The sequence below is a fragment of the Schistocerca piceifrons genome, chromosome 2 (assembly GCF_021461385.2).
Source record: "Schistocerca piceifrons isolate TAMUIC-IGC-003096 chromosome 2, iqSchPice1.1, whole genome shotgun sequence".
In the NCBI taxonomy this organism is placed as follows: Eukaryota; Metazoa; Arthropoda; class Insecta; order Orthoptera; family Acrididae; genus Schistocerca; species Schistocerca piceifrons.
This window is the reverse complement of record NC_060139.1, coordinates 517,282,844-517,859,559: the sequence shown is the minus strand read 5'-3', so window position 1 is coordinate 517,859,559 and position 576,716 is coordinate 517,282,844. Positions and strand designations below refer to the sequence as shown.

At 40.6% G+C, this 576,716-nt stretch overlaps 1 protein-coding gene and 1 pseudogene across 1 annotated transcript; both read left to right on the top strand.

Moving 5' to 3' along the window:
- The first annotated feature begins 110,148 nt into the window (after positions 1-110,148).
- LOC124776611 (sterol regulatory element-binding protein cleavage-activating protein) lies at positions 110,149-374,010 on the top strand. The gene is made up of 23 exons (XM_047251684.1): positions 110,149-110,756; positions 112,458-112,667; positions 131,930-132,092; positions 137,856-137,980; positions 159,335-159,515; positions 164,543-164,688; positions 168,552-168,804; positions 189,595-189,729; positions 196,110-196,304; positions 223,110-223,382; positions 229,469-229,702; positions 239,641-239,823; positions 244,980-245,214; positions 256,813-257,033; positions 258,302-258,465; positions 259,738-259,989; positions 261,948-262,269; positions 263,615-263,789; positions 264,890-265,116; positions 285,956-286,103; positions 315,335-315,480; positions 354,957-355,019; positions 369,044-374,010. Exons 2-23 carry the CDS (start codon positions 112,483-112,485, stop codon positions 369,221-369,223), a joined length of 4,206 nt encoding a protein of 1,401 aa, XP_047107640.1. The 5' UTR covers positions 110,149-110,756; positions 112,458-112,482; the 3' UTR covers positions 369,224-374,010.
- An 11,393-nt stretch (positions 374,011-385,403) lies between these two features.
- Positions 385,404-385,521, top strand: LOC124778362 (annotated as a pseudogene).
- Positions 385,522-576,716: the final 191,195 nt, after the last annotated feature.

The following is a 576,716-nucleotide window of genomic DNA, read 5'->3' as shown; positions in this document are numbered from 1 at the left end:
ACGCAGCCGAGATGTATCTATCTGTACATGGCGTCGCCACAAATTTAAAGCGCTCGCCGCTGCAGGGCCTGTACTACGTTGTGAAACAGCCTGTAGAGGCACCTCGTGACGTACCTGGGTTGGCAGAGTGGGGACTCGTTCGCTACACCTCTCGCTTACATCAATTTGTGATCTTGCAGTGTTAATCAGTTACATATGTTACTTAGGCGACCGTTTTCCAGAAATTTCGTTACATTATTTATGTTTTTGTTGCGACTGTCAGTGTATGTATGGATCTAAGGCCTTCGCCTGTGACCACAACTACATGCATTACGGGCATTGTCTGCAAGTTGTCCGAGCTCATGCTCAACAGGACACACTTCCTTGGCAGATCCAGCCGGTTACACTAAGGCAGCAAGGTGTATCAGTTGTAACAAGCTGGATTGTGTCCAAAACACGCCAGTCTGTTTTGCAGTGAAACTCCATCCGTGATGACGAAAAAACGTGGCGCTAGCTTCACCAAAGGAGGCGTCAGCCTCCAGACCAGCGGTGCGCGCATCCCGGGCAAGAACACCACAACCGTAAGCACTACTTTACCTCTGCGAATCATGTTCCATCAAAGCATCGAGCAGTTATCACTCCGCCTGACGTGTGTTTAGGATGGACCCCGGACTCTCTCCGCAGTACAGTCCGCTGAGTCACTGCAAGCAATTCCGAAGCAGATCTACACCACGCGGCTCTGACTAGCCTTATTTGTAGGATACCGCCATCACAACTACTACGAGCAGCGAGCGTTGCCCAGGGAACTTTCCTTCCTCCAACTTGGCCTTTCGTGCACTCCGTGCTCCATGACAAGTATTCTTGATGGCACTTAGACTGTCAACTGCCCTTAGTAGTTTTCGTCACTTTACTACCAAACGGACTTTGTCACACTTCTTGGCTAGGATTCAGTCCTAATTGAACATAACACTTATTACACCTATCGTGTACGAGTCCAGAGACTCCCACCATCATATTGCTTGTGTGAAACTTATTATCTTACAAGCGCCTTCAAAGACTGAGACGAATTAATCTTTATTTTTCATCAATTATTAATTGATTACGGGATCTGTTGAATGAAATCAACAGTCTAACGAATACAGATTATGGGCTGTGAGTAAACCGAAGAATGACTAAATTAATGAGAAGTAGCAGAAATGAGAACAACGAAAAACTTAACATCAGAATTTGGGGATCAGAAAGTAGACGAAGTTAAAGAATTCTACTGCCTAGGCAGATGATGTAGGCCCATGATGAACGGAGCAAGGAGGACATACAATGCAGAGTAGCAGTGGCAAAAAGGGCACTCCAGGCGAAGAGAAATCTGTTTGTATCAATCACAGGCCTTAATTTAACACTGGACTCGCATTCGGGAGGACGACGGTTCAATCCCGCGTCCGGCCATCCTGATTTAGGTTTTCCGTGATTTTCCTAAATCGCTCCAGGCAAATGCCGGGATGGTTCCTTTGAAAGGGCACGGCCGACTTCCTTCCCCATCCTTCTCTAATCCGATGAGACCGATGACCTCGCTGTCTGGTCTCCTTCCCCAAAAGCAACCCTTAATTTAAGACAGAAATATTTGAGCGTGTATGTTTGGAGCACAGCATTGTATGGTAGTGAAACATGGACTGTGGGAAAACCGGAAGAGAATCGAAGCATTTGAGATGTGATGCTACAGACGAAAGTTGGAAATTAGAGGAACTGATAAGGTAAGGAATGAAGAGGTTCTCCGCAGGATTGGCGGAGAAATGCATATATGGAAAACACTGACAAAAATAAGGCGCAGGATGGCAGAAAATCTGTTAAGACATCAGGGAAAAACTTCCAAGGTACTAGAGGGAGCTGTAGAGGGTAAAAACCGTAGAGGAAGAAAGAGATTTTATTATATCAGCAAATAATTGAGGAGGTATGTTGCAACTGCTACTCTGAGATGGAAAGGTTAGCAAAGGAAAGAAATTCGTGGCGGGCAGCATTATACGAGTCCCACACAAACAAACAAGTCCAATTGGCACACGAAGTCAGTGCTGGAAAAGTTACTTGTACTTTATTTTTGCAGTTTTGTGCGCGATGAAAATAAATGCTAGTTGACAACGGCGTGGGACAACCAGTTATTGACTGTGTGTTACCACACTGGACACATCAGGTAAGCTCCTGTTAGAGGTTTGGCTATTACGAACATGAACTGTTAGCAACCCACCATAGCAGTCCCGAAAACAACATCAGCTTATCCATTGATGACTTGAACTTCGTCTGGAACCGTGCGACCGCTACGGTCGCAGGTTCGAATCCTGCCTCGGGCATGGATGTGTGTGATGTCCTTAGGTTAGTTAGGTTTAAGTAGTTCTAAGTTCTAGGGGACTGATGACCTCAGATGTTAAGTCCCATAGTGCTCAGAGCCATTTGAACTTCACATATTTCCACTGCTTGCGCGGCTCCCTTTTCTGAGAGCTATAGTGATTCATGGCAATTAAATAGCTAAAGCAGTAATCTGGAGTGGACTGACATAGCTGCAACATTTCTACTGCTGCCGCAGTGCGTCAGAGTTTTCAGTTTGCTTGTTGGCTTCTGTCTCAGGTTCTTCTGCCGACATTTGTTTGGCAATTTATCTGACGTTTTGCCAGCACAAGTGGCTGTCGTTGTCAGAGCTTCACTCTCCATTGCTGGTGGCAGACTGTTGCATTGTTTTGACAATGCCAGCCACTCATGCTGGCGAAAAGTCAGAAAATCGTGAAACAAACGTCGAATGAAGAACCCGAGACAGAAGTTAACAGATAATACGTAAACAAATGGTCAAGAATGCCTCAACAATTCTTAATTCTGGTTCAAAACGTGGTGCAAGCTGTTTCAAACGGACCCCATGCCTGATTTTCACTTTTCTGGTATTGGGTCGATTGTGAGATGGTTAGCCACTTCGTTGTACGTCATTCAGACTCGTTTGATCACTCTATAAACGTCTGCACCACGCAACCACTGCCACATGATAGCGCATTGTTGCCGACGCTTCCACCAACTCAAAATATCTTGTTGCAGCGTTGTTTCTCTCCAAATGCAGAAAATGAGTCACCGCACGAAGCTTTATTTTATCAGTGGGCTGCGACATTCTGTTTTGGCCTCTCTAAGAGCTTACTATGATACTGTGGCACGAGGAGCCCAAAGCATACTAGGACTAAAGGAATGCAATAAATAAATAAAAATGGGCAAGTAACCTTTCTATTTTTCGAAGTAATAATCAACATCTACATGCACACTTCGAAAACCACTGTACGGTGCATGTCAGAGGGTATCTTGTACCATTAGTAGTCATTTCCTTTGCTGTTCCGTACGAGCCTCAATATCTGCCATCTTCATGGTTATTGTGAGGTAGTGGAATCGTTCTGCGGTCGGCCTCAAATGCCAGTTCTCTAAATTTCTGCACTAGTGCCATGCTATAAGAGCATTGTCTTCCTTCCAGGGATTCTCATTTGAGTTCACGAAGCATCTCCGTAGTACTTGCTTACTGATCGAACCCTACCAGTAACAAATCTAGCAGCACGCTTCTGAATTGCTTCGCAGGACCAACGACGACTGAAGAGAATGGTTCAACGTGGCAGACGTGCAACCCTTCCGCAAATTGCTGCAGATTTCAAGTTTGGACCATCAACAAGTGTCAGCGTGCGAAACATTGATCGGTATGGGTTTTTCGGAGCCGGAGGTCCATTCGTGTACCCTTGATGACTGCCCGACACAAAGCTTTACGCCTCGCCTTGGACTGTTGATGACAGGAAACATGTTGCCTTGTCGGAAAAGTCTCATTTCAAATTGTATCGAGCGAATGGACGTGTACGGGTATGGAGACAACCTCATGAATCCACGGGCCCTGCATGTCGGCAGGGGACTGTTCAAGCTAGTGGAGGCTCTGTAATGGTGTGGGGCTTGTGCACTTTTAGTGATATGGGGCCCCTGATACGACTAGATACAACTGTGACAGGTGACACGTACGTAAGCATCCTGTCTGATCACCTGCGTCCATTCATGTTCATTGTGCATTCCGACGGACTTGGGCAATTCCTGCAGGACAATGCGATACCCCAAACGTCCAGAATTGCTGCAGAGTGGTATCAGGAACGCTCTTCAGAGTTTAAACGCTTCTACTGGCCACCAGACTCTTCTGACATGAATATTATTGAGCATATTTGGGATGCCTTGCAACGTGCTGTTCAGAAGAGATCTCCACCCCCTCATACATATGGAAAGCCCTGGAGGGTCCATTGTGTCAGTTTTCTTCACCACTACTTCAGACATTAGTCGAGTCCATGACACGTCGTGTTGCGGCGTTTCTGCGTGCTCGCGGAGGCCCTAAACGATATTGGGCAGGTGTAACAGTTTCTTTGGCTCCTCAGTGTGTATATCGTCTCCTTTATGGATAACCTAATCTTTCCCAATATTCTCCAAATAAAACGAAGTCGAGCATTCGACTTCTCTACAATCAACCTGACTTGCTCAATCCGTTTCATATCGCTTTGCAGCGTTACTCCTAGATATTTAATCAATGTGACTGTGTCAAGCTGCACCCTACTAACCCAGTATTCAAACATTGCAGGAATGTTTTTCATATTCATCCGCATTACTTTTTTCTACATTTAGAATATGCTGCGATTCATCACACCAACTAGAAATTTTGTCTTAGCCATCTTGTATCTTCCTACAGTCACTGAATGACGACACCATCCCGTTCACCACAGTGTCATCAGCAAACAGCCGCAAATTACCGTTCAAATTGTCCGCCAGGTCATTTATGTATGTTATACAGAGAATAAAGGAAGTCCAATCAGACTTGCCTGGAGCACTTCTGACGATAATCTTGTCTGTGATGAACACTCGCCGTCGAGGGCTCAAAAATGGTTCAAATGGCTCTGAGCACTATGCGACTTAACTTCTGAGGTCATAAGTCGCCTAGTACTTAGAACTAATTAAACCTAACTAACCTAAGGACATCACACACATCCATGCCCGAGGCTGGATTCGAACCTGCGACCGTAGCGGTGACGCGGTTCCAGACTGAAGCGCCTAGAACCGCGCGGCCACACCGGCCGGCCTGTCGAGGGTAACGCACTTTGTTCTATTACTTTAAAAATCTTCAAGGCACCCTTATACCTGGGAACCTAAACCTTAAGCTCGGACCTTCGTCAACAGTCTGCAGTGGTCCAACGTGCCAAACGTTTTGCGAAAGTCTAGGAATATTGTATCCGCCTGTTGCCCTCCATCCGTGGTTTGTAGGAAATCACGTAAGAAAAGGGCGAGGTGAGTTACTCACGAGCAATGCTTTATAAATATGTAAATATTTGTGGACAGAAGCTTTTCTGTCTGAAGGAAATTAATTATATTCGAATTCAGATTGTGTCTGACAGTTCTGCAGCAAATCGATGTTAAGTATGCTGGTCTATAGTCTTGCGGGTCAGTTCTTTTACCTTTCTTATATACAGAAGTCACCTGCAGTTTTTTCCTGTCACTTGGGACTGGGAATCAAAAGTTTAACTACCCTTAGTAAAGTTTATGACTGCCTTTAGTAAAGTTTATGACTACCGATATTAAAATTTTCACCGGATGTAACTAGTGCATGAATAACTGTATCATCTGTGAAAGTCCTGGTATTCTGAGATTGCAACTAATACTATGCGTCATTAACGTGTTACATGAAAGGATGCAGTTCCATTACACTTACTTCGAGCACACCATACTTTACTTCAGTGTCTATGGTTGACTTTCCATTCGGGATATCATGTTGCGTCCTGCCTATCAGAAAATATTCCACCTAGCCAGAAACCTGATTAGATATGTTCTTTAGAGAGCGTCGATGTGGAAATGAACCACGGTTTTTCGAAAGTCTAGATACATCAGATCAGTCTGGTACCTTCTGTCCTCATCTCGAAGTGTTATGTGTGAAGACCACGAGTTGACTTTTGCGTGATTTATGTTTCCGGAACTCATACTAATTTCCAAGTAGAAGATTATTTCTCTGGATAATGATCTGTCACCCCTTTATGAAACCTGATGACGTTACTACGACAGTAGAGATTAACGTAGAACTGAACAGTGCATCAGCCTATACTAGACTTCATTACGGTGAACCGACGTATGAACTGGTATAAATTATGATTTGGATTGGGTGTTTGATGCTCTTGGTTAAATATTAAGTGACAAACGTAGCAGGCTAAGCTAGCACTAGTGCTGATTCCTTATTAGCTAACGCATTACGGGGAATGAAAAATTGACATAAAAAATAAAACTGTTTACAATAGTGGTGTAACGGAAGTCGAGGCGAACAATCTGATGTCAGACACTTGTGGTCTATCAAGCGGGAAACAACTTCAAATTGACCTACAAAACCCACTGACATTGCATCGCAAGAGCATTGTGTGAGATTGTTAAAATCCTCTCACTCTCCTGTGCTACCGGCTTTGGTTAACATTATACTGTATGGAATTGGGGACATAGAAACGACGGAGAGGCTTCGTCCCCGCTGTAACTCTCTGTGGTTCACAACCCCACAACAGGCTTCAGCAGTCCACCATTCACTCCACCGCCGCCCACATCGAACCCAGGGTTACTGTACGGTTCGGCCTCCAGTGGACAGCCCCCCTCTCCCCCCACGGGAACGTCTCACACCAGACGAGTGTAACCCCAAATGTTTGCTTGGTAGATTAGTTATGGTGTACGGGTACGTGGCGACAAGCGCAGCAATCGCCGACATACTGTAACTGAGGCAAAATAAGGGGAACCAGGCCGCATTCGCCAAGGCAGATGGAAAACCGCCTTAAAAACCATCCACAGACTAGCCGGCACACCGGACCTCGACACTAATCTGCCGGGCGGGCTCGTTAACATTAGTTAAGTTAACCTTTCCTGTGAGGCAATGAAAGGGAAAACACTTTTGAACAAATTATGCGAAGAGAAATTACGTTTCGAATTTAATCTAAAAGTAACCCTTACAAGCACAGTCGTCTCGTAGTACGTAGGCCAGAGAGACGAAACGATTTAACTGTTAATTTTACGCTCTTAAAATTCATAATATTGTAAGATAACATGTATATAAACACCAGTTTTACAACTTATCAGGAGAAAGAAAACTGGAGCTCTACGGATCGGAGCGCGGAATGTCAGAACCTCTGGGCAGTTAGGTTAGAAAATTTAAAAAGGGAAACGGATAGGTTAAAGTTAGATATAGTGGGAGTTAGTGAAGTTCGGTGGAAGGAAGAAAAAGACTTCTGGCCAGGTGAATAAAGGGTTATAAATACGAAATCAAATAGGGGTAATGCAGGAGTAGGTTTAATAATGAATAGGAAAATAGGAATGCGGGTAAGCTACCACAAACAGCATAGTGAACGCATTATTGTGGCCAAGATAGATACGAAGACCACGCCTACCACAGCAGTACAAGTTTATATGCTAACTAGGTCGGCAGATGACAAAGAGATTGATGAAATGTATGATGAGATAAAAGAAATTATTCAGATAGTGAAGGGAGACGAATATTTAATAGTCATGGGTGACTGGAACTCGATAGTAGGAAAAGGAAGAGAAAGAAACGTAGTAGGTGAATATGGAATGGGAGCAAGGAATGAAAGAGGAAGCCGCATGTTATAATTTTGCACACAGCATAACTTAATCATAGGTAACACTTGGTTCAAGAACCATAAAAGAAGGTTGTATACATGGAAGAAGCCTGGAGATACTGGAAGGTCTCATATAGATTACATAACGGTAAGACAGAGATTCAGGAACCAGATTTTAAATTTTAGAGATTTCCAGGGGCAGATGTGGACTCTGACCACAATCTATTGGTTATGAACTGTAGGTTAAAACTGAAGAAACTACAAAAAGGTGGGAATTTGAGGAGATGGGACCTGGATAAACTGAAAGAACTGGAGCTTGTAAAGAGCTTCAGGGAGAGCATTAGGGAACGATTGACAAGAATGGGGGAAAGAAATACAGTAGAAGAAGAATGGATAGCTTTGAGAGACGAAATAGTGAAGGAATCAGAGGATCAAGTAGGTAAAAAGACGAGGGCTAGTGGAAATCCTTGGGTAACAGAAGAGATATTGAATTTAATTGATGAAAGGAGAAAAAACAAAAATGCAGTAAATGAAGCAGGCAAAAAGGAATACAAACGTCTCAAAAATGAGATCGACAGGAAGTACAAAATGGCTAAGCAGGGATGGCTAGAGGACAAATGTAAGGATGTAGAAGAGCATGTCACTAGGGGTAAGATAGATACCGCCTACAGAAAAATTAAAGAGATCTTTGGAGAAAAGAGAACCACTTGCATGACTATCAAGAGCTCAGATGGAAACCCAGTTCTAAGCAAAGAAGGGAAAGCAGAAAGGTGGAAGGAGTATATAGAGGGTCTATACAAGAACGATGTACTTGAGGACAATATAATAGAAATGGAAGAGAATGTAGATGAAGATGAAATAGGAGATATGATACTGCGTGAAGAGTTTGACAGAGCACTGAAAGACCTAAGTCGAAACAAGGCCCCGAGAGTATACAACATTGCATTAGAACTACTGACAGCCTTGGGAGAGTCAGGCCTAAAAAAACTCTACCATTTTGTGAGCAAGATGTATGACACAGGAGAAATACCCTCAGACTTCAAGAAGAATATAATAATTCCAGTCCCAAAGAAAGCAAGTGTAGACAGATGTGAAAATTACCGAACTATCAATGTAATAAGCCACGGCTGCAAAATACTAACACGAATGGAAAAACTGGTAGAAGCCGATCTCGGGGAAGATCAGATTGGTTTCCGTAGAAATGTTGGAACACGTGAGGCAATACTGACCCTATGACTTAGAACAGAAAATAGATAAAGAAAAGGCAAACCTACGTTTCTAGCATTTGTAGACTTAGAGAAAGCTTTTGACAATGTTGACTGTAATACTCTTTTTCAAATCCTGAAGGTGGCAGGGGTAAAATACAGGGAGCGAAAGGCTATTTACAATTTGTACAAAAACCAGACGGCAGTTATAAGAGTCGAGGGGCATGAAAGGGAATCAGTGGTTGGGAAGGGTGTGAGACAGGGTTGTAGCATATCCCTGATGTTATTAATTCTCTATATTGAGCCAGCAGTAAAGGAAACAAAAGAAAAATTCGGAGTAGGAATTAAAATCCATGGAGAACAAATAAAAACTTTCAGGTTCGCCGATGACATTGTAATCCTGTCAGAGACAGCAAAGGACCTGGAAGAGCAGCTGAACGGAATGGACAGTGTCTTGAAAGGAGGATGAGATGAACATCGACAAAAGCAGAACGAGGATAATGGAATGTAGTCGAATTAAATCGGGTGATGCTGCAGGAATTAGCTTAGGAAATGAAACGCTTAAAGTACTAAATGAGTTTTGCTATTTCGGGAGCAAAATAACTGATGATGGTCGAAGTAGAGAGGATATAAAATGTAGACTGGCAATGGCAAGGAAAGTGTTTCTGAAGAAGAGAAATTTGTTAACATCAAGTATAGATTTAAGCGTCAGGAAGTCGTTTCTGAAAGTATTTGTATGGACTGTAGCCCTGAATGTAAGTGAAACGTGGACGATAAATAGTTTAGACAAGAAGAGAATAGAAGCTTTCGAAATGTGGTGCTACAGAAGAATGCTGAAGATTAAATGGGTAAATCACATAACTAATGAGGAGGTATTGAATAGAATTGGAGAGAAGAGAAATTTGTGGCACAACTTGACTAGAAGAAGGGATCGGTTGGTAGGGAATATTCTGGGGCATCAAGGAATCACCAGTTTAGTATTGGAGGGCAGCGTGGAGGGTAAAAATTGTAGCGGGAGACCAAAAGATGAATACACTAAACAGACTCAGAAGGATGTAGGTTGCATTAGGTACTGGGAGATGAAGACGGTTGCACAGGATAGAGTAGCATGGAGAGCTGAATCAAACCAGTCTCTGAACTGAAGACCACAACAACAACAACAACAAGTGTACGGCCAATCCTGTGGTGTGAGAGGGCGAGAAGATATTAAAAATCTCGCATGGCGCGCATGCGCTGTAGATTTAGTGGCTTTTGAACACCAGTATAAGGTTGTTTCCCGGCTACAGCACACGTGTCCCATATAAAACTGTTTTTCTGGTTTTCCACTACACCACTGTGGTACGTTGTAAGCACTTATCGTTTACACCGAGTATATAAACTCTAAAACAAAAACAAAAACGACGCACCACAACGGAATTAGCCGAATGGTATGGTGATCAGTAGATGTGACGTACACGTACAGACACATCTTTGCTGGTCATCTATCCTCAGTTCGAAGATGGACTTACACTGAAGACATTTCTACAGTCAATGAGATTCCAGGCCGAAGACGTGTCTCGAGACGCCCAAGACAGTGTGACTGTCGCCAGCTATACGGTCCATCAGTCTGGAGCGACGGTCCGGGGTGCCATTTCCATACGTAGCAGGATCCCTTTGGTTGTGATCCGCGGTACCCTCCCAGAACAGCTGTACGTCGACGATATTCTACGCCCCATTTTGTTGCCCTACATGCCAAGCTGTCCTGGGAATACATTTCAGCCAGAGTTTCTACTACTTGTCCTCATGCATGCTAAACTCTACCTTGGTCAGCAAGGTTGCCGTATATCTCCCCAATTGAGACGTTCGGAGCATCAGGCGCAGGGCCCTCATACCACCTCCGGATTTTGACGACCTAACGCGCCAGACGGCCAGAATTTGGCACGGTATCCCTCAGGAGGACTTCTAGCAGTATTAATCAATTCATGTCAACTATCTGTAACTGCTTTCATAATGCCCAGAGCTGGAAAAATGTGCCACTGACTTGATTGTCTTGTGAAGCACTATCTCTTGAATAAATCGCCCAATGTTTCTGAAGCTGTAATAATTTGTTTTTTGTCGTGTACATCACATCCCATTTGGATAATTACATTACTGGCCATTAAAATTGCTACAGCAGAAGACGACGCGTTACAGACGCGATATTTAACCGACAGGAAGAAGATGCTATCATATGCAAATGATTAGCTTTCCAGAGCATTCACACAAGGTTAGCGCCGGTGGCGACACCTACAACGTGCTGACATGAGGAAAGTTTCCAACCGATTTCTCATACACAAACAGCAGTTGACCGGCGTTGCCTGGTGAAACGTTGTTGTGATCCCTCGTGTAAGGAGGAGAAATGCGTACCATCACGTTTCCGACTTTGATAAAGGTCGGATTGTAGCCTATCGCGATTAAGCTTTATCGTATCGCGACATTGCTGCTCGCGTTGGCCGAGATTCAATGACTGTTACCTGAATATGGAAATCGGTGGGTTCAGGAGGGTAATACGGAAAGCCGTGCTGGATCCCAATGGCCTCGTATCACTAGCAGTCGAGATGACAGGCATCTTATCCGCATGGCTGTAACGGTTCGTGCAGCCACGTCTCGACCCCTGAGTCAACAGATGAGGACGTTTGCAAGACAACCACCACCTGCACGAACAGTTCGACGACGTTTGCAGCAGCATGGACTATCAGCTCGGAGACCATGGCTGCGGTTACCCTTGACGCTGCATCACAGACAGGAGCGCCTGCGATGGTGTACTCAACGACGGACCTGCGTGCTCGAGTGGCAAAACGTCATTTTTACGGATGAATCGAGGTTCTGTTTACAGCAGCGTGATGGTCGCATCCGTGTTTGGCTACATCGCGGTGAACACACATAGGAAGCGTGTATTCGTCATCGCCATACTGGCGTGACGGTATGGGGTGCCTTTGGTTACACATCTCGATCACCTCTTGTTCGCATTGACGGCACTTTGGACAGTGGACGTTACATTTCAGATGTGTTACGCCCCGTGGCTCTACCCTTCATTTGATCCCTACGAAACCCTAAATTTCAGCAGGATAATGCACGACCGCATGTTGCAGGTCCTGTACGGGCCTTTCTGGATTCAGAAAATGTTCGATTGCTGCCCTGGCCAGCACATTCTCCAGATCTCTCACCAATTGAAAACGTCTGGTCAATGGCGGCCGAGCAACTGGCTCCTCACAATACGCCAGTCACTACTCTTGATGAACTGTGGTATCGTGTTGAAGTTGCATGGGCAGCTGTACCTGTACACCTCATCCAAACTCTGTTTGACTCAATGCCCAGGCGTATCAAGGCCGTTATTACGGCCAGAGGTGGTTGTTCTGGGTAGTGATTTCTCAGGATCTATGCACTCAAATTGCGTGAAAATGTAATCACATGTCAGTTCTAGTGTAATATATTTGTCCAATGGATACCCGTTTATCATCTGTATTTCTTCTTGGTGCAGCAATTTTAATGTCCAGTAGTGTACCTCGTGCAGCGTCGTTTCCGTTTCTTTCTTTTCGTCTTAAGAGCGTGTTTGATTTTGCACTAGTTTTTAGGCTGATCTCACATATTTATGCCTACCCACAGAAAGACAACGTTCAACAAGCAGAGATTAGTTTTTCCACAGAGGTGAACTGCATCGAGCTGTTTATTCCAAAAATTTCTTTTAAGATAACAGCAATGGTTTTGCAAACACCTTACAGACAGAAATAGTAGCCAATATAAACGATCTAAATCACAATTGAACTGTAAATCAATGAAATAACCGACAATAAAATAATCTGGTGGTAGATGACAGCTCTATAACACATAAACAAAAGAGAGAGAGAAAGAAAATTATGGTAAGTAATGTTCCGTATTTAACACCTGTATTAGTACATTGACAACTTACTCACCAGTGCCACACAGCAGTAGGTGCCTAAACTAAAATTCGTGCGGCAAGAAGCGAGAACACAGACTCTATCGCGCCATCGTGTTACGACTTATTGATGCACATCAAGCCGCTCGGTCTTCGAAGATAAACATCGGCGTTAGTGGGGCAGTAAAAAGCCTAAGGTAATAGAGCATAATGTCATTGTGGAAGATAAATGCTCATTTTTTAACATATAAAGACAGCTTTATATCGACTGTATTTTCCTCAGCCGACCATGCAATGTACAAACTTCCGAATTCCATAGAGACTATATATGAGAAGATTCGATTGCATTGTTTTCCTAATCACCACGATAACTACCAGAAACGATTTGAAGAGACTAATTACTGAATTTCTCGGGAGTAGGACACTCATATATGCCTCTATACGCCATGGCCTGGACTTGAGGGGACGCGAAACCATTGGACAGCTAATTTAATCCATCCATGGCCGCTCAACAGCCGTTCACAAATCACAGAAACTGGTTGGTAGATACGTCGGTGGTTGAAAACAGTTCATAAGATTGGTATAAAACAAAAAGTTAGTTAAAACCGTTTCATAACAGAATTAATAAGTACAGCTGGATGGAATAAGGAAAGTATAATATAAGAAATAAATATTATTTCTTGAATTTATATTTTATATTTGAGGCTCAGAATATATAGTTATTGTGTGAAACAATTATTTTAAATCCAAAAGTGTTACGTAAATGGTTTGTTTCCTTCATTCCAGGCAACAGATCTACGCTTGGACTCGACGACATATATGCAGAAAACAAATGATGGTAGTACCTTCTCAGAGCTTGTAAGGCAGATTACTTAACATCTTACATGAATTCACAAAGTTGTTGACTCAGTTCGCAGTAAACAGAAGGCTATTACACTAAGTTCAAATGGTTCAAACGGCTCTGAGCACTGTGGGACTTAACATCTGTGGTCATCAGTCCCCTAGAACTTAGAACTAGTTAAACCTAACTAACCTAAGGACATCACACACATCCGTGCCCGAGGCAGGATTCGAACCTGCGACCTTAGCAGTCGCGCGGTTCCGGACTGAGCGCCTAGAACGGCGAGACCACCGCGGCCGGCTACATTAAGTCCTTATCTGATGAAAGAAAGGTGTTTTCCATAAGAACCTGAATATCTCAAAATTGTACCTGAGGTTCCACTGCACTGACACCAATTGATCTGTCCGTACTGGAGCCGACTTGTTTTAGACTTCTGTGTGAATCCTACCACGAGCGGACCTGTTGCATCCTGCCGCAATTTACGTAGATTGTACATTTAAAATCATGGATGGCAAAATTCACAAAGGTACATTCTTCGCCACAGCTCTATGAAAACACTAAATTAGTAGCAGCTTGGAGACAATCTTTCAAAAAGAAAGAAACATCAGTTGGTAATTCTCCCTTAGATGTCCTGCAGTAGTTCCGGAATCAAGTTGAAGCAAATTGTTTAGTGTTGCCACACATTCCGTTGCTTCACTTTCTCCCTTGTACTGTAGCTCCAGAAGGTTTACGACTTTTATAGAGTGCAGCAATCAGTCGTCTTTTTTAGATTTTATGGCGCAAATCCCGATTTCGGCTAGTGGCTAGCCATTCTCAATGCACTATTTTCTATTCTCTATGCATGTAGGTCCCTGTTGTTCGGACGTCAGTCACATTTCACGTTCAAAGAAACGTGACTGACGCTCGAACAACAGGGACTTACGTCCATCGAGAATAGAAAATCTAATAAAATCTAGAAAAGGACGACTGATTGCTGCACACTATAATTCATAAGCCGCATAACAGTCGCTGAGTGCACTCACTTTCCGAATGGAAGGTAACCTGAATTTTATAATTGATTAGTTTTCTGCAGAAAATGTTATACTCTCCTTTAGTACTGCCTCTAAGTTAGGAGAAATCGCAGTAAAAAGCTCATGTACTTCCATTAAAACTGTATCGTCTGTCTCCGCTCGCGTGTAAAAGTAAACGTAAACGTAAAACTTCTTCTGCAATGCCTCACCCTCTAACATGGCGGTCTTCACGGCCTTATCGAATGCAGACCGAGACAAGCAGTTGTTTACAGTATAGCTTCCGTGTTCTTTAACTATCTGTCAAAGCATGTTGCTACAACATCTGATCGCTTCGAGGTGGAAGTTGAGTTTTACAGGTGCTATACCGCATTTCTCTTTTCTTTCGACCTCAAATATTGCACTGGGAATATGACTATTTCACAGATGTAACTATCTTTTTGGAAAATCGTTAATTTCATGAAGTACTTCTAGAGCCAAAATACCTTTCATCAGTTTGCTGTTACGCACTGCGCAGCCTGTTCTGGCGACGTGCCGGTATCATTGGTGTAAAATATTGCCTGCAGCAAGCACATTTCGAGCAATGTCTGTTATGAAGCAAGGAACTTTTCATTCACTACCTCATCAATAACAACTATTACAGAATCCGCACAATACTGGACAGTTTTATTTTGCTTTCCAAGAGGAATGCTCTCGTAAAATACTGGATCCGGAATGGTTATTATAAAATTGACCACACTATGACCCTATGACGTCTGTCTAGCCATCTACAATTACTGCAGTCGAATGTTTCTTCAGATTTTCTGCATAACAGCTGTATGCACACGTTGGTATTCAGTATTCAGAAAACCTCCTACAGGTGCAGGACGCATAGGTGGCTTATAATTAAGTCGTATCTTCTGGAAGGCACCTTGCTAGTATTAGGTTTCTTGCAGTAAAGCGGTACACCTGTTGTATACACTGCTCTAGAATTACTTTGGTCAACTTCTTCATTTGTGATAGTTATAGATGGAAAAGCAGGGGATAGTTTGGACAACGGTAAATCATGCAGCTTATATGTCTCTGCGGACGTGCTCACTAATGTAGAAAGCGTAGGCCCAACACTACTCCCTTTAAGATTGCTACGGCCTCTGTTTCTTTCTTGTGGTAGACTGAGACAAAACAATGTGTGTAATAGATTGCGGACACACCTAACACTCAAAAATGGTTCAAATGGCTCTGAGCACTATGGGACTTAACATCTATGGTCATCAGTCCCCTAGAACTTAGAACTACTTAAACCTAACTAACCTAAGGACAGCACACAACACCCAGCCATCACGAGGCAGAGAAAACCCCTGACCCCGCCGGGAATCGAACCCGGGAACCCAGGCGTGGGAAGCGAGAACGCTACCGCACGACCACGAGATGCGGGCACCTAACACTCATTGAGGTCCTAACACAGTCGTAGTGCCAGTGCAAAACGATAGCGATTGTCACAATATTTACCTCTGGCTTCTATTTCACCATCCACAGTCACGAGGCAACATCGATGCGGTAGGCTTGATAATTACGATGGTCACAGACACTTCCGCCGATTTATACACCTGCGCAGAGAGTTAAAAGTAGGTCAGTGGATCTAAAGTTTTAGCTCCAGCACCTTCAAGCTGTTGCATTCTCTCGAACGAGCGTAATGACCTCGATGTGACGGGACGTTAAACTCAATCTAACGAGCATTTCCCCGTCTACGGGCGTTTCGCTAGCTCCAGAACACATAGGTCTTACGGGTGTGCGCTCGCACACTTGCTCCGCCGAGCAAGTGTGCGCACCTTCGTTACAGCTTAGAGGCATAGAAGTACCGTATTAACTGGTTTAAGCTCTAACGAAGGCGGAGGCCTGGATATGCTCGACAGGAGTGAAGCAACGTATGGTGGAGCTTATTGTTCGTGAAGTGCTGCCAAAACTGCTCTTACAGTAACTGGAAGCATGGGCTGATACAATGTCTTCCTGAAGACAGAAGTCGCCAAACGGGTGCACACGATCGGACAGTATGTTTTTGTATCATACACTGGTCAGAAATGATGATGTAACCATGTAAACGTCTACCACACTATGTTACCTCCACCACCATTCCTCAGTCGGAACCCGTCGGCTCATGTGTTTTTCGACGTACTCCTAACATCCCATTGGCGCTTATCGCCACTAATCAGCCGGAACAACCTTTTTACATACTTTGAGGGCACAATGGCACTGCTCCTGCGCTCACGCCAATCACTGTACCAGATGACGTGCAAGTGGGTTGGGTTGATTTGGCGGAAGAGACCAAACAGCGAGGTCATCGGTCTCATTGGATTATGGAAGGATGGGGAAGCAAGTCCGCCGTGCAATTTCAAAGGAACCATCCCAGCATTTGCCTGAAGCGATTTAGGGAAATCACGGGAAACCTAAATCAGGATGGCCGGACGCGGGATTGAACCGTCGTCCTCCTGAATGCGAGTCCAGTGTGTTAACCACTGCGCCACCTCACTCGGTGACGTGCAAGTGGGGCGATGTCTTCACCACACACCGACTCGGTAATTCTGCATAGTATGACTGCTCAGCGACTGTCGTTGTCCACCATTATATTGCTGAGTGATACGCTGATGATACGCTGATGCATTAGCTCCATACTTAACAGTCATATACAACCGTTCGCTCGACGAAAGATCCGTACCCAAAGACTGGAAAGTTGCACAGATCACACCAATATTCAAGACAGGTAGTAGGAGTAATCCACTAAATTACAGGCCCACATCGTTAAGGTCGATATGCAGGATGATTTTGGAATATATATTGTGTTCAGACATTATGAATTACCTCGAAGAAAACTGTCTGTTGACACACAGTCTACATGGGTTTAGAAAACATCGTTCCTGTGAAACACAACTAGCTATTTATTCACATGAAGTGTTTAGTGCTATTGACAAGGGATTTCAGATCGGTTCCGTACTTCTGGATTTCCGGAAGGCTTTTGAAACCGTACCACACAAGCGGCTTGTAGTGAAATCGCGTGCTTACGGAATATCGTCTCAGTTATGTGACCGGATCTGTGATTTCCTGTCAGAGAGGTCACAGTTCGTAGTAATTGACGGAATGTCATCGAGTAAAACAGAAGTTATTTCTGGCGTTCCCCAAGGTAGTGTTACAGGCCCTTGGCTGTTCCTTACTTATATAAACGATTTGGAAGACAATCTGAGCAGCCGTCTTAGGTTGTTTTCAGATGACGCTGCCGTTTATCGACTAATAAAGTCATCAGTAGATCAAAACAAATTTCAAAACGATTTACAAAAGATATCTGAATGGTGCGAAAATTGGCAGTTGACCCTACATAACGAAAAGCGTGAGATCATCCACATCAGTGCTAAAAGGAATTTGTTAAACTTCGCTTACACGATAAATCAGTCTAATCTAAAAGCCGTAAATTCAACTAAATACCTAGGTATTACAATCAAGAACAATTTAAATTGGATGGAACACACAGAAAATGTTGTGGGGAAGGCTAACCAAAGACTGCGTTTTATTGGCAGTACACTTAGAAAATGCAACAGACCTACTAAGGAGACTGCCTACACTGCGCTTGTCCGTCCTCTTTTAGAATACTGCTGCGCGGTGTGGGATCCTTACCAGATAGGACTGACGGAGTACATCGAAAAAGTTCAAAGAAGGGCAGCACGTTTTGTATTATCGCGAAATATGGGAGAGAGTGTCACAGAAATGATACAGGATTTGGGGTGGACATCATTAAAACAAAGGCGTTTTTCGTTGCGACGGAATCTTCTCACGAAATTACAATCACCAACTTTCTCCTCCGAATACGAAAATATTTTGTTGACACCGACCTAGATAGGGAGAAAAGATCACCACGATAAAATAAGGGAAATAAGAACTCGTACGGAAAGATATAGGTGCTCGTTGTTTCCGCTTGTTACACGAGATTGGAATAATAAAGAATTGTGATGGTGGTTCGATGAAACCTCTGCCAGACACTTAAATGTGAATTGCACAGTATCCACGTAGATGTGGATGCAGATGAAGACTATGGCCCGCTCTTAAAATTCGCACTAGTCGACGTTGAGTCGATAACACCTTGTTCGCGGGATTTGACTGTCGCAGTAGCTCTTTTCCCCGCATCGAGAACCTCACGTAACATCATGTGCTGTCTCACGAAAAGTTCAATGCCTGCATATTCTCGGGTACAGTGAGTCTCATGGGTCGGGAACGCATGATCTGACTGCGACCATGTACGCTGATACCGCGTGTATTGTCCATTATACGTTTGACTCTCACGTCGACGGCCAATACGAGACCAAACTACAACACAGTCAAATAATTTGCTCAACTTCTACGGTGTCACGAGAGTTTTCTCTCCAACACAGATGCTATCGTTAACTTAATCTCTCAAGTCTGCGTGTATCACGAAAAAAAATCTTGTGAAACGTACGGAGAGAGATGTAATTTCCCTATTGCTTTAATTGGCCTCTGAAACTAATTATGGTACAAAATGAAGGAGTTTAATGGCATCACTGTTGCAGTACACCAAACTTTGTTCACCATGGCGTGCGCCTTACTCCTTCAGCACCATGATGAAATTCTTTTAACTATAATCTACCATCGATCTCTCTAACAAAAGACTGCGCCCAGTATTCGTAAGAAAGAACAGGTGACATCCGTCCACATGAAGGGAAACAGAAGTGATCCATAAAACTACCGTGCAGTATCATCCATGTCCATTTGTTGTAGAATGTTAGAACATATTCCGAGCTGAAACTGAATGATGTGTCTCCAGCAGAATAATGTCATCCATGGCAATCAACATGGATTCCGCAAACATGGATCATGTGAAACACGACTCGCATTTTTCTCACGTGACATCCCGAAAGCCATGGATCAAGGCAGTCAGGTAGATGCAGTATTCCCCGATTTCAGAAAAGCATTTGACTACATCTGCGCTTCTTACCAAAAGCACGATCGTTTAGGGTATCAAGCGAAATTTGTGACTGGATTGAGAAGTTTTTGGTATGGAGGATGTATCAAGTTTTCGTGGACGGAGTGTCGTCGACAGATACAAGAGTGACTTGGGGTGTGCCCTAGTGAATTGTACTGGGAGCCTCTCTGTTCATGTTGAATATTAATAACTTACAGACAATATTAATAGTAAATGTAAATGTCGTGTGACTAGGGCCTGCCTGCCGGGGTGGCCGAGCGGTTCTAGGCGCTACAGTCTGGAACCGCGCGACCGCTACGGTCGTAGGTTCAAATCCTGCCTCGGGCATGGATGTGTGTGATGTCATTAGGTTAGTTAGGTTTAAGTAGTTCTACGTTCTAGGGGACTGGTGACCTCGGAAGTTAAGTCCCATAGTGCTCAGAGCCATTTGAACCATTTGACTAGGGCCTCCCGTCGGGTAGACCGTTCCCGGGTGCAAGTCTTTCGATTTGACGCCACTTCGGTGACTTGGGCGTCGATGGGGATGAAATAATGACGATTAGGACAACACAACACCCAGTCCCTGAACTAAGAAAATCTCCCGCCCAGCCAGGAATCGAACCTGGGCCCTTAGGATTGACATTCCGTCGTGCTGACCACTCAGCTACCGGGGCGGACAATATTAATAGTAACCTAAAACTTTTCGCAAAAGATGCAGTTATCTATGGTGAAGTACCGTACTCTCAGAAAAAAGCTCCACAAATATTCCGTCACATCTTGACAAGCTTCCAAGATAATGCAAACATTGAAAACTTGCTTTAAATGTTCAGAAATGTAAAACTGTACACTTCACAAAACAGACAACATAATGTCTCAAGTCTATAATATCAGTGAGTCACAGTCTGAATAGATCAACTCATGTAGGTAATAATGTAATTACTCCTAGGTCTATAAAATCGAATCACCAGATATTCGTAGTCATAGGTAAAGCAGATGGTAGACTGCCGTTAGTCGGTAGAATATAAGGGAAATGGAATCAGTCTGCAAAGGAGACTGCATGCAGAATCGTCATGCGGCCCATACTAGATTACTGCCCAAGCGTGTGTGATCCGTACCAAATAAGACTTACAGAGAATACTGAACTGATACAAAGAAAAGCACTCACTAATGGTCACGGGTTTGTTCCACCATGGTAGAGTGTCACAACGATGCTGAAAGAACTGAACTGCCAGAGGCTTGAGGACAGGTGCCAACTATCCCGTGAAAACTTACTTAAAAAGTTTCTAGAGTCTAGGAATGTATTACAATCCCATAGTATCGCTCCAGCAGAGACCACGAAGACAAGAGTAATTACCGCACGCACAGAGACATCTAATCAGTCTTTCTTCCCGCGATACCTACGTGGATGTAACGGGAGAAGGGTCTAATAACTGATACAGCGGGACACAGCCTGTGCTACGTATTTCAGTGAGATGCATAGTATACGTGTAGATGTATATACTAAGAACAAATTATTTTCATCGGAAAATCTGCTTTTCTTCCTATGACATAGTAGGACCTGGTAGCCTTCACGGATTCTCTCATTGTCTGCAACTCATACCATGGTTCTCAGTATAAGTGCCATTTTCAAGAGCGTGGCATAACGTTAGATTATTTAGAAATGCTCTGTTTCTTGCTGATCTCCTGTTATATATAGTGTTGCAAGACGCTTTACAACACATCAGACAAGGCATTTAGTGCCAATTTTTACATACTATCCAAGTAACACTTTTTTTGCTGACCTGATACCTGCACTTCTTAGAAACGTTTTCCCTGTAAGCAGGGGCGTAAATACTTGAATAATAATTTCTATTTCGTATCCTTCAGCTACCAGTGGCAGATTGTCTCCTGCTAAGATAACGAAATGGGTGCATCATGAAATGGTAACTTTTACAGTTCTGCATTAACGCTTCTGGATTTTGTACTCCTGTTTGCGATAGCTGCACATTAAAGTTGCTTTATGCAAATAGGTGAAAAAAAAGATAGATTCATTGCATCTCCATACTGTTTCGTCCAGTAGAAATATAGAATGTCTGCTTCTTCTCAATGACATCGTGCATGGATATGTGCGAGAGCTCTCCGGATTCTAACCTCCGTTACACTATGAACAAAATACAGGAATAACAAGAGATTTATTTGAAGTATCTTAAAACTGCACCTTTGTATTAATTCCATAGATAAACACTATTCAGACTGAATCATTTATCATATCTTTTAATAGTTGACAGGTTCCACTGCATAAAATTCCACTACCTGAGATTGTTGTACAAGTTAGCAGCTTGAAATTTGTCATTGGAATCGGAGTGTTGGTTGTCATGCCTCTCTTCCGTGTGCGTGCACAAGTGGAAATTATTTGGGACCAAATCTGAGAGGTATGGTAAATACGACATGGACAGTTTTCGCGGCAAAATCCTTGTATAAAATTTTCTAAGGGTTTCAGACCGTGTAATATCTAACTCGTGCTTTCAAGAATAGTCATCATATTCTTTTTCAGGTAAGCTTTCCATTGGACGGGAGATGTCGCTTGGTATTCTACCTTCTATTGGCGGAGGGACGCCACCTAGAGGGTGAAATTCATGTGCACAGATGCTGGAAACAAGCGATCAGGCAATATAGGTCCCTCTGTCCCCCACAGGGCGACGATTGAAGGATAGAAGAAGAACAGAGGCCGCTTCCAAGATCACCTATCTCCTTAAGAATCAGTTTTTTTTGTTTTATTTCTTTTAAAACGCTCAGTCTCATGTGTCCGTCTCCATGTACCACTGAGACTGATACCACCGTCTCTGTTAAAATTTTTCTTGCACATGTGAACATCTAGCGCTTCTTTCATTACAGTCCAAGTAAATTATACCCTTCCGTAAGGCGATGTTCCGCTATCTCTATTTCTTTTTTCAAAATTTCTGTGCTTTATTTGCCGTCGATGTTCATTGCACCACTCAGCAATGGGGCGGTTTATTTGCCCTACGTAATTTTCGCCACATTCACATGGCGCATTGTAGACTCCGATCGAGGCTAACTTCACTGGATGCAGGACGTCCTCAATTTTCTGCTGAGGTCGGACTGCTGTTCTAACACCAAGTTTCCCCCAAGTTTCGCGCAGCCTTGCTACAGCTCGCTCGGCAGAATGGAAGGAGTTCTGTGGATTTACCGTATTCCGTTGGCTGCATGGGTTTGCGCCTACGTTTACCGGTGAATGCAGCTCTCATTTTATGTGATGTACACCCGTTTTTCCTGAACACATTGTTAAGGCGTTTGTTTGCACACTGTATAACAGCACTCAGGACAGAATACTTGTGAGCTGGATGATGCTAGTAGTACTCATTTAAATACAGATCAGTGTCTGTTTTAGCGTTAGGTACACACATACTGTATCTAGTCGTCCATCCAGTTTCTGTTGAACCAGCACGTTGAAAAATGGCAATCTGCCTTCCGTTTCTTCTCCCACAGGAAACCTGTAAGTTCATGTGGTTGAAGAACTGATACAGTGCACGCATTACGTGAAGCCACTATGAGGAAGGCAGAATTTGCTTGTGGCAGAGAGTCATTTCCTGGTCATGGAAACGGTGACTATCTTCCCAAGAAAGACTTTTAACTGAATTTCGACACGGTCCGAACACCGATAAAATTTTATACCTGTGTGGCGAATGTTCGAAAACTTTCCATTTAATGCAATAATACTCGTGTTTGTTGGGTAGAATCTGGCCGAGGATTGACGCCCAACAACGCAGTACCGATAGTCAAGACATCTACGGCTGTTCAATTTAACTTGAAACAAATCTTCCCCCTACAAATGTTGCCGCTATGCCCACGTTACTGATCTCATTTGTACAGAGACGGCAGTCCTTTTGAGGAGGTAGGGGGGGAGGGTGTCGCCAATGGACCTCAACGGTTGGAAAAGATTGCAGATTTCTGTAATTTGTACTAACCTGTAATCTTCACTCGAGGTAGTGTGACCCAGTGCAGTGACGGGCTATACGTCGGTTCTTCATAAAGCACTTTTGTCTGAAATGAATTACTACCATCTGTGACTCGCATATGGCCCTTGGGCAGACTAAATGATGCAGTCGCAATTTCACGAGGGATGCCAGCTATTTTATTCACGACATTGGCGTTGGTGAAAATAACAAACCCCTACCGATAAAGTCGTTTGGTCACAACGATAAACTATCTGTAAACCACACGCAACACAATCCACATATGTTGGCAAGGACACTTTTCACACCCAATGAATAAGTAAACGGTTTGCGCTACTCTCAGACTCGCGCCTGCACGCAACGACGCGGCTGCCGGCCGGCGCACACACTGCGACCCACTGCCAGCGCGGATCAACACGGCGCACACACTACGACCCATGCCAGCGCGGATCACTGCCTGCGACACTGTTCCTGACAACCCGACAACACACGAACTGACTCGAGCTGTTCGTATTTTCTTATGTTTTACAAAATTTATAGTCCGATTAGTTTACTATTTATGCCCTAATGAGTCAATTTAAGATAGCCTTTTTACCATTTTGCATATTATAATTTGATCTCTTGTTTGATTAATAAACAATGTAGAAGTTAAATTTTCATTTGTGGGATATCCACAACTATTCTGCATCATGTTAATGGCAAACGAATCCGCCACAGTTATAGAATACTTTATTGACCGAAGTCTTGCATGGCACACTACCACGGTTTCGGGGTCTTAGCCCCATCATCAGGTCTGTCTGGAATCTAGCACTAATAGGACGTCGTGTAACAACTAATAGGCAAACGTGTACTGAAAGTGGACCGTCAAATACCATCCCAAATTGTGGCTACAAAGAATTCCAACTTTCAGTCTCAGCCTGGAAAAATTCATCCTGTCCCAAAATTGTAACAGGGAACGCATGAAGTCAAACGGTGACAGAGCGCGCCTGTGTGACTCGTACGGCTACGGCAAGCAGCAGCAATCTTTCTTCGCGTGAACCATTAGGGACTGGAACATGAAAGGGGGAAAGTGACAATGGTACACAAAGTGTCCTCCCCCCTTGCGCCATACGGTAGCTTGCGGAGTGTAGATGTACGTGAATTTTAGTGCTTTCCCATCTTAGAACCATCCTCGTGAAGTCATACGACCAGGTTGCCTACATGAAGGGGGAGGTGGCGCTGAGGGAGGTGTTGACAGGATGCTTTTGTTAGCATTCGCAGAACCCACACTCCTACGTCAACAGCGCGCGTGCACACACACACACACACACACACACACACACAGAGAGAGAGAGAGAGAGAGAGAGAGAGAGAGACGCATGCACACACACACATTTTTCTCTCCCGGTCGCAGCCGCAGTACTTTACTCCGTACGCACTTGGTGCAAGGCACATTGGACCTTCAGGTTACGTGTGACAAGGTTATTTCCACGTCTAAATTTTCTGTATTATTTGTCACACATACTTAAAGCTGTAGTCTTCGGTAAAACATGACTGTGGTTCGATCTTTGTAGGCACAATGAATTCTCAAATTAAATTCCAAAACACTGGTTTTTTTTTTTTTGGGGGGGGGGGGGGGGGTCATCGGTTTACTGATTGGCTTGATGACATGCGCCCCGTCACGGATTTCTCTCCTGTGCCAACCTCTTCATTTAGAGTAGCACTTGCATCCTACGTCCTCAATTATTTGCTGGATGTATTCCAATCTCTCTCTACAGATTTTAGCTTCTACAGCTCCCTCTAGTACCGTGGAAATCATTCCCTGATGTTTTAACAGATATCCTATCATCCTGTCTCTTCTTCTTGTCAGTGTTTTCCACATACTCCTTTAATCTACGATTCTGCACAGAATCTCCTCATTCCCCTCATTCCTTTCAGTCTCCACCTAATTTTCAACATTAGCCTGTATCACCACATCTCAAATTCTTCGATTCGCTTCTATTCCGGTTTTACCACAGTCCATGTTTCACTACCATACAATGCTGCGCTCCAGACGTACATTCTCAGAAATTTCTTCCTTAAATTAAGGCCTACGTTTGATACTAGTAGAATTCTCGCAGCCAGGAATGCCCTTTTTGCCAGAGCTAGTCTCCTTTTGATGTACTCCCTGCTCCGTCCGTCGTTGGATGTTTTTCTGGCCAGGTAGCAGAATTTCTTAACTTCATATTTTGTGACCAACAATCCTATGTTAAGTTTCTCGGTGTTTTCATTTCTGTTATTTCTCATTACTTTCGTCTTTCTTCGATTTACTCTCAGTCCATATTCTGTACTCATTAGATTATTCATTCCATTCAGCAAATCATGTAATTCTTCTTGGTTTTCACTCAGGCTAGCAATGTCATCAGCGAATCGTATCATTAACATCCTTTCACCTTTAATTTTAATTCCACTCCTGAACTTCATACATTCTATACAACAATGTTAATTGTCGATTTGTTGCAACTTCCCCCAATTATTTTATAAATTCCGATGAAATGTTATCGACCCCTTCTGCCTTATTTGATCTTAAGTCCTCGAAAGCTCTCTTAAATTCTGATTCTAATATTGGATCCCCTATTTCTTCCAAATCGACTCCTGTTTCTTCTTCTATCACATCAGACAAATCTTACCTCTCATAGAGGCCTTCAATGTATTCTTTCCACCCATCCGCTCTCTCCTCTGCATTTAAGAGTGGAGTTCCCGTTACACTCTTTATGGTACCACCATTGCTTTTAATGCCACCGATCGTTGTTTCCTATATGCTGAGTCAGTCCTTCTGACAATCATTTCATTTTCGATTTCTTCACATTTTTCATGCAGCCATTTCGTTTTAGCTTCCCTGCACCTCCTATTTATTTCATTCCTTAGCGATTTGTATTTATGTATTCCCGAATTTTCCTGAACATTTTTGTACTTCCTTCTTTCATCGATCAACTGAAGTATTTCTTCTGTTACCCATAGTTTCTTCGCAGTTACCTTCTTTGTAACCACGTTTTTCTTTCCTACCTCTGTGGTTGCCCTTTTTACAGATGTCCATTCCTCTTCGACTGTTCTGCCTACTGAGCTATTCCTTATTGCTGTACCTATAGCCTTTAGGCAATCTTTGGTTTTAGTACTTCCGTATCCCACTTCATTGTGTACTGATTCTTCCTGACTAATCTCTTGAAGTTCAACCTACTCTTAATCACTACCACATTGTGATCTGAGTGTATATATGCTCCTGGGTACGCCTTAAAATCCAAATCTGATTTCGGAATCACTGTCTGACCATGATATAATGTAACTGAAATCTTCCCGTATCACCTGGTATTTTCCAAGTATACCACCTGCTCTTGTGATTCTTGAACAGATTATTCGATATTACTAGCTGGAATTTATTACAGAACTCAATTAGTCTTTCCCCTCTCTCATTCTTTGTCCCAAGCCCATATTCTCCTGTAACCTTTCTTCTGCTTCTTCCCCTACAACTGCATTCCAGTCCCCCTTGAGTATTAGATTTTCGTCTCACTTCATGTAATGTATCACCCTTTCAATATCCTCATATTCTTTATCTATCTCTTTATCTTGTGCTTGCGACGTCGGTGTGTATACCTGAATTATCGTCGTCGGTGTTGGTTTGTTGTAGATTCTGATAAGAACAATCATATCACTGAACTGTTCACTGTAACACGTTCTTTGCCCTACCTTTCTATTTATAACGAATCACATTCTGCCGGCCGCGGTGGCCGTGCGGTTCTGGCGCTGCAGTCCGGAACCGCGGGACCGCTACGGTCGCAGGTTCGAATCCTGCCTCGGGCATGGTTGTGTGTGATGTCCTTAGGTTAGTTAGGTTTAAGTAGTTCTAAGTTCTAGGGGACTTATGACCTAAGATGTTGAGTCCCATAGTGCTCAGAGCCATTTGAACCATTTGAATCACACTCCAGTTATACCATTTTCTGCTACTTTTGATATTACCCTATTACTCATCTGACCAGAAATCCTTGTCTTCTTTCCATTTCACTTCACTGACTCCTACTATATCTAGATTGAGCCTTTGCACTTCCCTTTTCAGATTTTCTAGTTGCCCTTCCACATCCAAGCTTCTGACATTCCATGCCCTGACTCGAAGAACGTTATCCTTTCGCTGATTATTCTGTCTTTTTCTCATGGTCACCTCCCCCTTGTCAGTTTCCTTCCGGAGATCCGAATTGGGGGGGGGGGGGGGGGGACTATTCCAGAATCTTTTGCCAATGGAGAGATCATCATGACACTTTTTCGATTACAGGCCACATGTCCTGTGGATACACTTTATGTGTCTTTAGTGCAGTGGTTTCCACTGCCTTTGCGTCCTCATGCCGCTGATCATTGCTGATTCTTCCGCCTTTAGGGGCGGACAAGAGAGTGCTCTAACTTCTATCCGCCCCTTCGCCCTGCAAAACAGTCAGTCTGAAAGTTTCCTAAGGATGAACGGGAGGGCGGAGGGACATATTATCACTTTCATCCGTTGGTGACGACAACTGTGTAATGCTGCATGTGAATGTCTGCAGGGCATGACTTGCTTGTCTGCATGCAGCCAACTCCTTACACACGCACTCTCTGCAAGTTGTTACGTGACGTAATATATCTAGATATAATATATCCAGATATAATACATTTACTGTACGCACGCATGAAGGAGATGGAATATTCTGCCTGCTGTGGAGTTTAAAACATATATCATAAGTATAGATTACAAGAAAAACCACTGAGCTATGTCGCTCATATATCACGGGATGTTACATTGTCGTATACAACCATTACAGTACATTTTCGTAATACATCTATAATTAGTGCTTACGTTCTCTACACCGACAAGACATATGTTATAATTTCAGTGCATTATATTTACCTCACTTGTAGATTACAATTTCATTTTCATCCACACAAACGATATTTTACTGTTACTGAAATTTTTGATCGCCTCCTGCTGCGCGCACAGTTCCTGACTGGTTCTGCCTTGTCGAAAATGGCCACTCATACTCTGGGTTCACGTTATTAGGGGTATGGCGCATTTATCATCCTTTGCTCACAGCGCCAGTCTATGTGCTTGATTATGGAAACCGTTTGTAGCTTGGATCGAATTATATAAAGAACAATAGATTTATTAATATTATTTAAAATACATTCTCGGTAATCATAACCCTCATTTTTGATGAGCACTTCACATCTTTCGCTCTACACATTACACATTATGTCTCAGTTTTGAGAGCGTACATTTTTGATTGGTGATACCGTTATTGTCTGTGTTGTAGTTTCAGAGCGGACAGGCAGAGATGTACTGACATGCAGTTCAGCTGAGGGACATTGGCAAGATAAACGCACATGCGGTGGCCGACTCTTCCTTGGACAGCACCCTCTCCACCTCTCTCCCCCGAGATTAACCTATATTCTAACACTCTGAAACATTTACGTTCTATTGTTTGTAGTATTGGCTCTAGAATTCTGCCTACGTATTCAACGCTAATTCAAAATCGAATATGATCTGTCACCACCTGTTCTCAACCTCCAAAAGTATACTGTTCGACATGTGAAATACTACGCAATAATTTCGTGAACTGTCTCCATATATTTCGAACTAGCTTAATGCCCGCTGCTTCGCGTAGATTGCATGGGCGGCAAATTGCAACCTACTAAGCTTTCACCCTGATTAAGGCCACTGAACCTATTTTTCCGAATTTACTTCTGACCAAAAATCGATTATGATAGCTAGAGTCCAAGGTTTTTGTTAATCATACCTTTTTTGTTCTTGTGACGATATTTCCACAGAAACTATCATCCCCTAACACTATTTCTTTATATCCAACCGAAAAGTAAAATACCTGTTTTCATAGATTTAGCTGTAACTATTTTAATATAACGAGTATTTTCTTATAAATTTTCTTCACCTATTTCACTCCCTTAGGGACTGAATTCAAATAAACAGTGAAACATGTATTTTTTTCTGACTGAGAAAACTGATACCAGTTTTAGCAGTTCTCACTTCGAAATTTCAGTAATAGAGACGTATTTCCAAAAAGCTTTGCATAACCTATTTGGAGCTCCTTAAGAGTGGAATTTCGAACAATCCCTTCATAAGTGATGCCTACAATATAAGGTCAAACCCCTTTTCTAATTTAAATTTCTACCATCACTGGTGGGGGTGAGCGACGCTGATCCTGTGAATCAGTCTGACCCTACCTTACCCCTATATGTGTTTCTGTATGAAAATTAACCCAACTTTACCTCCAACTCTATAGAAGTCTACGTATTAACAAAACCATGTAACCACAAATTGTTATCCAACTTAAACTAGTATGCTAACCTAATTTGAATTGAACTGTAACTGGTCTGAATACAACTTGTCTTTATATTAAATGCGCAACTTAAGTAAAACAATTACCTGGCCTTAATCAAAATTTAAACTTACCTCGCGTCTTGAGAAGATTGTTGCAGATGTCTCGAAAGCACGACAGCAGGCAGCAGCAACGTTAGATTTATATTTCTAAATAAAATTTCCAACTGTTGCATACCATATATGGTAATGCGTTATGATGAACAGTGGAGATGGGGAGAGTAACTATTGCTATGAAACGATATTCGAAGACAGCGATTTTAGAATGAAGTATAAATTAAGAAGACAGAGTAAAACCTTGCGTGATCTTCATACTTAACATGGGTCTGAACAATATTATGCTTAACAATGGGAACAATGATTTAAAGAGGGTACAGTATTAACAGACAAGTTCTATAAAAATCAAACAGATTAATCAATTAATATGTTAATGCATGACTCAGGAAAGTGGGGTGGTCTTTCTTTCAGCTCTGAGCAAGTTAAGTAGATGAGAATAATCATTCCGAAAAACTAGCAGCACAACGCTAAAGTCTGATTTCAAACTTCTCTTCAAAATATATAATATTATAAAAGATTTATATTCGTATACATCATATTTATCCTTGCTGTCCTTTACAATCAGACTTTCTTCATCTGACAGATACAATCACAAGTCAACACAGTACTAAACAACTCGTCCATCACCTGCCACACTTCAACTAAGAATGTATCAGACTGTGCAGAGGCAAAGACTGACACGACAAGATCATAGATTGTTTAACAGTAACGTAACTTGCTCTCTCTCTCTCTTTAACGTGCACATCGATAACATACAAAAACGAAAACTGAATTACGAAAAACTGTGACATATATTTTTTCTTTTCCATCGAGAAGCCAAACACCAGTTTTCAAAGATTTAGATTTAAAAATGTTTTCACAATGAAATATTTGCGTAAAACATTTCACCTCCTATTTTATCCCCGTTGGGGCTGAATTTCCAAAAAACAGAGAAATTTGTATTTTTTAAACAGAGACACCAAACACAAATGTTCATATACCTATTTTCAGGAATGCTTGCATAATGAAATATTTGCATAAGAACGGTCATCCCGTATTTCACCCGCATAGTGGATCATCAAAAAAAAAAAAAAAAAAAAAAAAAACAGTGAAAATGTATTTTTTATTTCCAACCGAGGAGTCAAATTCAAATTTTCATAGATTTAGCTTTAAAAATGCTTTCATAATGAAATATATTCATAAAACATTTCCCCCGTATATCATCCCTCGAAGTGTTGAGTTTCCAAACACACTGAAAGACGTAGCTTTTTATTTGTAACTGATTGTGAGAAGTCAAATACCAGTTTTCATAGATGTAGCTAGAAAATTGCTTTAGCAGTTCTTCAATAAGGTTTTTTTTTAAATGTCACGCACTGTTTCATCCATCGTATTGGTTAAATTTCCAAAAATACTGAAACGTACTTTTTGTTATTTCTAACCGAAAACAGAATCCCAATTTTCGTAGGTCTAGCTTCAAAATTCGTTAATAGCGACGTTTTTCAAAAAGCTTTTCATCGCTTATTTCACCCCCTCAGCGGAGAAATTTCGAAAAATCCCCTCTTACGACGCCTACAGTGAAGCTCAACACCCTCTGCAATCTTCAAGTTTCTATCCTTAGTGGTTTGGACTGGGGCATGATGAGTCAGTCAGTCGGGACATCGCCTTTTATATTTAGAGATTTGCGAATCGTGCCTTTGGTGGGTGTCTCTTGAATAACGGAGTTTTTGCGTACGCAATTTCCCATTCTGAACTTGTGTCTTTCACCTCATTATCCGAGCCATAGTAAACTTTAGGCATTATTCACTGCTTCCTAAAGTTTTATTTCAGTAACATGTAAATTACTGCCCACCGTTTCCGATGCTAACAAGAAAAGTAATAGCTCTACTAAATCATTCGTGTTTTCCAGTGGCCATTGTCAATATGTGTTAATGGTTCGTTGGAGGCCGTCTCCTAATCTTTAACATCAAGTTCATTTTCGTTCTCTCTATGCCTGTACATTCCCAAGCCGATTTGCACACTAAAGGGAAAAAATCACAGCACCAAAAAGGAATTAATGTGCAGTAATAAAATTTCGGGAATACATTCGTCTAGGTAACATATTTAAGTGATCAACATTATAAAATCGCAGGTTAAAGTAAGCGCGAAGTAACCAAGTGCAAATGTGAAATGCTGGTACATTAATAACCGATGTAATCGCTAGAATGTTGAATGCAAGCATGCAAACGTTCCAGGATTGTGCTGTACAGGTGCCAGATGTCAGTTTGTACGATGGCGTTCCATGCCTGTTGCACTCGATTCGTCAATACAGGAACGGTTAACGTTGTTGTTTGTGGATGACGTTGGAGTTGTCGTCCGGTGATGTCGCATATGTGCTTTATTAGGGACAGATGAGGTGATCGACCTGTCAAAGACAACATGTCACCAACATGTGGAGCACGTTGGGTTACAACAGAGTCATGAGGGTGAGCATTATCCTGTTGGAAAACACCCCTGGATGCTGTTCATAAATTGCAACGCAACAGGTTGAACCACATGATTGACATACAATTTTGCAGTGTGGGCGCATGGAATAGCCACGGGAGTGCTGCTGTCGTAAGAAACCGCAACCCAGACCATAACTCCAGGTGCAAGTCCAGTGTATCTAGCACTCAGACAGGTTGGGTGCAGGTTCTCAACTGGCCTCCTCCTAACCAACACACGGCTATTACTGGTACCGAGACAGAACCAACTGTCATCAGAGAACACAACAAATTTCCACTCTTCCCTTAATGAGCTCTCACTTGACACCAATTAAGTCGCAAATGGTGGTTGTTTGGGGTCAGTGGAATGCACGCTACAGGGTTTCTGGCTCGGAGTTGCCCTTGAAGTAACCGAATTGTAACCGGACGTTGTGTCCCTGTGGTGCCAAATGCTGCTCAAATTGCTACTGAAGATGCAGTGCGATGCTACAGGGCCATACGCCGAACTAGATTATCTTTTCTCTCGGTAGTGTCACATCGTCGTCCGGAACCCGATCTTCTTGCGATCGTGCATTCTAGTGACCACCGCTGCCAGCAATCATGTACAGAGATTACTATCCTACCTCTGAAATTTCGCAAAAGGAACATCCAGCTTTCTTAGAACCTATCACACGACGTCATCCAAACTCAACGAGATGTTAATAATGACGTCTTTGTCGCCTTAAAGGCAGTTTTGACTAACATCAACTCCCCACGTCCAACCTCAAAGGTAACTAACTCTCACGATCATTACAGCTTGTATTTAAAGCAAACCTGATTTGCAGCCTCATAGTGGCGCCACTAGCGCCACTCTTAAGTGACTTGAATGGACATCATCTTTCAGATGTTGAAACACACATACCGAGTTTAGTTTATGGCGAAAAACTCATTCTAGGGGCTGCAATTTTTTTCCGTCAGTGTATTTCATCATCTCTCATTGATGATCCAACACTTTTACCTATTACGTACATAACGACACTGGTATACTTGTAGCCTCCCCTGCAATTTACTGGCCTGCAGAACACATAGTTTTGTTTATGAGCATTGGTAGTACTGAAAATTTTAGCGCAAATGTTATTGTGTTTATTAAACAATAGATCGGTCCGTGCACGACATTACGATTGTCCAGGAGTCGTATTTCGGATTCTGTTGGTCGCAGAGATTACGAATCGAATGTTTCAGATAGACCATTCCCTGGCAACTATTTGTATACTTATCAGAAGAACGGTCGTATTGTGGCTATTCTGCACTATAGGGTCAAAATTTAAACGTTATACACTTCCTCCAGTCCAGGCAAATATAACAAATCGGTTGGTTCCTTTGTATTAGGTGTGGTCTAGGCTGGACCTTAGGCAGCTTATAAAAGTTTCATTTGTTCACAGGTCGTTCCTAAGAAAACACGGAAAACCATAACTTTTAGGTACTTAGCCACTTTGTAAGTAGGCTGTTTAGGTTTTTTTATTGGTAACGCCACCTCTGTATGAAAATCACTGGCTGTGCTGTGTGCAGTCTGTGGCTGCTTTGCATTGTTGTAATACTCGCCATTGTAGTGTTAGGCAGCTGGCTGTGAACAGCGCGTAGCGTTGCGCAGTTGGAGGTGAGCCGCCAGCAGTGGTGGATGTGGGGAGAGAGATGGCGGAGTTTTGAAATTTGTCGTGAACTGCTATATTTGTATATGATGATATCAAGGTAAATACATTGTTCGTTCTCTACTAATATCTTTCATTTGCTAACTATCCCTATCAGTAGTTAGTGCCTTCCATAGTTTGAATCTTTTATTTAGCTGGCAGTAGTGGCGCTCGCTGTATTGCAGTAACTTGAGCAGCGAAGATTTTTGTGAGGTAAGTGATTTGTGAAAGGTATAGTTTAATGTTAGTCAGGGCCATTCTTTTGTAGGGAATTTTGAAAGTCAGATTGCGTTGCGCTAACAAAATATTGTGTGTCAGTTTAAGCACAGTCGTGTATAATTGTTCTAAGGGGAAGTCTCGTGTATAAATAGTTCTAAGGGGACGTTTCAACTTCTATAATTTCTATTCATTGTAGATCGTCGAAATTTGTAACATATGTTCTTAAGATGATTTCTCAGAAAACCTTGAAACATGGTTTGATACCATTATATATTACCGAGGTCCAGAGGTCCTATGTTACCTCACTTACGCACGTAAAATATGCACGTAGTATCTGGTCTGGGGCGTAAATGTAGTTTTAACTGACATGATGAACACATAACTGGGATTCTAGGATCATCGCAAGGGTTCTGAGGTCACCAAAGTATGTTTTTAGACAGCATCTTTTTTGCCAATGAAACTTCATGATGCGCCGTCTTTGTATAACGGGCGCTTCATGCCTATACAAATGTGCCAGAACTGTAATGCAGTGGTGAAAAATGTGCTAAAAAGGTCTTAAAATACCAAAAAAGAACTTAAAATGACTACCAAGAACTATGTAAAACGGAAAAGATTACAAATTTAATAAAATATTTCTAATAAGGTTTTTGCGCTTGTAAGGTACAGCTCACAAACTGTGTTGTTCTATCTGTGTAAACCGTTGTGTTCATCCCTTCCAGATGCTCATTCCAAGTGTCAGCTCCGTACAGCCACCACGTGAGTTTTGAGAGCGCCATTAGTGAAATTGGTTTTTGTTGTGTGTTATGAAAATGGAACAGCGGAACTTAGAGCTAAGCTATGCCATCAAGTTTTGCGTTAAACTTGGACAAACCAGAGTGTGACCTTTGAAAAGTTGAAACAGGTCTATGGGGAATATTCATTATCAAGAGCACAAGTTTTTCGCTGTCCCAAATCATTTTTGGAAGGCCGAGAACACATTGAAGATGAACCTCGCTCAGGGAGACCTTCAGCTTCAAAAACCGACGAGAGCATCGAACGTGTGCGTGCTCTTGTGAGATCAGACCAACGTTCAACAATAAGGATGATGAGTGAACTGTTAAGCTTAAACACTTTCACCGTACATCAGATTTTGGCCGATGTTTTGGAGATGCGAAATGTTTCTGCCAAAATTGATGTTGCATTATGACAACGCCCCGTGTCATACGGCCACTTCCATCACAGAATTTCTGAGCTCAAAAGGAATTCTTGATGTTCCATAGCCCGCCTATACACCTGATCTGAGTCTTTGTGACATTTTCATTTCCCGAAGTTGAAAAATATTTAAAAGGACGTCATTCCGTGACTCTGGAGAACATTCAAAAGAATGTAACCGACATGTTGAAGGCACTACCACTTGAAGCCTTTCAACGCTGCTACCAAGACTGTGAACAACTCCGCCGATATAAACACTATGTGATCAAAAGTATCCGGACACCCCCAGAAACATACGTTTCTCATATTACGTGCATTGTGCTGCCACCTGCTGCCAGGTGCTCCATATCAGCGACCTCAGTAGTCATTAGACATCGTGAGAGAGCAGAATGGGCCCTCCGCGGAACTTAACGGACATCGAACGTGGTCAGGTGATTGGATGTCACTTGTGTCATACGTCTGTACGTGAGATTTCCACACTCCTAAACGTCCCTAGATCCACCGTTTCCGATGTGATAGTGAAGTGGAAACGTGAAGGGACACGTACAGCACAAAAGCGTACAGACCAACCTCGTCTGTTGACTGACAAGAGACCGTTGACAGCTGAAGAGGGTCGTGTAATAGGCAGACATCTCTCCAGACCAGGCGGGAGGTGAGAAAACCTGGATTTCATGGTCGAGCGGCTGCTCATAAGCCACACATCACGTCGCTAAATGCCAATCGAGGCCTCGCTTGATGTAAAGATCGTAAACATCGGGCGATTGAACAACGGAAAAACGTTGTGTGGAGTGACGAATCACGGTACACAATGTGGCGATCCGATGTCAGGGTGTGGGTATGACGAACGCCCTGTGAAAATCATCTGCCAGCGTGTTTAGTGCCAACAGTAAAATTCGGAGGCGATGGTGTTATGGTGTGGTCATTTTTTACGCGGCACTATCAAGGCACAGGCCTACATTGATGTTTTAAGCGCCTTCTTGATGGTCACTGTTGAAGAGCAGTTCGGGGATAGCGATTGCATCTTTCATCACGATCGAGCACCTGTTCATAATGCACGGCTTGTGGTGGAGTGGTTACACGACAATAATATCCCTGTAATGGACTGGCCTGCACAAAGTCCTGACCTGAATCCTATAGAACACCTTTGTGATATTTTGTAACGCCGAGAGTGGAAGCTGTCATCAAGGCTAAGGGTGGGCCAATATCATATTGAATTCAAGCATTACCGATGGAGGGCGTCACGAACTTGTAAGTCATTTTCAGCCAGGTGTTCGCATACTTTTGATCACATAATGCAGCTGCCGAAGGGAACTACTTTGTAGGAGAAAACAGTGATATTTTGAAAAAAATAAAAACTTCGGTAGATAAAAATTCAGTCTCATTCTTTTTCTCACACACCTCGTATTACACATACTTATTTGTTGTTTGTATATGTTAAAGTGTATAAATTTGTTGAAGTATATATATAAACTGTCAAAAATTTACTGACCTATAGAAGATGTTTTATGTGACCGGCACGCCCTACTGTAGGATGGAAAAGAAGGGAACCAGAGGAAAAATGCTCCTGCCGGAGCACAAAGAAAAGCGATTGTGTTGCTCTTTAGAAGAGATTAGGTGAAAAAATTTAGAATGTTCTGTGTTAAAAGAGCTCAACTCTATTCGCATGCCAGAATTATGGCAGTGAAGGGGATATGAGTGAAGGCAGAAGCAGTGGGAGCCAAAGAGAGAGTGAAATTCATGGCTTGTGAGGGACAATGGCTGTGAAAGAGAAAGAGAGATGCATGGAGGTAGAAGTAGTGGGAGCAAAAGAGAGATGAGATAGTCGAAACGGAAAACACATAGGAGTAGAGGCCATTCATAGGCTTGGGGCGTCTGGACCCTCCCAGACCGATGAACTATAATCTGTAGGTATAGAGGAGGGCACATTTTGGATCGAGTATTTTAAACACGCTGGTATGAGAGAAAAAATAAGTTGGACCCCAGAATTTTTGAGATGATGAGGTGTGGTGGTAGAAAAAAAAGAACAAAAGGAGTCAATGTAAGTGAGAGAGGAGATAGTAGCCATGTGGTATACTGCAAATTAGTGGGAACAAAAGGAGACATTGGGAAAGAGATGTGTTTAGACAGTGACAGTGAGAGGGAGAAACTATGTGTGAAGGCTTAACTACAAGAAAGGTTGGGTAAAAAAATTTAGAATGTTCTGTGTTAAAAGAGTGCAAATCTGTTTGCATGCCAGAGTTATTGGTGACGAAGGAGGAATGAGGAGTGGGACAGCTGGTTCCTCACTTTTCTGTCAAAGTCTTCGAAAGAGGAACATATTCATCCGCCCTTTTGTGCTCCAACAGGAGCATTTTTCTTGGTATAGCATCTTCTGGTTCCTTGGCAGCTTACATTGTGGGTTATATCATTCGATATCTGTTTATGAACCATCAGCCATCCACACTGTTGCTATTGGATACAACCTGATATAGTACACAGAACCACATGTTCTGTCAACGGTTTATTAAAAATTATGCTGCCAGACTACCTCCTGTCTTTGCCAAGATTTTCTTTCGCAACTGTTCTCCATCTTTCTGTTGAAAGTAGATAGTTGGTTTGCACTGAAAAGTAGTTGAAATGTGCCAGAAATTTCCAAAAAAAATTACAGACTTGATCACCTTTCCTTGTCAAAATCATCTACTAAATAATGCCAAGAGCTAATTCCAAGATAAAGTCTATGACATGTTTCAACGTTGACTTCACATTTCCCTCCAGATACTTTAGAACAACAACGTTAGAGAAAATAATCTATTTTAGAGAGATATTTAGTACCGTGTATTACTTAAATTGTATATTTTCGAAATACGCAAGTAAACTACGAACAGCCGCGCGGTATTAGCCGAGCGGTCTTAGGCGCTGCAGTCATGGACTGTGCGGCTAGTCTCGGCGGAGGTTCGAGTCCTCCCTCGGGCATGGGTGTGTGTGTTTGTCCTTAGGATAATTTAGGTTAAGTAGTGTGTAAGCTTAGGGACTGATGACCTTAGCAGTTAAGTCCCATAAGATTTCATACACATTTGAACAAAAAAAAAAAAAAAACTACGAACAGCCTGAAATACATACGACATTTTAGCTCTTTGAACACTTAGATCACCACTATGGCCGCACAGTTTACTTTTGTCAGCAAATCACAGAACAAGAGCTCTGATGTAACGGAAACATCGTAGTTTCGTTGTGCGGACTCATAAACGCTGCAGGGCTCTCTCTCCCCATATTCTTGCAAAATTTGCATATAGAATGTAGGCTTACCACTCTTGGAAACGAATTCCTATTAAATGTAGTTAGCTCACGTATTTTAAACTGTACAAATGGCTTTTATGTTGGCAAATGCACAATTTGACTGATCTGGCCTTTTACACTAACCAAAACGGCCTTGCTGTTCTGGTACTGCGAACCGCTGAAAGCAAGGGGAAACTACAGCCGTAATTTTTCCCGAGGGCATGCAGCTTTACTGTATGGTTAAATGATGATGGTGTCCTCTTGGGTAAAATATTCCGGAGGTAAAATAGTTCCCCATTCGGATCTCCGGGCGGGGACTACTCAGGAGGCTGTTGTTATCAGGAGAGAGAAAACTGGCAATCTACGAGTCGGAGCGTGGAATGTCAGATCCCTTAATCGGGCAGGTAGGTTGGAAAATGTAAAAAGGGAAATGGATAGGTTAAAGTTAGATATAGTGGGAATTAGTGAAGTTCGGTGGCAGGAGGAACAAGACTTCCGGTCAGGTGAATACAGGGTTATAAATACAAAATCAAATAGGGGTAATGCAGGAATACGTTTAATAATGATTAAAAAATAAAATGCAGGTAAGCTACTACAAACAGCATAGTGAACGCCAAGATAGATACGAAGCCCATGCCTATCACAGTAGTACAAGTTTATATGTCAACTAGCTCCGCAGATGACGAAGAGATTGATCAAATGTATGATGAAATAAAAGAAATTATTCAGGTAGTGAAGGGAGATGAAAATTTAATAGTCATGGGTGACTGGAATTCTATAGTAGGAAAAGGAAGAGGAGGAAACGTAGTAGGTGGATATGAAATGGGGTCAGGAATGTTAAGAGGAAGATGCCTGGTAGAATTTTGCACAGAGCATAACTTAATCATAGCTAACACTTGGTTCAAGGATAATAAACGAAGGTTGTATACATGGAAGAGGCCTGGAGACACTAGAAGGTATCAGGTAGATTACATAATGGTAAGATAGAGATTTAGGAAAAAGATTTTCAATTGTAAGACATTTCCAGGGACAGATGTGCACCCTGACCACAATCTATTGCTTATGAACTGTAGATCAAAACTGAAGAAAGTGCAAAAAGGTGGGAATTTAACGAGATGGGACCTGAATAAACGGACAGAACCAGAGGTTGTAGAGACTTCCAGGGAGAGCATTAGGGAACGATTGACAAGAATGGGGGAAAGAAATACAGTAGAAGAAGAATGGATAGCTTTGAGAGACGAAATAGTGAAGGCAGCAGAGGATCAAGTAGGTAAAAAGACGAGGGCTAATAGAAATCCCTGTTTAACAGAAGAGATATTGAATTCAGTTGATGAAAGGAGAAAATACAAAAATGCAGTAAATGAAGCAGGCAAAAAGGAATACAAAAGTCTCAAAAATGAGATCGACAGGAAGTACAAAATGGCTAAGCGGGGATGGCTAGAGGACAAATGTAAGGATGTAGAGGCGCATATCACTAGGGCTAAGGTAGATACTGCCTACAGGAAAATTAAAGAGACCTTTGGAGAAAAGAGAACCACTTGCATGAATATCAAGATCTCAGATGGAATCCCAGTTCTAAGCAAAGAAGGGAAAGCAGAATGGTGGAAGGAGTATATAGAAGGTCTATACAAGGGCGATGTTCTTGAGGACAGTATTATGGAAATGGAAGAGGATATAGATGTAGATGAAATAGGAGATATGATACTGCGTGAAGAGTTTGACTGAGCACTGAAAGACCTAAGTCGAAACAAAGCCCCGGGAGTAGATAACATTCCATTAGGACTACTGATAGCCTTGGGAGAGCCAGCCCTGACAAAACTCTACCATCTGGTGAGCAAGATGTATGAGACAGGCGAAATACCCTCAGACTTCAAGAAGAATATAATAATTCCAGTCCCAAAGAAAGCAGGTGTTGACAGATGTGAAAATTACAGACCTATCAGTTTAATAAGCCACGGCTGCAAAATACTAACACTAATTCCTTACAGACGAATGGAAAAATTGGTAGAAGCCGACCTCTGGGAAGATCAGTTTGGATTCCGTAGAAATGTTGGAACACGTGAGGCAATACTGACCTTACGAGTTATCATAGAAAATAGATTAAGAAAAGGCAGTCTTACGTTTCTAGCATTTGTAGACTTAGAGAAAGCTTTTGACAATGTTGACTGGAATACTCTCTTTCAAATTCTGAAGGTGGCAGGGGTAAAATACAGGGAGCGAAAGGCTATTTACAATTTGTACATAAACCAGATGGCAGTTATAGGAGTCGAGGGTCATGAAAGGGAAGCAGTGGTTGGGAAGGGAGGTAGACAGGGTTGTAGCCTATCCCAGATGTTATTCAATCTGTATATTGAGCAAGCAGTGAAGGAAACAAAAGAAAAATTCGGAGTCGGTATTAAAATCCATGGAGAAGAAATAAAAACTTTGAGATTCGCCGATGACATTTTAATTCTGTCAGAGACAGCAAAGGACCTGTAAGAGCAGCTGAACGGAATAGACAGTGTCTTGAAAGGAGGATATAAGATGAACATCAACAAAAGCAAAACGAGGATAATGGAATGTGGTCGAATTAAATCGGGTGATTCTGAGGGAATTAGATTAGGAAATGAGACGCTTAAAGTAGTAAATGTGTTTTGCTGTTTGGGGTGCAAAATAACTGATGATGGTCGAAGTAGAGAGGATATAAAATGTAGACTGGCAATGGCAAGGGAGGTGTTTCTGAAGAAGAGAAATTTGTTAACATCGAGTATAGATTTAAGTGTCAGGAAGCCTTTTCTGAAAATATTTGTATGGAGTGTAGCCATGTATGGAAGTGACATGTGGACGATAAATAGTTTATACAAGAAGAGAATAGAAGCTTCCGAAATGTGTTGCTACAGTAAAACGCTGAAGATTAGATGGGTAGATCGCATAACTAATGAGGAGGTATTGAACAGAATTGGGGAGAAAAGAAATTTGTGGCACAACTTGACTAGAAGAAGGGATCGCTTGGTAGGAAATATTCTGAGGCATCAAGGGATAGCCAATTTAGTATTGGAGGGGAGCGTGGAGGATAAAAATCGTAGCGGGAGACCAAGAGATGAATATACAAAACAGATTCAGAAGGATGTAGGTTGCAGTAGGCACTAGGAGATGAAGAAGCTTGCACAGGATAGAGTAGCATAGAGAGCTGCATCAAACCAGTCTCTGGACTGAAGATCACAACAACAGATGCACAATGTCGAGACCACCACAATTAGATAAAGACAACCCTTTATAGTGTAAACTGTGCAGAGCTTGGATTGATTTATATGCGAACAGTTCATTAATCGATATCATTTAATACCTACGCTAACTGCTACTGCAATATTTTTCTCGAACTTCTTTGGCAGTGCGCTGTTAACTTGTCGTAGTGCAGCTACAAGTGATACGCCACGTACCACAATCTGACGATCAGGACATGTCGTATGTGATGATCCGGAGCGTGTCTCTTTCTTAGATTCTCTGTTTTCGGTATAGCTGTTGTGACCAATCTGTCACCAAACATCTATGTGTGAACCTTGCAAGTGTCATATACATATGGTAGCTTTGTTTCATATTTTAACGTTTTGCTACATGAAAAATTAAGTTACAATTGTTTCCACACAGAAATAAACAAACAAACAACCTATTTTGTTTTGTCGTATTTGAAAGTATAAGCAATGGACATTACAGAAATAATTTGGACGAGTGGAGGGAGAGGGTGGTGGTATTATTTACAATATGATAACTGGCTGACAACGGAACACATTCTAAAATAGTCTCAACTGGAGACATTGTATCGGTGACACACATCGCAGAATACCATCTCATGTTTTAGTAACGCACAAGGCTGTTGCATGTAAAGTACATGAATTAAAGGCTACGCACAATTTACGTGTAAGAAGCGCGAGAGAAAGCTGTACATGAGGGTGACAATATACAGCTACTGCAAATGGTTCCTTCTTTTTCAGTGCTCTATATTTTTCAAAGTATTACATGTAAAGATATGACTGCCGCATGAATAGAACCGTAAACTCACCAAGTTTGCATTTTTCACTCTAAAAACGTTCTATGAGTGTCCCTCTGGTCACACGACACACATCCAAGCGGTAGTCACGTTGGTTCCACGCTTCACGCAGCAACATTCCGTCAATGGTCACCACAGCAGCATTGATGCGTTCTCTGAACTGTTCCTGTGTTCTTGGCAGTGGGAATACGTGAACACCGTCCTCAGTATACCCCCGAAGGAAAAAGTAACAAAGACTGGCGACTTGGGAGGGCCAAGGGAACGTAGCCACATCATCATCACCACCACACGCAATCCAGCGATACGAAAATTCGTCGTTATCACAGTGCACAGAAACCTTCGACAAATATCATTCATGCGCCACAACTGAGGTCTTTCAGTGCCTCATATTCTCACATTGTCGCGACTAGTCTTTCCAGATAAATGAAAGCTTGCTATTTATTCCTTATTCCAACACACAAAAGCTCTTTTCTTGGTTTGGTGCCATTTTGTCAAGGTACTGCACTCGTAACGCCGACTGGTGACATAATGCAAACTCGGTGAGTGTAAGGTTCCATTCATGCATCAATCATATTTCTACTTTGGGAAATACGGAGTGATGAAAAAGAATGGATCATGTATATGAGCCGTGTATAATAGAGATACTTTAAGAGGACAACATACATGTGAAGTTGCATGCATTAATTTATACTGTACATTCGCGCTGCTGCTACGGTCGCAGGTTCGAATCCTGCCTCGGGCATGGATGTATGTGATGTACTTAGGTTAGTTAAGATTAAGGAGTTCTAAGTCTAGGGGCCTGATGACTTCAGATGTTAAGTCCCATAGTGCTTAGAGCCATTTGAACCACTTTTTTATACTGTACATTCACAATACGCATAACATGACTGACAACCACCAGTACTTCCGTAAGAAAGTACACGCATTACCTTGAAATGTTTATGTACTGTTACCAGACACAAGCTGAACTACTCTGATCGATAGCTGATGAGCAGTTAATATCCTTGAAGTCATGTAAGAAAATTATGGTTTCCATTCAGTTGAACGCTGTGCTCATTAGCAAAAACAACCCTATAACGTTCGAATATAATATTAGTGGTGTATGCTAGTGGTGTACTGCGTGACACAGTTACGTCGATTAAATATATAGGCGTAATATTGCAAAGCGACAAGAAACAGAACGAGTTGTAGGCAAAGTGAATGGCGGACCTCTGTTTACTGGGAGAATTCTAGGAAAGTGCAGCTCATTAATAAAGGAGACTGCGTACAAACACTTGTACAACCACTCTTGAAACTGCTCGAGTGTTTGGGATCCCCATCAAGTCGAATTAAAGGAAGACATCGAAACAATTCAGTGGTGTGGTGCTAGATTTGTTAGGGGCAGGTTCACTCAACAAGTAAGTGTTGAGGAAATTGCCCATGAACTCAAATCTGTTTTAGATCTGTTGTTTTCGGCTGCCCTGTGACGTACTCTGATGGTCGCGCCCGTGACTGGGCTGTGCAAGCGGCTTAGGCATTGTAAACATGTCTTTGGACTGGAGCTCGCGTCTGAAGTTACGTATGTTTGTTCATGTGCCCTGCTTAAAGGCCATTTGCCGTTTAAGTTCTCTGAACTGTGGATTGTAGTGAGAAGCCAGATTCGCGTGCAATGCTGTACACATCCGGCCTATGTGCGGTAGAATAGCAGAACAGTCGAGGAGAGATGTACGAAACATGAGCGACTAGAATGGCCAAGCACATCAGTTGTCGCTGACAACTGCCACGAATATAGTTATTAAATGAAATACGATGTAACTAGGTCTAGTATCGTGGAACAGACACCACGTTTACGGGGAAGCGAGAGTAAGGAGTTTGACAAATTGAAGATGTCAGTAAACGTGATGAAGAGGGTCAGAGATTTCCAATTTATTCAAGGCTTGTGGTCCAGCAATCAACCTATGAAGATCTCCCAGGCCGTCACATCCACCAGAGACGGGAAAAGCTCGGAGAAGGTACGTTTCATGGAATATCAGTGCTGGCTCTGAGAAACAAAAGAGCATCAATGAGCTTGGTGGGTGTCGGAAGTCGAACTCAGAATCGTCTATAAATATCGGAGCGAGACCAACGAATGCTCACAGTCTGGTTGGAGTCCAAGTAACGAGTATAGATATCAGCACAATTCGCAGCACCTGAAGAATACAACTGTGTCGGTCGTCGAAATATTGGCACACCAGAATCGGTGTGCCAGTTGGTCACAATCACCATGACTCACCGATGCACCAGGTTAGAGATACCGATTTGTTAAAAAACTGTTTCCTGCTGCCTGAAGAAGCCCGTAACTGCCTGCTGCACGTCATTGTTCATTAGGAATCGTCGACCCTTCAAGGCCATTTTTAAGGGATCGAACGCGTAATAATCGCATGAGAAGAGGCTACAGGGCAGATGCTCAAGTACCTTCCACTTTAGTTGGCATAACTTCCGTGTTACCACATATGCGATTTGGGAGCGGCTTGTGTCGAATCACGAGCAGCACCATTCCACAGCGGTGGTTTTCGAGAGATATGGTGCCCCACACACATTCTTCGTTCTCCGACTGATGTCTATCGGTGTTTGTCCTTCGGCAGCCAAGAAAATAATAACAGCACGTTGGTCTTCTTTGGAAACATTTTATGATAATGTCACCACAGTTCGCATTTCCGTATGTACCATACGCAGGTCGCTAATACACGAATGCTAAATTAATCCCTTGCCTATATATCGGGTTTGTATACCCGCATCGGAGTAGCACTACGTTGCATGTACACTGCAGCAATGCCCTCAAACGGAAACTATTTGATCTTACCTTATACGTTACAGCATTGAGGAGTAGCTAGTACTGTAAGCTACAGTCAAGTGACAAAGTTGTGGTCATCGTCAAAAATTAGAACATGTGGGACAGGTTACTGACGGCTTCGGATTAACAGATACGCAGGGATGAGAAGATTAGTAGATGATAGGAAAACGTGGAGACAGTAGGAGACTAATGGAGAGACTGATGACTTCAGAAAAACTAATGTAACTACGAAGTGTAAAAAATTATTGAAATGCCTTACGACAATCACCAACTTGTCTGCCAGTAATAGCTTGTCAGTTGGCAGAAAGTTACTACTGGCTCTCTACCCGGACTTAACAGTAAACATGTCGTTAGGAGGAACAGATTGCGCTGACAACTCTGGAGCCACCGGCAAACGTTTGAGCAATGAATCATCGTGGAAGAAACCTCCACCTGTGCAGGATAAAAACTTACATCCATAAACATATTAGTCCAAGATGTCATCTGATAACTGGATGGATATGATTCTAGTTGCACTGAATTACACAAAACTGATAGTTTGGAAAGTCAGACTGTTTATGAAAAGGTGACAGATTATTACGTATGATGTCTGACAACAGAAACAAGAAATATCTGAATGAAATAAGCATAAAACATTACTAAGATTATCCTTGCATGTACCCATTCAGGTTCCACTGTAGTATTGGAGCCATTTAAGGGTGAGATTTTTCTACGTTTGCCTTCTTTCTTGCTGCCGCTATTGCAGACGTATAGCATTTGAGAGTAGAGAGTAGGGACTAGTTACTTCCTTCCGACACCATAATCCACCACCTCCATGGATGGACTCTCTATGGACTCATTAGTCAACATGAGTGTTGGATAGTCTGATGGTTCAGTACTTTTTATACATTTTTTGTTTGTTCGTTTGGCGTTTCTCATTCAACGGCGAAGTTGGCGATGACGGCCATTGTGGCATTCTGCTTCCATTGTTGTGCGACACTCGTGGCGCCCTCAACGCTATGAGTAACTTGTTTGCTTGTTACTGGTGCGGAAATGGATGCTTTGCAACTGCACCTACAGGAGCATGTATTCATTCTTACGCTGCTCATCTGTATATGTGCGGACATGTTGACCTTGTCGACAGGTTTCTTAACCACTGAGGCAAAGGATATTATGAATGTGTGCGGTTGCATCATGTTCTACAACTTTTCTGTATCAGTGTAGGGTAGCTTCTTAGTAATTTTAATTTCTTGCGCCTTCTTCTTCTCCGATGTTTTACAGTTTTGGTTCCATGCTGCATGGTCACTGCAGTTGAAGCAGAATTCAGGAAAATAACAAGAGACTCCTGCTTTAGGGGCTTATAAAATGACTTTTATCTTAATAATATGAATATTTATATACGTGTTTGGAGAGAGAGAGAGAGATTAATTTTTTTATTGAGATTTTTACTTTAAGTCGTAACTGGTACCTGAATTTTGGTTGCTGCCTCCTTGAATGATCAGGTTCTGCACCATTTGGTGACGTATTATAATTTGGAGGAAGTTATTGTTCTTTAAGGTTTATAATACGACTCTGTTAGTTACTTGGCCGTATTGTGGATAGCTTTGAGCCCAAGTGTTCGTAGCTTTTCATACCTAAGGGACCACTGTTGTAAGTAAATAAGATGCAACAGCAATCTGCTTTTCGTGGGAAAAGGAGATTGCTTGACACGCAAACTTCCTTCAAACTACACGTCCTGCTACATCAAAATTGGTCAGTGGAGTTCAGCACCACACTATTGTGCAAGAACATAATCCAATTACTGTAATTAAGAAATTATGAGAGGTTGTTACTTATTGAAAGAAAACTATAGAGAACGCATTTCTTTTCCTGTACTTTAGTGTACTTTGTACACTTACAATTCTTTCGATTGATAGACGGCGTCGACAATGAAGTTCACCTCCTTTTCCAAAAACAAGATATTTCTATTCTTCACTTCCAGAAAATTTTTATACATCAATGTTTGGCAACTCTTACACATACTTTGCTCGGTTTTATCACTAACATATCAATTTTCATTAAATGAGACAATATGTTCTGAGCGACGGCCTAACAACACGCCCTCTTTCCACAAGATACAGATTAACAGTCCTCTTTTCTTAATAAATCTTTTTTTTTTTTTTTTTTTTTTTTTGAGTCCATACTCAAAGATTCTCTAATACTATCGTTGCGGGGATTGCGCGCTAAAGAGTTTCTTGCTGTCCAGCTGCGCTTCACTTCAAGTACTTTTGGAATCACATTTACATTTACGGTATTCACATACTTTACTGAGCTTCTCAGAATAAAATGAGGCACAAATTAGTTTAAAAAAAAGGCAGTGAGGCTCGTATAACACTACAGGCTGATTTGCCACATTTATCACACGTTGCCTCCCCACTGTACGCCAAAGCTGTGTGGACATATCGCAGACATAATAGCCCATAGGGTTTGTAAAATAAGACCGTTCTTTCATCTGGAGGAAACCTGCTTTAATACACTCCGGCAGCTGCAGCGAGCGAAGAGGTACTATAAATGAATCAGTCTTTTGAAAGTCGCCGTTGACTTGCTTCATCATGTTGCTTACTTCAATTACTCCCTATGACACTATTCCATCAGTAATTCCTGAGTGTCCGTATTCAACAATATGACAGCAAGAGGCCACATGCCTATTTGAGTTAAGAAAGTTATGTTTCTTTCAACTGGGAATTTTCATAAGTGCTTGCGTTCAAGTAATTGATCGCTTCTTTAGCTGTAGCCGTTTCTAGGAGTAAAATTCCATTTCTAAGTCACCTAAAGTATTTTAAAGGCGTAATTATCCAATCCAGCTCTTTATGAATGTAGAATGGAGACACATTTTTGAATGCTCCTCCTCCCTTTTAATAACATAAATACATTTTTATACAGATGTGCCTTGTTCCTATCCATATTTCCCACAGTTATTGGCGATTCCTCACGAGGACTAGTCTGACGACCTCTCTTTGTGGTTGGATGGTAGACACAACCAGAGCTCCATGGAACCCACTGGAGTTTCTGATCTATTTTTTTATTTTATTTTTCAGTTATGAGCAGTCTCATTCCGACGAACTAGGGAAATGAGGGTGCCCCTAGACAGAGCCCTGGTTGTCTGGGTAAGCCTTATACATCTGACGTGTGGCAGGTTACCCTGAGGTCGCCCACTAGCGACTGTTTCACATCACTGCTTTGAGTTTGAGATTTTTCTTTTTAGAGGTTTGTACCATCCCCGCAATCCTGTCGGTTAAGTAAAGATCTTCGTTCCATGTAAACCACAACGTTTCACCGCCGCACTACATGCTGATGGCTGCTGCACGGTCAGAGTTTACGGCTACAGACAACCTGAGTTTGCCATTTCCATGCCCATCCAAAAAAGGCCAAGCTCCCTGAGGTGCTCCTTTTGGCACGACATGGGACGCACGTGTGGCTAGTCGAAAGCCACGAATGTGGCCGCCCGGCACAAGATTGGAGTAGTGGAAAGTGGTGGCGGCATATTGTGAACATGTAAGGAACAAGCACAGATGGAGAGGGGGAACATCGTCATAGGGTAAATTAGAGAGAGGAGAGTTAAAGACGATAGGGCATATAAATATCAGAATGGATTTCATTCTCTGAGAGGAGAAGTCGGCTGAGGTTTCGTTGGGAGGGGGAGCGGAGAGTGTGTAATTATAGGGGTGGTGGGAGTGTCGGTATAAGCGCTCCAGCATCTGAGATTGGAAATTAGAGGTGCAACAGTGTTACTGTCAGAGTCGAGTTCGTGGATAGTGTATGATATACAGAGGTTTTCTATGTGAGCGAGGAGTAATGGAAAATGGTTGAAATCGTAAACAATCTACGTGGCAGGGTAAATGGCTGCAAGAGACAAGGCCAGATTGAACAGGGTTCCAAGAATTGGAGGGAGTTATATAAATTTGATAAAACTCATATCTAGGTGCCAGTAACATAGGAAAGGATATCTAGGATCAAGCTAACGCGAAGCATATTGGAGGGGTGCAGTCTCCAAGGTCGGCCACTTAGCGGTTTTTGTTCCTCTTGGATGATCAGTAGGTGCAGTGTCCACTGGGTAATGGGGGAGGACGGTCATAAATACTTGAGTAATTCACGGGCTCTGAACATGCGGATACTTCGCCTGATAGTTATTGGCTGGTTTTGGAGCTGAGAGTGGGGAGGGGATGATGGAGGTTGGCTCTAAGGAGTCACTTGCTGCACAAGGGGGTGAACAGGTTGGCAACGGAGACAGAGGGACCATTTGGATCTGAGAGGTAGTGTAGAAGTTTAGAAAATATGTGTTATCAGCGTACTGCAGTAGGTGCACACGAGGAAATGGACAGCTGGAGATGGCCTTCCCTGGACAGCTTCAGTGTAAGGGATGTACGTGAGCGGAGAGAGGACAGAGGCTAGAGGCATACTTGCAGTGAGATGGAAGATACTTGAGTTGGTGTTGTTAATGGTGTCAGAGAATGGATTATCATGTGTGAAGGATGCAATAACGTTTACACAGTTTATTAGAATTGTGTGGGTACAAAGTGTGTAATGGAAACCGTAAAGTCATACTCGGTAAAAAGCTTGCGGCGCAGGGCGATGTTGGGAGTGGAAAATGACTCAGTGTTTTGTAGGCTTGGACTCATTTCCGAGCACCAATAAATTACATTAAACAATGTGAACCATGTAATAAATCAGACCTCTTACATGAGAAAGCGCAAACCAAACGAACATATAAAATCAGAAAAACTTACCCTAATACACAGCAACTAATAACCACATTTCACAACTCTGAGATCGAAAGCTTGCAATAAAGAAGACACGAATCATCACATAACACATGTATCACTAAGAACTCGAGGACCCAAATAGGGATCTTGTTCCAAAACTTAATCATAAAATGCACCCAAACAAGGCCGAGTAAATAGCAGACAGACAACACAAGCAGACAGACCCGATCTACAGTAATACATGAACCACATATACATCCTCAGGCAAGCACACAAAGGAAGTAACGTCAGTAAAAGGCAAACTAATCCCAGTCAGGTAAAGCACCGCTCTCAGACCTAACGGCGGCTTCGCCGCGTTTCGCGAGAAGTACAGTTCAACGAGATAAAGCACTTTTCTACAAATTTCACAGGCTTTTTTATGATAAAAGATATGGTGGATACTGGTGGATATTATGCTGTCAGGCTAACGAGATAGGAGGTGGCTAAGAAACATTAGTCATCAGGGAAAAGTTGTGACGGAAGCCACATTGGTTAACAGGAAGAGATAGGTGTTAGTTGAGGTGTTTACGGATACGCTGAGAGGATGGCTTTTGCTAAACGTCGAGGTGAGGCTGACGGGGCTGCAGAAGAAAATATCATTAGGAGTCTGGAGGTTTTCTACGGCTCAGAACAGTAATCTGTGGAGACTACCTTGTTATAAAGGATTCCAAGGGTTCAAAATGGCTCCGAGCACTATGGGACTTATCATCTGAGGTCATCAGTCCCCTAGAACTCAGGACTACTTAAACCTAACTAACCTAAGGACATCACACACATCCATGCCAGAGGCAGGATTCGAACCTGACCGTAGCAGTCGCGCGGTTCCGGACTGAAGCGCCTAGAACCGCTCGTTCACCGCGGCCGGCTCCAAGGGTTCCTAGAACGGAATAAGATATTATTTTAGGTATCTATTGGCAATGTAATCATGACTGGAGGCTGTGTTTTACTTTTTTATGAAATACTTATTTTATGCCAGACGATGTGTTCCATACTGTTTGTGGTACGTTGCCCTAGAAGTCGAAGTTAGAGATGAGACTATGCTATGTCTACGTTAATGAGCTGTAGAGAACAGAGAGTATTCGAGAGTTATAGGGAATTGTGTAGATGTCGAAATAGAATTCAAAGTGCTTAGCTTTGTTCAAGTTGTCAGGCGATTGGTGTGGAGGTGTAGATAGTGAGGTATGGATTTAATGTCAGTTAGAAGGTGAAATGCTTTCCATTACTTGGAGGAATTTTCTGGAAGCGTAGCGCAATGTCTGGTGCATGTTTGGCACCAATTACAGTGTCTTTAGCACCTAGTTAATTTTTATGTATATTCGATGGTAGCATGGAGTGTGTCTCCATTACAAAACTGCAGGAAGGTGCGTTTTAAGCAAGGGGATTCTCGAAGTAGGAATCGGGAGCTTAGGATAGATAGGCTTAATAGTCACGTGGGTGAATAGGTCGTTTACAAGGTCTCCTGAAGGAAGGATGTGGTGGGAAGAATATCATCACTGAGTTGGAAGTTGATTACATGGCTTGTAACATATTGAGAACAAGTGTGCAGTGGAACAGTGACCATGTCCCCTGGAGGGACTCAGTTAATCGATGCCATCACTTAAACTCTGCGGGAAACTGGCTGTGAATGATTAGGTCAGTGGATATCTGTGGAAAAGATATGATCTATGTGTGTGAGGAAGCCGTAGGAGGAGATGGTATGGTAGTGTTGGTTATGTAAGTTCACTGGACAAAAAAGATCATTCACCCAAGGATTTTATGAGACAGATCTGATGATGGTCATTAAAGACCGAAACCGGTAATCTGTTAAACAGAAAAGATTGTGACCATAGACGTAAATTAAAGGAAACTTACTAGGATAAATGATTACAACCATCATATAATACCGTGTAACCTTGTCGTGTACTGCCGTTACCACCGAGACTTCGGCGACTTCATCTACAGTGGTGCAAAGCCAGAACGACGTGGAATCTCACAGACTGGCAAAATGTGGTGTTTAGTTATGGGGGCGGATGAAAACCGCTTATGGAAGTACAGGCAGCCTGTTGAAAGGCACTGTTCCACCCGCGCTATCGCGCCACACCGCCCGCACAACCGGTGGGTGGTCTGGGAGGGGGGGGGGGTGAAGGACGGGGGGGGGGGGCAGTATCCTACGATAGCCGGCCTCCCCTAATTACGGTACGTCGAACCTCAACGGGCCAGCGTTACATTCTTCAACCTCACGTGAGACCTTTCCTACACAGTCTACTAAGGGCAATTTTCCAGCAAGAAAATGCTCGTCCGCATACAGCTGGAAATCCTCAAGACTTCCTACATCATACTCTTCAGTCGCTCGCCTGCTCTCCAGACTTGTCCCTTACACAGTATATGTGGGACCAGCTGTAACACCAGATGCCGCCGTATCTTTCTGTACATGATTCGCAGGTGGCTGTTCACGATTTGTGGACAAGTCTGCCTTAGGGCAACATGACACCTCTAATCAGCTCGATGCCGAACAGTGTTGCGGCATTTATTGCAGCAAAAGGTGGTCGAACGCGTTATTGATGTGCACTGGTATTAGTCTACTTGTACTCACTGTGTTTCTTATCCACATATCTTGATTTTGGAATCAAGTGAATCTCTCATTATATCCAACAAATTTCATTTCGATCTGATGCGCCTTTTTTGCTGCGCTGTTTTCAATGTTCCTGAATGTATTTTTCCTGGTGTCTTGCTGTACTGCAGAATCCCTCCAGTAAAGGCTCGTTATTAATTTGAGGCTTGCTCCCTGCGAAATTTAGAATATAAATCACAGTCTGTGTATATATCAACGTAAACAAATGCCTCTAGGGCTAACCTACGTTAGTCGCTTACTTCAGAATTTGTGCTTACCGTTCATTACTGTATACCACAAAAGTGGATTATCCTTGTCTGTTTCTTATCCTTTATTTTGCTGGAATGCGTTTTTCGCAGTTTCGTAATTTCACTTCTTCCAATACTACTTTACCCTTTTGTACGTTGCTTATCATTCTGTTTCGGAATTCGGGCTCGGTGTGCTCTTTTGGTGCCGGCCGAAGTGGCCGTGCGGTTAAAGGCGCTGCAGTCTGGAACCGCAAGACCGCTACGGTCGCAGGTTCGAATCCTGCCTCGGGCATGAATGTTTGTGATGTCCTTAGGTTAGTTAGGTTTAACTAGTTCTAAGTTCAAGGGGACTAATGACCTCAGCAGTTGAGTCCCATAGTGCTCAGAGCCATTTGAACCATTTGCTCTTTTGGTAAAGTGAGTGCCTGGAAACCGGGAGTTCGCAGGTTAGAATCCCGGTCGGACCACGGAAATTTTCACTTTGCCTTTAATTTAGTCTTCATCTCTCACTGATGTGAAGAGTTGTCAGGAACTGGAAGTAGCTCAGATACCGCTGTAAACTGTCGGTACCCTTTCCCCGATTGGATAACTGTGGTAGAATAGGGACATGCAAGCAGCCGAAGCAGAGTCCAGTCGAAAGGCTTGCAGCCAGCCATCGGGTCACACGAAATTCTTCTTGACAGTTTCATAACATCCACGGTTACTGCTGTGCCTGCTACGTAGCATTGGATGGATTGGATGCATGAGAGGGGTCCTTTAGATCACTCAACCTTTCTTTCTCTCTCACATAATGTGCGTTGCAAGTGAAATTAGTTATTTTACTTTATGAATGTTGTAGTCCTACTCGTATAATGTATGACAAGAGTCTTTTACAGACCATAGCGAACCAGCTGCCCTTGCGATAATTTATTTATATTTTATCAGAGTGATTTGTTAAAATCGCTGTATTACTGATTACAGTTACCAGTTGGCAAACTTATACTCTTTATTGAGAGGTAGGAAACACTGTGGAGGCTACATTACAGTACTCAACTGAAGGTAATACCGAAACACTTTGAGATGAACGTAAGTTTTGTGTCATAAGCAGAATAAGTATTTAAGATACTATTATCCCTTATTTAGAACGTAATTTTGTACCATACTACCTGTAAGGGCAGAAGAATATCTGAAGTTAGTTCAAGTGGTCAAAACTTTGTAGGGCGTGAAGATGGAACTCTTTGTGATCAACAACACAGCAGAGACTCAGACACTCAGGTCATCAGGATAATGAACCTTTCCCTCCTAGCATAACAGGTTAAACAAGTAGTGAAGAATTACATGGTACAGACTGTAAGTAGGCTGTTTAGGTTTTTATGTTGGTAACGCCACGAAGCGTTCTCTATTAAAATCGCTGACTGTGCTGTGTGCAGTCTGTGGCTGGTTGGAGCCGGCCGAAGTGGCCGTGCGGTTAAAGGCGCTGCAGTCTGGAACCGCAAGACCGCTACGGTCGCAGGTTCGAATCCTGCCTCGGGCATGGATGTTTGTGATGTCCTTAGGTTAGTTAGGTTTAACTAGTTCTAGGGGACTAATGACCTCAGCAGTTGAGTCCCATAGTGCTCAGAGCCATTTTTGTGGCTGGTTGGACTCGTTGTTGGAACTTACTCGCCAGTATCGTGTTGGGCAGTTGGATGCGAACAGCCCGTAGCGTTGGGGAGTTGGAGGAGGGCCGCCAGAGGTGGTGGATGTGGGGAGAGAGATGCCAGAGTTCTTAGATGTTAATATGAGCCGACGATCTGGACGTGCGTCCGTCATAAAAAGGAAATTTGTTAAACTGGATGTCACGCATTTATCTATATATATTATTACTTTTGAACACATTATTAAGGTAAATACATTGTTTGTTCTATATCAAAATCTTTCATTTGCTAACTATATGCCTATCAGTAGTTAGAATCTTTTATTTAGCTGGCAGTATTGGCGCTCGTTGTATTGCTGTAGTTCGAGTAACGAAGATTTTTGTGAGGTAATTGATTCATGAAGGGTATAGGTTATTGTTAGTCAGGGCTATTCTTTTGTAGGGATTATTGAAAGTCAGATTGCGTTGCGCTAAAATATTGTGTGTCAGTTTAGTAATGATCAGAATAAGTAACGATAAAAAGTCTCAGTACGTTCAATTTCACTCTGGAGTTTAAAAAGCAAGTAACGTAGAAGTTTTACCAGCACAGTCATTCTTTACATTCAAAAGGGGAAGTTTAAAGACTAGAGAATTGCTGATATCTTTATTGGTCAGGATGGAACTCAATACAGTAAATCACTGTCACTAAGGAGCAAAGTATAAGTACATGGTATCCTGAAAATTCAACATTGTCCAGTAAGGGGTAGTGTAACTAAGTAAAAACGAAAATGAACTCGAAATGAAGGCTTCCATAACCTGAATTTTTAAAATCATCACTTTTGTCTGAAATACAGTTTGACAGTTGTAGATTGTGTGACCAAAAAGAACAAACATGTGATGTTGCAAAGTCTGTGCAAAACAGCACCACTGTAGGTGAAAAAGTAAAAATATCATTATTCTGTTATAAATGTAGATCAGAAGTTGATTCCCTTTATCAGAAGGCAGGTATATGTACTTGGAACAGACAGTGAAGATGAAGTTATTTCGTCTTATGGGCAAACGTATTTGATGTAGTAGCAATAAATATCCTGTGCTTATATTCACAATAACATCCAAAATACATGAAAGGTAGGGCTAATAAAAACATAAATATTATCGTATGCAGAAGAGAATCAACAAACCATGCCTCCAAAATAAAGTTCTAGAAGCAATGGCAAGTTGTGGAATATGTATCCAACGGATGTAGATTGCAGAAACTGGAAGATCACCAAAAGGAAGATGCTTCGTGTGCCGACATCTACAAGACAAAAAAGCAGTCAATCATTCTGCAAAAGCAAGGAGCATTGTGATATTATTTGTAAAGAATGTGCCTTTTAATGAGCAAATACTCTGGTGCGGATTATTAAAATTGACAGTTACTATTCAGCTCTGGAAAGTTATAACATAATTCATAATATTATATTTCGTATGAAAATAAAGTAAAAGTTGCAATATCGTAATAAAGTATTTCTTATTCATTCTGTAGCACTACCTCTTCAATATGTATAACATTTCCTATAATACCAAATTTTACTAATTGTTTTAAGGTAGTGGTCTTACAGACCCCTCTCATGCATTTTTGCTAGCCCATACACTCATTTCATTGTTTCGTGTAGCAGTTTCTTTTCCCCGGAACGATGCTTCCGTCAGTGTTTCAGACTGGTTTTATCTCCCTTGAAAAAATGGAAATTTGTGGCACGTTTCTATGGGACCAAACTTTTGAGGTCAGCAGTCCCTAGGCTCACACATTACTTAATTTCGCTCAAACTAACTTACGCTAAGGACAACACACACACACACACACACACACACACACACACACACACCAATACCCGAGGGGGAGGACTCGGACCTCCGAACCGTGGCGGTTACCCAGAGCGGCTCCCTTGAAAAGATTTTGCTTGTAAGATATATTTCCCATCTTTTATGGGACTACCCCAACTACTCCCTCGAGCAATATTTTGGAAACATGCATCCTAGGTTTGTAATCCTGATGCTCTTCTTTAGCAAAGATATAGCCGGTCGGAGTGGCCGAGCGGTTCTAGGCGCTACAATCCGGAACCGCACGACCGCTACGGTCGCAGGTTCGAATCCTGCCTCGGGCATGGATGTGTGTGATAACCTTAGGTTAGTTAGGTCTAAGTAGTTCTAAGTTCTAGGGGACTGATCACCTCAGAAGTTAAGTCCCTTAGTGCTGAGAGGCATTTGAACCATTTAGCAGAGATAGCGAAAGATGTGGCACGGTTATTGAGTTACTGAATTCGTATTCGGAGGAAAGAGATACCGTATTCTCATCTGACAATCAATCAGGATTATTTTCCTCATGGATTCCTTAAGTCAGTTGCACTGATGTTCATCCTCAAAAAGTAACTTTTCTCTCTCTCTCTCTCTTGTCGAGAAGGTGACAAAGTTTCACTGCAGATGTGAAATGCGGATAGCAGTTGCTGGAAGCAGATTCATGCATACCCCTTCGAGCCCTGCAAACTCGTGCATGTTGGCACCAGTTCTATTCTTGCATCATTCTTGTTATGCCGGTACAAGTTTATATTTTTATTACCTTTTTTGTTACGCTTCTTTGTGGCACGCATTTGAGTTGCGTAACTTTCGCTCTAAGTTATTCACAATTCGTTGCAAGATAAGCTCCACACAACTCACGCTTTCATAAACAGCTAAAACATTATACCAAAGCGATTCAAGGAAATTACCCAAGAGTAAGAGAGGCATCCGCTGAGTATAGAAACGTAAGTGGGCCACTAAGTGCTTTGAGAATCAAGCGGAGGTCTCTGTTTGCGTGATGATTAAAATACTGTACAAAGTAACGTAACAGACGCAACCAATTGCATCTTGGCAATCGAGAATTTTAAACGCTCGGTTGGTGTGCGATGCAGCTCTTCTAAGATGTAAATCTTCCTGATCAGGGTTATAAGAATTTACAACCACACTACTATGAGAAAAGTAAACAGGTGCGTTAGTCTTAAAGTAGACAAATTACAATTTGTGACTGAAACTTCTTGAAAGCTTCAACTCTGTGCTGTTTTGAATTCGGATCCAGACCATTGCATTTTGCGTGGAAAAAAGAATCAGTTTAGCTATCGACGCATACTTCAAAGCCTGTCTGACAGCTATAGTCTATCAGCACACATCAGGAGACTGGTATTAAGAGGTGGTGGCTATCATGCGGGTCTTGACAAGCGGCTAGGTAGCTCAGTTAACTATAGCGTAGCTCGTGAAAGCGGTCGACTCAGTATTAGACACAGTGCTTTAACCTTCAAGAAGTTTCCTAAAACTTTACTGCAGGGTAAAATAACCATTCAAAATGTGTGACTGTTCAGAACTTGCACACAAGTCGGAGCCTATTTTTTGGTAAGCACTTATTGCCCAATAATTGTGAAGGTATTGTGATCGCGGAAATACCGAGTGTGTCTTGTGTTACCCATGAGAACTTAGAGCCACTCTATGTCTGTCATGTAGTGCTTACAACTCATTGTAATACTTTGTTAATGAGTCACAGTTGCGTAATGTATGTAACAGATGTAATTTCGAAATTTAATGATTGCCTTAATTAATCGTGTGCAAATAGCGTCCCAACTTCTATACGATGCAGAAAATTCCTTGTGTATATCGTGTTCAGTGCATACGTAAGCGGAAGTATCACGTCAAACAGTGAACATATTTACATTAATTTACCCATTCTTCAGTTCCACACTAAATTCCTTCACAAAATTATATTCAGTCTTCACTCAAACCTCACACCTTCCCCAACAGACACCTGAAGCAAGCTACTTCAATATGTCGTACCAGAACATTAACCTGCATCTACATCTACATATTAATGCAATTCATGTTTAATTTCTGGAAGGGAATTCATAGAACACTTTCAGATTTTTTTTACGTAACACTCTCAAGCCAAGAGGGAACAATAAGAGTGGAAGACCAAGAACGAAGTGCCCGGATTAAAAAGGGTGTAAGACAGGGATATAGTCTTTCGCCTCTGCTGTTCAACCTATGCATCGAAGAAGCAATGACGGAAATAAAAGAAAGGTTCAAAATTGGAATTAATACTGAAAGTGAATAGATATCGATGATAAGATTCGCTGATGACGTTTGCTATACTCAGTGAAAGTGAAGAGGAATTACAGGCATGTTCAATAGGGTTCATGTCTGGAGAACATGCTGACCAGAGAGCCCAGCGATGTCCTTATCCTGAAGGAAGTCACTCACAAGATGTGAACGGTGAGAGCGCGATTTGTCGTCCACGACGCCAATATGCTGCCGATATGGTTGCACTATCGGTCGGAGGAAGGCATTCACGTATCATACAGCCGTTACAGCGCCTTCCATGACCACCAGCGGCGTACGTCGGCCGCATGTAATGCCACCCCAAATCAGCAGGGAACCTCCACCTTGCTGCACTCGCTGGACAGTGTATCTAAGGCGTTCAGCCTGACCAGGTTGCTTCCAAACACATCTCCGACGATTGTCTGGTTGAAGGCATATGTGACACTCATCGGTGAACAGAACGTGATGCCAATCCTGAGCGGTCCATTCGGCATGTTGTTGGGCCCATCTGTATCGCGCTGCATGGTATCGTGGTTGCAAAGAGGGACCCCTCCATGGACGACGGGGGTGAAGTTGCGCATCATGCAGCCTATTGCGCACAGTTTGAGTCGTAACACGACGTCCTGTGGCTGCACGAAAAGCATTATTCAACATGATGGCGTTGCTGTGAGAGTTCCTCCGAGCCATAATGCGTAGGTAGCAGTCATCCACTGCAGTAGTAGCCCTTGAGCGGCCAAGCAAGGCATGTCATCAAAAGTTCCTGTCACTCTGTATGTCCTCCATGTCCGAACAACATCGTTTTGGTTCACTCCGAGACGCCTGGACACTCCCGTTGTGGAGAGCCCCTCTTGGCACAAAGTAACAATGAGGACGCGATCGAACCGCGGTATTGACCGTCTAGGCTTGGTTGAACTACAGACAACACAAGCCGTGTACTTCCTTCCTGGTGGAATGACTGGAACTGATCGACTGTCGGACCCCTTTCGTCTAACAGGCGCTGCCCATGCATGGTTGTTTACATCTTCGGGTGGGTTTAGTGACATTTCTAAACAGTCGAAGGGACTGTGTCTGTAATACAATATCCACAGTTAACGTCTATCTTCAGGAGTTCTGGGGACTGGGCTGATGCAAAACTTTTTTTGGATGTGTGTATATATAACAGTTGTGTCTACTGCACAAAGGTGAATTATGGGCCACTACTATGTTCAAAGCAAATGGAAGGAAATGATCATTTTATTGCATATACGCTTCTCTTGTCTACCGTCGGGTAACATTGTACAAGTCAAAAATACTTCTTCGATGAAATTGTTCAGCATCTTCCAATGGTTATGGTAGCTGTCTGAAGATGTCGAACAGCTATCCGACGGAAAATTCGAGAAGTATATTTGCAATAGATTCTTCCGAAAAGCCTGAAAAGTCACCATCATTTGTATTGTTTGGAAATTGAATAAGAGCTACAGTCTTTTTGAGTGTTGTAGAACTGCTAATATAATGTGTATGTAGAAAACTAAATACCTCTATTCTTTGCAAGGACGTTTTCGTGAACCATGCAGACTGATATTACTTACGAGATCCATTACGTAATAATCATGCAATCGGTCAGTGATGCAGGGACCGGCAGAGTGAATGGATGCAACCAGATGGCGTTTGCGGCCGCTTAAAATGATTCAACGAGTATGCCAGCGCGTGGCCTACGATATGTCAAACTTGTAAAACATTCCGAGGAAAGCTGGCGACATGGTAATTTCCGAGAAAACTGTAGTGCAAGTTTTTATACGTGATGTGTAGATTAACGATGAAAATGTGATTGCCCATGGAAGTGATTTTCAGATAAGACTTAAAGCGACGTAGAGGGTAATTTAGCTCCTTGAAATACCAAGGGACTACCAAAGTCATAATACTGTTTATGGGATTCATATACATTTTCCTTTCTGAAAGTACAAAGAATGAGGTAATGAAAGTCAAGGTACCAGACAAAATAAGTATATTTCCAACATCAGTAAATTCTGTCAATATTTTAGTTACAATCTTCTCCTGATATAAGCGAATATAATGTCAAAGAACTGGGAGCAATAATTTACACGGTTTGGAAAAATGTACTACAGAAGAAAAGACACGCAAGGTGAAAAAGAAAGCTATAAGATCACGAGGACGTTAACAACACATAATTACCAGCTAAGAACCTTAAAACAAAGCCTGTGGATATATATATGCCATACTCGTTGAATCATTAAGACGACAAATGTCTGGCGCATTTGTTAGATCGGTTACTGCTGCTACAATGACAGGTTATCAAGTCAAGATTTAAATGAATTTGAATGTGGTGCTACAGTTGGCGCACAAGCGATCGGACACAGCATCTCCGAGGTAGCTATGAAGTGGGGATTTTCCCCTACGACCATTTCACGACTGTACCGTGAATATCAGGAATCCAGTAAAACAGCAAACATCCGACATCGCTGCGGTCGGAAAAAGATACTGAAAGAACGGGACCAACGAAAACTGAAGAGAATCATTAATCGTTCAGCGTGGCAGAAGTGCAACCCTTCCCCAGGTTGCTGCAGATTTCTATTCTGGTCCATCAGCAAGTGTCAGCGTGCGAACCATTCAACGAAACGTCATCGATATGGGCTTTCTGAGCTGAGGGCTCACTTGTGTACCCTTGATGACTGCACGACGCAAAGCTTTATGCCTCGCCTGGGCTGTCAACACCAACACTGAACTGCTGATGACTGGAAACATGTTTCCTGGTCTGACGAGTCTCGTTTCAAATTGTACGGAGCGGACGGACGTGAACGGGTATGGAGACAACCTCATGAATTGTATACTTGAGGAGCTATGATCATTCGTTCATCTTCGCTAATGTGAAGCATATCTCCTCTACTGAGCAAGTGTTCATAGCTGTTAAGGTACGCACTTTAGAGCCCACGTTTATTAGACATTTTTTCTCGTTTTTGTCCACACTACCACCACCTACACTCTTCGCAACACAAGAACCGGTACATGTATTCAACTGTTAGAGGTTTCAGAACGGTTTTCGCTTGTGACTTTCGACTCGTTCGTTTCCGGTACAGGGATCCTTACTTCAAATTAATACATATATCGTTCTCCATCATCCTAGAAAGTCTGTAACATCATCACGGAATCACCCCGTGTATACGTACATTTACAGACGCCCGCGCCTATAACTTTGACGCTCTGTAGTGTCGTTGGATGACGTTTCCGGGCATGGGTTCCTATTCAAAATACATGTACTCATTCCCCTCTACAAGCCCTAGGAGTCTGTAACGGGAATTTCCGACCACCCTGTGGAGGCAGCATGGCTCAGTACTTCTGCAAGGGACTTCCAACGATTTGTTGAATCCATACCACGTCGAGTTGTTGTACCGCGCCGGGCAAAACGAGGTCAAACCCGATACCAGGAGGTGTTACCTAAGTGTATACTTGCACTTCTGACTGTCCGTATACCTGAACACCCACCATGTCCTCTACTGCATTTAAATTCATTTGCAGTTGACAAGTCACCGCACCGTTTGTTGCGGAGGGTCTGTGTTTTGCCGTAATTATCCCTTCCTCTTGCATGTTCCATTCACTTTGATAAGCGGAAATAACGGTTATCGGTACTCAACTAAATAAGCTTGAATTTTTGTAGACGTTAAAACCACGACAGTGTCATTAGCAATGCTGCACAAGCAAGGACGGACCAGTAATGGCGAAGGAAAGTGGCCGTTTCCTTTACAAAGAAAGTGTTACTGCATTTGTCCTAAGCGATTAATGCAAACCACGGACGAGGATTTGAATCCAGCTGCCACATAACTGTGTCGAGTGACTCCAATCCACCTCGCTTAGTATAATGTAATATTAGCATCGTGGTCGTTACCATGTATGGTTTTTGGAGGAAGTAATATGTTTCTTGACTCATTCCTGTAGAATGAGAGTTTATGGAACCCTCTAACTACAGTTTTCTGCACTGCACACTAGAGTTCTTGTAACGCCTCCCACTCCTATTTGTTGAGCATTTCTGTAGGCCCCTCAGGCCAAGTCTAAGAACCCTGGACGAAGCTCATAACTTTATATTCCCTGTTGATTTTGTTAATCGAAGTTCGTAAATGCTGAGGCCTTGGAGCATTACTAGCGAAGAAATGTTTTGTCATTGATCTTTCGTTTGTACGAATTACACTCCAATAGTACCATTTCAGTAAACCTGAATAAAGGATTTCTGCAAGTCAGAGACATGGCACCAAACTGAACACCGCTTTCCATTGTCTTCCGGATCTCATGAAAGAGCAGAGCAAGTTAGATTTCACGTGATCCGTGCTTGCAGTAATCATATCGATCCCCACAAAAATGTTGTTCCATCTCTAGAAAAGTCATCCTGCGTGACCATAAAATGCCTTTAGTCATTACACGATATATTGAGGCGTGTCTGTAGTTGTGCTCATTTGTTCTTCGTCGCTATTTATAGACTGGAACGAACCGTCGCTTTTTCCAGGCACGTCGCACACTTCGTTGTTCCCGCGACCTACGACAAACTGTTGAAGTAGGGCAGTTCAGATATTTAATGGAAGTGCCGACTAAATGATTATCGCAGACGTAGCCAAGAAATTAAAGTGTTTCGGAGCAAAACGTCTCTCCAGAGAGTCTGCTGTCGCTGTATATTTCTACACAGGGGACGTAGTTATCTCGGCCACTCCGTTCCGGATGTTACGATAATGAGTGGAAAATGTGACAAGGTTGTTAAACTCGATACCGTAGAAAAAAAGAAGAGGACGTCCTCTGTGCGGCTGACGTCGAGGGAGCAAAGCTGCGTGACCGGTGTAGTCCGGCGCAGACGCAGACGCTCTCTGTGACGTCAGCAAGCTGCCTGTCTGACGAACCAGCACGCCTCGGAAATTGTGGAGAACGAGCTGTCGGCCGTGTCAGCAATTTCACCGTCTTCCTACGTGGTTCTCGATGTCCGCTCCACGCGCATGTACGTCTCCGGAACGGAGTCGTATTCGAATGTGGACTGTCGGTCCCGCTCACTGGCTGTGTTCCACTGACGCAGATAGACGAAATGCGTCGCAGTGCATGCGTACTTGACTTCGCCAGCACGTCGCCAGTCTGTAAAGGTGAGAGGTGCAGAGTTATCGCGATGTCATCTTTTTGTAATGTCTCTCGAGTAGTTTGATACGGTTCCCGTTCGCTTCACCACTCAGTGGTTACGACATATAGTGTTAGAGAAGAGCGAATTTCATCTTTCCAACTGATCATTTTGAATTACATTTTCCATGGTATTCCTTAATCATGTCGGGCCGAAGATGAAACGGTTTCTTAAGCAAGGGTACTGCCGATTTCTTTTTTCATCGAGTTCCGCTTCATCTCTCACAGTGACTTCCATATCCATAGCGCGAAATCTCTAATCCAGTAGGACCGTGGATGACCGTTGTAGCGATTCTGGAGTGAACTTAAAGTTAATAGAATAGTTAGAAAGGAAGGCAGAAAAAGGAATCTCTTGAGTGAAGACTAACAACAGACCTCATCAATAGAGACATAGGTTTGTACTTAAAATCTACTTGAATTCCTGTTATGTCACCCATTAAGCGACAGAAGGACGGCCTCATACTTATTTGTTGCTGGATAGTGTTTCACTATGGATAATACCTGTTGTTGGTCATCTCTGGTTGTGTGGTGGCGGTAGTTGTTTACCATGTATGTTGCCTTTCAGCATACGGCGTCTTTTGGTTTCGACGCCAACACAGCCCCGCCCACTGGGGATTTAAACTGTCATGCATAGCGGTCTCTCGTCGCGTTTATGAATTTCACTTTGCGAAATAGTGGTGGGTGTCGATTGCGTTTCCCGGGTGCGTTCCTTAAGTTACACACATCAAAAAAAGTTTTGCTTCACCCCACTTCCCAGAACTCCTGAAGATAGACATTGACTGTGGATATTGTATCACAGACACAGTCCGTTTGACTGTTCAGAGATGTCACTAAACCCGCCCAAAGATGTAAACAACCATGCAGTAGCAGCGCCTATTAGACGGAGGAGGTCCAACAGCTGATCAGTTTCAGTCATACCACCAGGAAGGAGGTACACGGCTCGTGTTGTCTGTAGTTCAATCATGCGTATGCTGCCAATACTGCGGTTCGATCGCGTTCATATTGTTACTTTATGCCAGGAAGGGCTCTCATCAGGGAAAGTGTCCAGGCGTTCGGACTTGGAGGAGATACAGAGAAACAGGAACTGTCGATGACATGCCTTGCTCAGGCCGCCCAAGAGCTACTACTGCAGTGGATGACCGCTACCTAAGGAATATGGCTCGGAGAAACCCTGACAGCAATGACACAATGTTGAATAATGCTTTTTGTGTAGCCACAGGACGTCGGGTTACGACTCAAACTGTGTGCATTAGGGTGCATGATGCGCAACTTCACTCCCGACGTCCATGGTAGAGTCCATTTTTGCAACCACGACACCATGCAGCGCGGTACAGATGGGCCCAACAACATGCCGCCGAATGGACCGCTCAGGATTGGCTTCATATTCTCTTCACCGATGAGTGTCGCATATACCTTCAACCAGACCATCGTCGGAAACGTGTTTGGAAGCATCCGGGTCAGTCTGAACGCCGTAGACACACTATCCAGCGAGTGCAGCAAGTTGGAGGTTCCCTGCTGTTTTCGGGTGGCATTATGTAGGGCCTACGTACGCCGCTAGTGCTCATGGAAGACACCATAACGGCTGTACGATACGTGAGTGCCATCCTTCGACCGATAGTGCAACCATATCGGCAGCATAAAGGCGAGGAATACGTCTTCGTGGACGACAATTCGCGCACCCTTTATGCACATCTTGTGAATGACTTTCTTCAGGATAACGACATCTCTCGACTAGAGTGGTCAGCATGTTCTCCAGACATGAACCCTATCGAACATTCCTGGTATAGTTTGAAAAGGGCTGTTTATGGACGACGTGACCCACCAACCACTCTGAGGGGTCTACGCCGAATCGCCTTTGAGGAGTGGGTCAATTCGGACCAACAGTACTCTGATGAACTTGTGGATAGTATGCCATGACGATTACAGGCGTACATCAGTGCAAGAGGGCGTGCTACTGGGTATTCGAGGTACTGGTGTGCACAGCAGTCTGGACCACCACCTCTGAAGGTCTCGGTGCATGGTGGTACAACATGCAATGTGTAGTTTTCATGAGGAATAAAAATGGCGGAACAGATATTTATGTTGATCTCTCTCCCAATTTCCTGTACATGTTCCGAAACTCTCGGAACCAAGGTGATGCAAAACTTATTTTGATGTGTATATTTGAACTTCTCCAATCTTTCTTCCTCACGTTGATTTTTTATCTCTACATGCTTGCTACAAACAGAATATTATTAAACTTTTTACGCGTTGTATCGCATAACGACATTCAGTTTTTGGAGCTGTTTGAGTCATATTCATCAAAACGTAAGTTCATAATAAAAAGAAATTTCTGCATGTAATATTTATTATTGAAAAGGAGATTTTCCAGTCATCTTTTGCCGTCACCTGCAGCGTAGGTTATTTCTCTCTCCCCAAATCTGACTACGAGAAATAGATGTACATTTCGGTCTCCAGCACCACAAATAGATGCGCCGAGAAAAATTCCCAGGAAACTGCAACAAACATTGTCCAGCAGAGTATACAGTTCTCGTAATCGTTATAACAGTCGCACAGATGAGAGCTGGCTATTTTTTCCGTGAGAGAAAACTGGCGACCCAGAAATGAATATGTGAATTTGTGATGGTGTGCAGACATTAAAATGGGCAACGTCACCTAGAAACTGTTAGTATCATTAGTATTAGTGCCAATTAGACTATTACTATAATAATAATAGTTTGTTCGTACGTTATTACATCTTTTCTTGTCTGTGTACGACGAGCACAGTGACGTAGCGCCTGGAAGAGTGTTATGTGTCGAGTGAGGATGATACTCTCTTACTTCCGTTGGTGTCCAGACGGAGCGCTGTAGCAAACATCCCAAATCCCACTTATCTCCGTATTGCATAGCGCTATGCGAATTCATGGGCTGGAGCTCTGCTTATTGGTAGCTGAAAATGCAAATAAGGCACTTTCTCTTCATTTTGTGCAGGTTTAGAGCTCAGTTAAAAGAAAAAGCATTGGAAACAAATAAATCCAAGAAAAATACCCTTTGTGTGGCACACTAGATTTTTACAGTCATATTACTGTGATCATCTATCAAAAACCTGAATAACCATATTTTGCGGTGGGGACTGCTGCGAGATATGCATTAAGAGAGTCATTCAGGTTCTGGAAGGTACCGACAGGGATGTGGAGCCAGGCCGACTCCAGCGCCGTGGCCAGCAGTGCTAAGTTTCTCGGTTGAGGTTCCATGGCACGAACCGCCCGATCGAGATGGTACCGCAGATTCTCGACTGGGTTTAAATCCAGGGAAAATGGTTCAAATGGCTCTGAGCACTATGGAACTTAACATCTGAGGTCATGAGTCCCCTAGAACTTAGAACTACTTAGACCTAACTAACCTAAGGACATCACACACATCCATTCCCGAGGCAGGATTCGAACCTGCGACCGTAGCGGTCGAGCGGTTCCAGACTGAAGCGCCTAGAACCGCTCGGCCACACCGGCCGGCTTAAATCCAGGGAGTTTGGTGGTCAGAGTAATATGAGTAAACTCATCCTGGTTCTCTTCAAACCACACACATACACTGCCAGATGGATACTTGCGTTAATCCGTTGTGCATTCCAGAATGGCGAGATCACCCAGGGAATGCCTCCTGCTTGGGCCTCTTCGACGAGTGTTTGCTTTCAAACGACTCACACCTTACACGCCAACGGGCATCTATCCAATGGAGCAAAAATCGTGATTCATCTGAGGAGACCACCCGTCGCCAATCAGTGAACGTCTAGTTGCCGTAATGGCGTGCAAATTCCAGCCTTCATCGCCGATGAACAGCGGTCAGCATGGGTGCATGAACCAAACGCCTGTTGCGGAGACCCATTTGCAGCAACCTTCGCTGAACGGTCGTTGAGGAGATATTGCTGGTAGCCTGGGTAGTCAGTTTCTCAGCAGTTGCACATCTGTTCATTTGTCTCACGTCTGTTTCATTTTCACAGCCATCGTTCACGTTGTTATCAATGGCTCGTGATGTACAATAGTTGCCTCTGCGTCGGGTTTGGATAATGTGATTTTGCCATTCGCAACGTATTTTAACCATGGCGGCACGCTAACAGTTTGCAAACTCAGCCGTTTAAGAAATGCTTCCACCCTCATACAGAAAACCAATGATTATGCCCTTCTGGACCTCAGATAAATCGCCCCGTTCCCGCAATACGACAACGACTGCACAATTTTTCACGTCTCCCCAACACGCTTTATATACCCTCTACTGCTAGTGCTGCCACCTGCCGTCTGTATGTGGTTGTTACATATTGACGTCGACCATAGGCGATGGTCACATTAATTTGACTGGATCGTGTATAATCCTGCACAGTAATTATCAGGTAACAAAGTTGAATTAAAATGGAATCAGGGGGAAAGCATTGCTGATCCGAAGTTGACTGCTGCCCATTAAAACTGCGAAGCCAGAAAAGAAAACAAATAATGAAATTTTATTTTCGATATCTGTAGAAATAAGATAACATAATTTAATATGTAGGACATGTGAGAGTACACAGTGGGTGAAATTTTGTACACAGGCATCGACTCAAACTGCATTTGGGTGGCAGATACGAGTACGTCGTTCCAAGTCGTTTCAATTCTGTGCCAGAGTTCATTAATCACGGTGGCTGGCGAGTAGCGTCGCGCCAGTCTCTCATAAATCCATGACGAGATATTTTCTCTAGGTGAGACATCTGGAGAAAGTGCTGGCCAGGGCAATAGTTGAACACATCGATTGATCATAATATTATACACCGTACTATCACTGGAAGGTAAATCCATTCGTATTCAATCAAATACAGAGATACAGTAGAAAACGTGGATATAAGGCCAAAACACAACATCAAGGGCCCGCATCTCGTGGTCGTGCGGTAGCGTTCTCGCTTCCCACGCCCGGGTTCCCGTGTTCGATTCCTGGCGGGGTCAGGGATTTTCTCTGCCTCGTGATGGCTGGGTGTTGTGTGATGTCCTTAGGTTAGTTAGGTTTAAGTAGTTCTAAGTTCTAGGGGACTGATGACCATAGATGTTAAGTCCCATAGTGCTCAGAGCCAACATCAAGGAGGCTAACTGGGAAGAAGTGAGAAGGGTGTTTCAGTGTCCGGAAAGGCTGGGTGGTGATGCAGATGTTAAATCACAAGAACATAGTGGCTATGTATGGATCAGTGGAGGCGTCAATACTGTCAGGAGAGGTCCTTCTAGAGGAGTCCCTTCGCTGCAGAAATTAAGAAGTGAAGCAAGAACTGCTAGGAAGCTATACCAGAGCAGCACAACCCAAGATGAAAGAATCCGAAGGCTGTGTAGATATATTTATGTGAAACAACGTTTTGCGGAAGAGTTATGGAAAACCGAATTGGAACGAGCGAAGCAATTCGTAGAGACTAACCTAGAAACCAATCCCTAGGGTATACCATACAAGAATAACTACGATAATAACCGATCACCAATAGTTTTCTTATCCACGCTCAAAGGGAATGATGGGACGGTAACAGTAGGCAGGTGCTCTGCTAATGGAAACACTGGTCCCTGACGATCTGACGAAGAAGAAGGCGATACAGATCAGGGTAGGTTACGTAAAATGTTATGGGAAGACAGTTAAAACAGTGAAGTTGTCTGCTTCTGCTCACAAGAAGAAATTAGGCAAATTATTTTGAGACTGGAAAAGAATCTCCAGTACCGTATAGGAATCCTGCAGAAGTAGTACAAGCCTTATGTGACCAATCAGATATTTACTCAAGTTTACTGTACAACGAGTGTCTCTTGCGAGGAAGATTCCCTGCACCGTGGAAGAATGCTGAAGTGATGATAATTAGTAAAGGGGACGCTCTGGCGATGGTGACTGATATTGCTGGCGCTTTCAATAACCTGTGGTATCCGTCTTCTTTGGTCGCCTTAGGGATTTTGAGTGTCCAGAGGCGCTGTACAATTGCTTGAGCGACTACTCCCACGAGAGATATCCTCCTTTAATACGCCCAAGAAAGGAAATAACGAAGACGATAACAAAAGATTGTTCGCTGGGATCAGTATGTGGTTCAGAGTTTTGAAACTTAATATCGGAGGCCATACTACTGAAGTTACATGACAGCGATAACTTATGTAGACCGATAGCATTCGCAGATGATATCTTGTTCGTTGCAAGCGGCCGCCGCAGGAGAATTATAGAAGACAAATGTAGCTCAGCGTGCCGTGAACTTGACGGTTAGTGTAGAAGTATCAAATGTCACTAGCACCACACAAAATGATGTAGCTCCTGCTGAAAGGGAACCTAGCAAGGTATCCTAAAATAAAATAAATGATGCATGGCGGAAAGTACCCTGTACCACTACTAGTCATTTCATTTCCCGTTCCACTTGTAAATAGAGCGAGGGAAAAAGGACTATCTATAATCCTCCGTATGAGCCTTAATTTTTTGTATTTATCTTCGTGGTCCTTCATCGCGATGTACAGCTGGAGACAACAGAATCGTTCTGCAGTCAGCCTCAAATGCCGGTTCTCTGAATTTTCTCAGCGGTGTTCTCCGAAAAGAGCGCCCCCCCTCCCCCCAGCGATTCCCATTTCAGTTCCCGAAGCATTTCCATAACACGGAACCAACTGATTACGAACCTAGCATCCCGCCTCTGAATTCCTTCGATACACTCAAGCAGTACTTAAGAATAGTTCGCAGTGGCGTGCCATTTGCGGTCTCCTTTACAGATGAACCACACTTTCCCACAATTCTCTCAATAAACAGAAGCCGACCATTCCCCTTCCCTACCATAATCCTCAAATGCTCGCTCCATTTCATTTCGCTTTGCAACGTCACGCCCAGATATTTAAACGACGTGACTGTGTCAAACTGGACACTACTAACGATGTATCCGAACATTGTGGGTTTCTTTTTCCTACTCATCCGTATTAACTTAATTTTTTCAACGTTTAGAGCTATCTGCCATTCATCACACCAAGTAGAAATTTAGTCTAAGTCTTCGTGTATCCTCCTATAGTCACCCATCGACGACTCCTTCCCGTACACCACAGCCTCATCAGCAAACAGCCGCAGACTGATGCACTCTGTCCGCTAAATCACTTATGTACATTGATAATAACAGCAATCCTATCACACTATATGTGGCACTACTGATGATATTCTTGTCTCTGATGAACACTCGCCGCCGAGGACAAAGTACTACACTCATGCTCGTAAATTAAGGATAATGCTGATACATGGTGAAACAACGCTCTGGTGGGCGGTTTCAGGGTTAAATCACCTCAGGGTATGACCATGCGGTGCATTTCACCTGCGGTCGTCGCACGGTGGCGCTTGCAGCAGTCCACATACGCAGAGGTGTGTTGGTGCATGTCAGAGTAAAGTGCAGCGAGTAAGTGTGCAGACGTTTTCAGACGTGCTAATGGTGACTGTGTGTTGAAAATGGCTCAAAGAACACGTATTGATGAGTTTAGTAGGGGTAAAATACTATGGCGACTGGAGGCTGGTGAAAGACAGCAAGTCGTAGCACGGGCCCTCCATGTGCCACAAAGTGTGATCTCAAGATTATGGTAACGATTACAGCAGACAGGAAAAGTGTCCAGGTCCTACAGTACGTGACGTCCACAGTGTACAACACCACAAGAAGACTGATATCTCACCATCAGTGCCCGCAGACGGCCACGGAGTACTGCAGGTAGCATTGCTCGGGACCTTACTGCAGCCACTGGAACAGTTGTCTCCAGGCACACAGTCTACAGACGACTGAACAGACATGGTTTATTCGCCCGGAGACCTTCAAAGTGCTTTCCACTGACCCCTGGTCATAGGAGAGCCCGTAAGGCCTGGTGTCAAGAATACAGTACGTGGTCATTGGAACAGTGGTTCCAGGTTATGTTCATGGACGAGTCCAGGTATAGTCTGAACAGCGCTTCTCGCCAGGTTTTTATCTGGCGTGAACCAGGAAACAGATACTAACCCCTTAATAACCTAGAAAGGGACAGGTATAGAGGTCATGGTTTGATGGTGTGGGGTGGGATTATGATTGGTGCATGTACACCCCTGACACCCCTGCAAGGCTTTGACAGAGGAACTGTAACAGGTCAGGTGTATCGGGACGTCATTTTGCACCAGTATGTCCACCTTTTCAGGGGTGCAGTGGGTCCCACCTTCCTCCTGATGGATGATTACGCACGGCCCCACCGAGCTGCCATCGTGGAGGAGTACCTTGAAACAGAAGATATCAGGCGAATTGAGTGGCCTGCCTGTTCTCCAGACCTAAACCCCATCGAGAACGTCTGGGATGCTCTCGGTCGACGTATCGCTGCACGTCTTCAAACCCCTAGGACACTTCAGGAGCTCCTACAGGCACTGGTGCAAGAATAGGAGGCTATACCCCAGCAGCTGCTCGACCACCTGATCCGGAGTATGCCAACCCGTTGTGCGGCCTGTGTACGTGTGCATGGTGATCATATCCCATACTGATGTCGGAGAACATGCGCAGGAAACAGTAGCGTTTTGTAGCGCACGTGTTTCGGGAAGGTTTTCTCAGCTTATCACCAATACCGTGGACTTACAGATCTGTGTCGTGTGTGTTCCCTATGTGCCTATGCTATTAGCGCCAGTTTTGTGTAGTGCCTCGTTGTGTTGCACCACATTCTGCAATTTTCCTTAATTTATGAGCATGAGTGTAGATTCTATAACTTAAGAAGTCTTCGAGCCACTATTATATCTGGGAACTTATTGCACATGCTCATACCTTCATTAACAGTCTGCAAGGGGGCATCATGTCTAATGCATTCTGGAAATCTAGAAATACGAAATTTGTCTGTTACCCTTCATCCACAGTCCACGGTATATCATGTGATGAAAGGGCAAACTGAGTTTCACACGACCGATGCTTTCTAAAACAGTACTAATTCATGGACATAAGTTGCTCGGTCACAAGAAAATTTGTTAAATGCGAACTGTGATTAAGTTCAAGGATTCTACAGCAAACCGATGTTAGGGATATTAGTCTGTAATTTTGCTGTTCCGTTATTTTACGCTTCTTATACACAGGAGTCATGTGAGCTTTTTTCCAGTCACTTGGAACTTTGCGCTGATCGAGAGATTCACGATAAATGTTAGGTCTGCAGGTTCTTTGTAAAACCGAACTGGGATTCCATCCGCACCTGGCGACGTATTTGTTCTCATCTCTTTCAATTGTTTCTTTACGCGGGTATGATTATTACTATGTCGTCCATAGGGAGTCTTTTCGGTGGTAAAACGACGGTAACGAAGACAGGGCAAAGTAACAAGCCTTAACACGTCAGAAACTCAATGATGGGTGTGCAAATCACCGGCTGTGCGAAGCAGAGGTATTCATTTTATGTACTCTATGGCAAGCCACACCATTATCGCGGGTGCTGGGCGGTATGAAGATGACGAATGCAATCTGGCGATATTTGTTCCCCTCGGAGCCTCTACACATGGATAAGCCCATTGTGGGACTATACACACAACTGAGATTCTTCTTCTTCCAGTCTCTTTGCTGGCACGTCGCGGGAAACCACAACAGTGCTCGCCGATCTGGCAGTCCATGGCGCTCCAGGCTTCGTCACTCTGTCTGTGAGGAAAGAAAGGGTGTCAGTAGGAAAGACCCCTGCATTAAGCTGTCAGTCAGCATCTGTCTGGGAACTTATTACATGCAGCATCCAACAGGAATGATTCCTGGGCTTTTACTTTTTCTTGTGTATCTTAATGATGCCACCTAAGTACCTGACGTTGTCCAGGTAAGTATTTATTCCAATCTCCTATTAATACATCACCTCCTTCCCTCTGTCTCTGTCCATCTTATCCTTCACCCCTTCTCCATCCATATCCTCCTCCTCTTCTCTCTACCTTCGTCCTCCCCCCCCCCCTCTCTCTCTGTTCATCTCGTCCTCTTTCCTTTCTCTGTCCACCTCCTCCTCTCCCCAGTCTCTCAATCTCTCTCTGTCCACTCTCCCTCTATCTGTATTAATCTCCTCCTCCTCCCTCGCTGTCTGTTCATCTCCTCGCCCCCCCTTCTCTCTCCACATTATCACGCTCACCCGAACAGGAATCTGGTCGTTCTTACTCCCACAATATATCTTTCCAGATTCTAAATAATATGAGTATCAAATATTACTGAAATCGTTCCACCTATTTAGGATGAGTTTTTACCCATGGATTTGCCTCCGTATACACATGTCAGTTACATTTCACTTACAATTAACATATTTCACATGTAATTGTACACATATTTCACTTGTATCTCTAGCGAACATCGTCCTACGGTTTCATTTTCAGGCAGCTTAATGTTTATGACGTCGTATCTCCGGCACAATCTGCTGTACAATGATATAGTTCTGCAGGTACATGCAGTAGTATACGTGGTTACTGTGCGAAATGTCTTGTGAATAGATTTAGCGATAACGAAGTAATAAATTAAAACGTGATGCATGGTGCGGCACTTTTTCACCGATCTCATTGTTTATAACGTCAAACGTACTGAACTATGTAACGTGCAATAATATATTTTACTACGCGTATTCAGCAGCATGTGTACGCGGTGACAATTATTGAACTATACAAAAAAACGTAAATTAGTTACAAACTACGGTGTACACACACTTATTCAACGTGTAAACGTCATTACAGATATTTGGATTAGGTTAGTTCGATGTGCCTGCCATCATTGGCGATGAGGTGGCGCAGACAAATAGCGAAATTCTCCATGACCCACTGAAGTGTCGGAACATCGATGCTGTCAATGATCTCCTGAATGGCTGTTTTCAGCTCAGAAATGGTTTTGAGGTTATTGCTGTACATCTTGTCTTTGATACAGCCCCACGAAAAGGAGTCGCAAGTAATCAGATCCGGAGAATATGGCGGCCAATCGAGGCCCAAGCCAGTGGCCTCTGGGTACCCCAGAGCCGGAATGCGGTCCCCAGAGTGCTCCTCCAGGACATCAAACACTTCGATGGGGTCGAGCTCCGTCCTGCATAGACCACAACTTGTCGAAATCAGGGTCACTTTGAATAATGCGGATGACATCATCTTCCAAAACCTTCACGTACAGTTCGGCACTCACCGTGCCATCTATCAATATCACACCGATTATTCCGTGACTGGACATTGCACACCACACTTTCACCTGTTGAGAGTGAAGAGACTTCTCGATCGCGAAATGCGGTTTCTCAGTCCTCCAAATGAGCCTATTTTGCTCATTGACGAACCCATTGAAATGAAAGTGAGCTTCGTCGCCTAACCAAACCATACAGTGCTTACTAATTCCCATCATGCCCCGCGGGCAACCGTGCAGTTTGAACGTCCTAACGCAAACCGTTCAGAAGTTATGACGATTTTATTTCATATAGATCAATAATTGTCATCCTATAGGTATTGTTGGGTACGATTTCGTGGACAACGGTATGGAGATATGGACTACAGAATGGTTCGGCAGCTGTCGCCGTAGGAAAGCTGGACAGAAGTAGTAGACAGCGTCTGAATAGCGCCACGTGAAGAAGTGGCTCTATGTGTGAGTGGGCTTAATCGCTGCCGCCGGCCCTCCTATACTGCAGCGTCAGAGTACACTCACGGTACGCGTCTGTTGGAGGTACGCTCATTGGCCGTGTACGATTGGGTCCGTCGTATTCCGCGCGACCGCTATCGGCGTCACACCGAAACTTGCAATTCCGCTGCTATGACGCTCATAGGCTGGTATCGGCAAGTGATACCACAGATCCCGTCTGCGGAAAGTTTTGCGAGTTGTGTTAATAGCAATGAAGAAATAAATTTCAACACCTTGCATGATGCAGCAGTTTTTCGAGCGATCAGTGCTTATGACGTCATGTCTCCTGAAATGTTTGTAGTACAATGATATAATTTTGCTAGTACAATTAGCGCTATACGTGAATACCGCCTGAAAAATGTGTCATAAATATAGTTAGGTGGTTGGCTGGTTGATTTGGGGGAGGGGACCAGATAGCTACGTCATTTGTTCCATATATAGTTAGTAGCAAAGAAGTAAGAAATTTTTAAGTCACGCTTCATGTGGCATGAACAACGAAAATGTAGTAGGCGATAAAACTCTTTCCTTTCGTCATTTTGTAGGTTTGTCAGCGAGAAAAAGTTTTGTAAAGGTTTGAAACTACATGTGAAATTTATTCCAAGTCACTAAGTGCTCCCGATCTCAAGTCTGGATGACTTAAGCATGGCTGTTCACATGTCGTGGGATACACTGCTTTTTCAACCTCACCCTCACTTCTTTGACAGGTAGGTGGTTGTTAACCCCACGCCGATTCTTTCCAGGCAGTGATATTTCTACCAAGTTTGGTTGAAATTGGTAAAGTGGTTCAGAAGAAAATGTTGGACACAAATGCATATACAAGAACCCACTTCGGTAATGTATATGGACTTTATCAGTAACATTACTCGATGCCAGGTTTGTTTTGTTTGCAAATGATACAAGCAGTGCAACAAATTGCAAATCTGACATAGTTTTAGAAAGATCAGTTAGTGAATTTTTCATTGGCATTAATAAATTATTTCTCAATAAACTTTGAAAAGACACTCTCCAGTACATGTCTAAAATATAACTAAAAAAATAGAAGTGGCTGATAGTGGGATTACAACTTGATAGTGGGATTACAACTTGATAATAAATTCAACTGGGTGGAGGATACCACAGACCACAAGTGCCTAAACAAATTTTCATTTTCAGTTAAAATGTTGTCAGTCACACATAAAAGAAATAAAAAAGTTAATATACCTCGCTTACTTTGATTCCATAACGTCCTATGGGATCGTTTTTTGGCGTAAATTAATTCAAGCCAAGCTGAAATTTCATGAGGCCAAAAGCGTGTAGCATGAATTACTTGCGATGTGAACACAACGATATATCACAGAGACCTGCGCAACGAACTGGGGATACTAACTACCACTTCTCAATATATTTATTTCTTCATAAAATATCTCATGAGTAACAAATCTGAGCTTTGAAAGCAACAGCTCATTTCATGGTATCAGTACTACAAATAAAAATGCTCTCCAAAATGATTTTAAGTTTCTTTCTTTGGCACAGAAAGTTCCAATATTCAGGACATACATATTTTCAATACCTTGTCAGTAGCTATAACTACTAATCAAAATCAGTTTCAGAAAAGCGTAAACAATTTCTTGCAGGCAACTCCTACGCCACTGACGAGTTACTAAGAAGCATCTTTTAATGTGTATATGTACCTATTATTAGTAATATCAAATAACGTCAATGTTCTATAGAATCTGATTTCTGTACATCTTCAGTGCAATAATATGATCAAATTAAATAAGTGTTGTAAACTGATATTTTCTTCGACTGCACGTGGTTACAATGGCCTGAGAATTATCGTATGTACCTCATTACATTCACATGCCTTGTGATAATTTTGTTACAAGCTCTTCAATGAAAATTTGTTCCTTATTCCACATCCATCACGACCATTTCATTATGACCTGAGGAAGAGATACTGACATGTACCTTTTTGTAAATTTGCATTATAAATTCTTTTCTTATAACATGTTCTAAATCCCTGAGAATCTCCTCATTAAGGATCTTCAGAAGAAAAAGTTCATCAAATATTAACTAATTTAATCAACAACTCTTTACATTGGCATGCCATAAAAATCTTCATCTTGTAATGGGACACTCTCCTCAAACACTACCGTATTTTACAGAAATAATCGATACCATGTATACTGTCGATTCTTGTATAGGTGAACATTCTCGGCTGTTTCACTGAAAGAATTTCATTTGGTTTTGTATAGGAAGTATTATATTTCAAGTTAAAATGTATGAAAAGAAATTAAGTTGTTACAATCGATACACGTAAAATTACTCTTCTTTTAAAATATTTGAAATTACTAAATTTCTGGTATACGTAAAATTCATATTATTAATTGCACAATCTAACGCGAATTATTAAATTTATTTCTGAATTCATTTATAAGATAATGATATATTGTGGTAAAGATTCTACTTTTGTCAAGAAAGTTTGTAAACTCTTTTGCTTTTTAAATTCTTTGGAATATTGTGAGTACTGCAAAATGTTAGCAGTAGTGGGCATGCCTCTGATGGAGACAGATGTATTTCTTTTTTATGATTGTCATTAACAATGTAATGTGGAATATTAAGTGGAAATTGTAAAAACGGTCTGATGTTGAAAAATGTGACAAAGAATAAAACTCAAGAGTAGTACGGGCAAATCTTCATCAGTTATTTAGTCATCAGGAAACCAAAATGTTATAAACCAAAATTTCAGCCTCAAGAATGTACCTCTAGACGTAAGAATTGGAGCCAACACGAAGATAAAATGAAGATAAGTAAAAAAGTTTTTCTTTTGTAAATCTTAGGCCTCTCGATGCTTTTGAAACTAATGAAGACACCAAGCAAAATTTAATGGTGATGTGCGGGAGGGTAGGATTACAATCTGTACATTACTAAATTGTTGTTCCGACGTGACATCCCAGACATTCTTTTGAGATACCAGCCACTGTCCACTTCCCAACATAAAAGTCGTCACGGACATTCACTTCCATGTCCAGCAAGAGCTGCAGTAGAAAATCAGGCGAGTAACATGCAGCGGTCTGAGTGATGACCAGTGTTTATAAGTGACTAATTTATTGCTGACACCAAGGGCGAATTCTTTCGGCAACGAACCGAGCTTGGCCACCTTGGCAGAGCATAATGAGTCGAAATGAGAAAGTTAGAGTACTAACATCGATGTGGTAACTGTTGGGAAATTTTAATGTATCATTTTAATAAATCCGTTGCCGCTCGAGAGATTTTTCTGCAGTGTTTCCTTCCCTCATTCAGGAACTTTGACCAAATGGCTGATGGGTAACGAAATGAACAAGGGAAGTTTATTGTGATTTCAAAACGATAATGTAACTGTACAACAATTATAATTCATATGACAGTCTATGGTAACACTGCAGATATGACCAGTTGTTTCCTTTCGTCAGTTTGTTGCGATATGAGAGTGAAAACTAAATATTGCGGGTACGCGTGGAACAGATTTATTCAAAACAAAATAGGTATTCAATGCAGATTTAGTTGATGCTGTACTGAAGTTTGCATCTCGTTTCCTATCGGTACAATCTGCTTTGTTGTAAACTGATGGAACTACTGAAATAAAACATTAGAATCAAGGATGTAGCATTCGTCTCTGGATGTTGAAAGCTGGGTCCCAATTCTTGCTCAGAGTCGAAGAGCGCAAGTCAATGCTCGTCACAAAACAAATCTTTGATCATACTACATGAGCGATTTCAATTCTTGTTTTCTTTCTCTGAATTTTTAATATAACTGATATCTGAATTTGACCACCTGTTCATCACAGTGAGAACAACAAGTTTAGATGCGCACCAGAGTATATTTCGTTTTAGTAGGTCCCCTAACCATAAAAAAAGTCGTAGAAAGATGTAAAGAACCTTAGAATCTGAGTCAAGCCTAGGATTAACAGATATTTACTTGCTCTAGTGACTGACAAAAATCACAATATAAATCAACAGAGAACAATGTTCTTTGATACTCAAATCAAATTACAAAATGACGCTGACGCTGGGGAGAGTTATAAAAAAGTACGGAAGACTATGTGGAGAATTTGCAACAAGATCTGCTCATCCAGGCAGCTCACGAAATCAGTATTAATGATACAATAAGACGCCACAAGTTACGAACCAACTAAGCAACACAAATTGCCTGGCAAAGCAAGCAAGTAGCAAGCTGCTCAGAATATGGTTCATGCTACCGAAATTGCGCCATTTACATCGCCCCAAAATCAGCAAACCATGCACCCATGGTGGCTGGGAGATGAGTGACTCTCACGGTGGGCAGCAATCGAATGACTACGAAACTTAGGTCTCGCTCCACATCACTCTGTTTCCAAAAAAATGTGTATTGATGGATGATGATGAACTCAGTAGTGTTGCCAATGTGATGGATGAAATATTGCTCATTTCATAAAAAAACAGAGAATTGATGCAAAAAATTTCCACTCTTGACATACAAAATGCACATTAACAAATGAGAGGTTGGTGCTGAGATGCAGCAATGTCCCATCGATTGGGCAGCTTCTTTGCTCCAAGCGTGGTGGCACTGTGAATCAATGTGACTGGGAACACCAAACTTTGGAGCATAAGCAGTGGACATTCCTACACTGTTCTGGCAGTGTCTCAGTGTCTCGTCCTTTGATGTCTGAACAAAACAGAGAAAAATTTCATGCGTAGTTATTCTCTGGAGATATCAATGGCGGCACGACCCCTTCCACTCTGGGAGTAGGAGACTCGTTGGCTCTGTCGAGAAAAACGCGAAGCAGGCTGCAGCCTTACTTCCGTGAAAGCTGCCCAGCTCCCAGGAAATCTTAACGCTTCCTAATGAGATTCACTGACTATCTCCTGACGACAAATATGTTCCAGAAGCCACGCCTCGAGAATACGTTCCCAATGAGAAAAACGCAAATCTTTTCTCCTAGCAAATGTGCCCGGTGTACTATAAATAAAATTAATTATAGAACGGTGGCAAAAATGAATCAACATCTCATAACAATAAGTGACAGTAGCGTCACATCACCCTTCATCTCTCTTTCAAAAAGAATAATCCTCGTTCATCGCCTGATTGAGCATCCCAGAAATTAACCAACTCAGACAACTAGTGGAAACACAACACAGTCCCAGACAGTCTTCCATCAGGATTCTTGAAACAAAAAAAGAAGAATAAAGACATGATACTGCTCTTTGATTTGAATAACATTACCATTTAAGAATAAATATGGTAGCACAAGTCTGTACATAAAGACAACGCATTAGCAAAATCAAAATATGCCATGAACTTGCGTTCCAATCGTAGTGGAAATGCTTACAGTCGATACGTTATTCCGTTGTCTCTCTCTGTACTGCTAAATGTGCTGGAACATTTGTTCTAAAAAAATTCGTCCTTTTCGAGACGCTGTCAGACAGTTCAATGAGTGTAATAGATCAGGTTTTAAAGTGTTCGTGAGGAACGTTAGGATTTGAGCCAATAACACTTCCAACGGTTTTTCCAGATAGTACAACGTAGGTTGTGATAATTTGATCGTGATCATACTGGTGATGGTAGCTGGAAGGCGAAATTATGTTTTCTGCTATATCGCAAGTTGAACCATTTATCAATATATACCGGTATATATATATAGTTCTGCTTTTGTTGTGCCTGTAGGTTTTTCATTTTTGTAATGTAATGGTGATGGTAGCTGGAAGGCGAAACTGTGTTCCTGCTATATCGCAAGTTGAACCATTTATCAATATATCTATAGTTCTGCTTTGGTTGTGCCTGTTAGTTTTTCATTTTTGTAATGAGCGTTTGGCGTCATTGGCTGGGAGGCACCTTACGAGGCAGGTCCGGCCACCTTGGTGCAGGTCTTATTAAATTAGACGCCACATTGGGCGACCTGCGTGCCCGATGGGGATGAAATGATGATGAAGACAACACAACACCCAGTCCCTGAGCAGAGAAAATCCCCGACCCAGCCAGGAATCGAACCCGGACCCCTTAAGACGGGGAGTCCATCAAGCTGACCATTCAGCTATCGGGGCGGACATTTTTGTAATAGTTTACAATAACAACTCCCAATGAGGAAACTGAATAAATCTGGTGTGCTCTCAGTCTCTGGAAATGTGGTCATAGGCTAGCGCTTCGGCTGCGCACTCTTCTCCTCCTGCTTTCTCTAAGAACAACTGTATCTCATGTGCCCGTGCATTAATCTGTATCACTTTGCATGGACAAATTGTGATGCTTTCTCTTGGACATTCTTGTAACTGTGCTAGTGATATGAGGATGTGTGCCTCCCTCTCTTCTGAAATTAGTAGCATTTCCTGCGTTTGCACCTGTCTCCACTTGCCTATAGCTCCCCACTTTATCAGATGCAGGTGGATGATAAAGCACTGGTATCGTGTGTTTACGGCCACTATCGGAAACTGAATGGATACGTGTAGTTTTGCTCTATCTGCACTAACCTCAAAGGTTGCTAAGTGATAGAATAATGCTAAGTTCTTCTCAGGTAAGTTCACTACATGTTGCAGTTTTGCTGGAAATTCTTTTTGTGCCTGGTTTAATTTGTTATTTATTGTTTACATAATACTGCTGGTATACTGTGAAGCTAACTCATTAATTATTTTTTTATTATACACTGACCTACAGAATTTTCTCTGATGAAGACAACTCAAACTTAACCTATTCATTTATTACCCACAATATATAAGTCCAATGCAATCTGACTATACATTGACAACATGACTTCCAATAATTAACACAAAAGAATGGCCCTGAATTGCAAGAAATCCTAACAATAATACAAATCCAAAAAATATGAAACTACCTCCAACTTCGTTAATTGCCTAAACTCATTTCAGTCACAAATGTCGATAGTGGAAACCCCATTCTTTTTCATAAGTTACTTACCTCACAGAAAATCTTCATAGCATGAACTACAGCAAATACAGCAAGTAGCAACAACAGCCAGCTAAACAAAAATATTCTAACTACTATAGACCCTAACTACTAGGAGGAGTATGGTTAGCAAAAGAAAGATTTTGTTGAAGATCAAACAATGCATTTAGCAATTTTCACCTTATTCATGTAATATCCAGTTCCAGAAAGTATATAGTTGCCAATAATTCCACTGCCCAAACATTATCAACCACACATCCATCCTCATACCTTTCCTTGCGTATTTTCTTATAAACACATCATTTCATCTCACTTTACAATGCATGTCCTACCAGCACAGAGTCTCCACTAAGAAAATCATGTCCATACACTTCCCTATCCGCTCGCTAACTGCTACTCCGTCCTACCACAGAATCTCTTCATGAGGGCGCAGAGTGCTGTCAGTGATAGAAACACAGACTATAGCGCTGTCAACATACAATCAGACTACTTGCAACATCACCAGTTCTGTAATCAATTATCTTACCATTCTTGTATGGTGTAATGCATTCTGTTCCATGTTCGATAACTGTGTAGTATGCCATTCTACTGTGGTTTTGGTAGTATCTACTTCTACTCATGTTTGCTCTACTGTGTTATTTAGATTTTGTATATGTTCACTGTCTGCTGTGCTGAATTAGGTTTTAGCAGTTTCCCTCCTACATCCAACCATCCTCTTGTTCTTCTTGTTAACATCTGTGGCACTTCTTTCATTAATGATTCAGCTGCACTCTCAGTTTCTCATGTACGAGTTGTAAGTAGGCTGTTTAGGTTTTCTTATCGGTAATACCATGTAGCGCTCTATATGAAAATCACTGGCTGTGCTGTGTGCAGTCTGTGGCTAATTTGCATTGTTGTCTGCCATTGTAGTGTTGGGCAGCTGGATGTGAACAGCGCGTAGCGTTGCGCAGTTGGAGGTGAGCCACCAGCAGTGGTGGATGTCGGGCGTGAGATGGCGGAGTTTTGAGAGCGGATGATCTGGACACAGACAGTAAAATTGTAAGACTAGATGTCATGAACTGATATATATAATATGACTTTTGAACAATATTAAGGTAAATACATTGTTTTTTCTCTATCAAAATCTTTCATTTGTTAACTATGCCTATCAGTAGTTAGTGCCTTCAGTAGTTTGAATCTTTTATTTAGTTGGCAGTAGTGGCGCTCGCTGTATTGCAGTAGCTTGAGTAACGAAGATTTTTGTGAGGTAAGTGATTTGTGAAAGGTATAGTTTAATGTTAATCAGGGCCATTCTTTTGTAGGGATTATTGAAAGTCAGATTGCGTTGCGCTAAAAATATTGTGTGTCATTTTAGTGTTGATCAGAATAGGTAAAGAGCGAAATGCGAAATGTCTGAGTACGTTCAGTTCTGCTCAGCCGTTTGAAAATCAAATAACGTAGGGGCTTACCAGCACAGTAATTCATTAATTTTTCTAAGGGGACGTTACATATGTCGACCCTTAGCCGAGGATACCTCACTGGAATCTTCTGATTTTTTCTTGTAGTTTGTGTAATTAGTGTAGCTATTGTATATTGCTAGCGCGTAGTTATAGAGAGAATTTCCTTTGTAGTTGTAGTTTTTCATTGTTGTACAGTAAAACACTTGAGGCATGCATGTAGATTTGCACCTAGTATTTTGCAGCTGCGCTTGCAATTAACTAGATATTATTTTCAGTGCTATATTAATGTGTTTTCTTATTTTGCTCTTCAAATTGTGCTTTTCTGTCTTATCGTGTGAACTATTGTGACAATAATGGCTTGTGAAAAACGTAACACTAGGCTCCAAAGTAAACTGAGAAATAATAGTGACGACGAGTGTAGATTATCGGCACCACTGTGTAATGAATTAACAGACATTCAAAGTAGTAATTTGGTAATTGTGCATAGGGAAATGGAGCGGGTGGCAAATAATGGTGTAGACATTGAAACAATTAGTGAACAGGGAAGCATTATCGATCGATCGGTCGGCAACAGTTCGCCTCAGAAATCCGAAATGACGGGACACAATCTTGCAAATACTGTAGATTCAGGTTTTGCGTCCTCACCGTTTTCTCAAATAAGTCAAGACACATTTTCTGCTCGTCAAAATGTGAATGTTGCTGGTGCAAATGCACTGCCGAAAAGCATAGAGGAACAGATTCCAGACACTAATACATTATTATTGCAATTAATGCAACAGATGGCACAAAATCAGAGACAAACACAGCAACAGCTTCAAAAGTTGGACACACTCTTGAACAAACACGTGAAGGTATAACTGCTGAGTTATATAAAATCGAATCGAAATGTCGAAAAGTCTGTAATGACGTAAAAACACAAATTTGTGAGCATTTTCAACCTATTTTTTCGCGTCATGAAAATGCATTACAGAATCACGAAGCGACCCTAAAAGAACTGCAAACTATTGTTCATGAAAATCACGACACCTTGCAAGCTAAAATTGACTCAGTTGCATCTACCGACTCGCTTACACAACTTGCAAAAACTCAGGAAAACTTAAAGGACACAATAGATACGTTTTAAACACAAATGGACACTCTGAAACTTGGTTCAGAAAAACACACTGAGGAAATAAGTTCTCTATCGGAGAAAGTAGCCGAACTTTCGGATCAGTTCACCAACTTATCCACAAAGGTAGATGATGATATGAATGACACAAGACCCGTAGCCTTCACTGACACAGAAGAGTATGAACAAAGTAGAAAATTCAAACAAAATCAAAATCAAATCAATACACAGTACAAAAGAGAAATCCAGGAAGTACAAGATCAGTTGACATGGGTAATACAAGAATTACATATTTCAGAGGAGACTCGCGCTCCAACACGGGAAGAGGGACTTAGAAATACGGAAAAGTCACAAAATAATAACACATGGCATTTCGGAAATTATGAAAGAAGTTGGCAAGGCGCACTGAATTTTGAGATTGAACCGCCGAAACGAAGTAACAATGACCGATATGCGACTCTCCGACATGATGATTTTGACTATAAGTTGTTCATTACTACATGTAAATTGAAAACATTTAAGAATTATGGCAACGACATTCATCCACAAGCATGGCTTCATCAATTCTCTCATTGTTTTCCTCCCAACTGGTCATTGGAGCACAGGTTAGAATTTATGTGTGGCTACTTAGAGAATGAACCAGCTATAAGAATGCGATCGGTCATTCACGATTTTCACAGTGAAGGAGTATTTTATCATGCCTTCCTCTCAGCATATTGGTCTCAAGCTACACAAGACCGAGTAAAACATAGCATCATAATGATGAAACATTTCGAACAATCGGAATTTTCTAGTCTTGTCAAATATTTCGAAGACATGTTACATAAAAATCAGTATCTTTCAAACCCATACAGCCCCTCAGAACTCATCCGCATTTGCTTAATCAAATTGCCTGAACATTTACGACTCATTATTTTGGCAGGACGTTGCAAAGACGACTTTGAAGCTTTTCAGGATCTCTTACAAGAATTGGAAATTGACACTGACAATCGCGGGACGCGAAAACAGGAACACAACAATTACAGGTCACATCCGTCACAATTCCGCGAAGACAGAAATAATAAATGGACACGACAAGGCTATTCTTACAACGTAAATCGTGATCAAAACAGACACCATCCATATGAAAACCGTTGACAGAGTAGTAATAATTACAGGAAAAGATCGCCTCTCTGCAGTAATGACTATCACAGAGACAATCAGAGAAACAGACAATATGGGAACAAAAATAATTATTATCAAGGGAGACAGAATAACTTCAGATGCTACGGTCCACCGGGCAGTTACGATCTCCACCACATGACCGACAAACAAGAAACTATGTAAACTACCGACAAAACGACAGACCTGAATTCCATCAGAACTGGCGGGATTCAAACAGGGCAGGGCCCTCTCGACAAGGTGACTTTGTAGATCTCCAAATCCCAATAACGACGCGCGCCAACAAAGAGACAATAGGCAATCACTCACATCGTTGGCAGCCACAAAACGTACTTATGAAGCTGCCGACGTAGCTGCCGTGGCTAGTAATTACGTAAAAATGGAAGACATGAGGGACATCTTACTCCAGGAACAAAACGTAGAACATAACAACGTTGCATATCCTGTAATTCACATTACAGTAAATGACGTAAAATTTACGGCAGTACTTGACTCTGGCAGTCCCATTTCAGTAATTAGTGAAACAGCCTTTAGCAAATGCTACAAATCGAACGATTGCCACACACTTCTGTTACGGAAGATTAAATTACATGGTGCAATAGTTGGAAAAAGTGTAGATGTACGCCAACAAACCAACTTAGAATTCTTTTGTCAAAGCCACAGCTTCGCTATGAACTTCCTTATCGTTCCATTATTGTCAACAGAAATTATATTGGGAGTAGACTTTTTGAATGAATAAAAAGCAATCTTAAACTTTCACGATGCTGGAATAAGTTTAGAGAAAGAGGGTAAGTCAATAGCTTTGAAATTTGAAGATTGGCTCTCAAACCATGACGAGGAAATTAATCGGCTTTACCTCCTGTTAGACAACAGTTCGGAATTTTCGACGGAACTTGACACTAACAATCACTCTGCAAGTACTGACAGGGATGATATCGACGGCGTATTTGATACTAATGTGTTAATTCAGAATAAAATTCAAACAATTGAGAATTGTAATGACACTGATAGGCAGGACTTTTTTGAGATTTTACAAGCACATTCCACAGTTTTTACTCACAAAACAGGAACAATCAAGGGATTTCAATACCAATTTCGTGTTCGTGAGCATACTAAATTTTGTGTTAGACCATACGTAATTCCGGCACATTATAGGGACCGTGTTAGAACAGAAATACAATATATGCTGGACGAGTGCATTATTGAGCCTGCAGTAAGCTCATACAACAATCCATTACGTGTTGTTGAGAAGAAAAATGGATCAATCAGGCTTGTCTTAGATTCGAGACAAATCAATACTGTCATCATTCCTGAAACAGACAGGCCGCAGACGTTGGAAGAACTTCTTCAAAATTTTAATGGTGTAAAAGTGTTGTCTTCCATTGATCTCAGATCCGGCTTTTATCAGATCGAACTTCATCCAGAGTGTAGAGAATACACAGCTTTCCTTTGTTTCAGCGTTTGTTATCACTTTCGGAAACTTCCTTTTGGTTTGAACATTTCTTTGGCAGCCTTCATTTGCGGGCTAAATTCCCTATTAATTGAGTTCTTAAAACGTCACATCACCTTATATGTGGGCGGTATTCTAATAGCAGAAGCTTCATGGGAACAACATAATCGCATCCTCAACAGTTTGTTACGTATTTTTGCAGAATCTGGAATTACAGTTAACTTGGAAAAGTCTGAATTCGGTAGGTCAAAGGTGAGGTTTTTGGGACATATTATTTCTTCTGAAGGCATTCAGCCGGATCCTGAAAAGTTAGTTGCAATCAGAGCCATTCCAGTTCCATCCACAAAAAAACAAGTCCGCAGTTTTCTAGGTCTCGTAAATTTTTGCCGTCGTTTTTTGAATATGCAAATTCTAGTTACACCAAAACTTTGTTCTCTCACTGGAAGAAATACTATTTGGGACTGGGACGAACAGGCACAGTTGGAATTCAACTCTTTGAAAGAAGCGCTACTTGACGCACCAATATTAGCTCATCCAGATCTGTCACAAGAATTCTGCCTTAGCACGGATTCTTCTAAAGTTGGTCTTGGTGCCCATTTATTTCAAGAACCCTTAGAAAATGACACTACTGTTCAGAAAACCATTGCTTTTGCTAGCCGAGTGCTAACAAAATCTGAAAAAATTATTCCGTTACTGAATTAGAAGCTTTAGCTATCGTTTGGGCATTTAACAAATTCCGTTTCTTTCTTTCTGGTAAGCACGTAAAAGTATACAGTGATCATCATGCATTACTATTTCTTATGCCTTCAAAATTAAATCATGACAGGTTAAAACGTTGGGTATTGTTTCTGCAAGAATTCCAATTCACAATAGTCTACATTCCCGGCAAGGAGAACATTGTTGCGGACGCACTGTCACGCGCACCGGCTGGGCTTGAGAAAAGTAACACAGAAGGCAACCTCGAGAAAAATTTCAGTATTATTTACATTCAGAAAGTCGCCTTTGAGAACTTCATTACCACATCGTTAAAGGACATTGCTCATGAACAAGATAAAGATCCGATTTGGAAAGACATCAAAAGCAAATGACAAGAAAAGCACACACACAGATTCGGCATTATTGTCTGGTTAGAAACAACATACTGTTCAAACGCTGGACTGTTGATGACAAGCTATGGGTACTTTGCATTCCTGACGATTTTGTTAATACGCTCATTTGGTATATTCATTTCAGCTATGCAAATTTTGGTCCACGAAAACGTTATCATATTCTTCGGACGACTTGTTATTTTAACAATATGGAAAAGAGAATTTGAAGAGTCTTGTCTATTTGTAAACTTTATCAAAAAGCTAAACCATCTACTATCTCACATCGTGCTCCGTTGTTTCCTATCATTCCTTCTAAATTAAAAGAATTTGCTGCTGTTGATCTCTTGGGACCCCTTGTCAGAACATCTAATGGATTTTCATACGTCCTAGTCGCTGTTGAGCTTACTTCAAAATTTGTTTCTTTCACATCGTTACGTAAAGACACTGGACGGTCTGTATCCAACGCCTTTGTTAAACATTTCTTACGTGAAGTTCTGTGCGGTTCTAGCGCTGCAGTCCGGAACCGCGGGGCTGCTACGGTCGCAGGTCCGAATCCTGCCTCAGGCATGGATGTGTGTGATGTCCTTAGGTTAGTTAGGTTTAAATAGTTCTAAGTTCTACGGGACTGATGACCTAAGATTTTAAGTCCCATAGTGCTCAGAACCATTTGAACCATTTGAACTTACGTGAAGTTGAACACATTGCTAAAGTCATTTCAGATAACGGACCGCAATTCAGGTCTGCTGTTTGGTCACGCATGCTTCGGAATCATAAAATCAAACCTGTTTTTATTTCATTGTACTCACCACATTGTAACCCGTCTGAACGGATTATGAAAAAAATCAATAAGCTTTGCAGACTTTACTGTCACAGAAAGCATCAGCATTGGGACAGATATTTACACTTATTTCAAAACGTGCTGAATGAAATGCCTCATGACTCCACTGCTTTACCACCTATTCTTGTACTGAAGAATGAAGAACCACCGAACAGAATCAGAGAGCTTGTACCATTTCCGAATACACGTAAACTTCGACACAACGACATAATTGATTTGGCTATTAAAAATATAAATTCTGCTGCAGACAAAAGGAGAAAACTACACGGTAAAGCAAATGCAAAGAAACTGTACATTGGTCAGAAAGTTCTCGTTAAAGCTCATTCACTGTCACATAAGAAGAAACACTTGAGTCACAAATTCTTTCTGGTTTACAATGGACCTTACAGAATCCGACGTATACCACATGATAACTGCGTTGAAGTTGAAACTCTGCGTACTAGGAAGAGTAAAGGTTTACACCATATTTCACATATAAAACTGTTTATTGAAAGTCTTTGCTATAAAATCTTTCACTTCACATTACTAGTACGCTTCGTCAGACTTAGAAACTGTTAACATGCAACTATGTTTTAAAATTAACTATCCAGTCTAGAATCTAGGGAACATATTTAGACAGTAATTGCGAATGCATTGTTATAGTGAACAGACCACACAATGTTATTGTGTGTGTACATTCTTGCTTGTTAGTTGTACGATTACGTAACGACTATAAGGCTCACATACTTAGAACATATACCGGTACTGCTAACAAGATTTTAATGCAACATTTTGGTTTACTTGAGAATACATTCTGGATTTAAAGTACTTTCTGTGAGATTAAAGATGACTTAGCATTCGGTTTCTTTGACAGCTACACGATTATATCACGACGCTGTGACACAATTTACATTGTTGCTTTTGTGCTGTATCTGTTTTATATCTGCACAGTTTTTCTGTATTATTCTGGAAAGTAAAACATGTTTTAGTAGTAACTTTTGTGATATAGCTACAGTGAGACAGCCTTTTTCGTAGCACAACAACACGTTACAGTATAGTACTTTCTTGATCAGGGTAATGTACGTAATAACTACGATATCTATATGCATAGCATTTCACTTATGTTTATGATGAGGTAAGTACACTGACTTCTGCAGAACTTAGCTTTCAGAGGACGATAACTACGACACTTCCACAGAATTATCTTACAGCAAGACGCAGTATAGCGCTACAGGACACGCATTTAAGTGATTAATTTTGTACTTTAAAACATTTATTTTTAAAGATTTTTGAATTACAATGATACAAAGGTTTTCCGTGGTACATTTCATTCGATTGCTGTACTCTGTCACACCTGAGGGTATAATTACATTAATCCTCAGGGGGGTACACGCTTACTTTGTGTACCATGTGTCTGGTAAACACAAGGAGCCCTGGCTAATAAGGTATTTGCTTATACAACTTTACACATCGGTACCATATTTCTCCAACACAGAATTACACAGCTACCTGATTATTTAACAGAGAAACAAACTTTTTTTTTACTACATCAGTGACAGATGTTTACGCAATTACGCAGTTGGATAACTTCACACTTATGAAACTGTATTTTGTATGTACTTTGTGAGCTGTTCATACTTTTTCAGAACCGTTGTGATACTATGAAGCTTTGAATGATGTATTTGATATGGGATCATGATTTTTAAAGTACGTTTGAGGTAGATGACACTATTTAAATGAGCAGAGAATTTTTTTAGGTTTTGAAATTATTGGAGGAACTATAACGATTTTGAGATTTGACTGAGGTGTTATGATGTTATTATTACAATGACGGTGTGTATTATGCTGCTGAGGTATGTTTATGATCAATAAGCTGATGCTATATGAGGAATTTGATTATGCTATGTATCTGTTATGATGAAATATTGAAGAAGTGTCGACGAATATGTATATGTGTAATAAGGTAAGGAATAATGAGTAGTGGTTAGGGACTCTGACTTATGAAAAAGGATGTTGAAAACCAAGAATCGTACTTTAAGAGTTATGAAATGTGTGTATATGCGTGAATGTACCACAATGCCAGTGAAAACTTTTTGGACACTGTTATATTTATAGGATTTTGTTTCTACAGATTTGTAACGCAAATATTTCGACCTGTGAAATTTTATTTGTATCAAACTGTCACTGCAGCGGAAACTGATGTTGTAAATATTTCGGTAAGGAAGGTAGGTCACCTTGATGTAATGCACTGTAAGCACCAAGCTGCGCAACAGTCGCCTGGAAAAAAGCCATTAGTGTGTGCCTTTCAGAGGCACAGGTGGAGAAAAAAAGAGGCCATTATCATCGCTATTGACATTTCTTTGTAGAAAGCATTGCAAAGACGACACGCTGAAACTTGAAAACATATGATTACACTGTGTAGCTCTTAATTTACGATATTTACTAAATTGCCTAATGAAATGTGAGAAACATATTTACATCTATTGTCTTTCTAGTTGAGAGATTTTTTACTGCCTTTGGAGACGCCATTTGCCTAGAGAATGACGTTTCACACATTGCTTTGTATATATTTGCTCATTTTGTTTAATATCTAGTTTCTAGCTGCACTGCAGCATTGGTTAAAATAAAATTTAATAGATGTACTAATATAGATATTTTATGCCTACAGATCCAGTAAATAATAATTTTATGATCTACTTCCAAAAAAAAAAAAAAAAAAAAAAACGAGGGAGCACAAAAAGACATTTCCCTTCACAGGAATTGCATAGATAATTTTTGTCAATGACTTGGTAAGTTTTTTGGTACAGTAAGTCAAGGCGATGCATCACTCTAGTGTTAATATGTGACATAGGTATTAGACATGGCCATCTTTACTGTAATATTTTTTCTGCTTGGGCTTTGTGATGTTTAGATATTAGTTATTGCATTTTTTGCTGCTGTTTGCCAGGCATAGTTCATCTGAATTTTACCTTGTGTTAAGCCAGTTTTACTACTGATTTATTTTTCTTGTTTGCTGCTCTTTGCCTTATATTAGTTGTAATATTGCATTTCCTTTGCTAATTTAGATATACTGCTGCTTGCTTTGGCAATTTACATTTTTTTTGTCATTGCTGTTTGTGTTAATTGTTTTGTGCTGCTGCATTGCCTTGTCCCTTAGTTTAGCATCTGAGCTCAGTAGATTTAAGTTAGCTTAAGATGGGGTAGGCTATATGACAGAACAAATTGTGATGGGGAGGACCCATGTTGACGTATGCGACGAGGTGGGGAGCCTAATAACAGGCGAGGCTGTGCCACCCGCACCCTGCCATTCGGACTGTGGGGAACTAGGAAATGCCTGAAAACCTGCTCCAGGGTGCACACCAACATGCGGTGTATGCGCCCGCAGAGAGACAGGAGGGGCCGAAGGGTCGACCTCCATCGGGTCAGGGCACCCGATGGGCGAAGACGACATATGGTCCGGAGCGGGCAAGAGTTCCATGTCGGAGGACAACTGGTCACGGGAAGCGATCGGCAGCGCGTGACCCAGGGAGGCGCCTGGCGGTTGCAGCGACGCGTCCACTGCGGGCGTCGCCGCCGGGAGAACAGGTGGCGGTGGCGGGGGCGCGTCGCCATGGGGCAAAATGGAAGACAGCGTCGGTAACACCTGGGGCTGAGGCGAGCCAGTAGATGGGTCCCAAGGCGCTGACCAGATGGCACCGTCGCTGAAAGCAAATGGCGAGCAGCAGATCCCATGCGACGACAGAGGCGCAGCTGGTTGAGATGCCGGCGCATCTCACCAGAGGCCCCCAAAACCAGATACACAGCACGTCTGAGGCAGTGAATAATGCGCCCTTCGAGCCAACGCCGTGAACCTCGGTAGTGACAATAGTAGACAATGTCGCGTGGAGCAAAAGCAGGTGTCTGCCGCTGCACAGGAACCTGATGCGGCGGATGTAGCAAAGACATCAAGGTTCGATGACGATGACTGTGGAGCAACTCAGCCGGCGAGCGACCATCTCGGGGCTGAGAGCAATATGAGGACAAAAAGAGCAATAACACGTCCTCCCGAGAATGCAACTCTTTTAACTTCAACATTTGTGACTTGAAAGTCCTGACCAATCGTGCAGCAGCGCCGTTAGACTGTGGCGAAAACGGCGCGGACGTCAGATGTTGAATACCATTGGCCTTGCAGAATGACTGAAATTCTGCGGACATGAATTGTGGGCCATTGTCGGAAACAATAGTCTGTGGAAGACCTTCAATGCAAAAGATAGCAGATAACGCTTGGATAGTGGCAGATGACGTCGTGGCAGACATCCGGACAACAAAAGGAAAATTACTGAAAGAATCGACCACAACCAACCATCGAGCATTCCAGAATGGACCAGCAAAATCGATGGGTAAGCGTTGCCAAGGGGAAGTGGCTTTTGGCGATGCAAAGAATTTCCGCGGTGGTGCTGATTGTTGTTCAGCACACACCATGCAAGAAGAGCACATATTCGTATTCGCGGCATCGATTCCGAACCAAGTACAGTGCTGACGAGCAAGTTGTTTCGTTCTCACTATACCCCAATGTCCTTGGTGGAGAAGCTGTAAGACTGAGGACTGTAACGAACGTGGTACCACGACCCTGGACTGATCATTATCAGAACGCAACAGCAAAACACGTCGTACAAAAAGTCTCTCCTTGTGAGCAAAAAATCGGCGAACCAACGGATCTCCGATCCGTGACTTTGATAAGGGCCATTGCGTAGCAACAAAACGCAGAACGGTCGCAAGGACAGGGTCGGCAGCTGTGGCTGTAGCTACACAACGAAAATCAATCAGAAAGGATTCGACCACAGCATTGGTTTCCGAATCAATGAACATGCAAGCAAGTTCGGAGGAATCGAATGCTCTATCCTCAGCAACAGGCAAACGGGACAACGCATTAGTGTATCCATGCTTGGCAGTGGACCGATACAAGATATCGTAGCGGTACTTTGAGAGGAAAATAGACCAGCGAATGAATTTCTGTGCAGACGAGAGCAATTTGGACGGAAAGGCAATAGGGCGATCGTGCAATCCATCTTTGTGTGCAAGACCTGAAATAACGTTCTGAGATTGGCTAAATGTTCTTCCGTCTTTCCGGAGATCACACTCTCGTCCAGCTAGTTGGCTGCAATAGGGACCGATGCACAAACAGTTTGTAGATATTGCTGAAACAATGCAGGGGCAGATGCACACCCGATTGGCAGTCGTTTGAATCGATACAAACCAAGATGCATGTTAACCACCAAAACACGCTGAGATTCTTCGTCCACCGGTATTTGCAAGTACGCATCTGCTAGGTCCAACTTCGAAAAATATTTACCCGGGCACAGTTTGTCAATAAGATCTTCTGGGCGGGGTAAAGGAAAAGTTGCAATCACTAGTTGTGGATTCACTGTTGCCTTGAAGTCCACACAAAGTCTCAATTTTCCGGAAGGTTTTGGCAAAATTACTAAGGGTGATGCCCAGAGAGAAGCCTGCACACGTTCAATTACACCTTGTGATTCCAAATCGTGTAATGTTTTTGCGATCTCATCACGTAATGCGTGGGGAAAATTGCGCGCTCTGACAAATTTCGGTTGCGTGTTTACTTTCAGTTCCAAATGTGCTTTATAGTTCTTGGCGCAACCAAGGCCTGGTGCAAAAATGTCTGCAAATTCTTCACATAGACGAGAAACACTGTCTGAAGGTACAATCTGGTTCACTGATAGGACCTGATTTACTATAGACAAGTTAAAAAACTGAAATAAATCGAAACCAAACAAGTTCACTGCAGAAGAAGAACGAAGGACGTAAAATAACACACGTTTTGTTTGTCCTTTGTATGTTGCAAAAAGGCTGCACTGTCCGAACACAGGGATATCGTGACCTGCATAACTAGTTAACATTTGCGGCACGCAACGGAGGTGTGCCCAGCTGTTTGTACGCATCTTGATTGATCAGTGAAACTGCAGCTCCGGTATCGAGCTGGAATGGTATCACTTTGCCGTTAATGTCCAAGTCCACAAAAAGTTTATTGTCCTGCTGACGACAAGAGTGACTGTCTCGTGCAACATGAACTGACACTGGTACATAATCACGTGCGACTTGACGGGATCCCCGGCGATGTCGACGCACACTATTTGTGGGACGAACACAGTCACTGTTAGAGAGAGTGGCACTGGGCGGAGTGGAATGAACTACATGAATTTTCATGGGCGAAGTTTCATGAGCCTGAGTATCCTTGGTTCGAATTCGGCGCGAAGCAAAGGGCCTGGAATGGTTGTGAGTGTCCGATCTGAGCTTTTTCTGGCAAACACTCTGAACATGTCCTTTTTTATTATAGAAAAAGCAAATAACCTGGCATGACGGGCAATTCTCACGCGAATGTCTAGTAGCACACTGCGGGCATAATTTTAGCACTGCATTTGCTTGCCGGCGCAGTACACGTGGCTGAGAGCCTGGCGGCAGCGGCGCGGCCGGGCGCGAGGGCTGTTTACTGCTCTGTGCAGCTCGCCTGGCAGGCCGGTTAACCTGACACACGACTGGTGAAGTTTAAAATGATTCCTGAGCAAAGTCAAGTGTGTCCTGCCGATCCAATATGTCCATCACTTGTTGAAGGGAGGGATTGACTAGTTGCAAAATCTGTTCGCATATACGAACATCAGAAACGTTCTGTGCAGTTGCATCATGTACCATAGTATCTGAATAAGGGAGTCCACATTGACACTCAAAAGCACAATCCCTAGTAAGGCCTTGCAAGGTTGCAACCCACTCCCGATTAGTCTGACCTGCCGTACGTTTTGTACGAAAGAAGGTATACCTTTTCGCAACTACATTGACTGATTCTTTGAAATATGCACCTAATGCAGACAAAATTTCGTCGTAGGACAGAGTTGCTACGTTGTGTTGGGGAAATAATTTGACTATCACACGGTACGTTTGGATGCCGACGGAAGACAACAAAAATGGCTACTGCTCGTTACCTTGAATTCTGTAGGCAGCGAGATGGAATCCAAATTGGCGTGACCACTGCGTCCAGCTTTCCAGTGCAGCATAAAAAGGACGAAACGTTGGTGCAACTGCGTGTTGTGGCTGCGTTAGCGGTGGAGTGGCGGCTGCAGCATCGTTTTCCATAGCACGTTGAGCCTGGATGAGCTGTCCAAGGGCATCCAGTAAGGCCTGCGTCTGCAGATTCTGTAAGCGATAAAATTCGGACAGTACATCTGGAGATTGTGGCGAAGCCATTACACAAGTAAATCGGGGCAATAGCGATAAGAACGCAGATTGGCCTCGTCGCCAACCCAAAGGACCAGACACTTGGTTGTTTGCCATGCCTGATGCTGTGTACCTTGGTTAAAGACTTTCATCTCATTGAGTTTTGGGAGAAGATTCATGGTGCTGCCCCCAATTATACCCATTATACAGCATATTCTGCGAGCAGACTCGATCAGTTTTATATGTCTGTTCACTATGTAAATGGAGTCTCCAAAGCAGAAAAATGGACCTTTACATTTTCAGACCATTGCACCATCATCTGCACACTCACTATCTCAGTTGTTCTGACATAGCAAAGGGTTCTGGGGTCTTGGAAGCTTAACACTTACGCACTTGGAGACCCGCATTGCTGACAACACATTGCCATTACATGGGCATCCCACAGAAAGCGTGTCCCAAGATACGAGTCCACGTTGCACTGGTACCTCAAGTAAGTCAAACCTGCAGTCACAAAGGTCTTCATCCAATCTAGCAAGGAAGCAGTGGTGTGGCATCGGGACACCATCAACTTTCACTACATCATCCATCAAGAGCTCAATGTGCTCCCCCTGTCACCTGATGTCCATAGGGGGTGTCAGCATACAAAAGCCCATCTCCTCACTCTCCAATGTGATAAAACGTATGGCATCATGGTTCATTTGCAACAACAAAACCTTCTATAAGAGGAATTGCCATCCATGGACCACGCTACATCTGACCATGTTATCAACATTGACTCTTCGTCTCTGCTCTCACCATTTCCTGTGGTAATCGCCACATGATGCGAGCAGTGGCAGTGTCTGCCTCCACTGACGACTGCTGCCAGTTTTATGGCGACGACCTAGTGGTAGCGCCAATACCTGATGACCCTCACCCTGCTCCTGAAAAAACCCTCACCACTGCAGAGTCGATGCCAATGATGTCTGTGATTACCACAGATGAGGTGGTAGACATGATTGACGAGGGGGCAAAGAACAAGTCACTATGACCAGATGGTCTTTCAGCTGAGTTCTACTGGGCGTTCGCCATCTTAGTGCTTCCCCACTGGACAGTGACGCTTCAAGGACTATGAGCGCCTCTTAGTGGTGTGCATATGCTTGGTTTTACTTATGGTCCTTTCACTGGAATAGATTGCATTTGGTTGTGGGGCTACCCCTCAAACTGCTCTGAGGGAATGCAGCGACCTCATGACTATAGCCACAGTGTGTTGGCTCCACATGGTGCTGGTCTCCTTTGATTTTAAAAATACCTAGTCAGAGATGCCCCATGTCCACACTGCTGTATGCCATCCCATTGGAGCTCCTCATCTCCAGTCATAAGCTTTACCTACAGAGTTTCAACTTGCGCAATCATATCCAATGCTGCAGGGTCTACGCAGATGATCTCCTACTTCTCACCTGCTCCACACTAGAACTCAGTGATGCCATCCACTGAATCTAGCAGTATGGACAGATTTCAATTAGCGTCCTTAATGTCACAATTAAATGATGTCAATGATGATGCAAATCACGTGTGGACCCCAGGTTGTGGCGCCAGATCGGCACCCTCTTGGTACCGCCCATTATTACTTAGTGATCAACTTTACAGGCTCCACACACTGCACTGTGGCATTGGCTTACCACCAGCTTTGCAGTCCATATGGCATCATGTTCACTGCCATGTCCACCATAGCTTGAACCAGTTTGTCCTATGTCAACACGTATGTGGCCCCTAAACCAGTAGATGTTGCCCAGATCCTCGCGATGCCATTACTCTTTGGTCAGTCAGCCTTCAGATTCTTCGTGTCATCAGGGATACTTTTCAGAATCCGCTACATCAATCAAACATGGCCTCCTCTAAAACGCAGCTTCATATTCTTCAACGTGCAGGTGTGATCCATTGCACTCTTTGTGCATACCATGCTGCTGCCCTGAGGGGTTCTTATCATCTTTAACATGCAGTGTTTTGGATATCCTGTGATCAGCTTCTCTCCAACCATTGATCGATATAGCACATAACTCCCTGTTATTGTACCACATTGTAACTTATTTCATTGAACTCCGCTACAATCAGAATGAGTGGCAGTCGCCCACCCCTCCAATCTGAAGGACTTTTATCCTTTGTTTACGTCACCCACCCCTAACAACCCAGTGGAGGTGCGGCACCCAGACATAAACTAATGGATGGTTTGGGAGTGTGTCGATGCATCTTTTTGCCATTGGATATGTCTGCACGTTCATAGTTAGTAAATTTATGACGAATCGTCGACTTCTTCATATAGGACTGGCTACTTCACCTCTTTGCTGTGATTGCCAGCTCGATGACATTGACCAGCATAACCTTATGTGCCCCCTCAAGTGGGACATTTGGCTTATCACGCAAAACACCGTGGTCTGTTACCTCCATACCCTGTCAATGACGGTTATCCCAGTGTTCCTGTTGTAGCAACAGACTTCTCACTACCCTCTTGTGAAACACTATGCACTCATCCGGTTTTCAAGACAGTCTTCACAATATCTCTTGGACAATGGTACAAATACACTCCTCAACTCCTGGTATTGGGCTGTGATCACACACAGTACACACAATCAGTAATGTGCATCGACATGTACAGGCCAACAAATGGATATAATATGAACAAAAAAACTCTTGTTTCTTGGGTACTGGGGTCTCCTACGCTTCAATCCTATAGCCATTAAGGATTGACACGCAAATGGCTGTCCCTTTTAGATATCTTAGTTTCCTAAGGTGGGGAGGTGGAGGTTTAGGTGTAGTTAGAATGGCAGCGCCTGAAAAGGGATCAGTTCAGTGTTGTTTGGTAGGGACACAAGAGGCGGTGCCCCATAGGGTTGGTCCTGCTTTTTTTGTTTTCTTTTGTTAGTTACCTTTAACATACACATCAAACAAAATTTTAAAAAATAAAAATTGAAAAAGAAGTTGGTAGTGGAATAGCCCAAAAAGAAAAAAAAAAGTTGCTAATGCACGTTTGTGCAGAGGCACTTGACGTTGGGGCAAGCTAGTTCGAATCCCGATGGTGAAAAAAAATTTCACTGCCACTATTTGCCTGCATGGGAAGGAGAGATGATGGCATAAAGTTCCTGATCACCAGATTTTGAACCAATGTCCTGGTTTAAATTCCAGACTTCCCTGCAGAATCTCATCATGAATTGAGGACACGTGACACTACTGATGGTGATCAATCTGGTAGATGGAGATATTAAACAGTTTTAGAACTGATGCGGTATCTGTGAAGTAGTTTTGAATGCACCCAGTTTTTTTAAACGTTCTACGTTGGATTCCTAGAATTAGCATCAGCCATAATTCTTATAGAATACTTCTGTATTCTGAATTTGCTGTCTCTGTGAGCTGAGTGCCACATAAAATGATTTGATAACTCATTAGTGAACGAAAATATGCAGAATAAATTAGTTTCTGTATTTATAAATTGCACATGGCTGTCGTACTGCCTACTGCAATTGTAACTGAACTAAGGCACTCTATTAATTCTAGACTGTGGGTTTTCCAAATGTGGTTGTGATCTATCCATAGCTTTAAAAACTTAACATTTTCTGCTTACTTGATTTCATTGCTTGAGATACTGGTTTTATACCTATGGTGTTCTATGAGAATAACTGAACTTTACATACTGTATCATGTCAAAATTTAGCGATATTCCATGTGATTTGAACCACTTGTTGATGTTTATGAATATTTATTTATTTTCAGGGAGGGGATTGGTACAGTTTTTTGTTCCTATATTTGTGCCATTTGCAAACTGTTCCAAAATTTGTAACTTCTAGAGCTACAAGAGGAAGATCATTTATGTTTCTCACAAACAACAGAAGGCCAAAAAACCGAATCTTATGGGGCACTATGTCTGATTGCTTCAAATTCTAAGTGCCTGTACTTATGTGATTCAACCGAAACTGGTACACTGCTTTCTGTCATCCACATAAAATAAGAACTATGAACCTACTGTGAAATTTAGAAGGTGGGAGACAAAATGAGATACTCATGGAAGTAAAGCTGTGAGGATGGTTCGCGAGTCATGCTTGGGTACCTGAATTGGTAGAACACTTGCCCGCAAAAGGTGAAGGTCCAGGTTCAAGTCCTTGTCTGGTATGCAGTTTTAATCTGCTAGGAAGTTTTATGAATCTATTGTAACTACTATTCCAAAAGATTTTAACTTCTACATTAGGATTTCACGCAGGCAAGGGCCATATACGTAGATCACAAAGTATTGCCAATGCTAGTAATTTCTGATTTATTGATTCTAATATATCATCTGTCAAGATAAATGTAAGGCTGTTCATTCGATAGTTCTTTTTTAAACTCAAACAGTTTGCCACTGAATATGTTTTGCTGTGTTAAAAGTTTACAAATTTTATTGTACATAATACTCCTGAAACTTTTAGAAAATATTAGCAGTAATGAGAAGGGTCAGTAATTCTTTGCTAAAGTTTTGTTTCCTTTCTTTGTGGAGTTGTTTGACAACAATGTTTTTAATTCTCTCCATGAAAGTATCTATGTGAAATGATTAATTACATAAGTAACACACTGTATAACTAAGTTCAGTTGAACAACATTTCATTATTTTCCTAATGACTTTGTGGAAACCATTTGGAAATTTATTTTTAAGAAAGTTAGTAACATTGAAAATTTCTTCCAGAGATGTAGGATGACATTGAGTCGAACTTCATCAAATTTCTTTTTTCAAGACTTTTCTCGTGAAATCTGAGCGATTTGCTAAGAAAGTGTATGAGCCTGAATTATGTACTACTGGTGGAAAAAGGTTATTAAAAGCTTCTGTGATTTGTAACTCATTGTTTTGGTACAATTAATCTCCTCCCACTGGTTAATTCCTTAGGAAAACTGTTTGCAAAGCATCTTATGACTATTTTATAGAATGTAACAATTATTACAGGAGTGTTCTATACTTATTTGGAGTCTGGAACTTATCAAACCCTTTCTTATTATATCCATATTCACGTTCATGTTTTAATGTTTAGATGATATTTAGAAGCACTTGTTAAATCTACATTTGCTTGATTTTCAGGTTGCAATTCATCGAAACATGTCTGATCCACGCTAACTGCTGATACCATGCAGCAATGCTGCTTGGTTTCTGCTGGATTCCTGGTTATTCTTCGTGTTTGACTGTCCCTCTTAACACATATCGACAAAAACAAATTTTGGACCACTGTAACAAACAGAAATTTCCTCTTCAAAAATAATTTTGTTTGTAACGGGACACAAGTCGACTCTCCACCGACATTGAGGGTGGCTTGAAAGATGTGATGAGCAGCATTTGTTTGGGCTGACTCTGGAAATACGTAGCAAAAATGAAATTGCAAATATCTGCGAAGACACCAGAGAAAATGCTCCTGATTACTCTTAGGATGGACACCCTGTATAAGAAAACTTCCTACATTGGTTGTGGTCCTTCTGTCTCTGTTGTAAATCTACATCTACATCAATGCCTATATCTACATCTATACTCTTGAAACCAGCATGAGGTGCTTGTCAGAGGGTACATCCCATTGTACTAGTTATTAGGGTTTCTTCCTGTTCCATTCAGGTATGGAGCTTGGGAAGAATGATTGTTTGAATGACTCCATGTGTGCAGTAATTATTCTAATCTTATCTTCACGAATTGTATGTGAGTGACACATACAGAATTGTAGTATATACCCTATCTTAGAAGCTAGATTAAGGAAAGGCAAACCTACGTTTCTAGCATTTGTAGACTTAGAGAAAGCTTTTGACAATGTTGACTGGAATACTATCTTTCAAATTCTGCAGGTAACAGGGATAAAATACAGGGAGCGAAAGGCTAAATACAATTTGTACAGAAACTAGATGGCAGTTATAAGAGTCGAGGGGCATGAAAGGGAAGCAGTGGTTGGGAAGGGAGTGAGACAGGGCTGTAGCCTCTCCCTGATGTTATTCAATCTGTATATTGAGCAAGCAGTGAAGGAAACAAAAGAAAAATTCGGAGTAGGTATTAAAATCCATGGAGAAGAAATAAAAACTTTGAGGTTCGCTGATGACATTGTAATTCTGTCAGAGACAGCAAAGGACTAGGAAGAGCAGCTGAACGGAATGAACAGTGTCTTGAAAGGAGGGTATAAGATTAACATCAACAAAAGCAAAATGAGGATAATGGAATGTAGTCGAATTAAGTCGGGTGATGCTGTGGGAATTAGATTAAGAAATGAGATTGATTATCTCAGTAGGTGGGACTATACCAGGCACGGCCTACATCTCAACAGGAAAGGGAAGGGGAAACTGGCTGGAGTAATAGCAGGAAATTTAAGGGGGGGAGGCACCGCCATGAATGGTAAAATACCAGTGGTTACAGGTGTTGGAGCAGCACCTTTTTTAGGATAGGTAAGACAGAAAGATGTGAAGTTCTACGAGAGGTCAGGATTGAAACAAATCTTCAGTTTAGGAAAGAAATTAAACAGCACAAATCTAGCACATTGGATCACCAATCACAGCTATCAATTATAAATTTTCACCAATCACCAGAAATTATATCTCCACCAAGTTGTATCTCAGTCCTAGGTAATTGCATTGATGAATTAAAGTCACCCAACCCAATTGACATAATCTGCCTCTCTGAACACCATGTGACCACTGGTATAGGAACTAGGCCTAAGCACAATGAGAAACTCAGACAGGAGAGTACTGCAAATGTTAGAATAAGGAAAGGTTCTCATAAAAGTATAATTAAAAATAATGTAAGTATATTTCATCAAAATGTTGGGAGATTAAAGAATAAAGTAGATGAGCTTCTGGTTTGTTTAGAAGATTTAGAAGCTGAGAATGAAATAGATATACTATGCCTGTCTGAGCATCACATTGTTACTGATATGGATAAGGTAAATGTAAGTGGTTATAAGCTCTCTGCACATGTAATGAGAGAAAATATGGAGAAAGGAGGAGTTGCCATATATGTCAAAAGTTATCATTGTGCAAAAAGTACAGAAACAAAAAAGTTTTGTGTAGAGAAACATATAGAAGCATGTGCCTGTGAGCTTAAATTAAATAAAGGCACATTTATAATTGTAACTGTATATAGGTCCCCATCAGGAAATTTTCATCTATTTCTGAAAAATTTGGACTCCTTGTTGTGCTATCTGTCAGACAGGGGGAAGCAAATTATTATTTGTGGGGACTTCAATGTAGATTCTCTGAAAGAGGGTAATAGGAAAAATGACCTTGAAGTATTACTCGGTTCTTTCAATTTGACACCCGTTATTGATTTTCCTACTCGGGTGGTAAAGGATAGCAGCTCACTGATAGATAACTTCTTTATAGACCAAGATAAGTTTAACCAGATAAATGCTCAGCCTGTTGAGAATGGTCTTTCTGATCATGGTGCACAGCTAGTTACAATATATGACATAGCTCCATTCAGCAATACTAAACAGTCCTCCAAAGTAGTACGTTCAGTCAATGATTTAACAATTGCAAATTTCAGGGAATGCCTACAGCAGTTAGACTGGGATGAGGTGTACCGTGAACCTGATGCCAATTTAAAATATAATTTATTTCATGACATTTTTGTAAATGCATTTGAAAACTGCTTCCCCAAGAAAATAGTTAAATATACTCGTAAGAAACCTTGTAACAAACCATGGCTTACTAAGGGTATAAAAATATCTTGTAACCGGAAAAGGGAAATGTATCTGACAGCAAGAAAGAGTAGTGACCCAGAAACTATCAAAAATTATAAAAACTACTGTGTTATATTAAGAAAAGTTATTAAAAAATCCAGGAGTATGTGTATCATGTCTGAAATCAGCAACTCTGATAATAAAATTAAAACAATTTGGAATATTATTAAAAGAGAAACAGGTCAACCAAGAGCAGAGGAAGACAGTATTACCATCAAATTGAATGAAAACTTTACGAACAAAAAGTCAGAAGTTGAAAATATTTTAATAATCATTTTCTAAATGTTGTGGATATAGTAGGATCCAGGTGTTCATTAGAAGATGCTAGGCTGTTAATGGAAGAGGCCATACCTATGCAATTTGATACAATTGAAATCTCACCCACTTCTCCCTCTGAAATTAGGAAAATAATAAACTTGCTTAAAAGTAAAAACTCACATGGAATTGATGGCATTTCCAGCAAAATACTAAAAGCTTGTTCTCAACAGATAAGTAAGATTCTCAGCCACCTGTGTAATAGCTCTCTGGAACAGGGCATTTTCCCTGATAGACTGAAATATGCTATTGTTATACCTTTGCATAAAAAGGGGGATAGATCTGATGTCAACAATTACCGTCCAATCTCCCTTCTAACAGCTTTATCCAAAATTTTTGAGAAAGTAATGTATTCAAGAGTAGCTTCACATATATGTAAAAATGAAGTACTAACAAAATGTCAGTTTGGTTTCCAGAAAGGTTTTTCAACAGAAAATGCCATATATGCTTGCACCAGTCAAATTTTGAATGATCTGAATAACCGAACACCACCCAATGGGATTTTTTGTGATCTCTCAAAGGCTTTTGATTGTGTAAATCATGAAATTCTGCTAGACAAGCTCAAGTATTGTGGCATGAGTGGGACAGTGCACAAATGGTTTAATTCGTACCTAACTGGAAGAGTGCAGAAAGTTGAAATAAGTAGTTCTCGTAACATGCAAAGATCAGCACATTCCTCAAACTGGGGAACTATCAAGAATGGGGTCCACAAGGGTCACTCTTGGGTCCTTTGTTGTTCCTACTATATATTAATGACTTGCCATTCTATATTCATGAAGAGGCAAAGTTAGTTCTCTTCGCTGATGATACAAGTATAGTAATCACACCTAAGAAACAAGAATTAACTGATGAAATTGTCAATACTGTCTTTCAGAAAATTACTAAGTGGTTTCTTGTAAACGGACTCTCACTGAATTTTGATAAGACACAGTACATACAGTTCCGTACAGTGAATGGTATGACGCCATTAATAAATATAGACCTTAATCAGAAGCATATAGCTAAGGTAGAATATTCCAAATTTTTAGGTATGTCCATTGATGAGAGATTAAATTGGAAGAAACACATTGATGACCTGCTGAAACGTTTGAGTTCAGCTACTTATGCAATAAGGGTCATTGCAAATTTTGGTGATAAACATCTTAGTAAATTAACTTACTACGCCTATTTTCACTCATTGCTTTCATATGGCATCATATTTTGGGGTAATTCATCACTTAGGAATAAAGTATTTATTGCACAAAAGCGTGTAATCAGAATAATAGCTGCAGACATTTATTTAAGGATCTAGGGATATTCACAGTAGCTTCTCAGTATATATACTCTCTTATGAAATTTGTTATTAACAACCAAACTCAATTCAAAAGTAACAGCAGTGTGCATAACTACAATACTAGGAGAAAGGCCGATCTTCACTATTCAAGATTAAATCTAACTTTGGCACAGAAAGGGGTGAATTATACTGGCACTAAAGTCTTCGGTCACTTACCAAATAGTATCAAAAGTCTGACAGATAACCAACAAGTATTTAAGAAGAAATTAAAATAATTTCTGAATGACAACTCCTTCTACTCCATAGAGGAATTTTTAGATATAAATTAAGAAAAAAAAGAAAAAAACAAAACAAAAATATTAAAAAATAAAAAAAATAAAGAAAAAAACACAAAAAAATAAAGTTGTTATATTAACTTAAGTATGTTGTTAAATTAACCTAATTATGTCATGTATTGGAAAATTCGACTCGTTCCACATCATTACAAAATATCGTATTCATGATCCATGGAACTAGTATTAATCTAATCTAATCTCTAATCTACACTTAAAGTAGAAAAGGAGTTTTGCTATTTGGGGAGCAAAATAACTGATGATTGTCGAAGTAGAGAAGATATAAAATGTAGACTGGCAATGGCAAGAAAAGCGTTCCTGAAGAAGAGAAATTTGTTAACATCGAGTATAGATTTAAGTGTCAGGAAGTCGTTTCTGAAAGTATTTGCATGAAGTGTAGCCAAGTATTGAAGTGAAACATGGACAGTAACTAGTTTGAACAAGAAGAGAATAGAAGCTTTCGAAAGGTGGTGCTACAGAAGAATGCTGAAGATTAGATGGGTAGATCATATAACTAATGAGGAAGTATTGAATTGGATTGTGGAGAAGAGAAGTTTGTGGCACAACTTGACTAGAAGAAGGGATCGGTTGGTAGGACATGTTCTGAGGCATCAAGGGATCACCAATTTAGTATTGGAGGACAGTGTGGAGGGTAAAAATCGTAGAGGGAGACCAAGAGATGAATACACTAAACAGATTCAGAAGGATGTAGGTTGCAGTAGGTACTGGGAGATGAAGAAGCTTGCACAGGATCGAGTAGCATGGAGAGTTGCATCAAACCAGTCTCAGGACTGAAGACCACAACAACAGTATATTCCTAGAGTAATCATTTAAAGCCAGTTCTTGAAGCTTCATCAATAGATTTTCTCAGGCTAATTTATGTCTACCTTCAAGAGTCTGCCAGTTCAGTTCCCTCAGTATCTCTGTGACACTTTCCCATGGATTAAAGCAACCTGTGGCCATTTATGCTGCGCTTCTCCATATACATTCAGTATCCCCTATTAGGCCTATCTGGTACAAGTCCCATACAATTCAGCAATATTTCAGAAGTGTTTGCAAGAGTAATCTGTAAGCGATCTCTGTGTAGACTGTTGGCACTTTCCCAGTATTCTACCACTAAATCAAAGTCTACCACTTGTTTTACCAACAACTGAACCTAAATGCTCATTCCATTTCATATCCATACAGAGTGTTACAGCCAGCTATTTGTATGAGTTGGCTGATTCCAACAGTGACTCGTTTATATTATAGTCATAGGATACTACGATTTTTCGTTTTGTGAAGTGCACAGTTTTACATTTCCGAACATTTAAAACAAATTGCCAACCTGTGTACCATTATGAAATCTTTTCAGGATCTGTCCCAATATTTATGCAGCCTCTTTCAGGTCGTACTTCATTACAGATAACCACATCATCTACAAAATGCCTGATTTCACTATTAGTATTGTCTGCAATATAATATACAGTATGATCAGCTAGGATCCCAACATGCTTCCCTGGAGCACACCCGAAGTTACTTCTACATCTGATGATGACTCTCCATCCAAGATAACATGTTGGTCCTCCCTACCAAAAAGCCCTCAATTCAATCACAAATTTCACTTGATATCCTATATGATAGTACTTTTGACAATAAGCGTAGGTGTGCTACTGAATCAAATGCTTTTCGGAAATAAGGAAACACACTATCTACCTGATTGCCTGATCCAAAGCTTTAAGAATGTCATGTGATAAAAGTGCGAGTTGGTTCTCACATGATCGATGTTTTAGATATCCACTCTAGTTGGCATTGAGAAGGTCATTATGTTCAAGATAACTCATTATGTATGAGCTCAGAATAATTTCCAAGATTCTACAGCAAATCGATATCAAGGATATTGGACAGTGGTTTTGTGGATCACCTCTACTACCCTTCTTGTAGATGGGTGTGACCTGTGCCTTTTTGTAAGACTGTGCACGGATTTTCGTTAGAAGGATTTACGAAAAATTACAGTTAGAAGAGGGGCTAACTCAGCCTCAAATTCAATTAGACTCTGAGAGGGATTCCATTGGACCCTGAAGCTTTGTTCAATCTTAACGATTCCAGCTGTTTCTCAACATCACAGAAACTAATACATATTTCATTCATATTTTCAGTGGTACAAGGATTAAATTGGGGCAATTCTCCTGGGTTTTCATTCGTAAAGGAACATTTGAAAATGGAGTTAAGCGTTTCACCTTTTGTCTTGCTACCCTCAATTTCATTCCTGTCTCATTCACTAGGGACTGGGCACTTACTTTGGTGCCACTAACAGTTGTTACACATGACAAGAATTTCTTTGGGTTCTGTGGAAAGTCACTTGGCAATATTCTACAATGGCGGTCACAGAAGACAAGATGCATAGCTCTCTTGACAGCCAAATGCATTTCATTCTGCATCTCTCTATCTACAGTGCTATGTTTCGTTTTATACATAATATGCAGTAACCTCAGTTTGTTTAGAAGTTTCTTTACAGTTACTTTGTACCATGGAGACTCCATCCCATTATGAACTGTTCTACTGCATACATGTCTATGCAGTAGATGGTCAACCATCCTTATAATCTTGAGCTAGATTTCCTACACATGCTCCTGCCCTGTGCTGAAAATTTCAAGCTCCTCGTTGTGATATGACACTACTGATTTTTTTAATCTAGTTCGCTGAACATATGTATGTTTCTGCTTCTTTTAGTTGCCCTTTGTACTTTGGTAATCATTGTTGCTGCAAATGATCACTGATACCAGTTTCGATGTGGATATCCTCAAAGAGGCCAGGTCTATTTGTTGCCATTAGATCCAATATATTTCCTCATGAGTGACGTGCCTAACTATCTGTTCTAGTTTACAGAGAAAGCATTCAGAGAAGACATTCTCAGGATGTCTTATCATGACCAACACTGACAATTAATTGTTGGATGATTAAAGTCTCCACCGATGGTTATAGAATGATTGGGTAACTTACGTACAAGTGAACTGAGGTTTTCTCTACAGCGTTCGGTTACATCAGAAGATGAGTGTGGTGGGCGATAGAGAGATCCCATTATCATTTTTTGCCCACCCCTGATACTGAGACTTGCCCAAATAATCTCACATGCAGCTACAATTTCTATCCCAGTGGTTTTGAGTTTCTTGTCTACTAGGATAAATACATTTCCCATTTGCCTATCCTTTCAATATACACTTAAATTCCGCCAAAAATCTCACTGCTGTCAATTTCATTTTTCAATCAGCTTTCTGTGCCTAGTATAATTGAGCTTCACTGCTTTTCATGAGCGCTTTAAACTCTGGCATTGTGTTGCATACGCATCGGCAGTTTACCATTAGGATGGGAGGCACTTCTTTCGCTCTTACGCTGATACTTCTGGGTTTGCGAAAATATATAGCTTCAGTAATAATATCACCTATATATAGTTATTAAGACAAAATCAAGTAAAGTTAGGACACACTAGCTAGCTACGTTACCAAATACACAACGATCCACTAGAAGGCTACGGTATCTGTTCAAAAATTATCTTTCCTTAATTAAAGTCTACAAAACTGCCATATTTCTTATTACAAAGCATTGCGTACTCATTTAAATTATGTACTTAGAAAAATTTGTCGTAATCATAAAATTTAGTGTGATACAGTGTGGTTGGAGATTGGAAATCAATTTGTCTACATGACATTCTCGTGGAATGGCCCATGTATATTGATTATTACTGAAAATTGGCGTAGGCATCTTTTCATTCTAAACCTGTTACGCACCAGAGTTAAAATGAACTTAATCTCGATTGTTCTCGATGGTGCTTTTGCATTTATCATCATTGTGTTGGTATCCCTGCGAAATGTGTTGGTCTTGGTTATACATGTATACATCTGCGATGCAGAAGACGTGTGCGTGAACGAGAATGTGTGCGACAGTGTTCATAATAAAGTGTGTTGCTCGAATGTTTTTAATACGGGTCTTCCAGTGATAGTTTTAGTGGAGATGAATTGCGACACACCAGTATCGAAAGCATACGTTAGGAAATGCAGAAACAGTGTACTTATAGGCATACGAATACGTTAGAACATCTACGCCCACTTTTATGAGCATAAAGTGGTTTTTCGATCTATTTTAGAATCATTTCTTGTGGCATATCTAAATGAAAGTGTAACGTTTTGCCTTTTGGTTACGTGTGCTTAGAACAACATGGGCCGTAAACTGCCGTCAGTGTTGTAAACTTTTGACAAGAAACGTGAAGTGTTGTGTAATTGTGTAACACGGGAAAACGCTGTACAGTTGTCATTTACATTTGAGCGTTTTAAAACACAAATATATTATTAAATATTTTCGTGAAGCATGTTGCGGTCATGGGTTAATGAAGCGGTTGGTGTGTTGTGAAGGGAAGTGAACTGTTCAAAAAATTGTTAATAAGGTTGTGGTTACTTAAAACAATATTTACGAGCCAATTACCACTATCAGGCAAAGAAGAGCACAAAGTCTGGAAAATAGTGAGGTATGATTGCGTTATTGCTGTTAATAGATAGTTGATATTGAATACCAACCGTATGTCTTTACTTTTGTCCTCACCACTTGTTTTTAGCTTTCTAGCAAAGCACAGCATTAAGTAAAGTGACATTGCACTGTAGCTGAAGAATCCGTAGTTAGTTGACTAGAACGTTTTACGGTGTTGCCGTCACCATGGTAACGCCATTGTTTGTTTACATAGCCAGATTGTAAAACAATTGGCATATCAACAATGTATTATCAGTGAAGCATATAGTGGCATTTTACACCATTTGACATAAAGTGGGCGAATTTGTAATCTTTGGGATTCGCTTGTCATCGACAGCATGAGATGAACAGCAGTCTTTCATATTGCGGTCGTCGTACTAGGCTATTGTTGGACAATCACTGCGTTTGTAGGAAGGGAGCCAGTGTGACCGGCAATGTCAAATTCATCAGGAGCTTGTTAAGAAGTGCTTTCTTAGCACGCTGCCCGTAAGACGCTGCGCGTGTTTTACTTAAGTGGTATTATTTTTATGTGCATGTTTGAAAATGATGCACTAGAAGTTCTTTGGATGCATTAGTGGATTACGCCCTCTGTATTTCTAAATGCAACCAGGAGTGTGTCCAAAACTGGGTAAGTTATATTTGCTTGGTCAAGCGGACAAAATACTACTGCAGTGGCAACACCATCCCATATTATCGTAATGTGTTTACTGCTATTTCTTCCAATCACTACCGTATAAATTGTGAATAGGTACAGTGCTACCAACAATTTGAAAGATGGCAAATAATGTCTCGGCGTCAATGCCATTGCCAAATATTCAATGTTTACATTGATGGGCGTGTTGGGAAGATTGGAAAAGGATTTAGTTTTCCTTCTTCGATGGATTTCGAACTAGTCGTTAAACTGTTATGGGGCTTTGTCCTCAGTAGCTCTTATTAATCTTGATAGTGGAAAAACATTTTTTAGTGCAATAGTAGTTTAAATATTTGAGTTCTTCTTCGATGTTCTTACTGAAACATTAAGTTTTATTTCTTGGCGCTCTGAATCACCTTGCGTTAGTAAATAGCAGTCCATGTACGAGTGACCTGTTGTATTTTCCTCAAAATTTGTTTATTTTAGTGAAAAGTTTGTAACAGTTTGTTGGATGAAAGTTTATTAGCAATACATCATCTTAAATCTCCCGTCGAGTACTTACTGTGGCACTAAAATTTGTAAAGAAAGAGCAACCACAAATTATTTTCCACAAGTTGATATAGCAGCATCACATTGTGTCATTAATTAACTGTACAAGTTCGCCGTGTGCTGAAAGTAAAATATTTCATAAAATGCATTGATGATTTATAAGTATCATAACTGGGCATGTAGGTATTTCCATTATTACTTATGAATGGATAATGTGTGCAGTAGTTAAACATTGCCAGGCATTTAAAAATTGATAACACAGTTGGATGTATTTGCCCTGTTTGTCAGTTTATTTCATAAAATCTCTTTCATTACTGGCAACCATGAGATATAGGTAACAATTCTCATGTTGTGTGTAAAAATGTGACTCCTGTTATATGAATTTACAAGAGGTTTCGAGTTATATTATGATAGTAATAACTTCTAAGATAGTTGTCAAGTAGAAAGCTTTCTTCATTGTATCCTTTCTAGATTAAGTGCTTTCAGTACTGTTATTTTCAGAGGTATGTTTACCATGTCTAGCTTCTTGCTGTGGTGGTAATGTGGGATGGCAACTACCGTGTCACCACCAGATGGGCCTGCCCATGTGAACTCACATTCACATCAGCGATCAAGCACACGAGTGTCTCTGCCAGAGAAAGTTTCACAGCTGTATTACGCCCATGGACTGTTCTGTGCTAGTCATCAGTGGCTTGTTTTGGGATTTGCTGCCATTGTTGTTTTGTTGTGCTGGTGAGTGAGACTGCATCTATTCACTGTCTGAGCAGCAGAATCAACAGCAAAGTAGTACTTGAATTCATTATAGTTTTGCTTAGTTGATTCCATTTGGAGAAATTGGAGAGATAGCTTTTAGGTATGTTTGTGTTTCAATTAGTTGCCTACTTGTAACTGTTTTTAGTTGAAGTGATTCACAAAACATATGTCATTAAGGTAGTAAAGTAGTGAAATTCTGCACTCATATTTACATCATAAATTGGGACATTTTGTTTTTTCCTGTTCTTGTTTTTCAGTTGTGCCATGTAAATTTAGCATTACATACACACTGTAATTTGATTCTTCAGACAGGAATTTCTGCCGGCTAAAGTAGGGGATTCCTCTTACTACTTCAGTCCCTCCAGCCTCCTCATGAAGTGCCAAATTACAATGTGTGGGTGGGTGGCTTTTTTTTTTTTTTTTGAAGCCTGCACTCACATTTTCTTGAAATATTAAGTGGAGCCCCTCTGTGGCCTCGGTTACATAGTGACATACGAAAATATTTGCTGTTATACCTGCATTGGTTAGTATATAGAAAAAAATCCTGCTAAAAATGCAGTGACTTATTTTCACCTAGGTTGTTAACCATTTTTAACTTTTCAGAGAAGCGTTTCGGGTGGCGAATTTCAAGTAATACCTACACGTTTTTGGGGTTGCCTGTTAAAATTTGCTTCTTTTGCCATAACACAGCAGACTTTACAGTGTCAGATAACCAACACATTTTTCAGGTGCAGTTGCGAGAGAATTCTGAACAGTGATTTATTAAGTGAGGACCTGAAAAAAAGTAAGGTTACTAGCTTATGAAAAAGCACATCCTCATTACAAAAATAAACATGTTATGTCTTCATTTATGTTCTTTAAAAGCCCATAAAATTTCTCTTTTCACGAGTTATTGAAGGTCCTTAAACATTACATTCTTTTGTCGAAAAAGTTAGTGGAATAATGTGGCAGATAACGAGGTTTGCATAATAACCATATAGCAAAATACTCTCCTCATTGTGTGCTATCATTTGCCAAAATCTCATTTCAGTACTTCAAACCGCTTATGAAATATGAGGAATGTTATGGATATTTTACTCCGCCATTATTGCTGGTGTGGCACAATCACAAATGAGTGTGCTACATCAGATCAGTTATCTTGAGCATAAAGTAGAACTCAATATGTTAGCTGAATTTCATACACAGCAACATATTGTGTAATATGCACCAACACAAAATCATAGCAACCCTTAGTTTTCATTGCAAACTTTTTTTTAATTTCGTGCAGTCTTACCTTCACTTAAATATCACAATGACTATGACAATTAATGAAATGAATCATATGCCATAATAACTTGACATTAGAAGCTATAAGTAACACAAAGATGAAATTCTTTTTCCGAAGAGTTTGTGTAAAATTGTTTAAGAAAAGATTGCAGAGCTTGCACTGCAATTCTGTCATTGCCAACCAGCTGAAAGCTGACCATCAGTCGGCTTCCCCTTCCAAATGAACCAATGAACTTGCTGGCACTTTGGGCAAAAATTGGTCACTGTGTATCAGCCACTGTACCCTGCTCCAACTTTTAAGACATGGTGATTAAATAACAGTTCGAAGCTACAAAAATATACACACAAATGAAAAGATCTCTGTAATGTATAAATGTTTACCAGTGTTCACCTTATGATTTTTTTTCCTTACTTTGTACAGTATTGAAGGAGTCCTCAATTATAAAGTGTAGTTTTTGTTTGTCATTCTTGTTTTTTACATAACTTTTTGGGGGTGGGCTTTACTGCAGGTGTTGATTGACATAGAAATTCTGCCTCTGGTATGGAGGGTATTGCAAGCTCTGTGTTTCGTGACATTATCAATGCTGGGCAGATATAAACGTAAATATTGCAATCTTACAATGAGGGTGTCACAGTTAGCAATGATGCTTCTTAACGAGTACAGTACAGAGTTGTATATTCTGTCGTAATTGTAATTCTTTAAGTTGTGGTTACAGCCTTGGTATCAATGAACTTTATTGTTTTATGTATAGAATTCCTTCAGATTCATTACATGTGGTCACGTTTCATCATTACTTTCAACTTTAACTTGTTTTGAAACCTTTTCAAATTCTTGCCTCCTTAAATGCTTCAGAAACAAAAATACTATTTCAGCATGTTAACATGTGCACACATTTTTGCTATTCTTAATTTATTTATTTTTTTGCCTTTCAACATCTTATTGCACAGGATAGTGGGAATTCTCAATATTTTTGATGCTGTTTCTTGCTTGGAAATTTCCCAAGACAGGGTGACTGGACTTTTACATCTATGGCTATACTCTGCAAGACATCTTACACTGCATTTTGTGGCCATGATCATTTCAGAAGACATGTGGGAGGAAGTAATATGTTGCTTGACTCTTCTTCAAACATACTCTCTTGGAATTTCAACAGTAATACCGTCAATGATGCACAATGTCTCTCTTGTAGCAATTGCCGCTTCAGTTTTATTGAACATCTCTGTTACACACTTTCGCTGACTGAACAGACCCATGATGAAATGAGCTGCTTTTCATTGGATGTTATCTATCTATTTCACAAACCCTACGTGGTAAGGGTCCCGGGCTGATGAACAAAATTCAATCATTGGTCAGACAGTTGTTTTGTAAGCCTCTTGTTTCATGAGCGAGCTACACATCCTTAAGATTCTTCCTCAGATCTGCTTTTTTTACAATTAACTTCATGTGATCATTCCTCTCTAGCTTACTCCTAGGTATTTTTTGGTAAATACTATTTCCAGTTAGTTTTCACCAAAAGTTTAATTGAACAGTGGTGGATCTCTTCATCTACTTGCATGAGATACATTATATTTATTTACAGTCAGGGTTGAATACCCGTCCCTGTTTCAGATATAAGTCCTCCTTGGGTCTTCTCGCATTTCGCTACAGTCATATCACATTCCCGTAGACAGCATCATCCGCAAATAGCCTGATGGAGCTTTCATTGTTACCCACAAGATCATTTATCTTTGTTGTAAACTGTAATGGCCCTATAACACCCCCCTGGGGTTCTCCAGAAATTACTTCAACATCTGTCGATTTCATTCCATTAAGAATAATGTGTTGAGTTCTAGCTCATATAAAGTCCTGAATCCAGTCACAAATCTGATTCGATACCCTGTGAGCTTACATTTTGCATAGAATGCCCTTCACGATGTCAAGCAACATGGCATTGACCTGGCCACCTTTAGCTATGGTGCTCCGGATTTCATTGATGAGCCGAGTGAATTATGTTTTGCAAGATCTCTGTTTGCGGGATCAGGGGTCCCCCCCCAGAAATGTCATAGTGTGTGAGTGTAGAACATACCCCATAAGTCTATAACAGATTGTCACTAACAGTATAGGCCTATAATTGTGGTCATCATTATACCAGTGACTTGTGACAAACTATTGTTAGAAGAGGAGCAGTTACTTTCACGTAACCATTTGTAACGATGTTCGATGACAAGAAGAGGTGTGACTTTGAATTGCAAGCAAAATCCACACCTCTCTCCCATCGGTTGACTTACTTGATCTGCGGAGCCGATCTTCTTCTCTGGATTGCTGGCTCCTTTGATCTCCAAACCCTTCTTCTCTGAAGAATAATGCTGGTTACAGGAATTTATAAGGCACTCTATTTTTGAAATAATTTAGCATTCGAAGAATACTTTTAACTTCGGCATAGTATATTTCAACTTCCACAGAGAACAAATTCAACATTTCTCACATCAATATTCGAATGTTTATAAGTCAACTGATTTGTCTCACGTTAGACTCGACAAAAACATCTACAGTAGTGTAGTTTTTACAACCACATAATTTATAAACATGTCTTGCTTCTATCAAGTCCAGCACATGAAGTACAATTAAATGTCTATAATCAATTGTTCATTTTTCTTTAACAATAATCACAGACACTAAAACAGTAAGGAATACTTCCATGATTACTTCTTGCTCTTCCAATAAAACTTCCGTGGCGCGAGTGGCAAAAACTTGTCAATACCGTTTGACCGTCGCGTCTAACTTGTACTTATGACTCCTTTCCAGCCTGCACACACAAACGTGTCGTGCAGTATGTACGTTCTCCCACACTTATTTTTAAAATATCATGTGTTCGAGACAGTAGAAGAACGAGTGGTTCTGGAATTTACATGGAAGTTCTTGAAGCACTACATATCGCTCCCCTCAGCTCTAACATGTGATATTTTATACATACTCATTATGTACATTAGTATTACATAGAATAACAATTCATAATTCCTGCATTTTTTTATTAACCATGCATAACTCTTTTATTTACTATTTAGCTTTTCTTTTTTCATTTTACTTTGATTATAAAATGACAGTAGGCCCCTATTTCACTCAATGTTGGAGTCAATACTTTTATATCTAGGAGTAGTAGGGCCTAAACCTTTGGGTTTCCAATGGTAAGCTCCAGGTGTTACTGACACTTGAGTATTTTACTCTTTTATTCTAATTCTTTGTACCGCTTCTTTAGTATGTAATAGCCTCATTAATTATAGACTGTTTGTAGTCTGGAGGAACTCTGGGCAAATGAAAGTGTTCTTCTTGACACTTGTAAACTCGCGTAAAACATAATAATTCTATTGGAATATAGAATTCAAACTTACCAGAATAATTCGTATGAAATATGCGACTTCTGTCACGATACTGTCCTTTTCCCCTAGGATCAGTACCTATATCTTACAGGTGGATTGACCCTATGAGTGTACATACTCTTTCCGTTTTGGTAGGTATGCTCCTCTTAATTCTTATTCTCCTATGGTACAGGTCAATCCCTTTCTTGGTGCCCCTGTCCACACAGTATAGGTCAGTCTTTCTTAGGTCTGCCTATCAGCCTTTTATATTCAATAAAAACTGGGTGCCCCCCCCCCCCCCCCCCTATCATTCCCGAGTAGGCCTCATGGTTCATTGCCCTAGTATACATCTTAATGTACACTGTGGTTAAATATTTCCTGGAAAAAATGAAAATCTATTTCACACTCACTTTTTAATACTTCATTTAATACCCTAGAGTCCTCCTCTACTTTTCAACTTCTGTAATCTTTAGTAGATACTATGTCTACCCATATTATCTGACTCTTAGTAGATACTATGTTTACACCTAATGAACAAGTCCCACTACTCTATGACTCATCACTCCATCAGAGTATTTGCTACACCGACTTTACTTAACTAAGCATCGTAATGAACTCCAATCTGGCTTGCGTTCTCCTTCATTACCCACGCCTCCTTCTTATGTATACTCGTTGTAAAATTCTATATTTACGTATATATGTGATATGAAATCTTTATAGTTCTCATATGTATATATATATATATTTTCCTATATATACATGCAATGTAGAACTGTCACAATAAATAACAATGTGTGCATATTTCCCGATGTACACATATGTTCCCTCTACAACACCTGACGGTTCATATCTCTCGACAGGTTTCTAGTTGGTAGTTTCACTGTTTGCGTACTCGTGTATCTTTGTGTGTGTGATGATATGTGTTTGTGCAGCCTGATTCTTCGGCTTTCTTATCTGGAGATAAGTTGTAGGTTATTGGAAACCATGGAGAATATGAAGGACTTCTGCAATAGAAGTAGATGAATATGGAAAGAGGGAAAAAATAGGCAGGTATTCAAAAGAGAAGTAAGAAAGGAAAAAATAGAAATGGTTGCTAAGTTCGAAGAAGAGAAAGAAGATAGCCCCAAAGACAGGAAAACCTTTCAACCCCCCTTCCCCAGGATCCCTACCTCACCAGTACTTGAGTGAGAAGCTGGAGGAGGTATGGTGTTAAATTGTCTCCTACAGAATGGACAATCTCACCTTCGCCTTGAGGTCCCTGAAGAAAATCTTATCAACCCTTATGGAACGGCAAATGATAAAGAATCAGTCACACTTGTTTGCGAGGGTTGTTTGGAAGGGAGTGGTGTGTGTTCTGTGTTCGCCATTATTTATATGTTGGTGTAAATCATGTTTTAATCTACAATACCCGCCCCTTCCAAAAATTATACAAACCCTCCCATTTACATCACATTTCATAAAAGGTATAAAATATTATATACCGAATAGAAAATTATACACTACTACTAAATAGTTGTGTAATTAGTCACTTTATATTATCTTCTTACACATATGTAAAATCCTCCATTCAGTTTATGTTGTCTTGACATCACTCTGTTTAATTAGTACCATCATATTATACTTTTCACTTATATAACAGTGTATTCGTTTCATGTCATGTCTAGGGATCACTGTTCATTCACGATTCTCGTAAGATTTCTACTTGACTGTCATATCTGGTTTCCTAGGTACTAAATTATAGGATAGTTTAAGATTTTAGGAATAGATTATAGAATAGTTTAAGATTTGAAGGGAATTCGGTGCAGGAAAACTATCTTGCAAGAAACATCGAAAACATCTCGAGATCTGACGGTCGTCACTCTGCCCGTTAACTCAGAATGTTAATGTTCCTGGGAGACATATAACTTTATTTTCTTTACATTGTATTTTCCCTTCTCTGATCCAGTTGTAGGATCTACTAAGAATAAGGCTTTGGGATGTATTGCTGCTTGTATTTGGTAAGGTCCTTAGTATTTCTGAAAAAACTTGTGTGTGTCTTTTTTTTGAGGCAGAGCTCTGATGATGATGTTTTACCAGAACTAGGTCATCAACCTTGTACTGAGATTCAACTGCTTTCTCATTATGTTTACTCACTCTGTGTTGTGCCTTTCCAACTAAATTTCTGGAAACTATTACCTGATTAAGATCATAATTGAAAGTAGTTTGTTCAGGCCAATTACAACATTTAAATAGAGGTTCTCCTACAAAAGGTTTGCCTATTACTTCTAAAGGTGTTAATCCAGTTGATAAATGTAGTGATTCATTTAAAATAGGCTCAAAGTCTTTGATCTTCGTTGCCCATAAAGTATGTTTTTCATGGCAGTAGGTGCAGCATAATTTCCCAATCTCTTTCATTACCCGTTCACATGGATTCGAGGATGGGCTATAGTTGGATATTAACACTTGACGAATACCTTCCCATGCTAAAAATTCTTTAAAATCATTACTACAAAATTGTGGTCCACTATTGGAGAGAAACTGTTTCGGTTGCCTACCTCCAGAAAATATTATTGCTAACAGCTTATCATGATTGGTGTATTTCCTTTTTTAACAGGATACAATTTAACTTACTTTGACCAACACTTGTGAGGACTAAAATGTACGGCACTCCTCCCTTACCTTTCGGAATTGGTCCAAAGAAATCCGCTGCTGTAAGATCGTATATAGACTTAGGAATGATTGCGTACATTTTGTATTTAACTCTCTTTAACCTTCTGACAGTTTTCATAAGTCCTAATTAAAGATGCTACTTTATGTCCCAACTTTTTAAAATAATAGAACTTGATCATGTGGGATATACACTTTTTTATTTCAAAGTGTCCATATCCTATATGAACATACCACACAGTTTCGTCCTCCATCAACTTGGGGATGCATAAATGCCACCGTTGTGATGTTATACTATGTCTCCAAAATAAATTATGACCCATAATTTTCCACTTTCCTGCTTGATTAGGAGGCAAGGAGTTCCTAATACACATAGCAAACATCTCGGTAAAATAGGGATCATGATGTATGTTCTCTGTTACTCTTTGTGCCATCTCTTGTACCCTGGTGTGTCAGAAAATTAATTGCAAAAATTACACCGGGTCCTTCCATCCATTTTAACTCTTCCATACCTATAGGTAAACTAGACAAAGTGTCTGGTACAATATTGTCAGAACCTTTTACGTACTGTATTCTAATGTCATATTCTTGTAGGAACAACATCCATCACATTAGTCTACCATGTAACAAACAACTATTCATCAAAAAAGATAGAGCTAGATGATCTGTGTAGATATGTATTTCTGACCCCCATACTAGTGTTCAGAATTTTTGGACACTCCATACTATTGCTAACAGTTCTTTTTTAGTAGCTGTGTAGTTTAATTCATGTTTATTAAGACTACAGCTAGCAAAAGCTATAGATCTGTGATTTACATTATCTATACCTCACTCTCCTTAGAATAGTTGTGCTGCCATCACATAATCAGATGTATCGGTTGCAATTTTAAATGGTTTGCTCATACTCGGATGATGCCATATGGGTGCTTCTACTAGTGCTCTTTTTATATTTTTAAACACATTATTTATGTTTGATCCCAAACCCTTGGTATTCCCTTTCTTAACAAATGTAAAATTGTTGTGTCATTTAGTTCTTGTCGCCTAACATACCGTCTATAGTATCCCTTCAATTGTCTCACATTTTTAGGGGGTGGACATTCTTTAATAGCTTTTATGTGCTCAGGATCTGCTCTAATCCCTTGAATCCCTACAAGATGCCCTAAAAACTTAAGCTTGTGCCACGCAAAGTGTGATTTAGACAATTTCACTGTAATACCTTTTCTTTAAGTTTTTTCAGGGTCTTACTCAGTGTCAGGCAATGTTCTTCCCAGGTAGCTGAGATTATGAGAATACTATCTACATATATTATTAAATCCTTTAGTAAATCTCTTTCTAATGCTTTGTCCAGAGCACATATAAATACTGATATGGAGATATTAAGTCCAAAACAGGAATGCTGTATAGTTTTTTGACTCCGGGTGTAACCTAATTTGCCAATATCCAGCACTCAGGTCCATTGTGCTAAAAAACTTTGCGTTCTCAAATTTGTTAATTGGTCTTTCTCATTCTGTTTCTATATGCTTATTCTATGTACACACATCTAGCACTAGTCGCACACCTCCTGTAACCTTTTTTATCACTACTAAAGGGTTATTCATGACACTAGAACTAAGTTATATTATATTGTTGTCAATCATTTTGTCATTTTCCTACTTACTGCTTCTTTCAAACTTACCAGTATTGAATATGGGTTACAGAAAAATTGAATGTCATCTTCGATTTTAAACTTGCATACGTAATCGCTGATATTACCAGGACGATCGGAAAATACTTCTTCATATTCCCTTAGAATTCTATATAAATCTAGTTGTTGTGCATTGGTTAATATTGGGGATTCTTTTACTTTGTTTTGTAAGTCAATCCTATATACTAATTGGTCTACATTATCGATCTCTGGTGACTGTTGTGCTGTAGCAGCTAATCACAGACATTGACTATCAGTTGTTTGTTTACCACTGTAGCTGTCTGTCACAAACGGTACCCAATATCTACTGTCCCCTTTCCCATAACATAGAAGATTTTCCTCAAAATTTAAAATGACTTTAGATTCTAATAACCAAACTAACCCAAATAATACATGTCCACTGATATTTTCTACTATTAACAATGTCTGATGAAACTCTTAAGCAGGACTGTTCCTAGCCTATCAGTGTATCTTAATTCATTACAGAGGCAACCACTTCTCCATTTGCCATAAACCTCTTTGGCCGGACTATTCCTAGCCTACCAGTGTACCATAATTCATTAAAGAGGCAACCACTTCCCCATTTCAATTCATACTAAAGAGTAATAATATGTCTATTTTGACACAATCTGTATGTCAGCTCAAGGCAACATATAGTGATTTCCATTATTTTTGCCACAAGAATTGCTTCTATTGTGCACTGTCGTATTCACTTACCTGGTTTAGCATCGCCCAGTTCTTCTGCAGGCGTCAGCATATTTTTATGAATTATTTCATCTGTATTCTATTTAATAGCCTTCATCTTGCTTTCATACTCTTAAAATATTTTAAGACATAAAAGTTTGTTTATTGTTGTTGTAAATATTTAACAGTTGTTCCGCTACATGCTGTATAACGTGTCTTTTTCATTTTCACCCTTGCTATGCAGATGCTTATTCTGCTAGGTTACTTTGTTTGTGTCATGGCTTGTTTCTTTGTTGTCACATTCAGTACAGGAAATTTACTCGTCTTAACCTAGATAGTGAGTAATGTTAAAGAAGACAGATAACAGTTCTGAATGAAAGAAGGGGAAGATCTAACAGTAGGACAAGAAAACAAAGTATGCTGTCATTTAACTCGGGCGCCTGGTAATTGTCAGTTACCTGGCAATACAAAGAACGTTATTGTCCTCAGAGATTAGTATTCATAATGTGTTTTCATGTCACTGATTGAGATTTCATCTAAAAACTCTTGTGGTGGTGGTGGTGGTATTTCTGTAGTAGAATGAGGTACTTCATTCACAACTTTCTCAAATTCAACAACATAATCTACCCCCATATGATGCTTCTTAGAAGTGAGCTGATAATTTTGTTTACCATAGACTAATTGAATATATATTTGACCATTTTTTACTAGTGGCTACTGCCAGAAACTGGCTTTGAAGTCTGTTTATTGATATCTTGACACCATTGAACTTCGGTACATGACCTAATACCTCACTTCTGTGCATTTGTGGTATAATGACTTTTTCACTATGAAACCTTCTGTCCATAAAAACTTCACCTTTCACTCTTGTTTTGTGTGCTGCAAGACCAGTCTTGATTCAGGAATGCTTGAATAAATTCTTTATATATTTTACATGTGTTACTGATCCCTGTTCCCCATAATTTTGCTTCTCCTTCTAAACTGTTGTCCATGAATTTCATTTTTTGTTGTTCTGTAATGTTTTTTGGAATGATGACCTCAAACTGTCTACTGAAGGCTACTGGTTGTATAGTTCCCTTACTCGAGAAATGATGGAAGTTATACGCATTAATGTGTTTTACTACTCCACTTACTTGAACGGTACCTTTCTTTCTTGTTCCCAACCAATTTCTACCTTTTGTTTAACTTCATTCTCAATTATGTCTTGTGTTTTAGGAAGTTCTTTTTGCACTGTTTCTCTCAGTTTGCTCTGAATCACAATTGTGTTACCTTTACAAGAGGATTCTACATGTGAAATGTTAAACCAAGTATATCATGGTCTTTTATGATATGCTGTAAATTACAAACTTCTAACTTTTTACCCCTATCTTTTATTTCATATTCTGATTTCTTGGTACATCCTTCAGTTTTAACTTCAAAATTTGTTGCCTTTTGTTCCAAAGCATCGAATTTACCATTAATTTGAGCTATTCCTACATTAATTTCTTTTAAGCCCTTATCTGTTCGATTTTGAACTTTTCTTAATTCCCTCATATATTCTGTTTGTGCCTCTCTTTGTACCTGGAAAATAAATTTTAAACATAGACTTTATATACTGATCATCCGAGTTGGCAAAGTGTCAACTGATGCTGTACCATGACTTACTTCCTTTTCCCTGGACATTTTACTAATACTAATGTTCCAATTACAAATCTTATGCTGCTGTTGCAATCACAACACTTACACTATATTTCTTCCTCAACATACTGCTGCTGATTCTCGTAGCTGTGGGCTGCACGACTGGCTGCAACTTTTATTGCAAACTGCGCTGGCCGCTTCTTGCCACTGCCGCATGTGTCGTTTGTGGCTGTATCGTGCTTCTCCGCCCGCTGTGCCGTCTTGTAACATTAAGAGTCTTGAAGTGATGATTAATAACATAATCCCATGGGCCACGCTCACAATGTTAACTTTTATTCTCATATCACTTTAGCACTTCCTATTCCTCAATTACCAGTACTACTTTCATTGTAACAGAAAATTTGATCTTGTGGCATCAGCTGTTATAGTTCAACTACAGTTCAAAAATAGTCCAAACCTGCCTATCTGAGTTATTATGCAGTTCTCTGGTCATTTACAGTTCACATGAATCACAGTCCTTACACAGTTCACTGATAGGGTACAGTTCACAGTTCTCGCGAATAAAACGTAACCTCATAATTCCAAAGCACTTTGACTTCAAAGATGATTCCCACCAGGGATGCCATGTATGGCAAGTTGAAAAGGAGAGGATGAGAGATCGAGGAAAAAAAAATATATATATATATTTTTTGTGTGTGTGTTACCATAGATGACATGTCACTGCTCTCATTTGTACTAAGATTGCGGTACACACGAGGTACTGATTTGCTTCCGCTGCCCTGAGTGGAATGCATAAGTTCTAATAAATGTTAACCAAACTGCAGTCTTCTATAGTTGTCCCCTATGCAGAAAACAGCATGTAGGTTGTGAATCTTTTATCTTAAGGCTGTAATAAACTCTTAGCAAGGAACAAATATTATATAAATTTCCAATTAGTTTCTTTGTAAGGGATGCCACTTGCTTTTTATTTGCAGAACGTGAGGAACTGCACAATTACAGTCCACTTTAAAGTCACGAATAATTTCCATTCTTCAGCAAATTAGTGAACTCTTTGTTCCGTAATTACCATCACTGTCCAAATAACTAGAAACTGCTAATAAAGTCTTATCAGACACCGACCTCAGCAGACGCCATGTATGTCCTTCTAGACTGCCGAACCATCTCTGATCTTAAAGCCGAACCACTTTGCCTGCACGATCCGAAGGTCACCAAAGTGTTTCATGTGCCTTCTTGTTTAGCTGTTGTTTATTATTCTGCTGGATATTTATACTTGTGAAATAATGGAGTGATCGCAAGCTATTGAGAGATTATTTTATTTGAAATGCAAGCAGATATGCTGTTTAGCGTATCTAACATTAATAACAGAAGATTATCATATTGGTACGCAACTTCGGAACACAGCAGCCAGTTGCAGAGAAGGACCACAATTTTAAACAGCCTTCCTCATGATACCCATACTGAATAAACCATGTGTCATTGGTACCTCACACCACATTATGTCATCTTGCCACTGCTGGGTTCTCAGCTTTCCTAAGCAGAGCTTCTTGTACTTGAATATGTTGGCTGTAAAGCCAGATATATTACAAGATGTAGCCTAAAGACAAGACAAGTAACCCTAGTAGTGGAGGATAGAATGGGCTTGAGTGTGATAGTGGGGATGCTATCCCCTAGTTCAGATTTTACAGTGCCAGAATAGGTGCGGTAGCTAATTTGACATTGACTACCATGAGCCCATTGCAGTTCTACGATTAAATTTGCAACATAAATCTCAACAGCAACACATGTAATGACAACAGACACAGCTTGTTAGATACTACCAAACAGCTCACGATCTGTAACAGCTTCTGCCACAGTGCACAGCATACTGGGTTTGTGCCCAATAATTTTTTAAAGAGACTGATTGCTTTTCAACATTCAAAACCTTCAAAATCTTTGAAGTAAGTTCTTTACACATTATGCATCACTATCCCCGTTTTCCCCAGTCCACATATGCTTCCTGAAAAAAGGTGTCGCCAAGAACCACATGTTCATTGGAGCCTCTTTTACCCTGTCCAAGAACCCATGATTCAGGATCATACTTGAAAATCAATGTCTCATCTCCTTTTGTTGCTTTTTCAAGGAAGTTGACATTACTTGTGTTGTGTTCCAGCAACCCACGACACTTCAGCACATGGATTTCTTTCTGTTCATTGGTCTCCACTTTTGGGACTTTCTCATTACTATGAAATGCGATAAACATTCAATTTTGGTATATTAAAATCCTCTGGTATCATTCTTACAATTAAGTGTAGATCCCTGTTCAAAGCTATCTACACTTTCCCCACATTTCGATGCATGTGAAATATTGGCCGATACCCAGAGCACTAATTCTCATCATGTTTTTGCAGTCCTGCTGGTAATGTCTTTATTCTGCTTGTAAATTCTTGGCTGGGACATGGATACTGGCTTGAAGGCTTGTTGAATCAGGCTCACCATCTTAGAGTCCAGTTTTTTTGAGTTTAACACAATATTTGATTGCATATTATTGCTTGATTAACAGCAGTGTCTTGACTCACAATGTGTTACCAAAATTAGGCATGAAGTGCGATACTCACCCTGTCGCTGTCTGGAGGCAGCTGAGCCATGTCTCATTCGTTAGCAAAGAGCCCTTTCCACCATTCTCACTGAAAATCAAATCACTTAGGTCCTTTCGGTTCACTGGAGAATTTTATTCTTGAAGCCTTTGGGACAAAGCTTTTTGTATTAGAGGACACAGAGGTACAAAGACTACAGATACTGTAACTCAGACACGAATAGTCAACAAATGGAGAGTAAATACAAGCCTACTTTCTGTATTGACTAGTGACCGCCACTTCATAAAACCACCTCACAGTAATAAATGACAAATAATGTATTAACACAGAACACACACTCCCCTTCTGCCCCTCTGCCCCTCTCACCACCACCACCACCACCACCACCACCACCACCACCACACACAAGCACGTGAGTGCATGCACTATGTTAACATAAAAATTGCTGAAAAAGTTCATCCCGAGAAAGCTTTAACTCTTTCTCAATAACTGATAAAATGTTCCATCAGGCATAAAGTTAACAGCTTGTTTCTTTGCAGTCACTACCTGATGAAAACCTGAAATGGGTGAGAATGTTAGTGCAATCTGTAGTTATTGAAACTTGAGCTCCAACTTCAAAGCTCATTGGACATCAGAAAATTAATAGAAAACAGTGACTATGTGATGTGAATGCATGGTGTCTGCTCTTTTGGACATGTTTAAAAGAACTGACACCACACATTCATGTGAATGATTCACCTCGATGGGTAGTGAATCCTTCACCTTCATTGCAGGTGCACAATTATGTTTGAGCTCCTGTACAACTCTCAAAGTAGCGAGCATTTAGGATATTGACAGGGACTGCAGATAGGTGGCATTGGGCAACAGTGTGTGTCAGCAAGGAGGTGTATCTAGATAGTCTGTGCAATTGCAATAAACACTGTGTCCAGGTGATGCAGTGGTTAATGCAACTCCCCAGTAAGCAAGAGGTCCTGGGTTTGTATCCCGGTCCAGCAAACATTTTTGTTTGCTGCTCCTGATTCCCCAATACTGTACGTCCTTTTGCAACTGACATCAATAGTTCCTTTCCTTTCCTGTCTCCCCTCCACCTTTGATTTGCATAACAGTAACAAAAATTGGTATTTAATTATTGTGATACATTCACTTAAAGTAACAGCCACAGATTTGATATTCTATGGATGGGCTTTTATATTTATTATTGTTTTTGGCATACCATAGTGATCAATTTTCCGATCATTAGGTGAGTACAGTCAATAACCATTTTTCCTTGTACAGATCTACAACTATCAGATGATCAGAAGCAAAAGCATACCAAGTAGAAAAAATAGCCTAATGAATGAAACAGCCTTTCTCCATCCCACACTACATGCAGAAAAACCAAAACTACCTCATAATTTTATTGAGGGCCACCTCAAAGAGAATGTGTATGGCCCCTTAGAGATGTAAAATTTTAACTCTTCCTCTAGAGTAGTTGTTTATCATACAGCTGATACCCCATAAACAACAAAGAAGGAAATTGTCATGAGAGTATGTTACACATCCATTGGTTCAGTTAACAGTAATGACGGATAAGGAAAATCATGACAAGCAAGCCCAGTTCATACACATTGGTTATGGCTTCGGAATAATTAAATATAAATTGTTTTATAGTTTTGTGATATTGAACTACCACATGTTACAGAAAAAATTATTTTGATATGCTATTGTAGACAATACAGACTAATTTGATAGGTGTCAGAATTTATCTGCCACATAGAATGAGGTGAAATAGCTGTAGCTAATTTCACTTTCTTATGGGTATTCCCACTTTGGAAATATGTAGCAGATAATCTCTTGTACAGGGTCATAGCTTGTTTCATATTTGTGCCCTTTTCTTGTGATCATTGGAGAGATTATTTGGAGCGCATATTTTATGTAGTCTCATCCATTTGTAAGTAATTGTACAAATAATGATCCACTTTGAATGATTTTAACAAATTCCTCGTCATTCTAGACATTGTAGTTTATTGAAAGAACATCACGGTCACAGATCACTGCAAACTGGTAGCGAGATTGATTGTAGGGTCCGTTTGTGAATATCCCCCAATACCGACATAGTGTAGACAAACTCAGTCCAAATGAAATAAAGCCAAATGGGTCACTCATGTGTGGCAATATCGATATGTAACAGGATTTTCTCCTACAGGTGTTTTGATGCATATCATACACATACCATTTGTAATTATGGAAAAAGCTAAAGATGGCACTACTAACACTTACATAATGTGATGGTAGTATCCTACATAATGTGATGGTAGTATTTGCTTACAGGCTCTGTATACATGTGATAACAACACCTTGTACACATTTGAGTGTTAACACCTCATTGATCTCTAGCACTGTTTAATGACATTTTTGTGTGCATGTTCATTTGTGCACGATATACATGTTGATGTAGTCCTGCAATTACAGTGGGGTTTTCATATGGAAGTGACTTCCCAGTTTGCATTTGCAGTTTGGATTACAGTGGCGGCTGAGTACATGTGAGATATTGCAGAGGATTGATATTTAGGGGAATAGTATTTACTAATGGAATAATTCGGCAGAGGAAAAATTTTAAACTCTGGGTCTAGTCTGCCGATTGAGTATAGTAGTCCCATTTAATTAAAGCAGAAAGTATTGAGATTAGTGACTCAAAATACAATGTAAGTTTGTGACGAATGATAGTTGGCAAGACATGAAAAACAGTAGACCTAAGCAGAAAAGCTACATTATACTGAGAAACTGGCTGTAAGTGTAAGTACCTATGTTTTGGTAAACCTGCTGAGCATAAGAACGTGTCTCCCACAGAATCTTTTAATAAACTAGGTGAAAAATAGAGCACATGATGTTTATTTAGGATGACTTGTTAACTACACCCTGAAAATGCCTCAGATGAGACAAATATTGCATTGGAGGGGGGGGGGGGGGGCAATGCAGTTCTTTCTTTTCACACCCCCTTCAGTTGTTTTATACAGATGCAGAGTTTCACGGGGATATGTACCAATAAAATTCTCTCAAGCCTTCCTACGATGGTGCTGTGGAGAGAAGAAGATTCCACGTTTTGCTTTCATGAGTCACCGTATCAGCACTGCCATGGCCGAGAGAATATTTTGTCATGCCAGTTTTGCCCTACTGCAAGGAAGGATACATCACACCAGAAGGCAGTTGGACACAAACAGTGGCAAGCTAATGGCCATCCAGCTGCAGCTAAGAGAGTCGCTCCCAGATTCAGATTTGGAATGGACTGATGCAGCCATGCTAACACAACAAATGTCATCACAGAGGATAACCATGCAAAGGCAGAAAGGGAAATTTAGCTGGCTTTCACAGCAAAAGCGTGGGGCAGAACAGAAAACAGGACATGCCGTTGCCAACAAAATTATGAGAAACAGTGATGTCAGATGCCATGTCAGCTCTTAAAAGGAAACATAATTTTGCACCATTGCCTTGGAGCATCTGACATAATAAGTGGTTTGGAGAAAGTTTGCAAGATGCCATCAAATTCTTTCAAAATACAAGTCGCCAACCTTGAAGATGTTAAATGCAGCCATTGGTGTGGAATGAGCTGACTATGTTGTGTAGATTTGGTTGATGCTGGAGGAGGAGACGTATCAGAATTTATGAAAGGACCCCAACATCCAGAATAATAAGGAAGACATCAGACCTTCTCAAGAGGTCTTAACTAGGAGAGAATGTCATTAAAAATCGCCTCCCTCGGGCTCCTTGACTACCTACATTGCATGGTATTACAAACACTCACAAAAAGAATACACATCTACATTCTGTTGTGATTACTGTTGGATCTCCAACTTATGGACTCGCGAAACATCTGGCAACCCCCTTACTCCACATGTCGGTCATTGTGTGCACCACATCAAGAGTATGACTGACTTCATCAGTTGAATATAATACCTGCATTTTGGAGAAGGAGATACTATCATCAGTTTTGATGTGGTTTCGTTAGTCACGCATGTTCCTGTCAAAGATTATATAGATCTATTCTCCCAGTTATTTGATGACACGGTTGTGGGTTTATTTAAACATACTGTGACATTGTCGTATTTTTTGTGTGATGGTGAGTATTTTAACCATTTATAACCAACTTGTGTTATGGAGTACTTTGAGGACATTACCTTGGAAATGGCTCCTGCAAAGTGTAGTTGCTTTTATTGATACGTCGATGACACGTTTGTTGTCTGGTGTCATGGATGTGAAAAGTGCACCACATCAACAGTATGAATGACAATGTCAAGTTCACGATGGACGTGGAGGTAGACAGTGCCCTGCCATTCCTTGATGTCTTTGTTCACCGTAAAGCAAATGGTTGTCTCAGCCATAATGTTTATCGGAAACCTAGTCACACGGACTGATACCTGCGTGCTAACAGCTATCGACATCTGTTGCAGAAAAATTCTGTTCTGAGGACTTTGGTGCATTGAGCAGAAGCCATCTCGGGCACTGAAAACCTGCTGAAGGAACTGAACCATTTATGGAAAGTATTTGGGATCAACGGACAACAACTGCCAAATTTTGCAAGCCACCTTTCCGAAAACACACAAGCAGAAAGACCACGAGGAGGACTCAAAGAAGCTTGCATTTTGCCCTTTAGAGGAATGATTAGCTAGCACCTAAGTAGGTATAAAATAGATTCGGTCTTCAGAGCTGCAATAAACATTCAACTACTCATGAGGCCTGTGAAAGACAATGACCTCATAACACCAGGAGCATATAAAATACCGTGTGAGTGTGGATAGTTTTATGTTGCATAGACTGTACATACTATTCAACAGCGCTGTGCAGAACATGAGAGATGCTTTTGCCTTTGGAACCCTGAGAAATCAGCAGTAGCAGAGCATGCTCTAGTAAATGGTCATCATATTGAAAAGACACTTGTTATTACACAGGCAAACAGTTACATGGATAGTGTAACAAAAGAAGTGATAGAGATGAAAATTTGTGACAACACCCTCAATAAACATGGCGGCCTGTGGCTTGAGACACAGCCGTTGGAAGGATGAAGTGGGCACGCAATGAAAACATTGCCTTATATGGGGTTGGAGCGAGCACCAGTGACGTCACAGGAGGCACTGGAGACAGTAGCAGCAACCAAAAGACAAGTCACCACTTGACAGTGGATGATGAGCACTCGGCTGCAAGTTTGTGGATTTTAAATCACACGATGTGGATGGAAGCAAGAGAGAATTTTATCCTTTCAATTGTTCTCATCTAGAAGATTCCCATATGAGAAAAATTGACTGCACTTTTCCCCCTGTATATCTCACACTGTAATTTTTTCATTGTGGTGGCGCATTGTTGTATTGTCTCTAAAAATGAATTATTGCTTACTGTTGTTCAATATTTGTTAACTAATTTTTAACAATATTTTAATGTATCTTTTTCTGTTTCATGTGAAGTTACCCACTGCTGAGTCTACCTTTACCAGGTAATGTTCCTCAGGCACTAGTAGGAAACAAAACATTCATTTCCTCTAATGTTCAAGCTCCATTGTCGTCATCTCAGCAGAACTCTGAACTGCCTCGATGGTTCTCTGGCACACCATTACTTTATGTTCATCAGGTAAGAAAACTAAAATTGGGACATCTTTCTGTGCCACTAACCTGTAATTCGTCTTTTGTAGATTGACGGGTTTATCTTTTTACTTAAACCTTCAAATTTTTCATGATTTTCGTGGTTTCCACTTTTTGTATAAAGCTGGAAATCCTGTCATTGCAAACAATCAATTATCATACATAAAATTGTGTGATAAAATGCTAGTTTGGAAAATGTTGCCATGATTTGTGCTGCATGTAATACGGAGTAGTGGGTAGTGTCACTGGCTTGCGTACTGCAAGCCACCAGTTCAGATGTGATCAGCAGCAAACATTTGTTATTTAGTATTTAGCATATCTAGAACATTCTTGAAATTTCTTATGTTTGTAACATTTGCATGTTCTGGAATAATTTAAGTATTTACAAACAGAAATACTCTCCGCCCTGGAGACGGGTTTGGTCTGGCTTGTTTTCAATGTTCGCCAGAGCAGACTGTTTACAACTAATGTTCTTTTGGTGCTAAGGGATGTCATTCATTCATAACCCTACTTTCAGATTTGAACTTGTTTGTGGTCACAGCATGACCACTCCTTCCTGGTTTTGTCCAAGCCTTTAAAAATTCTGCACCTGCTATTTTTTATGTAATCCCAAACATAATAGAAACAGCCTGTAATTTGCTTTCTGAATTTACTTTATAATCTCAAATAACCAGGATAGATGTGCCTTGGCTAGTTTACGTGGAATGTGCATCACCTGTAGTATATTTGAGTTCATTAGTTTTTTGATGAGTAATGCCACACATGCTTTGGCTCAATGTTGTGATCCCAATATTAATTAGAGTTAGTCATTTATGTGGGAAAAAAACGAAATTCTAGTTGTTTACGTAACTGTCTACAAAATTCAAGGTACAGAACATGATTTTCAATCAGCCAGCAACTGTGACGGAAGAGACTTGGGGGAAGAGCCCTACTCTACACGAAATAAAACACAAGTTTTAGCATATGTCTGAAAAAAGACTAAAACAGTGAAAGAGGAGGAAAAAAAGACTGTCTTTGACAGGGTTAGCATCTCCTTTATCTTCTTAGGGGGTCATAAAATAGATCTGATAGCTCGTCTTTCCAGGACTACACCTATTTTGCTGGATGTAGCACTGCATAAGAGAAGGAATGCAGTTTGTGGCTCATCACATGAATGTTCAACATTTTCATGTTTCTTTTTCTTGGAGAACACTGACTTCCTACCATGTGACCCATAGCCATTCTTTGGGAAACATACTTCAGGTGATAAATTTTGAAATTCATGTGGTCCTCACGTGAAAGAGTTTTTGCTCTGTGTAGTAGTGTATTTAAAGCTGCTGTCTTCTGGACTGGATGGTGAAAACTGTGGGTGCTGAGATGTAAGTTAGTGTGCATTGGCTTGCAGTACACTGAATAGCTGGGATGTCCACACAACTTTCATGGTACCAAAACATCAAAAAATGGCAGCCTTCTCTCTCTCTCTGTCTCAACAGTGAACTGGATGTTTGGGTGCATACTGTTCATATGTTCCTGGAAGTGCTCAAGTGCTTCTGTGCCGTGTGGCCAGTCTCTCCTTGGATTTACAACATGCCTTGTAAGTGTGGAAGCAGTTACATCGGTCAGTCCATCCGCATCGTTTCTGACCACTGTGCAGAACATTAGTGACACATTAAAAATGAAGAACTGGAGAAATCTCAGTTGCTGAAAACACATGCTTACATAAAGTACTGTTTGATGAATAAAAGTTTTTTCCCAGGCTCCTGGAAACCAGGACTGTGTGTTGAAACGGACTGTAAAAATAAGAATACGTGAGAAAATCTTCAACCGTGACAGCAGATATAATCTTAGTGGTGCATGGAAGTGAGCTCTTGATGCAGAGAAGAATCAGAGATATTTTTTGCAATGTTTGCACTACGGCGGGAGCAGTGGCGCCATCAGTGCAGATATTGACACCATCTGCAACAGCATGACATAATTACTGATCAATCAGAAGCCGTATTTGGGCTATATAAGGCCACCACAGCAACAGTTTTTACAGTCAGTTGCTCCTGACGAAGACAATGGAGGTAATCATCCAAAGCTTGAGATTTTACCCTGAATTGATGTGGCAAGAAGTCCGCGAATGTTTTATACAACAGTGCCACCGTGAAAGACTTCGTTCTCATAAGAAAATGTTAGTCTTTCAAGAATGATGATTTAAAGCAGTTTAGGGCACTTTTATATTAGATGGAACATATGGTTATTTACATTCTGATGCAGCCATCTCAAAAGAATGCAGTGTTGCATTTATGCTAGCAATATGATAAAGTGTCACATTTATTTGACTGGTTGTCAGTCACCAATTTTGCTTGTCCAGTTATCAGTTTCAGCGGAAATCAACAGCTATCTTCAATTTTCAGATCCATTGTTGCAGCACTTTGCAGTATTATAACATGGAGTCACTTGCATTGTCATTGTAGGCATGTAAACAAAGATTTTTGACTGTCAGCCGTTTAAATGAAAAAAGAAAAGTAATGGTTTAAGTAAATCCACTGATTATTGCCCTGTTAAATAAAAGAAGAAAAAAGAATGATTTTTATCAACCAAAGAATTATTTAAAATGACAATTTTGTTTTATTTCATAAAGAATTTTGTTGTATTTTTTAAAAAATCATGTTGATAATTTATAGTTAAAGTCATTTACTAAGTAGGATTTAATCCGGTGTGTATTTGTCTGCTCAAAATTTTACACTAAGAATTTTATTTATTGCAGTTAGGTTTATTTGCGTTGTAGTAACGTTTTTTATTTTTATTACAATAGTCACATCAAAAAGAGAATTATAATGACATTGCAATGTAATTTAGTGACATATGAAAGTGGTATTACTATCTCAGATTATAAGAACATATCCCTGACTGTAGAGCTATGAATTTTGTGATTTCATTTATATTCTTGTGATTTAAATCTGGTAAAAGTATTATTTCGTAAACAACAGCAAAATTTCCCAAGTTTGTTTCTCCCTTGGTTTCAGTCCTAACTAAACATGGAATAGTCATAAATAACCGACAAATAAGTGGCAAGACAGTTTAATTTATGCTATGAGCAAAACATGCTTTCACATACACAGGGTGTATACGACCCGGGAAATCCGGGAAAAACCCGGGAATTTTTTCATCCGGGAGAAAACCGGGAAAAACTTGGAAATTTTTCGGAATTCCGGGAATTTTTCATTGTTTTAGCTTTCAGTTAAATTTTTGTAATTCTAGCAAAGAATGTTATTGTATCCTGCTACTGGAAAATGATACTAGAGCAATAAAATATAAACGAGAGGGGAAAAAATAAAACTTTAGTGGCAAAGGAAATGTGCAATTTACAACAACAGAAAACCGTGCACGCACAAGCGTCTGCAAATAGCAAAAATATGTCAAAGGCCGTAGGGCGTAGACTGTAATTCTTCATAACAATAAACTGCTTGCTATGAGCATGACGTCACAACTGTTCACATTAGGTTCGTTTGACCAATTACCAGCAGTCTGTTGCGCGCGCGCATTTGACTCGTGTATAAGCAGTACCTTCTCCCACTACTTGAAGTTTGGCTGTTAGCTGTATCGGTAGTAGCAGCAAGCAGCCAGACGCAAACGAGAAAAATTTTTCTCGCGCGCCCTGGCTGCCAGATTCACGCTTGCACAGAGTTGTCTTGAGTTGTAGTGGGGAGGGGGTTAACCTCCACATGACCTGTGTTTACGTTAAGTGATTTCGCTGCTTCTCTTCGTGTACAGCGTCAACGTCAAATGAAAACAAAACGGATTTCTGTGGCCGGGAGCTATCAAGTGAATTAAAATACATTCACATAATTACAGGGCAAAAATATATTATTAATTTCAGTTTTCTGATTTTATTTTATTTCCAAGTTAGTAGCCGTCAAGCATTAATCGCCTTGCAGAACAGTGAAGTTATTTTTCAAATTTGCTAAAGAAATTTGTCTTTATTAATCTTTCTGCTGTGGCAATCATTTTATTTGAAACGAAGTGTTTCATTCTACAGTATTGGCTTGTTCCAACTGTTCGCTGAATTTCAAGTGCTTATGGCATTATGCCATAATAAAGAACCAAAAATGAGATCGTAGAGTACTGGTACTCCAAGAAAATTTACATCCCAAAAACCACACTGAAAAGCTTAATATCAGATGGGACCTACTTCATTGTGAATCTGGAAAAATCCAATTTGCACTTCAAGCCGAATTACGCATTTTAGTATGGTTTACGAAATTCCGATGCTCTTTGGAGTATCCTCTGATGCCCTGTTTCTTTTACGGTGTAATGTAAGCTCTCTTAGTGCTTTATACACACGAACATACGGGCTTCCTACACCACTGTAGATGCACACGCACAATAATGCCTGTTTTCTGGCGCTTTCTGGCAACTGGTAAATCGAACCTATTTCTAACAGTCTCCGGATAGTATTGCGAACGGTGGTTAGAAAAGCGTTACTTTCAAAGTAAATTTCTTTTCACGCAAAATGAATTGTGTTACGTGTGAGAAAGTGGGCTGGATATCTAAATCACAGAGCGTTCGAAACTGAACAGTTTGGGGACCAGCCACTTACAAGAATTTCGAGCCAAGACATTTATGTCATAATTTTAAATTTACTGGCACATTTGTGTGATGTATCTTAAAGTATAACACACGCAAAAAAAGTTCAATATTACATGTGAAAGCTTAGCTTCTGTTGTAGCATGTTAATCTTAGAGACTAATATTATATGTGAAAGCTTAGCTTTTCTTGTAGATATACGGTACTGTGTACATTAATGTAAACCGTTAACTTTTCCTCTTGCGTGTTCGCGCTATGTAACCAGTGATCTTGCTATTGGCTGACTATAACACGTGTCCTATGCTCTGAATAGCTGCTGTCAGCGGTTGACGAGATCTCGTGGCTTGAGATATGACTCGCTTACAAAAGGACATCGCAACCTCTGTTTCAACGCTCCGGAAACTAACGTGCTGTGTTTGGTGCAATTCGAATTTATACTTTCGGAATATGAAAATATGCAGCGTATATGTTGCTGCAAATCAAAGGTCTTTCCAAAACTTTTATTTATTTAAAGTCTCTCCAAAACTTATCTGCCCCATCCTTTTTTTTCCGGGAAGTTCTACGCGATTGTGTAAAACGTTAACCATTCAAAGGAATTAAAAGTTTTACAGTTCCGAGGGAAAATTTACGGAAAAGCTACTGTCACTTAGCACAGAAAAAGTGTATTTTCGCCCGGGAAAAAGCATATTTTTTAAACGGGATATCCAGGAGAAATCTGGGAATAACCCGGGATTTTTTTTCCCTTGTCCCCGTATACACCCTGCATACACCAAAAATTGATTCAGAGAAATGTGGAATCTCGACCCTGGAAAACTTTGAAATCTCACAACTCATCTTTGACAAGTAATACCTTTATGTCAGAAAATGTTTTGTGTGGTTTAGAACATTAGCTATCTCATTTTTGTAGCTATTAGGACAAGCACTTTGTGTGCAACTCCTTGCTTTTAAGACTGTTTTATGATTTCATCTCAGATCATTATTTTTAATTCTCCTGCATATATTTTTCTCCTCGGACAAGTATAAATCTGTGCATATCCAACAACTAAGATAAAAGGAATAAATGTTATGTGTATATTATGACACAGAGAGAGAGAGAGAGAGAGAGAGAGAGAGAGAGAGAGAGAGAGAGAGAGAGAGAGAATGTAAAATGTTCTTGTCCTTATCTTTTTGTTTGTTTGCTGTTTATAATTTTAATTGACAGGTAATAGTAAGATCTGCTGTGTGTCCATGGGCTGATGACTTGGTGCTTGCTGATGGTTTTCGTGCACCTCTTGGAGAAGCTTTCAGATTGCTTGATGCTGTTAGAGACTATCACCACGAGAATAAGTAAATATGCTATACTATTTCAGAATATACTGCTGGAAAAGCTTCCATTGTGATAAATAATATCTTAAGTTTCCTTCTCTTATACTGTATCATGGCTATCTGCTCTTCTTTTCTGCTCCTTTTTAAATACTTTAAATTCAGTTTTGCCCAAATAAGTAAGCTCATATATTAGCTGAATACAATCACATGAATAACAATGAACACACAGATTTTGATACTCTTCCATATTTATCCTTTGGCATCATGGATGTAGTCTGCTACTTCTGCTGTCATAGCATTTGTGACTAGATGTGATCCATTGCCCAGTTTTATGGATATCTAAAACAAAAAAGTAACATATAATATTAGACCAGACATACAGGATGAGCAAAAGTCTGTCCCTTATTACAAAAATTTGTTTCTAATGAACTATGCTAGATACAGTTATGCATTTTGTTGCAAATGGTACCGTAGCCCATACAGTTTTTTATGGATACATTTCCACATGCTCGTTGTTCATTACCTGTAGAAAATTCAGGTGATACTCAGTGTTTCTCCACATGTTTGCCAACAGTGTCATCATGGGCTCCAGGTCGACCCCTTCTTGCTTTGTCACTAATATTGGCACCCTGTCTGATCTGTTCAGACCTCCATTTGACACTGTTGTTTCATGAAGCCACAAAGCACATCACACTTACTCCTGCATAGATGCCAGTGTGACAACAGCACTCCTAAATTAGACTATCTGTAACAATATAATGTAAAAGAACAGATTAAAAAAAAAACCTACTCCCTAAGCAGCGGCAGGGGAAACACACACACACACACACACACACACACACACACACACACACACACACACACACAAAAGGATTTAACTTTCACAAGCACCTTCTTCTGGCAGAAGAATTGAAGGAGGAGGAAGAGGGGTGAAGAAAAAAAGGGCTGGAGAGGCTTAGGGAAAGGGATACAGTTTAGAAAAGTCACCCAGAACCCTGGATCAGGGGACACTTACCGGACTGGATGAGAAGGAAAGACTTATTGTTGGGGACTGCACCAGATGAGATTTGAAAATCTGAGAGCTTAAAGATGAAAGACATAGTAACATGCAAGACAGAGATTACTACTAAAACATTGTACACGGGTTTATAAGAGTGAAAAGCTAGGTTTATTGTATGTAACAGAGGTGGGAGGGGGAACGGCGAAAAATAGACAAGTCAGAAAATGAAATATGTGGAAAACTGAAATGGAGTGAAGAAAGGAGTAGTTACTTTGAAGAAGTGCTGAGGTGGAAGAAATTAATGTAAATTAAGGCCAGGTGGTTGGTGAGAACCAAGGACATATTGCAGTGCTAGTCTCCATCTGTGGAGTTCTGACAAACTGACGTCTAGGGGAAGAATCCAAACAATGCGTGTTGTGAAACAGGCACCGAGGTCATGACTGTCATGTAGTACAGCATGCTCTGCAACAGGATATTGTATGTTACCTGTATACACCCTCTGCTTATGCCCCTTCATCCTGACGTAACTGGGCAGTAGTCATGCCAATGTAAAAGGCTGAACAGTGTTTACATAACAGCTGGTATATGGCGTGTTGTTTCACAGGTGGCTCTTCCTTTGATAGTATGTGTTTTGTCAGTTACAGGGCTGGAATAGATGGTGATAGGAGGGCGTATAGGGCAAGTCTTGCACTGGGGATGGTCACAAGGGTAGGAGCCATAGGGTAGGGAGATGGATGCAGAAGGAGCATAGGCCTGACAAGGATATTGCAGATATTGGGAGGGTGACAAACAGCTATTCAAGGTGTGGTGGCAAAACTTCAGACAGAATGGATCTCATATCAGCATGTGATTTTAGGAAGTCATGGCCTTGTCGAAGTAGCTGATTGACACATTCATGACCAGTAGAATATGGGTGGCAAGTGGTGTGCTACAAAGTTGTTTTTTGGAGGGGTCAGCAGTACCAGGATTGGATGTGACAGCCCAGAAAAATCTGCTTTCGGACTAGGCTGTTGGGATAATTATGTTCGGTGAAGGCTGAAGTGAGAGTGGTGGTGTATTGCTGTAGAGAGTCTGCATCCGAACAAATACGTTTGCCTCGAATGCCAAGGCTGTATGGGAGGGAACATTTGACATGCAAAGGGTGGTAACTGTCCTTTTCCTTCACCCCTCTTCCTTCCCCTTCAACTCTTTTGCCAGGAGAAGGAGCCACTGGCTCCAAAAGCTTGTGAAATTTAAATCCTTTTGTGTGTGTATTCCCTTGCCACCGCTTGGTGAGTAGATTTTTTTATCTGTCCATTTACATTATATTATCAACAATTGATTATTTTTGTTATTATAGTACATTTAACAAGAGAGGGAGAGAAAGGAAATAAACTGCTGTGTCAGAGCACATGTAGAAGTATATCCATAAAAATTTGAGTTAAACTATTCTTTGCAAAAGCTGTATAGACATTTGGAAGTATATTCATTAAAAAAAATAAATGAAAATTAAAGAAATATTAATTAAGCTACTATCTGCTACAAACCATTTAGTTGAAACTTCCTGGCAGATTAAAACTTCGTGCTGGACTGAGACTCGAACTTGGGACCTTTGCCTTTCACGGCCAAGTGATCTGCCATCTAAGCTACCCAAGCATGACTCAGACTCACCCCCACAACTTTAATTCCGCCAGTACCTTGTCCCCTTCCTTCCAAATTTCACAGAAGCTCTTATGCAGACCTTGCAGATCTAGCACTCCTGGAAGAAAGGATATTGCGGAGACACGGCTTAGCCTGGGAGATGTTTCCAGAATGAAATCTCCACTCTGGAACCATATAGTTGTATCTAGCATAGTTCCTCGGAAAATTTGTAATCAGGGAAAGACTTCATGCTCACCCTGTGTAACATTTAACAACTAACTGCTTGTGTGCTTCATTGCAAGTTGCATCATCATCAAATCATTTAGAAGAAAGTATAATCACGCAAGAATAGAAGTTGCTGAAATTCCATGTAAAACCATAAAAAGGTAATTTACCTTTTCACATCTTTTTTTGCAACTGGTGAATGTGACTAATGGCGCATCAGAGATATTGGATTCTTGCAAAAGTGAATAGTGTATAAAATATATTTTATATTATAGTAAATAGATCCAGTTGCACATTTTTTAAATTTATCTGGTTTAGTAATGCAATATGGAGATTTGCAGTCCCCTAAGTAGGAGTCTGCTGGCTTAGCAGAGGAAATAATCAGAGTCAATTATTTTGTGTAAAAGCTGTAAAACAAATGAATAAAATTCTTATACTTAGCTCCAGAACAGTTCCCAAGTTTTGTTGTCTGTCTAAGACATTTCGTGACCTAAAAGTGTAAATTAATTGGTTCACTTTAATATTTAACAATCTTATTATTATAATGACAATGACATTTTCACACTAACAAGTAGGGATGTTGTGTTAAAGTAGACTACCAATAGATTTAAATGAACACCGTTTTTAGCAAGATAAATATTTATTACAGTGCTGCTGATTGTTATTCTTTTAGGGAGCACTTGTACCTGTGAGCAACATCTATCCCAACTAGAAAATTCTAGGCCAAAAGCAAACTATCAATTTAGTGACTAATGTTTCAAGAATTCATTTGTCTTACAATGTCAGTCATAACTACGGATCAGAAAAATTTGTGTTTTACAATGAATGTGAAGTAGATGCAAATTCTGCCTCAAAATGCAGAAACACAAGATTATCTAATAGACACTTTTTCATAGTGAATTATTTCCAGATGAAAAATCTTATCAGAGATAGTTTATAATAACTTTATTTTCTGTTTATCAATATTGAAAATGTAAGCAGTTTTCAGTTACTGGTATTTGTACATCATCTGACAAATACTGACTTCGAAGGTTAATGTTTGTAAGAAACCGTTTGCATGATTGTCTGGTGCCATGGCAATAATGGGCAGTTAAATAGCTTAGTTAAGATACGTGCTGCATAGTACTGAGCTGTGAACGTAGCATTTTATATGAGAGAAACATGAACATTTGTTTGTTAGCTTAATTTCGAAAGTTAGTATGATGTTGACACTTTAACATGACAAATTAGTAGGTGATGGATGTTTCAACTCGCGGTTGCATTAAATACCGCTAGAGTTTGGTCCTGAATTATGTTGTTAACAGTACTGTGCCAACCTCAACAAACAGTTGCATGGTAGCTGTACTCAAATGCTTTGTGTTGCACATTGCTCATTGTTTTTATTTTTTTATTTTGAAGTGATGAAACAATTAATTCTGGTCTGTCATAGGTTTCATGTACAACTGTTACATCACCAGAAGTTATTGGAGATCTTTCTGTCAGTTCAGATTTTGCAGAACAAGGGTGTAGGCTGCTGCCTTGCGAGAGGGAGTTGTGGTCTGTTTCCTCCACACTCTGCTCCTCTCCCCTCTGGTGGTTCAAATCCTAGTTTGTTTACAGTTGGGGCCATCTGCCACTATATAATGTCTGCACTCTGCACTATAGTGATTGCAAAACAAGATCTGTCACATTTTTTAATTGCACCATAATTATTTTCCTGACATTAAATTAGAGTTACTTCTATGCTGAGTGCCTTGTCAGTTCTATATGTAGCACTGTCAAGCATGGATGGCACAGCTATAAATGCCCACGAAAGTTTGAACTTAATATTCTGCAGGTTTTATAATCATCAGATTGGGCAGGAGAAGGCAGATGACGTCCAGAACATCTTAAATCAGAGACATGTTCAGTTCACTGATAGGCAAATGCTACTCTTCTCAATAGAACAGTTGTTTGTTGAAAGCTTAACTGCAGTCAAACAGAGAAAACAACAGCCATTTCAGGAAAAAAGCTGTTGGATTTCTTGCAAAACCAAACTTTCCAACCAAGAAGCTCCCAATTGGTGTTTTTAAACGTTAATTTTGCTGAAAATAGATGCATTTTCCTGTCCAATTCATCACATTGGCAGTTTAGCCACTCCACGCCAAATAGTCTAATTTTAGAAGAAGTTACTGTGTGAGCATCACAAATTCGATGAAATTTTTATGTGGACTTTTGCACATAATCCCAATGAACATTGGATAAGTTTTTTGCCAATATAATACATGCAGAGATACAGTCATTTGTTTGATCCCATAGCACAGCTGTCAAGTGCACCAGTGAGGTTTTGGCAATGTTGAGACATAATATCTCCAGTGACATTTTCTTGAAAGAAACAAAAATTGGTTATCTCATATAACTTTTGCACTCTCTTAATCAAAATAATAATAATAATAATAATAATAATAATAGGCCTCCGGTATGTTCTGCCAGTCGTAAAAGGCGACGAAAAGAACAAAACCACTAATAGGGCTAACCCACCTTTTAGTGTGATTACTTGGTTCAGGACAGAACTGAAGAAGCCTCGGACAAGCGTCGTCATGGTCGGGGACGACGCTTGAACCCTATGCCCGCCCACAGTGGTAACGACACTGCTAGCCAACTGGAAAATGATTTAAATCCAAATAGAGGTGTTTTGCAGGATATGCTTCCTGCAACCATCCTAGAAGGAAAACAAAGACAGAGGATGAGATGGTCAGATGAAGTTAATCGACACCTCATGTTCTGTTATTACCAAGCAACAAACCTAGGAACCAACACAACTGGATACAGATCACAAGTATACACAACATTTATTACCAGATACCCGGAATTAAAATTTTTAACAGAACGACGACTAGCTGATCAGACCCGTGTAATAATAAAAAATAACAGAATACCCCAATCAGAATTAGAAAACATCAAACAACAAGTACAACAAATACTGGAACAAAATAATGTGCACTCAGAAGAAGAAGAAGAAAATACAGTAATGGACTCAAACATCCCAGAGAAAACAAACAAAGAACAAAACACATCAATTAAACAATCAGAGGAAAACGAAATCTTAAGACAGCCACCAGCACAAGCACAAATAGAACATGAAGTGACACACATGTTAGATATAGAAGAAAAATTTCAGTTGACATACATAGAATACAAAGACACAAATACAGACATTAGACCATTCTTGCATAGACCACCAAATAACCCACAAGTCGAAACAACAATAAAAACTACCAACACAATCATACACAACAAAATAAATGAATACACAACTATGGAAGAGTTACAACTACTGGTTTATGTAGGAGCGCTCACTACACTAAATATACACACTAGGCAGAGATCAGAACCAACCAACACACAGAAGAAACCCACAAAACCAGCATGGCAACACAGGCTACAGATCAGAATAGAAAAACTGAGAAAAGACATCGGACAGCTAACACAATTTATAAGGAATGAAATATGAGACAAAAAACGAAAAAGGTTAGGTAAAATCTCACAACAAGAAGCAATAGAGCAATTAGATGAAAAGAAGCAGAAATTACAAGCATTGGCCAAACGACTTAGAAGATACAAAAAAAAGTGAAAATAGAAGGAAACAAAACCAAACATTCAACACAGACCAAAAGAAATTTTACCAAACAATTGATAACACACACATTAAAATAGACAATCCACCAAACATAACAGACATGGAATACTTCTGGAGCAACATATGGTCAAACCCGGTACAACACAACAGGCATGCACGGTGGATACAAGCAGAAACAGACTCATACAAGATGATACCACAAATGCCTGAAGTGATAATTTTGCAACATGAAGTCACCCGAGCAATTAATTCTACTCACAATTGGAAAGCCCCTGGAAAAGATAAAATAGCAAATTTCTGGCTAAAGAAGTTCACCTCAACACATTCACATCTAACTAAACTATTTAACAGTTACATTGCAGACCCATACATATTCCCTGATACACTTACACATGGAATAACTTATCTGAAACCTAAAGATCAAGCAGACACAGCAAACCCAGCTAAATATCACCCCATAACATGCCTACCAACAATCTACAAAATATTAACTTCAGTCATTACACAGAAATTAATGACACATACAACACAGAACAAAATTATAGATGAAGAACAAAAAGGCTGCTGCAAAGGAGCACGAGGATGTAAAGAGCAACTGATAATAGATGCAGAGGTGACATATCAAGCTAAAACTAAACAAAGGTCGCTACACTACGCATACATTGATTACGAAAAAGCTTTTGATAGTGTACCCCACTCATGGTTACTACAGATATTGGAAATATACAAAGTAGATCCTAAATTGATACAGTTTCTAAACATAGTAATGAAAAACTGGAAAACCACACTTAATGTCCAAACAAATTCAGATAATATCACATCACAGCCAATACAGATTAAGCGTGGAATATACCAAGGAGACTCATTAAGTCCTTTCTGGTTCTGTCTTGCTCTGAACCCACTATCCAACATGCTAAATAATACAAATTATGGATATAATATTACTGGAACATACCCACACAAAATCACACATGTGCTATACATGGATGATCTAAAACTACTGGCAGCAACCAATCAACAACTCAACCAATTACTAAAGATAACAGAACTATTCAGCAATGATATAAATATGGCTTTTGGAACAGACAAATGTAAGAAAAATAGCATAGTCAAGGGAAAACACACTAAACAAGATGATTACATATTGAATAACCACAGTGACTCCATAGAAGCGATGGAAAAAACAGATGCCTATAAATATCTAGGATACAGACAAAAAATAGGAATAGATAATACAAATATTAAAGAAGAACTAAAAGAAAAATATACACAAAGACTAACAAAAATACTGAAAACAGAATTGACAGCAAGAAACAAGACAAAAGCTATAAATACTTATGCTATACCAATATTGACCTACTCATTTGGAGTAGTGAAATGGAGTAACACAGACCTAGAAGCACTAAATACACTTACATGTTCACAATGACACAAATATAGAATACATCACATACATTCAGCAACAGAAAGATTCACATTAAGCAGAAAGGAAGGAGGAAGCGAATTCATCGACATAAAAAACCTACATTATGGACAGGTAGACAATTTAAGAAAATTCTTTCTAGAACGAGCAGAAACTAGCAAAATACACAAAGCAATCACTCATATAAATACATCGGCTACACCACAACGACACAATGACACAAATATAGAATACATCACATACATTCAGCAACAGAAAGATTCACATTAAGCAGAAAGGAAGGAGGAAGCGGATTCATCGACATAAAAAACCTACATTATGGACAGGTAGACAATTTAAGAAAATTCTTTCTAGAACGAGCAGAAACTAGCAAAATACACAAAGCAATCACTCATATAAATACATCGGCTACACCACTGCAATTTCATAACCACTTCTACAACCCTTTAGATCACATAACATCAACAGATACGAAGAAAGTAAATTGGAAGGGGAAGGAACTACATGGCAAGCACCCGTATCATCTAACACAGCCACACATCGATCAAGATGCATCCAACACATGGCTAAGAAAAGGCAATATATACAGTGAGACGGAAGGATTTATGATTGCAATACAGGATCAAACAATAAACACCAGATATTACAGCAAGCATATTATTAAAGATCCCAATACCACAACAGATAAATGCAGACTTTGCAAACAACAAATAGAAACAGTAGATCACATCACAAGCAGATGTACAATACTAGCAAATACAGAATATCCCAGAAGACATGACAGTGTAGCAAAAATAATACATCAACAGCTTGCCTTACAACATAAACTTGTAAAACTTATAAAACAACACGTTCCCACATACAAGTATGCACCACAAAATGTACTGGAGAATGACGAATACAAATTATACTGGAACAGAACCATTATAACAGATAAAACAACACCACATAACAAACCTGACATCATACTCACCAATAAAAAGAAGAAATTAACACAACTAATCGAAATATCCCTACCCAATACAACAAATATACAAAAGAAAACAGGAGAAAAATTGAAAAATACATCCAACTGGCTGAGGAAGTCAAGGACATGTGGCATCAGGATAAAGTTGACATTATACCAATTATACTATCAACTACAGGAGTCATACCACACAATATCCACCAGTACATCAATGCAATACAGCTACATCCAAACTTATATATACAACTACAGAAATCTGTAATTATTGATACATGTTCAATTACCCGAAAGTTCCTAAATGCAATATAACATATACCGTACAGTTAAAAGGAAGTGACGCTTGATCAAGGTTCGCGTCACGTTCCATTTTTAACCAGACTTAACGTCTGAGAAAGTAAAGAAATAATAATAATAATTGATTTCCTGTATGATATGCATATGGATAATTTGAAGAAAAGTCAGCTGGAAAAATAGACACGTGAAAAAACGTGAAGTTTAGCTTTTTATTACTCTGGAAGTAACTGGGGTACGCTTGAAGCCTTTTCCCCCCCGCTGGGGGTCCAAAACTCTTTTGTGGATATGTGCGTGGCAAGCACGGGGCCCCCAAGCTAGTGTAGCTCTCTTTCTTTTCTGGGCTGCATACCTTCCCTTCAAGCCTGCCCCCAATCCCCCCCCGACCCTTCCCATCCCCTTCTCCCTCTCTCTTTGGGGGTATGTTTTGTGCCTACGTCCAGAGACAGACGCTTGTGACTCTAAGACAGGGTTTATCTTATCTTCTTTTCTCTCTGTGCTGGAAAGTTCTGTTCTCTTTTCCTTGATTCTTCTGTTTACCTTCTTCTCTGCTGCGACGTTTGAGATATCTTCTCTTCTTTCCTTTTCTTTGTTCCTCCCTTTCTCTTTCTTTCCTCCCTGTGCATGTCTGAAGGCCGATCCATGAGTAACTGGTGACGGAGTAATGCATAATTCCCCACCCCAGGTAAACAAGTAGGACACGTACGTACCCCCCTGGTAAAAGCCAGGCCCAGGGAGGGGTGATTACCTGAGCTGATACCTTGCTAATGTGCTGATTGGTCCCTTTGTCCGTTTCTTGGGAGATGGGACCTAAGGTGTGGACAATCACTTAGGGCAGGAGTGCCCTCAGAGAGGGCTCCCACTAGGAAGGAGCGCGCCATCGGAGATGCCGGTAATCATGGGGGATACTTTCGCAATTGTTTCCTCTACTTCTAAAACTTCTTCCCAGAAGAGAAAGTTAGATCAGTCTCAGCCACGGGCAATTCTTCCATCAGTGCCAAAGTTCCTAGTTGTTTCTTGGTCTGACGAAGGTCAAGACTTCTCCACAATCAACCTTTTCATTATTCCGAAAGGTGTCAACACAATAGCTGGTCCTGTAAAGTCTTGTTCCCGGTTAAAAAAAAATGGCACATTGTTGTTAGAAACAGGCAATGCCCTCCAGGCACATAAATTGCTTCGAACTACACTGCTACACACCTTCCCTGTCCGGGTGGAAGTGCACCGTACTTTAAATTCGTCATGCGGGTTGCTTTATGCAAGATCACTCGACGGATTATCCAATGATCACATCCAAAATTACCTGTCTGACCAGGGCGTAATGGCCATACATATGAAAAGAGTTGACAAGGAACTGGTACTGACCCGCGCTTTCTTCTTGGCGTTTGACAGAGCTGAACTTCCATCAAATATTGAAGCGGGACATGAGATTGTTTCAGTTCGCCTGTACATCCCCAACCCTACGCATTGCTATCGGTGTCAGCGATTTAATCAAACCATCCAGTCGTGTTCCAGTAGGGCCAAATGCGTTTACATGTGGCAGGAATGCCCATGAGGCTAATTGTCCACCTCCACCCCCTCACTGCATCAACTCTGTGACCATGCTGCTTCCTCTAGAGATTACCCTATTTTCAAAGATGAACGAATTATTAAGGAAATCTGTGAGAAGGAATAGGTGTCTACCTTTGCTGCTCATGAGTTATTTGCCAGTAGAAAGCCCACTGTGCTCCAAGCGGGTAAATACAGCACTGTCCTCGCCTCTCTGTGACCTACTTAGGAGGTAGCCATGCAGACTTGAGATCACACCTTTAGCGCCACGCTCGTCAGATTGGCGAGCCCAAAGATCGCCCGTGCAACCTCCCCTCTATCACCCACTCACACTAAGGCTCAACCTTCATTGGCTCCTGTACTGTCAAACATTAGAAACAAAATGAGTTACAGTTAAAAGAAAGTTGGCTTGACTACCATGACTTTCTTAAAATGGATCAAAAAATACGTCTTGCCTCTATCAAGGCTGAGTCAAGAGTCTACAAGAGTACTTTTTCAATTTTTCTTGTTTCAGTCAGTGACACAATAAGCACAAAGCTGCATATAGATTCCATGGTTCTTCCATATACACTCACTAACACATCTATGGATTGCCCGACAGGTACTTGTTAGTGCCGTTTGAGCGCCACGTCTACCTTTTTCCCACAACTGATTTGAAACCTGCGCATGCGTGGTCGTTGAGTTGACGGCAACGGTGGTGGGATTTTTTCCCTTTCCTGTCCACCCTATGTCTATTATTCATTGGAATATTCATGGAATTCACTCCAATTGGGATGAATCATCGCTCCTCTCACTATCCTGCTCCCCGGTCATCTTCTGCCTTCAGAAAATAAAACTACGCCCCCATGATCGCTTTGTCTTCCCCCATTTCCAGTCAGTCTGGTTTGATCTCCCCTTTGTTGATGGCGCACTGGCACTCGGGGGACTTCTGATTTTTCTGCATGATACTATTTATCACCCGATCCCCTTAAACAGTTCCTTCCAAGGTGTTGCTGTACATCTTTCACTTTCTGGATACACCTTCTCTCTTTGTACCATATACATTCCATCGTCCATACCAATGGCAAGACCCGACCTCCTTTATCAGCTGCTTCGCCTCGACCTTTTGCATGGCCCTAAGGACTCTTTCAAACCTGCGGCTCTCCGCTGTCACTTCCTCTCGATTCTTGACATGTTCCAGGGCTCTGAAGTTGTTTACACCGATGGCTGATAGTAATGTTGGCTTTGCCTATGTCCACAGAGGCCATATTAAACAGCATACCTTGGCAGCTGTCTGCAGTGTATTCACTGCAGAGCTTGTGGCCATATTTAGTGGACTTCAGTACATCCGTTCCTGTTCTGGTGAGTCGTTTCATCTCTGTTCAGACTCCCTGAGCAGCTTACAAGCTATCAACCAGTGCTACCCTCGCCTTCCTTTGGTAGCGAACATCCAGGAGTCCATCTCTGCCCTAGAACCGTCCAGTTGTTCAGTGGTATTTGTGTGGACCCTGGGGACACATTGGAATCCCAGAAACTTGCTGACAGGCTGGCCCAACAGGCTACGCGGAAACCACTCCTGGAGATGGGCATCTCTGAAACTGACCTGTGTTCTGTGTTACGCCGCAAGGTTTTTCGGCTTTGAGAGACAGAGTGGCATAACAGTATGCACAACAAACTGCGTGTCATTAAGGAGACTGTGAATGTGTGGAAGTCTTCCCTGCAGGCTTTTCGCAGGGAATCAGTTGTCTGTTGTTGGTTCCACATTAGCCATACATGGCTCACACATGGTTACCTCCTCCGTCGCTAGGACCCACCTCAGTGTTGCTATTGATCGCAAATGACAGTCTTTCACCTCTTGCTGGACTGCCCACATTTAGCCGCTCTGCTGCGGACTTAATTTCCCCAGCACCCTACCTTCAGTGTTGGGCGACAATGCCTCAACAGCAGCTTTAGTTTTACGTTTTATTCGTGAGGGTGGGTTTTATCATTTGATCTGAATTTTAGCGCATGTACTTTGTCCCTCTGTGTCTTCCACCCTAGGACTTTTAGGGTGGAGGTTTTAATGTGTTGCAGAGTGGCTGGTTTCTCCTTTTTTATTCTCATGATCAGCCAGCCATGGTAATCTGCTTTCTTGTTTTTAATCTCTTCTCCCTGTTTCTTGCATCTCTCTGTGGTTTTCTTGTCCTGTTTTGTCCATTGTAGTATTTGTTGTCCTTCTGTCGTTATTCTGGTTCTTCCTTTCTCCTGTTATTGTGCTGTACATATTCTTTGTTTTCTTCTTTCCCTTGCGTAATTGTTCTACTGGGAACAGGCGACTGATTACCTCGCAGTTTGCTCCCTTCCCCCCTCCCCCCTCCCCCCCCTTTTAAACCAACCAACCAACCTTTATCTCCTTGGTCAGTTCCCACTCCCCTATTTGCTGGTTGGGGACTTCAATGCCCACCACCCGGTTTGGGGATCTCCGCGTCCTTGTCCGAGAGGCTCCCTGTTGATTGACCTCTTCCACCAAGCGGATCTTGTTTTCCTCAACTCTGGAGAACCTACATTTTTCTCTGCCTCCACATCAACCTTCTCTCATTTGGACCTTTCAGTCGGTACTGTTCAGTTAGCTCAGGTTCACTCTTGCTCATACACACTCAAGTGACCATTTTCCATGTGTCCTTTGATTACAGCACAACTGCCATTTATGCACCCAAGATGCTGGAAGTTTTCCCAAGCCGATTGGACATGTTTCTCCAATCAGCAATCTCTCTAGCAACATTTGATAACCATCAATTTCCTAGCATCGATGATCAAGTCACACATGTTGCGGAAGTTATTCTTACAGCTGCAGAAGATTCGATACCTCGTACCTCCCCTTTGCCCCAGTGCCACCCAGTTCCTTGGTGGAACGAGGCATGCTGTGATGCAATATCCAAGCGGAGACATTCTCTTTGCTTTTTCCGCCATCATCCTACGTTGGCCAACTGTATCTACTATAAGCAGTTACATGCACGATGCCTTCGCATCAGTTGCGATAGCAAGAAGGCAAACTGGGACTTATTTACCAGCTCCTTTAACAACTTCACTCCCTCATCTGTAGTTTGGAGTCTTAATTCGACAATTATCCAGCACATCTAGTTTCACCCCGATCTCTGGGGTAACTGTCACGCAAGATACCTTAGTGGACCCAGTCGCAATTTCTAACTCATTGGGTCAACACTTTGCTGAGATTTCGAGCTCTTCAAATTACCTGCCAGCCTTTCTCCCGAAGAAACGAGTAGTGGAAGTGCGACCTCTTGCTTTCTCCTCTCAAATCGTGAAAGCTATAATAACCATTTTTGCTATGTGAGAACTCCAACACGCACTCTATTCCTCTCTCTCTTCCGCCCCAGGACCTGATGACATCCGTGTCCAAATGTTGCTGCATTTATCACACCATAGTCTGCGTTACCTCCTTCGCCTTTATAATCGAATTTGGACCAACAGTACCTTTCCCAGAAGGTGGCGGGAAGCTATCATCATTCCTGTGTTTTGAAACCTGGAAAGGACAAACATCTCCCCTCTCTCACTAGTAGTGTATGTAAGGTTTTGGAGCGTATGGTAAATTGCCATTTAGGCTGGTGACTGGAATCCCGAAACCTTTTAACACCTCCCCAATACGGTTTCCGAAAGCATCGTTCCGCAGTTGACCATCTTGTTGCTCTCTCCACTTACATCATTAACAATTTTCTGAGGAAATACCAAACAGTAGCTATATTTTTTGATCTGCAGAGGGCATACGATACCTGTTGGAGGACAGGCATACTCTGCACACTGTTCTCTGTTTTCTTTTGGCTTTCAAGGTTGGCTACCCCTTTTCATTCGTGAATTTATGACAGAGTGCACATTAAATGTGCGGGTGAACTCAACTTTCTCTTGTACTTTCTCCCAAGAAAACAGGATGCTCCAGGGCTCCGTGCTAAGTGTTGTACTGTTTGCCATCACCATAAATCCAAATATGGATTGTCTCCTTCCTGATGTCCCAGGCTCCCTCTTTGTCGACGATTTTACATTCTACTACAGCTCTCAATGGACCAGCCTTCTTGAGTGACGTCTCCAAGGATGTCTCAATCGCATCCACTCGTGGAGCATCAAAACCGGCTTCAGATTTTCTCCCAGTAAGACAGTCTTTGTAAATTTTTGATGTCGTACAGACTTTTATCCGCCTTCCCTACATGTAGGCCCTGTCGACCTTACATTTGCAGGTGTCGCCAAATTCTTGGGACTTATGTTTGACAGAAAACTTTGCTGTTCTTCCCACGTTTCATATCTTTTGGTTCGTTGTCTACAATCCCTCAACACCCTCTGAATTCTGAGCGGTACCTTCTGGGGAGTGGACTGAGTGGTCCTCCTCCACCTGTATTACACCTTTGTGTGCTCGAAATTGGTCTATGGAAGCATAGTTTACTCCTCTGCACAGCCCTCTATTCTTCGGCATGTAGACTCTGTCCACAACCGTGGATTGCGTTTAGCGTCTGGAGCTTTTTACACCAGCCCCATGGAGAGCCTTTACACTGAGACTGCTGAACCTCCGCTGTCCAATTGGCGAGCTGTCCTGAGTTGTTACGTTAGTCGTCTGTCTTCCATGCCTACTCATCCGACCCATGCCTTTTTTTCCAACACCTCCTTGGATTTAGGGTATGCAGGCCACCCTTCCTCTCTGCTACCATTGGGAGTCTGCTTCTGTCAACTGCTATGTTCCCTTTCGTTCCAATTTCCTAAAAGTTTCTTGACCAATGGGGATACAGCACCATCTTGGTCTCACTCCCGGCCCTGCCTTCTCCGTAATCTATGCCAGCTTCCCAAGGATAGTACCCCCCCTTATAGTTTGTCGGGCATTTGCTTCTGTGTGCGCACAAATGGAGAATGCCACATTTATTTACACAGACGACTCAAAAGACCACATTTTGTGTTGAGAGTGCATATATTCTTGGTGACACCCATATCCTTCCTGACCAGTGTTCGGTTTTTACCGCAGAGCTTGACGATGTTCACCAGGCTGTCCAATACATCCGTTGCCATAAGGGGATATGGTATATTATATGCTCAGATTCACTCAGCTTTCTTGTCAACCTCCAAACTCTTTATCGTGTCCACCTTCTGGTCCACCGGGTTCAGGACTGCCTCCACATGCTCCACTTGGGGGGCTGTCTCTGTGACATTCCTCTGGATCCCAGGGCATGTTGGTATCGCGGAAATGAGGCAGCTGATAGAGTGGCAAAGGCTGCAGCCTCTCTTCCTTGGCCCACTGTTCACATGGTTCCCTTTGCCGATCTACAGAGTGTTTTATGCCATCGTGTTGCTCTTTTATGGCATACACATTGGTCTGCACTTCCCGATAATAAATTACGGGATGTAAAACCTGTTCTCTGTGCTTGCACCTCTTCCTCCCGGCCTCATCATCGGGAGGAGGTAATTTTAACCAGACCCCGGATAGGGCACTGTCTTTTAGCCATCGACATCTTTTAAGTGGTGATCCTCCCCCGCTTTGTCCCCACTTCTTGCAACTGCCCCTCTTTTAATCTGCTAGGTGCCCGTTTACAGCTGTCACCTGATATATCTTCCCTTTTAGCAGATGACACGTGTTCTGCCGATCCCATCTTTGAGTTTATCAGTGTCAGTGAGATGACATCGATCATTTGAAGCTCTTTTTTGCAGAAAACAAGCCCCCTTCAACAGCATTTTTCTTGGTCTTCCTTTCGTTTTTAGTTTCCCTCCTTTGAGAGTTTCTCTCCCATTGCTGCTGCTTTAAAAATTGCGTTTTTTACCCTTCACTAAGCCACAGAATAAGTGCTTATGACCGTAGCAGTTTTGCACCCTAAAACCATAAAAAAAGTGAAACTTTGCACATAATAACTTACCAATACAAGCTCATAGAATATAAAATTTTGTTCTCCTGCTGCTTTCCAATAACTTACAAATTGAGGGCAAAGCTGACAGTTTTTCTAAAAATGCTGAAACGGGTATTTTTTGCCCACTTAAAAAAAAATGCGCATTAGAAAGACCACAGTCTGAACCACTAAAAAAACTGTTTGGTTTTGCAGTGGACTTGTATAAGATGCTAAAACATAATGAAAAACTGAAACTGAAAGTCCACCGAATTGATATACACTTAAAAAAGTGAAATTTAGCTTTTTATACCTCTGAAATTAGCTATAGGATGAACCTGAAACTTTGCACATACCATATTTTGTGGACTATGAGATGCACATTTTTCTTTGAAAAATTGTGTCCAAAATAAGGGTTCATATTGTAATGAGTGGAATCACAGTGACTGCATTTGCACAAGACATACAGAATGAACTCAATGACGTGGTGTGAGTTGCTATTGGGTACAACCGCAAATCACAGTTTGTCCGTGTCCAGGGTACTGTGACCAATGCGACGTACGTGAATGTCATCCTGCAACCTGTAGCCATACCCTCTCTGCGGAATACCCTAGACACAATTTTTTGGCAAGACAGTGCATGACCACATGTTTCTGCATGAACACTTGCCTTCTTTTTGTCACAGGATGTCAGTCTTCTGTCCTGGCCTGCAGATCACCATACATGTCGTCAATCGGAAATGTATGGGGTATGGTGAAACGACAAGTGCAGCACTATGACCCAATGCCAACCACCACAGATGAACTTTGGAACAGGTGTATGCAGCATGGATCCTTGGACCACAGGACACCATTCACGCCTTATACGCGTTGATGCCATCACACATGAAACAAGTTATCAGGACCCATACAGACCATGTGCCTTCTAGGTTGCAGGACACATGCTGAACCGAGGTGACTGAAAGGCTAATCCTTTCTGCCACACATACTAATGTACATGTCCTATCTATAGTCATTCAAGGTGTTCTGTTTTTCTGAACTTGAGTGTATACACTTTGTGCTGTAGCTGTTGTGCAACAATTTTACTACCCTGATCTCCACAGCCTTGGTAAAGCACAGTTAAATTGTGAAGCTGATAACCAATTTGATTCTGTAATTATAGCAGAAATCAGACTGAAATATGTAACGATAAAAGTGTGCCAAAAATGCCGGTTTTGAAATCAACAGGGTGTCTACGACCCGGGAGATCCGGGAAAAACCCGAAAATCTTTTCATCCAGGAGAAAACCGGGAAAAACCTGGGAATTTTTTTGAATTCCGGGACTTTTTCATTGTTTTTGTTCTGAGTGAAATTTTTGTAATTTTGACTGGTAAGAACCAATACTCTAACAAAGGATATTACTGTATCCTGATACTGCAGAACAATACTGCAGCCATAAAACATGAACGAGAGAAAGACCTAAAATAAAACTTAAATTGCAAAGGAAATGCGCCATATAGAGCAACAAAACACAGTGCTCCTACAAGCGTCTGCCAACAGCAAAATGTGTCAAAGGCTTTAGGAAGACTATGCAATGCTTCGTAACAACAAATTGCATCCGATGAGCATGACGCCACAACTGTTAAAATTAGATTTGTTTTAGCAGTTACGAGTGGGATCATGCGTATGCGCAGTTGAGTAGTTTCTTCCGCATCTGGCTAAAGGAGCTGTGTAAGCAGTTGCAGTATAAAAAAAAAGGGGGGGGGGGGGGGGGGGGTCAGCTAGGAGCTACCGGGGAAAATTTTACTGGCGCGCCCAAGCTGCCCCAGATTGCACAGCAGCCCTAGGAGTGTGTCTGTGGGGGGGGGGGGGGGGGGGGTAGCAAATTCATATAAAACTTGTTTCTCAAAGCGACTAGCATCCAGTGCACGTTCGTCTATCAATTATTCATATGACTTTGAAATGTGTCCCTGTCAGTTTTTGAACATTGTTGAACACATTCTAATTTGAGTTCTGAATGAATCATGAGTTGATTTGTGAATGCATGCATAGTGCACGTGATGTCTCTGCCAGTGGAATCCTCGTCACATCTAGAAATAAACTTCCCTGCAGACAAAAGGGGCTGTACGAGCTGAGCGGAGTATAGCTGAACGAAAGAAAGCCAACCACTGTCTGATTATGTGGTTGATAGGGTTTGCGAATAACGAGCGTTGTTACGATTACCGGCGAGATCCATAGATTTAGACTACCTGAGTGCGAATAAATGACTAACAGGAATAACAGGTAAGAAAGATTACATATTATCTTCTCGGTGTATCCAAGAAAATGAAATTTTGACAGAAAATTTTTGGCCAGATCGCTATACTAGCAAGGGCCAGTTGTACAGTCCTCGGCTAGCAGTCACTTAAGTTCTATTTTGGAAGTAACGCGGAAAACGTGGTGTACGAACACATAACAATGCCTAACCGGAGAATAATCGCAGGATAACTAAACTGGTGAAGTTAACCGGCGAATAAGCTTTGTCGTTGGCAGGAATAGATACAGAATTAGTGATGACTACATTGTTTGTTAGAACGAGGAAGGAGAAGAAACGAGGACATCACACGAATTATGGAACAATAAGATGATCCAAATTTCTATAAAAATCTCGCACTACAACTTTTCGATCCCATGCTTGAGAAACTGGAGGGCATGGATGAAGTGTAAAACTATTTCCTAAGGTAAAGCCTTTTGCTTGTAGTAGGCCTAATAGGCATTTGATATTGGTACTTTGTGAATTATAATCTGCCTTGTTATAAAAATGACCATTTCTGCCAAAACAGTCTCGTTTATTTGGCGTGTGTTACAATTGCTGCAGCATTATAAAGACCTATTTTGTTTTATCTCGCAGACAGTGACAAAATATAGGTAATCAGGTTGAGAAACCACACCAGTCTTGGGCCTATTTGTAACTAAAACTTTTTCAGTGTTAGACAATGACATTTCGATTTTTCATGTAGCAAAACGTTTGAAGAACTTTGATGAGGTAACAGATCCTTTTGCAGAAAGGAAAGCACGCCATGTAAAGCTGTAGCAAGATTAGAGAGAAAAAAATTCTAGGAGCTAAGGATTGAAGAAATGTGTATTGTCTTGCTTGTCTCTTCTCTTTAATGGCTTTGTGTATCCTATACTCAATTTTATGTCACGCAAAGCAGCAAGTTGTTAGCTAATAGGGAATAAAGAATGCAAATTTTCTGAAGAGGGGCAGGATGTCAAACCAGCCGACTGGAAGCAGGAGAGGCACCATAGAACATTTTAATTTCCACTGTCCTGAATATAGTTTGATGGCATCCAGTACAAAATATACACATTTCAATTCCACAGACCGAAATACAGTGACTTGCGATAGAAGAATGCTGTGTGAAGAGGTGTGGCGCTGCATTTTGCGACACTTAAGATCAGATAACATGTCTTACAATTCCTCAGACACGTATGTTTTTATCAGTCTTCAGAAAGATATGTGCTACAAAATGAACGTATTTTTGAAAATTCGACGTTTTTTTTTTTTAAATGTCCCATCTCAAACGCTCGAGGGACGCCACTATCTACTATTGCCCCGGTTCGGAAATATCGTAGATACGGGTCTGATGGACAGAGCAGTCTGAGTTATAATAGGGAAGCGGATAGTGTCCATGTGACCCGTGTTTACATTTAGTGATTTGAGACCAATATTATATGTGAAAGCTTTGTTTTTCTTGTAGCAACATTATATATATTAATTTAAACCTTTAACTTTTCGCACTACATGACAGTGATGTTGCTATTGGCTGACTACACCACGTGTCCGAAGCTTTGAATATCCGTGGCCATCGGCTGGCGAGATCACGTGACATGAGCTATGACTGGCTTACAAATACGCATTGCAATCTCGATTTCAATGCTTCGGAAAGTAACATGCGGTGTTTGGTGGAATTCGAATTTATACTTTCGTAATTCGAAAATATGCAGCGTACATGTTACTGCAGATCAAACATCTTTCCAAAAGGTGTTTTGTTTTCTAAAGCGCCGGGAAATTCTACGGCCATGTATAAAACCATAACCATTCAAAGGATTGATAAGTTATACAGTACCGAGAGAAAATATACTTTCAATTAACAGGGAAAACTATGTTTCCACCAGGGAGAAAGTGTATTTTTAACTGGGAAATCCGGGAGAAATGCAGGAATTTTTTTCCCTTGTCCACGTATACACCTTGATCAACTTTGTTCTCAATTTGTAAACTATTGGGAAGCAGTAGGAGAATGAAATTGTGTATTCTAAGCCCTTGTATTGGTAAGTTAATACGTGCAAAGTTTCAGATGTATCCTGCGATTACTTCTGGAGATATAAAAAGCTAAACTTCACATTTCTTCGAGCATCTATTTTTTTCAGCTGACTTTGCTTCAACTTATCCATATGCAAATTGCTCAGGAAATATTTTTATTATTATTTTGACTAAGAGAGCACAAAAAGTTGTACAAGATGACCAATTTTTGTTTCTTTAAAAAAAAATATTACTAGAGATGTTATGTCTGAACATCATCAAAAACTCACAGATGCACTGTTGATAGTTGCGCTATGGGACTGTTCTTAATACAAAATTTCATCAAAATCCACGATGATCATGCGGCAACCTCTAGACCACTTCACATGGAATGACAGAGTCTGGTACTTTGCAGTGTAAATTATATTTACTGGTGAAAAATGAGGTTTTTGTGTTCCATTCCGCTGTAAGTATCGAATGACTCAAACATATTGAACATTATATACTTCATTGAAATAAAAGCAATTTTATGGATTGGAGGAATGACTTAATTTTCTTGTTGGAGACTTTGTGGCTACAGTAATTAAATATGATTTTATTACTTTTTGCTACCCACAGTTCATTGACACTTTCTGATGTCTGCCTCCACGTGGAATCTGCTGTGGCATTGGCGTCAGAGCATCGATCAATGGTGCCAGAGTTTGGATGCCTAGTTTTGAGTCCTGCTGGCCTTTGGCATCATGACCCAGGACGTTATGCTAAAGATCCTGCACCACTGAGGACTGTATTCACATACCAAGTAATTATTCTGTATATGTTATGTACTACTATATGGTATTGCTGACATGAATCATTATGTTGCATCATTCTCGATTTACCGTATTTACCTGAGTATAAGATGATCCTGAATATAAGATGACTCCCCCCCCCCCCCCCCCCTTTTTTTTAAGAGGCTCCTTGGAGAAATTTTATTTTTAAAATACTCTGGCTAATCAAAATTACAAACATTGTATTGCTATAAATTAGCTCTGTAAAAAGTTAACATTATATCTATTCTAAACTATACCAATTATTGACTCGCTACATTTTGATAAGATACGTAGAAATAAAATAATCAAAAATAAGTGGTTTACCTTAATTTTTATTTTCAATTTCTATTTTTCTTGCTACTTCTGTGGTATTGGTATTTTCATCTTCGGAGCCATCCATAGCACTGGATATGTAGCACTTTTTGAATCCTTCCATAATAGATTCACTAGGGGTCAACTGACTGAACATAGTGTTTCTTTAATTTCCACTCTGGAATGAGGGCATTGTCTCTTTGAAGAAGTAACTCACTGTAAAGCTGACATAGGTGAACCTTAAAAGGTCTAATCACAACAACATCCATTACTTGAAGACATGAGATCATGCTAGCAGAAATTGTTATCATATCTTTGTTGTTTTTTGCTATTAGATCTTTAACTTCCTGGGTGTGAGGTGTCACCTGAAAGAATCCAGCACCAGTATTTCCCTCTGTTAAGCAAAGAGCCTAGTATTTTGTTCTAAACAGCCCGCAGTCAATCTTATCACAAAGTCATTAGTCATCAACCCTTTTATTGGCATCTAAAGTTAAACCCTGCAGGTTGTTTTTCTTTTGGTATTGTATTCCTGTGAAGACTCACTTAATGGGGCAGTTTCCTTCCATCTGCTAGTGCATCCAGCAATACCTTTATTCTGGTGTTTTCTCTGTCAGAAATCCATGTAGGGACACTTTTAATGCCCTTAACATTGAAAGTAACATTTGATGTCATGTCAAAAAAGAATGTGTCTGATCAGTGTTGTCCATATGAGCTAGCAAATAGTTATGCCATTTCGTAAGATTGATTATATGATGCTGATACGCAAGTAGTTTTTTGTGATACGCCGTGGGAAGTTGCTTGCTAACGTAGTTCCCAGTTGTAATGTAAGCCCTGTCCTCTTCATCATCCTTGCACACTGGCTAGTAATTTCTTTGAATTCAACAACACATGCAGCTTCAAAATTTTTCTTCATCTCCAATGGCTTCATTCAGATAATTTCTCAAGAAATCGCACTTCTCTTGCACGTACTGAACAACCTGCTGCTTCAAATAATGAAAACTGCCCTGCTTCACTTCCCTGAAATGTGGCTGGTAAAACTGACATTATTTAATTTATTCTTCATCTGATTCCACCTGAAACAGTCACTTCTGTGACACCATATTTTCTTCCAGCTACACACTTGTTCATGCCTCCTGGTTCCAGAATCATCATTAACTTAAAATTAGTGTTGTATTGTCTGCATTCACCACTTGAGAACTGCGAACTTATACATCCATGTTTTTCAACAGTGTCTTGATCGTTATTTGCATCCATTGTTGATTGCTACAGTTTGTGTGGCACTAACAATATAAACATACTGAATCACAACAATATGGTGTCCTCTCAGCTTCTTACAGCTGAATTGACAGAAATCGTACAACTGCAGATAACACTGTAAGCCAACCTAGAAAATCAACGGTACTGCAGAGCAGTGAAATCTTAAGGGCCCCACACGTAAATGATGAAAATCACGACATATTCGAAAATAAACAGCCTAATATTTTTGACAAGCAAGAATATAAATGTCATTGCAGCTAATAAACTGTGCTATTAGCTTCCCGCCTAGCCACCAAAACTGGCTTTATTGCTTCATTAGCTTTTGATATTGTAGGAACCGGCAAAGGTTCTGGTTCATCTTCATTGTCACTTTCTTCCAGATTCTCTGCAATCTGTTCCTGTAACACTTCATGAATTGTCACAGACTGACAGACAGTAAAACCTCTGTCACATTCAATATATTCACCAAAGATAATCAGTCAGTGTTTCCATCTGGCCCCATTATTTGCTGACATTGTTCAGCTGGAATTCCATTGCTCAGGTGGAATTCTTGTGTAATGTCTTTTAAGTATCTGATGAAAGTCAGCCTTCTTAAAGCAGTTTCACATTGTGCTTTCTTACGCTGAATCTCAGGCACTTCTTATGTAATACACAGCATCCAAGATTGTAACGTTTCTCATCATAGTATGAAGACATGCCATCCAATTTTGTACAAGAATCTTCCTGTATTTTGTTTCAGGATAGGTCGATAGACACACAAACATACACACAAAATTCAAGCTTTCGCAACAAACTGTTGCCTCATCAGGAAAGAGGGAAGGAGAGGGAAAAACGAAAGGATGTGGGTTTTAAGGGAGAGGGTAAGGAGTCATTCCAATCCCGGGAGCGGAAGGACTTACCTTAGGGGGAAAAAAGGATGGGTGTACACTCGCGCACACACACATATCCATCCACACATATTCCCACGTGGAATGTTTCCCTCTATTATATTACTTTATATTATGTAGATTCGATGTATCTTGGTGATGTGCTGCATGCTGGTCAGTAAACAGAACGATTTTCCTATTTCTAAAACCCAACCTTACATCCCAGGCATGTAAGTACTATTTGAATATAGTTTGTTTTACCCATGCTTTCACATTAGATTTACATGCAGGTGGAACTGTCCACACATTTATAAAAAATTGTGGAGTCTTTACCTTTCCAATTATTAGTGGCACCACCTTTTCTATTCCACTTTCATTACAACACAACGAAACACTTAGCCTCTCTTTACTAAATTTTCTGCTGTGGCATTTCTCTCCTCTTAACTCCAGAGTTTTTTCAGGCAGAGGGTGAAAAATAAGCTTCTTTCACCTGCCTTAGCAACATCATTGGGACTATACCTTTCTGTGACTCATAGAAGACTATTTTAGCATGACTGAAAAGTGTTAAAGTTTACAGTTCCGACCTCACTTCAAGCACATTTATACACTAAATTATGTTGATTCTTACACCTTTTGATCCAGCCTTTGGATGAATGTTTTGTGAGTCCCAACTTTTTGTCAAATACATTTTCTTTACCACAAATGACAGTATCACTGACTGGAATATTTGAAGCACAAGCTTGCTTAATTCACTTTAACAGCACACTTTCTACTTCTGGAAACTGACTATCATGTACCCATTTTCATTTATGGTTTCCTCCTTCCAAACAAGCCCTTCCTTCTGCTTCTTCTTCTTCTTCTTCCTCTTCTTCTTTCTCATCTCCTTTGTTACTACTAGTATTTTATGCCCAAGCTATCTGTCACCAGTCCCATACAGCTTGCTTTTCTAGCCTGTTCTTCCCTAGTTCCTGACTTTTTAACTGTCATCTTTGCTACTTTTATAAAGTTGGATCCACAAGCAAAAGCAGGTGAGTTTTAAGGTCATTCTGCTCAACTCTGACTGCCAGTGAGTATTCAGTTGGTTTCAGGGCACTCTGCTTTGAAGATCATTGTCAGTGTGAGTGTTTAAATATAATTGTAAATTCTTGATTAACTTATTTTTTGCATTTGGTGTGAGCACTCATTGCTTCTGATGGTGGTAAGTGGTAAATACTATGTAAACAAGTGAGAGACATTACATTCTTTCTTCATGTGGGAGGCAGTGCTGTGATCATTTGTTTGTAGGTTGTTATAAATCTGACCTTTTGGTCAGCACCAATAACACTTGTCTGTAAACCAGTGTCACTAGAGAATCTTGGAGAATGGCTTATAGGGCTGTGTTGTGTAGCCTGTTTATTTGTAGAAATCAGATTGTAATACTTGCATATTACAGGGGCTGCAGTTTCAGCTAGAAGTGATAACTGTCAGCATAGAAAAACAACAGCTTATTAATGCATGTATTATCTCCAAATGTGTGACGATAGAAAACTTTATTAGTTTACATGTTCATTTTGTTCACCAGTACACCACTTTGATGGATAGGGTTTGTATGAATTTGCACCTAGTTTAAATGTTTCAAGATTTATTGATATATGGGTAGATTAAGATTTTTGTTCTGCATATAATATGCATTTCACCTCTCGCCGTGTGCAGCACATGCACTGAATATCAAGATACACTGTGATTTGGATTCCATTTTATACCAGTAATCTCCTTGTAACTGGCTGGCTGGATCAGTTCACAGTCTAACCAACGCTCCTACCATCACACCCAGTAAAGCATTATAACGTCCAAATGAACTTTTGGCTGAGATATACCTTAATTTTTAGAGTTGAGTCTGATGTTCACACAGGATAAACATAGATTTGATTTCAAGTGAATTTCTTGATGAAAAATAATTGTACTTACCTCAGTATATGCCATAAGATATTTCAATATTTAACCACTATGTAATTGCATCATAGCTTCTTTTTTTATCTTTCTAAATCTCTAACGATATCTGTCTCTGCTATGTTTCTTACTATATCTCTACTTTATCATTTCTTTTCATTTTCTCTTGCAAACTCTACATAAAATGTTTGTTAGGTTTTTTGCTTATTGTATGATATTTAACTTATTCAATATGAAGCAATTGCAGGATACAAACACTTTAATATCTGTATCCACTGGTACATGTGTTAACTTCTTAATCATTTTAACATTGGAAGAAAATGAAAGTGGCTGAACAGTACCATAGATTTATTTTGTGGTTTTTGGAGTATGTTGTAGGATTTAAATTCCACTGTTATGAGTTGATGATATGTTATTGCAAGAACCCATTTCCTTGTTTGATATTAAATTAAGGTAAAATATGTGAGGAACTACATGTCACTCACCTGAGCATGACAATATTGTAGATTATTTGTAGAACTGTCTATACATTTTTATAAAATTTGTTCAGAGTTTTTGTGAAGCTACACTAATAACTAATTGGACAAGTACGAAATTCAGAAATTACAATAATAAGTTTATTTGATGTTAATAACAGAAATAAATTGTTACAGGGTGTTCAGCATGGGAAGGTGAGTCTGTCAGAAGTTCTTCTGGGGCATTGCGTGAAAGACACTGGAGTTAAGAGGTATCCACTTCGAAGTCGGCAGAGAGTGCTGCAGTATGCACTCACCCTATTTCTTCGTGTTCACAGTCAAGAGTAAGTTTTGTAAGTCAGTTGTGGCTCAGTATAAGAATATGAGTACTGCAGGCTTCTTTTTGAAATAGCATCACAATAATGTATACCAGGCTGCATTATAGTTGGTATTTTTGTAAGCAACTTTTGCATACCTGAATATTAATCTCATCCCCTGGTGTTCCTTTATTTTTTTATTTGTTGTTCCCATACAGATTACTATCCAATTGCGATCAATATTTTAAGTGTGCTGCTGCATGCCATTATGAAATTTCAGAGTTAGAGTAACATGTAATTTATTTGTTAAGCGTTGTCCTTTATTTGTTGTTACATGTCTGTTCTTTAACATTTGCGTGTTGAATATAGAGTGGAGCAGAGTATTGTTGTGCTGTTTCCAATGCTTTGCGAGGCATAACAGGTACTGACTCATTAGTTTCAAACAATAAAAAGGAAAGACAATCACGTGACACACACACACACACACACACACACACACACACACACACACACACACACACACACACACACAGGGAGGCCTGCAGTGGCAAATTGTGGATCAGTTATGATAATCACAAAGCTGAGTGACTGGGAGGAGAGTGGTGTGTAGCATACAGTGTCATTAAAGGAGACAATGGGTCAGGATGAGAGGTGGGAAAAGGGCAACTGAGGTCAATGAGTAACAAAAGTGTAGAAGTGTTTTGAGAATAGATGATGTTTTGGAGGGACCTTTAATTTGAAAGGAAATGTATGTTGGAGGTGGTGGGTGACTATGCACCTGTGTAATCACACCTGTAAGGTGTAGTAGTGGAAGATAGATAAAGATTTCGCATAACTTGTGTTACCACATTTTGCCATTGCCGCTAAGAATCTCTTTCTTTCTGTTTCCTTCTAGGCACACTTCCTTATCCTGTAAATGTTTTTCCCACCACTTTGTTCCTCTCCCACCGTACTCAGCTACCCAGAAAGTGTGTGTGTGTGTGTGTGTGTGTGTGTGTGTGTGTGTGTGTGTGTGTTTGTTTTAGTAGTAGTGGTGGTAGTAGTAGTAGTAGTAGTAGTAGTAGTAGTAGTTGTTGTTGTTGTTGTTGTTGTGAAGTAACTTAAATCACTTAATAAAAGCGAGCCCTCCAGTCCAACTCTATACCAGTTCGGTTCCTTTTGGAGTATGCTGATTCACAGGCTTCACACTTAACAATCTTATACAACCACTCGCTTGATGAAAGATCTGTTCCCAAAGACTGGAAAGTTGCAAAGGTTACACCAATATTCAAAAAGGTAATAGAAGTAATCCACTAAATTAAAAGCCCATAACATTAACGTCGATATGCAGCAGGATTCTGGAATATATATTGTGTTTTAACATTATGAATTAGCTCAAAGAGAATGGTTTATTGACATGTAGTTAACAATAATTTAGAAACCACCGTTCTTGTGAAACACTACTAGCTCTTTAATCGCATGAGGTGTTGAGTGCTATCGACAACGAATTTCAAATTGATTTCATATTTCTAGAAGGCTTTTGACACTGTAGCTCAGGAGCGGCTTGTAATCAAGTTGCTTGCATATGGAATATCATCTGAGTTATGTGACTGGATTTGTGATTTTCTGTCACAGAGGTCACAGTTTGTTGCAATTGATGGAAAGTTGTCAAATAAAACAGATGTGATTTCTGGCATTCCCGAAGACAGTGTTATAGGTCTTCTATTGTTCCTTATGTATATAAATGATTTAGGAGACAATCTGAGCAGCTGGCATAGGCTACTTGCAGATGATGCTGTTGAATCTGTTAAACTTTGATTACATGATAAATCATCAAATCTAAAGGCCATAAATTACACTAAATACCTAGCAATTGCAATTATGAACAATTTAAATTTGAAAGAACACATAGAAAATGTTGCAGAGTAGGTGAACCAAAGACTGCGTTCCATTAGCAGAACACTTAGCAGAAGCAACAGATCTGCTAAAGAGACTGGCTACGCTATGCTTGTCCGTCCTTTTTTGGAGTACTGCTGTTCAATGTGTGATCCTTACCAGATAGGATAACAGAATACATTGAGAAAGTTCAAAGAATGGCAGCGTGTTTTGTGTCATTGAGAAATAAGGGAGAGAGTGCCACAGACATGATATAGGATTTGGGGTGGACATCATCAAAACAAAGGTGTTTCTCTTCGCGGCTGGGTCTTCTCACAAAATTTTAGTCACCAACTTTCTGCTCAGATTGCAAAAATGTTTTGTTGACCCCATCCTAACGTAAGGAGAAATGATCATCTTAATAAAATAAGAAAGCAGAGCTCCCACAGAAATATAAAGGTGTTGTTTTTTCTGTGTACTTTTCGAGTGTTTAATAACAGAGAATTATTGTGAAAGTGGTTCAGTGAATCCTCTGCCAGGCACTCAAGTGTGATTAGCAGAGTTGCCATGTAGGTGTAGATGTATGTGGGATAGCATTTCTTAACAACAGTAGCTGCAGATGCAGTTGTTGATTTTTCTAATCTGTTGCTTATGTGTATGCGTCATCCATACATTGTTTGTTGGTGATTGGTTATCTTTCATCAGTTTTGTTTGTTGATTCGGCCCTGGAATATCCATTGTTATAAAGTGTGTCTTCTATTTCCTTGCATTACCAATTGGTTCTCATGCTGGATTGCAAAGCAGTGCAAGATTTAATAGATTGTAGAGTTGTGAAGGCTTTCCAAGTTTTGTTCTTTAGTTTGATATACTGGAACTGATATAAATGTAACTAAAAGAAAATAAAATAGTGACAGTAAATCACAACCACATTATTTTTCAGTGTCTGCCTTGTACATGACACACACAGATTTGCAATACATAGAAATCCTCTCATTAATAAGGAGAAGGAAACATGCATCCATAGATGTAGAGTGAGCATAGACTGTCCTGTCTTTCTTGTAATAGCTGGGTGTCCTGCTATACTTCTCATTGTAATGTTAAAATAATTTCAAGTTTATTTATCTTATCATCTCCTTCAAGTATTGTGGCTTAGTAAGTTTACAAATCACAAATACTTGAAGCTCACCTTCACTATTTGCTACATTCATCTTCCTCTTTAGTCTCCCTTCCATGCATCTGACATATGTATCCTTTATTTCTTTTTATTGATTTGTTTGTTTATTTTAAGTCACATATGTTCTTGTACTTTTTTTCTTACCAGAGTCTGTGTTCCTAGTATAACTGCCAATGTGTTGCTTTCAAATTATCACACACATTTTCTCTAATTGCACTTTCTTCTCCTGTTTGTCACATTGTATTTTTTCACTATCAGTTGTTATAGTAGGTTCACGTGTGTCTGCTAACTCATCACAATTTGGTTCCTCTTATTTAGTTCGACTGAAGTGTTTGATTCTGAAAGCTGTGGAACGGAATTGGTGTGTGCTGTCAATGAGTGTCACAGTTGTGCCTTTTTATGACGAAGCCTTGATACCTCTTTTTATGTGCTTCAGAAAAATATTTTAGAGATTGGATTGTTATGGAAGACAGTTTCATATTACTTATCAGTCTTCACTTTTATGGGAAAAATGTGAAAAGTCCATTCAGTTACACTGTTTTGAGATTGATGCTAATAGCTATTATATTGCTGAGCAGTGGAAAATCCAGGATAGAGTGAGTGTGTTGGCTTCAGCTGCCGGAGACTGCAGTTGTATGTGCGATTTGCGTGTGCGTGTGTGTGTGTATGTGTGTGTGTGTGAGAGAGAGAGAGAGAGAGAGAGAGAGAGAGAGAGAGAGAGAGAGATCTGCTTTTGACCAAGGCCTTGTTGAGTGAAAGCTTATTTTGTGACAGTCTTTTTGTTGTACCTACCTGTGACTCTGCATCTCCGCTATATGGTGAGTAGCAATTATTATATTGTTGAAATTTTTATCCCTTTCAGATTTCTTGATGGACTCCACCAGCGTTTGCGGCGATTGTACCCACTACATCAAGGAGGTGTTCAAAATCTGGATACGACATACAAAAATGAAAATGATTTGCTGCATGTGTACTACCCAGGAAAATTCAGTGCTCGAGCTGTTGCTCCTTTGATTGCCACTTTGGTAGCCATTTTTGTTTATGTCTACTTTTCTTTGCGAAAAGTTGAACTCATCAAATCAAAGTTGGGGATTGCATTTGCAGTGGTGATTACAGTAAGTTTTTTTTATTGTGTAAAATTGCATAATTAATTTTCTTATTTCATTACAGTATTTATGTGCAAAGTGAAACAGTCATATCCACCTATTCATTCCCAGAATTGGTGTATTCCTACCAAGTGCATCAGAAGTTTGATTGCTCATGCAGTTAAATACATATAGTTTTTATATGCCCCAGAAAAATCATGAGTAGTGTGTACTAGAAGCTGACCATTTCTGTGAAGATAGAAGCTAATCAACTAATACTCATTGCAGTTGGTTTGGTTGGAGGCCTATGCATATACGAAAAATTCCATCTGCATCTCCAAGTTCCTTATCCTGAAGTCTTTGGCATCTGCAGGTCATAAATTATTGTAAAGCACTTAATCCCACCCAGTACACCACACCTCTGACAGTAGGATGGCATTTAGCCTAAATTTTTGTTTACTGAAGTCAGCACTTGACTTGGAAGATTATTTTTGAATTAACAACTGACATATTTGAGTGTCAGTCGTACCAAATTCAGACTCATTTCTTCCTGCTTCAAAGACTGGCACATAACATTTTTGTTCCAAATATATGTTTAAAGCCTTACACTGAGAAGAAATTTTGTACCCATTATTTAACGTTTTATAATTTAAATTTCGTAGAGCAAGAACGTCAAGATTGATCATTACCACATAAGTTCTTTTGTAATTAATAACGGATTTAGTGAAATTTTCTACAGAACATTTTCAGGACATTGGGAAGTAAAGTGAAGTTGTGCAAGTTGTCATGTCTCATTTTGTTAAATGTTACATAGCTTGTTTATTGTATATATGTTAATTTACCATATTATTAAATAATGTCATCATGTTCCCCACTGTTACAACCATTGGAGTGTTTACTTTTAGTATATTCAATAGATTCACATATTTTCTTTCAAACATTATTTATGTGCCTTACGTGACAGACACACAGGGCTCAGACTGTGAATTGAAGATTCCTGATAATGACTTGTCCATAAACAGTGTATGTTTCACTTTATGGCAGCTTCTGGCATTTGTATAATTGAATTCTGTTAAAAGGAGAAAGAGAGAGGGGGGGGTGGAGAGAGGGGGAGGGAGGGGAGAGAGCGGGGAGAGGAAGAGGAGAAGAAGCAGAAGAAGGAGTCAGATGCGAGGTAGCCACTGGTAAGGTAGAAATAAGATGCTCATTTCATAGTGTGAAAACCCAGGAAGGAGGACAAGTTGCTGTCTTTTAGATCTTGTAAACGTTAAAAATGCATGCATAATTACTTAGAGCACGACACATTCAAACTAATGCAGTGGTATTCCATTGCAGGTGAGTGATCTAAGTAATAATAATTATTAATAATATGTTATTCTGGCAGCAACTTATGGCATTTAGGTCATTAAATTACATAGACTGCTATATATTCTAGAGTAATATTTCTTCCCCAGATGTTAAAACTTTATGTAGAGGCATAGTTAGCTATCATCTTTCAGTTTTGTAGTATTTGACAAGTTTGAGTTTGAAGTTAACCGTTTTTATTGGTAATGGTAAAAATTCTAAATATATCTTTTAGGAAGTACAAAATTTTACGTTATTGGAAAGAATAGCAAATTTGAAACTATACACACTCAGGTGACAAAAGTCATGGCATAGTGATATGCACATATACAAATGGCTGCAGTGTCACATACACAAGGTGTCAAAGGGCAGTGGAGCTCTTATTTATACTCATTTGATTCATGTGAAAAGGTTTCTGACATCATTATGGCTGCACAACAGGAATTAACAGACCGTGAGTGCAGAATATTAGTTACAGCTAGACTCATGGGACATTCCATTTTGGAAATTATTTGGGAATTCAGTGCTCTGAGATCCATAATGTCAATAGTGTGTTAAGAATACCAAGATTCAGGCACTGCCTCTCGCTAGGGAGAACACTGTTGCTGATGGCCTTTACTTAACAACCGAGAGTGGCTGTGTTTGCTGAGCGATGTCAGTACTAACAGACAAGCAACACTGCATGAAATACCTCCAGAAATCAATGTATCCCTTAGGACAGTCTGGTGAAATTTAGCATTAATGGGCTATGGTAACAGACAACTGACCCGGGTACTTTTGCTAACAGCATGACATCGCCTACAGTGCTTCTCCTGGGGGTCATGACCATATCGGTTGGACTCTTCAACCGTAGATACTAGTAGACTGGCCTTGCTGTGCAGAAGCTATAGGGCTGGTGTGGCTCCAACATAAACCACATGACTGTTGGCAAAACGTGGCGGGATTTCAAATCAGCAGTCTGCCATCCTATGTTTGTATCGTATTTTTCCCATATTTCTCAGTTGACTGTCAAATGCCTCCAACAAAAATTACTTTTTTATTTGCGAAAAATTATGTCAGAACTACATTTGACCTGGATTTGTTCACAGTACCATTTATAAAATCTAACAAATACATTGAACACCACTCTGGTGGGCAGCGGGACGAAATTACTATAAACTATCAATTAAAGTAAAATGTCGTTAAAATTCTTTTAAACAGTAAGAGTAGCCTCGTGTCAAAACATTGGATTCGCCGTGTTTTGAGCTCTAGTCACTTATAAAAGAAAATGGAATATGGGAATTATGTCAACTATAGGTGCCAAAATTGTCGACTTTAGGAGCAGGTCCATTTTAGAGTATCAATTTTAGGTGCACTTCAAAGATTCAGTTCCCACTATTTTTACAAAAGTTTAAACTGTCAGTTTTTTTAAAAAAATGATATTTTAGGTGGAAAGTGAGACTTTGAAGTTTCAGAAAATAATTTTGGAGCGTAGGTTTAAAAATGACAGACACTGTAAATATAAATTATAAATATACATTGTAAATAATAACTAACTTATCAAAACACTTAGGGCCTGTATCCAAAGCTGCCTTTTGTTTTCATCCATAGGGAACCTATGAGTAGGAACGAGAAACAATTATACTTACTTCTGTAACTAAATTATCACATATACTTTCCAAAATGTAATATGAGTCTGACTTTACAGGCATCACTTTCAACACTTTAATTTATGTGATACTCTATTTCAAGCGTAAAAAACATATAAAAGTCACTTCAGCAGATTTCAATAAACGCATCTGCACTATCATAGAAACACTTACACATGAAATGTAATGCCATTTCCCCTGACAAAACGTTGAGTACAGCCATAAGCACAACACAAAACAACCATGTTTTGCCAACATTCACGTGACTTCAGCCCAGAGATGTTGGAGCCACGAAAATGACGTCAGGGCTAGTCTATTATATTTATGGTTGAAGGTTGGACCCTAGATGATGGAAAACTGTGACCAGGTCAGGTGAATCCCGATTGATGATAAGGTTTGAGTGTGGCGGAGATCCCACAAAGTCATGGACCAAGTGTTCAACAAGGCACTTTGCAAGCTCCAGAATGATGTGGGCTGTGTTTACATGGAATGGACCAGGTGCTCTGGCCCATCTGAACTGATCATTGACTGAAAGTGGCTATGTTCAGCTACTTGGAGATCATTTGGAGCCGTTTATGGACTTCATGTCGCCAAACAACAATGTGCCATGTCACCAGGCACAGTTCGTTGCTATTGGTTTGAAGAACATTCTGGACAATTTGAGTGAATCATTGGGCCACTCAAATTGCCCTACATGAACCAGTCGAACATTCATGGGACATAATTGAGAGGTAAGGTCGTGCCCAAACCATGTCGCGTTGCTGCGCTATGCCGGGCAACACTGGTTCAAACTCTTAACAAATGGGTCAATCCATACCAAGTGGTCCAAGAAAAAATAATTGGTTGCTTGACAATCTCAGGAAAATTTTGTATTTGCTGGGTGAATTCCCCAATGTTTAGTAGTCACAATTATATTTTTTAAAAAATTTATTGTTTATTATTTTGAAATGGCGGCCTTATTTGTTCCAGGCCGCATGCATTTTTACGTATTTGCAAGCATCTACATTTTTTACAATTATTCAATAGTGGATTGTCCTAAGCCTTTCAGATAAAATGTGTTTAGTTCAACACACTCTGGCCTACAAATTAACATCATTATCACTTAGCTGAATGTATTCTTTAATATATTTTCAATAGTTCAAAGTTATCAGCCACAAATTAAAAAAAAAACAAAAAAAAAAAAAGAAACCCTCAATTTTTGAACAGTAGTTTTCCAAAGAAAGATTAATTTTTCAGCTTTAATATTTTTTCTGCTGTTACACTGTATATTACAGCTACTTTTTATAGAGTATTAATGGTGAGCAGCGTACACTAAAAAAAAATATACTATTTTAAAATATGGATTTTTTAAATTTTTCCATTTTGTGGCCTGCAATATCTTTGTTGGGGGACTGGATAAAAATCTGAAAATTTCACAGTTAATAGACTTTTATGATATCAAACTTCAGTGTAAATTTCAACTTTGAGATTCAATTGGAAGTTATGGAAAAAAATTAGAAACACGAGTCAAAACTACATTTTTCAACATTTGCGACATCTAGGCTTATGGAATAAAATATATCAGTTACAGTATATAATTTAATCGTATCTATGATTACTTACTTTTATATTGAAAATAAGCCTACTAGTTACATTATGTTGTTCTATTGTTATTTGTTTTTAGTGCATCGCTCACTGAACATTTGAGAAATTTGTTCACTCAGTTTGGGTGTTAGATTATAAGTTCGCCCTGTCACAGTTGTAAATTCCATGGGAGACAGCTTCCTTAGTACATTTTTAAGTGGCATCCAAACTTGATTGTTCTCAATTTTTTGTAAAAGATGGCCTTGGTCCAGGAGGGTGATAAAATACAACATGTACATCTTGGTTTTGACAGTCAATTTTATCAACTTCGCCAGTCCACCACTGTTCATTGTAAACACAAGCCACTATGCCTTTATTTTGAAGAACCAGTTGTACAAGTTTTCCACACTGATGTAGTTCACTATCAGATGAAATTGATGTGATCTTACACTTGAGTAAGTTGTGTGAATGGGTTACAAAACAATGAAAAGATCAGAGTGCCTTAAATCTTCTGACACGTGTTGTACCTTTCCTTCAACACACTGTCATAGACTTCTTGTATTTCCTCACATTGTACAAAAAACATAGTTAATTCCTTTGATGATGTGTGTTTTACAGAATTCAAACATTTCTTGAGGTGTTATGATATGATTGTCATCGGTCTACTGCAGACTTGCTTTTGTGACAGCTTGCTTTGTTGTACCCCCGACACTATCACAAGCATTCTTCCCATGGCATGAAGGGAAAAAGTGCCATTTTACATCAAACCCAAAATCTCCTTTATGAAAGGAGACATTAATAGAACTTTTTTGTTTTTATATTAACTTGCTGCCCCCACCCGAAAAGTAAGTCACTTTTTTATGGAAGGGTAGTGCTGTTTAATGTAGTTTGTTAATTTTAGTTGAAAAATGTGCACTGCTGTAGTGTTGTGTTCAAGGTAGTCACTTATGACACAAAAGCTGTGGCTCATTAGTTTATCTTCATCTTTGTAATAGAATACAAACGGATGAACTGGGGCCTGTTTGTTTACCCAGTGGTGCTCTTGTAATTCATCTTGTACAACAAAGGAATAATTTTCTGAAAAGTCAGCATGAACTAAGCATTCATCAGCTTTCAAGGTTTGCTTTTTGTCTTTCAAAAATTTACTTTGAGCTTTTGCAATAAAATGATGCATCTTGAGATTTTCAAGGTTAGCCACCAACACTTCAAACAACTCTTCTCTTGATCTTATGGCTGTCACCATTTCAGTTCTGTCTTGTGTCACCCATTGTTTGTATTTTATATTGTCAGGTATCAAATTGTCTTCTTCTGATTCTTCAAACATGTTAAGTAAGGCTTGTTTGCCTGGACAATCTTCACATTTTCCCTTGATCCTACAGCTGTAACTGTCAGTATTGCATACCATAACTTTCATAAGGTCTTTATAGTCAACTCTTAAGATTGGCCCCATCTATCATCAACTTTATGTTCTGATGATACAAACAAACACATACATTATGGGTGCCAGATGCCCCTGCAACAAAACACCATCTTGGTCTGAACTCGCAAAAGTTAGATGTTCCAATTTTAATGTCTGATTTTCTTATTTAATTTCAGTGAATAGTTCATTTAAATTACACAATATTAACCTTTTTTGTCTTTGAATCTCAGAACCATTTTCTTTCACAGAAAAACAATCTTTTTTTTTGCCAGACATCCAACAGCTGTTATTGTCATCATCATAATACTTAATAACTTTATTGATTGTGTTTTCATCTACCAAATTACATACACTTTTCTTTTGTAATGCTGGTGAGATTCCCTGTTCTTTTTCTAATTGCCTTTTTAGCTTAACAAGATGTTCAACACTAACTTTTGCTTGACTCCAATAATTCGGCAGTAAACTGATAATCTTCACTTATCCTCTTTGCTTGAAGTACTGCATTTAGTTTTTAGTTTTTCTATCAAATCAGCATATTCGCTTGGTGAAGTTTTAGAACTTCCATCTGTTTTAGTACAAACTGTATTTTGAAATGAAACTTCCAAATTCTTTTTGACTAGCTGCCACTTCCTCAATTTTTGTATTCAAGGCACTTGGTCTTTCATCGTTACTTAGTTTTCTAATTTTACCAGCAGGCGATGTACCCAGGATTTCACAAGCTGTGTCTAATTTTTTAATGGTTGCTGATAAGTCACAAAATTCTGTATCTGAGGTTTCGCTATCCTTTCTCTTGTGAATTACAAATATCTTAACACTGGACTCGCATTCGGGAGGACGACGGTTCAATCCCGTCTCCGGCCATCCTGATTTAGGTTTTCCGTGATTTCCCTAAATCGTTTCAGGTAAATGCCGGGATGGTTCCTTTGAAAGGGCCTGGCCGATTTCCTTCCCAATCCTTCCCTAACCCGAGCTTGCGCTCCGTCTCTAATGACCTCGTTGTCGACGGGACGTTAAACACTAACCACCACCACCACCATCTAGAAATATCTTAGAATAACTTGTTGGACACAATGGTTTTCTTGGTATGAGATTGACAAAAGGGCTTTAATTTTTAGAATAATGATCAAATGTTATTTCTCGCAGGCCTTTTGTTATAGGTTTCATATGTTTCTCAAAAGGGTCCATGCAAGACTGACCAAAAAGTGATGAAATTTTTTTAAGTATTTCATTTCATGGTACTTGCATGTTGATTTGACGTCTGGGCCAACTATTAAGTAAAACAACATTTTTTCTTCTTCACTGTAATCTTTTATTAAAGTAATGTCTTTAGGATACATTCCATACACACTTTTTTGACATGCTTCATTAATAATAAAACCAACAGAACACTGAGACACCATTTTTCAACTGCACACTACAAGAATTTATTGCTAAATAAGTGTGAGTAGACAACAATCAGACTTGTATAGGCTTGCACATGCAATTGTTAGCCTGCTGAAACAACAACCACAACATTGTTTCAACAAATAATCATCAGCTAGTGTAATGTGATGTATTACATTACGCAATTGGTATACATTATTTGATTCGCCTACCAGATATCGCAGATGTTAAAAAACGTATGTTTGACTCGTGTTCGTAATCTTTTTTCCATAACTTCCAATTGAATCTCAAAATTGAAATTTATACTGAAGTTTGATGTCATATAAAGGTCTATTAACTGTGAAATTTTCAGATTTTTATCTGGTCCCCCAACAGAGATGTTGCAGGCCACAAAAAAAACATATTTTAAAATAGTGTATTTTTGTTAAGTGTAAGCTGCTCACCATTGATACTCCATAAAAACTAACTATACTATACAGTGTAATAGCAGAAAAAATATTAAAGCTGAGAAATTAATCTTTCTTTGGAAAACTATTGTTCAATAATTGAGTTTTTTTAATTTGTGGCTGATAACTTTGAACTATTAAAATATATTAAAGAATACATTCAGCTAAGTGATAATGATGTTAATTTGTAGCCCAGAGTGTGTTGAACTAAACGCATTTTATCTGAAAGGCTTAGGACAATCCACTACTGAATAATTGTAAAAAATGTAAATGCTTGCAAATACGAAAAAACACATGCGGCCTGAAACAGATAAGGCTGCATTTTCAAAATAATGAACAATAAATTTAAAAAAAATATTTTTGTGACTACTAAACATTGGGGAATTCATCCAGCAAATATAATTTTTTTCTGAGATGGTCAAGCAACCAATTATTTTTTTCTTGGACCACTTGGTATGGATGGACCCAAATATAAAATTTAAAAATTCTGGTAACTCAATCAAGTCTTACAGGTACCTATTTAATTTGGAAGCTTTCTGTCTGTGGCTTCAAAGACCTGGACTGGTCTTGTGTTATTACTCCTTCTGTCAAATATGCTGGATGGTGGAAGGCACTGTATAAAGTATGCCACCAAGGAGTGATGTGGTTCTATGTTTCCAAGTCCATACAGTCTGGCTCTCAGGTCACTTCCTTTTGCAAACTGGAGTTTTTTGTAGATAAACTTCAAATTTTTTCTGTGATAGCACTGATGTCTCTTTCAGGTTCATCTTCTGACATATCCTCAAATTCCGATTCTGTTTCTTTTTGAGAACTTCAAATATGAACTTCTCATTGACTTCAAACTGTGTGGACATTTACTTGGTCTATCGATTATTCATATAATTTTGAAACGCGCCCCTGTTGATTGTTTAACATTTTTGAACACATTCTAAGTTGATTTCTGAATGAATCATAAGTTGATTTTTCAGTGCGTGCATAGTGTATGTGATATCTCTGCAAGAGGAATCCCGATCGCATCTAGAAATAAATTTTCCTACAGACAATAGAGGACGGGGCTATACGATTTGAGCGGAATAGAGCTGAACAGGTGAATGCCAATCGCTGTTTGTTATATGGTTGAGTGCGTTTGTGAATGATCAACTTTGTTATAATTACTAGCAAAATCCATAGATTCAGACTACCAGAGTGGAAATAAATAACAAATAGGCATAACAGATAAGAAAAATTATGTATTATCTTCTCGGTGTATCCAAGCAAATGAAATTTTGACAGAAAAGTTTTGGCGAGATCGCTACACTAGTAATGGCCAGTTGTACAGTCCATGGCTAGCAGCTGCTTAAATTCAGTTCTGGGAGTAGTGCGGGGAACGCTTTGTACGAATGCATAATAACGCCTAACCGGAGAATAAACGTGGGATATATATACCGGTGATTGTGGCAGCGTTAGTGAAGTCAACCAGAGAATGAGTCTTGAAACTAGCAGGAATAGTTACAGAATTAGTGATGACAAGATTGTTTGTGGGAACGAGGAAGGAGAAGAAATGGAGACATCACACAAATTATGGAAGAATATGATGATTCCAAATTTATACAAAAATTTCGTACTACTACTACTACTACTACTACTACTACTACTACTACTACGCCAATGACTTTGCCGCAGTGGTAACATGGGTTCCCGTCAGATCACCGAGGTTAAGCGCTGTCGGGCTGGGTTAGCACTTGGATGGGTGACCATCCGGTCTGCCCAGCGCTGTTGGCAAGCGGGGTGCACTCAGCCCTTGTGAGGCAAACTGAGGAGTTACTTGACTGAGAATTAGCGGCTCCGGTCTCGGAAACTGACATACGGCGGGGAGAGCGGTGTGCTGACCACATGGCCCTCCGTATCCGCATCCAGTGACACCTATGGGCTGACGACGACACGGCGGCCGGTTAGTTTCGTTGAGCCTTCCTGGCCTGTTCGACAGGAGTTTAGTTTTAGTTTTACTACTACTACTACTACTACTACTACTTCTTCTTCTTCTTCTTCTTCTTCTTCTTCTCGATCTCATGCTTGAGAAGCTGGAGTGTATGAATTAAGTGTGAAACTATTTCCTAACATAAAGCTTTTTTGCTTTTAGTAGGCCTAATAGGCATTTCATATTGGTACTTCATGAATTATATTCTGTCGTGCTATAAAAATGACCATTTGTGCCAAAACAGTCTCATTTATTTGGTGTGTTGAAATTGCTGCAGTATTAGACAGGCCTATTTAGTTTCATCTAGCAGACAGTGACAAAATAGATGTAATCAGATTGAGAAATCACATCAGTCTTGGGTACTAATTGTACTAAGAGCTTTTTCAGTATTAGACAACGACATTTTGATTTTTCATGTGGCATAACATTGGACGAACTTCGATGAGGTTACAGAGTCTTTCGCAGAAAGGAAAGTATGCCATGTAAAGCTGTAGCAAGATTAGAGAGAAACAAAATGCTAGGTCCTACAGATTAAAGAAATGTGTACTGTCTTGCTTGTCACTTGTTTTTATGGTTTTATGTATTCTATATTTCATTTTATGTCACGCAAAACTGCACGTTATTAGCTAATGGGGAATGAAGAGTGCAAATTTTTTGGAGAGTTCTTTTTGTCCCAGCTACAAATAATCCCATCCAGTATTAATTGCCAGATTTTTTATTTATTTATTTATTTAGTTATTTATTTTTTTAAAAAGAGCAGCAGGATGTCAATCTGGCAGACTGTGAGCAGGAGAGGCACCACAGGACATTTTAATTTCCACTGTCATGAATCTAGTTTGATGATGTCCATTACAAAATGTGCATGTTTGAATTCCACAGAGAAAAATACAGTAGATGTGTGATAGGAGAATCCGTGTGAAGAGGTGTGGCATTGCACTTTGGCACACTAAAGACCAAATAACATGTATTACATTTTCTTGAATATATATGTTTTATGTATCACACTCTTCAGAAAGATGTGCGGTATAAAATGAATATTTTTTTAAAAGTTAATTTTTTTTTAAATGTTTGGTGTCCTATCTTAAACGCTTGGGGGAAATATCATAGATCCGAGGCAGATGCCCAGTGCAGTCTGGGTTGTAGTGAGGAGGTGGTAGTCTCGACACCATGCGTGTTTACATTTAGTGATTTTGCTGTTTCCTTTTTGCTTTCTGCTCTCATGTCAAATGAAAACAAAACGGATTTCTGTGGCTGGGAGCTATCAAGAGAATTAAAATACATTCACATAATTATGGAGGCCTAAATGTTATTAGTTTCAGATCTTATTTTACTTCCACCTTTCTGACAGTCAAGCAATAATCGCCTTGAAGAACGATGAAGTTAGTTTTGTCGATTTGCTCAAGAAATTTGGCTTTTATTAATCTTTTCCGCTCAGACAGTCAATTTATTTGAAAGTGTTTGATTCCACGCTATTGGCTAGTTTCAACTGTTCACTGTACTTCAGGTGCACATTTTCATCTTCTAGCATGTATGGCACTATGCCATAATAAAGAACCAAACATGAGATAATACAGTACTGATACTCCAAGAAAATTTACATCCCAAAAACCACACTGAAAGCTTAATATAAGGTCAAGGCCAGCTGCATTAGGAATCTGGACATGCGAATGTGCACTATAAGCCGAATTGTGCATTTTAGTATGGCTCACGAAATTCTGATGCTCTTGGAGTATCCTCTGATGTCTTGTTTCTTTTATGACATAATGTAAGATCTTTCAATGTTTTACTCCTACGAACATATGGGCTTCCTGCGTCATCTAGCTTTGCAAGCGTGGTGACGCCTGTTACCTGGCATTCTCTGGCAACTGCTTAAACAAACCTATTTCTAACAAGTTGCGGGAAAATACTGCGAATGGTTTGAAAAGCGATAAGCATAGTTTATACAACGACATTGGGTTGCGCCACTCATTGCGTGGAATGAGTTGCATGAAAATGGTTTCATATATGACTGTAGACATGGCGATACCAGTATACACTATAGTTTCGTCGTTTTGTGGGTTCCTGAGTTGTGTCTGAAATGAAAGTTTTGAGCTACGTGTCGCATGATTTGTGATGGAGTTAAAGCTTGTTGCATGGAATTGCTGCATAAGAAAAAATGAGACATGTTTCGATTTGTGGCTGAATGAAGAAAAGATGTTAGCTCGGTTGCTAAGTAACCTTGCTGACAGAGCGAGGTGGCGCAGTTTTCAGCACACTGGACTCGCATTCGTGAGGATGACAGTTCAGTCCCCCATCCGGCCATCCTGATTTAGGTTTTCCGTGATTTCCCCAGATCATTTCAGGCAAATGCCGGGATGGTTCCTTTGAAAGGGCACGGATGATTTCCTTCCCCATCCTTCCGTAATCCGAGCTTGTGCTTCGTCACTAATGACCTCGTGAACGGGACATTAAACACAAATCTCCTCCTCCTCCAACCTTGCTGAAATACTTTGTAATGGAAAACCCAAGAAGTTCTTTTAATTATCTTAGAATGTCACCATAACTGTTCACGTTTCTTCTAAATAGAGTTCATTATTCGATAAGGAAAAGTATTTATCAAAAATAGTTTTGCTATTTCTATCAGTCATTGTATTGTACTTGGCCCACAGCATCAGTAAGGAAGTGAGTGCCACAGCCACATTCACATTTTGGGGGGGGGACTCAGGAATTCGATGTTCCACAAAGTATTAAAAAAATTAATTATGCTGTTTTGTCCAGCCTTGCACTTATGTTTTAATAATTAGTAAAGGAAATACATTTCCTGAATGAGTCTGCAATCCTTTTTGTGTGAATGAAGCCTTTAGATCACTTAATATCTATATTTATAAAATTGTTTCGGCTAATGCCATTATTAGAGCTGTAATTAAATTCTTATGTTCCTTTAATCTTAATAACAGATCTGGTGATGACAGGAACTGAAATGACATTAAAAGTAAAGAAATATATTAAGCAATGTAGACCATTTTATTCATGAAATATGTTTTAACAAATTTGAAGTGTGTTCAGTGTGGGAGAATTTACTTCTGTATTTTACCTGCAAGTCAGACCATTGCAACATTGATTTTCTCCTTGCCATCAAAAACATAACCAAATTACTACCAAATCGACAACTTCAAATTAGTTTCTCGCATTAATGTGTAGTCACATTGTTTTACCACACACAGAATTACGTCCATGGTATTATTTCAGCTGGTCACTCAAACATTACAAACAATAGATTGCTACTTAGCACAAAAAAGACACATTAAGTTGCAGACAGGCACAATTAAAAGACACTTACATAAAGCTTTTGGCCACAGCCCATACCAACAGAAGAAAAACACACACCATTCATATACACAAGCAAGCACAGCCTGTGTTCACATGACTACCCACTCTAGCAATTTGGGCCTGAATGCAGCGTATTTGTGCTTATTTTTATGTGGACACACAGTTTCATGTATTGCTGCACATTTTTTGTGTGTATTTTTATGTATCTATGTGTATTTTTGTGTATTTGTGCATGTTTCTGCATGTTGCTATGTATTTTTATGCATTTTTCTACAATATTTTTTACACATTTTTGTACGCACCTTTTCGCTTATCCAGTTCCTCTCACAACCATCAACAGCTATTTTGCCCATTTCTGTGTCATTCCCATTTCCTTTGCACCACTCCTGCCACAGTGAACCCCTGCTCCATCTTTCTGCACCAGTTCAGAAAAGGAGAAAAATATTCCTTTCCCTGGCCAAAACCCAGTCCCACATCCTGTTTCTCAAATGCTGTCTAAACCGTGCCTGCCTCCTTTCCCTCTTCCAAAGCAGCTTAACCGTAAAGATTACTTTCTCTGGATGTGACCTCTCCCTTCATAATGACAGACACTTTTTTCAGATTCCATCAATCCTTGGTCCTTGCAAACTCGGTACTGCAAAATCACATCTCCATGGCACCTCTGCCACTCCGCAAGATACTACTGCTGTGCAATCCCCTCTCCATACACCACATCTCTGATCTCTGAAATGGAATCCCTTGCTCCTCCAGTACCTGGTGGAGCATTCCAGATACCACCTCCATAAGTTATCCAACCTACTGACTACCCAACCCCAGTCATACCCACAGTGTTCCTCCTCATCCATCCCTCATAGCAATTAAACCCAACATAGCTAACCTTTTCAACTTGCCACATCCCCCAAAACTCCCTACCAAATCTCCACCAAACCCAGAACCAAAACATTCCCTTCCAGTGTTAAATTTTACACTAAAATCCTCAGCTCCACAGAAGCTACAGTCGTGTCCAAAGGCCTCACCTTTAGCCCCATGTATTTGTCAAAGTTCTGCTCTGCCTCTCCAGATCCCTACGATGGAAGCACTATTTTGCTGCCAATCCTTCCTACCAGAACCTCTCGAATTCCAACATAGAACCCTGCCTCTTCCTGTTCATACCACCATCGGTCTGTGATTCTCCCCCCCTCCCACCGCTGGTCACCTTCCAGATTTCCTTACCTCCAAAGTAGTCTCGCAATCCTTCCCTAGGTCCCATTCTCAGAACACCAACCTTTCAATAGATGAAAGAATAGCCGTACACAACTTCAAAACAAATCCTGACCTAATCATCCAACCTGTAGATAAAGGTTCCACCACTGTTGTTATGAACCACAGAAGGCCTCCACCAATTATCTGACTCCTCTGTCTATAAATTATCCCAGATGCCCAACTCAACCTCCAGTCTCTGCCTAAAGCCTTAGACCAGGGACGGCCACGGCGTGCCAAACTGCAAGCGTGTACAGATGTGCTGCATGCGTGCCGTCCAGGGCTCGGTCCTCCTCGCCACTACTCAGCTTTCCTTGGTCTTTTACGGCACTGCTCGGCACGGCGCAACATTAGATTAGCTGTGCGATGCAACATCTTTTCATCCGGCATAGGGAGCATTAGTTGATTTGTAGTGGCAGCCATGTTTATTCCTCGCTATTTGTTAGCAATTCGTAGGAAGTTTATAAGTACTGTACAGTGGTTGTTGCAATGGAACACATGCTCACAAAGAGGCGGGGTAGTGACACGACGTCATGAGCCTTCAGAACTGAATGGGAATTGCAATATTTTTTCGAAGAGAAGGATGAAAATTCTCAATGTCTATTATGCAGTCGCATACTCGCCAGGCACCGCAAATTTGCAATAGAATGGCATTATAATACCACACACAAAGGACTTAATAATTTAGTTGGGTTGATAGATCAAACAAGTTGGAGGAATTAAGACGACGTAGTGTTATGCAGCGAGACGGACCGAACGCGAGTACCACTTACAAATCTTTGTGTTTCTGATGTTTGTATTTGTACATATTTGTCGTTAGAATTCGAATTTAGAGTTCACTCAATCTTTGTTTCCTGTTTTTAGCCTGCAGCCAAACGTAGCGACCTGTCTTTAAGAGCAAGCTACAAAATAACGCTCAAAATTGCAAGAGTGAATAAGCCTTTCAGTGATGGTGATTTCATCAAGGAGTGTATTGTTGAGGCGGCAGAACTCTTGGCGCCACAGGAAGTAAAGAAGTTTAGTGAAATTAGTCTTTCCAGACAGACAATAGCTCGCCGCATAGCTGGTATGGCAGCGGATGTCTACAGGCAGTTAATTGATAGTGCCTGCAAGTTTATTGCATTCTCGGTTGCTTTGGACGAGTCGACCAACATTTCGGACACAGCACAACTAGCGATTTATGTTGGTGGAGTCGACACAAATTTGCACGTGACGGAAGAACTGTTAGATTTAGTACCAATGAAACACACAACGAGGGGTACCGACTTGCTAAAAGCAGTTGAAGAGGCAGTTGAAGCCGTTGGCCTGAATTGGAAAATGTTAGTTTCTGTCACCATGGATAGAGTGCCAGCAATTTGAGGTGCTCAAAATGGGCTGGTAGCATTGTTGCGTAAAAAACTATGACGATCGACAGAAGATTTGTACGGAATTCATTGTTTTGTACACCAAGAAGCTCTTTGTGCTAAGTATGCAAATTTGAAGACGTGATGAAGTTGGTAGTCACCATAGTATATGTTTTGAAGTCGCATGGCGTAGTACACCATCAGTTTCAACAGTTTCTCATGGAACTGAACAAAAAGTACGGAGATGTTATTTACCACTGGGAAATACGTTGGTTAAGTCGAGGGTCATGCCTCGAAAGATTTTTCAATTTAAGACTCATTATTGTTGAGTTTCTGAAGGAAAAAGGAAAGGCAGAGCCAAAATGGATTGTAGACTTCACCTTTTTAGTTGATCTGACTGCACACTTGAACGCTCTCAATAAGACTTTGCAAGGTGAGTAGCAGCTTATTTCTGATCTGATGAAAAAAGTGGGTTGGGTTGTTTTTGGGGAAGGAGACCAGACAGCGAGGTCATCAGTCTCATCAGATTAGGAAAGGATGAAAGAAGTCGGTCGTGCCCTTTCAGAGGAACCATCCCGTCATTTGCCTGTAGTGATTTAGGGAAATCACGGAAAACCTAAATCAGGATGGCCGGACACGGGATTGAACCTTCGTCCTCTGAAATGCGAGTCCAGTGTCTAACCACTTCGCCACCTCGCTCGGTGAAAAAAAGGTGAATGCATTTAATAAGAAACTCACATTGTGGAAGGAACAACTCATGAAAATGAATGCCGCCCGTTGCCCTACGCTCTCTAAAGTCAGAGAGAACGCAACTTCTGACGAATTCGTTTCTGTGTTGGAGGAACTACAGGCACAATTTTCTTAACATTTTCAGGACACTGCCAGTCTGACATCTGTTTTTGAACTATGTTCTAGACCCTTTGCCATTTCAGTTGAAAGTACTCCAGTGATTTGCAAATGGAATTGATCGATCTGCAGTGTAATTCCCATTTAAAGGACAATTTTTTTTTACGTAAAAACTGTCCAGGAATTTTATGAAGGTTTTCCTCGGGAAGAGTTTCCCTGTCTCCACAATGAGGCTGCAAAAGTTATATCAGTGTTTGGATCGACATACGTGTGTGAAAGGTTTATTTCGATTATGAAACTAAATAAGTCAGGATTACGTGGCAATCTGAGTGACGAAAATATGAGAAACTGCCTGCGTTTGTCCGTGTACCATCAGTTTGTGCCGGATATGTACTTTATTATGTCTACAGTGAACCAAAAATAATTAAATTAATGGTGATAATTTTGTTTTATTTGTCATATGTTTTGTTGAGAATTGTAGTTATTGCAAATTTTGTACCGTAGTTCCAGAATATAACATTTGCTTGTTTCACATGCAGTTGGAATCACTTATTCCACATCATACTGCATGCTGTAGACTACTTTCAAGTCTTTTTCTATATCTCAGCTTAAATGTTGTAAGAATTTTACGAGTGACGATGTGAGAAGAACGATATTGTTGGTGTAATGCAGTTTCAAACCCAGCGTTATTGTTATTTTTCTGTAGGTGTACGAACAGCCAACAAAGATTCAGTATTGCTCAAAGTGACGTGTTGTACAGAGCTTAATATTGTCGAATGCCGTAATATGAAACTAAGCCACATGCTAGCAGGGCGGTGTTCCTTACGCGAATGCACTGTCACGTGCAGCGTGTTCGTAGTTCCGCGCATGCGCGCAGTCAGCTGGTGTGGTAGTGGGAGACGTGTGATCTCAGAAGGGAGCGATCCGCACACGTGTGAAAGTTCGGCACGCATGCACCCACACATGCCGCGTTCTTGGCCGTCCCTGCCTTAGACCCTTCCCAGAACCTCTTCCCTTAATCCATTTCCCTCCTCACCCCTGTGATACCCCGCACACCCACCTTCTACATGCTTCCCAAAATACACAAAACCAACAGTCCTAGACGCCCCATTGTGGTTGGTTATTGTACCGTCACTGAAAGAATTTCAGCCCTCATTGACCAACTCTCCCAACCAGTTGTCCGTAATCCAGCATCCCACTTCAAAGTCACCAACCACTTCCTTCACCGACTCTCCACCATCCCCACCACTTTACCTCCTGGATCCCCACTCGTCACTGTTGACGCCACCTCCCTATACACCAACATCCTTCATGCCCATGGTCTTACTACTATTGAACGCTACCTTCCGCAACGTCCTTCAGATTCCAAACCGACTACCTCATTCCTCATACACCTTAATAACTTTATCCTGAACCACAACTACTTCACCTTTGAAAGGAAGGTATATAAACAAATCTGCAGCACAGCCAGGGGCACCCAGATGGCACCCTTTTATGCCAACCATTTTATGGGCCATCTAGAAGAGACCTTCCTAGCCTCCCAAAATGCCAAACTCCTAGTCTGGTTCATGTTCATTGGTGATATCTTCGTAATCTGGACTCAGGGCCATGACACCCTATCTTCATTCTTTCACAACCTCAACACCTTCTCCCCTATCTGCCTCACATGGTCCTCCTCAACCCAGCGTGCCACACTTTCCTAGATGCTGACCTCCTCGTCTGTGATGGCTCCATCTGCAACTCTGTCCACATTAAAACCACCAACAGTACCTGCATTTCGACAGTTGTCATCCCATTCACACCAAAAAAACCCTCCCACACAGCCTGGCCAGCCAGGGACGGCATATCTGCAGTGACAAGAACTCTCGTTGCTCACTATGCTGAGGGGCTCACCAAGGCCATCACAAATATGCACTATCCCTCAGACCTAGTCTGCAAACAGATCTCTTGTGCCATTTCCTCTCACAATCCCAATCCTCCCACCATCTCCAAGAACCATCCACAAAAGAGTGTCCCCTTCAACACCCGGTAGCAACCCGGACTGAAACAACTGAACCACATCCTCCATCGGGCCTTTGGTTATCTAACATCCTGCCATAGTTTTATCCTATCCCATCATGGGCCATGCCACCTGTGAAAACAGCCATGTCATTTACCAGCTCTGCTACAGTCATTGCACAGCTTTTTATATTGGTATGACTACCAACCAGCTGTCCACCAGGATGAATGGCCACTGCCATACTGTGGCCAAGAGCAGAGTAGACCATCCTGTGGCATAACAAGCAGCTACATAACACACTTGATTTCAGTGGTTTCTTCACTACCCAAGCCATCTGGCTCCTTCCTACCACTACCAGCTTTTCTGAACCCTGCAGAAAGGTGTTATCCTTACAACACATTCTCCATTTCTGTAATTACCTCCTCTAGGCTTGACATTATTTCTTCATTTGTGTTGTTTGTCTTAAATTTACAGAACACCATTCTTCCGTAAATTATAGACTGGCAGCACACCATGTTTTATCATTATAGCTCCCCACAAGGTTCTGTATTTACGTCAGTAGTAGAATATAAATTGCCAGTTACAACTAAATGTTAGTCCCACATAGCAAAATATTAGAGTACTTTGTAGTTGTAGAGTCTAGTTTTGAAACAGTTATTGTGCCAAGGACAGTTTTCTAATTTTGCATTCCTTATCTGGATAGGATATGATAAAACAAATGTCCTAAGTACAATAACTCTGTATGTCCTGTCCAAACAACATGCCGCATTGCTGCACATGGTCACGTAATGTCCCACTACACACGAAATTCCATACAGAAACATGACAAAAGCTGTATGAGCAGAACAAACACCAAGCATGGGCTTCTACATATTGCAGCTGCACATATGCAGTAAAGCCTGTCTTCTGGCACTCTTTGGCAAGTGCTCAAATGCAACAATTTGTAACAGATCACAGGAAAATATTGTGAATGGTGGTTTGAGAAGAGTTACTTTCAAAGTAAATTTTCTTTTACACAAAAAGAATTGTGTTTGAGAATGTGTTGTGAATTTCCTAAATCATAGAGCGTTTAACACACTTTAAAAACTTAACACTTTGAGGACCAGCCACTTAGAAAAATTTTGGGCTCAGATCAGACATTTATGTCATCATTTAAAATTTTACTGGCGCAGTTGTATTTGATATAATTTAAAGGGTAACACACTAAAAAAAAAAGACCAATATTGTATGTGAAAGCTTAGCTCTTCTTGTAGCTATACTATATGTATATTTATTTAAACTATGAGCTTTTCTTATTTGTGTATTCATGCTACTTAACAGTGATGCTGCTGTTGACTGACTGAATCAAGTGTCCTATGCTCTGTATATCTGCTTGCTGTTGTTTTCAGTGAGATAATGTGATTTGAGCTATAATTAGCTGACAAAAGCGTGTCGCAATCTCAATCTCAGTGCTTCGGAATCTAACGTGCTGTGTTTGGTAGAATTCATATTTATACATTCGTAATACGAAAATATGTAGCATACATTTTGCTGCACATCAAAGATCTTTTGCTGGGTTTCATTTCCTAAAGTGCTGGGAAGTTCTATGCCGATGTGTAAAACCTTTACCGTTCAAAGGATTGTTGAGTTTTACAGTTCTGAGGAAAAGTGTACTGTTACTTAACATGGAGAAAATGGATATTCACCCAAGAGAACGTGCATTTTCACCTTAGAAAAAGTGTATTTTTAACTGAGAACTCTGGGGATTCCCCCCCCCCCCCCCTTGTTCGCATATGCACCCTGTGTGATACACTATCCAGAATGATTGTTTCACCTAATTTGCAGTGACTTTAAATGCATCGGCACCCAATGGTTTATTTAGTGTTGAGATAACATTAGAAATTGTCAGCCTGTTCCTCTAAGTATGACAGGAGAAGAACACCAGTTTGCCATCAAGTGAAACAGAACCAAATTGGAGCAGATCTAAAAAACACACGAATTTGAAAACATGACTTAATTTCTAACTATCGGATTCTTTTTAGGGTTCTCTCTTAGCGAGAAAGTTCGTGAACCACAAAGAAAGGGTAAGATGTACAAGAACTGAATGCAAAGAAAAGTCACTTTAAATCCTGTATCCACAGAGGACTATGAAATGATTTAGGGAAAGCAATGACTAACAGAAAAAATAATGAACTTTCGGTTACAACAGGTGAATGATGAGAACTGAACTCGGACAGTGGCAAGTTTCCCACCCAGTACTTTGCTTGTTATACTTTTATTTTTATATGGAGATGGACAACTATGTTCATATTTTTTGCCTAGTTATGGATTTTTCGTACATCATCTGATTATTTATGTTTCCAGGTTTTGGCATCTCTCTTAATGTCTGTGGGTCTTTGCTTCTCTTTTGGCCTGACCCTGTCCATGAGTGGTCGTGATTACTATCCATATCTTGTTGTAATTGTTGGACTGGAAAACGTAATTATTCTCACAAAATCGGTAAGTAGAAACAGGCCTATAAATTTATCTTCTAGAAGTATTATATTTTTTTTAGTCACCAGTATGATTGTGGAGGTCCATTGTGTGCACAGCCATCAATATTTTGCTTGATAAGAACTGTAAAAAGAAAACAACAAAAGTGCAGAGGGTATTAAACAACACAAAACTGGAAGCTCTTTTAGAAGGGCAAAAAACTGAATTGTACATAAATATAATTACTGGAGTTTTGCTATATCGTGCTAGATGTTATTGCTTTTATTTGGTTGCATTTGTCCCTACTTAGCAAATAGCACATACTGCGAGTTTCTCGGGGACAGGGTAAATGGTTTGTCCCTGTACTCTTACCAAGGATGGTTGCGCAGTTGTGAGACACTGGATGAGTTAAAATCTCTGTTTGGTCATCCAGATTTAGGACTTCCATGACTTGCTTAAATCACTTCCTTGGAAACAGCGTGGGTCGTGTTTCTTCTCTCTCCTTCCCCAATCTGAGTTTGTGATTTGTCTCAAATGATCTCATTTATGTGGAAAATTAGACCCTAACTTTCCTTTCTTTATGCCCTCATTTGTAAGCGGTGTGTTTGGAAAATGTTTGTTTTTGTGTTCGTGTTGTTTATGTGAGGTAGTGCCAGATTGAAACTTGGGCAATGTCTTGAAAGGGTTAATATTATTATTTTCTTTCATTTCTTTTAAACAACATCTCTAGTTGTCTTCTTCGGTGTCATGTGCGGATTTTGCTGTTGCTGGTTGGAGTTCAAGCAGCCAGCAACAACATGTGTACTCGACACCTGTGTTGACTGCTTGCAAAAGTGTCAATATAATGTGAAGGGAAATGACAACATTAACTAGATTGTAAATCTTGAAACTTGGAACTCATTGTTCTAATTTTAGTATAGTCCAGTTAGTTCCCTGCATTCTATAAAGTATGCACATAATAGCTACTCTCAGAGTTTGTCCAGTAAATGCCATAAACATGTAGACCAGTAAGACTTCAGTTATGTAGACTCTTTGTTGTCCCCCTTTTTTTTAAAGAGGTTCCTACAGGAAAATTTATTTTTAACATATACTGATTAATAAAAAATTACAAACTTTTACTGATTTGAGGATCTGCCTAAAAGTTTACCATAACAACTATTGTAAACTTATGCCGTTAATTGGTTGTCTATGTTTTGGAAAAACAAGGAGAAATAAAATAAACAAAAATAAGTTGTGTACATTAATTTTTATCTTCCGTGCCTCGTTTGTTTAGCCTGTCATCTGTTGTACCACATTCTTTAATCATCATTGTCATCTCCTCCCCAACAAGGGGAGCTGTGAAATTATAGAACCGAAATCCGCAATGTGCCCCCTCTGCCACTCCCCCCCACCCCCCCCCCCCCCCCCACCCTTTTTTTGGGGAGGGGGGGGGCACATTGTGGATTTCAGTTCTATACTGATGTGAGAATGTTAACAGTGTCTTTTACTTAAAAACATATTGTCTGCTCGCTGCTCTCTCATTAACTGTGTACCGTATTTACTCGAATCTAAGCCGCACTTTTTTTCCGGTTTTTGTAGTCCAAAAAACCGCCTGCGGCTTAGAATCGAGTGCAAAGTAAGCGGAAGTTCTGAAAAATGTAGGTAGGTGCCGCCACAACTAACTTCTGTCGTCGAATATATGTAGCGCTACACAGGCATAAAGACAAATACTGGCACCAAAACCTCTGCGTCAGTAAATAAATAAAAAAAAGGTGGAGGACGAGCTTTTTTTTCTCCGCCCCGAGTTTTCATACATTATCCAACGAAGTAAATACAAATTCCGTATTGTTCCTCTTCGAACGTAGCAGCATTTCAATGTACTACGAAAATCCAACTGGCAAGACTGTTTGGGATATTTGTCAATATGGCCAACTCTGCTTTCTGAATTTTTTCCTAACTGTGAGAAGAAATGGTTGCTAATAGGAACTTTTCTGAATTGTGAATCACATGCAGTATTCTCTTCACCATAAGAATAATACTAATATAAACATTTTGCCATGTATTCTTTCGTGTTTGCTGCTATCTCATTTAAATCCTGTCCGCCTAATAAACTACGAAACTAGAGTGAGACAACAGCAGACGCGGAAGAATATACATATCATGTCATGTTTATATTCGTATTATTCTTATGCCTAATAGTGATACAATCAAAAATGGAGCACGGCAATTGACTAGATTTTTAAATCTAAGCTGACTCTAATTTCTGTGCACAATGTAATGTACTAAAGAGGAGTCTGCAAAGATTTTCAAATGGAAAAAGTTTTCGCTAAATTCTCGTTCAGAACATCTCCTATCATACGCAGTCTATTATTTGATTCTTGTTGATCATTATCAAAGAAAGCAGCAGTGTAAGTAGCAACGAATAGGAGTCCCATGCCATTGTTTCGCTAATGAGACGATTCCTCTCTTTGCTTTTTTTTTAATTGTAAGCGGCGGTAGCGTGCACGAAAGCAAGCCATGCCGCGAGCGGTGACAGGCCGTAAACCCTCATTTTCAGAATGCGACAAACAATGCATGACACAGTACAGTAATGCATTTTCAGCTTTGAGTGACGGAAACACCTATAACAAAGAGAACTGCACTTGTCAGATCAAAGAAAAATAAGCAATCAATTCAAACCTGACGAAGCACGTGAAAAAGGAAGGGTACCCATATAAATACGGACGGAGCGCCTGACGCATAACAACGGCTACCTGGTAAAGCTTAACTGCTAAGCTTACGACTCGAACCAAACTACTACATCTGTATCGTCATTCATTCAACCTAAATTGTGTCTCATATTACAATGGACCAAGTTTGTTTCGATTTGGAAGTGCGGCCTAAAACTTTTCTCTCCCCTTGTATTTCGAGTCTCAGATTTCAGGTGCGGCTTAGATTCGAGAAATTTTTTTTTCCTCGATTTCGAGTCTCATTTTTCAGGTGCGGCTTAGATTCGAGTGCGGCTTAAATTCGAGTAAATACGGTAGACCCAGCAACTGACACACCTCATATCATTTGCATCATATCTCAGGGTGACACCTGACAACGTTGCTGCATGAAATGCATAAGTGTGCCACTGGTTCCAGTCTAGACTTTTAGTGTCTCCTGCAGAAAAGTATGCTATTGAAGATTATTTGGCCAAAATTTTGAAGTCAGTTCGATTCCGAGTACATAATTTAATACAGTACTGGTGCTCTAAGAAAATTTACATCCGGAAAACCACACTGAAAAGCTTAGTATCAGGTCGGGGTCTACTTCATTGGGAATCTGGACATACGAAGTGCACTTTAAATGTGCACATTTTAGTATGGTTCACAAAATTCCGATGCTGTTGGAGTGTCCTCTGATGTCTGATCTTTTAATGTTCTACACGTACGTACATACGGGCTTCCTATGTCATGGTAGCTGCACAAGCGCAGTGTCGTCTGTTATCTGCGCCCTTTTGCAACTGCTGAAAGGAACCTATTTCTAACAGGTCATGGGAAAATATTTCGAATGGTGGTTTGAAAAGCATTGCTTTCAAAGTGAATATCCTTTTACATAAGGTGAACTATGTGCAGAATGTACCATGAATGTCTTAAATCACAGAGCGTTTGGCTCTCTTTACTCTTTGATGATGAGCCGTTTAGAAGAATTTCAAACCCTGAAGATCAGACATTTATGCCAATATTAAAAATTTTACTTTCACATTTGTGTGATATATCTTACAGTGTAACACGCGCAAAAAAGATCAACATTGTATGCGAGAGCTCAGCTTCTCTTGCAGCTTATTAACCTTAGAGACCAATATTACATGTGAAAGCTTTGCTTTTCTTTTAGCAACACTTTATATGTTAATTTAAACTGTTAACTTTCCCTGTTTGTGTGTTTGTGTTACTTAACAGTGATGTTGCTGTTGGCTGACTACATCACATGTCCTGTGCTCTGAATATCCACTGTCATCGGCTGGCAAGATCATGTGACATGAGCTATGATTGGCTTACAAAAGCACATCAAAATATCAATTTCAATTATGCGGAAAGTAACATGCGGTGTTTGTTGGAATACCAATGTCTACTTTCGTAATACAAAAATATGTAGCGTACATGTTGCTGCACATCAAAGAGATTTCCAAAACATGTCTTTTTCCCTGAGTTTTGTTTTCTAAAGTGCCAGGAAATTCTACGCCCGTGTATAAAACCATAACCATTCAGAGGATTGATAAGTTTTGCAGTTCCAGTGGAAAATACACTCCTGGAAATTGAAATAAGAACACGGTGAATTCATTGTCCCGGGAAGGGGAAACTTTATTGACACATTCCTGGGGTCAGATACATCACATGATCACACTGACAGAACCACAGGCACATAGCCACAGGCAACAGAGCATGCACAATGTCGGCACTAGTACAGTGTATATCCACCTTTCGCAGCAATGCAGGCTGCTATTCTCCCATGGAGACGATCGTAGAGATGCTGGATGTAGTCCTGTGGAACGGCTTGCCATACCATTTCCACCTGGCGCCTCAGTTGGACCAGCGTTCGTGCTGGACGTGCAGACCGCGTGAGACAACGCTTCATCCAGTCCCAAACATGCTCAATGGGGGACAGATCAGGAGATCTTGCTGGCCAGGGTAGTTGACTTACACCTTCTAGAGCACGTTGGGTGGCACGGGATACATGCGGACGTGCATTGTCCTGTTGGAACAGCAAGTTCCCCTGCCGGTCTAGGAATGGTAGAACGATGGGTTCTATGACGGTTTGGATGTACCGTGCACTATTCAGTGTCCCCTCGACTATCACCAGTGGTGTACGGCCAGTGTAGGAGATCGCTCCCCACACCATGATGCCGGGTGTTGGCCCTGTGTGCCTCGGTCGTATGCAGTCCTGATTGTGGCGCTCACTTGCACGGCGCCAAACACGCATACGACCATCATTGGCACCAAGGCAGAAGCGACTCTCATCGCTGAAGACGACACGTCTCCATTCGGCCCTCCATTCACGCCTGTCGCGACACCACTGGAGGTGGGCTGCACGATGTTGGGGCGTGAGCGGAAGACGGCCCAACGGTGTGCGGGACCATAGCCCAGCTTCATGGAGACGGTTGCGAATGGTCCTCGCCGATACCCCAGGAGCAACAGTGTTCCTAATTTGCTGGGAAGTGATGGTGCGGTCCCCTACGGCACTGCGTAGGATCCTACGGTCTTGGCGTGCATCTGTGCGTCGCTGTGGTCCGGTCCCAGGTCGACGGGCACGTGCACCTTCCGCCGACCACTGGTGACAACATCGATGTACTGTGGAGACCTCACGCCCCACGTGTTGAGCAATTCGGCGGTACGTCCACCCGGCCTCCCGCATGCCCACTATACGCCCTCGCTCAAAGTCCGTCAACTGCACATACGGTTCACGTCCACGCTGTCGCGGCATGCTACCAGTGTTAAAGACTGCGATGGAGCTCCGTATGCCACGACAAACTGGCTGACACTGACGGCGGCGGTGCACAAATGCTGCACAGCTAGCGCCATTCGACGGCCAACACCGCGGTTCCTGGTGTGTCCGCTGTGCCATGCGTGTGATCATTGCTTGTACAGCCCTCTCGCAGTGTCCGGAGCAAGTATGGTGGGTCTGACACACCGGTGTCAATGTGTTCTTTTTTCCATTTCCAGGAGTGTATACTGTTTATTAACACAGTAAAAGTGTGTTTTCACCCGGGAGAAAGTGTATTTTTAACCGGGAAATCCGGGAATTTTTTTTTCCTTGTCCAGCAAATTAATAATGAGGGTTGGTGTTCCAGACAGCCTCATTGCAGTTTCTAGGCTGTTTTCTTGAAAGCTTTGCTCACTTCCTTATGAATAACACTACGCGCAGGCAGTTGGGCTACACATGTTCCATCTTGGGGGAGTAATGGGGTGGCAACAGCAAGGACATCTAGCTACCCCTTAAATTAAACGTGTTGGATCCATAAATAAGCATGCTGATGGTGCACCGATGCGCAACAAAGGCTCAAGGAAAATAATAATTGGAAAATATGATTGTACTCACAAAATCTATAAAGAGAAACAGTAATGTGCTTTTAACTTTTGTAGTGATGTTTTAACACAGTGACAACAGAATAGTAATACTGAAAAATAAAATTTGTTTCATGACACACTCGGTACATTTCAAATGGTTATGATCTGTCTGTTTTTATTTGTATGCCTTAAAGATATTCTATATTTCACCCAAGTACTTTACCCAGTTTCATCTCTTATGACTTGTTCAGAATATGTGTACTTTTTGACACGGACAATTATGACCTTAGAAAGAGAATGAGAGTGAGTTTCTTAATATCATACTGTTGCTACTAAAATTTAATAGTAATTTACAGAAACTAGTTAGCTATGTAATAATTTTATTTTTTTTTTTTTCAGATAGTGTCTACTCCACCTCATCTGGATGCGAAAATCCGTGTTGCACAGGGGCTGAGCCGAGAGGGTTGGTCTATTACAAAGAATCTTTTAACCGAGGTCACAATCTTGACTTTCGGGTTATTCACTTTGGTGCCAGCTATTCAGGAATTCTGCATTTTTGCTGTAGTTGCACTTCTTTCAGATTTCTTCTTACAGGTAATTTAGACTTAATTGTGCTCAATTTTCAAATCATTAGCTTTACTTATTAAGGAATTTTCTGAAATTACTATTTTATGTTTGTCAAACCTATTACCACTGAATACTTTCACGTGTTACTGGAGATAGGAAATTATAGAAGCAAACACAGCACATGAAGCGTGATCAAAAAATAAAGGAAATTTTTGTTTTTATAAAGTATCTATTTAGTCATCAGCATCAACTTTGTCCCGTTCAAAGTAATCCCATCAGATCTAATACACTTGTGCCAGTGCTGTCCCCAATCTTGGAAGCACTTCCGGAACTTACTTTTTGTAATGGTGTTCAAGTCCTTCAGCGATTCTGTTTTTTTGTAGCAAAATGACATCCTTTCGTGATTCTCTTCAGCATTGGAAATAGAAAGAAGTAGCAAGGGGCCATGTCCAATGAGACAGTGGCTGAGGTAATGTAAGATTCTTTTCTTTGTTTTCCAAAAAATCACAAACTAGCAAAGTGGGGTGAATGGGAGCATTATTGTGATGCAATTTCCATGAATGGTTTTTCCACAATTTGAGTCTTTTTTTTCTGATTGCTTCACACAGACGATGCACAACTTCCAGTATTATTCTTTATTGACCATACAATGATAAGGGGGGAACTCAAGTGATGCACTATCCCATTGTAAGAAGCTTCACATGTGACCAAACTTCCTGAATTCTTTCTTTCTTTCTTCTTCTTCTTCTTTTTCTTTTTCTTTTTCTTTTGTCGTGCTGATTAGGCAGTTTCCATTGGGATGACTGGGCCTTGGGGACCAATGACCAAGCAGTTTGGGCCCTTCCCCCTTTTAAACTAACCACCCAACCAACTTTGCCTTGATTTTGACGTGTTATCCATACACCTGTGTTTTATCACCTGTTACAACCTTCTTTAGAAGTTAAGGACTGTTGTCAGCTTCATTCAGCAGTTCCAGAGCAATGTCTGCATGATGTCGAAATTTAGTAATTTCAGAACAAATGTTGCTGCTACATATTTCATTCCCATAATATCAAAAAAATTGCTTGGCATGAGCCAACATTATCAACAACCTCTCTGTTGATTATTCTGCAATTTTCTAGAACCATTTTCTTTACTTGTTTCACTTTGTTGTCAACAATTGATGTGGTAGGACGTTCAAGGCGGTTGTCATTTGAACGTCTTCTCAACCCTCCTTGACCCCCCAGGGGGTCCACAACTCTTTCGTGGATACGTGCGTGGCGAGCACGGGGCCCCGAGCCATTGCAGCCTTCTTTCTCTCCCGGGCTGCATTTCCTTTCCCTTCCCCTCCTTTCCCCTCCATACCCCTTTCCCCTCGCCCTCTCCTCTCCCTCTATTGGTGTCCTTGCTTATGTTGGCCCCCGCTATCCTCCTGGTTCTGTTGGTTTTACACTCTGGCTTTGTTGCGTAATCATCTCCTCCTTTTGGCATTCCTTGGTCCCCCTCTGGGGTTTGACCTCCATTCCAAAATTTCTCTTCCGTAGTGTGAGCCATTTGGGGAAGAGCACCTTACCTAGTGTCTCCGACGTGTGCCCTCCTAGTATATTCCACCTTTTCTTCTACGTCGTTGTCTGATGCTAGGGTGCATAGCCAGCACGGTAGCCAGCCCGTGTGGTGGGGTCGCTATGTACCCTTTTGGTTGAGCCCCCTGAACACACAGGGATCACACTTCTGATACCTGAGCTGTGACCTCCTCATGCATGCCTTGGAGTGGTTGCTCGTCATCCTGGAGCATCGGAACTCCCGGCAATGGCCGCCGTGCCAGACGGCCCTTGCTGTGGCTGGGTGGCGCCCGTGAGGAGAGCCCCTGATCGGAGTGGGTGGTATCAGGGCGGACGCTATGCAGATGAAACGCATACGGGTCCAAACCTCTGGCCGCTCTTCTGCGGCCGTCTCTCTGCGTGGTACTGATTCCTCAAGTGCTGCTTCTCTTGCCCCTTCGGCCTTCCCTTCCGTGGCTACCCCCTGGGAGGAGGGTCAGGCCCGTCGTCTAGGGGCAAAACCTTTCCCCCGTTATCTAGTTTGCACCAGGACTGATGGAGATACTTTCACCAGTGTCAAACCTTTATTCTTTGTGGAACACATTGAAGACAAGTTCGGCGAAGTGGACTCCCTGAGCAAGATGCGGTCGGGTTCATTACTGATAAAAACTGCTTCGGCTGCCCAATCTGCGGCCCTTCGTGCCTGTACCCATCTTGGCACAATTCCCGTGTCCATTACCCCTCACCAGTCTCCAAATATGGTACAAGGTGTGATTTTTCACAGAGACTTCATCCTTCAAACTGATGAGGAACTTCGGGACAATCTCGGACGGCGGGGTGTTCACTTTGTTCGGCGTGTTCAGAAGGGTCCTAAAGATAATCGTATTGATACTGGTGCCTTTATCCTGGCCTTTGAAGGGGATACCCTTCCTGAGAAAGTTAAGATTATGGTCTATCGCTGTGATGTGAAGCCGTACATCCCACCTCCTATGCGGTGTTTTAAGTGCTTGCGTTTTGGCCACATGTCTTCTCGCTGTTCCCAGGACCCTCTCTGTGGTGACTGTGGACGTCCACTCCATGAGGGGAGTCCCTGTGTTCCCCCTCCTGTATGTGTAAATTGTCATGGTAGTCATTCTCCACGTTCAGCAGATTGCCCAGTTTATAAGAAAGAAAAAAAGATACAGGAGTATAAGTCTCTTGATCGTTTAAGCTACACAGAGGCCCGTAAGAAATATGCACGATTGCACCCTGTGTCCATGACATCTAGTTACGCCGTGGTTACATCTTCATCCCTTCCTCCCCCTTCCTTACCCCCGTCCCGGACCCCTCTCCTTCCCCCCTCCCCTGCGGCTCCCACACCTTCTCCTCTGGGCGCCGCTCCCCCTCCCCAGCCGGAGAAGTGTCCCACTCCTTCGGCGTCTGCCGGTCAAGGGCGCCTCTCCCGGGATGCCCCTTCCCGGCACCTTCCAGGTCAAAGGTCTGCTGCAGCGCGGCGACCGCGAGAGCCGCGGTCTATCGGCCCCCAGGTCGCCCGGTCTCTTTCTGTTCCTGATCTTGCTGCAGCTGGCTCCATTATGCCACACAGCCCTCCTCGATCTCAGCCTGAAAAGAAGAAGAAACATAAGTCCCGGGACAAAGAGCCTCTGGTGTCACCGGAGGTCCCTTCCCTGGCTTCACAACCGGATTCTGACCTGTCGTTTATGGATGTCGCCCCCTCCTTGTCGGTGACGGGTGGGGACCCGGCGGTATGACTGGATTTAGCGTGTTCAGCCCTCATTTAAACCATCGTTCTGTGGTTCTCCAATGGAATTGTAATGGCTACTATCGTCACCTTCCGGAATTGAAATCCCTTCTTTCGTCCTACTCAGCAGCTTGTGTGGTTCTCCAGGAATCTCATTTTACTGATGCTCACTCACCGACCCTCCGTGGGTTCCGTGTTTTCTGTCGAAATCGGGTCGGACCCTTGCGGGCTTCTGGTGGCGTTTGTACATTGGTCCGTACAGACATTGCTAGCACGTGGATTCCTCTCCAAACTACATTGGAAGCGGTTGCTGTTAGGGTCCACTTAGACTCTGCAGTCACAGTATGCAATCTTTATCTCCCTCCTGACAGGACTCTTACACCTGCTGCCTTAACCACCCTTCTTCAGCAACTTCCTCCTCCCTTCCTCCTCCTTGGGGATTTTAATGCTCATCATCCTTTGTGGGGCAGTGCCTTTCCATCTAGACGAGGTCTTCTTATCGACCAATTTATTGCAGACCACGACCTGTGCCTTCTTAATGATGGCTCCCCTACTCATTTCAGTGCTGGTCATGGTACCTTTTCTGCCATTGATCTTTCTCTTTCTTCTCCCTCTCTCCTCCCTTCATTACACTGGTCACCACACGACGACCTTTGTGATAGTGACCATTTCCCGTTGATTATCACGCTCCCTTCCCGCTCCCCGATGGAGAGGTTACCTCGTTGGTCTTTCCACCGCGCCGATTGGCCTCTATATACTGCACAGGTCGAGTTTTCTCCCTCTTTGTCGGGTTGTATTGATGACGTCCTACGTGACGTGTCTGACGCGATTGTTCGCGCTGCTAACCTTGCTGTCCCGCGCTCATCTGGACAATTTCGTCGTCGGCAAGTCCCGTGGTGGAGTACGGCCATTGCCATTGCCATCCGTGATCGCCGTCGAGCTTTGCAACACTTTAAGAGGCACCCATCTGTAGCCAGCCTTTCTACCTTTAAGCGCCTTCGCGCTAAAGCCCGTTATTTAATCAAACAGAGCAAGCGGATATGTTGGGAACGATTCGTTTCTTCCCTTGGTTCCACTGTCCCTCTGTCACGGGTATGGGCTACACTTCGCTCTCTCCAAGGTTGCCATCGGCAGTCCACCCTCCCAGGCCTTCATCTCCCAGATGGCATTTGTACGGACCCATTAGTTCTCGCAGAACATCTTGCGACCCATTTTGCAGTGGCATCAGCGTCGGCCTCCTATCCAGCTGCTTTCCTTCATCAAAAACAGCAGGCTGAAGCTGTCACCTTACGTTTCACCACTTGTGAGTCAGAATCTTACAATGAACCTTTCACTGAATGGGAATTTCTTTCTGCTCTATCTGCTTCTCATGATACGGCTCCTGGCCCAGATTCCATTCATAACCAGCTGCTTCAACATCTCAGTGCTCCACAACGGCACCATCTTCTTCGGGTGTTTAACCGTATCTGGCTCCAGGGTGACTTCCCTTCTCAGTGGAGGGATAGTATTGTGGTTCCTGTCCTTAAGCCTGGTCAGAACCCCCTATCTGTTGACAGCTATCGGCCAATTAGTTTGACCAATGTTGGTTGTAAGTTACTTGAACGGCTGGTCGCCCGTCGGCTCACTTGGGTCCTCGAATCTCGGGATCTATTGTCCCCTTACCAGTGTGGCTTTCGAGAGGGACGATCTCCAATCGATCATTTGCTTCGCTTGGAATCCGCAGTTCGGCAGGCTTTTTCCCAGCGCCGCCATTTGGTTGCAGTGTTTTTTGACCTTCGCAAGGCCTATGACACGGCCTGGCGCCATCACATCTTACTAACCCTTCATCAGTGGGGTCTTCGGGGCCCACTCCCGATTTTTATCCGCCAGTTCCTGATCCATCGGTCATTCAGAGTTCGAGTTGGTACTGCTTTCAGTTCTCCACGGACCCAGGAGACGGGCATCCCACAGGGTTCTGTCTTGAGTGTCCTTCTTTTCCTCATTGCTATCGATGGACTAGTGGCCTCTGTCGGTCCCTTGGTCGCCCCTGCCCTGTATGTGGATGATTTCTGCATTTGGGTTAGTTCCTCCTCGATGCCATCTGCAGAACGGCAGCTCCAGGTGGCTATACGGCGTGCCTCTGCATGGACCCTCTCCCACGGGTTTCAATTCTCTCCTTTAAAATCGCGGGTGGTCCACTTCTGTCGCCGTACTACGGTCCACCCTGATCCAGAGCTCTATCTCGCTGCACAAAGATTGCCTGTGGTTCCACAGTTTCGTTTCCTAGGTCTTCTTTTCGACAACAAGCTCACTTGGCTGCCCCATATCAGACTCCTGAAGGTAGGATGTTTCCGTAAACTCAATGTCCTTCGCTTCCTTGCCCACTCCTCCTGGGGTGCGGACCGTTCCCTCCTCCTCCGTCTTTATCGTGCTCTAGTTCTGTCACGTTTGGACTATGGTTGTCAAGTTTATGGTTCAGCTGCTCCTTCCACGCTGCACGTGCTGGATCCAGTCCACCATCGTGGTGTCCGTTTGGCCACCGGTGCCTTCCCTACTAGCCCTGTTGATAGTCTCCTGGTTGAAGCTCGGATCCCCCCCCTTTCTGTTCGGCGGTCCCAGCTTCTGGTGTCTTATGCCCTTACTATCCGTTCTTCTCCCGCTCATCCTTCCTATTCTATCCTATTCCCAGACCATGGACGTCGCCCGCCTGACTCCCGCCCTCGGGCGGGTTTACCGGTTGGGCTGCGCCTTGCGTCTCTTACCCGTGATTTTCGGCTTCCTTCTTTGTCCTGTGTTCCTCGCTCCCTCCCCTCCACCCCTCCTTGGTTAGTTCCTCGGCCTCGAATTCGGATGAATCTCCGCAGCGGTCCGAAAGATTCCATCCCCCCGGTGGTGTTCCGTTCCTTTTTCCGCCAAATTTTATGGGAGTTTCGGGATGCTGTTGTTTTTTACACTGATGGCTCTAAATCTGCTGATCATGTTGGGTATGCCTTCACGTCCTTTGTTGGAACGGAAAATCATCTACTGCCACCCTCATGTGGGGTGTTTACTGCGGAATTGATGGCAATTTCCCGGGCCCTTACCTTTATTAAACAATCCCAACACAACCGCGTTTTGTTATGTACGGACTCGATGAGTGGCCTTCTTGCTATTGACCGGTGTTTTTCGCGCCATCCCTTGGTCTCTGCCATCCATGACCATCTCGCTGATCTTCACCGTGCTGCTTGTTCCATTGACTTCCTATGGGTCCCGGGCCATGTGGGTATCCCGGGTAATGAGCTCGCTGATCGTTTGGCTGGGGGAGCAGTTACTTACCCCCCGTTTTCTGTAACCCCTCCTGCAGCGGATTTACGGCTTCACATCAAATCCCACTTTGCACAGTCATGGGCCAATTCTTGGGAGGCTACTCCACTGTCTAATAAACTTCGTGCCATTAAGGTGAATACAGGCCCATGGCGTTCTTCCTTTAGCCTCTCCCGCAAGGACTCGACCACACTGTGTCGTATCCGCATTGGCCATACCAGGCTGACCCATGGTTTCCTTTTGCGTGATGAGCCACCCCCGCTATGTGGTTGTGGAGCCTTCCAGTCAGTGGCCCACATTTTGGTTGAATGCCCCCTTCTTTTGGCTCTGCGTGCTAAGTACAGACTCCCCAACACTTTACCTTTGATGTTGGCTGACGATTCCCGGATGGTCTCTCTGGTTCTAGGTTTCCTCCGGGAGAGTGGTTTTTATTCTCAGTTTTAAAGTTTTTAATCTCCCTCTGGTGTTGGGCAGGGCGGTGAGTGTTTGGGTGTCTCCCACTGTAGGCAGTGTTCAGAGATTCCCGATTCACCTCCCTGACCGGAATCCTCTTTTCTTTCCCTTTTACTCTGTTTTTACCCCTTCTTTTTAAGGCTTGGTTAGTTTTTCTATTCCCATACGTACTTTCTGCATTATAGCAGTTGTACCTTTTAAGTCACAGGTGGTCTTGCCTATGCTGTTTCAGCATAGTGTTGGGTTTGTTCTCTTGCCAACTTCCCTCATTTGTTTTTACTAATGACAACGTGACTGCCCTTTTACGTTTCCCCTTTATCCGTTTTATTTTTCTGACTATACTGAGATGTCCCGTTAGTAGAATGGAGTCTATTTGAAACAAGGGACTGATGACCTTGCTGTTTGGTCCCTTTAACCTCAAACAACCAACCAACCAATCAACCCTCCTTGAAGTGTTTATACCATTCGTAAACCCTTGTCTTACTAGCAGATTTACCAAAAGCTGCAGTCAACATTTCGAATGTGGTGCTGCGCTTGATTAAAGTTTTCAAGCAAAATTTATTGTAAATTCTTGAGTCATCATTTTCATAAGTAAAAATTCGCCAAGTACTCAAAAACACATTTAACATTTTTGACTGTCAATGATAAACTTAATATTCAAAACAACTGAAAATGCAAATATACATCAGGAATGTGTGTATCAACAGGATAAAAAAAAGTTTTGAAAATTGAATGTATAAAGCCCACAAAATTTAAAAAAAATTCCCGTTACTCTTTGATCATGCATCCTATTGTAATCAGTAGCACATTACACTTGAAGGAAAGAAAAATTCAGTCGACAGTTTCAGAAGACATTATAAAAATTATATCATAAATGGAACACATCACATTTTGTATTAGTTCTGGAATTAGTAAAGACCCCCAGTTAGTATATTGTGAGTGGCTGGATAAACAAAAATTTGAAGTCAGTCAGTCTCTCTCTCTCTCTCTCTCTCTCTCTCTCTCTCTCTCTCTCTCTCTCTCTCACACACTCACACACACACACACACACACACACACACAGGAAGAAGGAGGGGGAGATTAGGAAGAGGCATCAGGAAGGGTGAGTTGTGAAGGACTGGTGAGATTAGAGCAAAGGAAGAATAAAGAACAACAAGAAAGAGAAAGATCACCGAATTACCAGCAGGATAAGTTGCATGTTGTGGCAGTAGATACCATGAAAGAGGCAAAAAGGATTTTGGATTCGTGATGGGTATTTTCATTATTATATTGATTTTAATGTGTAGTTTCAAATTTTCTTATTGGTATGGAGAGTGTGTCACATTTACCATATTTACTCGAATCCAAGCCGCACTTTTTTTCCGGTTTTTGTAATCCAAAAAACCGTCTGCGGCTTAGAATCGAGTGCAAAGCAAGCGGAAGTTCTGAAAAATGTCGGTAGGTGCCGCCGCCCACCACAACTAACTTCTGCCGTCGAATATATGTAGCGCTACACAGGCATGGTTTGTAGGCACAAAGATAAATACTGGCGCCAAAACCCCTGTGTCAGTAAATAATTTTTTTTTAAAAAAAGGTGGAAGATGAGCTTTTTTTTCTCCGCCCCGACTTTCGACCACTGCATTTTCATACATTATCCAACGAAGTAAATACAAACTCCGTATTGTTCATCTTCGAATGTAGCAGAATTTCAATGTACTACGAAAATCCGACTGGCAAGACTGTTTGGGATGTTTGTCAATATGGCCAACTCTACGTTCTGAAATTTTTCCTACCTGTGACAAGAGATGGTTGCTAATAGGAACTTTTATCAATTGTGAATCACATGCAGTATTCTCTTCACCATAAGAATAATATGAATATAAACATTTTGCCATGTTTTCTTTCGTGTTTGTTGCTATCTCATTTAAATCCTGCCTGCCTAATAAACTACGAAACTAGAGTGAGACAACAGCAAATGCGGAAGAATATACGTATCATGTTTATATTCGTATTAAGTGACACAGTCAGAAATGAAGCACGGCAACTGACTAGATTTTCAAATCTAAGATGACTCTAATTTCTGTGCAGAATTTGATGTACTAAAGAAGCGGCCGCAAAGATTTTCAAACGGAGAAAAATTTTTGCCTAACTCTCGTTCAGAACATGTTCTACCATACGCAGTCTATTATTTGGTTCTTGTTAATCATTGTCAAAGAAAGCAACAGTGTAAGTAACAACAAATATCAGTCTCTTGCCATTGTTTTGCTAATGAGACGATTCCTCTCTCTTTTTTTTTTTTTTTTTTTTTAATTGTTAGCGGCACTAGCGCGCACAAAAGCAAGCCATGCCGCGAGCGGCGACAGTCTGTAAACACGCACTATCAGAATGCGACAAACAATGCATGACACAGTACAGTAATGCATTTTCAGCTTAGAGTGACGTAAACATCTATAACAAAGAAAACGGCACTTATCAGATCGAAGCAAAATAAGCAATAGATTCAAACCAGACGAAGCACGCGAAAAAGGAAGGGTACCCGTATAAATATGGACGGAGCGCCTGACGCATGCTAAGCATGCGTCTTCCCCGCATGCTAAGCTTACGACTCGAACCAAACTACTGTAGCTGTATCGTCATTCATTCGACCTAAATTGTGTCTCATATTACAATGGACCAACTTTGATTTGATTTGGACGTGCAGCCTAAAACTTTTCTCTCCCCTTGAATTTCGAGTCTCAAATTTCAGGTGCGGCTTAGATTCGGGAAATTTTTTTTCCTTTATTTCGAGTATCATTTTTCAGGTGCGGTTTAGATTCGAGTGCGGCTTAGATTCGAGTAAATACGGTAGGCGCAAGTGGGAAAAGAACAGATGTTGATAAGACACATCCTGTGAGACACCAAGGAATCTGCTAATGGAGGGAGGTGTGGGGGAGGATCGTTCCTTGTCAAATTCACACAATTTCGAACGAAAATTTACCTTTACCTCTTAGATTTTGATCAAACTTGGTGTACCTAGTGTCCCTACATAGTTATGAATAAAACCATAAAAATGTTTGATCGTGATTTCATTAAAAATTTAATAAGCCTTGAAATTTCAAATTTTTATTAATAATTGCTATATCATGGAGTAATAAATTGCCATTTTCTCCGGAATCAGATGAGATACAGATCTGCAAAATGTGTCACTTTAAAGCTCTTTAGGTGGGCTTTCATTTGGTATGCAGCATGATGGTGTTTAAAATCAATTTTTTTTAGTTTTGAAAAAAATCACAAAATTTCCCTGCACTATACTCTTACACCTCTGGAAGTTTCATTGTGGGATCAACATGGGATCAGGTCATATAAGGAGTAAATCTACTCCATTAACGCATGCCCGAATCACGTCAGGTGAGACAGATGATGCCATATCGTAAATTGCACAACTACATCATAAAATTTGTGGGGTCATGTGTGAACAGTAGCTCACAGTGTCACTGCAGAATGTCACGAGTTGTTTATGTGTACCTATATTTGCCTTTTGGACACACATTTTTTAAATTTCTGTCCGAAATTTCAAAGTATATTCAGACATAAATTGACATTTTTTTTTAAGTCCTACAGTCTTTCTATTTGATTTTAATAACTTTCAACACATATTACGGAAGGCCTAAAAACTGTATTCTACCCGCCCCTGCTATAGACACATGGTGGTTGTATGTGCAATTCACCAAAATTTGAAACTTATGATTGAAAATGCAAGGTTGAATTCAGTAACAAGTGGAGAAATACAGACTTATAAACATTGTCCTGCAAAGATTTTGTGCAATCCATCATCAGTAGATTGTCCATTGGGATACTATAATTCATGCTCTGGGAATAAGCAAACGGAGACCATACTGCAGAATGCATTCGAAGAAAAACTGATAGACAGCGTCACCTTCTGACAGTGGATTTCTGTGGACAGGTGTAAAATGGAAACATTACATAAATCAACTACAGAGTTCATCAATTTATTTTGCATTATTCTGTCACATCTTGGCCCATCACGATTTTATTGCCAAACAATGAAGTTCATGTTCGAAACACATTAGAGAAAGCCTACAAGATTCACAGTTTGCGGTGTACAGTGACTTTTCAGAGAACTAATCATTTCTGATGTAGGATGAGGTCCAGAGCTATCATTGAACAAGTCAGCAAGCCACTTTCACCCATTTGTTGCGTACTATAAAGGAGAAACAGGAACAGAGCATCTTGGTTACGTCGTTGTTTCAGACTGTCTGTGCGTACCTAGTGGCTGTCTACTGCTTCCAGAAAAAGCTCATTGAATTCTTGAGAAAGCACTTTGAACCTAAACAAAATATACTACTTTCCTTAAGTCATTGCTGTTCAGTAAAAAAACAAGAAAAACTTTTTAAATCAGTGTTTCGTCAAGCTGATTTCGGTATGGAGGCTGAATGGCATCTTTTAGCAACAGCTCATGGAAAAGGGACGTGCGATGGAATTGATGGCACTGTCAAGAAGTTGGCAGCACAAGAAAGTTTGCAACATCAAATTCTTACACCTTGGCAGCTTTTCATCTGGGCAGTGGAAAACATCTTTGGAGTACATTTTACATTTGTAACTCAGGATGAATATATATAGAGACAGCCACATTGCTAAACAATCACTTCAGCAAAGGATTAACAATTCCAAGGACGCAAATGTTTCGTGCACTCACTCCTGTAGTTTCAGATAAGACAGAAATCTGTATCTAAGGTATTCTCATATGCTCAATGTTCATTACAGCAGTAGTTGACAACCAAATCCCAAGAAACACTGTCATTGACAGGTATAAACAGATAACATAACTACAGTGTACAACTACAACAGGTGGCTTAAATACATTTTGAGGAAAGATGAAGTAGAAGAAGAACAACAACAAGAAAAAGAAGAACAAAAGGTGACATTTCTTTGTCCATGTTCTCCTTGCATACCCGGAGAAACTGGTTGTTATGTGGATGTGTGTGGTGGATGTTCTATGTAAGGTGAACCTAGTGACCCCACAGGCTAAATATGCCTGAAAATGACATGATCAAAACCAGCAGAGCCTTTGCAGTTAATTCCACTTTATAAGAAATTGTGATAAATACAGCTGTTTCTTAATATCATGTAGTAAGTAAATTTTTTAATGTTAAGTTGGATGAAACTTGAAAATTTTGCACCATGTATTCTCAGGATGATCCCGAAATGAAACTTTGAGATGTAAGAGTATAGTGCAAGGAAATTTTGTGGTTTTCAAAATTTTTAAAATAATGCTTTTTTAGAAAATTAAAATTTAAAATTTATTTAATTTTTTAAATTAATTTTTAAATGCCATCATTTTACATACCAAATGAAAGCCCATGTAAAGAACTTTTAAAATAACACATTTTGCAGGTCTGTATCTCATCTGGTTTTGGAGAAAATGGCATCTTTCTACTCCAGAGTGCAGCATTTTTTAATGAAAATTTGAAAATTCAAGGCTTAATAAATTTTTAATTAAATCATGAAAAAAATTATGGTTTTCATCCATAACTGTGTTGGGATGCTAGGTACACAAAGATTCATCAAAATTTGAGTATGTCAAACTTAATCAGTGTGTTGATTTGACACGAAATGACCTGGGATGAAAATTGTAGAGGAAGGTGAAGGCTTGAACATTGGAAGCAGATTCCAATGTATGTGTGGTGCAGTAGTTACTGTCTGGTGTAATTTTCTTTCCCCCATATAATTACTGCGGTGGCTTATTGTCTACTCGTACATCAACAGAATTACTGTAGTTTGAACCTTCTTTTATCAGTAGTGTTATAGGTTTACAGTTGGTGACCACACAGACATGCTTGAAAGGTGCAAAGGTGCCTATTGAATGTTCCTTTTGGCAGTAGGCATTAACCACGTAGTGTCTGCAGGCAGGAGCCCTATCTTACATTCCAGTGTTTCTCTCAATAATCATGAGAGTTTGTTCTCATCCTCTTGTCTTGGGACAACTGCTGCAGTTAATATTAAGAAGACAGCAATTCTCAACAGAACTCAGAGGCCTTAAATTTATCTCAGAAAAATACATCTGTTCTGTTTTTCTGCATATGCATTTCATGAATGGTCAACTCAAATTATGTCTCTGGTGCTCTATTTGCAGCTTCCTAATAAGTTTTAAGCCTCATCTTTAATGAAACACCTTTGGTTACTGTATGTGAAATATCTCAAGACTAGAGCTCTAAAAAGGGTAAACATTTAAAAATTGCATAGTGACAGGCCTATAGGGGCAAGAATGTCCACCCTATTGAGATTTTACAGAGCTTTAGTTTGAGAATTTATGGGTCATGATTATATTGTGCATGGTTCACATGACCACCCTATTTTAAAATCTTGAATTACTCCCATGAGGAGAGCATTTGATTCATTGGCTGCAAAATTCATTTATAAAAGCTCAGGTGACTCGTTTGGGTTCCAAGTTATGGCTCAACATACCAATCTTGATGTGACAGATTGGAATATTTTAACATTGGATTGAAGCTAATATGATATCAGATTGGTATTGATGATATTGATACTTAGAATTTGGTTTCCAAGTGATGCAGAGTTTAATGATGTTCTAAAGGCACTAGAACAGATTAAATGTAATCAAAGTTTTATTGATACAAGAATTTTCTCATTTACTCCAGTTTCCTAAGTGCCTTTCAGAACATTAGGCAAATGTACATGGAAAAACTGTGTAGAACACACAAGATACCCTTCACAGATCACCAGCAAATGCACGTAAATTAGGAAGTAGATACTGTAGCAAGGGATGCTTGTAAAAAAATAACGTACCAGTTTTCAGAGCTGTGGATGCTGTTACCTTTTGGTTCAGGAGAAAAGCTGTGTTTCCCTGGGAGAAAGAGAGGTACAGATACAAAATAAACCAAACACTAGTCAGACAACAATTATACCAGGGTGTGCATTTCTTCTAGCTCCTCATGTAACAGGGAAGTTGATTTAATTTGAATAAAAATAGAGTACCGCCATAAATTTTAAAAAGGGAAATGGATAGGTTAAAGCGAGATACAGCAGGAATTAGTGAAGTTCGGTGGCAGGAGGAACAAGAATTCTGGTCAGGTGAATACAGGGTTTTAAATGCAAAATCAAATAGGGGTAAAGCTGGAGTAGGTTTAATAATGAATAAAAACGTATTATTGTGGCCAAGATAGACACGAAGCCCAAGCCTACCGCAGTAGTACACGTTTATATGCCAACTAGATCTGCAGATGACGAAGAGATTGATGAAATGTATGATGAGATAAAAGAAATTATTCAGATAGTGAAGTGAGATGAAAATTTAATAGTCATGGGGGATTGGATTTCAATAGTAGGGAAAGGAAAAGAAGGAAAACTAGTAGGTGAATATGGAATGGGGGTAAGGAATGAAAGAGGAAACCGCCTGGTAGAATTTTGCACAGAGCATATCTTAACCATAGCTAACACTTGGTTTAAGGAACGTGAAAGACGATTGTATACATGGAAGAGGCCTGGAGACACTGGAAGGTTTCAGATAGATTATATAATGGTTAGATAGAGATTTAGGAACCAGGTTTTAAATTTTAAGACATTTCCAGGGGCAGATGTGGACTCTGACCACAATCTATTGGTTATGAACTGTAGATTAAAACTGAAGAAACTGCAAAAAGGGGGAAATTTAAGGAGATGGGTCCTGGATAAACTGAAAGAACCAGAAGTTGTATTCAATTTCAGAGAGAGCATTAGGGAATGATTGACAAGAACGAGGGAAAGAAATATAGTAGAAGAAGTAGTAGAAAAAGCTTTGAGAGATGAAATAGTGAAGGCAGCAGAGGATCAACTAGTTAAAAAGATGAAGGCTAGTAGAAATCCTTGGGTGACAGAAGAGGTATTGAATTTAATTGATGAAAGGAGGAAATATAAAACTGCAATAAATGGAGCAGACAAAAAGGAATGCAACTATCTCAAGAATGAGATCAACAGGAAGTGCAAAATGGCTGAGCAGGGATGGCTAGAGGACAAATGTAAGGATGTAGAGGCTTATCTCACTAGGGGTTAGATAGATATTGCCTACAGGAAAATTAAAGAGACCTTTGGAGAAAAGAGAACCACTTGTATGAACATCAAGAGCTCAGATGGAAACCCAGTTCTAAGCAAAGAAGGGAAGGCAGAAAGGTGGAAGGAGTATACAGAGGGTCTATACAAGGACGATATACTTGAGGACAATATTATGGAAATGGAAGAGGATGTAGATGAAGATGAAATGGGAGATACGATACTGCGGGAAGAGTTTGACAGAGCACTGAAAGACCTGAGTCGAAACAAGGCCCCAGGAGTAGACAACATTCCATTAGAATTACTGATAGTCGTGGGAGATCCAGTCCTGACAAAACTCTACCATCTGGTGAGGAATATGTATGAGACAGGTGAAATACCCTCAGACTTCAAGAAGAATATACTAATTCCAATCCCAAAGAAAGCACGTGTTGGCAGGTGTGAAAATTACCGAACTATCATTTTAATAAATCACCCCTGCAAAAAACTAACACGAATTCTTTACAAGCGAATGGAAAAACTGGTAGAAGCCGACCTTGGGGGAGATCAGTTTGGATTCTGTAGAAATGTTGGAACATATCAGGCAATAATGACCCTATGACTTATCTTAGAAGACAGATTAAGGAAAGGCAAACCTACATTTCTAGCATTTGTAGACTTGGAGAAAGCTTTTGGCAATGTTGTCTGGAATACTCTCTTTCAAATTCTGAAGGTGGCAGGGGTCCAATACAGAGAGCGAAAGGCTATTTACAATTTGTACAGAAACCAGATGGCAGTTATAAGAGTCGAGGGGCATGAAAGGGAAGCAGTGGTTGGGAAAGGAGTGAGACAGGGTTGTAGCCTCTCCCCGATGTTATTCAATCTGTATATTGAGCAAGCAGTAAAGGAAACAAAAGAAAAATTCGGAGTAGGTATTGAAATCCATGGAGAAGAAATAAAAACTTTGAGGTTCGCCGATGACATTGTAATTCTGTCAGAGACAGCAAAGGACTTGGAAGAGCAGTTGAACGGAATGGACAGTGTCTTGAAAGGAGGATATAAGATGAACATCAACAAAAGCAAAACAAGGATAATGGAATGTAGTCAAATTAAATCGGGTGATGCTGAGGGAATTAGATTAGGAAATGAGACACTTAAAGTAGTAAAGGATAGCATTGTAAAGGGGTAATTGGTCATGATATTCCTGGACAACTCCACTCGTGGGGCTTTTATGGCCACCAATTCATATTCGTTTGCACCTTCTTATCAAAACATTTTTTTAGGTACCAAGTTGGTGATGTGCTGTCAAATAGTTTTGAGCAGTAGAATTGTATTCCCCAGAGGTGTATTGTAAGTGTTACTCACTGTGCCATAGCCATGAACAGATTAAAGTCTGTGGTAAAATTCTTATACAATGCTCCTTATTTGTGTTTGATTTTGCATGTTTTTGTTCCTCCTCCAGCATTGCAATAGTGACTGGAGAAGTGGGCTGCCAAGGCAGTTTTTACCCCCCCCCCCCCCCCCCCCCCCCGCGCTTCTCTCTCTCTCTCTCTCTCTCTCTCTCTCTCTCTCTCTCTATCTCTCGTCTGTGTGTGTGTGTGTTTGTGTGTGTGTGTGTGTGTGTGTGTGTGTGTGTGTATGGGGGGGGGCACGCATGTGCGTGTGCACGTGCATGAATTTTAATCTTTCTTGCTGTATTTCTAATATACCTGATGTGTGTTTGAGGGGTATCAGTCTACCTTTTAAAGATTTAGTGACGTTCCTGGACCTCAGTTTTAATTAAAAACTGTTATGGTTATTTTAGTATTGTGTTGCGGATGAGGCACACTACAAGAAGAGAAATGTGCCCAGGTAGCCAAGAACTGTACTACTCACACAGAGTGTGTACAGGGGCATTTGGTTCTGTATAGCAACTGAAACAGTTTTGAATGGAGGCAACAAAAAGGTCATCCTGAGCTGATGAGAGTTTGTCACTAATATAATCACAGTTCTGAAAGGTACATGCAGAGTACACAGTCTTTCAGTTAGCGTAAAGAAACACTGCTGCAGGCAGATTCTGTATAGGCTGCACCAGAGTGTCTTAGGCTCTGACTGGCAGCACTGCAGTCTGTAATATACTCCTACAGTTATGAACAAGATGATACTCCTGCATGTCTGATGTCGAGCATTGAGACTGGAACTTGCACTGACTGGCAAGATGCTGGATGGTGTCCCGTGAAGGCTGCTCAGCTGTCCAGTATCATGTAGCTCACAGAAGTGTGCTAATGCCAGCTGTATCTGGCAGATGTTGCATACTCACATACTGCACAGAGTATCAGAAGTAAGATGAGCTTTGGTTGAATTGCAGGTGTCTTAACAGGTCAGCAACTCCCAGTAATCTGTTGTGTGGTGTGTAGCTGGGTTGCAATGCAGATACCACATTCCCCATCTCTTTGGAGGAGATGGTGGAGCCATCTCGCTGTGTAGATGGCGACTGTGCTGTGGAAGACAGCAAGAGATACAGCAGTTACCTCCCATAAAGGACCTGAAGGCAAGGACTCTGAAAGTAGTCACCTTAGCTACAGGTGTTCGGGAATGGACTGGGCATGGCTGTTCCAGTTCTTTTTAAAGGCTTTTGTGAGGTCAGATCTAGACTATAGGTGCACAATGTACAGATCAACGGGACCTTCTTTCTTGATGGTCATTAATGCTATTTGCCATGAGTGTATCAGGCTGGCTGTAGGCACTTACAGGACCAGCCCCATACGCAGTCTGTGTGCTGAGGCTGGGGAACAGCCACGCGCTACATGGCGGCAATCCCTCATGCTGTGCCTCGCTTTTCTGAATTCACATGCTCATCTTCTTCCACAAGATTTTTTCTAAAATCGTCTAAGAGCAACAAGGCTATTTGGGATCTGTGTGAAGCACAAGATGGAGTCACTTGGTGTAGGGCAAGTACAAACCCTAATCTAGGGCTCGAACTGACTGCCACCTGGTTGTTGCAGAGGCCCAAGCAGTTTCAGATTTGGTGAGGTACAGAAGAGACTGCACTCCTCCATAATTTATTAATACAAGATATTACCATATTTTAAATGAGCACTGCAACAATATAGCTGCATTCACAGATGAGGGTAAGCAGATGGAGTCCCTTTTCTGCATTGTTGTTTTCTCTTATTGTGTACTCAACAAGTTGTTACTGTGACAATTTGCTGAGTTCAGTGGGGAATTACACATGATCTCAAGGGCACTGGAGCAGATAAGATGTGTTGCAACTGCTGTTTCACTTGTTTCAACTCCTTGAGTGCCCTTCGCTCTCTGCAATACATGTACCCAGCAGGTACAGTAACACAAGACATCCAGGATGCCCTCATCCACCTTCAGAGGCTGGGGAAGGAAGTGTCTTATGCTGGATACGAGGGAATGTGAGTACTAATGGGAAATAAAATTGCAGATGTAGTAACCAAGGAGGTGTGGCATGGTAGTCAGATAGTTCAGTGTGCCATTTCCGTACATGCTATCACCTTGCTGTTAAGGTACAGAGTTGTGCGTGGATAGGAAGATGAGTGGCTGGAAGTGACAGGCAATAAGTTATGCTTAATAAATTAAGTAGACCGGCTATGACACACTCCAGTAGCCACACAAACGAAGTGAGGTCCTTCTCACTCGTCTTCGCATAGGATGTAGCCCTATGATGCAATGCTTTGTCCTCCAGCAAGAGGTTGGTTGGTTTGTGGGATTGAAGGGGCCAGACTGCTACGGTCATCGGTCCCCCAGCAAGAGGACCCTCCAATGTGTGGTGCTTGTGGTATACAAATCACAATGCACCACATTTTAGATGACTGTGTTATACATGTGGCCGGATTTTAATGAAAGGCATAATTTTTCCGTGAGCTTTATCATGAATTTCACAACAGTTTATACACAAATCCAGGCAATTAGTGCAGTAATATTTCCCTCTTCTTTAGTAATAGCTCATATGTTGACCAACTTTTGCCAAAAATGCATATATTTGTCATATCTTTAAGGACACAACAATAACAACAGAATATTATTGCTCACGTGACAATGTTTCAGGTGATATTGTCACAAATATAAACACAACAGTTACTGTGTATATTTATCAAGACTACAGTAGACAGTCGATGTAATGCATTAGTCTGTTTGCTGAGATGACATTGTTGTGTAGAGTCAACAAAACGCTCTTCAAGCCAACAAAAACGGCTTTCAACGTAATAAACAATGCACATGTGGTCACACTGTTCAGAGTACAAATTCAGTCCAGTTCAACATGCTGAAAGTAAACTTCTCCAACAGCATGAAGTTGCGAGATTTTATTTGTGATTTTAGAGAGAAGTTCTTCACCTTTAATGGGGACATGTTGAATAGGACAGCAGACAAATGCTGTTATTTGAGCAGGCAGGTCAATCTTCAACCACACAATCATTTTTCAAGGACTTGGATGAGATGAGTCTCTCTTCCAGCATCATATTGGAGAATCCTGAAGATCCACAGTTCAGACAGTTATTGGAGAAGTACACAACACATCCAGTTCCAGGTGAATCTACATTGGGAAAGAACTGTTTATCTGTGTTCTACAAGGAGGTTCTCAACAAAATACAAATTAGTTTTATCGGCCAAAAGCTCTGGGTTATCCATAGATGAAACCACCGATGTTGCAAATGTTGTTGTTGTTATTGTTGTTGTTCTTAAAATTCATAGGTCTGGAGAAATAGTGAACAACTTCATGACTACCACTTTGTTTGACAACTTTGTGAAGCTACTGTGGCCAGATGGTGTGAACAGAGACAACGTTAGTAGACCGTGCTAGTTCGGTGAAATCTCATCATCCTGAGGGCAGTGAATACTGAAAGATGCCTGGCATTGTGGCGGAAGTGTCAGTGAATGTTTTGTCTCTAATAATCAACATATTCATGTTTTCATCCCATTTTTAATGACGTACTTAGAAGAGATGAAAAATGCAAATAATCACTGAGCAGTATAAAGACAAAGTTAAAAATTAATTTAAATAAGCAATGTGTAAATCAATTAAGTTGAAGAAAATTAAACTTTGCAATAGTCTCTTTTCATCGATCTGGTTAAAATTTATTAATCATTTAGTTCCAGAGACATGGAAAAATAATCTGTGCTCCAGAATGAAATTTTCACTCTGCAGCAGAGAATGCACTTATATGAAACTTCTTGGCAGATTAAAACTGTATGCCAGCCCCAGACTTGAAATCGGGACCTTTGCCTTTCGCAGGCAAGTGCTCTACTAACTGAGCTACCCAAGAATGACTCACTACCCATCCTCACAGCCTTACTCCCGCCAGTACCTCGGCTCCTACCTTCCAAACTTTACAGAAGCTTTCCTGCGAAACTTGCAGAACTAGCACTCCTGGAGAAAGTCTGGGGGATCTTTCCAGAATGAAATTTTCACTCTATATCGGAGTGTGCGCAATATGAAAATTTCTGGCAGATTTAAACTATATGCTGGACAGAGACTCGAACTTGGGACCTTTGTCTTTCAAGAGCAAGTGCTCTACCAGCTGAGGTACCCGAGCACGACTCACGGCCTATCCTCACAGCTTTACTTCCGCCAGCATGCTTTCTTGCAGGAGTGCTAGTTCTGCAAGTTTTGTAGGAGAGCTTCTGCGAAGTTTGGAAGGTAGGAGACAAGTTACTGGCGGAAGTAAAACTGTAAGGGTGGGTGATGAGTCATGCTTGGGTAGCTCAGTTGGTAGGGCACTTGCCTGTGAAAGGCAAAGGTCCCGTGCTCGAGTCTAAGTCCGGCACACATTTTTAATCTGCCAGGAACTTCCATAATTTGTGCTATCATGAGGTTTACATACCTTAAAAATCTTATTGGATGTGACCTAAGTGGCAGAAATAATTCATTCTTTCAGCTGCTTTTGCGCGAGTTTACATACATTCGACCTGCACTTAGGATCACTGATTTTCAGCTGTTTCTGCCAACGTAAGGATGCTAAAGACAGTGAAGCCTGATACATCCAGACTGTTTGTGTCACCAGGTAACTTCATCATGCATGTAAGAATGTTTTTCCTTAACATTATCTGAAAATTTACAGGTTGTGGCCAAAACAATAGAGGGCTAGTTATTTTCTGTCCTTTCATTAATTGAAGACTTAAGAATATGTACAAAAGAAAAAGAAAAAGGAAAAAAAATTGAATGGCAAATTCTCATTAACTTACCAAGTACAGGGCCATTAAATTTATGAAAATGTTCTGCTCATTAAATTTATGAAAATGTTCTGCTTAGTAGTGCACCATCATAAAAACACTTGCCAGCAACAGACAAAGAACTATGGGAATGTATTCACTATGATTAATCAAGTAAAACAGACTAGCATAAAGTTCATACAGCATCTGTGTTTGTGATTTGTGGTGTATTTCTTTCATAACGTACATAATTAAATCATTTGATTCAGGTACAGGAGACACGTCAAATTGTGGTAAAATTTCACCTTAAACAAAGAACAGCTAATGTTAACAGACAGCATCATACCATTGATAAAATTTTGTTGTACATACATACAATAAAATTTAGTACTTAATTACCTATAAGAAGGAATTCATTGTTTTTGTACTGTTTTTCATTACTGTGACATTTCAAATTTCTTTTACTGTAAGTTACAATTGTCCACTTGTATTTATTTTTGGTTCTCGCGACTTCCACACGAGTTTCTTCCTTAGATGCAGCAGCCTTGTTGTTTGTAGCTTTCTGTCCAAGTTTGAGGTTCTTTTTGTCTGTCAGCTCTGCTGTTTTGCAAAAACATTTTTTCCTACATTTCAGGTCACAATTTTCTTGCATTACACTGTTGATTGTGCTTTTAAAGTGTCAGTGTGACTACGAAGCATTTTAATAATTTTTTCCTGTGAACTCACTGTGGAAGTTAGTTTTTTGTTTTCATCCTGCAAACAGTCAAGGCATGACCAGTGAAAATCGTTGCTAATAAATTTGAGGCTATTTTCACACTCCTTTTATGCAGCCATATGTTCCATTTACACGCAGAATTCCTTTTACAATTCGTTTCTGACACTTTTTAAATTTAAGTGGTTCTATTAATAACAAAGGAAGAAACTTTCCATCCACCGTGTATATTCAGACAAGAATGCAGCAGCTAATTTACGTACAGATTTGTTCTCCATTTTAACTGACGACGACACCAATGTGGTATGTCTTTCAGTAGTTACTGAAGTATCCAACTTCTTCCCAGAAATTTCAGGGAGAAGTTTTTAATGTGTTGTTAGTAGTTGATGGAGATGATAACAGAAGTCTCCCAAAATTTTTTTTTCTACAGCACCTTCAGTTTGTATTTAGAAAAGATTATATAGTAAATCAATTTTGATATGCCAGTGCATCTTCAGTCTGATCAGCAGCTGAGACTAATAGTTTTTCTGAAGTTGTGTTTACCTGTTTCATGACAATAGTGTAACTACATCCTTTGACTTTGTACCATTTATGTTTATGGGACAAATGAAATGTCATGAAAAAGTGTTAATAATATGTATATGAAGTACTGCTTGACTGAACCATACACAGAATTTAAAAAATTGGTAATCCACAATAGAGAACTGAAATGCCAAAGAATAATGATGAATTCTCATCCTCTACACTGAGTACCTGTAAAATTTTCTGAGAGAAGTATAAGAAAGGGAATGTGTAAGAAACTAGAAGGGGAAAAGGTTCACTGGATTTCCTGTGATGGGATTTAATTCCAAAACCAAATAAAGCAATGAAAAAATGTAGTTATTAGGTGGTGACCTTAGTATAACTTCCCCATAATCCTATAATACCAAGGCTATCTAGAAAGTAACACATTTTGATCTATTGTGGTGGTGGGCTGAGCTACAGCCGCCATCTTGGTGCTATAACATTCCTACTCCCAGAATGTATCCGGCTGCAGTAGTGTGTGATCTGTGTTTCTGCTACATTGCTTTGTGCGACATGTTGGGAATGTATGCTGCAGCAGAAAATCCCACTATTTGTGAGGTGCGATCTGTGATTAGGCTTTTGTTGGTGTAAAACTGCAGGCAGCCAATTTTTACAGAGACAATATTGAAAAGCATTGAAAAACTTGTGCCTCAGTGGCACAATTTGAATGGCGATTATGTAGAAAAGTAACTTAAGAGTATAATGGTTCAAATGGCTCTGAGCACTATGGGACTTAACTTCTGAGGTCATCAGTCCCCTAGAACGTAGAACTACTTAGACCTAATTAACCTAAGGACATCACACACATCCATGCCCGAGGCAGGATTCGAACCTGCGACCGTAGCGGTCGCGCGGTTCCAGACTAGCGCCTAGAACCGCTCGGCCACCACGGCCGGCTCTTAAGAGTATACCATTTATAAAACGGATATAATAAAATTTGGTTTTCCCCTATTGTTAATTTTTTATTTCAAAACATTTGTTACTTTCTGGATGGACCACATAATTCTCCCACTTCATTTAATTCTTCTCTCTATTTCATGGATGAAGGAATTTTTTGTTCAGTGACTTAAAGGTATTGGTGACGCATTGCTACTCCCATTAAAATCATTTTCAGCTGTACACCATATTTCTTCTATTTCTTCTTCAGACACTGGGATAAGATAACATCCTTATGTTGTATTGAATTTTTCCCATTTATTTGTGTAACTTTAGAGGTAAAACTGTTGTGACAATCTCTCAAAATGAAACGTGCAGAATTTTTTCTTTTTTTGTTTTAAATTTATGTTAGGAACTGAAAGCTCACAAACTGAGGATCATCGTGAAACAATTTAGTTTTACCATACCATACTGATGACTGAGTCTTTGTGATAGTAATCCTGGTCAGTATGAGAGGAACTGCAGGTTTGAGCATTTGGTACATGCATGTGTAATTTGACTTAATGGGTTTTCAGTCCCTAACATAAAAAAAAATATTAAAACATATAGCATATCTCCTGGTTGACAATGTCGACAAACTTGACAAATTTCTCTGTTATAGTTATAACTTCTTCACTCCTGAGATGAAAAACATTTACAGGAAATTTTTCTTTTCATATTTTCCAACAAACTAGTATACAAGCATGACACATATGCCAAAGAAAAAAAAAAACTTGGTTATTCACTTGGGCATAAATGGAGGTCCATATGTGTGGACCTTGTGTCACAGTTATCATGATATGTACTTGTCTTTGATTACATTTTTCTCTCTCTTCCTCAGTAAAAACATCCTTTTTTTTTCAACCAAATAATTATTTGTTGTAAACTTAACTACATATGTTAATTTACACAGAAAATAAGTATTTTAATTTCAGTATTTTTAAATACAGTGTTTCCAATACAGGTTACTGTTGATACTCCGCAAATGAAAGAAAATAAAAAAAATCATGAAACAATTTCTGCCAAATAATAACTTGATATTGCCCATAAATGAATCTTTACTTTTTGTGATAGGCTGCAAAACAATTATTTTTCATGACACACAAATACATTTCACGTTTGATGCAGATGACCCTTGTCTTGGAACTGCAGCCTTGTTTCCTGCATTTTGAGGCATTCTTTGCCTCAACTAATTTTGGTAAATGGTCTACATTGTCAAACATAACTTCTGCAGTTGGTTGTGACAGAGCTCTTCTTGGCTTTCTATCCATATTTTGTACATCATCTACATCTTACCTATAAGAGGAATTGACTACAGAAGGGCACCCTCTTCTTCTAGCTACAGGCTCAACATATTTGTAATTAATCATAGCTTTGCCTATGTGCATTTTGTAATCCATCAGTGACAACCTTCTTTGTTTGGGTATTTCATTTTCTGAGCACCATCTGCGGTACATCACCCAACAATTGACAATCACGAGATCTATAAAATGATTAAACATTCTTACAGGCCATTTTGATGTGCGAATGTAGCTTCTGTAATATGACAAAAATATATCACAGAGATCAACACCTCCCATGTTTTCATTGTAAAGCTTCACTGCCGCTGGCTGAGGAACATCTATCTTCTTCTTCGGTTCTCTTGACCACTTCTTACATGTGGTTGGAGGGCTGCTTCCAACACATGATGAGAGTATTAGGACACTTTTATTGTCTTTCCACTTAATACTACAAATTTTATCATCTTCCCTAACTCATTCTTCCCATTCCCACCCATTTAAACAGCCTGTCATTTTTCAATTTCTTCACTGTTGGACCCAATCTGTTCTTCATGCTGTACCTGTCTGATAAATTTTCCTTCCCAGCAACATGTCTACAGATTTTACACTTGTGAAAAATCTATCAGTGTATACACAATGCTGGTTGTCTCTAGGAACACTTTCTGTCATCATCTTAACAACTGCTGCACCGAGACCATATTCTTTCATATCTTCAGCTGACACAGTACCTGACCCAGTATAAAAGATGAAGTCCAACACAAGGCCATCAGGTGCAGCCAGAATGAAGCATTTTAAACCTAATGGATTAGATTTTGATGGTACGTAAGTCACAAAGCCACATTTACCAGAAAATGGCACCATCTATTCATCAATGGAAAGATGATGTGATCTTGGAAGGGTTAGACACTTTTTCTGCACACAATCAAGAAAAGGTTTTACCTTCCAAAGCTTCTCGTTGTGTTCACTTGTGTTATCCACAAAATGCATATAATTTCTCAGTTCATAGAAACGGTCTCTTGTCATACACTTAGCAATAACTGGAACCTGAGTATCTTGCTGCCAGTACAGCTTACTTTGTGCATAGCCCAGAACTCCCATAACAACATGTATTCCAGCTAAATGCAACATTTCTGCTCCACTGGTGTTAACAGATTTGTGTTGTCGTTTTTGAACTGAATACAAATTGGTTTGTTGTGCATGTTCTTCCCAGAATGTCAGAGGAAGGTATTTCAAGAAAGATTCAAAAATTCCTTTCTCTTCTTCATAATCTGGAAGATGGATTTCGCTCTCACAAGGATTCAAATACGGCATTTCTTTCTTCCTCCACTTCATAGACCGCACTGGCAGATGTTGTGGGACAAGAATTTGGTCTTGGGGATCTACAAATAAACAAAACCATAAGAAAAAAAACATGAGTAAGTTTGCTACATAATTTATAATATTATTGATCATTACTATATGGGGTAAACCTACCATTTCTATCGTAATTCTTCAGAAGAATCCACAGTCTCATCTACTGTTGCTTTATCTTCATCATTGGCTTCAGGTTCAACAGGAAAATCTCCAGTCAAAAATGAAAATTCTTCATCTTCCCCATCAGATGATTCGGCATTACTGTCATTCAGAAGCGCTTCCAACTGCTCGTCAGTTAATATTTCATTCATATCTGTAAAGTATAAAAAGGAGAGCTACTTCAGTACTCTACTGTCGAAGACGAAATTGAAGTCAGCAAATTCATATTATGAGCTGACGTCCACATACGAGGACCTTCAGAAAATGAGTTATTTCATAGTAATAAACAAAATATATTCAAATCTGAATTAACTCTCAACATCTAGAAGAGTTAACACACTTTAGAAAAAAATCACAGCATTTTAGACTAATATTGGAGCATAATAATTATTTACATACCTTTCCAACTTCCAGTAGCAGCCATTTTGAGTGCACAACCAGCTGTAAACAAATACATCAGTCGTTCCTTGTGAGGTGCTGCACTCTCGTGTTGAAACTGAGAAATAGAAGGTCCACGCTGGTGGACCGACGGTCTGTAAGCGGAAAAATACGCGTATTTGCGGAGAAAAAAATAACGAACATAGGTCCACATTTGTGGACTGCTGGAACAAAGAGGATAACAAATTGGGCATACAAGACTAGAGAAACTTGTACATCTTGTATTTGCTTGCATAGTTGTCTCTCTTTTTACAGGTTGTATTTTTTTCGACTGTGTTGGCTGCAGACATTAGACGAGCAGACTTGAGTGGATTAGATGGTTCATCAGGTGTTAGCAGTACCCCATACGCAGCTGCAGTTTCGCGATCTTCTTTCCTGTCCACTGATGTTGGTGACAGTGTAGCAGATCGTCGAAGCGGTCTGCATCGCTCTCGTTCACACCCTCGTTTGGAATCAACCTCAGCAAGCTATCCTGCAAGCATTGTGGCGCCACCATTGGGAAGAACATACAATTCTGCTGCTGTCCTTGTGGGTATCTTTTTTACTAATTTCCTGTACGTTATTTATAAATTCATTATAGTGGGGCAGGTACGTCAGCATCTTACAAGATCTCTCTCCTTATGTATCAAAGTCTTGAATACACTAAGCATTAAATTTTATTTGGTATCTGAAGTAATATTTTAATAATTGTGTTTCCACCCTTGTTAGACTTAAGAAATACCTTGTCTGCACCTTAAGCCAAAATTTTCTTATCCTCATGTGTTGTTACAGTTAAAATTCTTCTCTGTAATGATCTTGGTAACTTTCCATCTTTCTGTCTGTCTCAACAATATGAAAAGGATAATTCCTACTCACTAAATAGAGGAGGCAGTGAGTGGGAGACAGACATGATGGCTGCTATTTATTATTCAGCTATCAAACTCTTTCATCAGATTTAGACAACAGAACTTGCGCACATTCAGCACTCACAGTTCATACACAGACAGCAACTGTTGGATGCACTTGCTAAAGCCCAACTCAGATTGCGTCTGAGATGAGCAGTGATTTGTTTGGGGTGGATGGTAGAGGTGCAGAAGAGATGTGGGGCATGGAGGGATTGGAGGGGGAGGGGGGAGGTGGTAGCAGAGTTGGGGTGAGGTAAGATGCTAGTGCTACCTAGTTGGCTACTAGATGCAGCATTGGGAGGCTGCGCTGTTGGGGAGTGGGAGGAGGGCGGGGGGGGGGGGGGGGGATTAATGAAATACATTTTTGCTTTATTTATTAATGCTTATTTCTTTTAAGTATTATGGCAAGTTTCTAGTAAGCTTGCATGTATTTTTATTAGAGAAGTCACACAGTTTCATGACTTTTCTTTCTTTGATATTACTTTTAAATAATAATAGGGTATAATCAACTTTACTGGCCCTTCCAATGAAATTACTAACTCCAAAATATTCTTGGCTAAATACTTTCTTAACAACTGTGCTACTATCTATCCTTAATTGTCAGTTTGTGTAATATTTTGCCCAGTACTTTGAAATAAAATTAACTTTTCTTGAATTTTTCTTTACTTTTCTCAATGTGATCTTCCGATCTCAACTTCAGTGGACTTTAAAGACGTATAATCACAAGTCAGGAAATCCAGTAATGTTGTCAAAAGTGAGTCTTTGTTGCTTAATTTTCAACAATATTATGAATAGCATGCATTGCTACTCACCATAAAGATGACACACTGAGTTGCAGACTGGCACAAAAAAAGTATATTACATACTGACTTTTGGGGGAAGCCTTCCTCAAAAAAGAAGACACACCTCATGCACATGACAGCTATCTTCATCTGCAACTGTCTTGTTGAGTGAAAGTAGCAATCCAGATTGGGGCAGGGAAGGGGGGGGGGGGGAGTGAAGAGCACTTTCTGGCAGTGTGTGCAGGGGCTAGGTGGCACCAGGACAAAACTTCTAGGCAAAGTAGTGGGAAGGTGGGAGGGAGGGAGGGAAGCAGAAAAGAAGGGGAGCTCCTCTTCTTTGCTGTTCTCGTTTCATATCTCGCCACAGCCTCCTGACACTGTGCCTGGCGTTGTTGCCAGGTACCATGTAGTCTCTGCATGCACGCTCCTCCAGACAGCACTCTTCTCTCTCCACTGCCCGTACCCTGCTATCCCTCCCCCTTACCCACCCCATTCAAGATTGCTGATTTCGCTCAATGTGAGAGTGCTTCCCTTTCCTGAAAGTTCAGCACATGATAATCTTTTTATTGTGCCTGTCTGCAACTCGGTGTGTCATCCTCATGGTGAGTAGAAATGTGTCCTTTTCATAATATTGTTGTTATTCCAGTGTGGACTTTCCAGCAGTTGATTTTACTTATTTTTCAATTACATGCCAAGCTGTGCTTGAGGGCCAGTGTACCCCAATGTCCGATCACCAGTCTTGCCTAACAAACAAAAACAGCTAGTGCTGCCACCAGTTTTACTCAATATTTAACATATAAAAGCAAAGCTCATTCTCGTCAGGTGTTTACATTGGGCTGTAACTCAATCCCTCTAATGTTACAAGAGTTTGGCCATGTGACAGAGAATTTTCTGAAGAGAATAATGGTGGTGTTCGTAGTTCATACTTGAACTTTCCTGTTATAAAATCCTCCGTCGTCATTTAGTTCTCGATATCATTCTCTTTTGAACAAACAAATTGGTACCACCAGTATTACATTCCGTGATAACCAAATTTGCACGGAGACTGCAAAACATTAATAATGCACTTGAGTCAGCTTAGTGTACTCAATGCCTTTTTCATCAGAGAACTATCCCTTTCACATGAAAACAGAAACCGCTCTTCTACTCAGAGAGGATTGTGTGCAGTACTACTACTCCTCCAATACAGAACAGAATTGGAAATAAAGCTGATACCATATAAATCTCCAGCAAAATTCCAGAATCAGTCTATTGACCTATTAACATCCAAAGCTTCAGAGTCAAAATTGCACAAGACCACAGTCTATTTATTCCCCAAACGTAATATCGCCCTGAACAAGATCTCAGAATTCTGCACCAAATTTCAAGTAGCAGAACCACAAATGAATCAAACTGTTGATAGGACCCTAGGCTAATTTTATCCAAGAAAATCTGTCCTAACTATGTGTGTCATGATGAAAATGACTTTCAGTCAAACTGTGCAGTTGTATTACCAAATCTTGTGATGTCAAACCTGACTGTGCATGGAGCAACCAGCAGAATCAATAAAATTGTCTTGTTTGCTTTGTACGGGACATTGCCAAGCCATTTGGTTAACTAGGTCCTCATTAGAGAACATTAATTGGAATTTGTATGCTTCATTTCAGATACTATTTTTTTAAATACCTGCCTATTTAGGCACTGTTTACACACTTTCTTCTAATTTGTATTTACTTCCTCCACAGCTCTTCAAATGTCTTCTATCTTCTAAACCTGTTACCTCTACTTCGTAAGTTCAGATTCTGTCTTTATCTTCATGCTCCAGCCATGTTTCAGTGTACGTTACTGACTGAATGAGAGAGCACAGTGGTAAAGACCTGAATTCATATTAATAAATATAAAGCTCCAAATCTAAATTAAGATACGGTATGTTACTGTATTCTGGAAATTGTTGTAAATGGTTCCTTATTTTATTTTATGCTCATAATGTGCTTTTTCCTTCTACAGTTTCACCATTCTTTTGTAAAAACTGAAACGAAATTCAAATATTTTGAAAGCCCACTAAAACGCTTCATTCAATCAATACATGTGAAGCCTGTAATGTAACTGACTGGCTCACTGCTCCTACTCACTAAGCTAATTCATACGAGTGTTTTGTTTCGGAATTTGCATTTCAGAAAATAGATTACAAATGGTGTATAGTACCACACTGTACAAATGTATCCATAAAAACTCTTGAAAAATTGTTTTTGAGTGTTTCAGAGAATGAGAAGGTGCATAAAAATTGGTTACTCTGTATCAACAAAATGTTCTGTACCTAATTAATAATATCTTGCTCTCTGAAGTTAACATTAATTTACCTCCAAATAAGCTTTCGCTCTGTCGCAAAGAATGAAAGTGTCGGTCAGTGAAATTAAATTCTGAGTGACTTCCTTGCACATCATGGGTAGCTCAGTTGGTAAAGTGGTGGACTGTCAATATTGTAAGGTGATGTCCATAGGTTCAAATGTAGCCTGCAATAATATTTTAACTTATTTATAAAACAAATCAACAGTCCTTTCATATGCAAACAAAAATCACACTTACAAAATGTCACCACTCCAATTAGAAACAGAGTATTATTGTGTATCCCTTGGCATTTATATGACCTAACATTTGCAGTAGCTGTTCACACACGTCATATTCAAAAAGATATTTTGTAGTTAATGCGACCATACATTTTTTGTGTTATTAGAAACAATGTTTTCCATCTAGGATCTTTATTGTTTAATCTTTTGAAGTTTCATCATTTTACATAAGATGAAGTTAAGTCTGTTTGAGACATTGATTTAGTTTACCTCATCTCCCTACACCATGTTGTACTATGGGAGTATGGGATATCTTCAATACTAGCAATGCTTTCCAAAAATGGTAATTTTTGTAAGAAAAGTAAATGCATTTACTCTCAGTTGTCTATTTCTCAGTCTAAGATTAATGTGAAGGTACATACAATACATCCCACCATAGAAACAATTGCTACATTGAGTTTTTTGTAATGGTATTTTCATATTTCATGTAAAACTTTTAAAAATTCATGACCCTTCCAGGAATCGAACTTAAATTCTCCTTATCCATAGTCACATGCACTATTGGTTGGCCGCAGAGTGAATGCTGTGGGCACTACCTTTGCTGAGTATCTTGTACAGTGGAAATCAACACTGAGATTTGTCATGAATAATTTTACTGTGCCTTGGGTCATATTTCATGACTAATAGTCAACAATCTAGATATAAGATACGGACCCTTTTGCAAAAGTTCTGTAATTCCTTGGTTTTGAACAGGTTTAATGATGCTGCAGGGAGCAGGGAAGAGAATGTCCATCCTTACACATATCTCTACTCTAAATAAATGCATCAATTTTTGTAAGATTTCCACTATCAGCAGTCACAAAATTCCTTCCTATTGTTACTCAAAGGTTGTGAATGCATTTTCTGTCACTAAATAGCTAAACTATATGCAGAAAAGTACATAAAAACATAGTTACTTCAGCTAACACTCCTGTAACACATGACCGAGCAAGGTGGCACAGTGGCTAGCACACTGGATTTGCACTCGGGAGGCTGACAGTTCAAACCTGCACTAAGCCATCCTGATTAAGGTTTTCCGTGACTTCCTTAAATGACTTCAGGCAAATGTTGGGATGGTTAATTAGAAAGGGCATGGCCAACTTCCTTCCCCCTCCTTCCCTAATCTGATGAGACTGATGACCTCACTGTTTGGTCCCCTCCTGCAAATCAAGCAATCAACCAACCTGTAACACACACACACACACACACACACACACACACACACACACACACACACACACACAGCTTCGTCTTACTCATAGTCTATGACGTCACCAAAGCTTCAGGCAGTAACAGAGCATTTTCGATCACATGACCAAATCTTGATATTTAATGATTTTTGAGCTTTAATTACATAAAAATAAGAGATATTTGTGAGAATATTGACCTTAAATGTGATTTGGATGTTATAATCTCTCCAAATAACAAAAATCTGAAAATAGGAAAACAGCCTGTTCCCGCCACTACTTCAAGTGAATTCTGTGATGATTTTTTTGAGCAAGATTACTGCCGATTCCTCTCTCTCTCTCTCTCTCTCTCTCTCTCTCTCTCTCTCCCTCTCCCTCTCCCTCTCCCTCTCCCTCTCCCTTTCTCTCCCTCCCCCCTCCCCCTCCCTCTCCCTCTCTCCCCCCCCTCCCCCACCCCCTAATCCATATTGATGACTGTTCCATAATTACTTTTCGTTGTAACATGGACATAAAAACAGTTCATGCTTAAAAACCATTTGTTATAGTAAAGCATTTTATGTACATCCTCAATTACTTCCAAATGTGTGGAGTTGGTATTTGTTTTGGTCTGTTGGAATGCTCTTGTGTAATTAAATTTCCTCCCAAAACATTACCAAAGTAGTGACTTGCCTTTTGAAATTATTTACTGCTTTGAAAAAGACTATAGCTGACAACTCAGTTTCCTTTAAAAAGGATGTGTGTGTACACAGGTGGAACACAGCAGTTTTATCATTAAGCTAGTTGTTCAAATTAAATTGACAATTTATTTCAAAAATAAATGCCATGTGTGCAAAAGACATGTTTCATGATGACAGTAAGTAGTTCTTCCTCTCTTGAGGTTTTCCAGGATCTTATGTTTGGATATTTAATTTTGAGTGATGTACACCAGCTATGAATATTTTGTGCAGGGAATGCTCCATGGCTTTTAAGTATTTGAGAAAAGAAGAAATGATATTCAATAAGCTGCAGTGTGATGCCATACTTGCCATAGTGCTGTTTCTTGGTGACCCTTTTTTCCTCAACACATTTATAAACTGTTCTGAAGATCGTATGATATCTTGTAGTTCTTATATTGTAAAAAGTTGTCTTGTGGTATATATTTCAGTCAATTCAGACTTGATTTTTTGCAATCTGCAGATACCAAAGCGACTGCGTGTGGTGCATTTCTGGGCACGTACTCGAATCGTTCAGCGTGGCTTTATGGTGTTCATGGTTGTATGGATAGCCGCAATTGTGTATGACTCTGGTATTATTGAACAGCTGTTGCCGGATGGTGGAGGAACAACATGGCATCCAACTGACTCTGTTTCTGATTTCAGTGTTGAAAATAAGCAAAAAACTGTGGAAAACTCTGTTTACGATGGGCCCGAGGTAAGATTTTTATATACAACCTTGTTTCGGAAAAGTGACTACTGTGATATCCCAATATGTTATTTATATGTCAACTGTTACTGGTTAAAAGTTTACTTGTCTTGTTCCAAATATTTGACCCACCACAGTACATTATTTATTACTTTCTTTTTCCTTTCTTGGTGTATCTTTTTTCCAGGTTTTTCATTCACATATTATGGTACTGGCTTAGAATGTCCCCACATCCGTTACTTATTAAGGAGGTTTTTTAATTGTAGTCAATTGAAAGAACCAACAGGACACAAATTTGGAGCATTGTTGCTGAAAGGTGCTGCTGTTAAATGTGGTAGTGTGCTTTTTTCCTCTACTCATTATGACCTCACTTTCAGATCAGCCATGAAAAGATAAGTGTGGTAATTGGACTGGAGACATCAGCCTTTGATGTCATGCAGAATATTCACACACCATTTAATGATCTTAGAGCTCCTAGCAGAATGCAAAAAAGGAAACACCTATACATAAATAAATTATTTTTTGAAGATTTATCAGAATTTGCATCTTCGTATATCATTCAGTGTTCCTGTTCCTCTGTTGGAGATGCAGGAAAGTTTCACTACTATGTATTGTCGCAGCCAAAGACAGGCGATTTGTGCAGTGTACATGAAATAATTGTCAAATTTATGATGAGACAATCTTAAAAGTTTGTATAGAAATCTACAATACAGAGTACCTAATATTTTGAAGTACCATATTTACTCGAATCTAAGCCGCACTTTTTTTCCGGTTTTTGTAATCCAAAAAGCGCCTGCGGCTTAGAATTGAGTGCAAAGCAAGCAGAAGTTCTGCAAAATGTTGGTAGGTGCTTCCACAATCAACTTTGCCTTCGAATACATGTAGTGCTACACAGGCATGCTTTGTAGGCACAAAGATAAATACTGGCGCCAAAACCTCTGTGTCAGTAAATAAATAAAAAAAAGGTGGAAGACGAGCTTTTTTTCTCCGCCCTGAGTTTCGACCACTGCATTTTCATACATTATCCAATGAAGTAAGTACAAATTCCGTATTGTTCATCTTTGAATGTAGTGGCATTTCAATGTACTACAAAAATCCGACTGGCAAGACTGTTTGGGATGTTTGTCAATATGGCCAACTCTATGTTCTGAATTTTTTCCTACCTGTGAGAAGAGATGGTTGCTAAAAGGAACTTTTATGAATTGTGAATCATATGCAGTATTCTAGTCACGATAAGAATAATACGAATATAAACATTTTGCCATGTATTGTTTCGTGTTTGCTGCTATCTCATTTAATTCCTGTCTGCCTAATAAACTACGAAACTAGAGTGAGACAATAACAAACGTGGAAGAATATACATATCATGTCATGTTTATATTCATATTATTCTTATGCCTAGTAGTGAAACAGTCAGAAATGAAGCATGGCAATTGACTAGATATTTAAATCTAAGCTGACTCTAATTTCTGTAATGTAATGTACTAAAGAGGCGCCTGCAAAGATTTTCAAACGGAGAAAAATTTTCGCTAAACTCTGGTTCAGAACATCTCCTATCATACGCTATCTATTATTTGGTTCTTGTTGATCATTATCAAAGAAAGCAGCAGTGTAAGTAACAACAAATGGCAGTCTCTTGCCATCATTTCGCTAATGAGACGATTCCTCTCTTATTTTTTAAAATTGTAAGCAGTGGTAGCGCGTACAAAAGCAAGCCGTGCCACGAGCAGCGACAGGTCGTAAACACTCATTATCATCATGCGACAAACAATGCACGACACAGTACAGTAATGCATTTTCAGCTTAGTGTGACGTAAACACCTATAACAAAGAGAACGATACTTATCAGATCAAAGGAAAATAAGCAAACAATTCAAACCAGACGAAGCACGTGAAAAAGGAAGGGTACCTGTATAAATACGGACGGAGTGCCTGACGCATAGCAATGGCTACCTGGTAAAGCTTAACTGCTATGCTTACGATTCGAACCAAACTACTGTAGCTGTATCGTCATTCATTCGACCTAAATTGTGTCTCATGTTACAATGGACCAACTTTGCTTCGATTTGGAGGTGCAGCCTAAAACTTTTCTCTGCCCTCGAATTTCGAGTCTCAAATTTCAGGTGCGGCTTAGATTCGGGAAAATTTTTATTCCTTGATTTCGAGTCTCATTTTTCAGGTGCGGCTTAGATTCGAGTAAATATGGTATGCTTTTATTAGTGTCTTCATTTGTTGGTATTGATTATTAATGCCTCTTGAAATTGTTATTCCTTTTGATTGCTTCAGCCTCACCTACTTTGAGATGAAGATATTGGCACAAGAGTCGAAATGTGAATGTATGATGTTTGTCGGGCGAGGGGGCCGTAAGGCGGGATGGTGACATCCTCAGGTTGTTTGATAGATGTTGAACTGTTAGAAGAAGCAGCGAAATATTTGTGACAACCACGATTATAAATTTCATTGCTGCTTGTATGTTAAAGGGCCTCTCCCCCCCACCCCCCACCCCCACCCCTCTCACTTTGCACTGGTTAGTTGTAACTACCATCCCTGATAACAATACCAGTTATTATGTTATTATTAGTACAAGTATTAAAAATAGTGACCACAGATGACTGCCTTAGATAGTAAACAAAGAAGGACATGAAGATAAAAATTAATGCAAACAGGTTTTCTCTCTCTCTCTCTCTCTCTCTCTCTCTCTCTCTCTCTCTCTCTTTCTTTTTCTCCTCGCTTTGCGAGACTGTATACAGTCAGTAAATACCACAAGTTGAGAATAGGTACAGTGTTAACTTTTTTTGGCAGATAGTGTATATTAGTGGAACTGCCTTTGAAATTTTGATTAGGTAGAAGTCGTTAAAAATTAAATTTGATCAAAGAGCCTCTTTAAAAAAGGGCCCATCTTATTTTCAGGGTCATCTCATACTCAGATAAATATGTTATATTCCCTTCAACAATTACCAAATCAGTCCTGCTGTTATCTCTGATAGCTCTCCTTACTGTGATTCCAATAGTTGGAAATGTATGGGTCTCCAGAATGACTGCTATCTATTACCCTTCACCAAGTCATCTATGTACCCACTCATTGTGCTATCATTGCACTGCAGCAAACTGTCTGTGCTCTGTCAGTATGCTCCTATGTCCTTCATGCCAATGATTTTATCTTTCCCAGAGTCTAAAAAATGGCAATAAGCTGCATGAGCATGTCCTCTGAGCATGCTGTGTAGTAATCGCCACCTGAAGAATAGCAGTTGTATTATGCACATCCAGCAGCTATTATGTACTCATGCCATTCTTCATTTGTAGTAATGCTTTTTTTCTGTATTGAAAATAAGCTCACATAAAGGTGAAATTTTAATAAACATATCCCACAGGTATGAGAATATCGTAGACATCTCTAGCAGTCAATACAACAGAATATATGTACAATCATTTATTTAACTGTGAGTGGCCTGTTTTACTGATGAGAACAAGGTCATGCCAAGTTATATGTCGAAAAAGATTGTCATTTTAGATTAGGGGAAAGAAAGTTATTCTAGACAAGATGATGTCTACATGGGGGGGGGGGGGGGGGTTCCACTCATTCATTGTTCTTTTTCATTAGATATTAGTCTACATTGTTGACAACTTTAGGAAAATATGCAGTGATGTTCGAAACAACTCACAGATCCTAACTAAAAGGAATGCATTACTTTTTTGCTTGTGGGAATATGATGCTATTTTCTTAGTTCCATAAATAGTTCATTTAGTTTCCACAACCATCCCACCTGCTAAGAAACTATTCGAAATAAAGTTATTTGTACTGTGAAAGTAGGAATGGCATTTTATGTGATTAGTGGATACAGCCAAAAGACGAACTTCATCCATTTACTTTGTTTGTGGCATAGTAGTAATTTGTATTGATTGACAAAAAAAGTTATGCTCTCCCTTTAACATCCCTGTCTCTGGTCTTATTTAATTATTCTTACACAGTTCTGAAATACTGAGGAAAAGAGAACAGTGACGTTACAGAAATGATTTGTACCTAGATACTTATTAATATGTTGTACACATTCCCCCTCTCTTTTATGTTTTTTAATGTACGTAGAGATACTGACTGCCATGGTCTAAAGTTACATATTGAGGGTTTATACGAACCGGGAGATGCTGGAAGAACCTGGGAATTTTTTCATCCGGGAGAAAACTGGGAACAACCCGGGAATTTTTTTAAATTCCGGAAATTTGTCGTCGTTTTTGTTTTCAGTTAAATTTTTGTAATTTTGACTGGTAAGAATGGATTCTCTAACAAAGGATATTACTGTATCCCGCTACTGCAGAATAATACCGTAGCAATAAAACATGAATGAGAGAAAAAACGAAAATAAAACTTAAATTGCAAAGGAAATGCACCATATACAGCAAGAAAACACAGTGCTCATACAAGCGTCTGCCAACAGCAAAATGTGTCAAAGGCTGTAGGAAGACGATGCAATGCTTCATAACAACAAATTGCCTCCGATGAGCATGACATCACGACTGTTTGCATTAGATTAGATTCGTTTTAGCAGTTACGAGCGGGATCACGTTCATGCACAGTTGAGTAGTACCTTCTCCCACTTCTGGCTACAGAAATGTGGCTGTTGGCTGTGTAAGCAGACACAGCAAGCAGCTAGAAGCTACCGGGAAAAATTTTACTGGAGCACCCAAGCTGCCAGAATCATGCATGCACAGCAGGCCCTGATCTAGGTGGGAGGGGGAGGAAATCCATGTTCTAGAGGGGAAAAAAACCTTGTTTCACAAAGTGACTAGCATCCAACGCATGTTAGTCTATCAATTATTCATATGACTTTGAAACACATCCCCGTCGGTTTTTGAACATTTTTGAACACATTCTAAGTTTATTTCTGAATGAAGTTGATTTGTGAATGTGTGCATAGTGTACATGATGTCTCTGTCAGGAGAATCCTCGTCGCATTTAGAAACAAACTTTCCTACAGATAAAAGGAGCTATACGAGCTGAGCGGAGTACGGCCGAGCGGATGAATGCCAACCGCTGTCTGTGTGGTTGCTTGGATTTACAAATGAAGAGCGTTGCTATAGTTACTAGCGAAATCCATAGATTCAGACTACCAGAGTGGAAATAAACGAATAACAGGCAAGAAAGATTACTTATTACCTTCTTGGTGTATCCAAGAAAATGAAAAGTTTGACAGAAAATTTTTGGCCAGATCGCTATACTAGTAAGGGCCAGTTGTACAGTCCCTGTCTAGCAGCCGCTTTAGGTTCTACTCTGGAAGTAGTGTGGAAAACACGTTGTACGAACATGTAACAACGCCTAACCAGAGAATAATCGTGGGACAACTAAACCGGTGATTCTGGCAGAGTTAGTCAACCTAACCAGCGAATAAGCTTTGACACTGGCAGGAATAGTTACAGAATTAGTGATAACAAGACTGTTTGTTAGAACAAGGAAGGGGAAGAAACGGGGACACCACACAAATTATGGAACAATATGACGACGATTCCAAGTTTATTTAAAAATTTTGTACTACTACTTTTCGGTCTCATGCTTGAGAAACTGGAGCATATGAATGAAGTGTGAAACTATTTCCTAACGTAAAGCTTTTTACTTGTAGTATGTCTAACAGGCATTTGATATTGGTACTTTGTGAATTATATTCTGCCATTATAAAAATGACCGTTTGTGCCAAAACAGTCTCTCTTATTTGATGTGTGTTACAATTGTTGTAGTTTTAGAAAATGCCTATTTTGTTTTATCTAGCAGACAGTGACAAAATAGACGTAATCAGATCGAGAAACCACACCAGTCTTGTGTCCTATTTGTATTAACAGCTTTTTCAGTATTAGACAACGACATTTCTATTTTTCATGTTGCAAAACATTTGATGAACTTTGATGAGGTAATAGATCCTTTCGCAGAAAGGAAAGCACACCATGTAAAGTTGTAGCAAGATTAGGGAGAAAAAAAATTCTAGGAGCTAAGGATTGAAGAAATGTGTGTTGTCGTGCTTGTCTCATATCTTTACTGGTTTAGTGTATCCTATATTTAGTTTCATGTCACACAAAGCAGCAAGTTGGTAGCTGATAGGGAATAAAGAGCACAAATTTTCTAAGGAGGGTGGATTTTATTTTTTATTTTTATTTTTATTTTTTTAAATGATGTGCGCTATAAAATGAACACATTTTTAAAAATTTGATTTTTGAAAATTTGATTTTTGAAAATTTTTGCCTTCTTATCTCAAACGCTCGATGGTGCGGCGCGGTTCGGAAATGCCGTAGATCCGCGCAGAGCAGTCTTGAGTTATAGTGGGAAAGTGGGTAGTCTCCACCTGCCCCACATTTTGTACTACTACTTTTCGGTCTCATGCTTGAGAAACTGGAGCATATGAATGAAGTGTGAAACTATTTCCTAACGTAAAGCTTTTTACTTGTAGTATGTCTACTCCCTACGACATTGTAACTGCAGAAGTGCGTTGATGCCTGTCATCTGGCGCTCTCTGGCAAATGCAGAATTGATTTTGCTGTTTCCTCTTCGTTTACAGCTCTCGCGTCATATGAAAACAAAACAGATTTCTGTGGCCGGGAACTCTCAAGTGAATTAAAATACATTCACATAATTACGGAAGGCTAAAATGTGTTTTTAGTTTCAGATTTTATTTTATTTCCACCTTTCTGTCAGTCAAGCGTTAATTGCCTTGCAGAACAATGAAGTTATTTTTGTCAGTTTGCTACAGAAATTTTCTTTTCTTAATCTCTTCCGCTGAGGCAGAAAATATACTTGAAGCAAAGTGTTTAATTCCACACACACTGTTTCCTGCATTTCAAGTGCACAATTTCAACTTCTAGCCCATATGGCATTATGGCATAATAAATAACCAAACATGAGATAACACAGTATTGGTACTCCAAGAAAATTTACATCGCAAAAACCACATTGAAAAGCTTAATATCATGTCGTGGCCTACTTCACTGGGAATATGCAGTTTAAATGTGCACATTTTAGTATGAATCACGGAATTCCGATGCTCTTGGAGTGTCCTTTGATGACTTGTTCCTTTTATGACATAATGTAAGATCTTTTAATGTTTTACATATACGAACATACGGACTCCCTACGACATTGTAGCTGCAGAAGCGCGTTGATGCCTGTCATCTGGCGCTCTCTGGCAAATGCAGAAATGAACCTATTTCTAACAGGTCACAGAAAAAATATTCCGAATGGTCGTTTGACAAGCGGTACTGTCAAAGTAAATTTCCTTTTACACAAGTTGAACTATCTGCGAGAATTTATGATGAATTTCTTAAATCGCAGACCATTTGATTCTCATTTAAAAGTCAAGTCTTTGATGACGAGCCATTTAGATGAATTTCGAGCACTTTTGTGTGATGTACCTTAAATTGTAATAGGCGCAGAACAGACCAACATTATATGTGAAAGCTTAGCTTCTCTTGTAGCATATTAATCTCATAGACCAATATTATATGTGAAAGCTTTGGTTTTCATGTAGCAACACTATGTATATTAATTTAAACCATTAACTTTTTCTGTTTGTGTGTTCGTGCTACTTAACAGTGATGCTGCTATTAGCTGACTGCGTGACATGTCCTAAACTCTGAATACCCACTATCATCGGCTGGCGAGATGACGTGATGTGAGCTATGACTGTCTTACTAAAGCGCATCGCAATCTCGATTTCAATGCTTCGGAAAGTAATGTGCAGTGTTTGGTGGAATTCCAATTTATACTTTCGTAATACGAAAATATGCAGTGACGTGTTGTTGCACAGCAAAGATCTTTTCAAAAGTGTTTTTTTCCCTGTGATTCGGTTTCTAATGCGCCGGAAAATTCTACGCCCGTGTATAAAACCATAACCATTCAAAGGACTGATAAGTTGTATGGTTCCCAGAGAACACATACTGTCAGGGAAAAAATATATTTTCACCTGAGATAAAGTGTATTTTTAACCGGGAATTCCGGGAGAAATCTAGGAATTTTTTTCCTTGTCCGTGTGTACACCCTGATATTCTTTTGGTTGAGAGGGAACATTAGTATTACTCTAATTATTATTCTATTTTACTTTCTTTTACCCCATAGCAAAGTTCCATTGCCAGTTTTCTTAATTGAAATCAGCCTTTGCATTCATAAATTGGTACAATACCCAGGATGGAATATAATTACACCACAATGAAAACCGCTCCTATCATAGCACAAAAAAGATGAATATGTCCTGGGTAGAGTTCAGAATGTAAAAGAAGGGAACTAGCTTTCCGACTTAGCAAGCAGCTTCAAAGACATGTAAATCAAATTATCTTGGCATATTCACACTTATTTATGTGTCACTATTAGTACCTATGTCATGACTAGTAAAATATCATAATACATGATCTCATGTCATATAACATGACATGTGCCACCCATGCCATGCAATATGAAACAACCAATCATTAAAGTTTAGGACCCATGCATGCCCACTCTAGGATACTTTCTATTATAGTTGCACCCCTACTCAACCCAATCTCTAGAAGCACATAAATTTGTGTCTGTTTGTTCTTACACCCCTCACTATACATGTAACAGGGTGGCTTTAGGCAAGAAATGGCCTTCTCAGGGAAGAAATTGACCTCCCCCCCATTTCCCAAAAATCAAAACATTGTTTTAATGCCACCCTAAGAATAAATCAATCTCCAGAAATTTATCCCTCCAGGCAAGCTTTTTTAATGATGATCAACTGTAATAACCAATGTTTTTTTATAATTGCTTCCAAATGAATCATTTACAGTGCATAACATTTTTACAAAACACAGTTTCATGTGGAGATGTGTGATTTTTCACATGTAAAACCCAAACTGTGAAATATGTTTATTTTATAATCTGTATCACTTTAATCCATCTGAGCATGTGTGATTAACATAAAATTGGATCTTACATGCATTTCATGTGCAGCTCTAGACTGCTACAGCATGGCAATGGATAAAGGTTTTCACATAAAATCTGAATGAAGCTAGGTTTTTGAAAGTGAGTTTTGATTTTATTGTAATAATGCATTTTTTATTTATTTGATTCACTGTAAACCATTTCTGTGTATTCAATTCACAGAAGAAGTAATTTATATGCTACATTTAGCTTCACTTTAAACCTTTGTATCTTAACAATGGCTAAAGATTATTGGATAAATAAAGTTCTGTTTTGATTTTAACCATTTATCTACCTTTGTGTAAAGTTTGAACGGATTTGTACAAGTTTAAAGTATAGAAGTGTCGTGCCTTAAAAATCTCCCAGAGAAACCTGGTTTTTCCACATAAAATCCAAACAAAGCATAACATTTTTCCAATGGTTAAAATTTACCTTAGACCAAGGTTCGATACGTAGTAGTATTTAAAGATGACTAATTTTACATATAAAATCCAAGCAGGGGCGACTGTTTTTGCACATAAAATCCAAATTATTCACATGCAAATGGTGCCAATAATTGAGCATTAATTTCAGCCCAATTAAAATCTTTTACAAGGTGAATTAAGTAGTTTGCAAAGCTTGCCTGGGCACGAGCTGTGGTTCGTTGTTCAAAACTTGCTTAGTATATTGTAACACACATCTGCAGTATGGCAGATGTTAGAATGACTGGCTATATGAATGGTCACTAGTCCATGCTAGACTTTTTATTCCATATTCTTAGCTCAAATAGGAACTGAGCACAAAGACCCACCCCATCCCCCCTCCTCCCTGCCCCCCTAAACGGTGCTTCTGTGCTGTAATGATTTAAAAGGATAAATCACTTCTGTGTGTGTGTGTGTGTGTATGTGTGTGTGTGTGTGTGTGTGTGTGTGTAGGCACAAGAGCAGGGGCATATGCGGACTATTCAGTGCCTCATTATGTTGTGAGTGATTATCTACTATTGTAAGCACTTTGTACTCATAATGTGTATTTGTCTTTGATGTGTTGAATTTTGCAGAAAAGAGCCATACCACCACTTCTCACTGATTCCAAGGACAAAGGAAGTAATGGAGGAAATCATTACAGTAATGGGAATAGTAATGGGGGTAGTATACTTTCTGGCCTGCCGTGCCAAAAACTTTTGCCTCAGCCAAGCCGCTGGGAACCTGCCGTTAGTGTCAAAGAAGCTCGTCGTTGGCAGGTACATTAGTATTTCTTATAGATATATCTTCTGCTGTACTTAATAATTTCCTTGCAAACATTTTTTATGGATAAACTGAAAAGATATTGATTGCCAAGTCTCTTGTCTTTCATTGGCTTTAGAGTCTTTTATCATTCCAAATTATTTAAGTGTTTCTGAGCTACCAGCTGCATCTATTAAATATTTAATTAATTTATTATTGTAATATTACTTTGTACCCTCAGTTGGACACCTTAGCAAAGTCATATTATCTTGTGTGCTCACTATTTGTGTAACTTTTACACTCATTGACTCATACCTGATGCATCGGCATCTTTGTAAGTGCTATATTTTAACTATGCTAAGTTGAAACATGCTGTATGAAAATTTATTCAATAATGGACACACACGCAGCATTCATCATGTAAATAAATGATCTTTGCGCACATCTGACATCACAGGTCAGTTAGTTCAGTGATTGAAACAGGGAAAGGACACACCACTACCAGTAGGCTCGATGTTCAACCATCCTTAAGGTTGAGAACAGCTTTACCTGTAATTCATCTTGCATCTATATCTCACCACCATTCAGTGACTAGTAAATCACTGCTGCTACGTTACTCCACTTTCAACTGCAACTCCTCCACAAATTCCAGCAGAGTTTACTCCACTACAACACCAGTTCAAGATTACCGTGAGACAGTCCAGCAACAATATCATACAATTTGGCATTGACCAATTGCTAACAGTAAAATGCCTCCGTTACTGATGAAGAGTTATTGAATCCTTCTAGTTGTCATTAAAAAAGTGGAGTTAATTTGTGCTTTGTCTCACCTACATCATCACAGGTAGAGAGGTCCATAGGTGGCAGCCCCTTCTAGAGCCTCTGGACAGAGCCAATTTACTGTCACCATGGCAACATGATAGACACAACTTTTATTAATAGGAAGTATCTTCCATATTAACTTGTAAGGAATTTATAGATTTTACTTGTGATTGTATGTGAGTTTGTGCCCATACTCAGCTTAAAAACTAATGTGTTTGCTCAACCATCCACATTTGCAAAAGCATTAACATTTACACATTTTGAAGGTAGATGCCTTCATCATCAGAAATACCTAATACAATGTTTTACTTTGAATGGAAAGCATTGACAAAAGTTCGTTGCTGCAGATTTTGCATGGATGAATGTTTGTTAGTGCAGGTCATACAATGCAGATTTCTTGGCAGTATGGGGCAATTGTTATTGTGCAGCAGTATCAAACCTTTTGAGAAAAAGTCCAGACATTATTCCTTGTCACATTTTCCATATTACCTTTTAAACTTGTCAGGGGAACTGTTAACATCACTTTACTGGCAGAAATTTGAGATCCTAAGTGTTGAGCACCCATAATCTCCTCGTGACATTTGAGGTACATACTTGGTCTTGTGAAAGGAGGAGGGAGGGAAAATTCATATTTGTCAGTCTGTTAGTTCTGACGAAGGACATTGTTCAAAAGCTGTACTATGGTTTCAGTCTTATGTCCTACATGCAGTTAAAGTCTTTAGATATATGGTGATTGATTATCTTTTCTCTTTCCACAACTTGTAAATATTGATGACACTTTTCTGTATGAATTAAACTATTCAGTCCTGTTTCACTCGCTTTTGTAGTGTAAACATGTTTTAACATAGAAACATATTTACCTAATAATAAGATAAGGTTTTTTCCCAGATTCCTCATTCAAAAAATAGAGGGTTATCTTAGATTCCCAGATTAAACTACCAGTGCTGAGGTCTCCCTTTGTACATTGTATAATCGATTAGGTAAACGTTTTCTATACCAAAGCATCATTTCCTGCCAGTTTAACACTACAGACCATATTGGAAATGATGTGTTTCGAAGAGGTCCTTAATGTGGTGTATCTATAAAACTGCATACTTCCATAATACTCATGTATAAAGACAAAAACGTTCAAACACAATATATGTTAACTCCATAAGCAGTGAAATCAAGATGGTAGCTGTCTGATTCATGCTGTTGGTCAGTCATATCATATAGCAATGCACATGCAGCACCAATAAAATAAGGATGATTAATATCTCGTATTGGAGGTGTTTTGAAACCGTCTCTGCAGCTACAGGAATATTCGTATTTTGAAACCAAGCATGTTTCATTTTACAGAAATAATGTCAAAAGACAGTTCGTTAAAAAAAATGTTGATGTTACTGATGATTATAATATAAAACTGATAGATTGGTACTTACCACATGACAGAGGAGATGTTGAATTGCCCTATCTGCTTGCAAATTTCGGGGTATTCTGATGTTTGGCGCTGTTGATTCTGGCCTAATCCCACAGTGCTTTGCAGAACTATGCATTTCTTGATATAAAAGATAGCAAAGTGCAGCACCACAAATCAGTGTTGTGTTAAGACAGAATCAACAGCATTCATGTACCTGGAAAATGTGCAAACAGATAGCATTTCCTGATGTGAGCGAAAATTGGATATAAAATACCATAGGAAAGTCAACATCTCTTGTACAAAACTGTTTTTTGATCAAGGAAGCAAGTTAAATTGTAAATATAGTTCAATAGAGACAACTGATATGTTTTGTTTCATTAATACAAAACAGGCTTGGTGACAAAATATGCATTTTCTTGTGGTTGCAAAGACCGATTTAAAATATCTTCAATATTTATATAGCAACTATAGACAGTATGGCCACACAAATGAAGTTAATATCTCAAATTAAATGTAAACAGTATTGCAGAAATCAAGTCTATGCCTTTACAAATTGTGATTAGGCAGAAACCTAATAGCACAGCTCATGAACAACAGTGACATTTATATTCTTGCTTGTCAAAAATATTAAGCTGTTTATTTCTGAATAGGCCAATATCACAAATTCCATTGCTCATGTGCAGGACCCTTAAAGCTGCAACTGCTTTGCAACACCCAATTTTCAAGTTTGGCTACAGTGTTAATCCGAAGTTGTGCAATTTCTTCCTTCTCGGCTGTAGGGAGCTGAGAGGACACCACATTGTCGGTATTCAGTATGCTTGTATTGTGTGTGCTGCAATGACTGTAAACTGCACCAATCAATAATGGGTGAAAACTAGATCTGTGACTTTGTCAAGAAACATGGATCTACGAGTTCAGTTGCCAACTGGTTCACACAGACAGTATGACACTAATTTTAAGTCAATGATGATGATTCATGAAAAAGCAGCCACAAACAGGTGTGCAGCAGACAGAAAATTTGGTGTCCTAGAAGTGAATGTGAAAGGATTCAAAAAGTGCTGCATATCCAATGCTATGGATGGTTCAGAAGATACTACGGGAAGAGTGTTACGAAGAAAGAAATAGCATTAGACTTACAAATGAAGATAGTTATACCTGTGATGAAGGTGGTGGTAGTGGTGACTTATGATTAAAAATATTAATGCCACAGAGATAGTAAGAAAAACGAAGTTAAAATAAAAATTAAGGTAAACCATTTCTTTTTGTTTATTTCATTTCTCCTCCTAATATCAGATTGTAGACGATCAATAAATGATGTAAGTTTAGAATAAGCATAATATTAACTTTTTTAGGTGGTACTTGATATTGATAAAACTGTAAATTTAGGTTAGTCAGAGTGTGTTAAAAATAAACTTTTCCCATTCAACCTCTTGAAAAGGAGAGTGGGGATGGGGATCGTCATCAATACGAAGGTAAATACAGTATTTATCTGTTTATTTTTTCTTCCCTTCTGGTAAGCCTGTCCAGACTTGAGGATTCTGGGCAACTTTTACAAACTCTACTGCTTTTCATAAACTTCACCAATCCTTTTCAGTCATCCCTCTTCCTTCCCCTTCAGCCCTTTTCCTTCCTTTAACATCAAGGTTCACTTATTAAGTATACTTTGGAATGTGAGAGTTAAAAGCATGCTGTTTGATGGTGTCCATGGGAATAGTGCATTGTTAGTTCTCATAAACAAATGGAATTGTCTACTCTATGAGAGAATGAGGACTAGCTGTGCAGGGTGGTATGACAGTATGATACCACATCAAAGTATTTAACCTCATTGTCCATTTATAACAAGCAAGAGCAGTTTCTCAGACTTTATTTCAGCTGCGTTATCCTCTCTTCCCGTTTCATACATGATTCCAGTTCCTTGTCTCTTTGCTGTAGCTCTCTTACGATTTGTTCTTTCCCTTAGATGGTTTTCATTGTGTTTCATCCTACACGCTTTTCCTGAATAAAATTTAACCATGAATGCTAACTACTTATTAATTGTACATTTTTACACCCTTTGTCATAACAGGCAAGTAAAAATATTATTTCACTTTTCTTTGCAGTTTCCATCACCTTTCTTCTCTTAAGGAATATTTCCTGATTGCACCGTTATCAGTGACAGCTGTACTGTCACAATACCAAGCCTTTAGTAGTTGGACAATGCTTGTTACAGTGTTAAATTATATTTCTCATACACACATTTTTTGCAGCTTTGGTTCTCTCCAGAAAAATTTCAAATTCTACCTTCTCCCAATTTCTCCATCTCCCTTCACCTTACTGTTTTTATTTTCCCTTCCAAAATAGTAAACACTTTTAACGTTAGGTTGGCCCATAAGTTCTGAAATTTGTTTTCCACAAAAATTTACAAGAAATGGACAGCAAATCAATAAATAATACATTCTCCATTGTTATTTACAACTTCTTACTGGTGGTCAACAAGCTGTTCAGTCCCTGAAAGAAATTCCAGTCAATGAAATTGCCCAGTCTAATGATGTGAAAAGAACAGAAAGCATATCAGCATAAAAACAGTAAACAGTGGAAAACCCAAGATGGAATAATGACAGCATTATGAAAATTGCTACTCATCATGTGGAAGAGACGTTGACTTGCAGAAAGGCACATCACAAAGGCTGCTATAGATTTGAGCTTTCAACCAAAAGGCCTTCTTCCAAAGTAGAAAACACACACACACACACACACACACACACACACACACACAACTCATACTCATATGACCACTGCCTGTGCCACTGAGAGTCTGGCCTCCAGAGGCAGCTCAGTGCCACCTTTATGTGGTGATAGCAATATGTACTTTTCATAATAGTATCAAAAAACTAAACAGACTATTTTATAGAGCACAAATTCTCTATTGAATAACATAAAATATATAACCAAAACTTTGTATTTTTCATGCAGGCTGCACTCCAACTCTACAACATTTCAGTGAGTGGTCATTACATCACCGTTCTTCCACCACTCCACCTATTGGCTCCAGTGTCTCCTCAAGCAGCTAGAATAGCTCGTCATCCTGATGATATTCCGGGATCTCTCAGTTCTGGATCTTCAGGAAGTGGACCTCCTGGATGGGAAACTTTGGCTGCTGCACTTGATTCAGGGGATTTCGATCTGAATTCTGCTGACCTTAGGCATGGTAAGTAGGAATGCAAAATGATGAAAATGGATATAAGTTCAAGCTATAACTTCTCTCGTACATGCAGAAAGTCAAAATTTAAGTACTGGTTGGTCACTGATTTTTTTATCTGTATGTATCTGTTGGTGAAATATTTAACTCAGCCCGCTTATCAAATTTTCTCTGCAAATGTTTCTTTTTTGGTCCCCCTTTTTGCACTAATGATCCCAACAGGCATTTACCAAGTCCTTTCTCACTTCAGGCAATAATATTTGTTGCAGTTTTGTTGAAATAACCATATAGCTCATTGATTAAATACAACCAAAATTTCCTTCAACAAACATCTGAAATTTCATGTGCCGCTAATGAAAGAAATAATACTAGACATTTAAGCACTGAATGTTTCTAGTTAATGTAATTCCTGTGTTTTCCATTTACAATAATATTCACTTTTTAAAAAAGGTAAGATTTTAATAGACTTGTCACACAATAATTAATATACAAACAGTGGAAACTCTAGGTTGGAAGATGTGTGTTTTCTTCCTTAGAAGAAAACCTTTTGGCCGAAAGCTCAAATGTACAGCGATGTTTTTGTTTTACCTGTCTGCGACTCAGTGTCTGCTGTATATGGTGGGTAACATTCTATCCTTTTCAGTGATTCTCTCTCTTACATCAGTACTTCTCGCAGTCATCTTTGTGGTGTTTTCTACTCAAGAGATTTTCAGTGTGTACTGCTTCACAAAGCATACACACAATGAAAAAGAAGAAAACAAAATAAGTAACCACGACCTATCTAGGAAACGTCTCGAACGAAATTAACAAAGTATTCAACAAAATCAACATTGCATTTGCATTTCAAAACACACACAGCCTCAAACACAAAATTCACAAAGGCAGCTTGAAAATTCCCTTGCTAACAGTCTCAGCGTTTACAAAATTTCGTGTAACACATGTCAAAAATTCTACATAGGGCAAACTTGTAGAAACTTCAAAATTGGATATAAAGAGCACACCAGAGAAAGTGAAAACAACCCACCTACATTTTTTCAACATTTACAAGCAGTGAAACACTATGTAAAACCCATAAACAAAGCACTAGAAATCCTCCATATTACGCAAAAAGGAACATTGTTGAGTATCCTTGAGGAAATAGAGATATATTCACATGCATTCAGCAAAAAAATTACTGAATGAACAAACCGACCTGAAGCACAAAAAGTATATAGGAAACTTTATTCACTTAATAAATCGGAAAAACGGATAAAATATCAGTGACTCTAAACAACACATATCCATAGTAACAGTGATTACATGAGTAGTGTAAAACAGAGACAGAATGCCAACATAAATCATAGACAACACCAATTATTATGAAAAATTAAAAACGTAAAATAAAACTAAAACTAACTTTAGGCAAAAACATAATTAGAAACAAACCTATATGGAAAATAAATAAATAAATAAACAGCTGAGTTTCACACATCACTTATTTATAATGGTAACTACGTAAACATGTAACATTGCTGACTCAGTGTCACCCAACTGTCAGAAAAGCAGCATATTTGAAAACAAGTAACATCTGATATACATCTCTGCTCTGCACCTGGGAGAAAGTAATAATTCCAAAACAGACAGGCCATCACCGCAATGATGTTACGTGTAAGGTAAAACGCCCAATGATATTTTATAAATTTTCAGATCATAGTTACAAATCCATTATATTAAGACCATTGCTTGTCTATGTATTTACAGAGCACCTGAAAGTGGCAATTTGCCGAAATGGGCTCATTTTAAATGAGGTAAAATACAAGCAACTTACATAGCAGTGTAGCTGGATATTATTCATAAATAATCATGTCATTAAAAGACATATTTAGCACTGTGGGCCCAAAGAACAAAAGTCATGTAATTTTTATTATGTTTCTCATGCCCTATTACCTAAATGTTTCTTTACTAACCAGAAAAAACTAAAGTAAACTCCATTGGTACCGACCGGCCGCCATGTCATCCTCAGCCCACAGGTGTCACTGGATGCGGATATGGAGGGGCATGTGGCCATAGCTCCTCAGTTTGCCTTACAAGAGCTGAGTGCACCCCGCTTGCCAACAGCACTCAGCAGACCGGATGGTAACCCATCCAAGTGCTAGCCCAGCCTGATGGTGCTTAACTTGGGTGATCTGACGGGAACTGGTGTTACCACTGCGGCAAGGCCATTGGCTTACTAACCAGATAGTTTTCACAATTCTGTGATTGCCATATATGCTTGCACACACCTTTTACGGTTCTTTCATTGGGCACTCCTTTGATGTACTTCACCCTAAATTCCCCCTCTTCCTCATTCTCATCACGTACCTTGTTCTCACCAAATGGTACCCTACAAAAGTAGTCAGCCACATTGTTATACTTTGATATACCTGATATTTGAACATGGCCCATCTTGTTCATCTACTATTTAGTAAATTCAAATTCTTGCAGATAGCTGAGTGATTTATGGTCTTTAAATGCCTAGAAGTTAATTTCAGAACTTGATAAATCCCCATCCTGCAGCAAGTAACTCTTTCTCTGATAGTCCACAAGTCTTTTAATGTTTTGGCCACATCCATTAACTGCACAAACTGTCTTGTACTTACTTAACTCAAGCTGATCCCACTGCTTATAGTTGTCAGCAGATTCATGCCTCAGTTGGAGATTGAAGCTACAGCTTCTTTGCTTAGTAAAATCTTGTTAAATGCAACTGTAAAACTGTTATTACCTTCCTTACATTAAAACAGTTGCATACTGTAGCTAATTATGCCCTCTATTTTTGTCATCCATTCCATACCTAATATAAAATTCAGACTTAGATCTGGGCTCCTTGAACATGCCTGACTAAATTCTGAACGTTACGAAAATCTGCTGTCTTGCTTAGCTTATTTGTTGCTCCTCATATATTCACTCCAGTGACTGGCATCTCAACTAAAGTGTGTGCTTTTATATTATCTAAAACCGTCCCGGGCACACCACAAACTTGATTCCCTGTATCCAGTAAACCCTTCACTTCAGAATTGTTTTTACATTCAATACTGATTATGTTCTAGTACTGATTCTCTCCTCAAGCTTCTCTTCCTCTAAAAAATCCATGAAAATTATATTTTAAATGACTGTATGGTAACTATATTATATTCCTCATCAAGTGGCTCTATTTCCAAAACACACTCAAAAATTTTGTTGTAAGTCATTTTTCAAGAAATATCTGCCTATGTTGCATAACAACACCCTTGCAAAGTTGAATTTATTTGTTTTCCAAATAAAGGCACAGACAAACTCTTCTCAGTCCCTCTGACCATAGGTATTTCTGTATTTATAAAACCACCCATTTTCCCTTCCTGCAGTTTATTAATTCCTACATGTAATTCTCTCATATCCTAAAAATATATCATCATCGCAACTCTTATGTGTTATATTTTTCTACCACTTTCTATTAATGCACTCATGTTTGATCTTAAGCCCATACAGTTTCTCTACTGTTGCATCTGATTTCACCACTAGAAAGACTTCAGCCCCATTAACACTTTCTAAATTACCAAAAATAAAAAAAAATCGACTACATTATTGTCTCAATCACTAGCAACTTCATCATTAGCTGCTGCATTTCAATTCACTTCATCATTAATAAAAATAAAATCATGAACGACATCAACATAAATACTGTCAGCAGTATAATAATAAAAAGTATTTTTTTAAATGTACCACTGTGGGATGGTGCACACAAAAAACAAATAGGTAGCATTGAACAACAGAAATTCATTTCTGTGAGTCATGTTAGCCTCCACTGTTGCTACTGCTTTGTTTAAAGCTATCACTTCTTTACTTAAGATGAATTCAACTCTACCTGGTTCATGGATTTTACTATTTCTAATTGACACACATCTGCATTAATTAAAACTTGCTCGATACTATCTGTGAGATCATGTTCAAGATTTTCTTCCAGTTCGGAATATTCAGCTCCCAATTTGTGATGTATTCTATTGATCTTGTCCTTAACTTCACCGTTTTATCTCTGAATCGGCTTATTTTCAACATCATTTATTTGACTATTCCTCATACTTTCCATTATCTGAATGCTATTCTTAAATTCAGTTCCCTGTTCTTCATTACTCCACTTAAATATCAAACATTTGACCATTCACTCCTGCTATAGCTTCCAATATTAAATTTACTGTACGCACCTTTATTTCACAACTACTAGGTTGACCTACACTAATCTCATTGTCTGAAAATTCTCAATCACTGGCGGCTGCGTTATCTCAAACACTGTCTGAATTATTAATGTTTATAGTTTTTCATGAACTCAGGGCATCTTGTAAAAAAACCTTCTGCACTTCACAAGAGTTCACTTTTCACCTTTTTGTACTTTTCTTTTTGAGTCTTGTTGTTTCCCATGAGATGAGCAGAACCAGTGCGCTGCTCAGCCACTGTTGCTGCGTGGTCATTGCTACGACTCACTGGGGGATTTCTCACATCCTGGTGAGGACTGCTTCCAAAGGTCTTGCCTCAGTGGTAACACTGGTTTCCATCAGAACACCAAAGTTACCCACTATTGGGCTTGGATGGGTCACCAACCAGGTCAGCCGAGTGCTATTGGCAAGTGGGGTGCAGGGCCAATTGGGGAGCTATTTGATTGAGGAATAGTGGTAACAGTTACAAAAAGTGTCAATGGCTGGGAGAGTGGTGTGCTGACCACATGCCCCTCCACATCTCCATCTGGTGATGCCTGAGGTCTGAGGATGACGTGGAAGCTGATTGGTACCATTGAGCCTTCAAGGCCTTTCGGACAGTGTTTGTTTGTTTGGTGAGGACCGCAACCACTGCTTGATGGCACCAATGGGTTTTGCTGGTAGTTTACCTTGACCAAATCTGCTGTGGCTTCAGACATCGCTTCTTAATATGTTTTGACGTCAAAACAACCCTCTTGGATTTCATCTGCCTTGTTTCCTGATTTTACTCATTAAAAAACTAAGACTTTGAGTTTGTCTGCAGTTTCATCTGACAGGTCCTGGGTAGGCTCTCACACTATGATGTCGTTCTCATACAATTTTATAAATAAGAACTGTTAAATATTTGGATAATAGTTATGATTACGTTTAATAAAAATTTCACTGGCACTAAACACACTTATTGAGCCCATACTTTATGATCGTATACAGATGTTTTCCTCGTGGCAACCAAACACAAAGTGTCTGGTCCTTGTCTCGGAGCCCCTTCCTGCACCCCTTGCCTGACATCACATCTGCCAGGTCCTTGATGATGCATTCACTACATTGTTAAAGCTTAAAATATATCTTTGACCACATACATAACTATTTATCATACTTAAGGGGAGGCTGTAATTTGTACTGCAACAACTTCAGCATTTGAATTTAGTTACAGTAACATACTTATAAATAGCAGCCTCATTTATTTTGCTTTCGTAATTGAATATGTAAACATGGTAAATTGTAGTGATTGATAATGGGTGCCTATCATATCTGTAATTTTTTTGAGGTAAATGGATCTGTGGTGTGTCTGTAAAGAATGGCAGTTCTACATGCTAAACTTTTGTGAGTTCTAATCTGTGAAGAATTCATAAGCTGTTGAGCAGCTCATGCAGTTTTTGTGAGATAAACATGATGAAGGCTTTCCATGTTACCCAAGAGGTGATCAGAATGATGATACTGGAGATTTAAAGAAGAGTTTTTCAAGAGCATGCAATGCAGAGCTCGAAATGAGTAAAACTAGTGTGTGAGAATGAAAAATTGGATAGAGCCCACATTATGATGAAGAACTCTAGCAACCGGAATTGAACAAGACCAGAGCGCACTGACCAACGGCGTCAACGGGGAATCGCCTGTACAACGCAGACCCACACAACAAGGGCTTCTGACAACACAGACCACATGGTGAAATACCAAGACCAGAGAGCAAAACCAAATCGGCTACCAAGACGTAGCAGCTATTAGCGACCAGAGCAATGATGAATAGATAAATGATCATGAGTGCTATCTGAACATGACTGCGGTCTGAACCCTTGTACTGTTGCCTTGATAGGACCACCATGAGTGCCAATAGGCCCTGTGTGGCCAGAGTGTAGCGCTGTGGCAGCTACAGCAGCACTCGCAGATTATAGGGGTGCCACTGGTGGCTGTTGTCTATGTCCGTGCCTTCTGGCAGGCTGCCAAAGTTGTTGGAGTTGTTGGACCGGGATACCAGATCGCTTTCCCCGCTCCCCCGAAATTGGTGCATAGGGCCTGAAGTGCCCTAGATGATGTTTTGGGAGGGGAACAGGAGGTATCCCATCAGTGGATGCCGTCAGCTGGTAGAAGGAATGCAGGGCTTCAGGCACTGCACTGCAGAACTCTGGTGTGGGGTGATGTCTCGACTTCCATACCCATGCCCACAGGAGCTGTTGACAGTGTCCTGGAGCACAAATGGTACTCGTGAGGCAGAGGGATGTGTGAGGGCAGGGACTCCAACTCAAAGTGATCCAGTGCTGGAGGTGTAGGCTGGAGGCAGGGGTGTAGTTGGTTCATGTGCCGATGCTCCAAACCTCGAGGTATCAACTGTCAAAACCACCCATGTGTTGCCACTACTGTAGCAGGCATACACAGGGATTTTGCCCCATAGAAACATGCCCAAATAGCTGAACCTGGAAGGTATCATCCGGCATGTCGGGTCTAGAGGTTCTTAGGTTGGGGTGCCAGGAGTTGGAGGAGATAATGTGGCCGTCGACCATCGAGGTGTTTTGCTGGGCTGTGGTCATGGACGGGGGTGGACCTGTTGGCGGTAAGGAATCTTATGAGTGCTGCTGTCATGGTAGATACACCCAAGGGCTTCAACATTCGTCACTTAAATGTGTGCACCATCTGCTCTGCTTCGCCATCAGAGGAGATGCGAAACAGAGGGGTACACAGGTGTTTGATGCCATTGGTAGTGCAGAACTGTTCAATGGCCATAGCTGTGAAGTGAAGTGGGGCCCTTGTCAGTTACCATGGTGCGGTGAAGTCCTTCAGTGGCAAGAGTCTGCATAAAGGCATTGAGTGTTGCAGCTGTGACGATGGATGCCACGCTGACCATGTAGGGATAGTTTGAATAAGCATCCATGACAAAGGAAGGGGCCAGCAATGTCAGGATGAATGCGATTCTAAGGGTCATAGAGAGTAGGCCAGGGGGCGAAAGACTAAGGGGGAGCAGCCTGATGATGAGCCCGTGCAGAACAGTGCCATACCATAGCCTCCATGTCCTTGTTTCAATCCTGGCCAGTAGACATGTCGTCTGGCAAGGACTTTCATCTGTGACATATTGCAATGCCCGCGATGGAGAAATTCCAAGATATGAGTGCATAATGTAGTCAGGATGACAACGTGGTAGGTACTTGCCTCTGCATCCAGCAGGAATACATTGGAGACGATGGACAAGCTATGAGAGAGGCAGGTGCAGGCCCGGAGCTCGGGATCAGCTGACTTCGAAAAATACTTGGTTCACCCATGGAGTATATAGTGAATGACATGCCACAAAATAAGGTCATCGCACATTTCCACCACAATGTGAGTAGTGGTAATGGGAAAGCCATTCAAAGTGTGTTGGTCGTTCCATGTCAGTGTGAAAACCAGAAATCTCCATTTGGTCAAACCCAGGTCTGGCCCTGCGGGTAAACGTGAGGTGCATCCAGGTTTACATTTATGTAGGCGGCACTTGAGCTTTGCATCTTACAATGTAGCAAAGAGGGTACATAGGTTATGCAGGTGGTCTTGGCATGTAGTGTAGTATCCGTAACCATCAAGTCATCAAGGTAATTTGGTACAAGCTGGGATGGATGTGGTTAACTCTTCCAGGTATCTCTGGAAGATTGCTGGAGCAGAAGAGATCCCAAAATGCCAACACTTGTATTTGTATAAAGGTATAATAATCATATCAACGATGCATTGGCTTTCCTCATCTAATGTAATCTGAAAATAAGCATCAGCAGCAAATCTATTTTAGGAAAACATTCACCTCCAACAAGCTTTCAGAAGAGGTTCTCTTGACGTGGTATGGGGTAGGTTTCCACCAGAGCTTGGATACTGATCCTCAGCTTAAAATCTCCACAAAGCTGGAGGAAGCCATTTGGCTTCTGGATCATGATCTAGGATGTGGCCCAAGAACTAGTTCTGACCGGTTCTATGACCCCCAGTGTCGTGAAGGCGATAGAGTTCAAGATTAACGTCCGCCTGTAAGGAGACTGGAAGAGGACGAGCTTGACAGAAATGGGACACCATATCTAGACACCAAGAAATATGTGCTCAAAAGTGGTAGCACACCCCAGCCCAGACTCAAACAGAGATGTGAAAGAGGCACGAAGTTCATCAAGTTCCTGGAAGGGGACTGTGTCCAAGACAACCCAAACAGTGAGAAAGAATCACGTTGACAATGTTGCCAGCAGAGTGACTGTTGACAACATACAACATTAGTGGTGATATAACCATGTTGTATGTAATTGTAGTAGTTGATTGACCTGTGGGGGGAAAAAGAACTGTCGCCATATATAACCAATTTGTGAGAGTGTGGGCCAATGCCAGATAACCCAGACAAGTATACCTCGGGAGGTTGACCAGGGAAAAAGTCGCGCCCGTGTCGACTTGGAAACCAATGTCCTGATATGCAGTCATGAGATCAGTAAACAACTTGGGGGTGCAAGGATTGACATATAGAACCATGACCTGAATTCATGCACCCTCCTGTGATGCAGGCTAGGAGTGGTGTTTGACTGACCTGATGCCTGATGACAGTCAGTTGGGAGATGTCCATCATTTCTACAATGGGCGCAGTGATCAGGGCAGTCTGCACATTGGTGTGTCGCAAAACAGTCAGGACAAGAAGGCAGTCCCCGATGTTTGTGCCTGCATGGCTGCACTGGCTACTCAGAGGTCATTGACACGTCTGAAAGAGATGAATCATGACACCGCCATTGAGAAGAGGGCTTACGAGAATTCTGTCCCTGTGCAACCTGTGTGCGGGCCATAAGACATTCATTTGCTGTCTGTGAGATCTTGAAAGAGTGCGCTATTTTCAGTATGTCGTCCAAGGAAGGATTGTCTAGCTTGAGGGCTGCAGTGCCAACATCTGGATCGGGAGCCAATTGGACCAGGAAATCAGTATATGAGGTTTTGCAAGATGAGTTGGCACAGGTGAAATCACAACGATGTCTCAGATCTTGCAAATCTGTCACCCACAATCGGTAAGACTGCCCTGATTGCTTGTGATGCTGATAGAACTCAAGACAGGAAGTGACCACATGGAACCATTGTGAATAATAATTCGACAGCAATGAACAAATTTTCTTGATAGTGAGTGGAACCAGGTTTGAGAGTTGAGCCAACTTCGTAAATAAGAAAGATGTTTCCTGGGAAGCCCAAGAAAAGAAGAGTGACTGTTGGAGTGCGTCATCAGAAACCTGAAAAGCAGGGAAGTGCTGTTTCAGACGCTGCAAATACGTGTCCCAGTCCTCCTTGGTATCATTAAATGGCGGAAATGAAGAGTTGAGCACTATCTGGATTGTTATAAACCTTGTACCTGTAATCATTCTGACGGTCCATTTGCTGCTGGACCTGCTGTTGGAAGTGCTGTTGCAATTGCTGCTACAGGAGCAGCTGGTGCTGTTTCACGAGCTGTCAAGTTTTGCATCCATAATGCACTGTTAACCTTTTACCTCGTCGCCAATTCTAGTAACCAAAATTGAATGAGACAGGAGCACACCGGCCAACGGGCCACCAGCGTTAACAGGGAATCACCAGGACAACACACTCACACACAACAGAATGACTGACAACACAGCCCACAAGCAAAATACCAAGACCAGAGAACAAATCCAAATCGGATACCAAGACATAGCAACTATCAGCAACCAGAACAACAATGAATAGATAAACAATCATGAGCGATGTTGTAACACGACTGCAGTCTGATCCCTTTGCGCTACTGGATTTTTGGAACCACTGTGAGCGCCGATAGGCCAGCGCAGCAGGCATGGCTCGCATGCAGTGCTGTGGTGGTGACGGCAGTACTCGCAGATTATAGGGGCAGTGCCTAGCGGTTGTCATTTATGTTCATCCCTTGTGGCAGGCTGTCAATATTGTTGCACTAGGATACTAGAAGAACAACACTCACTCACTTTTTTATTACACTTCCATGTGATGTAATCATAAGGAAAGACTATTTGCTTTGTTGCAACACAAGTCAAATGCATGCCTGTGTTAATATGATATCAATTAACATGAGTTTCCTGGGTCCAGAAGGAGGCCACTGCAACTGTGCCTGAAACATTGTTTTCATCAGTGATAGTTTGTTATTTATGTTCTGGTACTGTACCCAGGAAACTGTCATTTTAAGTGACTTTGACCATGAGAGTGTATGCAGTTATATGAAGTCAGTTGCTTTAGTCATCTTGAAGGACTTTGAAAGAGTCCTCAAAAGTGCCAAATGTGATTTTTCGAACGTAATTCTGCCTGAAAAAATGTATCTGAAAAGTCATGAAAAGGATGTATAACTTACGGATGATGGTACCAAATTCTTTCAGAGGCACCATACCCTAGAAGCTACAGATTTCATATCAAAGGGTAACACAGCCCTGCTAATTATTCCTGGACGCATAGGTTCACAATGTCACTTAATTCATTATGTGAATAGACTTTTCAGGGTTTTCCTGTGACAGCTTCACAAAGAACCAGCAAAAGAAGAAGATGATAATATTATAAATATAGATGTCACACACTGTTAGCTTGCGTAGTAAGTAAAAAAGCAGGCTGTGGAAGTAGAAATACATTAAAGTATTTGTTGTTTGTTACCATATTTTATATAATTGACATAACACATAGTATTAATTTTTTGCCATTGAGCTGAAACCATTGTATAGGAATAAGAAAATTTGGATCTTTTATTTGCTGTTATTTCTTAAAAACTAGAAAATCCTGGAAAACTTCTTACCGCATTTGAAAGTACGGGAATTGTTTTGTGATGCAGAATCCAAAATGAGTGTGAACTAAGCAATATGTGTCTGCTTTTTCTGCATTCTCAGTAAGAGGATAGTATTTTATCCCTCTTTCTTCTTACTTCTTTTAAAAACTCTGGTTGTTTTGTAATAACTGATGTGTTTGCATATATTTCACTTTACATTCATACTACAGTTTATAAATTACATATATTACTTGTTTTACAATACATGCTTTAGGCATTAAACGGCATACTGTTTGTTAATTTGGTAAGCTGATGTAAGTGCATTAAATGCATTCACTAGATGCACTTATTGGGAATATTGTTCCTGTTACTGGTGGGCATTGGACATTGCACATAGTTGAATCCCCTAAACATTGCAATATTTTCGTGGAGCTCATCTACATTATTGGCAGTTAACATTATGGCCTGACTATGATGAGGAGGTACTCCACTAATTTGTAGACCAGACATGTATAAATGTTAAACATGCCTTCCACACATTTTGTTATTTATTTTGATAGCAGCTGTCATGTTGTGCAAAATGCAGTATTTCATATTTCAAGAATGTGCTGAATTAAAGAATAACCAATAAATCTTTCTAACCAAAATAATGAATTATGTTTGATGTTTTAGAAGGATCTGCAAGCTCAGCATCTCACCAGTCGTCAGCGCCTTTGGTGCCCCAGTCACCTACAGAGCTGTTTTTAACTGCAGTTCTTTGTGCTGTGAGTGTAGCTGTGATTGCTTACACCACTGCCGTGCTCTATCGCTGTGTCTGTTCCCGTAATTATGCAGAGTGGCGTGCTGGTTGGAGTGGAGAAGGCAGTGGGGCAGCTAATGAAGGTGACACACAGGTAATAGTGAATATCTGGTGTAAATTACTTTGGAAATGCGTGTTCACATTTGTTGAAAGGAGCAGGTGTATGAGAGATGAAGGGAAGAATAAGAATAATATTTGCCACTGCAAGGTACTGCATTGGATGGTGGTATTGGTTGACATGTTGTTGATGACAAAAAAGAAAGTTAATGCAAGGCTTGCATTTATGGTTGACATCTGCTATTTTTATAGTAGCTTTTAAATATAACTATCTTGTACGTCAGTTCCTTTTTTACACATGGCTTATTTATTTTTATTTTTATATGGCTTAAGAAATACAGATAAAAACATCCTGCTATATGAAATCTCAACATTTTGTTGTGGACAGTGTTTCAAATCTTGTAGTGGGTTCGTATTATTTGCATTTACATTTCTGCTTTATGCTACCCCACTGTTGGGTAGATTCAGTGCCCACACCATACTTCTTTGATGAAAGTCTTTATGTGCAGCAGTTAATCCTTACTTTGTATGTTTTAGTGTACAACTTACCTCTTTCTGTTGAAAGAAAGCTTATGTAAATTTATGAACTGTCAACTACATGTAAAATTCTCCAAAACTCTCATTTAGACAGCAGTGATCATTCTAATAAACCATTGCCTTAGGTAAAAAATTTGGTAAGCTGATGTAACTGCATTAAATGCTTTCACTAGATGAACATATTGAGAATATTGTTCATAATACTGGTGGGCATTGGACATTGCACCTAGTTGAATTCCATGAACATTGCAATATTTTCATAAAGCACATGTTCATTATTGGCAGTCAACATTATCCCCTGAAAGTGGTGAGCAGGAACTCCACCAGAATAGTGTGGAACCTTCAGAGACAACATTTGGTAACTTGGCACTATTTACATAAACACTGCAATATTTTTCGCATCCTTTTCGGTAGTGTTAATGTTTGTAGCTGTTTTGAGCAAATGTTTCAGTGTCATCCAACATGGCAGACAACAGGGCCAACAAAATATTTAAAAGTATTGTAATATTTCATAAGGAAATCATAATAGCTAGTTGTCATTAGAAATTTTCTGAATTCAAAAGTTAGAACAATCCATAGCGAAATACTAGCACAGTATCTAAATTCTGAGTTCATTCAATCATTTTTTGCTATGAAAAGGGCGAACAGTGCTCTGTATGTTTCCTGCCTTAGAGACATGCTCCATGGTTGCTCGTCATCTCCATTTCCCTTTCTTTCTTTGAATGAAAATTTAATTTGTTGTGATGAAATATCTGTGTTATATTGTAGGTAGTCTTGAGGGAATCTGTGCCTCTTGCACTTGAGGGTCATACTCAGCAAGTAGAATGGATTGTTGCTGATGGTGGCATTATAGTCAGCTGCTGCTTTGGTGGGGAACTGCGTTCTTGGGATGGGCTTTCGGGAGAGTTGCTTGCCTTCACAGACAGAGCAAGGTGAGTTGGCTATTTGTACTCCTTATTGTGCACATTTTCTTTTCCTGTTATTATAAAATCTATAATGGTTGTGTATTTGTTGTGTTGTATTTCAATCTTCTGATTTAATTTATATACCCCCCCCCCCCATTCACTGACTGTTTTTTCTTCCCTGGTTATTTTTGTGCTGCAGAAAATGACGTATTGATTCTAGTATTGTGTAGAAATCGTAGACGCAAAATCTGCTCTTGTGAGGTATACTGTAGAACATGGTCCAGATAACTCATTTTGTTGCTGTCTGTTGTAATGGGTAAAATATTTGTCATCACAAGAAAGTAAAAATGCAGCTGTGTGGATTGATATCAGTTTAAGTTATTTCATGTGTATTTTTGTAGTCGATGTTAAGGTTGAAAGAGATATTTTCATAAACAGTAGATTTTGCTTGAATGATTGAAGATAGAGGATGCTAAATCTGTATGGAAAATTGAAAACTAATAAGTATAAACACGGTTATGAACCATTCCAGCTAGATGACAGTTATTTGGGATACAGAATGATGTTTGCTGCCCTGGAATATAGCTGTACCAGTATCTGAAACATTATTTTTTCTTTATTTTATAATTGCACTAAAATCCATTCTGTTGATGGTAAATAGACTTGCCTTTTACCAGATACTGTATAACAGTGAATAGGAATGGGCTGATATATGGTTAGGTATGGGCTTGTAAAAGTCTTTCTATACAAAGAAGCGTTTAAAATCTGTCCATTTATTACCCACTGTTTTAATTTTATCATGCTTTTCTTAATCACTATAATCTTTCTGTCTCCTAATGAATAAGCTGCCAAAAATTTGAGAAAAGTTAATGTATTATTTTTCTTCTCCCACTGCAGTATGAAATGGGAAGCTTTATATATGAAAGGAATGGTTGTTGTATGACCTAAGTATTTCTGTTGAGTGGTGGCTTGATTATTAAGTAGGTAAACACTTTGGCAAAAATTGGCACATTAGTAGCTTTTCTTATGATAAGTATTGGAAAATGAGTGAAATGTTGAGATTTTTGGGAGTCCCAAACCAGCTCTCAGTTGGATTTTTTAGTTATTGAAATCTTTTGACATTGGTCTGTTTTCCTGCTACCTCTACTGTGAGCAACCACACTATGAAAAGAAAGTTTCTTGCTATTTTTATCTGTAGAGGGAACAAAAAAAGTAAGATGTGAAACATTATGGATTACACTTTGGGAGTGGTGATCATGTCAAAATTTCTGTTTAATACATTTCCTTAATTGTGTGCAGGTTCTTCTCACACCCACCAATACACCGTTCATGTTCAGAGGAGGGTACCCATTCTGACTATGAAAGTGGTTCTCCACCCTCACGTGGTGATGAGCCTTCTTCTGTTATCACACCATTGCCAGGAAATCAGGTGTTACCATCCTTTCCTGATTTGAGGCATGCTATATCTGCAAACTTCACATCTGCTTCTCATCAGCAGCTTTCCGTAGTGGCACCTCCAGATCCCAGAACTGGTTTTGACTATGGAGAGAGGTAAGAACAAGAATCATAGAAGGGAAGCTTCAGTCTCATATAAATACAGCTTCATTAAGTTTTGCCTGATATCTTGATATCGTTGTCAAATCTACCCGTTACTTTCTGTGTATCAGCTAGAAGCAAATCCATGAGAGATGCATCCTTCACATTGCTTGCTGTTTGTAGTAATAGTTCTCTAGAACTGTACATGTTGATAGAATGTCAAGAATATTCACTATTTAGTAAAAATTATAGCATTATAATTATGTATAGCTTTTTATTTTAAATGGTTAATTGCTGTCCCATGGAGAACATATTGTATGTGTTAGAATGTCCTAGGTGAAATACAAATAATGCAAGAAATAGAAATAATCACTCACTGTACAGTTGCGGCATTCATCAGTTGTCAGATCTAAAATGTTGCAAGATTGAAAATGTTGTTGAGTTTCAGCTATTAATGAGCAGTGTTGTGCGATGAATCAAATGTGCAATACCAGATATTCCAAGATTTGTGTTTAGTGAGAGTATAAAACTAAAAATAATTCTTCATAGTATGCGAATTCTGTGTGTGAGCAGGAGTTTGAGCCACACACAGTTCTATGACTATACTGAGAAGCTCGAGAGTGGTTTTGTTATTTTGAAAGTGTGTCCCATAGTGCAGCAATGGAAAAATGTCATTCAGTAAAGCTCTATGGCACTCTGAAACAACTATTATGGCTTTCTTGAAGATGGCTTGGAGCTATTGCTCTTTTATGTGAGGGCATTGTTTCGAAGAATGATTGTTAATGTTGCCATCAAACAAAACTTCAGTTATAAACATTAGGTAAGTCTTTCCGCTCCCGGGATTGGAATGACCCCTTACCCTCTCCTTCCCTCTTTCCTGATGAAGCAACCGTTGGTTGCGAAAGCTTGAATTTTGTGTCTCTGTTTGTGTGTCTATCAACCTGCCAGCGCTTTCGTTTGGTAAGTCACATCATCTTTGTTTTTAGATATATTTTTCCCACGTGGAATGTTTCCATTTGAATGAAACAGTATTTATGGGACTATTCAGAATACCAGCTTCTTGGTAGACAACAAAGAAATACATTTAATTACATGGTTTATGCCACCAAGATGAAAATATAGTCTGCAACAATTGGAGATAAAGTAGAATTTTAAAACGACAAAAAAAGCCCAGCCTACTTCACCCGCAATTCGTTTGCATTTACAATTATTTTAGCTAGTTTATGATTCTATTGTTTTACTGTACAGAAATGTGATATTTAATAGAATCCTGGATAGTAGAAAATGATTGACAGTGTTTGCAAGAAGTAATAATTGTTAAATGTGCTGTATTATTAGTGCATAGTATACTTCACATTTATTGTAATGCCTATAGATGAACCCCACCTGGATAGCCATGCATGTCAAAGCCCTGCTTCCAGAACAGAGAGGTGCGCTGGTCCTAGATCAAATCCACCTGGCGGATCGATGACAATGGTCAGTGTGCCAACCAGCCTGTATGTGATTTTTCCCACATCCCACTTGGTGAATAATGGCTGGTATCCAGATCCCACTTTAGTTACATGATTTTTAAACATTTAGAATTTTTTTGCCCACTTTCACATGTTTAACACTGCATGCTGACATATTCTGTCCCGGGGATAATGGGGTGGCAACAGGAAGAGCATCTGACCACCTCTTAAACCATCCATACCATATCCATTAATAATGATGTTAACCATGCAGTGATGTGGAACAAGGGCACAAGGAAAAGAAGTACTGCTTATAGGCGAAAGTAGCCATAGTGTATAGTGCATTCTTAGTTGTACTGTAACAAATATTTAAAGACTGTCAGTGATGAAAGTGGAATAATATCCAAAATTTTGTCATTGTATAACAATTTGTTCACTTGGTAGAAAGATTTCAATGTTGATAGCAACTCTGTAACTGTATTATTTTCAGACAAAATGCGAATAATTTTTTTTTTCTTTCAGGTACCGCTTGCTGTTTGAAGAGTTTATTTCTCAGCAACGCCAAAAAACTGAACGTACAACGGATTTTCCAGTTTTACAAGAAAACTGTTCATTCCGTCCTCCCTTGTCTAACCCAACACCAATTCCGGGTTCCACCCTCCATCGAACACTGCCATCGGCAGAGCCTCCATCTCCAGTATCACCCCATTCAGCCAGTCCATCAACAGTGTCGTCTCGGCCTCCACCTCCTGTCTGGTGCCTAGATTGCCGGGACAACTTGGTGGCTGCTGGTTGTGCTGATGGGAGACTGGAGTTTTGGGAAGCCAATACTGGTGCATTTAAGGTACGGATACTAAATAAAGATGGAGTTGTTTTCCTGTATATGCAGCAATACTCATGGGTGTCTTTTGTCCCCATGAAACATACACCATATTTACTTGAGTATAAGAAGACCCTGAGTATAAGACGACCCTCTTTTTTTTTAATAGGATCCTTGAGAAAAAATTTCCTGCTAACATATGCTGACTAGTCAAAATTAAAAAGTGTTTTATTGACAAAAAAAGTATCTGCCAGAAAGTTAACATTATCATATTCTAAATTTATTTCCTTTATTGATTGTCTGCATTTTGATAACTTTAGGAGAAATCAAATAAGCAAAAAGAAATGGTTTTATTAATTTTCAGATTATTTTCTTTTCTACCTTTTTTGTTTACTAACCCTGTCTTGTGGTACCACATTTTTAATCATCATCCTAGTAGCACAGCTGTGAAATTTATATCTTTGTTGTCATAAATATCTGGTAGTTTCTTCCGAATATGTACTTGTATTACTGTCCATGTTTAACTCCCCTTGTAGTTGTCTCATCAAATACTGTTCATATTTTACTTTGCTCATTTATTTAATGTAAACTGGTATACAGCCACTGCTTTGATTATAAAGTTAATGTTAAAATGCAGTACCACCACACTCTCAAACTGTAGGTTCCCTCAAACACCTCAATTTTCCTGCATTTATTAATTTCTGTTTATCGTATTGATATAGCTTAAGTTCTTCGTGTATTCTGTATTTACATTGACAACTGTCTCTTCTTTTTTAATAGGTTGTGTATCATGTTTCATACCTCTTGATGCAGCCTTGCCTAGTACTAAGTTTATCTTATTTCAATAGTTTTGTTTATCAATAGATACCGTTATGTAGGCATGTTATTCTTATATTGTGCTAAATGTTTTCCTGTCAACTCCATTGTTATTTATGCACTGTTCAGTTTTTACTATTTCATTGCAAAGATGTTACTCACTGTATGTTTCTACTTCACTCTAGATGTTTTACTTCTCTTCCAGTGTTGTCTGCTAACATTTAACTTCTTTGGTGATAATACTCAGTAAATGCCTGAAGATGGCCTTGTAAGCCGAAAACCGGTTAGCAATAAAAATAATATTGTAGAACAAAAGCAAACTGGTGCTTTTCATTTATTATGTTGCTATTTCTGAGGATGTCATTACGGAGGGACCTGAGATCACAGAGGAATAGTTTTGTTTTTATCCTTTCTGAAACATTGCAGTGTCTCATTTTTCCAAGTACTGTAGTTTAAAAACATGCTGTGTTGTTAAGAAAATAAAAAAAGAAAACTATAGTACATCATAACTTTGTGCAGCATTTTTGTTGTAAAATTGTATTCAATTTTTCAGTGTCTGTTTGATGATGGCAGTGGAGTGGCAGTCACAGCTGTAAAAGTAATTGGGAATCGGGTGGTGGCTGCTCGTTTGAATGGAGCTCTAGATTTTCTGGAACTTGAAACTTTTGGGAAAAGTGGCAAACGTCCCCTTGCACTTGATGGTTGGGGATTCACCAATTTTCGGCGCAGTGAGTAGGACTGAATTTTTGTGTCTTTTAAAATTTTTACATGCATCCATAATATGTAAGAGCAATATCAGAAGGAATAATCAAGAGTCAAGATTTGAAGAAGCAATGCAAAGATTGTTAGTTACTGGAGAATGGTTGACACAAGTGTATAACAACTTTCTCAGTTTAGAAATGAAATGCAATTTCTGAAATTATTTCCATTGCTTTCCTTTCTGTATGCAAAATATTCTGTTACTCAGCACCCACTGTATTTTGGTGCTGAACAGTCTATTTTCTAAGAACAGCCATTTCAGACTGGAATGATTGAGTCATTCTTGGAGTCAGGCTCTTTATTTATTTTGTTTCTTAATTCTCATTTCCCTATACAGATAAATGTGGGGCAGTGTCAAATGTGCTGGACTTGCATTTGTGAAAAACATGGTTCAAATTCCTTTTCATTCTGTTTTAATTTTTCTTGGGCTTTTGTGCTCCATCTGTAAGATGATCTGATACTTTCACGAATCTTGAGACTAAGTAGAAATAAGAGAATGGTATATCCCTGGGGGAGACTTCAGACTGGTTACACTTGAGCTACTTGCTACAGTAAAGGAAAAAGTTGTATGAAGAGAGATTGAAACAAAATGCGCCAGGGAACTAAAGAACTTGAAACTGACACAAGAGAGAAAGAGGATACATTTAGCAGCTCCAGAAATTGCGTTTACAGTGTGATATTGAAAAGTGCATTATTGATTTAGTTGAAGTAGTGTGAGAAATGAGTGCAACAAAGATCGATGTTTTGGTCCTGATGGGTCAGTTGGGACTGACCAGGGGTACAGTTTAATTGGAAATAGTTATTGTAAAATATTTCATTTTACTATGGCATCCATTGGTTCTGTTGAATATTACCTATCTTGAATACCTTGTTATATTTCACATGATCGTTAACATTAGCAATGGACACATGCTAGATCAGAGAGAGAGAGGTAGACAGTAACCCACAGTTTTACTTGGGGGGGGGGGGTTGCAAGATAATGGTAGATCTCAGCCTTTCCTTTCCTAATGATGATTCTTTGTGATTTAAATACAGAGAAATATGAGCTTTTCCCCAATTACTTTTGCAGCACATATACGAACAGGAAGTGCTGGTTCTGCAGCTGATATGAAGTTTATTGGATCCAGTGGCAGTGTGCATGGAAATACGGGACAGAAAAATGAAAGTGAAGCTGTAACTGAGGAGGAAGTTCGCTGTTCACGTTTAGTTCAAGCTCGTGCTCACAGGCAACCAATCACTGCTTTGGACTGTGAAGGAGGTCGTGTTGTAACTGGAGGCCAGGACCATTGCATGAAGGTGAGAGAGAGACAGAGAGATAGACAGTAGTCACATTTTTCATTGGTGAGGTAAGCCCATGTTGAGACCCTGTCTGATTTTTGAGAGTGGAAGTACTGTTTATAGGCTTAATCAAACAATGGAAAGTCCAGGTTGGAATACCAACAATATTATGAAAAGAACAGATTGCTACTTACCATAAAGATGATGCATTGAGTTGCAGACCGGCACAACAAAAAGCTTTCAACCAAAGCCTTCTTCAGAAATAAAACACATAGGAAACACACACTCATTCACATAAGCAAGCACAACTCACCCACATATGACTGCTATTGCCAGCTGCCCCAGCTTTGGCCGAAAGCTCAATATGTAATTCTTTTCGTTATGCCTTTCTACAATTCAGCATATCATCTTTATGGTGAATAGCAGTAAATCCTTTTCATAATATTGTTTATAGGCATACTCATTATTGTATCACACCCTTGACCATATCCTTGTTTGCTAGTGATTGTCTGCCTCTTTTGGACAATTTGTCATGTAATCATTTGGTGTTGTACTTCATTATTACTGCTTTACTATTTTAAGCTAATGTAAATGACAGATTTGAGGACCTTAGTCCAAAAATTGTAATACCCATTAGAAATTAAAAAGAAAATAAGTGACACAATGCTACAGTTACGATGTTAAATATACTGTATTCCTAATGTCCATTGACTTTGATCCTGCCCCCTCTGCCACTTTTTTTTATTTAGTGTTACTATTTTTTTATGGATATAGAGAGGAATGAAACTGTACATGTGATGTTAAATAATTTTACTGTACTACTAACCAAAGATCTGCACCTCTTATCAGATATTTTATCTAGAGCTTTTCTGGACAGCTTCTCAGAGATTTGATGTTTTTGTTAAAACACCGAATATCTGAAGCTGCCTGATGTAGGTTGAGGTGAAACTGCATGGAAAAGATGGAGTAACAGCAGAAACTTACTACACCATTTAAGGGTTTCAAGAAAATTAGTTCTTCATAATGAAAACATTGTCAGATATAGATAGAAACAGTTTTACTCGCCAGGTGGCAGCAAACGCACTCACACGCAAGATACCACATAAATATTAGATTTTTTCTCCAAAAGAGAACTAGTCAGAGAAAACAAAATGTCAAGGCTTAAATGGCAGCTGCATTCTCTGCAGTCACAACTAGTCAGCATAAGAGGGAAATCAGCATTGAAGAGAATAGTGTTAGAAATGAGATTTATGTATTTTCACTTGAGTAAATTTGGCACCCCATTGTTAATCTGTGTTCAGGTAAAAGCAGTTTCTGTGATTGTATTTGTTCTAAGTTTCAGATTGTGGTCTCCTCTACTCATATTTCCTTATCATCTTTCTCATCCTTACCTTTTAAAAGGCTATGGCTCTCATATCATTGACGTTTTTTGTCCATAATTGATGGAAATTGATTTGAAGGATATGTATTTATGTAGTCTTGTACAGCAAAGAAGCAATGGAGAGGATGTTGTTATGGGTTGTTGGTATCCTCTTTCTACAACACAAATGCGCACATGAATTAATATGGCTCTTTATTTACATGAATATTTACCTTAACTTGAGTAGAGTCAATTTGTTGTGGTACAAGCTCATCAGTAGTAGTACTCTTGCAGACAATATTGGTAATCTCACTGCTAGTCTTGCTATAGGCACCAATCTGGTTGCTATGAACTGTCATAGCCTGTGATGTGAACTGAGCCCACTCTGCGATTGTACTGACAGAGTGAGTCAGTCAGTCTGGTCAGCGGTGGCGGCCTAAATCATAGTTGTTGTTGTTTGCCCATTGTAAGCAATTAATAGCCCTTAAAAATGTCATTTGTCGAAATTCAGACTTACGTAATGTCAGTTTCTGCATTGAGAATAACATTGTAGGATTTCAGTGTGTTTGGAAATATTGTGAATGCTAACTTGAACCTATGAAGATAATCAGCATTTGTTTCTTGTTGTTTATGAAGCATGTAATTTGTGTTTGTTCTGTTTTTTCTCCCACCCCCCCCCCCCTTTTTTTTTAAGATAATGCTTATCACACTTGGAGCATCGGTTGTGTGGCATAATTCACAGTTAAACCTTTTGTTTGAAATAATTTTTATTAGAAAAATGAAATTATCTTTTTAAACTGTCATGAGATCAACATTAACATAATTGAACCCAAGTTTGGAATGAAAGACAAGAGAACACAACTGAAAATTTATGTAGGACTGGAAAGATGATATGACCAAAACAATTGAGGGTGAAGAGGAAAGTACTGCACCGAAGAGAATGAAAATGTTGAAGTGTTTCTTTTTGTATGTTATCATTTGATTTCCAGTTCATGTGTACCATCACATTCCTGTCGTTAATTTCTTGACTTGATTCTTTCTATTACTCATCCTTTGCTTACCTGTGAAGGAAGATAAATTTTTGTAATGGAAACAAGAAATATCTGCTTTATTATTTTTATATAAATAGACTCCAGACTCCTCCTGAAAACTGTTGTTGCACCAGCAAATCCTGGCAATCCAAAAGCACTCATAATATGGTGAGCCAATTCTAATGGCCATTCTAACAAACATCAACGTCAGGTTATCTGTCACAGAAGTGCTGCCACACAGTTTTAGCACAAGCAGAAAACTTCTCTGAGTCTTTCAATATCATCAGTATGGAAGTGTCATCTTTCTGGAGTCAATATCTTTTACACAGTTGAGAATTGTGTTGAGTTAATCTCTGTAAAGCTGAGACACATCAGTTACCTCTGTTTATAAACCATCTGAAAAAGTTCTCCATGTAAGAACTCGTGTGAAAGAAAAATCTACAGTGATGTAATGTGTACTCGTACATCCATTATGTATATTCCTGTACAGGGGAGATGTTTTACTAGAAAGTTGCTTGCCCGGTGTCAGTGGAGAAGTACAATACTGTAGTGTCTGTGTTATTCTGAATTACGATGCAATGTTCCTTCGACCTGGCAAAAATTTTCATTATCATCATTCCATTATACAACTGATGGCTGTCCATTCAGGTAACTGTGAATACATTTCATCTATTTCATGAAAGTAGTTGGTGGAGTGCCTGTTCCTTCGTAGGTGCATGCATGTCCAAAGGAACATTGTATCGTAGTTTGGAATAGCCTTGGCACTGCAATATCGTATGATAATGTGTCAGTTTTGCATGCCAGTTAAACAACAAGAGTTATAGTAAAAGCCCATATATGAATGAACATAGTTTTAAGAAATTCTCGTGTTTAGTAAATATTTTCTTTGATCACGGTTTAACTGCCATAAGAAGATGGTCTTTAAATTCCTTTTGATATGTCCCTCTTCAGGGATATATTTGCTTCTAAGGAATGAATGTGAAACAATTTACAAATTAAAGCTTATTTTTTCATGAAATTGCCAACATGCCTGGAAGTTTTATTTTACATAAATGAACAGGCCACACTAGCAATAGAATAAATGGCCTTACTATGGATTTATACATTTGGTCAATAGTTGGTTTCCAAGATTTTTGGTTGATTTTTCATCAGTTATCTTTGTGAAGTAATAGAATCATGTTAATCACTTGCATAATCATTAGGATGTGAAGTATTTACATTTGTAGATCACTCATGCTGTCAAGTTTGTGTATAAAATGCACATATTTGTAGATTGTACATCTACATTCTACTCATACGTGTATTTCATGCACAGACTAGTCGAGAAAACCTAACAAAATTGTCAACAGTTTTTTGTCAACACAAAGTTCTAAATATATAAAGGCTGATCCAAGTGACACTGGCAATAAATGACCTTTTTTACATGATCAGGATAGGAAGAAATAAAAATTTTTGCCCAAATTTGGATGCACTGCGTCTTGTAGCCCTGTGATCTAGCATCACAGGTGTTGCCTTGAAATAACTAACCAAGCACAACCCAGTCTCTCTGTTGTTTCTATTATAAACTTGTTCTCAAAACCTGTGACTGAAAATAATAGTTTCATTTTAACAACAAAAGATTTTCCTCAACCAATCACAATTTGTTATATTATGTATGATGCCCTTGAATTGTTTGAATAGATAATTATAACATAAAGTGTGTTTTTCATTAAATTGTGACGAGTTAAACATAATTCTTGCTGCATGTGAACTTCTGCATCATTCTGGAAATTTAATTTTGACGCAAACAAGCAAACATTTGTTGTTATTCCTTGTTTCTGCAGGTAGTGTGAAGTAAAAATTCTTTCACATTTCCCATTATCTGTGGGACCTGAAGCACTAGTAACTGTAAATTTTTGGAATAAGGATACAACATGTCACACAGTATGTTATCCAACTCTCCATTTATATAAATAAAAATGTAAATGTCCATTTGTTCAAAATCGTGTGTCTCTGTAAGTTTTTGACTGATTGCAGGAAATTTTGACACAGAGTTGTATTCTAATACATAAATGTTTTCAGATACCTGTAAATATAACTTTTTGATACTTTTTTGTAACAGTGTTTCCCTATTATTAAATTTATAAAAAATTATATGTTATATATGCAACATTGTGTCAAAATTTCAAAGCATTCAGTCAAAAATTTTCGAAGATTTGTGATTAGGAACATTTACAGTTTCTATATAAGTGCAAACATAGACATTCTTCTCTTCAGAATCTCAAACCTCCAAAAGTTATTCTTGGATTTCTTTGAAATTTTGACACAACATTGCATTCGAATACTCACATGGTTTTCTACACCTATTGAAATGGCATGTAAATGTTGGAGTGTTCAAAATTGTTAATCTTCAAAAGTTCATGACTGATTGCTTTGAAATTTTGATGCATCATTGAATTCTAATATGGGGATGTTTTTAAGTACCTATTTTTCAAATATATTTATGTTTGTAATATGTGTAGTGAAACATTGTTAGCAAACTGAAAATCTGTATTTATGGCTTATTAGTTTATGATAATAATACTACAGCAGAATCTGAATATGCAATGACAATAAACAAGGCTCAAGGTCAGAGAGAGGGGAAGAAGAGATGGGCAGGTGGATGGGAAGAAATGGACATAGAAAATGGGAAGGAGACATGGACAGAGAGGGGGCAGGAGGAGATGGTGAGAGAGAGAGAGAGAGAGAGGGGGGGGGGGCAAGGAGAGGGTGCACAGAGAAAGGGGTAGAGGAGATGATGGACTGAGAGAGGGTGAGAGCAGGAGAAGATGGAGAGAAAGAGGGAGGATAAGATGGTTAGAAAGAGGGGAAAGAGAAAGTGATGGACAAAGAAGGGAAGATGGGCAGATGGACAGAGATGGGAGGGAAGGGAATTAGGACATATATCGAATTCCCATACATATTAGAAACATCATCTTTCTCTTTTCTCTCTTTTCCATTTAAGCAGACCGAGTCACAGCAGAGCATGGTTGGTACAGCTAGCAATATAATTTAAAAAAACTGGTGAAAAAGGCAAGTGTTTTCCAAAATGCATCGTGCATATTATAATTTAAACAAAAATTATGATTGAAAGTGACAAACATTTTTATGGTACAAACGAAATGAAAATCGCATTCTGTTATTCACGAAATGTCAGATTGGGCATGCAAGATATTTTCGTGTCAGTAAACCTACTGCTAACCACAAGAAGTCTACTATTATTTCTGAAGTTGAAGACTGTTGTGCTCTCAAAGATATGGCCCAACCTATAGTCATCAAATATTTAAAGTGGGCAAAAGCTGGCCAAACAAAAAATCTATTTAACCCTTATCGATGGCATGTTGTATTATATTGTTAGTACTGATGAGGGGCATTGGAAACACCCCAAGGTTTAAGAATCTGAATAATGTTATAGTGCAAAACATCAATGTTGTAATTTTATGATATTGAATTCATAAATTCTTCCACATGTTTGTACAATTTCTATGCATTGGAAATATTAATTTAATTGTTAACACTACAAACAGTAATCAAAAGTAGTTATATTTCTTTCTTTCCACGTTCAAGTGTTATAGAGGTTGTTCAGAAACTGTCAAAAGCTTGTAAGGGTGTTACAGGGTATGCTGAGAAATAATTGTTAAGAAGAAATTACCACTGTGATTCCATTTCTGAGTTAAATACAAGTGAAGTTAGCCAATCGGGCCATTGTGTGGGCAAATTCAAGTGGCCCACCAGATACAGTTGGTGTCAGTTGTTTCCTAGTGTGGGTGATAGTGCCTGAGACTGCTCAGCTTTCGGCTTGGGTTCAGTCCCTACTGCCATTCGATGTCCAGTTTTGGTTTTAGAAAACAAAGAATGCATTTGATGACACCGTCTCTGTGGGGCGGCTTGAATTTGCACTTGTAGTGGCCTGATTAGCTAACTTCAGTGCTAATTAATACGAAAACAGTGCAACATATAAAATTTTTTCTTAACAATTATTTCTCAGCACAACCTACTTCCTCTTTTCAGACTCTCTCTGACCACCCTTTATATCTATTAGTTCTGTCAAGTTTCAATATTTTCTAATTATTTTATGTTTAATTATAAATGCAAAACATTTTCTTTATTGAAACAATCACTACATATTGTAACCGTATGACTTGGACACATTTCTTTATGAACTTTGCACCGAGACTTTTTGTTTTCACACCTTCCCTTCTTGTTTTTTATATTGGCCACATTTCTGTTTGCAAGGCCTGGTTTTTCTGTAGAAGACCCATGGTTTTTGTCTTACGTTATTGTCATCTTGATCACTTATTGTTTGATGGATATGGTAGCATGTTATTGTTGCTGCTGCTCTCTCGTGTATAACTGGCTGTGTTATCTGAACTCCTTGTTCTCGTAGGAACAATCTCCTAGTCATATTATTGATCTCATAATTTCTGGAACCCCCCCATGAACCATGGACCTTGCCGTTGGTGGGGAGGCTTGCGTGCCTCAGCGGTACAGATGGCCGTACCGTAGGTGCAACCACAATGGAGGGGTATCTGTTGAGAGGCCAGACAAACATGTGGTTCCTGAAGAGGGGCAGCAGCCTTTTCAGTAGTTGCAGGGGCAACAGTCTGGATGATTGACTGATCTGGCCTTGTAACATTAACCAAAACGGCCTTGCTGTGCTGGTACTGCGAACGGCTGAAAGCAAGGGGAAACTACAGCTGCAATTTTTCCCGAGGACATGCAGCTTTACTGTATGATTAAATGATGATGGCGTCCTCTTGGGTAAAATATTCCGGAGGTAAAATAGTCCCCCATTCGGATCTCTGGGCGGGGACTACTCAGGAGGACGTAGTTATCAGGAGAAAGAAAACTGGCGTTCTACGGATCGGAGGGTGGAATGTCAGATCCCTTAATCGGGCAGGTAGGTTAGAAAATTTAAAAAGGGAAATGGATAGGTTAAAGTTAGATATAGTGGGAATTAGTGAAGTTCGGTGGCAGGAGGAACAAGACTTTTGGTCAAGTGATTACAGGGTTATAAATACAAAATCAAATAGGGGTAATGCAGGAGTAGGTTTAATAATGAATAAAAAAAATAGGAGTGCAGGTTAGCTACTACAAACAGCATAGTGAACGCATTATTGTGGCCAAGATAGACACAAAGCCCATGCCTACTACAGTAGTACAAGTTTATATGCCAACTAGCTCTGCAGATGATGAAGAAATAGATGAAATGTATGACGAGATAAAAGAAATTATTCAGGTAGTGAAGGGAGATGAAAATTTAATAGTCATGGGTGACTGGAATTCGTTAGTAGGAAAACGGAGAGAAGGAAACATAGTAGGTGAATATGGATTGGGGGGAAAAAATGAAAGAGGAAGCCGCCTTGTCGAATTTTGCACAGAGCATAACTTAATCATAACTAACACTTGGTTCAAGAATCATAAAAGAAGGTTGTATACCTGGAAGAATCCTGGAGATACTAAAAGATATCAGATAGATTATATAATGGCAAGACAGAGATTTAGGAACCAGGTTTTAAATTGTAAGACATTTCCTGGGGCAGATGTGGATTCTGACCACAATCTATTGGTTATGAACTGCAGATTGAAACTGAAGAAATTGCAAAAAGGTGGGAATTTAAGGAGATGGGACCTGGATAAACTGAAAGAACCAGAGGTTGTAGAGAGTTTGAGGGAGAGCATAAGGGAACAATTGACAGGAATGGGGGAAAGAAATACAGTGGAAGAAGAATGGGTAGCTCTGAGGGATGAAGTAGTGAAGGCAGCAGATGATCAGGTAGGTAAAAAGACGAGGGCTAATAGAAATCCTTGGGTAACAGAAGAAATATTGAATTTCATTGATGAAAGGAGAAAATATAAAAATGCAGTAAATGAAGCAGGCAAAAAGGAATACAAACGTCTAAAAAATGAGATCGACAGGAAGTGCAAAATGGCTAAGCAGGGATGGCTAGAGGACAAATGTAAGGATGTAGAGGCTTGTCTCACTAGGGGTAAGATAGATACTGCCTACAGGAAAATTAGAGAGACCTTTGGAGAGAAGAGAACCACTTGTATGAATATCAAGAGCTCAGATGGCAACCCAGTTCTAAGCAAAGAAGGGAAGGCTGAAAGATGGAAGGAGTATATAGAGGGTTTATACAAAGGGCGATGTACTTGAGAACAATATTATGGAAATGGAAGAGGATGTAGATGAAGATGAAATGGGAGATAAGATACTGCGTGAAGAGTTTGACAGAGCACTGAAAGACCTGAGTCGAAACAAGGCCCCGGGAGTAGACGACATTCCATTAGAACTACTGATGGCCTCGGGAGAGCCAGTCATGACAAAACTTCTACCATCTGGTGAGCATGATGTATGAGACAGGCGAAATACCCTCAGACTTCAAGAAGAATATAATAATTCCAATCCCAAAGAAAGCAGGTGTTGACAGATGTGAAAATTACCGAACTATCAGTTTAATGAGTCACAGCTGCAAAATACTAATGCGAATTCTTTACAGACGAATGGAAAAACTGGTAGAAGCCGACCTCAGGGAAGATCAGTTTGGATTCCGTAGAAATGTTGGAACACGTAAGGCAATACTGACCTTACGACTTATCTTAGAAGAAAGATAAGAAAAGGCAAACCTACGTTTCTAGCATTTGTAGACTTAGAGAAAGCTTTTGACAATGTTAACTGGAATACTCTCTTTCAAATTCTGAAGGTGGCAGGGGTAAAATACAGGGAGCGAAAGGCTATTTACAATTTGTACAGAAACCAGATGGCAGTTATAAGAGTCGAGGGGCATGAAAGGGAATCAGTGGTTGGGAAAGGAGTGAGACAGGGTTGTAGCCTCTCCCCAATGTTATTCAATCTGTATATTGAGCAAGCAGTAAAGGAAACAAAAGAAAAATTCGGAGTAGGTATTAAAATTCATGGACAAGAAGTAAAAACTTTGAGGTTCGCCGATGACATTGTAATTCTGTCTGAGACAGCAAAGGACTTGGAAGAGCAGTTGAACGGAATGGACAGTGTCTTGAAAGGAGGATATAAGATGAACATCAACAAAAGCAAAACGAGGATAATGGAATGTAGTCAAATTAAGTCGGGTGATGCTGAGGGAATTAGATTGGGAAATGAGACACTTAAAGTAGTAAAGGAGTTTTGCTATTTAGGGAGTATAATAACTGATGATGGTCGAAGTAGAGAGGATATAAAATGTAGACTGGCAATGGCAAGGAAAGCGTTTCTGAAGAAGAGAAATTTGTTAACATCGAGTATAGATTTAAGTGTCAGGAAGTCGTTTCTGAAAGTATTTGTATGGAGTGTAGCCATGTATGGAAGTGAAACATGGATGATAACTAGTTTGGACAAGAAGAGAATAGAAGCTTTCGAAATGTGATGCTACAGAAGAATGCTGAAGATAAGGTGGGTAGATCACGTAACTAATGAGGAGGTATTGAATAGGATTGGGGAGAAGAGAATTTTGTGGCACAACTTGACTAGAAGAAGGGATTGGTTGGTAGGACATGTTTTGAGGCATCAAGGGATCACAAATTTAGCATTGGAGGGCACCGTGGAGGGTAAAAATCGTAGAGGGAGACCAAGAGATGAATACACTAAGCAGATTCAGAAGGATGTAGGTTGCAGTAGGTACTGGGAGATGAAGAAGCTTGCACAGGATAGAGTAGCATGGAGAGCTACATCAAACCAGTCTCAGGACTGAAGACCACAACAACAACAACAACAATTTCTGGAAAATATTATTTGAGCATTTATTCCAGAAATATCCAGGAAATGGAAAATATTGCACAGGACCAGTGTTTTGTTTTTCTTGACATGGACTAGGTCCTGCATATTTCATTCAATGTATCAACTCCTGTTTTTGTGGAATTGTACATTGTGATAATCTCAAGGCCTTTTTTCCTCTTCTTTGCTGTCATCTCCTTTATTATCCAAGTGTATGGATGAAAAAAGTATCACATTCTTGTTCTTCTTTGGTAAATTAGACAAGCTGCAACAAGTAAAACCATTTGTCTGCCATTATTTTATGGCAAGCCCCTTCAGTTGTCTTGCTCAGGCAAGTTACCACATCTTGCAACAAGTTTGAAACTTTGTGTGGCCTATCTGGCTGTTTTCTGACGTATATCTCCATGGCAAGGCCGTACAAAGTCCTGGCATCACAGGGCATTAGAATTTTCAGATCATACTCTGCTATCCTACTTAGTATCCACTGGTGAAAACTACACTTTCCTTTGAAAATGACTAACTGTTCATCCACTGCAGTATATTCACACATTGTGTAGTTCTAGGTAAAATTTGCCTGGCACAGTTCAAATATTTTCCTAATATTATCTATTTTGTTTCTCTCGTGGCTGCTTTTAAAGTCGTCAAACTATATGCCTAGGAACACATTGTAGTGTGAAAGATCTCAATTGCAAAACCATCTGTGTCCCACAGTTCTTTGAATTCAGATGTCAAGAATGGTGAAAACTGGCAAAAATAGGTAACCCAGTAGAATCCTTAATTTCAGCCACATCTGTCTCATTTGAATTTCATTTCCTGGAAAAATTCCCCAGAATGCTTTTTATGTTCACATTGTTATACATACATATTTTTTTTTACAAACTTACCTTCATCAAACAACAAAAGTAAGCATTCTTCAAAAAACAAAAGTAAGCACTCTAAGATTTATTGTACAATTCTGGTAGATGAATAATAGTATTTTAAGTTTGCATCCCTATATTTTTTCCTTGGAGGTTTCTTCATCTGTTTCATTGCTTTGTCATTTCCCAAGTAGAAATTGTTATTTTCAAAACTTATTTCCTTATCCTCACCATCCCAGTCTTTATCAGTTTCATGTTCCAGTTTACTCACTCATCAGATGACTCTGAATCTGCCTTATTCTACAGTTCTTCTACTTCATCTTCTTCAAATAATCTGTGTATTCATTTGTCATTTTCTTCATACATACATATACTGCAGATTTATTTGTTATTGTACAGTAGCAGAAAGGAAGGTTACTCCAAGAGTTTTATTTCACTTGGAAAACAGCTAGAATAGTGGTATTAGACAGCAGTTGGTTCACTTAATAAACATGAAATGACTTACTTGATTTAATTCCTTTGGCCCCTATGGGGGCATAGGGCATCCAGGAGAACTCGCCATCGGTCTCTGTCTTTGGTCATTTGCCTCAATTCTGTCCAGGTCTTGCCCACTCTTTTTGCTTCCCCTTCCACTGTCCTCTTCCATGTGCCCCTAGGTCTTCCTCTCTCCTTGTTCCCTGGGGATTCCATTCCAATGCTTTTTTCTCGATGGCTCCATTTGGTTTTCTCAAGGTGTGCCCCACTTTCTCTCTCGTATCTGGTCTTCTATAGGTACCTGGTTTGTTATTCGCCAGAGCTCCTCATTACATATTTTTTCTGACCACCAGGTATCCATGATGCGTCGAAGACATCTGATTTTGAAGCTTTGTAACTTGAATGTTACCTTTTTATCCATTTTCCAGCTATCACTGGCGTACAGGACAGCCTTCACATTTGTATTAAAAATACGGATTTTTGTTTTGTACGTGACATTTCTATTTTTCCATATTGGATACAATTGTATGAAGGCATCTTTTTGCCTTTTTAATGCAATTTTTCTCGTCATCTCCAGCTCTACATCTTCCGTCACTATACTACCCAGATACAGGAATGAGTTGACAGTTTCCACCTGCTGCTCCCCTATTAACTGTGGCACTTCCATGTTCCCTGAATTTACTTTCATTTCCTTTGTTTTGCCCAGTATTTATCTTCAGGCCAGCATTCTCTACTTCGTCTTTCAGCAAGTTTAATTTCGCTTGCATATCAGTCAGCCTTTCCCGGTAGCTGAATGGTCAGCATGACGGATTGTCAATCCTCTGGGCCCGGGTTCGATTCCCGGCTGGGTCGGGGAATTTTCTCCGCCCAGGGACTGGGTGTTGTGCAGTCATCATCATCATCATCATCATCATCATCATCATCTTATCATCCTCATCGACTGCAGGTCGCCGAAGTGGCATCAAATTGAAAGATCAGCACCCGGCGAACTGTCTGCCCGATGGGGGGCCCTAACCATTCAATTAAATTTTTTAAAAAATGTCAGCCTTTGAGCTAATAAAACTATGTCGTCGGCAAAATCTGAATCCTCCAGATGTTCATGGATCTCCCACTGGATTCCTCGTGTCCTGCCTGCTGTGACTCTTCTCATAACTGAGTCTAGAATGAGTAGGAAAAGTGTTGATAAAATGCAACCCTGCCGGATTTCAGTTGTTACTTTTATTGTTTCTGTAATATTTCCCTTGTGGAGTACGTAACATTTGTAGCCATCATATAGATATTTTATGATGTTTAAGATTTTCTGTGGTATGCCATACTTCCGCAACACCTGCCAGAGCACTTTGTTTCATGGAATCGAAGGCTTGAAAATCAGTGAATGCCAGGTGCGTGGTTGCATGGAATTCTTTGCTTTGCTCTAAAATGATCCTAAGAGTGTTAATAAGATCAACACAACTGTGTTGTGCCCTAAAACTGACCTGTTCTTTACACAGTCTCTTTTCAAGAGACTCTTTAAGTCTGTTTAAAATAATTCTGGCGAGGACCTTACTGGGCACTGACAACAATGTAATACCACCGTAGTTGTTACAGTCTTTTTTGGGAGCTTTACCACCAATCCATTTTTCCACTCCTTTGGAGATTTCTCTTCAAGCCAAATATGCTTCAGCAAGGGATGGAGCATTTTAACAGTACTTTCAGTATCGGCTTTTAAGAACTTGGGTGTTATGTTGTCTAGGCCTGGAGCCTTTGTATTCTTTAGTGTTTTCAAAGCCATCCTAATTTTGTCCATTGTGGGGCACTGCAAATTTATATCTTAATCTTCTTCGACTTCCTCTGGAACATCTCTTACCTGTTCCTCTTGGTTGTCTTCACAATTTAACAGTTCCTTGACGTAAGTGCTCCTCCCATCTCCGTAGCTATGCCTTTTGAGTTGTAAGCATCACCCCATCCTTGTTCTTAACTCGTCCTTCATATCTGAAGTTCTTCATTGACAACTGTTTGGTTATATTGTAGAGCTCTTTCATATTTCCTTGTCCTGCTGCCTCTTCTGCTAATTTTGCTTACTTATCTATCCATTTCCTTTTTTCTCTAAGTAACAAATTTTCAATTTTTTGTTCGCGTCCGTGTATTCTTTATGTGCTTCGCTCTTCTGTGCTCTTGTCTTAGAAAGATTTAACTTAAGTTTTAGTTCTTTTCCGGGGCTGATTTCATTCCACGTAGCATCGGAGATCTATTCCTTCCTTTGATGTGCCTTAAATCCTGAGATTTTTTCCTCCCACATCTAAATAACTGTCTTTGATTTTTTGCCAACATGTTTCAATTCCTTCTTCCATAAAGTTTTCTTCAGAGAGGACCTGGAACCTATTTTGTAGTTCAAGGGCAAATGTTTCTTTGATCTGTTGGTCTTTTAACCTTGCCACATCTATTTTCTCGCACCTGTGATTGAGCTTGGTTCTATTTGCCTCTATCGTCAGTCTGAATTCTGCCAAAACTAGGTGGTGGTCGCTTCCAACGTCTGCTCCTCTTCTATTTCTGGCATCTAACACAGAGTGTCGGAACTTGTGGCTTATGACTATGTAGTCAATTTGATTTTCGGTAACGTGGTCTGGAGAAACCCACGTTATCTTATGGCAGTTACGATGTGGAAACAATGTGCCTCCAATGACTAGGTCATGTTCAGCGCACGTATCTATCAACTGTTGACCATTTACATTCCTGATCCCCACGCCATGCACATCCATGATATGTTCAAGCCCTTCTTTTTCTGAACCAACTTTTGCGTTCAAGTCGCCCATTAAAATTTTTATGTCCCTAGAATTTGTTTGTCTAAGGACTCTGTTAAGCTCTGTATAAAATGCATCTTTTAATTCTCATTTAGCTATTTTAGTAGGTGCATGGCATTGAATTACAGTGACATATCACAAATTTGTTTTAAAGGGTGCAGTTATTATCTGTTCTGAGACTGGTTTCCACTCCACTAAATTCTTCTTCCTGCTTTTAGATAGTAAGAGCCCTACACCATTCCTATGCCTTGCGTCCTCACCTGTCTGACCCGCATTCAGCAGCACTCAACCATTTTGTGTTTGGAATTCCCCAGATTCTGGCCACCTTATTTCACTTAGTCCCAATATATCTAGTCGATAGTTCTCCATCTCTTTTTCAACCTGTCTTAGCCGCTCTGCCTCTTTCAACATCCTTACATTCCAAAAACCAATACGGGTTTTACTTTTCATCCATCCAGCTGTTTCTCCTTTTAGTTTCTGTGATTTGTGTTTCTTTGTTGGTGCAGGTTATCAGCCCACAGCCCCCGAGTGTCCTGGTGGGGCTGCCACCTCATGGCCTAGACACCTGGCAAGGTTTTATTTCGGGGCCTTACCCTTTAGATAGCTTGTCTTCACCATGACTACAGAATGCTATCCATCCATTCACAGTAAGTCCTATGTGCATCAATGCTGTCCTGGTTTCCAAGGATCTTCCACTGTCCACACTGGGGGACTGTGTCTGCTGCCACACAATCACAGGGAGGAACAGAAAGGAAGGGAGTGTATAGGATGGGACAGAATAGAATAGGACAGGACAGGACAGGACAGGACAGGACAGGACACTAGACGGGACATTGTGAGACACACTTTGTCTGGATCCTCTATGGGGACCTGTCCGGCTTGGGAGGCCCTGCTGGTAGTTACACTACCACCGGTACAGCCCTCCACTTGATTGGATCAAACAAACCACCTTGCCCACAAGGACAGTGTTTCGTTCTGGTGGCGTCTCCCGAGGGGGTAACACGAAATCGGACCATAATGAAATGGATGTAAAATTAAAAAAAAAAAATACACTTAGTGTTATTTTGACTTTAGTTCATTAGGACTGACGTGGAGTGTTTGGACACCCTAGTGTATGATTTTGGCCATTAAACAACAATGATAACTAAAATTTAGTGTATTCTAATTTAATTATTTACGTAACTGTTAGACAGAAAGCTAACAGGAATTTTAGAGAATTACAAAAACTTTAAATAATAATACAAGTGCAAGGCTGATTGGCCCAGTTGGAATTGGTTATAATTATGACTCTGTGTGTATATTATGTTATATTGTCCTTTCTTTGTATATGTGCCTTTGTCCATCTTCTTTTTGTTTTTTGTTTTTGTGTCCTGTTTAAGGCTATATGTATCCTACCTTTGCCACAATTTGAACTCCAGTTCTTACTCTTTGGTTATTTGATATGATTATATTTGATACTGACAATGGAGTGTTCAAACTTGTCATGTTGAAATGTTTTATGATTTCCTTCCCACTGTTAATCAACTTTGTAAAAATTCTGTGTGCTGAATTTAAATGCTGGCAAAAACTGGAAACTACTAAAAAAGTGAAATGTGACATTTTTTCAAGATTTCTGCATTTAAAACTTCCTGTTGTACAGCCCTGAATTCTCACATTCTCTGATCTGATGTTCTGTTCTCACTACTTCCCATTATTTTGTGGCACTAGCACTCTTGTTGTTACCAGGAGAAAGAAAACTGGCGTTCTACGGATCGGAGCGTGGCATGTCAGATCCCTTAATCGGGCAGGTAGGTTAGAAAATTTAAAAAGGGAAATGGATAGGTTAAAGTTAGATATAGTGGGAATTAGTGAAGTCGGTGGCAGGAGGAACAAGACTTTTGGTCAGGTGAATACAGGGTTATAAACACAAAATCATTTGGGGTAATGCAGGAGTACGTTTAATAATGAATAAAAAAATAGGAGTGCGGGTAAGCTACTACAAACAGCGCAGTGAACGTATTATTGTGGCCAAGATAGACACGAAGCCCACACCTACTACAGTAGTACAAGTTTATATGCCAACTAGCTCTGCAGATGATGAAGAAATTGAAGAAATGTATGATGAGATTAAAGAAATTATTCAGGTAGTGAAGGGAGACGAAAATTTAATAGTCATGGGTGACTGGAATTCGAGAGTAGGAAAAGGGAGAGAAGGAAACATAGTAGGTGAATATGGATTGGGGCTAAGAAATGAAAGAGGAAGCCGCCTGGTAGAGTTTTGCACAGAGCATAACTTAAACATAGCTAACACTTGGTTCAAGAATCATGAAAGAATCCTGGAGGTACTAGAAGGTATCAGATAGATTATATAATGGTAAGACAGAGATTTAGGAACCAAGTTTGAAATTGTAAGACATTTCCAGGGGCAGAGGTGGACTCTGACCACAGTCTATTGGTAATGAACTGTAGATTAAAACTGAAGAAAGTGCAAAAAGTTGGGAATTTAAGGAGATGGGACCTGGATAAACTGAAAGCACCAGAGGTTGTACAGAGTTTCAGGGAGAGCATAAGGGAACAATTGACAGGAATGGGTAGCTCTGAGGGATGACGTAGTGAAGGCAGCAGAGGGTCGAGTAGGTAAAAAGACGAGGGCTAGTAGAACTCCTTGGGTAACAGAAGAAATATTGAACTTAATTGACGAAAGGAGAAAATATAAAAATGCAGTAAATGAAGTAGGCAAAAAGGAATACAGACGTCTCAAAAATGAGATCACAGGAAGTGCAAAATAGCTAAGCAGGGATGGCTAGAGGACAAATGTAAGGATGTAGAGGCTTATCTCACTAGGGGTAAGATAGATATTGCCTACAGGAAAATTAAAGAGACCTTTGGAGAAAAGAGAACCACTTGTATGAATATCAAGAGCTCAGATGGAAACCCAGTTCTAAGCAAAGAAGGGAAAGCAGAAATGTGGAAGAAGTACATAGAGGGTCTGTACAAGGGCGATATACTTGAGGACAATATTATGGAAATGGAAGAGGATGTAGATGAAGATTAAATGGGAGATACGTTACTGCGTGAAGAGTTTGACAGAGCACTGAAAGACCTGAGTCGAAACAAGGCCCCAGGAGTAGACAACATTCCATTAGAACTACTGATGGCCTTGGGAGAGCCTGTCCTGACAAAACTCCAACATCTGGTTATCAAAATGTATGAGACAGGCGAAATACCCTCAAACTTGAAGAAGAATATACTAATTCCAATCCCGAAGAAAGCAGGTGTTGACAGATGTGAAAATTACTGAACTATCAGTTTAATAAGTCACGGCTGCAAAATACTAACGCAAATTCTTTACAGACAAATGGAAAAACTGGTAGAAGCCGACCTTGGGGAAGATCAGTTTGGATTCCGTAGAAATATTGGAACACGTGAGGCAATACTGACCTTACGACTTATCTTAGAAGAAAGATTAAGGAAAGGCAAACCTATGTTTTTAGCATTTGTAGACTTAGAGAAAGCTTTTGATAATGTTGACTGGAATACTATCTTTCAAATTCTGAAGGTAACAGGGGTAAAATACAGGGAGCGAAAGGCTATTTACAATTTGTACAGAAACAGATGGCAGTTATAAGAGTCGAGGGGCATGAAAGGGAAGCAGTGGTTGGGAAGGGAGTGAGACAAGGTTGTAGCCTCTCCCCGATGTTATTCAATCTGTATATTGAGCAAGCAGTAAAGGAAACAAAAGAAAAATTCGGAGTAGGTATTAAAATCCATGGAGAAGAAATAAAAACTTCGAGGTTCGCCGATGACATTGTAATTCTGTCAGAGACAGCAAAGGACTTGGAAGAGCAGTTGAACGGAATGGACAGTGTCTTGAAAGGAGGATATAAGATGAACATCAACAAAAGCAAAACGAGGATAATGGAATGTAGTCGAATTTAATCGGGTGATGCTGAGGGAATTACATTAGGAAATGAGACGCTGAAAGTAGTAAAGGAGTTTTGCTATTTGGGGAGCAAAATAACTGATGATTGTCGAAGTAGAGAAGATATAAAATGTAGACTGGCAATGGCAAGGAAAGCATTTCTGAAGAAGAGAAATTTGTTAACATCGAGTATAGATTTAAGTGTCAGGAAGTCGTTTTTGAAAGTATTTGTATGGAATGTAGCCATGTATGGACGTGAAACATGGACGATAAATAGTTTGGACAAGAAGAGAATAGAAGCTTTCGAAGAATGCTGAAGATTAGATGGGTAGATCACATAACTAATGATGAAGTATTGAATAGAATTGGGGAGAAGAGGAGTATGTGGCACAACTTGACAAAAAGAAGGAACCGGTTAGAAGAACATGTTCTGAGGCATCTAGGGATCACAAATTTAGCATTGGAGGGCAGCATGGGTGGTAAAAATCGTAGAGGGAGACCAAGAGATGAATACACTTAGCAGATTCAGAAGGATGTAGGTTGCAGTAAGTACTGGGAGATGAAGAAGCTTGCACAGGATAGGGTAGCATGGAGAGCTGCATCAAACCAGTCTCAGGACTGAAGAAAACAACAACAACAACAGCAACAGCACTAAAAGCAATCAAAAATATTCATAGAGAAATACAACTTTTATTTCTTCCATATCTTTCAATGTTGCTAAGGAGCAAACACAAATAAATACACGATTCCCAACATGTTAACACTCCTTGTAACTAATGTAAAAGAATGTGAAATATATATACAATGCTCCAAATGTTTATTTACTTTTGTAGACAGAATTTTGTGTGATTTCTTGAAGTGAATAATCCAACTTGGAGAAAGAGAGACATTTCTTACTAGTTTCAGTCAAACAAAGCTTAACTGCTTTTAATTTGATGAAATTGTTCATGACTTTTCTTTTGAATATAGTTGATAGTGAGATGTGGCATGCTAAGTTCCATCGGTGGATCTGCAGTTTGCAATATCCAGTATTTAATTGCTTATAAACACATCTTGTACTATTTAAATGTTCATTTTTAAACTTTCATCCATGTTTTCTTTTGATGGCATCAGTTGGCATCCATTGTCCATAGAAAGCAGAAAAATATTCATGTTTCCGCACATAGCGTTATTGAACTCTACATAATATTTGCTAAAACTCCATCTATAATCTCAATATTGGTGTTCCAAACCCTTATCAGAAATTTTAAAAAATATTAGATTCCTGTTTTTAACTGTCATGAATTGGAGTTCCTCTACAATGACTGCTGCAGTTATAAAAAGACGGACACACATCCCAGATCATGCGCACTAACTTGCCTTAAGTGCAGCTAGCAATATGGAGGGGTATGCATGTCTTAGTTGCAAGCACCAAGCCAGCAAATTTCATTAGTTTTTTTTTTCCAGTCTGTATCAATGCTGAAATTTGGCATGTGGTTTTTAACTCTTTAAGCAACAAAAAAAGTTATCCAGCATGACAATGAAGTACATGTCTGTATGTATTCTTTGAAATAATAATCAATAAAACTGCTCAGTGTATATGTGTTCCCAAGTTCACCTTGAATTATGGGATGGTAGTAGTTCATGTCAATGAATCAGCACAGGATCAGCATTGAAAAAGGTTGAAAAAATCTTTGGGAAATGAGTAATGTCAACTTCAACAGTAAACTTATGCCCTCAGGGGGAAGACATTTCCCAAAGGATTGGAAGTTATTGTAGTTCTGTTTGAAACTGTAGAAATCTGCTCCAGAGTCTCGTCCAAATTTTGAATCTTCTGTGTGTTCTTTGGTAATCTCTTCCTAACAGTTCACTACACTATATGCCAGAACTTCATCTGCCACAGAATCATGCTGCCTACCTGAAGTTTTTGTATAGATATAAAAGAAATACACACAAATGTTAGTATGATACCTCTAACTATAAAACCAACCAAATATGAGTAAATAATATGTCTGTTACACTCAAGTGTGTGCATAAACTGTTTTCATCGCATTACATATTTTCTGTAATCATCCTACATGTGCTCTGTCAGAAGAAATAATTTGTATTATCTCAGCAGCTAACATTTTCCAGGTAATTTGTGAAACAATATTATCTCCAATGTTCATTCTTCATTAGAAGCAGCATTTCACAGAACACAATCAATAAAATTGGTTTTAACTAGGAACTGAATTCATGACAATCTTTTCTGTTTACATGTATAGTGTGGAAGAAAACTAGCTATAAATATGCTTACAAAATGGCTCCCATAATTTTATATTTTATAATGTAGTGAAATGTTACTGTGAATTGAATTTACCATGATATCAGAAGCCTGAATCCACAGGTGACATATGCTAGCTGACAACAAAACCACCTCTGAAGACAAGTGCCTGAAAGGCCACTGGTAAAGATTCATACCATTATTCGCTGATATCTGATGCTTACAGAGTTAGAAATGTAGAATTGGTGTTCATCCATATCAGAGAAACTGTTGTGAATATATTATTAGCAATCAAATCAATTGTTTGTAGTGAACATGTAGATAAAGTGAGGTAAACTATAAGTGACAAAACATTATGGCTAATTTTCATATGGCAGGTTGGACCATTCTCTTTTGAATGTATTTAAAACATTAAATCGGTACTTCACAATAATGTATGTTTCAACAGTTATTGTTATTGTGTAGGTTTTTCGGTTGGAAGATCAGCGGCCCCTGTACACATTGCATGGACATTGTGGACCTATTACCTGTGTTTTTATTGACCGCATTTCTCCATTACTTTCTGGTTCTGGCAGCCAAGATGGACTTCTTTGCGTGTGGGACTTACTGACAGGTAAATAAAGTTACCAAAAACAAATATTTGTTTGTACTTTATACAGTTGTTAATTTCTGCAAATGGCTGCTTCGGTTTCCTATTGTTTCCAAGTTTTTTAAATGTCCACTGTAAATAATTTGTGATGCAAATTCTGTAAAGTTAATATTAACGTAAGCATAAAATACAGAGTGTTAACTGATGTTTGCGTATTGTTTGTTATGTTTATATTCATGCTGTTGCATATGATTTCATCCTTAGATGTGTGGAGAAAAGAAGTACTTTCAAATATATCTACAGAGCATTTGTTTAAAAAGCACTCTTGTATTAAGGACTGAAACAGTCTAAGATACAGAAGTGAGGAAGTCATAAAAGAGCTGTTAAATGGAAGGGACTGGCAGCCACTTAATTTGTGTCCATACTGGTTTTGTCTGCATGATTGCTTAATGGTATACTTGTGGTTGTGCAGCCAAGTTGTTGTTTCAGTTTTGTGTGTGTGTGTGTGTGTGTGTGTGTGTGTGTGTGTGTGTGTGTGTGGGGGGGGGGGGGGGGGGGGGGGGTAGGGTGTCCGCTTGCAGCACTCAGTGACAAGGTTATCAGCGTCCACACAAAATTAATAGAAATCAGTGTGATTAAACAGAGAAAATGTGAGAAAAGACATTAAGTCTCACGCATGACCACCTGCAAAGTCACGTTAGCTCACATCATGGAAGATATCATTAAAATGGTTCAGATGCTCTACATTTGTTAACTAAAACATGGGGAAAACTAGATTCGCAACAATTTATGGCTGGCTGACCACTTATAAAAAAACACAGATGAGCCAGCCACCCTCATAACCCATTATAAACATCACTAAAATTTCAGGGAGGCAAGCAAGACCTTAAAAGTTGTGCCACGCTTGTTTGATCGTCAGTTAAAACAGAGGGTAAATATGTTGACAAATGAGCTGCTGCCCTTTGATCTGAAAATAAAATTCTAGTAAAACGTGGTGCACTGTGATCTGTATGCCAGAAGCACCACACATTGGAGTATCCCTTTGCCAGAGCTTAGAAGTGATGAGTCGTAGGGATGCGGCCCATGTGAAGACAAGTAAGAAGGACCTCATCCCGCCTGTGTGGCTGGAAACATATATGCCATGGCCACGTTGTGAACTTCACTAGATGCAGCTTATTGCCTGCTACTTCCAGCCATTCTTCTTCCCATTGATGCGCGACTCTGAACCTCAACAGTGAGGCAATAGCATTTAAGAGGATAGCATACTGAAGTATCTTTGGATATTGACAAGCCTCCTTGGCTGCTACATCTGTCCTTTTGTTCTCCTTAATGCCCATGTGCCATGTGCCCTAGCACTCAACAGAAAGGCACCCCTTTCCCCAGTATTTGTAGGTGGAGTAGGGCATAATGGATTTTCTGGACTGCTTTTTCTGCTGGGAAGAGTGCACGCAGAGTAATCTAGCCGGTAGGTACGCATAGTTGCCAGGGCAATCATGGTGAGAGACGGGGCGAGGAGGGTTGCAGAGCATTAGCGGTGAGGGTTGCACCAGGCAGTCTGCATACTGTAGGGGAAATGCTGAGTGCTGGAGTGGAAGTGCCCTTCTAAGCTGTAGCCTACATTTACATGTTTTTGGAAATACTAAGTGGAGCTCCTCCACATTCACACTTCCATGGTGCCCATCCATAAAGGTTTACTGTCACCTCTGCTTTGGTAAGTATCTACAAAGAATTCCACTGAAAAGGCAACAAAAGCAGCAGTTTTATTTTCCCCTTACCTGTTAACATTTGTAACTTCCAGAGAAGTGTTAAGAGAGGCAAATTTTGGCTAAAACGTACATTTCTTTTGTTGCCATGTTAAAATTTGCTTCTTTTACTAAAACTTTGTGAAGTTTGCGCAATTTCACCTCAGTAACATGTTGTGCATATACAATTGCGAGATAATTCTGAAGCAGTGGTATATTAAGTGAGGAACTGCAGACAAGTAAGGTTAATATCTTTGAAACAGCACATCCTCAAATAAAAAACATTACTTCACATATGTTGTTCCAAAACCCACAGAATTACTCAATTCACCAGCTATCGATGGCCATTAAAAATTACATTTTTTCATTGAAAAATTTTGTAGTTTGTGGAATAACATGGAAGATAATGAAGATTATCATAATAATCATATGGCAAATAATCTCCTCTTTCTGTACTATCATTTGCAGAGACCTTGTTTTGATATCTCAAACTGTTTATCAAATATGAGTTAATGTTTTGCATATTTTATTCTATCTTTATCACTGGCATCCACAATCACAAATGCATGTGCTACATAGTATCAATTTCCTCAAGACTGGTGACAAATAGAGACCTCTGCCCAAGTTTAAAGAAAAATTGAACATGTTAACCGAATTTCATGCACACCAATATATTATTTAATATGCACAAAATGAAAAACATAGTAACCACTATTTTTTTATTGCAAACTCTGCCAAATATTGTGCAGTGTCTTACTTAAGTGCAGGTATGACAATAACTATATCATTAATGAAATGATGGGCATGTCATCTTGAAGCTGCACTTAAAGCTATAAGTAACAAAAAAATGAATTTTTCTACCAAATAGTCTCACGTGAGAAAGATTGCAGAGTGTGGGCTTCGATTCTGTCATCACAGCCAACCAGCCGTAAGCGGGCAGACAGTTGTTGGCCTTCCTTTCTGAACAAACGAATGAACTCGCCCAGTGCTCAAGGCAGAAATTGGTTACTTCGCATTGGCCACTGTATCCTGTGTCAATTCTACAAGCATTCTAGAGAGTGAAGGTCACTCAGGAATTGGGAACAAAGAAAGTCTTTAGAACTTGAAGCACATTTAATGCACAGTATTTTGATCACTAATCCTGCCATCTTCCTCAAGTCCTGCAATTTGTGCTGTCGCATGTACTCGCTGCCTGGACTCCTCCAGCCAGACTGCGAACTATTGTTGGTTTCTTGCTGCTATTTATACCTGATAGTGAGCTTGACTCTGATGCCCACTGTGTTCTTTGATGCTCCGCTTTTCTGAGCCCACACTGATATTCCATGAAATGCACATTCTCTCAGTGTGTCTCAACTTGGTGAATGTGATATCCAGTGGGATCTTATGAAACTGAGTACAAGCCCCAAGCCTTCTTTAAATTGATACCTCAATCCCCATTTATTACCTTTTCTAACATTTTTATTTTGATAGAGCCCTTTATTGTGCTGTCCAAGAAACTTTGCATTTGTGCACACTGATTTTATTCTCATCCTATTTCATTTCAAAATTATATTTGAGAGCAGTGCTCAGCAGTAGCCCCCCCGACCCCCCTCCCCCTCCCCTGCTACAGCACATGATGAGGCTGCGGTGGGACGCATTGGTCCCGCTCTATCCTTTAAACATTACCTGAATAGGCTTAATGTTGTCTTCTCCTTCACTCTGCGATGGTGGATACTGGTTTAGCCAACAAAAGCAGTGTTGAGTATCAAGTTCATATTTAATATCCTGACATCAATTACACAATTTTACTGACTGTCGCTGTAAGAAGTTCAGACTCAAAAGCAGCCAGCTGTAAAGAAGTGCTCGCCATAATGGCTTGTAATTTGCATGAAACACGCCAAGCGGAGTTTGTGTATAACTTGAAATGTTCACACGCGAATATCTCCGTAAATAAACCACTCATAGGGCTCAAACATTCACAAAATATTCAATACTGTAGTCTCTCCTTGTTAACGACATGAGAGCCGACCAAACATGCAAATTTCTTCATTTTAGTACATATTTGATCAGCGCACTTTAACATAGGTAACATAGGTGTTTACCAGAAGACAGCTCACGAGCGACTCTTTCCACTTACAGAATCTGAGGCACAGAGCCCTACTCAAACGTGCGGGGAATGCTGAATTCTTATTGGCTAGTACGTTAAGCAGCCAATCTGATCATCTCAAGGACTTTTGAACTCGGGGTATTCCTAATGTCAGCCAATCAGTTTACCACAAGTAATTTAGACTAGAACTGTCTTAATTTTGAAACTAAATAAAATTTAATGAAGACAGAATATGATTACTTTTCACAAAATAAATTACTAATAAAATTTAATATTCAATGCCCTTTCTGGGTGCCTTTTACAAAATTAAGCTCACTCAGACATATGTCACAAATTCTCCTATTGCACAACAACTTTCTCACGTATACATTTACATAGTTTTAATAAATATCACATTCTCACTTTATGCATGTCTTCCATTCACTCTCAGTCTCTCCAAAACACACACTCACGTCTAAAACATGAAAAAATAATAATTTTCCAAAGTACTTTTAATTACGTCAGAGATGTGTGGTAATGAAACAAAAGGCAATTAGACTATATGAACCTATCCTCTTGGATGTAGTTTCAGTTGATACTGTAGATGAATACATTAAATTCCCTAACTCAGTTTCATAATGCCAGCACAGTTATTATATATTGTAGGTAAAAATTTATATCTCCAAAAGTATTGAAGTTACTGGTTTGAAATTTAAGCAGTATGGTTGTGTTATCCATATAATTTGGTACACTGAATATGAAAAAGATCGATTAATATTTAATAGTACTTTTTCAGAGTCATAGAGAGTCTACTGCATTGCATGTGGCATTAGTCAAGTACACCACTCACCTGGCCCAGGAACCTGTGTCAGCTGTGCGAGTGTGAGAACCAAAATCTGCTCTCCCTCCCGACTTCACGTCAAGCTACACTTTCAATGCAAGCTGATAACTTGTAATAATTTGCTACATTTCAAGCCTTGGCCTCCTCAAAAATCAGCCTCCATACATTTCTGCTTTTCTCTTCCATTCTCAGATCTCCAGCTTGGTAAGCTCAGCCATCACATTGTCATCTACATGTTTGTCAGCCCTTCCTTTTGGTGGAATGTAATCTGCCTTTCATTATTTGTTTGGTCATCCTGTCTTTCTCCCATCCCCACCATATGTCCTAACTGTTGCATTCTTTAAGATTTAATAAATCTTACTAGATCTTTCGTTTGTACAAGTTGTGGTATTTTGTGGTTGTATCTTATTCTCCATCCCTCTGCTTCTCTCACAGGTCTATAAATTTTTTACTAGATTTTTCTTTTAAATGCCCTTAGACTGTTCATATCTGCTTCTGTCATTGTCCACATTTATGATTCATATGTAACACCTGGGCATACAGGGGAATAGTGTAATCTTATGTAATACATTGCCTTATCCTATTGTCACACATAGATATTGGAAGAAACTAACAGCTTAAAACATTTTCAGAGGACTTCAGTACATGTGTGGTTCTTCTGGTCTTAGAATTGAACATTAACATGTATTTTGGTGTGTTTTTTGTTTACAATCAATCCAATTTTTTGCTCATTATGTTTCCATTATTTCGTGCATTTCTTTAGTATGCAGTATCATCTGCATAGGCACATATCTAATTGGATTTCAGCATTATTGTACCAGTGCTAAGTTAAATAGGTAAACAGGACTGCAGAGGTACCATCACCATGTTTCACTTCTTCTGTAAAGTTAATGCCCTTGGCCGTTTTATTTTTCACCTTTATTATCGCCTTTGTGTCCATCATCGTCAACACAACTAACATTCTTAGCTTGTCAAAGATGTTCCTTTAGTACTTTATATAATGCTTCCCCATGAACCATGGACCTTGCCGTTGGTGGGGAGGCTTGCAAGCCTCAGCGATACAGATAGCTGTACCTTAGGTGCAACAACAACAGAGGGGTTTCTGTTGAGAGGCCAGACAAATGTGTGGTTCCTGAAGAGGGGCAGCAGCCTTTTCAGTAGTTGCAGGGGCAACAGTCTGGATGATTGACTGATCTGGCCTTGTAACACTAACCAAAACAGCCTTGCTGTGCTGGCACTGCGAATGGCTGAAAGCAAGGGGAAACTACGGCTGTAATTTTTCCCGAGGGCATGCAGCTTTACTCTATGGTTATATGACGATGGCGTCCTCTTGGGTAAAATATTCCGGAGGTAAAATAGTCCCCCATTCGGATCTCTGGGCGGGGACTACTCAGGAGGACATTGTTATCAGGAGAAAGAAAACTGACATTCTACAGATCGGAGCGTGGAATGTCAGATCCCTTAATCGGGCAGGTAGGTTAGAAAATTTAGAAAAGGGAAATGGATAGGTTAAAGTTAGGTATAGTGGGAATTAGTGAAGTTCGGTGGCAGGACGAACAAGACTTTTGGTCAGGTGACTACAGGGTTATAAACACAAAATCAAATAGGGGTAATGCAGGAGTAGGTTTAATAATAAATAGGAAAATAGGAATGTGGGTAAGCTACTACAAATAGCATAGTGAACGCATTATTGTGGGCAAGATAGATACAAATCCCACGCCTACCACAGTAGCACAAGTTTATATGCCAACTAGCTCTGCAGATGATGAAGAGATTGATGAAATGTATGATGAGATAAAAGAAATTATTCAGATAGTGAAAGGAGACAAAAATTTAATTGTCATGGGTGACTGAAACTTGATAGTAGGAAAAGGAAGAGAAGGAAATGTAGTAGATGAATATGGAATGGGATTAAGGAATGAAGTGTCTGGTAGAATTTTGCACAGAGCATAACTTAATCATAGCTAACACTTGGTTCAAGAATCATAAAAGAAGGTTGTATACATGGAAGAAGTCTGGAGATACTGGAAGGTCTCAGATAGATTATATAATGGTAACACAGGGTTTTAGGAACCAGGTTTTAAATTGTAAGACATTTCCAGGGGCAGATGTGGACTCTGACCACAATCTATTGGTTATGAACTGTAGATTAAAACTGAAGAAAGTGCAAAAAGTTGGGAATTTGAGGAGATGGGACCTGGATAAACTGAAAGAATCAGAGGTTGTAGAGAGCTTCAGGGAGAGCATATGGGAACAATTGACGGGAATTGGGGAAAGAAATACAGTAGAAGAAGAATGGGTAGCTTAGAGATATGAAATAGTGAAGGTGGCAGAGGATCAAGTAGGTAAAATGACGAGGGCTAGTAGAAATCCTTGGGTAACAGAAAATATATTGAATTTAATTGATGAAAGGAGGAAATATAAAACTGCAATAAATGGAGCAGACAAAAAGGAATGCAAATGTCTCAAAAATGAGAAGGAGTATATAGAAGGGCGATGTACTTGAGGACAATATTATGGAAATGGAAGAGAATGTAGATGAAGATGAAATGGGAGATACGGTACTGCGTGAAGAGTTTGAGTGAGCACTGAAGACCTAAGTCGAAACAACGCCCCAGGAGTAGACAACATTCCATTAGAACTACTGACGGTCTTGGGAGAGCCAGTCCTGACAAAACTATACCATCTGGTGAGCAAGATGTATGAGACAGGCGAAATACCCTCAGACTTGAAGAAGAATATAATAATTCCAATCCCAAAGAAAGCAGGTGTTGACAGATCTGAAAATGACTGAACTATCAGTTTAATAAGTCACGGCTGCAAAGTACTAATGCAAATTCTTTACAGACAAATGGAAAAACTGGTAGAAGCCGACCTCAGGGAAGATCAGTTTGGATTCTGTAGAAATACTGGAAAAGCAAACCTACGTTTCTAGCATTTGTAGACTTAGAGAAAGCTTTTGACAATGTTGACTGGAATACTCTCTTTCAAATTCTGAGGGTGGCAGGGGTAAAATACAGGGAGCGAAAGGCTATTTACAATTTGTACAGAAACCAGATGGCAGTTATAAGAGTCGAGGGACATGAAAGGGAAGCAGCGGTTGGGAAGGGAGTGAGACAGGGTTGTAGCCTCTCCCCAATTCTATTCAATCTGTATATTGAGCAAGCAGTAAAGGAAACAAAAGAAAAATTCGGAGTAGGAATTAAAATCCATGGAGAAGAAATAAAAACTTTGAGGTTCACCGATGACATTGTAATTCTGTCAGAGACAGCAAAGGACTTGGAAGAGCAGTTGAACGGAATGGACAGTGTCTTGAAAGGAGGATATAAGATGAACATCAACAAAAGCAAAACTAGGATAATGGAATGTAGTCGAAATAAGTCGGGTGATGCTGAGGGTATTAGATTGGGAAATGAGACACTGAAAGTAGTAAAGGAGTTTCGCTATTTGGGGAGCAAAATAACTGATGATTGTCAAAGTAGAGAAGATATAAAATGTAGACTGGCAATGACAAGGAAAGCATTTCTGAAGAAGAGAAATTTGTTAACATCGAGTATATAATTGTCAGAAAGTCGTTTCTGAAAGTATTTGTATGGAGTGTAGCCATGTATGGAAGTGAAACATGGACGATAAATAGTTTGGACAAGAAGAGAATAGAAGCTTTCGAAATGTGGTGCTACAGAAGAATGCTGAAGATTAGATAGGTAGATCACACAACTAGTGAGGAGGTATTGACTAGAATTGGGGAGAAGAGGAGTTTGTGGCACAACTTGACTAGAAGAAGGGATCGGTTGGTAGGACATGTTCTGAGGCATCAAGGGATCACAAATTTAGTATTGGAGGGCAGCGTGGAGGGTAAAAATCGTGTAGGGAGACAAAGAGATGAATACACTAAGCAGATTCAGAAGGATGTAAGTTGCAGTAGGTACTGGGAGATGAAGTCGATTGCACAGGATAGAGTAGCATGGAGAGCTGCATTAAACCAGTCTCAGGACTGAAGATCACAACAACAACAATCGCTCTCTGTATATTCCTTCCATTTTTCTGCTTTCCCTTTTTTGCTTAGTACTGGCTTGCCATCTGAGTTCTTGATATTCATACAGGTGCTTCTCTTTACTCAAACGTCTCTGTAATTTTTATGTAGATAGCATCTATCTTTCATCTAGTTACACACTGCCTTGCATTTGTCTGTAGCCACTCCTGTGTTACCATTTCTCACTTTCTGTCAATCTCAGTTTTTAGATGCCTATATTCCCTTTAGCCCGCTTCATTTACTGCATTTTTAGATTTATCCCTTCATCAGTTAAATTCAATAATATCTTCAGTGTATGACACAGGGATTTGTACTGTGTTGTGTCTTTTTTCTTACTTGATCATGATGTATACGGCCTGGGATAACTGGGAGATCTGGGAAAAACCTGGGAATTTTTTAGAACTCCGGGAATTTTTTATCGTTTCAATGTTCATTTAAATTTTTGTAATTTTGAATGGTAAGAACCAATACTCTAACAAAGGATATTACTGTACCTCACTACTGCAGAATAATACTGCAGCAATAAAACGTAAAAAGCTAACAAAAATAAGACTTAAGTTGCAAAGGAAATGCGCCATATACGACAACAAAACACAGTATTTATACAACCTTCTGATAGCAGCAAAATGTGTCAAAGTCTTCAGGAAGACTATGCAATCCTTCATAACAACAAATTGCTTCCGATGAGCATGACATCTACATCTACATCTACATCTACGTCCATACTCCGCAAGCCACCTGACGGTGTGTGGCGGAGGGTACCTTCAGTACCTCTATCGGTTCTCCCTTCTATTCCATCACAACTGTTCACATTAGGTTTTTTTGGGCAGTTGCAAGCGAGCTCATGCCCATGCACAGTTGAGTTCCATATGAGTAGCACCTTCTCCCGCTTCTGGCTGCAGAAGTGTGGTGGATAGTTGTATAAACAGTACCTGACGCACCCAAGCTGACAGACTCACGCATGCACACCAGGCCTGGACCTAGGGGTGGGGGGTGGGGGCAAACCGGGGTATCTGCCCGGGGCAGCAATTTCGGTGGGGGGGGGGGGGGGGGGGTGCAAAATTCATATTATTCAGGGGGAGGGGGACTTCTTTCACAAAGCGCCTAGCATCCAGCACACATTGGTCTATCGATTACTCACTCACTGCCTTTTTTGTATTGAATATTCTTGAACACATTCTAAGTTGAATTTTGAATGGGTGCATAGTGTACGTGATGTGTCTGCCAGGGGAATCCCTGTCGCATCTAGAAATAAAGTTTCCTTCTTACAAAAGGGGACAGATTTATACAAGCTGAGCGGAATAAAGCTGAATGTGTGAACGCCAATCGCTGTTCATGTGGTTGATCGCGTTTGCAAATGATCAGCATTTTTATAATTACTAGTGAAATCCATAGATTCAGGCTACCAGAGTGGAGATAAATGACTAAAAGGAATAACAGGTAAGAAAGATTATGTATTATCTTCTCGGTAAATTCAAGAAAATGAAAGTTTGACAGAAATTTTTTGGCCAGATCGCTACACTAGTAAGAACTAGCTGTACAGTCCCCATCTAGCAGCCACTTTTTTTTTAAGTTCTATTCTGGGAATAGCATGGAAAACACATTGTACGAACACATAATAACACCTAACTGGAGAATAACTAAACCGCTGCTTGTGGCAGGGTTAGTGAAGTTAACCGGAGAATAAGTTTTGACACTGGCAGGAATAGTTACAGAATTAGTGATGTCAAGATTGTTTATTAGAATGAGGAAGGAGAAGAAATGGGGACATCACACAAATTATGGAAGAATAGGACGATTCTAAATTTATATAAAAATTTCATAGTACTACTCTTTGATCTCGTGCTTGAGAAGCAGGAGCTTATGAATGAAATGTAAAACTATTTATTAACATAAAGCTTTTTGCATGTAATAGGCCAAATAGGCATTTGATATTGGTACTTCATGAATTATATACTGTTGTGTTATAAAAATGACCATTTGTGCCGAAACAGCCTCGTTTCTTTGGTGTGTGTTGCAATTGCTGCAATATTAGCGGAGAGTGATGAAATACACGTAATAAGATCAAGAAGCCACACCAGTCTTGGGTACTATTTGCTTTAACAGCTTTTTCGGTATTAGACAACAACATTTCATTTTTTCATGTAGCTAAATGTTTGACGAACTTTGATGAGGTAATAGATTCTTTCCCAGAGAGGAAAGCACACCATGTAAAGCTGTAGCGAGATTAGAGAGAGAAAAATGCCAGGGCTTGAGGATTGAAGAAATGTGTACTGTCTTGCTTGTCTCTTGTCTTTACTCGTTTTATGTATCCTATATTTAATTTTATGTCACACAAAACAGCAAGTTATTAGCTAACAAAAATAAGACTTAAGTTGCAAAGGAAATGCGCCATATACGACAACAAAACACAGTATTTATACAACCTTCTGATAGCAGCAAAATGTGTCAAAGTCTTCAGGAAGACTATGCAATCCTTCATAACAACAAATTGCTTCCGATGAGCATGACATCTACATCTACATCTACATCTACGTCCATACTCCGCAAGCCACCTGACGGTGTGTGGCGGAGGGTACCTTCAGTACCTCTATCGGTTCTCCCTTCTATTCCATCACAACTGTTCACATTAGGTTTTTTTGGGCAGTTGCAAGCGAGCTCATGCCCATGCACAGTTGAGTTCCATATGAGTAGCACCTTCTCCCGCTTCTGGCTGCAGAAGTGTGGTGGATAGTTGTATAAACAGTACCTGACGCACCCAAGCTGACAGACTCACGCATGCACACCAGGCCTGGACCTAGGGGTGGGGGGTGGGGGCAAACCGGGGTATCTGCCCGGGGCAGCAATTTCGGTGGGGGGGGGGGGGGGGGGGGGGGGGGGGGTGCAAAATTCATATTATTCAGGGGGAGGGGGACTTCTTTCACAAAGCGCCTAGCATCCAGCACACATTGGTCTATCGATTACTCACTCACTGCCTTTTTTGTATTGAATATTCTTGAACACATTCTAAGTTGAATTTTGAATGGGTGCATAGTGTACGTGATGTGTCTGCCAGGGGAATCCCTGTCGCATCTAGAAATAAAGTTTCCTTCTTACAAAAGGGGACAGATTTATACAAGCTGAGCGGAATAAAGCTGAATGTGTGAACGCCAATCGCTGTTCATGTGGTTGATCGCGTTTGCAAATGATCAGCATTTTTATAATTACTAGTGAAATCCATAGATTCAGGCTACCAGAGTGGAGATAAATGACTAAAAGGAATAACAGGTAAGAAAGATTATGTATTATCTTCTCGGTAAATTCAAGAAAATGAAAGTTTGACAGAAATTTTTTGGCCAGATCGCTACACTAGTAAGAACTAGCTGTACAGTCCCCATCTAGCAGCCACTTTTTTTTTAAGTTCTATTCTGGGAATAGCATGGAAAACACATTGTACGAACACATAATAACACCTAACTGGAGAATAACTAAACCGCTGCTTGTGGCAGGGTTAGTGAAGTTAACCGGAGAATAAGTTTTGACACTGGCAGGAATAGTTACAGAATTAGTGATGTCAAGATTGTTTATTAGAATGAGGAAGGAGAAGAAATGGGGACATCACACAAATTATGGAAGAATAGGACGATTCTAAATTTATATAAAAATTTCATAGTACTACTCTTTGATCTCGTGCTTGAGAAGCAGGAGCTTATGAATGAAATGTAAAACTATTTATTAACATAAAGCTTTTTGCATGTAATAGGCCAAATAGGCATTTGATATTGGTACTTCATGAATTATATACTGTTGTGTTATAAAAATGACCATTTGTGCCGAAACAGCCTCGTTTCTTTGGTGTGTGTTGCAATTGCTGCAATATTAGCGGAGAGTGATGAAATACACGTAATAAGATCAAGAAGCCACACCAGTCTTGGGTACTATTTGCTTTAACAGCTTTTTCGGTATTAGACAACAACATTTCATTTTTTCATGTAGCTAAATGTTTGACGAACTTTGATGAGGTAATAGATTCTTTCCCAGAGAGGAAAGCACACCATGTAAAGCTGTAGCGAGATTAGAGAGAGAAAAATGCCAGGGCTTGAGGATTGAAGAAATGTGTACTGTCTTGCTTGTCTCTTGTCTTTACTCGTTTTATGTATCCTATATTTAATTTTATGTCACACAAAACAGCAAGTTATTAGCTAATAGGCAATAAAGATTGCAGATTTTCTGAAGAGTTCTTATTCTCCCAGTTACAAATAATTCCATCCAGGAATAGTTACAGAATTAGTGATGTCAAGATTGTTTATTAGAATGAGGAAGGAGAAGAAATGGGGGCATTAAATTATGGAAGAATAGGATGTATTAATTGTGAGTTTTCTTTAAGAGGGGCAAGATGTCAAACCGGCCAACTGGGAAACAGAGGGGCACTGTAGGACAACCTTATTTCCACTCTCCTGAATATAGTTTGATAACATCCATTACAAAATATTATACCAATATAATGGAAGGAAACATTCCACGTGGGAAAAATTATATATAAAAACAAAGATGAGGTGACTTACCGAACAAAAGCGCTGGCAGGTCGATAGACACACAAACAAACACAAACATACACACAAAATTCAAGCTTTCGCAACAAACTGTTGCCTCATCAGGAAAGAGGGAAGGAGAGGGGAAGATGAAAGGAAGTGGGTTTTAAGGGAGAGGGTAAGGAGTCATTCCAATCCCGGGAGCGGAAAGACTTACCTTAGGGGGAAAAAAGGACAGGTATACACTCGCACACACGCACATATCCATCCACACATACAGACACAAGCAGACATATTTAAAGACCTGTCTGCTTGTCCTCTAGCACATACGGCATTATGCCATAATAAGAAAACTGACATCCGAATCTGGACATACGAATGTGCACTTTAAGCCGAATTACGCATTTTAGTACAGTTCACGAAATTCCTATGTTCTTGGAGTATCCTCTAATGTCTCATTTCTTTTATGACATAATGTAAGAGCTTTTAATGTTATACATGTATGAACGTAGGGGCTTCCTGTGTCATCGTAGCTGCACAAGTGCTTTGACGCCTGTTACCTGGTGGTCTCTGCCAACTTCTGAAACGAACCAGTTTCTAACAGATTGTGGGAAAATATTGTGAATGGCTGTTTGAAGAACCTTACTTTCAAAGTAAAGTTCCTTTTAGGCAAGATGAACTATGTGCGAGAATGTATGATGAATTTCTTAAATCACAGAGCGTTTGACTCTAATTTAGAAATCAGCTCTTTGAGGACGGCCATTTAGAAGAATTTTGAGCCCAGATGATTAGACATTTATGTCATCGTTAAAAATTTTTCTGGCACATTTGTGTGGTGTATCTTAAAGTGTAACATGCGCATAAAAGATCAACATTATATGTGAAATGTTAGCTTCTCTTGTAGCTTATTAATCTTGGAGACCAACATTATATGTGAAAGCTTTTCCCCCCTTGTAGCAACACTATGTAATTAATTTTAAGCATTAACTTTTCCTATTTGTGTGTTTGTGCTACTTAACAGTGATGTTGCTGTTGGCTGACATCATCACGTGTCCTATGCTCTGAATATCTTCCGTCATAGGCTGGGGACATCATGTGACATGAACTATAACTGGCTTACAAAAGTGCATCGCAATTTTGATTTCAATTCTTCAGAAAGTCACATGCAGTGTTTGGTGGAGTTTGAATTTATACTTTCATAATGTGAAAATATGCAGTGTACATGTTGCTGCACATCAAAGATCTTTCCAAAATGTGGTTTTTTTTCCCCCCCTGAGTTTCGTTTTCTAAAGTGCTGGGAAATTCTACGGTGATGTACAATACCATAATCATTCAAAGAATTGATAAGTTTTACAGTTCTGAGGAAAAGTATACTGCCACATAACACAGAAAAAGTGTATTTTCACCCGAGAGAAGGTGTATTTTGAACCAGAAAATCCGGGAATTTTTTTTCCTTGTCTGCTTATGCACCTTGTTGATACTCTGCTGCCTTTCCTATCTCATCTCTCAAAGCTACACATTTGTCTTTTATTGTAATTTTTTGCTTCATTTCAGTCCAAGGTTTCCTAATGCTCCCTCTGAAACTATCACCAATCTCTGGTTTCTTAAATTTGCCTCCAGTCACCTTAATTTCGTGCATTTTTGCAGTGTCTTCAATTTTAAACTACCATTCACAATAAATAAATTATGGTCATAGTCCTCATCTCCTCCTGGAAATGTCTTACAGTTTAAAATTTGGTTCCGAAATCTCTGTCGTACCATTATATAATCAGTCTGAAACTTTTGATTGTCACCGGATCTTTTCCTTGTAGGCAGTCTCCTTTCACAATTTTTAAACAAAGTGTTGGCAATTATTAAATTATACTCTGTACAAAATTCTACAAGTCTTCCTCTTTCATTCCTTTTACACAGTCCATGTTCTGCTACTATTTTTGTGATCTCTTCCTTTTCCTACAACTGTATTTCAGTACCTGTAACAGTTAAATTACCCCATTAACTATCTGAATAATTTCCTTTATCCCGTCATATATTCTTTCAAACTCTTCATTTGAGGAGCTAATTGGCTTGTAAACATGTGAGTGTTGGCTTCATGTTTTTCTTGGCTACAATACATGCTGTACATTGTGGCTTATTCACATTCCTGTTCTTGTATTCCTCATTAAGCCTGCTCATGCATTACCAATCTTTGATTTTGTGTTGTTGACCCTGTACTGACCTGACTGTAAGTCCTGTTTTTCCTACCTCTATACTTAATAATTCGGCTATATCTAACTTCAGCCTACCTACATTCCAAGCTTCAGTCATAGAATACCAGTTTTGTTTTTTATGATGAGAACATCATCCTCTTGAGTTGTTCTCGCCCGGAGATCCAAATGGGGGAGTATTTTATCTCCTGACTGTTTTACTGAAGAGGAAGTCATCATCATTAACCCATAAAGTAGAGCTGGATGCCTTGAGGAAATCAACAAGAGCTTTAGCTGTCCTGTGCTTTGAACTGTTAGCAATACCAATGCAGGAAGGCTGTGTTGGCTAATGTTACAAACCCGCATCAGTCAATCATCCAACCTGTTTCCCCTACTACTACTGTAATAGCTTATGCCCCTCTTAAGGAGTTGATAATTCACTGCATCCAAACCTGACCTCATTATTGCATTATCCGTTTCTTCCAATTCAACATTCTGCTCTTCTGTAATATTGGAGTAAAAACTTCAACAGCCAAGATTGCTAGTTATAATTGTATTTTTGATGAGTGCTTTTGGCAAATCTAAGTTGTTATTGGACCTCACCCAATACTATACTTGAATGATGTCAAGTGTTCATAATAAGCTCATGCAGTCAGTGCAATATTTATGATATTTTCTGTAAGTTTTATCATTGACATGCTGATGTATCTTTTCTACAAGATCCTGGAGTGATGTGCCATGACTTAACAGCGTTTATTTTATGTGTGACAGTGGTGTGTTGATGTATCTGTGTAAGATCCAGTGATGTCAACTTATATTTGCTGCAACCAGTCACCAAAATAAAATTGTGATCTCGGCTGTTGAGAATTTTTACTTCTGTATTTCACATTACTCTAGATTGCCCCCACACTGCAACGATGTGAAACATTCACCTCTTCTGCTAGATCCTCTCCATTGCATAAGTCTTTGATGTACTCCTGCAATCTGTCTGCCCTTTCTTTTAAATGTAATAGAGGTTTTCCATGTGCATGTAGCAGATCAACACCTTAACATTTTACTTCCTCAAAGAATTCCCACTTTGAGTGAGTCAGTCTTCAATATCTAGTAATCCATTTCATCATCTAGTCCATTTTATTTACAATGTTGAATTTCATCTGCTGTTCATCACTAGTAGATTATGGTTCATATCCATGTCTGCATCTGGGTGTGCTTTGCTGCCTAAGATTTGCTTTTTAAATATATGTGTAACTGTAATGTATTCCAGTTGATATGGGTATCTCCTGGTCTTTTCAAATTATACCTGCTTTTCTCATGACTTTAGTAGACGGCAGAACTCTAGAAACCTCCCTCTCTCACATTCCTTTCTCTCATCTTAAATTGTCTTGTAAATTTGCCTTACTTCCCTCGTCTGTTCCCTTATGCGCTCGCAACTCTTTTGTGAGTACATGCATGGCGAACATGGGGCCTGAAGCCATTCCTGTACTGAAACTTTTCTGGCAGATTAAAACTATGTGCTGCACTGAGACTTGAACTCAGGACCTTTGCTTTTTGCTGACAAGTGCTCTATCACCTGGCCTACCCAAGTACAGTTCACGACCCATCCTCACAGCTTTACTTCTGCCAGTGCCTTATCTCCTATCTTAATCATTGCAGTACTTCTTCCTTTTCTGTGGAGCAATATTACCTGCTGTCTGTCTCTTTTCTTCAACATATTCTCTGGAACAGATTCCTTGCTGACGACCTATCCCTCTCATACGATGTCGATTCTGGCTTCTCACACATTTTTCTCCTGTTTTATACTGCATGTTTCGTTTAGCTTATGATTGATCCCAACAACTGGGTTTGACCTCCCTATGTCAAAATTGTTTACAGATTGTGTGGGCCATGCAGGGAAGGTTGCACAGTAAAGAGTCCATGAGTGGTGTCATAAGGAACCTGTACGGCAGTAGCCATTCATGAAAAGTTGTCGTATGTGTTACCACAGGTTTGCGTCAGTTGCTGGAATGACCATCATCCCTGATCTCCAAAGTGTTCTGACCTACTCCAGGAGTGCAAAATCCAGAAACCGAAGGTCATAGATCACCTCTCATATTTTAAGCTTAGAAAAAAATATGATCATTTTTATCCTGCTTCAGTGATATTGACCTGTGCCACTTCTGTGTCCAGGTCATTAGCAGTAACTTGGCGCTTTTACTCGCCAACATTGTGCAAATAAACTTGACCACATGGATGATAAGTCCTTCCCTGCCATCATTCCTATGGCACCATTTTCAGGAACTACTCCTTGCACATGGCAGGAGATACAGCATCCTCCTCTGGCATCTACTGGTGACAGCGCACGTCCTCGGAAACCTTCTCCACACAAATCCACAGATCAGACACCGGACACCAGCCACCGAGCGAGGTGGCGCAGTGGTTAGACACTGGACTCGCATTCGGGAGGACGACGGTTCAATCCCATCTCCAGCCATCCTGATTTAGGTTTTCCGTGATTTCCCTAAATCGCTTCAGGCAAATGCTGGGATGGTTCCTTTGAAAGGGCACGGCCAATTTCCTTCCCCATCCTTTCCTCACTCGAGCTTGTGCGCCGTCTCTAATGACCTCGTTGTCGACGGAACGTTAAACACTAATCTCATCCTCCTCCTCCTCCTCCTCCTCCCGGACACCAGCCAGTGACTGAAGTAGCCATGGACTATGGGACACATAACACCCCACTCTATTTGCTACACCCACAACTAATTTCCTTATGTTCTGTGATCTCTGTAACTCTCCAAGAAACACACTTCACTGATGACCATTCCCCATCTCTTCGAGTTCACTGAGCATTCAGTCAGAACCACACTACCCCAGAGAAAGAATTTGGAGCATTGTGTACATTGGTTTGCACAGATGTCATCATTGAATGGATTGTCCTCTGTACCATGTAGCAAGCAATAGCAGTGTGAGTTCAAACCACCTGAGCAATCACCATTTGTAACATTTAATTAATTCCAAGCAAGGCACTTCCTTACCTTGAGATGAATACCTTAATCCAACAACTCTTCCCCACTTCATTGCATCTGGTAGGGTTCTCCTGATTGAAAGCTTCTTTTTGATCATGATCTGTGTCTCCTCAATGATGGCAGTTCTAACCACTTCAGTGCCACCTATGGCACCTTTTCTACTGTTGACTTTATAATCTCTTCCCCTGTCTTGTGCCTTTGCTATAGTGGTGCTACACTACTGTCTTTATGACAGTGATCGCTTTCTGTTGATTCCTGCTGCTTTCTTGTCACCGCCTGATGGACCAGGTATGTGTTGAGCTCATCAAAAAGCTGACTGGAAGTTGTATGTCTCTGCTGAAAAGCTTGCCCCCCATCTCCATAAGACTGCATCGACAAGGTTATGGAAGCTGTCTCTGACGCAGTTACCTGTTCTGTTGGAACATCTATCTCCCTTTCAACAGGTCCTCTCTGCCACTGGCCAGTGCCCTGATGAACCAAATACATTGCAACAGCTGTTCAGGTTATTGAAAGGTCCTGCAACATCTCAAGCAACAGCCTTCACAGATCACCCTCCTCACTTTGAAGTGGATATGTGTTAAGGTATGCAATCTAATTAAACACAGTAAGAAGGAATGCTGGTAGTGCTATGTCTTCTCACTGGAAACTTGAGCATCTTCATTCCAGGTGTCGTCCGAGCTCTGTAATCTTCATATTAACAGCTGCTCCGTGTCTCTTCCTTCATTGTGGTATTTGTGCCAATGTATTGGTTCTTGCTTGAATGACCCATCTTGAGGGAGCTTTGATGTCCTCTTCTTAAGTGGCTGCCTTTTGAATGCATCGATGACAAGTTGAAGACCTCTCCCAATCTTTGTGACCACCACGCCCGCCCTTTTCCGGCCTTGCTAAATTATATAATGAACCTTTCACTGACTGGGAAATGCTTCTTGTATGTTTGTACCAATTGTTTTTTGGTTATCACATAAGTTATTGTCAAAAACCATAGGTGTGGCATTGTTTTCCTGTAATTTTTGGGCAACTACTGGTTTTGGTTCATACAATGTAAAATCATCCACACTGAAATATCAACAATTGCGAAGAAATAGGCTTAATGAAAAGCCTCCTTCAGAAAAGAAAGGAAAACACACACACACACACACACACACACACACACACACACACCTCATGCAAATGTGATAGCTATCTCCAGCCACTGTAGCCAAACAGCAACTGCTGTGTTGCGCAAAGAAGTCAGCTATTGGGAATGGGGAAGAGTATGTGTGCGGGGGGGGGGGGGGGGATAACAACACTGCTGGCAGAGCAGTCCAAGGACTGCTATAGAAAGTGGCAGGACAAGGCTGCCAGGGTCATGTTGGGAGGTGGAAGGGGGCAGGTGGGAAAGTAGAACAGCAGAGAGCAGAAAAGACTGGTGGGTGCATTAGCAGAGAGAGCACAATGAGGGTGAGGGACATGAATTGGGAGGTAATACTTCTGAGAGGGCAGAAAGTGTTGAGTGGAAGTTGTGGGGACAGCAGGTTACCGTAAGTTGAGGCTGGTGTAATTTCTACATCTACATCTACATCTACATCTATACTCCGCAAGCCACCTTACGGTGTGTGGCGGAGGGTACTTATTGTACCACTATCTGATCCCCCCTTCCCTGTTCCATTCACGAATTGTGCGTGGGAAGAACGACTGCTTGTAAGTCTCCGTATTTGCTCTAATTTCTCGGATCTTTTCGTTGTGATCATTACGCGAGATATATGTGGGCGGTAGTAATATGTTGCCCATCTCTTCCCGGAATGTGCTCTCTCGTAATTTCGATAATAAACCTCTCCGTATTGCGTAACGCCTTTCTTGAAGTGTCCGCCACTGGAGCTTGTTCAGCACCTCCGTAACGCTCTCGCGCTGACTAAATGTTCCCATGACGAATCGCGCTGCTTTTCGCTGGATCATGTCTATCTCTTCTATTAATCCAACCTGGTAAGGGTCCCATACTGATGAGCAATACTCAAGAATCGGACGAACAAGCGTTTTGTAAGCTACTTCTTTCGTCGATGAGTCACATTTTCTTAGAATTCTTCCTATGAATCTCAACCTGGCGCCTGCTTTTCCCACTATTTGTTTTATATGATCATTCCACTTCAGATCGCTCCGGATAGTAACTCCTAAAGTATTTTACGGTCGTTACCGCTTCCAATGATTTACCACCTATGGCATAATCGTACTGGAATGGATTTCTGCCCCTATGTATGCGCATTATATTACATTTATCTACGTTTAGGGAAAGCTGCCAGCTGTCGCACCATGCATTAATCCTCTGCAGGTCTTCCTGGAGTACGTACGAGTCTTCTGATGTTGCTACTTTCTTGTAGACAACCGTGTCATCTGCAAATAGCCTCACGGAGCTACCGATGTTGTCAACTAAGTCATTTATGTATATTGTAAACAATAAAGGTCCTATCACGCTTCCTTGCGGTACTCCCGAAATTACCTGTACATCTGCAGATTTTGAACCGTTAAGAATGACATGTTGTGTTCTTTCTTCTAGGAAATCCTGAATCCAATCACAAACCTGGTCCGATATTCCGTAAGCTCGTATTTTTTTCACTAAACGTAAGTGCGGAACCGTATCAAATGCCTTCCTGAAGTCCAGGAATACGGCATCAATCTGCTCGCCAGTGTCTACGGCACTGTGAATTTCTTGGGCAAATAGGGCGAGCTGAGTTTCACATGATCTCTGTTTGCGGAATCCATGTTGGTTATGATGAAGGAGATTTGTATTATCTAAGAACGTCATAATACGAGAACACAAAACATGTTCCATTATTCTACAACAGATTGACGTAAGCGAAATAGGCCTATAATTATTCGCATCTGATTTATGACCCTTCTTGAAAATGGGAACGACCTGCGCTTTCTTCCAGTCGCTAGGTACTTTACGTTCTTCCAGCGATCTACGATAAATTGCTGATAGAAAGGGGGCAAGTTCTTTAGCATAATCACTGTAGAATCTTAAGGGTATCTCGTCTGGTCCGGATGCTTTTCCGCTACTAAGTGATAGCAGTTGTTTTTCAATTCCGATATCGTTTATTTCAATATTTTCCATTTTGGCGTCCGTGCGACGGCTGAAGTCAGGGACCGTGTTACGATTTTCCGCAGTGAAACAGTTTCGGAACACTGAATTCAGTATTTCTGCCTTTCTTCGGTCGTCCTCTGTTTCGGTGCCATCGTGGTCAACGAGTGACTGAATAGGGGATTTAGATCCGCTTACCGATTTTACATATGACCAAAACTTTTTAGGGTTCTTGTTTAGATTGTTTGCCAATTTTTTATGTTCGAATTCGTTGAATGCTTCTCTCATTGCTCTCTTTACGCTCTTTTTCGCTTCGTTCAGCTTTTCCTTAGCAGCTATGATTCGACTACTCTTAAACCTATGATGAAGCTTTCTTTGTTTCCGTAGTACCTTTCGTACATGATTGTTATACCACGGTGGATCTTTCCCCTCGCTTTGGACCTTAGTCGGTACGAACTTATCTAAGGCGTACTGGACGATGTTTCTGAATTTTTTCCATTTTTGTTCCACATCCTCTTCCTCAGAAATGAACGTTTGATGGTGGTCACTCAGATATTCTGCGATTTGTGCCCTATCACTCTTGTTAAGCAAATATATTTTCCTTCCTTTCTTGGCATTTCTTATACACTTGTAGTCATTGATGCAACCCCTGACTTATGATCACTGATACCCTCTTCTACATTCACGGAGTCGAAAAGTTCTGGTCTATTTGTTGCTATGAGGTCTAAAACGTTAGCTTCACGAGTTGGTTCTCTAACTATCTGCTCGAAGTAATTCTCGGACAAGGCAGTCAGGATAATGTCACAAGAGTCTCTGTCCCTGGCTCCAGTTCTGATTGTGTGACTATCCCATTCTATACCTGGTAGATTGAAGTCTCCCCCTATTACAATAGTATGATCACGAAACTTCTTCACGACGTTCTGCAGGTTCTCTCTGAGGCGCTCAACTACTACGGTTGCTGATGCAGGTGGTCTATAGAAGCATCCGACTATCATATCTGACCCACCTTTGATACTTAGCTTAACCCAGATTATTTCACATTCGCATTCGCTAATAACTTCACTGGATATTATTGAATTCTTTACTGCTATAAATACTCCTCCACCATTGGCGTTTATCGTATCCTTGCGGTATATATTCCATTCTGTGTCTAGGATTTCGTTACTGTTCACTTCCGGTTTTAACCAACTTTCCGTTCCTAATACTATATGCGCACTATTTCCTTCAATAAGAGATACTAATTCAGGAACCTTGCCCTGGATACTCCTGCAGTTTACCAATATTACGTTAACTTTTCCTGTTTTTGGTCTCTGAGGACGGACGTTCTTTATCAACGATGATAATGTCCTCTCTGGTAAGCCGTCAGGTATTTTATCGTTTCGCCCAAGGGGGGGTCCCTCTAACCTAAAAAACCCCCGTGTGCATGCCACACGTACTCTGCTACCCTAGTAGCTGCTTCCGGTGTGTAGTGCAAGTGAAGGATGTATAGTAAGGATAATTCCCATGAAAACAGTTCAGAAAAACTTTTGATGAAGGGGAGGATGCAGATGGCCTGGGTTGTGAAGCAGCCATTAAAATCAAGCGTGTTCATGTTCAGCTGCATGTTGTGCCACAGGTTGGTCCGCTTTGTTCGTGACCACAGTGTGGCGATAGCCATTCATACTGGTGGTCAGCTTGTTGGTAGTCTTGCAAATATAAAAAGCCATGAAATTATTGCAGCAAGGCTGGCATTGACAGGGGTGCTTTCACAGGTGACTTGGCCTCTGATGGGGTAGGATAAGCCCGTGACGGGACTAGAATAAGAAGTGATGGATGAGTGGATTGGGCAGGACTTGCTTCTGGAGCTTCAACAGGGGTATGATCCCTGTATTAGGATGGACTGGGATGTAGTGGAGGTTGGGTGGGCAATGGAACACCACTTTAGGAGGGGTTGGAAGGATCTCGAGTTGGAAGCCCTCATTTCAGCATGTGATGATAAGTAATCAAAGCTGTAACAAAGAATGTGGTTCAGTTGTTCCATTAGACGAAGGTGTCACTCCTTTGTTATTGGTTCTTGGGGGTGTGTGGGGTATGGTGCAGAAAACCTGTTTGTGGATGAGATCTTGGAGATAGAGCCTGTTTGTGAAGGACTTTGTGAGACCTTCAGCATACTGGGCACGGGAGTTCTTGTCTACATCTGCATCTACATATATACTCCGCTAGCCACCAAGAGGTGTGTGGTGGAGGGCACTACTTGCGCCAAAGTCGTATTTTCTCCCCCTCTGTTCCACTCACAGATTGTGCGAGGGAAAAACGACTGTCGGAATGCCTCAGTACGAGCTCTAATTTCCCTTATCTTTGAATGGTGATCATTGTGCGATTTGAAAGTTGTTGGTAATAATATATGCTCTACATCCTTGATGAAGATCGTATTTTGGGATTTAGTGAGCAACCCCTTTCGTTTAACGTGTCGTCTATTTGCGAGTGTGTCCCACTTCACACTTTCTATGATATTTGTAATGCTCTCGTGATGGCTAAATGTACCAGTCATGAATCTTGCTGCTCTTCTTTGGACCTTCTCATTCTTTTGAATCAAACTTAACTGGTAAGAGTCCCATACAGACGAACAATACTCTAAGACTGGACAAACTAAAATATTGTAAGCAGTTTCCTTTGTTGAAGGACTGCGTCGATTCAGGATTCTACCAATAAACCACAATCTAGAGTTCACCTTACCTGTTACATGTGTAATCCAAGCATTCCATTTGAGATCATTTCGAATAGTCACACCCAGATACTTGACAGATGTTACCACTTCCAAAGACTGGGCATTTATTTAGTACTCGTACATTAATGGGGATTTTCACTTTGTTATACACAGTAGGTTACATTTACTAATATTGAAAGATAACTGCCAGTCATTACACTACCCATTTATTTTCTGTAAATCCTCATTGATTTGTTCACAACTTTCGTGTGATACTACTTTCCTGTAGACCACAGCATCATCGGCAAACAGTCTAATGCCACTGTCAGTACCATCAACCAGATCATTTATGTAAATCGTAAAAAGCAGTGGACCTATAATGCTGCCCTGAGCCACACCTGATGTTATGCATGTTTCAGTTGACGTCTTGCCATTCAGGACGACATAGTGCTCTCTGCCTGTTACAAAACTTTCTATCCAACCACATATGTCATCAGATAGGCCATAAGCGTGCACTTTTTGGAGCAAGCGACAGTGTGGCACTGAGTTGAATGCCTTTCGAGGAATATGGCATCAACCTGGGAGCCGGTATCTAGAGCCTAATATATATCATGTACAGAGAGGGCCAGCTGTGTCTCGTATGACTGCTGTTTCCTAAAACTGTGCTGGTTTCTGCGGATAAGCTTCTCAGAGTCTAGAAAGGTCATTATGTCTGAACACAATGGCTGGTAATTATGTGCATACGATTTTCTACCCCTTTTATAGATTGCTATGATGTGGTCCTACTTCCAGTCCTGTGGAACTTTATGCTGTTCCAATGATCTCTGATAGATGATGGATAAGAATGGTGCTATATTTGTGCATAGTCAGCACAAAATATTACAGGGATGGGAATGGTGCTGCAGTCCTCTACTGTAAACAAGGTTTTTAAAGCTAGGTTTAGAATTTCGGCATTCTGATTATCATCATCTGTTACATTACCCGTACTGTCAGCAAGAGAAGGTATTGAATTATTTGTAGCACTCATAGATTTTACGTAGGACCAAAATTTTTGGGAGCAATTTTTAGAATCTGCAGATAAAATATTGCTTTCAAATTCGTTAAAAGAATCTCTCATTGGCCTTTTGACAGCTGCTTTCATTTTGCATAATTTCTGTTTGTCAGTGGGGCAGTGACTATGTTTAAAATGACTGTGCAAAATTCTCTGCTTTCTCAGCAAGTTCCTAATATGTTTGTTGAACCAAGGTGGATCCTTTCCCTCCCCTATATTTTTGCTAGGCACATATTTCTCTAGCACGTGGTTGACAATACCTCCCCCCCCTCCCCAACTTCCACTGACAACTGACACAGAAGCTGCGACGACATTATACATTATAGTCGCTAACACCTTCTTCTAGATTAACTTCCTCAAGAAGGTGAGGTATGTTTGTCGCCAAGATATCTAATATGTTCCCATCTCGAGTTAGTTTTCATACTAGTTGCTCAAGGATGTACCGTATGCCACTGCAGATATATCACCCTCAGGTGTCCAGGCTGTATGGGACGGATTTTTTGGTGTGGAAGGGTTAGCAGCTGTCAAAATGCAGGTACTGTTTGTGGTTGGGAGAACCAGGAAGGACTGAGGATACGATGTCTTTGGCTCCGAGTACAGATCAACAACATATCATCAATGAAACTGAACCAGACCAGGGTTTTGGGACTTTGGGAGACTGGGAAGGTTTCCTTTAGATGGCCCACATAAAGACAGGCATAGGAGGGTGCCATGCGGATCATAGCTGTGCTGCAGGTTTGTTTATATACCTTTCCTTCAATGGAGAAGTAATTGAGTGTTAGGATAAAATTAGTAAGGTGTATGAGGAATGAGGTAGTGGTTTGAAGTCTGAAGGATGTTGAGAGATATAGTGTTCAATAGTAGCAACACTATGGGTGTGGGGGTTGATGGTGTATAAGGAAATGGTGTCAACAGGGTTCCAGGCAGTAATGTGGTGGGGAGTTGGTGAAGGAAGTGGTTGGCATCTTTGATGTGGGAGGCCATATTTTGGGCAATAGATAGGAGGCATTGGTCAGTGAGAACTGAAATTCTTTCAGTGGTGGCACAAGAATGAACTACAATGGGGCATGCTTGTTTGTTTTGTTTGTGAATTTTGAGGAACCTGTAGAAGGTGTGTGTGCAGGATTTCATTGGAATGAGGAGGGAATTGAATTGGATTGGATTGTGGCATCACTGAATTATCTTTCTGAACATGCTTTTCCTGCCAGGTTACTTCATCTGTAAATCTTTTTCTTTTACCTTTCAAATTTCTATGACTAATTAATCTGTGGTTTTAAGAACAAAATATTGGGTCATGTACAGTATTTGTTAATTTGTTCATCTTTTCTACTCTCTCATCACAAATATTAGTGTGTTTTGTCAGTCATTATGTTCAGCAGCAGTATGTTTAATTGTCTAGACTTCAGTGTTGTGGAATAGGACTCTATTACCTAGTTTCATAATATATATTCCATCATCTTTGTCGTTATTAGCCTCATCCCTATCACCATCTTGTCCACCTGCCAGAGGAACCAGAAGCATTTCAGCTTCATCATTGGGATCAATTCCTTGACATCTATCAACATTTTCTTCACCCTTCACGTCTGCAAAACCACTTCAAATTCGTTTCTGTGTCATTCGTATAACAGACAGTAAACTTCACACAACTTCCCACCATATGTTGTATCAGTTTTAAAGCAAATTAAATGCAATTCTAATATAAATTCTTAAAGCAAGGTTATTGTCAATCATTTGACTTTAAATTACAAATGAAACTGTGACCTCAAACTTAAGAGTTTGTTTTCTTTTATACATCCATGCCATGATGTCAGTAATACGCAGGTCTTAACTACAATTAGTTATTTCTCACCTAGAAAGCTAATACCAACCAAACTCACTGATGTCAACTCTTTCAAAAAAGATACAGTAATACTCACAATGGGTAACTTTCAAAATTTAAAAATCTCTTTCCATGATATGAAATTTTAAACTTAGTATTCACTGTATGATAGTCAAGTGATGGGAATTAATGGGTTAATCAGAATTGGTAGCCTCCAACCAGCCACACCTACAGAAATTTTTGACAGAAAAAGTCTTTGTTTGGTGAAAAGGTAATTACACATAAATGTGATATACTCAATGGGCAGTATTTAACAAAGTGGACTGCATTGCAAGTAAAGCACATCTTTGACCTAAAAAAAATCCATAGTTTTCACTAACTGGCCGGGAACTGTGCCGGCTTGCTATCTTATTCCTTCTGCACATTGGATGTGACCAGACTGAAAACTGAAACAAAGTGGTTTTACAGTTGGCTGTAAAAAAATTATTTTATCAGGAAAAGTGTGTAATTGGTAAGAACTAAAAAGAAAAACTGGAGATAAAAGGCTGAAGGTAAACCCTATCTTCAGACAAGACATGTTGGCCACTTTTGTACTAAGTCATGCTAGAATATTTCTCTTGGTACTGGAAATAACAGGAAATGGGGTGGGGGTCATGTTTTATGGACACAGAGAGATTTCAGCTAATAACACTGAGATCTAGTTGATAAGGTATGCACAGATTCAGACGGATTACTATAAGAAATAAAAAATAAAGAACAGCATCAGATTACTTGAAACTACAAACTTAAAAATAATTAATAAACCCTCTTGAACAGAGGTGAGAAGTATTGCTTTAGGGCCATATGAGGGAGTAGAAAAAAAATGGGGTGGAGCTTGGGGAGTACTCATTTCGGCCACTAGGCGTATATAGCACAACTCATTGCCAATTCAGTCCCGCCTGTGTTGTTGACCTGGCATGCTTGGTTCATCTGCAATGATTGTCTTGTTCTTGTTTTGTGTTTTGTTATAACAAGTTTAAGTGAACAGTGTGCAGCTGTGAAATTTTGTTTCCTAATCAGTAAAAATGTTGCTGAAACTGTTTTGATGTTGAAAACAGCTATCAAGATGATGCTATGGAAAAAACTCAAGTGTAAGAGGGGTTTGCTCAATTTAAGAATGGCGACATGTCGATTGGTAACAGACCTCGTTCTGGACCTTCATCAACTGCCTGAATCATTCAGAGTTTGTTCCAGCAAGTCAGACTGTCAATCAGATCTTTTATTTGGAAGTTTTAAGAATATAGCACATCAGTGTTCATCAAAAAAAGACCTGATTTGGGGCAGGCAGGAGACTGGTTCTTTCACCACAAAAATGCACCTACACACACAGCCATCTTTGATAGTTTTTGGCAAAAAATGGCACAGTTCCACTGCCCCATGGATGCTACTCACCTGACCTGGCTCCGTGTGTCTTTTATTTCCACACGTGAAAAGGGGCATGAAAGTGACACCGATTTGATAACATTGAAAAGGTAAAGAAAAAACAAGGGAGGAGCTGTCAGCCATTTCTAAAGATGACTACAAAACAGGTTTCCAGCAGTGGAAGCACCGGTGTGACAAATGTATTAGTTGTAATGGAGAGTATTTTGAAGGGGATAAGGTTGTTTTGCAAACTATTTGTATAGCTTTTAAAATTTCTTTTGCTGGGCGGGGGGAAGGGGGGGGGGGGGGGGGAGCAGTGGGCTATGATACCCTCTCATATGTTATTTATTGTGACTGTCTACAGTGTTGTAAAAGTCTTCGATTTCCAAAATTGTATCTGTCTTATCGTAAATTTAGGGACCATCTTAATAACAATCATAATATACTACTATATAACAACACTGAGCAAATGAGAATTCTTTTAAACAAATTCTAAAGAATATTAGCAAAGAATATAGGAATTGTTGTTTGGCACATTGGTGCAAAACATCATGTTGTTAGACACTGTCAAAGTGGCGAAACACTTGAGCATTACACCATATTGAACTATATTAAACTAGAACCAAAGGTAATCTTATGTTAGGTTCTTAATGCAGTCTGTTTTCTTTCTTAATTTTGTATTTATTTTTCATTTTGTTCTTAACACCTTTCTTATTTTTTCATTGAAGTTTATGAAGTTGTATGTACTATATAACCTCTTTAATTGAAACTGGTAGGTGAATAAGAATTTAAGATATAATAGGAATGACTTGTGATGGGTAAATTATTTAAATAGTATTTGTGTGATACATGATTCATTGTTACAGGGACATGCATGTATAGTATACAAGCACATGATGGAGCGGTTTTGTCTTTGACATACTCAGCAAGTTACGTAATTAGTCTGGGATCTGATGAGAGGCTTTGTGTGTGGGAAAGATTTCAAGGTCATCTTCTCAATACCATCAATCTAGTGAGTAACTTCAATTGGTTGTTTTATTACTAACATTAATGATTTCCACTTCAGGCTTTCATTTATTGCTTCTTGATAGACAGTATCTGTAAAGTTACATTTTTAGGCCAGATCTGTTACAGTGTAAGAATCAGACAAGAAAGTTTGTTTCATTATTATCCATTAGGTAACACAATGAGAATAGAAGATATAATGTGAAATTTGCCATGCTATTCTTGCTTAACATTATTTCATTTAAAATCAGTAGAGTAGTGACTAAAAATTAAAATGCAAAAGAAGAGTAAAGACAAAAATTTTGAGTGGCAGACAGCCTGTTAGTGTACAAAGTTGGTATGTAGTTTTGATACATTTTGGGTACATTTTATGTACGCAAATATTCAAACTTTGATGTATCTGCTACAGTGGCAAATGCTGGGATGCATGTTAACTGTCACTCTGAAAATAATCCCTCAGGCTGTGCTTAAGCCATGTGTCCCCAGAATGCTTTCTTCCAAGAGTGCTAGTCCTACACGCTATACAGCAGAACTACTCTGAAGTTCAGAAGATAGGGGACTGAGGTACTGGTGGAAGTAAAGATATGAGAGCTGGTCATGAGTCATGCACAGATAGCTCAGTTGGTAGAGTACTAGCCCATTCAAGGCAGAGTTCTCATTGACTTACTGTTCCATTGGCTCTTGGTAGAATATTTTATACATTGTGAATGAAAACACACATGATGCTGGTGTAATATTCTACAATATTTATTATTTATTTTACAAACTGGTCTTTGGCTCTCACTCCATCATCATGTACAAATTTTTGTAGGATCAAAGATTTTAAATAGTGCATCTACCTAGTAACCCAGTTTCCACAGATTATTTTTTATTTAGGCATAAAACAAGATAAATTATTTCAGTGAAAATGTGATGTAAGATTATTTAACTTAGATAAAATATGTGACAATTTAACTAATGAGCTATGAAACAAATCACAATAATTGTTCTGAGAAGAAAATAAATTGAACAATAGACTTTGGTGACACTTCATAAATGAGTGGCTGAACCAAATAATTTTGTCTTTAACAAGTCCTATGTTACAGACAGATATGATATACTAGTGAGATTAAGCAGGTAACTGAAGCAGCTGTGATTGCATAAAGTAAAATTTTCAACAGCCCGAGTGAAATTATAGTAACTGAAAAAAAGAAAGAAATGGGGCATGTGAGTTGGAGGGATAATTTACAACATGGCCTGGCTGAGATTATCTACATCTACTGTTATACTCTGCAAACCATCGTTAGTTGCATTGCAGAGGGTATTTCACATTGTACCAGTTATTTTGGTTTTTTCCTGTTCCAGTCACATATGGAGCATGGGAAGAATGATTGCTTAAGTGACTCTGTGTGTGCAGTAATTTTACACACAACTGAACCAATGTGATCATTCCATTTCATACCCCTAAAAATTGTTAAGCCCAGGTATTTGTATGAGTTGGCCAATTCGACCAGTGACTTATTAAAATTATAGTTACAAGTTACTACATTTTTTCATTTTGTGAAGTGCGAAATTTTGCATTTCTGAACATTTGGAGCAAATTGCCAATCTCTGCACCATGTTGAAATCTTATCAAGTCTGACTGAGTATTTCTGCAGCTTCTTTCAGATAGTACTTCATTAAAGATAACTGCCTCATCTGCAAAAATCCTGATTTTACTATTAATATTGTCCGTAAGGTCACTAATACACAGTATGAACAGCAAGGATCCCAACACACTTCCCTGGGGCACACCCGAAGTTACTTCCACACCTGACGATGACTGTCTATCCAAGATAACATGCTGTGTCCTCCCTACTAAAAAGTCCTCAATCCAGTCACATATTTTATGTGATACCCCATATGATGATACTTTTGACAATAAGCATAGGTGTGGTACAGAGTCAAATGTTTTTCGGAAATCAAGAAATATGGCATTTACCTGGTTGTCTTGATCCAAGCTTTCAGTATGTCATTCAAGTTCGGTTTCACAGGATCAATGTTTTCAAAACTTATGCTGGCTGGAATTGTGAAGGTCATTCCCTTCAAGATATGTCATTATGTTTGACATTAGAATATGTTCTAAGATTCTACAGCAAATCAATGTCAAGGATATTGTACAGTAGTTTTGTGGATCACTTCTACTACCCATTTTGTAGATGGGTGTGACCTGTGTCTTTTCCCAAGGACTGGCATGTTTTTTTTGTTCAAGGGAAAATCTGACAGGGATTCCATCAAGGCCTCAAGCTTTGTTCGGTTTTAGTGATTCCAGCTGTTTCTCAACACCACTGACACTAGTACTTATTTCATTCATCTTTTCATTGGTACGAGAATTAAATTTGGGCAATTTTCCACGTTTGAAAGTGGAGTTGAGCAATTCTACAGTTTCAGTTCTTGTCTCATTTGTTAGGGACTGGACACTAACTGTAGTGCCACTAACAGTCTTCACACACACACACAACCAGAATTTCTTTGGGTTCTGTGAAAGATCATTATTGCTTTCTTGACAGTCAAACTCATTTCATTCAGCTTCTCTCTATCTATAGGGGACTGACGGCCTTAGATGTTAAGTCCCATAGTGCTTAGAGTCAATCTCTATTTATTTGCTTTGTTTTATATCTGCAACACAGTAATCTGCTTCTTTAGAAGTTTGTTTTACTATGGAGGTTTCCTCCTATTGTGAACTGTTTTACTGGATACATATCTATCCACTGCGAGGTCAGCTATTCTTTTAAACTTGAGCCAGAGTTCCTCTAGATTTTACACTCTCTGATTTTACATTTCACATGATAGTACACCATAAATTTGTAGCCACTCTGAAAATGCTAAAAATTCCCTCTTTTTTTATGTTTCTTCCTATTAACGTTTATGCAATTCTGTGCTCTTACTCGATATCTCACTTGACATTTGAGGTGACTGAACAAGTTATAAGTGGCACAAAAGATAGACGGTTCACACCATGCATAACGACAGGTTAAAAGGAATATTTAAGGCTGCTGCAGGAGGGGTGTAGCGTGAGAGAGGAAATGCTGATGTAATCTACAATCGGTATTGCCAACACAGCTTGCAACATTTAGCTTCTCTGCTCAATGATGATGGATCGAGGAAGTCTCACACTACTTTTTGCAGGAACTGACATAATCATGATGTGGTGACACTGTGCGGGTGACCAGGAACGAGGTTATTGATTTGTTGATCACTGTAGCGTCAAGTTGATGTTTATTATGGACATGTTAGTGACAGAGAATCTCTGTTGTAGCAAGAACTTTTTAGGAGAATATGTTTGTGATTGTACAATGTGCAAAGTATTTGTGATGAGAAAGAATATGAACGTTATAGCTCATCATTTTACTTCCATCAGTTTAAGTTATCATCTTAAGTTCTTGCCGAACCACACACTAGGAAATCACCACATATTCAGAAATAAACAGCAAAATATTTGTAACAAGGAAGAATATAAATTTTATTGCTGCTTGTTCCACTCGTATAAATGTATGCTGTCCTCTTACGTTTCTACCTAACCACACACTGGAAAATGACCACACATTCAGAAATAAATGGGCAATTATTTATTTCAACCTTTGTTCTCTAACAGCACATAAATGCTTAACAAATTTGAATATTGCAGAACATATTGTATTACAATCGTAACAAACATGATAACAGTGCTAAGTTAAAAATAATAATAGTAGTAGTAATAATAATAATAATAATAATAATAATAATAATAATAATAATAATAATACAGACAAAAAATAGGAATAGATAATACAAATATTAAAGAAGAACTAAAAGAAAAATATAGACAAACAAAAATACTGAAAACAGAATTGACAGCAAGAAACAAGACAAAAGCTATAAATACTCATGCTATACCAATATTGACCTACTCATTTGGAGTAGTGAAATGGAGTAACACAGACCTAGAAGCACTCAATACACTTACACGATCACAATGCCACAAATTTAGAATACATCACATACATTCAGCAACAGAAAGATTCACATTAAGCAGAAAGGAAGGAGGAAGGGGATTTATCGATATAAAAAACCTACATTATGGACAGGTAGACAATTTAAGAAAATTCTTTCTAGAACGAGCAGAAACTAGCAAAATACACAAAGCAATCACTCATATAAATACATCGGCTACACCACTGCAATTTCATAACCACTTCTACAACCCTTTAGATCACATAATATCAACAGATATGAAGAAAGTAAATTGGAAAAAGAAAACACTACATGGCAAGCACCCGTATCATCTAACACAGCCACACATCGATCAAGACGCATCCAACACATGGCTAAGAAAAGGCAATATATACAGTAAGACGGAAGGATTCATGATTGCAATACAGGATCAAACAATAAACACCAGATATTACAGCAAGCATATTATTAAAGATCCCAATACCACATCAGATAAATGCAGACTTTGCAAACAACAAATAGAAACAGTAGATCACATCACAAGCGGATATACAATACTAGCAAATACAGAATACCCCAGAAGACATGACAATGTAGCAAAAATAATACACCAACAGCTTGCCTTACAACATAAACTTATAAAACAACACGTTCCCACATACAAGTGCACCACAAAATGTACTGGAGAATGATGAATACAGATTATACTGGAACAGGACCATTATAACAGATAAAACAACACCACATAACAAACCTGACATCATACTCACCAATAAAAAGAAGAAATTAACACAACTAATCGAAATATCCATACCCAATACAAAAAATATACAAAAGAAAACAGGAGAAAAAAATTGAAAAATACATCCAACTGGCTGAGGAAGTCAAGGACATGTGGCATCAGGATAAAGTTGACATTATACCAATTCTACTATCAACTACAGGAGTCATACTACACAATATCCACCAGTACATCAATGCAATACAGCTACATCCAAACTTATATATACAACTACAGAAATCTGTAATTATTGATACATGTTAAATTACCCAAAAGTTCCTAAATACAATATAACATATACTGTACAGTTAAAAGGAAGTCATGCTTGATCAAGGTCCACGTCACTTTCCATTTTTGACCAGACATAACGTCTGAGAAAAGAAAGAAATAATAATAATAATATTGGCATGTATTGAGTCGCGAATCTCTAACTTCTAACTCACAACATCTAACTTGGCTAACCGTGATGTGATGCATTACACTACAGCTTACTCCTCAGAATTGTGTATCGTGTTTAAGTTATCATAAAATCTCTTGAAACTTTATATCATTGGTGCTTCATTAATTGACATTTAATAATAGTACAACGTATTTATCATATGGTACTTACAATGTGTCATTGCTTTGAATGGTATACAGCACATGTACGTCACACACTACCAAGGAAATGAATAATCGAAGTGCACACGGTTCACACAGGGGTCGTTCACAAGCACCCGCAAAAGTTGGTAGCCAAAAGCCCACTAGTGACATAACCACTGCAAAAAGTAGTGTGATGCCACGTCAACACTGCCACTGAAAACACGTTTCTGCTGGAAATGTTATTTCCTACAGTGTTTCACATCTGTTTACGACTTTGTTTTTTGTCTCTGTTTCTGTCCACACTGGCGGCAAACATTTCTCTGTGTATTCACATTTTTTGCAATGCTGTTTGTTGTATTGTTTTTGTATTGTCTGCCACATCGTATCTAGAGATGAGGAAACTGTAATATGTGCTGTTGCATTGTTAATATAAAAAGGTTTATGCAAACAAAATGAAAGATGTTGTTGTCGTTCGTTACTTTTTTATTTATTTATTTATTGTGGCTTGTGACCTGAAGCCATAAGCATCTCTCAGTGTTTTGTAGTTTTAAAGAACAAGGTTGTGCTTGTCAAAGAATTTCATAATTAACTTAAGAACTACGATATTATTTTGATCGAGAGTTTGTATACTAGTTGGTGATGGTCAATAAAATTGGATTAGTTGTTGTATGAAATGGATTCGTTTGTTTGCGTAAGTGAGCAAAAACATACTAGAGAACTGGTGGAGAAAACTTGCTACATATAGGAACTGAATATGGAAGACAGCTTTAGTTTCCATAACTTTGCTTGGATATCATCTAACGAGTTTTAATTTCTGGCAAACATGGTATCACCGTGTCTTAAAAAAAAAAAAGAAATTTCAGGAAAGCAATTACAACCAGACATGCTATTAGTCTTAGCTTTCTGTCAACGGGAGAGTCGTTTCAGAGTGATGAATATTTATTTCACAATTCAAAGCAACGTACGATAAATGGTCTAATTTTCTATTCTACACAGTCTTTCTCAGTATTCTACCACATGTACAGCAGTTTTCTGCAGTGTGTCTTGTTTTATTGTTGTTCTTGTACTGCTTGCTTCATATATTCTGTAAGCAGCCATCAGCCTGGTACAGCGATAACAACTCAACAGTCTGCTGCCTTGTTCACTGCTTTTTTGTTGCCCCCCTCTCCGAAAAACTTAATACAGTGTGAGGAAATAAAACACCTAACCACTCTATACAACAGATGATACAATACAGTCGTTGCTACAAATAGATGCTTCCGTGTTTTGAAAGATGTTTCCAATGGGTGTCCACATCAGGTAGCTAGAAACACTTTTTGAAAACATGTTTAAAGTTTAGTGTGTAGGAGTCTTGAAGTGTACTTGACCCAATTAAACTACCTTTGGCTATAGAAGGAAAGCACACTCCCCCATGTGATAGATTCCAACACCTTTCACCATATTTCACAGTTTTAGATTTAATCCCCTATGTTCTTCAATTTTTGATTTTTTTCTGGGTAAACGAAAAGGAATGATGACTCAAAAACACATGTTTCGGTGTATAATTTATGCTCATAGCATGTTGGAAAATAGCTTGATTTCCTTTTACCCAACCAAGTGTGGTGACACAGTGGTTAGCACACTGGATCTGCATTTGGAAGAACAATAGTTCAAATCTGCATCCAGCCACCCTGATTTAGGTTTTCCATAATTTCCCTGAATCGCTTCAGGCAATTACCAGGATGGTCCCTTTGGAAGGGCACGGCCGATTTCCTTCCCCAATCCGAGCTTGTACTCTGTCTCCAATGACCTCACTATCAACGGGGCATTAAACGCTAATCTCCTCCTCATCCTTGTTTTACCTAGATACAAATTTCAACTTTTTGGTGAGTTTTTAGTTGCTTTTTTGTATCTGTGATTTCTTAAGAACTGGTGTAATTCATTACCAAAACTATTGTATGAACTTTGTACTTTACATTTAATTTCCATCACTTATACATATTTTATACAATGTATTGGTGAGGATTATAGTTTTTAATCACATATGACAATTGCATATGTTTTTTCTCATATTTTGGTGGTTTTAACATTTTACACAATTCTAAATTTTCCTCAGTTTTGTGGTGTTTTGAGTCTAGACCCCACAAAAATGTAAAAGAGGTGTTTCACTGTATATTTGTATGCTTTTTTTGGTTGTCGTTTTTACTTTGGTCCTCATTGTTGCACAACAGTGTCATGGTCACCAATACCAGTTTCAACGTGGACAACATGAAAGAGGTCAGGTCTATTTGTTGCCATTGGGGTATTTCCATTATGAATGGGGTTCATAACTATCTGTTGTCGGTAATTTTCAGAGAGGGCATGTATTAATGCTTTACATGATGTCTTATCATGTCCATCACTAACAAAACTGTAATTTTCCCAATTAATTGTTGGATAATTAAAGTCTCCACTGATGATTACAGTATGATTGGGGAACTTACATACAAGTGAACTGAGGTTTTTAATGTCCCTTATTTCAGTGCCGTTCATCTTCCTTCCTTTATGGATGTGATGTAAGACATCATGTTGCACTTTGTAACTATGTCCTTCTTTAAGCAGGTGGTCGGCAAAAGAAGAGTCTCCTTTTCTATGTTTCCAATGTCTATGGTTTTCTTTCAAGTAGGTGCACATTGCTCTGCCTGACTGACCTTTACAGAATTTGCTACAATTATAGGTGATTTTGGGTCTTCTACTCTTTTTCCAAAACTGAAGTGCTGACTTCACCACTGGGCAAAAGTGTCCAGCAGTATTGTGTACGTAGAATAATGTTTCCAAGTTCCTAGATTGGTTTGAGGTGGTGCGTTGAGAACAGGGTAAGAAAGTACACTTGCTGTTTCTGCTTTTTGTGCATTTTGGAATCTAACAAGGCAGAAGTGTAGCCGTTGTTTCATTGCCTTTAATTCAGGTTGGCAGCTGTTACCTCTCATGGGGACTGATACTAGGTGAATGAAAGGCAGCATGTTAATGGATCACTGATTGTTGAGAATTAGCAGGTATTACAATATCTGTGATGGGTTTCCTGTAATTCTTGGAAGTATGAATATGATCACCAGTGTCTATGGTTAGATCTAAATAGTTTATGCTGTTACCCCCAAAACTCCAATGTGAATTTTATGCAGTTGTGTTTAGAACTTAGCTGCTTGAGGAATGTTTGAAGTAGTTTTGTGGTACCCGTCCGTAAGTGCCGCACTTCCTCAACATACCTAGATCAGTATCCAAGATCAGAAGAAAGTGGGTTCTTTTCCAAGAACTGTTTTTAAAAATGCTGCAATCTCATCTGAAATGTTCTGTTGCAGTTCTTAAAGACTGTGAGCTGTTGCAATACACCTTAGGCTTGAGGGATCCCACAAAAAGTAATAGCACACTGACTGATCAGGTGATCTGGGTGGCCAGCTAGGCCCATGACCAGACTGACCTCTGCTAACAACTCTGTCAGGTGTGAAGATTGAATAAATGTGCTCCAATGTTTGACCGGCTGTATGGGCAGTTGTTCCATCCTGTTGGAAATAACTAGATCTTTTCCTCCTCTGTTAATGCGTCCAGTCGTGTACACTTATCCTGGCCACTTTTATGTACCCCACTGTGTATATTAGTGAATAAGTTGCTGGCATCAAAAGAAACTAGATTGGCACTAGATGGAATTTGAATGTCTTTTAACTTGTTCACTAAGTAAGCTGAATTAATAATACCATGACTGGATTTGACTTGGTTTTGATTTTGATCAGGTCATTTATTTCTCTGGCTGATTCATAACGTGGAAGACACTACAGGACAGATTGGGATGTTCTCTTTATGGAGATTAGGGAGGGCATTCTCTGTGGAAGTAGTGGGATTCATGTTAGTGAGCAAGTAGGTATCAGAGTCTAATATTATACTTTTAGGCAGTTTAAGAACACTTTTAATGATAAAATTGTGTGGGATCTTTTCAGCATCTGTTGGAAGTTGGCAGAACTTAGGTAATCTTCCACTTTGTTGAAATATTCACATTTGTTCATTTAGATGAAAATAATTTCATTTGCTGAATATGATTACTAATCCAGAATGAGATTTTCACTCTGCAGTGGAGTGTGCGCTGATGTGAAACTTCCTGGCAGATTAAAACTGTGTGCCCGACCGAGACTCGAACTCGGGACCTTGCCTTTCACGGGCAAGTGCTCTACCATCTGAGCTACCGAAGCACGACTCACGCCCGGTACTCACAGCTTTACTTCTGCCAGTATCTCGTCTCCTACCTTCCAAACTTTACAGAAGCTCTCCTTTCTTTCAGGAGTGCTAGTTCTGCAGGGTCGCAGGAGAGCTTCTGTAAAGTTTGGAAGGTAGGAGGCGAGATACTGGCAGAAGTAAAGCTGTGAGTACTGGGTGTGAGTCGTACTTTGGTAGCTCAGATGGTAGAGCACTTGCCCGCGAAAGGCAAAGGTCCCGAGTTCGAGTCTGGGTCGGGCACACAGTTTTAATCTGCCAGGAAGTTTCATGATTACTAATCTTCTTCTCTTTTTTTTTTTTTTTTTTTTTTTTTTTTTTTTTTTTTTTTTTTTTTTCCTTCCCTGAAATTGTTATTCCCAGTTGCTTTTTGGAAAGTTTTTGTGATGAGGCATTTCCCGGTACATTGAGTTCTTGTTTGATCATTTTTAATACTGACAAATTGTTAGAATGTTGATATGTATTTATGTATCTGCTGTTTAGAGTAGCTACCTAGTACAGTGTCAGTAACTGTAGCTTCTCAGTGCAGGTGACTGCTGGGATAGCAGTATTTAAGTTTTGAAACCATTCATCACATTTTGTGCACATATCACTATCTTCAGGTCATGCACCAAGTGCATCTACATTATATGCTTCACAAAGTTTTGAAGATGTTGCTCGTGTAAAACTTGTTTCAATTTCGTCCACTTTTCTATTTACATACATACATCCCCCATGAACCATGGACCTTGCCGTTGGTGGGGAGGCTTGCGTGCCTCAGCGATACAGATGGCCGTACCGTAGGTGCAACCACAACGGAGGGGTATCTGTTGAGAGGCCAGACAAACATGTGGTTCCTGAAGAGGGGCAGCAACCTTTTCAGTAGTTGCAGGGGCAACAGTCTGGATGATTGACTGATCTGGCCTTGTAACATTAACCAAAACGGCCTTGCTGTGCTGGTACTGCGAACGGCTGAAATGATGATGGTGTCCTCTTGGGTAAAATATTCCGGAGGTAAAATAGTCCCCCATTCGGATCTCCGGGCGGGGACTACTCAAGAGGACGTCGTTATCAGGAGAAAGAAAACTGGCATTCTACGGATCGGAGCGTGGAATGTCAGATCCCTTAATCGGGCAGGTCGGTTAGAAAATTTAAAAAGGGAAATGGATAGGTTAAAGTTAGATATAGTAGGAATTAGTGAAGTTCGGTGGCAGGAGGAACAAGACTTTTGGTCAGGTGATTACAGGGTTATAAATACAAAATCAAATAGGGGTAATGCAGGAGTAGGTTTAATAATGCATAAAAAAAATAGGAGTGCGGGTTAGCTACTACAAACAGCATAGTGAACGCATTATTGTGGCCAAGATAGACACAAAGCCCATGCCTACTACAGTAGTACAAGTTTATATGCCAACTAGCTCTGCAGATGATGAAGAAATTGATGAAATGTATGACGAGATAAAAGAAATTATTCAGGTAGTGAAGGGAGACGAAAATTTAATAGTCATGGGTGACTGGAATTCGTCAGTAGGAAAAGGGAGAGAAGGAAACATAGTAGGTGAATATGGATTGGGGGGAAGAAATGAAAGAGGAAGCCGCCTTGTAGAATTTTGCACAGAGCATAACTTAATCATAGCTAACACTTGGTTCAAGAATCATAAAAGAAGGTTGTATACCTGGAAGAATCCTGGAGATACTAATAGGTATCAGATAGATTATATAATGGTAAGACAGAGATTTAGGAACCAGGTTTTAAATTGTAAGACATTTCCAGGGGCAGATGTGGATTCTGACCACAATCTATTGGTTATGAACTGCAGATTGAAACTGAAGAAACTGCAAAAAGGTGGGAATTTAAGGAGATGGGACCTGGATAAACTGAAAGAACCAGAGGTTGTAGAGAGTTTGAGGGAGAGCATAAGGGAACAATTGACAGGAATGGGGGAAAGAAATACAGTAGAAGAAGAATGGGTAGCTCTGAGGGATGAAGTAGTGAAGGCAGCAGAGGATCAAGTAGGTAAAAAGACGAGGGCTAATAGAAATCCTTGGGTAACAGAAGAAATATTGAATTTAATTGATGAAAGGAGAAAATATAAAAATGCAGTAAATGAAGCAGGCAAAAGGGAATACAAACGTCTCAAAAATGAGATCGACAGAAAGTGCAAAATGGCTAAGCAGGGATGGCTAGAGGACAAATGTAAGGATGTAGAGGCTTGTCTCACTAGGGGTAAGATAGATACTGCCTACAGGAAAATTAAAGAGACCTTTGGAGAGAAGAGAACCACTTGTATGAATATCAAGAGCTCAGATGGCAACCCAGTTCTAAGCAAAGAAGGGAAGGCAGAAAGGTGGAAGGAGTATATAGAGGGTTTATACAAGGGCGATGTACTTGAGGACAATATTATGGAAATGGAAGAGGATGTAGATGAAGATGAAATGGGAGATACGATACTGCGTGAAGAGTTTGACAGAGCACTGAAAGACCTGAGTCGAAACAAGGCCCCGGGAGTAGACAACATTCCATTAGAACTACTGATGGCCTCGGGAGAGCCAGTCATGACAAAACTCTACCATCTGGTGAGCAAGATGTATGAGACAGGCGAAATACCCACAGACTTCAAGAAGAATATAATAATTCCAATCCCAAAGAAAGCAGGTGTTGACAGATGTGAAAATTACCGAACTATCAGTTTAATAAGTCACAGCTGCAAAATACTAACGCGAATTCTTTATAGGCGAATGGAAAAACTGATAGAAGCGGACCTCGGGGAAGATCAGTTTGGATTCCGTAGAAATGTTGGAACACGTGAGGCAATACTAACCTTACGACTTATCTTAGAAGAAAGATTAAGAAAAGGCAAACCTACGTTTCTAGCATTTGTAGACTTAGAGAAAGCTTTTGACAACGTTAACTGGAATACTCTCTTTCAAATTCTGAAGGTGGCAGGGGTAAAATACAGGGAGCGAAAGGCTATTTACAATTTGTACAGAAACCAGATGGCAGTTATAAGAGTCGAGGGACATGAAAGGGAAGCAGCGGTTGGGAAGGGAGTGAGACAGGGTTGTAGCCTCTCCCCGATGTTATTCAATCTGTATATTGAGCAAGCAGTAAAGGAAACAAAAGAAAAATTCGGAGTAGGTATTAAAATTCATGGACAAGAAGTAAAAACTTTGAGGTTCGCCGATGACATTGTAATTCTGTCAGAGACAGCAAAGGACTTGGAAGAGCAGTTGAACGGAATGGACAGTGTCTTGAAAGGAGGATATAAGATGAACATCAACAAAAGCAAAACGAGGATAATGGAATGTAGTCAAATTAAATCGGGTGATGCTGAGGGGATTAGATTAGGAAATGAGACACTTAAAGTAGTAAAGGAGTTTTGCTATTTAGGGAGTAAAATGACTGATGATGGTCGAAGTAGAGAGGATATAAAATGTAGACTGGCAATGGCAAGGAAATCGTTTCTGAAGAAGAGAAATTTGTTAACATCGAGTATAGATTTAAGTGTCAGGAAGTCGTTTCTGAATGTATTTGTATGGAGTGTAGCCATGTATGGAAGTGAAACATGGACGATAACCAGTTTGGACAAGAAGAAAATAGAAGCTTTCGAAATGTGGTGCTACAGAAGAATGCTGAAGATAAGGTGGGTAGATCACGTAACTAATGAGGAGGTATTGAATAGGATTGGGGAGAAGAGAAGTTTGTGGCACAACTTGACTAGAAGAAGGGATCGGTTGGTAGGACATGTTTTGAGGCATCAAGGGATCACAAATTTAGCATTGGAGGGCAGCGTGGAGGGTAAAAATCGTAGAGGGAGACCAAGAGATGAATACACTAAGCAGATTCAGAAGGATGTAGGTTGCAGTAGGTACTTGGAGATGAAGAAACTTGCACAGGATAGAGTAGCATGGAGAGCTGCATCAAACCAGTCTCAGGACTGAAGACCACAACAACAACACTGTTTTCTTCTTGTGCTTCTTACCTTTCCTGGATGTTTAAGAGGGGATATAGTAGGGGCTACAGCAGAAACGCTAACATTCAATGGATCAACAACTTCGCACCCTGGAATATAAACATCTGCTCTGTCTTCTTCGTTTCACATTCGGTTGATGGTGATCGTTCAGGTGGGATGTCACTAAATTTCTTTGTGTAGTGTGCTGTGTTGTCCGAAACAAGACACATCCAGGGCGAAAGCACCACAGGCGCAAAGATGCAAGCTGGTGGTGGTACCATAGACACCCGCCACTTGTGCGAGTTCCACCAGCACCATGGGCGCTGAGGATGAAGATATCAACTTTGCTTCAGCAAATTGCTGGCCGAGTACAATCCACCAGTGACTGGACGACAGCATACAGAAGCCTACTCGAAAGATAGAAGAGCAGCTCTTATCCACTTAGTTATAGATCATTGTCTGGGCTGACATATAAGGAAATGGCCCCATAAGACATGTCAAAAACTACACTGTTAATTTTTTACACAGGAAGAAGACAGTGAAAGAAATGCACTGTCATAATTTTAGTTGCTAAGAAGCACTGCCCCTCAGGGGGTCCACAACTCTTTTGTGGATATGTGCGTAGCGAGCACGGAACCCCGAGCTAATGTGGCCCTCCTTCCTTTCCGGGCTGCATACCTTCCTTTTCCGCATCTTTCCCTATCCCCCATCTTCGCCCTCCCTCCCCTCACCTCTGGCTCTTTCCTTCCCCTTCTCCCCATTCTGGGAGTATGGTTTGTGCCTACGTCCGGAGGCGGACGCTCGTAAATGTAACGCATTCTTCGCCTTCTCTGCTTGTAAGTCTTTATCCTTCCTTCGTCCTTCTTTTCCTTACCTCTTCTCTTTACCCTTTTCTCCGCTGCGGCGTTTGAGACCTCTCTTCTTTCCTCTCCCTTTCTTTGTTTTTCCCTTTCTCTTTCTTTCTCTCTGTGCATGTCTGAAGGCCGACCCACGCATTTTCATGCGTAGCCGGAGACGGGGTAACGCGTAATTTCCCGCCCCGGGTAGACAGGTAGGACACGTACGTACCCCCTGGTAACGGCCAAGCCCAAGGAGGGGTGATTACCCGAGCTGATACCTTCCGAAAGTGCCGATTGGTCCCTGCGTCCGTTTGTCGGGAGGTGTGAACTGAGGTGTGAACAATGACCTAAGGCGGGAGTGCCCTCAGAGAGGGCCCCCACAAGGGAGGAGCGCGCCATCGGAGACACCGGTAATCATGGGGGATTCTTCCGCAATGGTTACCTCATCTTCCACAATGTCCGCTCAGAAGCGTAAGTTCACTGAGTTTCAGCCCCAGACAGTTCTTCCATCGTTGCCACAGTTCCTTGTTGTTTCTCGGTCTGACGAAGGTCACAACTTCTCCACGGGCAACCCCTTCATTATTCAGAAAGGTGTCGACGCAATTGCAGGTCCTGTAAAGTCTTGTTCCAGATTACGGAATGGCACCCTGTTGTTAGAAACACACAGTGCCCTCCAGGCTCAAAAATTGCTGCGTACTTCTCTGCTCCACACCTTCCCTGTCCGGGTGGAACCGCACCGTACCTTAAATTCCTCGCGTGGAGTCGTTTATACACGCTCCCTCGATGGATTGTCTGACGAAGAAATTCAGCACTACCTGTCTGACCAGGGCGTAACGGCTGTTCATAGGGTTATGAAAAGGGTTGACACGAACATCATTCCAACCCGCACTGTCTTCTTGACATTTGACAAAGTTCAACTCCCATCGAAAATAAAAGCAGGCTATGAAATAATTTCCGTTCGCTCCTACGTCTCAAACCCTACGCGTTGCTATCGGTGCCAGCGGTTCAATCACACCAGCGAGTCCTGTTCCAACCCGGCCAAATGTGTTACGTGTGGCAAGGATGCCCAGAGGGTGCTTGTCCACCTCCATCCCCTCGTTGCATCAACTGTATGGGTGACCACGCTGCTTCCTCTCGAGATTTCCCAATTTTTAAGGACGAAAAGCTCATTCAGGAAATCAGAGTGAAGGAAAAGGTGTCGACCTTTGCTGCTCGAAAATTATTCGCAAGTCGAAAGCCCACTGTGCCTCAGACAGGAAAATACAGCACTGTCCTTGCCTCTCCTCGGCCAACAAAGGAGGCGGCCACGCAGACTTGTGATTTCACCTTTAGTGACACGGTTGTCAGATCGACCAGCGCAAAGATCGCCCGTTCAACCTCCCCACTTTTGCCTGCTCAATCTATGGCTCACCCTTCATAGGGTTCTGCTAAATCTCGATCCCAAAAGTCAGACACCCGGACTTCCAAAAAAGAGCATACTCGTGAAGATTTTTTACGTACCCCAACTTCACAACCATCGGTTCCTCCTTCATCTAAACATCATGTTTCCAAGAAAGCTAAAAAGAAACAGAGTTCCTCTCCTTCTCCGCCACGGCATGTCTCATCTACAGCACCACCTGACGGTAACTGCCCTCGGCTGTCTTCTGTGCCGCCAAGGCGCACTGCTGACGGCCAATCAACCAGCCGATCGCTGGTGGCAGAAGCTGCTCCTGAACAACCTATGGATCAGGATCTTTTGCCTTCGGCTGAGTGCCATTCCACGCTGTCGGTCGCAAGCTCTGAGCAGTCGTTGAGTTGACGGCAACCTTGGTCACATTCTTCCATTTTCTGTCCACCCTATGTCCATTATCCATTGGAATATCCGCGGCATTCGAGCCAATCAGGATGAATTGACGATCCTCCTACGATCCTACTCGCCGGTCATCTTCTGTCTTCAGGAAACAAAGCTGCGTCTCCACGATCGCTTTGTCTTCCCCATTTTCAGTCAGTCCGATTTGATCTCCCCTCTGTTGAAGGCACTCCAGCACATGGAGGACTCATGATTCTTTTCCATAATACTCTCCATTACCACCCAATCCCCTTAAACACTTCCTTCCAAGCAGTCGCTGTCCGTCTTTCCCTTTCTGGATACACCCTCTCTCTTTGTACTGTATACATTCCATCGTCCACATCAATGGCACGAGCTGATCTCCTTCATCTTCTTGGTCAGCTTCCAGCCCCCTATTTGCTGGTTGGGGGCTTCAATGCCCACCACCCGCTTTGGGGATCTCCACCTTTCGGTCGGTACTGTTCCGCTAGCTCGGCGCTTCGAATGGTTCGCCCTTGCTGATACACACTCGAGTGACCACTTTCCATGTGTCCTTCGATTGCAGCCACAACTGCCATATATGCGCCCGAGATGCTGGAAGTTTGCCCAAGGTGATTGGACACTTTTTTCGTCTCTAGCGACATTCGATGACCGTCACTTTCCTAGCGTCGACGATGAGGTCACTCATATCACAGACGTTATTCTTACAGCTGCAGAACATTCAATACCACGCAACTCCGAATTGCCCCGGCGCCCCCCAGTTCCTTGGTGGAACGAGGCATGCCGTGACGCAATACGTAAGCGACGACGTGCTCTTCGCGTTTTCCGACACCATCCTACTTTGGCCAACTGTATCCGCTATAAGCAGTCCCGTGCGCGATGCCGTTGCGTCATCCGCGATAGCAAGAAGGCAAGCTGGACATTCTTTACTAGCTCATTTAACACCTTCACTCCCTCCTCGGAAGTTTGGAGGATTCGACGGTTATCTGGTGCACCTAGTTTCTCCCCGGTCTCTGGGCTCACTGTCGCGCATGATACATTAGTGGACCCCGTCGCAATTTCTAACTCATTGGGTCAACACTTTGCTGAGATTTCGAGCTCTTCCAATTACCCGCCAGTGTTTTTCCTGAAGAAACGTGCAGCCCAAGTGCAACCTCTTGCTTTCTCCTCTCAAAATCGCGAAAGCTATAATACTGTTTTCTCCATGCGGGAACTCCAACATGCACTCTCTTCTTCTCGCTCCTCCGCCCCAGGACCGGATGGTATCTACATCCAAATGTTGCTGCATTTATCAACCCATAGTCTGCGTTACCTCCTTCGCCTTCATAATCAAATTTGGACCGACAGTACTTTTCCCAGACGATGGCGGGAAGCTATCGTCGTTCCTGTTCCGAAACCTGGAAAGGAGGACACACATCTCCCCTCTAGCTATCGCCCCATTTCTCTCACGAGTAGTGTATGTAAGGTTTTGGAGCATAGGTGAATTGCCGTTTAGCTTGGTGGCTGGTGTCCCACAGTCTTTTAACACCTGCCCAATGCGGATTCTGAAAGCATTGTTCTGCAGTTGACCATCTTGTTGCTCTCTCCACTTATATCATGAACAATTTTCTCCGGAAACGCCAAACAGTAGCAATATTTTTTGATCTGGAGAGAGCATACGATACCTGTTGGAGGACAAGCATCCTCCGCACACTGTTCTCTTGGGGCTTTCGAGGTCGGCTGCCACTATTTCTTCGCGAATTTATTGCAGAGCGCACATTTAGAGTGCGGGTGAACACTACTCTCTCCCGTACTTTCTCCCAAGAAAACGGAGTACCCCAGGGCTCCGTGCTAAGTGTTGTACTGTTTGCCATTGCCATAAATCCAATTATGGACTGTCTCCTTCCCGATGTCTCAGGCTCCCTCTTTGTGGACGATTTTGCAATCTACTACAGCTCTCAACGGACCAGCCTTCTTGAACGACGTCTTCAAGGCTGTCTCGATCGCCTCCACTCTTGGAGCATCGAAACTGGCTTCCGCTTTTCTCCCAGGAAGACCGTTTGTGTTAATTTTTGGCATCGTACGGAGTTTCTTCCACCCTCCTTACATCTAGGACCTGTCAACCTTCCGTTTTCGGACGTCGCTAAATTCTTGGGTCTTATGTTTGACAGAAAACTGTGCTGGTCCTCCCACGTTTCCTATCTTTCGGCTCACTGTCTGCGATCCCTCAACACCCTCCGTGTCCTGAATGGTACCTCCTGGGGAGCGGACCGAGTGGTCCTTCTCTGCCGGTATCGCGCCTTAGTGCGCTCGAAATTGGACTATGGAAGCATAGTTTACTCCTCTGCTCGGCCGTCTATTCTTTGGCGTCTTGACTATATCCACCACCGTGGATTACGTTTTGTGTCTGGAACTTTTTACACTAGCCCTGTGGAAAGCCTTTATGCTGAGACTGCTGAACCTCCGCTGTTCAATCGGCGAGCAGTCCTTCTGGGTCGTTATGCTAGCCATCTGTCTTCCATGCCTGCTAATCTGGCCCATGACATTTTCTTCGACGCCTCCTTGGATGTAGGGTATGCAGGCCGCCCTTCCTCCCTACTACCACTGGGAGTCCGCTTCCGTCAACTGCTCCATTCTCTTTCCTTCCGCTTTCCTAAAACCTTCTTGACAACTTGGGGTACAGCACCGCCTTGGCTCCGCCCCCGGATCTGCCTGCTCCGCGACCTTTGTCAATTTCCCAAGGATGGTACCCCTTCACTTGTTTATCGTCGGGCATTTGCTGCTCTATGTGCACAAATGAAGGAAACCACATTTATTTACACTGATGGCTCGAAAACATTGTTTGGTGTAGGGAGTGCCTATATTGTTGGCGACACCCCAAATCGATTTCGGCTTCCCGACCAGTGTTCGGTTTATACTGCGGAGCTTTACGCTGTTCTCCAGGCTGTCCAATACATCTGTTCAGATTCTCTCAGCTCTCTCCTCAGTCTCCAAGCTCTCTACCCTGTCCACCCTCTGGTCCACCGGATTCAGGACTGCCTGCACTTGCTCCACTTGGGGGGCATCTCGGTGGCGTTCCTCTGGCTCCCAGGACACATTGGTATCTGTGGAAGTGAGGCGGCCGATATAGCGGCCAAGGCTGCAGTCTCTCTTCTTCTGCCAGCTATTCGCTTGATTCCCTTCGCCGATCTACGTTACTCTTTTATGGCATGCACATTGGTCGACACTCCCAATAATAAATTGTGGGACGTGAAAGCTCTTCCCTGTGCTTGGACCTCTTCTTCCTGAACGCGTCATCGGGAGGAGGTAATTTTAACTAGACTCCGGATAGGGCACTGTCTTTTTAGCCATCGACATCTTTTAAGCGGCGATCCTCCCCTACTCTGTCCCCACTGCTCTCAGCTGTGGACGGTGAGACACCTCTTAATTGAGTGCCCCTATTTTACTCCGTTACGCGCCCGTCTACAGCTGTCGCCTGATATATCGTCCATTTTAGCAGTTGACACGCGCTCGGCCGATAGTGTTCTCGAGTTTATTAGTGCCAGTGAGATGACGTCAGTCATTTGAAGCTCTTTTTGGGGACAACCAACCCCTTTCTGTAGTGGATTTTTAAGCTTTCCTTCTGCTTTTAGTTTCTCCAATTTTTTGAGTTTTGTTCCCATTGCTACTGGTATCCATTTTCGTATTTTACCGTTTCCTAAGTCACAGACCGGGCACTAATGACCATAGCAGTTTTGCGCCCCAAAAAAAAAAGAAGAAGAAGAAGAAGAAGAAGAAGCACTGCGAGTTTTTTAAAAAAAAGCTGAAAATTGCCAGGTGGCGGTAGAAATTTACAACCCTGCTGACACTGTAGCAGCTGCATGTGCACACCTAGACACCTACACAGCCAAGGTTGGCGGTACTTTGTAAACGGGAAACACGAAACAACCAGATCGTAATTTGTAAAGGACATTGGAAGTTACCGTTCGTTGATAGTTTCTGTGACGCTACAGTACGCAGTTACTATTCTTTCGAATTAGCCACTCAAGTAACAAATTATCAGTTGCGTTCTACAGTATTGGTAAGTATTGACGATTCAGATAAAGCTGAATTAATATTTATTCTGCTTTCGTAACGCATGCACTCCCCCCCCCCACCCCCACCCCCTCTCCGGTTTCACAGTAATGGGGAATCCAATTAATGTTCTCAGTTTAGCAATGATGAAATATGAAGAACGTGGTTTCCAGCGGAAATCACCTACTTCTTTTGAGGATGTAGATATGTGTCATTTGTTAGTCGATTTAGTTGACATTCATTTGAATGATCCCGACATATTGTTTAAAATTGTGGATACATTAGAAGAAATAGGAAATAACTGTGAGGACTGCGTGAATTGTGCTTCTGACATCAGTTGTGCCAATAACAATCCTGAACAAGAATACTTTCTAAAAACACACTTACTGCAACAGCTTTCAGTTGTCAGTTTGTGGGTGTTATGTTGATGAGTTGCACAACGGATTGATCTGACAAGTACCCTTTGGCTCCTGCAAGCAGCAATTTCCACCCCACACTACTACAGAAGTCAGACAGATGCTTCTAACGTACCAAAAAGAAACGCCTGAAAAACTTTCAGCAATCAATATCTTCTGGAGCCGTCCACTGTAAGAAGAAGACACAAAAATATTCTACTTTCTTACATAACTAGTGGGATACCTGGGTACTGGAGTATTGCTAGTTAGTGTAAGAAAAACATTAAACAAATGGAAAATATTATTTATTGGAAAATTTAAGAAAATCAAGTGAAACTTTTATTTGTAAACTGATACACAAATTTCCGGGTTCTTTTCGGAATAGGAGGTTACCTCTTATGGATAGGAATTCTGTTAATGACATTTATATACAAAGTCTGGGAAAGTTCTTTTATCCCTTTTCTTTAAGAATTTTATTTACTCGGCAGAATGGCTGAGAGCTGTGCCTACTCAACTTGAATAATTATCCGATTGAATTTTTCTAAGGACGGTCGAGGCTGTCGCGTGAGAAATTTAGTGGAGTGACATGAATGATGTTATTTCTAATGGAGGAAAGATGGGGCTCCCTACACCGTTGCGCACAATACCGTGAGCTATGACAACTGCTGCCTGCGTCGCACGCCGCTGAAAAATAACAAAATTATGTCTTTCTATCTGGATTGACCTTCACCAATCGAATCTCACTACGCGTTGATGAAGTCAAGGACTCCTATCTGCTCCTAGTCTAACTATTGGCGTGGTACACCAATCAGATAACCAGTCCACCGCGGTGCGACTTAATGTTCGCTCGCAGGCGCTAACTAATTCCCTGTATTCACATCGCACATTAAGTGTCGCGGCCAACACAGTGAACAAATGCTTGATCGCGAGCGATTCAATATAGAGTATCTCTCCGATTCGCTAGCAACAGAGTCGCTCTCTCAGTGCAGTACTGAGTAGAGACTTTGTTCCTAGCTCTCTGTATACATCCACGAGCGCACTCACTCCCGCTACGTGTTCCTGCTACAAGAGCGTCAGCAGAACGACTTCCCTTCATGCAAAAAGCGAAAGGGTATATCATCCGCTGTCTTTTCCTCACTCCTCCAGCTCATTGTGTCAGAAATAGTCCACCAATCAGCGTTACTCTTACAAATGGGAGGATGGCTAAGTCGACCAATCCGGAAATATATAGCATTTGCATTAGGCGTTCACTGTCCACTTGTGGGAACTCTGAAACTGCGCACAAGGTCCGTCAAAAAATGCGTATGCTGGGGCTCTCCCGAACAATACAGTGGGTTTTGCTTTGAAGATGAACACGCAGGCTATTATCCCTTTTCTCTGGCAAAAACTGTTTTGGTCCGTGGTCAGTCGGCTGGCTGGCGCAGATGCGTGCTAACTCACCCTCCTACGGCTGGTTGCCTCCGCCGAACAAAAACTCCTGTGGCCGTTGTGTCTTGAATGTTTGTGTACACCATCCTCAACTTTTTAATCTCGGTGCGCACTTTTGGTTTATTTATTGGATTTGCATATCGATTAAGTGGAAATATGTAAAATTGACTCTACCCTATCGAGTTTGGGCTCGAATGAAACGTTTTGATACGCAGAATATGATTGTGAGGTTGGAATATGTAATAAATGAAGGTTAGGACACCACGCCACCTTACACAGTGACAAAGAAAAGGCAGTGAAATATTGCTTAAACGAAGGAAGGGAAAAAGCACTTGAATTTACGCAGTATGCAAAGGCATTATCATTTCATAAAATCAGAGCGTGAACTATACAAATGGAAGAATGAATTACATGATATGCGCCAAATGGAAACCCGAAACCGTCTGAATGAAAAACTGTTCAAAAGATTTAGAACTGCTCTTGAGAGGCTATGCACCGTTACCAATGGAGATCTACGAGACTGGGCCCTGCAAATTGCATCTGACATGAACGTTGAAAATTTCCGGGCTTCGTCGATCTGGCTGCACAGGTTCAAGAAATCATACAGAATACGATGTCGCAAAATTATCAAGTTTACGTCATGTAAACATGTATAGCAGCTGCCAGGGATAGACAGTGCTATAGAGAAATTCACAGCTGACTTAAAGACAAAACTTGCTGTTATCCCCGCAACTGCTGTTTATAACGTTGATCAGTCAGGTTTCGTGAAAGAACTGCATGCACACTGCACTTAAGCATTTCGTGGTGAAAAAAAGAGACAGAGTCAGTTGCTCAATCAATGAATGCAATGACATAGTCGTATATGATAATGCCAGTGATAAGTATGAGTGGTGTACTGTTTTTGCAGCTGTATATCTGTCTTCAAGAACCACAAGCAAATTAGGACCAAAAATAAAAATAAAATGGACTGGTTTTTTTTTTTTTTTTTTTTTTTTTTTTTTTTTTTTTTTTTTTTTTTTTTTTTTTTTTTTTGCAAAAATCTTGTAATCGAAGTATCAGAATCTGGAAATATGGGAAAGAATAATTTTCAGCATTTTATTCAAAACATATTCCTACTAGCTGCAGAAACTAATTCATTGCTTTTGTTGGATTCATGATCTGGACATAACAACACCACTGTTTTTGTAGAGGATGACGGAAAATCTGTAGATGTAGTGTGGATTTGCCAGGAACTACTAGTGCAATTCAACCTCGTGATAAAGAATTTTTTCGTGGTGGAAAGCATTTTTCAGGAAATTATCAGACAACATAATTTCTGATACCTCTTTCTCATTTCAGGTTTATCAGTGGAACAGTATTCTTACGCTCCAATCATTTGTGCATTACCGGTTTTCTTCGCCACACTTTACGAATTTGATTAAATATGCCTGGTATGCAGAACACTGGCCAGGACCATTTCTGACTCCATCCACATTCTGTCTAAATAAAACTAGTGGTTACTGCAAAGTGCCTGACTGCATCAATTTTTCCTTTGTCCGGTGTACCTGGTGCTAGGAAAATGTTTGTTTTTGTCATTCAGTAGACACTTCACATTTTGTGACAACTACAAGGAATAAACAAAGAACTGTTTCACTGATAGCCAAATGTACAGCATTCAAACATTATTATAAGGAATAGCCTACAGGAATTGTTATAAAATGTAGTACTGCAAGACACATTTCATTTCATCAAATTAAAAGTGCTTATTGAATGGAAGGAATTGGTGACATCAAACACTGCCATGATTTTATTTTCTCTGCTAGCCACTTTTAACTGTCAATATAAAGTTATTCAAAAATTGTTTCTGTACTTTAAGCCAGGTTTTCACTGGAGCAAAGAAGCTAACAAGCACGAGCAAAAGAGAATTCTGTCAGGTGTACTCGGTAGGCCTCTTGCAGGTCTTTCAACTGGATGCCACTGCAGCTGCTTACATGTCCCTAACCTTCCCGAGTTACCTAATCGGAAAATGGAGACCCGCAGTTTAATGTGTAATCTGAACCACTTGTCTTTCGTGGCCACTCCAAGAGGAGTGAATGCTCGGTTAAAAATCAGAGTGAAAAAGTTGTGGTCTGAAAGGGATTTGATCCTGCGCTCCCTGGATCCTGAAGTGCACGCTTTGCCACTAGAGCATTTTTGTTTTAGGGAGGGGGGACTGAAAAAGAATATGACTGTTAGACCTTACATGCGTAGTGGAAACACTAGCTGTATCACCTCGTAAGATGGTGCTTGATATCGGTAATTAGTGTTCTGTTTATAAATTTCCCCTCAACGGTAATGAGGAAAAATGGCAGTCAACATACATGGAAAATTTTGGACCAAAGCTAAGGAGAGAGGTAGATGCAGTTCGGTGTAGAGTGCGTGATCTCCATGCATGTTGCACTTCTATACAAAGTGAGACATTTAAATTCTTCCTTTTCTGTGCCATTTTGCGTACTCCGTCAAGAACAGCATGCTCCATGTACGAGTAATATCTCTTTATATTCTACTAATTATCCCTGTACAATTCTATGAGTGAATTACGTTTCCTACTTGACCATCTATATACTTGCAGAATCGATGCGCAAAGTAGTACAGTACTATTAACTATTCCATGAGCACATAATTACTCTTTGCAATATTCTCTCTGGTGTGTGTTGAAAGGACTTCTAGGATCTTCTCCGTGCCGAATTGTAATTTTGCTATCGAGATAACTGGAAGAAAGAAATTGAAAATATATTGTATGCTAATCAAGAGAATATATACTGAGCATTTACATCACAAGTGTGTAATGAATTTCATTATATATGTATTCTCTAATTGGAAATTTGCACGGATGTATCGTTTCGTTGGTAATCAGAAGGGAACTTCCGATGAATTGGAAACGAACCTGCAATTATTAGATCCAAAAGCTCCATTATTTCATCGGATGATTAAACTCTATCGAAGCAAACTTTCCGCCTTGATCTGAGGTTTCCCGAATGACTACGCAACGCAAGAAAACCAAGACATTTTATTTACACAGGATTGCAGATCACTTCGAATCATCGAGACTGCGGCCACGGAGAGTCATCGTCCAATTCTGATTAAACAAAGTAAAGCTTAATTATAACTTGCTTGAGCGACTGTGATGACTGTGATATGGCTGCTTATGAATGAGGTCATGAGTAAAATACTAATAACTAACTTTCCTCCTCACCATCAACCAGTATAAACACAATATTAATTAAAATTATATCAACATGCAAAATAATCCTCACTGAATAGCAAAATTTTACATTGTGGCTCTAACAAGATAGAGTTGTATCCTGTATGCCAAATACTAGCTCCAAACACTAAAAAATAACACACTGTTCATAGGCAATGTTCACTACCTTGTGTTCTCTTCCATTCCCTGTAGTATAAACAGTTCTGCCAATACACAAGTGAATGGTAGTGAATTTTCTGCAAATGCTCATTCGCACATGTTCGCTTCCATTTGCTCAATTGTAAACCAGGCTTTAGGTTCTTAAAAATGGCATCTGTGAACTACGGATAATTCTGCTACATGCTGCGGCATGTGTGATACGCCGGGTCGTGCGCTAGATGGGCAGGGCTGCACAAACCGATGTTATGAGCTGTTCTACACATGGAAAAAATGTGTAATCCTTTTTCGTACAAAAAACTTTCAGTGCCTCTTAGCAGCTAAAATTTTGGCAATGCATTTCTTTCATTGCCTTCTTACAGTGAAAAAAATTTCAGGATAGGTTTTGACATGTCTTATTGGACCATTTCTTTGTTAGACAGGGAATTTTGTTTAGTGAGCTCTTAGAATTGAACAGACAGTTTTTGTAATTGCATTTGCTGCATACTGTGAAGTTTACCTACAATTATTTGCACTTAGCCATTGAGGGCCTCTTCTTTTTGTTATACAGGGTGGAGCAGAGGAAACGCATGTTTTTTGAACCGCTAGTACACGGCGACGAGAGGGGTATTGACCTCGAATGAATGTTGGCAGACGGCCCATACAATGCAATTTCAGTCGCTATGGAGCTTTGGAACATAGATCATCATGTGTTCGTTGCCAAGTAGTACTTTAGAAACAATGATTCCATAGTCACAGTGCAACGTCTTTTCCGTCAAAATTTTAGAGTTGGACGTCGAAGTGCAGTGCCTGATTGAAGTACCGCACTCGAATGGGTTGCAGTGTTTAGAAGTACTGGATCTCTGATGGAAAACAAACCACCTGGTCTTCCCCATTAAGTTCGTGCTCAGGAAAATGTAAACTAGTTGAGAAAGGCAATTCTTGCTAGTCCAAAACGATCGTCTAGATGACAGGCTGTAGCGCTGAGTATGTAATGTTGTTCACTTCACCGCATCTTACATGACAATCTTAAGTTTTACCCGTACAAGATAATGATCATCTAGCAGCTTAGTGAAGGGGATTTTGTGAAGCACAGAGAGTTTTGTCACATAATGGACGAAATTTTTACGGAAGATGCAGATGCTAAAGTCTTCATGAGTGATGAATCTACATTTTCATGTAGACAGTTATGTCAGTGGTCAAAATTGTTGGTATTGGGCGCTGGAGAACCCACATGAATTATACGAAAGACCTCTCCACAGTTTAAAAGTAACAGTGTGGTGCTGCATATCAAAGATGGGGATTGTTGGGCCCTATTTTTTTTTAAGAGGAAGGAACTGCAATTACTGTGACATCAGTGCGCTACATTAAAATGTTAAACAACTTTCTTCATCCAGTACTTCAAAGGCGTCAAGTGAACACGAGAAAAATATGATTTCAGCAGGACAGTGCCACAGCTCACACAGGGAGAGCAGCCATAGAAGTGGTTCGACACATGTCCCCAGGACATGTTATTTCGAGATATGGTGATGTTTACTGCCCCCCTCACTCACCCGATTTGTTGATATGCGACTTCTTTTTGTGGGGATATTTAAAATCCAAAGTCTACATGAACAAGCTTCACACAGTCAATGACCTGAAGAATTCCATTTGTCAGGAAATTGAAGCTGTGTCGAATGAAACATTGGAGATAGCCATGCGTAACTTTCGGCAGGATCCAAATTTGTATCCACCAGGAAGGACGTCATCTCCAAGACATTATTTTTCAAACCTAATTAAAGCATGTATATTTCAAAACTGCATTAAAAAAATCTATCACTTAATGCTTGTTTTTATTATTTTCATCAAACTGCGTCTCAGTCATTCAATAATGAAAAACATGCATTTCCTCTGCTCCACCCTGTATTACAAGCAGTGTTGCAGACTTCAATATTGAATTAGTCACAAAGATGAGCAAACCTTTTAACTCATATGTGTGACTTTGTTACTAATTTGTTGGAGTGTTGTGGAACCTTCGTTATTCTATCCATTTACCTGATGGGGCATAGCTGTGTAATAATGACAGGGAGAAATTGTCCTGCCTCGTGATGACTGGGTGTTGTGTGATGTCCTTAGGTTAGTTAGGTTTAAGTAGTTCTAAGTTCTAGGGGACTGATGACCATAGATGTTAAGTCCCATAGTGCTCAGAGCCATTTGAGAAATTGTCTTAGTGGTGTACTGCACCAGAAGCTGTTTCATGAACTCACAAATTCAGTCTACCGTAACAACAGTGGCAACTCCGCCTGCACAGCAGTAGTGATGAGGCCTTTATAAAACTGGTGACGAGGGTTTACGAAATAGTGAATATAGAAATTCCTGCACAGTGGATGTGATGCTAATGCCGTTACTTGAGGACCAAAATATTTCTGCAATACCTCTGACCGATTTCCTACAACTGTGAAGTGTCTTTCACTATTCTTAAACACCACCTTCTTGTGTGTGTGGTTTTTCTTTTTCACACATCTCACGCTTGCACTACTGTATTTCCTCATTTACATTCTATCTAACAAAAAGTTCAAATCAAACACAAAACTTGATGCAAAATGGTTTATGTGAAAGTTCTCACTTGTTTGTTATAAACAGAAGACCACTGAAACAGTGTTGTCAACATGCATATCTTACACTAGAAATTCACTGATGCTAAATATGCAGCATATTGGAAAACTTTTAGTACTTTACACACAAAAATATTGCCCACTGTGTTTGCACTGACTATTTGCATATTAACCAAATAATATTTTGTGTAATTCTCGAAAGTTTTTGGATGGGCATTTTTGAGTAAATAATTTGTAAAAACTCTTAAAAATGCATTTTTTTACGTTTTTAGTAATAAATATTTACATAATACAAATAGCAGGAGCAGAGAAGATATTGGTTATAATGACATCAGTAGTATCTGGTGATATGACAGAAAAGATTCTGTGACTCTCCAAGTTAGGAACAAAAAAATTTTTTCATTGGAAAAATTTAATTAAATCTCCTATTTTCATCTTACATTTGTAAATTAAAGGAAGCCCATAAGGGTGCAGGTGGCACCTAAATTTCAGTATATAATGTTCTCTACCGTTTTAAGAATTATTTACTAAATATACATTTTTCATATGATCGTACCGTGTACAAAAATTAAGATAAAACGAAAGTACATTGTTTCTTAACACTTCTGATATAGAGGTCTAGTATATTTTTCCCCAGAGAAATTCATGAGTTGACATGAACTGTAAGATTTGAGGTGAAATCACCCTTCCACAGTCTGCAAACTTAGCTTTCTAACTGGTTTTGAAAATTGTTTATCACTGAATAGTTTACTAATTTTAGTTTTCTGCTCAATGTCATTAACTTCCTGACTTACTTCACTGTTCAATATGTTGAACTCCAGTGGATGTAAAAGGACTGAAATTGACACGTAAGTTAAAGGGAGAGAGATGAACTGCCTTGAAATATATTGGCCACGACATCTTGGTAGATGATTGTTGCAGTGTCTGTGTGTTTATGGGTTGCATTTTTTCATATGACTTGTCAAGCCAATGGCAGCACGGCATCTCTTGCCGCAATTGTCACAAGTGTATCTGGCTGCTGAGGCAGGAGCAGTGGTAGCATTGCGAAGCTTTTTCTGCCTTAATCTGTCTAACAAGCCTTCATCATGCTTCGACATTCCAGATGATATATCATCATGCCACCCACTCTGGTCTCATGCTAGCCCGTGCCTCCCATTTGTTTGTGTCGATTCCAAAGCTCTCCATATCGCGTTTACAGGAGTCCTTGAACCTCAATACAGGACGTCCTACAGGTCTTTTGGCTATAGAGATCTCTCCAAGCATCACCTCATGTGGTAATTTGTCAGGATCCATACACAGTGGACATGTCCCAGCCAGCGGAGTTGTCTCTGCTTCAAGATAGCTGAAATACTGTTGCAGTTAGTTTTAGATAGCACTGCTTCGTTGGTCACTCGGTCCTTCCACGTTACTCCGAGGATGGATCTCAGGCACCGCATGTGGAAAGCATTAAGGCGACGTTCTTGTTTGGCATAGGCCTTGACATAATGACAGTAAGAAATGTATGTCCATTTGCCCGTCCAGGCCATTTTGCTAATTGCCCTTTCAGCTCATGCCCCATTTCTCCCTTTATTTCAGTTAGTATAATTTCACTTGCTCTTTTAAAATTTTTACTTTGTATGATCACAGCTGCTTCAGTTACCTTCTTAATCTCACTGGTATATCATATTTGTTTGTATTACAGGATATGTTAAAGACAAGATAATTTTGTTCACCCACTCCTTTGAAACAGGACCCCAAAGTTTATTGTTCAGTTTATTATCTTCTAAGAACAATTACTGTAATTTTTATATAATTCATTAGATAATTTTTCACACATTTTATGTAAGGTACATAATCTTACATCACATTTTACTAAGAGTTGTTAGGCGCATTTTCACTGGTGTTTCAGCAGATATCTGCAGTTCTGTTTTCGCAATGTGTAGCTGGAGTCAGCCCTACAATTACTGAGTGTCCCATTCTTCGTTCAAAGCCCGGTGTTAACAGATAGCACCAGTTTGTTTCCCATTACAAACAAAATTCTTTTTCAAACAGAATTTTTCATGCCCATTCAATAGAGAAATTCTGGATTAGTGTAGTGTGATATTTGTTTTATCAGTATGTGTTAAAATGGAGAGTAAAAGATGAAGAATACATAGCAGTCCAGTAGTAACTCAGTAGCACTACATGCTTGGTGATAGCAGTCAATGCGAGCCAAGGCAGTGGTGTCGCTATTAGAGCTGGAGCATTGGTTATTCTTCGAGTTGTACTGTCCCTGTTTACACATTCCGATGAAACGTATATCACACTAGAATAATCTGGGACTGCTTTATGAAATGGACATGTAAAATTCCACTTTGAAAATCATTTTGTTTGTAACAGAAAACAGACTATTTCCATCAACAAGGAGCATTGAATGAAAGAAGTGATGAGCACCATTTGTTGAGGCTGACTCCAAGTACTCAATACAAAAACAAAACTGCAAATACCTACACAAACAGCAGAGAAAATGCACCTGACAACTCTTAGGAGAGACACCCTGTATGTGTGTTTCTCTGTGTGGTCGTCTAATGACGGCTTTTGCAAATGTTGTATTGTTACAAAGGCATATTACGTATCATATTTATGTACGAAGGTTTAGTATAAAATATATACAGCTTAGAATTCTTCCAGTGAATACGGACATTTACTTACAAGAACAGTTTTTAATTTTGTTTTAAATGGATTTCCGGCATATGCTCCTATAATTCCTGTCAATTTTTTTGTACTACATTGAGCTACTGGTATACAGACATGGTCTGTTACTTTTAATTTTGTTCTTTATCTGTAATAAGTTATCTTATTTCTTGTGTTGTGATTATGTGCAGTCTAGCATCTGGGTGTCACCCTGATGACATAGAAATGTGACAAATCTATGCATATACAGTGTTGTAGCACCAGTGTTCTGTTCAAGTGCACATCAGCACCACACTCCCATAGCTCTCTCTTATCACTTATAAATGGAGAAAATGGTCTCATAGTACACTGTCTATAGTATTTTATTGTCTGTGATTTTGGATTGTTGGTTAAGCAAATACAGTGCACTGCTTATTTTCCCAGGTACCCAGTTTTCCCACCAAAGATTGCCATCCAAGTGCAGACCAAGGAATTTACAGTCTTAATTATCTGTATACATAATTCAACTAATATCTGCTTTGAACTCTAGTAACTGTGATTTTATGATACTTTTACTCTTAGGCCTTGGTTACTAAAATGGTTATCTCAGATATCACGTGTATTGAAAAATATGTTATACCCTCCTCAGTGTCACCTTAAAGCACTAGGGTTGGGTCATCAGCATAAATAGATAGGAGTTCAAGAGGTGTGTGCATGACGTTGCAGGTCTTCAGTTTCTGCAGGAGAAAGAAACCTTTGGGAGATGTAAAAATAAGCACACAGTATGCTTTCCTTCATCTAGATGTGTAACGTGTCACAAGACTTCTGCGAACATGACGTCACACTCAGTATCAACAACTGCAGGAACTGCTATCAGATTTCATTAGCATGCAGTGCGGGTCTATCTAAGAAAGGGTAATAGTTCACAAAACTTCGTGCACATGTGACGTCATTTTGACATCACTTACAGTATCAAAGATTTATAAAAACATGTAATTTTCCCCCCCATGAACCATGGACCTTGCCGTTGGTACCTGGGAAAATAAGCAGTGCACTGTATTTGCTTAACCAACAATCCAAAATCACAGACAATAAAATACTATAGACAGTGTACTATGGGCACGAAGGTAATAGTTCACAAAACTTCGTGCACATGTGACGTCATTTTGACATCACTTACAGTATCAAAGATTTATAAAAACATGTAATTTTCCCCCCCATGAACCATGGACCTTGCCGTTGGTGGGGAGGCTTGCGTGCCTCAGCGATACAGATAGCCGTACCGTAGGTGCAACCACAACGGAGGGGTATCTGTTGAGAGGCCAGACAAACGTGTGGTTCCTGAAGAGGGGCAGCAGCCTTTTCAGTAGTTGCAAGGGCAACAGTCTGGATGATTGACTGATCTGGCCTTGTAACAATAACCAAAACGGCCTTGCTGTGCTGGTACTGCGAACGGCTGAAAGCAAGGGGAAACTACAGCCGTAATTTTTCCCGAGGGCATGCAGCTTTACTGGCATGGAGAGCTGCATCAAACCAGTCTCAGGACTGAAGACCACAACAGAAACATGTAATTTTCATACGATTTATTATAAATAAATGTCACACAATGATATATTCATGATTAAATTCTTTATATGGTCTAAGTTACAGCATAGAGCGTAAAGTTGTGAAGGTCGTCATGGTGTAATGGTTATGAGTGTAGAAATGTGAAGTGGAAAATTGCTGATTGCTGGTTCCCTCTTGCCACCTCCAATAGTTTTCCCCCTTTCTAAAAGATTATGTTACTTCTATATTAATTTAATAGAAATATGTTCTGTAATATTTGAAGTTATGTATATATAAGAGTGCTCCCTCAACAGTGACTTGTCATTGTCAGTAATTCACAAACTAAGCATGAAACACACAAATGCTATAAAATATTCAAAACATGTTGGTGATCAGGTAAAACAAACTACCACACAGAATAAAAACTATAGAAAAGACTGACACATTTGAAAAAGAATTAAAAGATAACTTAGTCTCCGCCTTCTATAAAGTATAAAAGAAAATTTACAAGCTAATTCTTTTAGGACAGTTCTTTGTTAAACAAGACTATCTTCAGTTGAAGTACATCTTTAACCACAATTATGACATTTTCATCATATTATTACGACAGATTGTGCCAATACCCAAACATTTTGGAGAAATCTTCAAGGCGCTGGTGTTTTGAGACAGCATATATTTGTAGAAAGTATGCTGAATGTGTTGCCACTTTAATTCATGTGCTAGAATGGCTATACACCCTTTTTAATCCTTTAACTGCTGTGGACAAGTTAACTTCCCAGCCCCACTGCTCCCCAGGTGCTGAAGATGTATTTAAACTTCTACACCTGGGTTTTCCTGAAGTGCTGTTTGAGTGTTTGTGTCCTGTTCCACTGACCTCTCACTGCTGCAGACAAGTTACTTCTGTATCTCAGTGAATAAAAACATTTTGAGCCCTTATCATAACTCACACAACATATTTGTCTCTTTGCATGCTGTCATTTGCAAAGAAACCTTGTTTTGATATCTTTAACAGTTTATAAAATGTGATGCTTGTTGTGACTGTTGTGATTGAAGAACAGAAATGTGCTTGTTGCATGTGACGACCCATTTGATATGAAAATCGATAACTCAAGAACTAAATGAGATAATGGTCTGGTTTCAGTGGTAAATAAAATTTCAATGTATTATCTACATTTCATACAGTGCAATGTATGAGCTAAACTCAACCATACCTCTAGTTTACACAAGGTGTTTTTAACTCTACAAACTCTTTAAAATTTTGTGCAGCATTTGGTTAATTTGTTGCGGCACATTAACTATGATGAATAATGAAAAGAAATTCAGTCCTTTATTGAGTGAAGATGTCTAAAAATCAGTTTTTTCTTCACCTAAAACTTTTCTTCAAATTGGGTGATAAGTACTTAACAGTGGCCGCAATACCATCTGTCTTCGGAGGACGCAGTGCTTGGTGAGCAGGGGGTAGCCATAACAAAACGGTGCTCAGGTTGGAATGTAGGGAGTGCACCTGTAGCAGCGAAAGGGTTAATTCCAGAACATCTCCTCCTAAAACTAGTTTTCAGAGTTCCTAAAAACAAACTTACATTGTCAGAACACTTCATGAAAAATGTTGAATATATGCATTAAATGGCTGGCTTCTGCTTGTTTTTTGCTTATAAATCAGCAAGTCATCTCACGTGCAGGGTTTTTCAGTATCGGGTTTAGTTTTGGCAAATTCATTAATGTCTTCCTTATCCACAGCCCAGTCTATATGAATGTAGAGCTTTACACATGTATAAACAACATAATTTCAATTTTAATGTACCCTGCAATAAAGAAAAAGTGTAACTTCCCATTTTTTTTAATCAAGACGAATCTTGTTGTTTTTAACATAATGTTCACTTCATGTGTTGTGAAGAATATACGATCATTAAAGCCAATAGACACCTCTTTCTGTGACATCATCATTATTAATTCTTGTGAGGTGAGTGTTACCCCATGTAGATAGCTATAGACTTGGTGTAAAAATTCTGTGGCAACTGTTCTTTTAAAAATCCATGTTGGGTTTCTGCGAAAAATTCACTAGCTGTGCCAACTGCAGGGATTCAAAAATCTTTCTAAAAGTAAGAATTGAAGATATTGGTCTGTAATGTCACACTTCATCTTTTGATCCTGTTTTATATTGGTCTGAGAATGCTCCTTTTCAGTGCAGTAGGAAACATACCTTCTTTGTTGTTACAACTGTTGAGATATTAATTGGTTTAACCACAACATTTCCACATTTTTTTAATTGTTATGCTGGAAAGACCATCCAAACCACTTCAGTGTTTGTTTCTTAGCTGTAGAATTTTTTTTCTTTCAAAATCAAAGCCCTTATCTGTCATGTAGCAGTGTATTGGGGTTTTGAGTGGATCTGTATCCCGAATTATGGTACCAGTTGGGGAGATAAAATGTTTATTAAAAATGTTACAAACACGCTTTTGGTCTTGACCTTCATTTCTGATATTTATTGCTGTCCTTCTGTGTTCATACACGCTTCACGGTATTTAATAATAAGGTTCCAGCAGGCATACCTTACATTTGCTGACTGTGCTATTGGCCTGTTGTGGACTTGTCTTCTAAACTTTTTAGGAGTTCTAATTTGAAAATTTTGTTTGTACTGGTGTATTTTTCTTTGAAAATGTGCCACCTAGGTGATTTGTATAGTATATAGAGGTCATGGATATACTAACCTTGATTGATCTAGCTGGTAGTTTTAATTTAGCTCTTTTTTCCCCCCTCACTGATTGAGTATTGTTTGTGTTTTAGTTGGACAACAAGAATTAAAATGTCTTAACAGAATTGAATAGAATTAATCCCATTTCTTATTTTGATCTATCTAACTGGTAGACACTGTCCCAATTCTCTCTAGCTAGCATATTTTGAAATGGTTTATGTTCATACTGGTTAGGCTTTGTTTCTGCTGAATTATTTTTGCAATTTCTGGTGGATCCACATTAAAGTAATCAATTTTCTGGCAATGATGATCAGAGAAGTGGAGTTCTGTGTTTCTGAACATAATAATATCTAATTACTCCCGTAGTCTCTCCTACCAGAGGTTAAATTTGTTATCATGTTTACAAGATTATAGGAATTTAGTAAATCTGATGATTTTACATGACTTTGTATCAATATTTAAATTGACCGTTATTGTGAAGTTACTGGGTGCAAGCTGACCAATTATCTTATTGAGGCTGTTGAAAAAATGATCCAACTCTCCATTTGGTGATCGATAGACACCCACCTCTTTGTGTTTCATTGTGCTGTTCATGAAGTCTTCATAATGCATCACAGTGCCAGTTAATTCAAGTGCCATAGTCTGCAACATTGTTTGAGAAACAAGTTTTCAACTTCAGTATTTTGACTGACATAAAGAGCTACCCCATCCCCTTTCTGGTGCTGGCTACAGTAACATCTTACCAGGGAATAGCCATTTTATTTCATCCTGCTTTAAGCCATGTTCTGTTATTGTTAGAACATCTCGATTATATTCATCCATGAAAACCTGTAACAAGTGCAGTTTATTTCTGAAGGGAACCCAAAAGGTGAAAAATGTGAGAAATATGAAATTTTTGTTTTTTGTATGTTAAAATTTTACTGAGTTTCTAATTAATTTGCTTGAAGAATAATGCATCTACCTTTAACTCTAATTACTCTAATATAAATAAATAAATAAATAAAAAGGGTCTGCAGTGTTCCTCTTGGGCATTTGCCGACCCATTTGACATGTTGTTTTTGTTTGTTTGTTGGAGAAAGATTTTTACATATTTTGAACTTCCCTCTATTTTCCTCAGTGATAGGGATTGTACGCAGAGGATGGCAGCTCTGGAAGAAAATGAGACAGTTGTACATCAAAGTTTGTTGTTGTGTGGTTTTTGAACGCAGTCTTGAGTGCGTTGTTCTGAAGCGTGTTGAATAGGTAGACAAAGTGGGTGCATTCTTCTTTGAATATCACTTCTTTTAGCAAAAATGGCGCGAGTGAGTAATAGAACATTTAAAAAGTGGGAAGACAAAGGGAAGAACGTTTCTGCAAATGTACAGGTTAGGTTAGGTCTGAAGCAGATAGTGAGGCATTTTCCTCCCAGTGCAATACATCCAAGAGGAAACTAAATACTGGTGAAGACAGCTACAATAAAATGTCTCAGGCAATGTAAATGAAATATTTGACGTAAGTGTACTGTCAGATATTTTTAAAAATTATATCAGACGTAAGAATTGTAATCAGGAAGGTCTTGAGTTTCAAGTCAAGCAACATGTTGGCCTTGTATTTGGGGGGGAGGGGGGGGGCCTATCATGTGATATGTGTGATTACAAAGTAATATTTTTTAATTATCACTCTGTGCAGAGTGAGTCTGGAAAGTTATTTAAATTTAATTTGAGACTGGTTTATGCCCTTCGCTCTATTGGAAAAGGTGCAACTGCAGGACAAATGATGTGAAGTCTTATGAACTTATAAAAGCCTCCCACAAAATTTAGTGTTTACAATAAAACATTAGGCTCTGTGGAGGAAGCTATGCAGCAAGCAGTTGAAGCCTTTAATGTAAATGACAGTGTCAACAAAAGGGACCTTACAGTAGGCTTAGACATTTCCTGGCAAAAGAGGGGGCATCAGTCACTCACTGGTGTGTTAACAGTGATTGGTGTAATTTGTGTAATTTGTGTGATTGGTGTAATTTTATCAAAATTTTGCAGATGCCCTGACGGAATGAAAAACAAACATTCTGAAAACTGTCAACCTAATTATACTGGAAGCAGTGGTGGTGTTTTATTTTAATGTTAGTTTTTTTGTATTCCTCTGTTCACATGAGCCTGATACATTTAGTTATATCTATGTGGTAATGTTGTAACAGTAGTATTAAGTTATTTATTACATTCTAAGAGCTTCTTTAGTTCTGCTGCACTTTGCTTCATTTTTTTGCAAAATCATTTGCACCCACTATGCACACCACATAATCGTTTTTTGTCAACATTTTCTTGTAGATTGACACCAGTATTTTTTGTTGTTGCTCGTGGCTTAACAATAGCCATTGTGTAGAATTTCCTTGTTCTTTGAAAAGTCTTGTCATATTTTTTTCCACGGCTGTCCATAAAAATACTTCCATATTTGTGGTGTTGTATATTTTTGTTGACAGTGTCTTTCACATTAGTTCCAATATTATATGCAGTTTCTCATCGCCATTGTTTTTCCTAAACCTGAATTTAGAGCATGATTCACAATTCGGTCAACGCAGTTGGTTTGAATGTCAAATTTTACTTATCAGTGTTAGTTCAGTCCCTTATCTCGCATAAAGAAAGTGAAATTTGTTTTTAACTGCCTGTGGTTTGATGTTTTCACACTATGATATTTTACCCCACATATTTGAGTTTAGGCAGAAAAGAAGTGGACTTCTGGTAGCCAAATAGCTCATTTATTTTTGAGATTTTGACATATCACTATTCATTGTACTATTGATTAATCAAGGCTACAAATAAACTCATTTAACTTCATAATTTCGTTCCTACAATTTGCATACACTTAACTTTTACCCCATTATTTTTGTTTTTTGAAGAAGCACTACACATTTGAACACACAATTCTGCCGTCTTTGCCAAGATGTTGACGCACTGGTTAAAAATCGTTGATCCTACAGAAATTTCACTGCCACCTACATTTATCTTTGTGCCTGATGATGGTTTAACAGGCCAAAAACCAGTTTGTAAAATAAACAATAAATATTTATAATATTACACTAGTGTTGTGCGTGTTCATTCGTATTGCAAAGGTCCCAGGTTCAATTTCCGGTCTGGCACACGTTTTTAATCTGCCAGGAAGTTTCATTTCAGTATCTTATTTACAAGTTCAAAGATGAATAACAGTAACAGGATGAATGCTGCTTCAAGGCAGATACTGTATGTGATTGAACAATTATACTGTATAAAATTAGTGCTATCAGCTTTTGTAAGACATGAAACACAACCCATTTTTTAAAATAATAACAAAAAAGAACTATTATATCACAAATGAATCCTTGTCACTTTTACCACTTGTGAATGGCTTCCATTGTTGTTTGCATGATCAGCTATCAGGAAATTAGTCTTGTACAGGAGTGAAACATAAATAATACACGGTTCAGAAAAGTGGTGAATTACCTTTGAAATATGGTGCTGCAGGAGAATGCTGAATACTAGATGTGTAGATTGAATAACTAATGAAGAGATACTGAATTGAATTGGGGAGCAAAGAAATGTTTGGCACAACTTGACTAAAAGAATGTATCTCTGTGCTGCACTTCCTAGCCTGCTTACTTACATTGTACAAAGGCAAGTGAAATTAATTATCCGTCTTCAGATACAGAAATTCACCCTACTTTTCGGGTTGCTATCTTAAATTCCATCTCAGTGATCGTCAAGTGATATAAGGCATTGTCTACAAACAGTATGAGAATGTACTCACATTATTCAGTTAGACAGCACACACTTTTCTATGATGCCCATCATTTACCTGCATGAAGAAGAATAGTCATCACCTTTTCCAAACATGTCAAGCAAGATGCCAGTTGCTGTATTATCTGTACACTCATTATTCATAACATGGCACTAATTTACCGTTATTTTGGTAACCAAGCAGTATTCCTAAAAATTTTATGTGGTGTTTGAAATCGTCTCTCATTACCATACTGCAGTATTACTTCTCCATTGTGATTGTACTTCCATTGTTGATACTTGATAATACATGCACTAAGTTTTTCACTATTGTTTTGCTGCCTTTGAAATGCTGTACTACTTTAAGAGAAGTCTTTGGGTTGTCGAGGGCTAAGATTTCCTTTCTTGAATAATAAGGATACGTATGTCACCAAATTGTTTCTCCCTGTAAACTTTCAATATTTATAATGTGCGTGTCTGCTTATATCTCCTATTTATTGTTGTATGTGGATGTGATAAAAAAGTTACCCCTTTTTGGTTTGAAAAATTTTCAAACATTGTTGCATCATTTATTTCTGTTCTCTAATGGCAGTTGTCTGTCCACATTCTTTTCTGTTTAGTTAGCACAGGCCCATTAAGATACATATACTATGTGCATTGTATAATTTTTTTCATGACATTCATTCTGTTGTATGTTGGTTGTTCTTACTTTTAATCAATTTATGGTATTCAAAAATTCTGAGAACTAATTTTTGACTTTCTCGTGTGATATTCATTGCATCTACACATAACTGAATTGCAAATTTCGATGTATTGAGAATGATATGAATCTGCCAATTGCTCCCACCTCCCTTTTTATCCCCACCAGACCAGTGGGTGAGATCTTAAACAAAGGTACATCAGTTTCTTAATTACTGTTTTTTGTGTGTGTTTAAACCCCATTAATTCTTTTCTTTATCCCTTGTTTCAGAGCAACTCCTATTGTCCAAGTATTGTTATGCTTACTCATAACTTACTTGTCACAAGCAAACAGGTGAGTGTGATGCTGGTGATAACAGTAAAATAACAGCATTATTATTGTATCTCATAAGTAGACAAAATGTGCTTGTTAGTTGTTTACCTTTTAAAGTTATCTAATCTACCTATGCAGTTAAGGAGGCTCACATTCAACACTGCAACCCATAGAATTCCAGTTTTGGTTTTCCTTATGATGACATCCTCCTCAGTAGCCCATGCATGGAGATCCGAAGAGAGGACTTTGTATGCATGGTGTACACACTCTGGGACATCTGGGAAAACCCGGGAATTTTTTCATCTGGGAGAAAACTGGGAATTTTTTAGAACTCTAGGAATTTTTCATTGTTTTAGTCTTCAGTTAAATTTTTGTAATTTTGCTGGTAAGAACTGATAAACAGCAAACTGTGTCAAAGGCTTTAGGACGAAGACTATGGGATACTTAATAACAATAAACTGCTGCCAACGAGCGTGAAGTCACAACCGTTTACATTAAGTCCATTTGAGCAGTTGCCCGCTGGCTCATGCACATGCACAGTTAAATTACTTATGGGCAGCACCTTCTCCCGCTTCCAGCTACTTGAAGTGTGGCTGTTAGCTGTATCAGCAGTAGCAACAAGCAGCCAGATGCTATCCAGAAAAATTTTTCTTGCCCGCTCAAGCTGCCAGATTCACGCATGCGCATAGTGTCCGAGTTGTAGTGGGGTGGGGCTAAGTCTCCACATAAGCAGTGTTTATGTTTACTGAAATTTCTGTTTCCTCTTTGTTTACACTTCTCATGTCAGATGAAAACAAAATGGATTTCTGTGGTTGGGAGCTATCAAGTGAATTAAAATACATTCACATAACTATAGAAGACTGACATATGTTGTTAGTTTCAGTTTTCTGATTTTATTTTATTTCCACGTTTTTGGCAGTCAGTCGCCTAGCAGAAAATGAAGTTATTTTTGTTGGTTTGCTACATAAATGTGACTTTTATCAATCTTTTCCCCTGAGGCAGTCAATTTATTTGAAACAAAGTGTTCATTCCACACTATTGGCTAGTTTCAACTGTTCACTGAATTTCAAGTGCAAATTTTCATCTTCTGGCATGTGTGGCATTATGCCATAATGTAGAAACAAACATAAGATAATACAGTCTACTCCAAGAAAATTTGCATCCTGAAAACCATAGTGTAAAGCTTAATATCAGGTTGGGGCCCACTTCATTGTGAATCTGAACACATGAATGTGCACTTTGAGCCAATACATTTTAGTATGGCTTACAAAATTCCAATGCTCTTGTAGTATCCCATTTCTTTTATGACATCATGTAACATCTCTTTATACTATATGTGTATGAACATATGGGCTTCCTACGTCATCGTAGCTACTCTCGCACAGTAATGCCTGTTTTCTGTTGCCTGGTGAAACATTGTTGTGATGCCTCATGTAAGGAGGAGAAATGCGTACCTTCACGTTTCCGACTTTGATAAAGATCAGATTGTAGCCTATCGCGATTGCAGTTTATCGTATCACGACATTGCTGCTCGCGTTGACCCGACATCCAATAACTGTTCGCAGAATATGCAATCGTTGGGTTCAGGAGGGTAATACGGAACGCCGTGCTGGATACCAATGGCCTCTTATCACTAGCAGTCGAGATGACAGGCATCTTATCCGCATGGCTGTAACGGATCGTGCAGCCACGTCTCGATCCCTGAGTCAACAGATGGGGATGTTTGCAAGACAACAACAATGTGCACGAACAGTTTGATAATGTTTGCAGCAGCATGGACTATCAGATCGAAGACCATGGCTGTGGTTCCCCGTGACGCTGCATCACAGTCAGGAGCACCTGCGATGGTGTACTCGACGACGAACCTGGGTGCACAAATGGTAAAACATCATTTTTTCGGATGAATCCAGGTTCTGTTTACAGCATCATGATGGTCGCATCGCGGTGAACGCACATTGGAAGCGTGTATTCGTCATCGCCAACTGGCGTATTACCCGACGCGATGGTATGGTTACCCGTCTCGGTCACCTCTTGTTCGCATTGACGGCACTTTGAACAGTGGACGTTACATTTCAGATGTGTTACGACCCATGGGTCTACCCTTCATTCGATCCCTGCGAAACCATACATTTCAGCAGGATAATGCATGACCGCATGTGTCAGGTCCTGTATGGGCCTTTCTGGATACAGACTGCTGCCCTGGCCAGCACATTCTCCAGATCTCTCACCAATTGAAAACATCTGGTCAATGGTAGCCGAGCAACTGGCTCGTCACAATACGCCAGTCACTACTCTTGATGAACTGTGGTATTGTTTTGAAGCTGCTTGGGCACCTGTACACGCCATCCAAGCTCTGTTTGACTCAGTGCCCAGGCGTATCAAGGCCGTTATTATGGCCAGAGTTGGTTGTTCTGGGTACTGATTTCTCAGGATCTATACACCCAAACTGCATGAATATGTAATCACATGTCAGTTCTAGTATAATATATTTGTCCAATGAATACCCGTTTATCATCTGCATTTATTCTTGGTGTAGCAATTTTAATGGCCAGTAGTGTATTTCCGAACTGGACAATACTAGATAGTGGCACCCCCCTCCCTAGAGCATTTGAGATAGGACTCCAAAAAATTTTTGAAAAAGAAAAAGAAAATCAACTTTTCAAAAATTTGTTGATTTTGCAACACACATTTTTCTAAAGAGTCTGATATATAAAACATACATATTCGTGGACATGTAAGACATATTATTTGGTCGCAAGTGTGCCGAAGTGCAATGCCCTGCCTCTTCATGCAGCATCACTATGTTTCGCTCTATGGAATTCAAATGTGTATATTTTGTAATGGATGCCATCAAACTATATTCAGGGCAGCGGAAATTAAAGAAAACTCGCAATTAATACTGGATGGAATTAGTTGTAATCAGGAGAACAGGAACTCTTCAGGAAATTTGCACACTTTATTGCCAATTAGTTAATAACTTGCTGCTTTGTGTGGCATAAAATTAAATATAGGATACTAAAAACCCAGTAAAGATAAAAGACAAGCAAGACAGTACACGTTTCTTCAATCCTCAGATCATAGCATATTTTCTCTCTAGTATTGCTACAGCTTTACATGGTGTCCTTTCTTTCTGCAAAAGAATCCATTACCTTATCAAAGTTTGTCAAACTTTTTGCTATATGAAAAATCTAAGTGTCATTGTCTAAAACTGAAAAAGCCGTTAATACAAATAGTACCCAAGATTGGTATGATTTCTCAATCTGATTAAGTATATTTTGTCACTGTCTGCTAGATGAAACGATATAGGCCTGTCTAATATTGTAGCAATTGTAACACATACCAAACAAACAAGACAGTTTTGGCACACAAGCAATAGGCTTTAGGGCAGGAAATAGTTTCACATTTTATTCATACGTTCCAGCATTTCAAGCATGAGTTCGAAAAGTAGTAGTACAAAATTTTGATATAAATTTGGAATCATCATATTCTTCCATACTTTGTGCGATGCCCCCATTTCTTCTCCTTCCTCATTCTAACAATCAGTCTTGTCATCACTACTTCTGTAACTGTTCCTGCCAGTGTCAAAACTTATTCTTTGGTTAACTTCATTAATCCTTCCACAATCTCCGGTCTAGTTACCCACATTTATTCTCCAGTTAGGCGTTATTATGTGTTCGTGCAACATGTTTTCTGCTCTGCTCCCACAATAGAACTTAAGCACCGGGGGCTCTCCAACTGGCCCTTATTGGTGTAGCGATCTGGCCAAAAATTTTCTGCCAGAATATAATTTTCTTGGATATACCGAGAAGGAAGTACATAATCTTTCTTACTTGTTATTCCTTTTAGTCATTTATTTCCATTCGGGTGGTCTGAATCTATGGATTTCGCTAGTAATTATAACAAAGTGGATCATTCGCAAACCCAGTCAGCCACATAAACAAACTGCAATTGTCATTCACCTGTTTGGCTTTATTCCACTCAGCTCATGTAGCCCCATCCCTTTTATCTGCAGGAAAATTTATTTCTAGATGCGACCTGGATTTCCCTGGCAGTGACATCACGTACACTATGCCTGCATTCAAAAATCTGTTTGATTCATTCAGATGTCAACTTTGAATGAGGGACTTTGTAGTCTGGTCCCTTCAACCCCCACAAACCAACCATCAACTTAGAATGTGTTCAAAAATGTTCAAAAACCAACAGGGATGCATTTCAAAATCATATGAATAATCAATAGGCGAACGTATGCTGAATTTTCCCTCAAGAATATGAATTTAGTCCCCTCTCAAGAATATGAATTTGAACCCCTCTCCCAACCAATAGAGCCTGGCCTGCTGTGCATGATTGAATCTGGCAGCTTGGATGCGCCAGTAAAATTTTTCCAGGAAGCATCTGGCTGTTTACACAGCTTACAGCCACACTTCTGTTGTCAGAAGCGGGAGAAGGTACTACTCAAATGCGACTCAACTGCGCATGCGCCCACTCACAACTACTCGGATGAATATAATGTCGACAGTTGTGAAGTCACGCTCATCGGCGCCAATTTGTTGTTATGAAGCATTGTATAGTCTTCCTGATGCCTTTGACACATTTTGCTGTTGGCAGGCGCTTGTATGAGCACTGTCATTGTATGTGTTGCATTTCCTTTGCAACTTTAGTTTTATTTTCATTTTTTTCTCTTGTTCATGTTTTATTGCTGCAGTATTATTCTGTAGTAGCGGAATACAGTAATATCCTTTGTTAGAGTATCGGTTCTTATCAGCCTAAATTACAAAAATTAACTTAAAAGTAAAACAATGAAAAATTCCCAGTATTCTAAAAAATTCTGAGTTTTCTCCTGGATGTAAAAGCTCCCAAGTTTTTCTCGGATCTCTTGGTTGTCCCTGTTTGTTTAACTGCCTTGAAAGCAGAGATCATACTGTCCGAACACAAAATGGTTGAGTTGTCTTTGCTCTTCAAGCCATTGAGTGCAGCCGTTAATGGTTCCTGCAATTTGGCTGTGTGTTGTGTATGTCAGTGGTAAAAAATTAAGGATGCTGTTCCAAGTTAGTCATGGGAGCCATAAGACAGCCTCAACTTTTGTGGGTAACAGTAGTGAACCTGACATTTAGATTTCACAGCCCAGAAAATTGGCCCCTTTATGACCAAAAATGCACTTAGTGGTGTTCAAGACTTTGCTGTAATCGTTGAAACATCTCAGTCACATGCTGTTAATGCCATCCAGGTATGCAAAGCGATATGGGAGTCTTTCTAATACAGTCTATAAACGTTTGCCATGTTTGTGCTGCGTTACAAAGGCCAAACATCGTAAAATGATTATCAAATAGGCCAAATGGAGTAATTATGGCTGTCTGCATTATGTCTTCCTTGGCTATAGGAATCTAAGTGTAAGCCTTCCCCCAGTCTAGGGCACTGAACAAGGTCACACCACTCAGCACATAGTTACAAACTTGTTACAAGGTAATGATCTGGCATGGTTCTAGTGTTGCCTCCATGCAGCACACTTCTTAGGTACCAAATGAAATTGAGTGACCAAGGAGTACTCGACTGTTGCATAAAACTATGCAGCGTACTACGGAATTCTGCTTTTGCTATGGCCAGATGGTCTGGGTATTCAAGATATGGGTGGACTGTTTGTAGTTTTAATGTATGTACAGTGACATACCTCTTTCAGTGCTCCAGATGGTTGTGCCATGGCAGGAACTTTGGCAGTAAGTCTGCACGAGTTTAGCTGTGTGTGTAGCTACATTCCTTCACAAACCTGTTTGAAAGCCAGTGACACTGCCCAAGAGTCATGTTTGCCATGCCTGCTAACAGCTGGTAATGTGCCAGGAAATCTCCTCCTATTATAGGTCCCAACATATTGGTGATAATGAAATCCCATGCTTGCTCATGTCACAGTCCAGGTCGAGCTTGATGCAACATGTCTTAAGTCATTATTGTTGAATTATTGTCACTGTTAAGTAGGTGTTCTGACTTATTTAGGCAATCGCTCGATGGGCCAGAGCCTGACTACCACTGGTGTTTGGGTCTGCACATGGCAATGTACATTTATGTGCCAGGTCCCCAAATTTTCTGTGATACCAGCAGATAAGAGGTTGACCAGTATCAGAATTTGAGGAAGTAGTAGACAAGTGGTTCCTTTAGTGCCTCCGGTAGCTGTTTCTGTCCTTGCTGTGGTCCTGATGTGTCAACATCTCGCCAATTTGCTTTGTCAACAAATCGAACTTTTCAGCCAGAACATCATAATCCGCACATGAAACCATTAGTGACTACAAGCTGTTACATGACACAGTCACTGCACTCATCAGTACAGGTGTTATTGTGTCAAATATCATATCCACTGATTGAGCCACTTCATCCAAGGCCCTGTCAGTTGCAATGCAATAATGGCTTTCACTTGAGGTGATGGACAACTGCTCCTCAAGGTACATAGTGGACTATCAGGCACTGTACTAGTATCAACTGTACTCTTCAGTTGCCTCGAGTATTGTGATGGCCTCCTGTCACTGATGTCCTCATGTGAACCTTGCCAAATATGTTTCTCTCGTTGGGTGACACCCTATGGATCAGTTTTTCATAAGCATCTGTCACAGATGGGTCTGTGATAACAACTTTTACTTGTGAGGCAAATTTGTAGTCTAGGTGGCGTATCACGATTACAAATGTGTAGTACAAATCTGCATAGAAAGGGCTGGCCTCCACTTGTGTGAACCACTGCACTGGATTGTATGGCCAGTAGGATAGAAAGCGCTTGGCGAACTGAGAGAGCGAAGGTACAATCCATCAGTGATTTCCCCCCTGCGGGTCCGGGGATTAGAATAGGCCCGAGGTATTCCTGCCTGTCGTAAGAGGCGACTAAAAGGAGTCCATCCCCCTCACGGGGGTAGTTAGCGCCTGCGTCCGGAGACGGACGGTTTCACGACCTATAATCGTGGTCTTTTTGGTTTTTCACTTCTCGTTTCTTCCTTCCTTTTGTTGGTTCCTTTCTTTGCTCTTCTCCACTTCACTGTCTTCCTTACTCTTTCCCTTGACTTCTCCTTGCCTTCTCATTGCCTTCTTCTCCTTGCCTTCTCATTGCCTCCTTCTCCTTGCTTTCTCATTGCCTTCTTCTCCTTGCCTTCTCTGGTCTCCGCCTCGGCGTTTGAGACAGTCTGTCCTCTTTCTCCCTCTCTCTTCTTTTTCCTCTTCTTCCTTCCTCCCTGTGCGTGTCTGAAGGCCGACCCACGCGTTCGCACGCGTAGCCGGTGACGGGGTAACGCGTAAGTCCCCGCCCTGGGTAGACATGTAAGGCACGCGCGTACCCCCTGGTAAAGGCCAGGCCCGGGGAGGGGTGATTGCCTGAGCTGATACCTTCTGACCATGCCGATTGGTCCCTCCGTCTGTTTCTCGGGAGGTGTGACCTGAGGTGTAAACATTCACCTAAGGCGGGAGTGCCCTCTGAGAGGGTCCCCACAAGGAAGGAGCGCGCCATCGGAGACGCTGGCAATCATGGGGGATTCCTCCGCAATGGATTCTACTCCATCGCTTTCGACTTCGACCCACAAACGGAAACGTGACCAGCCAACAGTGACAAAAGTACTACCACCTGCCCCACAGTTCCTCGTAGTTTCTTGATCTGAGGACGGAAAGGATTTTTCCTCTGTCAACCCTTTCGTTATTCAGAAGGGCGTAGATGCCATAGCCGGATCTGTCAAATCTTGTACCAGGTTGCGTAACGGTACCTTATTACTAGAAACTGAGAGTGCCTTTCAGGCACAAAAACTGCTTCAGGCCACACTCTTGTACACGTTCCCTGTCCGGGTGGAGGCCCACCGCACTTTGAATTCGTCTCGTGGTGTAGTCTATAGTAGCTCTCTCGACGGATTGACTGACGAGGAGCTTCAATCTTTCCTCGCTGAGCAGGGCGTGACGGCTGTCCATCGGGTCATGAAAAAGGTCAATAATGACCTCGTACCGACCCGGACACTTTTCTTAACCTTCGATAGTGTTAAGCTGCCATCGCGCATCAAGGCGGGCTACGAGGTTATTTCTGTTCGCCCTTATGTCCCGACACCTACGCGCTGCTACCAGTGTCAGCGTTTCAATCACACTCGACAGTCTTGCTCCAATGCAGCTAAATGTGTCACTTGTGGCAGGGATGCCCATGAGGGTGACTGTCCACCTCCGTCTCCTCGTTGTGTGAACTGTCAGGGTGACCATGCCGCATCCTCCCGCGACTGTCCTGTCTATAAGGAAGAACGCTGTATCCAGGAAATTCGAGTCAAAGAGAAAGTGTCCACCTCGGCTGCTCGCAAGCTATTGGCTAGTAGGAAGCCCACGCTGCTCCCAGCGGGGAAATACAGCACTGTCCTCGCCTCTCCTCGGACTACCCGGGAGGTAGCAACCCAGACATGCGATCTGACCTTCAGCACCACGGTCGTCCGTTCGGCCAGTGCTAAGATCGCGCGGTCGACGTCTCCTCTTCCTCCCATCACCCCACAGACACGAGCACCTTCCTCAGCTTCTGCTCAGTCGAAGACCCCGAAGTCAGATGCACGGGCCTTCAAGAAGGAACCATCCCGTGCAGACTTCCTCCGTCCCTCGACCTCCCAGCCTTCGACCGGTACTTCCACCAAACGTCCTTCTAAAAAGGCGCATAGGAAGCACAGTTCTCCTTCTCCGCCGCGGCGCCTTCCTTCTCCTGCGCCACCCAGCGGTTGCCGCCCCAGGCCGTCATCCGTTTCGCCTGGCCGCACCGCTGGTAGCCGAACATCTGGCCGTTCACTGGCGGAGGAAGCTCCCCCTCCCGGCCATCCTCCCGAGATGGCTGATGACCCTATAGACCCCATGGACGATGACTGTCCGCCTCCTGCTAGCGGCGGCAGTGCTCGCTCGAAGCCAGGCCCTAAGCGGCCTTCGAGGTGACCCCTTCTCTCATCTTCCTTTTCTTACGATGGCACTTATTAACTGGAATATTCGCAGCATTCGCTCCAACCGAGAGGACTTGAAGTTGCTGCTCCGCTTGCATCGTCCGCTTGTCGTAGCCCTCCAGGAAACGAAGCTACGCCCATGCGATCAAATTGCCTTGGCACACTACACCTCTGTGCGTTTTGACCTACCCCCTGTGGTAGGTATCCCCGCTCATGGAGGGGTTATGTTGCTGGTCCGGGATGATATTTACTATGATCCCATCACGTTGCACACCGGCCTGCAGGCAGTTGCCATCCACATTACTCTCCCCACTTTTACGTTTTCCTTTTGTACCGTTTACGCTCCATCGTCATCTGCCATTACCAGGGCAGACATGACGCAACTTATTGCTCAGCTACCTGCACCATTTTTGTTAACTGGAGACTTCAATGCCCACCATCCTCTTTGGGGCTCTCCAGCATCCTGCCCGAGGGGCTCCTTGTTAGCAGACCTTTTCAACCAGCTCAATCTTGTCTGCCTCAATACTGGCGCCCCTACTTTTCTTTCGGACACATCTCACACCTATTCCCATTTAGACCTCTCTATATGTACTCCCCAACTTGCACGCCGGTTTGAGTGGTATGCACTTGCTGATACATATTCGAGCGACCACTTCCCGTGTGTTATCCATCTCCTGCAGCATACTCCCTCTCCGTGCTCCTCTCGTTGGACCATCTCCAAGGCAGACTGGGGGCTCTTCTCTTCCAGGGCGACCTTTCAGGATCAAACCTTCACAAGCTGCGATCGTCAGGTCGCACACCTCACGGAAGTCATTCTCGCTGCTGCTGAATATTCCATCCCTCACCCTACTTCTTCTCCACGTCGCGTACCGGTCCCCTGGTGGACCGCAGCATGTAGAGACGCTTTACGTGCTCGTCGACGTGCTTTACGCACCTTTAAACGCCACCCTACAGTGGCGAATTGTATTAATTATAAACGATTACGTGCTCAGTGTCGTCGTATTATTAAAGAAAGCAAGAAAGCCAGCTGGGCTGCTTTCACAAGCACCTTCAACAGTTCTACTCCTTCTTCTGTTGTCTGGGGTAGCCTGCGCCGGCTATCTGGCACTATGGTCCACTCCCCAGTTTCTGGCTTGAAGGTCGCGAATGAAGTCCTTGTGGCCCCTGAGGCTGTCTCCAATGCCTTCGGCCGCTTTTTCGCCGAGGTTTCGAGCTCCGCTCATTACCACCCTGCCTTCCTCCCCCGCAAACAGGCAGAGGAGGCTAGGCCACCTGACTTCCGCTCCTCGAATTGTGAAAGTTATAATGCCCCATTCACCATGCGGGAACTCGAAACCGCACTTGGCCGATCACGGTCCTCCGCTCCAGGGCCTGATTCTATTCATATTCAGATGCTGAAGAACCTTTCTCCTGCGGGTAAAGGTTTTCTTCTTCGTACATACAATCGCATCTGGATTGAGGGACATGTTCCCGCATGCTGGCGCGAGTCTATTGTTGTCCCGATTCCTAAGCCGGGGAAGGACAAGCACTTGCCTTCCAGTTATCGACCTATCTCGCTTACCAGCTGTGTCTGTAAAGTGATGGAGCGAATGGTTAACTCTCGATTGGTTTGGCTGCTCGAGTCTTGACGCCTACTTACCAATGTACAATGTGGATTTCGAAGGCGCCGCTCTGCTGTTGACCATCTGGTTACCTTGTCGACCTTCATTATGAATAACTTCTTGCGGAAGCGCCCGACCGCGGCTGTGTTCTTTGATTTGGAGAAGGCTTACGACACCTGTTGGAGGGCGGGCATTCTCCGCACCATGCATACATGGGGCTTTCGCGGTCGCCTCCCTCTTTTTATTCGTTCCTTTTTAATGGATCGACAGTTTCGGGTACGTGTGGGTTCTGTCCTGTCCGACACCTTTCGCCAGGAGAATGGGGTGCCACAGGGCTCAGTTTTGAGCGTCGCTCTCTTCGCCATCGCGATCAATCCAATAATGGATTGCCTCCCAGCTGATGTATCAGGCTCCCTTTTCGTGGACGATTTTACCATCTATTGCAGCGCACAGTGTGCACTGGTCCTGGAGCGCTGTCTTCAGCGTTCTCTTGACCGTCTTTACTCCTGGAGTGTCGCCAATGGCTTCCGTTTTTCTGCCGAGAAGACGGTCTGTATTAACTTCTGGCGCTACAAAGAGTTTCTCCCACCGTCCTTACGACTCGGTCCCGTTGCTCTCCCACTCGTGGAGACAATCAAATTTTTAGGCCTTACCTTTGACAGGAAACTTAGCTGGTCTCCACATGTGTCATATTTGGCCGCCCGTTGTACCCGTTCTTTAAATGTCCTCCGTGTTCTCAGTGGTATGTCGTGGGGAGCGGATCGAACCGTCCTACTTCGTCTATATCGGTCGATCGTCCGCTCCAAGCTGGATTATGGGAGCTTCGTATACTCCTCTGCACGGCCATCCATCTTACGCCGCCTCAACTCCATACAACATCGGGGTTTACGACTTGCGATCGGAGCATTTTATACCAGTCCCGTAGAGAGTCTTCATGCTGACGCTGGCGAATTGCCACTCACCTACCGGCGCGATATACTGCTTTGTCGGTATGCCTGTCGGCTACTGTCAATGCCCGACCATCCGTCTTATCGTTCCTTTTTTGACGACTCTCTTGACCTTCAATACGGGTTGTATGTCTCTGCCTTGCTACCCCCTGGAGTTCGCTTTCGTCGCCTCCTTCAACACCTTCATTTTTCACTCCCTGCAACCTTTCGAGTGGGCGAGAGCCGCACGCCACCTTGGCTCCAGGCTCAGGTCCGCGTTCACCTCGACCTCAGCTCGCTCCCAAAAGAGGTCACCCCCGGTTCGGTCTACCACTCCCGTTTTTTGGAACTTCGTTCGAAGTTCAACAACATGACTTTCATTTATACAGATGGCTCTAAGACCAATGACGGGGTCGGGTGTTCCTTTATTGTCGGGGCACAAAGTTTCCAATACCGGCTCCATGGCCATTGTTCGGTCTTCACAGCTGAGCTCTTTGCCCTCTACCAGGCTGTTCTTTACATCTGCCGCCACCGACATTCTGCTTATGTCATCTGCTCAGATTCCCTGAGCGCCATCCAGAGCCTCAGTGATCCGTACCCAGTTCACCCTTTCGTACACCGGATCCAACGCTCTCTTCAGCAGCTGGTGGACGTCGGTACACCGGTTAGCTTTATGTGGGTTCCTGGCCATGTCGGTATCCCTGGGAACGAAGCTGCAGATGCCGCGGCCAAGGCTGCGGTCCTCCAGCCTCGGACAGCTTCTTGTTGTGTCCCTTCGTCCGATTTTAGCAGGGTCATTTGTCGGCGCGTTGTGTCGCTGTGGCATGCCGATTGGGCTGCACTTACCGACAACAAGCTTCGGGCCTTAAAACCTCTTCCCGTGGCTTGGACGTCCTCCTCACGCCCTTCTCGGCGGGAGGAGGTCGTTTTAGCAAGGTTAAGAATTGGACACTGCCGGTTCAGCCATCGCCATCTGCTGACGGCTGCGCCGGCGCCGTTCTGCCCATGTGGGCACTTGCTGACGGTTAGACACATTTTAATGTCCTGTCCAGATCTTAACACACTGCACCTCGATCTTAACCTGCCTAATACTTTAGATGCCATTTTAGCAGATGACCCACGAGCAGCTGCTCGTGTTCTTTGTTTTATCAATTTGACAAACCTCGCTAAGGACATTTGATGATGTTTTTTAATCCTATGCCTGTCAGTCTGTCTTTTGTGTTTTCCCTTTTAGTTGTTGTTGTCAACTTGTGCCTCGCGGTGCATTCTTAGAGTAGTCAGGGCGCTAATGACCATTGAAGTTGTGCGCCCGAAAACCACAACAAAAAAAAAAAAAAAAAAAAAAAAAAAAAAAAAAAAAAAAAAAAAAAAAAAAAAAAAACCATCAGTGATTTGGCCGTGTTAAATCTTTTTCTTCCAATGTGTAAAGCAGCGAAACCATGTCAGGGTCACCAGTTCTGGAACATCTAGAAGATTACCCTCCCGATAAATATTTGGGCGTGTTCTTGAAATTTAGCTGAAGTACACAATATAAATTCAGACATCACAGGAAGGAAAGAACTGTATTTAATGCACAAGGAAGGACAAAATTAGTCTTGTGTGGAAATTAGTATTTATTAGCAACTGAAAAGTTAACAGCAGTATGCAAACTGTCCCAAAAAACTAGAAAGAATTGGTCTGTAAGAACAACAGTCACAGAAAGTCATATTAATTAAGGAGCACTAAGCCAGTGAAAACACAACGCCTCTGGTGGGCGATGCACAGACTCCTTGACACTTCGTGTGTGTACATCAGCTGACAGCAACTAGTAATTTTACAAGTTCACAAATTGCAGCACCTAAACTTTTCCCGCTAATTAAGGCGTTAGAAGCATAGCCCTGACCAAAAAGTGATTCTGGTAGCTGGAGGGAGTGGTTTTGTTCATCTTGCCTTTTGCGCTCTTGTGACGGTGTTTCCATAGAAACTTTCATTCCCTAAAACATATTTCTTTAATTCGAACCAAGGAGTCATATACCAGTTTTCATAGATTTTGGTTTAAAAATATTTTAATATTACAAAATATTTTTACACACACACACACACACACACACACACACACACACACACACACACACGGCCGAAAACTGAAATACCAATATCCATAGTTCTGGCTTCAAACTTCCCCTTAATAGCAACATAGTTTCAAAAAAACCTTCCATTCCATTTTTCAACTCCTCAGGGGTGTAATTTTGAAAAATTGCTTCATAAACGATGCCTATAGTGTAGGATCAACACCCGCTCCAGAAATCAAGTTTCTATTGGCTGGAGTATGATCGTTCAGTGAATCAGTCAGGACATTCCCTTTTGTAAATATAGATTGTTGATTCATACAGTTTCCTTTTCTTTGTTTTGGTTGTACATTTTATTTATTTCTTTTGCTGTCCGTCCATTCATTGTTGTCTATTGCCCTAGAAACTCATCAACTTGTTTTAAGACTTCATTTTTAATTTTTAATTTTTTTTCTATATTTTGGTTATGCTATTAGTTTTATTATAATGAAAAATAAATATTTCTCCTAATACAATGTTTATATATAAAGTTAATTAGTAATTATGTGTGTGTTGTAGGATTCCTTGATTGTGTGGGATGTTCGGACAGGTGAACCAGTTCGTGTGGTACGCTTGAGTGGTGGTGGTGCTCTTGTGAAACAGTTAGTGTTGTTGGCCCCAGGTGATTCAGTAGCGTGTGACTGTGGAAGCCAAGTCCGAGTGGTGCGGTTCCCTCTCGCGTGTGATAAGACTGATTAAATCGTGAGGTCTGCCACATAACTTTAACTTTAAAAAAATTGTAAACTATAGGCAGCTGGAAGTGTATTACAGGAAAATTGTCATCTGCACCCACTAAGTTGCTCCAGAACATTCTGAGTGGAAAAGCAAGATTTCAGAAGACACAAAGGGTGAAACTGATTTTTCCCAGTGTGTGTTAACCTCTGACACATTCATGACAGAATTATGCTTGTCGCGCAGCTGATATCACGTATACATGTTTAGGATGGGAATGTTTTGTGTTGTGATCAAGTTAGTCTTTTGTTTTTATTGTAATTTGGAAGTGTGTTTCTTAAATCTATTTATAATTGTGTGAAGAAGTTGTTTGAGTGAGTATGTTTGTATCAGCACATTTTCCATATTCATTTGCAGTTAGCTAAAATCAGGGCACATGATCATATTTTTAGAATATTATAGGATAAGGGTAAGCGACATGATGTTTCTGTTGGTTAAAGCATCAGCAATGATGATTTGAAAGTTGTTGATTCAAGTAAAGATAGGCATTAACATATTCCCCAGTGTCAAATAAGGCATTCTCTTTTGACAAAGCTTTGTTTGTTCACTCATGCCATTTCACTGTGTGGTTTTGATGGCATGCAAATTTTTAGGTCACCATAACTTGAAGGATATGAATTAAAATATATGAACACTACGGAATTTCATCTCACGTCAGGCACACTTTATCATTGTGTTGTTCGTTAAACCTTTGGTTACATGACTTCTACTTAACTATGTTCCTAAGATAATGTAGGGAACTTTATTATTGCAGTACAAAAGTTGAAACCTGTGGTTCTCTTTAGAGCATCTTTTCTGAAAGAATTTTGCGTTGAAATGTGAAGAATCTTGTATCCCACTCTCCTCCCATCATTCATCTGTTCATTTCTACAGAAACCTCAGTTTACTAACTTTATTTTATTGTTACTTCCAGATTAAATTGGCCATGCCATATATTTTGTTCATATAATTGCTTCTCTCTGGCTTTTTCTTTATCATATTAAAAAAAATACACTAGACTGAACATGAGGCACTTGCCCATGATTTGATTCTCTTCTGATCACATGTTAGATATTGCTGCTTCCCTATTTTAATAGTTTTACTGTTTGTGTAAGTCATCAATGCCAAAGTGTATCACTATTTGAGAATCCACTGTCTGCAGTTACCAGAAAGTGAATATACGTACAAGCTGTTGCTGGATTTTGTCCAGTTATCACTATCCTTATTTTGCATTATATCCTGTATAATATTTTGTAGTGTATCTTTCTTTAGTGCAGTTTTAATTAATGCTGATGTTCTGAAGTACACCCATTCCACACCTTACCATAGCATTTCATTTTGTCTGTCTCCATTCATGCATTATTGAGAGAGAGAGAGAGAGAGAGAGAGAGAGAATTTCTTAACTAATGACTTCATTTTTAACATTCTGCAAGTAGTGCCAAATATCAAATGGGGTCATTATTTAGTGCTTTAAATGTGATGAGTTTCACTTTTTTACTCCTGGGGTGTGAGTCACTATCTCACATCAGTTTTTCAGTGTTCTTTAATTTGTGTGTTGTCTACAGAGTTTTCCACTTTCCTTTTGCTAAACAAATTGTAATTTTGATTTTAGGTATATGTATGTAGTTTATTTATTTATTTTTTTTCTTCCCTCTCGTAGCACATAACAATTGGTGTTAGTAATTCTCTTGTGTTGGTAAAATTCTAAATCTTAATGAGTCAGAACGAAGTGAAATCCGTTGACTACATTTTATAATGTATGATTTTCTGTGATTCACAGCAAAAGTAAATCAAATTTTGGCCAGCAGTAATACAGTGACGATTATGGCCCAGTGATTTCGAAGTCTTACGCTGCTTCTTTTACACTTCAGTGGAAATTAGACTATTTAGAAAATGTTTTTTGTGATTATCATTTAAATATTATAACATCTATAGATTTACCCAAAACAATTGCAATGTCTCAGACACTCTGAACTCGAATACTTTTACACATATTCGTAAAGGGAAAGCTGTAGACATGGAAAGAGCATGAGGGGGAGAGTTATCATCTCAGAATCCAGTGGTGAATGAAGCAAAAGAGGAAAGAAGTAATAAATTGGGTGTTACTGGTTTGTTGATATTTCTTTTATTCTTTTTGTAGAACTGTTTTAAGTGCCTTTACTTGTCTGTATATTGATGTTTTAGATTTTTTTCTATTTACTTTGTATTTGAAGTAAGAGAGAGAGAAGAGCAGTTGTTTATGTGAAAGCTGAAACATTGATGTCACCTACATATTTAAAGTTTTTCACGTTAAGTCCATACTTCTGAATGTGTGTGTTGCATGAAGTTAAATTTGAAGGTGACATATGAAGTGTTTATTCATATATGAATCATGCCAAAAAGCCAAAGATGGTAATAATCCATTGTTCTCTCTATTATTCTTGTTTTCTTCCCATTTATGTTGTATGATAATGAAATCTAGTGATTTAAAAATTTTATGATGGTGATAACTGTAGGAGAAACATTCACATATGTGCTGTATATAATGGTGGTTATCGAGCATTTATATTGTAGATTCTGATTACTTTGTGTAATGTCTAGCTATTTTCCACCTTTTGTTTTTAAATGTATGACTTTTTGTCAAAAGCTGTGCTTCTTATTTTCAGAGTATTTTTAAAATTCGTTAAGGAAGGCAATATGTAACTTGATGAAATCATTATGAGTTTCCATTCAGGTGGTTGCATCGAAATTCTGGAATTTAGACAATCACACGGATGGAAGCTTGAGAAGTTTTCAAGCGCTGTATATGCTGGGAAAGTCTACATTCACAAATATGTCACTTTTTTTCATGGATCCATAATGATATTCTGTTAATGTCAAGAATGTCTGTGTTTATATATGCACAAACCTGTGAAATTTATATTGACTTGTGGCCAGTTATATGTTTTGTGTGTCTTGATGTATGTTTTTTCCCCTCAAAAACAAAGAAAATAAGAAGTACTAGGTAATACTTGCCAGATACTGTCTCTGGTAGTGGACCAAATTTGGAAAAGCTCCGGAGTACAAAGTGTTAACTGTAAATTGGATAAATTCAAAATTTTAATCAGTGCTTCGCATCATAAATCGAATTTGTTATTAAGTATCTGTAGATCTTGTTATATATACTAAGTGTTGTCAACACAGAATCTGTTACTTTTTAGATTCTTTCTGTGCGTGGTAAAACCTGTATTTTACATTTTACTTTGTGAGATGCCAACTTATGAAAAAAAAAAATCAGGAGTTGTTTGGTTTCTTGCTTTATACAAAAATCTCCAGTATATAATGGATGGAGATTGCAGCCAGTTTGTAAGATAAGTAGTTTTAGCATGTTTTGAGTCTTATGAAGACAGAAATGTGTAATTTTATTTTCTTGTGATGTTTACTTTGAAAGACTGAAGGGACTTATACAACACTAGTAAAATAGCTTCAGATACATTGGTTTGAGAAAATTAAGATCCTGCAAAAGCAGAGGTAGTTACAGAAAAGGTGTTAACTGTGCAATATTGAAAAATTTAAAATGTGAATCTCTTGCAAAAAGGGTAAATCTGGCATCTTTGCAATAGACTAGTCATATTCTTGCAATGTGGTTGGCACACCATCCATTTAGAATATAAAAGACTGTTAAGGGAGGAAAGAATGTGATTCTGTATTACTTGTTACTGCTTACTGCAGACATGGCAAGACAAAATCTGTGCTGTTTGTATGTAGTAAAAAAAGTACAAATTTTTGTGATACAGACACCAAATGTGGGGTGTAAGATGTTTGACAATCAAACTGCTAACATACGGGCAATATCAGAATGAGATAATGTAAAATCCAGGTCTTACTTTAATATTTATTTCTGTTAAATCATCATTACTTTCATATTAAACATTTTTATAGCTGTCTGTATGGAAACAGAATGTGTGTACGCTTCTTCTTTGCAAGATAAAACACATCCGAGTTGATTTATTTGATGTGGGCAGGAACTTTCAATACGTTATAGTCTTATCCATCAGCTGGTTTTCTCTATTCTGAAGTTACTTTCTAACTAACATCATTGCCTCGAATTCCTGCAAAATATGTAACATAAGGTATCTTTCTTCAAGACTTCCTATCCATTAAGTTAGTTTCTTTTCTTTCTGTCTTCCTTCCTTCTTTCCTTTCTTTTTTTAGAAAGTAAATCTTATTCTCTGGGAGGAATCTTGCGCCCCATTAAAATAATTAAAGAACTTGGGTAACTGATGTCAGATTAACATTACTGAACATGAAACTCTCCATTTATCAACTATCCAAGTGAAAGACTGTTCTGCACGTCATTGCGTGCAATTTTATTGGCTGTGCTACAGAAAGATGTGGGCTGATGCTGATACACAGAATGCATGTATCAGTTTATAATAATTTTCTGTAGTGGTTGCTACATTTGATTTCAAATGGAATATAATGCATTTATTTCGCATACAAATATTTAAGCACAGCACACCTTTGCTACACCCCCTGCCCTGTGTATATCCTCTGTGTGTGTGTGTGTGTGTGTGTGTGTGTGTGTGTGTTCACCCATGTGTGCTGCATATGCATGTTGTTAAATGTGTTAAAGAATTGTTATTCTTGTTAAGACTGGAGAATCATCCCAGATAGCGGATGGAAGATAAATATTGTAAATTAAATTATATATTTTTAAAGTTGGACTGCTGATGCATAGGAGGCTACTGTTTTAGTACTAAATTTATTTATAACATTTAAATGAATTGAATTGATGACTTAAGGAGAAGAAAGGTTGTATTTTATAGTAAAGTTTCTATTTAAAGACAAATGTTTGTTCTTATTAAGAAATCCTAATTAGTGTGTGATGGAACTGACCTGGATAATGTTATCTCGTTCTCTGTAGCACTAATCTTGAAAATGTTGAAGCTGGAAGTTTAAATGAGGTTGGTATGGTGTTTGACCAAAGGTGTACACAACACTAATTTTAGATGACATTAATACACACATTTTATTCCTTTCAAAGTTTACTATTGATTGTAGTGATCAGTTTTTGCAGTATGAAAAATTATTGTGCACCAGAATCAGCACCCACGATTACAGTGGAAAATTAATTACTCTTGTGGCACAAAATAAATTGTTCACATTTATACAAAATCATCACAGTTCTCAGTTATCACAGTTCCTGTTAAAGAGAATTACATTCCAGTAATTCATTTAAATCAGTGCCACAACAGATCTCTCCAATGACAATTATGTTTCACTTTCTTGCTAATTATAACAAATTCATTTCAAACATTCATTTATTTAGGTTACAGAGATTGCTTGAAAGTTATTAAATATTAGAGCTTTTGAATTTTGTGGCGATCGGTGCACATATTTTCATGCACAGATTGTATTTGTGGCGTAAGTCAACACTGAGAGCGCCCTCCAATGTGGGTCTTACTTTCAGCATCAAAACTGTAAACTGACAATTTTGAGTGATGTCTTACTACTTATAGGCAGGCATAAGAACAAACTGTTATCAGTTAGGTTGGATTTTACAATTTTTGATAAACTACAAAAACTAATGTGATTCTGAATTATAAAAAATGTTGCTAGTCAGAAATTTAGAAAAATGCATCAAACTATTCTCCGTATGCAGTGTGAATCCCCTTGTTTACATGAATGAATGCCAATATTACATATTATGATACCTATATGAAATTATTGAGTAGTGCTACATGTGATACTGACGAAAAATGAAGGGGAAAAAAGTATGTAGTGAAAGTTTGGAAGCTAACCGTGGTTAGTACAAAATTTGTAGTGGAAAGTGAGTCTGCTTAAATTTCAAATGGTGTAGGTCACCTGTCTCAGATACAAGTATTAGCTCATAGGTTTTTGCACATGGTGAACTGTAGTGCTAACTTTAATTATCTTAACTTTTAATTAACAGAGTGCTAATTAGAACTATTTACACGATTAGAATCAGAACAGCAAAAACTAATAATCTGGATAATAAATTCCTGTGAAGTTGGGTATAAATAAGAAACTGAAATTTTTATGCAAGTTGTACATACCAACAGATAAATGTGTTGAAAGATAAAAATCGTTAAAAAAAATCGTTATTTATTGGAGTAGAAATATGTAAAATGTGGGAAGAATCCCCTTACTGTGTAACAAGAAGTTGGCAGGTGAATAGTTCAGATTGTTGTTATTATTTAGGAAAATTAACAGAAGTTAAAAAAAAATCTGGAGCCTGTTTTATTCAGAAGAGCATCTGATAGAACACATAGATTAACACAGCAAAAATACTTTTGAAACATTTAATCCTATCTTATTTGTAACTCGTACACTTTCACACACATAAAAGTTCCTAGAGGGGCGCACAAATAACAGGATGTTAGAGAAGTGATGCTCACATCTCCAATACTTATCATTCTGCTGTTTTGTCTGTTGTGTGCATTTCAGTACTCATGCTCTGATCTTCATTGGAGCACCATTAAGCAAAGGTACATGTAGGTGTTGGACAAAAATATGAAACATAATGGAAATGCATATCCGTGCTTGAACATAAATACAGATACTTGCCAAGTCTGCAGGTTGCAATTTTGTATTTGACAGCGAATGGCACCTATCCAATGTCCTCAATATGTTGCAAGTGCAGTAGTGGCCAGAACAGTGTTCTGTGTAGTAGTGAGTGCATTATGATAGAGCTAAGTGAATTTGAACATGAGCAAATTGTTGGTGGTCATGGTGAGTGCTCCTGTAACCAAGGTAGCCGAAGTCTTTGGTGCTTCAAGAGGCACCATGTTGAAGCTTTATACCATATAAAGGGAAAGCTGAAAAACATCATCTGCTAAGTCACAACGCAGATGAAAATGTGTGTTGAGTGATTATGAAAGACAGTCATTGAAGAGGATCCTGCCAAATAATAACAAAGGATGACAGATGCAAAAGTCGCTCCAGACTTGAGTTGCACTCATAAACCGCATCAGCACCAAAACAACATGAGGGGAGCTCCATAAGCAGGGAACTGCAGGGTGAGGTTGAATTCCAAAACCACTCAGCTGTGATGCAAATGCCCATAATAGGAAAATTTGGTGCCAAAGCCATAAAACTTGAACAATGGGACCAAGTGAGGTGGTGCAATGGTTAGCACACTGGACTCGCATTCTGGAGGATGACGGTTCAATCCCGCGTCCAGCCATCCTGATTTAGGTTTTCTGTGATTTCCCTAAATCACCTCAGGCAAACGCTGGGATGGTTCCTTTGAAAGGCCAAGGCCAACTTCCTTCCCTATCCAATGAGACCGATGACCTTGCAATTTGGTCTCCCCCCGCCCCCAAATCAACCCAACCCTGGACAATGGAACTATGGAAAAATGTCATTTGTTCATATGAGATGTGTCACTCTGTTTCCAACTTCTAGCATAGTTTACGCTCCAAGAATTAAATGTGGTGGGGGTTCGGTGATGATGTGTACAGCCTTATAATACTATTCGTAGGGCCCCGTGATTACTCAGCAAAGTCGCATTATTACCAAGGATTTGTGTGACCATTTTGGATGATGGGTTCCATCCCATGGTACAGTGTTCGTTTTCTCGATGGTGAGTCTGTATTCCAAGGCGATGAGGCCCCTGATTATACAGCGTGATTTGTGATGGACTGGTTTTGTGAGCATGAGGAGGAAGTGTCATGTCTGCCCTGGCCACCACAATCAGTAGATCTCAATATTATTGAGCCTTTGTAGTTTTCTTTGGAGAGAAGAGCATGATCGTCATCCACTGCCATAATTGTTCCTGAACTTCCCACTCTTTTGCAGGAAGTGGGGAATGCAATCAGTCTACAAAGGACATTGCTTACAAGTTACTCATGTGGCCTATCCTAGAATATTGCTCAGTTGGATGGGATCCATACCAAATAGGACTAACAGGGATACTGAATGTATACAGAGAAGGGCAGCACTAACAGTCACAGGTTTGTTTAAGCGATGTGAAAGTGTTACAGAGAACTGGGCTGAACTGGAAGTCTCTTGAAGATAGACATTTAAACTATTCCAAGAAAGTCTGTTAACACAGTTTCAAGAACCAGCTTTAAATGTTGACTCTAGGTATATACTACAAACCCCTATGCATTGCTCACATAAGGATCATGAGAATAGGATTAGAATGATTAGTGCATGCACAGAGGCATTCAATCAATCACTCTTCCCATGCTCTGGTGCAATGGGATGTACCCTCTGCCATGCACCCCATGGTGGTTTGCAGAATATAAATGTAGAAGAATGGTATAACATTCCCTTGAAAGCATACAGGACTTGTATTTATCCGTAAGTGGAGAAACCCAGTGTTGCTCAGGTATTGATTTGTATCTGTGAGCATTCAGTGTCTGGTCTTGGGCCTAATGTTTATGACGACCTTAACCCTGAGCTGTGTGTCGCCCAATGATGTAATAGTGTAGGTGCATTCAGTGGTATATGTGGGTAAGCTTTAAGAGATTAAATAGTGAAAGCAGCTGAGGATCAAGTAGATAAAAGATAAGGCCTAGTAGGAATCCTTGGATAACACAAGTCATTGAATTTAATTGATGAAAGGAGAACATTAAATGATGCAGGAGTGGGCTTAATAACGAATAAGAAAACAGGAATGTAGGTAAGCTACTGTGAATAGCATAGTGAATGCCATATGATACACACAAAGCCCACCCCTACCACAGCAGTACAAGTTTATATGCCAACTAGCTACACAGGTGATGAAGAGGTAAAAGAAATTATTCAGATAGTTGAGGGACACAAAAATTTAATAGGCACAGCGGTCTGGAATTTGAAAGTAGGAAAAGGAAGTGAAGGAAAAATAGTAGGTGAATATTGACTGGAGAAAGGAATGAAACAGGAAGCCGCCCGGTAGAATTTCGCACAGCGCATAATTTAATCATCACGAACATTTTGTTTATGAATCATAAAAGAAGGCTGCATATTTTGAAGAGACCTGGACACACCAGAAGGTTTCAGATTGATTATATACTGGTTAGACAGAGATTTAAGAACCAAGTGTAATTGTAAGATATTTTCAGGGGTAGATGTGGACTCTGACCACAACTTATTGGTTATGAACTGTATATTAAAACTGAATAAATTGGGAAAAGGTAGGAAATTTAGGAGATGGGACCTGGATAAGTTGAAAGAACTAGAGGTGATTGAGAGCTTCAGAGGGAGCATCAGGCAATGGTTGACGAAAACAGGGAAAAGGAATACGGTAGAAGATGAATGAGGAGCCTTAAGAGGTGAAATACTGAAGGTAGCAGAAGGTCAAATAGGAAAAAAGAAAAGACCTATTAGAAATCCTGGGATAAGACAAGAGATATTGAATTTAACTGATGACAGGAGAAAATTTAAAAATGCGGCAAATTAAGCAGGCAAAATGGAATACAAATGTCTAAAAATGAGATGGAAAGTAAGTCTCAATTTTCTAAGAAGGAATGGCTACAGGACAACTGCAAGGAATTTTTAAACATTTTATTGGCTGTGATCCAGCAACCATAGGCTATTTAAATACAAGATGTATATACAGCCACTTCGGTTGCACAAAATTTTGTCAACAGACCATAGTTCCGATTGCACTAGGGCAATCTTAATCAGAATAAAAAGTCATATGGAATACACGTAATCCCAGCATGGTTTAAAATGTCTGAGGAAAAGTGCTCTTGTCTAAAAAATGTCACAGGACTAAAAACTAAAATGTAAAAGTATAACATAATTGTCAACCAGATAAAATACTCCACGGAATATGATAACCGCAAGGTCTCTTGGCGCCAAGTGACCTTGCAGCTGTCATATTCCATGGAGTATTTTATGTGGTTGACAATTATTTTATACTTTTACATTTTAGGTTTTAATTGTGTGACATTTCTGTTTGATAATAGCAGTTTTCTTCAGACATTTTAAACCATGCTGGGATTACATGTATTCCAAATGACTTTTTATTCTGATGAAGATTGCCCTAGTGCAATTGAAACTGTGGTCTATTGACAAAATTTTATGCAACCGAATTGGCCTTAGATAAGTCTTGTAATTACAAATGTAAAGATTTAGAAGCACAATTCACTAGGGGAAAGATAGATACCATGTACAGGTAAATTAAAGAGGCCTTTGGGTGAAAAGAGAAGTAGCTGTATGAATATCAAGAGCTCAAATGGTAAACAAGTCCTAAGTAAAGAAGGAAAGGCTGAAAGGTGGAAGGAGTATATAAAGGGTCTATACAAGAGAGATGAACTTAAAAACAATATTGTAGAAAGGGAAATGGACATAAGTGATGATGATGAGATGGGAGATATGATACTGCGAGGAGAAGTTGACAAAGCTCTGAAAGATAAATATCAAAACGAGGCCCCGGGAGTAGATGACATTGTCAGAACTACTGATAGCCTTGGGAGAGCCAGCCATGACAAAACTCTTCCATGTGGTGTGCAAGATGTATGAGAAGGCAAAATACCCTTAGACTTAAAAGAATAATGTGGTAATTCTGAAGAAAGCAGTTGCAGACAGATGTGAAAATTATCAAACTGTAAGGTTGCAAGATACCAACATGAATTCTTTACAGAAGAATGGAAAAACTGATAGAAGCAGACCTTGGGGGAGAGTTTGGATTATGGAGAAATGTAGGAACACGCGAGGCAATACTGACTCTATGACTTATGTTAGAAGATAGATTAAGGAGAGGCAAACCTACATTTATAGCATTTGTAGACTTAGAGAGAAAGCTTTTGACAATGTTGACTGGAATACAATCTTTGAAATTCTGAAGATAGCAGGAGTAAAATACAGGAATCATAAGGCTATTTCCAACTTGTAGAGAAACCGGACAGGAGTAATAAAAGTCGAGGTGCACGAAAGGAAAACAGTGGTTGAGAAGGGAGTAAGACAGGGTTGTAGCTTATCCCCGATTTTATTTAATGTGTACATTGAACAAGCAGTCCAGCAAACAGAAAAATTTGGCTGCCTACGCCTTAGCAACAGGTACGAGTTGCTTCCCAGTGTTAATGATAACTCTGAGCCAGCACCGGATGCCTCTCCTGTTGGGCCAGCGGTCGATTTTCCTGCCCAGTCTGGACAAGTACAGTGGGTGGGTATGCTAGTCATAGGGATCTCCAAAGTGAGGCGGGTGGTGGAGCCCCCCAGGAGATAGAGGGCAAGGCGAGAAAGAATTCTGGTGTGCATTCAGTATGTTTGCCAGGCGGTCTTATCCATGATGAGGTGGCCCTGCTGGCGACTATTGAGCGCACTGGGTGCAACCGGATGTATGTAGTGGCACATATCGGCACGAATGACACCCGCCATTTGGGTTCTGAGGCAATCCTCGGCTCCTTTTGGCGGCTGGCTGATCTGGTGAAGGCAAATAGCAACACATGAGGTGCAGGCTAAGCTGTCTATTTGTAGCCAGGGTTGATCGCAGTCCTCTGGTTTGGAGCAGAGTGGAAGGTGTAAACCGGAGACTCAGACGGCTCTGTGATGGTATCGGAAGTGAATTTCTTGACCTCCGCTATCGGGTGCAGAATTGTAGGGTTCCCCTTCATAGGTCAAGCGTGTACTACACGCAGGAAGCAGCTACTAGGGTAGCAGAGTACGTGTGGCGTGCACATGGGGCCTTTTTAGGTTAGAGGACCCCTCCCTTGGGAGCAAACATGATTTGCCTCTTCAATCAGCCACAGTGACTCACAGAATCTTGGTCCTCGCAGATCAAAGATAGAAAAGATTAATATGATTTTAGTAAACTGCAGGAGCATAAGGATAGATTAGTCGCCAATGGTGGCAGCGTGTTTATTGCAGTAAAAAACTCAATAAAATCTAGTGAGTTTGTCAAGCATTCCAAATGTGAATTAGTCTGGGTGAAACAAAGAATGGTCAATAATGGTGATCGGATGTTTTCATAGACCACCTGGGGCAGGATCTGTAGTTGTAGAGCACTTCAGACAGAGTTTGCAGAACATCATTAGTAATTTTCCTGATCATGCCATTGTAATAAGGGGCGACTTCAAAATGCCAGGTGTAGATTGGGAGTATTCTGCCATCAGAATTGGTGCCTTAGACTGGGAATCATTTGGCATTGTTCTGGATGTCTTGTCCGAAAATTACCTTGAGCAGATAGTTAGAGAACCAACTCATGAGGGTAACGTCGTAGACCTCCTGGCAACAAACAGACCTGAACTTATCGAATCAGTTAACATTATGTTCCAGGTAAGGTTTTAAGGGATGGGAAAGATCCACCATGGTTTAATAGCTATGTTAGAAAAGTGTTACGTAAACAAAGAGCAATTCATCTCAGATTCAAGAGAAGTAAAAACCTAGCTGACAAACTGAAGCTGGACGAAGCGAAAATGAGCGTAAGGTGAGCAACGAGAGATACGTTCAATGATTCCGACAGTAAGACGTTGTCAACCAACCTGAGCAAAAACCCTAAGAGATTTTGGCCATATGTAAAATCAGTAAGTGGGTCAAAATCATCTATTCATTCTCTCAGTGATCACAGCGGCACCGAAATGGAAGATAACAGAGATAAGGCCGAAATACTGAATTTGGTCTTCCAGAGTTGTTTCACCGTGGAAGATCGTGACACTGTCCCTCCTTTCATTCGTCATGCGAATGTTGAAATGGCAGATATTGAGATAGCCGATTGCGGAACTGAAAAGCAGCTACAATCACTTAGTAGTGTAAAGGCTTCAGGACCAGGTGAGATACCTATAAGATTCTATAAAGATTATGCAAAATAACTTGCTCCCCTTCTAGCAGTAATTTATTGTGGATCACTTGAGCAACAAAAGATACCTAATGACTGGAAAAAAGTACGGGTCATTCCCATTTGTGAGAAATGCCTTAAGGCAGAACCACACAATAATAGACGTATATCATTGGCATTAATCTGTTGCAGAATTATGGAACATGTTTTATGCTCAAGAATTATGACGTTCTTGGAAAATGAACAGCTCCTCTATACATGTAAACATGGATTCCGCAAACAAAGATCTTGCAAAATTCTGTTGCTCCATGAGATCCACAATGCAGAGGACAATGGCAGTCAGGCTGATACCATGTTCCTTGATTTCAGTAAGGCATTTGGCACTGTCCCGCGTTGTTGTTTAATGAAAAAAATATAAGCTTACGGAGTATCGTAGCAGACCTGTGACTGGATTCAAGACTTTCTTGGACATAGAACTCAACACATCGCTCTTAACAGAATTAAATCAACGTATGTATAAAGTAGCAATGCCAGAATGACCTGCAGAGAATTGATGAATGGTTCTGACTGTGGCATTTGACCCTGAACGTAAATAAATGTAACATATTGCGGATTCATAGGAAAAGAAATCCACTACTGTACAGCTATACTATTGATGACAAACAGCTGGAGACAGCATCTGCCGTAAAATATCTAGGCGTAACTATCCAGAGCAACCTAAGTGGAATGACCCTATAAAAAACAGATAGTAGGAAAAAGCAGACACAGGACTCAGATTCATTGGATGAAACTTAAGGAAATGTAACTCATCAACGGAAGAAGTGGCTTATAAGATTGTTCATCCGATTCTTGAGTACTGATCATCTATCTGGGATTCCTATCAGGTAGGACTAATAGACAAGATAGAGAAGATACAAGGAAGTGCGGTGCATTTAGTCACAGGCTCGTTTAGCTGGTGAGAGAGCGTTACGGAGGTGCTAAACAAACTCTACTGACAGACGTTACAAGAGAGACGTTGTGCATCATAGAGAGATTTACTGCTGAAATTTCGGGACAGCACTTTTCAGGAGGAGTCAGGCAACATATTACTTCCCCCCACATACATCTCACGTATTAACCAAGAGGAGAAAATTCAGGAAATCAGAGCAAATATAGAGACTTACCGACAATCATTCTTTACAAGCACTATTCATGAGTGGAACAGGGTTGGAGGGATCAGATAGTGGTACAAAAGTACCCTCCACCACACACCATTAGGTGGCTTGCGTAGGTGTAGATGTAAAGTCCAGGGAGAAGAAATAAAAAAATTGAGGCTTGCCAATGACATTGTAATTCTGTCAGAGGCAGCAAAGGACTTGGAAGAGCAGTTAAATGAAATTGACAGTGGTTTCAAAGGAAGAAATAAGATGAACATCAACAAAAGCAAAACAAGGACAATGGAATGTAGTCGAATTAAATCAGGTGATACTAAAGGAATCAGATTAGGAAACTAGGCACTTAAAGTACATAGTAGATGATATCTGCTATTTGTGTAGCAAAATAACTGATGATGGCCAAAGTAGAGAGGATATAAAATGTAGACTGGCAATGGCAAAAAAATCATTTCTGAGGAAGAGAAATCTGTTAACATCGAATACAGGTTTAAGTGTTAGGAAGACTTTTCTGAAGATATTTATCTGGCATGTAGCCATCTAGGAAACTGAAACTTGGACAATAAACAGTTAAGATAGAAAAATAATAGAAGATTTCAAAATGCAGTACTGTAGAAGAATACAAAAGATTAGATGGATTGATCATGTAACTAATGAGGAAGTACTAAATAGAATTGGGCAGGCAAGAAATTTGTGGCACAACATGACCAAAAGAAGGGATCGCCTGATAAGACAGATTCTGAGAAATTAAGGGATCACCAATTTAGTATCTGAGGGAAGCGTGGTGGGTAAAAACTGTAGAGGGAGACTGAGAGATGAATACAGTAATCGCATTCAAAAAGATGTAGGTTGCAGTAATTATTCGGAGATAAAGGTAGAGAGTAGCATGGAGAGCTGCATCAAACCAGTCTTTGGACAGAAGACCACCTCATACATGATTCAGCAGTTTTTAACACTTCTCATTCTTTATGATGTCACTTATCCTGAACTGTGTGTTGAACAACGATATAATTTTGCATTTGCATTCAGTGGCACAGACAGTGCATACTGTCTGTTAATTGTGTCATGAATTCAGTTAGTAATAGAGAAGTAATAAATTATAACATCATGCCTCATTCGGTACTTTTGCTGCATGAACAGCAAAAAAGTAGTAAGCGATAAAGTATCTTTTCTTTCATCATTTTCTAGGGGTTGTCTGCGAGAAAGAATTTCGTAAAGGTTTGAAATTGTGTGTAAAATTTTTTGAAAGTCAGTAAGTGCTCTCTCTGTCAAATACTGGATCAGTAGAGTCTGGGTCTTCACATGTCACACACTTTGCTTCTTTTCACCTCCATTCCCTTTGATATGTATGTGGTTCTTGGCCCCGCAGTGATTGCCACCTGATGTATGCGAGTACCGTGTCTGGTTGAAATCAGTGATGTAGGAGGAAATGTGTGAAAACACACACACACATATTTATTTTTATAATATTTATGGATTCGAGGGTAGTTACACAATCACGTCCCACATTGACAAAGCATTTATCTAGTGGTGAAATGTGTGATTCATTGGGTAAATGTAGGATACACAATTTATTTGTTACTTCATCACCAGACATTTGACATCCAGTGGTGGATAAAGCTTAGTAATATATATATTATGACTTCCAACTTAAGGCAGTGAGACACAAACTTCAATAGAAAAAAACATAAAAAACCTGAAAGTTGAAATTTTCTGGCAGATTAAAACTGTGTGCCAGACCAAGACTCAGACTCAGAACTTTTGCCTTTCACGGACAAGTGCTCTAACTGAACTACCCAAGCATGACTCACAACCTGTCTTCACAGCTTTACTTCCACTTGTACCTCATCTCCTACCTTCCTCCTGTGAAAGTCTGAAACAAAGGAGATGAAGTACTGGTGGAAGTAAAGCTATGAGGATGGGTCGTGAGTTGTGCTCAAGTAGATCAGTTGGTAGAGCATTTCCACGCAGAAGGCAAAGGTCCCGAGTTCGTGTTGGTCCAGCACACAGTTATAATCTGCCAGGAAGTTTCATATCAGCACACACCGCCCTTCAGAGCGAAAATTCATTCTGGAACCTGAGAGTTGCTCAACAAGCATGATGTATGTTTGGAATTATTATGAGAATATGAAAATGAAGAAGTCAGTCACAGAATAGACTGTAGTGGAACACACAATTGTGACTGTAATAAAAACTTAAAAGAATTGGCCAAGGGTGTTTGGACTGACAACGTAATGCTAAAGAGCTCAAGGATGTTTCCTTGCTAGTTGCCAAAAGAGAAGAAAACACAAAGAAGAAAATTTAATGGAATTAGGGTAGATGGCGTGGCAATGGCCTTGCCACAGTAGATACACCGGTTCCCGTGAGATCACCGAAGTTAAGCGCTGTTGGACGTGGTCGGCACTTGGATGGGTGACCATCCAGGCCGCCATGCACTGTTGCCGTTTTTCGGGGTGCACTCAGCCTCGTGATGCCAATTGAGGAGCTACTCAATTGAATAGTAGTGGTTTCAGTCAAGAATACCATCTTACGACTGAGAGAGCGGTGTGCTGACCCCACGCCCCTCCTATCCGCATCCTCCACTGAGGATGACACGGCGGTCGGATATATATATAGAGGCACTCCTTCTTCAAGCCACGAGTGGCCTACTGGGACCATCCGACCGCCGTGTCATCCTCAGTGGAGGATGCGGATAGGAGGGGCGTGGGGTCAACACACCGCTCTCTCAGCACCCTTGGCCAATTCTTTTAAGTTTTTATTACAGTCACAATTGTGTGTTCCACTACAGTCTATTCTGTGACTGACTTCTTCATTTTCATATTCTCATAATAATTCCGAACATACACCATGCTTGTTGAGCAACTCTCAGGTTCCAGAATGAATTTTCGCTCTGAAGGGCGGTGTGTGCTGATATGAAACTTCCTGGCAGATTATAACTGTGTGCTGGACCAACACGAACTCGGGACCTTTGCCTTCTGCGTGGAAATGCTCTACCAACTGATCTACTCGAGCACAACTCACGACCCATCCTCATAGCTTTACTTCCACCAGTACTTCATCTCCTTTGTTTCAGACTTTCACAGGAGGAAGGTAGGAGATGAGGTACAAGTGGAAGTAAAGCTGTGAAGACAGGTTGTGAGTCATGCTTGGGTAGTTCAGTTAGAGCACTTGTCCGTGAAAGGCAAAAGTTCTGAGTTTGAGTCTTGGTCTGGCACACAGTTTTAATCTGCCAGGAAATTTCAACTTTCAGGTTTTTTATGTTGTTTTCTATTGAAGTTTGTGTCTCACTGCCTTAAGTTGGAAGTCATAAGGCACAGTGTCTGTCACCTTCCCATTTCAGACACATTGAAAGCCTAGTTTTGAATGCACTATTATTTCTCAAAATTTTGTGAATTGTAGGCAAAGCTATTATTCATATTTATTACTCTGTTCTATATTTCCATTTATTACTTGCAAATGGTCCATTCCACTTTATCAACTTCTGAAACATGTTTGATCATGTTCTTTATTAAGACCCAAAGTACTTTCCGTACAGTTTGTAATAATTTTAGCAAATATCTTGTACATTAAGCAAAGGAGGTTGATAAGCAAATAGTTTTTTTCTGTCTGGTTTATATCTGTTCTTGTGAAGTAGAAAAATTACAGAATAGTTCCAGTTTTGGGGAATTGTATTACTCTGCAGGCATGCTGTAAACTGTTTTGCAACTTCATTTTCTATTACATTTGATCCGGCTTCTGCCATTTCTATTGAAACAAAAGCATTTCCAGGCACTTATTTTTTCTTCATATCATGTTGCTTTTTAAACGACACCTGTCATTTTTTCAGAATGTCATTATTATCTGTTTTTCTCATATGTCCCTTGAAATATTCAAACATTTAAAGGTTGTAGGAAAGATACAGATTATATATACTTTTGGATTAAATGGAGACCACTCAGCAAAAAGCAGGTGTTGAGTTGTCAATAGACACACACAAAAGAAAGAAAACCAGCTAGTTTTTCAAGTTATCCTTTAACAAGCTAAAGTAAAATATATTCACACGCAAACACATGCCCGTGCCCCTTGATGGTTCTGGCTAAACTAACAGTGCCAGTGTTATTTTTGGCGGGATAGTGTCCAGTAGAGTGAGATGGCATTGGTAGTAGGAGGCAGGGAAAGGGACTGGGTATGGGTGGCTAGCGGCTCGGAAAGAGGCAGCCAGTTTGCTGACAGGGAATGTAGATATAATGGCTGGCACAATTGTGGTGGCCAGTGGGAAGCAGCACATGCTGAAGGCAAAGTGAGGACGTGAAGTAGAAGGAATTGACAGAATGAAGGAGGGAAAACTGTTGGGTGAAGGATGTGGGGACAGTGGGATACCTGAAGGCCTCACAAAGGCTATCCCCGAGATGCTGTCTGCAAGCAGATTTCCCATGCCATATGTAACTGAACACACACTCAATTTCCAAGGGCAATTCACAATTTGAGTGAAGTGGATCCTTTCTCACCGCTATGAACTATGTAGATGTGAGTTATCCTTGTAACACATCCTCCACTTCATAATCGTCCTGGCCTCAATCCCAGGAAACCCACTGGCCCCACAGCCTCCAACCAACAGTTTTCCCCTCTCTGTCATGCCCCCCACCGTCCCAATTCATGTCCCCACATTGCCTTCAGCATGTGCTGCTCCTCATCAGCTACTACAATCATGTGAGCCTATGTACCTGCCACTCCTTCCTCCCACATTCCTAGCTTGCAATCCAGAGACCTCCCTGCGAACCAGTAGCTGCCCGCCTCCGATCCGTCTCTCTCTCTCCCTCCACTCTCCAGTTATCCCACTTGACACTTCACCCATCACAAGCAGTCTACCTGCTGAAAAACAGCATTGGCACCGTGTAGGAGCATATGTGTTTGCGTGTGTGTGTGTGTGTGTGTGTGTGTGTGTGTGTGTGTGTGTGTGTGTGTGTTTGTTTACTCCGCCCATCAAAGCATAAACCAGATAACAAGCAAGTTTTGTTTCTTCTGTATTTTCCTATCAACAATTCAATTCTTTGCTTTTCGGTGTGTGGTCTTCTATAATCCAAAAGTATTTACAAACTTTTAAAGAAGTATTTGAAGGTTTCTACAGTTTTAACAGTTACTTTTAACAATGAATTACTTTATTAGTACTCAGTTATATATGTGTGCTTGAGTGCAGCAGTTACAGTTAAATATAAAAAAAATGGGGTGTGCTAACTACAAGAATGGAGTAACTACTTTTATTTCCACTGAATCATTGACCTCAGACTGTGACTAAATTTACATATTTCGGAATACCACATGCACTACTTTCATGATATTTTGGAGCTTGGGAGTAAGGATGTGAGGTACTGTATAATGGCCCACTCAACATTTTTTGGAGAAGGTTCTGTTGATTCCTTTATAGTGGCCCTGGGTTGATGGCGTCTATGGTGGCAGGGTTGGGTAGTGGCAGTAGGTTGTTGTCAGTATGTTGGCCATAAATAACACATGAGAACAGCATCACTAGTTAAACATTTTATTCCAGACTCAAGCTACAACACTTGTAGCGCTTCCTTGCAGTGACCCCTGACCATGCCCCCCACCCCATCCTTGTTGCATGGTGAGGACAGTATGCTCAGGACTGCTGAGGCCAACAGGTGGCCAGAGGCCTGTATGATGTGAGTAATTGACTAGAGGAATGCTGATGCTCAGAATCTTCCCAGTGACATACGCACTGGGTATGCACAGCACCTTTGCTAGCGTTTAGCCATGCCAGCTGCACAGAGGCCTGATGTAATTCTTACAGAGAATTCAGCCCTCAGAAAAGGAATTTGCCCTTGCAAGTGAAGGTGCACAGTATCAGGATGGTCACACCAGAGTAGGAGGGTGAATGGCTGTGCTATCCTTGTCTCAAAACAGCTGCCCTCCAGTGCATAAGTTGCTGTCATTTGTGTGAGCCAGATGTTGGCTTACTAGTGAGAAGGCACCAAGTCCATGGAGCTGGACTGACACCCTGCAGTCAGACCTATGGTGAAGGCCCAAAATCATGGTGACTGTTTGCAGAACCATATTGCCCCGTCACCTGGTGTAGCCCTCTCCTCGTAATTGGTATTGCCAGACTCAAACCCCTCTGGCTAGAGCTGATGAGTATTTATGCTTGTTAGGTGCTCAGTTGTTGTGCTGATGTACTGTTTCTAACCACATATAGTATAATGAGTCCATGGCTTGAAGGTGTGGAAACCAGCCACCTGGTTCAACAGTAGCCCTGCCTTTTGGCAGTGTCACCAGTATTACAGTGCTCGGCTCACAATTCATAAACACACTGGTTGCCGCAACTGCCATAATAGTGTTTTGGCTCTGCTGGCTTCTAGGACTTCTTGCAATAGCTGTAGTAGAGCTGCTATTTTTATAACAGCCCCCAAGAAATATTGGCTTCACTACATACATCCCCTCTTCGGTAGACCCAACCTCTGTGTGTCTGCAAAGACCCAACATACGAGGGCAGTTCAATAAGTAATGCAACACATTTTTTTTCTCGGCCAATTTTGGTTGAAAAAACAGAAAATTTCTTGTGGAATATTTTCAAACATTCCCGCTTCGTCTCGTATAGTTTCATTGACTTCCGACAGGTGGCAGCGCTGTACAGAGCTGTTAAAATGGCGTCTGTAACGGATGTGCGTTGCAAACAACGGGCAGTGATCGAGTTTCTTTTGGCGGAAAACCAGAGCATCTCAGATATTCATAGGCGCTTGCAGAATGTCTACGGTGATCTGACAGTGGACAAAAGCACGGTGAGTCGTTGGGCAAAGCGTGTGTCATCATCACCGCAAGGTCAAGCAAGACTGACTGATCTCCCGCGTGCGGGCCGGCCGTGCACAGCTGTGACTCCTGCAATGGCGGAGCGTACGAACACACTCGTTCGAGATGATCGACGGATCACCATCAAACAACTCAGTGCTCAACTTGACGTCTCTGTTGGTAGTGCTGTCACAATTGTTCACCAGTTGGGATATTCAAAGGTTTGTTCCCGCTGGGTCCCTCGTTGTCTAACCGAACACCATAAAGAGCAAAGGAGAACCATCTGTGCGGAATTGCTTGCTCGTCATGTGGCTGAGGGTGACAATTTCTTGTCAAAGATTGTTACAGGCGATGAAACATGGGTTCATCACTTCGAACCTGAAACAAAACGGCAATCAATGGAGTGGCGCCACACCCACTCCCCTACCAAGAAAAAGTTTAAAGCCATACCCTCAGCCGGTAAAGTCATGGTTACAGTCTTCTGGGACGCTGAAGGGGTTATTCTGTTCGATGTCCTTCCCCATGGTCAAACGATCAACTCTGAAGTGTATTGTGCTACTCTTCAGAAATTGAAGAAACGACTTCAGCGTGTTCGTAGGCACAAAAATCTGAACGAACTTCTCCTTCTTCATGACAACGCAAGACCTCACACAAGTCTTCGCACCCGAGAGGAGCTCACAAAACTTCAGTGGACTGTTCTTCCTCATGCACCCTACAGCCCCGATCTCGCACCGTCGGATTTCCGTATGTTTGGCCCAATGAAGGACGCAATCCGTGGGAGGCACTACGCGGATGATGAAGAAGTTATTGATGCAGTACGACGTTGGCTTCGACTTCGACCAGTGGAATGGTACCGTGCTGGCATACAGGCCCTCATTTCAAGGTGGCGTAAGGCCGTAGCATTGAATGGAGATTACGTTGAAAAATAGTGTTGTGTAGCTAAAAGATTGGGGAATAACCTGGTGTATTTCAATGCCGAATAAAACAACCACTGTTTCAGAAAAAAAATGTGTTGCATTACTTATTGAACTGCCCTCGTACATGAACAGTGGATAATATTTTCAGTTTCTGCTTATGAACTGGTCAGCTTGAACCACAGGGTTAAGTGGCTATGAAATTAATCTACAGCTCTAGCCCACTGACTTTGTATTTACATGTACCTAGTAATCTTCCCAAAATCTCCTCTACAACTAACACGATAGTGTTATCAACTTCTTTGGCTTGATAGAGTGATAGAAGCAAGGTTGAAGCAAAATCAAAACATGCTCATAGCATTTGTCAACTTAGAAAAAGTGTTTGGCAATGTAAAATGGTGCAAAGACGTTCAAAATTCTGAGAAAAATAGGAGTAAGCTATAGGTAAATACAGGTAGTATACAATATTTTCAAGAACAAATAGGGAACAAGAAGACTGGAAGACAAAGGACTAAGTGCTCTGATGAAAAAGGCTACAAGACAGGGATGCAGTCTTCCACCCCTGCTATTTAGTCTATCCATTGAAGAAACAATGAAGGAAATAAAATAAAGGCTGAAGAGTGGGATTAAAATTCAGGGTGAAAGGGTATCAATGATAAAGATTCGCTTATGACCTCACTATCCTCAGTGAATTTGAAGAAGAGTTATGGGATATGTTGGATGGAATGAACAGTCTCATGAGTGCAGAAGATGGATTGAGAGTGAGCTGAAAAAAGACAAAGTTAATGAGATGTAACAGAAATGAGAATAGCAAGAAAACATCAAAACTGGGGGTTGCGAAGCAGATAAAGTTGCAGAAAGAACTCCTTGGAAGCAACATTTGCTGTGACAGATGAAGAAAGGAGGGCATAAAAAACAGACTAGACCAGGGAAAAAAGAGGATTCCTGTCCAAGAGAAGTCTACTGATATGAAACATTGACCTTAATTTGTGGATGAAATTTCTGATAATGTGTGTTTGGAGCACAGCATAGTATGGTAGTGAATCACGGATGGTGGAAAACCATAATAGGAGAGAATCGAAGCGTATGAGATGTGGTACTACAGAATAACGTTGAAAATGAGGTGGACTGATAAGATAAGGATGGAGGAGGTTCTCTGCAGGATCAGCAGAGAAAGGAACATATTGAAAACACTGACAAGAAAAAGGGACAGAAAAGTGGTAAAATTGGTCTCTCAGATCATTGTGCACTGTTTTTTGTGATATTGCCAACACTGATTATGTTGCCAACTTGAATGCCGAGCTATACATCATGTGAGTGTTTGTATTTAATGTGAAAATGTGGCTTTGTAATTGTTGCAACCCATTGTTAAAAATTTATTGGAATGGCCCCTTAGACCGGTATTACTCTTAATGTAAGCATATTTTGCGTATTTTACAAAAGATGGTTGTTGTTTTTTAGTATATTAGAACTAATGGTTTACTGTCTTAGTAAAAATCACCATTAAGTAGCATATTAATGTTTTTATTTCAGTTTGAATGAAAATGCCGAAAGAGAGCCTGAATGTAAATGTGTCACACCGAAGTAAGCTGATGGGTCAGTTAGCTTCACAACAAGCGGATGTTAGTGTTGACGACTATAGTTCAGATGACTCCTTTGTTCCTGAGAATTGTCTGTCATGTTCAGTCATAATTCAGACTGTGCAACTGATGAAAATGAAAGTGAAAATAGTGAATGCCATGACAATGGGAGTTTGGATTTTGGTACAAAAAAAGGAGAAAACAGTTAGTTTTTCCATGGGAAAGATAAGTGTTTCAAATGAAACTCAAAGGAACCATACAGTCATGGTAAAGTAAGGGAAAGTAATGTTATAAAAGTAAAACTGATATCACCAAAAGACAGTTCCTTGAGTCTGAATGAGAATTCTATGCCCAATGAAGTGTGACAATTATTTTTCAATGATAAGATAATTGCCGAAACTGTTTGGCACACAAATACAAAGCTGGGGTTATTTAGAAGGAAACTGAAAATTGTGGGTACCCATTGTACAATTAACTACAATGAAATTGAAGCTCTAAGAGGAGTTGATGATTCTATATGCCCTCTTCAAATCTGGCTGAGAGAATCTCATTGTTCTGTACAGACACCTTTGGCCACCCAGTTTTTCAAATGGTTATGTCCTTGACAAGATATCAAGTCATTTTATCAGCTTTGTGATTTGATGACTCATCTACTAGAAAAGATAGAGACTAAGAAGGTCAAACTGCTACAGTCTTGTTTTCAGCAAATTGATATCAGATTCTCAGAAAGTACAATATTTGAGCACATGCTTTTTTACATGAAGCACTAATTCTGTTCAGAAGCAGATATCTGTTCCTAATGTTCATGCCAAATAAACCAGCAAAACACAGAATAAAGCTCATGTATCTTACTGATGCTCATAATGTATATCTCCTAAATTCATACGTATACTTGGGGAAGGACAGTGTCAACTGAAGAGTAAAAGGTGAGCAAACCAATACAATATGTAGTGCACCTTGTTGCACCAGTAGTGGGAACTAATTGCAACATAACAGCAGACACCTGTTTCTCATCTTTGAGTTGGCATCTGAACTGGAAAAGAGGAAACAATCACACAGGAACTCTAAAGAAGAATAAAAACAGAGATCCCCAAAAAGTTTCTTCATAATAAGATTAGAGATGTTGGCTCTTTAGTGTATGGTGTCACTAGTAATGCAAAATCTAAAGCTGTGATGCTTACGTCACTGATGAACCACTTGAAGTACACAGATGTGACAAACAGCAAACCAAAGATCATTTCCTTCTATAATGCCCCAAATGTGGTGTTGACACAATGGATATGAACTGTGCAAACTACTCAACAAATTCTTGAACCAAGAGATGGCCTCAAGCTATTTTCTATTTCATGATATCAGTTTTCTGTGTAAATGAAAAAATAATATTCACAGCTTTTACACGAACTTCAATACTGAGCATATTCAACTTCATGAAGATATTAGCAACTAACCTAATAAAACCTAATATGATGAGAAGGCTACACATTCCAAGTTTACCAGCAAAAGTGAGGAAAATAATAAAAGACACTTCCCACATCAGGATGTAGAAAAGAACACAGACCTGATGTCAGACAGACCGCAAAAATGAAACACATCCCACTATTACCCACATGAAAAATGCATGAAAAGTAATTACAAGTGCTTCAAGTGTGGGACACCAAATTGCTTGGAACGTTCTAAGAAACTGTGCAAAGAACTTGTAAAGAAAGTAATGAAATTGGTACTTCATTGTGGTGAGAAAGAAAATTTATGAACAAGAAAGACACTACTGAAAACAATGTTATAATATTTATTATGTAAAAAAATTATTTATCAATATAAAAGTAAGCTATATGAAAATTAATTTCACACAAGCTTCATACTTTTCAAATAAGTGTTTTTTGTTACTTAATTGCAATTTGTTGTTTAAAAACCATTTTATTATATTAAAAATGTAAACTCGATACTGCAGTGAAAATATACAAATAAAATCAAATAAAAAGTACAAGGTCTGAGAGATTGATGTTGCCAATAACATGACAAAATTTACATTACCGTTTGAGGGTTAAGGCATCGAGGAATAACCTCCATGGTACTAGAAGGAACTGTAGAGTGTAAAAGCTGTAGAGGAAGACAGAGATTAGAACATATCCAACAAATAATTGAGGACACAGGGTGCAAGTGCTGCTCTGACATGAAGAGGTTAGCACAGGAGAAGAATTTGTTGTGGGTTGCATCAAACCAGTCAGAAGATTGACTCAAAAACTGTGATGCTTGTGATCGCAATCTTATGATACTCTTTCTCCTGATACTGTGGCATGAGCTGAAGCATCCGTACTGCAGAAATATGCCCCTCCTGGGTTACTACGATTGATTCAGGGAGAGGATGCTGTTAGGTTCTAGTGTACTATTGAGAGAGGTCAGATTTTGTGCTGGGAGTACCGGTAGCAATTTGTCTGGCCAGTAAAAATGTGATTGAATTATGTTCATCCTGATGTTCCTCATAACAGTGGCTGGAAGGTGAAATGTTGGCTCTTTTTTATTGCAAATTTTTCCATTAATTAGCAACACACAGACATGTAATTCCAATCACCTCACCCCTGCTTGTAGAAATTTGCTACTAACACTAGCATTATACATGGAGTAGATCCAGTGCAGCCTTGCTTGATGAAAGTAGAGTTGCAGTTCCAGCATGTCCTGAGGCAACCTCTGATCATCCATTTTGGCTAGGTATATTGTAATCTGTTCCCTTTGACAGTGCTGGAGTTCCTCTGCTGTCATTACTGTGTACCCTTCCCAATCTTCAGAAATTGGTAATACTTCTCCTATTCTTACATGCACGTATTTTTTTCAGGGGTGAATGCTGAAACATTTAAACTTTCTGTCCATTTGCAGTTGGAGAATGAACTATAGCATAGCATTGTTCTTGGCCTATCCTAACTTCCATAGCTGCTACATGGAAGTGCAGAGCAAGATTTGGTTTGTTTGACCCTGCAATGTGTCACAGCCAACCTTTAGTAAACAAACTGGGTAGTGCTTGAGAATTAATAGTATTGGACATAGCTGACCTTGCATTGTGTGGTGAATGGCTTCCTGCAAACCTAACACTACTACCTGCACATCCCATATGCTTTCGGCTAGTGATCGTAACAGCCTTGCGATCGTCACTTTTGTACCCAGTGCATTCTATTGGGTTTGTATACACCCCACAGATCTTGATTTACGGTGTTCATCACTGTCTTCACATACTCCATCAAGACCATTGTTAGCTTCTGCAATGTGCATCTATTGTTTAGCATCTCGTGTTCCAAATTTGACAATTTGTAGTGTGCCTTCTGTCACTGCTTTGTAGCTCTTCATAACTTCCTTTATCCTCCCCATGGCACCATTCAGCTCCCAGGTATTGCTGTCATCCACACTGTTTTCAATATCCCCCCCCCCCCCCCCACCTACCTCCATCATCCAACCAGTCCCTGTTGAGCTGTTGCAAGTGAAGTGGTCTGGGTATGTAGGACCAGTTTTGTGTAGGGTTGGTCACAGTGGTGGTGGTGGTGGTGCCAAGGTTGTGGGAGCAGGCCAGAGGTAGCTTAGACAGACAGCATCAAAAGTCAAAATATTTTATTAACACTCATTTCACTACGCTGGTAACTTCTCAGTGGAGGCAGCGACCACACTCCCTTGCAGCACATGGTGGGATCAGCACATAGTGGTGGCAAGCTGATGTCTGCTGCCTAGTGACTTAAGTGCCCAGCAGCGTTGACTCCAGTAGAGAAGGGTGTGTGGCTGGACCACCCATATCTCATTCTGCTGCCCTCCAGAGCAGTAGTCTGGCAGCTGCTAGAGTGGACCAGGAGGCAGCCACTGGTGGAGAAGTACCAAGGAAACGGACTTCACACTACCAGGAGCAGTGATGGTGAGAGACCGAGCTTGTACCAGCTGCGTGCTGTCCCCTGCTGCCCTCTTGTCCCTGTAAGTGCTGGACAACTCATTGCTGTGCTCAAATTAACGGGTATTTGTACTTGTTCATGAACACTTTGTTGTGCTGACACATTACTTTCAGCTGCACTTGGTTCAACAATTTCACGGCCTAGGAGAGTGGAAACGGTTTGCCTCATCCTGCGATAGCTTTACCACTGTAACTGCAACATTGCAGTACTTGGCCTAGTCCACCTTGTGGTGTCTAAATAGCCCCAATGCTGTAATCATCATGCTGATGCATTAGTGTCCATGAGCTGCCTTGTGGCTGCAGCTGAATTGCTAGTTTCTGTGGTACTGACCAAAAAATAGTGGGCATTGTTCAAGGTACACAGTATTATACCTATTGCTTGCTGCCTTTTCCCCCATAATAATTCATGGGGCGTACACTATACTACCCCTACCCTTCTCTGAAACATCTTTTCTCTCTTCTTCCTGGGTTAACTTTGAAAATGTATCCTCCAACCACCTGACTTTATTCCTCATCTCCCATGCATTAAATGTCAGTCTCAGCACCCATTGGTAACTGAGAGAGCAACATCCTCTTGCCTGATAAATGACACTTCACTTTCCAAATGCTGAACCCCAGCTGCTGCCTCTTCACTGTCAGTTAACCCTTTGAGCCTTAGCAATGTGAAAAAAATATTTAATTTGTATCTTATCCTCTATGTTATTCAACGTATACATTGAGCAAGCACTAAAGGAAACTAAAGAAAAATTTGGAATGAGGACTGAAATTCAGGGAGAAGATATAAAAACTTTGAAGTTTGCCAATGACGATGTAATTCTGTCAGAGGTAGCAAAGAACACAGAAGAGAAGCTGAACAGAATTGACAATATCTTGCAAGGAGGATATAAGATGCACATCAACAAAAGTGAAACAAGAATAATGGAATGTAGTTGAATTATGTCCAGGATGTATATGCCCTGAGACAACTAGGAAATATGCAGAAATTTTTTCATCTGGAATAATCCAGAAATATTTTAGAACTCTGGGAATTTTTAATTGTTTACAATTAAATATTTTTAATTTTGACTGGTAAGAACTGATACTCTATTGCTACTGCAGAATAATATTACAGTAACAAAACATAAAAGAGAGAAAAATAGTATAATAAAACTTTAGCTGCAAAGATAATGTGCCATTTATGCCAGTGAAACTCGGTGCACACATAAGTGTCTGCTGACAGAAAAGTGTGTCAAAGACTTTAGGAAGAAGACTATGCTGTATTTCATAACAACAAAATGCCTTTGATGAGCATGACATCATAACTGTTTACATTTATAACAGGTCAAGGGAAAATATTATGAATGAAGGTATGAGAAGTCTGACTTTCAAAGTAAATTTGCTTTTAAGCAAAATTAATTATGTTATATGTGAGAATGTGTGATGAATTTCTTAAATCAAGGAACATTTGACTCTCATCCAAAACTTAACACTCTGAGGACCAGCCACTTACAAAAATTTTGGCCCCTGAAGGCCAGCCATTTATGTCATTATTTAAAATTTTACTGACACATTTATGTGTGATGTATGTCGGAGGATAACACATGGTGAAAACAGCCAATCGTGATTAGTTTTTCATATTTGTTTTAGTTTCTTCATAGATTACAAATTATCAATAACTATGGCAAATTACCCTTAAGAAAAAGTTTGAGATGAGTTCTTGAGCAATTGCACACATAACTGGCTTTTCTTTGGAGAAGTCTATGATCTTGATGAAACGTATTCAGCCATGTAGCCCACAAAATGTTCAGTGCACAGCAATTAAATTTATAATTGTGATTGTTAGAAACATTTAGCTGCTGCAATTCAAACTGTGCTCTTAGGATCCTGCCTAACCATGTTTGTTGTTGTTGTTGTTGTTGTTGTTGTTGTTGTGGTCTTCAGTCCCGAGACTGGTTTGATGCAGCTCACCATGCTACTCTATCCTGTGCAAGCTTCTTCATCTCCCAGTACCTACTGCAGCCTACATGCTTCTGAATCTGCTTAGTTTACTCATCTCTTGGTCTTCCTCTACGATTTTTACCCTCCAGGCTGCCCTCCAATGCTAAATTTGTGATCCCTTGATGCCTCAGAAGATGTCCTACCAACCGATCCCTTCTTCTAGTCAAGTTGTGCCAGAAATTTCTCTTCTCCCCAATCCTATTCAATACCTCCTCATTAGTTATGTGATCTACCCATCCAATCTTCAGCATTCTTCTGTAGCACCACATATCAAAAGCTTCTATTCTTTTCTTGTCCAAACTATTTATCGTCCATGTTTCACTTCCATACATGGCTACACTCCATACAAATACTTTCAGAAATGATTTCGTGACACTTAAATCTATACTCGATGTTAACAAATTTCTCTTCTTCATAAATGCTTTCCTTGCCATTGCCAGTCTACATTTTATAACCTCTCTACTTCTACCATCATCAGTAATTTTGCTCCCCAAATAGCAAAACTCCTTTACTACTTTAAGTGTCTCATTTCCTAATCTAATTCCCTCAGCATCACTCGACTTGACTACATTCCGTTATCCTTGTTTTGCTTTTGTTGATGTTCATCTTATACCCTCCTTTCAAGACACTGTCCATTCTGTTCAACTGCTCTTCCAAGTCCTTTGCTGTTTCTGACAGAATTACAATGTCATCAGCGAACCTCAAAGTTTTTATTTCTTCTCCATGGATTTTAATTCCTACTCCAAATTTTTCTTTTGTTTCGTTTGCTGCTTGCTCCATATACAGATTGAATAACATCTGGGAGATTCTACAACCCTGTCTCACTCCCTTCCCAACCACTGCTTCCCTTTCATGCCCCTCGACTCTTATAACTGCCATCTGGTTTCTGTACAAATTGTAAATAGCCTTTCGCTCCCTGTATTTTACCCCTGCCACCTTCAGAATTTGAAATAGAGTATTCCAGTCAACATTGTCAAAAGCTTTCTCTAAGTCTACAAATGCTAGAAACGTAGGTTTGCCTTTCCTTAATCTTTCTTCTAAGATAAGTCATAGGGTCAGTGTTGCCTCACGTGCTCCCGTATTTTACGGAATCCAAACTGATCTTCCCCGAGGTCGGCTTCTACCAGTTTTTCCATTTGTCTGTAAAGAATTCGCATTAGTATTTTGCAGCTGTGACTTGTTAAACTGATAGTTCGGTAATTTTCGCATCTGTCAACACCTGCTTTCTTTGGGATTGGAATTATTATGTTCTTCTTCAAGTCTGAGGGAATTTCGCCTGTCTCATACATCTTGCTCACCAGATGGTAGAGTTTCGTCAGGTCTGGCTCTCCCAAGGCTGTCAGTAGTTCTAATCGAATGTTGTCCACTCCCGGGGCCTTGTTTCAACTTAGGTCTTTCAGTGCTCTGTGAAACTCTTCACACAGTATCATATCTCCCATTTCATCTTCATCTACAGCCTCTTCCATTTCCATGATATTGTCCTCAAGAACATCGCCCCTGTGTAGACACTCTATATACTCCTTCCACCTTTCTGCTTTCCCTTCTTTGCTTAGAACTGGGTTCCCATCTGAGCTTTTGATATTCATGCAAGTGGTTCTCTTTTCTCCAAAGGTCTCTTTAATTTTCCTGTAGGCAGTATCTATCTTACCCCTAGTGAGATAAGCCTCTACATCCTTACATTTATCCTCTAGCCATGGCTGCTTAGCCATTTTGCACTTCCTGTCAATCTCATTTTTGAGGCGTTTGTATTCCTTTTTGCCTGCTTCACTTATTGCATTTTTGTATTTTCTCCTATCATCAATTAAATTCAGTATCTCTTCTGTTACCCAAGGATTTCTACTAGCCCTCGTCTTTTTGCCTACTTGATCCTCTGCGGCCTTCACTATTTCATTCCTCAAAGCTACCCATTCTTCTTCTACTGTATTTCTTTCCCCCATTCCTGTCAATTGTTCCCTTATGCTCTCCCTGAAACTCTGTACAACCTCTGGTTCTTTCGGTTTATCCAGGTCCCATCTCCTTAAATTCCCACCTTTTTGTAGTTTCTTCAGTTTTAATCTACAGTTTGTAACCAATAGATAGTGGTCAGAGTCCACATCTGCCCCAGGAAATGTCTTACAATTTAAAACCTGGTTCCTAAATCTCTGTCTTACCATTATATAATCCACCTGAAACCTGTCAGTATCTCCAGGGTTCTTCCATGTATACAACCTTCTTTTATGATTCTTGAACCAAGTGTTAGTTACGATTAAGTTGTGCTCTGTTCAAAATTCTACCAGGCGGCTTCCTCTCATTTCTTAGCACCAATCCATATTCACCTACTATGTTTCCTTCTCTTCTTTTTCCTACTGTCAAATTCCAGTAACCCGTCACTATTAAATTTTCATCTCCCTTCACTACCTGAATAATTTCTTTTATCTCATCATACATTTCATCATTTTTGATAACAAATATTACATGTGAAAGCTTAGCATTTCTTGTTGCTGTACGGTATGCATATTAATTTAAACCATTTACCTTTCCTGTTTGTGCGTTTGCACTTCTTAACACTGGTGTTATTGGATGACTACATCACTCATCATATGCTCTGGATATCTACTGTCATTGGCTGGTGAGATTATGTGACATGAGCGCATTGCACATGGCAATTTCGGTTTCAGTGCTTTGGTAGCTACCGCGCCCTATTTGCTGGAATTCGTATTTATACCTTCATAATACAAGAATGTGCAGTGTACAAAGGCGTTCAAAAAGTTGTGCACAATTGTCTATAATCTTTTTATTTTTTGCAGGAGGAGAATGAATTTTTTTGTGAACATACTTGGAAGATTTAGCAAGAAGTTGGAATATAAAAGTATTTTCTTTTATTTACAGGTGAGCCATAATGAACCATGAAGTAGATGTCAGGTTGTGACAATAGTTGATGAAGGAGTTTCTCTTCAAGACTGGTGATGACTCTGCCACATCGATTCACAGGAAGTTGCTCTCTTTTAATGAGGACAACACAGTAGGACGCAGCAGTAACTAGTGGTTGCAGAGGTTTAAAGAAAGTGATTTCTCTCTAGTGGACAATCCACAATGCGATATACCATCGACAACAGTGAGTGATGTGAATAAGGAGTCCATTGATCAAATCATCCAAAATTACAGATGTGTGATGATACGACAGCTTGCTGAAATGACTCATTTGTCATTGGGTAGTGTGGTGTCACTGGTACAGTCACTAGGGTACAGAAAAGTCTGTGCACGTTGAGTGCTAGATTATTGACAAGAGAAATGAAAACAATGAGGAAGAATGTGTGCAAGGGTCTCATGAAGACCTTTACTGAAGAGTGGAAACAGTGTTTTGACGGCATCATTACCCAGGATGAAACATGATGGTTTTTGTCCAAACCTGAGAGCAAAACCCAATCCATGGAGTGTCATCATATGGGTTCCCCTCAGAAGAAGAAACCAAGACTTTCACGAACAGCAGGCTGAGAGGTGATGGCCTCCTTCTTCTGGGATCAGTGTGGTGTCATTTTCATTGACTTTTCGGAACCTGGCTCCACAATTAACCAGGACCGTTACCGTTCGTCATTGGACAAGCTACAACATGCCATCAAGATCCACAGACCACAGGGTCAGCTCATCAAACCACACCATGACAATGCCAAACCCTATACAGCCCTTATGACCCAGGAGAAAATCAGGAAAATGGGTTGTAAAATTGTTCCTCACCCTCCCTACAGTCCGGACTTGGCTCCATCTGATTTATCTCTTTGATTGTCTGAAGGCCATCTGCGCAGTAAAACATTTGATAGTGAGAAAGACCTTATTTCCTGTGTCAAGTGATGGTGTGAAAGTCAGTCCCCAGAATTTTACCAAAGTGCATTTACATCATGGAAAGAATGAGGGCCAGATGTGTCACAGTTGATGGAGGCTACATTGAGTAGGCTCGGTGTATAGCTAAATGTTACAAGTATGTTCACAAAAAATTTCATTCTCCTCCTGCAAAAAATAAAAAAAATAAGGGAGAGATTGTGCAAAACTTTTTGAACACCCTTCGTACATATTGCTGCCCATTTTTGCACCTCAAGTTCCAGCAGATTTTACCACGGTGTATGAAACCTTTATCATTCAAAAGATTGAGAAGTTTTACAGCTCCAAGGGCAAGTATTTTGTCACTTAACATAAAACAAATGTAGTTTCACCCAGGGTACAGTATATTTTTACCCAGGACACAGTGCATTTTCAACCTGAAATAAGGGAAAACTCTGGGAAATCTTTTTTCTTATCTGTGTGTACACCCTGAAATCAGGTGTCCTGAAGGAATTAGATTAGGAAATGAGACACTTGAAGTGGTACATGAGTTTTGTTATTTGCGGCAGCAAAATAACTAATGATGGCCAAAGCAGAGAGGATATAAAGTGTAGACTGGCAACACCAAGAAAACCATTTCTGGAGAAGTTTGTCAACACTAAATATAGATTTAAGTGTTAGGAAGACTTTTCTGAAAGTATTTGTATGGTGTGTAGCCGTGTATGAAAGTGATTGCATTAGATTAGATATACTTTCATTCCAATTGATCTGTAGTGAGGAGGTCCTCCAGGATGTAGAACATGCCAGAAAAACAATAATACATGACAGATATTTGCAACTAAAACAAATAAGTTAATGTACCATTCCACAGGTCCCAAGTGGAATGGTCGTCATTTTATTTTAATGAACACTGTATGAAAGAATCATTTTACAAGCACTTATGCACTGAATTTAAAATAAAAAAGTTTTTTTATTTATAAGGTAATAAACACATAATAGAACTACTATAATACTTATTTACAATGAACACATCACTGCAGTGAAATTGTGCAGAAGTTATATATATATATACCGGGTGATCAAAAATTCAGTATAAATTTGAAAACTGAATAAATCACGGAATAATGTAGACAGAGAGGTACAAATTGACAAAATTCTTGGAATGACATGGGGTTTTATTAGAAGCAAAAAATACGAAAGTTCAAAAAATGTCCGACAGATGGCGCTTCATCTGATCAGAATAGCAATAATCAGTATAACAAAGTAAGGCAAAGCAAAGATGATGTTCTTTACAGGAAATGCTCAATATGTCCATCATTCCTCAACAATAGCTGTAGTCGAGGAATAATGTTGTGAACAGCACTGTAAAGCATGTCCGGAGTTACGGCATTGGCGTTGGATGTTGTCATTCAGCATCCCTAGAGATGTCGGTCGATCACGATACACTTGCAACTTCAGGTGACCCCAAAGCCAATAATTGCACAGACTGAGGTCTGGGGACCTGGGAGGCCAAGCATAACGAAAGTGGTGACTGAGCACACGATCACCACCAAACGACGCACGCAAGAAATCTTTCATGCGTCTAGCAATATGGGGTGGAGCGCTATCCTGCATAAACATCGTACGTTCCAGCAGGTGTTTATCAGCCAGGTTGGGGATGATGCGATTCTGCAACATATCGTCGTACCTCTCACCCTCACAGTAGCAGTTACAAAATGCATTTCCTCGAAGAAAAAAGGCCCCATAATGGTAGATGTGGTAAATCCAACCCATACCGTGACTTTCTCATCTTGCAATGGAGTCTCCACAAGAGTTCTAGGATTTTCGGTAGCCCAAATTCTGCAGTTGTGGACATTGACAGACCCTTGGAGCATGAAATGAGCTTCGTCGGTCCACAACACGTTACTCAACCAATCGTCATCTTTCGCCATCTTTTGAAACGCCCACACCACAAATGCCCTCCGCTTCACTAAATCGCCAGGTAACAGTTCATGATGCCGATGGATTTTGTACAGATAGCATCAGAGGTACGCGTCAGTAGTGTACAGAATGCCGGTGCAGCATGCGACTGCACGAGCGCTGACTTCTCCGTGCATAGACGAACCCACTACAGTCTCCATTTCTTCCTGAACTTGTGCTCAGTCGGCCACTACAGGGTATATCGTCTAAACAACCTGTGGCTTCGAACTTCAAAATGATTCTCGCCACAGCTGCATTTGTCAAAGGACATTTACCCCTTCGAATCCCCTTCCTATGTCGATAGGATCGTAATGCTGAACTAGCGCATTCCTCATTCTGATAATACAGCTTCGCTCAAAGCGCCTTTTCAGGTAACATCAACATGCTGCGACTGCTGGCGCATCTGATTCTCTCTCTCATTACAGCACCTTTTATACACGGTTGTCATGCACAATCACTGATGTTTCGCTGTCCAGCGCCATCTGTCGGAAATTTTGTGTACTTTGGTTTTTTTTGTTCTAATAAAACCCCATGTCATTCCAAGCATGTGTGTCAATTTTTACCTCTCTATCTACATTATTCCGTGGTTTACTAAGTTTTCAAATGTATACTGACTTTTTGATCACCCGGTATATTACACACACAAATCAGTTGGTTCTACTGAGAGATTCATCAGTGGAGTAGGAGTTGGCCACCAATAAATCCTTTAGTGAATTTCATTTGTTGTTAAACTTTTTATGGGTGCTGGCAAGTTATTGGAAATGTGTGTTCCTGAATAATGCACACCTTTTTGTACAAGAGTAAGTGACTTTAAAACCGTGTGATGATTATCATTATTTCTAGTATTGATTCCATGAATTCAGCTGTTGGTTTGAAAAAGTGATATATTTTTAATGACAAATTTCATTTAGGAATAAATATATTGGGAAGCAGTAGTTAGTATCCCTAGTTCCCTAAAAAGGCTTCTGCAGGATGTTCTTTAGTTCACACCACATATAACTCTTACTGCACTTTTTGTGCCTGCAAAACTTTAACTTGGCTTGAATTACAAAACAAAATAATCCCATATGACATTATGGAATGAAAGTAAGCGTAGTATGCCATCTTTTTCATTTTTATATCCCCTATGTCTGACATGATTCGCATTGCAAATAGAGATTTGTTAAGATGCTTCAGCAGTTCTGTGGTGTGCTGCTACCAGTTGAATTTATTATCAAGCTGTAATCCCAAGAATTTAACACTGTCCACTTCTTCTATCTGCTTGTCATTGTGTGTTAGGCATATACTCTTGGGACATCCCTTACAAGTTCTGAAGTGCATGTAGTGTGTTTTTTCAAAGTTGAGTGACAAAGAATTGGCTAGGAGGCAGTGATTAATGTCCAAAAATATTTTATTAGCCGATCTTTCTAAGACTACACTTGATTTGCTGTTTATAGCAATTTTTGTACCATCGGCAAACAAAACGAACTTGGCATCTGGCAATGTTACTGAGGAAAGGTCATTGATATACACAAGAAAAAGTAAGGGCCCTAAAATGGAACCTTGTGGGACCCCACATGTAATTAGTTCTCAGTTGGATGATGCCTGATAGCTTAATACATGTCTCTTTCCTAATAACATCTTTTGTTTCCTGCCAGAGATATAAGATTTGAACCATTCTGCAGCATTTCCTGTTACACCATAATATTCTAATGTACTTCAAAGGATATTGTGATTTACACAGTCAAATGCCTTTGACAGGTCACAAAATATACCAGTTGCCTCCAATTTTTGTCTAATGAATTAAGCACATTTTCACTGTAAGAGTAGATAGCCTTCTCAATATCAGAACCCTTTAGAAATCCGAACTGTGACTTTGACAGCATGTTATTTGAGATAAGACGGTTATAAAGCCGATTGTACCTTACTTTTTCTAAAATATTTGAGAATGCTGGCAAAAGTGACATTGGAAGGAAATTTGATGCTATTTCTTTATCTCCCTTCTTAAACAGTGGCTTAAATTCAGCATATTTCAACCATTCAGGAAATATTCCACTGATAAACGACTGGTTATACAGATAGCTTAATATGTTACTTAACTCAGAATCACAGTCTTTAGTTGACTTTGTTGATGTTTCATCAAACCACTAGATGTTTTTGATTTCAAAGATTTTGTGATGGACATTATTTCTGCTGGGGTAGTGAGGTTCAAATTCATATTATGGAAGTTGCTTGAAATGTCTGGTAAGAGGTATTTCATAGCAGCATCTACCGAACCTGACAACTCCATCTTTTCAGTAACAGTTATAAAATGTTTGTTAAAAAGTTGTGCAACTCTATACACATCTGTCAACAATGTATCATTTACTCTTAATGCTATTTGTCCCTCTTCATGTCTGGTTCTACTGGTCTCCTCCTTCACTATATCCCATATTGTCTTTATTTTGTTATCTGCTATAACTATCATTTCCTTGTAATATATTTGCTTTTTGTGTCCATATTACAATCTTTAATATTTTGCAGTATTTCTTGTAATGTGCTATAGCATTCATGTTGGCAGCCCTGCAGTCAGGCGACTAGCGCGAGTTATGGTGTTCTCAAGATAAGTCATTTTAGATTATAAAAACATATAGTTTAGTACTGACTACTTGGTAAATAGGTGTATTAGTGTGCCTTTTAAGCATACCATTAAAGGTTCCTTTTTCTTTACATAATATAGCAGAAAACGTGGAAAGATAGCACAGTCATATTTTCTGTTTACGTTATGCCGCAGCAAATCTATAGAATTTCGTTTAGTTGTTCTTTGCTCTCTCCAACAATTTAACTGTAGCATACCTCTTCATTATTTAACTTACATTTCCGGAAAGTAGCGTAAAGTTTACGTTGTTGTTTCAGAAACTTTGTACAGCTGTTTTTGTTCACACACAGGTGTACAGGTCAAAGTTGTGGAACCATATTTTCGTGTTTATCTGTGATTTAACTGACTTATTCTTAATAAACTATTACGTTTATCATGACTTGCCGTAGAATTGTTAGGTCGGGACTTTGGTGTGGTAGGTGTTGTAGTTTTTTCCATGTGGATGAGTGTAGTGGCGTGGGAATAGGGGAAGTAAATGAGACTCATCAGAGGTTTTGTAGGATATGTAGTAAAGATAGGAAGATACTAGAACAGGAGGGGAAAATTTCCGCCCTTCAGGCTGAGTTAGACAAGGCCAGGGGAGATCTTGACAGGTTAAGGAGGGTGAAGGGTAAAGAGAGGTGTGAAGTGGCAAGAGGCAACAGGAGGAACACGCCTAGAACTTTGTCTGACAGCTTCATAGTGCATGTGGAAAACAGATTTGACCTGTTGCTTCAGTTAGAAGCTGGTGAGCCTCAAGCAGTTGCAGGTGTAGACAGGGCACAACAAACTTTCAGCAGCAAATTGAAAAGTAAGAATGTAGGGAAATCAGTAAAGAGAAAGAAAGTTTTTTTGTTAGGTAGTTCCCATGGAAGAGGCGTTGGTCAACTTTTGCAGGATGAACTAGGATCAGAATACCAGATCACCGATTTCTTTAAACCGAGTGCTGGTCTCGAGCAGGTGACAGAGGATTTAGGATCACTTTGCAAGGATTTCACTAAGGAAGACATCATGGTTAAAGTGGGTGGGGCAGATAATAGTATTGACAGAGATCCTGGGTACAGTGTAGAGTGTGACCTGGCAAAGATTGAAGCAGCATCGAAGCATACTAGTGTTGAGTTTGTATCTGTTCTTGGGCGCCATGACCTACCTCATTTGAACTCTTCTGTCAAGAGAGTTAATTTGGAGTTGGAACGGCTGCTTATGTCGGGTGAGGGTTACACATTGGTGTGGTTCCTGTTGATTCTCTCACTAGGTGGGATTATACTAGGCATGGCCTTCACCTCAACAGGAAAGGGAAGGATAAACTGGCTGGGAAAATAGCAGGAAAGTTAAAGGGGGGAGGCACTGTCATGAGTGATAAAATACGAGAGGTTACAGGGTTCAGTAAAGACCCTTTTTTAGGGTAGGGAGGACAGAAAGAAACTAGATTTTAAGATAAGTTTGGACTGAGACAAACCTTCAGTTTGAGAAAGAAACCAAAAACCATAATTCTAGCTTATTACATCAGCATAAACAGCTATTGGTTAAGAATTATCAACAGTCATCAGATATTTCAACTCTACCCAATTTTAACTCAGTCAATGTGAAATATCAGCTATCTTTATTGCATCAAAATATTCGAGGACTGAGAAATAAAATTAATGAATTAGCTATCTGCATAGATGAATTAGAGTCTTCAAACCCAGCTGACATAATCTGCCTCTCTGAACATCATGTGACCACTGGTATAGAACTTTTAAGTGCTACATGGTTTAGGTTAGCATCTCACTTTTGTAGAGCAGAAATGGAGAAAGGAAGAGTTGCCACTTTCATCAGCAACTGTCATAAATTTAAGAACATAGACATTCATAAATTTTGCCTAGAACAGCATACGGAAGCATGTGCAACAGAAGTAGAATTTCACAAAAAATCCTTCATAATATTAAGTCTATATCGAACACCTGCAGGTACCTTTAATCTGTTCATAAACCACCTTGAAGCTGTACTGGCCCATTTAACAACCAAAAACAAAGAAATTGTGGTTGCTGGTGATTTTAATGTAGATTTCCTTAAACACTCTCCCAATAAGAACTTATTTGAGTTAGTAACACTATCATTCAACTTAATTCCCACTTAAAGTTCCCCACTAGGGTAGCCAATTGCTCACAAACAGCCATTGATAATATCTGTATAGAAAAGTCCAATGAACAAAATTATATTACAGAACCAATAGTCAATCGCCTCTCAGACCATGTCATGCAGTTCCTTCTGTTAAATGGTAATACCGAACAGGATATAAAATCTGTTAAATCTGAGCTCAAGAGGGTAACCAATAAGCCAAAAATTGATTATTTTAGGGCACTTCTCAGAGACATTCATTGGACTGATGTTTACAGTGCTCATGGCATGAACGAAAAATATAACACTTTTGCTAATAAAGTGCTTACCTTATTTGGACACTGTTTTCCCCCAAAACTAACCAAGGTTAGAGCAAACTCTACAAAGAAGCCATGGATTACTCAAGGAATAGGGGTATCTTGTAAAACAAAACGAAAACTGTATCTGTCAATTCGAAACAGTTCTGATGTTGATGCTATAGCACATGGATGATTAACAATTTAGACATGAAGAGAATAAAACCTTTTGAAATGGTGTGCTACAGAAGAATGCTGAAGATTAGATAACTAAAGAGGAAATACTGAACAGAATTGGGGAGGAATGAAATTTGTGAATGATTAGGAGAAGGATTGGTCGATAGGACATATTCTGAGGCATCAAGAGATCACCAGTTTAGTATTGGAGGGAAATGTAAGGGTGGGGGGGGGGGGGGGGGTAATATTTGTAGATGCATATAGTAAGCAGATTCAGAAGGATGTCAGGTGCAGTAGTTATTCAAAGATGAAGAAGTGTGCACAAGATGGAGTACTATGGAAAGCTGCATTGACTCTGAACTGAAGGCCATAACAACAACATATAATTTTAAAATTTTTCACAAAATTAACCTGTATGGTCTTAATGAGCAATGAATACAAGAAGAAATCGGAGAAAAATAAACAATCAATTGTTTTACACAGGAGGTTTCACTTTGCAAGACATACAGTTTCCAACTATCCATCATTTCATGTGTTATATTCGAAAGCAAATTCACTTTTCTGCAAGACACAATCCCGCATCTTGTAGTATCATGTCGAGAGAATTTGATATTTCATTATATTCTTTGTCTTATGATGCATGTGCAAAAGTAGTGAAAGCGTCAACATGGTGGAAATGTTTTTCACTTTTGTTAAAAGCTGATAATGGGAAAAAGTTTACTTCGCATATGTTTTGAATGCATAATTCCACTTATTTGACGTCCAATCTGGACAGACTAAAGAAGCTACATATTGTCTTATATGTTAAAAACTACGAGGTAGTATTGACACTCAAAGATATAGTGGCTGCGAGTAGCAGTAGCGGTGCTAAAAACAGACTGTTGTACATTGTATTTCTGTCGTTGTTAGCCGACTTGGATGTAATTTCTAACTTTTTTTGGTTTGTGTTGTCTTCCCAGCAGGAGTAGAGAGAGGTATATATTCTTGTATGAAAGGGATAGTCCGCCATTGCAAGCAGAATTGTGACTTCAATGTTTGGTATCTATATCGAAAAGGTGGAAGGATTCAAAATCACTGTAATTTGAAAGAGCTCGTCTTGATGAATAAACGGCGAATATAATCATCGTCAAAGACAGCAAAACAGGTAATTCATTCTTTTAAAACCCTGACACCTCACATTGGACATTAGATATGTTTAAGTTTTACCAGCAAGATTTACATCCTGTGGCGCAAATAATTTCAAGAGTCTGCATCGACTTTATAACAACACAGATCAAAACCAACGATGAGCGACATTGCCGTCTTTTCCCAGAAGTAGCTGTTATACCAGAGCCAAGGTAGCCCCTGAGGGACGGCAACCCATACTACATCACAGAGGACAGCGTTGTTTATGGCCAAGGCGTACCAAAAGCACCATAGTGAACACCAGCTATTTACATACAAGATAGTGGAAACAGACATTCCAAGCACTACTTCCTGCAGGGGGAGCCCGAGCCACGGCATGAAGGAAGTATCACTACGCTAAATCCTGATTGGCTGGAGACAGCTATTTAGGGGCTAGAATCAGCCCCAAAGTTCAGTTCACTCCAGATGCCGACCAATTCCCGCTCAAACTGCGGAGAGGTACGCATCGCTGCTGTCGCTGTTGCTCGAGATGTCGGGACGTGGAAGGGTACGCAAAGCTTGCAGCCCTAGCGGAGTTGCTGCTCACGGTAGCAGGAACGTCCGGCAACAAGAAGAAGAAGACCGTAGTGCAGTGCTTTCGCTGCCAAAAGCTTGGCCATGTCGCCAAGCACTGCAGCGGCGCAGTTGCGTCCTTGAAGTGTGCGCAGACACATGACACACGCGACTGCAAGAAGGAGAAGGACACCCCTTGTACCTGCGTCAACTGCGGCGGTGCACACGCGGCGAACACCCGTTCCTGCGCCTACAAGAGGAATTGGCGCGGACCGGACAAGAAGACACAGAAGTAAGTGACCACCACACATGAAGAGGTGATCTCCAGGCGTCTAAAGGACGGTGTACAAGAAGCCATGTCCGCCTTCAAATCTGCCATGGCGGAATAGAGGGCGGCCATGTTGGCAGAACTGAGCGAGACTTGGCTTCAGATTGCTGTGCTGACGCAGGAACTTCGTTCAGCCAAAGAAGACTCCGCCACAAGAGAAGTCACTGCCACCCAGACGACTCCTGCACGAGAGAAGAAGTTCGCAACGGTTGTAACCTCCCAACAGAAAAATAATATGAATAATATTCACATTTAGTGTAACCTCTCAACAGTAAAAGTTCCGAAACCTCCCAACAGTAAAAAATATAACCATAACATTGACATTTAGCGTAACCTACCAACAGATAAATTCCGTAACCTACCAATAATACAATGCGACTAATCTCTCAATAAAATAGCGACTCACTTATAACCCTTCAATAATTGACTGTGAATTTAAACTGGTAAATTTTGGACGTCAGCAGTGCTGCATCATGGCCCTGAAAATTCATTCTGAATAAATTGAAAAATCTTACCTTAATTAGGTCGCCAGATAACGTGTATATATCTGTTCCCATAATAAATTTTTCTGGCGCAGCTCTGTGCAATGCTGCCCGATAGATTTGTCATGTATAAAAAGAAGCAACTGATTTTTCCTTATAATAATCGGGATGACCAAGGATTGGAGAAATTAGTAAATTCCTTAAATTGAAATGAATGATTGTCAAAAGTTACTTTTTATGAGAAAGATTATTACTAAGAGATTTTTTTTTGAACTTTTACTTGGGACTTGATATAACAATACTACATATGCACGAGGCTGCTTTTACCTTATACTACAATGCTCAGGCTCCGCCATCGCTCCATCATGACCGGCCCAGCCAACACGATACACCAGACTGCTCGCTAGCAACAACTTACTCCAACGCTACACAGTTACTACTGCAGTCAACACTGCTCTTTGGTCTCAGATTCTCTTATAGCTTACATATCGCAGTCAGCACATGAGCAATCCCTCGAAATTACATCTGCTCGAGTGTGCTATCAATATATTCCTTAATCATGGAGCTCTTACATAACCCTCCACTGGGGGGGCAAAAATTTGGCAGCGATGGTGAGTCAATTGGACTTGCCATGAGCAACAAATTTTTCTATAATCTATTTGGTTTACTAAGTCTACAGTCAGAGAGTGTGTGTGTGTGTGTGTGTGTGTGTGTGTGTGTGTGTGTGTGTGTGTGTGTATATATATATATATATATATATATATATATATATATAATTTATCAGTAATGTTATATATATATATTATATATATATATATATATATATATATATATATATATATATAACATTACTGATAAATAATATAAGTACAGAACATATTAAGAAATGAAATGGAGTGCACACGCACTGAGTACAATATATATTGACAAATGTTATAAAGTGCACATGCACTGTATAAGTCTTCAACATTTGACACGAATTTAAATATATTGAGAAATGAAATAAGGTGCACAAGCACTGTATAAATCTTCAACATATTTAGGACAACTGATCATATTAACAAATGAAATGAAGTACACATACACTGTAAAAGTCTTTAGCATTTTACAAGTACTACTGTAAAAGTCTTTAGCATTTTACAAGTACTGAATACATTAAGGAAAGAAATAAAGTGCACACGCACTATAAAAATCTTTAGCATATTTAGGACAACTGATCATATTAACAAATGAAATGCAGTGCACACGCACTGTAAAAGTCGTAAGCATATTTACAAGAATTGAAACACATTGAGAAATGAAATAAAGTGCACATGCACTGTTTAAGTCTTAACCATTTTACAACAATTTAAACATATTGAGAAATGAAAGAAAGTGCACACACACTGTAAAAGTCTTTAGCATATTTAGGAAAACTGATCATATTAACAAATGAAATGCAGTGCACACACACTGTAGAAGTCTTCAGCATTTTTCAAGAACTAGGAAAGGAATGGGAATGACAGCATCATGGTTGTAGCACAGTGGGTTGCACATAGCTGCACGGAAAGTCCATATCTTTCTACAGAAGCACAACACCAAGTGAGACACAATGAATTTCTCTTCCCTGAAGTTTTTATCAGTGTAGCCAAGACACTGAAATGTTGTATTAATATTCAATGTTATCATTTTGGTAGTACATTAGGTACAGCAAACAGTAGAACCATAATAACATCTCCATCGTTCAAGGTGGTGGACAGCTTGATATGTCAACACCACATTCTTGTAGAGTCCGTAATCGTACATCAACGTAGAATTAGTGCAAAAACCAAATATAGTGCTCCATGATCATGAGGATGGACAGGACATACGGATATTGCAGTAATTGCTGGTAATTAGGTCAGAAGGTGAAGGATACATTAAGTCTTATGCTAATCATTCAGAATTACACTAGTGTATCAACTGATTTGAATAATTATTGGCACTCATTGGTTAGTTACTAAACATTTCTGTACTATGTATGGGGCCAGCCGCGGTGGTCTAGTGGTTCTAGGCGCTCAGTCCGGAACTGCACGACTGCTACGGTCGTAGGTTTGAATCCTGCCTCGGGCATGGATGTGTGTGATGTCCTTAGGTTAGTTAGGTTTAAGTAGTTCTAAGTTCTAGGGGACTGATGACCACAGATGTTAAGTCCCATAGTGCTCAGAGCCATTTGAACCATTTGAACTATGTATGGAGTATTACAGAACATTATTCATAAGTCATCTCGTTACAATAATTATTACAGAACATTATTCATAAGTCATCTAATTACAGTAATTAGTGGCCTCATAATTCTTCTCATTACAGTAATCGTTGGCATAACAATTATAGAGTACAACAAAATATTGTTTACAGAAATTGTTGGCATAGCATTTATCCATAAGTCATTTCATTACAGTAATCATTGGCATTAGATTTATGCATAAGTCATCTTATAACAGTAATCATTGGTATATCATTTATGCAGTGTTACAAAACATCATTCATAATACATCTCATTACAGTAATCATTGGCATTCATTGGCCAGTTACAAGGCATTTATTTTGCGTTATTCGGAAGTCATCATTTGAAACACGAGTCACTGCATGTAGCATCGAGCTGCTAGTGTTTATATATGATATCATGTAAGTGACATAACACATATTTAAAATATAAGACATTGGAACTATTACTCAAAGTACACACAAATGGGTAAAAAAATGCAAGTATTAGAACAGGTTTCATAACTGTTTATAGCATATTAATATCATGAAAAGCTTCTCCTGGAAAAAATACGATATGGATTATTGAGCTGAAAGAAGAAATGCATATTATGCAGAAAAGTAGTAAACTTCGAATTAACAGGTAATGAAACGTGTACTTAATATGTATGTACCCTAACGGTCTTTCCCAAAACATTCAGTCATTATACTATGCAACATAAGACATACTGTCAAAAGGAACTGCAACAAATACTTAAATAACTACATAGCATCTCTTAACAAATAGAAAATATATAAACTTCATCATTATCCTCATCTGCAAAGAAAAACTTCATTATTCATATTACCATAACTCGTTATCATCATCTGCAAAGAAAGAATTTCATTATTCATGTTACCATATTCTTCATATAACTATTCATCATCATTTATTATCATCTGCAAAAAATAGACACTTCATTATTCATATTCATATTACGATTTACTTCATACAACTATTCATTATCATTCATTACTTCATATAGCATAAAGTTTTTTTACTTCTAGCATATTTCATCACTAAAATTAACATGTGTAGTTCTATCTGACAGCCTGCAATAATCGCCTCTTATTCTGAAAGAAAATAATTAGTTAAGACTGCTATTATACAGTGTGTATAGTATATTCTTGTTAATGCTTGTTAATTCTGATTCATTTACTCTTCATGACAAGGTATTGCTTCTTCTTTCTTTCACTCTGATGGTAAAATTTCCATTTCATAGTAAACCACTGTGGTTGTATCATTTATTTCTTTTACATGTTGTTGCTTTCAGAAAACGATGAATATGGATCAATATCTTGCATTTAATTCATATATCCATTAAATAAAAACTTGTTTCTAGTGATACAACTAAGCATACAGCGTAGTATGACAGAAAATGTATTACATCAAAAACATAGACAGTTTTCAAGTGCGAAAATGTACACACAGTATCATAATGTAGTAGCAAAAAAATGTAAAATAGTCAAGATATTGAGATATCATAAGGCAAAATGTCAAGGTCAACTGGTGTTTGTTACATCTTAAAGGTTTCATAGTGCATACATAGAAAAATTCTACTTTAGATAGGAAAACAATCATACATATACAAAAAATGGAAAATGTACACGGTCTCATGTCTAACGACAAGAAAAGCGACCTGCTAACCTTACCTTGCTGGGCACTTGCCAAGAAAAAAAAAATAGTCATTATCAGTAAGTAGTCACATAAATATAATTGCATAAGTGGCCATATAAAAATCAGGAAATGGCATTACAGTGTGATAAATCATAAAGTATGTTCATTCAATAAAGGGTTTAATATTGGAAATATGGTGATTGCCTTTGCTTTTCGTGGTTCTCAAAGTTTCGACATGTACTACATTGGGGTGAGGAATGCTGCGAATTCTATATGGACCTGCGTATAGAAGCTCAAATTTACTGCATCTACTCTTTCCTCTGTTGGATAAATAATGCGTGCGTACTAATATCTTCTGTCCAATGTGAAAGTCATGGCGTGTACAAACCTGTTTCTGCTGTCGTCTCCGGCGCTCTGCGGCACGTTTGATGTTGTTGTGCGCAATGTCAATTATTTCATGGTGACGTAGTCGACGAGATGTAGGAAAAGATACTAATTCTTTAATTTTGTTAGGTGGTTCAACATTTTTCAATATAACAGTCGGAGATAGCATAGTAGATTCATTTGGTATGGATTAATTGTATCCTGGAATGAGAGTATGTGTGTGTCCCAATCAATATGTTTTTTATGGCAGTATATTCTACATAGTTTACCAATTTCTTTCATCAGTCGTTCACAAGGGTTCGAAGAAGCGTGATACTTGGATATATAGATACGTGTCCATATCGCAGATCGAAATTGTGGTTCATTGTCGGAAATTACTTTCAATACATGCCCTACATGAAATAAAAAATGTTTTACAAATGCATTCGAAATAGATATAGCAGTAGCTTTGCGCAACGGAGGGAAGGTAACAAATTTCGAAGTGAGTTCAACAGTGACAAAGATGTAGCAAAAACCTCTATTAGTTGTGGGAATTGGTCCAAAAATGTCTACAGCGGCCATGTGTCTCAATTTATAAGGTACAATGGGATGTAATGGAGGAATATGTGAAATCGTGTGTGATTTAGCTTTCTGGCAGATTTTACATGACGCTAAAACTCGTCGAATAAGTTTCTCCATGTTGGCAAAATAACAGTTCTGTCTCAGTATAAAAAAACATTTTCTGGCTCCATAATGTGCGTAACTTAAATGAGTATACCAAATTAATTTGTTAACAAGTTCGTCAGGAATGCATAATAACCGGTTGTTGCCGTCAGGGGGAGAGCGGCGGAACAGAATGTTATTGCGTACAGTGTAATGGTTTCTAATGGTAACGTTATTCTTATCTTGCCAAAGGTGTTTAATTTCTTTCCACACGTTGTCTTTGCTCTGCTCTTGTGCTATGTCTCGTAATGACGATGAAATGAAATTTTCAAATGCGACTTGTTGAATATACATGACGCTAGAATTTGCTTGGCAGAAGTTGGTTGCGATGTCTTGCTGATTGCTGCTGAGAGAGCGGGATAGTGCGTGTGCTACAATATTTTGTGTACCGGGAATGCGAATAATTGTAAAATTAAATTCCTGTAAATAAAGTTTCCATCTGCTTAACCTGTCGTGTGTAAATTTTGCGGAAAGTAAAAACTGTATAGCTCTATGATCTGTGTAAACGGTCGTATGTCTTCCATAAAGAAAATTGCTAAATCTCGTAAATGCCCATACAACACATAATGTTTCAAGTTCTGTGACAGAATAATTGCGTTCAGCAGGTGACAGAATGCGACTTGCAAAGGCGATGTTTTTAATTACTGTAGTACCGTCTTCTTCCATTTCCTGAAACATGTGTACGCCTAAAGCGGTGTTAGAACTGTCGGTGACAATGGAAAAATTTCTAGTAAGATCTGGGTGTGATAAAAGAGGTGCATTCAACAAGGCATGTTTCAAATTAACAAATTCAGAATGTGCTTGGCTATCCCAGGACCAAATAGTGTTTTTACCCGTCAATTGACATAATCTAGGAGTGTCTAAAGCAGAGTAATGAATAAATTTACGGAAAAAGTTAATTAAACCCAGAAAGCTGCGTAGTTGTTTATTCGTCGTTGGAACAGTAATGTCACGTATAGCTTGAAGTTTTTCTGGGTCAGGCGCAATGCCTTCTGCTGATATTACATGTCCAAGAAATTTTATAGAAGTTTTGCCAAAGTGCGATTTGCTAAGATTAACTGTGAGTCCTTGTGCACGAAAAATTTGTAACAGTCGTTCAAGAATCAAATTGTGTTCAGACCAGTTAGCTTCTGCAATAAGGATGTCGTCTACATATGTTGTGATTCTGTCTTTAAGTTAAGTTCTGTTGGAAGTATACTATTCAAACCGCGAATAAATGCTGCTGAAGAAATTGTTAAACCGAACGGTAATTTGCAAAATTTGTAACAGTCACCAAAACAGAGAAATGCTGTGTACTTTCTGCAGTTCGGATGGAGCTGAATTTGCCAAAATCCCGATTTCAAATCTAATGTGGAATAAATAGCAGTACCATGAAATTTCTGTAAAAGTTCTTCTAGTGTCTGTGGGCGACCTGTTTCATTAATAACAATGTCGTTGACATGACGCGAATCAAGCACGAGTCGAAGTGAACCATCCTTTTTCTTAACAATATGGAGCGGGTTTATGTACGGACTAACTGCCGGTTCAATAATTCCTTGGTCTAGCATAGCTTGTAATTCTGTCTTAACTTGTTCTCTGTGGATATAAGGAATGGGATAACGTTTAGCTTTAAATGTGTCGTGCTGTTTAACTTGAAATTCATACATAAAACCGGACATAGTACCAGGGATGTTGTCAAAAACTGGAGCTTGCTGTAAAAGAATATTGCGTAGTTGAGTACGTTCGACGTCTGTATTTGCACTGCTTTGCTTTACTTTATCACAAATCATCTGCATAACGTCATTGTCAGCTTCGTCTGGTGTATTATAATTGTGTACGTACGTATCTGAGAACAATGTGGAATGACAGTCCGTGTTACGCGATGTAGAAATGACCTGTGTTCGGTTAATTGCTTGTTCATCCGCAGATAAAGCATGCTGAAATTCTAATGCCAGTTGTACATTCTCATCCTTTAACATTAAACAGGAATTTTGAAAGTCAATAATTGCGTCATGTTGTACCAGAAAATTCGTACCTAAAATAACGTCTGTTGTCAATAAGGGAACAATCCAAAAATTTGAGTGGAACGTATGACCTGCAATACAAAACGATAAGTGTGTCTGTAATTTTACATCTACTCCTTTACCAGATACTGCTCCTTTTACTTTAGTTTTGCCTAATGGTAACGTAGGATAGGTATTCTCTTTATTACATGCGTCGAAAGTTTCTTCATTTATAACTGACATAGGTGATCCAGAATCAATTACTGCTGAAAATGTGGATGATACAATCTTTACTTCAATGACAGGGTGGGAAATGGTTTTTTGTATAGTCATGATAGTCATTGCTATACGGCGCGTTGCGATACGAGTTGAAATGCTGTGTCTTCTGTACGTAGTGATTTCCTTGTTGCTGTGCGTTACTAATTGGTGTGGCCGACGCTATACGTGTAGGCGGTGAAACATTAAAGCTTGGTTGACCTTGCAAACGACATTGTTGGTTAAGTATGCTAACCGACTGGTATTGTTGCTGTTGTGGGAAGAAGCCTCTATTGTTACCAAAATGTGTTTGCTGTTGCTGATAATTTTGATGATACTGATAATTAAAATTTTGTCTGTTATTAAAATTCTGGTGGTTGTCAGTCCTGGAGCGTCTATCACCTTTGGTATTGAAATAGCGTGGCTGATCGTAATTGCCTACGTATATGTTTATTGGCCTTGGTTATGATGTGAAAATTTTTTGTTTATGAAAAAATAGTCTGATTGCTGAACTTCCAAGAGCTGTAACAGATCTCTAAATGCCGAAATATTTTCTTTCTGCTGTCCTGTTAAAAGTGATACTCTTAACGATCGTGGTAATTTAGAAATACACAATTGGATAAGTGCAGATTCACTGTATGGCTCACGTATAGTACTGGTTTTGTTGGACCATGTGTTCAAAAAATTGGGTGATAGTGGGAAAATTTGAGTTCTCATAATTCGGTAAACTAATTAATTGATCCTTGATTCCGCGCTGTGTCGTCTTCGACCAATACGCTGACAGAAAAGCATTCTGAAATTCTTCTACCGAGTAGCATTGTCTCGCGATCGGTCTCATACGAGTTGCCAGTTCGCCTTCCAAAAAACTGCAAATAAATTCAAGTTTGTGTGTTACGGGCCAAGTTGGTGGAAAAGCAAAGCTAAATTGTTGTATCCAATCCAAGGGGTGAATCTGTGTTCTGTCACTCTTAAATACCTTAAATTTTCTCACGGACATAAAGTGTTTGTAATCAAAATTATCGTCTCTGAATGTCTGAACAGGTTCAGGATTGTATGAGAATCTATTTGTCTGTGTCTGTTCAGATTCTAAGTCACGTACTCTCTGTAAATCACCTAAATTATACTGGCTGTGTGAGTGTGAGAAATGTTCGGAAAGTGGCGTATGCTGTATCGTGTTAGAGGCTGAGACATTTTTCATCTCTGTCACTTCTTTCTGTAAAGATGACAATTTTCTACGTAATGTATTATTGGACGAACCTATCTCACTGATTGTCTGCTGTAAATTTTGGAATTCAGGTGTCAAGATTTAGGCGAAGTAACATTGTTAAACTGTTCGCTTTGATCCTGTGCCCATTACACATGTTGTACAAATGGAGATGATATTTTAATTATTGACGACGCCTTTTGGCATAATTGTTTTATTATTCTCCAGTGCATGATGTAATTTTAGAAGTTTTACTTCTGATGAAGGTATATTTATATGTACCGAAACCCTGGTCAAGAATTTTAATAAAAAAATTCTATCGTGCAACTGTTTTTGGCTGCCATCCTTTATTGTGAAGAATTCAGGTGTCTGATTAAACGAAACTGGTGACGTATCGTCTGGTTTAGTGTCATTGTTACTTTCGATAACGTCAATACGACTGGCCAATTCATCATATTTTTCAGTCAGTGCTTTTACCAGATCGACGTTTTTAGTGTCATAAGCATTAATTTGTTTCTGCATTTTACGTGTGGTTTTGTTTAATTTCTTGGTTCAAATGGCTCTGAGCACTATGGGACTTAACATCTGTGGTCATCAGTCCCCTAGAACTTAGAACTACTTAAACCTAACTAACCTAAGGACATCACACACATCCATGCCCGAGGCAGGATTCGAACCTGCGACCGTAGCAGTCGCGCGGTTCCGGACTGAGCGCCTAGAACCGCGAGACCACCGCGGCCGGCTTTAATTTCTTAACGTCTGCTTTAATGGCATTGGGATCCTGTATTAATTCTAACTGTTCAAGTCTGTTGGTCATTGTCTGAAAGTGTACTGTATATTTATTTTCCAAAGTCTGAATATTAGTATCTGTTTTTGTTTTGATCGGATATTTCACCATGCAATTCAGTGTTCAACTGTTTGATAGTATTGATTTCCTTTGATACTGTAGCAATGTTGTTGTCTACGTATGTTTTTGCTTTCGTAAATAACTTACGCTTATCTTCCTGTCTCTGTACAGTAATTGTTTCCATGACTTGTTTCTTTACTTTATTCTGTTCCTGTATATGTCTAACATATGATGACAAGAAGAAAGAAGAAGTGGACGGTGTTAAATTCTTGGGATTACAGCTTGATAATAAATTCAACTGGGAGGAGCACACCACAGAACTGCTGAAGCGTCTTAACAAATCTCTGTTTGCAATGCGAATTTTGTCAGACATAGGGGATATAAAAATGAAAAAGCTGGCATACTATGCTTACTTTCATTCCATAATGTCATATGGGATTATTTTCTGGGGTAATTCATCAAGCCAAGCTAAAGTTTTCCGGGCACAAAAACGTGCAGTAAGAATTATATGTGGTGTGAACTCAAGAACATCCTGCAGAAGCCTGTTTAGGGAACTAGGGATACTAACTACAGCTTCCCAATATATTTATTCCTTAATGAAATTTGTCATTAAAAATATATCACTTTTTCAAACCAACAGCTCAATTCATGGAATCAATACTAGAAATAAGAATAATCTTCACAAGGATTTAAAGTCACTTAGTCTTGTACAAAAAGGTGTGCATTATTCAGGAACACACATTTTCAATAACTTGCCAGCAGCCATAAAAAGCTTAACAACCAATGAAATTCAGTTTAAGAGAAGCCTAAAGGATTTATTGGTGGCCAACTCCTTCTACTCCATTGATGAATTTCTTAGGAAAACCAACTGATTTGTATATAAGTACAACATAACTTCTGCACAATTTCAGTGCAGTAATGTGTTCACTGAAAATTTGTGTGTGTGTGTGTGTGTGTGTGTGTGTGTGTGTGTGCTTGTGTGTGTGTAAGTGTGTAAGTATAATCTAACTTCTGCACCATTTCAGTGCAGTAATGTGTTCATTGTAAATAAGTATTACAGTAGTTGTATTACATGTTTCTTACCTTATAAATAAATAAAAAACTTTTTTATTTTAAATTCAGTGCAATAGTATTTGTAAAATGACTCTTAGTGTTCATTAAAAAATGACGATCATTCCACTTGGGACCTGTGGAATGGTACATTAGCTTATTTGTTTTAGTTGTAAATATTTGTCATGTATTGTTGTTTTTCTGACATGTTCCACATCCTGGAGGACCTCCTCACTACGGATCAATTGGAATGAAAGTAAATCTAATCTAATCTAATCTATAAATTTACGCTAACGCGTTTCACTGTTCTGTAGGTGGTGATTAAAACGTTCGTCAATTTGGCTGTTCTGTTGGTCAAATTTCGTGTCTACTTTCGCATCCAGTGTGCGTGAAAGTTCTGATGACATTAATTTAAACTCGTCGCGTAACTGTGTTGCGTTTTCATAACATTGTTTAGCGACTGCACTAATTTCGTCTCTAAGTAATTTAGTTGTGGCGGCATGTGTATTGCGTATCTCTTCACTATTATTCCTGGTGCATGCCTTAATTTCCTCACGTAATTGTTTTTTAGTTTCATTACATTGCTCCGCAACGGCTGTAATCTGTTCAGTAAGCTGTTCAATAGAGGTGTCAAGTTTTTCATTAATTTTTTTGAACGACCTGTCATGGTTTTCATTCGACTGTTTGAAACTTTCATTCAGTTGTTTGTTCGATTCATTAATTTGTTGTTTGAGATTTTCATTAAGTTGTTTGTTTGATTCATTAAGTTGTAGCAATAATGCCATAACTTGATCGATGCCAATATTACCTACTCTATTCTCTGTGCTGTTTGATGGCGTATCTGCAATTGTCACATTTTGTGTAGCCATTTGGTCATTCTCTGATTCTTGAAAAGGTTTTCCAATTGGATGTGCACTGTTGGTCACTACACCGGAATCAAATAAATCTGACATATTTTGAGTACATTGTTCACTTTCGTTAGAAACATTTGTCTGTTCACTGTGCAAATTTTGCCAATCATGTGTATCAAACTGGACAGCGTTCATTGTAACGGATCGTGCCGCGTCATCAACTGCCGTTAAATTAAAGTGTGGACATAACTGAATGTGTTTGTTCATCATCTGGAATGAAATCATTACTAGTGATCGGCACGCACTGATTATCTATAATTAGAGGATTATCACTATTACACTGACTGTCGCTAGTATTATCGGTCAAATTATTCGAGTCAGCTTTTTCACTCATTGCACATCGCGATGTACTGTTTGCAGTTTTTCGCGGCATTTTCATAAATCAAAGTTAAGCACAAAATCAAGCAAAGACAAAGCAAAAAGGGAACAAATACAATCACAACAAAGAGCAATAAATTGCCGATGATCCGTGAAAGAAAGAGTGACAAGCTAGTAAATGCGTTGCGCCAGATGCAAACTACCTTTAACAATAATGTAAATAAGAGCAGATATACAACTGACTACCTCTCAGAAATTCACAAAAATACGATCCTGGCCGGTTGTCGACAAGTGTAACCTCCCAACAGAAAAATAATATGAATAATATTCACATTTAGTGTAACCTCTCAACAGTAAAAGTTCCGAAACCTCTCAACAGTAAAAAATATAACCATAACATTGACAGTTAGCGTAACCTACCAACAGATAAATTCCGTAACCTACCAATAATACAATGCGACTAATCTCTCAATAAAATAGCGACTCACTTATAACCCTTCAATAATTGACTGTGAATTTAAACTGGTAAATTTTGGACGTCAGCAGTGCTGCATCATGGCCCTGAAAATTCATTCTGAATAAATTGAAAAATCTTACCTTAATTAGGTCGCCGGATAACGCATATATATCTGCTCCTATAATAAATTTTTCTGGCGCAGCTCTGTGCAATGTTGCCCGATAGATTTGTCATGTATAAAAAGAAGCAACAGATTTTTCCTTTCAATAATCGGGATGACCAAGGATTGGAGAAATTAGTAAATTCCTTAATTTGAAATGAATGATTGTCAAAAGTTACTTTTTATGAGAAAGATTATTATTAAGAGATTTTTTTTTGAACATTTACGTGGGACTTGATATAACAATACTACATATGCGCGAGGCTGCTTTTGCCTTATACTACAACGCTCAGGCTCCGCCATCGCTCCTTCACGACCGGCCCAGCCAACACGATACACCAGACTGCTCGCTAGCAACAACTTACTCCAACTGGTACACAGTTACTACTGCAGTCAACGCTGCTCTTTGGGCTCAGATTCTCTTATAGCTTACATATCGCAGGCAGCGCATGAGCAATCCATCGAAATTACATCTGCTCGAGTGCGCTAGCAATACATTCCTTAATCATGGACCTCTTACACGGTGGCAACGCAAACCGACGAGCCTGCCGAAGAGGAGGCGACACAGCAAAAGGACACCGAAGCAGCTGCACAAGAGGAAGAAGAGTGGGAAGAAGTACCATTCCTCCCGCTTCCGGACTTGCACAGCGCAAGGGCTTGACTGAAGATGATCGCTAGTTCGCTTCGCGACGGTACATACCCCCACCAAGAAAATCCCTACCTTTTGTCCCACCAAACCATCCAAAACCGCCACCCCCACATCAGCCAGTTGGCTATCCAGAAGGCCTTAGAGGAATCTCCAGGGAGGTTTATGAGTTGATTAATTCCTACCCTATCTTTACTACTCTGCAGGTGCATTGTGTAACCATTTCTCTGGTTTACGGAGAAAAACTGAAGACGGAATACGTTATGTATCAAGCCAACACCGAGGAACAGCCCTCAGTCACTAGTAAGAAGAAAAATAAAAAGCGTCACATCAACAAGAAATAGATTATCGGCACCCCTTGCCAGTTCCAGATATAATAAAACAATCCAAGAAAGAAGATTCAAAAGATTCTTAGGGGAGTAACGGCCAACAGACCACTCGAACTTCCTCGCAGTGAGGAAAGTCAAAAAGGAGCCAGCCAGCAGAAGATGCCGACCTCGTGTACTTTGACCGTTGAAGATTACGTCTTCATCTATGAATTGGACTGTTACTACTGTGTGTGTGTTACCACGAAAGTTTGTGGAAATTTAGAAGTGAACTTTTGTTTGCCTCAATTATGAGACTTCTACTGCCATCATTATTGGTACCTTTCATTTGTTGTTCAGTCATCAACCTTGTGAACTTATATCAATAAAAGTTGTGTTTGCGAAAAATTACGAATTGTCAGTCACAACACAAGTGGTGACGAGTTGATGCCTGTGTGTGTCTTCCTCATGGCGGAAGTTGTACTTCAGCAGCTGGTCCAAAGTGTGCACGACTTATTACAAGGTTTTCAACAGTTTTGCAAGAAATCTCAGGATACACAGGAACGTTTATTTGCGGAACTCTTGCAAAACCGCCCGGTTCCACCACCCTTGCCGTTTCCCGCTTTCAACAAGGATGCTGAAGACTGGGAAACATATGAGAAGCGGCTCCAGCAGCATTTTCAAATCCACCAGGTTGTCCAAGAGGCTGCTCGTCGTTCCTACTTTTTGTACTGGAACCAGTCCAAAGTGTATGTTCTCTTGACGAAACTCCAACCTCGACCTCCGGATTCTTTGACTTTCTTCCAGATTTAAGAGGTTCTCACAGCTTACTACCGACGACGGTTCCACGTGTTGACTGCCCGAGTCCAATTTTACCAGTGTCGCAAGAAGGCTGGCCAATCCAATCGCTAGTGGGCAGCGGTACTGCAAGGTCGCAGCCGGAAATGTCACTTCAACACACGAGTCTCCAAAGAATCCTACACAGACGAGATGGTCGGCGACCACCTTATCCAGGCCGCGGCTTTCCGCCGTGACGCCCTCGGACCAGATTATTGATCTAGCATTCAAGTACGAATTTTCTATGGTGACTGACAAGCGTTTGGAATCCTGGGCGGAAGTAGAAGCCCTCCGCAACCATGACGCCTTAGAGCCCGTCGCATCACTGGCGGAGGTCGAAGACATTGCCGCCATCCGTTCCAATGACCGGCGCCGACTGTCCTGTTCTGCATGGCATCGACAGGGCAGCCGTCCTGTTCAGGAATTTGCGCCCTGGGACGGCTGTTCCAAAGACCAATAACAATATATTACTGCACATGTAGGTATAGCTCTGTGAGCTTGTCCACCTTATCTCATGTCTCAATTCACATTACATCATTTGAAATGTGGATGTAGTCTGGATAGATGACGTGGCAGCACTTACATATATGAATATGGAATGATTCCTACATGAAAGAATATCTTGGGAATCACACAGTCTGATATAGATACACAGGGAAATGACCTCAGTGTGAACTGAGTGCTTCACAGCTGGCAGCTGCAGAAAATGAACAGCTAAACTTAGGTGGATATAAGCTACTATCATATTATTGTAGTACTAGCAAAAAGGAAGGGGTTCCAGAAACAAACAGAGTTACACCCCATGCCTAACGATAAGTGAGAATGCTGTACCGTAATAGATGGTTTAGAAACACTCAAGCTAGTTGTATTGTGAGTTTATAGGCCACTCCCAGAAAATGTTTTAAGTTTCATCAAACAATTTTAGATGCTATTGTTAGGGTTATGCAGAATCAACAGAATGTTCATTTTCTGTCAGATAGTACTGATTGAGAGTACACAAAATTGATGATTAGCTTTAGGTTATTTCCTATTGTAATTCTTAATTTGGGTAAATGGGTACAACCAGGCAACCACTGGAAATTTATTTTAAGCCTGATTACCATCAGTTATTAACATGCATTGTCATTGTCATTAATCATACTTCACTGATCTTACCACTGTTATGTAATCCTTGTCCCATGTCACTTGAGGTGTTGGAGGGCCTTTTGACAGTCCTACTCCATCTTGTACTTGCTGTCAGTGGTGGGGAGCCATATGAAAAGTGGATAGTAATTCCAGCAGTGTGGGTCTCCAACAGTCTTGTTCATACAGTCCTATTGAGAGCAAACAAATGTGATGGCAGAGGTATACAACTACCAGATGGCCTGTCAGAGAGCCCAGTATGGCAACTGGTCTGTCAGGTAGGGACAAGGATGCTACACCATCACCAGAAAGTGATCACTGTCATAAAATCATTGTACAGGGTGTTTATAAATGAATATTGGAGTTTTAACACTTTATAATATTTATTATATAAAACTTACAATTATAAATGATATGTCAAATGAAAGAGCAACTCAAAAAGTTTTACCAAGAACCTTATAAATGTTCAATGTGAGCACCATTTGTCACACGGCACGCATCATGTCTATAGCCCAAGTGCTGGGTAGGCAACAAGGGACCCAATGACAGGGTTTGCTTTGCATGACCTCCACATTCACCTGACCTAACACCATGCGATTTTTTCCTTTGGGGCTTCATCAAGGATCATGTGTATGTGCCTCCGCTACCAGCAGACCTTCCTGAATTAAGAAACCGGATTGAAGCAACTGTTGCTACAATCTCTGAAGACACACTTATCAATGTTTGGGAAGAACTCAGCTATAGACTTGATGTGTGCCGTGTGACAAATGGTGCTCACATTGAACATTTGTAGGGTTCTTGGTAAAGCTGTTTGTGTTGCTCTTTCATTTGACATATCATTTATAACTGTAAGTTTAATGTAATAAATATTATAAAGCGTTAAAATCCTGATATTCATTTATAAACACCCTGTATAATGGGGGAAGAGATCTGAAGGTCAATAGCCAAAAAGGTAACATGGGTGGCACTGAAGTATGTGTGATACTGTCATTGAAGATACATAGATCAAGATTAGAAAGATTTTGGTCGGTCAGAAGAAGCCTATCAGGTGATATGCAATTCCCCAGAGTGTTGGAGTGTGCATTGGAATCCCAAGTCGGAGAAAGGGAGAGTTGTCAGATTAGACTGCCTATTTTAAAGTATGTAAGTTCTCTCCCTGGGGTTGAGTAAATATTTCAAATCGTAATTGCTGAGTTCGTTCACACTCACAGTGCTATTGTTTCCAATTTGGTATGGAGGAGAATCCACTCACTGATGACATTTATGTGGCTTAACATACAGGCCTCTTCAGATGCTCTCTTGGGACCTGTAAAGTTCAACAGAAGGCATGATAACCTTGAAGGCTGGAGAGTAGTCATCATTGAAACACATTTCTTGGAGAGCAATGCAGATTACTGGTCAAGAGGACAGCAGTTATAATTCTGGCAGGTGACAGTCATTTACACAGTATCTCCATTGAATTGTTGTGTTATGTGCATCCTGGTTACTCGGGAAGGGGTCAAGAAGCAGATATCATTTCAGGAACACTGTATTTTACTGGTAGGAATGGAACACTATAAATGAATGTACAAGTAATCCGAAGTCCAGTGGTCATGGGGGTCTGGCATGTCCAGGTGGTTTCTTCTTTCTCTCCTTAACTAGCTTACAAAGTTAGGAATCTTGCTGGGGCTTACCTTCTGTGGAGGTAGGAACTAAAGAGGAACTGGCAGCCCTGGGACCCACAGTCTGTGACTCCTTCAGCCACTTGCTGATCTTGGGTCTTTGATCTATAGTATAGCGAGATCAGAAAGGCTCTTGCATTTGTTGACCTTGCAGCAGGTTGTGTAAATGTTCCAGAGTGGTTGGCAGGGTAGCAGGCGGCTGGCGATCATGTAGTCATGGAGACAGTAAGAGAATGACAATACATTTATTCAGCATTATTAATACAGCAGTCAAATGCATTGTCTTGCTGCAGTCAGTTCACAGTGGCGCAGGCTGATTCTAGGTGGCAGCATTTACTTGACTCAGTATGAGGCAGTGGTAGGAGCCCAGCACACACAATAACTAGGCAGGACAGGTGTAGTGCACAGAAGTAAGACTGCCAGCACCCTGGCTGCATCAGGCCTGGGCAGGCAGCAGGCATGCCATATGGAAGTATGGCTGTGAATTAATGATCACTGGATTGAATGCAGCATCAGTGGCTGGGGATTAGTGATCATGATGTCCTGATAGTGAATATGGTTACAGAAGTTAACAAATCAGTCAAAAAGACTAAGAGAGTGTTTCTGCTAGAAAGAGCAGATAAGCAGTTCTTAGTATCTCACACAGATAGTTAACTGATATCATTTAGGTCTTATAATTAAATTTTCCCTGAGACATTATAAATGATATCATTTAATTCCAGAGTGATGGATGTAGAGAACTTACACTGATCAGTAATGAAAACTGTGGAAGTATTAGTGTTTTAAATTTTGTTATATACACATGTATTAATATTCTTTGTAAGTTGTCTCTCACAGGTTATCACAGTTTTGTTTTTGGTTTTTAGTTGTGTGTAATGGTTGTCTGTGATGTAAAGGGTGATTTTGTTACTCACTGATGGTATTGGTATTGCTGTACTTTTGTGGTCTTTCAAATAAATTTTTCATTTCAAAATGGCATTTGGTGTTTTGTCAACATGGTAGCAGATGTGCATGGTTGATAAAGTTTTCACAAAGTGTGACAGATGTAGCCAATTCCAACAATATCTTGGCGTTGTAGCAGTGTAAAAGTTGAAGATGAGACAATGGCCGACAAAAGGCAGCAAATTGAAAAACCCACTGGTGGACAAAACTGGGGGGACTATCGTATTGAGAACTATCTTAGAATGTGAGAAAATCTTTGACATAATAAATGGCAAGCTGCTTAAGCCAGAAGAAAGTGGACTAAATTACAAAACCAATCTTGGTAAGCTTACTAAGGCTAATGCAAATGCAAGGAAATGGCTAATTCTATCACTTGATACCAAGCCTTTAATTCTTGTTGGAGACTGCAAGACTGCTAAAGAGCTTTGCAATAAGCTACATAAAAATTATGATGTCCATTCAGCTGGAAACACTGATCTGCTTCAATGCAAATTTCATAACATTGTGTGGGAAGCACCCAGATGGTATGCAAGGCCATTTAGCCAAATCTGACGAATTAAACTCAGCTTTCATTGTTAGGCAAGCCAACTGATGATGGTGACCTCAGTGCATGGTTTTTGTAAACTTTGACCAAAGAGTTCGATTACATTTATATTACATGGCACAAATCACCTGCTGAAGAGAAGAGTTGAGTAAGTTACAAAAACGGTATTTAAATTATGAACTGAGAATAACAGATCATTATGACAAAAGTGTTGTTACAGCAGTGATGTCAAAAAAGAAAATTAACAAACAGCAACCAAGATACAAACAATCTTCATATGAAGCTGATACATTAAAAACATTTCATTATAAAGGAAGTCAAGATAGCAAATGCTTTTCATCTTGTAAAGCAGGTCACTTATAAGAACAGTATAAAACAGGGTTGGTCTGTCTCAAATGTAAGAAAATGGGCCCTCGGTTATATGCATGTACTACTACTGACAAATGAGAAGACTGTGCTATGTTTGCTATCATTGGAAGATTCAGGAGGTTGTAGGCCTACTTCATAAACTGAGAGAAAGATTTTAATGGTGGGGTGCAACAATTTTTCTGTAGACACAATATCACGAGATTGTAACTGGTGGTACATTGACAATAGTGCAACACACACATAACAAATTAATGTGAATGGTATATTACATATAAACTATTAGAAACTCTGAGGAAGACATGTAGTGCTAATAATGGTGTGCAAATTGAAGCATTTGGTACAGGCCAAATTGGTGTACAGCTATTCAATGCACAAAGATGGACAGAATGATATTTTAATGATGTTTAGTATTGCTCTGATGGATCCTGTATCCTATTTTCTGTTAAAAAAAGCTGCACAAGAAGGAATAAATCAAATAATCAAAAATGATGGCAACCCATCAGTATTTTTCAAAAACAATATTCCAGTTGCTATTCCTATGTACAGTGGAAAAAATGAGCATCATTTAGCTGTGAAGGTCATTCATCAAGAATAATCTTGTGTTGTTGGTGAAACTGGTGACATTTTACACATATGGCATGAAAAAATAGATCATCAAAGTAAACACTATGTGCACCAGTTTTTGAAGGATTATGGTATAGAAACAGAGAGTATACCTTTTGTGATGAAAAGATGAAATTAAAGAGCAATTATAACTCTTCTTTAAAATTGTAAAGACTCAAGCTGATATTACTCTGAAAGAATTACATACAGATGGTGGCAAGGAATCCCATAATAAAGATGTACATAAGCTTGCTAATTCAACTGGACTGAAACATTTGATTATTACACCATATACTCCTCAGCATAAAGAAATTGCTGAGTAGGAAAATAGAATACTTTGTGAGATGCCATGTACTTGGCTCTGCTCTGCTGAATATCTACTGAAAGCATGTGGGGTGAGGCTGTTCTGGCAGCAACATACACTTTGAATCGATCTGACCCCATGAAGATTAAAGGTAAACCTCCAATTGAAATAATAAAGTAGGTTATTTGGATAATTTGGTGATATTTGGAACGAAATACTATGCTTAAATTCTTACACAAAAACTGAAGAAGTTTGATGTTAAATCTTTAAAAGGATATGTGGTTGTTTGTGATGATTGTGGGTACCATGTTTATTTTCCTGAAGAGATGTATTTGTATGTATGCTGAGATCTAAAATTCAACTGCAAACAATTACAAAAACCAGTTACTCAAGAGACTTCGAGAGTTGCTGATATATCAAATGGAGATGAAAATGAAAATTTTACAGAAAATAAACACAAAAATGTTGATTTTGAAGAAGATAGTCAATGGAATTGTACGAAGCAAGTGATGAAAGGGTTACTAATCATACATATGACACTGAAAAACAAGTCAAGAGCTACTTTGAAGCAAGAAATGAAGACAGAAGAAGCTACAATTTATGTGAACAGTGAAACTGAAGAAACTATCTTGTTACTGTGAAGATTTAGATCACCTATCAAGACATGCTTCTTTGTGAGACACTAAGGAATTATAAAGAAGCAGTACAGTCATAAAGTTCTTAAGAATGGAAGTAAGCAATGGAAGAAGAAGTGAGTGCTCTAAAAGGAAATAAAACATGGGAACTAGTTCACAAAACTAAAGCAAACAAGATGATTCAAAATTGATGAGTCTCTGCTACAAAATGAAATTCAAGTAAATTATTTGATATAAGGCTAGACTGGTGGCAAAAGGATATACACAATGGCTTGGAGTAGATCATGTTGACACATTTATCCCTGTTGCAAGATTTTAGACAGTGAGAACTATGTTGAATGTCACAAAAAAAGCCAACTGCTTGTATTTTGGTTGTAAAGTGGGAGATATGGACAAGGAGTGGGCAACATATATTTTTTGTAATATGAGTTCTACAAACTCATGGGAATCGCTAGACCCTAAATGGAAAATGACTAAGCACACCATTTGTTGTTCCCACAATATGAAGAGACTTGACTGATCATTTTGCAAAATGGCATTATTGCATGATTCTGCCAATTAAGGGCACATCCAGCAAAAGTGGACTATCGCTCCCAATATCCCTTGAACTATTCATCCTGTGCTGCATTCTCAAGAACTACCTGTTCCACAACCTCCAGCATCTTACTCCAATGGTTCATCTGACAAAGAGCAAGTCCACAAACAAACTTGATGCAGGTATGCAAAATGCTGTTGTAGATCATCATCATCCACTGATCCTGAGTTGATAGCCAACATCTCATTATCTAATTGCCATATGATCACTCAACATGAATTCAATAAATCAATTAATCAATCTCTTTATTCATTTGTTAGCAGTATACATTGTATGGATGTAGTCAATTACAATATAGTTTCTTATCTTTAATTTGTTTCAAAACTTGGATAATAAATACAAATATTTTATATCAGTATATATAAATAATATTACTTTTCCATATTCAGATATTCTTCAATGCTATAAATACTATGTGTTAGTAAAAATTGTTTAAGATCTACCTTGAATTCATGAAATTCTTTAATTTTCTTTATTGTAGAAGGCAATACACTAAAAAGTATTTTGGGCTGGTTGTTTACACTTTTTTGGTAGAGTGCTTCTTTGTGGGTGTGTCTGTAAAAATCATCCCTCTTCCTTGTTTCATGGTTATGAACCTGATTATTTAATGTTGAAAATTCCTGGTGAATTTTCAGAAAGCATACACATTCATAGATGTATAAGCTAGGAAGAGTAATTATTTTAAATTCTTTAAATATTTCCCTGCATGACACTCTGCAGGGAGCCCCTTTCATTATTCTAATAGCCTTTTTTTGAAGTTTGAAAACTTGTTTTGCCATACCTGTATTTTCCAAGAAGATCACACCATATATAAGCAAACTGTTCATGTAATCATAATAGACACACAGCAATGATTCAGTGCACAGCAATGATTCAGTGTTGCAGCATTCCTGAAGCATTCTTAGCATGTAGCACGATCTTGTGAGGGACATGGAATTGTCAGAAAGCGGCACAGAGTAAACTTAACATACAACACAATCTCATGACTGGCCATTGCTCAGAGACATATCAAAAATATATGTGAAACCAGTGTTATTGAACAATGGAAATGCGTTGCCATCAATTCCAATCAGTTATGCAATGCACTGGAAGGAGACATATGTCAACATAACAGAACTTGGGAGCTATAAATTATAATGAATACAACTGCAAAATTGTGATGATTTCAAAGTTCTAGCCATACTTCTTGGCCTGCAGCTCGGCTACACAAAGTATTGCTGTTTCCTGTGGGTGTGGGATAGCCGAGATACGGCCTCACACAATGTAAAAAATGACTGGCCACTCTGTAAATCTTTGGAACTAGGAAAAAAGAACGCTCAACACGTTCTTTCGATATTCTGAGTAAATTTCCACTAATTATTGAAAGTAAAAGTAGGGAGCGAATATTTACTGGACCCCAAACTCGAGACATCCACAACGATTCTGAATTCGGTGCACTGTTACAAGATAAGAGGAAGAATGCGTGGATTTCTTTCAAAACGTGGCCGCAAATTTTTTGGGAAACTTTTGGGCTCAGAACTATAAAAACCCAATGGAGCACCTTATATCATTGTACCAAGCAACAGGCTGCCATATGTCTCTAAAAATTCACTTGTTACACTCCTATGTAGATTTCTTCCCAGAAAACTGCGGAGCAGTCATTGATAAACAAGGGGAACATTTCTGCCAATTGGTATCTACAATGTAAAAACGATATCAGGGCTACTGAAACAAGTCTGTACTTGTTGGTTATTGTTGCATGATCGCTAGAGATGTTGCAGACCCACTATATAGGCGAAAAGCAAAGAGGTGCAGTCCTGTTTATTCCCCATTGACGCTAGATAGCACTGGCCCTTTACAATCACCTTAAAGTCGAATCAATTCGGAATTTTTATTGTCATTTTCTTATGGGGCACCCTCGATTTAACAAGAAAATTCACTTTTCATTTCCAACGCACGAAAAAAGCTAAATTATATTGTCCAGTGTTATGGGTGAAGTTAAACAGATCTTTCTCTCAGACCACGCTCTGGAAAAGTCTGTGCCTATTCGGTTACGTACAGTGGCGGATTTAAATTTTGCACCATATTATATGCGCTACCCCCCCCCCCCCCCAAAAAAAAAACATGTTTTAAGTAATAAATATTATTCCATCACTTCACAATTGCCGTTTTGGGTGAGAACACTGTGAGCATTCCATACTCTGCTATTCGTTGTTCTGAAGGACGCATCAGCGGTCTAGTCGCGCTCAATCAAAATACAGGGTGATTCAAAAAGAATACCACAACTTTAGGAATTTAAAACTCTGCAACGACAAAAGGCAGAGCTAAGCACTATCTGTCGGCGAATTAAGGGAGCTATAAAGTTTCATTTAGTTGTACATTTGTTCGCTTGAGGCGCTGTTGACTAGGCGTCAGCGTCAGTTGATGCTAAGATGGCGACCGCTCAACAGAAAGCTTTTTGTCTTATTGAGTACGGCAGAAGTGAATCGACGACAGTTGTTCAGCGTGCATTTCGAACGAAGTATGGTGTTAAACCTCCTGATAGGTGGTGTATTAAACGTTGGTATAAACAGTTTACAGAGAATGGGTGTTTGTGCAAAGGGAAAAGTTCTGGACGGCCGAGAACGAGTGATGAAAATGTAGCACGCATCCAGCAAGCATTTGTTCGCAGCCCAGGAAAATCGACTCGCAGAGCTAGCAGAGAGCTGCAAATTCCACAATCAACTGTATGGAGAGTCCACATTGGCAATTATCTGTCCGTAACTACCTGAACGTCAACTACCCGAGGCGATGGATCGGCCGCCAGGCAGCCCGTGACAGAGCACTTCATCACTGGCCTCCAAGAAGCCCTGATCTTACCCCCTGCGATTTTTTCTTATGGGGGTATGTTAAGGATATGGTGTTTCGGCCACCTCTCCCAGCCACCATTGATGATTTGAAACGAGAAATAACAGCAGCTATCCAAACTGTTACGCCTGATATGCTACACAGAGTGTGGAACGAGTTGGAGTATCGGGTTGATATTGCTCGAATGTCTGGAGGGGGCCATATTGAACATCTCTGAACTTGTTTTTGAGTGAAAAAAAACCTTTTTAAATACTCTTTGTAATGATGTATAACAGAAGGTTATATTATGTTTCTTTCATTAAATACACATTTTTAAAGTTGTGGTATTCTTTTTGAATCACCCTGTATAATATGGGTCATGAAATGTATTTGGTGTACGGCAGCGGATAAAACAAACTTAAAACTGCATTGTGTTAACACATTCTTCTGTCGAAAGACAACAGAAACGAACACAAGGAAAATAACTTTTCTTTTATGGCCTAAAAATTCAGTGGAGCGAGTAGGAGACAACTGATTTTTGTTATACATTCACTTTGAATATGTTCTTTTACCCGAAGCCGTTGAAAATGAAAAAGTTGTGTTGCAATCTAAAAATTGAAGCGAACGTGTCATACATGAGAAATTAATACGTACTTTTACAGGGATGCGTTCAAAATTTAAAATTAAACTGTCGTTTTACGATCTAATAACTTGAATGTGTAGCAGATAAAACAACACGTTCGTTATTAATACGTGAATCTATAGGAAAGCGTACCCTCCAATAACATATATTACCACGATAACTATACATTTCAACAGACGCCAAGACTACGCATCGTTGTAATATACTACAATATCAGTATGACTCGACTGTACAGCGTCGAGCAGCCTGGGTCACTCGGGTATTGTTTAGTATTGATGGGCGCCTTCGGTCACATCTGCACGTTTAGTTCCGCGTTCTGCCATCGGCAGTCGTAAAATAAAAAGGTAATACGTAGTTTGCAAATCCAATGAATGTGCTCTAAGTTATAATAAAAATCACATTATAATCTTAAATTTTAAAAAACTAATCTGAATAAATAAACAAACTCACCAATCAGCAAAATTTTCGTCTGGCTTTGGTAGCAGAAAACTCTTGATTATATCTTCATAGTTCAGACGGTTATCAGTTAGGTGGTCGGCTTCGATGTGAAGAATGGACAAGGCGTTCAATCTCTCCTCAGACAACGAAGAAGTAGAGACGATTTCAGTCTTTTAAGAGCCGAAAACTAGCGTTCTGCTGAACAATTTGTAAGTGCCATACATAGAAATATTCTAATAGCAATGTCAACATTCGGAAACATGAACTGTAACCTCTCTTTTCGTAAAAATTTACTCATTTCGACTGGTATATCACTAATCGCAGAAAATTTCAAAAGTTCCGCGAAATGTACACATTCACTACGGAAGGAAGGCTCTAAATCTGTGTCATATGACGCTTGGAGTTTTGCTGTACGTTCAGCAATATCTTCAGGTGTACTGATCTTAAGGTTACTAAAAACTGTGAAGTAGTCCAACAGTGTTCTATAGCTTTCCTACCTCCTCACTAATTCGGCGCACAAGTTGTCGAGTAGTGGGAGATGTTTCGAATCTAAATTTTTCCCTTCCAGTCAGAAAAACTTCTTCAGAGTCCGCTTCTTCGTCGTCATGAAGTTTGTTTTTGTGATTTTTTATAGGTGCACTCATAGTCTATAGCAGTCACAATATCCATGGATATATTTTCGTAATAGTCGAACATGCCATGAATAGATGCAATAAATCCTACAAGTGATTCATAAAATTCATACACTTTTTTAGTATCAATATTCACACTTTGTAGTTTCAGATGTACACTATTAAATTTCTGGAGTCTGTCCTTCCAAACTGTCATCATGAATACTGTTTCTAGTCTGCTGAGTTGATCCAATAAAGCTGAAACCTCATTCTGCACAAGTGGTTTTTCGAACATGTTATTGGCAGTATGTGTGAAGGCATTGATAACGCCCTCCCAGTTTTCATATAGACTTACACACGCTTCCTCTCTTGCCTGCCAACGTCTTTTTGATAAACTTTCTACCATTTTGCTTCGTGGTTTCTGGAAGAAATAAGTTTATACCAGCGCTGTGCAGAAGCAGAGAAAAATTCTAAAGGTTTTGCACTACATTGAAAAATGAACATGCTTCCTGACAACAGCTTTGAGCACTTGTGCTGACTAAATTCAAAGAATGTGTTGCACAATGCACATAATACGCTTTCGGATTTCGTCCTTTAATGTTCGCCTGCAAACCAATGTAGGTTCTTGACATATTGCTTGCGTTGTCATATGACTGGCCTCTACAGTCAGTAATATCTATGGAATTTTTAGACAGGACTTTAGTACAGTCTCAGTTAAGTTTTCGGCCTTGTGTCCCGGGTTTGGTAAAAACAGAAGGAAACGTTCAACAGGTTCACTGTTCTCGTTTACATATCTTAACATGAAAGATAATTGATCAGTATGTGAAATGTCCGCAGTAGAAACTTATAGAGAAATATTTGGCCTCTTATATTTCACTTATGATAAGTCTTTTTATTCGTTCAGAAAGGAGCTCTATTGTTTCATCATAGGTTATTGAAGAAAGATAACTTGTATGTCCCTACCCTGGATTTCCATATGGTTCAACGTGCTCTGCGAGATAAGGATCAAACTCAGCTATAAGTTCAAGAGACACCATAAATTGACCATTATGTAATGAATGGAATCTTTCATCGTGTCCACGTAGGGTAAGTCCACGACTTGTTAGCTTCTTCACTACTGCAAACACTCTTTTCAACATACTGCGCTAGTACATTTTTTCTGTCTCAACATATGACTCGAAATCGTTCTGTAACGTTCCCTGGCAAACTCACGTTATTAAAAAAAAAAAAAGAGTTTATTTGTACCATATACGCCGCTCTGGGCAAGTTGTATATATCGTAATTATTGAACAAAAATATTACTGAATGTGGTGTAAAAGACATTTGTTATTCTCCTTATTTTTTTGTTGTAATATTTGTCTGTATTTAGGATAGGAATTTTTTTCTGTATTTATTATGTGATTGTAAAATGTGTCAGTATTTGCGATAGCAGAGATATGTTGCCAGAAGAGAATAATATCGGCAATTTGCAAAGAAATGTTAATAGTCAGCAATGCTATTTAAGCACAATGCATTATGTATTCTTTGGTCTTCTCTGTTCAGAAGTCATTGCGGTACGACATTGTGAAAGAGTTTTTTACGAATGGGTAGACTTCTTTTGTCTCTGTCTGGACTTAGCCGCCATTAGACGATGCGTTACGAATTAATGTGAGTTGTATTGTTGTTTGATCTAAATATATTAGAGTTTATCAAAAGTGTGAATTATTTATGTAAATTAGCTTGCCCACGTCATCTATAAAATTTCTTTAAGAATTTTTCAGCAGTTTTTAGCGGTGTTGCTGGGCTGTGCCGCGACCAACAATAGCAAACCCGTAAATCGGGAACAGATGCATAAAAATCAATGGTGAATTAAGAAATTGTTCTTCTTTTTCAGTGATTCTGTGGCTGATAAAATTTGAATTAATTATACGTTTGTGCATTCGTAGGCGGATAGCTAATGTTAGTTAACATTGAAATTTAAACAGTTTGGTTCTTTCAAAATATCTTAAATGTGTAATGAAGTAGGTTTGATCAGTGATAAATGTCGGCTTGGCAATAATTAAAACATTTTCTGCTAATAGAGGTAATCTTGTGTTCTATGGCTAGTGCCGGGATAAAATTCAGTAAAAATATTTAACAAAAAAAAACCCACTGCATCTGGAAAGTGTATGCCAAGGCCGAATGATTTAAAGGACCCAATTCTCAACCTAATATTCTTAACCAGTTCACATGAGTTCACGTAAATATTATTTTTTCTTTAGATGTAAGTAATAGTTCAGGAAGTAAAAATTTTTATTACCACACGAAAATAAGAGAGTGGTTCTACAACAAAGTTCGCACGAAAGAAAATTAACTTAAAAGCAAAAGATAAAATTTATTACTCTTCTTTAACGAAATTTCAAATCAATCCCATTCATTTCGATAAGACGATTTCGTTAAATTGGCGCCCAACGTGGGGCTCGAATATGCAGTGGCCACTAAATACCCGTGAGATAACTAGGGAATTAATATAGTCGAACTTTGTTGCAGAACATTTAATAATTTTTCTATGTATTGTATGTATTGCATAACCAATATTGTGTGGTAATACCTGTGTATGATTTTTTGCATGAGAACACTATGTACCCAGAGGCAAGCTGAAGAAGAGAGCTCAATATTTCGAAAAATTAATTACCTACCACAATATCAGGGGGCAGCTGCACCCAAGATAGATCACCAAAAGGTAAAGCTACAGTGTAGTTGTCCTGTGGGTAGTAAAGTAGCCTCAGTGCAGTGTTCTCGGATCATTAGTGGTGTGCTTGTTGTTAGTACTTTGTTTTAAAATAACAGGACATTTAGGTAGTTAGTCATTGTAGCAGATAGTAAGTGTGTATTAGTTAATGTCCATTTCTTGTGTGATTATGTCAGTGAAACCTGAGTGTTAGGATATTTAGTTCAGATTTTATTTCTTTTGTTTACTATGGTTAGATTGCGTAGTCAGAAAGATATCAACATGGATAATGAGCAACAGTCAGTAAGTAGTGATACCGAGTTGGAAAGTGGGACACAAAGTAATGTTAGTGACGTAGTTCAGGAAGTACAATGTGAGAATCTGGGGGCAGAAGGACAAGAAATGTTGCCATTGCCACCCAGTGATTCAGTTGATAGCGGAAATACTGTGCCATCCGCAAGCACTGGACACGGACCAGAGAGTGGTGAGGTGTCAGAAGTGCAATCATTAAGAGTTATGTTCGAGCGCATGCTCAATTTCCAAGCTGAATTTGTACGTGTGCAAGCAGAGCGTGATAGAGAACGTGATGCTAAACAAGCAGAACGCGATAGAGAACGTGATGCTAAACAAGCAGAACGCGATAGAGAACGTGATGCTGAACAAGCAGAGCGTGACCAGAGATTGGTAGCTGAATTTGCCAAACAAGCAGAGCGCGATAGAGAACGTGATGCTAAACAAGCAGAGCGTGACCGACGCCTGCATGAGAGGGACTTGCAGTTGATGCAAATTTTAGAAGTTATGCAAAGTGAGATTGTTAGTTTGAAACAAAAATATGAAACCATACCCAAAACGGTGCAAGAATTAAGCGAAAGAGTAGATAGTGTTCAAGTGGCTAACGCCAATATAGTAGAGGAAATCAGTGTCCTGACTAATAGGGTCGAACAACTAGAAAATGACACAACTCAAGTAATTGAGAACAAAGTGATCGAACAAGTGCACAAAGTAGAAAATGAAGTCATAAAAGAAATAGATCAGAAAGTGCACGCCGCAGTTGAGGCCAGAGATGTGGGCGCAAGTGCGGATGTGCAAGATCTAAAAAGGATAGTGCACAAAGACATTCCGCTGTGGCAGCGGAGTGTGGACCGTCGTCTTGCCGAGATGGAGCTTAGCTTGCGGCATGACGAGGCACGGGCGTATGTCACGCCAGCCAGGTCCAACAATGATAGGCATATAAATACTGCAGTAAAAAATTGCGACTGCGAGACAGAACAGGCAACCAATGTAAGCGAAACAAATAAATGTCATTCCAAAGTAGTGATTGAAGAAAGCTTGATTAGGAACCGACAGTTTCAGATCTTTACAACGGAGAAGAAATCTGTTCACCCTGTAGTGTTTATCAAGGGATTTAGAAACATTTTGCCTAGCGTTTGGAGTCATACCCAGAAAATACAGTTCGTTATGTCTTACATACAAGGAGATGCTGCATTATGGGCAACCGAAGCAGCTGACAGTTGTGATACATATGAGCAATTTGAAAAAGCATTCTTGGCCAAATATTGGTCAACATGTATCCAGGAGAGATTACGGAAGGAGGTATATAATCCAGAGCCGTATTCTCCACGACTAGGCAATTTGCGAAAATATTTCGAGAAGTACATTAATAAGACCCGTTACTGGGACGAACAGATTTCATCCCGGGATTTGATCAGGCTTTTGAAATCACACTTGCCGATACATGTAAAGGAAAAACTTATACACGTGCCTGAAAATGATATGGAACATTTCTTGTCTGTTCTGGACTCAATTGACCTGATTCAGGAGGACGTTAAGGCAGCCTCTGAACAGGCTAGAAGTAACGGAAATGGTTATAGAAATGGTAGAAATAACACGCCTCCACCAAGTAATGGAAACGGCGGAGGTAATAATAGGAGACAGGAGTATGCACAAAACGGAAATAGAGGTAGAGACCGGAACGGCAATAGTCCGCCGGTGAATAATGACCGGAAAAGGAGGTTCGATGACCGGTATGAGACAGGCCCACCAAGCAATAATAGATGGAAAAATGCCAGGGGGCCGAGCAACACTAATACTTATAATGATGCAAACCGAACTTGGCCGCAGAACCAGAGGCCCAGTCCGGACCGGCAAAACAGTGATAGATATGACAATAACCGACCGCCACCACAAAATGCGCCAATTGCGCAACCGTGGCGGCCGACGCAACACAACGTGCACATAGTGGAGGTCAGTGACACAGAGCAGCCACGCCCATCCACTAGCAATAATTCAACAAACTAGATGCAGCCGAGATACGCTCTCCATCGTCGGCTGAGGTTTGGAGTGAGAGCAGCCCGACACAGAACAAAACACCGAACAAAATCTGTATCCTTAGGTATAATGACGGGGTACAGATGGGAGATGAATTAATAACTGAACCATCCACGTGCATAAAGGAGCACAAAGACAAAGTACAAGCGATAATAGAGATCAAAATTAATAATATTGATGTGCAAGCGGTCGTAGATACAGGTGCTACTGTCAGTGTTATGAGTATGGACTTATTCAAAGTACTGGGGAAGGAAAGGCGTATGCTGACTTTTCCCGTGAATAATTGTAAAGTCACTGGAGCCATAAGTGCACAGCGACAAATAATTAAACTCCAAGTGCGGGTAGAGATGTATGTAGGGGATGAAGCCATAGCGTGCTCATTCCTGGTAGTAAAGGGTTTAAAGGTACCCTGCATTTTGGGGGTAGATTTTTTAAGAGAAAGGGACGCAATAATCGACCTTTCTCGGGGAAAATTAAGCTTGATGAATGCTGGTAGGAGAATAGAATTGTCCATGCTCAGATCTGAAGAGGTACCTGTACCTAATTGTAACGCTATTAACATAAGGTGTAGGAATCAGTGGATACTACATTTAGACAATCATTGTCTAGGTCAGAATCTCTATTATCCTGACGTACAAGATGATCAATTAAAAGCAAATGTGGACGCACTTGTGAACAAAGTATCACAGTCCGAAAATTTGAACTCTATGCAACAGCAGGATTTGGTACAGTTATTATCTAATTATGCAGATGTATTTTCAGAACGACCAGGAATTGTTAAGGGATATCAGTACAATATCGAGGTAAAGCCTCACAAAACTTACTGTCGAGCCTCATACTCCATTCCTTAGCCCAAGAAGAAAAAAGTTTTTTTTTACGAACATTTGGAGAGTTAAATAAATTGTTCAGGTTATACATTGCATATAAGCACACAAGATAAGAAAAGCAGGGTGCAACCTTACCAGGTGCGCTAAGAAAAGGAAAGAAAAATATAATCGACATGTGACGAATAACCAAAAAATTTAGTGTTGGGGACTTGGTACTCTTACGCAATCATCCTAAGTCCTCGGCATCCTTGAAACAGAATAGCAAGTGGCAATTGGTGTACAATGGACGTTTTAGAGTAGTAAGTGTGCCACATGAGTGTAGCTATCTCTTAGCAGATCCCCACTCAGGGAGAGTACGGGGACTGTATCCGTGTAAGGATGTAAAAGCATTCCTACAGTAAAAGACTAATAGTCCTATGTGGACACCATTCTTTTGTAAATAATGAACATTAATGATGTGTGATCTTTAGAGATAATGTACTAGTGTAGAAGTGTTTAGTTATAAGAATATGATTGACTTTCTCATGTGTATGGATATTTGTGTTATGTACTCTTTTAATTTGTGTTGTCAAGAACATGCTCTAAATGTTTGCACAGATAATCTGATTAGTGCAATTATTTGTAGTGTTAAGTTGTGACAGAGTTCAATCAAAAAGAACATTTTAGTAATGATTAGTTAGTGTACCACATAATTTTCTATGTGTCCAAATTTGAAATATTTCTTGGCACAATCTTTTCTATTATGTGTATGTGTAGCTGTCAGATTGACAGATTCGAACCCAGAATAATATCAATAATATGAGGCCCTGAGAACTTTATTATCTCACCAATGTTATTAGAGAAAATAATGCACCCAGTAGTGACCCGAGGGCACCATGGGAGGCAAACTTGTTGCAAATTTAAGTAGTGCAAAGTTACGCACAAAGAAGCTTCAATTGAAGCATGTGCAGATTCAAACAGTAAAAAAGAGTTAGCCAGATACAGTCCAAGTCAATTTTTGCCTACAGAGACTACACTGTAGTTACGTAGGACGTTGATAGTAAAGTGTGACATGAGTTCAAAGGAGTTATTGAACAATATGCCTGAATCCGGCTGGAATGCACAAATAAAATCTATTCGAACACGAATATAGATGACTTTTGGGCAAACTAATACCAAATTTTAATATTTTGTTACCATGTACGCAAATATCACACCTTGGTAAAGAGTTACGAATGTGCTATTATAAAAAATTGCACAGCGGACATTGTAAATAAAAATAAAGGAACTTAAACAAAAGTGCAGTATTGTGCGGCAGAGACAGACAGTGACTGTTAAACCTGCAGCAATACGTCACGGAATAGTTGTGTATAAGTGGTAAAAAACTGTATCATCGCCGTGTGTGCAAATGGACAAGGAACTAGCACGACACGAACAGTGAACCGATAACGGACGGTGGATCAAGCTAGTGTCAAACTTTAACTCTTTGTGTGTCAAGGGACGCTAGGAAAGCGCATTGACTACAGAGATACATTTTGTCCTAAGGTGAAAACTTGCGTGTGACTAATGGCAAGTCATGACATGGCGAAAAATATTGTGTGCCCATAAAACGTGTTATTGTGACAACGAAATATTGTGCAAACCAGACTAGTGAAGGCCTACTGAGTAATAACTGCCACTAACTGTGTGCGTTCTTTCCCACAGCAGGAAAATTGCCTATAAGGATAGTACACTGTTTCTGAACTTGTTGCATGTTTCCTGGAGCACTGCAAGAAAACGTCGCACGGGCGAGCGGATATCCAACGCGCATCCGGCTACATCAGCTATGCAGCGGCCGCAGCAGCCCGTAGCAGACCAGACAGACAGCCACGCCCCTCCGCGCCGTAGCTGTCAACGCCGGGGGCGGTGACCTACACGGAGTCAGCGCGCCGCGCCGAGCGCCGCTCAACAATCACTCCGCACCGCTCACCAAATACAGCATTATTGATTTTTTTTTATGTTCACATAAACTGAATGACATGTCAATGACTTCATTTCGATAAACATTGAACATTTACTACGTAGGACAAGTGACCTTGTAGTGTATCACACGAATAATAGTATCACACACAAAAAAAACTTCAGTCGAACTGTATGTGACTGTGATATTGTGTAATTGTGTAACCGTTTGTGACGAACTGAATTTAATTCAAATGAATAACTGCATTTAATTCAAATGACCATGAACCAACTGGGATGGCTGGGCTCCGGCACAGTTTTGCCCAGGTTTCCTGTTTGCCTACGCCCAAATGGGGGAGCCATGAACTTATATAACCCTGGGACTAAATAAAAGAGCCATTCCGTAAAATATACAAGTGTAAAGAACGTTACTGGCACCATTGTGTCAAAGTGTAAAAACTCTTTGCCAAATGCTGCCAGGGGGCAATGTAACGTTCCCTGGCAAACTCACGTTATTAAAAAAAAAAAAAAGAGTTTATTTGTACCATATACGCCGCTCTGGGGAAGTTGTATATATCGTAATTATTGAACAAAAATATTACTGAATGTGGTGTAAAAGACATTTGTTATTCTCCTTATTTTTTTGTTGTAATATTTGTCTGTATTTAGGATAGGAATTTTTTTCTGTATTTATTATGTGATTGTAAAATGTGTCAGTATTTGCGATAGCAGAGATATGTTGCCAGAAGAGAATAATATCGGCAATTTGCAAAGAAATGTTAATAGTCAGCAATGCTATTTAAGCACAATGCATTATGTATTCTTTGGTCTTCTCTGTTCAGAAGTCATTGCGGTACGACATTGTGAAAGAGTTTTTTACGAATGGGTAGACTTCTTTTGTCTCTGTCTGGACTTAGCCACCATTAGACGATGCGTTACGAATTAATGTGAGTTGTATTGTTGTTTGATCTAAATATATTAGAGTTTATCAAAAGTGTGAATTATTTATGTAAATTAGCTTGCCCACGTCATCTATAAAATTTCTTTAAGAATTTTTCAGCAGTTTTTAGCGGTGTTGCTGGGCTGTGCCGCGACCAACAATAGCAAACCCGTAAATCGGGAACAGATGCATAAAAATCAATGGTGAATTAAGAAATTGTTCTTCTTTTTCAGTGATCCTGTGGCTGATAAAATTTGAATTAATTATACGTTTGTGCATTCGTAGGCGGATAGCTAATGTTAGTTAACATTGAAATTTAAACAGTTTGGTTCTTTCAAAATATCTTAAATGTGTAATGAAGTAGGTTTGATCAGTGATAAATGTCGGCTTGGCAATAATTAAAACATTTTCTGCTAATAGAGGTAATCTTGTGTTCTATGGCTAGTGCCGGGATAAAATTCAGTAAAAATATTTAACAAAAAAAACCCACTGCATCTGGAAAGTGTATGCCAAGGCCGAATGATTTAAAGGACCCAATTCTCAACCTAATATTCTTAACCAGTTCACATGAGTTCACGTAAATATTATTTTTTCTTTAGATGTAAGTAATAGTTCAGGAAGTAAAAATTTTTATTACCACACGAAAATAAGAGAGTGGTTCTACAACAAAGTTCGCACGAAAGAAAATTAACTTAAAAGCAAAAGATAAAATTTATTACTCTTCTTTAACGAAATTTCAAATCAATCCCATTCATTTCGATAAGACGATTTCGTTAAAGTTCCAAGTGACTTTTTTGTCATTAAGAGTGATATCTGAGAATTTTTGTGCTCAAGTGAATTCTCTTGATGAAATACAATATTAGAAATATTTTTCCAATCTGCAATACCATTGGCAACAATCACGACCTTGCCTCTGAACAATTTATTTGCTGCACAAAAAACAGCACCGGTGCTACAGGAGTATAAGAAAATCACACAAAGTTGATTCACCATTTAAAAGCTTGTGGTAAAATACATTTTTGTTCTAATATCTGAGTTTATCGCCTATTGATCTTCTTGAATTAGAAAAATCACCGTTAAAATTTTGATTAATGCCATGTTACAAGAGAGTGTTGCTTGTTGATTCATTGACACACCATTCTGCAGGGTCATCACTAACGAGGTTATTTCTTTTTGCAATGTCTGTCACGACACTTAGTTTTTTTTAATGAAACTCGAAATCAGGAACAATTTGCTTTTCTTCATTTTTAGCTTTTGTTTCGTCTGTGTATTTACTTCTTTTACAACAGCTGCAGTGTCAGAAATATCATCCGTACTACTTGAACTTGATGTCGAACCAGCAGCATTTTTTGCGAAAAATTTATCTATTCCGTCAAGCGTTTTCAAGACACTGGATTCTCGTTCTTGTCTTTCCTTCGATAATTTCAGAAATGCCGCCCGACTTAATTTTGACGTTCGCTTTTTTTCACTGTTTTTCATGTTAAGGAACTTACAAAATTGTCAACCAACAGTCAAAACAAAAGAAAAAAAATTGTAAAAGGAAAGAAAGAAAGACTGTATCCAGTTCCAATCGTACTACGCCACACATGAGCACAAAGCTTTTTTCTTTAAACGCGGCACACGAGCACAAGGATTTTTCCTTTAAACACCGGGAAATGAACTGACCAACTCGGATTACTCGACGCAACTCTGCTAAGAAAGAACGACAATGCAGAGTAATTTAATTTCATAGTCTCCTGTTTCTTTGTTGTCAGCCTGCCTGCCGGATGGAATTCGTCTCGTAAAGAAAACGGGACAGACCCTTTTTTGGCTTCTGTTTCCCGCGTCGCTGGAATGTTGCCTAGGACGCCAATATGTTCTGAATATTCTTGACATCGTCTTTCTAATTTAAAAAGCAAGTAATTTTTGCAGTTTCTTGCAGTGAGGTGTGCTGGATCGATTTTTATCCCATTTATTCTTATAACATTTTAGCGCTTTCTGTGGGCAGAGAAGACAGACTACAAAGTTTAAGTAGTAGGCTTGCTGGCAGTTGATGTGGTGTGTTGTCGTTTGTGTGAACACTGCTGTTATGTCTGCACGGAAATGCACCTTTTGTTCCAACATAAAATAAAAATAACCTTTCCTCGAAGAAAAAAAAGCTTAGTTAAGAAGTTTAATATAAAATTTGCAATGCCTCGTACTATTCGATTGCACAGAGTGGGAACTTTGATATCGTGCAGTCTGCAGCACAATAAATAAGACAAACGAAATTTGGTTTCTTCTTCTTTTTTCGTCAAAAATGTAACTAAGTAAATAAGTAAATAAAATTTTTAAACTTGTGAAGTTTATTTTGCACATTGTTAGATGTTCTGCTTATGTTCTTTTTGTATGAACGTGTGTTTAAAAATATAAAACATTCCCAGTATCAACATGTTTTGTTAAACGGGTGTCATTAAATCAAAGCCCAGATATTGAAGACCACAGAGCTTTCATATTAATTAGAGTTATGGGGGACTGACTTGTTACGTCCCCGTAATTTCCACAAGAAATTTAAGTAGAGTCGGGTTTTACATACTGAGACCCAAATTTGTTACAGTATTTAAGAAACTGCTGATTAGTTTATCACAGCTTTTCAGGGGTCCCGGTATTTTCGCGGGAAAATATGATGGGGTTAAGTAGAAGCCGACAACATTCTCGGAATAATAACATTTCAAACATTGTATTGTAGATTGCCGTCCTGACAGCTTACTTCAAAATGTTTTGAACAACCATGAAAGTGATGCCAGACAGAAACCCAATGTTAAATTTCTGTTCAGTCACCAAGTAAACTATGTGTTTTTCCAAGTCGTATTGTCGAATTTCGTTCTTAAGGCTCATTTAAACTAGCAAGCTGTTTAACAATATTAAAAAAATTTGTCGTTTATAAGCGCAGTTGTTTTAAAATGTATAAGGTTAAAATGAGTACAGAGCAAGAAATGCCATCCCCCTTAAGGTGCCACCCCTAGGCCCGTGCCTAGTGGGCCTATATGTAAATCCGTCACTGGTTACGGACGGAAAGACCCGGCGTGGCTTAACAAAGAAATTCGGAAAATGCTGAGGTAGCAAAGGTTGTTGCCCTCTCGGTTCAAAGGAGAATGCGCAAATGGAGACAGGCAAAGGTTAGTAGAGATTCGAGCTTCTGTGAACAAATCTATGTGCGAAGCAAATAACAACGACCAACGCCATACCTTAGCAAAAGATCTGGCCAAGATCCCGAGCAAGTTGTGCTCATATGTAAAATTGCTAAGTGGTCCTAAGACCAGTTTGGTGTTGCAGTAGAAGATAATAGAAGGAAACTTAGAGTTTTAAATTTCACTTTTAAGGAATCGTTTACCCTGGAGAATCAAAAAAGCGTACCGTCATTTGACCTTCGCATAGAGTCCTGTATGGACCACATAATAATAAGCATCCCTGGCGCAGAGAAACAACTGAAAGATTTGAAAGCAAATAGGTCACCAGGTTTGGATGGAATTTCAGTTCTGTTTTGCAAATAGTACTCTACGCGATTTGCCACATACTAAGCTTGCATTTCTTGGCCAGCGCGAAGTCCCAAGTGGTTGTAAAAGAGCGCAGGTGACTCCTGTATATAAGAAAGGTAAAAGAACGGACCATCGAGATTACAGACCAATATCCGAAACTTCAGTTTGCTGCAGAATCCTTGAACATGTACTAGTTCGAATACGATAAACTTTCTTGATACGGAGAAGCTTATATCCACGGATCATCATTATTTTAGAAAGCATAGCTCATGCGAAACTCAGCTTGTCCATTTCTCACGTGGTATACTACAAACTATGGATGGAGGGCAACAGGCAGATTCCATATTTCTAGATTTCTGAAAAGAATCTGACACGGTGCCCCACTGCAGATTGTTAATGAAATGAAATGAAATGGTCATGTGGCACTGATGGGTAGATATTGCCACGTGGGGATGTTCAACCACGAAGTGGCAAGTCTTTTCAGTTAATGCTACGTTGGGCGGCTTGCATGTTGATATGATGATGAGCACAACACAACACCCAGTACCTGAGTGGAGAAAATCTCCGACCACGCCGGGAATCGAAGCATGGCCTGCTGAATGGCAGTCAAACGTGCTGACCACTCAGCTGAGGAAGCGGAGACTGTTAACAAAGGTACGAGCATATGGAATAGACTCCCAGATGTGTGAGTGGCCTGAAGACTTCCATGGGCTTCTTAAGTAATAGAACCCAGTATGTTGTTGACGGCGAGTGTTCAGCACAGACAAGGGTTTCGTCAGGAGCGCCCAAGAGAAGTGTGATACGACCGCTACTATTTTCTATATACATAAATGATCTGACGGACAGTGTGGGCAGCAATCTGCTGATGTTTGCTGATGATGCTGCAATGTACGGGATGGTGCTGAAGTTGAATGATTATAGGAGGATACAAAATGACTTAGACAAAATTTATAATTGGTGTGATGAATGGCAGTTTGCTCTAACTGTAGAAAATGATAAGTTAACGTAGGTGAGTAGGAAAACCAAACCTGTAACGTTCAAATAAGCATTGGTGGCGTACTGGTTGACACAGTCACGGTATTTAAATATCTGGGAGCAACGCTGAAAACCGATATTCAATTGAACGAGCCTGTGAGGATTGTGGTAGAGAAGGCGATTGCTCGACATTGGTTTATTGAGAGAACTTTGCGGAAGTGTGGTTCATCTGTAAAGGAGCCTGCATATAGGACACCAGCGCGACCTATTCTTGATTGCTGTTCGAATGTTTGGGATCCTCACCATGAGACGTTGCAGACATTGAAGCAATTCAGTGGTGGGCTGCTAGATCTGCTACCGGTAGGTTCAAAAACATGAAAATCTTATGGAGATGCTTTGAGAACTCAATTCGGAGCGACGTTCTTTTCATGGAACACTATTGAGAATATTTAGAGCATCAGTATTTGAAGTTAACCGCAGAAAGATTCTACCGCCACCAACATACATTTTGCATAAGGACCTTGAAGGTAAGGTACGAGAAATTAGGACTTGTATGGACGATACAGATGTCATTTTTCCTTCGCTTTATTTATATAAGAAAGGAAATGACTGGTAGTGATACAGGATACCCACCGCCATGCACCATACAGTGGCTTGTTAAATATGTATGTAGATATAGATGGTTATGAGTCTACGGTATCCGAGTGTGTGCATGAAGGGCAGATTGCAGCTTGGCAGCAAGTGAAATGCGGGTGGAGTCTGAGCACACAGCGTGAACCATGGACTCCCAGACTGAAGTCAGCCATGTAACGGCTAATGGGTAGTTAGACAGGATGATACGCATCTTGTTGACAACTGGCATGGAGTACTTTTCAGAGCCGGCTGTGGATGGTGGCAGACACTGCCTAGCTGGAGAGAGAAGTATATGTGGCCATTTGATCCAGCCCTGTTATGACAATATGTCACCTTTGGCGATGCAGGTGCATCATGACAGTCAGACCTTCTTTATATAAAGAGTGTTCCAGCCTCAGCAGCAAGCAGCAGGATTAGTCTTGTAGCAATCAGACCCTCTCTAGTGCGAAGACAGAGTCTTCAATTATGTCAGCCCGGCATCTTTCAGCTTCTCGTCAAGAAATGCGGTGAAGGTTTCTGTTCACTTAGCTGTAGGTTACAGATGTCGTTTTGAAAGTCAGTAGAGCAATTTATTGGGGGAGGATTATCGATAGGACCCCCTCTCACTGGTAGACACCAGAGGGGGATGCCACTACTCTGGCCAGGTGCCTGAAGATGGTACTGCAGGAACTACAAGCGAGGAGGTATAATTCACTTGCGTAACTGCCAGAGGTCGATGTGGAGGGAGTAATGGGAATAAGTACTGGAGATACTGCCGATGATCTGACCACAGTAGTGTATAAAGTCGTTACCGTTAAGATGAAATAAAAGTGATCATACTTTATCTGAGCTTCAGAATATGAGAGACTGTAAGAGACATTAAGTTACCGGATATTTCTTTCCTGAATTAGGCTATCACATTTCGGTGATAGGGGAAGGTGAGTGCTTCCACAGTTGAAGCAGAAAGGTTGTTGCTGACATGGTGAGTTTTAATGAAGTGGCCGACCATAGTCTCCACATCCTGGGATTGTCTTACAATAGGAGCCTAATAACTGGAACAATGGGAAGTACCGGGTGTAGATGGGAAGAGATATGCCTGGAATGTTGGCATTTAAAGCGCTGGATTGGAGAAGGGAAATTGGGGTTCACACCAGAATGTAGACAATGATTTTAATTTGATCATGAAGCGAAACACTCTCATACGCATGGATAAACGATCCAGTTTTAACTTTTTAATGTTCGGATATTAAGTTGCCGTCTCTTTAATCTAAGAATAGATTATCAATGCAGCTAGCCTCTATTTCTGTGTAATGTCTTGTCTGTGTAGACGTGTATCTGTGTCTTTAAAATCCCTTCACCTTCACACATAAGTCTATACAGTAAAGTAAGGCCCTCCCAGTTCTTGGCTGATCCGTGATAAGACAGGCGAAAAATTAGACCAATGGAGGATTATTAGTATTATCTCTGTTTTCATTCGCTCTCTCTCCTTCTCTCCTTTATCTATGTATACTTTTTAATATAAGATTTCATTACGTGATATGGTGATAAAAAAAATCTGCCAAATACAATCTTTGGTGGAGTACTTCGTCTTGGTAATCAGCGGCTGGCTTGCTGTAGCAGATCTTTACATTTATTATTACTGTTAAACACTGCAGTCAGTCGGGAGAATCAATCGTTTGGACAATTTGTTCCATTTACGAAAGATTGCGAATACCAGATGTGTACGAAGCCTTTTTGGACGATTTAACACAGACTCAGTGGTTGCAGGCTCTCTTCGAGACAACTGAAACTTCCCCACTAATTACAGGGCCAACGTGATCAACAAATGATTCAGAAAAAACTCATTAGTGTATAAAATCCATCTCCATTACATGTCCAGATCTCCGGTGATTCCACGCCTTAATTATTTTCCTTTTACAATCTCTTTCTCTTCAAAACAAACCGCTAGCGGTACAAATGTTAATTGGCTCGATTTAGCGAGAAGAAAAGCAGAATATGTATCTCTCAGAAACACATCAATCCCTCAACAGATACTCCAGAAGGTGTCCTAGTTACCACTCCTCTAACAACCATGGAGAATGCATATATGCATCTCTGTTATTTCAAAGAATAAATGCACTAGAAAATACTTTGGCGTCGAGGAGCTGTCGCCGCATATATTACGAGAAAATCAGATCAGATAACTTTTCCAAAGTGAATGAATGTGGATGGTTTGATTGAAAATGATTACTTGGTGCGTGGTAGAGGGTATTTGCTGTGGGGACATTACACAGTATCAACACTGTTGTCTGGGAGGCCTAAATTTACATGACACTGAGTGGGCTCCCACGCTTCTCCAAGTTTTCAAATAATTCGCCATCCATTAGCAGCATTACACTGTGGTAAAAAATTTTTATCTTGTACCAAGTACCAGTTCTTATGGAGCTTTATGCTAACAAGTATAGCACCAAGTTGTTTGCAAGAGAGTAATTCTTGGGACTGTATGGAATAAGCTGCTTTCATTAAGACAGAAACACTTTGCAATTCACTGAGAGAAGAGATTTCTCCAAATATATTTTCGATGTTATCTACAAAGAACATCAACTTAGTAGATAGAAATGACCCTCAATCAATCTGGGTGCAAACCAAGAATTGAGGGGTGTAAGTCTGTGAAGTTCATATGGTTTTGTTTTCCTCCCATGGCGTGGCCAGAAAGTGAATCCTTAGGATCACAACGATCTGTACTGACGCATTCAGTTCTGAGAGACAGACGAGTCTCACGGCCACTGGCTGATAAGTTTAATTACGGGCCAAATATCCGCCATGGTGCCACTTACTCCGAACAAGGAATATCATAATTGGCACAGTAAGGTCAGAGCAATGCCAACCTGTCCAGATGATCATTGCCCAGGATTCCAGTGCTTGGAAATGGACAGGCACCTACTCCTTGTGATGTTTGGAGAGGTAACAGCTCAGGCATCAATAGAGCATTCCCTGTGTAGCCATGGGCTGTCACAGTACGAGTATCTGACGACCCCCCACATGGATGGCTACCTTGCTTGTTTTGGTATGAAAAATTGGTGTACGGCGTTTTTCGGCTTTCCTATTTTTCGCATAAACGTGCTTCCTGATCTAACCTTAGAATTCCTAGTCTTCTTCGGGGCGTGGGGGTTTGCCACCTACAGGTGAGGACGTGGTTCCCCTTTTCGCCCTGTGCTACCTCCTCCAAACAGTCTGGCCAACCCAGACTATCTTGTCAAGCCCTAAATCTGTAGTTGGGGATTTAAACACGATAATTTAGCGAAAAACTCCTCTTGTATTGGCAAGCCCTTAGTTTTTCAAGTGAATCTCTGGATATACCAACTGTTCACCGCGCTGAGACATTTTTCGGGTATTCGTAAGGTTTGCAACATAAACACACTGCTCGTACACACTCGCAGATGAGTGGCCAATGAGACAAGCCTTGTACAACCACACTGATCCCAGATACCTAAAAACAGCAAAATAAAAAAGCTTCCAGATTCCACTTAGTAATATGGCCCCTGAAGTCTGTTGTATCACAATCCCTGTGTAGAGACTGTACAATGAACACATATGACATTGGGGACGATGATGCAGTAGGTTCCTAATGTGTGTGTGTTTACCATGGTCGGCTATGAGTGGATAAGTCTGAGGCATAATTCTGCCGTGGAGAGGGTGTGGCGTAGTAAGGAAAGATGGGCTTCATAGGACGGCTTCAGTTTGGGTGGCTGCGGATTTTCCAGTGGATATCCAAGCTGATGTGGGAGTATTACACATTTATAATTACTGTTGGAAGTTTGGATGTAAAGTGGTTCAAAAATTGTTCAAATGGCTCTGAGCACTATGCGACTTAAGTTCTGAGGTCATCAGTCGACTAGAACTTAGAACTAATTAAACCTAACTAACTTAAGGACATCACACACATCCATGCCCGCGGCAGGATTCGAACCTGCGACCGTATCGGTCGCTCGGTTCCAGACTGTAGCGCCTAGAACCGCACGGCCACTCCAGCCGGCTGTAAAGTGGTGTGTAGGGGATTCTCAGTAAGGGTGCCATCTAAGGGGGCATTGGTGTCAGACGTACAATTGGTGTGGAATAATAACAATGTGTCCTAGCAACGTAAAACGATGTGTTATTTACGATGCAGCCAACGGCCTGGATGCCGCCAGATCACCGAAATTAATCCCTGTCGGACTTGGGTAGCACTGGGACGGATGGCTATCCGCATCTGCCGAGAGCTGTTGGCAGGTAGAGTGCACTCGACCCTTGTGAGGTCAAATGAGGAGCTACTTGCCTGAGAAGTAGCGGCACTGGTAACGAAAAAAACAAGCTCGAGGAATATTTGTAAGACTGTCGCGGAACTGACTCTTGTTAATGAACGGGAGAAATGCCAATCACAGAAAATGCTGGAAACCGTCTACAATCCAAAACATGGTGTGAAAATGGCACGAAACAGGCTCTGTAACGAATAAAAACCGCAACTATCCGAAAAGAGACCAAACGCCAGAAAACATTCTTCGAGTGAATGAAAACTTAAAATAATGTCTGACGAAATTTCATGGCTTTTTATCTGTGGAAGTGGGAATGAAGTGAAAGTCGTGTCGAAACATTATCAAATATTTCCTGAATTGTATCCTTACGTTTTACTGTTGTGCATGAGTTAAAGCGCCCAGATGAATTTTCATATGTTTGTGAGTGAAGAGGAATGAGGACTTTTGGATCATCAGCTTCTCATTTCTTCAGAAGTCTGGTTCAGGCTGTCAGGGTACGTGAACTCACAGAACGTACGCCATTATGCATCAGGAAATCCGCATCAGTACTCTGAAGAACCGGTGCATAAAATATCAAGACTGTTGTCACATGATTCTTTCAGCAAACTATTAATGCTAACCAAACTATTAATGCTAACCAGTAGGCCCAGAAACTGTTTAATCCAAAAGCAGTTCAGTGACACAGAAACAAGCTTGTCACGAGTGCTTGTTATGAGGCAGCGCAATGTCATGGCCCCATCGATTGCATAATATCTGTACCTGTGACTTTTACCTGTGTGGCAAAGTGAAGGGTCAGCTGCACTCAAATGATCCTGACACACTGGAAGAGGTACACCAGAACAAATGATATTGCTGCTAGCTCTTAGGCAGAGCTGCTACTCTTGTCTCACAGTTTGATAAATCGAGCACAGCGCTGCATCGACGTCATTGGCGGCCATTTCCAATATCTTTTGTGATGCTAGATGCTAATTAACGAGAAACAATCCCGTGGCAGTCTTGTTGTAAATATTTAACTCTACAGTTTTATTCGGCTAACGCTGTACATGCCGAAGTTACAATTTAGAACGCGAGCAGGGGATGTTGAGGTTGACAGCAGTAATACGAGGGGAGATTGCGTGAGCTACGTGGTGGGGAAGATATAATGAATGTGACGATAAGGTCAGATATGTATAGTGACACTGGCATGCAAAGACGAGACTGAGGTTGAGGTGCTCAGTGATATTTGTAAGAGAGCTTGGCACTGTAGGGGAATGTTCTCTAAGTAGCAAATACGAAGTTCGCTTGCGGTTATAGTGAGTTTGCAGTCTGTAGAATGTAGAACGTAAACAAATCTATGGACTAGTATACGTGTCATGCAAGAAGGGGAGGGGGACAGATGGGTTTCGCCAAGCTTGCAGGTATGGACTTGGTGCTGGGAAATAGCGTAGCGGAGCAGATGTCTGTCTGAATGAAAGGAATGGATGTTTTGAAAGGTTGTACTGATGTCGTGCCATTAAACAGAGCAAAAGAGCCAGTTGACATAGGAGAAAGGAAATGTGAGAAAAAGGTCTTGTTAAAAGAGAGGGTCTAGGTGACAGAATACAAAACAAAACCAATTGTGGGAGTATGTGGTTTGGAAATTAAGACGAATCATGGAGTCAGTGGCTAGGCTCATTTACTGAAGGAGTTGGCGGTTCCGGAATAGGTGTATATTTTTGAGGACGTGTTCATGACGTGAATTATACGAGAGGCTTTCAATAAGTAATCCAACACATTTTTTCTGTAAGCAGGTTGGTTCTGTTCAGGATTCCAGTACACCATATTATACCCCAATATTTTGGTTACAAAACGCTGTTTTTAAAAGTAATCTCCGTCCAATACGTCGGCCTTACGTCACCTTAATCTGCCTGTATGCCCACACTGTACCACTCTACAGGTCGACGTCAAAGACGTCTTGCTGATCAGTACCTCCATATCATCTGTCTACTGTTACCAGTGGAGTGCATCCTTTATTGGGCAAATAGATGGAAGTTAGAAGGTTCGAGATCCGGGCTGTAGAGTGGGGGAAGAAGAACTGTTCAATGAAGTTTTGTGATCTCCGGTCGTGTGAGGCCTTGTGTTGTCATGGAGAAGGAGAAGTTCGTTTGCATCTTTGTGACGACGAAAACGCTGAAGTCGATTTTTCAGTTTCCTGAGGGTAGCACAATACACTTCTAAGTTGAACGTTGCACCATCAGGAAAGACACCAAACAGAGTAACACTTTAAGGGCCCTGGAAGACCGTCGCCACGATTTTACCGTGTTGTTTACAGTTCGAAGTGATGAACCCATGTTTCGTCGCCTGTGACCACGTTACACAAATAATTGTCATGATCAGCCTCGTAATGCGCAAGCAATTCCGCACACATGGCCCTTCATTTCTCTTCATGGTCTTCTGTTAGGTTTCGAGGAACCCAGCGGGCACACACATTTGAGTACCCAGCTGGTGGACGACTGTGTCAACACTACCAACAGACATATCCAGTTGAGCAGTGAAGTCTTTCATTGTGATAAGTCGATCACCTCGAATGAGAGTGTCCGCCCATTCCAAAATTCCAGGAATCACCGTTGTTTGCGCCCGGCTGGCACGTGAGAGACTGGACAGGTTTGCACGACCTTGTTGCGATAATGACAGACGTCTCGCCCAAAGCCTCACCGTGCTTTTGTTAATTGCCACGTCTCCATAGACATTCTGCAAGCGCCTGTGAATATCTGTGATGCTCTGGTTTTCTATCAAAAGAAGGTCAATAACAGTCAGTAACAGCTCTCTGCTTGGGAGGCACTTGCGTTACAAACGCCATTTTGAAGTCTACGTACAACTCCACCACCTATAGGGACTTCATGAAGCTATAAGGGCTAAAGTGGAAATATTCCACGAACAAGTTTCGCGTTTTATTCATTCGAAATTGGGCGAGAAAAAGCGTTGCATTACTTACTGAACGCCCTTGCATCCTCTGCTGTAGGAGTACCACGTATGGTGTTTCAGCAATATAGTGGTTCTGCCGGCAGGAGGGACAGGAAGTTCAGATTTCGTGGGTCAGTGTTTGGATTTGCATTTTGAAGAGCCTGAGCTGTTGCAGTGATGATATGTATTAGAAATATAAGAGGAGGTTAAGTTAGTGTAGTGTTTTAGGAAATGGTTTGCTTTGGCTCTAAGCACTATGGGACTTAACATCTGAGGTCGTCAGTCCCCTAGACTTAGAACTACTTAAACCTAACTAACCTAAGGGCATCACACACATCCATACCCAAGGCAGGATTCGAACCTGCGACCGTAGCAGCAGCGCGGTTCCGGACTGAAGCGCCTAGAACCGCTCGGTCACAACGGCCGGAGGTTTGCTTTGGAATGAAGACAGAAGGTGGGTTTTTACAGTATTCCGCCTGTCTGTAATCAACACAGAAGTTCATGTTAGGTACTATACGTAAGGGTTTCTTCTAAGCCAAATTGCAGTTACCATCTCACTTTGAAAATTTCATACTTTAACTTGAAACAATTTGAAATACGTCTGACATACAATGATTTCACAATTATTTTTATAACCTTGGGGTGCGATAGTGTCGAGTATTCAACCAGCGCCTTATTGCTCCTTGTAAACTTAGTTAAAAGAGCGGATTTGAGAGTACAGTCAGTATTTGTAAATAAAGCTATGGCACTGTTGTTCAGTTCTGTTAACAGATTGATTTTTTCTTTGTTGATGATATCCTAACTAGGAATTCAAGACACTTTGATATTTGCCCAAACTTTAAATGCACAAAAAATATTCGACAGAGCGCAAAAGTCGAGATTTGACCGTTGACAGATTTGTTTCTCCTTTAAAGTCCTTAATTCTGCTTTCTTGGAAGTTTTGCCCCTTGTAAAATGTTGCAACAGCTCCGAAGTTTGACGGGAAACTCTTCTGTCTCTGAAAGTCCCTTTATAACTTTGCTCGACGCTATAATGCTTTCACTTCGTTGTGTCAGAAGCGAAAGCCAGCGCTGCAGATAAAGGAATTACGGAGATAAACTTACGCTTCAAAGCTCTCTGGATTCTTACAATAACGCAGAAATGCATATACCTTTATATTCAAGGGAATATTGCTGTAGTTGATAAATGCGATGCGGACTCAGAGTTTCCGATAGAATATCTTTTACTCAGTCTGCAGAAGGTGTAACTTGTGGAGATAAACAGGACACTAAAGGTTCTTGCTATGTTTTTAGCGATGTGGAACTTCGTTTTCTAAAGGCAACGAGAGATTAAAAAAAACAGTAGAATTACTTCATTTGGCTCCAGAATTAATGGAATAGACGTAGTAGCTATTCTCCAGAAAAAGTCTTAGTTTGCTGTTTTCAACTTCCGTTCATTATATCTCGCTATGATCTTGGTTTCCTGGTTCTAAGTCGAGTGGACGACTTGAACCAGAGACTTAAAAGGATGTATGATATGCTAAGTTATCCACTCCAGATAATTATAGTTCGGGGTCAGGGATTTTCTCTGCCTCGTGATGACTGGGTGTTGTGTGATGTCCTTAGGTTAGTTAGGTTTAAGTAGTTCTAAGTTCTAGGGGACTGATGACCATAGCTGTTAAGTCCCATAGTGCTCAGAGCCATTTGAACCATAATTATAGTTGTAGAAGATTCTGAAGTATTGGTGTAAGATTCAAAATAATTCCCGCCTCTCCTCCTCAGCTCCATATATGAAACAATTAAAATCCTAGTGATCAGCTGAGAAAGCATTCACAACAAAATTGCAGAGTTTGAAAGTTTGAAGCACTCTTATAAAATACCGATAGTAAAGCTCAGATAATGCTAGGCACAGAAAGCTGACTAAAACCAGAAATTGACAACAATGAGTTTTTTGGAATAGTTATGAATGTACGTCGAAGGATAGGCTAACAGGAAATAGAGGTGGTGTAGGCCCTTCTACTCGTTGCAGTAGACAAGAAATTTGAACCCACCATTACGTTTAGAAACTGAAACTGTATGCGAGGTAGTTTGGATACAGCTCAGTATGAAGGGTGGACAAAACCTTATAACCGTATGTCTATAGGCATCACACATACTGAGATGTAACCGCAAATTTTAGAGGAAGCCTCAGTTCGGTAGTACATACTTTTTCCGATCATATAGTAACTACTGGAGAAGATTTCAATCATTGAGACGTATGGAATAAGCCCAGTTTTGTAAGTGGTGGACGTGACAATACATCGTGCACAACCATACTAAATAATAATTCTGAAAAATACCTCAAGATAATAGTTCTGAAACCGACTTGTGACGGAAATATATTAGCTTTGCTGGTAACAAATAGACTTCGAAGATCTTCACGCTGAAAATTGTATCTGTGCGTATGAGACAGTTATTGAAACAATGATTATCGAGGTACAAAAGCTGTCTAAAACAAGGAGAAAGCTTTTCACGTTCAGGTAAAGAGGCAGTAGCATAATTTTTCATTGGGAAACTTGATACATTTGGCCCTGTGCCGGACCATTTACAGGAATTATGACTTGAGTTTAGAAGGATAGCTGACCGTGCACTCCGTAGGATATAGTACAACATCTTATGTTGGGAATGACCTTCCATGGTCTTTGTAAAGAAATACCTAAAGAGTGACTACTGCACTATACATTTGGAATAAAATATCGGACTATAGACAGAAAAAACCTAAATGAAACGCGTTTGGCTCTCAAAGGACCATCTGTCATGTCATCAAGGACAACCGTAGCAGAATACTACCGAAAGATCTCACAAAATCAAAAGAATTTATGATCATATGTAAAGGCAAGCAGTAAAGGAAACAAAAGAAAAATTCGAAGTAGGAATTAAAATCCATGGAGAAGAAATAAAAACTTTGAGGTTCGCCGGTAATTTTGTCAGAGACAGCAAAGGACCTGGAAGAGCAGCTGAACGAAATGGACAATGTCCTGAAAGGAGGATATTAGATGAACATCAACAAAAGCAAGACGAGGATAATGGAATGTAGTCGAATTTAATCGGGTGATGCTGAGGGAATTAGATTAGGAAATGAGACACTTAAAGTAGTAAAGGAGTTTTGCTATTTGGGGAGCAAAATAACTGGTGATGGTCGAATTAGAGAGGATATAAAATGTAGACAGGCAATGGCAAGGAATGCGTTTCTGAAGAAGAGAAATTTGTTAACATAGAGTATAGATTTAAGTGTCAGGAAGTCGTTTCTGAGAGTATTTGTATGGAGTGTAGCCATGTATGGAATTGAAGCGTGGACGATAAATAGCGTAGACAAGAAGAAAATAGAAGCTTTCGAAATGTGGTGCTACAGAAGAATGCTGAAGATTAGATGGGTAGATCACATACCTAATGAGGAGGTACTGAATAGAATTGGGGAGAAGAGAAATTTGTGGCACAACCTGACTAGAAGAAGGGACCGCTTAGTAGGACATATTCTGAGGCAATTTAATATTGGAGGGCAGCGTGGAGAGCAAAAATCGTAGAGGGAGACCAAGAGATGAATACACTAAAGAGATTCAAAAGGATGTAGTATGCAGTAGGTACTGGGAGATGAAGAAAGTTGCACAGGATAGAGTAGGATGGAGAGCTGCATCAAACCAGTCTCTGGACTGAAGACCACATCAACAATGTAAAGGCTGTCAGTGGAACCAAAGTTGGTGTGAAGACACTCACGGAAGACACAGGAACTGAAAATGAATGTAGAAAAGCAATAGAAGCAACGCTGAACTTGGTTTCCAAATGTTACTTTACAAAGGAAAACCCAGAAGTATTGCCCCAGTTTAATTCTCGTACCACTGCAGGAATGAGTACAGTGTTTTTGGTTTCGAATGTGCAGACTCTCATCAGAAAGTTGAGTAGTCTCTTGTTTAGCGGGCATACTGAGTTTTTGCTAGAACTTATGACAGGAGTAATGGGGGTGCCTTCTTTATGGACTTTGAATCTGAGACAATTTTCTCATAAAAGAAACATTTGTGTTGTTCAGTTTCTGCTAGGGGATAAACTGAAGCATACGTAACGCTTGCAAACCTCAATGGAGTCCTTGAAAGTAGAGTTGTAGCAACTAAATGCATTGGAACATTAATAAATATATCCTGAAGTCAATGAAGACATAGTATGAAACCAACAACGTATTTATGTGGATGTAATTTGCGTTGAATCATACATTAATTTGCTGTCCCACTGGTAATAAATAATCAAATAAAACCTTATAAGTGCATGCTGTGACGTTAGATGCCGATAACGTGATAATCTTCATGCTATATATAAAAACACCGGAGAAAAAAAGAAAATGTCGTCGCCAGGGAACACCGTGTAACACCACCTACGGGCTTCATGATTGCCTCAGTTCGACGAGGAAGAAAGTCCAGAAGCTTCTTCGGGTATGTCATACCCAGCTGGAGCACTCACTGATGATTAGATCCGGGGATGTTGATTCATACCTTTCAACTGCTGTCTGAAGTAGCCCCAGACATTTGAAGTTCAGCCATTCAGTCGAGGTGCGACAGGGTGCCATAGAGCTGTTTAAACCAGGAACACATGTGAGGAGCACTGTGGAGGTGATTATCGTTATCTTGGGAGATGGGAGTGTTTACAGAATACTCTTAAGGGAGACACAGAAAATAGGGCAACACTTGGTCACCGATAATGATAAAATAAACATTTTGGCTTTCTCGATAACTCAAATGGGTGTGGTGAAGTCAAAACATCACAGAACCATCCCCAGCCCGAGCTAACCAACCACCATTGCGGATTAAATACCTGATTGGGCTGTCGGCTCATCATTCGATGCCTTGCATCATTTGAAAAGAGGAAAAACTGTGACTTGCAGGACGACGCTTTATACCTGCAGTCTGCTGCTATTGTCTAGTTTAGTGGAGACGTAGAGCTTTATGTGCCACTGTGAGCAGGTGCCTTTTGCGAGGAACCGGTTCCATATATCCATTTCATCTACTGCATGCATGCGTGCATGCATACATTGTATGGCCTTCAGAGTGTTTGCTCCGAAAGTGGTAGAGATGGACCGCCTGCATTTTCTGACAGCAGCTATCCCTGTTGTGATTGAAACCGTCGTTGCCGGGAAATCGTGAAACTCTTTCTGGGTCCTGTCGGGTAGGATCAATTTACAACAGTTATTCCTGCGCCGTGTTACATGGTTGCGAGTGGTGCACGTTGGACAGTCTGCGTTGATACACCAACTAATCGAGCAATTTCATTCACGGTCTGGTCATCGGTACGTTCGAACACGGTAGCTCATCTCTGCCGTTGTGTTGCTTTTCCACGTCTACCCATCTTACAACGAACTGTCACATACATACCATTCCACGGCCATGAGCGATGTCAGCTGTAGAGGATCACGTGACCGTCTGGTGCCAGTTCTATACCATCTACAGCGCTCTAAAGCGAACAGCGTACTGTTTTTACAGGGTAATTATTCGTGTGGTGATCGTATGTCATTATGAAACATTTTTGCCGGATATCACAACTTGAAGTTTTTCCTGTTACTTAATTTTTTACCCTTCTTAATGTTAAAGTTGAACTACTGAATTTTAATCGTCTGTATCTATAACAGTGAAAATGTTGACAGTTTTTTTAATCATAAATAGTCATCATGTGAGCGAAGGCTTCGTCATCTTCAATTTCCCAGTATGTGACCTCGTCCTCATGGTTTTTGTTTAGCCTACCAACTGTTTCGACTACTGTGCTGTGCTGTCTGATGGAAGCCGCTTGCAGCGATGTCTGAAAACATAGTTGCACATAACAGTGGCGAGAGGGTCATTTACCCAGAAACATTTTACTGTGTATGTAGTCGTCACGTTTACAAGTCATCACAAAAAGAACACATTTGCCTGTTTTCAGTTTACAATAAGATACTATGAAAACGCTTTTTGGCTTGTCCTACAGGTAACAAGAGACGTATCTCCGGCCAGGTACATATTATGCAGTTCAAGAATCTCTTCAGCTGGCAGCGACTGGCACGCTTTTTTTTATTGAGAAATTCTCTTTTGGAGAAGAAAAAGCTGCCATGTAAAAATGAATTAGTTCTCAATATCGCAACATTAATAGTGAAATGCTAAATAAATCATCCTGTGTGGAATTACTTGGTGCCTAGACACGAGTCAAACATTGCGTCAGCAAATAGACAAACTGGTCCGCTACGATATAGTTTGCATACAAAAGCACATTCCCTTATGATGATTTGCAGACGAGAGTACCAAATCATTTAGATTATTTCCCTCATTACTGTCCTTTGAAATATTCGTTTAGAGTAATTCACTTAAAGTCAATAAAGCGCTTATCCAGCCAAAGCGAGTCTTAAGAATACTGCGTTTTGAATATCACATTTTGAACTACTGAAGAAGTTGTTGTTGTTGTGGTCTTCAGTCCTGAGACTCGTTTGATGCAGCTCTCCATGCTACTCTATCCTGTACAAGCTGCTTCATCTCCCAGTACGTACTGCAGCCTACGTCCTTCTGAATCTGCTTAGTGTATTTATCTCTTGGTCTCCCTCCACAATTTTTACCCTCCACGCTGCCTTGCAATACCAAATTGGTGATCCCTTGACGCCTCAGAACATGTCCTACCAAACGATTCCTTCTTCTAGTCAAGTTGTGCCACAAACTCCTCTTCTCCCCAATTTTATTCAATACCACACAATTAGTTATGTGATCTACCCATCTAATCTTCAGCATTCTTCTGTAGCACCACATTTCGAAAGCTTCTATTCTCTTCTTGTCCAAACTACTTATTGTCCATGTTTCACTTCCATACATGGCTACACTCCATACAAATACTTTCAGAAACGACTTCCTGACACTTAAATCTATACTCGATGTTAACAAATTTCTCTTCTTCAGAAACGCTTTCCTTGCCATCGCCAGTCTAAATTTTATATCCTTTCTACCTCGACATCATCAGTTCTTTTGCTCCCCAAATAGCAAAACTCCTTTACTACTTTAAGTGTCTCATTTCCTAATCTAATTCCCTCAGCATCACCTGATTTAATTCGACTACATTCTATTATCCCGGTTTTGCTTTTGTTGATGTTCATCTTACATCCTCCTTTCAAGACCCGTCTATTCCGTTCAACTGCTCTTCCAAATCCTTTGCTGTCTCTGAAAGAATTACAATGTCGGCAGCAAACGTCAATGTTTTTATTTCTTCTCCATGGATTTTAATACCTACTCCGAATTTTTCTTTTGTTTCCTTTACTGCTTGCTCAATATATAGATTGAATAACATCGGGGATTGGCTACAGCCCTTTCACACTCCCTTCCCAACCACTGCTTCCCTTTCATACCCCTCGACTCTTATAACTGCCATCTGGTTTCTGTACAAATTGTAAATAGCCTTTCGCTCCCTGTATTTGACCCCTGCCACCTTCAGAATTTTAAAGAGACTATTCCAGTCAAATTGTCAAAAGCTTTCTCTAAGTCTACAAATGCTAGAAACGTAGGTTTGCCCTTCCTTAATCTATATTCTAAGATATGTCGTAGGGTCAGTATTGCCTCAGTGTTCCAACATTTCTACGGAATCCAAACTGATCTTCCCCTTGCGCCGGACCGCGACCCGAACCCAGACCCGGATCCCCCCCCCCGTCCTCTCTCCCACCTAACGCGAGCCGTCGCCCCACGACGTTAGCCATCCACGCACGACCCCCGGACCGACACAAACCTCCATATGTCTTTGTGTGCTCACGTCCTGCACTGGCACACTTGCTGTGAATATGGCACAGGGAGAGACTTTATTATTATTGTCGTGGCCTGTCCAGGCATGTATTACTGTTCTGCAATTTCTGTATTTTATGGTCTACCATGTAATGTCCTTACGGGATGACGCAATCACTGGCGCATGTCCAATGTCGTCCGGCGCAGATTCTGATGTGCCATTCCGACTTGGCAGTACAGACCGTACGGAGACCGGGTCAGTGCAACCGACTACAAGCAATAAATGGCGAAGCGGCGAGTTTGTAATTACAGTTGGTGCTCATCCTGTCGATGGAAACATTGCTTTGCGGGAAGTCGCAGAAAGGAATTGAAATACAAATCTGACAGACCTATTGGGGAAGACAAGTAATATACGATATGTATAAGAGCCAAGAAGGAGCAGTAAGAACAGATGATTGGGATCGAAGTGCTCAGATTGAAAAGTGTGTACGACAGATGCAGTCTTTCACCCCTCTTGTTCAGTCTGTTCGTCGAAGAAACAATGATGGAAATAAAAGATAAATTTAGAAGTTAGGTTAAAAATTAAGGCTAAAAAATATCAGTAAGATTCGCTGATGACATTTCTATTTCGATGAAAGCGAGGAAGAAATACAGGACATACTAAAGGGAATGAAGACTCTAGTGAGCACTGAATATGCATGGATAGAAAACAGAAGAAAGATGACCGTAATGTATCATAAATGACAGCAGTGAGCAATTTAACATCAAAATTGGGAATCACGAAGTACATGAAATGTAGCAATTCTGCTAACTTGGAAGCAAAACAAAGTATAAGAGGCAAAGCAAGAACAACATAAATGCAGACTTGTATAGAGCACTTGTATAGGGCATTTAGGGCCAGGAAAGGTCTGTTTGTGTCAAATATTGGCGTCAGTTTGAGGAAGAAATTTCTGTGAATGTGCGTCTGCACCACAATGTTGTATAGACATAAGAAAAGTAAAATCGTATGGCTTCGTTGGCTGCGAGACCCTGAAGGGCAGTATCAGTCTCCTAATTGGGTAGGTTCATCATTTACATCGTGCAACTGACACCTTTCCTTCGCAAAGTGTATGAGTGGTGTGTTAAGTTTATCTAATATGTGTCGTTGACTGTAATTGGTTTATGTGTAATGTGGTGTCATGTTTGTGTTGGATGATGATGAGAAAAGGGAGAAACCCAGTACCACTAAATCGCCTGCTCCTCTTGAGCAGCACCAAGGAGTCTGTCGAGCTTAATGTCACCATCCAATGAACAGTTCACCAGCAACAGTGTCACATGTCCATACTCCATAAGACGCTGAGGAGAGGTCTGGAATTTTATCAGGACATTGGTGCAAGGTCTGGTGATCAGGAATCTTACGCTACCACTCCTCCTTCCGTTTGCTGGAAAACAACGGGAAAAGCTGCCAACAGCGCGTGACTCACTGAGACAGTTACTCATGCAAGCAAAATTCTTACCTTCGAAGAATTAACAGGGCCCAGTGCATGCAATGAGACAAGTTCATTGGCTGTATGGAAGTAACTCTCGGACCGTAGGAAAATCGGAAAAGAAGAGCTTGTTGAAGTGTTGTATGATACAGAACTACATCCATACCATTACACATTAACTCAGCACTAGTGGCCAGAAGACCGCATTCAACAAGTACACTTCGGTGAACGGCTTTTGCTAGGTAACGAACATTTTATTAATAACGCGATGGTGAATCTAGCTTCACTCGTGAAAGTATTTTCAACCTGGACAACAGCTATTATTGGTTGGAACGTAAACCACATGTCACCTGTGAAAGTGGCTTTCAGGCATGCTTTGGCATAAACCTGTGGGCTGGAAACATGGGAGGAGTGCTTTTGAGCCCTTATCTATAGCCGGACAAGTTGAATGCACCTCTGTATCGTAAAACGAAGCATTTCCAGGGAAATGGATTGGTCATGGAGGTCCAGTGTTCTGAGCTCCATGATCCCCGGACCTTAATCCACTAGATTTTTATTTGTGTGGACACTTAAAGGAACAAACTTATAGTACACTACCTATGGATGGTCACTATCTAATAGCTCGCGTGCATGCCGCTTCGGCAATGGGGGATGAGGGTGGGTTGCGTACGATTCAGCAAAGTATGGTCCAGTGGCTGGTGAAGTGTTTGCAAATAAATGAAATTATAGGGTGTGGCATACACTTAGGTCACAAAAGTTATGAGATAGCGATATGCACATCTACGTCCGGAACCGCGCGACCGCTACGGTCGCAGGTTCGAATCCTGCCTCGGGCATGGATGTGTGTGATGTCCTTAGGTTAGTTAGGTTTAAGTAGTTCTAAGTTCTAGGGGACTGATGACCACAGATGTTAAGTCCAATAGTGCTCAGAGCCATTTTTTTGCACATCTACAGATGGTGGTAGTATCGCGTACACGAGGTGTAGAAGGGCAGTGCATTGGCGGAGCTGTCATTTGTACTCAGGTGATACATGTGAAAAGGTTTCCGATGTGATTATGGCCGCACGACGGGAAGTAACAGACGTTGAAAGCGGAGTGGTAGTTCGAGCTAGACGCATAGGACATTCCATCTCGGAAATCGTTAGGGGATTCCGTATTTCGAGATCCACAATGTTAAAGTACACAGAAAATACTAAATTTCAGGCGTTATCTCTCACCACGGACAACGCAGTGGCCGACAGCCTTCACGTAACGACCGAGAGCAGCAGTGTTTGCGTAGAGTTGTCAGTGCTGACAGACGAGCAGTAATGCGAGAAATAACCGCAGAAATCAATGTGGTACGTGCGACGAACGTATAGTTTAGGGAAGTTCGGCGAAATTTGGTGTTAATGGGTTATAACAGCAGACCACCGACGCGAGTGCCTTTGGTAACAGCATGACACCGCCTGCAGCTCCTCTACTGGGCTCGCGACCATTCGGTCGGACTCTAGACGACTGGAAAACCGCGGCTAGGTCGGATGAGTCCCGATTTCAATTGGTAAGAGCTGACTGTAGAGTGCGAGAGTGGCGCAGAGCCAACAAAGCCATGGACCCAAGCTGTCAACAGGGCACTGTGCAAGCTTGTGGTGGTTCCATAATGGTGTGGGTTGTCTTTACATGGAACGGACTGTGTCTCCTGATCCAACTCAAACGATCATCGACTGGAAATGATTATGTTCGGCTACCTCTTCCAAAATAACGATGGAAAATTTTTGTGGAAGATATTCTTAATGTGTGTGAATTCCTAAGGGACCAAACTGCTGAGGTCATCGGTCCCTAGGCTTACACACTACTTAAACTAACTTTTGTTAACAACAACACACACACCCATCCCTAGGGGAGGACTAGAACCTCTGGCGGGAGAGGCCGCGCAATTCGTGACATGGCGTCTCTAACCGCTCGGTCACACCGCGCGGCTTTTGAGGATGAAAATGCGGCATGTCACCGAGCCACAATTGTTTGCAGTTGGTTTGAAGAACATTGAGGACAGCTCGAGCGAATAGTTTAGCCACCCAGATCGCCCAACATGAATTCCATTGAATATTTATGAAGCATAATCGAGAGGTCAGTTCGTGCACAAAATCCTGCACCGACAATACTTTCGCAATTATTGACGGCTATAGAGATAGCATGGCTCAGTACTTTTGCAGAGGCTTCCAACGACTTGTTGAGTTCATGCCATGTCAATTTGCTGCACTATACGCGGCAAAAGGAGGTACGATACTTTATTAGCAGGTATCCCATGACACTTATTACTTCAGTGTAATGTGTAATTCATTGTAGCCTATCTATTCTTTTTTTGTGACTCTCTGGGTACAGACCATGATACTGCATTTGTCGGATTTATTTGTGTCATGGACGAAACAAAGTGCTCGTTTACATCTCTACGTAGTTCATGTTACGTCTAAATGTTTAAATGAAGGTAACAGTAACAGAAACAAACACACAAGAAACCGTATTTTGGAGGTGTAAATTGAGTACAATTTGATGCTTTAACGGAAAAAATTTCGGCGCTAATGCGACTCGAACATTAACGAATCTGCATATCTGTTCCCATGGCATTACCTCGTCTCACTTAGTTAACGGCACAGCTCCAGCACAGCGCAGAGTTCACGCTACCTGTTCTTGTCCACTCTACACGCAGTTATAGCGTCGCCAGAGCCGCGTTTTTTAATTGTATTTCTATTAAATCTACTGGCGGGACAAGGTTTTCATACATACACTTTTGTCTTGAAGTGGGATGAGGAATCGCCAAGTGCGGAATTTTTTCTACACCCTGTACATTTTCAACAAAAAACTGGGGACTCTAGGTGCAAGTGCTACTTTGAGATGAAGAGACTGGCACATGATAGGAGTTCATGACGGGCTGCATCAAATCAGTTCGATGACTAATGACGTCCAAAGAAAATAAAACTTAAGCAACCAGTAGAGGAAACTCAAGAGTGGGGATTAAGGTTCAGGAGAAGACATAAAAGCTTTGAGTTTTGCTGAGGACGCTGTAATCCAGTCAGAGATAGCACGAGGCTATGGCAGATCAGATGGTACAACTTCAAGCGTAGTATCACCACAACCAGCTGTTGTTGGTTGGTTGGTTAATTCTAAAGCAGTTAAAGGTATGTGTTACGTGTGTTGTCTATCCACATATAATGATGACCATGGCACTTTCGTATAAAATCTACTCACAAGTTTCAAAAAGGTTTCACGAATTTGTAAAAAAGCATATAAATTACGAACTGAAAAAAGATGCAGTGGAAAAGTGAAGTAATTACATTAATTTGTTGTGACAAACAAAACTAAGAATAAAGAAGAACTGGTCAGTGAATATCTTGCGAAATTAGAACAAACTAATCGCACTAACTAGAGATCAGTTGTTTCTTGCGTAGACTTTTTGTACATTAATTGTCTTGCCTTGATGAGGAAAACAAATTCAAATGCTGTTTTTGGCGATTTATTATAGTTTGGAAAACGGTCAGGTGACGAAACATCGAAGAAAAATTTTGAAAGTGTCTCTAAAAATGCTACCTTCGTTTCACATACATCACTAAATGATTCAGTCGATCCATACTCTGAAGTACTAAGAAATGATTTCATTAATACCACCAATAGTAGCGAATCATTTTCGATTGCCTCAGACGAAACAATAGATCAATAGATACTTCAGACACAAAAACTTTTTCTTGCTATTGGTTATATTAATTCTGCAACTAACGTTGTCAAAGAGGACTACGTTGAATTTACACCTTTAACAAGGATGGATGTGAAACATATTTTGACACGGTAACATGTACTTCATCTGCTTGGGATTTAAATATAAATAAAATGATAGGACAAGGTTACGACAGATACGCTACAAAGGTCAGAAGAGTTGACGAAGTACAGAAGGCAATTGCTGAGAAAAATCTCAAGGTATGCTTCTATCATTGTTCTAGAAGTAGGTTTAATTTAGTTGTGAATGATTTTAACTCCTTTCCAGAGGTTAGAAATACCACTGGTACTATCGAAGAAACAATTTCTTTATTCCGAGGGTGGGGGGTTATGCAAAAGGAAGTCCTAGTTGTGAACCTTAAAAATTAAAAATCGATGTCAGACACTATGGTCCAAGAAGCATAAGCCTATAAGATACTTTAAAGAACAGTTTCTAGAAATGGCTGCAACATTAACAGTTTTACACAAGAAGGAGATCGCAAAACTAGACAAAAGGTCTGGAAACTCTACTACCAACTCACTTCTTCAACAACCGTTGCTACCTTGAAAGTCGTAGACAATACTCAGACGAACTAGAACCTGTCACCAATATTCTAGAATCAGTAAACAGTAAACAGAAGTTTCGGAATATATCCAAAACATTGTGAAACTATTAATGGGTGACGGAGAAAATGCGGAATTTGAATTTGCAAAGTTCACGAAAAGCGCTGAAAACTACTTCAGTGCGCCTGGAATAGGTGTCACAGGCATTCAACAACCGTGAGTTGTTGCACGATAAATGCATCGTTCGATTTAGCTGTCAGTTTCTGCCACTCAGTACTACAATGCATCTCTTTTTATTCTGTGTTTGGATTCCTTAGTTCAGCTCTTGCAAGAGCGATTTTCAAAAGAAAACAAGGCATCTACTGAGATCTTCTGACTGCACCCAAAGATAGCGACATCTCAAAGCGACCCAGATATGGAAAGAATAATAGAAAATATCAAAACATTTTATGATGATCTAGATAATTTCACTGAACAACCAAGCGTGTGGATCAGTATGTGTAAATGCGATGCAGTAACTGAGAGTGATATTGCTCAATTAACCTCGCAATACCAAGCCATTTTTAGTAACCTGTATTACCAATTTTTTATGGTGGGCACAAATTTAAAAATAATATAATATTGTAATAAAATAATTGTTCTTGAATTACATTAATAACATACTTTTGAAAGATCTATTGATGCACAATTAGGATGCAGAACCTGAATATTCCTTTTAAAACTGTTTTCAAAAATGCATTTTATATCTTTCACTTACTTCATCATCTAAGTTTACTAAGTCTAATTATCTTGACAAAAATTAGTAGTAAAAGTCGTTATAGTACCACTGAAGTACGTTTTACTATAATTAAAAAATATTACAAAAACTTGAGGTAATATACAAATAGCTTAGGTACATAGCATAGTTTTGTGAGAAGAATTATTCACCACTTTCTTCGGAATCTACTTCACCCTTGGAAAATACAACAGTTTTTTTGCTGCCATTTGCCACATGTGTATCTCTTACAATTGTTGCAGATAATTGTTGTTTTCTTCACTTTGTTGTACTTTTCTGCTTTTGAACGGCTTTCACTAACACACAAATAACGTCTACCTTTACCTTCATGAGCTTCCTCTGCACCGGAGTTCTGCTTGATTTTCCGTCCGAGAATACCCTCCATACTTGAAACTACAGGCTTTGGCAGTCCTGCAATATTTATAGCCCTTTCTTAAATGTGTGGTTTCATGAGGTGAAGTCCTAGTTCCAGAAGAAAAAGTCATTGCTTATTATGTTTTTTTCTTATTCCCGTCCTGGAAGATCAACAAAAATAGTGTATAACTATTTACTGCTGCTAAGTTCACAAGTGTACAGAAAACAGACAGCGACCACCTTCTTGTAGCCCTCTTAGTTGAATATTTGATCCATCGTGTCAACGCCACCTTTAGTCTCATTATAATATACATTTATAACTGTTTTCGTCTTAGTGTCAGTAGGTGAACCAATTGCACCGTCATAATGTTGAGATGAGAGAAACAGCAAATTGCTTTTGGGTTTCTCACGGGGGATATAAGAAACAATTTTGATTGTATTATTTCCAGTACTAGTATCACTGAAAGCAAATTTACTAGAATGTAATTCTCGTCTTGAGATATCTTTCAGTTCTTGAGGTAAATGTTTCCTATTAGCTTGTAATGTTCCCACGGGAGTTAGCTTGTGGTTCCTCCACAGATCTTCGGCCAAATGAATTGAAGTGTGGCGTCTGTCTGTGTTGACATTTGGCCCTGAGTGAGGTTTAGGAACCACCAGGCGTTTGACCACAGCTGTAGTGGAATTTGATTGTTGTGTACCACTATTTCTTTTCCCAGCATAAGGCTCCATGCTGATAAAATATCAGGTTTTAGCGGCTGTGAGCACTCATGTAAGTATACCGTGTTTACCAGGTTTTTCCTTCATGAAGACCTTGAAAGGACACCTGCCACGGAACAATGACAACATTTCATCAATAACAGTGTGCATCCCTACAGAATAATGTTTTGGCAGTAATTGATTCTTTCACCAAATACTTCTCGTATTGCAGCAAACTTATCATGTTTCCTGCGATCGCTTCGCGACTCTCTGTCATCAAATCTTACTATTTTAGTAAGCTGCTGGAAACTGGTTCAGTTCATAGTAGCAGTATAATCAAACCTTCCTTAAGTAACAGATGACTCACTGTCGTTTTCCTTCCCCATAATAATAAGTAGCCCTAGATATGCCATGAATTCAAGTCTGTCTGTCTTGGGTATTTTCTGCCTCAACGCCTCTTCATTGGTATGCTTCATTATGATGTTGACATTTTCTGGAGACAACTTTTCAAATGATTCTCTTATTGTGTCCACTTTACCTTCGTCTTTATGCCTTCTCTTTCAGTCACTATGTTTTGTGCTAATCGTCTTCTAAGGTGAGGAGGTTTGGAGCCATAAATTTTTCCAGTGCTTGTAATATACTTGTCACTAGAATGACATTTTCACTCTGCAGCGGTGTGTGCGCTGATATGAAACTTCTTGGCAGATTAAAACTGTGTGCCGGACGGAGACCCGAACTCGGGACCTTCGCCTTTCGCGGGAAAGTGCTCTACCAAGAGCAGCTTGCATGCGAAAGGAAAAGGTCCCGAGTTCGAGTCTCGGTACGGCATACAGTTTTAATCAGCCAGGAAGTTTTTTACTTGTCACTAACCTCGCAAGCTGCGTCATCAGTTTCACGTGCCCAGAGTTTATATTCAGCGTCTGTAGGTACTCTATCACTGTCCACATCATCGTGCACAACACACTCCTCTTCGGGTTCACTCACTACATCGTCAGTTTCATCAAATTCAATCTGAGAATCTGTAGAGTCTTCCAAAATCTGTGGTATTTCTCTGTCAGTAAGTGACTGTCGATACATTTTTAATCACAGTTGTATCTAACACTGGACTAAGTGCCACTGAACAGGAATCAATAAGGAACCAAAGGAAAATAAATCATTGTTGATGCCATTGTTGCTGTCAACCCGGAGAAACATGATGTCCATGTGTTCTAAGGTCACGTAATGCTATCATTTATGGAGTAAGACGACCAATGGGGGGAGACTTTTATGACCAACTCCCTTAAACTTAAATTTTCCGATTAAGCTTAAACGAAAAATGTAAAACAATCATAGAATCTGGAAGAAGACTTCATTAAAGACAATAAATATTTTTTTACAAAAGTACACAAGTAAAAAGAAATAAAGTACCTGAGTAGATTTCAATATTTTCAAACAGTGGGCATAAAGTACCCCCCCCCCCCCTCTCCCTTGGTATTACGAGGGTTAAGCTTGATTGACTTACTGAATAATGGCAAATTCCCTTCCTCTTTAGTTACAGCCCTAAAGATAGTCCTTAGCTTGCCAGCAGCCACGTACCCCGTGGTAAGATCGTTCGGGTACTTTTATCACATTTATATTTTGTTTTGATTGTTATTACTTAATGAGAAACACGTCACACAGTTTCTTAAGTAGGAGCCAAAACGAATTACGAGGCCAATCCGGAAAGAAGTGTTACAGGAATTTTTGAAGTACAAACAGTAAATTTATTTTAATAACATTTACATACATTGTAGTATAGGTGTTGCATTATTTTTCCAAATAATCACCATTTACCTCAAAACGTTTTGTCATCCGCGAGACTAGTTTTTTGATTTCTGTGTCATAGACGTCTCCCGCCGCCCTTTTCAGCCAGTTCTTCACCTAGATTTTCATCTCGTCGTGGTCGTGGGAAAAAGTGTTTTCCAAGAAGGTGTTCCTTCAATTTAGTGAACAGATGATAGTCACTAGGTGAGAGATCGGGACTGTGAGAGGGTAGCTTAAAACATCCCAACCAAACGAAGTCAGCATCTCTTGTGTTGCAAGAGCGGTGCGCGGACGGGCGTTGTCATGAAGGAGACAGATTACCTTTGCCTCAGCATCCAGGAACTGTTGTTTTGTATGGATCCCCGAAGTTTCTTCATTGACTCACAATATCTTGCAGCATTATTATTTCAGTTCGTTCTAAAAAATCAGCGAGCAGAACCCCGTTTCTGTCCCAAAACACTAACACCAAGATTTTCCTCATTTTCCTCGCTGTTTGCTGAGTTTTTAATTTTTTGGCTGAAGGAGAATGAGTATGGTACCACTACACTGATTGTCGTTCGCTTTCTAGAGTATGGTGATAAGCCCAAGTTTCATCTCCTGTCACTCTAGGTTGAGAAAAGCCTCGCCTTCAGTCTCAAAACGGTTAAGAAAGTCGCAAGCGGTACGGACTCTGCTCATTTTCTGTGCTTCGGTAAGCATCTTGGACACACAACTTGCGATAATTTAGTCGCTCAGCTACGATTTCGTGAACAACAGTTCGTGAAATGTTTGGACAAACTGCTTGCAGGTCGTCAATTGTCGAACGGTGATCAGAGAGAAGATGTTCTTCAGTTTTCTGCACCACATCATCAATCACAACAGACGGCCTTCCGCTTCAGTCTTCATCGTAAATTTCCAATCTTCCAAAACTGAAATTCCGTACTCTTTTCGCCACATACTGCCTTGACATCACGTCCTCTCGGTAAACTGATGAATCACAGCAGCGTTCATGTCTTTAGCATTTAGGTAACAAATTACAGCGCGCACTTCGCACTTGGCGGGAGCTGGAGTGAGGACGCTCATTTCTAACAGTCACCACAACGCTAATCGACGAGCTACCGATTGTTGGGAATGCTCTTTCCTTGCGCTGGCTTCCCGTTACACGGACATTCCATGCTAAAGCTACATGTCTTGTAACCTTAGCTTCCGGATAACCCTCATAAGTTTATGTTTAAGTAATGCAAGTATGTGAGTAGTAAAATTTGGCACGTTATTAATATCAGAACGGATTTCCTTAATCCCATGCTAGTATTTGCTCTTAACATTAAATTGATAACGAAGCTGTAACAGTGTTTCAAATTGCATTTATATTTTCATAAAAAATAAAACAGGCGTATTATCCTTACAATCGAAATTCACAAAATTTGTGACTGACATTTTCTCTAATGAATTTGTCATGGATTATGGAAATTATTTGTACGCATTTAGTTCATTACTGTGTAGAACAGAAAGCAAATGCCTGTTTTTACGCTTTTCTGGGGACTGCTAGAGAAAAGTGTAAACGGAAAATACAGAAAGTCTCACAATACACAATCAAGCGGAAATGAACGAATTATTCTTACTGCCCTTTACTTTATACAACTGAAAAAGACAAAATAAATCAATTGTTATTACTTGTTTTGAACAGATATTAATTCTGCTTGTCTCTCAACAGTGTGCATTTGCTGACACCGCACTGGGCTGTAAAATATGCCTTTCCAAGAGCACACGAGGAATTTCGCCCCACGTAAACTCTTAAATCTCCCACATATAAACTCCAAATGTTGAACATTAATAGTGGAAAGCAAAATGTGTGAATTACAGCAAATTCATTTACAACCGGTGTGGAAGACACTAGAGCGTTTTGCCAATAAGAATGTGGCATTTCAAACGAATCCACCCTTTGAAGAGTTGTCACATTTTATTTAAAGAAAATGCGTTTCTGGTCTGTTTTATTTCCCTCCTGTCTGTGACTATGCGCTGTTGCCGCACTGCGACCAAGTGAGAAGTTTCTGTCAGTTTGATTTTACTTCATTATTGCACGTCAGAGTATGTGTTAACCACGCATGCATTGATCGATACGGCATGACGGTAAAGAGGTGGTAACTGATCAGTGACTGATAATTAGCGAGATAATGATCCCTTTGTTGTAATAGTTTGAAATGATAATGGTTTGGAAATGAGTGGCCTCAATCCTTTAGCAGCAAGAAGACTTATCTGTATTTCCAGGCTGTAATCCTATCATATGTCTCAAAATTCCAGATGTGGCGCGTACGAGACATTCGACAGGAAAGAGAAAAATTCCTTACCAGGTTGAAGGTTGGGATGCCAGTTTCGCAGCGCAACTATAATGAAATATGGGGCATGTCACATCTCGCTGCAAGGTTATGTTCTGTAGCACCTGCAGTTTCTGTATCTTTCGTGAAGTAGCATAGACACACTCGGGACATCTGTACTCTAAAATGGGGCCGTATCACTTGAAATAATCATCCCCCAGTCACTGTACAACGTTATTGTAGAACACTATTCTGAGGTGTATTCAATGAAGCTTTCATTGCAATCAAAGTAAATTTGACCAACTATACGGAATTGACGTTAAGGATGTGTTTTTTGCCAAATTATTAATTTCAATTCAATTGTGTTCACTGCCTGAGGAGTAAATATTATGTAAAATAGCCGGCCGCGGTGGCCGTGCGGTTCTAGGCGCTCCAGTCCGGAGCCGCGCTCCTGCTACGGTCGCAGGTTCGAATCCTGCCTCGGGCATGGGTGTGTGTGATGTCCTTAGGTTAGTTAGGTTTAAGTAGTTCTAAGTTCTAGGGGACTGATGACCACAGCAGTTGAGTCCCATAGTGCTCAGAGCCATTATTATGTAAAATAAACATTAAAATTTATTTTTATATACTCAAATAAAACATTACAACTGCTGTTGACTTGTGCTTAATTAATAAAATGATAATGACGGCCTAGTTCATACGTGAAACAGAAATGAAAACACTTACTTTTTTCTTTAGAGCCAAGACATATCCCAATCTGAAGTCGAATCGGCGTAGGAAGATCCCTGACAGTTGCAGAAGGCTGGGCACGATGCTTCGCCCGCCTACCTCAACAAATCACGTCACAGGATTTTACAAACGTCTCTGTGGCAACACCTCAGTGCTGTCACAGCTATGAATGACTACTGTTTACGCCTGCAGCCGTAGGCACCAACAGCGCTGCTAGCTGTCAAGAATCTTCACTCGATTATAGTACCGGTTTCCTGGGATACGCTACAGACACGGGATGCGGCAACAGACGTTTTGGCTAACGATATCTACAATTTGTCTCGGATTTGATGACCAATTTCGTTACACCTCGGCACATGTCAATCCTTTTCATGTTGACGGTGTTCTCTGCACCAGTGCTGCCAACATCAGCGATATAACAGTTGTGGTACCATAGTAGAGCGGAGAAGTCTTATTGTCTTATGTCTGTCACTTTACAAATAAACACAATAACGTCATGAGTGCGATGTAAACACGGATGTCTCTACAATGCGCTTTCACGAATTCTTATGACTTATACCAAAACTGCTGGTCGATACGAAACGTGCACACGCCTGAGTTGTCAGTGGTGCAAGACAGACAAGGAAACATTCCTCCTCTCTCGTATCCTACCTTGCGGCGTCTTCCTTCGCTCCCCGCACACCATCGGCTAACTAATCTATACAGACACCGTTTTATACTAATAAGCCGAAAAATTATGGGCACGGATGGGGGATCATCCTAGAGAAGATATCGGCTGCAAATATGGAAATCCATTGAGATAGCGACTTTGACAAAAGGCAGATTATTATTATGCGGAACCTGTGAGCGAGTGTCTCGAAAACCACGATGCTGGTCGAATGTCCACGTGCGACTGTCGTGAGCATCTACGGAAAGAGGAAGAAGGACAATGAAACTACCACCAGACGCTAAAATTGTTGGAGGTCCACGACTCTTCACGGAATGTGGGGTTCAGAGGTCTGCCTGCTCTGGAAAGTAGGATAGATGGTGATCTTTGGCCTCTCTGCTGAAAGAGCACAATACTGGTGCACGTGCACGCATAAGTGATTCGGAGCACACCGTTCATCGTATTTTGTTGAACATGCAGCCCGCAGCAGACCACCCCCAAATGATCACATGTTGACCCAACGACATTGCCAGTTACGAATGCAATGGGCACTGGACCATCGGGATTCGACCGTCGATCAATGGAAACGTGCTGTCTCTTCGTGTGGAACACATTTTTGCTACAATAGGTGGATGGTCGTCTCCACAAATCACGTCATCGAAGTGAACGGCGGCTCGAAACATGTAGCGCACCACGGACACGGGTTTGTGGGAACAGTATTATTTTATGGGAGACGTTGTCCTGTCCTTGCACAGGACCTATGGTAGTAAGACATGCTGACGGCTGCGAACCACCTGCATCTCTTCGTACCTGATGTCTCCTCCGACGGCCATGTCATCTTCAGCAGTATGATTGTCCATGTCTCGGAATCAGAACCGTGCTGCAGTAGTATGAGCAGCATTATAGTGAACTGGCGTTGACGTCTCGGTCACCAAATTCGCCTGATGTAAATCCTACGGAACGCACCTGGGTCACTGTTGGGCGGCATCAACGAGTACGCAGATCAGCGGCCCGTTATTTACGCGAATTACATGACCTGTGCGTAGACATCTAATGTCACATACCCCCACAAACCAACCAACAAATTGTCGGATCCCTGATACGCAGAATCAATGGTGTATGTCGTTCCAAAGACCGAGAGACAAGGTATTAAGCAGATGGTCATAATGTTTTGGCTCATCAGTATATGTTATCCACTATCCTACAGGTCGTGTGTCAGTTTCCACATAAATCGATTTGAAAATCGACGTTGAAGCTTGTTGTAGCTGTTCAAAAGCGCAAAATGTGGGAAATGTTGTCAGTACGAAATTTTTAATGGTAAGAAAGCAAATGACAGAGAAGTAGCGCTTACGACGGAACCAAGAGAAAATAACGTAAATGGTGAGAAAGCATAAAATCTGTGAATGTAAAACCGTATTTCACTATAGTTATCATGTTGGATTGTTTGTATTTGTAACACTGACCAGTTACTTAAAGTGCACGGTAGGAACTAATAGGAGAAAATGATCAGCAGATAACAACGTCCTCAAAATTTCCACATCACATGTAAGAAAAAAACTGTTTTACCCCTAGTAACATGAAAACGAATGTGCATCCCTGGATTAAATCACCGTCTTCTCCGTTCAAAGTATGTCTGTAGTAACTAATTGCGATTTATTTTACATTAGAGACACAGTTTTGATAAATTACTACAGTCTTCAGTAATTTTGATGATTTGTACATAATGTGTAATTTAGTAGGCGTATATGCCACAGCAAACTTCATAGCACGTAGAAAACAATGGTACGTGATACGCCAAAATCATCCAGAAATTTGCGTGCGATACTTCGTATTTTTAACAGTCACGAGGTCAAATGTGGTATGTTACTGATTCGTTCTACCTTTCTCCGTAATTGTCATCCTCATAAAATCATTCTACAAATAAAAATATAACACTGAAAATCCTGGGTTCACCTGAAAACATGAACGTAGTTAGTTCATAGGGCGCATGTGTCCCACTTCACCGATTTTCAAAGTGAATCAACTAAAAATATTTTTTGGTAGTGAACATGTATGATTGATCATAACAAGAGACAGTTTTTTTGCCCTTTGTTTTTCAAATATATGTGAAATAAATTTTCACTGCGAAAAAGGTATCTAGAAAATAGTGTTTCATAGAAGACAGAAGTACAGAAAATTTCTAAAGGCTGTACGATAGTGTTTGTTCATGATAATAAAGCAGTTCTAAAATGTTATGAAGTGGAAATTCAGTGAGCACTCCGAGGAGATTTGTTTTCTTCAGAAATCTGCGTTTTATCCTGAGGTTCAACGCATAGTCATTTAGCTAGGCTTTATGGTCCCTGTTTTGGCGTAAAGGATAATCCAGACGGGCAGTCACACAGCAGTCTTTGATATTACTGAAAAAGTTTACTAGCATCTAAGCATAGCAAAGTGTCCAAACGTGTTTCCTATTTTAATTACTATTTACGTGCTACTGCCGACGGTGCTGCTATCTTTTGGTTGTCATCCACTAAGCGATTCTGATACTTTAATACAACACGTGAAGCCATCAATTGTGTTCACTGCATGAGCAGTAAATATTATAAAAATAAACGTTAAAATTAATTTTTATGCTCTCAAACAAAATTTTAGCGAAACTGGCAATAACAGTATAAAAAAGCATCCTAAATGTCTTTGTTGCTGGTTATGTTCTTCCACAATAAACGTTAGTTGAATTGGTCGCAGATGAAGGAACTGTAATGCCGAGAAAACTAGAAACCAGTATTTTTCATTTATTAAACAATTTTTACGCGTTTCGGCGTTATTCGTCGTCTGAATCCCGGTTCAGGTAAAAACCAGAGGATTACATAGTTACATGGTGCCTTTCAACGAACGTGAGCATCGCACACCTCTGAAATGGTAGTTGAATAACAACCACGGAGTTCAACAAGATTTAGCATAGGTAAAATAACACTGATAATAAAATTTGCGTTTTCAAATTGTAAGGGAATTTTTGGCGACCTTTACATTTTTCACCTATATACGGCGCATACGGCTGTGCCGGCATGCGTGGGGCGAGCGGGTTTTTGAAGTGCTTCTGCTTTGTTAGGTCGCGAACCGCACATTTACACACAGACGCACCGATGAGTGGAGGCAGTCTCTCAAGAGGACCAGTGAAAACAGACAACTGTAAATAACAGTGCTGAATATTGCGGCCATTGTAACGGTATACCACTCTGACACAGTAGAGTGCACCCAGAGCGCTGGAAATGCTTCAGTAAATAATTAACTTCGTGAAATAACATTTAAAATTTACTTATGAAAATGAGAGAAGCTCATAATGGTGCTATATTATGAGCAAATTACGCCACATGGAATAAGAGGAATTTAGAGCGTGAAATTTACAGAGAGTGAATAGGACCAAGATCGCCAGACGGTTACCATGAACACGACAAAACTGCTGACGTTGCAACGCTACAATAACGTTTGAAATCTCCGAGTTAGGGCTTAAATAGCGGCTCGGTAAGGTAACTACAAAGCAACAGATAACGTTGTGGGTACATTTAAGCACAGCTTGCGATTTATTGGCAGAACGCTTAGAAAATGCAATGGGTCTACTAAAGAGACTGCTTACACTACGCTTGCCCGCCCTCTTCTGGAGAATTGTTGTGCGGTGTGGGGGTCTGCATCAGATAGGATCGATGCAGGATGCTGAAAAATTTCAAAGAAGGGCAGCTTGTTTTGTACTGTCGCCAAATAGGGAGGAGAGTGCCACGAATTTGATAAGCGAATTGGGGTGGTAGTCATTAAAACAAAGGCGTTTTTTTGCGGCAGGAGTTTCTCATGAAATTCCAATCACCAAATTTCTTCTCAGGGCGCACACTTACATAGCGAGGAATGATAATGATAGTAAAATAAGAGAAATCAGAGCTCGCATGGAAAGATATGTGTTCGTTTTCCGAACGCTGTTCGACAGTGGAGCAGTAGATAAATAGCTTGACGGTGGTTCGATTAACCCTCTGTCAGGCAATTAATTGTGAACTGCAGAGTAATCAAGTAGACGCAGAATGAACTACTGCAGAATTATTCTTCCTCTCTTCAATGAAGCGTACACTGTAACGAAATTAGTGGTAAGACTCGAAGCCGGATGTTACCTCTGTGGAACTCGGAAAGTAGGTCAGAGGATTACCTAGATGATGCTATGAAGCTTGTATCTATAATTCTAACGAAAAAAACAGTTCCTGGTAATATTTAAGGTCCGAGTTTTCGCTATGGTTCAAAAGAATTGTTAATCTGTCCGAATTTTTCGTGTGAAATATGCTTTTCGAGTTTTACTATGTCTCTTCTCATTCACAACATATTTCAAGGAACTGATGAATTTCTAAATCAGCACCTCACTGTTCATTAGTACAGCGGAAGCCTCGTATACACTTTACAATGTTGCTGCGGTGCAATACCAACTATAGCGTGAATCACTCCATTGTTTATTTTATGTGGTATATGATGATTAGTGCACTAAACAGATATCGTTTCTCCGTGGAATATCACTAACCAAAATAAGCGACTCAAAAGAATTAAAGCGTCATTTTTTGAAACTCTGTCATTTCTTCTCATGACGATGCAGGTTTGAACATTGGCTTAATGTGGTTTCAAGCTTTTACACCACTAAAGAGGAATGTTGCAGGCGTCCAACATCTACCTGTAATGACGTAAAAACAGGCGCCCTGTGACGTCACTCTCGGGCTCAGCGACGCTTCAAACAGCAAGGTGTCGACACATGAGGGGAAAAAAAGCCCAGGGCTCAGGAGTTCATGTGTTAACGGTGGATTAATGAGGCCACATTGGCACCAGGTATCATCACAATTCCGGCCGACGCCACCGTCGACGATTCATATGATGGGAAGGTCGTCACACGACCTCACCACTCCCCCGCCCTTTTTAACATCTCACCCCTTCTATTGACGCATCTGCGATGGAGTTCAGAACCATGACGTCCTACGTGGTTTGTGGGTGGCTGAGGAAAACATTTCAGACACCCCGCCATTCAGAAAAGACACGAAAAGGCCTTAGGAGGTGGTGTATAGGGCGTCAATGAAATCACCCCTTTCCTTGTGGCGTTCATTTCCACTCATTTCGCTGTCGGAAACGACAGTTTGCAATGCAGTGTGCAACAGAACGAAGTTCTTGGTAACCTTTCGCATTTCTGGCAACGCTTTACTAAGGACATTGTCAGGCTGCAACCCCACTGAATGTGTTATGACCCCTTTGGAAGGCAGCGCGACCACAATTTTTACTCTGGTATACAGGGAGGAAATATCAAGAACCATTCAAAACCTTCCGATGAAATGTGAACGCGACCCAAAGCAGCAAAGGGTCTTTATGCTTTTCCAGGCCTCCTATTTCGCGATCTCCTGCGGCATGATCACGGGATGGTGGTCATGGCCTGTATGGGGGGAGGGGGGGATGGGGAGGAGGGCGACATTTTTCATGTGCATGAATAAAACAACATGGGTTCCTCCACAGACCTCTTCATTTCGGCAATTTGATACCAATGTGACCTCACTGACCCATCTCACATGAACTTTCAAGCTCTGGCCTTTTTCTCCTATGTGTCAACATAATCGACATTATGCTGTCTGAAGCGCCGCCGAGCCCTAGGGAGAAGTCGCAGGGCGTTACACCTCACACCTTTGCACCACTATAGAGGACGACGGACGGGGGAGGGTGGGGGGCGACTTTGAGCGAAATTTTACGCTTCCCTAGAGTTCAAAATAAGTGGCCCTTTAATTATTTTGCGCATTGTAAATATAATATATGCTATAAATGCAGAGAGATACTAAAAGAATGCTCGTCACAGACCAGATTTCTAATGCCAAACTATGACTGTACTAAATTGAGTGGCATACATCTAAGAACAAAGCTAATTATGGGGTACGTTGACACATTGTATAGTGTTCTCTGTGCACTGACAAGCCAAAACATTATGAATTACGGGTATGTTGACACACTGCATAATGTTCTCTACACACTGATGAACCTAAGCATTATGACCATTGCTCACCGTGAGATTGAATGAAGCTTGGTGACACTGTGGGCACTTGAAGCGGAAAGGAAAGAATAGGGTGACCCAAAAGCCAGTTAACATTTGAAAATTCACCAATTCACAGAATAATGTAAGCAGAGAGGTAAAAGTTGCTAAACACGCCTGAAATGACATGGGGTGTTTTGAAATCAAAAGCAAGTGTACAAATCGGCCGACAGATGGCCCTGGACAGCAACACATCAGTGACACCACATGAGAATCATGTATAAAATGAGCTGTAGTGAGACAGGAAGTCCCAATGTGGCTTCCTACCTTCCTTCTCTGCCAATGATCTCCTCCTCCACCTGACACACCTCCTTTCCACTCTCCTCAATTCCTGTCGCTCCGCCATCTTTGTGTCCCTTGACCTTGAATGTGCCTATGATCGTGTGTGTCATTCCGGCCTCCTCTTCAACTCCAGACTTACAGTCTCCCCATCAACTATATTCGCCTGACAGCTTCCTTCCTCTCTCACCACCTCTCCTATGTTACCATCCACAACTGCAACTCTTACGCCCTCTACCCCTCTGCAGGCATGCCCCAAGGCTCCGTCCTTTCCCTCTCCTCTACCTCTTATACACGATGGACATGCTGCAGCCCCCACCACCCGTCCATCTGCTGCAATATGCCGATGACACCGCCTTCCTTGCTCTCGTCCCCTGCCTCCAATGTTCCCAGCGCCTCCTCCAGTCTCACCTTTACCTGTTCACCCTGTGGTGCAACCAATGGATCCTTAAGATCAATCACTCCAACACCCAGGCAATCATCATAGGCTGGACCACCCCTTCCTTCTGCCTCCTGAATTTCTGCCTTACCACCTATGGCTGCCCCACTGCCCTCACTCCCACCCTCAAGTACCTTGGCATCACCTTCAACCGCTGCTTTTCCAAGACCCCCCATCTCCTCACAATCCAAGCCAAGGCACGTAACTGTCTCTGTCTCCTGAAACTCCTCTCAGGTCGAACATGGCGATTAGACACTTCCACTATCCTACATACCTATAAGTCCCTCATCTGCCCCATCCTATGTTATGCCCACCCCGCTATGGATCTCCACCCCCCCCCCCTCTGACCTATTACAAATCCCTGAAAATCCTTGAGCACCATGCACTCTGCCTCACTTATCACATCTGTTTCCCATCTACCACGTGTATCATTTATGGTCTGATTCTCTTCCCCCATATCCTCCTGTTCCTTGAATGAATACAGGTCCTACATGTCTCCCACAAACTGGATCCCCCCCCAATCTTTTGGTTTCCCCCATCCTCTCCCACCCTAGCCCGCTGGTGCATCTCTACCATAGTGTCCCACCTGGTTTCCATCTCCACACGCTCCATACCCTCGCCCCCACCCTAGCCCGCTGGTGCGTCTGTACCACAGTTTCCCACCTGGTTTCCATCTCCACACGCTCCATACCCTCGCCCAAGGTGGCTTCCACCAACTCCCCCTCCCAGATGATGTCCTCGTGTCTTCCATCTACCCCTCCTACCAGATCTAATCCCTCCTTCTTCCCCTTCCCCTCCTCAGGGCTCCCTCTCTGCCTCCCTCTCCCTCTTCTCTTCTTCCTCCTTTTCCTCTGCTGATCACCTTCTTTCTCCTCTTCACCTCCCCCCCCCCCCCGGGCTTCCGGCTCCTTTCCTTCTCCCCTCCACCGCCCCCTCCTCCCCCTCCTGGTTTCCCCCTACTGCCTCTCACCCCTCCCTTCTCTTCCCCCCCTCCTACCCTTCACACGGTGGTAGGTCCCCTTCGGTGCAGTGATTTTTAACGTTTTCGTTGTGGTGTCGGTGTTTCTCCAGTGCCGTGTGCAATGCTACATTCCACCAGCACAAACAGTGTCGCCAGCTCATTCGTGTTCCCACTGCAGTGTTTCTTTGTTTTCGTGTCGACTCACAGTGTCCATTCTATGCATGTGTGTGTGGCTCTCGTCTGTATTGTTTTTAAATCTATCATTTATACTCATCTACTTTTGTTCTTGTTTGTTCACCATTCTATGTTATGTGTTCTTCTCTCCTTTGACTGTGTTTTTCTGTAACTCTTGGCTGAAGAGTGGCGTCTTGTGCTGCTGCCAACCCACCCCGTTTTGGGGAGTGAAATAACAATCAAGGAAACAAAAAGACAGGGAGTGATATGCGCCAGCAATCGCGTTTATTGGCATTAACAGAAAAGACACTGTCAGTGAAGCTTTACTATCAGAATGGACAATCCGCTACTGCAGCTTTAAGAGCCTTAATACTACCGGCAGCATGTTGGTTCAGTTGACGCCACTTTCATCGGATGTCGTCAATTTTTACGTTTTGATCAACACAAACGAATTCATCCTTTAGAGTTCTGGAATGATTTTGAAAATGTCTCACCTAATGCGATCATGCGATCAGAACGAGAGAAAATTTCTTTCATTAGACGTCATTTGTGAGGATATGCTTTGCGGTGGTCAGCTGACGTAATGATTAAATGGAAAAGTATTTCTGATTTTAAAACTGCATTTCTTAATGAGTGCTGATCCCACAACAAAGAAAACGAAGTTTTGAGAGAGTTTTGGAGTGGTAAAAAGTTTGTTCTAGGTCGTGAATCAGTAAAAGAGTTCTCTAGAAAGTGGGTTTCGCGGCTGACGAAAAGATGACACCTAAAATGATCTTGGGACTAGAAGGTAAGCCACCTTGTTATTAGGAGAAAAGAATCATTTCCGCTCCTAGAGATAATGTGGATAGGTTCATTGAGTATATGGAGCGAGTAGAAAGAGTAGCTGCTGCTGAAGAGCCGGTGCAAAGTAATAATAGATCTTCTAACAATCACGTAAACAGCAGAAATACTGACAGTGGGAACGTGAATGTTAGAAGTATGGGGGTTCAGAATACAAAATGTAATTATCGTGATCAAGGCCGTAGTAGAGGAAGACCGGGTAGACAGCCACCTCGCTTTCGCAATAATTATGACGAAAGCGGAAATGTAAATAATGTGCCGTTGAGACAAGACGGAGAGCCAAATACTACCCTATCTGCCTCTGTATCGAATGAACACAAGAGGCCGCGCGTGGGAAACTTAAGTCCCGACTGTGAGGAAATTGGTGCTCACAAGGCGGAAACAAGTAACGCAGCGAGTAACAAGAACACATACCACAGTTAGTCGGCACACGCAAACCGATAACAGGGATGCTGAAATGGCAACAGAAAGTACCAGTGATGTGCTAGACCACTCGCATTATATAGCTGATAGGATTTTGGAAACATTAGAAAAACGGGTCAAAGAGGAGAAAGAAAACGCCTGAGTTGTGCTTGAGTAGCTCAGTTGGTAGAGCACTTGCCCGCGAAAGGCAAAGGTACCGAATTCGAGTCTCGGTCCGGCACACAGTTTTAATCTGCTAGGAAGTTTCAAGTTGACGCATATTTATCAAGGACAATTCAGGATGATAAGTAAGCGTCAAGCAAACGCATACCGTTTGGGATACTCGAAAAGTATGAAAGAACTACGTCTATGAAACACTGTAGATCTGAAACGCTTCAGAGACGACAGTAACTAGTTTTGTAGCGAATCTGTGACTCTGGCGGGTACGCAGTTGGGTGTACTATGTGGTCCCATCAGGACGGAATTTTATTTAACTTTCAGGTTTCATTCTCTTCTTCTGTCCTATCATAGTAAGTAAGGAATATATGTCTTTATGTTGTACATATGTCATTAGTTTGTATGTCTTCCTTATAAATAAGAATGATTCCCGAAAATGAGTATACCTGAATGATGACTTACAAGAGAATATGAGAGTTAGTTTGCAGTAGTAAATTCTAAATGTTAAAATAACAGTGGGTAACTTTTGAGCACCAATGATAGAAAAATCTTGGCTGAAGTAAATACATAATAAATGAGATTCATGAAAAGGAGTAGTAACTGTAAAATACATATACTTTGCGGTAAGAGAAGTAACTGAAATTGAAAATTTCTCAAATCTGGAACAATAAAATCTGCATAAATTAATAATTTTAAGTTGGGAGTAGGGTTGTCTGAAGGTAAGAGAGCGTAATGAAATGGTGCCGCTAGAGGCAAGCCAGAGAGTTTTGGTATTAATTAAAGAAGATGTGTGGAAGTGGTGTGAAGATCACACCAAATATATACGTAAATAATGAGGTCAGTAGGCTGACGAATATAAAAGGGAGAAAGAAGCGCCAAAAGAAATGGATAAAGGAAACTAGAGAGAAATAGGAATAATGAAATAAGTAGGCTAACATTACGGCTAAATGGTGAAAAATTGATGAGTAATTTCCGGGTCTCGTAAAAAAGGTTGAGAAACACGTAGACTTGCCTCAGGCAGATGGTCAGTTAACAGACAAATATCGACAAATAAATGCAGACAACAATACAGGTATACGAACTTGTTAAGAAGTGCGGATTGTAGAGTATTGTTATGTTATAATAAAAACAGCTTCTTATTATGTGTGTGACAAAGCGAAGTAACTGCTGTCAAGCAAATGACTTCTTCAGCATACTAGTCCGTACAATAATTGAGCCACATGAAGATAGAATTTGCAAAGGCTACTCGATTTTCTAAGTAAAGCAATATCTAAAGTAATAAAGTAAATTGCAAAATAGCCCAAAATGTGACTATTTAAGAACATATGTTGACTTTCAGAACATAATTGATATGATATTACTTTTTTTGCTAAGTTCGTGATTCAGGCTTCATAATGAAAGAAAATGTCACAATTTTATGACGCAACGTATTGTCAATAATCATTTTGAGAAAGTTAATAATAATTTCCCAAATACTAAGTTGAAAAAAAGAAAAGAAATTCTTTCTAGTAACTTCTCAATTATTTATTTGAACAATAGAAGGAAAATAGCATATAGAATGTGTTCTTCCTTAGATGTAAGTTGAGAACAGAAGCTTAGGCTATGCTATCTGCTTCTCAGGGAAATGGAAGCTTCATGAAAGTCAGGCTACAAACTGTATTGGAGAAGGAAGCAAGGACAGATCTACAATGAATCCTCCCTTTCCTTATAGTAATAAAATACATATAATGGAAAACGCTACGAAGTGACTTCCCACCCCTTACCTCAAACGTTTTAGTGAAAGCGGTTCGTATGGACTATCAGATTAATGCCTACGATTGTGATTAAATGAGAGAGCACTGTAAAACAAAATGTAGTAGTGTTTCTCTTTCAGGTAAAGACTGAAAAATCTAAATCATAAAAGTAATTTTTATAATAATCGAAAGTTTTGTTTCAAGTTTCTATGTAATTTATGTACATGGTTTGTAAAAATCCAATATGTCATCTATTTCTATGTATATGTATATTTGTTTCTATGTATACATATGGTTAATTTTGTGGATGTAGTATTAAGGAAGTTTTTGTTATAATCAATTTCATTTGAAAGAGATCGCTCATGTTTCTAATATTTAATTCTGTTCAAAAATAAATTTTTCGCAAAAACAAATAAGCTATGATGTGGAGAAACAAGCGCTGTATCATTTGAGTGATACAAAGGCGAGCAAGTGTACCGATACTTTCCCCAGTTCACAGCTAGTAACGCCACATCATCATAACGCGCCTGTACGTAGCATACAAAGTATTACGTCATAATCTAGGAATGAAATTAAAAATTGAAATAACTTTTCCAAAGTTTGTCACTGTATGCGTCAGTATATTAATATTAAAACTGTTAAATCTCAGAATGATCACATGAATATGTTTCGCCAAATACGTACATTGTTTTAAGAAAAAAATAAGTGGCGCTAAACAATGCAGCTAGAAAGCTAAAAGTTGTTCAGAATGTGCAAATGTGTGTCACAATCAGCTGTTGCAAGTCTCGACTTGATCGGAGAAATATTTCGGTCAATTCGAAAAACCAATGGTTTGTCGCCAGGGTGCACTTCATTATAACTTTCTCAGATTACCAGTATCTCGAGAACGAAGTGAGATCGGGAAAAATTTTCGTTGAAAATCTTGTATGGTTTCTGAACTCTGTCCGCTGGTGAAATTTTCGTGAAATTGAAATGGCCTTGATATTCTTCAGTAGGGATTAACCTGAAAGCAAATACCGTTGGCGTTAGCGGAACCCAATGTACACCACTTGGGTGGTGCCGAATCATACACCAGCATTGTGCTTGTGCCGGCACAATCAGAGAAGAGAGGGGTGGAGCTCTGAGGCTAATTAATAATCGTCAGTGCCGGGGAATCTGAAATCCTGACTGGGGTCCAGAGAAATTTTACCTCTGGAGTCTGAAAATGTCTCGTCTGTGCTCACTTAGAATGATTCTTGACTGGCGTGGCTCTCATAAATTCTTCTGATATGGACTTTGAAAAAAATTGTGTTAAGGGATTTCGAAAATTTCCACTTCGTCGAACTCTGACGAATTTCGCCTCGTGGGACCCAGAACAATCTCGTCTCGCGAGATTCTAATTGAGTTCCTGCGATGTGAAAATTTTCCAAATCCGCACAAACAAAATTATTCTCAACACGAATGTTTGGAGCCCATAAGAGAGAAATTTATCTGAGTCACCTTGCCTCGCAGTCGACTGTCTCGGACCCGTCTTTCGTTTCTGCCTTCTCTCCATTTTTGAAAAAAGGACGGATTATCATAGGGTATTTCATTATTTTGTTATTTACGTCAATATAGAGATATGTAAAGGTGCCCTCCGTTAGACACCTAATGATTTTCTGAGAGAGCGCTTCGTTCTCGAGATACTGGTAACCTGGGAAAGTTACAATGAAGTGCCCCCTGGCGACAAATCACGGGTTTTTCGAAAAAAATGTTCCATAGAAACAATGCGTATGTTTTCACGTAGAATACGAATATGGAACAAAAAATAGGGGTTACCATTTGCAAAAATGAACTTGATCTTGGTTTGACCTGGAAAACAGGGTTCAAGGTCATTTCAAGGTTTCACATGCAGGGTGTAATAATAGGGTATTGCCAAACTTTCATGAGCATCCCTCGCACGTGGAGGAATAAAATGTGTTACGGGGACATGGGTCCGGAAGGGCTTTGTTTCACGTTAGTGCTCATTTTCTGCTTGTATTCTATGTGGCACAACTTGACTAGAAGAAGGGATCGGTTGGTAGGACATGTTTTGAGGAATCAAGGGATCACCAATTTAGTACTGGAGGGCAGTGGGGAGAGTAAAAATCGTAGAGGGAGACCAAGAGATGAATACACTAAGCAGATTCAGAAGGATGTAGGCTGCAGTAGGTACTGGGAGATGAAGAAGCTTGCACAAGATAGGGTAGCATGGAGAGCTGCATCAAACCAGCCTCAGGACTGAAGACCACAACCACAACAATTCATAATTACATTGATAATAGTAAATACACAGAAGCAGAACGTACAGATTGCATGAAACGTTTTCTAGCATGAAATGTTCAAAATACCGTCTTGATTATGTTTAGTTAGAATGTACAGTAAGTTGTGATTCTTAGGTTCACTGATAGAGTTGAAAGTTCCAATTAAACGAAGGTAATGTTGACATATGACGCACTTCATTCTTTTACGGTCATTCCAAACTTATAAACGTAGCATTTGTACGGTTTACATTAAAGTGTTAATAAGAAGATAAAAAACGGGTAAAACTGAATATGAACGATATAAAGCGAAGGTTTAATGAGACAATGTGTGTTTATTTGTCACCAAAGAAATAGGAAGTCTTACAGATGTAACAAAACCTTCACTTTTCATAATTAGCCTCTAATAGCTTGAAGCATCTTGCATCAGCTCTTTAGTGTTCATCACAGACTTGCTTTCCGATACAGTGCAGTGGAAGTACACTGAAATGCGGTGTTGGCAGATACCCACTTACTGTACCGACTGGCAGATGGCAATGATCGTGGCAATCAGCGTTTCAATCGGGAGAGGTTTACAGAACGGAGAGACCCGATAGGAGGATGTTTGATGCAATTGAGCGTCGCATTATGGAGCATGAGAAGCTTAAGCCCACTACTCGCGACTGAGGGAGGCCCAGAAGGACGGGGACACCTCAACTGAAGGAAATTTCTTCACGCAGTTGACGGCAAACCTAGCTTCAGTGTTCGACGATTAGCTGCAACAAGTACTGTTGACAACAAGTCTGTCTGGAGAGGGGTACATGAGAAACCGCTGCGTCCGTACCATGTACACCGCCTGCAGGCAATATAAGCAGCATGTTTTCCTGCACTGGTACATATCTGCGAATGGTTCATTCAACAATGCTTCAACCCTCACTTTAGTGCAAGAATGCTGTTTACAGATGAGGATTCGTTCCGAGGTAGAGATTAATATGTTTAAGAGCTGTACAAGCTGGGCCTTAACATAGAAATAAAGCGTTTCCAGATCCATGTCCAAATAATATTTCTTTTTCATCCTGTACGTGTCAGGAATATTTCCTGAAAGTTTGGCGACTCCTTTCTGTTACACGCTGTCTAATCGCGTAGACTCTCAGACTCTACATTTCTAATTACTGCTCTACTGCGCCAGCAACCTAACGAAGTATGGTGTTGTGCATTTCTTGTATAGATGTCACTTTCCCATTTCCTGTTGCGGTCGGAAATCGTGCGCGGAAGGATGGCCGTTTTATACCTTCAAAAGTATGAATCAGAGAAATAAAACAGCTTCAGCTGTAAAACACTTTCATTTTTAGGCACTATCGGTTTCGCAGCACTTAGAGCTGCATCTTCAGGTGCAAATCTGTTTATAAGTGGAAAAGCAGTCATGTACAAAAGTACACTGAAGAGCCAAAAAAACCTAGTACACCTGCCTGATATCTTGTAGGGACCCCGAGAGAACGCAGAAGTGCCGCAACACGATTTGGCATGGACTCGACTAATGTCTGATGTAGTGCTGGAGGGAATTGACACCATGAATCATGCAGGGCTGTCCACAAATCCATAAGAATACCAGGGTGTGGAATTCTCTTCTGAACAGCACGTTGCAAGGCATCTCATATATGCTCAATAAGTTCATGCCTGGGGAGTTTAGTGGCCAGCGGAAGTGTTTAAACTCAGAAGAGTGTTCCTGGAGACATACTGTAGCAATTATGGACATGTGGGGTGTCGGACTGTCCTGCTGGAATTGCCCAAGTCCGTCGGAATGCACAATGGGCAGACATGAAGCTTACGTATGTGTCACCTATCAGAGTCTATCTAGAGATAACAGGGATCCCATATCACTCCAACTGCACAAGCCCCACACCATTACAGAGCCTCCACCCAGCTTGAACAATCCCCTGCGGACATATAGGGTCCATAGATTCATGAGGTCATCTCCATACCCGTACACGTCCATCCGATCAATACAATTAGAAACGAGACTCGTCCGACCAGGCGACAAGTTTCCAGTCATCAACAGTCCAATGTCGGTGTTGACGGGCCAAGGGGACGCGTAAAGCTTTGTGTAATGCAGTCATCGAGAGTATACGAGTGGGCCTTCGGCTCCGAAAGCCGATATCGATGATGTTTAGTTGAATGGTTCGCACGCTGACACCTGTTGATGGCCCAGCGTTGGAATCTGCAGCAATTTGCGGAAAGATTGAACTTCTATCACGTTGAACGATTCTCTTCAGTCGTCGTTGGCCCCTTTCTTGCAGGATCTTTCTCCGGCCGCAGCGATGTCGGAGGTTTGATGTTTTACCGGATTCCTGATATTCACGATACACTCGTGAAATGGTCGTACGGGAAAATCCCCACTTCATCGCTACTTCAGAGATGCTGTGTCCCATCGCTCGTGCGCGGACTATAACACCATGTTCAAACTCACTTTAATCTTGATAACCTGCCATTGTAACAGCAGTAACCGATCTAACAACTGCGCCAGTAACTTGTTTTGCATAGGTGTTACCGAGCGCAGCGCCGTATTCTTCCTGTTTACATATCTCTGTATTTGAATATGCGTGCCTACACTAGTTTCTTTGGCGCTTCAGATTAAATATTCCCAAAACTAAGATGAAACAGTAATGGGAAAATGTACTCACTGAAGTCAATATATGTTGTAAGCATATTGTATAATATATTGTAAAAAATTAGCTTTGCGAATTATTGTATACAAGAAAAAATAGCGTTGTATTAAAAACACTGTGAGATACGTCACGAAAAATAAGTGGATTTGTAAATAAAAGAAATACTGTTAATAAACAATACAAATTATTGTAAAAATTGTGTTGCAAGAGAAGAAGTTGTTAATAATAAATCTGAAGTTCATTTTTTATATCACTGTTATTAGTTAGAAAGTCATTCACCATAGAATTATTGCTTGTAAGAAACCTGAAACTCTGATCATGATGCTAAGACCTCGAGTGAAGAGGCCTACACAAAGCCGTGTTATTTATAAAGGATGATAAGTGGGAGAGGGGAGAGCTCGATTCCTATTGTTCCCATGGTTTCCCGCCATTCTGTTGCGCTACCATTGTCTGACAGAGATAAGGAGGGGTTTTTCGACAATTTTATGTCATGTGACCATTATCACTAAACCACACAATTTGTGTGGTGGGTTCCTGTGGGTGACATTGATCAATTCCCGGTGGTTCCGCAGGGAGAGCGGAATGGGAGTGGCCAATTAGATCAAGTGAATAACCTGTAAAATCTTATCATTCTTGGGCACGGTTTCGCAGTACTAGGACCTGCATCTTCAGGTGGAAATCTGTCTGTAAGTGGAAAAACAATAAATAATCACAAAACTAAGATGAAACAGAAATGGAAAATGTACTCACTGGAGTAAATATACACTATGTGATCGAAAGTATCAGGAGACCTGGCTGAAAATTACTTACAACTTCGTGGCGCCCTCCATCCGTAATACTGTCACAGGCATACGTTCAGCAGGTGCTGAAAGGTTTCTTGGGGAATGGCAGTCGATTCTTCACGGAGTGCTGCACTGAGGAGAGATACCGATGTCGGTCGGCGAGACCTCGCACGAAGTCGGTGTTCCAAAACATCCCAAAGGTCTTCTGTAGAAGTCATGTCGGGAATCTGTACATTCAAGTCCGTTACATGGATGTTACTGTTGTGTAACCACTCCGCCACGGGCCGTGCATTATGAACAGGTGCTCGATCGTGTTGAAAGATGCAACCGCCATCCCCGAATTGCTCTTCAACAGTGGGATGCAGGAAGGCGCCTAAAACATCAATATAGGCTTGTGCTTTGATAGTGGCACGCAAAACAAGGGCAGCAAGCCCCCTCCATGAAACACACGACCTTACCATAACGCCACCGCCTCCGAATTTTACTGTTGACACTACACAAGCTGGCAGAAGACGTTCATTGGGAATTCGCCATACCCACACTCTGCCATCGGATCACTACGCTGTGTACCGTGATTCGTCACTCCACACAACGTTTTTCCACTGTTCAATCGTCCAATGTTTACTCTCCTTATACCACGCGACGCGTCGTTTGGCATTTACCGACGTGATGTGTCGCTTATGAGCAGCCGCTCGACGACGAAATCCAAGTTTTCTCACCTCCCGCCTAACTGTCATAGTACTTGCAGTGGATCCTGATGCAGATCGCAATTCCTGTGTGACGGTCTGGATAGATGTCTGCCTATTACACATGACGACCGTTTTCAACTGTCAGCGTTCTCTGTCAGTCAACAGACAAGGTCGGCCTGTACGCTTTTGTGCTGTATGTGTCCCTTCACGTTTCCACTTCACTATCGCATCGGAAACAGTGGTACTAGGGAAGTTTCGAAGTGTGGAAATCTCGTGTACAGACGTATGACGCAAGTGACACCCAATCACCCGACTACGTTCGAAGTCCGTGAGTTCCTCGGAGCGCCCCATTCTGCTCTCTCACGATGTCTAATGATACTGAGTTTGCTGATATGGAGTACCTGGCAGTAAGTGCTCAATGTACCTTATATGAAGAACGTATGCATTTGGGGGTGTCCGGATACTTTTGATCACATAGTGTATGTATATTTTGACCGGTAGTGCCTAAGAATGAATGGATTTTACAGCTGAAGTGGTTTTATTTCTCACCAATCTTTTGACTGATTTGATAAAGCCTGCCGCGAATTCCTGGCCTGTGCCAACCTTTTCGTCTCAGAGTAGCAACTGCGACCTAGATCTTTAATTATTTCCTTGGTGTATTCCAATCCCTGTCTTCCTTTACGGTTTTTACCTTCTACAGCTCCTTCTGTGCCATGGCGGTTATTCCTTGATGCCTTAACACATGTCCTATCACCCAATCCCTTCACCTTGTCAGTATTTCCCACATGTCCCTTCCTACGCCGATCCTGCGGAGAATCTCCTCATTCCTTACCTTATCAGTTCACTTATTTTTCAACATTCTTCTGTAGTATCGTATTTCAAATACTTCGACTCTCTTCTGTTCTGTTTTTCCCACAGTCCATGTTTCACTATTATTCCATGCTGTGCCCCACACGTACATTCTATAAATTTCTTCCTGAAATTAAGGGCTATGTTTCATGCAAGTAGACTTCTTTTGGCCAGGAGTGCCCCTTTTGCCAGTACTAGACTACTTTCTATGTCCTTCTTGCTCCTTCTGTGATGCCCAGGTAGCAGAATTCTTTAACTCCAGCTACTTCCTGATCACCAATTCTGCTATTTCTCATCTAGTTTTTCTTCGATTTACCCTCGTTCCACATTCTATACTTATATGAATGTTCATTCCGTTCAACTGGTCCAGTAATTCTTCTTCACTTTCGCTGAGGATTGCTTCTTCGATATATAGATTGAACAGTATGATCGAAAGACTACGTCACTATCTTACACCATTTTTAATCCGAGCACTTCGTTCTTGGTCTTCCGGTCTGTGGAAATTACATATTACCCATGTGTCGCTACAGCTTACCCCCTACTTTTCTCTTAACTTCGAACGTCTTGCGCCATTTTACATCATCGAACGCTTTTTCCAGGCCGACACATCCTATGAACATGTCTCAATTTTTCTTCAGTCTTGCTTTCATTATCAACGGCAACGTCATAACTGCCTCTCTGGTGCCTTTCCTTTCCTAAAGCCAAACTGATTATCATCTAACAACACTCAATTTTCCATCCCATTTTTCTGTAAATTTGCTTGTCAGCAACCTGAACTCTTGAACCGCCGGCCGGGGTGGCCGAGCGGTTCTAGGCGCTACAGTCTGGAACCGCGCGACCGCTACGGTCCCAGGTTCGAATCCTGCCTCGGGCATGGGTGTGTGTGATGTCCTTAGGTTAGTTAGGTTTAGGTAGTTCTAAGTTCTTGGGGACTGATGACCTCAGAAGTTAAGTCTCATAGTGCTCAGACCCATTGGAACCATCTGAACCCTTGAGGCGTTAAGCTGATTGTGCGTAATTCTAATGCTTGTTGGGTCTTGCTATCTTCGGAACTGTGCAAATGATATTTTTCCGAAAGTATGATGTTATATCGCCCGGATCATTCATTCTACACACCATCGCGAATAGTCGTTTTGTTGCAACTTCTACTATGATTTTAGAAATTCCGATGGAATGTTGTCTATTCCATTTGCCTTATTCGATCTGAAGTCGGCCAAAGCTCTTTTAAATTTTGATTCTAATACTGCATCCCGTACCTCTTTCCTGTCGACTCCTGTTCCTTCCTCTATCACGTCAAATCCTCGCGGTCATTGAGGCCTTCAGTGTACTCTTTCCAGTTATCTGCTCTCTCTTCGGTCTAAGGCGCTTCAGTCATGGATTGTGTGGCTGGTCCCGGCGGAGGTTCGAGTCCTCCCTCGGGCATGGGTGTGTGTGTTTGTCCTTAGGATAATTTAGGTTAAGTAGTGTGTAAGCTTATGGACTGATGACCTTAGCAGTTAAGTCCCATAAGATTTCACATACATTTGAACATTTTTTTGCTCTCTCTTCTGCGTTTAACAGTGGAATTTTCATTGAACTCTTAATGTTACCGCACCTGCTTTTAATTTCATCGAAGGTTTTTTAACTTTTCTATATGCTGAGTCCTTCCGACAATCATTTTTCTTTTAGATTTCTTCACATTTTTCATGCAGAAACCTCGCCTTAGCTTCCCTGCACTTACTATTTACTTTCATTCCTAAGTGTCTTGTACTGCTGTATTCCTGAGTTTCCCTGAAAATTTTTATACTTCCTTCTTTCGCCAATCAACTATAGTATTTCTTCTGTTACCCATGGTTTCTTCGCAGTTATCTTCCTTGTACGTGTGTTTGTCTTTCCAACTTCTGTGATTGCTCGTTTAGAAATGTTCATCCCTCTTCAACTGAAGTGACTACTAAGCTATTCGTCGTCGCAGTATTTATAGCCTCAGAGAACTTCAAGCATACCTCTTCATTCTTTAGTACTTCCGTATCCCATTTCTTTATGCACTTATTCTTTCTAATTAGTGTCTTAAACTTCATCCTCCTGTTAATCGTTACTAAATTGTGATCTGATTCTATATCTGCTCCTGGGTACGCTTTACAATCAAATATCCGATTTCGGAATCTCTGCCTGAACATGAAGTTATCTAACTGAAACCTTCCCGTATCTTCTGGCCTTTCCCAAGTATAACTCCATCACTTGTGATTGTTGAATGAACTGCTTGCTGATACTAACCGAACTTTATTGCAGAACTAAGTCTTTCTCTTCTGTCATTCCTCCTGCCAAGCCCATATTCTCCTGTAACCGTTTGTTGTACTCCTTCCCCTACAACCGTATTCAAGTCCTCCATGATTATAAGGTTTACATCTCTCTATACATAAGAATTATGTGCTCAATATCCTCGTATATTTTCTATGTTTCTACATCTTCTGATTACGACGCCGGCATACGTACCTGAACTACTGTTGCTGGTGCTGGTTTGCTGTCGATTCTGATGAGAACGACTCTGTCATTGAACTGTTCACTTTCTGCCCTACATTCCTACTAATAGCGATTCCTACTCACATTGTACAATTTTCTGCTGCTGTTGATATTACCCTTTACTCGTCTGACCAGAAAGCGACTGCTGGAATCCACGACCGAGCGTTCACAGTCACTCCCACGCAATAGATCAATCCGAGAAAGGCGGATGTCCTAAAAGTGATAACAGATGATGGAGAACGCTACCTTAAACCTACGGAGAAGGATGAAAAACAGTTAAGATTAATTTTACGTAATGTAACAATAGAAAAAAGAAGAAGTGCAAGAGGCGCTCACCGAAAGACAACATGTAGAGGAGAGCACCCACCGGCTAAAAACTATTCCCTCTATAGTAGTAGAATGTCAGGGAAAATCGACTGCAGTGTAAGGATTCCCATTAAAACCTAAAATAAAAAAGATATAACAATCAGACGCAGTCAGTGAGAAGGAGGCTTAGCTTGCAACCCAGATAATTTGCACATGGCATGAAAATTAGACGTCGAAAGAGAAATACTAACGTCTAGCGCAGGAATGGCAATAAGTAAACTAAACTGTACCTAAAAACACGATGATATGCTACAAATATGGAAAGGATGAAAAAGATTTATTACATCGGAAGAAATTTACCAAAAATAATGGTAGGCACTGATGTGGTAAGTGGACATCAGATTTCCAAACATTACTGACGGGGAGACGACGGCAAGTGCCATAAGACTAGCTCCTAGAAACTTCGCTCAAAACATGTTCAAGTTATTTTAGAGGTACTTCATGTGCATTTTACTGTAACACGTAATGGTGGCACAGTGGTTGGCGTCACGGTTTCTTAATTTTATGTCCCCTCTTCGAAACCTGATTATCACTTACATTTTTATTTTTCATTTCTATACCTATGTCTTTAGAAGACTACTAAACGAATGTTTTCTAGTGTATATTGATGTAACTTTGTCCTTATTCGTGTACTAATTGCATGTCAGATGAGTTAATTTAAAAAAAAAAAGATTGATAAAATTATTTGAAATTCTTTTCGGTGGACTTCCTGTAGTGTATCTTGATTCATACTCGACTGCAAGCGCCGGTTTCGGAAAAGTGATCCGTTATGCAAGGTTTACCTTGAAATAATTGCCATCGCACGAAATCCTCACCAGCGTTAAGGACGTTCCTTTTCCGCGTGAGATTCATATGAAGAGAAATCACTGTGAGAAACCTGCCTTCGCGCGATGCTCATGGTGTTCGTAATTTCTGTATTTTAATGTTTCTACAACCGGTGTCGTTTTACAGAATGTATAAAATCTTCCTGAAGAATAAACATATGAATAAAATATAAAAACTAATACAAGAATTGATTTGAGAATGAAATATCAGAATACGAGAAGTAAAAAAAAAAGTAATCCCTCAACGTACCATGCGCATATTATATAATAATTGTGTGACACTTATTGTGAAATCCAGTCGTAATTTTACAATAAATATAACGCTTTGTACCCACTAATATGATAAGAAACATTCGTGAAGTATCCTTCTTCGGACATCGATAGATCAATGAAAGCAATAAAAATAAAATAAATAAAGACTATCGGGTTTCGAACACGCGCCGCAATATAAACAAGCCGTGTAGCTAACCACTGAGCCACCATTTTGGTGGACGATATCGCGCGGTTACGGGCACATAAAGTACCTCGAAAATGCCTCTTAAACTTGACTATCGCTTTTTCAGGAACGGTTGAATATTTACGGGTAAGTCGAGACACGTGCTCACATATTTTGCCTCCTTTTCAACTGAGCGAAATTCCTGGGAAATGGGATTATGGGACTTACAATATTCTCGTCGTGAGTGAGTAACCGACCAGCAAGAGCGCGGGCATGCGCGATGGATGATGGTTCGCTCGGATGCGGAAGCGGCAGCAATATGAAACATGTGAGCCAAACTCTTGGGAGATAGCTGAGAAGGCTGAGTAGATCTCTTACAATTAATATACAGAATAAAATGTTAATATGTGCCTAAGCAAACCTAGGATGACTTATGTCAATAAAAAGAAGCGGTGAAACACGGAAAAGCACGAAAGTTGCATAATCTACATTTTAGAGGTAAAATGAAAAATCAAAAACTAAAATAGACGGCTAACCCGCAAAGTTAGTGACTTAACGATAAATAGAATGTGCAGGTAGTCAATTCAGCCATGAATAGCAATTACAATGACGGTATTTTAATGAACCTCATACAGGCCAATATGAAGTGATGCAGGGAGGAAAGAGGCGGTGGGGGAAGGAACCTGGGGAGCAACCTACACTTGTTTATTTTTAAATACCATCATTGTAATTGCCGTTAATGGTTGAACGTTCTCACATATTCATCAAGCCAAAAACTTCCCGTTTTGGCCGGCTATTTTTAGTTCTTAGTTTTTAATTTTACCTATAAATATAAAATGCACAAATTTTGTGTTTTCCATGTTTCGTCGCTTCTGTTTATTGACATAAGTTATCCTAGAATCACTTTAGCATATATTAACAATTTATATCTATATAAATAAAAATTAAATGCTCTAAGCGCATGAACTGAGATCGGCTGGACCGATTTGGCTAAATAAAAAAAAATTCGTTATAGTCCGAGTAAGATGTTGAAGGAAAGAAAAATTGGAAAGGTAGCCCGGGAAAGAGTAAATTCGGGAAAGCCTGAACTCAAGACCGTAACTCACGATTCCAAAGATATTCTTCTTCATGTGCCGTCTCCTCTAAGAAGGTTGGCTGTCATCATGGCAATTTCTGATCTTGATTTGGCTGATCTAAGGAGTTCTGACGTTGAACAGTTGTACCAATTTTTTAAATTGTCAATCCAGGATGTCCGTCTTCTACCCCTCGTTCTCTTCCCACAAATTTTCCCTTCTAGTATTATTTGCAATATTTTGTAATTTACTCCCCTAATAACATGGCCTAAATATTGTAGCTTCCTTACTTTAATAATTTTAATTAATTCTTTTTCCTTTCCCATTCTTCTTAGGACATCTTGATTAGTAATCCTCGACACCCAACTAATTCTAAGTATTCTTCTATATGCCCACATTTCAAAAGCTTCTAAACTGTTCATGTCCTTCTTTTTCAATGTCCACGCTTCCATTCCGTATAATAATTTTGAGAATACATAGCATCTTAGCAACCTCATTTTTGTGTTTAAACAAATGTCTCTCGAACAGAATGCATTTTTCATCTTATTAAAGATACTTCTGGCCTGTCCTATTCTCGATTTAATTTCTTCTGAGCTTTCAATCTCCTCATTTCCAATTGTTCCGAGATATTTAAATTTACGTACTTGATCGACTCTTTCCCTATTGATTGTAAGATTTTCTTGTTGGTGTGTTTTAGATATCACCATGAACTTAGTCTTGCTTACGTTAAGAGTCAAGCCAAATTCTTCACTTTTTTCTGCGACTTTGTCAAGAAGTAATTGTAGATCTTTGAGGTTTCCAGCTAGTAGTGCAGTGTCATCAGCAAACCTAACATTGTTAAGGTTTAGCCCATTCACTTTAATGCCAGCTATTTCATCTGATAGAGCTGCCTGGATTATGTCTTCTGAATACATATTAAACAATAAGGGTGAGAGAACGCAACCTTGTCTCACACCCCTCTTTATTTCTATATCATTCGATAACTCATTTTCTACCTTCACGGTTGCGGTTTGATTGTAGTAGAGGTTATATATAATGCGGATGTCTTTCTTATCAAGTGTTTTCTTTTCTAACAATTCTATGAGATGATCATGACGAACTTTGTCAAATGCTTTATTATAATCCAGGAAGCACACATATAGTGGCTGGTTAACCTCCATACATCGTTGCGCTAATATGTTAAAAGCAAACAATGCTTCTCTTGTACCGAGGGAACTTCTAAAACCGAATTGTGTTTCACTTATACCTTCTTCTACTTTTTTGTATATTCGTTGGTGTATAACTTTTAGAAATATCTTTAAGGTGTGACTCATTAAGCTTATTGTACGGTGATCATGACAAGTTTTGGCATTAGCCTTTTTGGGTAATGTAACAAAGGTAGATGTCAACCAATCCCTAGGAATAATTCCCGAATTATAAATATCATTAAACAATTGTACAAATATATCTATATGGTCTATTCCTATGAGTTTCAGGATGTCATTTGGTATCTTATCCGGTCCAGGGGCTTTTCCTGTCTTTGATTTGTTGATAACATGTAATATTTCTTCTTTCGATATGCTTGGTCCTCGTTCTCCGATCATGTTATCATAAAATTTTTGATCTTTTCTTGTATCTTCAAATAGTTCTTTGACATATTCTGTCCACCTGTCCAGTTTACCTTTAACATCAGGAATTATTTTGTCATTTTTATCTAACAATAAACTTGTACTTTTCTTTTTATTCTAAAGATGGATATGTGTAATTCTTTTTCTATTTTGGTTGTTATGGTCCTGGAAAAGTTTTCAGGAAAAAAATTCGTAACAATTACAAAGGGAAGTCGCAAAGTTCGGACAAAATTCAAAGGTTATAATTTTTTATGCAATCTCGATCATAACACACGATTTGGTTGATTCTTCTTTTGTTTTGCTCGTTATGCTCCCGGGATGGCAACAACTCGGTTGAATATTTTCTGTTGAAAAACAGCTGGAAGATCTGGAGAAAAAATGGAAAAACGAATTTCAACCTAAATTAAAATAAAATTTCGTTTTTTCTTTTATGTTGTTTCGCGATCTGTACAACTAATGTAGCTTTTTTATTTCTATTCCAACTCCAATTAATTTCGCTACAACGTGACAAATCTCGTTTGACAGCTGATTATCAAGTTGTGAAAGAAGCACGTCGGTTTCATAGTGACGGAAAATTAATTCAGTTCCAGTTGTTTCTTTTTTCAATTGAACTGGAACTGTGCTGTAATTTCGTAGCATTTGTTTCATTAAACGAAACAGATTTCATTGTGTGATAAATTCTCAGATTCACCTATGAAATACCGTAAGTTTTGAAGTGACAAACGGTTACACAGTAACAACGAAGCGGATGAATTGTCCATTTTCAGTTGGATTGTGATTATTCGCATCTCATATTGTGTCGCAATCGATACCATTGAATTACATTGACACAGTTTAATCGCAGCGCAATGCCGCCAACAACGTCGAAAAACTCGCTTTGCTGCAAACAAAAACAAATTTGAAGTCTAATCGAATTGCACAGAAACACGAATATGGAAAAGAAACGGAACGGAATCGAATATCACAAACTCTTTAGCACGTCACGTACGCAACAAGAAAGAGAAAATGCAATCGAAGATGATAGGTGCCGAATGAGACAAAACATGGTTCAAATGGCTCTGAGCACTATGCGACTTAACTTCTGAGGTCATCTGTCGCCTAGAACTTAGAACTAATTAAACCTAACTAACCTAAGGACATCACACACATCCATGCCCGAGGCAGGATTCGAATCCGCGACCGTAGCGGTCGCTTGGTTCCAGACTGTAGCGCCTAGAACCGCACGCCCACTCCGGCCTGCTGTTTCTTTTCACTGTCATTTTGCATAAGACATTGCTTACGAAGCAATAGGTCCTCCTCGTAATTGGAGACACTTTTGAATGTGTTTAGGCATACTCCTTACCATATTGTCCAAATAGGCCTGTGAATATTATCCTATTCCTCCACAGCGGCCACTATGAGGCCCTGTAAGGTCCCTTGTAGGGACAATTGAGAACCCCTCATTTTAGTGTGGCCAATGCGTTGTCAATTCGATAGGAAGCTGTTACGACGATGGGCGCGCATTGTCGACCATCAGCGTGGATCCTGCTCCAATAAGTTCACTAAACGGAGACAAACTGCTTACAAGGATGTCGCCCGATACTTCACACCAGGCATCCTGACATGTATTGGTACAGCAGCCACACATGATTCCTCTCCAAAACATGACTCAGCCGCCTTGAAAAGGATGTAAATATTTTCGTCATTGTCTCCATTCACGAATATCAGTGTTGTCACACTGGAGACTGAGACGAGTCTCATCAGAAAACAGCCTTGTGTTCAACTTCTACGTAGTCCACAGTGAGTGGTATCGTGCTCATATGACAAGAGCCCCTCTCCGAAGTTGATTTAGAGGAGAACATTGAGAGGTCTGACGACCGCTGTTGCCAAGCGGTCATAGGCGCTTCAGTCCGGAATCGCGCGACAGCTTCAGTCACAGGTTCAAATCCTGCCTCGGGCATGGATGCGTGTGATGTTCTTAGGTTAGTTAGGTTTAAGTAGTTCCAAGTTCTAGGGGACTGATGACCACAGATGTTAAGTCCCCTAGTGCTCAGAGCCATTTGAACCATTGAGAGGTCTCTTGTACATAATGCGTGCTCATGGAGCCTTTTCCATATCATTTGTATTGACTCCTTTACTCCTAAGCTGGTTTGAACTTCCGCCGTAGATCTGTAACATCGTATTGAGAGTATCTGTGTACTGTTCTACGTAGACATCGATTCTACACACCTATTGTTTTCCGTCTGTGGCCACTTTTGTGAGAACCTCAGCTGATCCTGTCGCTATAAACTTGTTGGAGATTTTAGAGACATTACTTTGACTCACAGCGACATTTTCTGTGGCGTCCACCTGTCCTATTCCCTGCCCCATTAAAGTGGCTACATGGAGCCTCTGATGGCACTTTATTGTTGTCTGAACCACCCTGAAGCGACGCAACTCTCGTAATGACACAGAGCACAACGACTGCAATGTTTACAGGGGACTTAGTTGCCACAGACAGCACATACTGTCCCTACACGGTGCAAACATGAACTGTTTAAGGTAGAATTACATTACTAACAAATCAATGTATTGACATCATAATGTAGTTCAGTATCATCTCAACGTTCAGTATTAAAGTTTCAGCAATACGCAACATTTACTTTCAACTCCGCATTACATTAACATGATTTCAAATATACAGTAAAATTAAGCATTATGGTGCACAGATATATTGATTTGGAATCCAGAAGAAACATGCAACACTGTTACATAAAAAATTTGCAATTTGTATTTCTAGACTACACTATGGTACACAACGCCACACCCACTACACTACTATATTTGCCTGTATAGATAGCTACTGCCGCACTGAGCCAAAACTCAAGATTCACTGCGGCTGTGTTACCGTGGCACCCAATACAAGGCGTGGCAGTTGGGAGATGGCCGTCTGGGTCTTAGGAAACCCTTCCTAGTACTCGTCAAGGCACATATTTTTGTTGCTTCCGGAAGATTGTTGTAAGTGGATGTTCTGCCGCAGTGTATCTCGTTGTCATGTTGTATGACCTCTTATTGGTTGTCTCTCGGATAAATATGCTTCCAGTTCGTAAGCAGATATTTTTTTCTGACAGCAAGTTCAGCTTATGCCGCAGCATCTCATTCCTTAGTATGTTATAGATTAGTGTATCAAGTAAGACGTTCCTATCCTGGCGAAACAGCTTGTCTAAGGGCAGATCCCAGATGTTGTGAGTCGGGGTGTGGGGAGGGGGGTAGTGGGGTGGGGGGGGGTTAGGGGAGTGGGGGTTGGGGGGTGGGGGTGGGGGGGTGGCGATTGCTCCACATCCACAAGTGTCTGTAGTGTATTGGTGTATTTTCAGTAACTAACTGGGATATGGACCAAGATCCGATAGGTAGTGTATACGTCGAAATTTTCTGGCTGATTAAAAATGTGTGTCGCACCTGGACTCGAACTTGTTACCTTTGCCTTTTGCAGGCAAGGGTTGTACCGATTGCGTCATCCAAACACAACTCACGACCCGCCCTCACAACTTTTGTTTCGCCATTACTTCATCCCCTACATTACAAACTTCACATAAATTCTCCTACATACCTTGCAGGGCTAGCCCTCCTGGAAGAAAGGATATTGCGGGACCTGGTTAAGTCACAGTCTGGGGGTTGTTTCCAGGGCACTTAATCTGTCAAAATTTCAAATCACAATCCGCTGCAGAGTGAACAATGATTCTGTAAAAAATGCCATGTCTCGGCAATATGCTTTCTCCGGTTGCGGTAGTGTTGTGGAATACAATAGCAGTACAGGACGCACCAAAACCTTATTCCACAACACTCCCGCAAAACCAAGTGTGTAACGCTGACGTACTAAGTTCACCTTTCAGTATTTCTTTACTAACAGCCGCTCACACAGTTGGCGATGACATGATGTACGCTGAGAAAAAACGGCAACAGAAAAAGCGCAGAAAATATGCCGCAAAAAGCGACAATAATTTTTAAAAACATGCCATAACATACAATAAATAAGGTAGTATGAAAGTATCCATAAAAACTATATTTCAGAAAACGAACAGTTAAAATGTAATAATGGGTTTTCTGAATGTTTTAGATTTAAGAAAAACCACTGATGATGGTGGTATTTGTCGCTGAGACAAGTTTGGTTCAAATGCTTCAAATGGCTCTGAGCACTATGGGACTTAACATCTGAGGTCATCAGTCCCCTAGAACTTAGAACTACTTAAACCTAACCAACCTAAGGACATAACACACATCCATGCCCGAGGCAGGATTCGAACCTGCGACCGTAGCTGTTGCTCGGTTCCAGACTGTAGCGCCTAGACCCGCACGGCCGCCGGCCGAATGAGACATCACCGATCTGTAGGAACCCGTCTCGTGACAATGAATTTGAACAATTGTGTTAAAGCACAAGCAAATGAGTTGCATTCCTTTACGACGTGAAAAACGATTACAATTCAGACCAATCCTTTGCTACTGGATCGTTGATCGTTGTGTGCCCAGATTGTAAGTCACTGAAATACGGTAATGGAACACCTGCATTGTGTTGCGCAGGTGGCAAAGTCAAAGTGGCATCACTGGCCGGCCATCGGAGCCATTTCGCCCGTTGGTTTCTTAAACAGTAACAGATTACACACGTATCCTAACACAAATCCCGCTATACAGCTGTTGCTACAATATCGGAATTGAGTCCGCCTTTTTGGAAAACACCTTGTTACTTGTTTACTTATTTATTTCCGAAACTTGTTTCCGGTTCTAGGCGCATCAGTCTGCAACCGCGCGACCGCTACGGTCGCAGGTTCGAATCCTGCCTCGGGCATGGATGTGTGTGTTGTCCTTAGGTTAGTTAGGTTTAAGTAGTTCTAAGTCTAGGGGACTGATGACCTCAGATGTTAAGTCCCATAATGCTCAGAGCCATCAGTAGTCGAAGTGTTTGGTGCTTCGAGAGGCACCATATAGAAGATTTATACAGTATACAGGAGAAACGGATAAAATCAAACATCATGCACTAAATCACAGCGTCGACGAGAGTGTGTGTTGAGTGATCTTGACAGACGGTCACTGAAGAGGATTGTGAAGAAAAATATGAGGACGACAGGTACAAATGTCGCCGCAGAACTGAAAAACGCACTCGCAAACCTTGTTAGCACCAAAACGACGCGAAGCGAGCTCCACAGACAGGGAACTAGAGGGCGACCTAGAATTCCAAAACCGTTCATCAGCTATACAAATGTCTGTGAAAGGATAACGTGGTGCCGAAGCCGTAAAATCTGGACAGTGGAAGAAAGCATTTGGTCAGATGAGTCTTGGAAATTAGAAATTTGTGGTAAGTTCTGTGGGATCAAACTGCTGAGGTAATCGGTCACTAGGCTTACACACTACTTAATCTAACTTAAAGTAACTTACGCTAAGGACAACACACACACCCATGCTCGAGGGAGGACTCGAACCTCCGACGGGTGGAGTCACGCGGACCGTGAGAAAACGCCGCAGACCCCGCGGCTACCCCGCGCGGCAAATGATGGTTGTAGGCATCTTTTTAAACTTATAAGTCGCAAAGGGAGGAAATTATGGGGTTTTGAAAAAGTGGTCCTTTATGTAGCGCAGTACAGATTACACAAGTCTGCATTTCGAAGATTTTTGTCAAATGATTTCCCAAAAATAGGTGTCCTACAATCAATAAAGATTCTGAAAATTACTTTCATTTTGTTTTATCACGTCAGGATTCTTCACAAAATAAGAACTCTTATTTTAAGGATTTAAGTAAACGAAACATTGATATTGAAATAAACTTTCAGTCCATGTGCTGTAAAACTAATGCCTCTCGAGGTTCATTGTAAAGCTGACGCGATAAAGAAATTTAATAATATTACTGGTGCTTTTAAAGATTTTTCCAAAAATCACTTATTTAAATTTGGGCTCCTTGACAGAAGCCTTCATCCTAGAGCGAAATGGTTGTGTGTGTGCGGGGGTGGGGGGGAGCGGAAGGGGGGCGGAAGGGGGGGGGGAAGGGAGGGAGGGAGGGAGGGAGGGAGGGAGGGAATAATGCATCTGTTGCCGACGTTCTTTGCACGACGGATCGCAAAGAAAAGTACATAATCCGATTTACGTATATTGTTTGGTTTTAGGGTGCAAAAACAATCAGTGTCATACGAGCTCATGTCAGAACCGTAGAACACAAAGACAAAGGAGGAGTTACAAACGACTACACGTTAAGCCAATCGAAAGAAGGAAAGACAATCAAAAATAGAGACTTGGAGAAAGGTCCATAAATACCCCACAGAGAGACGGAGGTCCTGAACTGAAGATTAAGTGTCTTTGGCCATATTGTTACTTCTGATAAAAAGTAAAACGCAATCGGCAGACCTACGCGTCGTTCGCTAAAGCGGACGATAATTCAGACGGCAAACATAAATGAGAACATAAGTGGTTAAAAAAAAAGGGCATTCCGTCAGGAAATGGCGAACCGTCAAAGGATGAGGGCAATGAGCACAAAGTGGTGGAGGAGCACCACTTAACAAACAGCGATGGCTAAAAACCAGTGTAGCTTCCATATCTTGAGGGGAGAGTTATCGGTAAACAGAGGTAGGTGGTGAAGTATTTGGACAATATATTGGTATTTGCAGATACTAGATACTGATAATCATAAGGTCTAGTCATTTGGTTACTCTCGGTTTAAAACGAGATGCAGATGTCATCATATGACTTAAGCTCTTATAATCTACAAACTGTTAGGCTAATACGTCAACGAGACGTTATTAAAAGTCGTGAGTGTCTGTATACTGGCAGCGCTTCCTTCTGTTAGGTTAAAACTTAAGGGAAGAGTTCTGGGTTAATAAATTGCACGTAGCGCGGTAGAGCAGTGGCAGCCGAAAATGACGTGTTCGGTGTTCTCCTCCTCCTCCTCAGCACAGTCACACAGGTGTGTTTCAGTCCATTGTAGACGACAGAGATGCTGCATGAATCTCCCGTGATTGAAACGGAGGCGAAAAAACAATGACGAGCAGTTTTCTGTGGTGCCACCCCAAAGGTGTACCATTGCTGTGCAGGGATGCAGGTGCCATCTGTTATTCCATGAATTTAATTTACCGTCACACTTCTTTCTGAAGGTCTGTTTACTGATCATGGACATACGTTTTTCTCCATGACTTTAATTTACCGTCACACTTCTTTCTGAAAGTCTGTTTACTGATCATGGACATACGTTTTTCTCCTATGGCGAATAGACCTCTTAGTGAGAAAGTTGACCTTTGCATTTTTTTCTGATACCATAGTGTCCCATCACCCAAAACGTGATAACTCTCTTGTCGTGGCGATGTACTGCTGAAACCAGTTTTGCTAGCTGGTGTTACTGGCTGTATGATTCTGTTTCAGCAGCAACGCTGGCCGCGAGTCAAACTGTGCGCTTCACTCCATGTAAAAAAACTTCCTGAGGAAGTTGGCATTGCCCATCATGGTGTGCCTTTTCGTCGTCGCATGCGTTGTCAATGCCATCTGAATTAAATGGCTCTGAGCACTATTGGACTTAACATCTGTGGTCATCAGTCCCCTAGAACTACTTAAACCTAACTAACCTAAGGACATGACACACAACCATGCCCAAGGCAGGATTCGAACCTGCGACCGTAGCGGTCACGCGGTTCCAGACTGAAGCGCCTAGAACCGCATGGTCACACCGGCCGGCCATCTGAATTACGTTCTCCCTAAGTACGGAATCGGCACTCGCGTTCCCATTCACATAAAAGGTTTAGCAGTTCAGTTCCAAGTGAAGTGTTTTTTTTGTGTTTTAGGGCGCTCAACTACTAAGGTCATTAGCGCCCAGTCACAAACGTTTGTAGCGTAGTAAAACGCAAGGGGGCAACACCAGAAAGTACTTACAAAGACGCAGATTAACAAAATAAAAAAAATCAGATCTTTTTGGACAAGTCCGTCAATGTAACAAAACTAAGGACACGAGCAGCTGCTCGAGCATCATCAGCTAAAAGTTCCTGTAAGGTAGATGGCAGACACAGGACAACACGAGAGTGAATGAAACGGGGACAGGACAATAAAACATGGCGCACCGTCAATGGATGACCACAAGGGCACTGCGGGATGGGGTCACCGGACAACAGGTAGCGGTGGCTAAATCGGCAATGTCCAATCCGCAACCTGGCCAAAATGATCTTATCCCGCCGGGAAGGGCGTGAGGAGGTCGTCCAATCCGTCGGGAACGGTTTGATGGCCCTAAGCTTATTTTCATGGAGAGAGGACCAAGCCGCATGCCACAATGATGAAACGCGCCGACAAAGAACCCCTCTAACATCAGTTGATGGGACACAAAAGGAAGCTGTCCGAGGCAGGAGGACAGCAGCCTAGGCCGCAGCATCAGCAGCTTCGTTCCCAGGCGCACCATCGTGGCCAGGAATCCACAAAAAAAGAACACGAGCGAAGGTATCAGCTAGCGACTGAAGGGACGGTTGAATTCGTTGCATGAGAGGATGGTCCGAATATGGGTCACGGAGACTCTGAATGGCGCTCAAAGAATCAGAGCAGATGGCATAGGGAGAATGACGATGGCGGTGGATATACTGAACAGCCTGATAGAGAGCAAAAAGCTCAGCTGTAAAGCTTGAACACTGGTCAAGGAGCCGGTATTGAAAGGTATCATCCCCAACGACAAAGGCACATCCGACGCCAGCAGTAGTCTTGGAGCCATCTGTGTAAATAAAGACGTTATTAGCGAGCCTCGAACGAAGTTCGACAGACCTCGAGCGGTATATTGAATCCGCGGTCCTCTGCTTTGGGAGCGAGCTGAGTTCAAGGTAAACGCGAAGCTGAGCCTGGAGCCAAGGTGGCGTCGGGCTCTCACCCACTCGAAAAGTCGTAGGGAGGGTAAAATCAAGTACCTGAAGCAGGCGACGAAGGCGAGCTCCAGGAGGTAACAAGACAGAGACATATAGCTCGTACTGGCGGTCGAGAGAGTCGTCAAAGAAGGAGAAATATGACGGGTGGTCGGGCATTGACATCAGTCGGCAGGCGTACCGACAAAGCAACATATCGCGCGGGTTGCTTAGTGGTAATGCGGCAGCTTCGGCATACAGAAACTCAACAGGGCTGGTGTACAATGCTCCAGTCGCCAGACCTAACCTCTGATGGTGGATAGAGTTTAGACGGCGTAAGATGGACGGCCGGGCAGAAGAGTAGACAAAGCTCCCATAATCCAGCTTTGATCGGACAATGGACCGATATAAGCGAAGCAGGACAATTCGATTTGCTCCCCATGACATACCGCTGAGAACACGGAGGACATTTAGGGAACGGGTACAACGAGCAGCCAAGTAAGACACATGTGGAGACCAGCAAAGTTTCCTGTCAAATGCAAGACCTAAAAATTTTGTTGTCTCCACGAATGGGAGAGCAACGGGACCAAGATGTAAGAATGGTGGAAGAAACTGTTTGTAACTCGAGAAGTTCATACAGACCGTTTTCTCACCAGAAAAATGGAAACCGTTAGCGACACTCCAGGAATATAGACGGTCTAGACAACGCTGAAGACAGCGCTCCAGGAGACATGTTCTCTGAGCGCTGCAGTAGATCGTAAAGTCGTCCACGAAAATGAAGCCTGGAACGTCAGCTGGAAGACAATCCATTATTGGATTGACAGCTATGGCAAGAAGGGCCACGCTCAAAACGGAGCCCTGGGGCACCTCATTCTCCTGGCGAAGGGCATCTTAAGGAACAGAACCCACACGTACCCTGAACATTCGATCCATTAAAAATGCATTAATAAAAAGAGGGAGGTGACCGCGAAGGCCCCAAGTGTGCATGGTGCGGAGAATGCCCGCCCTCCAACAGGTGTCGTAAGCCTTCTCCAAATCGAAGAACACAGCCACCGTCTTGCCCTTACGCAAAAAGTTGTTCATAATGAAGGTCGACAAGGTAACTAGGTGGTCAACAGCAGAGCGGCGCCTACGAAAGCCACATTGGATATTGGTAAGGAGGCGTCGAGATTCAAGGAGCCAAACCAATCGAGAATTTACCATGCGCTCCATCACCTTGCCGACGCAGTTGGTAAGGGAGATGGGGCGATAACTGGAAGGAAGGTGTTTGTCCTTTCCTGGTTTTGGTATGGGAACAACAATTGCTTCACACTAGCGTGTGGGAACATGACCTTCAGTCCAGATGCGATTATAGGCGCGAAGAAGAAAGCCTTTACCTGCAGGAGAAAGGTTCTTCATCATCTGAATATGGATACCATCGGGCCCCGGAGCAGAGGATCGGGACCGGGCACGTGCACTTTCGAGTTCCCGCGCGGTGAAGGTGGCATTGTAACTTTCACGATTCAAAGACTGGAAAGAAGGTGGCCGTGCCTCCTCTGCTTGTTTTAGGGGGAGGAAGTAGTGTGTCAGCGATCGTTAGTTGCGAAGAAGCAGAACTGTGCATTACCTCGTTGTTACGTTGGACACTAGCTTAATGTGTCGCCTGTGTGTACAAGGGTTGCAGGGGACGGCACAGGGGCTATAGTGAGGCAGATATCAGCGAGAATCATAGGCGCTTGTTTATAGGCAACACATACTTCTGAGCAATATGTCGCTTTGTATTCTCTTAAGGGGAACGTTCAGGGCAGGACGTTTATTAGAGAGAGAGACGTAACTAACATATACTGAAAATCATTTTCTGTGTATGGGCTAGAGGAGTTTGCGGTTACCTAGTAGAAACTGTGAGCTCCAAACTTTCGTATATTTCGTATTTGTTTACCGCTATTGCGGTTAGAACAGATGAAATATTCATATTTTTCAATTTAATTTTTTTTTGTGCCGGCATTGTATTTTTATAACCCTGGGAAGAAATTCTTTTCCTTCTCTGGTGACAATTATGAGTCTTAGACCAGTATATCTTCCATATGTCTAATGCAATAGCAATTAGAAAAAATAAGTTTACTTATTTCAGTTTTATTTTCTTTTCTTTCATTTACAACTGCGTTAATACTGAGTCCAGAAATTCAGCGCGGGCACGCGTGACATCATCTACACTCGTCAGGGACACCTCGGTTACACCGCTCTTCCATCGTCCTGTAATAGGTTGAGCAGGCAGACGCCACGGTGTACTTTCGCGTCGTTTGCAAACAGCTTCGACGCCATCACCTCCTCAGCTTTTACACTTTCAGAAACTTTTACACGGTAGCAGCGCCGTCTTCATCGTACCCACAAGAGCTTACTGTGAGTCGTGGGAGCTCGTATGTGCTCAGACACCATGACATACCTTCGCATCGTTCGCAAACAACTCCGACGCCCCAGCTCTCCAGCTTGTACTCTTCCAACGACTTGTAATGACGGCGTCGTAGTCAAAATACGTTCTCTTCTGCAGCATGCTGTCTACTCGTAGAGACCTGTGTCTCAAACACTGTCTAAACTTTCCAGCGTCTTTCCTTATATAGAAGTACGACAATGCTAAGCTGGGTTTCCGTGGAAATGTGCTCTGACATTATTTCTTCACCCATTGTCCATTACAATACCACAAGCATGTATCGATACCACAGCATTCGTGAAAGATAAAGCGAGGAAATATACACTGGCTCACTCACTGCTCCTATGTTTGATATCTTGACTGAAAACTTAGTGATTGCAATCCCCAGATAGTTTCTACGTAACTGGCAGACAGTAACCAATGCTCTGCGTTTTTAATGTGCTTATGCTATGTAGGCTGTACCAATGTGTTCTTCGCTTTTAAAAAGGATTATTCCAACGTCATACACAATATTACATATTTTAAATATTAGTGAGACAAGTGGAACAGTTCTTAACGCATCAGAGTGATATTCGGATAATATTAGGTTCAGTTCTGTGGATTGTGATCTGTATATTCTTATTTCGCGGTTTTTTTTTTACAGCGTGACACAAACGAATACTCTTCTTTGCTACCTTGTCACTCTCCTCCTGTGACTTTGTTGACAAAGATACATTAAATCCTAAGCTTCCTCTCTATTAAGTTTCTCTGTATGTCACAAAGCTAGACTTCCGGTATAAGGAGTCATCATCATTCTCCCAACAGCCTTGTCAAAGAGAGTGAAGAAAATGAAAGAGTTTCAGGGGAACCCTCTTGTTCCTCGGAAATTGTCCCTAAAAGGAAGAATAATTAGCAATAGTCACCGATATGGCGACCATGACACTGAAGATGCGTACTGTGTATCTGCAAGAAAAGTGTCCTATTATAAGTGGCGGGTCATATAAAACGAGTCAAACTGATGACCCCTCCCCCCCCCCCCAAATGAAGTAATTTGCATCATTTAAAACAGTAGGCAACGTATGAGACTACTAAACGGACAACTTTGGTTCGATCCTAGCTACTGGGAAACTGTTAACGCAGGTTGGAAGACAGCTGAGGAGCTACGTGGCGTCTCTGCAGTACTCATATTCAGACTGCTTAAGCAGAAATGACGATGCAGACAGTCGCTATACCAGTGTCCTATTGGACGTTACAGCTATAGACTTCACTTTATCAAGATGTCATTTTCTGCATCGCTTTGTAGACCTGCATTTTCATGCCCGCATGTCACTGTGAGGGAGAAGAAATTGGTGTCTAACCTTACTAACACCTTTAACGAGACGCACTACCTGACAAAAAAAGTAAAGCACCTGGAAGACCTGGCCGGATGTCAGCGTAACTGCGTACGCGTGCACACCATCGGCGGGTATGTAAATGATTAGAGTCGCAATTCTCTGTGACAGGTAGAACAGGCACCAATGTACGTTAGTCCTCTTCGTGTTTAGTGATTTTACCAGGCCTGGTAGGGTAAAATACACGTGGTGTGCACAGCTAAAGAAGTTGCGTGATTACTATGAAGGACACGGAGATGCCGTGTATTCGTGTGAAACAGTGTTATCAGTAACAGTTTGAAAGTGACGTCATTGTGATTCTCCATTTGGCTGGCTAGTCGAATTGTGCAATATTCTGATTTGTGGGGGAATCGTATGTGACAGTGGCCCGATGGTTCAAATGGCTCTGAGCACTATGGGACTTAACTTCTGAGGTCATCAGTCCCATAGAACTTAGAACTACTTAAACCTAACTAACCTAAGGACATCACACACATCCATGCCCGAGGGAGGATTCGAACCTGCGACCGTAATGGTCGCGCGGTTCCAGACTGTAGCGCCTAGAGCCGCTCGGCCACCTCGGCCGGCGCCCTATGGGTGACTGCAAAGAAAGTGAGAGCAGGAATACTCTTCATCAAAGTTCCGGTCGATTATGTAAGACGCTCACAAGGGAGGATCGCTGTATTTTGCAGCAACCACATCGTAACATCTTCACATCTGTGCCAGTCATCGAAAACAAATAAAGGGCTCCCAGGAACTGTCTGTGTCTTCCCACACCGTTTGCCAGAGACTAGGAAGCAGCCAGACTAGAGAGTTACCGCCCCAAGCACAACTTACCCTTAACAAGACAACACAAACACGTGCGTTTGGAGTGTGCTGTGACCCAGCAGAAGGAACTGTTGATGAATGGCATCGCATTGTGTTCAGAATCAATATTCTGTACTGCCCTTGGTGACCATCGCCGAGAAGTATGGCGGCGACCAGGGGAGAGGTCCCATTCTTCCCACGGTTTTGGAGAGGCACAGCGGTATTACTCTACATTTACATCTACATACATACTCGCAAGCCACTGTATGGTGCACGGCGGAAGATATTTGTACCACTACTCGTCATTTCCTATCCTCTTCCAACGCAAATAGAGCGAGGGAAAGACGACTGCCGATGTGCCTTCGCGCGAACAATAACTGCTCTTATTTCCTCTTTGCGTTCCGTATGCCAAAGGTACTCTGGCGATAGTAGATGCGTTCTATAGTCATCTGAAAATGCCTGTTCTCTAAATAGTATTTCGTGAAAAGGATATTGTCTTTCTTCCGGGAATTTGCATTTAAGTTCACTAAGCACCTCCGTAACACTCGCGTCTTGATCGAACCCAGCGGTAACAAATCTGGCAAAACGCCTCTGCATTGCTTCGATGTCTTTCTTTAAGCCGGCATGGTGGGGAGCCCAAAACTCGACAATACTCAAGAATGCGTCCCACAAGTATTCTATACGTGGTACCTTCTGTAGACGGGCTAAACTTTCCTAAAACTCTCCTAGTAAACCGAAGTCGACCATTCGCTTTCTCTGTTAGCGTCCTTATTTGCCCGTTCCATTCCAGATCGCTCTGCGACGTTACTCCTAGATAGTTAATCAACATGACTGTGTACAGCAGTATACCACAAATACCATATTCGTATATTACACAATAGTTTTTCCTACTCATTAGCTGTAATTGACGTTTTTGTACGGTTAGAGCAAGATGCCTTTCACTACACCAAACACAAGTTCTGTCTGAGTCATCCTGTATCCTTTTACAGTCACTCAATGAAAATCCTTTCACATACAGTATATTGTCATCAGCCAACAGTCGCAGATAGCTTTTCACCCCATACCTCAGTAGTTTATATGTATAAAGAACAAGACTTATTCTATTACATTTCCGTGGGACAGTCCTGATGATACCCTCGTCTGTGATGAACACTCGCCGTCTAGGACAACGAATTGGGTTCTGTTAACTTAAGAAGTCTTCCATCCATTCAAATATGTGAAAACCTATTCAATATGCTCATCAGACTTTCGTTAACAGTCTGCAGTGTGGCACCACGTCAAACGAGTTCCGGAAATACAGAGACAAATGGATGAGCTAGCAGGCCGGAATGATAGATGTAATTACGACCATAATCAAAACGAAATGCAGAAGGAGAGGACATGTAGCCACATGAATGATTGGCAGATGAAGCTAGGAAGTTCTTTATTAGATTACAGTCAATAAAAACAGACCAAGGCGACATCACGCTGGAAGTCGGGTAGATGACATAAGAAAACACACAGACGCAAGATAGATGCATGCAACCAAAGGCAATAATACTTAGGAAAGTATAGAGGCAGAGACGGGCTTTTATCTATCATGATAACTTTGTTTGACAACCCTGCTCATTCAGTTCGAGAAAATTAGACACTACTTGTCTAACATTCTGCGTGGTGTCTGTTCTAAGTCGTGTCTCCCTACCACTTTCGCGCAACGACGCTCTGAGCATGTTTTTTAGGGAATTGATTAGTTTGAACTTGGGACCTGTTGCTGGTAAGGAAACGCCAGACCACACATGACATGTAGAGTTCAGAAGAGTTAAGTGAGACTAGCGATGATATAACCAAATACTTAATGATTTCAGCGTCAGCTCCACTGCACTCCGTGTAAAAGAATCTTAATACTAACTAAATTTAGTGGAAGGGGTTCAAGGCTTTCCTATTGTTAGTTAACTGGTAAAATAACGTCGAAAAAGCAGTTAAATTTACCATTGGAAATTTTATTCTACTCACAAAACATTGTATATAAATTGCACTGTTGATAAAAGGAAATGTTTTAATACAGGACGATAAAAACCAACTGCGTTCAACAAAAATGTGAACGAATATTCCCTGAATGGGTTTCCAAGTTCTACAATAGATCGAAGGATAACCTATGCCATATCAAGTCTATAATATAGGTTTAAATTAAGTTTCACAAAAGAGAAAACTATCAGAATGGTCTATAGTGACCCTCAATTATCTTTAATTACTTATCTAACTTGTCGTAAATTACAGTGGCTGATGTGGCTTCTCAATAATTGCATAACAGAAAAATCATCGCGTTTCAGATTTTAACTTACGTAGCAAATGTGAATACCATGAGATTTAATTGACGATCGACACGAGTATTACGTAAAAAGGGGATGTAACAGATGAGACTTCTGCAGTTCTGAGTGAAGCCTTGTTGTTGTTGTTGTTGTGGTCTTCAGTCCTGAGACTGGTTTGATGCAGCTCTCCATGCTACTCTATCCTGTGCAAGCTTCTTCATCTCCCAGTACCTACTGCAACCTACATCCTTCTGTATCTGTTTAGTGCATTCATCTCTTGGTCTCCCTCTACTATTTTTACCCTCCACACTGCCCTTCAATACCAAACTGGTGATCCCTTGATGCCTCAGAACATGTCCTACCAACCGATCCCTTCTTCTAGTCAAGTTGTGCCACAAACTTCTCTTCTCTCCAATCCTATTCAATACCTCCTCATTAGTTATATGATCTACCCATCTAATCTTGAGCATTCTTCTGTAGCACCACATTTCGAAAGCTTCTATTCTCTTCTTGTCCACACTAGTTATCGTCCACGTTTCACTCCATACAAATACTTTCAGAAACGACTTCCTGACATTTAAATCTATACTCGATGTTAACAAATTTCTCTTCTTCAGAAACGCTTTCCTTGCCATTGCCAGTCTACATTTTATATCCTCTCTACTTCGACCGTCATCAGTTATTTTGCTCCCCAAATAGCAAAACTCCTTTACTACTTTAAATGTCTCATTTCCTGATCTAATTCCCTCAGCGGCACCAGACTTAATTCGACTCCATTCCATTATCCTCGTTTTGCTTTTGTTGATGTTCATCTTATATCCTCCTTTCATGACACTATCCATTCCGTTCAACTGCTCCTCCAAGTCCTTTGCTGTCTCTGACAGAATTACAATGTCATCGGCGAACCTCAAAGTTTTTATTTCTACCCCATGGATTTTAATACCTACTCCGAATTTTTCTTTTGTTTCTTCACTGCTTGCTCAATACACAGATTGAATAACATTGGAGAGAGGCTACAACCCTGCCTCACTCCCTCCCCAACCACTGCTTCCCTTTCATGTCCCTCGAGTCTTATAACTGCCATCTGGTTTCTGTACAAGTTGTAAATAGCCCTTCGCTCCCTGTATTTTACCCCTGCCACCTTCAGAATTTGAAAGAGAGTATTCCAGTCAACATTGTCAAAAGCTTTCTCTAAGTCTACAAATGCTAGAAACGTAGGTTTGCCTTTCCTTAATCTAGCCTCTAAGATACGTCGTAGGGTCAGTATTGCCTCACGTGTTCCAATATTTCTACGGAATCCAAACTGATCCTCCCCGAGTTCGGCTTCTACCAGTTTTTCCATTCGTCTGCAAAGAATTCGCGTTAGTATTTTGCATCCGTGACTTATTAAACTGATAGTTCGGTAATTTTCACATCTGTCAGCACCTGCTTTCTTTGGGATTGGAATTAGTATATTCTTCTTGAAGTCTGAGGGTATTTCGTCTGTCTCATACATCTTGCTCACCAGATGGTAGAGTTTTGTCAGGACTGGCTCTCCCAAGGCCGTCAGTAATTCTAATGGAATGTTGTCTACTCCTGGGGCCTTGTTTCGACTCAGGTCTTTCAGTGCTCTGTCAAACTATTCACGCAGTATCGTATCTCCCATTTCATCTTCATCTACATCCTCTTCCATTTCCATAATAATGTCCTCAAGTACATCACCCTGGTATAGACCCTCTATATACTCCTTCCACCTTTCCCTTCTTTGCTTAGAACTGGGTTTCCATCTGAGCTCTTGATATTCATACAAGTGGTTCTCTTTTCTAAAAAGGTCTCTTTAATTTTCCTGTAAGCAGTATCTATCTTACCCCTAGTGAGATAAGCCTCTACATCCTTACATTGGTCCTCTAGCCATCCCTGCTTAGCCATTTTGCACTTCCTGTCGATCTCATTTTAGAGACGTTTGTATTCATTTTTGCCTGCTTCACTTACTGCGTTTTTGTATGTTCTCCTTCATCAATTAAATTCAATATTTCTTCTGTTACCCAAGGATTTCTACTACTCCTCGTCTTTTTACCTACTTGAGCCCCTGCTGCCTTAACTACTTCATCTCTCAAAGCTACCCATTCTTCTTCTACTGTATTTCTTCCCCCTATTCCTGTCAATTGTTCCCTTATGGTCTCCCAGAAACTCTGTACAACCTCTGGTTCTCTCAGTTTATCCAGGTCTCATCTCCTTAAATTTCCACCTTTTTGCAGTTTCTTCAGTTTTAATCTACAGTTCATAACTAATAGATTGTGGTCAGAGTCCACATCTGCCCCTGGAAATGTCTTACAATTTAAAACCTGGTTCCTAAATCTCTGTCTTACCATTATATGATCTATCTCAAACCTGTTAGTATCTCCAGGCTTCTTCGATGTATACAACCTTCTTTTATGATTCTTGAACCAAATGTTACCTATGATGAAGTTGTGCTCTGTGCAAAATTCTACCAGGCGGCTTCCTCTTTCATTTCTTAGCCCCAATCCATATTCACCTACTGCGTTTCCTTCTCTCCCTTTTCCTACTACCGAATTCCAGTCACCCATGACTATTAAATTTTCGTTTCCCTTCACTATCTGAATAATTTCTTTTATTTCGTAATACATTTCTTCAATTTCTTCGTCATCTGCAGAGCTAGTTGGAATGTAAACTTGTACTACTGTAGCAGGCGTTGGCTTCGTGTCTATCTTGGCCACAATAAGGCGTTCACTATGCTGTTTGTAGTAGCTTACCCGCACTCCTATTTTTTTATTCATTATTAAACCGACTCTTGCATTACCGCTATTTGATTTTGTATTTATAACCCTGTATTCGCCTGACCAAAAGTCTTGTTCCTTCTGCCACCAAATTTCACTAATTCCCACTATATCTAACTTCAACCTATCCATTTCCCTTTTTAAATTTTCTAACCTACCTGCTCGATTAAGGGATCTGACATTCCACGCTACGATCCATAGAACGCCAGTTTTCTTTCTCCTGGTAACAACGTCATCCTGAGTAGTCCCCACCCGGAGATCCGAATGGGGGATTACTTTACCTCCGGAATATTTTACCCAAGAGGACACCATCATCATGTAACCATAGAGTAAAGCTGCATGCCCTCAGGAAAACTTACAGCTGTAGTTTCCCCTTGCTTTCAGCCATTCGCAGTACCAGCACAGCAAGGCCGTTTTGGTTAGTGTTGCAATGCCAGATCAGTCAATCATCCAGACTGTTGCCCCTGCAACTACTGAAAAGACTGCTGCCCCTCTTCAGGAACCACACGTTTGTCTGGCCTCTCAACAGATACCCCTCCGTTGTGGTTGCACCTACAGCACGGCTATCTGTATTACTGAGGCACGCAAGCCTCCCCACCAATGGCAAGGTCCATGGATCTTGGAGGAGGAGTGAAGCCTTATGCGCTCAAAAATGCGGCATCACGTGCATTCATTACCTTGTCGGTGTTCGTCAGGGGGCGGCGGCCGGAGCAGCTCCATCCAGTTCACCGTCTCTGAAGCAACTCTTTCCTAACTTCTCGTTACTACAATTTACCAAAGTTTGTTTAAAAAAAACTATCTGGCCGTGTTTACATCTGACCAATCAGGGTCTCAATGTTAACCTTAAGCTCTGCCTACAAAAATTCTGTCTATCCAATGAGAAACTCATACTTTTCGTGGTGGGGCAATATTTTTAACGTTTGCAACGTAACAGAGACGCGAAAAAGTCTCACGCTAAAACTTGTGGCTGGTGTGACCCTTTTAGTGTTATCGCAAGATCTATACTGTTCTTCTGGAGGGCTCTAGCTCTTAACATGGCCTGGGGGGTGGTCCTGTCGGTTAGCTGGCGACGTGGGTGTCCGTCCCTTATCGTAGAGCCTTCTAGCTTAACACAGTTCTGCTCTCGGCTTCTGTTCTCGTTTCTCCCCTCGGAACTGCGTCTGTCTCAAGGTGGGAAGGTATGACATGCATTTAGGCATTCTTGTGTTAGTCTGTGGTATTCCATTTGCTCACTCGTTACTCGTATTACTTTGGTTAATTTAATGTCACGATTTATTTGGAGCCGTGTGACATACTACTGGATTTGCTTATCTTGTCAGGGTTTTCATGGAAGGTGTTGGATTTGCCTGACACCTTACACCTGACAAAAAATTCGAAGCACCCAGGAAAGATGAAACTTCATGGGTTGACAGTGTAAATGATGGAACTTCCTGACAGATTAAAACTGTGTACCGGACGAATACTCGAGATCGAGACGTTGAGAGATTGCAGGGCACTCTCATTTCTGATGTGGTGTCATGCCGCTTAATGTTCTTAGGGAACGTGATCTTTATTACTTGGTTGCGATACCTGGATACGATCTGACTTCATTCATATGATGAAATAGCTAGCAGTAGTTAACGCTCTTGCTTGTGTGTTCCAGTGGACGAATAGCGGTAAGTTTTACCTGTGTTCAGAGAAAGAGAGTGCCGATTTAAACGACTACAGTAAAAGTGTAAGGCCGCCGAGGGCCGAGGGGAGCGTTTTTTCTGCGCAACATGAATGAAAACATTCGTAGACTGCCGAGTTCTTCAGTCTCATTATGCAGACACATTGGATGGCGCCGGTCGGTCGGCGGTCGCGTCGAGGTAGGCTGACTAATGCCGAGGAGTCGCTGCAACTGTGTGCAATATGCGACCGGCAATAAAGCAGAAGATGGTCCCTTTTTAGGCAGGAAGCCGATGAGACGACTGTGTGTTTCTGCGAATTTCCGTGGGAGAGGTCAGTGGCGCTCAGACGTCCAGACTCTGCTACAAAATTTATTTTTGAAGGCACGAAGCTCTTAGCGAGTTTATGGCCATTCTTTGGAAAGTTCGAAATTAACACAACAGGGCAGATAACGATCTTTTTATGGAGGGCTGTGGTTCCATCCAGATCATGTTTTTAGCAAAAGACACGGCGTAAACGTGTGGGAAAGAGGCCGAGAAGCTGAATCTTTTTTCCTTTTCTCCCAATTAATTTTTAAAGTCGCTGTTTGGTCAAATCTGTGTATGCAGAGCAGGGGGCAATCTCCCAGCTTCGAATGCCGCGCTCCAGCTCGTGACTGGCTTGTGCTAGAGTGGGAGTGGCCTAAAATGTGCTATGCTACCTAGCTGGCGAGGAAAGCTGAGAGAAAGAGAAGAAGTCTGTCTTGAACTTGTGCTTTGCTAGTACAGAACCGCAAGTCTTTACCTGAATTGTGAGACTTGTATCCTTTTCTAGTGTGCCACTTAGAGCGTATGCCAGTCGCCATCTAAACCATCAGAGGTACTGCTTCTAGCATCACGCACACAACGAGTGATGCCTGGGTGTACTTGTTTGTTTTGAGTCGGCCGTCTAAACAGTTGACATATTCCGTCACGCATAGTCATGGCGCAGGGTAAGATTGGTTTTGCAGACCAGCAAACGGGTCCACCAGCACACTGGAATCCACCGGGGCTTCAGAGGCTCATAGGGAAGTACCTGCGTTCCGAATTATCTGAACGTGAGACCGTATACTTGTTTTTCTCGGGCGCGCATAATTAATAACAGATCGCTACTGTCCATGACTCCAGGCGCCGAGCGTATCATGGTGTGCCGCCGTGACCAGCAGGAGTGTAAAGTATTAGTTGCTCTGGCGTACGGCTCCAGTATATGCTTCTCAGCACCCTGTTCTTTAAAACCATATTTTTCTTTATCTAATAGTAGAGTACAGATGCTTGATGGTAATATAGTTTTTGGGCCATACCACGGATTCACGTGTATGAAGTCAGATAAAGCGATTAGTGTTTTGGTTAGTGTCGTGTGCCGATCCCCAGCTGATCACTTTGTTCACCATAGACTGCATAACATTGAAAGTGTTTCTCCAAATAAAAAAAAATGATTATACCGCTTCTTTAGCCATTTTTTTGTCTTGTGATGTTAAGAATGAATAAATCTATTGTTATTTAGACCAAAAATCCTCCTAGTGTTCTGGTTAACATTATCTTATCCGTTTTTATTAAAGTCTTGATTACAATTGAAAGTCGGAAGCTTTCAACGTTTACCTCTTGTTGGCAAGTGCTCCACTAATTGAGCTACCCATGCACAACTCACGACCTGTCCTTACAGCTTTACCTCCGCCGGTACTTCGTCTCCTAGATTCCAAAAAGGGTAGATGATGGGTTTTCAGTGTTCACAAAATCGAAATTAAATTTACAAACAACTTGTCAGTAGGAGTCCTCTTATCAGTATGATGATACACTCTCTCTGACGTGGATGCATGCACTGATTCGGTTGGAAAGGGTGTAATAAAGACGCTGTATCCTCTCCTGAGGTGAAATGGCCCACAACTGTTGTATTTATTTACTCGAGTCAGAGCCCGTACAAAAATCCACATTACACAGATGTACAATATTAACAGATACTACTTAAACAACAATATCCATAATTTATAATTTACGTGGTTAACATAATGAAAAAAACCGACCTCTGACAGGAACTGAGCAACAGCAGTTGCACTGCCTTCAGCAATCATCAGCTCTGCGTCACTGGATGACTCAGGACAGCATGAACATTGACATAGGTGACTCCTTGTCGGTTCTCCTACGTATTCACATTGTGTCAGTCCTGAAAGCCCCTATGTGACAACGTTGTCGCTTGGTTTGCAACTGTTGGCTTTAGCCAGCTCATTGATCTCCAGGTGGTACAGTCAAAAATAGAAGCATGCAGTAAGCATTCGGCGGGTTTCATCCGCTTTTGAAGTTGGTCACACGCAGCTGCCCACAGTTGTTTTCGTGTGGAGACTTAGTTAGTGCTGATGCTGAAATAGGGAAACTATTTCTGTATTTCAGTCTAGTTCTTGGTGGTTGAAGGCCTTGGAAAGAGTGTAAATGACTTAGTTCGACATTTTGCCTGTCAACGTCTGCAGCTACTTTACGATGTGTGTCAATATAAGCAATACCTGCCAAGAAATTAACCTTGTCTATAGGTGTCGGCTACAGTTTCATTCAGTGCGATGATCACTTTCTTTGTATGGACAGCATATGCAGCACGCGTACTCACCTAAGACACAGAGCGTGAAGGCGGAGGTTCCCATAAATTGAGGCTAGGCTACCCAGTGACTGTCAGTGCCGGTGATTTTACGAATGACGTTATTTCGGGCTGACTCGTTTAGCTTGGTGTTGAGACAGCGTTTGCGGTATGTTAAAGATCTATCTAAGATGACTCCAAGGTATTTAGTCGTAAAGCAATGTTCCATCTTAGTGTCCTCCCAATTAACTTTTATCACAAATGTTGTAATTGGCCCTTGGTATCCTGAATACTGGTACTAACATGGAGTTGATGTCCGAGTTGGTACCACCCATGTTTTATTGAGGAGAGACCAAGTGACTCTTTTTGGCCATGGCCATGGGAGTATTTCAATATCATGCAGAGAGTTTACTGAGACGAGAAGTGGCACCACAATATTGTCGCATGACGGACAACATCTAAGGACTCAGGATGCTGTGACGTACCATTCTTCCGGCAGAGTTCTCTCAATCGCTATCAGCCATGACCCTGACGTCATACACGATGGTTCGCCACACCCTAACGCCAGGAGTACCACCACTACCCAACACAATGGAAGAGCGGTGCCTCTACCTATACTCACCGTCATACTCGCCGAGGACGGTCATCTGGGGTATGCAAAAACGGATTCAACGCTGAACACAATGCGACGTCATTATCAGCATTCCATGTTTCCTGGTCACGACACCACTCGACAAACAGCAGTTTGCGTTGTGAAGTTAGCGGCACCACAGTCATGGAACAGTGATTCCCCAGTATAGCTGCAGCTAGTCTACCACTAATGGTGCAAGATGACTCAGAATGTTGCAGGGAGTCTATTACTTGTTCAGGGATGGCAGACGCAGATGTGTAAAGGTTATGATGTGCTTGGGGCACAATACGGTGGTCCTTCCTTGTGGTGGTCAGACGTGGTCGACACAAACGTCGACGACGAGTATGTATGTCCTCAGACTCCCGCGAAGTCCAACATCGTGTGACGGTCACATTGGAATGCCCGTAAATCTGCATACTGCACGATTCAACCGATTGATCAAGTGGGTTCAAAACCTCTCAGATTCTTATAACGCCATCTCATACGTGTATGTGGTGGCTCCTTGTCCTTCAGAGTGATCACTCAACACATCACGCGCCTAGACTATCAGTTCTGATAACAATATTAAACACGAAAAACACTAATGCACTCTGGTGGCCTATTACCTGTCGCAGAGAATCATTTGCATAACCGCTAGTGGTGTGTGTGAGTGCGAAGCTACACTCACATCCCACTATATCTTCCAGATGCCTCAATTCTCTTATAGGGCGTGGATCTGGGTGACTTCCTAGTCTGTTCAGGATTGATTTTGTACTGAGCTGGTCATTAACAAGAATTGCCAGTGAGCAAAGGCCATGCAGAGAGTGCCTATTATATCTTTTTACGAGAAGCACTGTGAAACAAACTCAGAGAATAAGCGGTCTTAATTATTAAAAGTAACGTCTTATGACACTGTTGTCTGAAAGAGAGCAGTAACAAATATTTCCTTTCTCCATGCGACAAGGGTGCTTAAAATATCTGTTCAATGTAAATATCAGTGCTGAATGTGTTTGGAGTTCTAGTTTACGATTGTTTTGTCAATAACGATAAGGGCGAAATCGAGCTTGATATCCATGTTCGAATGAGACACCTGAAAGGTTTGCAATTTAACCCAGGTCACTGATGCAAACCCTGGTGATGGGGAACAATACGAAACCACTCCTCGTCGCATTGTCTGTCAAAAACTGCTGGTGAAAAATTCTCTCACCTCCAGGATTTGAAAGGACTACCTGCTAGTCGAGCGCCACCGCAAAATCGTAGGTTAGCAGCTTTGGCTACAAACGGAATAGGGTTCCTATTATTCACTCTGTGTAACTTGTACCTTGATTGTATGCAGGGAAGTGCCCTGTTATCAATCCAAGTTTCGCAATATTAGGTTACATTCCATTACTGGATTTCCCCCCTGCTTTCACTAAACGAAATTTTCACGCCTATCAATAACTCGTGTACCAAGAAATGTGAAATACCACCCTGGCCCGAATTACACAGTAAACTGTCAAATACACTGACGGAAAAAAATGCAACACCAAAAAAATGGTTAATGTGGGGTAACGAAATTTCGTGAATACGTTTGTACAGTGGCTATTTAAGTGATTAGCATTGCTGGTTAATGTAAGCACGAGATAAGGCATTGCAAACGTGAAATGCTGGGAAATTAAAAACCGGTGTATTGACTAGAACGTTGAATGCAAGCATGGCAATGACTAGACGTCAATTTGTGGCATGGAGTTCCATGCCTGTTGCACTTGGCCGGTCAATACAAGGAAGATCAATGCTGGTTTTGGATGACAGTCCGCAACTCGTGGTCGTGCGGTAGCGTTCTCGCTTCCCGCGCCTGGGCTCCCGGTTCGATTCCCGGCGGGGTCAGGGATTTTCTCTGCCTCGTGATGACTGGCTGTTGTGTGATGTTCTTAGATTAGTTAGGTTTAAGTAGTCCTAAGTTCTAGGGGACTGATGACCATAGATGTTAAGTCCCATAGTGCTCAGAGCCATTTGAACCATTTGTGGATGACATTGTAGTGTGATGACGTACCATTTGTGCTCGATTGGAGACAGATCTGCTGATGGAGTAGGCCAAGGAAATATGTCGAAACTCTGTGAAACATGTTGTGTTACAACAGCGGTATGTGGGCGAGTGTTATCCTGATGGGAAGCCGGCCGGTGTGGCCGAGCGGTTCTAGGCGCTTCAGTCTGGAACCGCGAGACCGCTACGGCCGCAGGTTCGAATCCTGCCACGGGCATGGGTGTGTGTGATGTCCTTAGGTTAGTTAGGTTTAAGTAGTTCTAAGTTCTAGGGGACTGATGACCTCAGATGTTAAGTCCCATAGTGCTCAGAGCCATTTGATTTGAACCTGATGGAAAACACCCCTGCAATACTGTTCATGAGTAGCAGCACAATAGGTCGAGTCACCAGATTGACGATTTTCAGTCAGGGTGAGTGGATAAACCACGAGAGTGCTCCAGCTGTCGAACGAAATCGCACCCTAGACTATAACCCCACGTGTAGGTCCAGGGAGTCTAGCATGCAGTCAGGTTGTTTGGAGGGCCTCAACTGGTTTCCTTGTAACAAACACACGGCCATCACGGACACCGAAGCAGAAGTGACTTTCATCAGAAAACACGACCTCCACCCTGCCCTCGAACGAGCTCCCCCTTGACGTCACTGAAGTCGCACAAGGCGGTGGTTTGGGGTCTGTGGAACGCACGCTACAGGGCGTCTGGCTCGAAACTGTCCTTGAAGTAACCGATTTGTAACAGTTCGTTGCGTCGCTATGGTGCCAACTCCTGCTCAGATTGTTGATGCATATGCAGTACGATACACCGGAGCCATACGCCGACCACGAGGGTCTTCCCTCACGATAGTGCCACGTGGCTGTCCGGAGCCCGGTCTTCTACCGACCTTAAATTCCCGTGACCACCGCTGCCGGCAGTCATGTACTGTGGCTACATTCCTGCCAAGCCCCTCTGCAGTATCGCAGAAGTAACATTCAGTTTCTCGTAGCCCTTTTACACGGCCTCGTTCAAACTGAGATGTTTATAATGCCTTAAAGGCATTCTTGACTTACACCAACTCACCAGGTCTAATCTCAAAGGTAACTGACGCTCATGAACGTTACAGTGTGCATTTAAAGCAAATCTAATGTCCATCCTCATAGTGGTGCTGCTGGGGCCACTCTTTTGCGACTGGCGCGAAATTTGAATAGACAACATCTCCCAGGTATAGAAACGCGCCTGCCAACTTTCGATTATGGCGCACAACTCCTTACTGTTGTGATTTTTTTTCCCGTCAGTTTAATACTGCAAGGAAGAATCTTTGCGATTTAACATTTGGTGCCCAACCAGGTCGTTAGAGGGTGAGCACCGTCTTGGACAGGACAATGTGGGAAAGCGAATCGGTCAAGACGTTTTCATGGGAACCATCTCGCCAATAGGCACGGCCACCATCGTTGGGATACTGGGCTTGTTTCGTGAAGGAACAGAATTCCAATCCTTACATGACTATTCTGTTTACATAAATAAAATCAAGAAAATTTCACACTTGCTCGATGGAATATAAGTTGGGGAAAAACCAAGGCGGTCTATTTGCAACATGAGACCTGTGACATTCCAACGATCTTGGTAGACAATGCTGGACGTAACTTCATATGGTGATAGTGGTAACACGTAATGCACCCAGGACCATTGCAACGTTCCCTTAGAAAAATTTATGAATGACTGTACTGATAAACCTCTTACATTATTTGCTTTTCAAACAGCTGAGCAAAACTGAACGTACTCAGACATTACTCTCTTTACTTATTCTGATCAACACTAAACTGACACACAGTATTTTTAGCGGTACGCAATCTGACTTTTCATAATCCCTACAAAAGAATGGGCCTGACTAACAATAACCTATACCTTTCATGAATCACTTACCTCACAAAAATCTTCGTTACTCAAACTACTGCAAAACAGCGAGCGCCAATACTGCCAGCTAAATAAAAGATTCTAACTAGTGAAGTCACTAACTACTGATAGGCATAGTAAGCAAATGAAAGATTTTGATAAAAAACAAACAATGTGTTCAAAAGTCATAATATACAAGGTATCACAAAAAGGCACGGCTAAACTTCCAGGAAACATTCCTCACACACAAAGAAAGAAAATATGTTATGTGGACATGTGTCCGGAAACACTTGCTTTCCATGTTAGAGCTCATTTTATTACTTCTCTTCAAATCATATTAATCATGGAATGGAAACACACAGCAACAGAACGTACCAGCAGGACTTCAAACACTTTGTTACAGGAAATGTTCAAAATGTCCTCCGTTAGCGAGGATACATGCATCCACCCTCCGTCGCATGGAATCCCTGATGCGCTGATGCAGCCCTGGAGTATGGCATATTGTATCACAGCCGTCCACAATACGAGCACGAAGAGTCTCTACATTTGGTACCGGGGTTGCGTAGACAAGAGCTTTCAAATGCCCCCATAAATGAAAGTCAAGAGGGTTGAGGTCAGGAGAGCGTGGAGGCCATGGAATTAGTCCGCCTCTACCAATCCATTGGTCACCGAATCTGTTGTTGAGAAGCGTACGAACACTTCGACTGAAATGTGCAGGAGCATGAACCACATGATGTGTCGTTCTTGTAAAGCACATGTTCTAGCAGCGCAGGTAGAGTATCCCGTATGAAATCATAACGTGCTCCATTGAGCGTAGGTGGAAGAACATGGGGCCCAATCAAGACATCATCAACAATGCCTGCCCAAACGTTCACAGAAAATCTGTGTTGATGACGTGATTGCACAACTGCGTGCGGATTCTCGTCAGCGTAGGTGGGAGAAACTAAAATGAGCTCTAACATGGAAGTTAAGCGTCTCCAGACACATGTCCACGTAACATCTTTTCTTTATTTGTGTGTGAGGAATGTTTCCTGAAAGTTTGGCTGTACCGTTTTGTAACACCCTGTATATATCAGTTCATGACATCCAGTCTTACAAATTTACTGTCTCTGATGGACACACGTCCAGATCATCCGCTCTCAAAACTCTGCCATCTCTCTCCCCACATCCACCACTGCTGGCGGCTCACCTCCAACTGCGCAACGCCTTGCGCTGTTAACAGCCAACTGCCCAACACTACAATAGCAAATTCCAACAATGCAAACCAGCCACAGACTGCACACAGCACAGTCAATGATTTTCATATAGAGCGCTACATGGCGTTACCAACATAAAAACCTAAACAGCCTACTTACACCATGACTAAATGTGTTTGTTTTCGTGGTGTAGGTGTTACGGCGTGGGGAGACATAATGTTTCAATGGCTAGCAGACATCCAAATCTTTGAATATTTATCACTCGCAGGTCAACGCACTCTACTCCTTCCCAATGCGAGTCTTTTCCGGGGGTGGACTCAGTACTGACTTTTTTTTATGAATGACAGTGCGCGATCGCATCTAACTACGCAGGCGGGGGAGCCCTTGGGGCGAGAGGATATTTGGCGAATGAACTGGCCTGCCCATTCCTCCGACTTAAGCCGCATCGAGTAGGTATGGGACATGTTGGGGAGACATACTGCAACAGTTCCGTATGCACCGACGACCATCCTGCAGTTGTCAAACGTGCTGTGGAGAATTGGAACGCCCTACCACAAGAACGCATTGCCAACCCTGTGGCCAGTTGCAGAGCATGCATTGCCGTCCGTGTTGGTCACGCTCTCTATTAAGAACCTAGTCTCGCCTTTTGTAATATCCATGGGGCCATCATGAATCACGCTGACTTCAATGTAATTGTTGTCTGTGGATAATAAAGTCATTTCTGTTCGTCTCTCTGCGTATGTCTTTCAATTACCATCTGTAAAATACAGTCGCAGCTCTTTCTGAGTTTGGTCCAAGTTTCATAAAGCTATTATACTTGGCAGTGACACATCACGTGAACGTTACTTTCATCCTTAAGTTTTGCCCACCAGTGCACAGCCACAGTAATTATTATGAAGCGAAGTATTATTACGAAGCGCATGGTGAAGAGCACTTCCAACCGTACCACGTACTGGGGAGACTTTCCGATCTATTCGCATAAGGAGCGGGGAAGCATAATTTCTTAAACGCCTAGTCTATTTGCAACATGAGACCTGTGCCATTCCAACGATCTTGGTAGATAATGCTGGACGTACCTTCATATGGTGATAGTGGTAACACGTAATGCACCCAGGACCATTGAAACATCTGCAAAAAAATTTGGATTAGTCACAAGTTTTTGCTGAGCCCACCGACAAAATGTTACCCTATTGCGGAAGTCATTTCCATGAAGATCCTGGTGTAAATGAACATGGTAAGGATGAAATTTATGACGTTTAAGAATACGCTGTGCACTTGATTACGACACACCAAATTCACGTTCAATTTGACGTGTGCTGATTTGAGGATTCACAGCTATGGTAGCGAGCACAGCAACTTCAGCACGTTCATCTGTGCGTGTTCTAGGGCGATGTCGAGGTCTTGGATTTAAGCTTCCCGTTTCACGTAGACGAGATGTGAGACGACCAAACATCCGGCGCGAAGGCGATGGCTTGTCAGGGAATCGTCTTCTGTACAGTCGTTCTGCCTGAACAGCATTTCGTCCACCTACAACAGGGTACAGTACAGGTATGTAGAGTAGGGTAAGAAACAGACATATTAACTTAATAATCATAATGTTCGCTAACAGTACTATCAACAAACAAGCAATCTCATAACGTATTTACCGTCAACGTACATTCTCCAGAGATCAGCAGCATTTCTACCATATCTTCATGTGTGTACATTATACTGTACAGTATAAGTTCCACAACACAACGTTTATTCACAATGTGTACTACCTCCGTGCCGTCACTAGATTACTCTGATGCACGATTACACTGGCAAGCGGTGTACTGCACGCCAAAGCAACAACAAATGGGAAGCTCGGAGGGTGGTGGAGTACAGGAGTTTGCATGGGTCGCAAATCATAAACAAGGCGAAGTGTTAACGGTGGCAGTGGTGGGAACTACGTTGGACACTTGACTAGGAAGAGCCAGGCCCTGCGCGACAGGCACAATGGGTCATATAACGCATTAGATAAACCTTATTTTGGGTGTGCAGGATAAATAAGACAACCTGACGGGTGTACACCGATTGGTACTGGTTCATATTGTGTACGTAGATACGTAAAACGTGCAAGAGGGAAACCATTATGTGCTTATGAGAGTTGATGGCAGCAGACCGTATTATTCGTTTCGGACCTCTTGATAAGTACGGAGGTGTGATTACACATGTCAATCACATCGCGATTACGGGCAGCATGGGGTTCACGCCTGAGCCTCAGGACGTGAGCTAACAGCGCATGTCGGGTGTTTCAAGCGTCAACTTCGCGTCTCAATATCTCGGGATGTGATGGGAATATTGCGATGCAATCAACGCCATTGTGTATGTGATTTGTCATGCTATGGATTGCTGAAGAAAAAATATAGGAGATCCATTTAAAAAAACATAAGTTTGTGTTAAAAAACACATATGTTTTCGTTTTAGAATGTTTCCAAATATGTGCATTCATGGGCCCCAGCCCTAAATTCATACCGGTGAAAGTCGTTTTCCAATAGCTGTTATTGTTCCAGAGATATTTTGGGTGGACAAGATAGCTGGGACACCCTGTATATTCCATCGTAGACTGCATTTTCCTAGTACCGTATCAATGAATCGAAGTCTGCCATCTTCTTTCCATACAGCTGAGATTATGTGAACATTCCGTTTGGTTAAATGTAACTCCATTTTGGGTTCAGGAGCGTGGAACAGTGGCTGGTCGATGAACTGTAATAATGCAGTAGCAGTTAATGATAATTAATTGAAACCCTTAGCTGCCGACAGGTGTTGTTGATATACCTCGATGCGGACAGCTGCAAATGTGTGCCCCGAGCGGGACTCGAACCCGGGGTCTCCTGCTTACATGGCAGACACTCTATCCATCCAAGTCACCGACGACACAAATTAATAGCGCGACTGCAGGGACTTTCACGCTTCCCGTGAGACCCGCATTCCCAACTGTCCACAATCTGCATACGGAATTCTCGTAATAGATATTTGCCCATCCACTCATTACTCGCGCACACTAAGATGACGATTCCCGTCGGGGTATATCAACAACACCTGCCGGCAGCTGAGGGTTTGAATTAATTATCATTTATTCTAGAGAAGTTGCACGGTCATCAATGGTATCTGTTCTTTCCAAAACAGTTACTGTCTTCATATGCAGTACCAAATAGTATTGTTTTATTAGGCAACCCGTGACGACGTTCCAATCACGTCATCTACAGGTCTGTCGCTTGAATGACACCAAATTCCATTCGTGGAGATATAAGACAGGTATCAATATTCGTATCTGATTCCATAGACATCCGAACTTCATGGGTATGTGTGCTATGTTTACACATGTGACAGCGGCTGTTAGAAAAACAGTCAAAGACGACAACACAAGATGTCCCATTCCCTACAAACTGTCACAGTATGATCTGGCTCATTCCAAATATACTTGTAATTTTATCGTTAGCGACCATTACCAAAGCATTTGCCGTTAATGTTAGTGTATACTCACACAGGCAGTACAGGTTACATGTCAAGGGCGACCTGTTTGCGTTGTTGCCTTAGTAACTGGTGTCTAGAAAACAAATTAACGATAGCAGCACACAAAGTAGTTTATACGTTACTGAAAGAAACATTATGAAGATCAGAGAAACATCAAAATCACAACAATGGCCAGTCTGTGACGAGAATACGGGTAAATAGGTACTTCACTACAAATATCAAGGAAAATCAGAACTTTTTGCACACGTAGAAATCCTTTGTCAGAGAGGCATGAGGATCCTGAATGAAAGAGCGTTCAGCTGCTTCTAAGTTTAATAAGAAAGTATCAGAACGCAACCTTCGTCACTGTTGTGAGCTAATGGTCGAGCGCAAGGCTCTTCGACGAGCACCGAAGTGTACTATTGCGCCTGACAGGAGCGTCTAGAACAGTAGTCATCAAACCTTTTTGCTCAGGAACCACTGATATCAACCTTTTGAGCCGGCACCTTGGGCCACATATGTACCAATCTTGTCACTGATTGGTAACCTACGTAAATTAATATCTTATGAGCCTCCAACGGACTATCTGCAGAGAGGGCGAGATAACTTAGATGCCAGCCCCTTAGTACCGATCGTTAAAATTCGCGCACCATTCGGAAGACTTCGTGTCGACTGTTCTCTGATTCATGTAGGTATCACCCTCAGTGGCCCTAATGTGGTGACACTGACCAAGTGTTGCTGTGCTGTCCGTGTGAGCAGACGATAACTGTACTGAATTTAAATGCCTTATGAAATATGAGATACTATCCCAAATGTTTACTAAATGTTTTGAATGTCATTTTTCTTCTAGTTATTGTACTGTACTATAACAGCCTTAATTTAATTTCATATTCATTACTACAAATATAAACCGTATTAGGAGATGATCGTCTATATAATGCGCATTCACAAATCCATGTTACTTCCATGTCATAATTTTTAATCATGGTAGCTACTTGGTACAATTGCACATGCCTATGAGTTGTCAGTACTGGAAGAGAAACGACAAAACATTCGCTCTTTCCCACCCTTTAACTCCGCAGGAGCTGTGCTACTTACCTCTGTACCCGGAACTAAGCGGCCAACTTTACTCAGTTCACGGCCGAATGAACCAACGTCAATTAAAGTTTGGCCCATCTTAAAATATTATTGTCTCAGTAAGCATTTTTGTTTGTTACTGGAACTAGCCTCTAAAGAAGTTCTTAACATTAGTTGGTGTTTATGCATTCGGCTGTTAGTTGCGAGATACGTATTATTATAAAATACGGTTGCGAACCGCGGGCTACAAGAATACTTGATTTGTGCTGTATGCGCCCCGCGCGCCACAGTTTGACGACCACTGATCTAAAAAGTGGGTGCTCTTCATTTTTACCCTTCTCCATAGGTTTCACTGGAGCGTTCTCCACTATATCGTTTTCCTTTTAGGACATACACCTTTCTGCGGGTGATCTATTTCGAGGGAGTGACTATGAACGCTGAGGTTTGCCATAATATATACACTGTGACTTGATTCCAGTGAGTCCATTTTTCATTACGGTTTCATTTTAGGTTTCTCTGTCCGAACAGGCCTCGTACCGACAGACCACCATGTCGTCCTCAGCCAGAGGTGTCACTAGATGCGGATACGGAGGGGCATGTGGTCAGCACACCGCTCTCCCATCCATTGTCGGCTTTCGTGACCGCAGGCGCTACTTCTCTATCAAGTGGCTCCTCAATTGGCCTCACAAGGGCTGAGCTCACCCTACTCGTCAACAGCGCTCTGCATACCCGAATGGTCACTTATTAAAGTGACAGTGCTTCACTTCTGTGATCTGGTGGGAACCGGTGGCATGACCGTTGGCTCATCTCAGGTTTTGGATTATTTATTTTTTATACGTGATTATTTTTCCACATATACACAGATTATCACTTGGAGATGCAGCTGTAAGTGTTATAAAACTGGTAGTGTCTAAGAATAAAAGGATTTTACTCCTGGAACGATTTTATTTCTCAAAATGATTTATCGTGGGTGTGGTTGCCCAGGCTATAAAGTCTTTTGTTCTCTAACAATACTTTCACGGTTAGAAATATGTAAAAGGATGCAATATCTAGTTTGTCTCTTCTCAGAAGTTACACCCTTAGAATCTGAATAGTGAATCACACAGTGACGCCCAACTCGATTCTTGTAGCACCTGCCACGAGTTGAATGAAATGTCTGTGACGCTTTCGTGCTTACAAAGCGAACCTGTCTGGTAAATGTCCGAACTGTGGAACAAGACTCAGGTATCCGCCGGGCAAGTGTTTAGTAAGGTATCTCCGCAGTGGATGAACTACTCTTCCCAAGGACTCTTCAAAACTGTAGTCTGATCAGGATCATGGTTCTTTTGCCCGAGCCACGACGCCGTGCTAAATACAAGCTAGCAGGCGTTTATGCTGGGCATTGGATAAGGCGTTCCTGCTGGCGGTGGAATTACCGTTTTCAGTTCAATGTACACTCCTGGAAATGGAAAAAAGAACACATAGGCACCGGTGTGTCAGACCCACCATACTTGCTCCGGACACTGCGAGAGGGCTGTACAAGCAATGATCACACGCACGGCACAGCGGACACACCAGGAACCGCGGTGTTGGCCGTCGAATGGCGCTAGCTGCGCAGCATTTGTGCACCGCCGCCGTCAGTGTCAGCCAGTTTGCCGTGGCATACGGAGCTCCATGGCAGTCTTTAACACTGGTAGCATGCCGCGACAGCGTGGACGTGAACCGTATGTGCAGTTGACGGACTTTGAGCGAGGGCGTATAGTGGGCATGCGGGAGGCCGGGTGGACGTACTGCCGAATTGCTCAACACGTGGGGCGTGAGGTCTCCACAGTACATCGATGTTGTCGCCAGTGGTCGGCGGAAGGTGTACGTGCCCGTCGACCTGGGACCGGACCGCAGCGACGCAGGGATGCACGCCAAGACCGTAGGATCCTAAGCAGTGCCGTAGGGGACCGCACCGCCACTTCCCAGCAAATTAGGGACACTGTTGCTCCTGGGGTATCGGCGAGGACCATTCGCAACCGTCTCCATGAAGCTAGGCTACGGTCCCGCACACCGTTAGGCCGTCTTCCGCTCACGCCCCAACATCGTGCAGCCCGCCTCCAGTGGTGTCGCGACAGGCGTGAATGGAGGGACGCATGGAGACGTGTCGTCTTCAGCGATGAGAGTCGCTTCTGCCTTGGTGCTAATGATGGTCGTATTCGTGTTTGGCGCCGTGCAGGTGAGCGCCACAATCAGGACTGCATACGACCGAGGCACACAGGGCCAACACCCGGCATCATGGTGTGGGGAGCGATCTCCTACACTGGCCGTACACCACTGGTGATCGTCGAGGGGACACTCAATAGTGCACGGTACATCCAAACCGTCATCGAACCCATCGTTCTACCATTCCTAGACCGGCAAGGGAACTTTCTGTTCCAACAGGACAATGCACGTCCGCATGTATCCCGTGCCACCCAACGTGCTCTAGAAGGTGTAAGTCAACTACCCTGGCCAGCAAGATCTCCGGATCTGTACCCCATTGAGCTTGTTTGGGACTGGATGAAGCGTCGTCTCACGCGGTCTGCACGTCCAGCACGAACGCTGGTCCAACTGAGGCGCCAGATGGAAATGGCATGGCAAGCCATTCCACAGGACTACATCCAGCATCTCTACGATCGTCTCCATGGGAGAATAGCAGCCTGCATTGCTGCGAAAGGTGGATATACACTGTACTAGTGCCGACATTGTGCATGCTCTGTTGCCTGTGTCTATGTGCCTGTGGTTCTGTCAGTGTGATTAAGTGATGTATCTGACCCCAGGAATGTGTCAGTAAAGTTTCCCCTTCCTGGGACAATGAATTCACGGTGTTCTTATTTCAATTTCCAGGAGTGTAGTATTATCAGCAAAAATAAATAAGTGAACTGAACAGTCTAGGGTTCTTCCAAAACGCGGACACTTGGGAACGACGTAAGGAACTCGGGTGGATTTGAACGTACATACATCGACAATAGTGTTGCATCACTCTGGTTTGTCCCGCAGATGGGTTACTATTGTGACTTTCCTGTACTGATAGTAATGTCACCCCTTACTAGTATGTACAGTTACCACGAGCGTTAGCTACTGGTATAACACCATTTCCTAATGGTTTGCAGCATTTTAGTTGAAAGTAAAACAACAACACGGACGCTTTAGAAACGTCAGTTGAACGCTAGAGTGGACTTCGATCACGCCACGAACGACAGTCTGGACCAATAATCAGGCCTGCATCAATATGTTATGTGCAAAAGACTTGTCAACCATTGACGTCGCTAATTGTCTGCACCTGTGTCAAAGTGATTTGGTCATTGAGGACTTACACCGCATTGGTCGTCCACGTCCCACAGGCACACAGAGTGATCGGTATCTACGACTTTTGAGTGAAAGGACCCATGGGCAGAGTGCTCAAGACCTGAATTTGGTCTTCGAAGAGGTTACAGGACGTCATGTATCGCATAAAACCGTAAGGAGACGATTGCACGATGCTAATCTCCGTTCCGGACGACCATGATGAGCACCAAATCATACACTACAACAGCATGGACTCCGTTAAGATGGGAAAGAAATCTTGCAGGATGAATGCTCCAGATGTTGTTCATGCACGAAACTTGGATCTGTTTGAAACCTGATAATCGCAGACAACTTGTTTGGAGACACATCGAACGCCTCCAACACAGTGTCTTACATGTGCAATAATGGTGGAGTGATGTTCTGGGATGGCATTACGTGAGGTCACTCTACACCGCTCGTGCTTGTTGAGCGCATAATCACTGCTCTGTGGTATAGGGATGAGACTGTGCTACCAATAGTGGGAACGTGTCACCAACATTTCGGTGACAATTTTATCCCCACGAATGATGATAATTCGCATGCTCATCGTGCTTTTCTCGCAAATACGTTCCCTCAACATGCCACGCTCTGCAGAATGGCATGGCCTGCCTGTTCCCTAGACATGAGCATGTGTGGAATAGACTGAACTGTTTTTGGGCGTCTACAATGACCACTTACTTTGTGAGACTTTCGCAGAATTACCATTGACTACTGGGACAATCTGGACCAAGGCTGGCTTGCCAATCACAGCGATGGTATGCCACGCCTATCATCTGATTAACGGCCACTAAAGGCCTTCACCCGATCAAGAGAACATTTTACAATGTGTTGACATCGCTGAGGTGTGCTGTGAACCCCCCCCCCCCCCCACCCTCCCCGTCCTCCAAATTGGAAGTAGACGATTATTTCGTCACACACTTTTTTTTGTTTGGTGATTGAAACACACTACAGATGAACATATACGTAGGCTTTCGTTAATGTGTGTATTTGGGCTACAATCTAGCGAGCCCAAGGGAACCTGGACTCCACATTGGGCAGATCTAACCAATTACGTTCTGCATTCTTCTACTAGCTACAGTTCGACGCGGTGCTAACTTTGTGGATACCGACATTGGACGCAATGGAGAAGTGTGACTCGACCGAGATGGCACCACCTCCGTGATGGTTCCCGTGGGCACTGGCTGCAAGCGCAAGCTTTGGTCCAGTGGCCCAACTGCAGTAGGTATCAGCAAGTGCCTATCACCTGGTTATCGGGCACTAGAAGTATGTAAATACTAACTTCTGCGAAGACCGAATCTGCTTCATAACTGATGTTGACCCACAAGCCGAAAGTGCTTATCTGTGTTCTTTAAATGTATTGTTATTTGTAGGAACAAAGTCCTGAAGAAACGTGGAGAACAAACACTGATGCCTGTCGCCTAAGTCAGCTGCAAACAATCAGGTAGGCCGTTACAGGGGTCGCACTGCTATTGAATAGCGCGTATGACGTCATCAGAAATACTGTTCTACCGCGAAAGTTTAAGACCAACCTCATGAACTATTTGTTATTAAGCGCAAACACATTATTAAGCATCACTTAAATCTAAAATTATAAGACATAAACACTTGTACGTTATAATAATAGCCAAATTCAGAGATTCAATGCAAAGAGTTAAAACATTTTACTCCATTCATAAATACTCACTGTAGCTCAGGAAGATGACAATGCAAACAACTGAAGATTTCTCTTTGTGGCAAGCGTTTTTATGCTTTCTGTTTTTGCTTTTGTGTTCAAGTGCCTTATTCTAATGAAGGCTCTTGTCCTTAAGCAGAGAGAAACCGCTTTGTGATGCATTTCAGGAAACTCTAAGGATATTGTAGAAATTAAGTTTTGTGCCGCTCCGTGACACTGACTTACATCTAACCTATGAAAACAAAATTTCACTTGAAACTCCTTTATTTTTTTGAAGAGTCATTTGAACGAGAGGTGAACCCACATCTGGAGATTATGGAGATCCAGTATTACCGGTGATGTAACTAGAATCCAGAGGAAGTTTCTGAGACTGGACCCAACGAACTGTGGATGTGCTTGCATTTAAATGCTATGTACCTCTCAAGATATTTGAGAGCATCCTGGAAGTCATTTGTGATTCCTGGTTACTGCAACAGATCTAGTTCTTGTTCGCTGAAATTTGTGCATTCCAGTTCAACTGTCATATTTCTAGTAATGTTAATACACAATTCGCTTGTGATGAACTTGATGAAGTACTGTTCAGTTTCTTCTGTTGGAGAAACATGTGACGGCACTTAACTAGTACTCTCCATAATGGATTTACTTGCCAACTGTTGTGTACATAGTTCCGCGTAGTCAGCGCGTACACAACTTTCCCAATAGAGCGCGCCCCGCTAAGCACAACAGCGCAGGCGCAGCGCTCGTCCGTCTTCGCACTACGAGATGGCGCTTTCTTAGAGACAGACCAAATTCTGCTTCCGCCGATCCGCGAATTAATATGTAACGCAGCCAATGAGATTGCTGCTAACGTAGGACCTTTCCTCCTCACGGATCACACTTGCGCGGTGATACCTGAATGCTCGAGGTATTATAACGAGTGTACAGACCTCTGATTAGTCAGTCTGCATTAGTCTGCATCAGTCTGTAGCCAAGTTTCAGTCTACGCCTAATAAGATTATCATATTCCTGTACATAGCCATGAAGAGAAATGTATGGACACTTTGTCAGGTATCAGAGATATGTGAGAATAAGATTAATGTACCAAGACCAAAGGAACTTCAGATTGTCAATTGTAAATAGCATCCAGAATCAAGTTAAGTAAGGTTTATGATTGTTATTATTTTAATAAATGTGTATGAAAATTAATCAAGTTCTGTTTAAAGTTGGTCACCGTCAATCTGCTACTCTAAGCGTTCAAATGGCATTTCTATCGTCTGACCTAACGGCAGAAGATAAACACGCCACGATAAGACCACGAGACATATTGCTGACACTCGCCTACTTCGCTAGAGCGACAAGTCAAATAATCTGATGGTGTGTGTACCGAAGGTCTTACAGTACGCAAACCACACCAACAAGGGGATATCTTCTGTATTTACAGCCATTATTAGAAGCCACATTCTATTTTTCACTTCTAAAGGTGTTGGGCTGTTGTAAAATGTACAAGAAGCTGTGTGCTATTCGTACATTCTGTCGAGCCCATCCTTTTACTTCTGCGTGAGCCTCCGTAATGTGATGTGGTACGCTCAGGTCCGTGCTCCGTGTTCCTAATTTGTTTCCAGAAAGCTTCTTGTTGAGGACTGATATTCGGCAGAATTTCTCCATCCTCAGAATCTCAGAAGCTCATTTTTAAGTCCAGTACGTAATCTTTGGGACGGAAATGATCCGAATAAATCCTTGTGTTATTCACATTAACAGGGCCAGCTGTATCACAGCGTGACATTCATTTGCGCTGTTGTTCTCTATCTTTCGGAAATCGATGATAAACGAAATCCATAGTTTTATACGAAGCATTTTTACATTTATCAATAGCACAATTATTTCTTATTTTCTTCACAGTACTATAAAACGGCCAGCAACAAGCATAGCTAACAAGCTACTGGATTTTATTTATTTTAGAAGAGGAATTTGGGAATTTGCTTGCATAAAGAAGGTGCATCATATTTCACGTGTAGTGTGTGCTCGCCTGTCGCTTCCCATATTGCTAATGACGCTACGCCGTTTCGCCAGCAATCTGCGTGGGAAGCTAGTGTGGTTCAAATGGCTCTGAGCACTATGGGACTTAACATCTAAGGTCATCAGTCCCCTAGAACTTAGAACTACTTTAACCTAACTAACCTAGGACATCACACACATCCATACCCGAGGCAGGATTCGAACCGGCGACCGTAGCGGTCGCGCTGTTCCAGACTGAAGCGTCTAGAACCGCTCGGCCACACCGGCCGGCTAGGTAGTGTGGCATGCCCCGCCTGTCGATATTCTTATGAAATGGAGGAAATAGTCCGTAGAGAGAAGAATTTCGTTTGAAAAAATGAAAACCTTAAATATGAGTGACTGGGCGTTAGTATGAATTTCTCTCTAATAAGAATTCAGTCCCCTTAGCAGCATGACACGTCGGAAGATAAGGACTTGTTAATGGAGTTTAACACTAACAAGTAAAAGTAAGAAAGGTGAGTTCATGTTCAGCCTGAAGGACTTACTTTGTTTGTCATAGATCTCTTGCCTTATACTTTGCGAATGCCCCGAAACCTAATTAAAACCTTTTTTAGTTTTGTAAATATCGGTTGAAAGCAGCCTGCTTAAAATAGTCTGTCCAAGATCAGGGCTACGTCGAGGAAGTAACATAAATCTCATGCTCCTCAGCGGCTACGTTGTATTATCTTATTTCGTAATAAGAATCTCTTGTTTAGTTATAACGAGGTCGGAAAATGAATAGGTTCTACTAATGAGCATCTCCTGGCGTGAAGTTGCATGTCTCCTTTGTGCTGCACTGCAAAAGGTACTAGTGTTGTTGCGAAGCCGTACAAATGAAATAATGACGAACAGTATGCCACTGTAAGAGTCCTTCACGTAACGATGAAGTACAGCCCGGACTATGCTCTAGAAATCTGAAGATGGTCTGTTTAATGTCTTTCTCTGTATCCAGTTCTTATGTTCCTAGATACTGTGAGAAGTACACGTACCTTCTGCTTCACTTGCCTTTTTCCTCAAACCTGAATTTTACCTTGCATACTCTGTGCCACCATGTTGGCTTACCATACGGCTCCGCTTCATATGATGCTGCTTTAATCAAATAAAGAAATGATTTCATTGAGACTTTAGTTGCCAAACTTAAGCCATCACACTGATATACGAGTTGGGTAAGTGCCGTCGTTAAAAAAATAAAAAAATCATTAAAAATCGCATCACCAGAAAATAATTAATGTAGAGTAATGGAATTTCTGGAATAAATTTACGGCGTAACATATTCAAGTGGTGGCCGGGCCTATATAGTAAGCTGGAGCCAATAGAAACCCGGCGTAGGAATCCGTGGTTAACATTGCAAGATCACAGGTTAATGTAAGCGCGAGATAAGCCATTGCAAATGTAAAATACTGGTGCGTTAATAACATGTGTAACCGCTAGAATGTTGCATGCAAGCATGCAAAGGTTCATGCATTATGTTGTTCAGGTGCTGAATGTAAATTTGCGGGATGGAGCTCTATGCCTGTTGCGCTATTTCGGTCAATACAGGGACGGTTAATGCTGGTTGTGGATGTCGCTGGAGTTGTCATCTGATGATGCCACAGATATGCTCGATTGGAGACAGATGTGGTGATCCAACAGGTCAAAATGGTTCAAATGGCTCTGAGCACTATGGGACTTAACATCTGTGGTCATCAGTCCCCTAGAACTTAGAACTACTTAAACCTAACTAACCTAAGGACATCACACACATCCATGCCCGAGGCAGGATTCGAACCTGCGACCGTAGCAGTCACGCGGTTCCGGACTGCGCGCCTAGAACCGCTAGACCACCGCGGCCGGCTCCAACAGGTCAAAGCAACGTATCGACACTCTGTAGAGCATGTTGGGTTGCGACAGCAGTATGTGGGCACGGATTAAGGATTTGTAGGTGTTGTATTCTCCAACAGTTTATTGAATGTAACTTGTTCTTCGATACAATAGGTGGCTGTACAATAGATGTAGACGTCCGTCGATCTAGCCGGAGATGTGGTTCCTCTCGGTCGGGTGGTACTTCGATCGGCGGTGCAGTACAGCGGCTTCGGTGATATCTTCTCGGAGACTCTGCTATAGCGGTTGCCATTAGCAGCGGACGAAGACTGGTCTGCCTTCGACCGGCCGGGCCTATATAGTGAGCTGGAGCCAATAGAAACCCGGCGTAGGAATCCGTGGCCGGATATGTCGCGGCGACCTCTGCAAGGAAAGGTTCCTATTAGTCGACTGGAATCTTCGGCGTGTTTACCTTACCTGATGTCTTCGCCTGTTTGGCTGTTGGTTTGTTTCCCTCATAGCGTGGCTGTTATGCGGTGCTGCCTGCCATTTAGGGGAACCCGACGGCAGACAGTACAGTAAGTGTGGAGGATGGCAGAGAGGTTCAACCCCCATATCCGGCCAGAGAGGAGTTTGAGGAGTCGGAGGTGGTTGTGGGCTTTCGATTGGATAGAGGATTGATTTTCAGGAGCCACTGATTAGAAGATGCGGCAAAAAGATCAAGGTGATTCTGGAAAAGGCTTTGGGACCGTTCAAGGGTAGGAGCGTGGGCAAGGAAGGCAGTGTCATTGGCATACTGCAGGAGGTATACTGTGGAGGGGGGGGGGGGGGAGCTGCTGTAAATCTCTGTGCCCTATATAGAAAAGTCATGTACCACCAGCATTGGGGAATGAAACACAATTGTGTATATTTATGAATAGCAAGTCGCATTCTAGCCAACAGGAACGTGGGAAATACATGTAAGATATTTTTTATGAAAGTAGTAGGTGGTATGCGACTAGAAATCCGAATTTCTCGACGAAAAATTATATGCGCTAACTCGGAACGACAGCTCGATCACATAGAGGTCTTCGCGCGAACTGCTGTATCGCGCAAGCCAGTGTGCTATAGCGGCGATTGGCGGAATCGTTGACAGTAGTGTGTTTCGTGATTCTCTATCCTCGTTCTCGAAGCCTCTAGTCTGTCGCGCACACCACTCCTGGGACATGACACAGCCGCCGCATCAGACCGGACACTGGTCAGACGTTCCCATAGGATCCAACGCAAGTGTGTGGTTGAATTTATCACGTCCGATTCCAAGTCGCAGAGAAAATTTCTGAAATCAGTGGTGAGTCAACTGTAGGATTTTGTAGCATGTTTTGTAGATGAATTGGTGATCATCCATGGTTCGAATCGAAAGTCCGTCTGCCGTTTCATCCAAGGATTTACCAAGGAGTAACAAGTCTTTAGGCGCACTTGTACTTTGAAATTCGTGGCACATGAAGTATTAGTTGTATATGACCTAAAGATATACTTCCATATACATACATACAGTCGTACAGTGAAAACACAATAAACAGCTATTGCGCGTTTGTACTTTCACTCAATTTTAATGAAGTCTATTTTACCATCTCTGATTTTAAATTGTTTGATTCTCCTTCACATTACGAACAAGTTTTTTGCTGTGATTGCCCGATCTATAAGGTAATTCGTAGAAAACTGTATTAAGTCTTAAAAGTTCTGGTCAGGTAGCAGCTGGCAAATTTAGCACAATTACCTTATTAAATTTTGATTATAGGATTACGTTGCTGGAGAAAGTTGTTGCTGACCATCCAAGTTACATACCTAATCGTACAATTCTGTCTACTGTAGCTAAAAAGTTGTAATGTTGTATGAGTGTCCGATGCTACTTCTGCTCTTAATGCTCTGGCTTTTTTGGATTTCGACAAGGCTTTCGACCATGACAGCCATGGCTTTCCGTTTCATGTACTGGAAGTCGTTGAGTTCACTACTTCCGCACTAAGGGTCTTGTCTAATTTGTTTATGGGTATCCAAGCTTTGGTGGTTGTCATTGGCCAACTGACATCCCCGGTTAACGTCCGTAGGGGGTTTCCTCAGGGAAGGCCATTTTCAAGTCTTTGTCTGTTCTGCCACTTCTTCAAAGGATAGTCACTCATTTACAAGGATGGAAAGGAGAGACGATCTCGGTGTCGCATACGCGGATGATGTGATGGTATTACTCCGCCCTGCTGGTGAGAATACTTTCCACCTTGTATCTCGAGCCAGCATCAAATGTCGGTTGGTGAATTTATGCTGCCATTTCGTGGACAATGGTAATCAATCGACATAAATCTTTGGGGGTCATAATTGACCGTTCTCCAATTAAAATGGCTACACTTAAATAGAAGTTGGTTACGGGAAGATACAAAGTGTAGACCTGCAACATGAACTGTGTTTCCTTAACCTGCTTCAGAAATTTTGATCCTGGATACCTATCTCTTGTGCAAATCATATTATCTATCTCAGGTCTTTCCCCCTCCCGCGATGATGGCTAGGAAAAGGAAACAACTGCACAGGCGCCGACTCCATAAGGCCTGAGGGGGCCCGAGCCCCCTCAAAAATTCGTTTGGGGGGGGGGGGGGGGGCAGAGACCCCCGAGTAATTTAAGAAAATTATTAGTTATATTATACTTTGTAATATCACAAAATTATGTTGGTATTTTTTATTTTCGATTGACGATAGTTTCCATTTAAAATACATTCAGTAATGAGCTAAAACAAATAATTATTACGGTATTAAGTAGGTTAACTAAAAACGAGTGGTGTGAATCATGATAGTGTTACGGTGCTGTGGGCACACCTAGAATTTGTCCAGGTGCGCGAATCTTCAGGTAAAGTCTGGCGCTGGCAGGCCAGTGCTGCGGCCGCGGCAACATCAAAGGGACTGGAGCAGAAGCACCTGGAAGCCTCTGCCTCGCGTCGCCTTGACGCTTTGAGACGTTACGACGCCGCGTCTATATAAAGCCCAACCTGCTGTCGCAGTCATTCAGTGGGGATAGTTTTGTTCAGTGCATGCTGCAGATGTGTTTAGTGTTCCGACTTTAGTGACTAGTGGATTATTTATATGACTATATTTTATTCGTTACTTTAGTATTCTGAATTAAGTTTGCAATGGATAAATTTGTTACCAAAAAGGCACGCTTGGAAGTTGATGATACTGCAAGTGAACCTCCAACAGTTATCGTATCGTCAATTGCTTTACCGTCGTCAGACGAGAACCGTTCACAGCCGAAACCTGAACAATCCGGTAAAGGAAGATCATTTCAGAAGTCTTGGTTGATCAAATATACATGGCTTTGCAAAACCTGCAAAGAGGCGGATGCTAAAAATATATTACAATTTTCTCCAAAAAAAGAAAATGCATTTACTTCCGTAGGGTTTTCGAACTGGAAAAAGACTTTGGAAAAATTCTTTCTTCATCAAAATATGTTTACGCATAAATAAGGTGTTCTGAAACTGAATTCTATCACTAACCGAAATGTGGCCTCCCAATTGAATGAACAGATAGTGACATGAAGAAAAGTCGTTTAGCTCTTAAGACAATTTTTACTACCGTGTAAATTCTATGCAGACAACGACTAGCAATTCGAGGGCTTGAAGATGTAAACTCAATTTTTTTTCAATTCTTGGAACTTCGAAAGAATGACATACCCGAGTTTAAAGATTGGTTAGGGTGTTCGGGGTGTAAGTGGACCTCCCACGATATTCAAAACAAGATCATTGATCTAATAGGAAAGTCTGTGTTGAGAAAGGTATTGGCTTCAATCAAGAAGATTGAACTTTTTTCTATTATGGTTGACGAAACAAGTGATTCTCCGATTCACGCACAAGTGTCATTTTGTATTCGTACTGTCGATGATTCCTTATCATCAACGAATACTTTACTGGCTTATACGAGACCTCCAACACTGAATCACAAACTCAGTTTAGTATTTTAAAAGACGTTTTTGCTTGTGTTTATTTGTCAATGGGTAACTTAAGAGGACAGTGCTATGATGATGCCTCGAATATGAGAGGTAAGTTCAAAAGACTAAAAAAGTTAGTTTTGGATATACAACCAAAAGCACGTTATGTGCACTGCACTGCTCACAGTGGTTAGACTTGGCAGTTGCAGACAGTCTCCGCCATCTTACGTCTATGAGGGATATTATGGCTTTAGCCAAGGACTTAATAAACACTGTAAGGGAGTCCAACATAAGGATGGGACTTTTCAGAAGCATACGTTGTGAGAGCGCCAACGACCAAGGTGGCCTACGACCCCTTTGCCCGACTTGATGGACTATGCTAGCTTCTAGTATCTTGAGAATACTGAAAAACTTTGAAGAACTTCTAGAGTTTTTTGAAACATTTTCTGCAGAGGACAAAACAGAGGCAGGTTACAAATGTGCAGGCTACGTTGAGTCAATGTTACAATTCAAGACTTATTTATGTTTACGTCTTTATTGCCATGCAGTGAATCCAGTAGAGGATGTCAATGAAAAAATTCAATGCCCTCATCTAAGTGTTGTTGATCTGGGAAAAATAAATGACGGCTTGATTTGTATATTGAATGGAGGGCGTGATAGTTTTGAACACTTTTGGGAATTGTGGTGATCCTTCGCTTCCTCGGAATCGAAGTATACCAGAGAAGTATGAAAACGATGAAGCCAGCTCACCGCACACTTTAAAAACCCCAAAGCAATACTACAAAGCTATTTACATTGAAGTTTGTGAAAAGGTGCAATCTTGCATTACTGAGCGGTCTGATTCAACTGGACTGACAGAGATCATTGCAGTTGAACAAGAGTGCTAGCTTTTAGTAAATAGAGAAAAAAATTTAGAAAAATAAACTGAGTTTTTCAAAAATGACCTAGACATTGAGAGACTGCGCTTACACTTGAATATGTTATCCGATAACACTAATAAAAAACAACTGGTCTTAAAAAACTTGTGTGATTTAAGAAAGTACATTACACAAGAGCCTGCAGTTGGAGAAATATTATGTGAAGTAGTGAAGTGCATTAAGCTTCTCCAAGTAGCTCCAATCACGATAGCAACAGCAGAACGGTCATTTAGCGCCCGAAGATGTCTGAAGTCCTATTTCCGATCTACAATGGGACAGAAGCGATTGAACAACTTGGCTGTTCTTCATGCCCATCGAGATGTTTTGGATGAATTGGGTATCCGACAAGTCATCAAAGACTTCGTATTCAGTAATCCAGTCAAACTGTCAACATGTACACCTTTCTTTCATTTAGAGCAATATTAAAAATCTTAATAAAATAAAGAATTAAATGCATACACAATGTTAAATTTTCAGTTTCGGAATATTAGTAGTAGTTTAGTACCGTATTACTATATTAATATAGTACTGTATTAGTTATTCTCAAATACTTAAATTTTTTAGGGTGTAAGACCCAATTAAAACCCTCTATTTACATACTTTTTGACTGAAAGTATTACGCATATTGTGTTAACTTTATTAACTGTATTAAAGCATTAACTTTGAGATATTGTTTTTATTTAATGAACCCTGAGCCTTATTCAGAATAAGCTTAAATTAGCTATTTCACTTATTAATCAAAGTGCTATTACTGTGCAACAGCAATATCTTATGTTTTATTCTTTTAATGATAGTTTACGATTTATTTAAATATAATTTCAGTCTTTTCAGAGCTATATATTCACTGCTCTGTAATAGTCTATAAGCATGATTATTACTGTAAATTAAATTATCTTTTTACGAAAATACCATGTGTGTTTATGTTTTGTTTCCCTTTTCAATGCCAAAAAAATGTGTCAGGCTTGGCGAGTTTCCCGGAGTGTCGAGTTGTCGAGAGCCTGTTTTCTCGGGGTTCTAGTGCTGATCACATGACTCTAAAATGCGTAAAAAACTTTAAAACTCACTCTTTTTCATCTAAAATATAGCAACTTTTCCGGGGCAAGACCCCCAGTATGCCCCCCCCCCAATATTTTTTATAAGTCGGCGCCTCTGCCTGTAACTTCTTCGAAGGATCGCTGCTCGTTTACGAGGATGGACACTCTTAGGAGAGACGATCTCGTTGCCGCATACGCGGACGATGTGATGGTATTACTCCGCCCTCTTGGTGAGATTCCGTTGCTCAAGGCTACCGTGAATACCTTTCACCTCTTATCTTGAGCCAGCATCAAATGTCGGTTGATGAATTTATGGGGTTATTATAATGCTGCCGCTTCGTGGACAATGTTGATCAATCGACATAAATCTTTGGGGGTCATAACTGACCGTTCTCCAACTAAAATGGCTACACATAATTCGAAGTTGGTTACGGGGAAGATACAAAGTGCAGTCCTGTAACACGAACTGAGTTTCCTTAACCTGTTTAAAAAATTTTGATCCTGGATATCTACCTCTTGTACAAAGCATACTATCTATCTCAGGCCTTTCCCTTCCAGCTAGGAAAATGAAACAACTGTCCAGTCGTTTGTCTTGGAAGCATTCCAATTTTAGAATAGGCTATGAGGTGGTTGCTTGTGCACGTCACCTCGGGGCTTGGGACATTCCGATATTCGAAGGAAAGCGTCTGTGTTATTTGTTCCACGACGGTTGCTTTAGTGACTGCAGTCGGACAGTCTGCCGGCCGCGGCGGCCGTGCGGTTCTAGGCGCTGCAGTCCGGAACCGCGGGACTGCTACGGTCGCAGGTTCGAATCCTGCCTCGGGGTTGGATATGTGTGATGTCCTTAGGTTAGTTAGGTTTAAGTAGTTCTAAGTTCTAGGGGACTGGTGACCTCAGATGTTAAGTCCCATAGTGCTCAGAGCCATTTGAACCATTTTTTTCGGACAGTATTGAGCTTCCTGTTGATGTCGGTCGACTGAACTTTCAGTAAAAATACGTCCACAAATTTTATATTACTGTCAGTTACTTGGCAACTGATATTCCACAAAGGCCGCATCTCGCTTACAAATTTTTGTAAGCGCACGGCGCCCGTTGAGAGAGTATTGCCGCAAACGTCTTGGAAAATTGTGGGATATCATCTTAGCCTTCCTGATCTACAATTGGCGATAGCGTCCACGTGGTATCACGTGGTACAGGATGTGCTGTATGCCATTGAGCGCCTATTTCGTATTCGACTTAGTGGCATGTATCAATGCAGTCGCTGTCCCGCCAGAGACACGTTGCAACATAGATGTACCTGTCGTGGTCACGAAGCGAATTGGCACTGGCTTAAAAGACAAATTTCTTTTTTGAGTCATCAGTCTTCTGACTGGTTTGATGCGGCCCGCCACGAATTTCTCTCCTATGCCAACCTCTTCATCTCCGACTAAGACTTGCAATCTACATCCTCAATTATTTCCTGTGTGTATTCCTGTCTCTCTCTTTCTTTACAGTTTTTGCTCTTTACAGCTAACCTCTAGTACCATGCTCCGTCCGCCATTGTTTATTTTGCTGCCTAGGTAGTAGAATTCCTTAACTTCATCTTCTCTGTGACGATCAATCCTGACGTTAAGTTTTTCACTTTTCTGCTACTTCTCATTACTTTTGTCTTTCTTCGATATGCTCTCAGTCCATATTCTGTATTTATTACACTGTTCATTCCATCCAGCAGATCATACAATCCTTTTCCACTTTCACTCAGGATACCAGTATGATCAGCGATTCGTATCATTGATATCCTTTCACCTTGACTTTTAATTCCACTTATGAACCCTTCTTTTGTTTCCATCATTACTTCTTCGATGTGCAGATTGAACAGCAGGAGCAAAAGACAATATCCTTGTCTTACACCCTTTTTAATCCGAGCACTTCGTACTTGTCGTCTACTCTTATTATTCCCTCTTGGCTCTTGTACGTATTGTATATTAACCGTCTCTCCCTGTATCTTGTCCCTATTTTTCTCATCTTGCGCCATTTTACATTGTCGAACTATTTTTCTAGATCGACAGATCCTATGAACGTGTCTTCATTTTTATTTAGTCTTGCAACGTCAGATTTGGCTCCCTGGTGCTTTTACCTTTCCTAAAGCCAGACTGTTCGTCATCTAATACATCCTCAGTTTTCTTTTCCACTCTTCTGTATATGATTCTTAGGGATGCATGAGATGTTAAGCTGATTGTACCATAATTCTCTGAACTGTCAGCTCTTGCAGTCTCCGGAATTGTGTGGATGATATTTTTCCGAAAGTCAGATGGTATGTCGTCAGATTCATACGTTCCACACACTAAATTGAAAAATCGTTTTGTTGCCGCTTCCCCCAGTGATTTTAGAAATTCTGATGGAATATTCTGTATCCCTTCTGCCTTATTTGCTCTTACGCTCTCCAAATCTCTCTTAAATTCTGATTCTAATACTGGATCCCGTATCTCTTCTAAATCGACTCCTGTTTCTTCTTATATCACATCAGCCAAATCTTCCCCCTCAGACAGACATTCCATGTACTATTTTCACCTATCCGACCTCTCCTTTACAGTGGAATTCCCGCTGCACTCCTACGTTACCACCTTTGCTTTTAATTTCACAGAAGGTTGTTTTGACTTTCCTGTATGCTGAGTCAGTCCTTCCGATAACCATTTCTTTTTTGATTTCTTCACATTTTACATGTAGCCATTTCATTTTAGCTTCTCTGCAGTTCCTATTTATTTCATTTCTCAGCGACTTGTATTTCGGTGTTCCTGAATTGCCCTGAACATTTTTGTACTTCCTTCTTTCATCGATCAGCTGAAGTATTTCTTCTGTTACCCATGGCTTCGTCGCAGTAATCTTCTTTGTACCTACGTTTTTCTTACCAACTTCTGTGATGGCCGTTTATAGAAATGTCCGCTCCTCTTCAACTGTACTGCCTAATGAGCTATTTCTCATTGCTGCATTTATAGCCTTGAGAACTTCAAGCGTATCTTGTCATTCCTTAGTACTTGCGTGTCCCACCTCTTTGCATATTGATTCTTCCTTACTAATCTCTTAAATTTCAGCCTACTCTTTGTCACAACTACATTGTGATCTGAGTATGTATCTGCTCCTGGGTATGCCTTACAATCCAGTATCTAATTGCGAAATCTCTGACTGATCATGGTGTAATCTAACTGAAATCTTCCCGTATCACCCGGCCTTTTCCAAGTATACCTCCTCCTCTTGTGACTCTTGAACAGAGTTCTCCGTATTACTAGCTGAAATATATTACAGTACTCAATTAGTATTCCTCCTCTCTCATTCCTTGTTCCAAGCCCATATTCTACTGTAAGCTTTTCTTCTACTCCTTCCCCTACAGCTGCATTTCAGTCCCTCGTGCCTGTTGGATTTTCATCTTCCTTTACGTACTGTATTAGCTTTTCAATAGCCTCATATACTTTCTCTATCTCTCCATCTTCTGCTTGCAACGTCGCCATGTATACCTGAAGTGTCGTTTTCGGTGCTTCTTTGCTGTCGATTCTGATAAGAACAACCTTATCACTGAACTGTTCACGGTAAGACTCTTTCTTCCTTACCTTCCTATTCATAACGCCGGCCGATGTGGCCGAGCGGTTCTGGGCGCTTCAGTCTGGAGCCGCGCGACCGCTACGGTCGCAGGTTCGAATCCTGCCTCGGGCATGGCTGTGTGTGACGTCCTTAGGTTAGTTAGGTTCAAGTAGTTCTAAGTCCTAGGGGACTGATGACCTCAGATGTTAAGTCCCATAGTGCTCAGAGCCATATCTTCTGCTGCTGTTGATATTACCCTATGCTAATCTGACCAGAATTCCTTGTCTTCATTCAATTTCACTTTACTGGCACCTACTATGTCCAGTTGAGCCTTTGCATTTCCTTTTCCAAATTTTCTAGCTTCCTTACCACGTCCAAGCTTCTGACATTCCAGTTAGAGTTTCTAATTCGATCGGGTGAGGCTGCCTTTTTGGCTGATATCCTGTTGCGTAAAATACAACTGCATGGCTGCTGGGTCACTATTATCATTACATTGTTGATGGAGAACCCACTCGCATTTCGCTAATATCTGGCATTGCATGCTAGAAGTGTCTGCGCCTGCTACAGCATCGCTACTCATTCGAAAATGTGTTGAAGCTAATACACTGAAGAGCCAAAGAAACTGGTACATCTGCCTAATATCACTTAGGCCCCTGCGAGCAAGCAGAAATGCTACAACACGATATGGTATGGACTCAAGCAATATCTGAAGTAGTGCTGGACCATGAATACTGCAGGGCTGTCCACTAATCCATAAGAATACCAGGGCGTGGAGATCCATCCTAAACAGTATGTTGCAAGGCATCCTAGATATGCTCAATAATGTTCATGTCTACGGAGTTTGGTGGCCAGCGGAAGTGTTTAAAATCAGAAGAGTGTTCCTGGAGCTACTCTGTAGCAATTCTGGACATGTGGAGTGCCACATTGTCCTGCTGGAATTGCCCGAGTCACTCGGAATGCACAATGCAAATGAATGGCTGCAGTTAATCAGAAATGATACTTACGTACGTATTACCTATCAGAGTAGCATCTAGACGTACCAGGGATCCCATATCACTCCAACTGCACACGCCCCACACCATTACAGAGCCTCCACCAGCATGAACAGCCCCATATGCTGACATGCAGGGTCCATGGATTCATGAGGTTGTCGCCATACCCGTTCATTCCATCTGATCGATACAATTTGGAGCGAGACTCGTCCGACTAGGCAACATGTTTCCAGTCGTCAACAGTCCAATGTCGGTGTTGACGGGCCCAGGCGAGACGTAAAGACAAGGGTACACGAGTGGGCCTTCGGCTCCTAATGCCCATATTGATGATGTTTCGTTGAATGGTTCACACGCTGACACTCGCTGACGGCTCAGCATTGAAATCTTTAGCAATCTGCAGAAGGGCTGCACTTCTGTCACGTTGAACGATTCTCTTCAGTCGTCGTTGGTCACGTTCTTGCAGGACGTTTTTCCGGCCGCAGCGATGTCGGAGATTTGATGTTTTATCGTATTACGGAGATCTGATGTTTTATCAGTACACTCGTGAAATGATCGTACGGGAAAATCCCCACTTCATCTCTACCTCGGGGATGCTGTTTCCCATCGCTCGTGCACCGACTATAACACCACGTTCAATCTCACTTAATTCTTGATAACCTGCCATTGTAGCAGCAATAACCGATCTAACAACTGCGTCAGACACTTGTCTTATGTAGGCTGTGCAGCGCCGTGTTCTGACTTTTTACATATCTCTATGTTTGAACATGCATGCCTATACGAGTTTCTTCGGCGATTCAGTGTATTTCGTCGTCAAGGTATTAGTTGAGTTAGCTGGTCCTTGTGTCTTTTTAGTCATGGCGCCTTTTGGGGTAAACTGTTTCGCAGTTTATTTCATTTTTGTAGCCCTGCTACGAATAAGTGCCTCGTTTCCTGGTGGCAGGGTCGCTTGGTCGAGTCTCGCTGACAGTATTTTTTTTTCTTTTTTCGTTATCGTTTGCCCTTCTCTCGAATCAAGGAACAAAACAAATTTTTCTTCTCTCAAGTATGGTTTCAACTTTCTGCTAGAAATTTCTTCTATAATGCCATAAAAACGAGGAAAAATAGGTGATTAAGGAGACAACCCACGTAGGGGGAGAAATCCGGGTTCGACTCTTAATCTGGCAAAAATTTTCATTTGTCGCCGGTGAGTTCGCTCAATTCCCAACTGCACCTAAATGTCTGCTATTTCTATCGTCATATTTTGGATTTAACTGACGTCATCGTATTTCAAACGTTTTGCTTTAATATATTTTTGTCTGATTTTAAGAGTTCTGTGTGTGATAATCTGCATATGCTTTCGAAAAGATGTATGTAGAAGTACATTTTATGTGTATGGTAATCAAGGAATGAGGTAGCGAATTGAAAAAGCATTCCTTTCTGAGTTACTCATACTAAAATGCGACACTGGTAACTTCGGTGCAATACCCAGCTTTAGGTACTACCAGCCGCCATAAGTGATTTGAATTGCGCATTCGCCTTCTAGTGTTTTTAAAGATAAACAAATTCTTTAGTGAAGTGACGACGATATAATCTGATAGCAGGTAGTCCAGCAGGTTTTGCGCGACATACCAACAGTGCTTCCCAGCGAGATTTTACTCGTTTGCTGTGGGAGGTCATTATGCGGAGTTCCACAAGTGCTTCATCACCGTGGTCCCCTCTGATTAATGGCTGCCCACAATTTGCCAGATACTTTCATACCGCGCCGCTTTTAATGATTCTTTCTCGAAAGAGAAAGTCACACAGCAGAAGTCTTTGACAATGCCCGAATGAGGTCACCATTGTTTTATATGGAGCTGCTGAAATTCAAATTCTTTTCTCACCTTCGAACCGGACGACGCTTCCAGAATAAAAACAGTCTTGGTTGCGAAGTTATTTAATATCAGTGACGCGTTGCACCCTTTTGGGGCATTATCAGATAGTGTTTAAGCAGCTGGACGTAAAACCTATTCTATGGGTTACATATCCAGCTACTGTAAAACTATCTGATGATGCTCCAAAGGGTGAAACGTGTCATTGGTATTAAATAATTTCACAACCAAGACTGTTTTTATTCTGGAAAAATTCTAAACTGATTTCTGTAGCACCTGGCCACAATGGAATGGGATAATGTTTGCTGTAACGATTCTTTACAAACAAAGGAGAGTGACCTAGTCATTCGTCCTTTTCTGATTTTCCCGTCAGTATTTAGGAATCCTTTACTTTCCTATGTAGCACGCATGTCCGCATTATCGTATTTTATACGTTTCTGTCTGGCACATAGGGATCGACTTAATGGCTTAGTTCTTTCGAACACTCACCCCGACAGTGACTGTCCTATTGACGACGTAATTAACCAATTTGCCAGAAAGAATAGGCGAATAGAATTCATCATTTTAGGAAGAGAACCATAATTGTAACCTTTTTACATCATAAAATGGCATTGTATTGTGTATGCGTATAATCAGTTTAAATAAAACTTTCATAAACTTGCATGTGACTTGATTATTTTTTATTACGGTAAAAGTAAACGTAGCTCAAGATAGTTTAGCGACTCCTCCTTTAGGTTTTTCTGTATCCGCCACTGCTTCAACGTAAATAATGAAGCGACGAGGTGGAAACCTCGCTAACATGGAATATTTTAGGCATCTCTTGCAGCTGTACATCTACTTCCATATCCAGCATTGGTACTTTGTGCCAGGAAGGGCTCTCAGTAAGTGTGCAGGAGTCTCGGAGTGAACCAAAGCGATGCTGTTCGGCAAATCAGTATGGAAAGACGGTAGGGGGGTTAGAGTGTGGCATATTCTAAGCTTATTTCTGTTCCATTCACCGAAAGAGTGTGGCAAGAATGGCTGCTTGTTCATCTCAGCACGAATTGTTATTTCTGCATTTTTTCTTATTGTTCTTTGAATCCGACAGCACCTACTCTAAAAAGCTACCCTAAAGTACATTGTAAAGTTCACAAAGAAAAACAATTTCCAATTTAATAATTTCTTCTGTCTACAAATGGAAGGCATTCTAATGAGAAGCACAATTTCATATAAGTGCTGACAACCGCTATTTCCATTAATCAAATTGAAAATGAAATTTTTGCAGAAATAACTGAAGCAAAGAGAATTTGAAGTCTTTTACTGATATAAATACAGATTTTGTATGTCTCCACGGTGACTGAGATGAACAAATAAATAATTAATGTGTGCCTTTTAACAGCATAAAAACACAAAATTTATTATGGAAATGGAAACAGCAGAAACCACACATTACCTCAACTTCAAAGCCACAAAATCTAACGCCAACCCAGCTTCATTATCTTATAAAAATCAACAACTATACGTATGCGAGTAGACATAAAAGGAAGAAAAAATGTCCCGAGATGATCAAAAGAATGGAAGCAAAATATTCACACTCACACATAACTTACCATATACATTAGAAGTATACATTATTATTTCATTATGTTCATTATATTGTGTTTAATATTTAAACACACATACGAACTTGAGCCTAGAAGTGCTAAGATTAATGGATATACATAAAACGTAATAAGTACTCAGTCTTCATCCTTCACTTATAAATAATGTGAATACGATGTTAACCTGAAAGTACTGCTATCACATACGCTGGTGTGCTGAATTTAAGAACAAAGTATCTTTCGCGCCACTGCCATGTAACATAACTCGATGAAACTTGGGCCATACATCGAAAGAACTGCTACAGTATGGTACAATGAACACGCAACGAGACGAACAGAGACGCCACTATTATTAAAACAATTACACTGAAGTCGCCGCAGTTAATGATGGTCCCCTGGGCATTGCAAAAGGCGATACGTGGTTCTTAGCGGGCGTGTTATCAACACTAACAGGAATGCATGCTCAGCAACATGCTCTCATGCTTGCTACAAAGATGATAAGGAGCTCTTGTGGCAGGACTACCCGTTGATACGTCGGTACTGTTGTCACCTGCTGGATGGTCGTTGGTGCACGTGGATGTGCCGCAGCATGTCTCTTCAACGTGTCCTACGCATGATGGTTAGGATTTAAGACAGGGGGACGAGCAGCTCAATCCATTCGATGAATATCCGATTTATCCGATTTCGGGAGTCCCTCTACATGTGTAGTTAGATGCAGCCGCGCACTATGTTCATAAAAATGAAATCTGAGCCGAATGCACCCCTATAAAGACGCACATGTGGAAGGTGTGCAGTGTCAGAATAGCGTTAACCGCTGAATGTATCGTGGTCAAAAATCTGGAGGTCATTATGGCCATGCCACGTTATGTCACCCACACCCTATCACATGCACCACCAAAACCATCATGTTCGACAATGTTAAATGGTTCAAATGGCTCTGAGCACTATGGGACGTAACATCTGTGGTCATCAGTCCCCTAGAACTTAGAACTATTTAAACCTAACTAACCTAAGGACAGCACACACATCCATGCCCGAGGCAGGATTCGAACCTGCGACCGTAGCAGTCGCGCGGTTCCGGACTGAGCGCCTAGAACCGCTAGACCACCGCGGCCGGCTCCGACAATGTTATTTGGTGCATTATGTGTTACCTCCTCTCGCCATATGAGAGTACGTCCAACATTGTCTAACATGGTGGCACAGGTGTCATGGTTTAGAGTGGCACAATGTTGCATGGCTGTACTAACATCCCATCTTTGAACGCGGCACACTACGCGGTCAGCATTATTGTGATTCTTCACTCCTTCCCCAGTGGGTGTCTCCAGTGAGTCTGTGGATGAATGGCAGGCCATTCTTCTTCAAAAGCCGAAAACAGAGAAGGAAGCAATGTTGAACGCTGAGACCTGAAGCGGAGTCGACGCTCTAACTCATGCCACAGGTATTACAACAAAGAATTTGTTTCCAAAGTTGCTGGTCCTGTCCTAACTGCATGTTTGAAGTACGCAGGTGTTACATTGTGTTCAGGTGGGTACTCTGGACATGAGAGTGAACTTCAAGAATTTTGATATTTGGAAACCATTGCTTCACAGGTGCTACATTATGACAAGGTGCATTGTCATGGTGATTCAATCAGTCATCGTCTCCGAAATGTTCCTCCACTGTAATACTGTAAAATGTATTCGTATCATTCCGCGTTTATTGTTTTATTACGAACAATAAGAGGACCACATGCTGACTACGAAAAACACCTCCATACCGTAACACCACCTTCTACACACTATACTGGTGGCATTACACATGGTGGCAGGTCTCTAGGCATTTGCCAACCGCAAATGCTCCGATCGGATATCCACTGGTTATAGTATGATTCATCACTCCAAATCACTGGATTCCAGTCAAAAAGTGTCTAGTGGCGTCGCTGTTTACCCCAACTAAAGTGTCGCTTAAGGTTCACCATAAATGTGTGGCTTGTGAGGAGCTGCTCGCCCATTGTCCTTATGCACGATCAATGTGCTAGCTGGACTACTAGTAGCAACTTGGAACTCACGAGAGACTCTTTCCGCAATGCTCGACGGTCCCTGTCCGTTAGTACATAAAGTCTGCCTGATCTCGGTTTAGCTGTGGTCGTTCCTTCGCGTTTGCACTTTACAATCGCAACGATAGACTTGAGCGGCCTTACATCTACATCTACATCCACACTCCGCAAGCCACCTGACGGTGTGTGGCGGAGGGTACTTTGCGTACCTCTATCGGTTCTCCCTTCTATTCCAGTCTCGTATTGTTCGTGGAAAGAAGGATTGTCGGTATGCCTCTGTGTGGGCTCTGATCTCTTTGATTTTATCCACATGGTCTCTTCGCGAGATATACGCAGGAGGGAGCAACATACTGCTTGACTCCTCGGTGAAGGTATGTTCTCGAAACCAACAAAATCCCGTACCGAGCTACTGAGCGTCTCTCTTGCAGAGCCTTCCACTGGAGTTTGTCTATCACTATAACTATATGATCCTGTAACGAAGCGCGCTGCTCTCCGTTGGATCTTCTCTATCTCTTCTATCAACCCTGTTTGGTACGGATCCCACACCGGTGAGCAGTATTCAACCAGTGGGCAAACAAGTGTACTGTAACCTACCTCCTTTGTTTTCGGATTGCATTTCCTTAGCATTCTTCCAATGAATCTCAGTCTGGCATCTGCTTTACCGACGATTAATTTTATATGGTCATTCCATGTTAAATCACTCCTAATGTCTATCCCAGATAGTTTATGGAATTAACTGCTCCCAGTTGCTGACCTGCTATATTGTAGCTAAATGATAAGGGATCTTTCTTTCTGTGTATTCGCAGCGCATTACACTTGTCTACATTGAGATTCAATTGCCATTCCCTGCACCATCCATTAACTCGTTGCAGATCCTCCTGCATTTAAGTACAATTTTCCATTGTTACAAGCTCTCGATATACTACAGCATTATCCGCAAAAAGCCTCAGTGAACTTTCGATGTTATCCATAAGGTCATTTACATACATTGTGAATAGAAACGGTCGTACTACACTCCCCTGCGACACACCTGAAATCACTCTTACTTTGGAAGACTTCTCCCCATTGAGAATGACGTGCTGCGTTCTGTTATCTAGGAACTCTTCAACCCAATCACACAATTGGTCTGATAGTCCATATGCTCTTACTTTGTTCATTAAACGACTGTGGGGAACTGTATCAAACGCCTTGCAAACGTCAAGAAACACGACATCTACCTGGGAACCCGTGTCTATGGCCTTTTGAGTCTCGTGGACGAATAGCGCGAGCTGGGTTTCACACGATCGTCTTTTTCGAAACCCATGCTGAAACCTACAGAGAGATTTCTAGTCTCCAGAAAAGTCATTATACTCGAACCTAATACCTGTTCCAAAATTCAACAACTGATCGACGTCAGAGATATAGGTCTATAGTTAATTAAAATGGTTGAACTGTCTCTGACGGATTAGTTACTTAGGTATCATCCAACGACTAGTCCAATGACTACCAACCGAAGCACACTGGCGTTACTGCTTCTCTACTGACAGCGCAATGCTCGCCGTCTCCTTTTATACTGGCAAGTCTATCCCTCCGCATTACGTGGTGGTGTCCGGATACTTTCGTTCAGACAGTGTAGCTCTCTGAAATTTCTAATTGTCTTCTTCGGCAGTTTGGCCGTAGAGTGACAGCCTGTCTTGCCAACTGTAACAGGACACACTGGTTTCTCAGTGAGGGAAGTTGATGAGCATTCGGTCTGTGTAGTGGTGCAGCAGCATTGTCCGTTGGGGTGGTGGGAGGCAGCAGCCCGCATTGTTCAGCCCACTGCAATAACAGACAGCGGGCTTCAGAGGCGCTGTCATCTGCGACGTCCGTATAGAGCGGCTTCACATGCTGCTATGTAATGTACCCAGGCATTTACCTGTCGGCCTGCTGTTCCTCTCAGATCGAACCGTGTGTCCACAGGTCACAAGGTACAATCATACCGCCATGACAACCCTGCCGATAGATGTGATTCTTCAATTTCTTCAGGCGTATTTCATGACGAAATAAACCTCGGGCGAACAGCCTGGTGTGAATTTCGGCAATCGATCTTGTTCCTATCATCAGGTGTGCTGATGTACATCATGCTGTTCGCCCGAACTTTACATTACTGGCCATTAAAATTGCTACACCACGAAGATGGCGTGCTATAGACGCGAAATTTAAGCAGCAGGAAGATAATGCTGTGATATGCAAATGATTACCTTTTCAGAGCATTCACACAAGGTTGGCGCTGGTGGCGACACCTACAACGTGCTGACATGAGGAAAGTTTCCAACCGATTTCTCATACACAAACAGCAGTTGACCGGCGTTGCCTGGTGAAACGTTGTTGTGATGCCTCGTGTAAGGAGGAGAAATGCGTACCATCACGTTTCCGACTTAGATAAAGGTCGGATTGTAGCCTATCGCGATTGCGGTTTATCGTATCGCGACATTGCTGCTCGCGTTGGTCGAGATCCAATGACTGTTAGCAGAATATGAAATCGGTGGGTTCAAGAGGGTAATACGAACGCCGTGCTGGATCCCAACGGCCTTGTATCACTAGCAGTCGAGAGGACAGGCATCTTATCCGCATGGCTGTAACGGATCGTGCAGCCACGTCTCGATCCCTGAGTCAACAGATGGGGACGTTTGGAAGACAACAACCATCTGCACGAACAGTTCGACGATGTTTACAGCAGCATGGACTATCAGCTCGGAGACCATGGCTGCGGTTACCCTTGACGCTGCATCACAGACAGGTGCGCCTGCGCTTCATTCGATCCCTGCGAAACCCTACATTTGACCAGGATAATGCACGACCGCATGTTGTAGGTCCTGTACGGGCCTTTCTGGATACAGAAAATGTTCGACTGCTAGCCTGGCCACCACATTCTCCAGATCTCTCACCAATTGAAAATGTCTGGTCAATGGTGCCCGAGCAACTGGCTCGTCACAATACGCCAGTCACTACTCTTGATGAACTGTGGTATCGTGTTGAAGCTGCATGGGCAGCTGTACCTGTACACGCCATCCAAGCTCTGTTTGACTCAATGCCCAGGGGTATCAAGGCCGTTATTACGGCCGGAGTTGGTTGTTCTGGGTACTGATTTCTCAGGATCTATACACCCAAACTGCGTGAAAATGTAATCACATGTCAGTTCTAGTATAATATATTTGTCCAATGAATACCTGTTATATCTGCATTTGTCCTTGGTGTAGCAATTTTAATGGCCAGTAGTGTATTTCGTCTGTTCGGTAGATGTCGGTAGAGCGTGGACCAAAATCCAAGTACTGAAACTAAAAAATCGAGGAAGAAAATGTGATAATTAGAATGGTTATATGCGGGATTGCAACTTACTGCTATTGTAACTTAGCTACAAAAGTAGGCAATAACAGAAAATATCTGACCAAGAAAAGAAGTGCTGTGGTTCACAGAACCCGTATACAGTCGGAAAGCGAAAAATAGTGTCGAACAGAACTGGCAGTTTACGTAACACAGAATTTGTGTTGAAAAAAAGAATAATAAAAAACCGAGACAGTAAAGGGCTATTTAAAATTGGTTGAAAATAAGTGACTATTACATGAAGAGGTATAAAAACAACAAGCAAATAAAGAAATGTGTAAAACTGATGAATAATCGCAGAAGAGAGAATAATATTACCATTGGGGACGCCAGAGTTGCAGAACCGAAAGATTTCTATTCGGGAAGTATGCTCACATAAAATGGTCGAAGCGATGAACTCAGGTTGGGCAATTTGTCGGCAGAATGAAAAGCTTGCGACGAAAGAAGTCTGTCACTATCAAATATTGAAATAAGGCCGAGAAAACAATTTGTAAAACTCCATATGGGGGCACGACATTTTATTAATTAAGCTGTATTATGTGGTGAGCGATGAAATTATGCCTGTTTAAGGAATGTCTTGCGAAAGGCGCTACCGCTCGTAGCGCCTGAAATGAAATTATCATTTGTGGTATTTACTGGGCGATGTAGTTAATCCTGAAGAGGGAATGGAGATATTATCCTGCGTCCGTAACATTACAGCAGCATATTACGAGGTCATTACGATCGCTTACTTACGTCCTACATTCGAAGGACATTTACGATGTGTTCAGGTGGCACTCACACCAAAAGACATTCTCTTTATTATATGGTGGCTTGCATTCTGAACACTCGAAGAATGTTCCGGAATACCGACACTGGACCGAAAGCGAGAGAGTCGCAACGGTACTTCCTTTCTGTTTCTCAGTGTACAAGAATCTGTTTTTCTTCATAAAAGTTTCGCTCATCTGTGAGGAACTGTGGCTGCGACATCGCAGGTTGCCATAAAAGCAAAGGAACGCCACAGCTGTGCAAAACTGACATCGAGTCATACCAGAGACAAGGAACCCGATAATATCTGATAACGAGATGAAATGCGAAGCTAATCACATTTTGTAAGTAACTAAGAGACAGTGCTGTAGAGTATCTCGTTGTCTTGCAACTGTGAAGTAATACGAGAAAACGTGTATGGACACCAATCTCGTAGTCTTGCAGCTGTGAAGCACCATGGCTAAATGTATCCGGATATGTTTAGCCATGGTACTTCACTGTTGGAAGAATACGAGATCTGCGCGTTCGTCGGTAACATCACAACGATAAATTTCGTGGAGATGCTTTCAAGTCTTCCATTTAGTATCATGTAAATGTTTACATGTCCCATTAACTCTTCAATTTCCAACTTTTGGACCATCAATTATATCTTACCCAGGAAAATTGATCAGGGTGCTTTTAACAGAAATTGGAACATGGTGATTAATAATATTCGCTTTGCACAAAAGCGGAAGGTCCGAAGGCATAACGATCGTAGGCGTTCATTTCGTTGTGAATTAATGAACTTGCCTATGTAAAGAATATGGGTCCACATGAAGGGAATAGTAAAATTTTCTGCTAAACTCGTGGTGCGTTTTGTTAGACCGTGTCAGATTCTAAAGGTGCCCACCCTGACTGGTCTCCCAGTTTAAAATTTATCTACTGGTAAACTGCATAGCGTTCATCTTAGGTAAAGGTTGGTGCATCGTATGATAACTGTGACATCAGTGGAGCTCAATAAAAAATAAAAAAACAAGAAAGGGTAAGGTACTCTGGCCGAATTTACTTATCCCCCCACTCAAGGTTTAACTTTTTTGGGGGGAGGGTGATTGGGAATTGGCTCGTGCGAGCTTTCAGTATGTAACAGAAAACTCAATTCAGCCAATTTGCCTGTGGCTAAGCAGCAGCCTGCTTAGTGTTCCACCAGAGGGTACATAAGCGGTCTGTTTGCGTCGCCATATCGCCACGCCGGATCATCACGGCTTCAGTTGTTGCCGACAGATAACAGGAGATTGTCCCATTGGCCATTGGCGATTATGAGGGACATGGACGCTGCAAGCGACTGCTGGAACTGAACAACACTTCGAGGGCAGGCCCGTACTGCCAATATGTCAGCTGACATGCCGGAGAAACACGTCGCTCGAATCTGGTGGTACTACGTCTGTTGTTTCATATCTGCGGAAACTGCAGGCAGTGTTGAATGACTTAGCCATATAGACTTGCTTAGTGAGTATTTTAATGTGTAGACTGTACGAGAAGCTAGTTGGAGTTATCTGCTGTACCGTGGTGTCGCCATACTGTGCGATTTATGCCTCACTTATCCCCAGCGTTGCCTACAACAGCGATAGTTATATTCCTTTGTTTTGCTTCACGTTTATGGCTGTTACCTATATGCTCTGTGAATAACTCGTGAATGGTAAAACTTGTGCTTGTAATGTCTATTCAGCACAAATACAAGTTCAGTTTTTTGTCTTGGTTGAAACCGTGTGAACGTTCTGGTTCAAATTGTATTTCACTTTTAGATGAATTTTTAAAAAGGCAAGTTATGTACAATGCTGAGGGTTTGTCTGATTTTGTTAAAAATATTTCCGGTTAATGGATTCGAGCCCTATTTGTAATTTAGGAGTCTTGTTTGGGCTGGTTTGTGTACGCAAGGTTAAATATGTTACTATTATTTGTAATGAGCTGGGTGTTGTCTCTTAAATTTATTTGTGAATGTTTTATCGTCAATTTATTTTATAGTGTTCTTTAATAGTGGCTTATTGCCCGTTCCGAACTAATAAGCAAATGTCTAAATGTTCATTTGTGTTAGCTTACAGGTACCCAACATCTGCTAATAGAAATAATTTTCTCTGTGTTTTAATTGATACTGTGCTTGTTAATCTGAGGTGAAGCAAGACCATGTGGGTGAGATCAAGCTTAATATTTCGCTGCCTTTCATTAAACTGTTCAATTTCTGATTCTAAAATTCTATTGTTCATTGCTTTGCATTCCTTGAATCCTCGTAGTTTACTATCTCCAGTTAAACTGTTCTACTTCTAATTCTAAAATTGTACCGTTCATTTGCTTCCATTTATTGAAGTTTTTCAGAGCTACTAAAGATGTAAATAAATGGTCTTTCCGGTCCAAATTATTTTGGAATCTGGCATCGAAGCACTCCCGGCTTCTCGCTAGCTTATTTCTTTATAAACAGCTGCGCTCTCCGTTGGAAGGTCAGTTCTGTTCTGACTGTACGTTGGTGTCAGTAACAAACATGCTTGCAATTGTAAGCCGGCCGGAGTGGCCGAACGGTTCTAGGCGCTTCAGTCTGGAACCGCGCGACCGCTACGGTCGCAGGTTCGAATCCTGCCTCGGGCATGGATGTGTGAGATGTCCTTAGGTTAGTTAGGTTTAAGTAGTTCTAAGTTTTAGGGGACTGATGACCTCAGATGTTAAGTCCCATAGTGCGCAGAGTCATTTGAACCATTTGCAATTGTAAGTGGTGTCCTTCACTGGCGACCTTGCCTTTGGATTTGAACTGAATTGTGGTTTTGACGTGACAATATGCTTATTCCAGTTCAAATTTTCATCAGTACATACACCCAAAAATTTGGAACATTCTATTGCCGGCTTCTGTTTACTGTCTCTTGCTTATGTGGTGCATCCATTTTTGGTAAGCATCTAGTTTTTGTGTCGAACAGGATGTTTTGAGTTTTCTCAAAATTAAGGGGCAGTCATTTTTCAGAGAATCACTTCATAGTTCTTTGAATAACAATACCTTCTACTGATTGTTCTGTAATGGGATTTATTGTAACGGCGCATCATATACCTGGAGTACCAATTCTGCTTGATGACTGTTAAGTGGAAGGTAACTCATGTATATAAGAAATAGAAGTGGGCCAATAATGAACCCTACAGGACTTCCTTCGTGATTTCTCCCCTGTCACTAATATTTTCTCTCCGTGGAACATCTTTTGAACTACTGAGGACAATTCTGTTTGCTAAGTACGATGCTCAAGAAATGGTTAAAATGGCTCTGAGCACTATGGAACTTAACGTCTGAGGTCATCAGTCACCTAGACTTAGTATTACTTAAACCTAACTAACCTAGGGACATCACACACATCCATGCCCGAGGCAGGATTCGAACCTGCGACCGTAGCAGTCGCGCAAGTTTGATGCAAATTAATTGTTTGTAAAGCTATCAGTTCCATAAACTTAAGTTTTTCAAAACGAATAACGTGATCGACTCAGTCAAACATATTGGAAAAAGCAAAAAAAAAAAAAAGAAGTCGTCTGTGGATATCTTATTATTTATGACTTGTTATATTTTGTGGCTGGATGCATAAATAGCATTTTCAATCTAGCTACCGTTCTGGAATCCAAACTGTGGTGTACTAACTGAATTGTTTGTACTTAAATATGAAGAATTCCTTTTCCAGAAACAGATGATTCAGGGATGTGTAAATAGGTAAGCTCGGTGAAGAGGATTGGACGACAGGTAGACAGCGAAGCATCCTTCCCAACAAATATAGTTAACAGTAACATACTTTACCAAAGTACACGAAATGGGAGACCAGTACCAACGTTTCGCTTTCACCTACGACTGTTCAGGGAAGACAGTCCTTAAATAAAGCTGGTGTCAGCTGACGGACGTGTTACGTAGTTTAAAGGACTCTGCAGGCGACAGCTGCATCCGAAGGGAGGTAAGCGCTGACGCAAAGCGCGTTTAGCGCAGTGCGGGGTTCTTCTGTCTCGGGTCGCCTTACTGTCGGCTGCAGTGCACCCCTTTTCATTAGCCAGAGTACTGACCTTTCTCCTTCTATACAGTTACTAGTACTGAGGATTAATGTGCTTTCCGTTGCAGAGACACGGCAACGCCATTTTAATCCACTTCGCATATGTGGAAAAAAGTCGCACGCCTCTCGTGGCCGAGGACAGCAATTACTCTGCTCGAGACGTGTACCATAGCTGCCTTAGAAACATTAAACTGTGCACCAGTACCGCTACAGGCAGTAGAACGGCTCATACCAGTTCATTGTTTTTCTCTTTTTCTGAGCGAAGCAGATCATCCCATTTGCTCTTGTTTTTCTGTTCCAGCCCTCAGGACCACGTTTAACGTACTACGTTAGTAAATGAAAACGGCGATATTGTGTATGTTCTACAGAATTCATTGATAGCTTAATGCATACCCCAATGCTTCATCTTACGCTTTTTTCTCACTCTTTCTTTTTTGCTCTCCATTTTCTTCTATGTGTTTTTAGAGCTTTTTTTTGCCTTGGGAAATTTTCCACCACTTTGGTTCTCCATCTTACGCTGTCTTCAATGTATTGCTTATTTATGTCAGTTTCTTCTAGGTCTTCGTGTAATGTCTTAAACCAGTGTGGTTTGCCTTTTGTATTTTGAATGTGCTGTTCAGCTAAGACTCATTCTTTGAATGTCTCCAGACAAGATTACTCTTCTTTCTCCAATTTCGCCTGTATTTTTTGCTGCGTGATTGCACACTTCTAAGTTCCTTCTTTAATTTAAATATTTCCACCATTGTAACGTTTCCTAATAACTGCCTCACAATCTTTCCCTTTACCTGATTCCTTCATTTTTACTGATCCTGAACTTAGGGATTCTGATTCATATGTGCTTTCTGGTCGAAATACATTATTTTAATATGTACATTTGCATTTTTAGAGAATGACTTTTCAGTATAAAGTCCTTTTACCAAGTGAAATGCCGAGTCCATATTTATAATCCAATAATCCAGTAATTTATAATCTTTCTCTGATGGTTTGTTTCTGTATCACGACAACCTGTTGTAAAGGGGAAATACAGTTCATCCAATCATATACATACGACTCAGGACGCACAGGTGGCGGCTAAGATCGGGTCGTATACATTTGGACAGCCGAAATCAGCTTGACAGGAGCACGTGGAGGGACAGTTTCACACTATGCTCCATAGAAAGTGTTGTCTCTGGTATTCAGCCGATCGCTAAGGTAACTGCGTGACCGAGAAAACCCTTCCGTTGGGGAGCACAATTCTCATGACTGCTTTTCATGTCCAGTACAAAATTAAAACTTACCCCAAAATCAATAAATATTGAACCATATGTGTTACTGAATAGCCAGTAGACTCATTTGAGGCGGAAAAGATGGGCGATTACGCATGTGAAGACGCGCCTTGGATATCGGCATTAGTCTATACGTTACTGTAAATTAAATGTTATAAATAATTCCTGAATTCTAAAAGTGGGTACCTCGGCAGCACGTTATGCAATTGCAACAAACGAGAGGTCTACGGATACATCTCGTAAAACTGTATCGCACTGTGACAGTTGATTCACCGAAAATATTCATATATTTAAATAAGAGGCCGAAAAATGGATTTCGCTCAATTGAAAACAGCTTTTCCTAAACCATTAAAAGTAACGATACTGCTGGAAACTTCAGATTTATAGAAAATTATTTAATGTATAATTCAAACTGTTTGTTAATATTTACACTTATAAATCCGAGAACGGAGGAAAACTGTAGAAATCATTGTTTGGAAACCAACTATGGTATGTAAAAGAAATCTGATAAAAGCATAATATTCCTCACAGAATTTTCGTATGATCTGATTTAACTTGTGTGCATAAAAGGTTAAAATTAAGAACTTCAGCAATTTTCACTTTCAGTAGTTTAACTGCCTTCAATAGCGCTTGACCAAGGTTTCCTGGGTGGTCAGTGGCTAGGTTCGGACGCCGTTGGAGGCGGTCAGACTGTGTTAGTTTGTGTCAGGAGAAAGTTTTATTTGATGAGGGATGGAATAGCCGCTAATTCGCTTGTATGAATTATTCAGAGTTCCTACTTTCGGACATAGATATTTATCATCATCTGATCACTTGTTACTTTTAGAGCTGCATGTGATACAAGCCGCACTTAAAAGTTTTCATTGTGTAGCCATTGCGGAATTTGTAGTTTGATATACTGTGTAACTTTAACGGTTTTCTGAAGATAGCTCACGCAATAATTCGTGGCCTCCAAGATCTTAAGAAACTCGGTCAGGTTCCGAAATTAATTTATTAATAACTGTGACTTCCGATTTTCCTTTATTGTTATTGGAAAGAAACTCGAATTGGTGAAACTTTAAAAAAATACGTGAGTGCGTACATAAATTTTTCATAGCAAATCCTCCCTGCATTTATATTAAATAGTTTGGTGGAACATTGGGTACATTGCGACGAATGTGAATCGGCGCCACATGGACGAAACGTAGCCGAACTTGTAAGTCCAGCCACATTTACGGGGACCTATTGAAATTTTTATGCTGTGTAACGTGTGGATAAATCGTTTCATGTAGTAGCACATGGTGGCTCCGAGCTATACATAACTTGTGGGCAGTTTAGAACTTTGATTTTTGGCTAGTTGATGAGAGAGGTTATATTATATTTCGTCATCCACTCTATATGCACATTCCCATACAACCCGCAGAGTCACATTTCTGCCTTTAATTAGGCTGGGTTACTCTTGCTAGATACTGATGTTCAAAAAATTTGTAAAATCTTTAGTACAAAATAATTTTAACTATCTAGAGCGCAAACAACATGCAGCATTAAATTTGATAACTAGTTTTAACTGTTCACGCAATCATCCTCAGGTCTGAAAGGACAAGCAGATGTTTTCATACCTTGTGATTAAGTTTTATGGTACAGTTTTATTGAAGGAAATTCGTACTAAATATTATTTATAGTAACTGAACTTCGTCGGATGAGAAATACTTCATTTCAACACAGAGATGTGGATTTTCACTTTGTACCACTTTTATTCAATCTTTCGGATATCCCCTACTCCCAAAATAAATTGTATTTTCTCTCTCTCTTCTGATTTATCGCCGCATAACAAAGAAGCCGTTTTAGGGTAAAGGATAGCGTTGTACCTTGAGGATAATGTACCTAGGAATGTACAATGTTTTCTGATCGATGTTTCAATCTAGAGACCTGCACCTAGGAATGTACAATGTTTTCTGATCGATGTTTGAATCTAGAGACCGATTTTAGACTCACATACCGGGATGCGCACTAGAGACCGCCATAAGCAGTTTCCTAAATTTCTACCTCTTTGATTCTTATGGGACGTGAGGCTGTGTTTTGTACAGAATTTGTAAATAAGAGGGTATTTTCAAAACTTCTCCACAGGGCACATGGGCATTAGTGGAACGATTCCTACGCACCACGCCTTAGTTGCGAGACCGACTTTCAACTATCGCTACATGTTGTCACTGCAGTAATAATTTGAGTTTTGAATGAGATATTCCGATTTCAGATGGAGAGAGAAAATCCCACGTAGTAACCAGCGATCTTACATCAAAATTGAAGGATTCCGGGGAAAAACACATATCGAAATTCACAATGCTCAATTTTCAGTTTGTGGGGATAGTGTACTGGATAGAAGCACGGTTTCACGGTTGGCTTCTCGTTTCCGTGAGGGCCAGACAAGTAGTGAAGACAGCCCAGGCAGTGAGCGGCCGGTAACTGCAACAGACTGCACTTCCGCTGTCGCTAATGACAACATTTTGCAACAAGATCAACGAAAAACATATGAAGACATTGCAAATGAAGCAAATGAGTCTGTATCTTCGGTGCTCAGAATCATAAGCGAGAAACTAGACGAATGAAATATCGCTGCAAAATGGGTTCCTCACGAGATGAATGAAGAGCAAAAAGCAAATCGCAAGAGAATCACACAACAGTTGCTTCAACGCTATGAAACAGTGGAAGATCAATTTTTAAATAGGACTGTTGCAATTGACGAAATTGGATTCGAGGTTCTGAGCTAAAACTGAAATTTCAGTCTTCTCAGTAGGAACATTCTGACTCTCTTAGACCAACTGTCCAAGTCAAGCTGATGATGATTATGGCTTATGACAAGATTTGAATGGTAGCAACAGACAGTGCCACAGGAACCACCGCAACGGGTTGATACTGTAAAGACTTTCTGCTAAATGTTTTGCGGCGAAAGATACAGTAAAGATTGTCCGATACTTTCACAGGTCTATTTCTAAACCCTCGTGATAGTGTACGACTGCATACTGCCGAACCAGTAAGCAGAGGTTTGAAGAATTTTGGATGGGAAATCTTTAACCATCTACCCTATAGTCTTGATATGAGTACACCAGCCTTAGATTTGTTTCCAAAGCTCAAGAAACCATTCCGATGCAAACGTTTTCAAACCATTGAGGAGGTTTCTGAAGCAGTGACCCGAGTAATCAGACTGATCAACAAAAATGGCTTGCTAAGGGGAATACAAGACTTGCCGAAATGCTGGACCGCTGTTATTGAGAAGAATGGGAATTACATGAAGGCTCTAAAATCATTTTGTGAAATAAAAAAAACAACTGAAGTATAGTTTATGAACTGTACCTTGTAAATATATGTATATATTATTTGGAGAGAACTTAGTTTTCTCAGTGTTTTACATGTCTTGAAAACGAAAATCTTGTTACTAGGTTTTGATAATACTTGTACTTAACTTGCTTTCGCTGATTGGCCTTTGGTGTGTAATAGAGAAAGTAACAGACTATTAAATACAGTAGTGGAAAGATTTTTTCGACTGCAACGCTTTTAATTTCAATAAAACATTTGTTCCTATGTACATGAACATTTCATATTTGGAAAAATCTTACTTTTCGGAAGTATTTTTTGTAACTTCAGGTAAAGAAAGCAGCAGACAAAAAAATGAAGATTATCTTTTAAAAATGGAGTAAGAAAATATACTGAATTTCTATTAAAAAGCTGGATAGAAGCAAAAGTCTGAAAAGTCTTCCAAGTTAAAACACATTTGTGTCTGTGCTGAGAAAGAAGGCGAAAAGGATCAGTGTTCGTAGGTTCGCATATAATGATTAAACAAAAATAAATGAAAGCTAACGGAATGACTGGATCGGTATTCATACCATATTTTCTGAGGACGGATGTGGGATAATCATATTTTAATCTCCTGTCAACATGGACATGTTAAAGACCGCAGATTTACAAACATGATATTTTATTGACAAGCAGATCATAGAGAAACTTAATAGATTTATATATTTAGTGTGCAGTATTACACATGGAGCAAACAATGAAATAAAAAATAAGTTAGATCCATTTAACTATCTCAGTGGAACTTTACGCTGGACACTGGAAAAGGAAGTGCACAGAGATACCATACTGAAGTCCTATAAGGCTGTGACTGCAGCAGCGCTGCTCTATGGATGCGAAAACTGGACCCTTAAGAAGAGAGAAAAGAGAGAATAGAAACATGTGAACTGAATTTCCTTAGATACGTGACTGAATATACTTCGACTGATAAAAGAGATATGACATCCGAACTGAACTGAATGTGCAAATCATATTTGACGTAATGATACAATATCAGTCAAGAAGTAAATAACATATAAACCGTATGCCAGATGCAAGAATCACTAAAGCCATAAAAAAATACAAAACAAGAGGTAAAAGATTTTTACGAAGACCAGTGAAGAGAAGGCTTCACTAATTTTGAACGGATGAAAAGGCCCAATTCTTGATGTAGACGACGATAATGATGATGATGATGTTTTATTTATTTATGCACTTATTCCACCCGGTGAGATTAGGGCCATCATGCAGTCTTCCACATGTAACCAGATCTCATGAGTGAGACAACTTTACAATATGCGTAGTACGCGAGCAGAACATATAATAGAAACGGTAAACCTAATGATTTTAATGAATGAAGAAATGTCTGTCTTAGTAAGATGATATTAAGCAATTTCTCATTGTGTTCTTGACGAAGGCGATGATGAAATCTAACAGAAATGTATGGCAGCAGTACTGGAGGAATAAAATGTAGAGAAGTTGACCGGTCAGGGAAAGTGTGTGAACAGTAAGGTTAGTAGAAGAGCTGCAAGGAACAAAACGATATAGATATGGCTGAGTGAAGAATGTTGAGAATGTGATAGATACTGGTTCACTGCTGGACAGAAGAACCACTTGGATATGACAAGAGGGAAATTCCTCCGATTGCAATAGATATTGCTTTAAACTGCTCTTGAATGGTGCAGCAGAGGTTTGGGTAAGACTCTGTTTACGCGATAGTTTGTTTCAGAGTCGTATGACTCCAAAGGAGAAGACGACAGAAAAATGTTTAGTGTTATGCTTAGGTTTTAAAATGGTTCAAATGGCTCTGAACACTATGGGACTTAACTTCTAAGGTCATCAGTCCCCTAGAACTTAGAACTACTTAAACCTAACTAACCTAAGGACACCACAAACATCCATGCCCGAGGCAGGATTCGAACCTGTGACCGTAGCGGTCGCGCGGTTCCAGACTGTAGCGCCTAGAACCGCTCGGCCACCCCGGCCGGCTGCTTATGTTTTACAACGTAGCTCATTACACGACTTTTCTACAGTAAGAAAAGTTATGGAAGTTGTTTTCATGTTGCAGAGAAGACAACATGTCACAGCTTCTGAACTGTAGGCAAAAAATTTCAGAAGATGGTTTTTCCCAAATAAGAGCTCGTAGCATCATGAACTATGGGACTTAATGTCTCCCGTCTTTCACTGCTATTATTTAAAATATGCCATACATATAGCTAATGGTGTGCAGGGCTGATAGCCACAACTGTTAAATCTGGTCAACATGTTATCATGAGCATGTGAATAAACCAGTGTTATACCGCAGTTTAAAAAAGATAAATGCCAGAGTTAGAGGGACTGGTTTACTGGACGTAGCATATAAGTTTTCAATAGGACCCTGAAGAGCGTTTTTAAAGCAACATCAGAGAGCTTATTAAGTGAGGGAAGTCATTTTCCTATGTAGGCGGTTTTTATTTTTGAAATAATCTTTTCATCCTTGGCGCCGGCCGCTGTGGACGAGCGGTACTAGGCGCTACAGCCTGGAACCGCGATGCTGCTACGGTCGCAGGTTCGAATCCTGCCTCGGGCATGGATGTGTGTGATGTCCTTAGGTTAGTTAGGTTTAAGTAGTTCTAAGTTCTAGGGGACTGATGTCCTCAGATATTAAGTCCCATAGTGCTTAGAGCCATTGATTCATCCTTGGCTGTTAGCTACTTTC

Excerpts from the sequence above, each read along its gene's own strand:
- LOC124776611 (XM_047251684.1), top strand. The coding sequence starts at position 112,483 with ATGGCAACTACCGTGTCACCACCAGATGGGCCTGCCCATGTGAACTCA. Across the intron at positions 229,703-239,640 it reads CTGTTTACGATGGGCCCGAG|AAAAGAGCCATACCACCACT; the intron begins GTAAGATTTTTA and ends TGAATTTTGCAG. Across the intron at positions 263,790-264,889 it reads ATTCACCAATTTTCGGCGCA|CACATATACGAACAGGAAGT; the intron begins GTGAGTAGGACT and ends TTACTTTTGCAG.